The sequence below is a fragment of the Callospermophilus lateralis genome, chromosome 7, assembly GCF_048772815.1.
Source record: "Callospermophilus lateralis isolate mCalLat2 chromosome 7, mCalLat2.hap1, whole genome shotgun sequence".
NCBI lineage: Eukaryota > Metazoa > Chordata > Mammalia > Rodentia > Sciuridae > Callospermophilus > Callospermophilus lateralis.
The window spans coordinates 95,734,732-96,278,810 of NC_135311.1; the positions used below are offsets into that span (position 1 = coordinate 95,734,732).

Sequence of the window (544,079 nt, forward strand, 5' to 3'; positions counted from 1 at the left end):
GAGTAGCCAGAAAAAGGGATGGGAGCTGGGGGAATGGGGTGGGGGGGGGAACTGACCCCTAGAGAAGGACAGAGCAGAGAGAAGGACAGGGACAGAGCCATGGCACTGTGACCTCATGATCAAGCTACACCCCAAACTGGTTCTTTAGCTTAATTAGGATTGCATTGCCATGACTGGGGACCATCTCTCCTTAGTTTGCATGTAAGACATTGAAGTTCAGAGAGCTTGAGTGACTTTGTGGGTCCCCACCCTAGACAGATGGACAACTTTGCTTCAAGTCCAGGGCTTCTTCAGTGTTTCTAAAGACACACAGCAAACATGAGTAAGAGCAATGTTTCTTCCTCCTCATCCGGGATAAATAAGCAAACCCCCACTCCACAGAAGATGGGGCAGAGGCCAGAAGAAATAGAAACGAACAATAAAGTCATTGTGGCAGAAAGAGTTGTGCCAAAGCCAATATACCACTAGAATTGGAAATTGCCAATCTTGGGCATTCAGAATAAATCCCATTAAAAATGTTGATTGATTTGTTAGAAACCAGGGAGGCCATTTTAAATTTTTATAATTATTTGAGACCTCAAAATATTTCCATGATATGCCAACAACTGTGGAGCCAACAAGAATTTAATTTAAAAAATAAGTATAAAGTATCGGCTTTAGAACAGACCTTAAACGTCATTTCATTTTTATCTTCTAACAATGGAGAGTTCTTTTTATTGCATCACTAATAGATGGACATCTGCTTCTGTTTGAATACCTCTGTTGATGGAGATCTCACTACCTTATAAAGTAAATTTAAAAATTTGTCTGTTCTTTTTAGTTATACATGACAGTAGAAACCATTTTGATATATTTATACAAGCTTGGAATATATCTTATTCTAATTAGGATCCCAGTCTTGTGGACTACACGAAGGTGAGATTCACTGTGATGTATTCACATGCATATATAGGAAAATCATGTCAGATTCATCCCACTGAGTAATTTTGGCTTTTAAACTACAATGTAATTTGATTTAATCAATGAAAAAAATTAAAATACACATTAGCAAAAACAGGAATGTTGCAGGATAGTACTTTTTACATAACTTTTTTTTCCTTGATATTTCCTATTGTTCTGTAATAAATGTTCCTCCAACTGACAGGCAGCCTACGTGTTGTGTTTTCTAGCCAAGCAGAATGTAGAAAAATAATTTAATTTCTTGCCTTCTGAGTTTCAAAAGCCTAAGTCAGGACATAGCAATACACAGATGTAAAGCCAGACTATTGTGCCTTGAGAACAAGGTAAGAACAACAAAAAGATACCCTTGATGGTGAAGGTAAAAGAGTGTGGGTGTGGGGGGGCGCAAGGAGCGAGGAGACAGGGCTGCCTGGGGAAGCAGCCTGCAGCCTGCTCACTTCAGGTGAATCCTGGGTGAGCCGGGACAGCAGAAGTTCCAGATCAATTTGAAGGAGTCAAGGGCCTGATGCCCTTTGCTCAAGAGAGTCTGAGAAAAGGGAAAATAGGGCAGAGTAGGAATGGTTGGATGGACTGTGGAGGACATATCTGTGTCATCCTGCAAATCTTCCCAGGGCCGAGTGGTGTGGGCAAAGGGATGTTTCCTACGCCTGGAGACAGGGAAGCATGTAGCATGTCGCTACTGTGGTTGTGAGCTCAGCACATCAATTGTTAACATCTAAGTTACCCCATAGAAAGGAACGTGACCTCCCCACTTCCCTCTGCCATCGTCATGGTGCTGTGTAGCACCCTGAAAGAAAACACATTCCCCAAATATTGACCATTTATTGCTTTTTGGCTTCCCCAAACCAAACTTCTTTCTGAAATCCTTAGGGGAATTCACTCCCTCTCTCCACTGCTGGAGAGCGAAGGCAGGTGATTCGTGCAGGATGCCTCTGTTTATTATTGGATGAGGCTACATCTTGACCAATTTTTCCAACTGCCTAGCCTTGCCTTGTTTCTGACAATTTTCCAAGTCTATGTGCTATCCAATACCTTCCAAAGAATTCCTGTTTTAAGTTAGGCAGAATCTGTTTCTGTTTCTTGCAGTTCACCCATACAGAAATTTGTGCCAGGGAATATATCTCAGCCTCTTCAAGTCAGAGAAACTCTATGGTAGCAATCTGTGGTTGATCACATTGCCTTGGTGAGGAGCTGAGGACAGTGATCCATCTTTTAGGATTCAGAGACAGGAGCCCATGTTCCCTAGTAGCAAAACCTCTCATTTATCACCTGTGGTCCTGTGGAAGAAGCACAGAAGAAATGCAAGGCAAGTTTCAGAGCAGTACATAACTACTGTCCTGGGACACATATCCATCTGTGTGCAAGATGAACTATTCAAGGGCTATGGAAAGGGCCTCCTTCTAATGACCCAGGGAAGTCCATTAACAAGAGAATGACAGGGTTGGGGGCATAAGTTAGTGGTAGAGCACTTGCTAGCATGCACAAGGGTTCTGGTTTGATCTTTAGCAGAGAGAGAGAGAGAGAGAGAGAGAGAGAGAGAGAGAAAATATGACAAGTTAAAATCCCCCAATTCTCAATTGAAGGCATTCATTAGTGCTCAGGAACTTTCTATGTATTGCTAAATGAATTTCCAATCTTTAAAAATACAGCTGAGCTGGGCGCAGTGGCACACGCCTGTAATCCCAGTGGCTCAGGAGGCTGAGGCAGGAGGCTCAAGAGTTCAAAGCCAGCGTCAGCAATGGTGAGGCACTAAACAACTCAGTGAGACCATGTCTCTAAATAAAATATGAAATATTTTTTAAAAAAGTACAGCTGAGAGAATGGAAAACAAAAAACAAAACAGTGGACTCTGAGCTTTGTAGAGTTACATTGGTTGAGTTCACAGCCTTGTCGTGCCTCTTTGGAGAAAGTTAAGGCATTGATAAGGTAAGACTTGCAGTGAGGATATATGAGAACATTGAGCGAGTTCACTGATGTTCTTGTTCCAGCCAAAGCAGCACTCCTCCTTCACTGCTGCCTGTGATTTTTTTTTTCTTAAAGATACTGTCACTGCCTTTCTCCAAAGACTAACACTGATGATGAGGAAAAGAAGAGGGAAGGGTAAGTACTGGGGAATGAAGTTGATCAAATTATGTTGCATGCATGTACGAATACGGCACAATGAAGCCCACTTTTCTATATAATTAGTATGCAACAATAATTTATTTTTAAAAAAAAATCGAAAAAGAATTAAAACTAGAGTCATGCCAAAAGAAGGATCTGTTCTGTTTACGATCTGCACTGTGGCATACCTCCCTTGTCTCTAGGATCTGACCTACATACCTGTTGGGGAGGTGGGGAGTGAAAAGTCAAAGCTGGGAGCAGAAGGCAGAGATAACAAACGATTTACAAGGTTTTGTTAATTTACACCTTCAAAGATCTGGGGAATATGCGTGGGGATGAACTCTGCAGGCTCTTGACTAGGGGCAGAGGAACATAATTTTAGACCACGTTGAAGTCGTTGACATGGATGCACTAGCAGAGACTCCAGATTCCGTTGCTAGCTCGGAGCAGCTGGGAGTAGACACCGTTGTTTGTTCAGTTGGTTGACAGAAATCTGGACTCATTGGTGGCCAACATTAAACAGAGTTGAGATGTCATAAATTCCTTGATATCAAGGAAAGGAAAGAATCCAAAGACTCCAAGAGATAGGAATGCTGGAGTGAATTTATCATGTGCACTTACCCTCCCACCCCCTAACCATGTCTCCTGGGAAGAGTCAGAGGACATCCCCTTTGCCAAAGTCTTGAGAAATACCCTCATGAGGGGAACACCAGCAACCACTCTCCAGGGCCAAGGGCAATGAGGAGAGATGAGGTGAACAAAAGCTCCCTGGATTCAGCTGGAGGGGAGGGCCCAGGCCTCAGAGCCCACGTGGCAGGTCTTCAGGGCAGAGGGAGGGGTTAAAGGGGGAGTCCTCCCTGTCCCCTCCCTGGACACATAGGGCTTTAATCCAGGCACTGATAACTCTAGTCCAGAATTCTGAAGCTGAGGGAGTGAAACCAAGATGACAGAGTAGCACTGTACCAGAGGACCTTAGGATAAAGGTCCAACGACACAACCCTGTGGAACTCAACTTTTGATAGTTTACAAAGCCCAACGCAATCGAACTCCTCCTTATCCTCCAATTCCGTCCTGCTCCACCCCTCCCCGGCCTTCCATGAGGCTGTGACCACACTGACCTTACTGCACTTCCTTCACCCCACCCCGGTTCCCCCCCTCAGGATTTTCATAGATGCTGTTTACTAGACTTCAAATATTTATTCTTTTCTCAGCTCTGGCCTGGTTAACTCCACTCATCCTTCAGGTTTCTGGAAAAATAGCCCTTTTTATTAGGCCTATTTTTTTAAATACTTTATTTGTTTTCTCCAATAGCTGTTATCACAGGGTTAATTACATTTTAATTTTCTATAATGTCTGTCTGCTCATAAGCTTAGGTTTTATGAGAGGAGGGGTCATTCCTGCCTTGTTCCTGAGTGCCTGCTCAAAAATGATCTGCCTCATGGATGCAGTTTATATGCTATTTTGATTGGATTTCCTCACTTGTAAAATGAGGAACATCTTTATGTGTCAATAAATATATATCTATAAAGGCATTTTTAATGACACCATAGTATTCTGCAGTAGACATGAGGACAATAATAACTGCAGTCTTTATTTGAACATTACTACCTTCCAGGCCCTCTTAAAAGAGCTTCTCAGTCCTCATGGGGGTGTAGACATTTGTATTTCTATTTTACAAATGTGGGAATGGAGGTAGAGAAGAGTCAAGTAACTTTTCTCAGAGTCTCATAGTTTGTGTCCTGTGCACCCAGCATTTGATACAAGGCATTTTAACTCTAGGTCCTATGCTCTTAATCTCAACGTTAGGTTGCACAGAAAATTCCACTTCAATTAATACCCTTATTGACATGCATGTAAGTTGTTTCTAACTCTGGGCTATTATAGATGCTGAAATTCATCCTTTGATCTAAGCTTCCCACCATTTTCCATCAGCTGCATGAGAATGCTTTTGCCCACACCCTTTGTACATTTTAATATCTCCAAATCTACAGGATAAGTGTGGGGGGGTGTATTTCACAAATAAAAATATAGAATGCCAAGTTAGCATTGCATTCCAAGTGAAGTAACAATGCGATACTTCTGCCATAGTTTAAGTATGGTCCGCACAACTTCTGCAACTTACACTAAAACATTGTTCACTGTTGATCTGCTTCTGTTGCTGGGAGGCTAGGTTTTCAGCAGCCTGTGACAGCCAGAGAGAGGTGGCTGCTTATGGATGGAGCCACTATTGGGGTGGGGGGGTGAATAAACTTTTTTGGGGGGGATAAATCTCCTTTTTGATATTCCTTATTTCCCCACCCCATCTAAGTATGCCCACAGCCCAGCTTTGAGTTACGAGGACATAAATCTCCATCACAAATTTATTGCCATCATTTATCAGCTCCTGTTGTTCAATAGCCAAGTAGTTAATTTTAAAATGAAGTGGGGCTGTTTTCATTAATACCCTTACATTAACTACCTATCAAAACACTCAGAGACAATTAATACCATGTTGCCGAACTACTGAACCAATAAATATCTCCAGTCTTATCTTGACTCTGGCAGATAAAAGACATTAGACTCGTCCCATATTTCAATAATATTCTCCCATTTTCTTTCTCCCCATGGTATCAGGAACATTTATACTTAAGAACTAGATTAAATAGCTGGACCAACTCATAACATGAATATAAAAGGCTGCTTCATGACACCTAAGTAATGCCTTCAGGGTACTGGGGCAATGAGAATATGCCTGGAGAGTAGATGGAACATCTCTGAAGATGATACATCATTCATACCAATGCCTTTTGGCTTCAAAGACTCTGGGGAAAGCAAATGCTCTTAATCTGCTGGAGTCTGGAGTCTGGGTTGGTCAGCAGTCTGAGCAGTGGGTAGAAGCTGGAGTTCACATTTCTCCTAAACTCAAAACCTTTGTAGAAGGAAAGTTCTAGATTTTGACAACTCTGGAACCACATCAGGGATTCAGAGCATGTGGTAATTTGTTATTCTACCAAGACATGACTTTACACTTCATGTCAAGGTTGCTCTGTGGAAGTGACTTCTCGTTCTGAGGGACACTGCATAATCCTCCTGGTCCACGACATCTCATCCAATCGTTTTTTTCTCCACCATTGACTGTAGGCCTACTGTGTGCTAAACACTGCTCTAGCCTTGGGGATGGAGCATGGCACCTCTGCTGTCTTCTCCATCTGCAGGGAGCAGACTCACATGTCCTTTATTATTTTCCACGTGACAGCATCCTTTACACAACGACTCTTAGGAGGTCATGAAAAATCGGTTTCTTTAAGCAAAATGGTTCTGAAAAGAAATCCAGGTGGTGCATTAAAATTTTTTTTTATTGCTTCCCCCCTCTTGTTGCTTAATAACATGTTCACTGAGGCAAAAATTAGAAACTACAGGTAAGCAAAAAGAGAAAAATGAGCTCCCTCCCTCCCACCACCTGGAGATCACCGCAGTTAACCTTTGTCCCCCAACGCACACATACTCCGGAGCCCAGTCCCCCCTTTTACATTTGTCTACCACGTTTGTTTTGTAAAAAGAAAAATAATAATTATTCTTTGTATAATTGCCTACCTCTCATTTCCTCATTTTGGGCTACACCATCGCATAATTTCTCCTAATAAACATGTCCCCATAACTACCAGCTGTGGGTCCCCTCTGCCAACTTGTGCATGGGGCATTTTAAGATCACATGATCCTTGGTTTAACAAGGCCTCCATTTTTTGGATATTCATTTTATTATTTAAAAAACTATGATTTTGTTTGTCCAGCAGTGTTTATTACTGTGGACACCCCTAATTATTCCCTGGGATAAATTAATTGAAGTGAAATTTTTAAGTCAAATAGCTGCACATTTTTGAGGTTGTTGACATATGTGGCCAAACTACCCCCCAAATGGTTCTACTTGATATTTCCAGATAAAGCCCTATGAAAACCCACCAGCTTCCCACACTTGAGTTACAGAGAAATAGACTGCAGTGCCCTCTTGTCCTCGTTCTTCCTCCTCCTGCCCAGGGTTCCCCTCCCTGGGCCCAGCACCCACTCTGCCTCAGCCCAGAGCTTTCCTCTAGCAGTTGTTCTCTTCCTCTGTGGGCTCTTTCCACAACTGCTACGGGTTGTCTCTGGACAGTTCATGTGTTGGAGGCTTGGTCCGCAGTGTGGTGGTGCGAGAGGTGGTGGGACCTTTAAAAGTGGGTTCCAGTGGGAGGTTCTTAGCTCACGGGGGCCACTGTCTTCAGAAGGGATTAAGGTTGTTTTTGTGGGACCTTGAACTCATTTTTGCAAGAGTAAATTTTTCTAAAAGCCAGAGGCTGGCCTCTGAAGTGCTCTTGGCTTCCTGTGTGGCAGTGTGACCTCTCTCTCCTGCAGGCTCCCACCTTGATGCCATCTCTGCCCTCACCAGAGTCCAAACCAATGGGGCCACCTGATGTTTCAGCCTCCAAAATTGTGAGTTAAATAAACCTCTCTTTTAAAAAAATTTAAGTATCCAAGCTCATATATTTTGTTACAGCAACAAAAAATGGACTAATATAACAACTTTTAAAAATATGTTTCTTGCATACTAAAAGAAAAAAATTCCTTGATCTTTGTTATGGGCTCAATTGTATCCTCCAACCCCAAATTTCTATACTAGAGTCCTAACTCCCCATACCTCAATGTAAATATCTTTGGAGATAGGACTTTTAAAGAGGAAATTAAATTAAAATGAGAGTCTTATGGTAGGCCAGAATCTCATTCAAGTGTTGTCCTTATAAAATGGACATTTGGAAACATTGAGAGACCAGGGATGTGTCTGCACAGAGGACAGGTCATGTAGGGATACAAGAAGGCAGCCGTCTGAAAATCATGGAGAGGAACTGCAGAAGAAACCAAGTCTACTGACACCTTGGTCTTGACTTTCAAACTCTGGAACTTAAAAAATAAAATAATAAAAATAAAATTCTGTTGTTTAAGCTGCCTGGCCTGTAGTATTTTGTTATGGCAGCCCTTGCAAATCAATGCAATCTCATTTTGGAAAACTTCCTACTACTGTCCCGATACACCCAACAATTGGTAGTTGTGTTCACCTGCTTCATTCTCTTGCCCCTTCTCATGCCACAGCCCAATCTGGCTTCTAACTCCACTTTGGAAGATAGACAGCTCCAACTAAGGTTACCACCACCTCCATGATACCAACCCAAAGAACATCATGTCCAGCATGTCGTGCAAATGTAGTTGCTATTGCTATTAAAAATATTTGAATAAGAGATGCCAGCTCAGTCTGCCAAATTAGGAAAGAGGATAATGAACACATCCACATAAGTCCTTCCAGAGAGTTTTGCACTTTTCAAAATATGTGAAGAATAGGCATACAGATTTTAGGTTTATTTAGGAAATAGGAAAGGCATAAGTATCCTAGATGACTTGGGAAATACAATGTGAGGTCTTGGTTAATTTTCATCAGGTCTTGTTTCTTCATGCAGTTGTTGCTTGCATGCTATGGGTCTACAGAACATTCTCTGTACAATTATTTTGAGTCTGTCTTTCTTCCTTTCTAGGTAACATTGTAGTCGTGCCTCCTCCAGCTGTACTCAGGCTGTTGAAAAGGAGCATGTAGTTCACGGATCTTCCTGGTTCTCCTTTCAGCTTCCATACACTCAGATTTGGGGCCCAGTTTCTGGGGATACCTTGACCTCCACAAAGATCAAACGCTGGCAGGTCAATAAGTAACCCTTGCATCATGGGCCTGGTGCCCACGCTGCCCCGACCTGGCCTTTTTTACCTTATCCTTACATGTCCCAGGTGTGGCCACTGAGGGCTCCTCAGGATTTGGCAGTGCTACAAAATGCCATTCAGAAGCAAGGATGAGCCGCACAGTGACCGGCAGCAAGCACCTGGCATAGGCAAGCATGGGAACACAGAGACGTCAATCAACTGGGTGTTGTTTTCCTTTCTGGAAGGAGGGACTTTAAGTGACCTTTCATAGGCTCGGGGAGAGGTGGTTCAGGGTATTTGAAAGCATATTTATGGACTCAAGGTGCAGAGGCTCCCTGACCTGCTGGCACAGAGTAGATGCTCTCTGATGACCAAAGAGGAAGGAATTCAGATCCTCCTTTAGGGTGTGGGTTGTTTCTATCACACCCCTATAGTTACCTGGGGCCAGGTGTGGCAGGTGGGGTTGGTAGGAGGTGGAGGGACTTTCCTCGCCAAACCATCAATCAAACTGTGTCTCCCGGGAGCCACGTGTCAGAGCCTGAAGGGAAGAGGACAGTCAGCCCAGCTGGCATCAGCCTCCTCTTTGAAAGCTCCTCCAGTTCCCAACATCACACCTGCCTCTGCAGCTTCCTGGGTGGCTCCTTAGAAGCCCATTCTTCCTTTTCCAATATATCCCCTTTCTCAGGCTCACCTGATTTTCCATTGCCTGACCAAATTTCTCCTTGGCATCCTGCTTCTGGACATAAATAGTTCCAGTAAACTGGTTTTTGAAGAAAAAAAAAAAAAAAAAAATATATATATATATATATATATATATATATATATATATATGCATTCCATAGTAAGGATTTAGAAATGTTCCTTGCCTTAAATTGAGAGGGGAAAAACAGGTACACAGTGAAAAATATCAGCCAACAATAACAGAGAGAGCTGTAGCAGAAAAAAAAAAAAAAAAGCACAGAGCGCTAGGGGGGTTTGAGCTCCTGAGGGCAGTCTTCCAAGTCCTATGCCAAGTTCTGAGTTCCAAGTTTCAATCTCAACCTTGCGTTTCCCCTGAGCCTCAGATATTTAACCACCAACTGTCTATTTGACTTCAATGTCTTACATGCATCTTGAGCTTAAACTGTCCAAAGTTCAGTGATTAATCTCCCACACCCTAAATTGACAGAAAGTAACACCCAGGGCCCTGTCACTTGTACTGCCACTGCAGCCCCCGCCCAAGCCTACTACAACATCCACATCATCCCTGGTCCCCAGCGTCCGCTCTCCTTCCATACCCAGAGGATTTCTCTTTCAAGCTTTCAAGCTCAGGCACACAATTAATTTTTCAAAATGTGTACTGTCTAGTATCTTCAGTTATAAACGCTGTCAATTTCAGAGTCGCCTAGTCTACCTCAAGTTCCTTCACTCTATTAATTTTTTAGATTATGAGATATAACACATATATAGGTGAGTACAAAATAAGTCTACAACTTGACGACTTGTCCTATGCAATCACTCTCCCTAATCCTCTTGATGGGGTGAATGACTTTGATTTGTGAATGCTCAATTAACTTTACTGGAATGAGACCAATATGGTCGTACTAAATGCTCTTTTACTATAACACTGAATTTGGGGATAATATTTGTTTTGTTTTTTAAAGTTAGAATTTTATATTATTATTCTATATAGTTCATAATGGATACAACTGTTTTTTCTTCATTTATTGCCTTCAATGTGTGGCTGAGTCCACCCCAGGGGCAGATATATTTATATATTCAAAAGATATATATATATATATATATATATATATATATATATATATATATATATATATATATATATATATATATATATATATATAGTATTTATGTGCTTCTGAGGATTAGAACCCAGAGTCTTGTGCATGCAAGGCAAGCACTCTAACAACTGAGCTATATCCCCAGCCCTGATAACATTTGATTTTAGGAGTTTTATATCCATGTCCAAGAATGAGATTAGCTTGTAGCTTTCCTTCAATGTCCTTTTCAGGTTTTGATATTCAGTAAAATAATTAAAAGAGCGTCTCATCTTTTGTTCTCTAAGAGTTGGGAGCTATTTGCATTCCCTTCCTTCCATGCCTGGTTATATGGTTGAAGATATTAGGGCCTTGCACTTTCTTAGTGGGAAGAATTTTAACTGGTTTTCATTGTGATAAGACAGTTCAGATTTTCTATTTCACTTTGTGTTGGAATCTTTAAGGAATTTGTCTATTTAGTTGGCACTTTCTAGTTTATCAGAATAAAATTAGTTCACAAACTTCTCTTACGATTTTTAATGATGACCACATCTATAGCTATGTCCCTCTTTTCATTACTGAGATGGCATATTTGTGCCATGGACCAGTCTCCTTAGGGAGTCTTCAGTTTTATTGTGTTTCAAAGTACCAATTTATAGTTTTATTAATCTCTGTTGTGTGTTTCTGTTTTCTTTCATTACTTTTTCTCTTTATCTTTTCTATCTACTTTCCTTAGGCATATTACTGGCTTTGAAATTTGTGTTGAATCTTTAATGCAATGATTTCAACCAATTTGCTAATATGTGTGTTCCATGTTGTAAAATATAGTATCATTTAGCTAAATTTCTTAAATTTAAAAATTTTATTTTTAACTGAAGTATGGTTAAATTTATTTCTCTTTGATGAAGTACCTGTTCAAATCTTTTGCCTGTTTTTAATTTGAGATATTTGTTTATTATTGTTGAGATTTGAATGCTCTTTATATATTCCAGATGCAAGTTCCTTGTATATGTTTTGAAGTAATTTTTCTAGTCTATAACTTATCTTTTCCATCTCTTATCAGATTTTAGTTTTAATAAAGGCCGATGGATTGTTTTTTAAATAGATCATGCTCTTACTGTTGTACCCAAGAACTCTTTGCACAACTCAAGGTCACAAAGATTTTCTCGTATACTTTATTCTAAAAGTTTTATAATTTTAGGCTTTACATTTAGTTCTATGATCCATTTTAATGTAAATTTTGTACAGAGAATGAAGTATGCATACACGTTGTCTTCTTCCTTCTCTTCCTCTTGTTCCTCTTTTTCCTTCTCTTCCTCCCCTTTCTTCTTCATGCCAGTGGACAGCCCATTTTTCAGCACTGTGTGTTTAAAAGACTTTATCCGTTTGCACATTTGTCACAAACGAATCGACTGCATTGGTGTGGATCAGTTTCTGGACTCTAGTCTGCTCTACTGGTCTTGGTATCTATTCCTTGCTAATACTGCACTGTCTTGATTATGGTAGCTTTAAAGTCTGTCAGTCTTGAAATCCAATGGAGTGAAACCTCCAACTTTGTTCCTCTCTTTTGAAAGTATTTTGGTCATTTTGCCTTTCCATATGAATTTTGCAACCAAATTACGGATATGCACACACACACACACACACAAAAATGATTCTGGGATTTTTATTTAGAATACATTGAACTCTACAGATAAACTCATAGAGAACTGGTATCTTAACAATATGGAGTCCGCCAGTCCAAGAATATGGCATATGTCTCCACTTATTTATTTTCATTTCATTAACATTTTGAGTTTTCAACATGCAGGTCTTGAACACATTTTATTAGATCTGTACCTAAGTATCCTGGGGAGGGCATTGTAAATAGTACCTCAGAAAATGAATTCCAATCATTCATTACTGCCATTAATATGATTGATTTTGAATGTTGACCATGTTGCTATTGTGGATTGAATGTTTGTGGTTCTCCCTCTAAATTTGTATGATGAAGTGTTAATTGCTCAATGTGGTATTGGGAAACCTGGCCTTTGGGAGGTAGTTAGGGTTAGATGAAGTCACGAAAATGGGGCCTTCAAGCTGGAATTAGTATCCTTACAAGAGGAGACACCAGAGAACTTGCTTGCTTTCTCCATGGCAGATGCACAGAGCGTCCTGTAAGTCTATAGTGAGGTAGTGGCTGCCTACAACTCAAGAGAGGAGCCCTCAGAGTGAAACCCAGCTCACTGGTGCCTTGCTGTTAGGCACCCCAGTTTCCAGAACTGTGAGAAATAAATTTCTGATGTTTAAACCACCCCGTCTGTGGTATTTTGTTATGAAAACCCCAGCAGACTCATACCCTTGCTATTCTCATTTATTACTTCTAAGAACTCTTTTTTTTTTAATAGATTTTTTGAATTTTCTTTAGAGACAATCATGTAGCCTGTGAAGAAGGACCGCTTTCTTCCCTCTTTTTAGGATTAGTGGCAGTGACATTCAGAGCCACACTGGACAAGGGCCTGAGGGAAAAGTAAAAATCAGTAAAGCCAGACCTGTTTATTTAAAATTTTGATATTTTGTCATGAATAACTTTTAAAAAATGTTTTTTAGTTGTTGGTAGACCTTTATTTTATTTATTTATTTATATGTGGTGCTGAGGATGAAACCCAGAGTCTCACACAAGCTAGGCAAGGGCTCTCCAGCCCTGTTGTGAATACTTTTACATTAATTGTTTGTTTTAGAATGTTGCATAAAAATATTATTTGTATTGATTACTGAGTGTTTTTTACACCTTCTTAAATTTTGCACCCTAGGCCTCACTTGCTGTGTTCCAGCCCTGGCCCTGGGTCTACTCTGGATCGTTGGGAGCCAGAGCTCAGGGGTCCTGTTTGTCATCCGGGAAGGGTAGGGGATGAGCAGCTCCTATTCCACCAGGAGCCTGGCCTCCAGCCATGACCTTTTCTTTCACCTCAGCTGATATGGACTGAGTGAAGGGGTTACCAGGAAAGAATGGTGGTGTGGTCCTCCTTCCAACCTAAATCCCATGGAGTAACCTCTCTGTTCTGATGCAGGATATAATTTCATCTACTTAAATAAAACAACTTTTATAAATGGTGCATACAGCAAAAACAAAAAAACAAACCAAACCAAGCAACAAACAAACAACAAAAACTGGCACAGGCTTCTCAATTTTGGTAGCAATTGTTATCATCTTTATTATTTTTATAGGACAACTTTCAGGTGTTATTTATGGTTTCTCCTCATTGCTGCAGGAAATGCAATAATTTTTCCTTTATCATTCCCAATGAGGGAGTCATTGTTTGTGTCCCAGGTCAGGGCTCCCTGACTACTGGTGACTAACAGCTGGAGAAAGTCTGTAATGACTGTAAAAAATGTAACTGTATTTCGAAAGCTGACTTTAATTTTTGATTCTAAGCTCCCAAGGTGTCTTATGGCAATCAACTTCACTAGGCACTTTTGGGTAGATTCAGTCTAGTTGGTGATTTTTGTCAAATTTAGAATGATGGGTCTGTTCAGTCATTTATTTTGCTGCTATGACTAAAGGACCTGACCAGCACAATTATAGAGGAGAAAGAGTTTATTGGAGGGCTCATGGTTTCAGAGGTCTTAGTCCATAGAAGGCCAGCTCCATTCCTCAGGGCTCAAGGTGAGGCTGGATATCATGGCGGGAGAGTGTGGCAGAGGGAAGCAGTTCACATCATGGTGATCTAGAAGCAGAGAGATATACCCAAAGCCACACCCCAATTCCCACCTCCTGTAGTCATATCCTACCACTTCAGTTCAGGGGATTAACTCACTGATTGGGCTAAACTCTTACAACCCAATCATTTCTCCTCCAAACCTTCTTGCATTGTCTCACATGTGAGCTTTTGGGGGACATACTCACATTCAAATCATAACAGGGTTCAAGTTCAGTTCAAAATCACCTCTGGTCTCCCCTCTCCTTTCCTCTCTGGAGTAGATTCCAAGGCCAAGGAGCCGGGGACAACCACAGCTGGGCAGTGGGGGTGCAGAGTCCAGCCTCCCCTTCTTCTGGTTCTCGTATTATCAGGGATGCCATGGTCCTTCTGGGTCTCTTCTCCTGGCAGGATGCTGCCTGAGGGCCACTCTGCCTGGGGCACCTCCAGCTCCTGGGCAGTCCCAGGCCAGTGAGTCACATAGAAGCACCTCTTCCTTTCTCCTTCCCCACAGGCCCATTCCTGGCGCCTCCTTGTTGTGCACGGTTTGCCCCACACGTGCCCGCTCTCTCAAGGTCTGTGTCTCCTAGGGCAGCATGGAGCTGCTCGCTCCTTTTCCCTGGGGACTTTCCAGTATTTGTTTCCCCTCCTCCCCTGCCATCCTCTACCCCACCCTCCTTTCAGGACACGACATGGGTGAATTCCCAAAAAAGGCTTCTCTCTCTTCTAAAAATCCCTCCTACCTTTCCCTGCCCAGAGCCCATTTACCATTCCTTCTCTGGACAAGGGAGGAAGAGAATTTGGCCTCTTTGGGAGCCTGGGTGAATTGGTTGAGTTGTACGTCAGAGCAAGGCAGCTCTCTCTGAGCTGAACGTGTAAGACACCAGGTCCTGGGTTCCATTATGGGCACTGATTGCAGCGCACAGTTCACTGTCAATTTATAGATGCTTCTTCTTTTTCAGGGGAGGGGGGAAAAGCAATGGGAAGCCCCAAGGGGACAGTTGGGAGCATGTGTCTTTACTCCTTCTGGAATCTCAAGTGAGAAAAGAGTTTAAAGGAACTTAGCCCAGTGCCTGGCACGTGGTCTTTGTGAATGCAGGCCAATTTACAGTGATAACAATTTAAGGTTTGCTCTTCTTGTTATAATAGATCTGGAGGGAAAAAAGAAGAAATGCTGGGTTCTCCCAAACCAGAAGCTCCAGAGTCACCCCCTGCACTGCCTTAAGGAATCATTAACATTTGTGTGTGTGTGTGTGTGTGTGTGTGTGTGAAAACTTCTAGCTAATTAATGTATTGGAAATTCGGCCTCAGTACCATGGATGAAGGCAGGAAACTGAGAAAGTAGAAAAGGGCCAAGTGGTCTTTTGAGAGAACCTAAGATAATGGAAGACGGGTGTGTTCTGTCACTTGGACCTCCTGTAAAGAAGTGTGAAGATGAAGAGATGCTACCTGTGTGGCTGAGGGGCTGGCTGTGTGCCACACAGCTGCTAGCCCTTAAGAAGGACCCTGTCCAGGCTGGCCTGGAGGGAGCCGAGTTGCCCACTCTCTAACAAGACAATGAGGCCTGGCCAATGACTGGCAGCTGAAGTGAGCCAAATGTGCCCAAGGCCAGGGAGCCCGCTTGTGACTTCTGGGGTAGGCAAGCAGGGTCATTTCACTGCAGGGAGAGGCAGGAGATACTCACGACCGCTTCCCCCATGCAGAGGCAGATTCAAGCACATCATCTCTTTCTCCATTTCAGTTTTTCCAAATCATCCAGGAGAAACTGCACCTCTGTTTTCTGGCTGTATAACCTCGGTGTTAGTTTTATTTGTCAACTTGCCTGGATCACCGGACACCGGGCTATCTGGTTAAGCATTATTTCTGGTGTGGCTGCGAGGGTGCTTCTGGAAGAGATTAGCACTTGAATGGCTGGGCTGAGTCTCCAGTGTGTGTGCGCCTCATCTAATCCAGTCAGGGCCGGAGTAGAACACAGAATTAGAGGAGGGCCGGATTTGCTGTCTGCTCAAGCTGGGGCACCCATCTTCTTTTGTCCCTGGAGCTCTTGATTCACGGACCTTCACACTCACACTGGAATCTACACCGTCCTGTCCCAGCTCTCAGGCCTGTGAACTGATTCACTGGCTCTCTTGGGTCTCTGCTTGCAGAGGAGATAGTGGGACTTCTCAGCCTCCATAGTTGTGTGAGTCAATACTTTATAATACACCTCTTTGCATATAGGTATGGATGTAGATATATAGGACAGAGACATTGACATATAAAGGTATCTGTCTTATTGGTTTTGTTTCTTTAAAGATTCCTGACTAGGGGCTGGGGTTTTGGCTCAGCGGTAGAGCGCTCGCCTCCCACATGCCAGGCCCTGGGTTCAATCCTCAGCACCACATAAAAATAAATAAGTAAATAAAATAAAGTTATTTGCCCAACCACAACTACAAAAAATAAATTAAAAAAAAAAAAAAAGGATCCTGACTAATACAGTCAATACTAATCTCAGCTCCAAACTGGATCCTGACAACACACTCTTCAGAACCTCTGATCTCCTCTTCTGTGCATTGGCAAATACCTAGCTCTCTGTGCAGCAACTGGGGATTTGCCCTGATTTAACAAGAAGGGAGCTCCTGAAAGACGACTCCCCACAGTGTCACAGACGTGACCCTGTCCTCAGGGGTCATTCTTCCCACTCACGGCCCACGCTCCCTGTAAATGGCGCCCAGAGTAGCCAATGGTTCAGTGGATGATACACGTGCTGGCCACTACTTTCAAAAGACAAGGATTTCTCTCAAGTTTAGCATACTCACACGGTATTAAAGTTATTCAGAGCTTTCCTTAATTGTTCTGAAAGCACTTAAGGGTTGTGAGGTGACTAAAAAATGTAATCATGAGCACTTTTGGGGTGTAAATATTTAATAGCTTTAGTGGATAGTATTTCTCTTAAAAATGTATTTTACTCAGCTCTTTGGGCTCAGAAGAGGCTTCGTGGTTCACATTTACTAACAGGGCGAGTTCCACCTCTATCTTCTGGTTTCTTCACTTACTGAATGTAACTAGTAAGATCTCCCTGGCCAGGTTACTAGGAGGATGAATGATTAAATGAGGTGGCCCATTGATGTCAGCAAAGCCCCCATTATAGTGCTAATGCCTGGGCTGCAGGGCCGGACATCTAAGTGATATAGGGGTACATGGGGTCCAATCCATTAGCCAGTGGTGCTTTTGTGGGAACAGGTCAAAATTCTTATGTGAACACATTTACCAAGTAGGAATGAGAATAAAATAATGAATGAACTTAGAAAACACTTTAAAGATCTGAATGAATAGTTTAAATATGTCATTGGAAGTGTGCGTGCGTGTGTGTGTGTGTGTGTGTGTGTGTGTGTGATGGGTGGGGAGTGTATCAAGATTTAAGGGAGAACCTCTTTTAAATTTTAGGGCGATTATTTTAAAGCAATAGTCTGTGGGCTGTGTGCTTTGTTAGATGCTAGGGATTATTGCTGTTCCTGGTTCATAGCTGACTCAGCTCAAGTCCTACTGAAAGCCCAGCTGGGAGGTGATTGCTAAAGGGAAGAAGTGGAGTGTATTGGCTGAACTGTCCACCCACCCCCATACCCCCAAACTCCTGTTTTGAAGACCTCATACCCACCACCTCTGAATGAATTTGGAGCCCAGGCCTTTAAAAAGGTGGCTAAATTAAAATGAAGCTGTTTGGGTGGGCCATTATCTAAGCCAACTGGTGTCCTGGTAAGAAGAGGACATTCGGACACATAGACACCAAGGCTATGTCCGAACAGAGGAAAGACCAGGTGAGGCTGCAGGGAGAAGGAGACTATTTGCACATCACAGAGAGGGACCTCAGAAGAAGCCAACCTGTCAACACCTTGGTCTTGCACCTTCAGCTTCCTGAGACATAAGAAAACAGATTTCAGTTGAAGCCACCCAGTCTAGTGGGGCTTTGTCATGATGGCCTTGGCAGACTAATAAAGACCTACAGGCGGACCTTCGGTGAACTTCTGGAAGATTTGTTTGCCGAGTAGCAATCTTTAGTCTGGGCCAGTATTTACCAGCAAACCAGCACCCTCCAGAATTCAGGCTCAGGGAAACAGGCAGAGAATAAATGGCCAAGGAGATAAGAGTCAATGGAAGGAGAATCAGCCTCACTTCCGTGGGCAACCCAGTCAGGCACTGTTGGTGGAGAATGGGCTCCCTCCTTCCCTCCCTCCCTCCCTCCGTGGAGCAACCTTTCAAACCTATTCTCATAAATGTTAGTCACAGTGCCAGGTTCTCCTGGAACGTCCAGGTTGACTACTTGAGACCAGTGTGTGCAGATTATCTGCTTTCATTGATCTGCACGTCAGAGCTCGAGAAGGGTAAGGATGATTTAATGCCTATTTTCAAAGGATGAAGGATCTTTTTTTGTAGCTTTTGCCAAGGAGCAGACAAAGGAAACGGGCTTCACCTGTAACAGGAGGGGGTCTGTGTTAGACAGGGGGGAGATTTATCAGGCAAGGAGACTGAAGGCACTCGAGTGAGTTATGGTCTCTCCTTACCTGGAGATCTTCAAAGTAAGATATACTTCTCTGTGACAGGAGCAGTAGGGTGGCGTGGGGTGGGGGTGGGATTCCTCACTGGAGGCAGGGAAATGGACGCCAGCGACCTTTGAAGGTTGAGTCTCGTCTTCTGAATCTAGGATAAACTAAGATGGGAATATTTATGGTTTTGACATCCATCATGAGAATAAATCTGAGCCTCTGCTGGAATTTGAGGAGAAAGAAGATTCCGGAAGCCTGCTCTGGCTTGACCACTCCTATCAGTCAGGGTTCCAGCAGGAAACAGATGGCACATTCAACTCAAGATAATTTGAAAGGGGTTTAATAAAAAAGACATTTGCAAAGGTGTGGGCAAGATGAAGAGAGATTATAAGGGATAGAGCTGAGCTCCAAAGCTCTTGCTACTCCATGTTTGAAAGGGTAAGGGGAGAACAGTTATCAGAAAAAAGAGAAATTAATTAGTGGGTAGAGAGCCATCTTGAGAGGCACTACCTCCTGCTGTGGAATTCTGTCAGCTAGACAGGACACCTAATGTCATTCTCCTGCCTCCCACCAATCTACTCTCAGGGCTTCTAATTTGTTGATCCCAACCGAAAGCTGGAGGTTAGTGGAGCCCACTGAGGTGGTCCAAATGGGCGACTTCCTGAGCTCAGGAAAGGGGTCAATCTGGAGAGGCACCTCCAATGTTCCCCCCTTCACAGTATGGAGTGCCTTCCACATGCTGAGCTGGGTGCTGGGGAGAGGCCAGTGAATCAGACTTCTGTTTGTGTCCAATTGTGATTAACACACACTCCACTCTTCAAGCCTCTGAATGTTTGCATTCTAGGGTCTCGTGTAGGTGAGAAAGGAATGTCACTGAAGCTTTCTGTGCCTCAGTGTCCTCACGTGCAAATGCAGTAACAGTCATCTCTTCTCCATGAGCTAGAACCTGGAGAGTACTTAGAGCAACGCCAGACGTCCAGTCAGGGCCCACTCAGTGGGTGTCGCTTTCCCTACCATGATCACCACTATTAACGAGAACACCATCCAGCCCATCTCTTGAGCTTTTCCTCATCCTAGAAGATCTAGATTCTATGCCGCTTCCCAGTGGCTCTCTGCTAGCTTCAAATGTGTCCCCCAAAGTTCACGAGTTGGCAACTTCATTCCCAAACTCATATATGAATGGTATTTGAAGGTGGGGCCTTTGGTTGGCAATGAGAATCAGATGATCGATCATGAGGGTGGAGTCTCCCTGGCTTTATAAGGACAGAGACCCCAAGCCAGCACCCTGGCTCCGACTTGCCATGTTATGATGCAGCAACAGGGCCTTCATGGGATGCCAGCACCGTGTTCTCAGACTTCCCAGCCTCTAGAACCATGAGCCAAATAACATTCTATTCTTTATAAATTACCTAGTAAACAGACAGACACGACCCGTCCCTCAGGCGTAGTTCATCCCCAGATGACCTGGCACATGATGCCTTCCTGATTCTCACAGGGCTGGGGTTTCATTATTTGTTTGCATGCCTTTTTCCTCTACTAGATCTGCACTTTTTGGGGGATGATCTTGGACTTATCTCCTTTGCCAGCCCTGAGAGCTGGCACATGGGAGACACTCAATAAAGTTTATTGAGTTTATTTTTGAATGAGTTTCCATAAGGAGCTGTTATGGTTTAGATATAAGGTCTCCCTCAAAGGCTCATGTGTGAGTCAGTGCAAGAAGATTTAGAGGTAAAACAATTGGGTTATGAGAGCCTTCACCCACCCAACCAGTGAACTAATCCCCTGATAGGGGTTATCCGAGTGGTAACTGAAGAGAGGCAGGGTGTGGATGGAAGAGGTAGGAGTGGGGGGGTATGCCTTTAGGGTATATATTTTGTCCCTGGTGAATAGAGTCTCTCTCTCTCTCTCTCTCTCTCTCTCTCTCTCTCTCTGCTTCATGGTGCTGTGATCCCAGTTGCTTTCCTCTGCCACACCCTTCTGCCATGATGCTCTGCCTCATCTTGAGCCCTAAAAGAATGGAGCCAGCCTTCCGTGGGCGGAGACCTCTGAAACGGTGAGTCCCCCACCCCAAACATTTTCCTCTTCTAATTGTTCTTGTCAGGTCTTTTGGCCACAGCACGGAAAAGAACTGACTAAAACGGGGAGCTTTTGTGCCTGGAAAGGAGTGTGACCCAGGCCAGTGTTCAGAACCCAGGACGGAAGAAGTGGTAATGCACATGAGCAGGATGAAGTGACCTTAGGGCCAATAAGGATCCAGCCCTGAGGATGTCAGAGGATTTCTTCTTCTTGGACTTGCAACTGACTTCTGGGTCCCAAGAGCACATCCTCTCAAGGGAAAGAGGATGACTAATAAGCAAGAAGACACCAAAGGAATTTTATGTGATTTTTTTCCATCAGAATTACTCATCTTGTTCTCATTTAAGATGGAAACTGGCTTTAAAAAAAACTGTCCGCAGAAGGGGGAAAAGAAAGATGGGGTTTTATGTTATTTAGTAGGCTGTCCTTTAGCCTCCACTTTCCCTGTTGGAGAAAAAAATCAGCTGGGATGAGGTTAGTGGAGAATAGCTCCTGCAGCACCTTTTTCTTTGGTCCAGTTATTTTGCACACTATTTAAAGAATCAGGGCCCAAATACAAGGGGGAGTCCCTTGGTCCATCCCAAGAACCACATATACCTTGGGGTTGCATCCCATAGGGTCAACTTCCAAGGTCAGTAATATGTTTCCAATTTAATAGTAGAACATGTTGAACAATGTCATTGGGATGCAATATACAAAATCATAAGTAAAGCTCTTTAGAATAAATGACTCAGTTTCTGCAACAAATTATTGCAAGGAAATAACAAGATGGGGGGTATTCTGTAGATTCAAGGACTTAAGATTTATATGAACCACCTAGTGTATGAATCTTATTTGGATCTGTATTAGACAGACTATTAAAAACTGTAAGAGAGTTGAAAGCATTACTTTCAACTCAATGTGTTACTCAATGTGTTACTTGATGATATCAAAGAATTATGGTTAATATTTTGAAGTCTGAAGTGTACTTTGAATGTACATAAAAATTCATTGTATTTTAGAGATATATACTTATATATTTACAAATAAAATAATATTATACTTGAGATTTGCTTCAAAACAATCTGAAGGTAGTGAGGAACTGGATGGGGTGGGGTTGGGCGCAGAAGTTGATTACTCATGATGGATAGTAGGAACATATGAGTTCATCTGTCAGGTTTCTCTATTTTGTACATGCATGGTATTTTTCCATAATTAGAAACAAGTAATGTGATAGTAGAAATCAATTTGCCCTTTGTTTGACCAGAATTCCCTGTAATAGGATTTAAAATCCATACAGAGTGTGCCAGATGGAGAGCAAATGTGGAGTGGGTGACTATGTTTTGAGATGAATTAGAAGCTATTTCATTCCTCACAAATCAAGGGACACCCTGGTTCTTCCTAAAGGCTGATGGGACCTTCACTATTCAGCTATATTCTTTTAGCAAAGAGCCAGAACTTGAAGGGTAAAAGCAATGACTAACATCATTTCTCTTGGCCTAATTTCCTTTTCTGTATGAATGATGGCTCCTGTGAATCCTGTTGAGGAAAATAGGAACCAGCCAGGTATGGTCCTTCTAGCTGGGCACTATGCAATCTACTCTTGTGCCAATGCTTGGATTTTCATCCATGTTCATTAAGTCATTGGATCTCTCCCTCAAGGGAGGAAGAGATTACTGTACTCATTTTACAAGTGAGGAAACTGAGACTCAAGAAAGAGTAATAATTTACTTAAAGCTGTGTGGCCTCCAAATGGTGGAAGTGAGACTCACACCCTGTCCTCTGGTTTCAAGTCAGTCTTCTTTCACTATATAATACTGCCCTGCAGAGTGATAGGGCTCCTCTCCTTGGGGATGAACCAAATAGTAATAGTTGCTACGTCATTGATAGTTGACTGGGTATTCTATGCATTAATTTCATTTAACCCTTTTAATAATCTTAGAAAGCAGATACTATCCTTATTCCCACTTTACAAATAGGAAAATTGAGGGCTCTTATGTTGCAGAACTATGAGAAATTTTAAACCTAATTTGTTTGGTCCGAGATCTGGGATTCATTTTTTTTTTTTTTATGTTACTTCTTCCTACTTAGTTGAGGCAGGTGTTAGGTGAAAGGTTTCAGAATTCACCCAAACAAGTTATGGAGATGACTAGAAGGAAGGGTTATGCCATCAGTGTAATGAAAGAATGCCTTATCTCGACATTTTGGAATCCTTTATTTATTTAGTTAGAGCACTCACATAGCATTGAAAACATGCCAAGGCCACTGCTAAACCACTGAACAAATTTGAACTCATCAAATATCCACAGCAACCCCTTTAGGTAATTAAGTGTGGTTATAATTATTCCCATTTTACCAGTGGGGAAACTGAGGTGCTACGTGTCAATACCGCAGAGCTAATAAAGTGCAGAGCTAATAAAATGCAGAGCGAGGACTCAATCTCAGCAGTTTGCTACTGGAGTCCATGGTTTTGATGGCTACATGGTGACTCTCATTCTGCCCCCTACTTCACACCGCCTGTCCTAGAGTGTGGCAGTACAGGCATGGTTTTGGTTCGCTTTAATTCCAAATTCTTAACCCTAAATAATAAAGACCAAAATGAGGTACTGGCCAATTTGGTCCAGTTTAAACTGCAAGGCATGTATGTGTGAAATTGCTCAATTCACTTGAGTCAGAAGTATGTTCTGAGGGCTGACTACACCTCTTTGAGAGCTGCCCGTAGGAGTGGAATTATTAAATTTAATGGGATAAATCACCTACAGCACTTGGCATATGAAAGAGTTCAAAACGCACTATTAATATCCTTATTAATCTCTGTGACCTGCTCGCTTCTCTCCACTCCACCTGGAGTCCACCTGGGACTCCACTGTCCTCGCACAGTTCATCTCTCCAAGTGACAGTAGCTCCCCAAGGGCCTTCTCCACTCAGCCCCCTGCGCTCACCACACAGCTTCCTTCTCTCCTCACATTAGTCTGTAATAATGTTCTCTAGCCTTCGCTGAGGGCCGACTTTCCTTCCTGGTCCTGTTGGACCCAGGCATGGCCCTGTGACTTGCTCTGGCTAATGAAATGTGAGCAGAAGTGGCAGGTGTGGATTCCAGGTGGGACTGTTCAACAATCCCGTGTGTGTCTTGCCAATGCATCCAGCTGTTTTACACCGGGAGTCTGAGAATGAGGAGGGCCTGTGCAGAAGCTCCAGGCGATGCTTGACAGATAGGCAGAGATGAAAACCTTTATTGTTGAAAGTCACAGAGATGTTGGGCTTGTTTGTATAGTGGCATATTTGTAGCCTAATCTGACTGATTCATATTTGATAAAGCTCTCAGAGTGGGGAAAAAGTCCTTACGTGCTGCAATGTCTTGACCTCAGTATCAAGCTTCGTCTCGTACTGCATTTCCCTCCTTTCTCTGGTTCAGTCTTTCAGTCCCTAATAGGTGCCAAGCTCCCTTTGACTCCTCTCAGAGCCTTCTTCCTCCCCTCTTTGGCCTGGTTCTCATCATACAGTCTCATCCAGCCCACACCTCCTCTACAGCACTCCTCACAGCTACCTGCTTCCCTCTGCTGCGGTGCTTATTTGAATAATACTTATTTTGTGCACTAGACAACATACTTGCTAAGAATCAATACCCAGTCTTTATTTATTTGCTGTTTCTGGCCCCTGGCATAGTTTTCCGCACACAGTAGGCACTCAATAAGTATTTTTTTTGAGTAAACAATGGAATGAATATGTTATGGAGATGATAGGATGGCAGCTGGAGCCAGAATTCTTGAATTTGAATCCCACTCTGCCTATTAATCTCTCTATGCCTCATCTGTAACAAGGGGATAAAAATAGTATCTCTCTCACAGGGTGGTGGTGAGTCCTAAATGGATTAGGATGCACGTGCTGCTTATTTGCTTCCTATCTCTGTCTTCCAAGCTCACCCTTCTGCTGCTTTTGGGGGTTGGGACTGGTATTCCTCTCAGTATAGTTTCCAGACTCCCTGCTGGGTGGCTATCACTAGATGCAGCCAATGAGAGGCACTGGCAGGCACCGGGAGGAGTATGGAGAGGTGGAAAGGCTTTCTCGGCCTCAGGTCCTACTCACAAAGCAACAGTAACCCTCAGTTGTACCCATGGCCTCCGGCTCCTTTCAGCACCAGCTGTGCTTCACCAGCTGTGCCTTGCCTCCTCAGAAGTTCGGGTACTCTTGGCCTTGTTCCCTGGATGGTTCTAGCACCATTCACCATGTTTTCTCAGGGGTCTGAGTACCAGCCATGTGGCATCCCACCCCTCCTCAAATGATCCAAGTATCAGTGGTGTTGCTCCTCAGTGCTTAGGTTCTGGTCACCCACTTTTGGTTGGTAGCTCCATGGTTGGTGGCTGTGTTCCATTTTATTAACATTTAGGCTATGTTAGAGGCCCCTGTTGGAAAACCTAGGGAACCCTATTCCTGATTCCTGATTGGGCCCTAACTGATGCCATACAGAGAGCCCTTAGAACAGTTATCAGGCACATGCTAAGTACTACGTGGGCAGGGAGTCCTGTATTTGTCCTACTAGGTGTAAAACAATACTACCCATTAGAACACCGATAAGGACACTATTTGCCAGCCAGCCATCAAGGCTAACACAGATCTATGGTGCAAAAAAGACTGTTTCTGGGAGAAGATCCAGCGTACACCATAACTGTCACTCAACGACCCAGGCATGGTGTAAAGCAAATGACAACACAGCTTCCATAGCATTAGCAATTTTTTATTTTTCCTTTTTTGTTGCATAGGAAATGCAGTACTTGCTTCCAGTAATTGTATTGTAATGTGAGAAGGTGGTAGCACTAATGGTTGAATACAAGAGTTAAACTAATCCACACCAGCTCAAAAACCCTGTGGAGATTTAGTTGAATAAGAATGGACGCCCACAGTGATTCTCAACCAATTACAAATTTTCACAGAACACAGTAAAACTAAAAGGGTAACTATGAGAGTCAATACAAGTATACTAGAGGCACAGGGGGCCCGGCTCATAAAAATGAATTTCAGACCAAGTTATTAACACGGGGGGAGTTCAGTTTCACAATAGATTTCTTTTGCCACCACTGGAAGTGTTTAATCTCCTCACCCCAACAATTTGAAATGAAAATCGGAGGTATTTTGAGTGGACAGTTTCCATGTGTGGTGGGAAAAGTCTCCAGTGGACTTGTTCTGGGGATAGGTCAGGGCGGGTAGGGGCACCATGGACTTGCCCTTGGGTATCTTCCCAAGGACCTTCTGGAAACCCATGGACTCCTAGTCTATTATGTGAGTGTTTCAGTGGCAAGGCTACCAAATGCCCTTGTGGTACACAGACTGTGGTCTGAAACTAGGGAGAAAAAACGGAGCTGGCAGCTCTTTTACACTTTCATCCCAATGTGGCCAGTGACCTTATGACCTTTAATTGAGATATTTTAAAAAAAATTAGACTATTACCAAGAAAAACACTAAAATTTTTTTTAAAAAATAACACAAATACAGTCAAAGATAAAATAATACTTTTGTCATTTTGAGAAACTGAGCATCAAGCAGCAGGAATGATGTCCCAATTTGCTGGACACTGTCCTTGAACCACTATAGATATATGAAAGTTCACATTGTATAAGCAGAGGGGTGTTTTCTACCAGAAGGTGCTCTGGTTAGATCAGAGGGAGCACTGTCACCCAATATTTCTAGGGTCCAGACACATTTTGTAAATTTTGGTTTTTGAACCAAATTGCTCAGTGAGTCCATATGGGAAACTAAGCACACAAGGAAGGTCTTACCTCATGGGCTGGCTCAACTGTGGGCGGGGGGTTCCCCCTTAACTTTCTGAGCATTACTGGGATATTTTCCCTATACCCCGTGCCCTTAGTGTCTGTTTAATGTAACCCGTTGGGGAATAAAAGTCTGACTTAGGAGGAAAATAAGATAAAATTTATTTAATTTGGGAAGCAAGTCATTTCAAATTTAGAACAAAAAAGTATATTTAAAAAAAAATCCCGTGTTAATAGCAAACTTCTTTTTCTTATGAATCGGGCCCAAAGTTTGTACAGAGTTTATTTCTGAAGAAAATATTGCAACTGTGCATGAAACTAAATAGCCACGTGATTTCTTAAAGTTTTTTTTTTTCTTTTTTCTTTTTTTTCCTTTAATGTGAGAAGGTCTGGTGTGAAGACAGATCAAGCATGGGTACCTGGCCGAACACTGTCCATTGAGAAAATGTTTCTGTATCAGCCTAGCTTCCAAAGGGTCAAGGAAATGTCCCTTACTTGGAAATGTTCTCAGAGTGGCTTCAGAGCAGAGTTCTTGAACTTCAAATGGTAGTTTTGAGACAAAAAATCTTGCCAGGTACTGATTTCTGAAACCAAACACCCATGCTTGCCCCTGGGAAAAAGAAAAGAAAAGAAAACAAACAAACAAACAAAAAAACCCCCGAAAACAAAACATAAGTAATACTGAATTTAAGTCAATGTATACCTCCAAAATACTGAAAACAACCGAAATCAAGAAAAGACAGAATTTGCGTTCTCAGTGAAATACCTTTAAACCTAGCTGACAAGAACCAAGTCAGAAAAAAAGACTAACATAACTTTGAGTAATATTCATACAGTTCACTAAGCATTATGGATAGCATGCATTAATATTGTACGGTTATTTTACATCACCTATACCAGAGGTCCTGACTGACAGACAGCGAAGGCTACCGGTGTAGAAAAATCTTACTTCAGAAGAGCAATATAATACAGATTTCACAGGCACTACATTTTAATATATCAGGTATTATGCTGGTTTTCTTATATTTCTTTCTGTCCTAAAGCTGGCATTATAACAATGACCAAAAAGGCAAGGATTGAAGTAAACGGAAAGTAGATACCAAAGTTGATATAGTTTTTTTTTTTTTCTTCAGATAGATTAGTGCATAGTTCTCATGCAGATAAACACTGCTATGCATTTACACTGTTGGAAAGCAGAGTGAATTGAGCCCAAGTTGTCACATTTGTGTAAATCATTTTGTCAGCCTGTAATAGCACCATGTAATGGATTTGCATTAAACATTAAATTGATCTCAGAATTGGTGACACAGTATTCACTACAGTTAAGTGCTATGGAATAGCTTCAATGTTACCTGCTATATATCAAAGCAATTTTCATCCCACTGCTTTTTTTTTTTTTATCGGAAAAAATAAAAGGGAAACATACATGACACTAATTAGACAAATGCACAGCCTTGGACGTGGAGAAGGCAGAGCAGGTGGACTGTCAGACAATAAGTACATGCATTGACTTCAAGACAAAATGGCCTCGGCAGCCAATGGGGATGAAAGCTGTGCCCACGGGCAGAGCAGCTTCTGAGACCACCTAGGACAGGTCTGGAGGGTGGGCTTTGAGGTGCCCCTGACGCTCTCCTTACATTACCATGCCGGTTGTGTATTACATGTGTCCTATGGAGGCCTGCCAACCAGAAACAGAAAGAAAGGAAAGAGAAGGAGAGAGAGAGAGAGAGAGAGAGAGAGAGAGAGAGAGACACCACCACCACCACCACTGTGGACAAAGATATTTCCAGACATGGATGTAAAGTATGTTAGATGACATTCTTAGAAACCACTCCCCCCAAAAAACAATCACAGGGGAACAAATGTTTTTCTTAATCCAGATTTCATAAGTACTTCCTGGCACGGTCACTATAATAGAATCAAAGCATGCGGGGATCAGGGTTTGAAAAGGTGAAAGACAAGATTTTCTGAGATGGGTCCTGCATATTCCTGTGGGCTGACTGAATGAGTGACTAGAAAGTTTGGGTCCTTCACACTTCAACTGTCAGAAAATGAAGAGCACAAGCTTCAAGAGGTGTAGCCCCGCAGGCCGCCCAGGAGCCCACCTGGACCTAGGCCAGGGTAGGGAATGAGCTGACAAGAAGTAACTGTCCTGCCAGGGGGTGAAGAAACAGAAAGCTCAGAAGGACGAAAAAGGCTGAGGATGGGGGACAGTGAGTGGCAATAGGGGTGGGCCTCTACCCTGGAAGGATCAGAAAAAAAGCCTTTGATGGTAGCAAGGGAAGGGGCCAAAAGAAAAAGTACATTGATAAATGATGAGAATTAGTGTTTGTGCCTCTGACTTCAGTTCCCAAATTAAAAAACATGGAGTCACTTGAGGGACTATCTTTGCCAATCTTGCTAATGCCATTTGATGGCGAGAAAACTCAAATGTGTCTCAGAATGGAGGGCTGGGCCTTCAAATGCTGATAGCTCTCAGTCTGTCTGTCTGCACACCCCAGGTAGCAAAGTCTTCCTCAAACATCTTTGCTCAGCTTTTAATCTAAAAAGCAACACACTCCCGATTGTTGGTGTTTCTTTTTTCCTGCTTGATCACACTGAACTACAGTTTCCTGCTGCTTTCTGGACAATGGAACATGAACAAAAATGTAACTTAGTGTACTTAATACTTAACCCCTGTTTGTTATCACCCTAGACTGCCTCCCTAATGTTTTAAAGCCTTTAAAACATTTTTTTTCCTGCAAATCTGTTCAGAGTTCCCTAATTTTAGCTTCATCAAACTTAATAACAACAAAATACCTTCAAAAATACAGCATACCTGTAAAGTCCATTTACAATGGTTTTTCAGTAGACCTATACTTCTCAAGCATAGGAATATGCTATACCATTGAGAGGAAAAAAAAATAACTGTATTTAAATACTTACAAAAAAAAAAAAAAAGGAAACAGGAAAGTTTTAAACTTAAATCCAGTTCCCGAAGGGGGGGAAAAACGAAAGAAAAGCAATTCTATGAACGCTGCCTTTATAATGAACAATCAGAAATTTCACTAGGCTAATTTGACAGAAATTTTTTCCTCATTTAAACAACATTACAAAAGTCCTGCATTATAAAATAGGGTAGAATAAATCAGTGTAATCAATAAAACTATACAACAATACAAATTACATATCTTCTGAGTGGGCAGTTTATTCTCTCTCTTTGCAGTCATGACTACAACATGCGCACTAAAAACAACTAGAACTGCCCAAACTATTGCTTAGTTTGTTTTGTTTTAAAAAAGGGTGCAATTTTATTGTATATACAACCAATTTACTGGTAATACCTTGGCTTATTGCAAGGTTCTGACAAAATGTTTGTCTAGGCTTTTTTCCCTTCACTGTGAAGCACTGAAAGCTGCTATTTTTTTTCTTTCTTTCTTTTCTGTTTTTTTCTTCCTTTTTTAAAATTTTTTTTCCTTTTTTTTCTTTTCTTTTCTTTTTTTTTTTTTTTTTTTAGTGCACATATGTCATAATAAAGTAATGCCCAGCTAAGTGCTATAGGGGAAGGCAAAGTATGCTGGCTGGCTATAGGAAGTGACACCGTACACTGACAATCACACCATACAACAGCGCCAAACGACTATTCAACCACTTATCAGACACATATGAAAATCCAAAATGTTTTATTTTATTTTTTTTTCCTTAAATAGAGATAACCAGTAAACAATTTTCAGAACTTGGAAGTTTAAAAACGTGCATATAAAAATGGGCATTATATACTTTTTATTGAATGTGGATTGACTGCAGTCTGCTAAGAAAAATGGGGTGTGGGAGCTGAAGAAAAAGGAAGTTGTCTTTTTTTTTTTTTTTCTTTTTTTCTTTTTTTTTTAAGGCTTGCTTGTGAAAGGAACAGTTGTAAAAACAAAATTGCTTGAAGCAGGGTCAGCTTAGTGCTTCACAGTTTGACTGCTTCTCTAAGAGGAGCCCTTCCTGCGCACGTGCATTCAAAAATCACAAAAAGTACAAAGACAAACACCTAAAACACACTGCGTCAAGTGCAGCACTGACTTTGGTCAAATTAAAAAAAAAAAAAAAAAAAAAAAGGAAAAGGAAAAGAAAAATTAATAATTGCTAAGCTTTTTCTACATGATATAAGCAGGTATTGCATATTTTCATATATCTGGGGCGGGGGGGAAATAAGGAAGACTCCAAATAAATTGTAAAATGCAGCAACATCCAAAATACTGACATTCTAAGCATCTACAGATCTCAGCAATGCACTGCCACTGACCACACAGGACAATAACGACTACTCCTATCTGCGGGACAACTGACTTTCTATTGAGTTCTAGATGTTGAAACTGACGATGGCTGACATAAAAGTCACATTTACAAAAAGTGTCTCCAAATGCTTGACGAGGGAAAAACCCCTTTCAATAGAGGAGCATGTGCAACAATTCCACAAATAATCGCTATCCAGGGCAAGGCACATTGATATGGAATTTTTTGTTTTCGTGCAAATTAAGGAAAAAAAACAAAACAAAACAACATTGTTGGGGGGGGGGAAGATGAGGAGCAAAGTGTCTTCCCAAGAATTTCAGTTACTTGATTGTATAGGACAGTAGTAGAACCCTTCTGAAGGGCTGAAAACAAAGTTTAAAGGCAAGTGCCTAGAGGAGGGTTACCATATTGTGTCTTAATGCACTCTACTTTATCCTACATTAACTATATAAAAATTAGTTACTAACACTAGAACATGCAGAGACTTCCTCTGATCAGCAGGGCCGCCAACCAGAACGTTTATATATGTATAGTTTAGGGAACCTTCTTGAAGTTGCATGGGAAGCAAAGGGGTGCTTCGCTGTCTGGTAGAAAAATCACTTGCACTTTTTTTTGTTTTTGTTTGTTTGTTTCTTTTTTTTCTCTTTTTTTTTCTTTTTTACATAAGATACAGGACATTTGGGGGGTGCAAACTTTGTTTTTCCCTAACAAGTGCCCTTGATCTGAATGGGCACCAGCATTTGTGTCATATTGGTTTCATTATTATTATTATTATTTTTTTTTTCCCATAGCCCAGTTCAGGGACGCAAAGGTCTTTAAAACTTCTGGACAATCTCTGGTACCATGAGGTGTCTGATAACTGATAAATCCTATGTTGCCAGATACATGTAAAAATCTTCAGAATTGGCATAATTCATTATAATGACTTCTAGCTTATAAAATTAACAGATACCATGATTTCATTTTAGTTATGTGCTTTGATAACAGAAAATAATTAATTAGCATTTAATGTAGTTAACATATTGTGGTAAAAGCACCATTAGATTTGTTTTTTTGTTTTTTTTTTTAAATTTTCCTTCAGTTTTTAAAGGGATACAAGTTTAACAATAAAAAACATAAAAAGCAAAAATAGCTCCCCTTTTTTCTTGCAAGGCTGTTTTTTACCCCAATAATTTAGAGTCCTGGGGTGGAAGGACTTGAAAAACAAAAATAGAATTTTCAACAATCTCTATCTTACAAAGATATTTAGCTATCCAATGAAATTGCACTTTACTCAATTCAAAATTCGATTGTTTTGATTGATTCCTGTCAGTTTCTGTCAACACAGACCATCTTCCCCATTTCCATGTGAATTTTTGTGTCATTGTTGAAATTGTTGAAAAATGTTGTTGTTGTTTTTAATGTAAGTGCAGCATTTCAAAACTTTTAAAAAACTGAATAGTAGTAGTAGTTTGCCATTTTCGGAATTGTTCTGCAACGTGAGTGGATTCATTGTCCTTGCGGGCCATGTTACATACTTAACTGCTGACTGCTGAACCAAACCAAACTAAAAGAAAAATAAAAAAGGAACATAACTGCATTTTCTTTTTCCAATATGTTACAGAAAAACATTGCCCTTTGACTGTCCCGTAAGTTATATATTGCAGATCTCAGCTACTACAAAAGATTTAGTTCTCCATGTGCCTCTTGAATGCTCAAGAAGGATCACACCTGTGTGGGTAAATTCATGAAATACTGTGAAACAGCCAGGCTCCGTAAGGAAAGTGTGTTACAGCAGGAAGTCAGTGAGCAAGGGTAGTCCTCCGCTAGCCACATCACCTAATGCTCACGCTACCACGGAAACACTCCAAATGTTACAAAGCCCAACCATTTCCAGCACCATATGAGAAATTACAACAGTCCCTAAAGTATTTAAAAAAAAAAAATCCCGAAAGGTTATGGCCTTTGCTGTTTGACCATAATGCTTGCTGTTTCCATGTACAAGTTGATTTGAATCGGTTTTTCTCCCCTTCCACTGACAGTGAAGTTGTAACCGCGCTGGGTTGAGGTTGCGTCCATGTTACAGAGTTGAGAAGGGGTCAGGTGGTCTGTCTGGTGGATGGTGGGACGCTGCAACTTTTATCCCAGGTACCAGGACTGGAAGACAAAAGGAAGAGTGCAGTTAGAAGGGCAGTTTGTGGGGCTGGGGTGTAGCTCACTTACACAGCGCTTGACTGGTGTGTGTGAGGCCCTGGGTTCTATCCTTGTCACAAAAAAACAAAAGTCCAGTTTGCAAAACAGCCTATTTTAGAAGTTGACCATCTTGTTTCTCATTCAGTTCTCAGCCTGGTATACAGAATATCTTCACCCAAGAAGAGCTGAGTGAATGGAGAATGGGAGAAAGAAGAGGTTTCATGGGGTAATGAATGGCTAGGTGACTTGGATGATTTTCAGTGTCTCTTTCCAATGAGGCATTGGGTGCTCACAGTGTGACTGCAGCATTCTTTAGCAGGCACAGGTGTTAGCAACAATGCCATGAGCAAGAGGAGGTAAAGGGGGGGAAGCCCTTGGTCATCTCCAGGGTAATTTAGGGAAAGCCACTCATTTCTCTTACTCTCTGCTTCCTTGTATGTGTGTGAGGTCGACTTCAGGAAATAAATTAAAGCTTCTTTTAGTCCAATATTTCTAAAATAATATTTTCAGAAAGGACACATAATCATCAAAAAGGAGCAAGACTTCGCCTTGGTAACTGCCACTAGATCCACAGGGTAAATTAGGCCATGCTTTTTTCCTTTCAGCATTTAAAGGTCTCCATGTCTGGGCCCAGCTACCTTCTCCTTTCATGAACCCATAGATGATTAGCTTTGAGTCATACTCCAGTAGGACATTACTTTATCTGCCGGTATTTCTTTGTCAGCAAAGAAAGTTAAGTTCGCTAAACAAAGTGACCAAGTACAGACTAATATCAGAGTCTTAAGTGAATTAGAAAGTATATGGCTTTTGCCAACTTTCCTCTGGCAATACCCTGAAAAATTCACTGCATTTGTCATTAGTCACTGAAAAGTGCCTCAGAGTGGGTCATGTGTGGATGATTCAGTCAGGTGAAGGCCTGGCCTTGTCTAAGAGATTCCATTAGGTAAAGTCAGGACTGGCTGAAGAATGGCTAAAAAAAGAGCTACCTGGAGGTTGGTGTAAGATTTCCTGGTTACACAAACTACCTTTGATTTCCAGAGGAGTTTAAAAACCCTCAGTCTAAAGTGAACAAGTGCTCATCATTTGATGTTATTCTTCATCCACATGCTTTGAGGAAAACAATAGAGCCTCTTGTGTCCTGAAAGGAAATCATTCTGGCAACTACACATGGCCTACATCTAACTAGACCAAAGAAAGAAGAGGGAGAAAAGAAGGAGAGGGAGTCAGGCCCCAAAGTGTTTTTATTTTTAGTAGGCCTCTCCTAAATAGCGGATGCTGATCCATGTTAGAACTGCATTCACACTTTAACAGAACACTCTCAAACTCTGAGTGCGGCAAACAATGCTCACAATTTCTGTTTGCACACTTTCTAAGGCAGTTGTAAAATTCCAGACTTCTTCAATGTGACAGACCGGTTAATTCTTAAAGCAAAGGCCTGGGACTCAGTGAGTCGGCAGGGGGAGCAGTTTTCCATACCACTGTCTCTGGACGAGACCTCAGGGCACTACAAAAATCTGCAGTGCCTCTGCACTTCTCTTAAAAAGCAAAGCAAAAAAAAAAAAAAAAAAAAGTTTCTTCACACATCTTACTATTCAGTATGTGCCTTGCCGACAAGGTTACCCCAGAGCAGCTCTGTAATCCTTCACTGAAATAGGCTTTATTGATTGCTCTGGTCTATTGTTCTCTTTTCAAGTCCCCCAAGTTCAAGTTCATCCTGGTGTTACATCATGTCTGGTTGCTAAGAGCAACCAGACAGACCCAGACGTGACTATCATTAGCAAGAAACCCTCCGCTCTCCTCCCACCAACCTTCCAGTGGTTCTGACGTAGCAGGCCCACTGCAAACACATTGAAGTATTTATTCTGCCTAATTTATGACCTACACAGCAAGCAAGACCCCCACTCCAAAAACCAACACTGTTGTATATTTAATTAATCTGTCTTTCTCTGGCACTTGGGAAAGTTAGACAAAGGACTAATTATTGTGTTTCACTCTCCACACTTTTCTTTTGGGGGGTGAATATTTGCATGGGAAAGAAAACTACAAGGCCCAGCTTTGGGCCCCTCCCCTTTTTCTTTTTGCCCTATTGACATTTCATGAAATACTTTAGCTGCTTAAGGGAATTAGGAAAAAAAATTCGATGTGAATGTTACTCCTTCTGAGTTGGTATTCAGTAACACAAATCAACTCATGACATGTTTAAATTTAAATGCTAACCACACACTCTCAGAGTTACTTTAAAGGTTAGTTTTTAATCAATAGAAGTTGCTGACTCTGGGTTTTTGAGCTGCATGCTGCAACTCTTGGGCTTTTGTCTAACGTTAAAGCTTGCGAACTTTCTTTCCTTGAGATGATTTTAGCAATGATTTGCAGACAGAAGGCTATTGTGTTCTGACCAGCAACATGTCAATAGAGGAGCCAAGCTGCCCTGTGGTGGGGTGTCAATATGACTCCTGAGGCAGGGGTTGGGGGTCTTTAATAACCCGTGAAAAAACCTTAATTAACCCTTTCAGGCCCAAACCAAAACCTATTCTTCAACTTTTTTACTCCTGTAATTTGACCATTAGTACTTATTTCAACATCACACTAATCTTCATGACAATTAACCCGGCTACTTGACCAGGATCTTCCAGAAGGGGAAGTCAGGGAAACCACACCAGGAACCAATCTTTCTTTCTTTCTTTGGCAGAAATAGCAGATAACAGTTCAAATAATAGTAAATTCATCCATTCCACCAAATTTCCTAATGATCAGTTTGCACTTGAAGATTCTCATAATCTTTCTGTGACAAGTGTGACAGCCACACATGGATTAAGCCTCTCGACTTCTGTGAACTTCCATGAACTGCAGAAACACCAGATAGACAAGACAACTTTTGGAAAAGCCTATTTTCTTGTGTGATATTTTCTTTTAATTTTCATTAAGCAAACAGGGAAAGTTTCAAAACATTCATTGAAGAATGATTCTGCCTATGTTCTTCTTGGGCCATACAGGAAATACATAAAAGAAATCTGAGATTGTTAAATTGTTGGGATTGAATAGCAAATCACTGGGAAAATGTTGACACATTAAAAAAAATTCATTTATGGAGAGTCAAAAAATCTTCTTCAGACGTTTACTGACATAAGCTTAGGTTTCATATGGTTTCTGCCTTCTATACTTTATAGCCCCTTAATCTATTCTACTGTAGCCAGATGGACTACAAAGGAATCTCTGTCCCTTATCTCCTGTAAGTTGCAATATTACAATACAATATCGGATGATGTTATCTTGATACATTTACATTAAGGAAGTAAACACAGAGCTTTGATCTATTTTTTCCCCTCAGGAACATTCAGCTACAGTTGTTTTGGAGGTCCATAAATCCACACTCCCACAAAGTCTCTGGTTGGGTACAATTAGTCAGTTACATTCCCAATGCCTACAGCTTGCGATGTACTGGGGGTGGGAGGGGGGAACTGTCCTCTTTCAGTGTTCAAGGTGAAACATCAAAAGAAATCTGCAGTCCGGGACAAGAGCTCAGCTTTCCTTCTCTCCAGTCAGATGAAGAAGTAATCTCATCAGGTTGGAAAGTGCTGACTAAGGATTTAATAAAGTGCCTGCAGATGTGGCGTCTCTAAGGTATTCAACTCATGTAATGCAAAACAGCTCCACGCTGAATGTGCTTATAAAATTTCATTTAACCATTGCAGTGCGACATTTTTTTTTCCCTTCACAGTTCTCTATGGAGTTTCATCACACCTCCCGCCCCTTAATTTACAGCTCCATGAAAGTTCGAATCCCATTCTGCCCGAATTTTGGAACACTCACAGTATTTTAGGAACCACAAACAGTATCTATCCGACTGCATCCTAAACAGGAAACCTGGATGGCAGGCCAATCTGACAGTGCCAATCTGTTTCATTTCTTATGCCTCATGGAGAGCAATTAGGTCACTGAGACCATTTTCCAAAGTTGGGTCATGAGGGTACTGAAGACGAGGCTGGAGAAGCCAAAGGACTCAACTCCTTAACTAATGACACACATTCCAATGTGTAGGGCAACTTCTGAAAAAGCCTTTTATAGCTTTTCACAGAGAGGGCAGGATGCACATTTTAAAAACACAAAGAAATATGTCTGTCTGAGATAGTTATATTTTCACTTGAACCAAAAGAGGGATAAAAAAAAAGATAGGGTGCTGGGGGTGGGGGTGTGCTGTGGAACAGACTGTGACAGGGCAGAATCTGTTTTTCAAATTAAAAAGTTAAACAAAAGGCCTCAAGGGCAAAGTTTAACACTGCGGAAGGAGGTTGTTAATGTGGAATCCAGAACTGGGTGTGACACTTTGCTTTCTTCTCCTGGCAAGGTGGGTTATTTAAGGACATTTACACACATAAAACGGAAACACAAAAATACAGGGAGCTTCTCCCCCACCTCCCAGGCTCAATTCCCCACCGGCCCCCAAAGAGGATGCTGCTAACTAAGACTGCATGAGTCACAGTCACCATTTTGCCTTTTCTCTCAAGGCTACCTCTGCTGGGTCACACTAATCCAGTTAGCTATTTTTGGCTTCCTGCTCTTATTTGGATGAACTAAGCTCACTACTGATTATGAATGAGTTGTCCTTGGCAAACCAGCCCCAAACCTGGTAGTCCCCTCTCCCCGCTCCAATAAGATGGAAGTAAATGGGAGTAGGCTTCTCCCATTAGTATCAACCACTTGGGAGCATTAGTCACTCATTCAGTGAACACTTAGGGCTGATTGTGTGCTGGGTGCTAGAGATACAGGCTCTGGGGATTCTGTGAATAAAATACATATGGTCCCTGCTCTTGAGGATTTTATTGTCTAGCAGGAAGAAGGGGCTGGATTTTAGACTTCCATACTCTTCCCAATATCAGAAATCTTGCTTTCCTCACAGTAGGATCTTTGTAAACTGAAGAGGCTGATATGTACTGTCAGAAGGACTCAGACTCAGGCCCACTCTTCCCACTGACTCCCTGTGTGACTCCAAGTAAAGCCGGCCCTGTTCCCGGGAGCCCAGAGGATGGCTGTGAGGGCCATTCTGCAGTTGGATGCAGAATGTGAGAGGAAGGCGTTGGCTTCCATGGGTTCCTCCTGAAGAGAGTGGCAAGCTATACTCAGGTGTTAGTTATTGGTGTTGCCAGCCTTGGGCTTTGATCTCTGTGGTGACTTTTCTTGTCTGATTTTATTTTGTTAATTAAAGAAAGCCTGTTTTCAATAACTCTAAACCAAGACTTGTTTATTGTACAGGAAACTATTAAAACATTAATGGGCTGTGAGTGGCCCTGCTCACCTTAGTGGCCTTATCTTTCCACCACTTGTACTCAACACTTGTGCCCTGTTAAACTTCTTTTAGATCCCCAGAGCCAAGTGTTTTCTCCCTGTTGGGCCTTGGAACATTCTGAGCCTCTTCCTTGGCTTTTCTAGCACTTTGCTCATCCTTGGGTTCCAAGTTACATGTTCCTTCCTCTGAGAGGTCTTCTTGGGGACTTTACCCACAGGGTTCACCTGTCATGGTGGCTGAACTATAATAATCTGTTTTTTTTTTTTCCTTAAGATGTCTCCCTTCTCAGGTGTGGCATCCCCAGTGTCCTGCACAATGCCCGGCACACAAGGTGCTTGACAAACACCATTGAATAAGCAAGGAGAAACATGCTGCATACAACTTCCCAAAGCCAGGCATCTCTCACCCAAGGAGGGTAAAGCAAGGCCTCTAGATGAGTGACTCCTGGCCCGGTAGGGCCATATCCACACTCACACCATATGCTCATGCCTCCCCAAATGACAGGCACGCTCCCTGGAGAAACACAAGACTTCACAATCCGTCCCAGGCAGTTCCGACAGAGGAGCTGCTGCATGGGGCCCAGCGTGGCCCAGCGCGTCAGCAGCATGTGCAACAGTTCTGTAACATGGACCACTGCCTGCTTGCTACGAGCACAGAGCCGTTGTCCAAACCACCGCTCCCTGGAGAATGACTCGCTGCTCCCAGCCAAGACCTCCGTTTTGGTTCAAACCTCAAGATGGGAAAACACTAATCTTTTTACCCAATAAGCCATCCGGTACCTCCAAACCTTGAGAGCACACACAATCCAATTATGCAGACAGTGTTCCAAGGTCGGAATCTTTCACCATATCCCAGGCTGCCCCGGTGTTCCTTACCACCAAGTCAATTTTTCTTTTGGTCTTCCTTTATGTTCTCATCGATTAATCTTTTACCTCACGAAACCAAAGACTTACGGATTAAAAATCGTACTATGACCCACTGGCATTGCTCTGAAGACTAACTGGAGGGCTGCGTGCATGGTGCAAATATCTAGAGCTCTGAAGTCCACATTACAGGAAGCCTAGCGCCAGCACTGTTATGGGTTAGTTAGATGACCCTAGGGAAGCTAGTCAGCCCCTCTGAGTCTCAGTTTTCCATTCTATGAAATGGAGATACCAACTTTATCCGTCTGTGGGGATTAGATGAGATGATACCCGGTTAGGGGCAAGGATAGAAAACCAGAAAGCTGGAGTAGACAGGTTCTCTAACTATAAAATGGGTCTGGGACCTTAGGATCCCCCTGAGATCTAAAGAGGACCATTTTCCTAGCAAAGTTATCACGTAACAAGGCACTTTCTCTTATTCAATGATAAAATTTCTTAGTTAAAAGTAGCAGCTGCGTCAGTTCCCTTTCCCCAGTGGCAAGAGAAAGTTCTTGAGAAAATAAAAATCTGTCTTTAATTGCAGTATTAAAATCAGAGCAGCGAAACCAACAGCACAAAAGGAATTGGCTCAAGTTTATGAAAGGCATTTGGGCCCTTGCCTTGCAAGGCTAACTGAGCCTCGGAGGTTGGGGGTGAGGGGGAAAGGGGAGGGAGGGAAGGAGTAGTCAGGCAACCAAGTGGGACAGAAACAATCCTATTTTGGTTTTTGTTAGCGAATGGCATACTACATAGATCAGAGACTTCTTATAAAATACAAACCCCCACTGTACACAAAGCACAGGAAAATGTGAGGAAAAAAGGGAAAAACTAAAAGCAGCTTAGGGTGTGTTAACGCTGCTATTCTGTCAGCTTAAAGAGTATTTTATGCTTGATCAACAGCTCTTTTTTATTGTGCTTTTCTTTCATTCATTCAAGACATCAAAGCCGGGCACCACCAGCGTACCTGCCCTTCTGGAGCCGCTTAGGAGGAGGTTCTAATGAAGCCCGACTCTGGGAGCCGGAGACCCCCGTGGACACGGCAGTTCAAAGGGAATATTTCAACAATGATTACATTTTGTAAATCTTTTTATGAAAGAGACAGCTTATTTCCTGCTTTTTCATGAAAAATAGATTCTGTCCATTAAAGTGAGCCCGCGCCACGGAAGCTGCCTGAGATCTGAGGTGCAGCGTGGAGATTAAGGGGACAAGGACCCGATGAACTCGTCCAGTGCGCCCATCTATTGGGCCAGGATGGCACTGCCGGATGTGCTGGGCGGAGCCCAGACAGTGCGCTGGATGCTGGGCTGTGGGAGAGGCGGTGACAGCCGGGCTTGGCGGTTGTCTTCTCACCTTGGGCCTTATGTTTATGATCCGTTCTTTTTTTAACTTTTTTTGACTCCACAAAGGCCAACAAGATATCAAGAGGCATCAGGCTGCCCCCTGTATCACACAAGCGCAAGACCAAAGCCTGTAGTTATAGATTCATTAAATGCTGTATTTTCATGCCCTGAGATGGGACGAATTCTCCTCCATTTGGGAAGTTGGCCATAAAAAGCTGGCTCTGCTCTCAAGACACAATGCTGGCTTCATTAGTGCCTAATGTCTGCCCCAAAGGCAAAAATAAAGGAGCGGCCCAGCCCTTTGTAAGTTTTGATTTCACATTAAAATCATCTTTTCCCTAGTTTTTTTTTTTTTTTTTTTTTTGGCAGGGAGAGCACTGTGGGGAGTGGGGAAGGAAGGGAATATGGTTTCCTGGGGAGCTATGAAATGAAAAAATGTATGTTTTCTACACATTGGATTCCAATTTTAATTAAATGCCTGTTGTCTAACAAGTGCAGACAGTCACACTTGGGGTTGGCCCAACGGTGGCCCAGGGAGGTAACCTTTCTGTTTAAAGAGAGAGGCGTGGGAGTGGAGGTCGGCGCTCAGCAGAGCGTGGCCCCATTATAATAATGATTCTACTGTGTGCTTCCTCACTCCTGCTCTTCCCAAACACGGCTCAGGCCGCAGCGGATCCATCATGAGGTCTGACTGTTTGCCCTGTGAAGGTAGATACAGTCCAAAAGGGGAAGAACAACATTATGGTGAAAAGTCCAGTGGCTTCAGAAATTCTCCAAGAGACACCCTGTAATACAATTCCAGAAGAGTCGCTCCCTTGCCAGAAACAGATTCCCAGTCTAACCTTTCCAGCCAGGGAGACCTTCCAAACGCTGGGCAGCATCTGCCTCTTTGGGCTTCTTCACCCCACTGCATACCGCCCCCACTCCCACACCCCTGGCCCCAGACATAGGTCTTTGCTTCTTCTGTACTTTAACCCTTCTCTGTGCCCTGTCCCTGTCCCTCTCCTTTCCTTTTTGGCCGCCTTTCCTTCCTCCTCCAAGTCTCTCCTTCCCTCCACACCTGTGACTGAGCTTCCCATGAGAATGAGGTCAGACCCTTGCCCTCTCAAGGAGTGTCCAAACCAACAGTCCTTTCTGGTCCATTCACCACAAGGAGAAGGCAGTGAAGGAGAAATGGAGCTGCCAGCCCCAGGCACCTCGCTGAGCAGCTGGAAGAGGCTTCCACAGTGAGCCATGGAAGTTAGGCTGGGAGGCGGAACCTAGCAGAATGTGGAGGAAGCTGCAGCCCTGCAGCGCTCAGATCCATGAGAACAGAGAGTGGGGGACAGTGAGGTGCGACCGAGGGCTGGACTGCCAGGCATGGGTGCTGGACCAACCCCAGCCCAGCTCCTGGTGCTGTGGGGCCCAGCACCTCCTGAGACCTCTCTGGTTGTACTACACAGATTCCGTTCCTTTACCTTTCTTCACCTTGCTTTAGATTTTTGGTTGTCTGTGACTCGTTCCCAGTGTTAGATGTGTCGCCAACTGGGGTGAAACTGGGCATATCCCTCACTGAGGTTAGAGTGAGCATGACCATGGGAAAAGTCCGATCATGGGATCTGAGACCTAAACCCTGCACTGTGGGACATCAGGGGTCCAACTTAACTTCTCTGCACACCAGGCCTCAGTATCATACCAGTTATATAGCATCTGAGGGAGGACATAAAACGCAAAATGGCTTTGAAATATTAGCCTAAAATCTAAGTAAGCAGCATCATATGGGAAGCACCAGTGTGATCTGGATGGGGGCTGGAGGTCAGGGTTTCATCTGAGTCAGGAGTCCTGGCTAAAAACATCGATTTTTCCGTAGTGTGTCCCTGAAAGCCCAATCCAGGAACTGGTGAACAATGCTTTCCTCCTCCTTCTGAAAATGTGGTAGGATTTAGGTTTTAACAACAAGACTTGTCTTTGTTACGACTTGACTTGCAAAACAAACTTACATGGGAGAGTTGCAGTTTCAAATGACGGTATTTTTTTTTTTTTTTAATGCTGAAATAGCAAATGCTTTTTATGTTTGGATTTATTTCCTTCTAAATTTGAAGATTAAATTTACAACCAAGCAATATTCACTATTACAAATAATTAGATTCTTTCTAAGTATCTCCAGGATGTAAGTGGGTAGTTTCTCGATGGAGTTGGGTGGGTACAAGGTGAAGTTCCTGCAAACCTGCATCCACAGTCTCTTGAAGGGTCTTACCAGTGATTTGGACACGTACGTAACATATGTGATTAGTACAGCCACTTGGCTTTCCTGGAAGGGATTTGCTTCTTGGAGAGAGGTAATATCATTCTAACACGGAAAATTTAATTTATTTTTTACCTTTTTAGTAATGACTTTTGAGATGGAGGAGATCATGCAAGCAAAGATTGTTGAAGACAGATTCAAGAATGTGTTTTCTAAAATCAAGCATACAAGCAAATTTGTTCTCTCTTGGTTTTTGATAAATTCCATTTGGTTAGTGCTCTATCAGTAACTGAGATATAGGAATCCACTCAGAACACACACACACACACACACACACACACACACACACACACACACCACACAGTGCTAGTGTGGAATAGCCCTACACTTCTACAGTCGCTTTATTATCATTTAATAACACCAATTAGGAATTACATGACAGTCATATGTTTATAAGTTCTTCATGATCTTTTCTCCTTGTTAAATGACCATATGGATAGGAGATCCTATTATGTATTTTGCCAGAATGTGGCAGGTTCAAGTGATATAGATTCACTTTCATTCTGATTCGGCAATCACAAACATCCTGCAGACATGCCAACTTGTGCTCTTCTAGAAGACAGTTCAATTAAAAAACACTTCAAGATTTTTCTTTCTGTTAAAGAAGTGAATCATCTGAGCTAAAATATGACTTCCTGTTTGACTGCATCAGCCTTTTTGTATTGTTCTCCAGGAACACGTTTACGAGTTCAAGTTCAGGTTTAAACTAAATAAAACACTCCTCAGGAGTTTATAACTGAGCCTCATTTACATGTGCTCCCTCTGAACTCTGCCGGCGCAGTATGCCAGTTTCCAAGGCTTGGTGAAGGAATGTTTTACAGTTGGAATCCGGACTGCTTTCTCAGGCATTGCAGACCCTTCAGAGGCTGCGCTGCATGGAGCTCTAGTTGGTATTAAATGTTTCTTCAGATCTACCACAGAGGCAAGCAAAGAGAAAACAGGGCAGGAGCCAACAGAACTGGATCTTCTCAATTTTCCCTGTAAAGCTTTTGAGTTAACATTATACTTAAAAGGTGAGCCATGGATTCTAGAGGTATATTCTAGACTTCCATAGCCAGTGTGATTTCAAGTTTTACTTCAGTTATTTTCATCTCTTCATGGATGTGGCCAATGCACATTTATTTTCTTCAGATGTAAAAACCAGGGTTTGCTAAACTCTTTTTCGGCCTTTAAAATGAAATTGAAAAGAGCTATGAAGAGAAATGCTCCCAGCCCCAAAGCGATTCATGGTATGTTTACCAAAACACTCAGAGATTTGTGAGGTCAAAGAGAGCTCAGGATTGTCCAGTTAATAAAGGTGGGCCAGAGAGGAAGAAATGGCTGTTTGGAGTCTAGAAACAGGATAAGCCAAAGGAGGGATTCTGGGGCACCCAAAGGGAAGTAATCTGGGCAAAGCTCATTTCCTTGTTGGTTGAGGCTGAGAATCAATCTCATCACTAAGCAAGGGCCCAGAAGTTCAGAGAAGCTAGCCATGATAATGGAAAGGCAGTAGGAAAAAAAAAAAAAGACAATGGACTCTGTCTCTCAGCTTCTTTCTGAGTCTGAGTTTATCAAGCAAGACTGGATACATCACTGACAAACTGGCCAAGCTAATAGTAATTGTTCCCTTAGGGCATTGCCTAAGGGGAACCCTGGTTTTTATATCTGAAGCATCTCTTTGTACCACAGCAGCTCTGCCCTGCACATGAGCATCCTCAGCCAAGGCCAACCCATAGGTTGTGGAGCTCCCAGTTCTCAGGTTCAGCAGCTGCATTCCACAGGGTGATATGAGATGACTTCAATAAATGGCTGGAAAATAAATGCTGCTATGAGGTTCAGAGAAGAGCCACACAGCTAAGGGTGGAAGGGCTCAGAATCCACAGTGAATCCAGATCTCAGTTTGCACCTCTGTTGAGAAGGGATTAAGACCAACATCCTAGCTTGGTGGTGGAGAGGAGGAAATGAAACAATATATAAAAGTGTTCTATCTTGTGACAAAAATCAGTTCCAGGAGGCCAGAGCTGATGCTTTGTTTTTGAAGTGAAGGGAAGGATTCCTTTCTGCCTTGGGGAAGACAGAAATCTCATCTTTATATGCCAGCTCAGGGACTTTTCTTATCTTAGTATAATAACAGCACAAAGTATACTGGCTCTATGCTGGGATTCGATTCCTTCCCCCCACTCCCCCCCGCCATTCCCTGAACTCAGTCTAGTTCAAATGCTGAAAATGTCCAGGGGTTCTTAAAACCAAATTATAGGTAAATATGCTTCCAAATCAAATCCTTTCTATGAACATGAGGAGTTTCTTCTATGGAAAAAAAACATGAATAAAAGTGGGATTGATTAGATGATGTGCTGAGAAGCAGTAACATTGGATTCTTTTGGGACATCAGTTTAGATATGGTGATTGGGCAAAATCAGGACTCACAGCTCTTAGTCTCAGTTTCTCAGTCTTTACCCAGGACTGATCGACCAATCTACAAAAATATGATAATTTGCAGGTAACATATTCCCCACATTGGTCAAATCCCAAATGTTTTTTTTATATTTCTCTTTCATAAATATTGAAATAATTTTGGTTCATTCTCCACTGCTCTTTGGATCCCTGACATTAAGGGTTACTGTAGGAAACAAATCAGGCATAACTGCCAAAATAGTTATTATTATTATTAACAAATAATAGCAACCAATAATTTTAACAAATAATAGTAATTGTTTTTAAAACAACACTGGAAAATGGTGGATGGGAGGTATCTGAAACTCAAATGGTTTGTAGATTTTTCCTAAGGATTTAATTTATCCATGTGGATCCTAATTGTTTTGAAGACAAAATAATTTGATATTTGATAGTTCAAAAACGTTCTGCATTTCTTGATGTGTAGGTAGGTAATTCGATCTCATATTATTTAATTTTTACCGGATCTTTTGGTAAAATAGTAGTCTCATCCTTCTATAATTTTATTTAAGTAACAGAAGGCACCAAATTTGTAAACAGGCTCGATTGATAGAGCTCCCTGGAAGGGAGTGGATGAAGAGAGCAAGCTATTTCTTTGAAGCAAATTAGGAGTGGCCTTCTCTTTCAACCTAGCTTAGAGTTAGCAGGTGGTTGGAATTTCCCATCTTACTCTGGGGCTTAATTCTGTAGTTGGTTCCTATGCAAACTAAGCAGCCAGAAAGGGGTGCAAGGAGATAGTCCACTTTTGACAGTATTGACCTCAGGGCTGAGAAGCATTAGTGAATTCCATAAGGAGTTTCATCCAGCAGCTCTTGGTTTACAAAGGTCACTGTGATGCAAAGCCCAGGGGATGAGCCAAGCAAATTGTCTTCCTGGAAGCTGGTGGGGCAGGGGAAAGGGCAACCATGATGCTACTAGGAGGGTGGTGTGAAGAGAATCTGGTCCATCTTTAGACTTTGACAGAAAAAAATATTGGGGTAGAGGCCAACTAAGAGATGCAGCATGGCTCTAGCCGAATGGTAATGATGTAACAAAGAGTAGCATTCAGCACTATCCAGATACCAGAGAGAACAATTGACAGATATTAAAATCATTATAAGATGTGAAATTAGATCTCTCACTGCTTCATTATCACTATATTTCATAATATTTGTCTAGAAAGGCACACAAAGCCTATCAGGTTAAATTAATCCTAATGATCAATTTTAGTTTTATTCTAATTAAACAATTTCAATTTAATTAATGCAAGCACAGAAATTAGTCAAAATTACAAATGTAAATGTTGAACTTTAAATCAAAGGTCCTCCCTACTCCCTGGCTCATGCAGAAGCACTTTAAAGTGCTTGCCCATGAAGGTGGATGAGAATTTTAACCTTTGTCTGCACTGTGAAGGACAGAAAAAAAATGTGCAACCAAAGAGACAGCAGCACAGGCTTCCCTTTCACAAACACACACACATGCATGCACGCACACTCGATACCATGTGGGAGTCTATGCACATCTGAATATCATGCTTTTGTTCCTCAGGATTCCAAAGCACTGGGATCAGTTTAATGGGTACTGGGCTTTTATAGAAGACTTTTGTAATAGAAATCATGCACTTATTTGGAGGTGCTACTTTAGAAAAGTGATAAGAACTTTATTCTAAAATATACTTAAAGCAATATCTGAAAGATGACAGGGTCCAGAGCAGATAATCTTTAAGGAAATAACCAGCTTCAGCATACAGTATTCTTATAACTTCAAAAAATACTGGCATCTTAAAATGGATTTGAAAATAGTATGGGGTACATGTGTCTGAGTCATCCTATAATGACATTTAAAGAGTCTTTCTCCCCCTTCATAAAAATCCACAGTAGATGGAATCCAGAGCTCTAAAAATATGAGGAAGAAAAAGATCTGGAAAAATGAACTTTTTTCCTTTTAGGGCATATAAATCTGAAAGAGAAATACACGTTGCTTTCCTTCTTTTTTTTTATCTTTAAAAAAATTGTACTGGTGAATCATACTGAATACCAGATCTGTATTTCCCCCAACTCTTAGTCTTAGAAGAAAGTTTTATGTTATCACTGATATCAATAAGATAGCCACAACTTCTTCTCCCCAAAGGAGGCCTTCATCCATGGTCCTCAGTCTTGTTCTTGATTGTAAATGAGAATTATCTGATAGCCATCAAGTCACTATCACTGTTTGGGGACATTATAGGAGAACAGCAGAGTCATTTAATAATATAGTTGATGAATATAATAATCATCATTAAATTTAGTAATGATGGTGGGATTCTCCTTACCTTTGCTAATGATCATGGGCAATTCATTTTTGGACTGCCAGGGGTAGCAGTGGTTTCTGAAATATTAACTTCTACCCCATGGGAATGACACTTAGCCCATCACATTTAATTTCTGACCTTCACTGAACAGCATGATCCTAATCCCTTGATTTCATAATCTTAACTAGGAAACATTAAAATATGGATTGACTCCAGTTGGCAGGAATCTTTATGTTCGTTTCACTAAAAAAGCTATAAATTCAATGGCTGACCTTTTATTTCCAGGTCACAAATGACACCCACTCAGTTTTGTCCGTTCACATAGGATTTATGTTAGGGTCTACAGGTATAAGCCATGAAAGTTGAACTTTAATGAAATGTCTTTCAAAGATGTGCACTTAACCAAAAATTTTCCACAAAAAAATTAGCAGGTGGCCTTTTAAAAACAGCTATTATATCCTCAGGTTCACTGCTCACCGTGACTAAATCTATTTTCACTTGTAGTAAGTTTCTCCTAATATCATTTTTCTGGGACTACAAATTATGTTTGTGTGTGGAAGATAATAATACCTTAGCTCCCAATTTAGGTTTCCAAACTGAAAGATTTCTGAAATGCTTTCTTTACCATCACCATAATTCATCTACCTCCAGCTGAAAAACGTTCCTGTTCTTTTTCACAAAATCAATTGTATTGACGGGAGGCATTCTGTGTTGTCAATCAGGGAAATGTGATTTGATGGGACCCCAAAGCAGCGAGATAAGGACAGGAATAGCAAACCTGCTCAGGCCCACACCATCAGAGTGAGATCAATGCTTCCCATAATACTCTTCCTGTCATACAGCACCCTAACTGTCACAATTAATAATGTAGAAGCAGCTGATTAACTTAAATAAAGTGCTCTCTGCTGTGTAAACACATAAAGATCTATGAGGTGGGGGGGGCGGGGGCAGAAAAGAACAAAATGTCATTTTTATTTTTCATGTGGACACGTTCTCACTTTCCATTCTTCTCTTGTAACAATTACTGTACCCAGCCCCTCTGACAGAGTCAATAAATTGATCTGGGTCTTGATGCAGCAGCAAGACAGACTTGATCTGATGCATCATTATCTGCCATAGGGGTGGGGGTGGGGCGGGGGTGCACCCAGGTAACAGAGGGCCAAGGCGAGGGAGTCTGGAAAGGTGAGCCAGCATGGCTTTAGGTAGGTAATCAGCGCTTCACTCGGAGCTTCTGGAATAGGCAGTTGCTCACGTGGTGTGTGTTGGTGTGCGTGCGATGGAAAGGGGAAAGAGAAAAAGAAACAGCTGACTTCCACTTGGCTGAAGGATGCAGCCTAAGTGATACGGTATGCACCACTTATTTGGGTCCCTGCGGTATTTCCGTCACTCACACCGATCTGCAATTCAATGAGGATCACCACCCCATTAGGGCGATCATGTCAGTTGTATACCTGACAAAATAAACATTCAGAAACTGTGCTCCCAGGTTCAGAGCTTGGTTTTGCACTGGGATTTGTTCCCTTCCTCCCTCACCAGGCAGGCATAATGTTTAATTGTTTTTTAATATGAAATTCCACACAGAGACTCCCCGTATGCCATTCCTTGGTGTGTCTGTCCTTAAGTGGAGAAACTACTGCTGTTAGTTGAGCTTTAACTTGCTCCTTGGGAGAATGCTAAGCGTGTTCTTAATAAATAAATATCATTCATTGTGGCTAATGAGAGAATTCATGGCACAACGTATGGAAAACAGACGTGGGGGATGGAGCAAGAGGAGGCTCAGCTCAAGATGGGGGTGTTCGGGGGAGGGGCTGGGGTTGTGACTCAAGTGGGAGCGTGCTCGCCTGGCATGCGTGAGGCACTGGGTTCGATCCTCAACACCACATAAAAATAAAATAAAGATATTATGTCCACCTAAAAAAACCCTAAAAAATAAATATTGAAAAAAGAAGGGGGTGTCCTTTTCAGATGAACAGTCCCCCGTTTCTTCTCCCCCCTCAGTCACAGGACCCTTGTCTTGAAGATGAAGGAAGCACCTCTATCTTATCTCCAGCGCTCATGTAAGTTTGATTTGAGGAGAAATGAATCAGCAGCACGCAATGGCATCCCACATACTAGGACAGGGTGCTGCGGCTTCACTTGAAAACTCGATTGAAACTTTACACAACTCAAGTGGAATGCAGAAGTTAATTTATAATTTTAGAAATGTGACATCTGAGGTTCAGAAAGGGTCAAATGACCTCAAGGTCAAATTTGGATGTGCCTTGCCTGAAAGCCTATATTTCTCCACTGGACCTCGTGACCACACACCTTACCACTTCTACGCCCTGTGAAATCCTACCTCTGGTAAGTGTAACACCGTGCCAGGTTAAGATTTCTTCACATTTGGAGATCCCGCTGTGCCCTGCACCTGTCCTTGGCTCCCAAAGAATAAAATCCACGTGCTTCACCACTGAATACAGGCATGCACTTATTCATGGGTGCACCCTGGTCTAACCTTCAGACCCACCACTCAACGTCTGTTGCCATTTATTTAACACTGACAAACACACGGAGCAGAGAAGAGTTCTGCAAATGTTCCTTTGCAGGTGCTGTTCCCCAGGGGGAAAGAAAGGGTCCCCTACCAAGTATATCTGTCACCTTGAAAACCAGCTCATGTGCCTTCTCCAGTAGCACACCTTCCACCTTCCCAGGGTTCTCCCCAGTTAATGAGCTACTCTTGTCACCCACATATAGATTACACCTGTTTCAATGGTGTAATCTCCCTTATTGCCCTCACTGTACTTGTTTGCTTTTCTCTCTAGAAGCCTGTGAGCTATGTATGGAGGGAGTGGATTAAACACATCTATGACTCCCCTCCCAGCTTAGTGAGGTGCTAGGAATATAGAAGGTGCTTAATAAATTCTGGCTTCTTTCTCTTTCCTAAGATCAATCACAAAGCTAGCAAGTGGACAAGATGAGCTAGGAATCTGGTATTTTGACTTCTAACCCCAGTGCTTTTCCCACGTTATCAAGATGACAGGCCCCTATCATGGCCAGTTCCCTTACTAGACCTCTCTAAGGAATTGTCCTTCCATTCCCTAATCCCATTCCTTCCCCATAACACATATAAGCACAGCCAGGGTCATTGCAAGTGGAAGGGGGACTATGATGACAGGGGCAGATGCTGTGGGCCACAGAGCTGGTTTTAAATTTCCCTCAATTGTGGAAGGCCACTGGGAAGGGCAGCACTGTGAGGGCCTGAGGTTGACCTCATTGCATCGTGGCACATCCAGACTCTGGGGAGGAGGGAGGGCGTGAGGGCGAGGAACACAGGGCTGGGACGGCCTGTGTTAACCCAGGTCCCGGCTTTCCACAGGCAGCCAGCCACTTTCAGGAGCTCTGGTGATTCATCAGTTAATGTGCACTGCTCCGGGAAAGTGAGAACCAATTAGGAGTGTTAAGTTATTCCATCTCTGCTCTAAGGAAGCACTGTGAGACCTTGGGAGAAATCCTTATGCAAATATTTTTTGGGGAGAAGTGTTCTGTGGAGTGTATGTTAAGTGAACCCCACTGGAAGGCAAAAGGTGTTTCCCAAACAGAGAGGCCAATGATAAAAAATGTGCCTACATTCTCGGTCAACAACCAGGACAGTAAACAGGAGGGCATGAGAAAAGGGGACATGGAGGGTCACTGAGAAACCACAGGAGGTCATCCGGAATCTCATCTTAGACAACAGGCCCTGGCCTTGACACTGTGTGTGTCCCTGGGACCCTCAGGGTCTTAGACTCATCAGAAGCCCTGGGAGCCTGTGTCCAAAGGGACCCCGAGGCTGAGCCTTTCATAAGTATGAACAATCTGTCCTTTAGAGCAGGGACCTTTGGTAAAGCCGGTTGCTTAGGCCCAGGGTTCACAAGCAAGGACTCCAGGGCAAGAGAAGGCCACCTGTGCTCACTGCACCCTCAGGCCAGGCGGCTCCTCTTCCTGTCCTCTGACCCCCACTGACTCCAGCTCAGCAACACCAGCCTCTTTTCTTTGGCCAAGGAAGCATCTGGTTCCAAGTCAAAGAAAAGAGCCCCAGAACCTGTGGCTGACTGTTGGATCAGCACCAGGAGGGCACGCAGAGGGCACCCTTTCACAGTGCGCTCCGTCACGGAGCCTCAGTTCTCCAACGCGGCCTTCCCAGCACCCATGTTGAACCTGTGTGCACAACACCCCAGCAACTGTGCCCCCATCTAGGCTGCAGACAAGGCTGAAAAGAGGTAATGCTTCACTCACACACACAAGCCTACATCACCTAGACATGGTGAGCGCGTGGAGGACAGGCACCATGGGAAGACAAGAATTCAGAGAGAAAGGTCAAGTGCAATTATGGACATTGAAACGTGCATGGAACTCACCAATGGGTGGAAAAAAGGGACATGGCAGACGCAGTTAGCCTGCTCATTATCTATTGCCCCTTCTTCCTTGGCAGGATTTTGTTTAGGGAGGAAAGTGTGACCAATATTGGGGTAAATGGGTCACGATTTAAGTCAATCAAAATAAACGTGCTGCTTTCTCCAAATCCTTTGTAGCTAACAATTAAAACTTGATCTGTTTTTTTTTTTTTTTTTTTTTTTTTTGCCAATGAGACCTAAGTAGAATTTTGTTAGCAGGTTACTAAGGTGGAGTACAGGAGGGCCTTTTTCTTGATATTAGAGGAATAATGGGGTATGATATGGGTATGAGGTCTGGTGCTGCAGCAGCCATTTTGCAATCAGAGGAACCAAGCCTGTGAATGAAAAGATAACATGCTAAGGATGATAGAGCAGAATGTTAGTAAGAGCGTGGGTTCCTGCTGGCATCCTGTAGCAGCTGAAACAGTGCCAATAAGCACTCACAGATTTCTTATTATGTTGGAAAAATAACCTGATTGGTTTAAGCCATCCTTAATTGGTTTTTCTCCTAGGAGTTAAATGCTATTATTGCCTTCATTTCATAGATGAGGAAGCTGAATTTTAAAGGAGAATGTACAGAAGATCACTCAGACGAATGGCAATGCGAGGATGTGAAAACAGGTCTACCCTATTCCACAATTCCCTTTTCCCCTATTCCCCTCAAAATGACTTCTTCCCCTGGTCCCCCAAAGAAACCAGACTGTGAGCATCAAGCACATTTCCCTTATGCTCCTGAAACTTCCACACATCAGAAGCATCATCATCAAGATGATCGGAAGGTTAGAAATCTGAACGGGGGACCCTGCAGTCAATACTACGTTTCTCTGAGTTCCCTGCAAAGCTGTCACCACACTGTGATCTAACTCCTGTCAGTTCTCTACAAGACCCACAGCTTCTTTCTTCTACCTTTCCCCAACTTCATTTTGTCTACCTGCCCCACCTTCCATAATCCCAGGACCAGCTGACTGGCTAACATGTGCCAGATCCCACAGTAGGTCCCTTAATTCTTATACCAATCATCATTTGCTTTAGCGAAGAGGTTTCCCCTTCTTCTTCTTCTTTTTTTTTTTTTGGATTATAAACAAAAAGGCTAAAACCAAACCAAAGCATATGTTCAAAGGTAACAGGATTACAGAAGAACTGAGAGAGAGGGGCTGGGGTGCAGCTCCATGGGAGAACACTTGCCTAGCATGTCTAGAACATTGCTGCCAAATTAAAACTTGAAAAACAAAGGTTCTGTTTATTGAAAGTCTTATTTTAAGAGTGTCTCCTAGCTTGCCAGTGAGTCAGCCACGGGGGCATGTGAAGAGAGCGTGTGCAGCACTCAGGTTGGTGTGGGAGACGGGGAAGCTGTAGGCTTCACTCCTCGGGCAGTAGCAGGAGCGAGGGAAGCAGACTGCATGAGCAGCTCAGCCCTGCACAGTGTTGCTCACTATTCAACAACAAAGATGACCAGGCACCACCTCTACGGAAGTCCCCTTTCCCGTCAGATTCTGGGGGCACTTCTGGCCAGTCCTTACCACTCCCAGAGATGCCAACCCCCTTGGGAAGCCTCTTCTTCCTTGGGGTGCATTTAGCTTAAGGGGAGAAGTGCTGCCCTTGGCTGCTGTCAGTAAGGAAAGACACATGTGCCCAACTCACCAGGTGTTTGGGGCATCTTCAATGCAAACACTCAATGGGACAGTTCACAGGGTTGAGACCTTGAGAGGTTTTGACCTAATTTGCTAGGGGGTTGCTTTAGACAGTAAGTAGGTTCTGCCCATGATGTGCTGGAAAGCTCACAGAAGTCCTTTTCTGACAGGACACATGGAATCAGAAACCAGAAGTGGGTTTGTGTGCTGGCTCTACCACCCCATGGCTATGCGGTCTGCGGAAGCCATTTTTCCTGTTTCAACTTTGCTTCCCCCACCCTCTCCCTGCATGATGGGGAAAACAATGATAATTCTACCCATTAAGGCCAAATGAGAAAATATTCTGTGATCCAGAAAATATCTGCTCAATATAATAATTGAAACTAGCATGTGTGAAGCCCTGGGTTCACCACACACACAGACACACAGAAAAAGAAAAAAAAAAAGAAGAAGAAACTATCATTCACTGAATGTTTAACAGGTACTAAGTATTTACTTTTCTCTATACTAACAGAATTTAAATCTCAAAACAACCATAGGAGGTGTGTATGTATGTGTATATGTGTATAATGGTGTATTTATTGATCACTGTTTCACAGTTAAGAAACTAGGCTAGAAAATTTAAATTACCAAGAAACAAAACAAAACAACAACAAAAAACAAACCAAAACACCGCCACCAATGACAACAATAAAAATAAAATACACATCATCCTGCTTCTAAGTCATGGAATAAAGCCTCTATCAAGATCTGAAAATAAATCCCGTGTTCTTAGTAGCTGTGCTATTTGGTCTCGGACAGAGGCGAGCTGTTCTCACAGATGCAGACTAATGTCATTAGCAAAGGTCTTTTTCCCAAGCAAGATGAGAGGATAAGTTCAGCCTTGATTTGACAGATGTATGGACTGATAGGAAACTGAGGCAGCTCTTAAAAAAAAAAATCAAGTCCAGTATCACTGCCACTGGACCCAGGGAGTATTGGGCCTAATTTCAATGGCCGGATTCCTCGATGGAAGAGTCATTCTCAGACCATCTCTTTTTGTTTGTTTGTTTTTGGTATTGGTGATGAAACCCAGAGGTACTCTACCACTGAGCCACACCCACAGCCCTTTTAAAAATTTGGTTGCTGGAACTTGGGATCCACCTACCTCAGCCTCCTGAGTTGCTATCTATCTCAGACCATCTTAAAGAGAAAATGGTCAGTCATCTTTAACAGTAAACAAGGATGCAGATGGGTATTTGGGAAAGAGAGTTTTGGAGACAGACTGGTTCGAATCTCAGTGACCTTGGTTATCATGGGACTAATTCACTTTTCCAGAACGTAAAAGTTTCCTTATCTGTAAAATGAGCATGGGCATGGAACCTGGCACACATGGACACTTAATACAGAATACCAACTTGGCCACTAAAGTTTCAAATTTTCTCACAGTTAAGAGCAAGTGGAATTTTATCGGCTCCTCCTCTCCAATCCTGGAGGATCTTTCAGCTGTGTGGGCTTGTAACTGAAATGAACAAATCCAATTCTAACTAGATGGTGGGGCCGCATGGGGAAGAGAGACACTTTTTTTTTCTCTCTCTCTCTCTAAGGAAATCTGAGTTTCTTGCTTTTGTCCAGCTGATCCTTGCAGTTCTGTGAGGCACCTAACCTCCCACAGGAAGGGGGCTTAGGGAGGGTGGGAGACACAGAGGCTTCAGCTGAGACGTGATCTCAGGTGAGCATGGCATGGTGCTGAGGATGTGAGACCCTCAGGGCCTTTCTTGCAAAAGTGGGGTGAGAGAGTTCCTGTCTGATATGTCTGCAGTAGGAAAGGATTCCAGTTTTATCTGCTTGGTCCAGAGAAGACATAATTGAACTTATTTCTTTTCTTAGCCTGGACTAAAGTTTCATGACTGAATGGCAAGAATTAAAAGCAGGGGATTTAAAAGATATAGTGGACAAGAACCAAATCAGCAGACCAAACTTAGATAGGGGCAGAAAAAGCTCTGAGCTCTTTTGCCCTTTCTGTTCTTTGGAAAGCCTCTTGGGCAAATCCCTGTAGTGTTGGTATCACACTGTACAATTAACAGTGTTGTCAGTACTGTGGGTTCTTTACATCTGTTTCCTTCACTAGGCTCTGCACAACTTGAGGGGAGTTGTGATTCCCTGCATTTTGTAGGTGTTGGGGACACCGTAAGCAATGAATAAACATTAGGTGATTAAAGAAAGGAGTTCCCGGAAGAGTTCTGCAGATCTCCCTAGCTTAGGTTTCAGGTTTGGGGAAACATGGAACACAGAACAGCAACAGAAGGAGATGAACTTCACCTCTCACCTCCTCACATTCCTTGGGTACCTCTGTCCAAGGTGGTATGATGGGTGCTAGGAGCAACGGGGCAAAGCAAAAGGCTACTACCTGCATAATTTAGCGCTGAGGGGACCTCTCCAGATCAGTGGATTCCCAGGACACTGAAGCGTGAGGTTGTTCATACATTTGTAAATTTCAGGAGGCAAAGGCAGTCACAGGACTGGTGAGTCAGGCGGCTACATGATTTATTAAGCAAAGGTTACAGCACCTGTGCCTTTTTGTCAACAAATCAGGCCCATGCCACACGGAGCGATTCTTCTAATAGCCCAAATGGTAATTCGGTTTTAAATAGCATTTCAGATACCACAATTCTGTTGATGCAGAACAGTGATAGATTTGGGTGTTAGGGAGGAAATGCCCGTTTTTAATATTGTTTGCACTCATTTTTCATTTTAAAGAATTAGTCCTCATTGGAGTTCTGCAGGTTAAGCATTTTATTTGAGCATTCTGATTAAAGTAGAACCTGAATCAAAATGAGTTCTTTGCTCGGTCCTCCTGTGTGGGAACTGGTATTTTTGTTTATTACCTGATGATGAAATCCTAACATTTTTTCCTCTAAATAAAAAATGTCTCTTTTTAATGGCTCTTGTTTTCAGAGATCGGATTATATTGTGGGATGCAATGGAAATGGCCACTGGCTTTCTGTTGGAGACCATGGCGTGTTCTCTGTTATTGCACCCTATCCCTCGGTGGACAAGGCAGGGTGTATTAATAGTGTCCAAAGTTATAGAAACACTTTCATGGCCATAGTCTTTGTGGTGTTAGCATCAACCGTGATGGAGAAAACGGTCGGTTTCTCAGGACTGGCAGTGCTTGGAAGGCCGCAGGGAGCTGCCTGTCCTGTTGGTGAGGAGCTTCAACATGGAGGTGGAGGAGGAAGGTGAAAGGCAGTTAAAGAGCAGAGGTGGCGAACAAGCCAGGCAACCAATGGGACAGAGGCCTTGCCAGGGATGCCCCACCCCAGCCAAGGCCAGGGTAAGATGAGCAGTGCCACTGGCAGCAGTGTGACAGGAACGCAGCTCAAGGCAAAGCGAGGGCAGGTGACGCTGCCCCAGTGAGGGAGGAATTCTCTGGAGAAAAAAATAAACTGCAAGAGAAGGAGGAGAAAAAATGGCTTTCAATTATCCATGTTATCTTTCCCCACCAATCATCACAGATGATGAATAGGTGCAATAAAAGCCAATATTCAATTTTTCCAATTTACATGGAAAGAAGGCCATAATATATTGTTAAGGGGAAGAAACAGCAGGCTACCGAACAGTGTATATACTAGGATCTCATTTTTGCAATATTATTCGTATGCATAGAAAGGGGTAGAATGGATTTATATAGAAATGCTAACAGTAGGACTACAGGTGATTTTTATTATTTTTCTCATTTGTATTTTCCAGAATTAACATGTTTCAGGCCTATAATAAGAAAAACTCACCATTTTTAAACTTTCTTGTAAATCGCTGAGATTCAGTTGATGTGTGCAGAGTAGCCACTCTGTGCTAGGCATGAGAATTTGCGCTTTTCTCAGTCATCAACTGTTTTGCATTATTTTAGACTCTTAAGAGGTAGAGGGATCTTTAGAATTGATCTAATCATTACTTTTAAAAAATGGTGGTGAAATATATCCAAGCTTTACCATCGAGACCATTTTTAAGTGTGTGGTTTAGTGGTTTGGGTCACTTTCACACTGCAATGCAGCCATTGCCATCTTATCTTATAAAATGCAAACCCCAACCTTCAAATGCTAACTCCCCATTTCACCCATCCCTCAGCCACTAGCAACTACCTCTATACTCACTGTGTCTATTAGTTGACCACTAGTAGTTGACCACTTGAGGTATCTCAGGTAAGTGAGACCATAGAGCACATATCTTTTTCTTTTCTTTGTGTTACTGGGGATTGAACCCAGGTCCTTGTGCATGCGAGGCAAGCATTCTGCCAACTGAGCTATGTCCCCAGCCCCTTGCATGTATCTTTTTGAGACTGGTTTATTCTTTTGTAAATGAAATAAATGTCTTCAAGATTCATCCACCTTGTGGCATGTGTCAGTATTTCCTTCCTTTTTAAGAATGAATATTATTCCGTGTCATATATAAACCATATTTTAATTATCCATTCATCTGTTGATGGAACACTTAGGTTGATTTTATCTTTTTGATACTGTGAATAATGTTGCAAGAAATGTGAGTGTACAAATATCTCTTTGAAACATTGCTTTCAATTCTTTTGGGTACATACTAATAATGAGATTTTGATGTGGTTTCAGATATAAAAGCAGAGAACATGCCAGTAGTTTTCCTGAGAATTGAGTGTCAGTCTCTGTTTGAATATCTCCAGGGAAAAGTGCTCCCAAGCTTGTGAGGCAGTGTGGTACAGTGGTCAGAGAGCATAGGACTTGGAGTCGGATAAAAATGGGTGCAAATTTTTGTTTCACTACTTATGTCCTTGGGAAAATCAACAATCTCTTAAAGAAGAGGTTTCCATATATATATAAAGTGGAGGTAATCTATCCTATTGGGTGCCTATAAAGATTTGTTGGATAGTGAACCTAAAACATTTAGTACATAGAAAATGCTCAGTAAATATAACATACAATCAAATAACACTTGTTCTTAAGAAAGGCCTTAATATTAACTAAAAGCCTGCTTACAATGTCTCTGTACTAAGTTCCGCCTTATATGGGGGGAAAAAAAAACAGAACAGAATATGTCTTATATAGAATGACGCTTTAGGCATTTTAAGAGCTCTCCGCTGGGAACTGGTCTTTGGGAGAAAGAAAGGCCATTTTATCTTGCATCTCTTTATGGACTAAAGTGAAGAATACCTCTTCTGCATTTAGAAAGCTCAAGTATCTCCAATTTTTACTGCTCCAGAATTAGGAAGATAAATTTTGATTTCCCAGAAAACTCCCCTGTGTTTCAATTAATAAAAATTTCGTGCCTTCTAACAAAAGTATCAGTACAGCAAAAACACAGCATGCCTAGGAAATTACTAATCTGCAGGTCATGTTCAAATTTTGTTTTTAAAAATTCCTGTGAAAAAGAGTTCCTTCTTGAAACTAATGTCCTTCTGAAAGGTAGCCTGTATTTACTATTTTATTATTTCTCTATACACAAGTATCTAACACCAAATAGTTCCAGAAAATAGTTTCTTTTTTTTTTTTAAAAAAGTGTTAATACATCTTAAAAATTAAAATATGTAGAGCACACAATTTTTACCGCAAGATGTATCATATCTGTATCTATGGGAAAATGACCATTCCATTAGCATAATATCTTATAAGACATTTGGGAATGTCTTTCTTCAAGCCAAAAGTGGCAGGTGTCACTGTGGTAAGAAGCATTTAAGCTATTGTCCTCCTGAAGCCAAATATTTAACGGAAACCAAAAAATTCAGCCAGATGCCAATATTGGGTCTCTATGACATCATTCATCCAGATGCATGGAAAATCTGGATTTTTAAGAATTGAATTTTTGTGGTTAGCATCACACAGATTCAGTCTCAGGGTTAAATAAGGCATTTGAGAAACAAAGTGATATTGGAATATACCACATTTTAATTAGAAATAAATTGAATGGAACAAAGGATACTACTTCAGTGCTGTGAATCAAAGTGTATATAAAAGTTACTATGTAAAATACAGACAGGACATTTCAAAGCTGTATTTTTAGGGTTTTTAATGAAGTAACCTGAATACACTAATGCTCTGAGAAAAGAAAGTATTCATCCAACAGAGAGCCACTGGCCATAATTCTCCACCTCTCCTGTACTTGAAAACACATAGCCAATAGCACTAAGTCAAAGTATGTTCTATTTTAAAGTTTTCAAGGTAAACATTTAACTTCAAATTCACCAGGAAAATATTTGAGTATTTGAAGGTATGGGGAAGTAAGCAAATAACTGAAAGAGTTTTATGGGAGGAACCGAATAGGAGACTTTAATCCCAGAAACCATGTGCAAGCCAGTATCAGAAGAAACAACAGAGGTGGGAAATTCAAGCGTTAACCTCCCCCACTTCCTCCAGCTCTCCTTTTTGGCTGGTGCTATACTTCCATGGACCTGCTTAGATGGAAGGAGGGCTTCAAAGGCCATGAAGTTGAATCTGTTCTGTTGATACAACAATAAACCAAAGTCCTATAGAGAGGGAGCAAATGGACCCAGAAAGGCGAATCTATTATGGTCATAAGCACCTGGCTATAATTTTACAAACAGATGAATAGTTACAAATTAGGCATCTGGGGCTCACATACCCAGGCACATGCACAAAATTGCTCAGATAATATTTCAAACACTACATGAAGAGCCTTACAGAGACAATACTTTCCTTGAGTCAGCTATGATAATATATGGTCACATTCTAATTAGGAAATCAGTGTAGCTTCTTTTAAAAACTTGAACCTAATTCTATTTCACAAAACTACAAACATGTCCTGGAACTCAAAAATGACCATTGCTTCCAAATTCACAGCAGCCATTCCAAAACTTTTTAAAAAGAATTCTTCACTTTTACCTGTACCACTCCCAAACACACCCGTCCACTGACAGACAAACTCTGGACCTCATGCACATGCCTCTCTCAATTGCTTCCCTCCAGAATGACACTATGTCCTCCCTGCCCTACTCCCTGCACCCCAGGGCCAGGAGCCACTATTCCAAATGCTGATTTCTGGACCAACACCAGCAACTTCATATGGCTCATCAAGCCTTTCTCCTCTTTCATTTAGAAAGCTTGCCAGGTTCCTGGGGACCCTATACTGAATACAGAGGAATGGCTGGTCCCCCCACTTCCAGCATGCACTCTGATGTCTCTGCAACCAGATTCTGTAGAGCCCACTTCTGTCTGCTTGCCTTTAGAGAGCCATGAACTCTTCGATGGGGCCGGGGGGCACCGGCAACCTCATCCTGCACAGCAAGGGCCATCATGGCACTGACGCCCTCCTCCTGTACACCCTGAAGACCACAAGCGAAACCTGCAGGCACATTTTCTAGGATTCCTGAGAACACAGGGAACCATGGCTGGAGGGCTGGGAGGGATGGGGTCAGGGGGAGAGGGGCTGAAGTGGGGCTGGGACGTGCAGCCCAGTGTGCCAGAAGACAAGTTAAAATGCACCTGATGAATAATACAAGCTGCACCACATACAGAAAAGATGAGAGCGGCCCACCTGTGTCTGTTGAGGGATATTTACAAAGCTTGGATCCCGTGGTCCAACACTGACGAATCGGTTTGCGGGGGAGGTGCTGGGTGTCGAGTAGGCTGTGAAGGGAAGGGACACATGCGTTCAGGAAGCAGCACGAGATTGCACACACAAACAACACCAAAACACACAGTCTAGAGCCTAGGCAGCTGATTAACAAGAAATATGCGAACGCTGTAGCTAGCACAGGGCTCTGGCTAGCGAGAGCATTTTAGACAGTCCAAGGGTGGTGGGGGACTGGCTCCCAATGCCTGCTGGGGTTCATCAATGTCAAATCAGTGCTTGCATGAGCTGTTCTCTCCTTCCATCTATGAATCAGAACACGTAGGACATTTGCCAAATATTCTTTCTACATTAAACACAAGCTCTGGGGTTAGAAGGAGATACCCTGATCTTTAGAGCACAGGGAGAAAGAAATTAGGGAGGAAAGGGAGGAACATAGTTCATTTACACACTTTCTTTCCATGCTGTTACTCTCTTGAATGTCATTAACTGGTTCTGGGCCTTTATATGGAAAAGAAGTCCTTATAGGAGGAACTGGTGGGTTTTCCAGGAGGAAGGTAGAAAACCATTTAGACCAAGTTGCCCTTATAGGCCCAGTGGAGTATCTGGAATATTTATGATGCCCAAAATGTGCTTAAAATCTTCACATTGGTTGTCTTCCCTTCCTAGATGCCTTCTGTCAGGCACAAACTGTCCGACCTGGTATAAATGAAGATAGCCCACAGGGACCTCAGGTGCCACACTTCATTCTGCTATCCTTTCCACAAAGGATACGTGAGAGTTTTCTTGTTGGATGATATGTTTATACTTAAGAGTGTCTCTAGTGAGAAAAAAAACATTCAGTGGCTTTGGTGTCTCAGCTCATAAATCTGAATGTACATTTTATTTTCTGGTGTCCTGTAATTCACTTTTTATACCACAAACTGCAAGGATTTATTTCAGATGCTTTGTCTAGTCTAGAATCTCTAGACGATTGCTTAAAATAATTCCAGAATTCTTAACAAATATTTATGAAAGGCCTATATTTTTTTGGTACTACTGCTAGTACACACATCTAAAAGACAAAAAGGATTTAGACTTTCTAACTTCTGCCCTTATTGACATGATCTGCTTCTCTTACTTTAATTTTCTGTTTCTCAGAAAACTGCTCATACTTCTTGTTCCCCTTGTTAAACACATCAAGGGATAAAATTCCCACAAATGTGATCCAACTTCCATGGGTCCTCTTTGTTAAGAGCTAAGCCATCCAAATAGATGCGTGACGGTCATGTGGACATGGCTGCGGTGGTGTTAAACTGGACAAAAGAGCATAAGGGCCCTCTGATGTGTATTGTAGGAAACTTTCTGTTGTGACAGTATTTGTCTTAGGAAGATCTATCTAGTAGTGACTTTGTATTACATGATCTAAATGTACGGTGTTTGGTGAACCTACTGAGGCCCCTCCCACCTTATCCTATATGCCACACTAGTGTGAGCAGAGTTGAAATAGCTCTGCCATTCTATAGGTGTCCCTCTCTCACTGGTATGGGGGAAATTTCATTTTTGAAAAGCTCAGTAGAACACTCTAAAAAGCCCCTGACTTTACTTCGATGCACTTTAAGAAACATCAGCAAAGCTTTACATTGAAGGTGATGGACCATAACCTCCCAGTAGTGTATTCACCCGCTGCTAGAGCACAAAGAGGATGAAGGAGAGATGAGGAGGAAGCCAGTAGGTGGCGTGACCTGTCAAACCTGTTAGTGGTTAGAGAAAAGGTGCTCTTTTTCAGACACGAGTAGATAGGTAGGGTGAAAATGTATGAAAAGCAACGCAGGGTGTGCTGAAGAACCAAGGCTGAGTGATTGATGACAGATGCTGAAATGGGAGCCCCCAGTTGGATGGTGTTGGTCAAATAGCATGCCTGAGCTGGCTGCTTACTCTAGGCATAGCAGAATTTCCTGTGATATTTTTGCCACACTGGTGACATCATAAATGAGTATGCTTATGGATCCCAGCATACACACTATTTGAGGGGGTGGGGACATTCTTTTCTGAAGACAGATCTCTGTTGACCATAGCAAGCTTACTAAAGCTGGAGAGGTATTTGTACTGCACCTCACTATCTACTTTTTCTTGACCCCAATTTCATCATTTGAAAGAAGGTTTAGCATATAAATAATTTTACCCAGGATCATGATGATGCTAAGTAGGTATTTTCCTTTCTTCAATCATGGAACGCAACTTGCAGTCTTGGTTTCAGAACATCCCAGAAAGCCTCTAACTCTTGAGGACCACTAAAGCTACTCCAAAGGTTATTCTGGTTATTAAAAAAGACAGCAGTGGCTGGGTGCATGCCTATGATCCTAGTGGCTTGGGAGGCTGAGGCAGGAGGATTGCAAGATCAAAGCCAGCCTCAGCAACTTAGCAAGGCCTGAAACACATGACTCTGTCTCAAAATAAAAAACAAAAAGGGCTGGGGATGTGGCTCAGTGGTTAAGTGCTCCTAGGTTCAATCCCTGGTACAAAACAAAACCAAAAACCAAAACAAACCAAAACAAAAGAGCAGTGGTGACAGAGGTGGCAGTATTTGCATTTTTTAAAACAAGGATATGACGACTTACAAAGATCTGGGAAACTTAGGTACCTAAGTCATAGATTAATGCCTTGGGAAATTTACTCTGTAAAAAGTGAACTTCTGGGAGTAATCAGGGACATAGGGAAAACAAGGGAAGGAAGGAAGAAATTCTGACTCATCTTCCATTACGATAGTGACAGCAGGCAGGGTGCTCACCTCTAACAGGATGTAGATCCAGAAAGACATGCCATAAATTGAATCTGATTTTCTCAAAGAAATTGTGGAATTAGGGAGTTACAGTATTGAACAAAACCTCAATTCAAACTTTTTACTAAAACAACCACATACACCTTAGTGAATTGATTCTACATACATAGTTAAGAGCTTCCGACATGAATATAATATCAAGGAAAGGCGACAATGTAACAACTAATTATTTACAATCGTGTTTACTTGGATAGTATGTCATTTTCAAATCCTTCTTAATTGTAATTCTTGCCCTATTTATAAGAGCAATAATCAAATGTTGTAGGAAGAGCTGCAAGAAATCATGAGATTTGAAAAATATACATACTTTTTTTTTTTGAGATGTCTGTAGACATTTTTGAGAATTTTGGAGGAGTGATTTAGGGGCAATTGACAACTTTTTGGTAAAGTAAACAGAGAAATAAGTTTGACCATATAATCTCATTGTAAAGGTCCTCATGGCAAACATGAGTGTTAGAAATCAAATCATTGGGCTGGGGTTTCAGCTCAGTGGTAGAGGGCTTGCCTATCACATGTGAGGCATTGGTTCAATCCTCAGCACTACATATAAACAAACATAATGAAGGTCCATTGACAATTAAAAAATATTTTTTAAAAAAGAAATCAAATTGTTGATTATTTGGCTGCCTCTAAAATAGAAAGTATTTTTAGCAGCAATTTTACCTACATTTATAATTTCCTATGACCCATTTTCCTAACAGTATGGAAGAATATCCCTATAAGAAGCTTCTACCAGCTTTTATATTAGCACTAATATAATCATATTCTCTCATTCTCATGTTCTCCCCCCCCCTCTCTCTCTCTCTCTCTCTCTCTCTCTCTCTCTCTCTCTCTCTCTCATATAGTTCTACACATTATCCAAGAGTCTTAATTGGCCTTCAGCACAATAATAAATATAAAAACCCCAAACTAGAATTTGATACCATGTTCAGAAAAATCACTCTTCTGTGTTACCCCTTTTGTATGCATTGCTAATCCAGGAAGATCAGTTGGGGAAATGGTTCAAGAACAACTCTCCATAAGCACTAAAGAGTTCTACAGGGCCTCTGAGGGTACTGAGATCTGTCTCTAGGGAGGGACATGGTGGGGTAGAGAGGGAGAGTAGGGGAGGTTCCTGAAGCACTGTTCCTTAAAACTCTGCAGGTGTTCCTGGGAGCACATGGTCTCAGTGTCCTCAGAAATGGACACATTGACTGCCTGTTAGCCAAACAGAACTCCAGTTGTTGTTCTCCGCGTGCTGGTTTCTTTTTTCTGTATTTGTCTGAATAAGAAGGAGTAAGGTTGGGATTAGATAAAGAGAATGAAGTGAAGACAGGGGAATAGGAAAGACAGTAGAATTAATTGGTGTAAATTTCCTATGTTCATATAGAATACACGGCCAGTGTCACTCCACACCATGTACACTCACAAGAATGGGATCCCAATTAGAATGAGTTATACTCCATGTATGAATAATATGCCATAATATACTCTACGTCATGAAATCTAAAATGAACAAACGATTAAAAAAGAAGGAATAAGAAAGTATCTGGATAAAGAAATCATAATATTTCCAGATGAATTAGTGTTGAGTCTGTAATAGTCTTCACTCAACAGTCATACCTGATCACGTCATTAAAAACTTGGTCAATGCATTTTTTTTAACAAAAACAAATTTGGTGGGGGGGGTACTAGGGATTGAACTTGGAGATGATTTACTACTGAAATACATTCCTAGTCCTTTTAATTTTCTTATATTTTGACAATAGTCTTGATAAGTTGCTGAGGCTAGCCTTCAATTTGAGATCCTCCTGCCTCAGTCTTCTGGGGCACTGGGATTACTACCATGCCTAGCAGTCAGTGTATTGTGAATGGACATGCTTAGCAGTTTTCCATTTTTGGAAAAAAATATGACTAAAGAAAAATATATTAAGATATTAAAATATTTGTAGCATTGTCAATTGATGTTTTCTATTAATGAAATCACCCAAAGCTGGTAAACTAGAATCTGGGAGTCTGCATTGCTTGTTTTGAAAATAGGCAGTTTGAAAGGTCTAGTTTAGCAATCACTAAAACATGTGGAACCAAGGCAGGCAGAAAAGAGAGAAAAATCTAGATTTCTATGCAGAGGTTAATAAAAGAAAGTTGCCCTTTGAATGAAGACCACTCCACGGGTCCCAGGCTGCCCCTGAGAGGCTGAGTGGAGGTAGCAACTTCAGCCACAGGCAGCAGGGTGGGGTGGGGGGATGAGTGCAGAGAGAAGCACCTGGGCAGAAAAGCAAGAGACCAGGTGAGCACTGAGGGTCTGGATTTACTTCAGACTGGAGAAGTGATGAAGTCCCCTAGACCCTGGTGGGCTGGCCTAGTCACTGATGCCAAGAAGAATGAGAAATTTGTCTTATTTTATCAAAGACTCCAACTCCATGGAAGTAGTGAGCCACTCTCTTCTTCACTCCTTCAGACTCCACTAAGTGCATCAGAGTGAAATGTTACTACACTCACATGTTCTCTCTTGTTCGCCGAAAGACCCGTATGCCAGCACTTGTCATACGCCAGCCTGTGCTCTGAGCATTACTGAGGTGCGGAGGTGACTAAGATACACTGCTGTCCTCAGAATGTTAGAGCCTACTGGGGAGTTTATGAGTGTCTCAAAGTAATATAAATAAAAATCTGTGAGGTGCTTAAATCAAAATCTGTGAGGTGTTAAAAGATAGCAAAGTGGTAGCCAGCAGGAGGAACAGAACGGGCTTTGTAGAAGAGATGGAGCTGGCTTTGAGACAGCTGTAAGGGAGGAGGGGCTGACAGGCTCCCAGGAATTGGAGGTCACAGAGGAGGCAGCACCAGTAAGGGAACAAGGCAGGGAAGGGGCTTCGATGGCTAGGGAAAGAAGGAAAGATGGGACCTGCGAATTACGTTTCACCATACAGCAAGGGAAGGCAAAATTTTAAGGACCATAAAATTTAAGATTCCAACACCAAGGAAGCAGTGAACATCCATTCTCTTATCAGAGAGTGATGATAAATATCAGAGGCCTGAATATTTGAAATAAGAGCAGGGAGAAGAGGCCTGCTGAACTTAAGAGGAAGAAATAATTCATAAAGCAAGCAAAAACAGCAAATTTGGATTCTAAGCACTCGTGGGGCACCCAGACACCCTCCTATCCACGTTCTCCTTCTGATCTTATACAACAACACACGTTTCATGTGTTCCCTGTCTTCAAAAACCCACAGGGGGTCGCCCTCCAAAAATAACTAGCCAAAATTCGATTTCACTCAAAATAGATTTTGCTCCCCGCCCAGGAATGTGCTAGTCAAAAGTCATCAAAACAAGTTCAGGAACACAGACTTAAAGAGAATCCTGTGTATCCAAACTACAATCTTATTAAATGCTCATCAGTGACACTTGACAGTGAAGGGAACATGTGTGGAGAGCATGATTCAGTCTCAGACTTCGAAACAACTAAATACCTAATTGAAATGGTATCCCAAATCTTTAGCTGCACTGTCATGTTCTTTTTTTGGGGGGGGTGGAGAGTGGAGGGAGGCCTATGAGAAAATTTTTATTTCTCAAAACTAAAAACAAACAAAAAAAAAATACAGAAACTGTTAGAAAATAGATTAGCTAAATTTCTGAAGGAAACCACCACAATCAAACTCATTTAGGGACTTGAACAGCACTATTTCCTGCAAGGTCACAGAAGAATGCTGGAGAATACTTGAGCATTTTTCCTTCAAAGAGCTCTGTCGGTATTGACTAGCTTACAAGGCCTGGGTTCACATTATTGATGTCATTATATAGCTAGGGAATCACACATGCTAAAGCCTGGGAAAGCATAGCCTTTGAGGAGCCTTTTGAAAACACAGCTTTGGCTTACACACAAACCAGTACCCAGAGATTCAGAAATCATGTGATGGAGTGGAGGCTGTGGTTCTCCTCCAGATGTGTGGAATCCAGAAGATAACCACATCGAATTTCTATTATTTTGATCACATCTGTGCAGTCAGTTACCTCATTCTATTATCTCTGCAAATCTTTAGTCTTTACAAACAAGTTACTGAGGACAACAAAGAAACACAGGCCTTAGGGCATGGAATTAAAGCCTCCTTATCGCTAGTAAATTATTACAGATCCACATACCCACAAGCTTCCTTCCTGAAGAGCTAATGAATCCTAACTTTAATATATTAGCATTACTTAACATGAGATGGCAACAATTTGCATGGAGTTCACAAGAATCCTGAGAAGAATCAATTCAGCCAGGTGGCTTGACTCTGCTAGCATCTCTACCTGTATTAAGGATTCTCAGAGAAGTGGGACTCAAGCTATATATCATGACTTGGGGTAAAATGGAGAAAGGGAGGTACAAGATATTTCATGCCATTGTATGCACACCAAGAGAAGGGACCAGAGCAACTTCTAAACTGGAGACGCTTTGACCTTGTTGTTAAAATCTGTGCACTAAGGAGGGACTTCACAGTGAAGGTTTCACATACACACTCTATTCAGACTGCCTATAATGTTCTGTTTTCATATTAATTTTTAGAGGATAAAGATACAGCTTTGTTTCTTTCTATTTCAATTTATTTCTGATGGCTAATCTAAATCCTATAACTGTCATTTATTTTTATGAGTATGTTGTCTGTTGTTTCAATTGATAGAACATATTTATTGATCAGAAGCAAGCACATAAATAAGTGGGCACAGGTGAAAGTTATATTAAGTAGCCACAGGGAAGAGACCCTGGATTCAGCTAGGGTTTGCTAAAAAAAGCAATTCAGATCAATATATTGGCTCGCTCTTTCTTGAAAGGCTTCTGCAGCCTCCCAAAAGGCAGTGTAACTCTGGAAACTTACTTCTGGGAATTTATCCTCAATAAGCACTAAAAATATAGATAAAGATTTATGCTCAAGATGTTCATTACAGCATTACTTATAAGAGCGACAAATGAGAAATAACTTATAAGTTAATGCTTCATCCATACATTGGAATACTTTGCAGCCATTAATAATGTTTCAAAGTAATAGTTAATGACATTACAACATGTTTATAATATGAAATAAAATCATTTTACAAAAAATATATATACACATACACACATACTCAATATCATCATCAATTATGATTAAAGCATATACAGAAAATGATTGGAAAATATGCATGATAAGTCTTTGGAAGAGTGGAACTATGGATGATTTAAAAATATCTTCTAATCTTAAAATAATCATAAAGAAATCTGAAAATCTCAAATTTTATGTATACACACACACACACACACACACACACATATACATATGCAGTGAGATGTAGTCAATAGAAAACAAATTTGAGAACCAGAAAATCTTGGGTTGAATCTGTTTGCTCTCTTACTGGTTAAGCCAGTTAACCTCTCTGAACCTCTCTGTGCAAAGAATTTGGCATAATAAACATTATTTACTCCAATTTTCCCAGCCCTTTACCTCTCCGTGAATGTTTAACAGACTACCCTATCTATGGGAGCAGTGCAGAGGCTTCTTTGACAAGATGAGAAACCCCTGAATTTCCCTATGCTTTGTATTAAAAAAAAAATGAAAAAATGTGAAAATCATTCTTTCGGAGATTATTGATTCCAAAATGTGATTACAGGAATTATACCTCCAAGATATCTGCCTCCTAACAATTAAAAAAGATAACACTCAACCCTCTTAAGGGTTAGCATTATCAGACTTACAAGCAATTTGTAAGGGTGTAAATTGCACAACCCTTTTCAAAGGCAGTTTGGTAATTGTCTCAAGAGAAATGTACATATCATTTGCATTAGTAATTCCAGTTCTAGAAGTCTGTCCTAAGGAAATTATAGAGTTGGAGAAAAAAATAAATCTCAGGATATGCTGGAAGCATATTCCCTGGGTTGGAACAAAGAGATTAACCTAGTAGGGACACAGGTATAAATGGTTGAAAATTATTTTCTGACTTATTTTGAGAAAGAAAAGGTATATGAATCTAATTAGGGAAACAGCATACTAAATATGATATTCACTGTGATCACAACCATTTTATATATGTGTGTACACTAAAAAAAGATGGGGAAAAGATAATAATATTAATTGTAGTTGATTATGGAAGACTATAATTTTCTCTTCTGTATTTTCCAACAAAATGTCATACATTACCTTCATAAGGAAAAGTCTGAAAACTCATCTGTCATCTGAAAAAGCAGAAAACTAAGACTGACACCAGGCTCGAACAGGTCATGGTGTCCCCGTGGATGCCATCACCTGCTATCCTGCTCCCTTCGAGTCATTCTTTCTTTACAAAACTCATCTCTTCATCTCTTTTTTCCTGCCCTGGTTCCCGTGTCTTTCGTCTAATTCAGTGTACCCAAGGGGCTGTTACTCTTGAAATAGTTAAAAAAAAAAATGTTTTTATGGAACGTCTTAGGGCTTTCAAAGGAAATCTGCATGACATTGCACCTCTAAACACGGTGCTGTCCTGGTAAAGCAGAAAGCACTGGGCTTCAGACTCTAACAGACTTGGGTTTGAACCTTGGCTCAGTTTCAGTTTCATCTTCTTCAAGAGGGTTCACAATTCCAATTTTGCAGTTACAATAACAGTGGTACTTAAGTTAATGCATATGAAAATATCCACCAACATGCCTGATTTCCAATAATCCTTTTTATTCTCCCTTTGCACATTAAGCTATTTTAAAATGGAGCTGTACACAAAATAAAAAATGCTCTGAAAAGTCTTCATCACAAATTATGATTGAAGATAGTACATGTTACATTTGTATTCAATGGGTTCCTAAAGCAGGGCCTGTGACCAAATAATGGCTACTGTGAATAAAAATGCTAACCTCACACTGAACTCTCTGCTTTCAGGGAGGGGAAAAGAATATTATTCTTTACCAGAAAGATCACACATTTTTGCTCTCTTACTCTAAGTTCAGTCTATAGCTAAAAGGAAGATGTATGAAAATTGCCAAGGATTTTTACAGAGCCCTCTATGTGTGAGTATGTGATTTTGGTCACTGTTAATGATTGAGGTATAAACAAGATTATTAGGCCACAAGGCAAATACTATAAGAAATCATTTTGTTTAATATAGAAAGGTGATTTCAAATTTAATATCCTTCATTTTCCTTGGGTAAGGCACGAAAAATTATCCTTCTAAAACCGCATCCTCTTCCTGTAGTCAGCAGCAGTTACCAGTTTCCCGCCCTCTACGCAGTGAACTGAGCATGTGCAGCACCCCCCCAGCCCACACCTCTTAGCATTTGCCTTTGTTGACTTCATATAACTCAAAGATTATCCCATGAATTCAGACACACCTACTTCTTTATTTTAAAGAGTTTGTAATGTATAACACTTACATTACATTACATTAGTGTATATTTAGGTTACCAATATTTCATTATAATTGATGTTACTATGAATACTTTTGTACAACTTTGCTTATATGTCCAACTATATGCATGGTGAACACTTAAAATTTATACACACAATTGTAAATTTTATGGGTAAACATTTAATACTTGCTATAATATCTGTATATAATTACATTTATGTATGTGTGTGTGCATGCATGTGTGTGTGTATATACACTAAATTGTCCTCTAAAGAGGTTGAACCCATTTGTAGTGCTCTAATGGTAAAGAAAAGTTCTATATGTTTACCAATAGCATGAAACTTTCTTATCTTTGCTAATACATGAAAATCTTTCAAATTTTAATTTGTATTGTTCTTATATTACACAAGTATTTTAAATGTTTTCTTTTGCTCTGACTATATCATTTTCTTGTTTTTCTATTGGATTGTTGGCCATTCTCTTTCTGACTTTAAACAAGTATATATCAGCTGAGAGCAGTGGCTCATGCCTGTAACCCCAGCTACTCAGGAGGCTAAGGTAGGAGGACCCAAAGTTCAATGTTAGCCTGGCCAACTTAGCAAGACTCTATCTCAAAATTAAAAACACAAAAGGGCTGGGAATGTAGATCAGTGGTAGAGCACTTGCCTATCATGTGTAAGACCCTGGGTTCAATGTCTGGTATCACACACTCACATATAACGTTTTATATATTATATATTTACATTATATATTGATTTACATATTATAATATATAATACAAGTATTAAGTATGTGTGTATATATGTATATACATGCACACACATATAATATATACACACATATATATTATATATAACAATATATAAATCAATATATAATATATAAATAGGCATATTTTATATATTATATTGACTTATTATATATATATTTTGGGTGTGTTATATATGTATTGCATAATTTAACCTTTTGTCACATATGTTGCTAATTCTTTTTCTACTTTACCTCCTGCTTTCAACTTTGTTTATGGTGGGGTTTTTGTGCATTAATTTTGGACAGTTTTAGAGTAGAATTTATCACAGATGCTGGGTTTCTGTATTCTTTAAAAAGGCCTTATTTTTCTTCAACATTATGTTTTTAAAATTGTCCTACATTTTATTGTGGTATCTTGTGGTTCAGTATTTTATTATATTTTTTTGTTCTAGAGGAAATTTAGTTTTGAGTAAGGATTTTTTTTTTTCCAGACTGCTACTCATTTTTTCCCAGTACACTTTCTTAAATCCCTTTCCCTCCTCTGAAATGCCACTCTTATCACAGGATAGAATACTCTGTGTATTTGGGTCTCTTTCATGACCCTGAAAATATAAAAAAACTAAAATATAATGCGGATAGAAGCAGCACTGATAAAAGGATTAAAATCAATGCGGAAATAGAGCAAGGCAAACTTTGCTTGCACTGCCTGAGATGGGACATTGACTTTGAGCTGGTAAAATTGATGGGGTTCTTAGAACTGTTCCATATCCTGTCTGTGGTGTTGATGTATCTATGATGTTATAAAAACTCATAGAACTATACAACCAAGATAATTTTATGAATGTAAATTTAAAATTAACAAAGAATAATGTCTAGACATCAGTAAGAAGACGTGTTTTATGAAAAGAAACCACGAACTCATTTCTTTCTCATCCTTTCCTTTTCCCTTCTTCCCTCCCTCCCTTCTCTTTCTTATTTCTTTCTTATAATCTACTACTTCTTGAACAAGGAAAACATTGTCTTTATGTCTCTTTAAATTTTTTTTGCTTTCTTTCTTTGCCTGCTAAGAAGACATACTTTCAGCAAGAGAAACCAATTCATACTAAAGTATAAATGACTGCCAACATCTTCCTCTATATAGAGTTTACACTTGGAGTGGGAGGAATTTGGAGGGAGGATTCAGATAAAGCAAAGATCTTTGTGCCACAGCAAAGCATAAAGACTCCAGGTTCAAGATTGCTGGATATGAATCATGCCTCTACATCCCCTTTCTGAGTGACCTTCAGAAAGTTACCTATCTTCATTTCTAGTCCTTCTCAAGGGTGACAAGAAAGTTTATTTTATGTAATTAAAACAAGGATGCAATGAGATAATACATGTAAAAAACATTCTTAGGAGTGCCAGAGGCATTAGTAAAAGTTAACTACTTCATTGTTGCTGTTAATTTCAGGCATGAGCAGACAGTTGTGGCTTCCCACATATCCAGAAACCTGGTCACTGCTTTGTCACAGTTACAGTATGAGGCAGTATGAAGAACATAGGTTGCCTATGTTTGAGTCTCTACAACTACCATAAAAGAATAATTTTGGGTAAAGTAGCCTCCATTTTCTTTTTCTTGTTTTCTCTTTTCACCCCAGGGACTGAACCCTAGGGATGCTTAACCACTGAGATACATCCCCAGCCTCTTTTGTGTTTTATTTTGAGAAAGGGTCTTGCTAAGTTGCTTAAGGACTTGCTAAGATGCTGAGGCTGGCTTTGATCTTGCGATCCTCCTGCCTCAGCCTCCCAAGCTGCTGGAATTACAAGCATGTACCACCACACCCAGCTAGTTGCCTCCATTTTCCAGTCTGTTTCCTTGTCTATAAAATTCTGACCTCACAGGAGTTTTGAGAAGAATGAATACGATAATATATGTGTGAAAAGCTTTGCTAACCTAGAAGCATCTAACATGTTGATTATACTAGAAAATCTCCATCCCAGCCACAGATTATTGTTATGTTCTTGGTTAACACACTCACATTCACTTACATAGTGAACCTGTATAAGATTCATTGGAGATATAAAAATAAATAATAAAGGTAACTTGCCATTATATGCTCCTACAGAATCCTAGTTTTTTTAAAAATTAAAAGTTCATAGTGAAGTAGGCATGGGCAAAAATGTTTATGAGTCTTTTATGCATTTTTAAATTGAGTTTTTGAGTTCCCAATTAATTAAAAAAGAAAAATATGCACATTTTATCTTGCATTATAATTCAAAAGCATTTTTTTCTTTTCATTATAATTCTAGGCTATGATGCCAGTCTTCATTTCAGAAAAAAAATATGGAAAAGTCAATTTTTATAGTATGATCTTGGTCTCAAGATACCATATAAAACTGGATCATATAGTACAATTAACAAAAACTATCATGTTGTGCATCATCATGCCACAAATAGATCTAAACATAAAAAAAAGAGATTTTTTCCTGTTCTTGAGCTGTTGTCCTCAGGACTCTTAGAGAAACTCATTACTGTATTACACATTTGAAAAGAAGTCCTTTATCAATTAATGAGATGATGCACACTGAAAAACTTGGTAACCAGGTCAGTAACCTGCACAGTATGCTGCCATGGGCAAGATGCTCCTATGATCAGTCTCAGCAATGTCTAATAGGCATCTCAAAGGTAACCTGGTTTCCACCCTCCAGAGCTGTTCCTGCCATCTTCCTATCTCAGTTTATGGCAACTCCATCCTTCCAGTTGCTCAGGTCAGAACCTAGCAGTCATCATTGATTTCTTTCCTTTTTTTCTCAATCCAAATTGAATGCATTAGCAAATCCTCTTAGTTCTACCTTTCAAATATATCTGGAATCCAACCACAGCTCACTGCCCTGACTGCTCCCACACTGGTGCCAGTCATCAGCAACTCTTGCCTGTAAGATTGCAACAGTGTCCCCTCCACCCTGGCCTCTTTCAGTTTTCTGCACTGTATCTACTGGTCCCTAACTTACAAATGTGCTTATATTTTGATTATTGTTTGTCCCTTCCTGCTGGAACCCAAGTTCTATCAGGGCAGGAAATTCTCTGTTTCATTCACTTTGGTATCTCTTGTGCCTGGAATAGTGGCTGGCATGTAAAAGACACTCATTATATTTATTGATAAGAAACAGCTTCTTAATGGGTCTCCTTGCTTTCATTCTTGCCCCTGGCCATCTATTTTCAACAAAGCCTTTTGAGTGTTTCTATTAAAATCCAGCCAGCAATACTCGGTCCTCTGTTCCCCATCTCACTGGGAGGAAATGTCAAAGTCCTAACAATGATCCTACATGATCTGCACTCCCAGCCTGCAATTGCATCCCCACTACCTCTCCGCCCTCCTCCAAGGCTTGCTTTGCTCTAGCTATCCTCACCTCCCTCCAACTTACCAAGCTGTCTTTGCACTGATTATTCCCTCTGCTTGGCAACCTCTACCCACCTCAGTCTCCTGGCTCCCTGCTCACCCCTTCAGCTCTTTGCTCCAATTTCTCCTTCTCTTACAACCTACCTGCCTTTTACACTCACTGTTTTGTTTGTTGTCTTTCTTTCCCTCTAGAGAATAAAAACTCCAAAGTCAGCATTTTTCTCTTTTCTACTCCTTGTGGAAGCCTAGCACCTAAGAGAGTTCTTGGCACACAGCTGGCGCTGGACGAGTTTGGGCTGAATGAAGGGCGGTGGTGGTGTTCTCTCACTGGGCCAGAAACCCACAGCGGCAGCTCCTCAGTGGAGAAGGGACACTCTCAAGCTGCTCTCACAGCTGTGCCTCCTATTTTTCATGACATCCTGGAGTCCTGGCATAGTACATCAACCTTTCTCGAAAACACATGAATAGTGTAAAAGTTCTCCTTGAGATGGAACAGAACTGTCATTTCCCTATACACTTTCCTGCCTTTTTTTTTTTTTTTTTTTTTAAGGCACCGGTAAGGATTTTTCCCATTAAAATGTATTTGTTTCATAGGCAAATCCGCCCCCCCCAGATCAGCCTTATCCCTGTTTTTCTGGCCACAGCTGCAAAGTTTAGTATTAGTGCCAGAGGCAACTGATTAGTTAAAAAATATATGCTCTGCCCTAGGCTGGCAACCACTTGTATTTCATTATAAAAGGATATTAAAAATGATGCCTTGGACTTCTGTCTACAGCATGGTACAACACACTGGCATCTGGTTCATGCTGACACTATGCTTATGAGAGTGAGCGGAAGTTGGTATTGTTTCCATGAGCAGATGAGGGAGTTGAGGCCCCCAAAAGTTGGTAATTTAGGAAACCCTTGGCATGACTTCCTATTTTTTTTTAATCTTTTTAAAAAATCTTGTTTTGTTGTAAGTTGTCTCAAACCCTTCCACAGAAAGGCTGTCCTAGGTTATGTGACTGATGTTTCTGAAAAAGGCTTCAATTCTGGACACTCTGTTGGCCTGTGGAACATCTGTACTTAATGCCCTGTCATGACACTGCTGCTCATCAGAATGGGAGCTCTAATAAACTGACAGAGATAAACAGGATGCAGCCATCTTGTGATTTCAGTTTCTAAGAAAGCTCATGATTTATAAAATTATAGTTTTCCCCCTATATTCTTATCTAGTGGCAATCCAATTTTAGACCCCATCTCAGGCCAGTTTCTGAAGAAAAGTTTTTACCTTTTCTTTAAAAACCAGAATGTCATTCTATTAAATAGCTTTAAAGTCACATCCCTAAAAGAATCTTCCCCTGAAGCCCCAGACCCAGACCTCCCTCCTACACCACCAGGGTACACCTTTATCCAGTGTTCCCTCTGCACCTGTCTATTTACCAGCTGCATCTCTCAACACACCCACATCTTACAGCAGGATTTAATCACCTCTGTATTCCAAGAAGCTCACACAGCCTTGGCGCATGAGAGATGTCAATGCAGGATGGCTGAATAAATGATTGAAAGAAGGTTGCTATTAAAGATAATGTTAAGGGGGATGTTACACTCCCGATATGGACTCCAAGCCATACATTCTTGGTTCCTCTCCACCCCCTCACATTCTCCAGACTGTTGTGCTATGAAGTGGAAAATGGATGTGACCAGTCCTGCTCCTTCCTTGCTTCTTTCTCCTAAAGAGACAGGTGCTGGAGGGGAGCGTGCAGCCACCTGTACCTCCATGTCATCAGTTTTATATGGGAGGGCGGACCCCATGGTGGAAGGCTTGTGGTGGTCTGGTATTTCCAGGGATGGGTAGATATGTGGGTGTAATTTGGGAGCTCCATATTAGGATACATATTTTCCCACAGTTAAAGCTAAATCCTCTAACAGTGAAGGTGGTATTCTATATTCCACCTAATTTTGCCTTGCATTTTATTTACAAATTGGTTCAGATATTAGGGTGTGAGAGGTTTTCTTTCTGGTTTTTGTTTGTTTTTCCCAGTGGGGGCCCTTAAATTCCCTCCCAGGGCAGACCTGTAGGCTTTGAGATTTTTTATTTGAAAGGCTTCTCTGAGGCTACAAATTACTGCTATGACTCTCTTATTAATAAAGTAGAAAATGGCAAGCGATATATTGCTGGGAACAACACATTCCTGTGAATCCAACATGCCCACAAGGGCTAACATTTGTGATGATAAAAACTTCTCTGCCATCCGTAGATTTCACTGTGTCAATATTCCTAGAATCATCTGATTCAGAGAGTATCTGATTCCCTATATCAAACTTCGAGACTCTCCCCTGATCGTTTCCCTTTCTCCCAAACCTTTAAATGTTGCTCTCGTTAATGCAACCACATGAGCTAGAAGTGCCAAGACCCCCTCCACCTTCCCTCATTCAGAGCTGACAAAATGTGTTAGGGTGAGTGGCATCTTCCTGTAAAAGGCGTTTGCTACAGCTCACGGAGTAGAGTCCAGATCCCTGGACCCAAAGGTGTCAACTGGATCTAGCAGCTGAGAAGCTTCTTTGGGTGCTACAGACATCCTTCGTCACTACTCACTAGGGCATTCCACTGGGGAACAACTTGGGCTGATGATAAAATACTCCAACTTATTTGGGGGAGCATTTATCAGAGCTAATTTCACACAGTCTGTCAGATAAGGTTTCAGATAAGGAAACTGCTTTACAGAGAAACAGCTAGTAATTGGAAAGGTGGGCATCTGAGCCCCTATCATTTAGATACCAATAGCCATTCTTTGCTATCTGCATTCCTGTATAGTGCCAGAGCTGGGCCTCATCCCCTCACTGGAAAACTCACTATGAAGTATGAGACACTAGTAGTAGAGGTGAGGACACTCTACATAGAATAGGTGGTATATTACTATTAGTTTTTTTTTTTAATTTAAAATTTTTTGGTACTAGGGATTGAATCTAGGGGTGCTTAACCACTGAGCCTTTTATCCCTGGCCTTTTTAAAATTTTGAGACAGGGTCTCACTAAATTGCTTAATGCCTCGATAAGTTGCTGAGGCTGGCCTTGAACTTGTGATCCTCTTGCCTCAGCCTCCTGAGTCACTGGGATTTTAGGCATGCACCACAGCACCTGGCTACTACCAGGGTTTTAAAGGACTGTGGCACTGTCCTGCACAGATGAGGAGAAGAGAAACAGAAAAATGGTCTTCAGGGATGTGTCAGGACACATAAATATGTGGCCACCCATCAGTAAGCTGATATCCCCAGTAAGTAGATATAAGTAGAGTTTGGGGACAATTAATTCTCTGGCTTTTAGCAGATGCTACATAAACACAATGAGCAGGACACTCCCATGAGCCTCTGCTTCCCAGAAGCTATTTTTCTCAACTGAGGTTTCAGGATCCATAGGACAATCCCAGCTTCCCTCCCTTGTCATTGGACACTTGGGGTTTATCCTCTTGTTGACAAGTGTCTCACTGAACCACCTCTTACCAAGAGAAGTACATCTCCCCCAAATTGCCCCCCCCCCCGATCCTCACTCTTTTTGTTATAGAAACAGAATTCACACAGAATGCCACTCACTGCTACATTATCCATATGATTAAATACTAGATGACCCAAGGTCCAAGAGGGATTCTTGTCATTCTGGATTCAGTGTCCCCAGAATCAACTCCACGAACATGATCTAAACAGAGGCTCATATTTCCTGTTTCACCCTTTTTCTTCTGTATCCAGTATCATTATGATTCCAATACTGGATGTGAGAAAGCTGAGAGGCCAGGACTCTTCATTCACTAAACTACTCAGGTAGCTGCCCAGTTCCAGTGTTGTCTACAAAACATCCTGCCCCCTACTCTCTTCCACTCAATTCCTATTATTGCTAATCAAGTTCTTGACCTTAACACTCCTTTCTTAGTCTGTTCTTATATATCTTTTCTCCAGTATAGTCTCCAGTCTCGCTTCCTTTAAGGACACCCCTGAAAGCTCTCCCTCGGGTCACTGACACGGTTCCAACCCTTTCCTATATGCTGATCCCTCTCTGAAGCATTAGGGAAGGTGCTCATCACATCATTAATCAAGGGCAGGCCATTTGCCACCTGGAAACTTCAGCCATCTTTCTCTTTGTCATTATTCCAGGCACTAATAAAAGCCACATTTGTGTGTTTAAGTTATTTCTAGCTCCTCCATCTCTGAAATATCAAGAAAAATATGGAGAGTTGTTCAATCTCTAGTTCATCAAATAATCACTCCCATCATCTTAAAAGGTTTTGAAATCCTATATTCTCTGATCAAATGGTCCCAGACTGTTCAGAGAAGAGCCAAGAGTTCTCTTTCCATCTAGTTCTACCCTCTATTTCCTTCCCCTGCCAAGCCTGGCCATGCAACTACCATGGCTGCTATCTCTGATCTTCTGCCAGGCTCTTCCTCTTGGCACTGTTCAATGTACACACCTGTGAATCGACACTTTGATCTAAACTTCCTTTCCTATTTGATGTGTAAGGTATATAACTTTTATATCTCATCAAGTGCATATCTCTTGGACCACAAGTTCCTGGAAGGCAGGGCTATACAGAAAAATCCGGAACTTTTTGCTAAGAAGAATTTATGCAAGTAGATGTGATTTGGTGCTTATGGGCATAGCATTTAAAGCCACTTGAATTATACACCAAATTTAATAGTTTGTGTCCAGATCTCAGTCCTGGACATGCAATTTCATCATCTTATCCACCCACATGTTCAGCTGTTTCTACATCTGGTGCAGTTGCTGGGAGTGGTGTTCACTTTGACTCTGGCCTTGATTCTGCAAGTTCAGGCTATGACTATGGCTGGGATCTGCGCCTACTGCTATAGTCTCTACTGCAAGGGACAGAGCTGAGGTGTGGATTCAAGTACACACAGCTAGATGAGTGACCGGCGCCTCGTCTCAGCAGTACTTACTTGGTGAGGTGGGGGAGGCTGCACCTCCTTCTGCTGACGTGGTTGGAGGTTTCGTGTCTGGCACCGGCAGAGGCACAGGCCTGGCCATTGGTGGTGGTGGTGGTGGCGGCAACATTGGGGTGGGAAGGAATGGGTTGTGCACCTTGCCTTGGCTGCTCCCATTGGGCTGTAAGGGTGGAGAAAAACACACGCACATACACACACACAAACAAAAGAAGAAACAAAAGATGTCAACTATTAGCTGCTTCTGAAAACAAGATTCATTAGGTACCTTCTAAGTAAATGACTAAGTATTCCAGCTGCCTGAATTCTTGAATGATCACATCTGGATGAAGAAGTGCTTGGTTCTGTTTGTTCTTAAGGCATTCCACAAAAGCGCACTTGGGCACAAATACCGCTGCATCCCAACCTTCTTTCTTGAACTACATTGTCCTTTTTTTGCATCTGACTCCATAAAATAATCTGCTAATGATCTGTATTTGTCAACTTTATTTTCACTTTTTAAAGCTGGCCTTATATAACATATAATAAATGTGTTCAGTGAACAAACAGATTTTCTTTAACATATTGCATAATACTAGACATAGAAAGTTTAGAATTTAGCTATCAAAATTTTGCTAGATTAAAATATCACTTCCAGTTTTTATTTAACTTATATAAGCAAATGCTGTAAGAATCATATTTCTTTGTTTGCCTCACGTTAAAAAAAAAAAAAAAAACAAGTAACAATTCTATGACAGAAGAAAGTTTCCCTGTGAAGCAAGCAATACAATCTATTTAATTTTCAAGTTTTTCAAAATAGCTCCATGAAGAGACCTGCCTCAAGCAGGTCTTTGATCAAAATGCAAAACTGGGCAGTTTGTATCTTGACAGTTATATAGGATGATGTCAGGACTATTAAAAAATAAGTTAGAAATGGAGAAGTCAGTTGCCTGGTGCTGAAGATCAGATTCATTTTTTTCCCCCCACAGTTTCCCAAGTGGCCTTTGGACTACATTTTTAAACTTCATTGATACTGATCAACCAATAGTAATAGCTCATATTTAGGCTGCAGTCCCACACCAAAACTCAGCTGACAGAGGTCCTGGTGTTCCAGACTTTTAAGTGTAAGCTTCATAATTCTGCAGAGGCAGTCTCATTCCACCATCAACATTCACTGATATATTTAGGATTGTTCCTCAAAGACTATCTTATCTGACAATCAGAGTGCTGCACTTTCTTGCGAGTAACTTGCCTGTGTGTTATTTCTGAGTGGACTGAAAGTCCTTAAGTGAATGCTTTAGAGTAAGCCAAGCAAATGAATATACAAGCAAAAAGAAAAAAAGGCACCATATTGATTTGTTGTCTAGACAGAAATGTATCTGCTAACACATCAGCAGACATAAGTCAAAGCTGCCTGTTCTGGCTCAGATATGCAGAATCAGGTATTTCTGCAGAGGGAGAACATCAGTGATAGAACAGTGTGACATAATATCCTAAATGGAGCAATAATAATTATGGCTAATCTGTGGCTTCATGTATGGCTACTACAAGAAAAGGAAAACCAAGTCTAGCTTTATGCTGGTATTATTTATTTATTATTATTGTGATTATTGGCCTTGGAATGAAGCTATCCACTGTAAACATTTAATTCTCTATTAGTAATGCAATCTGTGATTTTAAAAAATCACTTTTACATTTGGAATGCTATTTCAAATTGTGGTTGTTTGGTTTATTTGTGAAAAAAATGAAAACATTCATTTAAAGCGATTGAATATGGTTTAGCTTTATACAAAGATAAGTGGGGAAGATAACTACTTGCAGAAATAACAAACCATAATAAACTGTGCTTCTAGCATCTTGAGTTCAAGTACTGGTCAACTTGATCTAAAGTGTTACAAGACTGTATTTTTTAAAAATATCAACTATGTTGATCTGAAACATCTGTCCCTCTCTGCCCCCTACCTCTCTCTACCACCCCAAATCATTACTTAAAATTATTCACTCTTTCTTTATATTTTGTTAACTGTATGAGCCCTGGGGTAAGAATGCAGGAGGTGAAATTATCAGCCCTTGAATGTAGAAGGTTATATGGTTCACCCTCAAGATGATTTATATCCATAAACTTGACAGTTGCAAACTTAACACAAACACTGTTTTTAAACCCTGGCCAATCACTCTTAGAGAAAGTTAACTTTCCCACAATCTAGAATAAATATGACATTTGCCTGCAGTCAGTCAGCACAATGTTAAAGCACAATGTCCTCAAGGTCCTGAGGTCTCCCCTTGTTATTTTTAAATTCAGTTAACATTTCTAAAAGAAAATTAAAAAAAAAAAAAAAGAGGTTTCCTTACATTGAGGAACCCCACCTGTCCAGCTTGCTGACCAGCGTCAGGGCAGACAAGTTGGACAAACTCTTTCAGCGTCTCCTGAGGATGGTAGCGGATGGCTGGGTGTGAGAAGTAAGGCCCAGGCTGCTGGATAATGGGTGATGTTGGAAAATGAAGAGTCGATGGTGTTGCATGCGGACTTGCTGTAGGAAAAGAAAACACGAGTGTTAGGAAGGGAGACTTGCTTTGCCACAGCTGAACCTGATTTGCCTCCTTTTCCATTTCTCCTCCTGGCCCAATTCAGGGTTCTGCTCATGTGGCTGAATTTAACACTGGATAGGTCTGATAGATTTTCTTCCTTGAGGCTCTAAGACAAACATGGAAGCTAGATTAGGGTAGAGTTTAAAGCTGTCTTTCTATTTTCAGAGGACATGAGTTATAAAGGCATTAATAATCCTTGGTGAAGATGAAGATTATTCATTACTTTAAGAGCCTTTTTAATGAAGCAAAGCAATAAAAATGTATTTGGTAGATTAGACCTGATTTAACTGACATTACATATGACAAATTCTAGTTTGCACATATGGATCCCCTTTCACGCTGAGCTATCCATAGACAATAATTCATTGTTAAAGCTCTTATACCCCTTTCAAGGAGATTTCTAGGGACTAATTCAGGAAGAAATTTTTTGAAGTCTATAGTAAATGATCACTTAATGAACCCATGCAATTTGGGTGCCTTGCTTTAAGTGGAAGGTTTATGTCACCTTCCTTCCCACCACCACCATTTTGAAGACAAACACAGAAATGCATAAATGTCACAGCAGGGGAATGCACAGGCCGAGCAGGCAATGACCCCTGCTAAAATGTTGGTCCTCTGCCCATAAAAACTGATGAAAGACTCAGACGACTACTACTCCCTTACATGTGAACCCTGATAAATTTCATTTGTACTAGGAGATTAGATTAAAATACTTATGTGCGATGATTAATATTTTTTTTCTAAGAGAACTTTGCCCTTGAATTAGAAGGATGATTGATAAAATCAGCTGGAGAATAAGACCTTTCTAATACTAGGAATGGCACATTCTAAAGAAGATCCAAAGTAGAGCAGGACAACATTTCTATCACTATTCCACTGACACAGCTGAGGGCTGCATCAAGGAAATGCAGATTGTGGGGGATGGGTTCATTGTTCCCTACTGGGATCTCCTTACAATCGGGGCTTTTTCTAATTAATGACAGAAATGGCTAAAACTGTGGTTCAGAGTGGTATCTGTTGCTCTTCAAAGAGTGGAGATGGAGGACTAGAAGAGAAGCAAGAGTTCAGTCCATGTCTTACAACTGATCTGATGGAACCCTCACATTCATACAACTTTTAATCTATGCAATAGATATTCACAAGCCCCTACATGGGCTCAAGAGTTAAAGTTGAGTCAGAGTAGATGAAGTTTTTCCCTTATTCAATTGAGGACATCTTGAATATAACCTCTTGGAAACAAGAGCTCTCATTTTTCCCCTCTAAAACTTAACTCTTTTCCCAGCCATCTCTATCTTACTAAACAGTTTTTCCATTCACTTAGCTGGTCACTGTTATATCCCCAAAACCAAGTCTGGCACTCAATAAATATTTGTTGACTGTACAATAAGTGGCCAAATACAAGAGTGGTACAGAAATTAAGAAAATAACCATCAAGTCTGCCAAGAATGAAACATGGGTCTCTTCACTTGGTAAAGAGCCAGGATTCTTGTTGAAAAGTTGGTAAAAGTTAAGACTACACACAATGAATAAGAAATATCGGAATCCCTGGAATCCATTAAAACCCAGAAGCTAAAAGCTAAATGGCTCTGGTTAGTTTTTACTTTGGAAATTGTACTACTGGCTTTAAAGAACCAAGAACATTTTTTTCTCCTCTAATGTGATACAATTGCCCTTGCCCATAGCAAGAAACTCTGACCTACAGAGTGCACTGGACTGAAGAATTTCTGGTGAAAGAGGTAAGGTAGAATTTCTCAAACTAGGCTGCGAATATACTGAAGCTAACAATGACACACTCAACTTTTACAGCATGTCAAACACACAGGTAGCAACACCATTGTCAAAAGCCCCTAGGAGGCTGACCTTGATGATAAAGTGGCATTGCCTCAGGTGTTCACAGGAAACTGATGAGTGACTGTGAAGTTAAGAAACTGCACTGGCCAATAGAGAATACTGCCCAGGGAAAAAATTCACTTGAGCAAAGATCAGTCAGATAAGAGTTAAAGAAACATGACAGAAGAAGCTATTCAATAGGACCTTGGAATTTCCCCATTAATTGTTAAAAAAACATCCTTGCTCTCATTTTGATGTTCAATAGGTAAGATAAAAACATAAGCAACTTCAATTTAGGCTTTAGTTTCTTTATTATATTTCACTAAAAACAAAATTTTTCACTGTTTCCTTATGACATAGTTCAACACAAACCTAAGAATATATGGTACTATGTGGAATTCTGTAATGACTGTTTTATTAGGATCAATTAATTCTTAATTAATTCCAGGAAATAATCTAGCCTGTAGTTTCAAATAGATAATTGCAGAGTCTGTATTTTAAAGGGTCATTCTTTTCAACCTTTACTTTCTCATGCTTAGGACATTTCGGTTCAGCTACCAGTTTGCTATAAAACTCATGCAAATTCAAGATCCTAAGCTTTAACTTCTTTTACTTTTACAGAGCTGGGAACTGAAGCCATAGTTTCATACATGCCAGGCAAGGGCTCTACCAGGTTAGCTACACCCCCAGTCCATTTTATTGTTATTTGAGGCAGGGTGTTTCTAAGTTGTCCAGGTTGGCCTCAAACTTGTGATCCTCCTGCCCCAACCTCCCGATTAGCTGTTATTATAAGCACATGCCACCATGCCCAACCTGAACTTTAATTTCTTGAAACCGAAAATAATTGTGTTACAGGCACCATAAAGATCTGTTAATTATTATTAAATATCTGTTATTTCTCTGGATAACCTGATATTCACCTTCTACTAGAAGCTCAGAATTAAGACTTCAATGTCTAAGTTTTTCTTCTTTCCTCTCTATTTTCTTGTATTCTCTTTTTATTATGGATTTGATATTTTTAATATACCTAGATTTTTTATCTAAGTCGTCTCAAATTATTTTAGAAAGAGTCACTGGGGTTAAATCAATCGAATTCATTAAATGTATTCTGAGATGGCCAGTTAGGGCCCTATGGAGAGAAGCTACCATTAGGAATCTGGCATGATGCTAATGGAATGCACAAAGAATGGTATGAGTCCAATTTTTTGATGAAGAAAAACATCTCTTATGGATGTGTGTGTGAGAGAGTAGTTGACACAATAAAAAATTATAGCACATTATGTAAATGCATATTTAGATCCTTTAAAATGTGCATTATTTACTTGAGAGTCAATAAAGGCTTTTCTCAAGTGGTTACAGTTTATTACAGTGCATCCATCTGTATCCATGTTGATGTTAATACAGTTTTGTGTATTAAAAGACCCTACAAAATTGGCTGCTTCTGGGGCCTAATACTCTTAGTACCCTAGGCCAGGAATAGCAGGGTGACAGAAACACTTCACTCTGGGTAGCTCTCAAGACTAGTTTAACATTTACACTAGCAGCCAAAAATGGTTCAAAGCAACTGCTTAGGCTTTTCACAAAGAATACAAATAAGATTTGTATTGAGAAGGAATGGAATCTGATCAGGTTTCTTTGGTTGGAATGGCACTGCCTACACAGCCTGAACGAAGTAGCCATGATTAAAGAAACAGAGAACCAGAATTTCCCAAAGGGCATAGCGTTCAGTTATTTATTACAAAATGATCATATTACTGAGTACTTAGAAAAAAAAAAAAAAAAAGCAGGTCAGGCAGGTTGGTTTACTCATTCGCTCTCTACCTCCATTGGAGAACCCCTTTTCTTCAAAATACTCTTTGGTTTTGGTTTGGAGGGAAAAAAGCTTAAAATTCAGCACAACTATATATGTATTCATTTGTATTTTTTTTTCAAATGTAAAAATGCTTCCTTCTTTTGCAGAATTGATTAAGACTGGGGAAGGACAAGGTCAGATTCACTGCTGTATTGTTTTTGTATGTTGTATATGATCCAACAATGATTCTTGGTCTGAGAGTTCACAATAAAAAGAAATGTAGATTCATATTCCAATGGTGCTCCCAACAGGAGCTGGAACAAGTCAGAACACACAAGAGGAAGCTGTATAAAAGATGGCACAAAGGAGAATGGGGGGAGGGGAAGGGGGATGGGAATAGAAAAGACAGTAGAATGAATTGAACATAACTTTCCTATATTCATACATGGATGCATGACTAGTGAATCTTCACATCATGTTCAACCACAAGAATGGGAAGTTATACTCCATGTGTGTATACTATGTCAAAATATACTCTACCGTCCGTCATGTATAACTAAAAAGAACAAATAAAAAATGTATTTTAAAAAAAAGATGGCACTAGAAGGTATGGCCAGATAGGCCTAGAACCTATGACTTTCATGGATTTTCTTTCTTTCTTTTTAACCATTCCCAGTGGTTTCTCTCAAGCTCAACCTCCAAAATTTCTAAGAACCCTACCACATTTTTCCTGGAACCAAAATTTCATGGGTTGAAATATGTTCTTCTATATAACCCTGACATTGCCTTAATTGCTTCATTCCTTGTCCATGTTGCAGATTCTCACAGATTGGACAGATACTTGGATTCTTTTCATGTCAGCATTTGCTCTCTGGCACCAGACTTTAAATTCTAGTCTCTCTGCTTTGGGAAGCACTATAAAAAAGCTGTCCAGAGGCAATGCAAACAATAAACATGAATCCTCCTCCCAGTGCAGCATGATCTTAAGACAGTGCTACCCACAGGCTTCGTCTTTCACTAGAACACATGATCAGCTCCCAAGTCCTGGCATCTGCAAAAGCTCACAGTCTTCCCATTAATCTGTATGTAGTTAGTGGCAACAGTGAGATTCCAAACTGTCTCTCTTAGCACTTTCAAAAAAAAAAAAAAAAAAAAAGCCTGCAGCAGAAAGATATCCTTTACACAAAAATAACCATTTCTAGAGTAAAAGGTGACACAAACGGCTCCTAACTACTCATATTTAGAAGTAAAGATTTTAACAGGGCAAAAAAGAAGAAAATGGAAGGAAAAGAAATCCCACTTGCAAAAAAAGAAGCCTTCCATAAGGGCAAATGGAACTTGAATTGTTTGGGTTGTCAACTACTACAATGCTTTCCTTCTTCAGAAATTCAAAACCACACTATACCATACCATGACAGCCTACCTAAAGCTGAGAAATCTATCTTAATGGTTCATAGCTATAATTTATAAATCATGCATGAATCAGGCCTGCCATTTATGAAAGCTGAGAAGTTGGGAGTTACAGGATTTATTTTAACAGAGACACAAGGGAAGAAGAATTGGCAATGTTTTTCAAATCTCTAAGAGGTGGAGTCTTTTCTCAGTAACAAAGCTTTTGACTCAAGGCAAGCTAATGTTTTCCAAAACCACTTTTCCCAAAATACTTAGTCTGTATCTTTAACATCATTAAGATGTATGTGAAAGGACCTGGGTATGTCAACTGAAAGAAACAGATGACATTATATGATGCTTTACAAAACACTAGTGGTTTTACATTATTGCTACCAAAGGAGGTAACTTTATGCTGCAGCAGTTTTCCAAGATGGTTGATATACTCTGTTCCATTTGAATTAAGGGGACTTTCTAACTGAAGACCAAATTCCAATGTCTTTTGAAAAAGCAGATCTCCCTTCCCCCTAACAAAAAGAGACCAAGGTCTTTTAAAATTTTTATCTAGATCAATTTTAGCTACTTAAAAACCTTTGATGTTCAAAGACCCTGACTTCTAGTCTAGACCATGTTGGCAAACATTTTCTGTGAAGGCAGAATAGTTCACTATTCAGACTCTGCAGGTCCTGCGTGGTCTTCACTGCAATTATTCAACTCTGTTGCTATGGTACAGAAGCAGTCACGGACATTTCATTGACAGAGAAGTATGACTGTGTTCCAATAAAACTTTATTTTCAAAAACAGAGAATGGATTTGACCTGTGGGCATAGTTTGCCAGCCTCTGTTGTAGACCCATATATTTCCTGTCCTCTTTCAACACCTGCCGCTCTGCATTAGGCACCTGACCGTCACTGATGGTCACCTTTTCTCCACCAAATGATGCCAAGTTCCCTGAAAGCGTTTCTTCTGAAGCCCCAGATTCCTAAAGTTTCCAAGCCAATCAGAGTGTCTTCTATTCCTCCACTCACTCTCCAATGTAGCCTTTGGCTGTGGCTCTTCACCATTATTTAACATGCCTTGGTCTGTGTTAGAAACTGCATCCATGTGTATCAGTCCAAGTTAAGCATGAGTTAGAATAGTAGTGTGGTATGATACAAGGACCATAGGCTTTGGAATCAGATAGACATGGTGTGAATTCCACCTCTCCCACTTACCAGCTGTGCCTCCTTTTAGTGTCTGAGCTTTTCTCTCAGTTTTCCATTTACATAATAAAGGCTAATAATGTCTCATAGATTTGCTGTGAAGATTCAATGAAACCATATGTAAGGTTCACAATGTAATTTCTTATCATACAGTTAAGTGGTCGATAAATAGCCTCTTTTATTGGTATAACTATCATAGGTAAGGATGGGGGAAGGCCATGAAAAAACTGGAATTTGTTCCTGTGTGCTAGGACCAGTTCTGAATGCAGAGCACATGACAAGGTAGTAGGGGGACCAGGGATAAGGAGTGGTAGAGTATGAGGTACCTGTTGCTTGCCTGTCTCTTGGACAAAGGAGTTCACCACTGTTGGTGAAAGGGTATTAGTATGAGTATAACATGAGGGTATTAAAAATAATTCCACAAATGACAAAATGAAAAACCAAAGCAACAGCAACAGCAATAGTCATGGAAACCTAGACACAATGTAAAGATTTTTTGCTGATCAAACATATTTGAATCCCTACTTTTGCTTACAACTCAGATGGAGAGACAATTAGCAGCTTAGCACTGTAGAGTCATCTCCCTCTGGATACTTTTCCACTTAGACCCACAGTCCTTGAGGATCTATTCTGACCATTCATCCTGACCTCCCATGGTGCCATGTGGAGGGCTGCCACCCAGGCACACTTCTGGTCAAAATAGATTCTTAACATGGTCACCCCAAATACAGACACAAGGGAAATCTCTATCATTTCCCTTGGAAATTTATCAGTGATCTAACACATGAATAATAAAAGAAGCTTTTCAGAGGATCTGGAGTATTTTTTTAGTAAAGCTTTCTGACTAGATAAAGGACCTGGTTTTGATGCAGCTTCTGCTACTAACTGGCTTACAAATGTGTGCAAATTCTCTTGCCCTTGGCTCTCTCATCTCAGAATACAAGGTTGAAGAAAAATATTCCGGAGGTTTGCCTAGTTTTAAATTCTAGTGGAAAGCATACAATTCAGTCTCCAGGATTTTATTAACAAATGACTCCATATAATTGATTGATTGTAATAAAATCTAAAAGATCTGAAACAAGGCAGCATGTGCTTTTAAATTTATTTTTAAAAATGTTTCTGGGATATCAAGTTATAGGATTTATCTGGACTCAGTCTTTAAGATACTTTGGCTTTGGGAGGGCTATAATATTTAGAGCTTTGAAAGCCCCAAGCATGCTAGTTCCAGCTCTGTGAGACAGAGCCCCAGTCTTTGTCCTGACAGGACCTCTCTGAATTGACCACATTCACGCACTAATTGCCTAAGCTGCATGATGGCTGATGTGTAATGTGTTCAAACACCACACAACAGCTGTGGTTATTGCAAATATGAAGAGTGATAATTTAATAGGCAAAGTTGACAAGAATCCAGTTCCATGATGGGAACTTGAACTTCTACATAATATGCAAGTGATATTATGAGACAAGAGATGAAGGATGAAAAACAAATCAAAACAATTATTTGAGAAAAATCCAACCACCATAGATTGGATGATTATAGAGGTTAACAGAAACAGGCAGAGAATCCTCCAGGGACCCACTGGAGGAGCACTGGAATAACAAACTCCAGTCCTGTAAAAGACAACTTCAGACCTGTGCAGATGCTACAGCCTCGCGGACAATGACTAAGCACTGAGATCTATCTCTGCTGTTTGCAAGTCCTTCCCTACATTAAAAAGGCCAAAAACAAGCAAGCAGACATAACATCAGAATAAATATTAAAACATGGGGTGATGTGCAGCATCTCCCTCCACCAAACGTTCAGATTTACGCCAGGTGTGGTGGCGCATGACTGTAATCCCAGCGGCTCACAAGTCTGAGACAGGAGCATTGCAAGTTCAAAGCCAGCCTCAGCAAAAAAGCAAGGCACTAAACAACTCAGTGAGACTGAGTTGACTGTCTCTAAATATACAAAAAATAGGACTGGAGATGTGGCTCAGCAGTCGAGTGCCCCTGAGTTCAACCCCAGGTACTCCCACCAAAAAAAAAAAAAAAAAAAACAACAAAAGTTCAGGTTCAGGTTTACATTGAAGTTTAAGCCCCTATTTCTGAGTGACATGGTACTAAAGCTTGATTTCAAGATATTCGGAATTTAAAATATCTTTCTGAATTCAAGTCATAGGATCTGAGGATTCCTACTGTTGGTACATTTCGGACAAGAGGAGGAAATATGAGAAGAATCTGTCCAGTGTGTGAAGCTGTGAGGCCAGGCTTTTCTCCTAGCCTGGATATCAACAAGCCATGTGCCAGCTGCCTCCATTCCTTTCCTCTGTTCTAGAATGGAAATATGCATGGTATGGTTTTAGAGTGCAACTATTCTGGACTTACACTCATTCCTTCTGCTCACCTGGACAAAGTTATTTAACCTTTCCAAAACTGCACTCCCTTACCTGTAAATTGAGCTCAGCAGCACCATTTTAAAAGGCCTTTGGAAGATTAGAGTAAACATATAGAGGTGCCTGGAACAGAGTGGGCTCATTCAACAAATGTGCCAAGAGTCTACTGTGTGCTAAACACTATGCTAGACTCTGGGTTATTTATTATTCTTAGGATTGCTTTAAGAATACCTTAAGAGACATAAAAAGAAATCAGGATCATATAGTACAATGAGGCACCAGATAGCTATAAATCAAGAGCTGAACTGTTTTCAAGTTACCCTGCAGGCCCCTGGCATGAACAAATGGTCATTTTCTAAGCCTGCATTTTACTTGTGTTCTGCTAGTGCTAACTGCAGTCAGGAGTCATGGCTAGTGAGGAAGCAGAGCATTGCCCAGGCACTCGGAGCAGCCTGGCTGTTGGCTCCTGCAGTCCCTTGCCCTTTCTTCTGGAAATAGAGCTCTAATGTTTCTTTGGAGAGTTTTCCTTTCCTTGGCCTCAGTCTATGTGATTAGGGTAGACTTAACCCTAGCCCTGGTTCTGTGGGTGGGTGAGTTACCCAAGCTACACCAATGAGGCACCCATTATCTTTTATGTTTATTTCTTAAACATAAGGCTTGTTTAAGAAGTGAGTAAATGAGGGGCTAGGAATGTGGCTGTGTGGGAGAGCACCTGCCTGGCATGAGTGAGGCCCTGGGTTCAATACCTAGCACCATAAGAAAAAAAAAGAGAAAGAATCCAAAATGAGCAAATAACCCAAACCAGGCCAATCAGAGCCCTAAGTATCCAGGAGTAGGCCCTTTGCTAGACCTATTGTAAAAAAAAAGCTGTTCCTTCTCTCCTTAGAATTGTTAAATTGGTGGTAATCAAGCCTGAACCATATCTGAGGACATTTAACTTGCAAATGATGCTCACACAGGGCAAAGAGAAGGTATCATCTGGGCACCTTGACCCATCCATCTCGACCTGAAACCATATACCTAGACTTTTTAGTACCTAAACCAATCATCCACTATCTTCTTTGAGGGAGAGGAAGGATGGCTAAGCATTGGTAGGGGTTCTTTCTCTTAAAAGAGTCCCTCTTAATACATCTCCTGTTCACTATCTGGTATATAACAATATAACAACTCCTAAGTGTTACTCAGGAATTTGGGGCTTCCGGAAGACCTAGAGATATCCCTGATGAATGCCAAGATTTCCTAACTTAATATTGTATACTCCCGTTTCTCTTCAGAGCATAAAAATATTTTGCCTTTTACCAAATTCATATCAAGAGTCAACAGAAGATACCCAACAACCTGACATATGAACTCAAATCTCCACCAATACTTCCAGAGCCGGTGCTATATATCCTTCAGTCTTCCTGTATCCTTCTCACTCCTGTGACTCTCAACACAGGAGTCATTATTTGTGCTGCTCAATTTTAAGGGCAGATTGGGTTTTCTGGTCCATCAGGGCTGAGCACAATGCTTGGCAAATAAATGCTCAATAATTATTTGCTGAATCGCTCAGCCCTTCGGCAAGAGCCAGGCTGGGTGCGGGCTTGTACAAGTGAAGCCTCTGCCATGGCTACAGGGCCACCTGTCATGGGAGGGGGACACTTGCTCCCTGGGGAGAGTTTCTGACCACACAAAAGCAATAGGATGGAGTACCTGCACTTGTTCACTTCCTGAGACCACACCTCCTCTTCCAGCCACGTGTGGCTCCTCCCCAAGAGGAGAAACAGACTCTACTTCTAGATCAATTGGAGCAGGTGGAAAGGGAGAACCAGGGACCGTGGTGGAGTGAGTGAGGAATGAAGGATGTGGGGATCCTTTCAAGAGAGACAATTAACATTTACTGGATGCTTGCTGCATACCAAGACCTTTATTACATAGGTCATTTTGCTCCCCCTTCCCATTAAGTCTGTCCAGTTTTGTGCAGGTGGCAAAACAAAGGTCAGCAGAGGATAAATGACTTGCACAAGTTTAAACACACCCTGAGGAGCTGGGCAGGACTTGAATTCTACTCTGGCAGATTCCACCCTGGGCATTTCTCTGCACTCTTATGCTCCCATTTAAATCATATTTCCTTTCAGAATTTTTTTGTTGCTGTTGTTCATAGGCCCCTTCTTACTGTAGTTGAACCTGGAAGCTCTGATGTTCCTCACAGTGTTTTGCACATTAAAGAAACTGGTGGGCAGAAAAAAAAAGCAACTAACATTTACTATGAAGAAATGGCAAATGACAAGTGTAAGTTTCCTGTAGAAATATACATTTTAAAAGACACAGGGGTGCACAAGGGTAATGAAACACACTAATTTCCACAACACAAAAGATGCAGCCTGGGAGGCAGACTCCCAGTGATCTGATTCCACACAGATCATACATTGCATTCCCACTTCCAGCGTCAGGGCTGGCCGCTTGTTCTACATGGATGATAAGCTGGTGCTCTACAAGCACTGGCAAGCCACAGCTCCATGCTGCAGTAATTTACTTAAGTTTAACATGATTTATGATTCTGTCAATAGGGGAGGTTGAAAACCCTGCATTGACACTTAAATGTGAGCTTTATATGTAAAATAGAAATTGCATATGTGTGTTTGTGTCTCTCTGTGTAGGCAGAGACAGAAACCATTCTGCATAAGGTGCAAGTTCAATCTTGAATTTTTATTTTATGCCGAAAAAAGGAAAACAAATAATGAATATAAACGCGGAATCCGCATGATTAAGCTAAACCAGAAATGGATTTAGCAGATTCCGTGAGCTACACAGCCCAAGTGTCCGGCTGGGAAGTCCCATCAACAAGGGGGTTTCTAAGCAGCCTTGCTGAGAACCACCTCCTTCACTGAGGATGAAGACACAGGTCCATGTTATGTGCATGTGGTGGTGGGGGGTGGAGGGGCTGTGGCTATGTGTGTGACAGAGAGAGAAAGGGACAGGGAACTCAGAGGGGTAGCAGCTTCCTCTGTCAGGAAGAATTTCAAAGCTGGTCCCCTTGGCTCAACAAGCCGGTCTCTTCAGCACCCCACCCCCCACCCCAGGGGCCTTTTGCCTCTTGAAGAGATTAAGGAGCCAAGTGGTCTTACTGCTCTAACCTGTCCCTCCCCAACAAAAACCACATTCACATGATTCCACTCCAGAGGAGCTCTCTTCAGAAGTTTGCTGCAGGGATGACAAATTAACCCAGCGGGGTGTCCCACACATCTATCTTAGTACAAATTATTAGTGTAATAGAGCTTTTAGTTATGCATTTATCTGGTAATTATTGAACGGTTACACAAAACCAAGCTGAGCAGCCATGGCCCTTTATGAGCCTGGCTCAGTGGGTGGCCTTACAGTTAATTTAGGATGGTTCTCCACTACGCAGTTCACTTGCAGACAAATTAGCTAAACAGCCTTCTCCTTTAAATATTTTCCATGTCACAGTGAAACTCTTTACAATACAATAAAGGTACAGTTTTAATTACACGCTTCCTGACTTTTGTTTAGTTGTAGTTTTAAAACATTTGCTGGCACTGTTTTTTCCTTTGGCTGGGCAGTAATAGCTGGTTGTAAGTATCTGGCTAATGAATTTAATAATTTCCTGAACTGGGACTTAAAGAGGCTTTGCTAAAATGCTGCATTTCCTCTTTGCCGTCCAGTTATTTCCAATCCCATGGGCAACGTCTCCCATTAAGCTGGGCATTGCACTTCTGCTAACCTTGACCCATGTTCCCCAGTCTTCTTGCTTCTCTTTCCTGAGCTCCTCAAAGATGGGACTTGTTAAGTCTCTGATGCCTGCATTTGAAAATCAGTTCTGGCAATTCCTATTGGAGAAAGACAATGTAATGTTCTCCCAAATGACATACTCCAATAATAAACACCTTGCATCTGTCTGTTGGCGGATTATTTCAGCGCCTTGTTAGCAACAGGTATTTAATTGCTTCTCATTTTCTTGAGATGATTCAATTGCACTAAACCAGGAGAGACAAATTAGATTCAGTTGAGCACCAGCATGTTCTACAACTAAGTTAAATGCTTTCCTAAGCAGCAAAAAAAGTTTGCAGATAAGATAGGAGGAAGCTAAACCTACCATTTGGGGGTATGTCAAGGGCAGGGTATCATGGCTAAGGAACATTCCTTCCTGAGGGCTCTTTGTTTGGACAGAAACACTGACAAGGCCACAGCAAATATTCTCTAAACAAGGGACCAAATAATTTTCAGCTCATTTTCTCTAAATACCCATCAAGGTAGAGACTCTTAATTAAAACTAAAGAGATACATGTGGATCACTCAAACATGCCACCAAATACATGAACTTGAATATTTACTATGATGATTATTATTTTCATCATCATCATTATTATTACACAAGAGAAATGGAAAGAACTCCATGTTATCCCCAAACTTTTTATCCATTTCAATCAAACCCATGTATGAATTCATTTATTCAACAAACATTCACTGAGTGCTTTCTTTACATGAGGACAAGGCTGAGGGATTCAGGGATGAACAACGGAGTCATGGTCCTGCCCTCTAACCGTTACTGGTGCCTCTGAGTTGTACCTCTCCTGTCTCGTCCTCTGTTATTGTCTATGCAGAGTATGAATCCACCCTCCTCCAGCCATTCCTGGTGACCTCAACTTCCTGGAAGGTGATCTTAATGCTCATAATTCTCCTCAGTATATTTTTCTTGGCCAAACTGGGAGATATTGTTAACTTCAGACCCTCAGATGTTTCATCATTAAGAGCAGGATCCCTGTTTGGGCCAGGAGGATCATGGACTTAGAGAGGTTTATGGAGCTTATAAACTTCTGACTACCTCTCTAAACAGAAACCAGCATGACTCTTTGAAAGCTGCACAATAAATCTTTGGTTTATATGACTATTGTTTTAGTATATTTTATGCATATATCATCAGAATCAGGACAATTTTACTTCAAAACTTCCTTTGTGCATGTATGTGTGTGTGTATAATATTTTATTATATATATATATATATGTATGTATATATATATATATATATATATATATATATGTATGTATATATATGTATATATATATATATTTTTTTTCTCTCTTACAAAGAAGTGGGGGTTTAATCTCATGCTCACATTTTCTAAATCTCAATTTCTCAGGATTTAATTGCCTAATAACATGACCTGTCTGCTGTTGGTCTGTTCAGCATACTCAGAAATAGAAGGCAAACGCTGAGTTGCATGCATTTTGGGCTCTTGCAGTGTCAAATGCCACTGCAGTTCTCCACTAGCTACCCGGCCCCTTGTTTTCTACAGGTGAAGTATCTTTTTTTTTCTTTTCTGAAATACTTGGGACCAGGAGTTTTTCTGATTTTGGATTGTTTTGTATTTTGGAATATTTACATAGACTTTACCAGCTGAGTATCCCCTTATCCAAAAATCAAAATCCAGAATGGTCCAAACACTAAGCACCAACATGACGCTCAAAAAGTTCCACATTTTGGAGCACTTCGTATTCTCAGAATCAGGCTGCTCATCCTATAATACAACTGCTGGTCATGTCCTCTCATCTACCAGGAGTCACTCTGAGGACGGAATCCAAACTTCTTGTGTTCATTCTATTCAGCAATTAGGACAGCACCCACTTGATCAGAATTTGAGGGAAAAATTAATGAGTACCAGTGGTAATGGGAGTTTACAAGTTAATTTCAATACTGAGAAAAGCCAAACTGACCTCAAAAATACTCTTTGAAGTGATATGTACCTCGCAGAAACTCTGCATTTACCAGGAGCAAGAAATCATGAGCTTAAAAAAAAAATAGCTAAGTGATGTCTTTATGACTGCTATAAAAAAAACTCAGTGTGATAACACTGAGTTTTGACATGATTATTGAAGATCTAAATGGCCATGTTATGTCTTTGACTAATAAAAAGTATAAAAACAAACTAATTGTTAAAAATAAATGCAGTTTAATTTCTTACAATGGGGGATAACAAAGTAGAAAACCACTGAAATGGTAGAAAAGGCACAAAATTGGAGACTTAATTTTTGGTTTCAGTTCTGACCAGCTTAGATTCTTCATCTGTAAGAGTCATGTGAAATATTTAGAATGTTAACTATATATTTTCACTTATCAATTCATTTATAAAACTAATTTTATACACAGTGGCAATATGTTCAGTAATATACTTTGTATACAACCAGAGATATGAAAAATTGTGCTCTATATGTGTAATAAGAATTGTAATGCATTCCTCTGTATATATAAATTTAAAAAAAGACATTAAAAAAAAACCCCTAGAATGCAGACTTTCAGTTTTTGCAGCTAGAAGCAATCCTTGGCATAGTACTAACCCTGCTACATAAGATTCTATCAAAGGTAACAGAATGAGCTGGCAGGTACTTCCCCCGCCACCAGCCTTCCTTTCCTTTCTTTCTGCCTGGGATGCAGACATAAGGCAGGAGTCCAGTATATACACTGTGAAAAAATGACCCATGGAACAATGGTTGCTTTGGTCCATTTTGTGTTACTATAATGAAATACCCGAGGCAGGGTGCTTTAGCTAAAGTATAGAAGTTTATTCAGCTCCAGATTCTGGTGGCTGGAGGATTCAAACAGCATGGTGTTGGCATTCTACCTAGATTCCCCCGGTCCTGTCACAACATGACAGGCAAGTGGAAATGGAAATGGGCTGTGTGTAGATGAGCACATAAGTGAGCAAAGAGGCAAGAGATCAGGGAAGGTACAGGCTCATTGTTTTTATAATGGCCCACTCTCTTGGGAACTAATTCACTCCTCTCAGACCTGACCCATTCCCAAGCGACAGGACTAATCTATTCATGGAGTGGAGCCTCTATGACCTAATTACCTCTCACTAGGCCTCACCTCTTAAAAGCTCCATCACCTCAACACTGCTACACTGAGGACCAAGATTCCAGGACATGAACTTTTGGAGGGCAAACCTATCCAAAGTACATTAGCTCTGGATCATACACTTATTTTTTTTATATGAAATAAATGCAACACCTAATTTTCTTAAGTTACTGTTTAGTCAGATATTTCCTTTACTTGTAACATGTTCATAACTAACAAAGAAAAGGCATTTGACCAGAAGATTCCTGGAGCCCAATCCTTTCAATTATTTTCAATTCTGTCTCCCAGTATATGATGTGAGCTCCTATCTATTTCTAAATCTCCAAAGCACAGTTACTTTACTTAATGCAGAGCATTTAAATAAAACAAGTACCATTCATTATCCTATTATTTTTGAAAATAGCAAAGACTTTAGGCATAAAGATAAGTTTCAGGAACTTAAAGTTTCCAAGAAACTTTAAAATATCACTGATGATTACTCCAAATAACTCTCAAAAGGAGTTTGATGTTCTAGCTCATCAGGCAAACTTGAAAAGACAAAGAGAAGAACAAAGGTATTTTTTTCCAATTGCCAATTTTCCAATTGTCATGACTACATACTTGATGATGGTTCAATATTAAGTAATGGTACAAGGAAGTCTCTGAAAGGCCTATCTTTCAGCTCAAAGTGCCCAGCAAATGTAACAATAGATAATGACACAGAAATGCTTTTGCTGAAATTAAATAACTTCCCCCACCCCAGGATATTCCAACACATTTAACCCCTTTACCTAATTCTAACCACATAGAGAAACAGGTGGCAAAGTACTATTCCCATGGTACACATGGTCAAATGAGGCCCCAGGTTAAGTGATTTATCAAGGGATTAAATTTAAGAGACCAAGTGCCTCTATCTTTATAATAGTGATCAGAACAGCATGAACTAAGTCAAACTAAAGCTTTTAGTATCAAAGCTTTACTTAATCTTTCTGTTTTCTTTTTGCAGTAATAGGAAATGAACCCAGGGTACTCTAATTTGACCATACCCCCAGCCCTTGTGTTTTTTATTATGAGACAGGGTCTCACAAGTTGCTGAGGCTGTCCTTGCAATTCTCCTGCCTCAGCTTTCTACGTAGCTGGGATCATAGGCCTGTACCACTGTTCCCTGGCTCATTTTTCAGTTCTCTGCAGATGAAAGACCATAGCTCTTCCCCAATCTTGGACATTAGTTATGAAGAAGCACTGCATAAAGTGCCACACATTTTCACCTTTGGTTCTTCTAACGCAATGAGAACCTATAGGGTGGTAGGCTGGGGGTGGGGATGAATGTCTTTTGTGTGAAAATGCAATTTGACTACTTTTCATCCATCCAAGTCACATAACCCACTGGCTGAGGTACAACGAAGATAGATAATGTGTAGATGAGAGACCTGGAAGTTCCAGTTCGGGAAAGTGACTCAATATGAACATTAACTAAGAAAGCAAGACAAGGCTGTGGAATGAATGTGTGGACAGAGAAGCTAAGGAGGGTGAGTGGATGGCAGGTTGGGTGCTGTAAAATGAACCCATCATGTCAAAAGTAGCATGGGTTGAGTTGCCTAATCTGAAAATCCCAAACCTGAAAAGTTCCAAAATCCTAAACTTTTTAAGCACCGACATAGCACAAGTGAAAATTTCACACCTGACTTCACATGATGGGTCACAGTCAAAACACGCTTAAAACACTGTGTAAAATTACCTTCAGATACGTGTGTAAGAGGTATATAAAACATAGGTGATTTCTGTGTTCAGACTTGGGTCCTACCTTTAAGATATTTCATTATGTACATGCAAATATTGCCAAATCTGAAAGCTCTAAAACCTGAAACCCTTCTAGTCTCAAACATTTTGGACAGGGGATACTGAACCTGTACTTGGACCAGGCTCAGGCCAAATGTTGACCGATGAAGGTAGTGAAGACAGCATGTGTCTGAGAGCATGGATGAAAAAGGATTAACTGCTTGTACAACCAGTATCCATGGACCACTTCCAGATGCTGTACAAATGTCTATAATTATGTGGCTTCTTTTACTCCTTACATACACCATTTTTTCAAAGTAGAGATTAGGATCTCCAGTTTATAGATGCAGAACCTATGGTTCAGACAGGTAAAGCAAAGTGTCAGGTCGCATAGTTGAAACAAGTGGTGGCAGAGGATTCAAATACAGGTGCATATGAGTCTCTGAGCTTGTGTGCTTAACTGTTGCTACAAACTGGAAGTCTGAAATTTGTGTGTTGACACCCTAAATACCAATGTGATCGTATCAGGATGTGGGATCTTTGGAAGGTGATTAGGCAGAAGAGTGGAGCCTTTGTGGATGGGATCAGGCATCCATGAAAGAGACCACAGAAAGATAGTTAGTGCCTTCCCAGGAAAGATACAATAAGAAAACAGTATTGAGTCAAGAAAGTGGATCCTCACCAGACACTGAATCTACTGGTGCCCTCATCTCAGACTTCTCGGCCTCCAGCACTGTGAGAAATGAATTTCTGTTGTTGATAAGCTACTCGGTCTATGGGATTCTATGACAGCAGTCCACACAGCCTAAGATGGCCCTCATGCTGTACTGCCTCCCTTCAAGATCCTAGTTTTCTGCCTTTGCAATCTCAAGAGAGAGGATTCCTTTGTAAATAGCTGCCACCATATTTCCAAATATAGCTTATATATACAGTGAAAAATAGGGCCATCACACGTGTGTGTATGTGTGTATGTGTTGACCTTGCTTTGCTCTCTGGAAATACTGCCTCCATCCTTAGCATACGAAGCATCTGCAGTTATTGCTTGCTGACTGTTGCTTTCTTGGTCAAGGCATTCCAGGGAAAGATGTTAGGAAAGGCAGCAGAAGTCTTGCAACCTGGTGCTGACCACGGGTGAATTTACTATGTGGCCCTGGGCAAAAGTGCAGTAAACAGACCTGGAGCCCACTCTTGTGTCCTGAATCTGATAAAGGACACATTCTTTGTGTGTGTTCTTTTTCTTTCTTCCTCTTCTTCTTCTTTCTTTCTTTCTTTTTTTTTTTTTTTTTGGAGGGGCACACTTTTCTTCAAGACCTTTTTTCAAGTTTGACTTTCTGGTTTGTCATCTCTGGTTGTGGTGACTCTACAGAAGAGGCATCAGAGGCTTTATTCTCCATTATAAACACATGCCACATCTATTCCACACCGACTCCCTCAGGAAGACTCTCCCTTCTCAAATTTGGCTTCATCTTTCTAAAACAGTAAATCCTAGTCCCAGATGGGATGTAGGTGCACACATGAGCCTTCTGACTGGCACAGAGGAAGATGAAAGGGAATATAGTACCTGCAGAAGGTACTTCTTAAACAAGGAGAGGCTGAATTTTGATCTTGTAAAACAATATCCTAGCTAAAATTAAAAAAGAAAGTCTCCTGTCATCCTTTCTCAGCTGTGATTCTTAACACAAAGTGCAACTGAAGAGGGTCACCACAACCACTCCAGTGCTCTTCACAGACCACTAAGGAGGGGGCAGTGAGAATGGGTACCTGAGCAGACATTCCAGGAAGGAGAACCAAGGATGCTGGGAACCGTCTTGAGTTCTGGTGAAAACAAAGAATCTTTGGTATTCCACAATTCTTCAACTGGGCATCTTTCTCTTTTCCTCACACACAATTTTATGAACAGAAATAGAAGATCTAAAGCTTGGTGTGCTATGGGCTAACATGGTTCATGGGCCATTTGTTAGCAAATGTGCTTAGACATCTAACATGAAGAAGTTCCCAGCGAGACACCTTTGGATAAGTACTAGAGAGTTTCAATAATTTCTAGAAGAATAGTTTTAAGCTAAGACACACATGGTAGGCCCTTTTAACATTTACTAAAGATTAATATATGTATATTGCTTTATGCTTTTTGAAGAATCTCCAAAAATAATGTTTCACTGTAGTTTCTATATAAGAATATGAGGCTGGGAGAAAAGGCTCATTCTACAGTGTTCTGTCCCCATTTTATTGAAGAATAAAAATATGTGAATCACCCAGAGGTAAGTAGAAAGGCAAAGATGCAACTTTCCCTGCTCTCTTGATTGCTCTTCCCAGTCTTCATTACCTATGCCTGGAATATCCTCCACCCACATAAACATCTTTTAAGATTGGACTGCAAATCTCTACTTTTAAATCTCATAATTGATACGAAGTTCAAAGAAATATCCTATTCCACATCATCTTCGAAATGCTTGTTTTCTTACATTCTTCTCTCCTGCCCCAAATTGCATGTCCTGTGAGGACAGGAACCACTGATCTCCAGTGTTTATACAGTGACAACTACTCAGCAAGTCCTTGTTTCCTCACTGAATGAACAACCCTCCATAGTTCTCTCTGGTGAATTCTTGTAGAAAATTTTTACTTTAACATCAATTTAGCATTTGAATATGTTAACATGACCATTGAAAGTGAGAAATAACACATGTCTTATCTCCCTGGAACCGTAAATATCCTTACTAGAAAGAGTTTAGTATCTCTGATTCCCCACTATGGTTTAGATGCTCAATGAATGTTAATGATGAGAATAAAATTGCAATGCTATTTCACTTAAAGAGGCTTATTCTAACACTGTATAATCCAATTTAGATGTGGGTTTTCCAGATATATACATGCACACATATATTGTAAGCATCTCTAATTATACTACAGACACACAGGATAAAATTATAAAGGACCTTGAGAAAGTCATCAGTGATCACAAAGTGTTTAAAGATGAAACAAGTAAGTTTTCATAATTGTTGATGAAGAGGTTGCTTCATATCACAGTCACAGTGCTCACTTTCCTCCATTCAGTCTCCCTATGTGCATCCCACAGCCCTCTCTACTGATGTATTTATCCCTAAGATGCACAGAGTATTCATAAAGGGATTCAGATTTGTGGGACTAACACTAAGATTAATGCAAGAAATATCAGTTTCCCCAGGTGTATGTCAAAGTAGACAAGAGACCATAACTTTCTAGGATGCTTTATGATACCAGCTGGTAGACCACAGACCTACCTAAACGAAAATCGGATGGAAGAATGCAAACGTGGTTACAATTATTCATACTCCTACTGTGGGAGTTTCATAAACAAACTAATAAATATTTTCATCTTGCAATAAGATCAAGTTAAGTGATTTGCTGACATTCTCTTGAGGTTTAAGGCTTGTCTTTAATGTGAAATACAAATCGTATTTCTTGTGGACACGTTTTAATAATAAACTTAAAAGCACACAAGACAAAAATAATGAAAATGTTGCAATGAAAACCAGACAAACTATCTACCACTTCAAAAGGAGTGAATGAAGACCTCTCGTCAACACCCCAATGCAAACAACCTCCACACAAGATGCCACATATTGAAATCAGGTTTCATGGAAAGAGAATCAGCAGGGATAGAGGCGGGGAAGCCATTACTTGAAAACAGGTAAACGGCCTCATGGAAATATACTCATCTAACATGAACAACACACACACATGGCCTCTCAAACAACTTGGGGGGCAGATTTAATTTTGGTTTGATTTAAGCCACTTTCCACCTCTTTGCAAAATCCCACTAGCAAGAAAACAGGTTTGGACCCTTTTCTCCTTAAGAAAGTAAGGAATGGAGATTTTAGACCAACTTTCTTTGGTCCCTCAAATTCCAGGCTTCCCCCAAGATACGAAAACGGACCACAGAAGCATTCTGAGGGAGCCCTCACTGCGTCCCACTTGGCTATTCTGGTTTCACAGACACCACACAAGTGCCCCCCAAGGGTCCCTGTGGAGCGGCTCACCTCTGGGTCCTGTGATGACCGGTCGGTGATGCTGTGTGAATGCCGTTCCCAGGGAGGAGGTCTGCGAAGGGGAGGGGCTGCTGAAACCAGACTTCTCCGACTTCTTCAGTGTGGTTGGAGATGGCATTCCTGGCAAGAGGTATGAATTGGTAAGTTTGGTTCAATTCATGGAACGACAGCCCGACAGCCAGTGCAACCTAAGAGACGACACTTAAGGATTACATTGGCAAACAACAAAGAAAGGATCTACTTGGGAGTGGAAACTTTATTTTGAATGCTTTGAATTTGTCACAGGAACAAACCAGTGACAGAATCATCCTCTGATAAGTGAGTTTATAATTGATTTCAGTTTATTCTACTAACTCACAGTCCATTTGCTGATTACTGATCCTCTTTATAAAGATTTGGTATAGTCTGGGTCTCTGTAGGTGGTGGAACCTTTAAGAGATGGGGCCTGGCGGGAGTCATTGGGGGTGTGCCCTTGAAGGGGATTATGGGATCCTTGTCCCTTCCTCTTGCTCTCTCTAGCTTTCTGGCTATGAGATGAGCAGTTTGGCTCTTCTGTATACCCTTTGCCTTTGCTACTATCTGATATCTGATATCTGATGGGGGTATTATCTGGTACCCCCATCACAGGCTTAAAAGCAATGGGTCTGCCTGATCATAGACTAGAACATTTAAAACTGTGAGCCAAAACAACCTTTTCTCTTCATAAGTTGATTATCTCAAGCATCTGTTATAGTATCAGAAAAGTGACTAACAAAAGGTTCAATTTTTCTAGTGTTTCCTAAAGGTTGTTTTGTGTGTCTATGACCTCCAGGACCCTTAGGAGGGAGGCTACCTAAGCACACAAAGACCTCACATGCAACCATTTTTGCCTTGTCAGTTACCTTACTTCAGCCTCAAAGCACTTTCTCCACATTTTAAATAATTTAGCTCTTTTAACATAAAAATGCCCTCAATAATAGCAACTCTGTTATTCATTCAATGAATTATTAATAATAGAAAAAAGAGAAGATCAAAGTAAAAACCTTAAATGCCCAACAACTGGGGACTGGTTAAATAAATACGGTATAACCAATGCAAAGAATACTGTAAGTGAGTAGTGACACAGAGAAGTATTTATTATATAAGATTAATTGAAAAAAAAAGAAAATTACAAAACAGGATGTTGTATTATGACATTGTTTTAAAAGGCAATGCTATACACAGAGGAAGGAGTAGGAGGAAATATGCATAAACTGTAACAGTAGTTCTCCCTGTGTTCGTTTGGGTGGTTTTTCTTGACTTCTTTTTGTTCACCTGTATTTTCTATGAGAAGTATAGATTACTTTTTAAAATTTTTTTATTGCATTTTAAAATAAATGACAGTGGAATGCATTACAATTCATATTACACATATAGAGCACAATTTTTCATATCTATGATATTATATAAAGTATATTCACACCAATTCGTGTCTTCATACATGTATTTTGGATAATGATGTCCATCACATCTACCATCATTGCTAACCCTCTGCCCCTCCCTTCCCCTCCCACCCCTCTGCCCTAACTAGAATTCATCTATTCCTCCCTAGATTACTGCTTCCCTAGATTACTTTTTATGTTAAGAAAACACAGTAAAAATCTTGTTTTTTTTTAAATTGTTTTTGTCTCTATACTATCTAAAGTTTTCATAGAATTTTCAGCTTAAGAAATGTTTTAGAAAGAAAAACAATGAGAAAATAGCCTCTTGTAATTACTGGATTTGTAATGTTCTTAATGTTCTTAGCAACCATGCTGACACACAACTAGAGGCATCTATCCATTTGGTAGGGTGCCAATTAAAACAATAAAATTTTGGATATAAAATAGAGGAAATGACTTCTAATCTCCACATTGCAGGACAAATTTGGGATCTCTTAAGTTTCTAGCATAAAAAATGGTCGGCATGTGTCAAAAAAAACTGAATTTAATTTTACTTTTACATGTGTTGTTCTCTATTTATGAGCAGAGACTTATCTGGGTGAAATGGAAAAAAAAGTAATAAAAAAATAATGACCATTAGTATGTAACTGATATTGAGTAATTTCTAGGACCATGCACTGTGCCAAGCACTTTACAGGCATAGATATGTCCAGAAATTTAGTTCATTTGATCTACGTCTAAATATGTCCTTGTTATTTCTGATCACATATTTCCTTAATGCAATTCTACAACATGACCTTCTAGTGTGACTACTTTCAAAGATTCTAGAGAGGTAGCGTTTGTTTTGCCCCTCTCTATGTTTAAGACATCTATATATCCATGTCAGAAACAAACCATGTAGTTAAAAAAGATATTTAAACTACTTAGTACAGATCTTGGCTTTAATGTGGCTTTATCAATTGATGTTTAGACAAAACAAAACTTGGGGTTCTGACCTCAGAAAAAACAAAGTACAAATTGTAAGCATGTTTGCGTAGACATAACACAGAGTGAGTGGTGTGTGATTTTATATTAATTTGACACATCTAGCTCAGATCCTTTCTGAATCTATAACTATGTGATTTGAATTAAAAACAAAGTCACTAAACCAAATAGTTTTAGGTATATTTGTAGTCTAAGCTGAAGTATCATCATGAAATTAGGGAAGAAATTTCAAATAAAAAATAATTGGAATAAAAGCTACCAAAATGCAGATAAACCTCACAACTTCTTCAAATCTCTTTTACAAGCCAATTTTCAGCTGCTTGCTAGTCCACTAATTTAAATTCAGTCAAATGCCTAGATGATATGTCATGAAACTGAGATAGAAATAGAATAGAAAATGAAAAATGTCAAAACTTGCAAGTTGGCTATGATTTCAAACAGTGAAATTATCAATGAAATTTCACATATGAACTAACCTTATTGAAGAAAGCAAATGGTTTGACTCAGAAGTAGTTATTTTGTTTGAAATGTTCATGTTTCTCATCCATACCATTCTAAATTCTGCAGAAATATTGGCATGATTTTAATCCAGTTTACTCTTTCAAAGGAAGAATTATAAGTAAAATTTGGGCAATGACAAGCATCAAGTATGATCAAGTTGGTAAATGAGCTTAAAAAGAGCAAAATTTAAATCTTCCTTGAAAGAGTTAAAGAGGGAAGAAGCACTGTTGGCATGCAAGAGCAACAAGCCAAACTATGTCTAATCTTCTAAATTTATCACAGTCAAGTAATATGAAGCCTGAGGCTGTCATGAATCTCAAAATTACTTTGTGTTTTCAATTTTTAAAGACTTGTATTGAGCACATTTCCTTATTATATACTTTAATATTTTCTCTACATGCATAATGTATGTTTTGGTTAATTTGCTTTGTATACTTAATTGACCAGATGAAATTTCAAAATGCTAGTAAACTGCTCTATGTTAAAAGCTAAAGAACATTAATCTTGTCTTTTATTTTTGAAATCAAATTTGGCTTCTGTACATTACTTTAAAAATAACTTCCTTGTTAAAATTTCTTTTGTCAATTATCTATGAACAACTGTTACATAATTACTGGATGAATTAATGACTGATTGGCTTTCTCTTGATGAATCAAAACTTTAGTTTCTATGCATTTTCTAGGAGCAAAAGATCTTTTTAAAAAAGAGAATATAGATAAAGTAATGCTACCCTTTTCTGGACCAGACAAAATGCCACTTTGAAGTTCAGTAAAGAAAAGTAAAGAATTTTATAGAATCAGAAGCAGAAATACAGCATAAATGTTTTGTTTCAATGGAATATTTCCTTCTTTTGATTGCTATAAAAATGCAATGGTGGCAAAAGGAGAGAGGAGATCGTTTTCAATAAGCATTTTGGCTTGTCACTGGTTTTCTAAACATCCAGACTTCCTGAATTTCTCTCCAATTTCTCTTCCTGTATTTCTCTCCTGTTTGCCATTTTTTCTAAGCTGCCTGAGTCATTCCAAATTGTATTCTGTACCTAACTGCAAATATACATAGAAATCTAGTAACTCAGGGGTTCTGATCCCAACAAGAACACTTTGGAAATACAGGTCATATATTCACAAAGATTTCTATAAATTAATTATTAATATTTATGGTAGTCAGAATTCCAAGATGACTCTCAAGTTTCCAGGTCCCAGTTGTACATACCTTGTATAATTCCCTCCCCTTGCATATGGAAAGTACTTGGAAATGTTGTCTTCTAATTAGGTTTTATTATACTGCAAGGATGAAGGGACTTTTGCAGATAAAATTAAAGCCCCTAAGGGGCTGAGGTTGTGGCTCAGTGATAGAGTGCTCGCCTAGCATGTGTGAGGCACTGGGTTCGATCCTCAGCACCACATAAAAATAAAATAAAGATTAAAAAATGTAAACAAAAATAATAAAAAAAATTAAAGTCCCTGATAATTTGACCTTGAGTTAAGGAAAAGAACATGGTCCTTGGTGGGCCTACACTAATCAGGGGGACAATGTAAAAGAGTAATTAGAAGTCAGAAAGATGTTTCTTCAGAAATTGAAGAGATAAGCTAAGAGAAACTCCCCAAAATAAGCAATTCTACACTTCAATTTTAAGTTCAATACACAAGCAGACAGGAGAGGACCCTGTATCCTGCAAGGTTGGTTCCTGGTGACTTTGGATATTCCTTTTCCATTGTCAATATGGGATCCCCATTGACCTACCTACCTTTATGACTCTTATTAGAACAACTATCACACAGGATCTAAAGACCTCTAGAAGCCTTCATGTTGAGTGGCTCCCAGAGAGCTAGAAGGCAACTGATGAACTCATACCCAATTTCCATAAACCAGACTGAGAATAATAAAATCTTCAAATTGTGGTTTTACATTTCATCTCAGGGAGATGGGTATGATTATCCTTCCTACCTGTAACTTAATGTTGCAGAAGTTAGATGGAGAGGTTAAGCAACCTGCCCAAGATCATGCAGCTACCAAGTGGTACTTCAGAGCCAGGCTGTGGCAACTCACTGAATTTGCAGCCTGGATAAACTTCTGATGGTAGCCTTACGAGACCCTGAGCAAGGGCCCAGTTAAATCAGATTTAAGGCAGTTATTAATATTTTAGGACCATGGTTGACTATGGGTAACTGAAACTACGGAAAGTGGAAGCATGAATACAGGGGTTCTAACTATAATAAGGGCAGCAAAGGGTCCACCAGCTTTGACAACATGGATGTTTCTGACAATCTTGGAAAACAAGCTCTAGGAGAGCGAGGCACGTGGAAAGTAGGATGGAATGATTTATAAAATCCATCATGGAAAGTGAGGAAGCAGGGAGGATGGTGTAGTCAGCTCTTTGAACAGACTAGTGTGTAGAGAGCCGGAAATAGGGAGGTGGCTCTAGGGAGGAGGGAGGCCAAGGAGAGCTGTGTGAAGGGGGTGGAGGCCAGTGTGCCTGAATGTGGATGCGCACTGTCCAGCAGGTAGGCAGAAGGCAATGCCTGGGAGGAGAGAGGATGCTGAGCAAGAGAAGCCCCCCAGAAGGTGAGAAGCCACAAAGTCAGTGAGTGGCGGAGTCAGGACTTGAACCAGAGCCATCAAGGCCCCTGCTCCTTTCAGTGTACCACTCTTCCAAGATGCCTGTTTCTGAAGAAAAAGAAAAAGTAGTACTTATTGGCCTTATTGATATTAACCTATCACGAGCTGGTTTAAGTCTGAGCTTAATAATGATATTATTATTATTTTGTGCAAGTGTTCCAGTCTCCATGATGCCAGCTGCCATGGTGAGTGCTCTTCTTGCATGCAAGCACTCAGACTTCCCTGCCCTGCCCTTCCAAGCCCAAGTGCAGGGCACAGATAGACTCGTGTCTGTCAGACTAATGGGCTCAGCATAAATTCCAGTGACATTTCTCAAGCCCAGGATGAAAGGTGAGTATCAGGACCATATTTTGCAAGTCATCCACCACCAACAGATTTATGCTCAAACACATCTCTTCCAGATGCAGAAAATTCCCCCTCAGTCAACAACAGGACCTTTCTAGAACCATTTCAGCTACCCCTTGTGATTAGCTTATCTTTGACCCTCGTGCTAAATAAAGGCAGTGATTGGGTAGATTAATCGCCCAGCCACAGGATCATTGTATTCCTGGGGGTATAAACACATGCTATGAGGTACAAGGAGGAAGTTGAAGACACAGCACTTTTCTTAGATTTGTGTCCTAATGATAAAATCCATTAACGTTCACTCTAATGTCATTTATTATAATTAACACACTTGACAATAAAAAGGTAAAACATTCAGACTATTTTGACTTTTAGCCTTTGTCAGTGAATAAAAGTGTTCTAAAATCATTTTTATGATGGAGAGAATAAAATGAAAGTTAATAAAGCTTCTGAGGTTCAGGTTTCTTGCTTTGCATGCAACCACTTAAAAAGAGTTGCAAGGAGCCCAAAAAGAATTGCCACATCATAAAGAAGTTCAGGTAACCTAAATGGCTTGGTGACACAAGTGATTCCTTCAACTTTTAAAAAAGGAGAGTATGGAGTAAAATGATGGGATTATTTAGGAGGAAAGAAACGCTGAATTCTCTAATGTATTCCAAATGTTCATTTATAAGTGAAAATTTACAACCAGAGAGAATAAAGGATAGAAATGAGGAAAATGTCACATAAAAATCCAGTTTCTAGGCCAACAATAAAGTTTATTGACTCTTTAGAGGACTTCCTCTCTCTTCAAGGTAAACAAATACCCCGGTGACAAAACTAAAATAAGAAAATTGTGTACTTCCAAGAGCCTGGCGATTCCCCACCCAGCACATCTGCCCTCCCCCTCCCATCCCCTCTGGCCCTACATGGAAGGGAGGGATTGATTTGGGGCTCAAAAGAGCAATCACACATATTCACAGAAGGACTAGGGTAAAGAAAAAATTTTTGAGAAAAATCAATTTTCTTTACACAAAAATAGGTAACAGCATAATATTTCATTCATTCTGCTTAGATATCTAGCTGAAAAAGTGAACAACTCCACCATACATTTATTTGTTTGGTTTATATCTGTATTGACCAATAGGGGAGCCATAAGCTGTGGGTGACTACTTAAATTTAAATGAATTAATATTAGATAATTTCAAAAATTCAGTTGCTCAGCACAGCCATGGTTCAAGTGTTCAATAGCCATATGTGGCTCGTGGCTACATGATTGGACAGTACAGATAGAGAACATTTCCACTACTGCCCAAAGTTCTATGAAGAGCTCTTGTCTATGTAACACCAAATAATTTTCAATTTTTGGTCCTACTGGGCAACAGTAGGCAAACCTTACTTTTGTATCTTTGCAATGTTTAGTCCTTTTTTTAGGTTCCAAAAGCAAAGAATATGTACTATACAAATATAGAATTATAAAAGGGGGGAAAAATAGAAGTCTTTTCCTCTCCATCTACAACAAGAGTAGATAATCCAGTGCCCGAGTTTTGTAGATATTTTCTTGGCATGTAACATTATCCTGGATGATGTGAACTTAAGTGTTTATTTAAATATGTTCCTTTCTGTCTCTTAAAGCATTGTCAAATACTTGGATTTTGAGAATCCAACTGGTGAAATTTAATTTGAAAGATAAGTAGTCTATGGTGATCTGTGTTTGGGATATGCTGGCCCTGGAACTCCATTAGTCCCAATGTTCCTTGGATACATGCAAAGCACCTAGCACTTTATTTAAAGTTAAAAAAAAAAAAAGTGAAACTGATTGAAACATTTCATAAGGGAAAAAGAATATCATTTTAGGCCTCTTCAAATTGCTTGAACTGTGAAATCAAGTAATAAACACTAGAAAAGGTTCTGTCAGCTAGAATCTAGGCTTGGTGTAGTCAGCATTTTCTTGCTAAACCTTATTATGGCAAAGCATTTGATTTTTCATCTCTGCACTCTGCTCATCCCCACAAATAAACGATTTTGACCTCCACCTGTTACTTAGTAACATCTGCCTGCCATCCTTCAGTGGCCCTATTCTTTGCCTTCAAAGGCCTTTGAGTGGCTGGGAAAGTGGGAGGATAGAGTTGTGCAATGAACTGAGTTGCTATCACTTTATAACTATTCAGTAGTTCACAGTTCAAGCTAGAAGCTGCACAGCAAAAGAAAATGGCTTTTTAAAAAAGACAGTGCCAGCGGATGCTGGAAGGGGGCAACACATTTCATCATTTGAACACAAAAGTTTTCCTAGGAAGAGGTTTTCTCTTAAGATGTTACTTAATGCAGAAAACTTCTAGACCATTCCTTATAGTAAAATCTCTTATCCCTTCATTTTAGATAGATGAACCCAAAGGTTATTTCCAAGCTTAAAAGTACTTCAGTTCAAGTAAGTACATTACCCTAATATTTTGCAAAATGGTATGAACAACCCGCCTCAAATACAGTTTCATAGATACAAAAGAACTATACTAATATTAAACATTATTAAACTAAACTGAAACCAATAAAAGGGAAATAATCATGCTGCTATAAATCATACAAATAGATATATGTCATTGTCCAAAACAGTGTCTGACAAAATAGTTTGCTTTTTTTTTTAACAACAATGACATATCAGAAAAGAGTATTCTGTGTAAAGTTGTACTTCTAATGATTAATGCTACGTTCAACAGAAGAGATGGTGTGTAATTATGTTAAATACTTATCTGAGAGGGATGAGCAGGATATTTCTGCTCACTGTCATTCTTTGTGACAACATAATGATAGATCCATTTACTTATGAGTGCAATTATTAAAAACCATGCTGTTTTCCTAACTGTCTTCATATCTTGGAAATATTTTATTAAAAATTACTTATCTGACACCAAGGGTAGATGCTTGGCAGAGTCTTCTTTATCAATTAAACAAACGAATTAGTTCCATTCTATCCATGACTCTGTTGTAGGTCTTTTTCAAGTTTGGTGAAATTTGGAGCTAATGATTCATCCATTTTTCTCCTTGTCTTACTTGTCCAAATTTTAAAGTTTGGTTTTCCCTCAAACTAAAAACTGCTCATGGCCGACATTTTCTCTGGAGTCATGCTTTAACACTTCTTTTTCAAATTCACAACTTTTTTTTCCTTTTGGAACCCAACACAAGGATCCAATTTTAAACAGACAACTCCATACAGGCCAATCAGAATGGCTTGCTAGCTACATACCATCTTTCACAGCTTTTTCTACTCATGTGATGAACTTTATTTAGCACCTGCGAGGAAAAGGTCTTCATAAAAGATAAAACCAAGAACGCAAACCATGATTGGCCTTGCAACGAGGTGGCTACCTCTAAATCAAAGGACTGTTTCCATGTGTCAAAAGGGAAAAATTAGGTTCCTCTTTATTTTTTTTTCCCCCTTCACTCACTAGCTCACAAATGGCAATTGCCACCAACACTGTCTTTGAATGTGAAAGACAACCCAACCTGGGTATTGGATTGAAGTTATTTACTAGACTACTCCCACAATGGAGAGTTGATTATGTCCCTGGTTTTAGTCAACTCTCAAGTAGTCTGAGTCGCAGATAATGACATTTATGGTACATTATGTTTCTCCCAAAGTCTCCAAATGTGTGGCTAGTACAAAAACTTATATGACCCAATATAAGGGCTATGTGTTACAAAGATTTCTTTTCTTTTAATTTAAAGGCCTGTTAAAGCTTCAGCACTGATGGACAAACTCATAAAAATATCAAGCACATCAAAAGGAGAAAAATTACTAGTTAAGTCTTTTGAGGATAAAATTTCTGAAGGGGGATAAAAAAAATCACCCACTGGAAGAAAGAACTCAAAATTAGAAGCAGGTGTCGCCATCATGAAGTGATAAATATCAAAGAATAACTGGCCCTGAAAGGCATTCCTAAGCATCCCTTACTACTTTTAATCCTTACACATGTATTGACATCAGAACATATAGTGCTGCTTATATAAATTCCTAAAGAGTGTCCAAACATGAGAGATCCTGCACAGCCACTCAGATGAACCCCCCCTTCACCTGGGTTCATGCCACGGCTGAAAGGCAGATGGCAAATTCTGTTGGGCATTAAGTGACATATCATCATGGTGCCCCAATACTCACTAATCTGGGAAGCTAATCATTGTGAAGCGATTTCCATATTGGACTTGCTAACGTAGCAGAATAAGCCAGACTACAGAGGATGCTCCTGAAGTGGACACGAAGCTGCCATCCCTGGAATTTCTCAGGACTTGAGAGCACTTCCAGCCAGTCAAATGGGAATGTCAAGAATAAGTGTGTTTCCTCCTGCACAAAGTGGAAGAACTCTAGAGATGGGAATGTTTGTTCAAATAATAATAATGATGCTGGGCCCCCCATTAAAAGGTGGAAGCTTGGAGCATTTAATTACATCCTGAAGGTCCATAGCTGTGTTAGCCATCTCCAAAAGGGGCTGGAGGTACTAGACCACGAGCAGAGTCTCTCACTCCCAACAGACCAGAGAATCAAGAGCCACAGTATTCTGCATTTAAAAATCCAAAGGCTTCAGAGAGGCTTCTAATTGATTAATAAGAAATTTGGGTCAGTAATACTTTTATTTTGAAGAGAAGCCAAAAGACTGTATATTTAGTGGGTTTCATCATTTTAATTTTTCATTAAGTTTAAGAGACATTTCAAAATAAAGTAACTTTTTCATTTTTGAAGTTTTCTCCCACTTGAGAGACATATTTTGTGATTCAGTGCTGGAGGGAACCAGCTCTCTTTTGGCACTTAGTGTGCTGTTAAGGAATCCACCAGGAAATAGTCCCTGATTTATTATATCAGTGCGAGCATTTCTCGTAATCTTCTAGGATGTAATTCACCCATCCTCTTGAAATGGGTGCCATGTCTTTGATTAACTGATGAGCATATGATGTAGCTAAAAATCCATGGTTAGATAGTGTTGAATAAATAGGCCTTGTCATAATCCTCTGCTGAGCAGGAGAGCAATTGGGACTTGCAAGGCTCCACCAGAACCTGCTCACAGGCCAGGCAGAACAGCTATGGACTGCAGGCATCAGCCTGGGTCAACAGCTTCTTTCTTCCCTCCTCTCATTCCCCATGTAAAGCCCCTTACTCTGGAGCATTAAAGAACTCCCTTACTGAAAATATCAATGGCCAAAAAAAGCTTTAGTCCCACAGAAACTGATGTGTTACACTTGATTCTTTAACATTTATAGAGTCATCAGCATATAGGAAAAATATGAAAATATATGAGGGAAATAAGCCTGCAAATAATATTATTAGGATAAGTATCAATTTTTACATGAATTAAATGAATACATATCTGTATGCAAACATACTTATGAACAGTTTAGAACAACGTATGGTCTGTAGTATGTGCTCAACCAACATTGGTTATTACTACACTTAAAAAAACATATATTTTTAAAATTTAGCAGCATTCTAGTAACAAAATACAGGCATATATATATCTTAATATCAAGTTGTGGTGTGACTTGAATCTAGGAAATATCTACATTGCATTCATAGAAGAGAATAGACAAGGTAAGACCACTGCTTAAAGGAATACTTTTATCTCTTTATATCAGAGGTTAAAACTACTATCTGTTTGGGTCCCACAAATACTTTTTAGAGGAAAATATCACAGTACACTTAGATAAGTTGGATATCTATCTTTTTTCTTTCTTTCTTTTTTTTTTTTTTTTTGGTACCAGGGATTGAACCCAGGGATGCTTAACCACTGAGTCATATTCACAGCCCTTTTTAAAATTTTATTTAGAGATAGGGTCTGACTGAGTTGCATAGGGCCGCTCTAAATTGCTGAGGCTGGCTTTGAACTTGTGATCCTCCTGTCTCAGCATCCTGAGATACTGGGATTACAGGTACGTGCCACTGTACCTGGCCTTCCATCTGTCTTTTTATCTTTCATTTCTCTTCTTCCAACTATATTTTCTGCTTATTTTAGCCTTTGGTATACTTGATCTTCATTCAGAATAATTTTGTTTCCTTTAAGTAAATATTTGCTTTAATTCTGCCCAATTCCATCACCCACAAGTCAGAAAACTGTTTTAGGCAGGGAGCGTTTGGGTCCAGGGGTACAGAATGCAGCCTGTTTGCTGGAGGAGGGTGGCACTGTCTTGACCTTCCCAGGGATTTCCTGGCATGGCAGCCTCATACATGCTTCCTATGGGTCAGGAAAGAATAGGCTGACAGGGAGAAGAGGTGGGAACAGGGGCAAGCTCTTGCTGCCCTGAAGCTCCAGCTCTTCTCAACATATAAAGAAGAGGACTGTGGAGAGGTCAGTCGATAAACTGCCAGCTTGATGATGCACCTGGCACTCTACATGTTGCGCCACCATCCTGGAGCTTGTCTGTCCAGCCATCCTCCTGCTTTCACAGGGCTGTAAGCTTTGAGGGCAAGCACCATTTGGCTTATTTTTACATTTCCTCTATCACCTTGCACAGGGCTTGGTGTATAATAGATGCAGCGCTATACAATAGGCTTTCAGTTAAATTTTATAGAATATTAATTCATATAGTACCTTAGAGTTTTCAAAGTATTTACATATGTAATATATGTATATGTATGCATAATATTTCTTTAAAGTGTTATGGTTTATTAAGTATAGACTTTACATAGAATAAAAATACCCCATATATAATGGCATGCAGAGTACTTTGCACACAGCTAGTATTCATTAAGTGGTAGTTCTTATTTTTCCCGTCATCTCTTTTCATCTTTTCAAAGATAAGAGTTAGAAGGCAGTGCTGTTTTGTTATCCTCAATGTTTACATATGAGGAAGCAAAAATTCAGACTAATTTGCTAAAAATCCCTGGCTTGCTCATGTTAAGATATGAGAATTATAGATTTTTCCCCCTTAATTTGTACTCTTTTCTCTTTAGAATAATTCTCTTTTCCTCTTATTATCTCCTCTCCAGCAAGCCCTCAGAGATTATTGTGATTGAAATGAAATTTGCTTTCAAGCTCCTCCCTACCGTAACTGCCTCCCAGCCGCACCATGAGCCAGCACTTTGCTACCTCAGCCACTGGGCTGCTGCTGAGGATGGGGACAGGAGCAGGGCAGGGGGGAGATTTCACTTGTAAACCTAACATCTAAGCTTTATCTCTTTCTTCCTTCCATTCTAGAATATTTACACAGCCCCATTTTCAAACATGAAATAAAAAATTTGGAGATTTGGGTAATTTATTTATTTATACAAAACCAGCTGAAAGGCAGCATTTGTTTTCCTGGGAGCCTCCCCATTTGCAAAATTGTGCATCTGGGTTCTCTGATGCAAGTACAGCTACACTCATTCCCTCAGAAAATGCATGCAGCTCTCTGCTTTCTGAGAGCTTCACCACATTCAAAGGACAAGATAAGACATGTGTGGTTTCCATCTTATTATTTATTTATTTATTCAACAAATATTGATTGAATGGCTACCATGTTGCCAGGTAATGTAATAGGCTTTGGGAATAAAAACAAAAATTTTGTTGATCCTGCTTTTATCAGATATATGAATAGGACACACACAACATAAAAGCACATGTGTATATGAAAATAGTTCTTTTCTTCTAACAGGTAATGCTTTAGACTCTAATTACAAGAGGCTGTTTTAAGCCCAGTTCTAGTGTTAAAAAAATAGATTCGATAAAAAAAATAGGGCCATTTTTGAAGGGTGGTTAGAGTGCTCATTTTGTAATATAAATTTACTGTTGTAACCCCCTTTTTAGGTGAAATTTCTCTCATAAAGAAGGGTCATTAACAAACAGGTCCCTTGTTACTGAACCAATGCTCCCTGGCACACCAGTCTCTAATGAGCAGGTGCCAATACTAAAGACATAATGGAAAAGAACATTGTCACAGAGAGATGCTTTCCCACTGCTCCATAAATGCAGAAGAAAAGCCAAGACATTGATCTTATGGCAATGTTCTGTAACAGTGACCATTCCCATTACGGCAGGAGATTGTGGGAGATTTAATCATTTTCCCTAATATATGCTAGCGCAGCAGAGTGTCCATGATCAATGTACTACCGCTACCAGGCTGCTGCCTTTTTATTGGCACTGATAATGGGCCTCCTGTGTGTCTCAGCCAGAAGTCCATGTTGGTCAACTTCTTCAACTCTCACAACTGATGGATGACGGTGGCAGTCAAATTCAGACTGGCAGAGTTGTGAATCCAAGGCAACCTGATATTTGATTTTTTTAAAAAATCACAATGAACTAACACAAGTCTGCAAAATTCAGCTGTGATCCTAGTGGTTGAGACATTGAACCCTACCTGCAAATGCCCTGGGCTACTGGTTGACCAGATATTTACCAAATACTTTTCTACAGGTGCCTGCCTTTAAGCACTTTTTTAAAAAATGTATTTCTTTACTTAATAATTGTGATAGGAACAGAGGGCATACTATTAAAGTACTTCATTTTGACCTTCAAAAATGAGAACAACTTACTCTTTGGAAAAAAATTTATCTCTGAAAGAAGTTTATCCCTGAAAATATTTTTTAAAAAAATTAACTACAACCAGAACTGGGGTTGTAACTCAGTGGTGGAGTGCTTGCCTCACATGCGTGAGGCCCTGGGTTTGATCCTCAGCACCACTCAAAAATAAGGAAGTAAATAAATAAAAATAAAGATTAAAAAAAACTACAACTAAATTTACTATTTATTTATACTTATCAAATTTGACTTTGAAATGTTCATTGAACTGCTGAAATTTCCAACATTTTGGTTAGTGAAACTCTGTTAATAGTTTGATAATACCAATATAATTATACCAGTATAATTATAAAATAATATAGTTAGACTATGCATATTAATTATAATTTAATACATTAGAATTTTGAATATTTTTGTGCAGGAGAAAATTTAAGTAGCCTCTTACTCCTGCATTCAAACACAGTACTAAATTTCACTCTAAAGTGCTATCATTTCATGTCTTTTTTTAAAAAAAACAATAAAAAATTAGCTATACTTCAGACCTACTGCAACTGACACACATGTTTGTGCCTAATTCAGATGGAGTTTGAAGTCTGGAAGTGGGGCCACCTGGTAACCTGGGAAGCCCTCTGGACCCTTGGGAGAAGCCTTCAATTTCAGGTACATGAAGAACCTGAGGAAGGTTCACAGGACAGTCAAGGAGCTACCTTGCAACCAAGGAAGAAATATATATGAAGAAAATTCAAATTTATACATAACAATTAAAAGGCTGGGATATCAAATCTTATGTTCAAGCATGTGAGCATTTCTCAGTTGGGTTACAATCAAAACCCAGTTTAACTGCCATCTTTTTAGGAAACTGTCCCTAACTCTCCAGCCAGATTTAACACTGCTTAACCTTGTCTGCTTCCCACTACTGTCAGCTGGGTGAGCTTTGTATCCCCAGTAATCCTGCTGAGGATGGTTCACATGATCAGAAGATGTTAACTTTACAAAGGACTTTGGCTTTCAATACACCATTTGATTTTCCTAACTTTGTGAAAGAAACGGGACAAAAACAACAGTGGGTAATGTTGGCGAGTAATGACTAACACTTGAAGACCGTCAGAGGTTTGCCCTTGGAGACGTGCCCTTGACAGAGTCATCTTTGTATCCACTTTAGGATGTGCACACAGTTGGCACTTACTAAAGATTCAATGACTTGGCTTGATTTGAATTATAATGATTAGGAGACTATCCATTCTTCTTCATGCAGAGGCACTGAAACTGGAGGAATATGAGAGAGATGAGAGAATTTTCTTTCTGATAGTGAGGAATCTGGTTTCACTTGTGTACGATCTTCTCTAATCTGCAGGAAGACAGGTCAGATCTCAATTTTTCTAGAAGAGCTTTAAAGACACTCCCACTCAATCTTGGGAAGAAGGTCAGGAGCATAGTGTTTAATGTTCAGTGGCTTCCAGAGAACTCACCTGGAAGCTACCGTGGGCAGCTTCTGTCAGTACTTTCCATACCTGAGTGTGCAGAAGCATCGCCTACAGCTCTTGTTGAGATTCTGCGGTCCAGGTGGGGTCTAAGATTCTGCAATTCTAAGAAACTCTGTGTGGTTCTCAGGTGCAGGTCCTCAGATGACGCTGAGTGACATGGGTCTAAAATGTCTTATACAGGTGTTCTTTACACGTATGTAAGAGAAAATGTGAGCAGTTTCTTGAAAATCTTTGACATAAGTAAATCAGAGATGTGATCTAAACTACAAAAAAAGTGTTCCACACAAAGTTTACTCTTAAGATTCTTGACATAGAGGGCTGGGGTTATGGCTCAAAGGTTGAGTGTTCGCCTAGTACACATGAGGCACTGGGTTCGATCCTCAGCACCACATAAAAATAAAATAAAGATACGTATTCAACTATAACTAAAAAATAAATATTTTTTTAAAAGATTCCTGACATAGTTCATCATAAAAATTGTCATTACAATTATCCTAAAAACAGTTATATTTTTACTGACAAATAATTGTACATATTTATGAAATAAAGTGTATATATATACACACACACACACACACACACACACATAAACATTGTGTAATGCCCAAATCAGGGTATTTAGCATATCTATTATAGTTATAATTTCTTTGTGGTAAGAACATTCAAAATCCTCCCTTATAGTTATTTTGAAATGCACAATATAATATTTTTAACTCCTGTCACTCTTCTGTGCAATAGCACATATTTCTTTTCTCTAACTTGATTTTGTACCCTCTGGCCAATCTCTCCTCCATGCCACCCTCCCCCTATTCTTCCCAGTCACTAGTAACTATTATTCTATGTTGTAATAACTTGTTATTATTTTTTTAAAAAGTCTGATTCATTTAAGGGAACACCCTTTAAGGCAGTACAGTAACACAGTGACATAGTTTGATATACTACTACAGGTCAACAGGTCCTTGGCTAAGCCTGAGACATCATTTTACTTTCTACTTGCTAATAACTGGCTTCAACTGAAAGCCTGCAGATCAAAAATATAGTAAATATTGACTCAGAAAGGATTACTGGTAGCAAATTCTGCTTTTAAATTTATTATGAGCACCCAAAATTCTCTGCCTCATGACTTCATTCATTTAATCAATTAGTATTTGTTGAGAACCTATTATGTGTTACATACTGTCATGAATAGTAGCGATACAGTAGTGGAAAAGATAGACTAAGTGCTACTCTTATAAATCATATATTCTAAACAATATTAGACAACAACAGTAGAGAGAGGTGTGAAGAAAGGAAAGCAGTGTATGGATTACAAGATGAGGGAGGGAGAATCAGTAGATATTTTAGATCGCTAAGAGCCTCCATGTTGAGGAATTATTTGAACAAAAACCTGAATGCCAATAAACATTTGATATCATAGGTGAAAATGGTAGATATTTCACTTTGTTAACAGTTGCTTATACATAATGTTCTATGTGCATTCAGTAGTCCATATCCCTTCCTGGGCTGGGGTTGTATGATAAGGTTTGGGATAAGAAAAATGGGGAAAATTGAGGATTTGCAAGTCTTTCTGATGAGTTATTTATTGTTTGCTTTTTTTAAAAAAATATGTTTTTAACTTAAGTACAAGTCCAGGACAGGAGACTTTAACATGCAAGCATAAACATTTATGGTAAATGAGATTATTGAGTATAGAAGACAAAATTACACACTTGAGGTCAGATTTGGTTTGAAATATGGCTTTTGGATCCACAGGTTGACTATCTGTGTGGGTTTGGGCAAGACACTTAACCTTTCATTATTCACAGTTTTCATCTACAGAGTGGCAGAATCATTAAGTCTTGCATATTTTAAAGGAGGTTACTGAAAGGAAAACAGGTACACAGTAGGTACTCAATTATCACTAGATTTTTACCATACATATGAAAGCATCAGACATAAATACAGGCTCCTGCTTATTGGCTTCCTTCCTATTTACTTGCATTATCAGTTTCTTAGCAAGTTTTCATTTGTACAGATAAACAAGAGTTGATGGTATATGCATTTTTGCTTGATAGAATTTCATAGGACTCATTTCATCAGTGCATGATTAGCTTCAAAGCTTTCGAATCTAACCCAGCTTGGAGATAACTGGGAAATGAAACTAAGTGGAGGGAACAAACGCAGCATTGTAAGAGAAGCAAAAGTCAGCCCGAGGTTGTCTGATGTTTTCAAACTAACATCATCTTTAATCTCCTGTGCCCTTCTTCCCAGATAATAAGAGCTGTGCACTAAAAGTGCTGAGATAAACTAATGGGGAACAGGATACTACAACAGACGTTTGAAAGAGCCCATGTAATTTACTGCATGTCTGGTTTGTTTTACTTTCCAAAGTCTTCCTGTTACTCAAGGAAAAGTGTCCCCTCTGGCAACCTTCGGCCCTCTGTTGGCCCAGGAGTCCTGGAAAGGTGGTGGAGGGCAGGTACCCAGATATAGAACTTTGAGGGGTGTGAGCACAGGCTGTGTTTCCTGTGTTGAATCTGAAGTATGGACAAAGTTTCCTTCGTACTTGAGAGAATTATCCCAAAGTAGGCAAACCAAGAGGCTGCCAGTGCATTCACATATACATAATTCTCAACATATTTCTGAATGTAATTTACATGAGTGAACCACTAAAAGCCTCCTACTCAATTAACTGTACCCCTGGGGGAAAGCTATGCAGGCCCAGATCAGTGTGGGAACAACATAAAGGTGTTCTCTGTGCCAAAAAGGGGATTGGGCTTGATGGAAAATCCCCCAAAAAGGACCATCTGGCAGCATAAATTATCCATTTAAAATGGCTGGTGTGAGTTAATGACACCAAAGTCACCATGAACATGTGCAACATCCTTCAGTTGAGTTTTAATGTCCCCTCAGGCCCTGTTTCAATTATGACTTTCTATGCTGAATATGGCCAAATGTAAATTTATCCATGTCCCCCCACCCCAGCCCCCACAAACATATACCATGAATTGCATTTTTCTTTAATGAAATGAAGACATATAATGGACAGTCAGCCCAGGAATATAATTGGGGGCAGGGTGGCGGTGTGGGGGGGTGGTTCTAAAAGAAGAACAAGAAAGAAGAGGAAGAGGAGGAAGAAGAGGGGAATGGAATATACAATTATATCCCACTTTAAGAGGATTCTGTCATTAAACTTGAGTTAATGACTACAAAATATATAGGTATTGAGATTAAAATGTATGATCCTATTTTTGAATCATAATGTGCAGATAGAAATAGGAATTATTCTAAATAAAAGAGTCACTGGGTCAAAGTACTCTCCAGTGAACCGACACTCTTAGCCTTAAACCCACCCACCCATAGCAGTCTGGGTAGGGGCAGAGAGAACAGCCCCAGGTGAGGAGCTGTGAGCACATCAACACATAATGTGGCATCAGTGGGCACGAAGTGCACGAGTGCAACACTCAACCACAAATGGACAAACCTATATACTTGATTCTGATTTTCACTGAAGCAGGTAAATTGGCTAGGACTAATTAGCCTTTTAAAAAGAGTTCAAAGAAATTTTACATCTTCTAATTTTTTAATAGCACATAAACTTTTCATTGGCGCTGTGCTGAGGTCATGCTGACGATGCAAGTAATGGCAATGAGCCGTCAGCGTTTTGTCCTCATTTAGGCTGGCTTTATTTCTTAGTCACTTTAGGCAACTGACGTGTCTGGAAGTGCAGAGAAAAGCGGAGGTGTGACCTTCATAGAGGAACCACCACACTGTGAGCGCTGTGCTGGTATTAATTAGAGAAAGAAGGCACTGGAGGCTAACATCATATCCCTGCATGTCCTAAACCACTGGGTAGTGGTCTGTTCGTGTGCCTGTTTCCCACCCTTGATCACAAAGTTCCTGAAAGCAGGAGCCACAGCCTCCCTGTGTATCCTGGAGTTCCCAGAACCTGGCATGGTGCATCGTACAGGAAGATCCTGGGGAACACTGCTGAAGGAGGGAATGCGCTCAGTGGGAGGGTTATATGGGAAGCGAGGCAGAGAGAAATGTGGGCAGTTTCATAAAGGCAGCAAGATAAAAGACCCTGAGCAGTAGGGTCTGAGGTTCTTAAATTTGTTTTTAATTATGCACAAAAACTAACTTGTGGAAGGAAAGATGCACTCCTGTGAATGTTAAAACTTGTGCAGATGACTGTAACTACTACCACAATCACAGTGCAGAAGAGCTCCATCATCCCCCAAATCTCCCTTCTGGTACTCTTTTATAGTCAGACCCTCTGAGGGTTGTGTTTTGAAAGAATGTTGGGGAGGAGAAGAGAGAAGTAGGATTTGAAGATGAAGGGGTTAGTTCAAAGGATTTTCTTGGTGCTTGTCTGCTCTTGCAGGGAATTGCTCTGAGACAGGAGTGAGGAAGGATGGTCAGAGAAGTTTTTTCCATACTTACTTTGCACTGGGTATAATTCTTGGATGGATTATGCATATTACCTTACCTAATCCTCAAGAGCACTGAAACAGCTATTACTACTGTCAGTTTATACAAATGGGGACACAGGCTCAGAAAGGTTAGGTTAGTTGCCCACAATCACATAGCCAGCAGGAGCTGAAGTCAGGATTACACTCTAGCTGATTCTAAATCCCTGAGTCTCTCCTGTATACCCATTTGACTTGTCCTGGTAGCTTGAAAGGCACTGGAGAAAATCTCTCCTCACTCACATCAAGGTCAGACATTGATTAAGGTTTCAAAAAGCTTATGCTGTTAGAATCATTCATATTACTCTCAAGACTCCAGAGCCAAGACTAGACAACCCCAGGAGGCTGAACCAGCAGTCATCTGCCTCGGTTAGTACAGATGGACATAAAGATAGCTGTTGCATTAACAAAATGTTCACAATGATATCCAGTAATAGAAAAAAACATAACAAAGTACCCTTATTTTAGAACTCCAAATGTAACCGGCAGCACGAAAAACTCATTCCTCTCCTCCCTAGTGTTCCCAACCTGATTGAAAAGTAGATAGGCTTTTATCATGATTACTAAAAAAATAAATTTAAAAAATTAACCAAGAGGTATGTAAGTATAAAACAAAATCACTGTATTCCCAGCTTCTTGGGAGAAGGAGGCAGGAGGACTCCTTTGAGCCCAGGAGTTTTAATGCCTTCTCAAAACAAATGGACAACAACCACTACCTCCTAAAAAATACAAAAACAAAAGCCAATGGAATGCTGGATCACAGTGTGGCTGAAGATGTGCGCATAGAAAAGCATGCACCGTTCCCATATCAGCGGAGCTGCTGCTGATCCGGTGCCCCGGATCATGATGCAAGCACATGCTCACGTTGTACAAGTATACCACCCAGCATCTTCTCTTCTCTCTCACACACAGCAAAGGAAACCCTGCCTCCCCACCTGCTTACCTGGCTCCACTTCATGCCACCCACTGGACTGGCTGCCGCTGCCTGGGGAGCGTCCTTGGCCTGTGTAGAACGGCTCCTCACCAGGACTGTCCATTTCATCCTCCACAGACTTCAGGCGCTTCGTGGAGCTGAAAGAACAAACACATGCGTGTTTACAAGCAATCCAAACCACCTTTCTCTTGGACACGGCCTCTCGGGTTGAAAGAAGGCCAAGGGAGGAAGCAATTGGGCAAGTGTGCATAGTTCTAGAACTCTCTTTAGGCTCTTGTTTAGTTGGGTGAGTCACTGGAGGTGGAACAAAGTCTGGGATCTGTGTCGTTCCAAGTGTCTGCGTTCGTTTTTTATTGTTCCTCAAGTTGCTGCTGCCCATCCTGTGCCTTTGTGCTTTGAGGAACTGGTGGCTGGCTCCAGCTCCTGCCTCCACCTGGAAGCAGTAAACCCACATGTTTCCTATCTCCACGGGTGGTGGCTGGGATTGGCCATCTGCATAGACATTGATTCAGTCCCTGCTGGATCCCCAGAAAGGGTTTTTTAAAAATCAGGGCTCATAATCCTTTTGAAAAAGCTTGGACTACTTTTTCTTTTTCTTTTTCTTTTTTTTTTTTTTTTTGCACATTTTCTCATCTTCAACTTGGATTTTCATTCAAACAGTATTTACTACACAGCTAAGTAGCCCAGGTATTGATCCAGACACTAGAGCAAAAACAGTGAACTGCACAGATAAAACAGGAGGGAGGACTGTACTATCTCAAGAGAATGAAGGACATGGATAGTATCCTGGTGACTTTTATGCCATTCTGTTACCCATTGATTACCAAAATGAAGTTTTATTCCATCAGGGTAAAGACTTCTGTTTTTTGGAGAAGTATGACTGAGGATCTTCCAGAATGCATCTCATTTCCTCCATTTGAAAGGCCGAATTTTTTCTCCCAGGGTGAAGTTTCAGGAGTGAAAAAGTAGGGAGACATAACCTGCTGCTGTTCTTGTTCTAGTTGCCTCAGCAGAGGGGGCCACCAGCACAACAATCTCATACCAGGTGGGAGAGCTCACTGGGGAACCATCTCCTCACATGTCAGGGTACAGAGTTGTTCATGGGCTTCATTCACCGGTTCACTCACTGTGTGCCTCCTGTGTGCCAGGTGCTGTGCTAAGTGCTGGGATACAGGGAGGAGCTGGACCAGGCAGCTGGTCACCTGCCTCCATGAACAGAGACAGAGCAGCAAACAAAACTGCTCAAAGAGGTATTATGAGGGTCCACATATAGAAATGGGGGTAATATTATGGAGGAAGGAAACACTGAGACTCCTGGAGGCCACCGAAGGCCTTCCAGAGCAGATGGTTCCTGAGCTGTCTCTGCATGTTGAGAGACCAGGAAGAAGAGGAAAATGCAGGCACAGGCCATTACATGGCTGAAGCACCACTGGAGCAGCCTGATGGTTCTGGAATACTGACAGCATCCCATACCATTTGCATACTGCCATCTTCTCAAGCCCCATAAGTTTCCTTTAATCTTGACGTCCCTTAACATCCCTCCTTTGCCTCATGACACCCTCACAATCCGGAAATCTAAGGGTAAACATCTGGCCCCTCAAGGGCCCTCCTGTACCTGGCCCATACCCATTCTCTTTTGTGCCCAGGTCATACAGGTGACCAGATGCTTCAAAGATATTCCCCAGGAGGCAGAAGCAGCAGCACACCCACTGTGTCACAGTCAGAACTTCCAGCTGCTTGCAAGGCAGAGGCTGAAGGAGGGGCACAAGGGAGTAAAGGTGGAGGTTACAGAAGGTATGGTGGGTCTGGACTTCATCCAATAGCAATGGATTGTCCCTGAAGCCCTGTAGGCAGGGAGTGATACTGGAGTCATATCTTACAAAAGTGACTGATAATTGTGCAGAAAATGGACTTAGAAAGGAAAAGAAGGGCATACAGTCTAGGGTCATAAAGACAGTTAGGAAGTTTTGCAAAAAAATCTGAATTTGAAAACGTGGAGGACCCCATGTAGGCAAGAAATTCTACTTATTAATGTTGGCATTCCTGCATTCTAAGCTGTTAAATTCTATTCTCATGAAAGCTAGACCACAGAAACAATACATGCTAACTTAGTAACCAAAGGAAAGGCCTTTAATAGCTCATTCAATGTTCTCTGTTTAGCTTTACTTGAAGCTCAGTGAAAAATAGCTACTTGAAGAACTTTTCTATATTTCATGTAACTGTATCTAATAGAAATTCTTTATTAGAAGGTACACTCAAAAAAGCCCCTTTCAATCTTGAAAAACCAGAAAAATCTGGTCTTTCCAAATGGATTTCTACTGTTTTCTTTCACTAGAAAATACAAATTACATAACATGTTGCTTCCCCTTCTTGTCTTGACAACCAGGAAACTCAGGGCCAGATTTAAGGGAAAATTCTTGGTTGAGGGTCCTGATATAATAATCTCACCTATCTTTCCAGACAGGTTGTGGCTTACCTTTCTATATGTAATATTACCTGTTGGATTGGGGTTAGGGCTTTAGCTCAGTGTCTAAGCACTTGCTTAGCAAGTATGAGGCACTGGGTTCAATTCTCAGCACCACATATAAATAAAATAAAAGTCCATCAACAACTAAAAAATATATTTTTAAAAATTACCTGTTGATTCTGACATTGAAAGCCATTTGAAATTGTTTTGAAAGGAGAAAGAAAAACTTCCTTATGCATCCTGACAAATAAAAAGACATGATCTGTATGTTCCAATGGGACTGTAAGATCTGCAGGGAAACTGATTATCTTTTTATTAATATTATTTTTAAATCTCTAGTGCCCACCGCAGCTTCTGGTTAGCAGCAGATGCTCCAAAACTGCTGCCTTGGGCTAGTTGCTTAGAAACTAGCCATATGAATACACATGACAAGGATCCAAGCATCATGACTCAATGGTATCAATCCCAAAAGGCCAATTCCATTGTTCACCATTCTCCTGTTATTAATATTTTTTAGAGTTTTTAAAACTTTTCACTTCCTTGACATGCTCTAATTTCATACCCATGCAGGTATGAAATCCTCAAAGCGGAAGATGCTGCAGTTATCTGACACCTTAGTTTGAAAGCTAGGACTTTCAGGAGCTGATACAAGATAAACATCTGGAGAGTACATGTATGGAAAGGAGGTGAGAAAAGATCTGAGACTGAAGAAAGGCAGCAATACCCGACAGGGCAGGTGGGGGATTTCCAATGCAAAGTTTATGAATTTCACACATTTGATAGTTTATCTCAATGAAGCTCTTTAAAATTATATACATATTTTATCCTGGTTTTAAAACTATCTTTTCTATGATTTTGGAGAGGTCTCCCTGAAGCAATGCAAAAGCTACAGAAAATACCCATCAATGTCCTTTACTTATTTATTTTTAGTTTTAGAAATAAATTTGTCCTTGATTTTGTTTTGTTTTTGTTTTTTTTTTTTTTTTTTTTTGCTCTTTCCTTTCTAACTCACTGATTTTATCCTCCCAGAAACATCTGAGGAGAACAGAAAAGTACCAGTAAGTTCTATTCATATAAGGGAAAATGATGTTCCCCAAAGGAGGGGTCACCTCTCTTCTAATGTGTGAAATTTGTTCCTGTTTTCCTAGAAATTCAACCTAAACATTAAGGGGAGAGTAATACTTGAATTCCTAATACTTCCTGAATTCTCGCTAAAAGGGAGGCCTCACTTTATATTCACTCTATGATAAAATGCCTGTTTCCTGAGTGTCCACAGTACCCTGAGAACTAGGCAGTCTCTACCACCAACCAGGCTGTGAAACTCCTGGGAGTAGCCCCTGTACCCAGAGTGTTGAGGACAATACCCTTGGGGCTTACTAGTGAATTGGGAGAGTTAGATACTGCTCTTCGTGAGACTTAAGAGTCCAGATCGGAAGCAAGGCAGTACCTACCTCAAAGACAGCAGCAGTAATTCAAGATAGCAAATGCTAAGCATCAGAGAATGGTGCAGATGCCAGGCACTTCTTTTTTAGGACTTGGATATGTCCATCTATTCAAGTGTCAGCCCCATTCCCAATGGTATTCAGTGTGAAAAGGCCAGTTCCGTAAGTTCTAACGGAACCCCAGTTTTCATGTAAACCATGCCACTGCTGTGACCTTGAGCAAGTTATTTAACTTCTCTGAGCTTTGTGCTGCTCCACTGTTTAAGTGTGATACTGTCTATGTTGTAAGCCAATGATGAAGATTAAACCAGATCAGGTATGGAAGGCACCTAATACTGTGCCTGTGGCAGACCAATTAATATTGGCACAGCTTGGACAAACATTGATTGATCGATGAACTTTTCTATATGGAAATCTGGGATAGTCTTCTGGGCACAGTTTCTAAACTGTACACAGATAATTCTGTGGAGTCTATGTATTCAAAGAATTTTTCTAAAAAAATCATCCTAGGAAGAGCCTAATGAGAGTAAAACAAACATATTACTGAGTTATTAACTACTGATGGGGTTTATAATTAGCTCCTTATCATGGTTAGTTATTTGCAGAATACGAGAATGACACTAGCTTTTTAAATGACATTAATAACCAGCTTTGCACTCAGAGAGTCACAGCAAAAGATAATAAAACATAGCTGGAGATGTGTGCGGATGGACGGGAGGTGAGGAACCCTGGGAGGTACACAGGACATGTGCAGCACACATATGAAAAACAAACAGCCCATAAACTTTTAAATTAATCACTGCCCACAAGTATTTGCAAAGCTTTTTCATGTTGACTGAGAGCAGTTACACACAATGTCTCTTCCCTCAGCAAACATTCAAAATCCTCAAAGTGTATTAATACCCAAATGTACTCATGATCTCTTTCTTCTATTATAAATGCACTTTGGATTTGAGAATGATTTTTTCCTAAGGAGCTGATACTACAGTGAATTAAGGGGAACATTTAAACAACATCAAAGACGCTGCTGGGATCTGGTTCTATTTAGCAAATAACTGTTTCTTTAACTGCCTTCACGGTATTAGAAATGGCTAAGTTGACTTTTTTAAATTAACAAGGTTTAAAATGCTGTATATAAAGGCAAAATAAGAATATTTACCAAGGAAAATTTCTATAATCTGGGCATTGTTTTAAATCATAAAACTCTGGTCTTGCTTTAGGAAAACTATACCTTTGACAAACATTTTTCTGCAAAATACACAAACATGAAAGATTGTTCTGCACCGTTCTTTCCTTGTCACAGTCCAGTGCTAAAGCCAATTTGTAAAAGAATATTGTGGGTTTAATGCCTAATCCCTTCCCCTCTGGTACAGGTTATCTAGAGACAACAGGATCTGCAAAATGCTGCATTTGGATTTTGGCTTTGTGACCCAACTTAAGGAGCTCAATAACCCTGCAACTGGGATCAGGCTGTGCTCTTCTGCTTCACCTTTTTAAGGTCTCCTGGAGCATCAGAGTCTGTGGCCTGGCCCCATCCTGCTGCCTAACTGCATTTGCTTTTATTACCTCACACCAGGATATCAAATAGGTTTCTCTTAGGGCAACCCCAATGGACTGGATTTGAGACCTTTGGAGGCTCAGCAGGAACAGAACAGAGACTGAGCTGTACTATCTGCTGTGGGAAAGGGGACTAGGTCTGTGTCACCAGAGTCCACTTCCTCACAATAAGCCAAAGCCCACACCCTCCTCTTCCCTGGTCAAGTGTGCCCTTCCTTTCCAGGGAAATGCTTACGTTCATTACCCGCCCTCCCTCCGTGTCTTCCTCATGTTCTCACACGACCCAGAATTCCATCCCTTTCTTCTCCTTTCTCACCAACCCTAACCAACATTCAGAGTTCAGCACAAGTCATGCCTTTTGGGCAAAGCCTTTTAAAACTCTTTTAGCCCATGATACAAAGTTAGCTCATTGTTTTCAACTGTCTGGTAGATATGCAGGTATGTACACATGTAAATATGTATATATTTTTTTTCTGTTTCGTATGTGTTTGCCTTGTCTCCCCAATGAGACTGATAGCTTGTTGGAGCTGAACCCACTTCTTTGGTATTGTCTATTATTATTGGCACATTGCTAAGTGCCAAGCAGGCCCAGAATTAAATTCAAAGTGTGCAACTATGTGGCATGACCTCTTTAAGAGCCACGGAATTACCTCGTAGAGGATGTGCTGGGTAAAGACCTCCTCATTGCTCCTGGACTCATGCTGTAGTACGAAGAGCTTTCCAAATCTGAGAGAGAAAAATTGGGGCCAGTTCCTGCAGCTATTGGTGCTAGAATGAAAAAAAAAAAAAAGAAGAAGAAGAAACATCAGTTAAGTTCTGTGAAGAGAAGATCAATGAGAGCCTATTTCACTGTTTCATTTAGCACCTTTCCTTTTTGCATTTATCTCGGAAGCTTATCCAAAATAATAAGTAATCAACACTGACTTCAAAGGAATGTTGACAATAAAAATAGTGTACACCAGAAAGACATGTTTTTTCCTATCGTACCTTTCATCTTTTCTCTTTTTGTAATAGTCAACTGTCACCAGTGTTACAACATTCCTGGATGCTTTAAACAAAAACGCTTCTCTGTGTTTTGGTCTTAAACTTTTCTTGAATGAATGAAAACAACATTCCCTATGCTTTTCTAACTTTGATCCTGACAATTTTTCCTCACCTGTATTTTGGAATTCTGCTCTGAACTTTGGTGAGAGCAAATTTCTCTCTAGGCCACCCATGCCCAATGTCTTATGAGGTAAAATGTGCAACAATTCCTTACTCTGGATCACCTCAGCACCCTGCCTACCTCCTCACACTCATGTTTGTCCTCCCTGGTAACTTATTGCCCACACCACAGTTTTTGTAACTAAAGCTTTACTGATCACTAGCATACCATCATTTATGTATCATCTGTGATTGCTGTGCCACTATAACATCAGAGGGCAATAGCTACATCAGAGACCATGTGGCCCACAAAGCCAAAAATATTTATTATCTCGCCTCTTATAGAAGAATCGGCCAAGCTCTGGTTCAGTTTTGATAATATGTGGTTTTCAAGTTGATCCTCACTGAGATGTGATTCTCTGTATTTTGTAAAAATGTCTTTTAGATGCCTTGTAAAAAATTTAGTGAATAAATAACATCTACCAATCCTATAAAACAACTTACTGTGAAATTATCATGAGACTACCTTAGTGCAAATAATCTCTTTTTTCAAAGATTATGCAAAAGCAGGAAAATAGACCCATATATTATTGTACATTGCACAGAGTTAATCCCTTATATGTAGAAATATAAATAAGGATAGGATAATAGCCATCAGAAGAAAGAATAATTAAGGACATCGTGAACCAGGGATTTTCATAACCGAGGGCCTGTGCTGGATGAGGAGGGTAGCTGTGTGAACAATATGGTCCCTCCATAAACAGCTCTAGAGGGAAAGTCTGGCGGATTAGTTTAACGACAATCTGAAGTCCTCTGACAGTTACTCCTAAAGTGATATAGCTGCAAAGAAGAGGATGCCTAACCCAGCTTGGGACTAAGAGGTTCAAGTGAGTAAAAAGGCCTCGAAAAATGTGATGCTTGAGAGCAATGCTGATAAGAGGAGGAGGCTTTATGCAACTGGGAAAAAAAGAGGGTTTCTCAGTAGAAGAAACAGCATGAAGTGGGAGAACACAAACTGTTAACTTGATTTCTGAGGGCCCCATGTGATCCAGCAAGTAAGGCATGGAGGGGAGGGTGTGGCTGAGACTGGCTCATGAGGGCTCTGGCAGACTTCTTTAGGGAGTGTGGATGTGAATCCAGCACATTCCCAGGTTTGTAAGCTATCAAGCATTTACCCTCCACACTGTGAGTAGAACTGCTGGGTAATGTTGTCAAGCACCTGACATAATCTCTGACACCAGGAGGCAGCAAGTAAGAACTGCTCAAATGGACTTGCAGCTGCCTGAGTTTTAGCCACTGACCAGAGGTAATGGGTGGGAATGCTACCACCAAGTTTGCACTGATGGTCTTAAAGTACCACTCTGTCGGAGAGATGGAGGGTGGCTAAAGAACAGACTTGGTAAAAACAAAGAGGCCAGGTAAGATGGGGACAGGGTCTCAACACAAAGGGGGAAAAGGAGCCTGATGTATGTTACTCAGAAATTAGAACCAAGAGAAGGTGCTGACTGTTGACTGTGTTGTAATAATGGGATTATTCCCGGGATCACTGCTCAGGAAACCGGATGAAGTGTGGTGCTGTAAGGAAACCGTGGAATCAGATGGTATGAGAGCACTTATTTCTAAGAATAAACACTGTGTGGTTTGATAATAGCAATAACCAAGGCTTAGTCACAACTGTCATTACATAAGAACAGTCAGTGCGAAGAAGTGGAAAACCCTGAAATCCACATATGCTTTTTGATATTCGAACCCACCTCAGTGACAGGCTCTTAGGGAGGGACGGCTTTCATGCAAAATCAAATGACAATAAGTGTAAACAAAGTTCTAATTAATAATGTCACTCCATAATTGTCTTTGTATATTAAATTCATTTTAATAAATTCCTATTCTAGCTCATGGCATTTTATGTTTGTTTTGTGACTGCCCTGAGCCTCCTGGAACCCAGAGAGTCACACCTCTCCTTAACTAACAAAGAATCGGGGACAAAGCCCCTCAGTGACAAAGTCCTGTACTTAGATTTTCACAAATTTCATAGTGGAGCTGAGGCTTCATCTGGGTGGAGAAGCTGCTTCATTCCCAAGTGTGGAGGGGATAACAAGATCTTCTACAACCTGGCTCTTGGAAGGAGAAAGAAAGAGTGAGATGTGAGAGAGAAGGTCTGACATGGTCTAAGGGGGGAAATTTGAAGCCCTCTACCTAGTGGTGAACATCAGCAGCACTTCTATTAAACTCCTTACCTACCCTAGAAAAGGTTCTTTTCTTTCAATTATCTTTTAAACATGTGAATAGGTGAAGGAACAAAAATGCAATGTAAATATGGTAGGCCTATCTCAGACAGATGAAAAAATCCAGTATGCCCACATAAGTGCTCCTTAGCTTTTCCCTGTCTTTACTTCCTGTGAGCCACTTAGTGCACTGTAATGGTAACGCAGGAAATGGCACTAGGTGGCCCAGCAGCGTGGTGCTACTGCCCAAACTGCCTACTGGGTTGCTGGCGGGTAACTGAGAGCTTGGCAAACTGGTCTGTGCATGTCTTGAATTTTAAAACATCACTAAGTTTCTGAAATGAGACTGAGTTTCACAACCTGGGTTAAGTAACCCTACCAATACACAGACACAACTTTGCCTTCTTCAAGGGTCTACACAAGGGAACATAGCCCTGTTGCTGCCTTTGTGTAGATGTCATGTGGAGGGTCAGCCCACTGGGATGGATTTTGACTCAGTGACACCGTTCCACCAAAGAGAAGACTCACACCTGAGGGTAGGAGTCCCTGTCAGAGTGTCCCTGCACTGGGCTTGGCATTCTCAGTGTCTCCAACCTGGAAATAGGAGAAAGAGCCTCTGATGGGTCATGCATTCCAGAGGTAGCTGCAGGCAGGCTTCTCTGAGTACCTGTAAGGCCACATTTTGATGGGCACTTTATTTACTACTAAATTGAATCCTCAAAACAACCTTCTCAGGAAAGTACATTTTCTAAATCAAGAGAACTAAGCCTCAGACTGAGGTTAAATAACTTGCCCTCTGTTACAGAAAAGCAAAAGGGAGTCCATGTTATAATTTAAGGATGTCTGCCCAGGGCCTTTCCTACTGCATCACACTGACTCTTCTATATAAAAATTGTCTTCAACTTAAGATAATAAAAAAGGCCTATGGTGTCTCAGTCCCTGAAATGTTTACGACTAAGTGGAACACTGAAGTAATACCTGAATATCTAACACAACGTTGGACATGCTACATCTCACAGGAGAAATGCAAAGAATGTGTTGGGAAAATTCAGAGGAATCACTGATCCCACTGGCTTGTGAGATCAGAAACCGGTTGACGCTGGGAAGACTGGGCATTTATCCAAAGCCTTTGAAGGTGTGCAGATTTAGAGACAGACAGGAGATAGGAGAGACTTTCTAGGTAAAATGACGAAGCATAAGTTTGGAGATAGGAAGTAGAGTGCATGATCTGTGGAATCCATGACAGTTTCTGAGCAGGTATATAGTAATGGTTGAATGTGAGGAGCAGTAGCAACAGTATACAGAAAGCATGAAAAAGGCTAAAGGTTCTAGAAGAAGGGAATATTGATGCAGGCATCCTGGTGAGAGGGAAGGGAGGCCTAATCTATGCTGTCCAGAAAGACAATAGACTTTTTTTACGATAGATATCTGATACTGCCTCCAGATAGTCAGCAGGCCTAAAAGACTTGTTCCTAACTGTACACTCTGAAAGGACATAAATAAATGATTGTATTGTTTTAACAAATATATCAATAAGATGTATGTAAAACAATGCACTTCTTAGCTCATAGTGGTATTTTATCCTCTTTTTGCAAAATTAGCGAACTCATAAAATTTGTGAAGAGTTAAATGACTTGTCCAGTGTCAGTTAACTTCTGGCTGTCCAGGATATCACATTAGACTTCTGTGGCTAACAACTAACTACCTTCTGGTGGTTATAGAGATTATGTGGACTCTGCCAATTGAACATGGGGACAGTAAGGAAGGACTGGACTGACTGCAAAAGTTTCATCCTGTTCTCCCATACATTGTGAAATCTGATTTTGCTGCATTGGCACTTGGTGATAGGCTTTATCATTTTTAAAACTCTCAGATGTAATATTTTCTTCCTAAGTAGAGTGGTTTGCATTTTGAAGGCTCTAAAGATAGACATGCGGGATTAAAACAAAGTGCTAGTCTGGTACTGTGAGAGATTGTGTACAGTCCCATGCTTGCCAGTAATCCCCTACATAATTTGGTTAAGTCATTGAAACTCTTAGGTCTCATAATTCTAACAGTAATTATGATAAACATGAAAAAATACCATTGTCACCATCACCCACCACTGTTACCATCATCACCATGGCAATTTATTAAGTGCCAGTTATAGGCCAGATGCTAGACTAAAATTTTGAGTATATCAACCCATTTAATCCTTCGACCACCACTAGGAAGGAACTGGGTCAAAAAGAGGCTAAGCAACTTTCCCAGGTCATGAGGTCAGAGGCCATACCACATGACCTTTAATCTTACAGATCCTGAAGCTGCTTTTGTGTTCCTAAACAGCTCACTGCAGTTTTGTGTACACAGTTGATGATCAATAAATATGCTTTGAATTAAGGAAAGTAAATAGTTATTCTCCTCTTTTGCCCCCCTAAACCTTAAACCATGAAAAAATGATACTCAGAGTTCTACAAATGGGTATAAGGAGTGAGGACGAGCTCCACATTTCTTAAGCATTACTGCAGTGATTCTGGCCTGAAGTTCCACCAAGGAGTTTTTCTTAAAAGGTTAACTTTTGGAAATTGTATCTTTAGATGTTATTTCTAGTCATGCATCCCCCTCCTGTTGTCAGTAGAACATTCTGTGTCATTTCTTAATAAATGGTTTGCTATTAAGGAATCATTATAGTAATGTGGGCTATTGGAAGAGAGGGGTTACTTTAGTAGCCAACCCTCTTAATGACCCGCTCCTCTGTACACATTAGTAGCTGGATAAGGTTGTGGTTATTGAACTTCTGCCATCCACCAGAGACAATCTGCTCAGGCTTGCATTGTTGGAAACAGAGGACAATGGAAGAAAAATTCTATCCAAATTTTCAAGTTACACTGCCTGGGAGATGATGTGCACTGGGTTTATAACTTGTCCAACAGGAATCATCTGGGAGCATTAACTAAATGACTATTGTGTCCAGCTTATTGCTAATGGCACCTGTCCTCTTGGGCTGCATTCAATAGGATTCAATGCATATGCATGAAGCACTTTCAAAGGCCCAGGCATGGTTCCAGAAGCTCAAGATACGCCAGTAGACAAGATATATGAAAACTCCTGCCCTTGTGGGGTTTACATTTTAGAGAATAACCATCATCACTGTCCATCCCTCAAATCTCCATGGCCATTAAATAATATGAAATAATGGTAACAGATCCCTTCCTCAGGAAGACTATCAAGGTCTAGCATTCAATTTCCAACTTAAAAAATAACTGCAAAAAAAAAATTGAAGTGTGTTTTTCTTCTGATTACATAATTTAAGACATTCATTGAAAGCTTGTGCTTTGAGCCTGGCAGGGATGGGGGTGGGGAGTCCAACGGCAGCACAGAGTTCTATGGGCCCAGAACAATTTAGTGTTGTTTTGCATTCCGGTGGCAAAGATCTTGTAAGAAAGTCCATGTCATTGGCACAATAGGAGTGAACATGGGAAAATACTTGTTCTTTCCATCAAAGGCATAGTTGTAAAATACACAATGCTATGAAAACTCAAGCAAATCTGGAATCATCGTTAAAGGGAATTAACTTGGAAAGTAATTTATGGCAAGAAAATCCAACTCCTTTGTTATCTTCCTTTTACTGTAATATGCTTCCTGAACACTGCTTATGAGAGAGGGCTTTTAGAAAGGGAAAAAAAAAAGTATAGTAAAATTAACTCATTTTATCAATTTGTGTTCTCTGCCAGAGTTTCCTGACTGTGGCTACAAGGGGCTGTAAAACTGATGAATTTGCATGGAAAAAGAAACCAGTGTAAGTAATTTGTGTAAGAGGTAACACGGACATAGACTGCTATAATTCAGACACCCTGCAGATAGCAGACTGCTGCAGTGTGAGCAGTTATGGGTTAGAAAAATGACCACACTGCAGTCAGTCTGACTTGAATGGAAATCAATCATAAAGGTACTTTCTCTGCAGCTTCTACGCCACAGTCTTCAGTAACTCCTTTGCCAAGCAGATTTCTGATCTGTAAACCCTGTGCTGATCTCCTCTTTCTACCCTTGCTTTCTAAAAGATCTGACCAAATGTGGGCTAGGAGTACGGTTTTCCAAACAGGAACATAAAAGAAATACACTGAACTAAAACATGGATTTCCCTCTTGTGAAAATGAGCTTGCCTGCTATTAAAAGATTTAAGCAATGCTTTTTATGAAATGTAACATTAGGTGCAAAAGTCAGCAGAATGTTTTTAACCCCATGAAGGCATCTGCTAACACAGACCACCATGTTCATACAACTACAACTTGTGGACACCAGGAGTGAATGTGTGTGTGTGTGTGTGTGTGTGTGTGTGTGTTTTGCCAGGAGGGGAAGAGGGAGTAATTGTTATTTTGATAAAATATTTCCATTTTATTAAAATGAGAACAATTCACTAATACCCTCTTCTGCCCCACTCCACATCATGAAGTTGGTTTATCTTTGACAGATAATTATTGTGAGTTTAATTTGTAAACCAGGCATAGTCAGGCACTTTATTGCCATAAAGAAAGCTCAGTCTTGGGTCTCAAGAAACTTAGATATGTGCCCTAGAGGAAAGAACTTTCTCCTGCTTCCTTCTATATTCCTCTCAGCACACAGCATAGGTCGCTTCATATATTACACGTGCAACAAATGTTTGTTCAATTGAACTACAATCATATGAGCTTGTTAATGAAACATAGCTAAGAATTAATACTTATTGACCTTTGGTTCCATGACAGGCAATGTACTAGGTGTCTTACTTGAGTGATCTCATTTCATCCTCACAATGCCCCTATGGAATATGTATTTGTATTATTATCACTTACAAATAAGAAAAATCAGCTGTGAGGTTTAGTAACGTGATCAATAACATGCAGCTAAATAAGTAACAGAACAGGGATTTTAATGCAGGTATTTACTTCATTATCTGCCCAAAGAAAAAGGGATAAAAACAATATATCTGGTCTTCCTGTCTTTTCTTTGTCATGAACTACTAGGCAGAGGAATTGAATGACATTCAAATAGAAAAATAATTATCTCCCACCACCTAAGTGGCAAAAGTTCTATGCCATCCTCCTCCTTCTCACTTCTTTGTTTTTATGGGTCTTCGGTGTGAGAAGTGTCAGCTAGTGCTCCACTGGACATAGGGCCCTGACACTTGGTCTAGTGGAGCAGTCACGGAGGGGTGAGCAATGCTGAGTGATCTCCTGCATTAGTGGCTTCTGCCTTTGGGACTGAAATTGATTTTCTGCATTTTAGAGTATCATCTCATCTCGGCTTTTGGTTGAGGTCAAATGTAGTACCCGTTTAGTATAGAATATAGCCTTAGCCACGGGATTCAGTCTTCCCTGAAAGGGTATGGATTTGATGGCCTAAGATGTCTTTTCACCATGATGATCTATAAACCAGGGAAGGGCATCTACCCATGAGCCCCTTTGCCAAGAATACACTGGGGACTATCTGACTATTAGCTATTAGGAAACAAACTATAACAACAGAGCCCCCCCCTTCCCAACAACATAGTAATCCAACTGTCTACAAAAATAATCATTTTTCAGCATTTTCAAGAAGAACTGTTTTAATTTTTAAATCACACTTAAATCACATCTAGGTTTACTAGAAAGCACTTTGTCAGTAATAACCTCCAGAATTATTGTTCATAATATGAGTAAAAGAGAAATTTTAAATACTTTAGAATTAAGTACTATTTTTACAACTCTGATACAAATAGTGAAAACCTGGAAGGCCATTTCAGAAAGATAAAATTGTGTCAGTATTAGATTGAGAATTTTAAAGTACTTTGTTACCGAATAGAAACCCTTGGAGAGTAGCTTCCAAAATAATGCTGAAATAAAGGCACTGGATAAAAATGTGAAGAATAAGAATTTTCTGGCTTCCCACAGCAGATGTAGGGGCAGATGAAGGGTAGGATTGGCATGCTCTTGTTCTATTACAATTATTAGCTCTGAAGGGGTCACTATGATGTCTTTTTCTAAATATATCAACTATTAGAACATAATACTAAAACTGTTCTTTTTTAATTTATATGCAGACATATTTTTAATAATAATGCTGGCAGTGGTCTGCTCAAGGATCTGCTCTGAGCACACAGTGAAATATTAGGGGCAGAAGTTTCAATCAGGAATGGTCACAGTAGTTGCCATTATTGAGCATCTACAATACATCAGACACTAGATAATTTCTTACTTAATCCATATAACACTCCTGAGAGTTATTACTATTTCAGCAGGCAGACTTATTCTCCTCACTCAGTTGAGACTTGAATATGCTTTGATTAACTAAATGATTATAACCTATGAGGAGGACACAGCTCAAGGAGTTAAATATTATCCAAAGTTGTGTAGTTCATAAATGGTAATGTTTGATCCCTGACTCTATATCCTGAACTATCTTGTGATACCATGCTGCCATCTTGAATATGGACTTTATAAGTTATACATAGGAAGCATAAACAATGGATTACTTGGAAAAGATTAGAAATAGATGAACATAGAAATAGACGCCATGACAACCAATTTGTGTGTTCATCAGGTATCGTGTGTTTGCTTTTCCCTAGGTCAAATCTTTATAATAAGAGTGTTCACAGTCTAGTCGATTTAATGGGAGCTTTAGCTGAGAACAGAGAACAGAGAACAAAAAGCCCTCAAATCCTGCCGTGAGAACCTTCACTGCCGGCTTTAACCAGAAAGGTGGTAGGAGTACAAGGGTAACAAAAGAACCAGACCTTCATGAACAGCATCACCAGAAGCCCTGCTGACGCCATGAGCTCCTTCCTGCCCTACTTCTAATTTCAGCCAGTACAGTGGCCCATGACACAATGGCCAGGCTCCTATCCAGCACAGGAATCATGCACATTTCAGTTGGCAGGGCCAAGTCAGCTGAAGACAGCATCAGCCTAAGGGTGTGGCTGCCTCTCATTCTCCATGGGTGAGGAGGGCAGGAGAGGAGAAATCATGTTTGGCCACCCGTATTGTGAGCCGAAACTCAGAAGAAAGGGTAGTTTGATGTAATGATCCATTACTGCCAGGCCATTCCATTGGCTGCCAGCTTGACTAGCCAAATATTCATCCCAAATATGTCAAGGAAAAAATCATACAACAAAACATTCTTCTGAACTAATTTAACTTCAATATTTATTTTGAAAATTTATTGAATTATAGTAAAGGAAACTCACTCAATTAAGCCAGTCAGACTGATGTTTTTCCTTCTAAGAGTGTGGCAACATTTATTATTGTATCTCTTTATGAGGGGTTAACTAAAAGTAGAAAATGAAACAGTTGCAATGCCATAATATATTCAGAATAAGGTGGTTTGGACAGGAAAAATGCAAAAAAAATTATATATATATATCGCCAATCAGTATTTTAAAAACTGTATACTGGAGATAAACATCATACTTTTTTAAAGGGTTATCCACCCTTTTGTGTGCTATACACCATACCCTCATTCCAGAAGAGAAGAGGTGTCACTGACTTCTACAGAGACAAAATGTGTTATGTTCATTTTAAAATTACTAGTAGAGCCTGCTATTGACCATCTAATTATGCCGAGTTCCATTTATAAACATAGCTAACCACTAAGTTTATGGAGACTTTTTGTGCTGCTTTAATAGGATATTGATCGAGAGCATAGTTTGAGTGGACTGCCATTGAATTGTGTAATGGCAGACAAAAGGCAAGGTCACAGCAACTGTTCGTGCTAGGGCTGCAGTCTATCTTTTATTATCATCTTTTTGTTTCTTCCTTTAATGCTCAAACCCAAATGGTTTCATTCAAAAGAAAATCTTGCTTAAGAATACAAATTATTTTAAAATTAATTTCCATGCCACAATTCACAGCTACCGTGTTACTTAACAGAGGAGAACCAGTGGGCCACTTACTCAGACAAGAAAGTTTCAAATCTATCCCCCTTTAATAAAGATCTAAAGTACTGCAAATATTTAAATGGCACCCCCAGAGGACCGGATGTCTGGAATTTCTTATCTGAGACCCATTTCCTCCTTAGGTCTTCTGTGTAAGAACATTTTGTATTTTCAAGTTTGGGCTTGTTCCTACCAAAGAGTTTCATTTTCTTACTGTACCTTGCAGCCAAGTTCACTCTGCTTCAGCCACACCATCATGTCAGGCTAGACCATGGCCAATCATTAAGCTGCTGGCCTGAAAATCTACGTGTGTGGATATGGACCCTTGAAGACACGCCAAGGACTTAGAGATTTAAGAAGGAATTGTTAAAATGTACAGCATTTGGATTTTCATGACGATTCCTGTGTGAAAATCCAGAGTGCACATTTCCAAGGCAGAAAACAGCCACTAGGGTGCCACCTCATGCCAGGCTGAGGCATATGCCTGGTTCCATTCACTTCCACTCTCATTGACAAACAACTCGGGAATCCTGAAGTCCACCCAGCAGCCAGGCTTTGTGGCAGAGCCAGGACAATTCAGCTGCTGGATTTTAATAGATTCTGCAGCAGTGCAACAGGAACCAAAAATCAGTCTGGGTAACTGAGAGTGGTTTTCACACCCAAAGACGCTAAGGCTGGCCACAGTGTACTGAGAATCCCCAGCTTTTCAAAATTCCAGGGCTATGAAGTCATCCTTAGCCACGAAGTTTACTTAACCCTTGCAGCCAGTTTGGGTATACAAACCACTGCTAGAAAATTAGAACACACCAGGCCAGAGTCACAATGGCCTGTGTGTATTTGTGGTTTTCCTCTTTTCCAGTGAAGTATTTAAGGTTTCAGAGTCACTCCACCAACTTCAAGTAAAATAGAGTCAGCACTTTAGAAGGAAATGGGAATAAGGAGTGGAGTTTTGGGGAGAACTTTCTGAGTTCATACTAGCAGGGGTATTTGACAGCCTCAGAGCACATACTTTGAGGAAAACACTGGCTGCAAAATAAACAAAAGAGCTGAGAGCTCTCTAAGCGGCATGACTTAGCAGCGAGCAGAGTGAGCTCTTTGTAGCAACTTGAGGGAAAGAGACCAATCTGAAAATGCCTCTAGAAGGCTTTGTTAGAGGATGCAGCATCATGTAAGAGCCATCTCAACAGATGGTTCCTGTCTCCTTCCTCCCAGTATTATGCTAAAACAACAGGAGTGATTCTGAACCTCGCTGCTAGCACGCACCACCTCTCCTCCCCTCCCTCTGGCACCACGTCCAGTGGTCTGAATTCTCCCCTCCCAAGGGGAAAGGTAATAAAGCAACCAGATCTAGTGTCTGATGGCCTTTCCACAAAGGGAGAAAGAAAGCAAAGGACAAATACAGAGTTATTTTTATTCTGTGGGACTTTCTTTGTGGCAGTAACAGATCTCTCCTTTTTATGCCTTTCATGGACTTTAGATGATAATATCAAAAATTAAAGGGTGGTGGGCAGAAGGCAGGGGTGAGCCGGGTAGCTTCTGTCAACCAGCAGGAATCCTGATGGATACAGTTTAACGTCAAGCACCCTGGCTGCCTGGTCCTCACCTCTGAATCTGTGAGGCTAAACCAAGAGCCTTCTCTGCCATTGCCACCTTGGTAGTAACACTATTACAAACAGCAAACTTGGCACATGGTTATTTCAGAGTCCTCATGAGGAAATACTGAAATAGCACCTTCCTCCTCTATTACAGTTAAAAGGAGGAAAGTTAAAAACAGAAACTAACTGGAAACCTGGGGAAAGTAAATATTTATATTTTCAAATGTAAAACTGAATACTAAGTAGAAAGAATGTTTCAAGGTAAAGCGATTTTAGCTGGGATTAGGGGTGAAGGAATGGATGGGGCTGGGAGACACAAGAGGAGGTTAAGAAATTGGCAGCACAGTGGAAGAAACTCCAAGACATTAAGGCCACTGACAACATCCAGGTGAAAGGCAAAACTCCAGAGAGAATTAAAAGATGGTTAACATGAAAAGGTGGAGCATGGCATTTTGGGGACAGTGAAAGTATTGCCCCTGATACTGTAACAGTGGATACACATCCCTATACATTTGTTGAGACTGGTAGAAGGTACGTGAAGAAAAGCACAAAAGTGAACCCTAATGTACAACTGTGGGTTTTGGTTTTTATTTATGTGTTAATATTGACTCATCATTTATAAGATATAGACCATACTACTGAAAGTTCTTAGGGGGAATTGTTGGGGGGATATAAGGAATTTCTGTTAACCTAAAACTATAAACCTCAAAAAACAGCTCTAAAAAATATAAAGTCAAGGCTGGGGACTTAGCTCAGTAGTAGAGTGCTTGCCTACCATGCACAAAGCCCTGGGGTTTGATTCCCCAGCACTGAAAACAAAATTAAACAATATAAAATCTATTCATCAAAAACAAAATCATACCTAAAAAACATATCCAGGAAAAAATATTAATTATTTTAGATGTTTTGGTTCACATAAAAATAACTTTAACCGTCTTTTTGAAATGTACAAGTTAATAAACTAAAAGTTTATCAACTCATTCAGAACTGATTACTCAATAAAAGCACAGACTCACTGGATTCTATTTAGTTCTGTAATGCAGTTATAGGAGAGGTCATGACAAAAATGCCTGCAGTCAGCCAGCTGAGTTCAGCAAAGTAAAAGGGTGAGATGCTTAACCTCTTGAGCATCACGGTCTCCTTCACCTGTAAAAAGGGACATTGACACCAACCGTGCAAGGATTGAATGAGTGAGTGTTTATCAAGTGCTTAGCATGATGCCTGGCACCTGGTGTGCATTTGAGAAATGCTAGCAACTATAGTTTTTCATATTGATATAGCATCATGTTCCAAACAGGACTACCATCATGGGTTTAATCAACTTATGTGCCAATTAGTTTCTATTTCGAGGATGCAGAATGTACCTCAGCCCTACGCTTCTGAAAAATGTGTCCACTAGCAGCTCTGAAATGGAAGCTCAGCTCTTCCAATGTGGGTGCTGAAGGCAGAGGGCAGTGCTGTGAGGAGTGGTTAAAGATCCCAACACTCTCACATGGCTTGAGTGCTAAGTCTTTCAAAAAGGTGTGTAGGCGAGGAAACATGAGCTCGAGGATCCCTATCCCAGCAACCAAGGCAATTTGTAAAATATACCCTGACAAACCTAGATTAAAGATCTACAAGGAAGAGGGGGTCTCTGGGATACAATTGACCAGTTTGGCCTGAAGCCATGATTTAGCTGACACAGCCCCGTCCCATTCTTGCCAAACAGTTTCTGTCAGCACAAGGCCATGTGTGAGTGATTCCCAGAGCGATTACACAGCAGTGTGCAGAACTGAGAAGCAGGAGCTGAAGGATGTTCAGGATGCCAGGCATCAGCTACAAAACCTACATGGGGACAGGAAACAAATCCAGGTCCCTCTGCAAATTCAATCCCAGGTCTGTTCAAACCCTCTGGCAATCGTAAAGGCAGGTTTAGAATTCACTTGGCAACCATGTTATCTTAGACTGAATGGAGGTCTAAGCATGTACTGACACACTTTGGGAAATACAACCTGAAAGGGAAGCACAGGAAGTAGAAGAAGGATGAGATGCTGGGGATTATTCTGAGCAGAGTGGACCTTCTACAATCCTAGGCCTGAGCAAATCAATGGTAATGCAGACTAAATGTAAGCATGACAGCAGCCAGGGAAGAATAAAATGGTCTAGTGCTCCAATCTAAAGAGTCAAAAGGATCTTTTAACTCTTTAATATTTGGATCTTGGTAAGGACTCAATAAATGTATCTTCCTATAATGCTACGATGACAGGTATGCTCTTTACATTGTATTATTAAACTTATAAGAAAAATGTAGAATATTAGTCATTTTCAAGAATCTTTTAAAGTTAAAATACACATACACATGCATTGTTATTTGTCTATGACAAAGAGCTAGCTAATCAGATGTGTGATAAGTAGGTACATATTCCCTCCACTTTAACAAAGCAACCTTGTCTCTACTTACCTGGTGGGTACTTTAAGCATACTTCAGTAAGACGGCTGCAACTTCTCTGTCTCAAGTGCTAACCTGCTGCTCTGAATGTCTCATTCCCTAGGACTCTGATTTTCCTCCACTGGAACACCTCAGTATCAGTCTGGGAGTTCCTAGGCCCCTGAATTCTAACACCTGTAGTTATCTTCCCCCTAGTGTCTAGACTCACACAGTAAGTTTTTCAAGTTCCCTTGAACCAGACTAAGAGTACAGATTCCAGCATTTCCTAAAAGCATTCACCTACTGTTTGATTCAGGTAAATGACTTTAAATAGATCCTCAACTTAGCTCATCTGTAAAAATGGAGGCAATTTCATATCTGACAAGTTTATTGCAAGAATTAACTTCTGCAATATACATAAAGGTCTAGCACAGTGCCTGGCAGACAGTAAATGCTCAACAGTCTTGGATTCTCCTCTGCGACCATGCTCTATCCCACCTTCTGACTCTTAAGACTCTTCCAGTCTAGGAATGACTAAAATAAGAAAAAACAGAATCTGGGTTTGAAAGATCAAGATGGCTTGACTTGCCTGACCTGAAGTCTTATTATGGAGTTGATTGGCTTATTTGGACAATCTTACCATCCTGTAACACAGTGAATAAGGGATAGGAACTTGAAATAAAAGTATGTATGCTTGACAGGTATGGTGGCGTACATCTGTAATCCTAACAGCTTGCGAGGCTGAGACAGGAGGATCATGAGTTCAAAGCCAGCCTCAGCAACAGTGAGGTGCCAAGCAACCCAGTGAGACCCTGTCTCTAAATAAAATACAAAATTGGGCTACAGATATGACTCAGTGGTTGAGTGCCCCTGAGTTTAATCCCTGGTTTAAAAAAAAAAATGTATGCTCACTCTACCTCATTCCACAAAGGACTTGATATCAATTGAAAGCAATTTCAACTGTGTTAATTTTATCTACAAGAGGTATTTTCAATTAGGTGTGTGTGGGGGGGAAGTTATTAATATTGGATATTTTTCCCTATTGGGACCTAGAGTATCATAGTCGTTGTAGGCATGCTTTTATTTTTTTTATTTTTATTTATTTTGGTATTGGGGATTGAACACAGGGGTGCTTAACCACTGAACCCCATACTCAGCCTTTTTTTTATTTTTTATTTTGAGACAGGTATCTCCAAGTTACCTAGAGCCTCCCTAAGTTGTTGAGGCTTGCTCTGAACTTGTGGTCCTCCTGCCTCAGCCTTCTGAGTTGCTGGGACTACAAGTGTATACCACCACACCCAGCATAGGCATGCTTTTAAATAGAAAGAAAGAGATGTTCTTGAGGGAATTCAACTTGGCAAATGTGTATATATGTGTGTGACAGGGACAGACAGATGGATTCCTACACTTTTCTTGGACTGTCTGGATTATGTATTAGTAAAATAACAATCAATAGCCTTTGATCAACAGACCAGAGTGGTGACAGGTTCTCTTCACTCACTGTTGTTAGTCATTATTGACAAACTGGTAATGATCATGCTGTATTCTGTCATTCATACTGAAGGCATTAGCATTGTTTAAAGGTCAGAAACAAATTCTTTTAAAATGCAGAAGTTCTTAGAAACCAGGGAAGATTCAGAATTTTTAAAAAATTATGTTTGTATTATATACTGGGGAATCCGTAAAATTTCAGTCCTTCCCCATAATGCCTCACATTAAAAATATTTTCCTGACTTAAAACAAGGGCTTACCAACACACTGCAAGGCAAAATTCTTATAATGAGAAGAACAAAAAGTGGGTTCTCAAAGATTTTTATGTCTCTAGGAGCCTAGACAGAAAGTAAACACAAACTCAAGGCAAATCTGTGCCAAATCAAAGCAGAATTATACTTACTCTGTGACACTCTTACTAGCTCAGTCACACTGAAAACACCTGATGTGACAAAACTGTCCTGGAAGCCCAAATGTCCTGCGGAAACAAAAACAAAAGAAAACAAAGTCATAAATAGAAGACATTTGACAACAAAACTCTAAATATTACTTTCATTATGATTAAGAAATGGGCTGCCTAATCTCATACACGGCTGCCTGGTTAGTTCATGTGGGTGGGCACAGTCATTTGGTTATGAAGCTGGCTTTTGGTTTGAATCTGGAGGTTGTGGAAAGCTATGACACAACAACTGGGTGATTTTTGAGATGGTTAAAAAAACTCAGCAGGAAATCTTCATCAAGACAATTTAAGAGAAATGGTGCCCGTGGGTGACCCCTGAGGACTGAACAATTGGGATGAAACAGCATACCTAAGGATCAGTTAGGACAGCCAAGTTCTAGAACAGTTGTGAAACATTATTCTCTCCAGAAACATCTGATCAAGATTAGTTATCCATTCACTTAAATCAAATAAGATCTAAGGATGTTCCTTTCATTTCTAGAGGTACTAAAGGGAGAATTTTTTTTAAAGCCAGGATGGAAAAAGCAAGCTTAAACCACATAATACCAAAAACAATTATTTTGTGCACAAATAAAAATTCAGATTTGTTTAGAGAATAAGAGTTGATGCTTTTTGTGAAAAGAAATAAAATGGTTCAAAACTGTTTCATCTTTATATTTTGTGTCTTTCTTCTTTTTTTGTTTTGTTTTGGGGACTAGGGCTTAAACCCAGAAGTGCTTAACCAATGAGCCACATTCTCAGCCCTTTTTCATATTTTATTGAGAGACATGGTCTCATTAAGTTGCTTAAGGCCTTGCTAAAATTGCTAAGGCTGGCTTTGAACTTGCAATCCTACTGCTTCAGCCTCCTGAGCCGCTGGGATTACAGGCATGTCACACCATGCCTGGTAGTCTGCTTCATTTTTGCTGAGTGTAATTAATTTCCTTTGAAATACCTGATATTATGTCTATCAATTATATAATTTTATGGTATATTCAAAAATATAAAAGATAAAAATGGCAAGAAACCCATATTCTATGGCATGTAGTTTCACTCTGTGCCTCTAATAAAAGTTTCTGATTCTAAGAGTCTCTCAGAGGTAGAATTCTATTTGAGAGATCAATCTGTGAGGTCAGCTTAATCTTTACTTGCTTAAAATCTGGCTCAGAGAAGAACTTGTTGGCAAAGGATTCTTGAAATAGCTGTTTTGGCCATAAGAAACATACATTTTAGAAATTCAACATAAGAAAATAGACCAATCTGAAAATATAACAATCCTTAACTAAAAAGTGAATAATTTTTTTTTTTAGTTTTAGATGGACACAATACCTTTATTTTATTTATCTACTTATTTTTTATGTGGTGCTGAGGATCGAACCCAGAGCCTCACATATGTGAGGTGAGTATTCTACCACTGAGTCCCAGCCACAAACCCACAATATCTTTATTTTATTTGTTTATTTATATGTGGTGCTAAGGACTGAACCCAGGGCCTCACATGTACGAGGCAAGCAATCTGCCACTGAGCCATAACCCTAGTCCCTAAAAAGTGAATTTTTAATAAAAGATTTTCTATATTACTTAGAAGAAGCAAGTTTACCTATGGCACAGTTTACATACCAATAAATTTATGAACTATCAGGCACATTAATGTGAAAAAAATTATCATGTTTTGAAGGATTATAAATGGATCTATGAGTTCTTCTTCTGCTTTTTATGGTATTTTTGTATGTAAGGAAGATTTTTGCTCAGATTTAAAGGAAAAATTCCATTTAACATTTATATCAAGCACACACTGTGTGTGTGTGTGTGTGTGTGTGTGGTGTGTGTGTGTGTTGCTGGGATCCCCCCAGGGTCTCATGCCTCTGGGCAAGTGCTCTGCCACTCCACTGAGCAGTGAACTTAGCCTTATATCTGGCACTTTGACTACAACAGCTCTAATTTTTAGAATATGGAATAATTTTAAACTTCTTTATAATAAAATGGCAAAATTTCACCTTAAATTTTCTAATAAGTTTCATCAGTCAAAATAACTCACATCCAGGCATTTGGCTGGCTTTTATTTGGTAAATGCCTGAGGTCTGCCTCTTGGATTAAGAGAACTGAGAAATAAAAAAAGATAATAAATTTTTTTAAATTCCCTAAAGAGGTCTTAGCAAAATAAACCATAACACCTCTTTCTTTTTAGGACATTGTTAAGATCACATTTATCCCAGAGATCATAACAAAGGAAATCCAGTCACAATGTCCACTAAAGTTGACTTAAAACACATATAACAAAGAAATTCATAGCTGAGTAAAGATCTAGTTTTGTCTCTAGCCCTTGCTCATCTCTTTCTTCTTTACTTGACTAACGGGTTGATACTTGTTTCAGTTCCAACCTCTGAAATCCCTTATTTTAAGAAAGAATTAAGAAGAATTTTTTGTATCAAGTGAATATAAACACAGTTACCTTAATTCTGCCACCAAACAGGCAAGGAATGTATTTCAAAGACTAAGTTGAGTTTGATACAAGGACTTGGGCGGAGGAGCCCTTGTACTCAACCATTCAAACTCACCCTCACCTGGGTGCCTCTTTTCTTTGGTCCATCTCTTAAATGTTGGTATTCTCCAAGGTCTGTGTTCATCTCTGTGTGCGTGCGTGTGTGTGTGTGTGTGTGTGTGTGTGTGTGTGTCTATGTGTGTTACTAAATTGTTTTACCTACTCGTATGACATCAGCAATCAGTTTAGACTGTGATAGTCATGGAAACTAGATTAATGTTTGATTTTTCACCACTGTATGTTTTATGCCTAAGACAAAGTAGTTAGTGAACATTTGCTGAATGAGTGAATGACTCTCTGGCCAAGGATGCTCCAATCTTTATCTTTTGCCATGATCTCTCTTCTGGGTTCCAGATCCATAAATCTAAATATCCATTGGACATTCTATCCAAATGGTCCAACTTATATTGAGCCAATCTGAATTGTAAAACTATGACAATCAGCCATGCAAATCTTGCCTTCAACTAAACAGGACCAGGGCAGGAAAGACAATGTGTTTAGGTGAAGCTTCTGGTCAAGAAGGTGCCATGGGTTTCAATGATGCCTGGGAATGTTCTATTGTTATAGTTATGGTTCACAGTTTTGGAAGATTAAGTACACACAGAGTTAAAGGGTAGCATTATTTGATGGGCATTATAGCCAAAAGAAAAAAAAAAGAAAGAAAGAAACTTCTAGCCTTATACTTAAGCTAGGATATTGTGTGATCCTGAGAAAGTCACTGCAAAAATAATGTCCTCTTTCTTCTACTGGGAACCTGTCTCTGCAAGGTATCTTAGCAGAATGTGTGCAACTCCCAAGGTAAGACATATGTGTGGTTCATGATCAGAAAAACTAAAATTAGAGTACAAGAATTTCACAAGTGCTGATGTAACCACATCTTTACAGTATTATCAAATTATCAGAGAGTGTGGGGCAGTTTATAATTTGTCCCAGACAAAGGGTCTGGTTGAACCATCCACATAGCTTTAAGTGACTGCAAAACTGGTTTTGTCCCTTCACCAATTATTTGGAAACCTACTGATGAACTCTGTAAAAAGGCAGCCATGAGATGTGAAACCTAAGAAATGATGGAAAAAGTGATGTGGCTAACATAGTTACTAAGCAAACCTGAGCAGATTAATATTTCATTCTCACTGACACAAACCAAAGCATAAAAATGACTTTCAGGGAAATTACACTAATCTGGTTGCTCTCTTTTATTGCAAAGTGAGAGAAAAGTGGAAAGGAAAATGAAAAGGTAAATTCAAGCAGTTGAGAATTTAGATGTTATTAGCATTAAAAGATCCTCAGTTAGAAAGCTGATTAAACATTTCCAAAAGGTCCTAAGATTTACATTTTGAATAGGGCCTCTCAGAAATGAGCACAAACATATACTTTTGTTAAGTATGCCTTCATTGAAAAGCCAGAGTGCTGGATGATCTCTCTGTATTCTGAACTGCCCGTTCAGGAGCAATTGTATAGGAGATTGCAATGTGAAGCAGATCCTTTTCCATTTTATATAAAATGGCTAAAAAGTTCATTCACTGAAGTCTTGTTCAATGAATTCCCAATTAGAGTACAAGTTCAATGCCCTGAGTCAGTCACACTCAGTGGGGAGAGAGGAGACATTCTGGGAGAGGCAGAGATGTAAAAAGCTAAATTCTTTCATGGGTAGTTAGGAAAAGCAGCTTTCTGTGCCACGATGATATCAGCAGTTATTATGGAAAATGTCATTACATGGGAACCAAATCTCATTTCACAGAGGGTGGGGGGCAGGGTGGGGGGGCTGAACATCTATCTACCTTTTAACAGGCAAGAAAGGAAAAAGCTAGATTTGCAGAGAGACAGGTAACCTTGCAGAACTGTTCAAAGGTCGGGGAAGAGACAGCTGGGAACAAAACATCCAGAGCACTGGCCATTAAACAAAGTTGGAGTGCCCACTATGCAGAGTTAATTTTGTTTTTGTTTTTTGCCAGGTTAGAGACCAAACCCAGGGCCCTGCACATGCTGGGCAAGCGGTAGATCTCTGGACTACATGCCCACCCCAGAGCTAATTTTGTGTCTGAGGAGGAGAGTTTAAACTCAGGGTGGTATGTTTGATTTTACTGTTAGGAAGCCATGGGGCTCTCAACTCCAAGTCATCAAATCTCATCTGCTTAATGGATGTAGGTGAACTGCAATACCCAGGTCATTTCATCAAATAGGACATCTCTCTTTTCTCTCTCTCTCTCTCTCTCTCTCCTCTTTTCCCCTTGGGAAGTGAGGTTCTGTCACTAGTGAAAAACCTGCCCAAGACTGGGCCTTTCCATGCTGTGTGCCTGGCTGTTCTGAAAAAGGGCTCCCTCCTTCTTGCACCACGTATATTCTACTGGGTTTCTGCATTGCCTTGGAGGAGCAGGCCCTGGGCTTATTAGGCCTCCCAGACCTTGCGTTCTCGTCGTTCTAAAGAAAAGACTCAAGCTCCTCCTTGGGATCTTGATTTCTCCTGTAAAGTCCCCAGTGGCTTCTAAGCCACCTAAAGGAATGTGGTTCCTTATCTTCCCTCTTTCTCAGGTCAGTATATTTTAGATGTGCTCAATAAATAATGTAAAGTTGTGGAGGACTTCCACTCTACTTATTTTATGTCACTAGCTTCTTTCTACCTTGACAATTACTTGTTCACACGTCTCATCTCCACTCCTTCAACAAACCAGGAAGGCAGGGTTACGGCTCATTATCTTATACTGTCCATAGGGCCCAGCTCAATGCCTTGTTCTAGGTGGGGAATAAATATTCGTTCAGTGATTTCAGATGAGTGATTTGAGGTATCCTTATCTGGTGCCCTTGAAGGCATGATGTAAAATATTATTAGCTAGCCTATATAGAGACATGTGACTTTTGTGCTCTCAATCTGGAATGTCCTAGAAAACAGGATTTTTAGGGATTAATGGGAATATGTTTCTGCTGATTCATGAAGAAACAATGCTAAATTTTTGGTTTGATTTGTGATTATGTACTGACTAAATGATTTTTCCATTCACTGGTGACACTTAAGATATTTCTTATTTTTAGAATAATTCCTTATATTAAAAATGTAGAGAATTCAGACATCTACTAAAAAAAAAGAACATAGGAATAATAAAAAAATTCATATATATTCTGTTTCTGAGATTAACCTTTATGATGATGGAGAAAAAAATCATTTGGTGGTCTGTTTACAGTAAACATGAAAAGATTGACCTATGGTGTTGGACTGACAAGAATGCTGAACTATTTCTATATCTATCTAGGAAGTCATAGAGAATTGCCCAAGAATTTGTAGAACAAAACCATGATATTTTTCAACTAATCATATGGATGAAGTGTTTTCAGTTTATCAGATGAACAAATGGACTGTTACAAATGCATCTGTGATATGGTTACGATTGTTATCCTGCTTCATCAGAACACATTAAGGAATTGTCACCACTATGAAAATAATGTCCTCACCGCTGAAAAGAGAACGGGGCCAAAGAGGGTGGAGAAGTAGGTCTCGTGGGTCCTCACACCCTTGTTCTCTTCACCACTTCCTCCCTTGTTTACCTGGCTAGACTGCTGCTCCCCAGTTTCCTAGCTACTCATTTACTATCACTCAATGCAGACACCTCATCTGTGTTTTGGGTTGGTTGGTTTTGCCATCATTTCTCATTCAGCAATTTCTGCCATTTCTAGACAGTCAATATTTGGTTTACTGTTTTCACCCAACAAACACTTCTCGAACGTCTGCAATGAGGTCAGCATCCTCCTAGGTCCTGGGGATATAAGAATTAACACAGGTTCTTACTCTCAGGTCCTTGTATCTGCAGTCAAGAAAGATATTCATGCCAAGATTTTCAGTAATGTGTTTATGTAAAATTGTGTCTTTTTACAATAACTTTATAGAAAAACATTAGAAACTAACAAAGACTATTATAATATCCTGTGTGCCAGGTGTGCTGGTTGTTCACACGTACCCATGGTAGGCAGTTAAAAAATGTACTTCCCAGCCTGTCTTCAAACTAGGTGTGGCCATAACTAGAAATCAAATACAATCAACTTCTACCCACTTCACACCTGAAAGAAAATTCACCACCCCCAAAACCCTCTCTTCCTTTTCATGAGCTGCACTTTCAACCATGCAGGCAAAGGCAGTGCCCATGGGGTAGCAGAGCAATAAGGCAGAAGGAACCTGGGACCCTGAGTGACAGCATAGAATAGAATCACCCCAGCAACTCAGGCTGCTCATTTGGAAGTATTAATGTAAAGAAAAATATATTTTCACTGGGAGTGGAGGCATAGCCTGTAATCCCAGCAATTTTGGAGGCTGAGGCAGGAGGATTCCAAGTTTGAGGCCTGTCTCAGCACCTTAGCAAGTAAGACCCTCAGTTATTTAGCAAGACTCTGTCTCAAAGTAAAGCATAAAATAGATATAGCTCAGGGGTAGAGCATCTTTGAGTTCAATCCCCAGTGCTGACAAACAAAAAAAATAAAAAAAGGTTTTTGATGTACTTTTAAATTTTTATTACATTTAAGTAAATATTCAGATATATGTATTTGTTTGCTTTTTTGCTATAGTAGCTTAGCACTTATATTAACAAACATCACAACTAACTTTTCCCTTTTGATTCTAAAGTCACAAATTAGCAGCTTATAGGTTCATACCAGTCTGTAAACATATTTTGCTTGACTAACTCAGTACTTACTAGCTATAAAATTGTTGCACAGGAACACTTTTCAACTGAACATGAGCAAAATTTACCACATTCCCGTTTTATTCTATTTCACTTATTTAAATAATCTATGAGATGCTCATAGGCATATAGATTTGTAATGCCTGCCAGGGATCTTCACACTTTAATTTACTAGATGGTAGAAGAAGTATGGGTGGGTGGCTTTAATTTGGAAAAAAAAAAAAAAAGCCACCCAATCATGTTCCTTGAGAATTAAGTTTAGAAAAAATCTAGCCTGGAATATACCTTTTGAACATTATCTTCTAATGTGACCCAAATGAATACTTTATCTGTTAAAGTCAAAATGTTCTAACTTCTTTTCTTCATGTTTTTCTGATATGTTCCTTCTATATCAGGTTTCATATCAGTGTCTCCAAGTTCTATGGAATAGTCCCCTGAAATTCTCCATTTAAAACAAAACCAAAAAACAAATATGCAAGTAGATGTGTGTGTGTGTGTGTGTGTGTGTGTGTGTGTGTGAGTGTGTGTGTGTAAAATCTGAGAATTTCCAGAATAAGATAAATTTGGAAAATATTATCTCACTCACTCTTGGAAAAATGACAAGGAACTTTTACATTTTAAAGCCTCTGAGAATTCCTGCAATATACAAACTTCCTTACTAAAGCTTAGGTCACTACTTCTTCAATAATCTGACAGGGATAATGCCTTTTTGGGCACAAGTTTTGCAGCACATGGTTTGTATTGCTCCTTTTCCTCTTTTCCCCATTTGGCTTAATGTGCTGGGGGAAAGTGGAACCTGAACCCATGGAATTGATCAACGCTTTTAATGTATAGCCCAAGCATTATCCACATCTTCCCTTGCCACCCTTAACAGATTCACATTAGAAAATGGATCAAGCCAAATGGCAGGCACCCTAAAGTTAGGCTCCTATCTGAGTTATATGGAATAGTCCATATAATAATCGTTGGTGGACTGAAGCAACACATTTAAAAATATATCTGTAGAACTTCTCTGTGTAGTATTAATTTTCATCAAAAGTATAATTTATTCAGCATTAACTATGTATTTGGCATCCTGCTAAGCATTTTAACCACATTAGCCCTAATTCTTACTGCAACTGTGTGGTTGGCAAAATCATGATGTTCTAAAAGGGAAGTTTAAGCAAAGAGAGATTAAGTGACTTGATTAAGGTCACACAGAGGATGGTAGAATTAGTATTAACATGGAGATATTTAGTTCTCTTTATACAATATATGTGTATGTACAAAATAAATTTTATCTTATTTTAATGTATCATAGAAACATGCATTTATTATTTGAACTACAAATAGAAATAGGTTATTCTATAAGTAGACCCAACTACATATTGGCATTGTAGAAGCACACAGAAGCATTTACTTTGGGGAATTGTTTTCAAATAAACCATTACAACAGAGAAATTTTATCATCACGTTAGAAGAGCTATATTAACATAGTATGATCAGTATTTTATAAGTTTAGTCTTTTAAAGGTTAATTTTGATAATTTTCAATGCACTATAAACTTAAAAATTACTTTTTAGTTAACCTAGTTTTGAAATAAAAGTGGTTTTTAAAGCAATGTTATAATTATGTTCTGAATCAAAATTTTCTATAAACTTGGACAGTAACAACTGGTATCCTACAGATGGATCAAACCATTTTTCATAGCTTTAGATTCTGCCATAAACCCTTACATATACTGGAGGAAAAAAAATAAGGAAATTTATTCCCTGACTACATCAGAAACTGTTTACCTTAAATGAAACAGACATGAAACTGGATTACCCGAGGGCACCCTGGTTCATGGATGTAAAACAGCAAAAAACCTTAATGGCCCACTGCTGCTTTCTTTCTTTTTAGGCTTAATTCACATGACTGTTAAACCACTAACAGAGCCCTGCTTGCTAAACCACCTGAGGACACATGTAATGACAAGGAAAGAAGATGACCAGAGGCCATGTGCTAATTTTAAGACACTTAACAGTGATTTTGGCTCACCAAGCAGGGAAAAAAAATCATTGATGGACTAAAGCAATACATTTAAAAAAAATACTTTCAATTACGTTCCCAACACTACAGAAAAGAACTAAATATATAGGATATACACACACACACACACATATAAAGTATATATATATATACATATACGTGAATACATACATATATATATACATGTAGGTATATGTAAAATCAGTTAATAACTTAAGGCACAAAATGCAAAGGCCTTTCGTCTTTTTGGTTATTTGCTTTTTGCTCACTTACTCTGCAATTACTTACTGATGCATAATTCACACTGTTCATTATAGATTCTATATTATACATTTCTGTAGAAACTATGGCAAGTCACAAATGATGTAGGCCACAATACTTTGATGTTTGCCCGTCTAGCACAAACACAGAGTATTTTAAAGGTACCAGAAAATTCTTTGTGAAATATAACAGAATGAATTAGACTGTTCGGGCCATGTCGTGTTAGCACAATGGAAGAACACTTTTAAGACTTTAAAGTCATGTAATGCAATTCTCGCTGGATTTTTCTTGTTAAAAAGAAGTAGAATGGCAGTGATTGGAAGAGAAAAGGGCCAATATTTGACAACAGAAATCAGCATAACCTTTTAACTGCAGCAGCCATGGGTGACTGCCCTTCGACCTTGGAAGATTATGTGGGATTTCAATGACAACAGCTGGAAGTGAGCATGTGTGAATAGAGAATACAGATCTGAGGCCTGGTACAAAAGACTGCACAATCTCTGGCCAGATCAGAGTGCTGATTAGAAATTGTTTCCTGGTCCTGGCTTAATAGAGTGTGATCCTGAAAGTTGGTGGGTTTTTTTTTTTTTTCTTTTAACAAAATTCTTCCAGCAAGAAATGATGATAGATTCCTTGTATACCTCTCCTCAGCCCCTCCAACCTTCTGGACTTTCATACAAAACAGCTCCATCTTTCTTAAGAACATAGTTATAAGCAAAATCTCATTTTCCATGTTACTTTTCAAGACAAATTTCTTCACGTTTTTGAATTCTTTCTCTGAATTTTAAAATAAACTCTACTGGGTATTTCATACACAGTATCATTATTTTTTAAAGGATCTGACACAGACAGACAGACAGACACACACACACACAAAGAGTTCAAATGAAGACTTATTGAAAGTAGGAACTATATCCCTCTCATCTTTCCAACATGACCATTTGCCTAGATTATAACATATGGCAGATCCTCAGTATATGTAGGATGAATAAACACTGTATGCTTATCCATTCACTCGTTTCTTTCTTTTTAAGATATTAAGGTAGAGTCTTGCTACTACACAAACATGTAATGATTTCACTTTTTTCTTCAGTCAACTTCATATATACATTATCAATTTTTATTAAGTATTTAGGGGTGCTCACCAAACAAGAACATATGAAAAAGATGATTAATTACTTCCTTCAAAGTTAAGGTAACTTAACCTAGTAGATACAGAGATGTGGCTGCTTGGTAAATGTGGTCATTTCAATCCATAAGCTCTCAATGAACTATATTCCTTGTACTGATGTGCATGTACTGACGCAGATGCCCTTTCACTTTACATAGGATCCCCAAGCTTACTGACATCGCTCTGAAACCACCAGAATGATGACATGGTTACAGAAAGGACTTGGGGTTATGACTCATTTATGTTGTTTTGGTTTTACCATACACTATATCTTACCTTCCACTGCTCTGGATTTTGCTAACTCTTCTAGCTCTATATTTTGCTAATTATTCTAGTTTCTATGTCAAACTAGCACCTACTTGGCTTCAGTAGAAGGTGGCCTCTTTTCTTTATGCAAATAATAACCTGAGTGGGGCAAAAGCCAACCTGGCCAAGTGGTAAGGGATAAACTGAAGCTGGTAAAACTATCTTCCAGTCAGACTTGGGTCATCTGCTTACATCCTTCTATAGCAACTCTAGATGTTATTTCAAACATGCCACGAGACAGGTTGTTTTTTCAGAACAGACCAAATCCATTTGCTGTTTCAAAATTCTATAAACAGAGTATTAAGGCATTCAATTCCCAGAGCAACTATATGGGTGTTGGCTTCAGTTTCATGGGAGCTTCTGCCAAACTCACATATTTGTGAAACTATTGGTTTGGAGTGTTCTTTGTAGCTTAGGGCAGAATGATCACTGCTTGTGATCTCAGCTCACTTTAAGGACTGGGTCTTGCTGGTGACAGGTACACATGATAAATGTTCCAGAAGGCTGACCTAATTTCCGTTGAAGTGAGTGTTTTGCTAAGAACATTCCCTCAAAGTGTCAGCTTGCAACTGAGATGCAAACCTGCCAGTGTCCATTACCTTGCTTGTGAAACTACTTAAAATGAAGTTAGTTTTGCCTCACTTATCAAACTTCTCCAGAATTAGCTTTGAATTTATGTAAATCATACACCTAATTTAAAGATGTAATTATCAAACATAACATTTCATAGCTTTTATTAGTTTGTGATTAGAAAACAAACAAACAAACAAACAAAATGCCACCATTCTGGGCTAAATATAAATTGGGATAAGCCTGCAATGTATTTGTCTTTTCTCTTGTAAAGGGATCAATACGACAAATGTTCATTTATTTAATCATTCAAAAAAAATCACAGTTTCAAGGTATTATTATTTTCATATAATAAACTAGGAGAAGAAATATTATGAACATTAGAATCTTAAGGATCCTCAGTCCAGATTTCCCCATTTACAAAATTGCACTAACATCTGTACCTACCTCATAAAACTGGTTCTTAGGATTAATGAGATAGTACATTAAAAATACTAATAAAGGGGTGGGGCTGTGTCTCAGTGGTTGAGCACCTGTCTTGCACATGGGAGGCACTGGGTTCGATCCTCAGCACCACATAAAAATAAATGAATAAAATAAAGGCATTGTGTCCATCTATAACAAAATAAATAAAGTACTAATAAAGAACCTAGAACAGAATATATCCAAAAAATGACAGATATTATAAATTATAAATATTTTCCCTATATCTTAGATCTTGAATCAGATAGAGGATTTTTCATAGAAAAAAACATTCAGGAATAATCATGTTTTTTGACATGGATTGCTAAATAATGTTGATATTCAAATAAAAGTTGTGTGTATAAATCAAAATATTGATAACAGAATTTGAGTGTATTTTTAGTAAAAATATCTAAAGCAAGTGACACAAACTTATTTAAAAAGATGTAGCTCAGTGGTAGATCACTTGCCCAGTATATCTGAGGTCCATCCTGAGTACTACATAAACAGACACAAAAAACAAATCCTCTGATCATTTTAGGTTTTTCTTAAAAAGAGAGGGAGAAAAATAGTATTTAGTCTCTAAATTATTTTTAAATAAATTGGGTGCAAGTTTCGGGAATCTAATTCCTAAATATACTCCTATCACCTATAAATATATTTATAATATTTATAAAAATAATAATTTATAATTTCAAAAATAACTTTAAATATAAAGCTTGCCTATTCTCTAAATGGATATTGAACACCTACATGAACAGAGCATTATCCTAAGGATACAGATATAAATTTTGATCTTATGTTTTGGGGTTCTGACTATTGATACTCTAACAATGGACTTTAGGTCAATTTTCTTGCAGCAGATCAAGTTTTATAGAAACAACGAAAAATCACTCTTTGTTGTTGTCAGTTTCACTTATTCTTTTAAAGAATTTGGTTTGCTGAAAATTCCTGTTGGTAACTAAATGTGCCATATTGCTCTGCTCTAGAAAACAGGTATTTAGAAATCTAATTTTGTTTTTCACATAAAAGATACTTACACTATTTAAATAGGAAATGCTTATGATGGTATCAAAAAGCACGAGAAATAAATGATTATTATTCATATCAAATGAAGAGCTACCCTTTTGAAAAGAACTGCTCCTTTTCCAGGCCTGCACACACCAGCTCCTGACTTCAATGTAAGTGGAGAGCCATCAGAAAGCATCATTAAAGACAGGGTCTTGATTCCTTGTAGCCTTAAATCAATGCTAAGAGAATTTGGCCTTTTAAGCAGGAGAATGATCGACATGTTTCACTTTACTGACTTTGATCACTGAAGCAATTTGTGATGCAGGTCATTTCCCTGATTTTAGGGAACAGAACCTTTGTTAAACTCTCAGAATGGACCCCGGATATCTCAGACTCAGCTCGAAGGCAGCACGCTCACGTTGTTCTTGGAATTAGTGTGGTGCTTCTCATCAGGGTTATCTCCATTTTGAGGGAAACTATTTCCAGTGTTCAGAACTACCTGTTGAGGACACTTAGCATCCCTAGACTCCACTACTGAATGCCAGCAACACCTCTTGGTGACAACCAAAAATGCCTTCACACATTTTTGAACATGCCCTCAGAAGGACCATACAGTCCCTGGGTGAAAACATTCTGAGTGCATGAACACTGCCTCACAGACCTTATTAGGTATTTCATACTGAAGAATCTTGCCCACCAAGACTTCTATCTGTGTAATCATGATGCAAACTCTTATAAGCCAAGGGCTGATTAGGATGATTCTTTTGAAATAAATACTCTTCCTTCCTCAGTCATGTCCTCTACCCTTATCAAGTATCTAGCTCGGATTTTATAATGAGAACTTGTGTTTTTGAAAACTGATTGTATTTGAATTACTATCTTAGAGGGAAGAGCTTTGAGACACATGGTCTATAGATATGAACAATACATTTTGAACTTTTTGGAAGAGTCTGTATTTCAAATATCGGTTCATTGATCTATATGTATGTGTCAGCATGTTGGCCAAGATGTCCTGAACTCATGTGGTAGCTGAGCAGATGTTCCTTGTATCAATAAATTCCCAGGAATTTACTCATACAGCATCTTGTTTGCTTAGAATAGCATTATGGCACCTAAAAGTCCACAGATTCTATGGAAAAATGAAATAACATTAAAAATGGAAAAAAAGTATTCATTCTATTCTCTCCTATCAATGCAAGAATATAGGTGAAACAGGAAACACAGGGCCAAAATGATCTCAAGTTCCACTGGTAAAACCAAATGAGCAATCTCCTGAAAGCAGACAGAAAAAAAACCTAAGCAATAACAGGCCGAATGTTGCCAACCAACCAGGAATTCCAGTGAGTGCCTTTGTCTCAGCTGCTTGTTCAGAAGTAGGGCAACTTGTCCAGCTCTGTCTAGTTTTTTTTGTTTGTTTGTTTGTTTGTTTCCTCTAATCAATTTGGTATTTTATTGAATTTCTTTCATTTTTCCAAAAGTAAAAGCCAAGTGCAGCTACCAGCAATAGGTTGCACAGAAGTTCTTCTGCTTTGTGACTACCAAGGGGTGCCTTGGTTCAATTCCTGTCCCTAACATCAAGAAATCTATACAAACTTCCACCATTGTAGGTAATCACAGAACATATGGGAAGCCCTGTATGTGTGTGTATATGTGTCTACATATGTGTGTACATGTTAAGCTTAGTTTACTCCTTAAAAAACCCACACAGAGAAATAAATGCACTTTCTTGTCAGATGTCGGCCGTGAGGGGCATATGGAACGCTCTTCACTACCTTCGGCATTTCTGATACTCAGTGTTACCACCAGCAACAATGCCAGGGATGACATGATTTGTGACTAATGTGAATGTGGAGCCCTTCTGGCCACAACTGGTGAAGTCAATAGTATTCTGCTTTATTTTACAGTAAATCCTTTGAAAACAAGTCAGTAGGCCCAAAGGCTAAATTCTAAGGTTCTGATTACCATCAAAAGTGTTTTCACTAAATGTGGTTTGTTTCTAAGGTGCTTTAATTATAAACCTAAACTTTTCTCTACAGTCTGATTTACTCATTCAACAGACATCTGTTGATGCCAACCTATGAACCAAGTACAGATGGTAAACTCAGAACAAATATCAACATACTTTGTGTCCTCAAGGGCTTAGAATAGTAAAAACATCTTTCAAGGCAGATGTAGCAGGGAAGACTTGATTCATTCCCAGAATCCCATCAAATGTTACCACCTTTTGATATAATTTCTGTTTCCTTATAGCATCATAGAACTCTAAGTGCAGGTCTCAATAATCGCTAGTGACTGCTTGGGGGAAGGAGATAAAGGTGTAAATCAAAGGAATGAGGAGCAATGAGGATGACCCTAGGATAGCCTGTCTGCATATACTGGGGGCAGAAAACATGGTAGATCATTGCTAGGTGTAAGAAAGTGAAGGCCAAAATTTGGAGGGTTTAGACATAACCTTTTAATGAATAATGGTCACCCTTGAATCATAATTTATTGAATTATTTTAGTGAAATATTTTCAATTACAATTTATTATTTATTCTAATTTCAGACATGGGTCCCACTCAATGACTAGCTCTGTGACCTGAAAGAAGTTAATTATGCTTTTATTAATTCATCCAAGAAACAACTGTTGAATCTCTATCTTGCTTCAGGCAATATGGTAGAACTAGGGATGTAAGTCTTTGACCTTGAGGTGCCTGCAGTGCAGTGGGGGAAGTAGGCCAATATGGAGACAGTTATGGTACAAGGTGACAAGGGCTCTGAAAGTGGAAGCAGGTTCTGGGAGCAGCAGGGGAGGGCTCAGGAAGGCTTCTGGGAAGAGCAGCGGTGGCCTGCACAAGTCCCCAAAGACCTGCAGGATTATTTATATAAAAAGGAAAAGAGGCAAGAGTTTCTTTGTGGGTGTACCAATAAAAATAAAGTGATGAGAGCTAATATTTACTGAGTGCTCACTCTGAGCCAGATATTCATCTCAGCCTTTTCATGTGTAATTTCCTGTAATCTTCAAAGTGCTCTGAGGGAGCACCTTGTTTTACAACTAAAGTGCAGGGTTCAAGCAACTCACTCAAGGTCACACAGACAGTAACTGGCAGAGCTGGGATGTCAACTCAAGTAATCTAAGGGAGGAACTTGTGTTCTTAACTATGACACTGTTCCCACATTGCAGGTTGGTAAGAAAACAACTCCATTCCCAATTTTCCAAGAAATCTCCATACTGCTTTCCATATTGGCTGTACCAATTTGCAGTGCTACCAGCAGTGTATAACCCAGATATCCCTCTCCTCAGCCTATACCCAAAGGACTTAAAAACAGCATTCTATAGGGACACAGCCACATCAATGTTTAAAGCAGCACAATTCACAATAGGTAAACTGTGGAACCAATCTAGATGCCCTTCAATAGATGAATGGATAAAAAAAAAGTGGCATGTATACACAATGAAATATTACTCAGCAATAAAAGAATAAAATCATGGCATTTGCAGGTAAATGGATGGAGTTAGAGAAGATAGTGCTAAGTGAAGTTAGTCAATTCCAAAAAACCAGATGCCGAATGTTTTGATATAAGGAGGCTGATTCATTGTGAGATAGTGAGAGGGAGCATGGGAGAAATAGATGGATTCTAGATAGGGCAGAGGAGTTGGAGGGGAAGAGATGGGATATGGGGTTATTAATGATGGTGGAATGTGATGACCATTATTATCCAAAGTACAGGTATGAAGACACGAATTGGTGTGAATATACTTTGTATACAATCAGAGATATGAAAAATTGTGCTCTATATGTGTAATAAGAATTTTAATGCATTCTGCTGTCATACATCAATTTTAAAAACCCTCAAAAATTAAAAAAAAAAAAAAAGCAAATCAACTCCAGAGGTCCCAGCACTTGGAAAGGGCTCAGAAGAGGACAATATGGTTATGGCAACCATTGTTATCATCAATGTATATGTACAAATCCCTGACCTGCTGATATATGTACAGATTTTTTTTTCCCATCAGATGATGAAACCTGTAGATTCTGCCCAAATTGAAACTCCATCTTTATAGTCAAAGGCAAGTGTCCCACTCAGTATGGTGCTATGTGTCTGGACTTGCAACAAGGCCAGCCTCAGCGACTTAGATCCTTTCTCAAAATTAACAATAAAAAGGGCTGGGATGAGGTTCAGTGGTAGAGTGCTCTGGGATTCAATCCCAAGTATAGCAAAATCCCCAGTATGGCAAAACAAGAACAAAAATAAAAACTAGGGAAGTATCTTTCACCAAATAACACATTGGAAGGGTTTTTCTTCCACATCAAGACTACTAAAACCATGATCTCTCAAAACCCTCAGTATCAATTAATACCATCCCCCTCCCCTCTTCCTTTTCCACATTAGCATGCTTTTGATCCCTCCTTGTGCATTATTTAATTTACTGTATTTAAGTTTGTACTCACCCGTATAAACGTAAGGCTATACCAACTTAATAGTGAAAGCTGTGAGAGAAATTTATGAAAAAAATGTTTTGGGTGTTAGTTTGATTTGTTGGTTTGTTTTATTGTTACTTAGCATCAAAATGAGACTCTGAAAAAAATAAGCCTTATTGTAAATTAGCCCCAATGTGAATTTTCTTTCCAGGTCAAAATATTAAGGAGGTAGTCAGCAGTAAATGACAAAGTGCCACTAAGAACCATAATTTAGGAGCTTATCTCTCTTTGCCAATCAAGTTAGGTAATAAAGAATTCTAATGAAGAGCAACCCTGGAGCAATGTTGATACCTGTGTTTTCGCCTGAGGGCCCCTTAAGGGATGTGGATATTGTACCTGCAAAGGCCTAATGTGTATAAAAGATGAGGGAGGGTACAAATAACTCCATGGCTATGATTAACCTCCCTTAATTTTACTTTCCACCCCCAAAGAGCTTGCCAACTAGTTGCCACATGGCCAGGCCTGTCATTATCAAATATGTAAGGATGTGAAGCTTTGCTGCCAGTCATATCGGCAACTCTTCTCCACTACATGGCTAAGGAGTAAGTTATGCGACTACTCTGGCCCTCAATCAATGCCCATAATTTTTATAAATAAATAAATAAATACATACATACACACACACATATTAGTTGCAGATGGATACATACCTTTATTTTATTTACTTATTTTTATGCAGTGCAAATAATCAAACTCACACATGCTAGGCAATTGCTCTACCACTGGGCTACAATCCCAGCCCTTCATGTCTCATTCTATCTCTGGAGTGAGGATTAAATTAAATAATGTGCAGACTCCAGCACAGTACCTGGCAAAGTTTACAGCCATAGGAGATCAGTGCAGTGGGCCTTCTGTCCTAATACTGCTGATGCAATTCCTAGTCACCTAAGACTTCAGGGTGACTTTAGAGGACTCTTATCATGAGCACAGATGCTTTATTTTACAATACTGAAATGCTGAAAGGAGAAAAAGCTCACAGAAACTCAAGAAAAGAGTAATGAGTATAGTCTGATAAATCTGAAGAGAACTCCACATACGCTTACAAATGGATGGATGAACTATTGATGTCATAACATATGTACACTTTGATTACTAACTGGAATTCAACACAGGTTAATTCTTCCCTTACCTTAATTCAATGGTTCTCAGCTAGAGGTGACTTTGGCCAGAGGTGACATTTGGCAACGCATGAATACACTTTTGATTGTCACAACTATGTACATGTGTGTGGATATTCCTGGCATTTACTGGGCGGTGGCTAAGGACACTGAGTGCTGAGAAACCCTGACCTGATTTTTACTAAAACATTCCATTAAAAAAATATTTCCAGGAAATAGCCATGCAATTCTAACTGAACATGTACTATTCATTAATTTATTCCAATAAAACTTACTAAGGGCCTACAACTTGCCAGAATTGTGTTAGTCTCGAGACAAAGGATGAGGACCAGGTACCTGCCTGCCAGGAGCTTAAATAGGGAGATAAGAGCAGATATGCCCTTGGGGGATCACCACAAACTGGAGCACTTGTGTACCAAGGGCAGTGGCAGCACAGAGGAAGTAGCAGTGAGACCTCACAAAGGCGGAGACACTTGAGTTGATGTCTGAAGGAGGTTCAGGAAATTCAGAGGAAGGAAGCAAGAGAGAAAAAGGAGAAGGAAGTGGGAGGGGCAAGGAGAAGAGAGGAAAAGGAAGAACAAAAAGAAGGCAAGTGGCACTTTTGGCTCCTGGCTGGAGCGGGGACTTCTGGGAACAGTGACCAGGCTGGAGGGTCTGGCAGGTCCCTTCTGCACAGGGACACTACTGGCCCTGGGGAAAACCCAGTTCTTTATTGTGTTGGACTACCTGGAGCTTCACAAGGTATTAGCCTGCCTCCTTTTACATTCTCCATCCTGCACAGGCTGAATGGCAGCGGGATACCTCCTTCCTGGGCATTCTGAGGTGCACTGCCTCCACACTGAAGCTCATTTGAAGCACTTGGGAGCTCCTGAAAGTGTTAAGTTTGCAGTACCAAGTCCAGAATGAGGGTGAAGATGGTAGCCCTGGAGGGACTGGAGCGGAGTCTGCCCCCTCCATTCCCAGTAGTCTTTTCCTACTGCCATGTCTCACCCTTGCCAGGACAGATTTGCATAGTACACCTATATTACCAGAAAACATGGCTGCCAGCCCAGCACACTAAAGAGAGTTCCCCAACACAAAGAAACACAGAATTGATTAACATTTCACCTGAGATGCTTCCTGACTGAGCAACTCCAACTGGATCTTACTTGGCAAAATATCTGTCACAGAAAAACTCTCTGGGTACTCTTAAAAGCCAAAGGCTTTAAAAAGAGACTTTCACTTTATTAAAAAAATGGAGAAAAAAAAAAAAAAGAAGCAGCCACTGTTTCTACTTCATGCAATTGTTCTATAAAAGAGAATATTAAAGGTAGAAGAAAATATTCACCTAAATTTCTATACCTTAGTTTTACCTCTTATTTTTATACCTCTATAAACTGATGAGAACCCAATCTTTATATACAGAAATTTCTGTGCAAATTTTCCCTCTCTGTTGAAAGCAAGTGAAAAAAAAAAAAAAAAAAAGAGGGAGGGAGAGAGGAAGAGAGGGAGGGAGGGGGGGAGAGAGAGAAAGAGAGAAGGAAGAGAATGAAAATATGCCCAGAAACATGAGAAAAAAACTTGAACAAGGGAAAGAGGGAGCTCACATTTTGCCATAAATGAAAGATGACCAGTTTGACACTGAAGAAAGAGAGAAGACTCCACAATTCATAGGAGGCAGGCAATATACATTATGGTCTCTTTACATTCAATCCTGACAAACCCCCTCAATTAAGACTATTTGGTGCTGGGCGCCACAGAATTAACAAAATACACAGAGTCACAGCTCAGATGAAGCAGCAAAGGCTTTGTCAGGGAAATTACAAGAAAGAAGAGGAGGAAGGGGGAAACTCTACAGAGTATTCACAGAGAGAGTCAACAGTTCCTCTCTGTCTCTTCTAATGATTGTTGTGTAAATGGAAAATGGTTTTCCAACTTGGCCCTGCAGTGGGTCCCTTAACAACAAGGTGAATTTCTTCTAGCTTCTGCAGAAATGCTGGGACCAAGAGCTTTACATCAGCATTGATTCTCAATCACTCAGAATAACTAGGCTGGGGTCTACTTGGAATCTGGCACACAATGATACCATGGGCACTCTTGAATTAAGGCAATAGCGACAGCAACAGCAAGAGCAGGACCACCAATGGGGACCATTGATTGAAGACTTACTATGCACTTGAAACTAAAGCCACCAAAAAAAAAAAAAAAAAAAAAAAAAAAAAAGAGTCCTCCTAATCTAGAAATCTGAGACAGAAAGTTTTAAGTTATTTGCTTGAGGTCACATGATGACTTAAGGACAAAGCCAGGATGTAAACCTAAGTGATTCCAGGCCTATCTTCTTTATACAGGGGCCACTACCTAGGCTACCTTGTATTCTCTATAAATGTAAGTTGTCACTATTATTATTATATCTGTGTGTAAAACTGTTACTTACTAGCTCCAATAGCTCACTAATAAAAAACAATTCCATTTTACATACAGCTGTTAAAGTATGAACCTGCATTATACACACCTGGGATGCAAGTCTCCTCTCACCCATTTTAAAAATAATTCTTTGTTCTTTCCTGTAGTACAATAATGAGACATCAGTCATTTATATTATCAATGATGATGATGCTATCCTATGGATTTTTCCACTCATTTAATCTTTTGATTCAAGCACTAAAATAGCAAAGTGGAAGAGAACTCGGGTTCTTTGTTTTGTTCATAGACTGTTACTATTACCTGCCTTCTACCATTACCACAAAGAAAATGGGACCTCCTTTCTTTCTGTCCCCCCCGCACATACAGATAACCAGACTGGTACTCCATTTTTCCAGCTTAAAAATTTAAAGCTAATAAATTCCAAGTAGGACCAGGTTATTCTGGTAGACTTGCCCTTTATCTGGTTCAGCTACAGAAGGGAATAATGGTCTGTCATAAAGGTAAATTCATTACTTAGAGATAATATCATCATGCTTCTACCTCCCATTTTCAAAGCCAGGTGAGCTCTCTCTGAACTCTGAACCTCAGCTCTCTGGGGAGCAGTTTACTGCTGACACAACAACAACAACAACAACAACAGCAACTTACATTTATAGGGAAGACAAGTCAACCTATATTTCCTAACCCTTGACAAAGAATAGCTCCCAGTTCTACTTCAGACGCATCAGTTATCATCACAAAAGGCTCAGAGAAATCTGGAGTTTTTAAAGATGCCTGCAAATGGTTCTGCCAAAGGTTGGTGAAAGTTTAGCTATCACAAGCAGGTGACTCAGTTGCCAACCTCACTGTGCTAAGGAAACACCCACAGTGTTACTCCAGAGTAACTTAAAAACACGAGAAGGAAGCCTGGTCATACTTAGGTACTAAACACTAACTTTAGGGCTGCTAGCTGATTCACTTGATCACTCCACTTACTTATCCAAGTGACTGATTACGGTGTTTTTTAAAAATCACATTTTTTTTTTTTTTTTGGTGTTGGTTTGAGAAGTTATTTGAGTCTATTCAGGCTGCTATAACAAAATACCATAAACTGAATGACTTATAAACAACAGGAATTTACTTCTTACTGTTCTAGAGGGTAGAAATCCAAGAACAAGGTCCCAGGGGACTTGGTATCTTGAGATGGCATTATTCCTTATAAGTGGTACCTTTTTGCTGTGTTCTCACAAAAGGGGTTAGCTAGCTCTCTGGCGTCTTTTTTACTTTACTAATACTCAGGGCTCAGCCTCCATGACCTAATCACCTACCCAAAGGCTCCCCCTCATAATACCATGTCTGTAGGGGTCAGGAGTTCAACATATGAATTCTGGAAGACACAAACATCCAGATATAGGTACTGTAGAAAGCATAAACCCTTCCATGTAATGCCATGCCCCTGAGACACTGCTTTAACCTAAAATGGGTAATCTGTTCTCCATTTATCAACCCCATGCTTTCTAAACTGCTGTATGGACAGGACTCGGCAGGATATCATAGAGAGAGGCAAGCTGAACTAGAAAAGGACTATCCCCCAAAAGACACTAGAGCCTAGTGGTTCCCAAACATGAGGATAAATCAACTCCTCTTAGAGCATAAGTGTTTTCCATAACCTGAAGTGAAAGGACAGACAATGTTTGGCTGTGTATGGACTTGCTGACCCTATAGAATAATTCCTCCAGAATTCCAGGCCAGGGTGTGACTGCCATGTGTGTGAGAGGTTGGACGGTCCTGGTGAAGACAAACCTGATTGTGCATGTACCTAGTTACCAATGATGGTGAGTGCTAAAGAGGAAGTGGGTGAGTGAGAGGAAGCCTTCCAGAAACAAGAGGTGAGTCAAACAAGAGGTGAGTCAAAATAGATTCTGTACCAAATCCTACAGTTCTTACCCATGAGTTTGAGGGTGATGGTAAATGGCTGAAATGCAAGCAGGCAGACAACCAGGGAAGTGAGAAGCAAAAGGGATGAGCATGAATCCCTAAAAATAATCAGGAGAAAACAGTTTCTTGCTACTGGGAAAGCAATACTTCAGAGCCAGGCCTTGTGTTTGAATTCCAGCCTTACTCCCTCCGCCCCACCCCCCCACCCAGTGCCAGGGATGCATCCTGGGGCTTTGTACATGCTAGGTAAGTACTCTATCACTGAGCTATGCGCCCAGCCCTCCAGATCTACTCTTCCACTAACTGAACCTCAGAGTTTTCATCTCTTAAATGGGACTAATACTGTCCCTCTGCAGATTAAATATGAGGGCAGGCCCAGAGGGCAGAATGGTTTTCCTTTTAATTCCAACCCACTACAGGAGCAGTTCATGCTGGATTTGGCCCCAGGTTGTGTGTAGCAGAAATCCTAGTCCTAAAAGCTTAAATGGAGACTTATGAAATCTGTCCTGGCTCCCAGGTCTTCAGGGAGATCATATCCATATCCACCTTTCATAAGCACATAGCTACACAGTCTCCAAAGTCTAACATGTGACCTCTCTGGTATTACTCTTATTTACTGCTGCTCCTCAAAAATGCAGAGCCTGCAGTCCAGCTCATGGCTATCCCGCATGTAATGAGTTCCCAGAGGCACATCTGGCCTGCTGCCCTATGGGGCACAGTAATAAGTTGCCTCATTGTTAGCCTCTGCCCCATAAGAGGTTCCAAGAGCTTGTGGTTCTTTCCATCTTTGCCCACCCTCTTTTTTACATTGCCTTTGGCTCTCTATCTTACTATTTTCTCTTACTCATTCTCTATCATATCTCCATTTTCTTTCTTTATTTTATTTTTGATTAACACACATTAATTGTAGGTACTCATGGGGTACAACATGATGTTCCAGTACACGCAGACATTGTGCAATGATCAATCAGGGTAATCAGCATTTCTATCACCTTCAACATTTATCATTTCTTCATAGCGAAAACATTCAAAATTCTCTCTTCTAGCTATTTTGAAACAGAGTACATTTTAGTACAAAGGAACATGGGGAACTTATTCCTCCTATCTAACCATGACATACCTGCTTTTCCTACCCCTCCCTCCTTTCTCTCCCGTGCCCACCAGGCATTTAAACATTCACAGCATTTCCAGATGTTTGTCTGTTTGCCCCTGACTTCCTCTACATTGTACTAGTTTTTTGTACAGCAAGAATTTTGGTGAGGGAAAGTAAGTGTCCAATTAGAAAAGCTAGTAGAATCTGTTTTATTGTGATAATAATTATGGTTACAACTACTATTTAATTAATACCCTCACTTGACTCTTGCTGTGTGACAAAAGTACTACTACTGTTCCTATTTTCAGATGAGATTAGGGACCTGGGCAAAGCTGTTTCTTTTCATTGGGTTTCTTTCTTTCTTTTTGTGGTGCTGGGGGTAGAACTCAGGGCCTCACTCATGCTAGGCATTAGCTGGATATTTGTAACTCCAAGTTCAACTTTCCTTTCCTCATATGAGGAAGGAAGTACAAGGCAGTCCCACATTTCAGTTCAGTTACTCCCCAAAGAATCAGCATCTCAGGATTTATATGCATTACAAACAAGAATCTCTTGGAATATTGGGAACTTTTACCTGTCCAAGGCTGCTAAAGATCAGATAGTAGGTCAAATGGCAACTTTGGCCCCCTCCTACACCCTCCCCAGGGATACTCCCTGAAGTTCCACACTCATCCTTGTCAATCATATTGAAAAACTATTCCAATTCTGAACTACCCCTGTTTTCTATCTTTTCCTCAAACCTATCGACAAGCTCTTTGAAAAAAAAATTATCTACTAATTCAAGGTAAAGAAATAACCAAAGGAATTTTAGGTTAACAAAACTAATGTACAGCATGCTTTTGCTTTAGGAGACAACCTCAAATAAACTGAGAATGGAGATAACACAGTTGAATGATGTTGCCAGGATCTCTTAGCTGGATTACTGTAGGAATGCTCTAACTGGTTCCCTTTGGTTGCTCTTGTCTCCTACAGTATTCTTGGAACAGCACAAAGAACTCCTGTTTCTTCTGTGCTAAAATCCTGCGAATGATATCCACGTCACTGCAAGTAAAAGCCAACATTTTACAACAGCCTCAGTGCTCTCAAAGCAGCATTGGCATCGCCAGAACCTTGTTAGAACGGCCAAATTCTGATGGGAGGCTCTGGTGCTGGTGTTTTCAGAGGTCATCCTGGTTCTGGTGATGCTGCTCAAGTTCAAACTGCCCCACTCCCAAGCCCTCACCTGAGCTCCTCTCCTCCTACGCTCCTTGCTCACTTCATTCCATCTATGAGTCTTCCCCAGATATCTGCCTGAACCGTCACCCTCACTTTCTTCAGGTCTCAGTTCAAATGTTAACTTCTCAGTAATGTGTCAGTGTCCATCTTCTTTAAGACAAGAGCCACTCCTGACTCCCCACGATTCTTCCTTTCATAATTTTTCTCTGTGGCAATTATCAACACCTCATACACTTCTGATTTATGTTTTAATTCTCATACACTTCTGATTTATGTTTTAATTCTCTGTCTGCATCAACTAGAATGTAAACTCCTTGAAGGGCAGGGCTTTTAGGGATTTTATTCACTGATGTTTCCCATAAAACTAGAACGCTGTCTGGCACAAAGCAGGGCTCAAGAAATATTTGCTGAAAGCTGAGGAAAGAATCCTTATGTTCTGCCAGTTAAAAGCCATCTGGCCTCTATGAGGTATTCAATCTCTCTGAGCCTCAGTTTCCTCATCAATAAAAAAGGATTAAGAAAGATAAAAAGCAGACATAGAGCACAGCTCATTTAGTTATTCAATTAACAGCAGCAACTGTGATCATCAGAATAGAAAAAAATCATTTCAATATCATTAAAACCAAATGAAGGGCAACGGTCTGAACTTTTAAAAGCATTATTATGGTTTGACAACCTTGGGAGGGGGTACAAGAGACACATTCCCCTTTTAAGAACAAGTTGTTGAAACTAGAAATGATCTTCCTACACTAAAATCATTTTCCCAAAAGGCAGTATTTTGATGAATTAAGAACAAAAGAATTATAAACATTCTATTTAATTATTCTTCAAAAATAAAATTCATATTGAATAGGAAAGACATTGAAAACTTAGCTTTGTTTGCTGACTTTTTTTCCAAAATATTGCAATAAAATGTTTGGGAACAGCTAATAAAACTAATATGCAGCTGTATTTTCCTGCCCCCAAACTAATTTGTGCTGATTACAAGACAGGTCACAAGGTCTGCATGCTTTATTTTTGATGCATTCATTATAATTGTTACTATGGGCAAAGACTAAACACAAAAAATAAAACATCCTGTTGGAGAATGATTTACCCAACACACACCACATGTTTTCTTTTCTATCATTAGTCTAAAGGGGATTTCCATAAAAACAAGATTCTTAGAAACTAAGCTTTCACTCGTCATTGCTGCATATTCCCACTTAGTCACTGTCCTGGGACCTCCCAGTTGCTCTCCGATGAAATCAATCTGAAGTTGTACACTAAAATAATAACTGCAGCTATGAATTAAGTCTTTGGAGAATAAAACTCTCCTTTCATGATGTTGTTCTTAATAGTAGAGAATCATAATAATCAGCTTCACAATTTGTAACCATTACAACATTTCATACAGCATCTACTATGAGCAAGGGTTTTTCTGGACTACGTAGGGTGAGGGGACCCTAGAGGTACCAGCCCATACCTCCCTCTTAGGAACAAACAAAGTTATAAGAGGAATTCCACTCACTGCATGAGAAGAGAACTGTTTTCAAAACACATAGCTTCACACCTACCATGTCTCACCTGTTAATAACACATTTGGTCCTAAGCAATGGTAGTGTACCCAAGTGATATCATAAATGTTTCCCAGAGAAACACTAAGAACAAGACCCAGAGAAAAGGTCACATGCCAGCAATGGCTTAGTGCCCCCAACAAGTACCTAGGTGACATGGCTTGGACAAAACCTAGCCATGTTTTACCCCCCTTTAAGAGTGAAACTGCTTTTAGACAAAAATCTAAGTCAATCATTTGGAGACAAATTTAATCAGTATGTTCCTGCCCCACCTACACTTCTCATTCTAAACCTGATTTTTCTTTAAACAACAACAGACATCATCCATGCCTAAAGGAATCTTTAAGCAATTGGGAAGATACTCAAAAAGGATTTTTTTTTTTTTTGGTACCTTTAAAAATAAGCACAAGAGGAGCAAAAGAGAGGTACTGTGCAATGAAACTACCCAAAGCAGGTTGTATTTGTGTTCAAATATGTAACAATGAATCCTACTATTGTGTATAATTATATGCACCTATAAAAATATTTTTTTAAAAAGTAAGCACAAGGGTAAATACCTGCTTTCCCTGTATCCAGGTGACAGTCTTCCTAAGAGTTTCAGTTTCTACCCTTTGAGACCAACACTGCTTGTTTATTCTGGAAAGGACATGGATCTAGTCCTTAAGCAAATATCAGTTCTTGAAAAACATCAATGTCAACTGTCTGTGGCTCAGCTTTAATAAAAAATCTAGCTGTAAGAAATATTTAAAATCATTTGAAGATGATGAGACCTACCTACTTACCTAGATTTTATAAATTGTCAAAGACAAAAAAATTCTCTAGTTTTAAGTTTTCCTGATAGAGTAGAAGGAAGTTACCTTCATAGATCACTCAGAATTATTTTAATTGAGTTACAAATTTGCATTGGGTTCTCAGCCTCTAGTTGGTGGGCCCTAAGAGAAGCTCTTACCAAACTTTCTACCTCTACTTCGGCCATGCTGACTGCTACCGTGTCCCTCGGTGTCTCCCTGTCTGAGTTCTCTGTGAGAAAGTTATGTTAGAACTAAGTGCCAGGGAGAGTGCTCTTGCCTTGAGGTACTGGCCTTTACTTTCTCATGGATAATGAGAACCACATAATCAGTCCTGTATGGTTCTCTTTTTCCTTTTGCTATCTGGAAATTTGGAACCAAACTTATATCTCAAAGTCATTGATCATGTAGAATTGTATGGTAGAGTCTTTACTCAAGTTTTTCTCTGATTTTACCTTTCTACTTTAATTTCTACATTTCCCAAGACTCACTTTTCACTTATTTTTTTCCATTTTACTATTATCTAATTTTGTAAGTAACCAATATTTTAAATATATTTACATATACATTTATGCTTATATCCATTACTGTTTATATAAATTGTTTATATATATGTGTGTACACATATATATAATATACTCATATATATTTGTATGTAAGGCTGATAACTAGAAAGATTATATTAGAATATTTTCATGAAAAAGAACCATTACAATAGAAATGAAATTGGTTCTAGATTAGTCATCTCGGAGGATTATTTTAATGAATTCAACAAATCCTATGGGCTGTCCATAAACATTTAGAAACATCCATGTTCAATGGGACTTTCTATAACATTATTTTATCTAATAAATATTTGGAGTTCTTTAGCTTTAATTTCTAAATGGCCTTGTTCTTAATATTTTTCTTATGTGTCAAAATTTTTTAAAATTCAATATGCTTAACACTCGTACTCTAGGGAAGTAGGCATAGATCAATGTGAATATCATGTTATTATAATTAGAAGATCTGCAAGAGACCCGTGAGATAATGCATAGGAAAGTGTTTTGCAAAACTCCAATGTACAATATCAATGTTAGCTATTATTCTATTGCTCACAGGATATAAAATATGATCAAGAAGAACTATATTTTATTGGTAAGCATGGCAATGCTGGAAATGTACAAAATAACTGGAAATAAGGTGTAGGTGTGTGTGTGTGTGTGTGTGTGTGTGTGTGTGTGTAATGTGTGTATGTGTATGTGTATGTATGTGTGATGCTGGGGTTGAACCCAGAGCCCTTTGCAAAGCTAGTGCTCTACCACTGAGCTACATCCCACTCCCACCCCAAATTTTTAAAAATGTTATCCTTAGCACATTTGCTGGTTGAGAGGTCTAGGTCTACTCATGGAACTGAGGTTTGTGTAAGCTCCCTAGACCCTGCAGGACTCCACAAACTAAGAATATACTCAAGAACCCTCATATATTTGAAAACTCTTTTGATCTCATGAGTATGGGATTCAATATCTAATTTTAAAATATTCTTCATATGAAACAGAAATTAAAGCCTTAGAGATGAGAAATATTCTTAGTGGAAGCACTAGCCTATTTGCTCTGATATTAAATACAACTGAGCTCATCACTAATAATCCAAGAAGCACAAAAAAGAAGACATTAACCAGTCTGGGTTCCAAACTAAGGCGAGGTTAAAAACACAGCATTGTAATTCAGACACAGCTTATAAGTACAACGTGTGTACCTACTGTTCTGCCATTTAAACCTCGAGTTGCCACACAAACAAGTCTATCTTGAGGAAACAGACTGAGTAATTTTCCATTTGGACTGTCAGAGATTTCACAAAGCACTTCAAACTTGCAGAAGTCTCTGTTGCCAGACATTTTTGTCAAATTTGTTATCAACATTTCTCCCCATTAAGATTTCCCTTAAAAAAAAAATGCTTTTCTTAAAGGTTGGGCTTTGAGTGAAAGTTTCCCTTCTACAGACGTGGAGATTAAAAAGAAAAATTAAAGAGGCAGTGGCCCCATTTGGGGAATGTCGGTTTTAGACTCACTTCTCCATAGTCAAAGACAGACCCAGTTCAAGATTTCCAACACTTGAGTCTTTTCAAAGTTCAGAGGAGAGTTCAAAAGATTGGAAAGAAAGGTAAAATACTAATCAATGAAAAGATCAGGATGCAAAATTGCTACAGTGGCAGTAAACTGTGACAGTGACTTGAGGAATCTTTAGAGCCATTAGATATTGGAGGGGAATCTGTGAGAGAAAGAAATTTCATCACTCAGAATGTAACTAGAAAAGATCATGTCCTTTCAGTGTCTACAAAAGCACTGGAACAAATGCAAGAACAATTATCATGCAATGAACAAGAGTTCTATTATACTGTCATTTTAGATATGCATGAAAGTATAGCTTCACTAGCTCAGATCTCAAAAATTTCAAAATACCTGCTCTACAAACAAGCAAGTTTGTAGAGGAAATAAATAGGATCTTATTTTCAAATTAATACAAAACAAAAAAAAAAATCCACTTCAAACAGAAAGATTTTTGCCCAGTGTGCTGTAAGTTATCAATAACTAAAATAAAGTGCAATTTGGCATTAAAATATTTTCTAAAAATTGTTTCATTTTTGCACATTAGCTATGGGTTAAACACTTTTTCTACATTATCTCATTTAAAACTCTTAACAGTCACAAGGCATGTACTGTTATTATCTCTAATTTATAGAAAAGGAAACCAAGGCTCAGACAGGAACAGTTAATACAATATCATAGCTAATTTGTGACTGAGCCAAGGATGAAAGCCAGTTTTCCAGGTTCCTGATCCAATGCTTTTCTGTCAACATTCTGACTGGTTGAATGCTAGGATAGGGTTAAGCTCAAGCTCAGGTGACAGTGAGTCCATGGCCACATGTGTACTCATAGTCCTGATTACACCGCAAGGCGTATGGAAGAGAGTGCAGCACAGGTACAGACTTGTGGACACTCCTTCCTAGGATCTACTCCTTTTACCTTGCACTGGTCAGATCACACTACTAGGATATTTTCTGAGCTCACCATAAACTTTCAGACCCTGCTGTGCCTTTGGTGGTACTGATTGATTTGGAACATGCTTCTCCCTCTACCCTCCTGCATCTCCTTCTTCACTAGTTGAGATCCAACTTCCCACTCCCTGTCCCCAAAGTCCAAATTAAAGCATTTCCTCCTCTACAGCCTCAAAGCACCGTGTCTGTTTCACTCTTAACAGCACTTGGCATATTTACCCTACATTATTATTAGGCACATACCTGCCCATCACTTGCAGAAAAAAAGCCTGGCTCTTACAGACTGCATCCGAAATATCTTTGTATCACCCATGTGTCTTTAAACAGCGCCCTGAACACAGCAGGCACTCAATAAATGTTTCATGTAGAGTTAAAAGAGGAAACTCAGGTACTACTACTGCAATGCTTATATCAAAGCAAGGGCTATTCCCAAAGGATCTCGGGAGTATTTCTGCTCTCTCTTCTTTTTGAAAGGATTTTTTTCAGACAGCCTATCACCATTCCAAGGAAGGTAATGGGGCTATTTTTCTGTTTAGGAACCAGTGGTTTAAGTAATGTAAGCTATGGATCAGTGGTTTGCAATGATGGGGCTGATCGAAAGACAATCACACTCAGCACTGCTAAGGTTAATGGCATTGCCTCTTATAGAGGAAATATAAAAGTGGAAGATAGGGAAGAAACCAATAAAAACATTTACACACACCTTTAATGGTATGCAGAGTAGGACCCACTTAAATGAATACCAACTAATGAAAACATCTTGAAAAGAGAGTGATTTTGAGAGAAACCTTTTATCTACAGGTCCTATATTTATAGAGCAAACCTTTTAAATGAATACAGGAGGAAAAAAAGAATTAAACTGGTAATTGTTGTGATTCATTGTGGTTCGTATAACTTTCATCAGACCAATGAAATAAATGAGCCATTTAACCAAAGGAGGCTCTTCCTCACCAATTTATGTCACACATGTCAGTAAGAACCTCCTCAGAAGGAACCAGAGAGCAAAAACCAGTCATGGGAATGACTGAGCATACCCATTCTACTGCACCTCTAGCAGGGCACACTGGGAAGGGGAAGTGAAAGAATTCAGTTCAATAAGGAAAAGACATGAAAAGGCAAACATGCTCTTCCAACATTAGATATTTCCTTTCTATTAAATTGGTGATTTTTTTTTTCTTTTTAAAAGAGAGTGTTGGTACCTTGAATACACAGGTATGGGGTGGGCAGGGATTTTGATGAGGGAGTAGAAAAGGAGTTTCAAAAGCAGAGATAAGAGCTGAACTCTGAAGGCCCTTAAATCTTCTTTCTAAAATATTAGAAATTGGGGCTGGATTTGTAACTCAGTCGTAAAGTGCTCATCTAGCACGTGTGAGGCACTGGGTTCAATCCTCAGCAACACATAAAAATAAACAAATAAGATGGGTATTGTGTCTTCTTACAACTAAAAAAAAAATTTTTTTAAGAAAAGAACGGTTGTTTAAAAAATACAGTAGAAATTGTCAGGTATTGAAATTCTGTGCTCAACAGACCTTTCAGACCAGTGTCTTAAGAAAGCAGACATTTCCTTTTAAGATTATGAAATACAAAAAACAACTGCTAGAGACAACTGTGTTCTTGGGACCCCTGGCATCTAACAAAATGTCTCTATTAGAGAACTACGAATATTTGTGGTTCAAGACTGCTTTGTCTCTGAGCTGGTTGTCCCCCGAAAGAGATGCTGAAGGAAAAGTCAATTAAAAGCAGATATAAATGTCAGTGGGATTGAATATGCTCATTGCAAATAAGAAAAAAAGTCTGGGGATTCAAGGGAATTTGAGAATAAATAAACTGAGTCAATCTGAAGTCAAACATGGATATACTAACAGAGTCTAAAAAGATTCCTCAAATGTATTCTGGATTAGCTGGAATACCATTGTTAGAAATTGTGGGTATTTATTTAGACTCTTTGAGACATTTGTGGGTGCTTACTTTTTTTAAAAAAAATGATCTTGGAACACCTTGGATTGCCATATTAGTTCTGAGTAGAGGGCGAGAGTGGTGTGCCACAGTAAACACAGAAATGATACCTCTCAGTATCCTTAGGACTGTAGGCACAGAGGTGAAATTGTGTAAATCCAAGTAGTAAGTGTGTTCCCCTACAGAAGGAAACACTTATTTCCCATGCAAGAGCTTTTCCCATTCAACCTGAAAATGTGTATTGCTGGGTGGAAAAAAATGCAAAGTATATCATCAGCCTCCTAGTATTTTTCAGGCGACCAGAAAGAAATGTATCTGAAAGCACTTTATAAGCAATCAAGCCATATATACAATGAGCTACTGTCATAGTTCCTGATCATCGGGAGTTCCTTCATTTCTATCTCTGCTCTCCTTTTTAGATGAGGAAACTGAGGTGTGGAGAGATAAGTCACTTTCCCAAGGTCAGTTACAGTTAGTAAGTAGTAAAATCAGGATGAGACCTTTTATTTTTGTTTTTTGCAGTGCTAGGGATTGAACCCAGGGCCTCACACATGATAGGCAAGTATTCCACACTAAGCTGGAATTCAGGCCACGGGTGTGAATACATGGAAAGCATTTCATAACTGGGCAAAGGGGAGTCAAGGCTCTGGCCCAGGTTCCCATCCTCTTCTATCATGCATCTGTCAAAACTCCAAGTGGAGGACTGCACACATCCTTTCAAAAACATTCTCCTCCAGTGAGAGCAACTATCAAACTCATCGTTACCCATATTTTGCATCTCATAAGACCATAAAGAAGATAACAAGACAGAGAGACACTGTGACCTATATTTATGTTGGAAACAAAACCAGGTGGGCCCTGCCTTTCTTTTCACAGGTCTTGCTTAAACTCTAATGCAGCTGGCTCCTATTTGACTCTGGTCTCCCTTGGCTCTGCTCAACCGCTCACACTGCAAAAATCCTTTCACGTCAATCGACTTTGCCATGTGATGAGCATTTCTGCCACACTCTGACGAGTGACACCCAGCTCTGTCTTGTACAAAATATTCCATCTGAGTACTGCTCTTAGGGAAGCTTCTGACTGTGGGCAGATGAGGATGGTGGTGGTGATAAAAACAGAAGACTATTCAGTGTGGAGCCTAAAATCCTCCTAGACCCACCAAGTCCACCCTTTTCTCCATGGCTAGCAGCAAACTTCTCATGCCCTCCTTCAAAACTCTCCAGTGTGTCAGCAGTCTGGGGGCCTTCAGGTATCAAAGGAACACATCACAATATAGCAGGTAAATCTTCATGCTGCTTGAGCAGACACCTAAGTACTGGATACAAGGTTCTGCAGAGGAGATGGGTTGGGAACCACACGCTCTCAATGGAAGCCCAGTGAATGTGGAAAACATCAGATATCGTCTTATCAGCAGCAGGCTTCTGTGAAGAACCTCTGCTACACACACAGTGCACCAGGTAACAGAGACACAGTAAAGCACAGTAGAGTCCTTCTGCACTCACAGTAGACATTATTTATGTACCGTATGGGGGAGATAGGCACTGTGCTAAGGAGAAAATGGTGAGTGAAAAAGACACAGTCCTCGCCTTCATGGGGTTCACCATCCACCAATGTCTGCCTTTCAGGATTATTCCAAGAATCAAACGAATAAATGTAATATGAAAAGTACAATAAATGAGTACAAAATTCTAAACAAGTGACTTGAGTGAACTTCGCAACTTGAAGGTAGGTGGAAGAAATGATTTCAATAGCCTTTTAAGTAATTTTTTGATTTCAGTTTATTGAATTTTGGAGAAACAGTAAGTCTAAGAAAGCAGAGTAATCATGTGGTGGAAACGCGAGGGCTGGACATGGAGGACCTCCATTCTACTGCTAATCTGAGTGTCATCTGAGGCACATTGCTTTACTTCTCTGAGCTTCCTCAGTCCTGTCACTGACACCTGGAACAGTTTCGGGCCTTCAGCAGATGTTTAATAAATAAATATTGGTTGAGTGAGTGAATGTAACGTGAAGAGTTTTATAGTTCACTGTAAACTGTAAGAAACTGTAGATAAGAACAGCCAAGTGATAAAGATGCATGAAACGTGCTGATACCCTGAACGGACCTCACTGCTAAATAATGTCAAAGTGGCCAGCAGAAAAACGTGGGATTCTAACTGCTCTTAATACTTTCTCATTGCACCTCTCGGACTTGAATTTTATTATAATTTTTAACTCAACAAATGGCCTTTTCCGAGTCTGGCTCCGAAGGCTAGTAACCTAGCTAGTGAATCCACCACTGCCATTCTAACTAAGCCTTCTCTTCAATATTTACAGAATAAAAGGCCATTTTGGTTGGAGCTTTGAGCACATTAGATGCTGACAGCTTGGAAATGTCATTCTCAAAGCAAGGACTTTTCACACGCATAGAATCCTGGCTCTAACTACCCTATAAATGCAAATGCAAATATCCTTGACCAGAAAACCTTGAGCATCATGTTCTAAGAATGTTAGTGAGATTACATGAAGTTCTTTTTAACTGTATTAGTTTCCATCTGACATCTACTAAATTGAATTAGAGTAAAGTGGGGAAGGCCTAGGTTCGAAAGGTGGATGCCAAAGAAGTCACATTTTAATTTCATCTCCATCTCTCATTTACGGAGGCTTTCTAGCTGTCAGCCAGGCAGTCAGCAAGCTTCATTCCAAGGGAAACACGCTGGGTGACTGGCCATCCAAGAATTAAACATGATAGGACTGGTGTATTAGAAACAGTTCCTAAACACTGTGCCTTAACTACATGCAGCCTCCCATGCTGGGTCCTCAATGCCCCCAGGCCTCTACTCAGCATGTTCCTTTTGTTTAACAAGGATCTTGCATCTTCCCTCTCCCACATTCAGAAAATGCAAATCTTGTTTATTATTTTCTCAAGAGTACTAGAATCTGTCCATTAGGAAAATACCCTTATGGTACATTTCTTCTTTGAAAAGGAGATCTCCAAGAACATAAATTTACAAAACTCAAGAAAAAAAGAGATAGTAAAACTCCTCTGCATTTAGCACTAAAGGAACCTGGACAGACTCAGAGAAGACAGGAAAAAGAGAGAAGAGAGAGGACCACAACAGTTGCAGTCAGTCTGGTGTAAGTGCTTTTATGAAGAGTTGGTTACAATCCATGTGAAGTTGTTTATGTGTTCTGAGACATTAACTTGTGCACCCTCCCCACCCCATTTTGGGACACCTTCACCAAAGTCAGCAACACACATAATCCCTGTGTGTGTGTGTGTGTGTGTGAAGTATGAAAACATAGAGAAAATTCAGCCTGTGGGGCACAGGGTGTGTAAGAGAATTTTGTGTGGCTTAGAGATCTGTAAACTAAATCAAATCAGCAGGTGTGGGAACTGAGAGCCAGAGGGAAAGACAGCTGCAAGGACTCCCAACACCAAGTAGAAATCCTGGGGTGTGCTTTAGATTCCTTTGCAAGGGGGTTTGGAGTTAAATCTAAGGACAAGAAGGTCCTAACATCTGGGAGCAACCACACACTTCAGAATTCAGTTCAAGTACCTTAATAAGCTCTTCTGTGAACACATGTAGCCTCAGCACTGCTGCCTCCCGCTTGGCCTTTATCACTTGCACCTACTCCACCACCTGCCCCAAACACAATCCAAATTCCTCCAGGAGTCCACAGCCACATTTATTCAAATACCTGCCTAAACATCCTTCACTAGAATATGTACATGATGAGCACTGGGTCTACAGCTCATTCATGTATATTCCCACACATGGCAAAGGGGTTAGCACATACATTAACAAATATTAGTGATTAAGAAAAGATGAATTGGAGGAAGAGGGAATAACCTATGATTATATATTATCTCCCTTTAAAAGACTTGAAACTCCTGAGAGCAAGATTCATTCATCTACTCATCCATTCACTTCAAAAATATTTATTGAGAGCCAGACACTGGAATAAAACAAAAACACTAGTTTCTGTCCAAAGAGTATACAGTATAGAATAGGGGTCTCCTCAAAATGCACATTATCAGTACTCTCCCCCCCCCCACAAAACACTGGGACTTCCTTTTCTATTTATTTTGAATCTTCTAGAAAATGTAAATAATTAAGTCTAGACTGGGGGTATAGATCAGTGGTAGAATGCTTGACTTGCATGCATGAAGCCCTAGGTTTGATACCCAGGGCACTGAAAAATTAAATAAATGATTAAATATATAAATAAAGTTTCATCATACCATCTCCCTCTCTGGGACCTGTTTCAGATGGTCATATGCCCTCCACAGCATGTGAAGCACCTCAAGGAAAGCGAAGGTGGAATTCTGAAGATCTTCTCTTACTGGTTTTAACTCCAGCATATTGTAACATATTACTGTTTTCATTTGCTGGTGTTCAATTAAAAGAACTGATGAATTATCTAGTTTCAACTAATTAACTGTTTCCACTACTACCTCTATAATTACATACCACTATTATATATTATTATACATTATAACCTAGTGTACACTGTATGTTATATATTATTATATGACATAATTATATGTTATTATAAGGCATGTTATTCTTTAAGTTTTTGAATTTCCTGGTTTGGGGGACAGGACATATAGAAAATATACTGAAAAGCAAACAACATAAATTAGTTGAGATGATTATATTTGTTGCGTATAAAGCTTTTTAAAACTTTCCAAAGCACTTCACTATCCATAATTGCATTTGGCCTCAAAGCTCATCCATGAAAGATGACACAACTCTTTACCTTGCCTCTCAATTGTTGTTGACCATGGGCATATGCCTCAGCATCCCTGAGCTTTTTCTTCCTCACCCTCTACCTCTTAGAACTATTATGGCAAGATAAGATAACACACTCAAATGATGTCAAGCATGTAGTGTACAATATTATTTGACTACAATCAATTTTCTTGCCTCTCCTATGCATGCATAGAAAGAATCCACAGAGAAAGAGGTCTGAGCCCCTAAACTCACATATTCTACACAATTCCATATTATCCGGCTGTCAAACTTTGTTAGGGATCCTGTATTCCAAAGTTAGGCTTTCCTCGTCAATTTCTGTGGACAAGTGCTGTGTGAATCTACTTTGAGCTGCCTTCAACATTTGACCTCACTATCAACTCTGCTTAGATGGATCTGAATTCAACAATATCCATAGAAAGAATGAATGAAAGGAAAACAGAGAGGATGGGCAGCCCTTACACATAATCAATCTTTTTTTTTTTTTTTTTTTTTAGTTGTAGATGGACACAATACCTTATTTTATTTATTTTTATGTGGTGCTGAGGATCAAACCCAGTACTCACTTGTGCTAGCAAGTGCTCTACCACTGAGCTACAACCCCCCCCGCCACATACAATCAATCTTTACTGGCTCTTACTGGCACCTGCTTTTCTCTTTCCACTTCGGAAACTAAAGGCTCTTAGTCATAGGTCAGTCCGCAGCAAAGACTTTTGTCTCTCTCATAATCAACATCAAGGACACCTTGCAAAAATTTTCTCTCGTAGTGTCATTTCTCAAAGTAATCTATATACCATCCTTATTAAGTAATTGATAATCCATCTCTCCCTCCACCTTTTATTGAATTAATCTAAACTATAACTGCCAAATAGGGTATCTGTAAGGATAAGAGAACCAGTGAGTCTGAAAGCATAGAATCAAAAGCAAACTCTTTTTGCCTCTGTAGCCTTAGGGGAAAGGCTGCATAATTACTCTAGGGGGAAGGATGCATAATTTCTTTTCAGATTTTTCTTTCCTTTGGCTTCCTTCAAAGACTACAAGTTGGTAACGAACCATGCTAAGGTCAAATCTCATGCTAAAGTTTGCTTGTTACATTTCATGACAGCGGTCACCAAACCCATTATAACTGAAAGGACATACGTGTGAATCTGTGTTGCTACTTTTAGAACTGGCTAATGCTCAACCAATAAGGTGCCTCATTCCCTACCCCCCATTCTATCATGAGGATCTTCCTTATAGTTCAAAGCTGTAACAATGCATTAAATTGAAAAGCTTTCAGTTTAGACAGCATTTGCAATTTTAAAAGAAGATAAACCTCTCTATGGAGTTAACATGATCTGTGGATGTGGGACATGCTAGGAATCAGATATCCTAATGAACTTTGTCTTGCTCACTTGAAATGGAGAATTAACCAATTCTTTTAAATAATTCAGAAATCTAAAATGAAAGGGATGAGGTAAAAATTCCTACTGTGCTACACAAAAATGGGGATTGGAAATAAACATTTTATGTTTTCAATAAAACTACATTCCTGCATCTTTTGCAATTGAAACACTTTCAAATTTACTAGCAACCATAATTGTTTTATGCCATCTAACAAACATAATGGCATTTGCTATAAATACCTTACAACTAATCTCGTTCTATACTCTCCACCTCCAAGAAAAAGATCAAATGAAAATTTAGTCCACTGACTAAAAATAGCCACTAATGAACCACATACTAACAAGAGAAAAGAATGTTCATTAAAATAAGAATGTAATAATTTTTCCATAAAAATGTTATTTTGCCAAAAAAAATTGAAACAAGGACAAGATGTCTTCTAGCACAAGGTACACATCCACAAGGCAATAGAGTTATGAAAGAGAAGCCTGACTACGTTCTATTGAGTATCTGCTAGAGGCAGTTGCATGTGCTGGGCACTTTCTACGTATATACATACATGCAAACATTCACACTTGCAAATACACAATTCTAAGGATACAAGTAAGCATATGGGCACCACAATAGGGCTGAGGCAGATATGCAGGAAGATGAGATGAGGAATAAAGGAGGAGTGCCAACCCTAGATGACAGAAAAACAAGAGGAAGGAAAAGGAGATAACAACTGTTTGAACACATAAGAAAACAACAATAAAAACACACTTTCCAGGGAGGTGATACCAGGAAACAAAGATCCAAGAATTTCAATTATTTGCCTAAATTTGTAAAATCAAGAAGTTAATGGGGCTGAAGCTGTAACTCAGTGGTACATTGCCTGCCTTGCACGTGTGAGGCACTGGGTTCGATCCTCAGCACCACATAAAAATAGATAAAGGTATTGTGTCCATCTACAACTAAAAAATATTAAAAAAAAGAAGGAGTCAGAGTTTGAATTTCACTCTTTCTATAATAATACAATGTAATGGTTAAGCAACCAGACTCTGGAGCTGGAATGAGTTTGAATAGCTTTCTATCTCTGGATTATAGGCAAGGAATTTAAATTCCTTGTGTTTTAATGTCCTCATCTGGAAAATAGGCACCCAATAGTATCTATCTCCATAGGATTATATTAGGAATAAAAAAAATCACAAATATAGAACTCATAGATCTCTTCCTAAAACGAGCCACTCAGATCATCTGCTACAAAGATAATGGTTATCTGACAGCCCCACTTGCCACTCCTCTTGGTCTAGTACACATTTGAAGTCCACACTTCCTCCAGGCTGATGACTGAGGAGGAGGAGGAGGATGCTAATGCAGTCCTGTTCCTATGGGACACTGAACACTTCTAACAGTTGACTTTGGCTCAGGGAATCTTCATCAGTCTGGCCAAAACTTTCTTATAAGCTCCTTTTTGTCTGAGATTCTTTCTACCTAATCCCAGCCTTCCCCCTCTCCTTTACTAGGTGTCTGAACTGCATTGCAGTCTGAGGATTCTCCCAGCCTACTCTTGCCTTCTTCCCATTATATCTCATAGGTGTTGCCCCAATATATCTCTTGTACATCTAATCCCATCAGAACCTACAACTCTTCAAGGATTCAGACTGATGTACTAGTATGATATATTATCATGAAAATAACAATCTTTATTTTTATCATTATCTGGCTGTAAATCCCAATAGAATTTAACTATATTTTCCAAAACTACCTTTCTTAAATCTATGAATATTATTCTTTCTTAAAAGTAGAGGGTTCAATATCATATCATATTTCTCTAATATTTTCAGATGAGTTTTGTCATCTCTAGTGAAATACTGTCAATTACACATGAGAACACATGGACTTGGTTTCCATGCCACACAGAGCATGAGAAATATAGCACCTCTGATTTTCAGGTTTATCTGGAATACTTTTTCTCTACTTCTCCTCTGAAAGTGGAATTTCCCAGCGATCTATTATTTGACTTTTTTTTCCTATTTTTATCATTTTTTATGAAGCAAATAGTCTGCCAATAACTAGATGTTGTGACTATACATCCTTCCTTGTACTTGCTTTGGGAAAGTGACTCACATATCATCCCAATGGCTTACTCAATTAATATCCCACTAATTAAGCTTCTACACTTACTGGAACAGGTTGAGTGACTCTCAACTTTCTGTATTGTACCTATTGACCATACCTGACAAGTGGCTTATTGTTCCAAGAAAACTACTGGGCTAGGTACCAGGAGATGCCGGAGGAATGGAATTTAAGCAGCCAAGTCACGGGAACTTGGGAGTACTCTTTCCAGATTTCATTTTTAGTGGGTTAGATTCCGGTGGTTTGACCCTTTGTGATCAGTGAAATCATCACAGACTAATGAAACCTGTCTACATGCTGCTGCTACTGCTACCTATGTAACCTTCGTGGGAGAGCATGGAGGACCAGGCCGGGTAGCCAGACAAAATACAAGACTTGTTTAGACAAACAACAAATACCTTTTTGCATAAGTATATCCTACATATTACGTAAAGATTATTCACTGTTTTTATTTGAAATTCAAGTTTCACTTGGCATCTTGCATTTTCTTTTGCTAAATCTGGCAACTATTAAAAAAGCAAAAGCAATCTTCACAGTAAATGTTCTTGAGAACTGGGGACTTAACAATTCAATGGTGTCATGAGATCAAGGTTAAGCTGAAACCTCAACAATTTGGACCTTCATTATGAAAGAGGAATCATTTGCAAGAGTGGGTATATGAAGCCAACTAGTCCACACAAGTAACTCAGCTGTTAGCAAAATATGCACAAGGGAAAACTTTGGGGTGTTCAAACATATATTGCAAAGGGCAGACCAGAGAGTCCCATATCTCCTCAACAATGTGATGAATTAAGACTCTGTCTACAATGCCACCCTGCACTCTACCCTTGCCTTGCCTACCTTGGGACACTTAGTATCTAGCACAGTGACTCTCACATCACAGGGGCTCAGGACATACCTACTGCATCAATAAACGAATGGCTTTGGAATGAGTACAGCACATCACAGCATATCAAGGATTTACCTAGTCCTTTCCTTGGCCTATAAGATCCAGTTTGGTGTGACTTCCTGCTACCTCCTACTGCAGCTCCTCCTCCCTCATTCATGCCCCTCAAGCTAGACCAACCCCTGACTGGTCTTCCAGCATGCCTCAGGCCTTTTATACTTATTAGAACAAAAGTCCCTAATATTAGCAGAATTTACTACTGAATAGACAGGCCTCAGCTCAAATGTCAATGGACCAGAAGGGCCTTTCCTAAACCCTTGCAGAATAGCAGTACACTCTCCACTCTTTATGCCTTCATCTTGCTTTGTTTCCCTTCATAACATTTAGTATAACTTGGCATATTACATGTTTATTAGTTAGACTATGTCTGTCTTCTCCTGTGAGAAAGTAAGCTGAAGTAAAAGCAAGATTTTGTATGTTTTGCCCAGTGAAATGCCTAAAATGATGCCTGGTTCTCACAGTGCACTTGATAAATATCTGTTGAATGAATGAATGACCATTTATTTTCCCTCTTACTAGGCTGCCAGGTCCTTAAGAGCAGGATGCCTGATCCATCTCTGTGTTCCCTCAACACATTCAACAAACACATGGTCCCCACAGACCCAGTATATTCTTAAAAATTATCTGTTGAATTGCTTATGAGAAAACTGAGGTACTAGTCTTTAAGTGACTTGGACAACTGATTTCCCCTAAACAGATGCTCAGTGTCAGGTTTTTAATGGCAACTCTTCTTGCTAATTTGACCTATTCAGAAGCTGTGACTTGGCTTCTTCTTGTTCATCTCTGAGTTTACAAGCGCTGCTTGCTGAGAAGCTCTCTGGTTGCAAAATACCTACAGAGATCTGAGACAACACGGACTCCTTCATGGAGAGATTGTTGGAAGGCTATTCCTGTTTTGCTGGGCCTTGCCACAATATCCTTTACACTTCTCTTTTTTGGATATTCTCCATATGATGTCTGCGGATAAGGCATATGAGATTCCCTTGTTCCCTTTGGGTTAAAATCAACCAAGTATAGAAATTAACAACTGAGATGGAGCAGAGTAATCTGCAGTAAATACCACTCCTCCCCCGCCTCTATTTGAGACATCCCAGTAGATTTCCTTAACGACAAGCTCATGCCAGGGGAGCAGAGTTGCCAGGAGCTGAGCAAAACCTGAAGAAGAGAAAAAGAATGAGGAAGCTGGAAGGAGAAAAGGTGCCAAAAATCCTTGTGGCCATATGAATTTTTCTAGCAGACAACTAATCAATCTGGATTAAGGACTCCAAATCCCCAAATAAATTATTTATATTACATTCAGCTTACTAATATTATCCACAAATGGATAACTCCTTCCAAAAAATAATATGCATGCTTAAAAACAACACATTCCTATTCAAATATCAAATCAGAAATGACCCTATTATTTGTAGCAAGGAAGGCTCATATATTATTCCTGACTCCAAGTAACCCCCTGATATTTCGCCATGCTGATTTTTAATTGATGGGGAAGTATGGGAAAGTGACCGTCAGAAGTAGTCCTTCTAAGGTGGCGTCGTCAAAGGGACCTGTCACACTGGCACCAGGCGATGGCAGATGGAGCTGCAGCCAGCACCAGGTGCACCTTCCACTGCACTATGATTTGACGACGGCTTCTTGTTTGATTTCTTTACTGTGCCCGATTCAAATACCTCACGAATTGTATTGCTTCCTATTTTCATATTTTTAGAATCCAGATCTATGAATATAATTGTATGATCTCATGTAAACCATAAATAAACACATAAAAATATTTTTTTACTTGGGAGTGTTATATTCAATGAGCACTCCTGAGTCTATCTAGTCTGGATCAAGAGTCACAACCACAAATGGATTTGAGAACCAGAAAGAAACTCACTTTGTTCTTCTTGTATGTGAGGGGCTGGAGGTGGAGGAGGAGAAGATCTTTAAAATAGATAATTTGATGTCAAGAACTATGTAATGTTTTGAACAACCAACAATAAAAATTTAAAAAAATATGAAAATAAAATAGATCATTAGCCACTCTATTTCAGAACTTGAAAATGTGGGGGACAGGGTTTAAAACAGTCCCTATTTTGGTCACTAGTCAACCACGCTAAAGTCTGGCCAGCTAGTTATCCTCTATGGGAGGACAATAAAATGCCCACAATAGCCTAGGAGTGGTAGCAATGGCCTGCAATCCCTCTGCTTGGGAGGCTTAGGCAGGAGCCTCACAGGTTCAAGACCAGCCTCAGCAATGTAGTGAGATCCTATCTCAAAATAAAAAATAGAAAGGGCTGGAGATGTAGCTCCATGGTCAAGTGCTAAACTGGTATATGTGAGGACCTGAGTTTAATCCCCAGTACCACACACAAAAATAAAAATACCCATAATATCTCAGGGTATAATTATTTCTTTAAAATTACTATAAATCTCACTTGTCCCCATTTTTCTGTTACAAAGGCCCCTTAACTACCCAGGATTCTGTGTAAACTCAGCACACTCTATGGTATGGTGGAAGCATATGGGGGAAGCCCTCAACCTTACCCATACCCCATCTTTCACAAGGCGAGACTCATGGTATTCCTTTGTCTGGAGGCCTTTCTAAGGAGTCTCTGAACAATGATGGGTCACACCTGCTAACAATACTTGATAGAGCAGATTCATGTATTTTCAAACAGAAATTGTAGATCAAGCCACATTCTAGTTTCCTTGTCTCTTAAAGAAGAGAGACTGGCTCCATCACATTGCTGAAAATTCATCAGTTAGAATTTAATTACACAGAGCTGGAAACCAGAAGGCATTTAGGTTTTAATGTCTCCCTGAGTTGGGACCTTTACATATTTTAGAATATTGATCATTACTGTTATTGCCGCTATTTTGGTGGTCACTCTACTGTGTCTGTCCCTGCAGGGTTTTTTGAAAGAACACTGCAGAGAATAACTGTTGCTAGGTAATTGTAAAAGAAAGTCATGCAAATTATAAAATATTGATAGAGTGTATTTACAAGTCAATGGTGCTAGAACACTCCTGCTTTCCCAATAAAATGAAAACTGTAAGGCTGCATGGCCTTTGACATTCTTAAAATGACCCAACAAAAATAACACATTAATCAAAACAGCTCCTAAAACAAGCAGTCCCTTCAGCAGTGAGGACTTTTACATTTTGGAATTATCAATTTTATTCTGCCTTCCCACTGTTTATAAATATTACAATATGACATTGCAGTATATCTACTATATATTTGAGGAGATAGTAAAAAGCAATTTAAAACATTAGGCAGAGGGTCTGCATCTTTAAGAGCATATTATCAGATAAAATAATGTTTATTCAAAAGAGAAATAGAGGCTTATAGCTTTCTTATCTCATCCCCAAATTACAAAGTGAATCACACATATAAATCTTAAGTCAGGAAGTCAGTAGCCTTATAAACTATTTTTAAAAACATTAAAATATTCAAAATATGCCCAGAACAGAATTAAATGAAAAACTAGTGAAATACTGACAATTATGGTTGAATACAAGAACATTCCTGGTTTATTTGGCAACATTTAATAATGATACCAAGTTTAACAAGTCAAGACAGGAATGACATAAAAAAAGACAGTGAGTATGAAAGCTAGATCCAACCAATATTCCAGAGCGATTTTCAAATTGGCAGGTAGAGCTGGAAATTTTCAAAATCTGGGGCAAGCCTCATGATTAATGGCTTTCCACTGATTACAAAGGCCCATCTGAAGGTTGATGCCACCAACATATGCACAGCTATCAGACAAATGAGGAGGAATGAACACAATTAAAACGGAAGAAGAAAGTAACCCAAGTACCAACTTTGGTTTCTTATTATAAACATCACACTTTAAAAACCACTAAGATAAGTTTATTATTGGCTGGCTAAGCAGATGATTAGAGATAGTAAATGCCTGTGAACACAGCTTTTCTCTTCCTTGCAAGGAAACCTTACATATTTTAGTTAAGGGCAGTCTCTCACTGATGATGGTGGATCCAGTGGGGAGTATGTATTCAGAGTGCCAACTCTGGCCTGTACTGTTGCCTTGCACACTAAATGCACACAGCCCTACAGAAGCGTGCCTTACCCGGACACAGAAAAGTATGCCTGTAATCCCAGCAGTTTGGGAGGCTGAGGCAGGAGGATAACAAGTTTGAGGTCAGCATCTGCAACTTAATAAGAACCTGTCTCAAAATAAAAACTAAAAGGATGTGGTTCAGTGGTTAAATGCCCCTGGGTTTAATAATAATAATAATAATAATAATAATAATAAGAAGAAGAAGAAGAAGAAGATGAAGAAGAAAAAGAAGCAGCAGCAGCATGCATGAATGAAGTAGGAGGGCTGCTCCGTGAGCTTTCCCTCCTTGATGACTGACCTGATGCACCACAGAATGCAAGCTCTGGAGGACTGTGCAGAGGGCTTATAACTATCGAGCCAGTGCTTCAAATGTTCAGTCCCACAGATATTTTTAATGGTCACCTAAGTACATCATGGGAATCCACACAGGTGGGTTGAATAAATGTACTAAGTCAAAGTCCAAAAACTAAGACGTAAAGCCTTCAGGAGCTCTTAAAAAGCTAGAGATGAAGTTTCGACAATAAGCCTAAGGATTAAATAAATGATCCTCATCACAGCTGGGAACTTCATCTGCACTGCATTCCCTTTGATAATTAAGCATAAACTAATATGGCACTATTCATTTGCTGTCTACACCTGCTCACGGGAGAGCTTACCTTGATCTGCAGTGGCCATACTACCTTGTGCCTAACTCTGGCATATTTATGCCCATGTATCTGTATAGTTTTCCCCACACCCCAATTACACTGTCAGCTTTCCCAGAGGTTCTTTATTTATTTATCTTTTTCCTCTTAAAAAACTTTTGTAACTCAACGTTGAGTAGACAGTCAAAAATTAGTTGGGGATAATGACAACACATTCATCTATTTTTTAAGTTTATTCATTGAGCAAGTTAAGTACCAGATACTTTTTTAAGTTCAAGGCAAAGAGCCAGCTGCTGTACGAGACTTATTTTTTAAAAAAGGATTTTTTCATGAATCCTACCCTTGATGAGTTTATAGTTTTTAATAAGCCTGATTCTACTTGGTTTCTGGGTTTCTTCTTTTCTTTTTTTTCTAAAATCTCCTTCTAGAGGGCGCACTCTGAAGGTTCCAGCACCTCTAAGTCACTTCTGCAGTTTACTAATTCTCAAACTCACGGCAGACAAGCAGAGTGTGAGAACAGAACTGAATAGTGATATTGCTATGGCGTTGTGGGGATTATGAGGATTTAGGAAGGAAATTTATGTTCTGGCCCCTCAGAGCAGAGTAGGTACCTACAAATGATGTCTCTCAAAGTCTTGGTTTATTTCTGATACCATACCCTTTCACTCCAAGGCTCCCAGCTTTTGGCCTCCCGAAGATGTGTGCTCATTATGTTTATGACAAGCTACAACTGGAGAGTAGTCCTGGCTATCCTTGGTCCTTATTTGAACCAGGCACTGTGCTGTTGCCCATGCATATTCTCATTTTAGTACTCAGGAGGTGGGTTCTTTCAGTATTTCTATCTTACTTACAAGAAAACTGAGATTAGAGAAAAAGTTCACTCAGTCAGCTAACCAGCTACTTAATTAATCTGTACATTACATAGATCTGTTTGACTCCAGAGGCAGAATTTTTAACCACTGTACCAATTTTGAGTTTCAGAGATTCTCACATTTTATCTGGGCTTCAAATAATTCCCTTGAAATTCCCATTTGAAAACAAATCTGGACAAAGATTTGTTTTCCTTTACAGTTAGGTCTTAAGGAACTTCAAGTAAAGAAAGCAAAATTTCTACAGGGAAAAAAAAAAAAAAAAAGACTAGTTGGACAGGGAAGAAACAGCTGCATCCACTTTAGGTAAAGTTTCATGGCCTCATTTTACAGTTTGGATGGAACGGCATGTTACCATTTGTCTGTTCAGTCTCCGTGGTTTACTAGGGGAAAAGCATTCGTTTCCCATTACCTTTCTCAAGAGCTGGGATAAAAGGATTATTTTCCCATACATATATGGATTTATATGGAAGGAGTAATGTGTTCACTTTATCTGAAGAGCAGAGTTTGTCACTTCGTCATCCAGCAAGATTCCAAAACTTCATAGAGCTTTGTTGATATACCTATAAGAGTTCCCGCTTTCAAATCAAAAGCAAAAACAAACAGAACTCATCTTCACAACCTGGGGAAATGAACAAGGGGGAGCACCGGCTTGTTCAAAGCAATAGAAGAGCAGACAGTCATCTAAGGCCTGTAAATACCTTGCCGATCTTCATTTATTCCCTTTAAGGATTCTGTGTCTTTAAGGAAGACACAGAGAATAAAGTAATTTTTTGTCCAGTAACTTCACCTGAGGTGGACAAGGAACAGATGGAGGAAATCGAGTATGCTGATATTTCTCCAATTGAGGTTGTTCAAGACAAAGCAGCTCCTATTTATTTTTCTTTGAAATACATAGAAATTTGAAAGGTAGGAATCTGTCACTTTATCCCTTCGATGTTAATACTTTCTTTGAACTTGCATGATCTCCCCAAAATGGTACCATGAATCCTTGGGGTAGCACCAAGTAATCCAGGGTTAAAAGCAAACTTGGCCAGTATAGCCATGCCTTTGGCCTAAAAATCCAGGCTTGATCTTGGTTGCTTTTTGGAATAAAAACGCACAATATCAGTATTGCAGGCAGCTCCAGAAAAGCATGCCAGGCTCTCCTGCTCTCAATTTATATTTGCATGTGAACAGCTTGTCGGCCATTTTATGAAGACAGATGAATCGCAGGCCTGCTAGAGGGGCAGCCAGACCAAAATACGTGAACCGCACACCCCTAAGCCTGCGAGATCCTCAAAATGGAAATAAAACAAGTATCTCTGAACACACCCTCAGGAAGATTATGTATAAATACAGTCCATCATCCATAAGTCAAGTTGAAAATAAAGAACGAAACTAGTCTATAAAAACCACTCTTTAAAATGTCAACAAAAAAATAATATGTAGCTATTTATGACATTGAAAACCAACATTCAGAGGTCTCCCCCACCCCTTTAAAAAAAAAATGCCTGCTCTAAAAAAACACGTTTGATAAAGAAAATATCACCAAAATACCAGGGTTGGGACAAGTAGAGCCAGAGATTTTACACTTAATGCTAGAGCCCAGTGACAGAATAAAGAATTTCACAGGTGCAGGAAATGAAGCATATTCTGAGAAATCAGTGATAGGCTATCTCTTGTGGTAAGCAAGCTCAGTCCTCCATCCCACAGTTTACCTATCTTTTCCAAAAGATCAGATGGAAATCAAAGTGGAAAAATGTACAGGAAAACAAAAGGAAGACAGATACAAGAAAATGAGGACATTTGAAGTAGATGAAAAACAAAGTATGGTGGGATTACAGGACAAGAAAAGTGGCAAGAATAATACCCACTCGCTGCCAGCATGTTTCTTAGGACACAGTCTACCAAAAATGGCATGGTAAGCAAGTTACATATGTAATCTTATTTAATTCTTCCATAGGCATGTAATATTACCCTAGTTTAGAGAAATAAATCCATAACCTGAGAGGTTTCACACCCTATTCAACATTACAGAGGCAAGAACACCATTTTGGAATTTTATGAGATGGTATCTGTGAAAGCACCTCACAGAATGTTTAGCATAGGAGAGGGACTATTATTACTTCACTTCTGTTTTCATTCAAACTGATGTTTTTCTCAATTTAAAATTCTAACCCAGGATGGTCTTTATTATACTTAAAGTATATGTTAAGTAGGCATTTTATTTTAATAAAGTTTCTGCAACTGGAAGCTGATGTATTTGTGCAATTGAGGAACTTCAGACTCTCCTATACCCTTACTCTTTCATCCTTCATTACACACATCTGATAATTCAAAGTGGAAAAATCCTTCAAAAGTAGAGAGATGATTTCTTCAAGGAAAGGGTTGAGGTCTTAAAAGACTTCAATAGCACTTGCCCATGAATGACTTTAAGTCACTAATTAAGATCATTCTGCATTTGTCACTTGAAAAAGGGAACTAAAATAACATGAAAAAACCATGGTTCCCCCTTTTTCACTGTAAAAGCATCCGATTTGGTAAAGCAACCCTATCTCTCGTAGTTTAATTAGGTGCCAGTAATCATCTTTCTTGGGAATTAAGGTCCTCACAGTACCCAGACAGTGTTGCCTGGTGGGGCAGCCAGGCTGCTAGGGTGATCCAAGAACGAGGAATTTGCCCTTGTAAAAGAAATCTCTACTTGAGTTTTTTTCTGAATCCTCAAAGTTGTTCCTGCCGCGGGCCGCCTGTAGGGCAGAGCCCAGAATCCAGGTGCGGGGCCAGCTGCTGGCTGCTGTGCACTCTGATAGAACAGCCACAGCCCACACAACTTACCATTTTCTGGCTGTTCCTTAATGTCAGCATCACTTGGCTGGCTGGGACTTTCAGATTGACTCGAATCTGAAAAACATAAAAATACAGCCAAACATTACAGGGTCTGTGAGGGAAAGTGGATCAGGGGTGCCCGGCCTTCTTAAAAGGTTCAGCCTCTACACCAAGAATGGGAAACTAGAGAAACAACATAACAAATGAGAAGAGGAAAGATGGAAAGATAAACAGGGGCGGGGCAGGAGCCAGTGCCTTTTGAGAGGACTCTCAGTTTCTTTTCCACCTCCAGTGGCTTTTGCTTGGTGCCAGATCAGAGCTCGACGCTCTTCAGAAGCCATTCTCTTATAGACAGACCGTTTGCAAACCACTCTTCTCCATTATTTATACACTGGAGTCTGATAAAGACTTCATCCTTCATTACACACATCTGAAGCTTGATCCAGAACATAATAAAGTGTCAAAACATATTTTGAAACTGGTATATAAAAGCAACCCAAACAACAGTAACAAGCTCTGTTGATATTTAGCTCTGTATTGCAGCAACAGATTATGCAGGCTAACACCATTCAGTACCAGAGTTCTAATATTCTAGCACACGCACTTGAGATAACTGTATAACTCAAAAAGGGCTTTCTGAAAGTACACGTTTTCCTCTGATGTTAAAAGTACTGTATTCCTATTGCACTGATGCATTAGGTAGGTCCTAAAGGGCTTTATTAGCAAAAACAGATTCCTGTACACCTTTATAAAATTAAAACGATTTCTTCTTTCATAATCAGATTTTAGAACTAAAAATTTTTAATTCAATTAATTTCTTAATAGAATAATTTAAAATAAAGTAACATTTAGCTTTAAAATTAGATTAAAACTAAATTAAAAGAATTGCATAGAATTAGAAGCAAGCATATTTATAATGGACTTGGGAGTGAGGGAGAAAAATCAAGAAAAAATATTTCATAGGGAAAATTTTTTTATGTGAAGCACTTTTGGGGATTTAAGATAGTTTAAAACATTATTTTAAAACTAATGCACACAAACTCTTTAAAACAAAATTTTAAAACCTTTTATAATCTGTGGAAAAGCTGGATCCTGACTTTACATTGACTTCACAGGGTTAGAATCAGGTCTCCGAAATTTTGACCGAGTTTTAGCAAGAAGTTGAAAGTAAGATCGAAAGTTCATGGCACTTAACTGTGATTAAACTGAAAATGTTACTTCTGTTGCAACAGACATATAGTATCACCAATCTTTCTGGGAGATATTGCACAAAGTGACTTTAGACTAGAAATGCTAATTTATTATTAAAAAAAGACTTCCTGCTTTTAAACAAATCAAGATTTTAATTCTAGGAAAGTACTATAAAGAACATGTATATTTTGAAATTTTCAGATAATCTTAACCTTGATGATTACAGCCAAAAAAAAAAAAATGTTTATTTAAGGGTTCAAATGACAAAAGTAAAAAGGCAAATTTTTATTTAAGTCTGGCAAAATGACAGTTTTAAATTTTCTTGTAACGACTGTGTAATAAAGACAAAAACAAAAGTCATGATTTATCAAAAAATTTTAGAGGGAGGAATCCTTCAGAAAAAAACTATAAAATTAAATACAAAGGCCTGCACTAAAAATTGGAAATGCAAACAAATTTATATTATAATCACATTTGAAATTTTAATTATTAATATTACATGTAGAGCATACAATTTTTTTAAAATCCCATAATTTCCTTCTTTTTTCCTAAGGAAGGGTCCTATCACTTTGCCATTAGAAATAACTCAGCATATTTTAGGAGAAACATGCCTCCATTATTTTTGTTCTAGAAAGTCTTGAAAGATTAATATCTGTACCCAAAATTAAAGCAAAATATATAATTTCATTTTAAGAGAACTAAAGTTCTTCTTGATCAAATCCCAAAACAGGTATATAAAATTTTGCCAGATACAATGTTTTCTTTGGAATAATACTAGGAAATATAATTCTCTATCTGATAGCTTAGCCAACATTCTACTTCTAGGTGTAAAACCTTTACAATTAATTGCTTCTCCATGAACAAATGGAAAACATCTTTCATCTCCATTAATTTAGATATATAATAGTGAATGACTTTTTTAATATTTATCCAATAATGTTAAGACAAAAGGAATAAAGAGAGACCCAAGTCTTTTTTTTTTAATAATCCGAAAGTAGACTTCTTTGTTCTTTTCACTTTACATTTATGTTTGGTTTGCCACCCTACCTTTATAGAAAAATAACAAAATGATAGAAAATATGCCACAGCAATAAAAGATGAATATTAGGTATGTTTAAGGTTAGTTTAAAAATTCCAAAGCCACAGAAAAACAAGCAAACCAACAGTGAAGGACTGAGTGGCAAAAATGTTCAGAATTGGTCTGTAAGGGGCTGCGGCGCTCTCGTGAAAGCTCAGTTACAAACACTGGAGGAGGCATCTAGCCAAACTGAAAACAGAATGTAATTTCTCAATTTTTATTCAAGAGCTAGAGACACTGCTATTCACCCAGCAGCTGCATACTAAAGTATCCCATCCTGGTAAGGGTTAGGCAAAGCCAAAGGTCCACCAGAAAATTTGAATGATCTAAAAACTTCAGTAACTTTCTACCCTGCCCATTTAATACTGTCTCCTTTTTTGAACCAGCAGGGAGCAAAACTACCGGATCCTGTAACTATCCTATGCTAAGGATGGACACAGGGGCACTTTTTCTGATACAGCAAAAGGTCATGGATGCTGTTAAGAATGGAGCCAATCAGATGGCCAGAATTGCAAATGAATTTCTACCCATACATAATTGATACAAATGAAAAATCTCCTTCTTAAGCATTTGCATTAAAATACTATCAAGAAGGTTAACAATTAATTTACTTTTCTATTTTATATACTTGGTAGAGACCTGTCCGAAGCCAATGCAACTTTATATCTTACTATTCTGGATAATCATGCTGTGGTTTATTGACTCCAATCACCTCTGAAATAATTATCGGCCCCAGGAAACAAACAGGTGCATAAGATTAGATGCCCCTCTTGTATCTGAGGCCCTGGGACAGTGAATTTCTCTTGTTCCCCAGTTGAAAGCCAAAAGATAGATATATAGAGATATATAGATACACACACACACACACACACACACACACACACACACACACATATTTGGTGGTGCTGGGGAACCCAGGGACTTAGACATGTTAGATAAGCAGTCTACCAACTGAGCCATATCCCCAGCTACCCCTGAAAAGATTTATATTTTACAATAAAGAGAGTATTCCTTAAAGTGTATTTAAATGATGGAGATGGAAAAGCTATTGTGAGGAAGTACATTAGGGTTATCAATTTTTTTCCCATCTAGGGATTTGTTTTTTGTTTAAAGAACCTTAGACTTCAACCTAACCTTGAAAAGCGATGTTTCTTTTGGTTTTTTAAAAATTTATGAGCAGAAATTTAAACCTAAAATAGACAGGGTTTGCATATAGGAGGCTGGGTTAAGACCTCTTAATTGGACTGGTAGCCATCCATCTATGCATTTTTATGGCGCCTACAGCTATATTGCTAGAGTACTCAGACAAAGTTCACTATCAATATAATCACTAGGGAAAGGAATAAAATAAATCATAATGTCTACAAATCAGTCTCCCCTTCTTGTACTAAGCTTATGCAGGACAAGAGCAGAAACCTTGTGCTTGATTTGTTACTTAGGTACATATTGGGGCACGGAACCTCACACAGCAGTTCTTTGGGCAAGGCAAGGAATGACAAAGACATGTGAATGCAATAAAACTGTTGAGACAAAAATGCAGGTATCACTTCCTTCTATTTTATGTTCTTTAAGCAAAAAGCAAAGATGGAATATTGCTAAATCTTCTCTGTCCTTGACCTAGAATAAAGCGCTTTCTCCCCTGCAGTCCATCTTTCATCGTGCACAGAGCTCACATGGTTCGACTGATATAGGTGAACTAAGGTGATTTTAAATGATCTCCTATGAGAACCTGAGCTCCTAAAGAAAAGAATTCCTTCCTCTTTTTCTGTTGCCTACAGTTCCTTCGACAGGGTGCCTGGCCTGGCCACAGAGTTCAATAACTGCTGAACTGATGAATTTTCCATTGTTGTTCAGCTTTCTACCATTGCCAGCAACACTGAACCACTGAAAAATATACTAAGCTCACACTGGAAAAGGGAGTGTGGAACTTACAAAGGGAGGAAGAAAAGGCCTCTATCTCTGTTTGACATTCCCCTCCTTGGAAGCCAGCAGAAGAGGTGAGGTGCATCCCTCCAGTTTGTGGGTGATTTGGAAATCTTGCAGTGTTTGAAAGTTGCAGACAGTCATTTCCTATGACCCGCTGGCCCACAAACCACAGAGGCTGAGCCAAGGACAGTGTTTGAGACACAGGAGGCCCTCCAGAAATGTACAAGGGCTAAAATGACGGATGGCAGGACTATTTTGTGCATTCAAAAGACACAAAGGTTAGGGAAAGCCCCATCCTGGGGTGTCTGCAGAGTGCCTCCGAATCCTAACCACTGCTATTGTGAAGAGCCTGATAAAGAAGAGCAGACACTTGGTGGTGAAGAATCTGCCCCCCTAAACACACCAGTGTAATTCCTATTCAGTTCCCATGTTATCAACAAAAGTCTATGGCCATAAGGCACAAATTCTAGTTCCACTAGAAAGATAATTTTGCCTGAGTTTCACCTAAGTTTCCCTACACCCCAAATGGTTGGGCTAACAAGGTCTGAAAAGCCTTTGTTAGAATTTTGTGCCTAGTCTGAAATTTCCCAAACTAAATGATATGAAAAAAAAAAAAAAAAAAAAAAAAAAAACAGAAGTCACCCAGTCATGAAAGTATGTTAGTCAAGTGAAAGAAAAACAGTGAAAATTTTACTGGAAAGAGTTGGGATTGTTTATAGTGTAAAAAATAATAATAATAAATAAAAGGCAAAGAAAGAATGGATACTTCCTTGCAAATTAATGAAGAGTCAGGAGAATTCTGGGGGTAAAAGGAAATAAAGAATAAGGGTAGTGACACTCTGACTGTGATAAACAGTTACCCTGGGCAATTGTAGCCCTTGAAGCTGTTCAAAATTTAGATATGTTTTTGTTTCTTATGGTTTGAGAAGATGAGTACTTTGCAATAAAGGCAGATCAAAGAATTCGTTTTTCTACATCCATGAAGTTACAATAAATAAAAATAATATTTCTGATTAATAGTGTAAGGTTTAGAATTATTCTATTTTGATCACCTAGTATTCTACCATATTTATTACAGTAAAGAAATCTAGAAAAGCAAATTACTATGAGAGTCACATTTTGCTTACTGGTCTCACAGTTGCTGTTATTCAAGAGATTATTGTAATATTGATAACATTCAGGAATATTTTATATTTTTCCAGTAAGACCACATCCTTAAAGACTGATGTCAGAAGAAATATTTGAAAAACTTTATTTGAGAATGCAAAATGTCAAGGTACAGATGTACATATGTATATATAATTTGTAGCATAGGTGTAAACACTGATGAATAGAAGACCATCAGCCAAATATAACATTATTCATCATGGTCCAATGAAGAACAGACAGAAATCTGTAATACCATCCTAAATCTGGACCGCCAAAAATATGCAATTATAATTAGCATTTCTAGATACTAGATAAAAATCCTTTATACACAGAGAATAACCAAACCGATATTGCAGGTCAATTAATGTACATAACTGTGGGTCACCTAATGAAAAATTAATATGCAATGACCTAGTTCTTAAAACAGAAAAATTATGAGGCAGGTTATACCATTTAAGTTTTCTTTATGTTTTCCAAGGAAACAGTCCATGGTTCTTCAAATGGAAAGTCTTATTTTTACATTTAAAATACAAAATTTGATCTCTACCACTTCACTAGCAATCCCAAACTGCAGGTCTACGTGAGAACTGCAGTAATTAAAGCATGCAGAGCAAGTCCTTCTTTGTCCAAGGGAGACAGGGAGATGTGGCCGAGGAAGTGCTAGCTCCAAAAGAACTCAGCTAGTTTGCACACGTGGGACTTGGCGGAGAGGAAAGGCTGTGTTCATGCAGCAGCCACTTGGAAGGGGTCCACAGGACCACCCGGGGGCTGCCAGCTGCTCTGGAGCTTCACCCCTTAGCCACACCCATGTATGGCATTTTCAAGGCCTATTTAAGATTGTTACATAACCTACTTTACTACCATTTTCTTTCTTGAAAGTATTCTTTTTGTAATGCCTTTTTGAACAAGAAATTTGTGAAATATTAAATTTGCAGGAATTAGATTTTTTGGCATTAACGCTGGTATTCAAGGCCCATCTGTTTAGTGGGACTGTGTATCAGGATGGGACTGTTTAGGTTGAAGAGTGATTCAACTGTCTTATCACCTACTCATAAATGTGTTAGTTTTCTATGTGCACAAGGAGGTTGCAGAATGATACACAGTTTTAACACGCTAAGAAAAAAAATTAAATGGCGTAACTATTGTGAGATGACAGTGAGGGGGACTCATTTCTAATCTTTAAAAATGCTAAATTCAGTCACTCTGAGAGTAAAAAACAAAATGACTCAATCCTTAAGCCTTTGGTCTTCACATCAGGCTGATTTCAAGGAGTGATCAGCTTTGCTAGTGACGTAAGTAAAGTCAAAGTTGGTGATAATAGAAGATATGCAAGCATGACACTTGGACTATGTTTATCACTTCTCACATTTTGTTTGACAAAATGTTTAGACCATCATTTTGAACTATTTTTTTTTTCCCCATTAGAGGGGCTGTGTTGACTTGTGATGGTGACCTGCTGATTAATTTAGAACTCAAGTAGCTAAGGCGACCTGGTCACCTACCCACTCCAATGTAGCACAGACCTACATAAAAGGCCTTTACGGTAAAGTCATCACATATCAGAATTGTGCTCCACTTCACCCTTTTAGTCACTTTTTCACCATTAAAATGAACCACAACACTAGGTCTTGGGATATAAATATACTTGAAGACTATTCATATAGTCATTTAGATACAGCAGAAAATGCTTCTATACATTTTCATGTTATAAAATAAATATATCAAATAAAAGTGATACACAACTGAATTATAATCTGTATGTATTATTTGCATGTAGATGTCCATAAAGTAATTTATTAAAATAATCGGGGCTGGGGATGTGGCTTAATTGGCAGAGTGCTTGCCTACCATGCATGAGGCTTTGGATTCCATATCTAGTGCTGCCAAAAATAAAAATAATAAAATAATAAAATGCCCTCTGTTGAGAGTAACCATGCCATTAAAGTTCAGGTAGACCATAAGTAATAACTTTGTTGAAATTGTATTCAGTATTAAAAGGAGTATGAAATGGCTAAAAGATAAGATCCTAAAATTTTCATCTGTATAATTTAATTACACTAGATCTCAGTTTCTTCATCTGTAAAATGGGGACACTAGTGATCATTTTGCCTAACTTAACAAGATAGTTTATGAGTCAAATAAAATAAACCTGGTTTTGAAATTTATAAATGGACAAAAAAAAAAACAGTTATCTCTGCCATTCATATTTTCTCATCCAAACAACTTTTTCATTTGCTTTTAAAAAATCAACCCCAATCCACACATGATGTGATTCTAATATAAAGCATCCACATCACAGACCTGGTTTTAAAGAAAAGGTTCTTAATTCCCATATACTGGGAAAGAGATTATCTCTGATAATGGAAATGTAAATCTCAGCTTGCTGTTGTTTATTCCAGACAGACATTTGTGTGTTAAGTCTGTTTATCAGGCAACACTTTGTCTAAGCCAGGAAGTAGTCAGTCTTTGTAACAAGATGTATGCAAATTAATTTCCCATGAGTCTCTGCAGCAAATTGTAGCAGGAAAAAAAAATATTCCTTGTTACTTTACCAGCAAGCAGCTACCTCAAAAGTAGAATAGGACAGAGGAAGACCATGCTGGTGAGTTTAAATGAGTCCTAAACATGAGCTCACAGTCTGTTGCTCTTTATTCTAAGCAGACATGGTGCATTACATCTGTTTATCAGACAACACTCTGTCTGGATATTGAGGCTTTGGAACCTGTGTGAAAATAATCCAAGAAAGTAACCTGTCAGTGGCAAGACTCCAAACCTCCTGCCACTTTAAGAATCTCTACCAAAGGAAGTACCCCCAAAACCTTGGAAACTTAAAAAAAAAAAAAAAAAAAAAAAAATCCAGCTCCAACTTTTTATCCACTTTCTATCTGAAAAAACTTTTCCGTTTTCATTGTATTCTCTAATGGTATGACAGATTCCTAGTAAAATTTATCATCCAAATTAAACTGATAAATACAATATTTGGTAACAACACCCTATGCAGTAACCAAAGCCAGGAAGCTTTTAAAATAAAACAATAGAAGAGTATTTATTCTTTACTTCTATTATTAAGGTATCCTGGAATCTTCTTTAGTTTAGTCCTAAAGTAACTATTTAAAAAAAAAAAAAAATCTATACATGAATAGTTGAACAGTGCATTTCTTTTCTTTTAGTCTTTCTTGTTGGTTTTCAACCGGGTTTGAAAATCTCACCAAAGGAACCAAATTGGTTTAGCTTGTCTTCCTAGACAAAATAAACACTTTAGGACTCTACTTGTTTGTATTCTCCTCAGTGGCGCCTTATGCATCAGCAGCTAAAAACAAAGAAACTTTTTAGCTGCTCAGACAAAATGCAGAAGCTTCCCAAACAAGGCGGGGGAGGGGGCGAGAGCCCAGGGAGGGTGGGGTGGAGGAGTGTGCAGCAAGTCTGACAGTCCATTCAATATAGGGATGATGGCTATAATGCATCCAGGGTCCCCTTGCTAATTAAATATGCATTGGCACAGTTTTGATCGATGCAAGCCATGGATCAGATGACACACCTGCAAAATCTTGAGCACAGAGCTCCCAGGAAAAGGGAAAATACAGTCTTGTCTCCTTATCTTTGTTTTCAAAGGCTCTCAATTTCTGTGCTTAGATATCTAATTTAATTCTCTCACCCCTCAGCAAACTGGATTAGGGAAGTCAATACTGCCTTTGTGCATCGACAGGAAAACACAGCTTTCCTTTTATTCAATTTAGCTATGACCTTTAGACAAAGATAATGACAACTGTCTAAAGTAAGGTTAAGGCCTCAAGAAGACCCTCAGAGCTAAGGCTCCCTAGGAATTTTGGGTGACAAGGTGGTGGGGTTTACGGTGACATTTTCCCTCCTGGTCAGGAAGAAGAAGGATTATGATGTAGTGGTGTCTGGTATAATAGGGACAGGAAAATAAAGGGAAGAGATTTAAAACCACGGAAAAAATGATGAAATTCTCAAAAATCAACTGGGCCCTTTTATACACATAACCAAAATAATTTGGTGAGAGGACAGAATGAGAATGACACAGTAACAATTTGCCCCCAAAGTAGAGTCACTTAATAGAAGGTTGAAGATTCTGTGGTTGGGTAAGTCAGGAAGGTTTTTGGTTGGTTGGTTGGTTGGTTGGTTGGTTGGTTGGCTGGCTGGTTGGTTGGTTGGTTTGTTGTCCCCACCCCTGTGGAAGCATTTGAGAAAACAAGTCCCACCACTGCTGAAAGAGGTAACTAGAGATTTTGGACAACTCAGGGATTTTCTGCAGGGGTAGCAATGTTGACACCACTACTGTAACCAAAGGGGAAGTGATACTGGATCATTCTCCTAAAATGGCACGAGTTCCTTTTTAATTTTGGGGGTCTACTGATTGCATTTATTCACCTATTATTTCACTCAGCTTCCACTATGTGCCTTGTGTCCTATGTACCTCCTGATACAGAATGGAGAAAGACAGGCCCGTGCCCTCAGGGAGCTCACAGTGGATCAGCATGATGACAGAACCAAGATTCTGTGCCATCCCCTCTTGACTGAATTCTGTCTGCTGATGAAATTAAGGTAGAGCAACAAGTTATTGTGTACCTGGGTAGTTTCTTGTGTTCTTTTGGTGTTAAAAGCAATTGGTTTCATTAAATGCATCCTCAAAACAATATTTGTAGGAGCCTAGATCCTAACTGTTAGTGGTAATGGTTAGGGATAGCTTTTCTAGTGAGATAGACAGGTTTAGACAGAGTTCTTTTAAGTGAAATATTGGACTATCACTGCAAAATTAGCATTGTTGGAAGTGGTGTCAATTATCAAACTAAGTTTTAAAAATAAGATTTTACCCCTTAGAAACAATTTCATACACAGTTGCTGAATGCTAATCCTGATCAGACCCAGTGTCCTCCTTTTTACAGAAGTGACAATTCTAGCAGAGGCAGCTGTGGTACAGTGAAAAGGGCAAAGGACTTGGTTTAAGAAAATCTGGGTTTGAGCCCCATCTTGGCCATTTCCTATAACTGTGGAGCTGGGCAAGCCCCTTCCCTTCCTAAGCCTCGATTTACTCATCTCCCAAATATCTGATTCTCTAGACTCTGAGAACTGAATGGCATGACTTAAAGCACCTTGTAAAATATGAGGCGCTGTAATTCTGAAACAGTACATTACATAGGATCAGGTTTTCTAAAATATATAAACTACTTAAAGAATCACAATGCCTATTTTTATTTCTTGTCTTATTTTTACTTGCAGGTAGCATAGTGTCTGGAATATATAGATCCAAATCCATATTTGTTAAAATGGAATTGAAAGAAGTGAAACAACAGCTCTTCTGAGGCCATGAAATACAACAGGGCATATCCTGGGAGATGTCCACCGATCTTTTGGGGTGGATTTTCTGGTGTTGGGGAGGCTGCCTGGCTGGAGGGTGTTGTACTCCATGGGGTAAGGATAGAATGTAAAAGTGTCAGAAAGCCTGCTTTCTGGTCCTGAATTGCCCATTTTTTTTCCCCTTGGACATGTAAATTCTCACCTCTCCAGGCTGCAACAGCTACAAAGATGAAGGTGGTTTTGTATCCTGTGAAAGTTGTCTCCAGCCCTGGAGTTCTGAGTTTGAGAAAGATCATTAGCAATGGCATTGCGGGTCTTTCAGCTGCATTTAAGGCTGGGACCCTCACTTCATCCAAAGGAACTGGGTGCTATTAGCTTATTTGCTGCTGACCATAAGCACAGTCAGAAATAACGTGAGTGCAAGAGCCATTAAAAGTCAAAGACTGTCTCTACTTATAAATGACCACAAATAGCCCACGAAGAGTTGTAAATGTTTATCTGCAGTAACTGGGCCAACGCCTGACCACAGAAGCCCACAAACAGTGTTTTCTCTTTATAACTTGACCTATCCTGTCATCTAAAACATTAGAAAATGTTTTGTTCTAACAGCTACTGAATAAAGTATCCTTTAAAGAACTTAGTGTAGGTGAAAGGTTCTAGAATGTGGGGTAATACTTTTTGTTTTGTTTTGTGGAGGTGAGGATCAAACCCAAGGCCTGTATATACTAGGCGAGTGTTCTACTACTGAGCTACAACCTCAGCCCCTCGGACAATACTTTGAAGAACTATTTCAGATTAAAACATCTCAAGTATCTATCTTTAAAGTAATGTGACTTCATTTTCCACTTTGACAATAACTTTCCCTAATCATTTGATTTTTGAATCTATAACAAATATGCACAAATATAGAGAGTTACTGGTTTGGTCAATCCAAAAACATTCCTCAAGTTTCCCAGAGTGAAGCTCGGGTAAAATCTGAACATTTCAAAATGTACTCAAGCTTCTTTCAAGTGGAAACAGTCACATATTTTTTGCTTCTATGTTCTTATGATAGATAAAATGATTTAAATGATTTCAGTGAATCATTCTACTTTTAGGAGTTTCCGTTTGTAGTCTATCATGGCTTTCTTCCTGACATATGCAGTGCTAAGTTATTTAAAATTAATTGCAGTACAATATTTTAAAATTTCTTCACATGGTGCTAATCTCGAGTGCTTTGGATGTTTGAACCACACTTGGAAGCCATCAAGTCCTGTGTATCCTCCTAGCAGTTGAACATGCTGAAAAGATTAGACAGTGATTCTCCAGTGAACTTTAATCTATAACCAAAGCTAGACAGGATTATAAAATTTCAAAAATGTGTGAGTTGATACAAATGAGAAAACTGCAAACATTCCTTATAATAAGGGGGAAAGATAACCCAAACACATGATTTTACTTATTATTAGGTCTGAAATCCTGAAAAAAAGCTTTCAGAAATCCACCACTGATCTGGGGATACCACACACTCATTCCCTCACCTTCATCTAAAGTTCATTTTATATGGCGTTCTGGCTTTCATTTTAGGATGCAATCTCCTTTTTTCTCCCTGGGACTATGTTGGGTGGGAGATAAAAGTATTTTCCATCCCAGTAACTCAGTATGGATGAGTAATTTGCTCAGTAATAATCCTAAAATTAAATTGTCTGCCATACAATGCCTAGTAATAGTTTGTGTAGGATTAGCCAAATGAACTATCTTCAGGATGTGATTTTTTTAAAGCTTCTTTTTCATCGACTAGATTTATTTTAATAAAAAGTCATGTTTACTAGGAGGTCTTTCTCTAATATAAGTACTATTTCTACATCTCTCCTCAGAAAACAAGTGTAAATGGGTGATTGGAACTTTGCTTCACTTTTCAAAAATCAGCCCAGATCCCTCACTCCCAAGAATGACTCATAATTAACCTTTCTTAGGAAGAAGAAGCTTGTTATTTCTCAGTCAATCAAATATTTATCATCACCTGTGGTCTGCAAAGCATTGTGAGATGTTGCTCAGTCCTGAAGGAGCTTATCAGGCGCACTAAGAATTCCATTCACTCAACTCTGTCGTATTTATAAAAGTGTACGCCACTTGTTCTCTAAGAGTAGTTACTTCCCATCGCCTCCACTGTTGGAAACATGGAGTTTCTACAAGTTAGAACCCTTTCCAGAGTTGGGCAGCAATGGGAGGGAGAGGCAGAGATTGCTATAAGTCAGAAACGCCTCGTTTGTTTTTTATTAACAAAAATCACAAATCTCCCAATCTGGAGTTTCAGATATTTTGGTCATGGTGGAGGCACATGCATGAGCAAAAGCTTATGAGAAGGTGAGGGACCAGCGTGGAAAACAAAAGCGGGTGGCTAAGCATGCCCACACTTGCACGTCCTCACCCACACCCACCCCTGCTGGGCTTCAGTGCGATGCCTACACCCCACAGCATCAGCCCCACTAGAGCACTGACCTGTGTTCAGGGTGAATTCAGTATCACCTCTACCTTTTCAGGTTTGCAGTCTTAAATAAGCCAAAAATCAACAGTGACTCAATCATGTTTGACTGAACTCTATGAATGTCCTTCCTCAATTCTGTCCTGTTTGTTTATGTTACTATAAAATATATATTATACACACACATATAGATATAGTTTGAGTGGAAAAAATAAAGTCAAAGGAAAAATGATTTAAAAAAAGAAAGTAGTGCAGGTGCTGCAGCACATGCCTGTAATCCCAGTGGCTTGGAAGGCTGAGGCAGGAAGATCATGAGTTCAAAGCCAGCCTCAGTGATGGCGAGGCAAGGTGCTTAGCAACTCAGTGAGACCCTGTCTCTAAATAAAATACCACATAGAGCTGGGGATGTGGCTCAGTGGTCAGGTTCAATCCCTGGTACCAAAAACAAAAGAGAAAATAGTATCAAAAGACATAGTATCCTTTGATCCTTTGAGCAGGTGACATAAATGTAACTCTTGAAACAAAGATAGGAAATTTTATTTGCTACAGACTTGGGAAAATATGTAAGTAAAAATCAGAATTTATTCTGGAATTAAAGGTGAACTCATACATGGCATAGTGTCTCTGAGCTACCAGGTTGGTTTGGGAGATGGATGGAACAATAACAGAAGAATTTAACGTGGAGATGATCAAAAAGAAGGACTGAAAGCCCTTTTATCATTTCCTTTGATGCTATCACCTCCAAAAGCAGTACACAATTCCTTAAGGAGGATTTTCCTTTTAGTAACAGCTCTGGTTTGCATATAGTCTGTCTTCCAAGGATTCACATGTTGGAAGCTTAGTCCCCAGTGTGGCAGTACTGGGAGGTGGTGAAACCTTTAAGAGGTGGGGCCTAGTAGAAAGTACTTAGGTCACTGAGGGTACTGTCCCTTGGAAAAAATAATGTTGTTCTTCTGGTACCCTGGTTGCCTGGCCCCTCCCTTGTCTTTCTCTGACTTTTTGACTTATCACATGACATCTCTCTCTCTTGTATATTCTCCTGTAATGCAGAATATGCATTACATATCCTCTTCCCAGAACTGAGACCATTACTGTTTGGCATTCAGACCCCTGAATAAAACTTAACAAACTCTTTTCTTTATAAGTTATTGGCCTCAGGTATTTTGTTATAGTAATGGAAATAGACTAACAGTATTTGGGGACAGTATTTTCTTCTTACTTTTACCCAAATTATTTCCAATAAATCATCAAGTTGGCTTTCATTTTCTACTTTATACTTTAACAACTCATCTAATGATTTGATTTACTTATCTTTCTTCTCTAAATAAAACTCTTGTAGAAAGGGGGAAAAATTAAAGTCTTAGTCAACAAAGCTGCAAGTCTATCTACAAAACAGCCTCATGTCTACACCACTACAAACATATGTCCTCTCAATTTTCCTTACTCTCACACACATTATGCTTTAATACCACCACGCTAATATTGTAGGGACATGCTTAAGACTTCCCAGGAGAAAACTTTAAACAAACATATTTGTAAGGTCTTTCATTAAAAACACTAGGCAAAAAGAAAATTTTAAATTAACAGAAAGAGTAACATTTCATCAGTAGTAGAGAAATAAATTATTCAAATTGCACACACTGACATCATAATGAATAGGAGCACGTTCTTAGGAACCTTATTGAGGAAAGCTGGTATTTATACAGAAATTGGGAGCAAAACAAAACAAAAAAGAAGAAGATCTTATCCATTGCTTTTCCTAACTCAATCAAAACTCCCTATTATGGCACGCCAGAGGCATAAACTCTCCATTTCCATAAGGAAAGAAACCAAAGAACAACATTCAAAAGTCCCAAGACTCTTAAGAGAAGAAATTCTTGCCGAAAACATCAAATGTTACTCAACATTTTCAAGTAACCATGATATGTCAAACAGACCACATGATGCAAGTACATTTAAATATAAGTTTCTATTTCTGTTTTTAAAATAAAAAAGATCAGAAATCTGAATCTGGGAAAGCAAATCTCTTGCAGGTTTAGAAAGCACAGACAAAACCTGGCAAAAGAAAACACTCTTCACCGCCACCATCTGCTTTCTGGCACACGGAGGAAACTTACTAACAGCAACGTTTTCTTACATTAGAAAACCCACTAATTAGCTTTGTTGTAATAAGAAAAGTAACCTTCGCAGGGAGGCAGGTCGCCAGCTCGCCTTCTTCTAGCTGCGCTGGCCCCTCACTGAGGTCTGTGGCATCCCCTGTGAGGTCAGCCTCCAACTCCCTCTGCAGGGGGACTCCATCCCCCGTTTAGTCTAGATAAGCATTCGCAAATGTGAGAGCAGCAGAGGAGAAGCCGGGAGGCATTTGGCTTCACATCCTCCCAGAACTGATGGTTACAACCCTGGGTCTCACTCACCTCTAAGTTAAGGCCACTAAGCTAGGTTAGCTCTAGATTTCCCCTAAAATTCATCAATTCTTTGAGTTTAAATCTTTTACTTTTTTCCCCCTAAGAGTCACACATCCCAAGAAACTAATGATCACAAAAAAGACTAGATGGAACTTGGGATGTCACCAATAAACCGGAAATAACTTTGGAAATATTGTCATCGATGTACTGACTGAAATGTTAGAAATCATTTAGCATCCAAAGAAATGGAAGCTACTAAAATTCCTTGATCATCTACTCCAGCTACTCAGTCCACATAACTTTGTTACATGCCTTTGGGGTGCCAAGTCCTACAGTGTGGACTGGAGATGGAATGCCAAAAGGCTCACCAACTCTGTATCACAGGACATTTGCAGGCCGGGGTGGATATTCACCCTCAGAAGACCCACTGACCAACTGCAGAACACAACACGGTATAGAAGAGCAAAGAAGCTACCGTGGAAGAGAAAAGCTCACTTGCCTCACTGAGACATTTGCTTGAAAATTTATGTGAAAAGAAAACAGATGGGTACAAATATTTTTCTGAAAACTGATGTGGAAAATAGATGTCCTATCCTTAAAAGTAGTTGGGAAAGATATCTGAGGCCTAAGGGGCCTCTGCCGTGAGCAGACAAATTCACGACTGCAAAAAACTCACCTCTCTCATCCCTTTGATTTTGTTTTCTATAGACTCCAATTTAGCTAAGTTTAAAACCCAAACTGCAACAGAGGATCATCTATTGCAAACTCAAAAGTTCCACTGCTTAAGGAATGAATGATGGACTACAGCAAAGTTTAATTAACACTCTGGTATTGCACAGACAGGCCCATACAATTATTCTCAACTGTAGAACAACAATATGTTGATATATTCACTCATCTTAAGGACAAGTGCCCACTGTGTTTATTAACTCTCAATTGTCATTAAAATACATTAATTAAAACTGTAACACTTGGCCCAGTGCTTTCTATCAAACATTTGAAAAGATTTTGGTCAATTTGTATAGTTCTGGTTTTGCTTTCACCCTATTTACATCAATTCCCTTCTCGAGCAAAGTAATTATGTTCTTTTCCCATTCCTGTTATCACATTTCTACAGCACAGATCTCTCTCCTGAAATCAGAAGGCTATCCAGTGCAGAAGAGGATAAAGTCAGAATCCTTTCCCTTGTCTTGGCAGAATTAATCACTCCTTCCTCTGGCCCTCTTCACCCTGGTGACTGAGACTGGAGCTCTGAGCCTATTACATTTCTGTGTGTGTAATTCCCATGTGCATTCCATTGCTGACTAGGTGTGAGCACTTGAAGGCACACTGTGTGCACAAAGTAAATGTTCAATAAGCAAGCCTGAAAGGGGATCAGAGGAAGCTGGGCAAGACTTCTCAGCAAGAGCCACTCCAGAGACGGCTTATAGACTTACCTCTTTAGAGAAACAAAGTCCAATCTGGAAGAAAAGCTAGTTTTTCTAAGGAAGGCTAACATTCCTGAAATGGCTAGACATATGGGAGCAACTTCCTTCTGTCAGAGATGGAAAACATTTTACCTAATATTCACAATAACCTTATAAAATAATGTAATATGTGAAACATAAACCATAAAAATTGGAATCTAAAAGGAAAGTGGATTATTCAACTTATAGGACAAATCTGACAATTTGAAAAACTTTTAAGTACATCTGTCCTTAAAAACATTTTCTGTTTCTATAGTAGGAGGAACAAGGTGAAGCTTAGAATTAATTTTTTGTTTACAGTGAATCTGGTTAGATCCTTCCCCCCAAAAATTCCTAGGTATGTGATGCCTGGTCTCATATCTATGGCTGCATAATCACCATGTTTAGACTTATACATCAATAAGGCTGCTGTCACTGGGAGGAGAACAGCAACCAAATAAGTAATGAGAAGTGTCATTTAGATAATTATAAATATAATATGGAAAGCTTCTTTTGGTTTTCATTCTAGCTTGTATCTAAGAATATGGACCTCAAACTGTGTTGAAAACGTCAGCTGGTGACCCACGCCAACTTGTAGACTACTTGCCACATGCTGTTTCCTTCAACTGAACTGCTTTTGTCATTGGCTTCATAAAGGCCCAATTTCAAATACTTTAAAATTCTTTTTTAAAATATCTAATCTAAAGTTGAGAATGCCATTTCCAAAATTAACCAAAAGTTCTGAAAATGGATATTTTTATATATCCACATGGTTATTGGATGCTATTTATTAACAGACTATATTTCAAATATCCATGAAGTGATGTGATTTTTATACAGATGATAAAATAACATAATGCATGCTTTCAAGGCAGGTCAGTACCTATGAAACATGATGATGAACTAAGAATAAAGATCAAGGAAATACTATTAAGTATTCAATAATACAATGAGAGAGAGAAAAAAAAAGCATCACTTAAAAACTAAAAACTTCATGGCCAGAGACAACGTTCCAGCTTGACAGAAAGTGGTCACTCCTGAGCTACCCCAAGGCAGTGCAGACAAACCAATTCCTGCTACATCTCCTAACTATTCGATCCTCACCCCTCTGGGTAACTGGAGTAAAACTCAGCTAAAGAAACTGGGTTTCCCTCTGGCTCAGTAAAGGAACAGCCCTTGAAAACTAAAAGTAAAATGTATTTGCAAATTTGCTACAATAGGTGGCCTGTAATAAAAACAACTGGTTGTCCTTTCATTATAACATTTGAATGAGCTCAGTTGGAAGGCTTTAATTTTTATTTACCAAGTATGTAAAAATGGTGCAACTTTCTCTCAAGCCTTGTGATTCTCTTCTAGGCCACCATAAGTTTACACATACACAGTCACACCCAAGCCCACAAACAGCAATTATCAATTGACTGTCTGGTTGTATTTCCCTCTTGATTAGAAATAAAAGAAACATAGAATCTGGGTTCAGAGAATTCTTACTTTCTGATTTAAGAACAACACTTAGGGACTAAACAGTATGCCAAGCTAAGGACTAGAAGTGCTTCCTACAGAGCTTACACTTGGCCTTCTTGGGGGCAGACTAGCAAGAGCCACATGGGTGAATGTGGGACACCTGAGACCCAATTCAAAATCAACTACAGGGGGACAGGATGGGGAAAGGCTGGTCAATGGGAACTAAGTCACTGTTAGGAGCAAGAAGTTCTGGGGTGCTACTATATAGCAGGCTGGCTCTAGAGAACAATAATGTTCTGTAAATTTCAAAAAGCTAGGAGAAAAGATTTTTGCAAGTTTTCACCATAAAGTAATGATAAATGTTTGAGGAAATACATAATTAAAATGATTTAAACATTACACAATTACACGTGTGTTGAAATATTGCATGGCATCCCCACTAATCCACAGAGTTTTTATGCATCGGTTAAAAATACATTTTTTAAAAAAATAAAAAAGCAACTACCAAAAGGTCTGTATTACCAAAGATTTGTATCACACAGCAAAGAGCCAAAGCTATTTCTGGGACATGGAAACTCCATGACAGTAGGACATCTAGGATCCCTGTGTGATGCCAAGAAAAGAGAGCCACTTTTTTTTTTTTTTTTTTTTTTTTAACCCACTCCAGCAACTGTCAGTCAGGTTCCTGGGTGACTACAGACCAAAACCTTCCACCAAAACCCAAATCTGAGTGGGGAGTCTGTTTTCATAGTGGAATCCAATCAAAATCTACTCTCTAAAGTTTCTGAGTCTCCTAATGTCGCATACTTCTAATGTGACCACATTTCAAACTGTTTACCCATCACAACAAGATCTGAATTACATATGGCATGGCTCCTGGCTCTGTTTCCTTTATTATATGTGTGGCTTCATCTTTCTAAGTTCGGACTGCTATCCCATTTTAGAAGGTCAGGAGAATGTGATGCATGATGCAAATGAATTTGAAGCCATCGTATGATATCTATGCTTGATAATTTTTCCTGGGTTTACACCAAAAGAATCCCTGCATACTGAAGATTAAACATTTTTTTTTTAAATGCTAGAACACTGAGCCCTCCTTTCAAACAATTCAAAGCACATTGCTGACACAGCAACACTGTGGCCTCAGAGAGACTGTGGGAAATGTCAAATTTATGGTCCTGGGGGTGATTGGTGGATGGTTTTGTGGTGTGTATGGTGTTTTGTTTTGTTTTGTGTGTGCTTTTTCTTTTCTCTTTTGAGCCTCTGACAGAAACAGAGCTCTACAAACTTTCTGGCGACCTCCCAGGAAAACAGAAGGAAGCTGTACCCCGTACTTCCCCCTGGGATCTAATGAAATATACAGCCTCTGGGCTTCTTTCAATTTGGACTTTCAGATTGCTAAGCCAGTGAAAAGGGGATCCTAGCTGTCACAAACGTCACATGGTAGGGGTCACCTGCTGCTCGGGGGTTCTCATGCCAGTTGTTGACATAATAAGCACCCCTTACACTTTAATTACAATTCACAGTGTGCAAACTATGCAATCTGCTTTAAGGCAGGCTTGTCTTTTAAATCAACGCTAAAATTCTATTACTAATATGGCAATGAAATGTAGCAGAGGAAGGGTGTGTCCAGATGACTAGTTTTCTGCTGATATCTGCCATTTGAGGGAGAGATGGCAGCATTTTCCAGAATATAAAATGGTGTTGCTCCCTCTTATTATGGGAGATGATATTTTTACCCTGATTTCTGAGCAGGCCACCAAGATGCAGGACAATGTGCTAAATAGATAGCATTTTTACATTTGTATAACTATCATAGTTTTGTTGTTGTTGTTGTTTCTCTACATGGGGCACTGAGCTATTCTATCTAGTATCTTGCCTTCCCACAGGACTACACAATTGTTACAGGACAGGGAATTTCTACTTCCCTCCTATCTTCCCCCTTTAAACCTAGGGCAGTGCTAGAGATTCTAACAGGAGCTTAACTAAGTTGTGTTGATGCTCTATCATTTACTGGACCCTTGTATTTTGCTAGCTATGGATCCTGCAAGCTATACTCTTGCAATCAAAACATGAAAGGTCATTTTAGAACAGAGCCCATTTAAAAGAATATGACAATATAGGGAGCTGTTTAAAAAGTGCTAACACATAATTATAGTCTACAGTTTTCTCCAAAAACAACAGTGGAAATTAGTAACAATTCTATTACAGAGAACTACTGTAAACTAGGTGGGCTAACCTTTGAATGAACTATCCCAGCACTCTGGGAATTGCAATCTCATTTTCAGTGCCACAAATGACGTAAGATGTAACACGTGAAATAAACCAAGTAAAGTGCTTAAATGCTGATGGAGTCTTACTCAAGCACCTCAGTTGAGCCCCACTGTAAAGCAGCAGTACAACCAGCAATGTCAAATTAAACAAACAAAAGAATTCCAAACTTCCAGACAGAGTAAATAGATTAAAAATGATAATAATAAATAATAGTAACAATAATAGCTATCCTTGCCTTAATGAAAGAATGTACCTGATTACAAATGCATGGAGAGGTCACCTTAGTCAACAACTGTTCATTATTGTTTTGGGGTGCCAGTCAACACCAAGATAAACCACAACAAAAGACAAATTTTATTTTATTTAGATATGGTTATTCTAACAGGGAGCACATACCTCTTCCACTGTCCTCTCAAAAACAGCAATTTCTCTGGGAAAACTTTCCATACTTTGGCTACTGGGTTTCATATTCTGTTTCTTATTTGAACACTTTCAGTCCTCACCTGGCTCTTTGCCATCCCCACTAAACCACTTGACCTCTAGTTGCACAACAGTCCCCATCTGTGAGTCAGTCATTCTCAGGAGACAAAGAGGGGCTCTGAGAAGTTCAAGTTCACCATGGACATCAGCATTCAGCCACCCACTGTGCTCCAATTTTGATATAATAGTTTATATCATATTCTCCAAAAGGTAATCCCCAACAAGTGCCAACTCTGGTACCTGTACCTGATCGTGTACCCAGGCCCAACTGGAACTAGACCCTGACTTGTTTTTCCTAAAACAAAGTTCTGATACTGGAACTCAAACTATCTCCTGGAGCCCAGAGACCTGCTGACAGACTTCTCTGGTTGCAGCCACTTGACAGAATAAGTGTCACCTTCTCATGTACTCTGCTTCTTGGTTTTGCTCAACTTTGGGGACATTTATCCTCTCAGTTAGACCTCCAGGTTGTGTACTGCTCCACTAAGTCACCAGCTAACGTCTCTATTTAGACCATTGGGAACCTCCTTCTGGCTATACCTAACCACCTTAAGGAATTTCCAAACTGGGTCAACCTCAAAATATCAGACTCCACTTATTAATTTCAGGTCTTGGCTCTTTATACACCTCACCTTTCAGAATATATAGCCCATCTACCAATTCTGTCTTCTTTTCCTTGGAAGGAAGAAAACAGAAATTTTCTTAAAACTCTGTAGAAATTAAGACATATACCCCTTAAACATTTTAGATTTGACACATATATGTACACATATGTACATCCTTAGCCAATCTTTTTAAGCCAAGACCCAACTTTAAGAATGAGTTTTAACTGGAGCTTTGCAGCATCCTTGTTACATAAACTGCACCTATAAGGTATAATATAAGATTTTCAGTTTCATCTACATAAAAGGCATAAAGATGCTTCTAAAATAATCTAGGCAAAGACAGTGTTTATATTTATACAAGTTCCTCTAATCTTTTACAGTAGTCTGCCTCACATTTAATCTGACAGAAATTTTTGTAACTCACCTTTACTGTCTTTCCAAAGTACGGGCTTAGTGTCGTAGAAAAAAAACAACTTTCTTTTTCATTTTGTATTTCAATGAAATTGAATTTAGTTCACATAAATTAAATTAAATTAAATAGCATTATCAATATGAGTGTAAATCAGTCTGGGAATAACACAACTGACATCTAGTAAGCACACAACTGGTAGAAACTAAAGTGCTAGGGTGTGCTAGCTGGCACTGGCCATGAGCACTCAATGTGCTACAGGTATTAGTTGGCATATATAAAAAAAACAACTATATTCCTTAGTGCCGAAAACTGGTTAATACTGAGCTTCTACTATGAGGGTCATAATTCTAATAATCACTAAGTGAGTATTATGAGAAGGTACAGATGCTGCATACATCATGCCTGAAGTTGAATTTAGTGTTGAAAAAGACATCTTCCCCAACATTGTAGCAAAGCTCCAGTTTTTAATATTATCAAGAAAGTTAAAAATAATTAGAATAACTTCTCATTGGAGCTACTATTTAAAATGGTAACTGAGTCAATTCTTCTAAATATCTGCCATAAAAGACTTAATATTTAAGTTGATTCAAATGTATTTAAAGAGCAAGAAAAATAATTAAGACAGTTTAGCTCATTTTCAAATTCTAAACTCTATTTATATTTTTGTTATTTTGGACCACTATGAGAACACTATTATTTATATCGTCGTTTAAATTTGTGATGGGCAAAACATTTTTTTAATTAGAGACACTGTCTTAATTGAAAATTAATTCACATTTTAACATCAGTTAGTTTGACAATCAAAAATAATCACATAGGGCTGGAATTGTGGCTCAGTAGTAGAGCACTTGCCTAGCATGCATGAGGCACTGGGTTTGATCCCTGCACCACATTAAAAAAAACTAAGGTAACAAAATAAAGGTATTGTGTCCATCCACAGCTAAAAGTATTTTTCAAAAATCACATAAATTAGATGGTTGTGAATTTTTAGCATTTTATGATCTTCAAGTTAATATAACTATCATTTTTATAAATGATAAATTATTTTTTTTAAAGAAAGAGTGAGAGAGAGTGAGAAAGAGAGAGAATTTTAATATTTATTTTTTAGAATTTGGCAGACACAACATCTTTGTCTGTTTGTGGTGCTGAGGATCGAACCCGGGCCGCACGCATGCCAGGCGAGCGCGCTACCACTTGAGCCACATCCCCAGCCCAATGATAAATTATTTTATAAATAATAGTATTTAAGATTAATCTTTCAGCAGCAAAAACCATTACTTTCAACCTTCTGTTTATTATTATCAGTGTACTTATTATCAGCTACAAAACAAGTGTACTGCATAATTGTGTACATATGTGATGATAATGACAATGACAGCAACATCCAGCATTTACTGCCTGCAACATTTACTGCCTGCCTAAAAGTAACAACAATGGCCAAACTATAAGCTAAATGATTTACACACACACACATAACTTTCTCAGCAACTTCTGTGGAGTAAATATAATTATCCATTTCAGGTTCAGGAGACCAAGACAGAACTAAAAGAAAAATCAGGAACTCAAAAACAGATTGACTCCAAACTTAGGTTTTCCCACTTCAACAAATCTGTGTGTGTGTGTGTGTGTGTGTGTGTGTGTGTGTTATATTTAAAGTAAACCAGAGATCACAGATTTTCCTTTCTAGTGAAAATTTATTTGTACAGATGTGGGTACATGTAGACACACATATGTGGGTGTATGCGCGCACGCACACACATACACACACACACACTTTAGTTAAATCAATTACATATGCAAAAGAAAAGTGAGCCAGGGCTAAGTTATTAAAAGAAGCCTTTGAAGGAAGGAGCGATGATGTGTGAAAGACATGCCACAAAAGTTTATTTAAACAAAGAACAAGTACAGAGGGATGGAACAAAAGTGAAAATAAGGGAAATGAAAGCACTCCATCTCTTTTCTGTGTATACGAATTTCTCATACATAGCAAAGACAGAAAGAGATGTCTGGAATTTATGGAACATCCAAAAGTGAAATGAGCTCCATCAAACTAGAGTTTGAATGAACCAAATTGACACTGATTCTCAATGAGGTTTTCTATGTTAAACACAATGATTTTAATCCTAGGAAGATCTTTAATATTAAACGTAATTTCTTACTTTTACTTTGCATTCATAATGCTCTGCAGAACATTTCAATATTCCAACGTACATTTCAATAGACACTAAACCAATCCAGGTTTTTCTTACAATTTAAATTTTTGTCTGTTTATCTTAATTAAAAATGAAAAATTTAGCCAATAACACAGATTATATTAATGACACATAACCGTCCAGGTCATATGGAACTGACATGGTATTGCCTGAAATAAATATTTCCTTTTTAGCAAAACAAAAGGCAACATTTAAATTGCCCTTGGGAACAGAAAGAGTGGCCAAAAAGTTGTAAAGGAGAAAGGTGGAGTTGTTCCTCTAACCTGAAGTTAAAAATAATTCTGTCGGCTTGAATTTAAACAGATATTATTATAAAACTCTTCTAGTGACTTCATGCTTATAGAAGGCTCTACTACCTTTGGATATCAATGGAAGCACATTTCTAGCACTTATATTATTACAAACACTGAAAATGGTCTCCAGAAGCTTTTAGCAACATACTCTTTGTCTTGTTTCCAAAAAAGCAATCCAATTAAAATGATTATTTTCAGCATAGAGGACTAGGACAAGGAACTGCACCTTTTACTCAGCATCTTTCAAACACTATGGCAAAGGATATAGGAATATTCATGTGAAAAGATCCACATACTTTCTGTGTACTTGTATTAACCAAGCATAATTTACAAATATTTTTCTAGAAAAGAAACTGTGTATTTTATTCTGCCCCTTCCAATAAGAATCCATACGTAATGAATCCAACCTCTTACCTTGCTTCCTTACTTTATCTATTTCATAAAAAATTGGGACCTTCAAACTCATCAGCAGGAACATGGTAATGAATACCATGATACACTTTAGATTAATACATTCCTTCCACCTCCTAAGTCACAATTCCCACATTCAGTAGCAAATATTATGCTAAGCACACAGAAGACACTTAATAAATGTATTGGCCAAATTAATTTTCTTATAAGAGAATTATTTTTTTGTTTGCCCTAACTGTAACAATTGGTTAGTAAATGTTTTGGTTTATAGAACTGTTTCCTTATGAGAAAAATTTATTAGTTTATCAAGCTTCTGTTTAAAATTTTTTCCTTTATTAATTCTAAAAACTGAATTTGTGGCCATTTTTTTCAATCAACAAATATTTATTAAGCATCTTTGATAAATTGTGCTTTTAAACGGCTTACATTATGATGCTAATCAGATTAGAAAGTAAAAACTTAGTGTTTTATACTTTCAGGATGCATGTCATGTACAAGATAAATGCCTTCCTTTTAAGATATCTGAATGGATCACCAAACGACTACTACTTTTCTCATACAACTCAAATAAATAATTAAAAGGAGATATACACAGATTGGTTGCATACTTAAGAGTCAGAATCAATTAAAAACAAAATTGTGTGTATGCTCTTCCAATAATAATCACTTCAGGGACCATGATGCTACCTTTCTGTTTGCAAAACCACTGTGGTCTGGTTAGAGCCTTGATGTTATTTCTCCATGAATGTTTAGCAAGTGGGTGTGTACAGAGGTATATGGAATTTGGGATGGGATTAAATTGGCAATTTTTTTAGTTACTAAGTCTTTTATAATTAAGTGCTTTATAAGTATCTTATAATACCTAAAAATGATCATCAAATATGTATTGAGCACACCTAAAGTGGATGGTTCTTGTTTAAGTTGGTATTTAAGTCAGGACTGCAGTATGGATATCTTCCACACTGAAGAATTCAGGACTGATTTAAAAAATCCCCTTTATTAATGATTTCAAGAGTTTCCCTATGCAACTTAACAATAGGCAGCAGTCTTGCGCCAAGCAGAAGAACAGAGCCTAAGAAAGATGCCACAGTTAGAGACACAAAGGATCATAAGGACAGGTGGTTACTCTTAATTTAGGTCCATGAGGCAAGTCAAGTTTGGGGATTCCAGACAGTCTGAAACTCTCCCTCTAAAGGCTGAGTTTTAATATCAGGAAGCTGATCTGTGCATAACAAAGTTTGGGTTTGAAGTTTTCCAAAATGCATGTAACCCTATCTTGCATTACTAGGCATACAGGTCATAATCATTCTGAACATTATAATTTTCCTTCATTTTCACTTGAATCCACCACCATATGCTATGGTTAATTGTGCAAAGATTTGTCTCCCAGTTGGAGGAGAGCTAGTTAAGGTCAAACTTTTTTTTTTTTTTTTTCCTGTACCTTGTTCAGGGTCTTGGTAACTGCAAACTAACATTTGCTTATCACCCTACACAACTCCAAGAATTATTTGAAATTCTCAAAGAGGAAAGTTAGCCTATAATGCATTCAGAAACAATGATGTAAGATAACATTCTCACCAAAACTCAAAAAGTTCAAAACCAGGAAACACTTAATATAAAGGAAGTCATGAGGATACTTATTCATTCTCCAATTTAATGGACTTGAGAAAGTTCTCAGGATTATGTGGGCAGTAGACTGTTTCTGGCCCTGAGATTAGTACCCACCTCTCAAGCTAAAAACATTGTCCAACTGTGAAATAAATGATGGCTGGAAAGAATAAAATGGTGGCAGCACACTAACTTAGAGGCTCAACGTTTTGTAGGCAGCAAACAGATATTGCAGTGAGGCAGGACTGGTGACCAGATGTCAGTATGAGCCTGAGGGCACCTTTTCACTCCTCTCCCCCAGGATTCTGCTTTCTTCCCCCACCCATTAAGGGTGGCACCAAGAGTAATTAAGGCATGCCCCAAATGGACTGTGCCAGGCAGGCAGCTGTAACACCTGTCACTAGGTCTGCACGATGTTAACAAGAATCCAGAAAGTAGCTTTAATGAGCTGTACCTGCTACAGACAGAGCCTAGTGTGGTGCTGTGTGTGTCTTGAATGCTCCAAAGACATTCCTCCCCCAGCGCTGGGCTGAACACACACATTCCAAAAGTCCATTCTTCCGAGGGCCACCTCATATCTGGGAATGGATACTGCACTCAAGCGTCAGTTCAACCATCTGCCTGTCTGGAGATATTTATCAGTGTCAGGGTGATGAACTTATGATGTGTCATGACACTTTTTTCATGGACCTGTAGCTTTGGCAAGCTCCTTGAAGACAAGGCACACACCAAGAGGCATAGACACAGTGGACGAACGAAAGGATGGATGCACAGAGAGACAAAGTGTGAAAACTGCTCAATGCTTACAAAACTTATCTATTGTGAGAGAAGCAGTAGAAAAAGTACAATGATAAAGAGACTGGAAGAGTACTCATTTTGGTTAACTGTCAACATTGACAGACAAAGGGAATGATTTCAGGATTCCTGAGCATCTAAGATGCTAGCCTATAAAAACAGTCCTTCAAAATGCTTGTTTAATATAATAGAAGCATTGATATTCTAAGACACTACATAGATTAACTGAGAACCGAGATGGACCAATGAGCTAACTCATGTAAAGAGCTCAGCACACAATGTCTAAGACAGAATGGGGACTCAGTGCATGGTAACGACTATGACACCTCCGGTTATGGTGATTGATAAGGGAAGCTGGACTGGCAATTTACAAAGTGTCCTACATGGATCAGTCATTCTACCTTTAAAAGGGACACAATGGACAAGGACACAAATACAGTTGCTTCCTGATTTTTTGGAGTTGTAAAAGAATCCAACAAGTCATTTTAGTCTAATCCTTTCATTTTTCAGAAGAGGAGACCGATGTTTCCCCAAAGTTAATATTACCTGTATTTAAAGTTGTGCAACTCAGAAGCCACATGACCTAAATGATTGGCAATTTTATCTCTGAAGAGACTCAATAATACATAGCTCCAATCACCTCACACTATTGTATAAAAATGTAGCAAGAGTCTTATTTTAAGTATTTTGGCATAAAGGTTTGATATAAATTAAGAAACATTATTCTTTGCAAATAACATTTTTGGAGATATCTGCTATTAGTGCCACTAAACACCAGCTTACTACTACTACTACTAAATTTGTGTCTTGCCAACTTGAAAGATCCTGGGAACACTAATACTTCTAAAGAGGTTCCAGTCCCTCTTTTTACACAGCAGTATTATTAGCTCTTCACATCAGGATAACTATATTTATATACTAAAGAGCTCATGATTCATACATTCCAAGATAAAACAGTTCACTTCCAAATGCAAAGTCTCTCTTCAAACTGTGGACACAGAGTGCCACTACAAAACAGCATTCTTAGTTCACCATACCAGGTTTATTTATTTTGATTATTTGGGGTACATGCGGGGTTTACAGGACTTTAGTTTATGAGGTTCACACAGATCTCAGCTGCATTTAGCCTGGAACTTTTCACATGGTTTGAGCATTAACCAGGAATTGAGTGGTTTATAGATCATCCAAAAGAATTTCTGTCTTGGAATCTTGCTGTAAACTCTTAAGTATTCAAATCCTGAATAAAGTGATATCACAGAGTGTCTACAGATCTTTAGTAATTTCTATTTTCTTATTTTTGCTATTTTAAATGAAAACTATGAAGTAAATACAGGTACAGTCTCACAATCCGAAGTTTAAGAAAACAAAAAAGAAATAAAAACTTGAACATCTTGATATTTATAGAATATTTTACAGTTTATAAACGACTTTCACACACATGAACGTTCCTGAATGATAACCACTATCCTGCATAGGACATGACTAGATCAATGATTATATTATCTCTGACTATTCACCTTTGTAATTATATGTATTGTAACTGAAAAATTTATGAGAAATAAGTCAATTATTAATAGAATTTGTTTTGTAAACAAAGTGTTAAATAAAGCCACTTTGATAGCATTTTTTGTTCCCTAAAGAACAAAAGCTTGGCCCACAATAAATGGAAAATATTTTGGTACCTACAATTAGGACTTTCAGCTTTGAAAATTTACTTTATATTTATGGAAATGTTTTCAGGGGATGTTATAATGAAGTTTTACTGTGTACACTATGTTTAAAGATCTAGCACAATAAATGGATACTTACAAAACAAAAGCTACACACCTCAATTTAATTCTGCATACACGGTTTATTAAATTTCAGGATGGTGTTGTAACTTTAGCTAACAAAAAGCCATCCAAATATCTGGGTTTCAAGTCACCAAAGAGGCCAACCATCCCACCTCATTTTCATGTATGAAATTTATTAAATTCATGAAATTTGCTTGTATTTTGAAGACTCAGATTATCCCAGACATCTTTCTATACATAATGTGTATTTGAGCTGAAGAGCCTAGTAAAGGGACCGGGAGTCCTACTTATTTCAATGGACTGAAAGTATTTAATGAAGAAAAAATTCTTTTAATCTCTAATATATCCCAGACAATAGACTGCAATTCACACTCAGTCCATTTGTTAAGTGACCATTTAAATCTAGACAGGTAGAAATAAATTTGAGGATTACTTCTTGAAGCCCATTAGGCACACACATAGGAAAAATAATGCATATGTGAAGCAAAATATGGCACTTATAATGAAGGGGATGATAGTCTTTTGTTTGAGAAAAAAATTCAAGATTTGGGCCTATAGCCAGAACTCATGAATAATCTAGGGTTTTTAAACAATCAATTATGAAAATCACTAAAACACTGTCACATTATTTGAATGCCACTTAAAAGGAAACAATACCTATTCTTCTGAGAATTTCTGACCCAAAACCAGGTGACTGTAGTGCACTAGATTATCGAAGACCACCATTTTATTTATAATTCATAACTGCATAATTAAACCCACATATTCATTCAAGGTTCACAACAGCAGAACCCTGGCCCTCTCGCTTCACTGCGTACTGGTGCTGGGCGAAGGGTAGCAGCCTCTCTCACCTATCCTGGCAGACCCAGGCCTCTGGCTGTGAAGGAAACCACAATGTGGGGAGGAAAGCCTACCAGAGAATGAAAACAGAAAGTGTCTAAGGCCTTGGCAGAAGGACACTAAATAAAATCGAGAGTGGTGACTCATGTTGGCAGTGAATCCACCTCAACCCCTTCAAAGCCTTTGGCAAGAGTCCTCAGAGGAGACCCCAGCCTTTTGCCAAGCCACAAAACACCACAATTATTATCGCAGCAGTCATCAACAAAACAGATTTTGTAAACTGACTTGTTGGCACATAGATTAAAGAAGCTATAAAAAGGAATAACAGCTGTTTGGGTTGCCCTATGCAAAAAGCTACTATATAGAAAGTAAATTTTATATCTCTATACATACTTGGATAGACACAAGCATACACACACGCCCCATGTACTAATTATGCATGTGTGCTGTGTAGAAAGGGGTAAAACATTACACATACCACTCCATAAATTTTAAACACAAACAACCCTTTCAAATCGAAATACTTACACTGGAAGGATTAATAGATACATTTCCTAAAGAAAAGATTTTATAATTCACTAATCTAAGAGTAGAGACTGTGGCAAAATGAATAATTTCTCTTAAAATACTGAAAAGTACTGTGCTTTTTACATAAGCACAAATACTGATGAATTCTTTGGGAATTTGCAAAAATATTCCTTATTCTACCTACATAAACATTACCCTGCTGGCATTTCCTACTCTAAAATTTAGAATTATCTCATGCTTCAGGCAATCTGAGAAAAATCTTACTTGCTTACATACTCAGGGATATAATCTTTTATGAATAAAGTTGAAATTGCATATTTTTACATGGTTTATTTTTTTAAACCTTTGCTACAACAGTATTATTCCCCTGAAGAAGTAATAAATCATCAATGAATGTGTAATAAAAACAAAACAAAAAAATTGACAAGTCCTAGTCAGTACTATTTACATATTTAAAGCTCAAAATGTACTGTGATTTATTGTAAAGAGGCCTGAACCTTTGATTTTTAATTTAAAAAGAATGATTTTATTCAGGTCCTTTTCACTAACTTTCAGTAAGATATGCAAGAATTATCAAAAGACTTTTAATTAAACTATTTTACTTTTGTGATATCATATATCATTACAAATATCCTCTATAAATCTGTACCAAGGGATCAGCTATGCAACTTTCATATCATGCATTTACCCGCTAACCTCTAAATGCCTCCATAGCTCTCTGTTGAAATTTCTAGTTCTGAAGCATCTTAATGGACATTGATCTTTTGCATTGAAGGATGCAGAGTTCAAATTTCAGTACTGTCAATAACATTTGGTTTCACCTACTGAATGATTAGGCCTCGGTTGGCAATTGCTTACTGTGAAAGAAAAGACTGGAAAATGAACACACAAGAAGCTTAGGTGGCTGCAAACATCAGTAACTAAATAGCAAGAGAAAATCAGTTCCAAAAGAAAGAAAAAAAAAAGGGAAATAGCATGCAAGCAATGAAAAAAACATCTAAGGACCAACAAATCCTGTCAATGGCCTTCCAAAAACTCCAACTACACAAACTCTATTACTATAACATTATCACTAGCCAATTCCACTCATTGTTGACAAAAAAACAAAACACCGCTATGTGAGCATCAAATAAACTGCTATATCAATGAAAAACGATCTTTAGGAATGGAGGTCTCAATCGGAATATAAACCAAATCCACAGCTGATAATAAACAAAAGCCCTGTTTAAGGAATTCACTGACTAAAGTAACTGCCTGGAGAAGTCAAATCATCTGTATATTTTTTGAAGTATCACAGAGAAAATTGTCAACAAGTTGTAGAAATAGATTTGCTATTAAGTCATTCTTCCAAATACCAGAAACACTATACTTTTTCCACTTAGCTTAATATCCATTGTTTATACCATTAACCAAATCACACAAACAAAACTGCACAGGGTTTGAACAAAATTCTGTCTTCCCGGTTTTGTGTTTTAAGTTCAAACTGTTCTCCCGTATTATCATTTCCCCTGTTTCTTCTGTCTACCTTGGAGTCCAAGCACATTATGCAGCCAGCACAATGAACCAACATGCCAGAAGAAGTAGTCTGCTCCACCTATCCAAGAATTTTAAAAGCATCCAAGTGCACACACACTGTCTCCTGTGTAGCCTGGGGATCCCTATTGAGCTCATGCCAAGTGTCTGAAAAATTGGACCCTGCATCCGGTATTTACACTAAGCTAAAATTCTAATCAGCACTAACAGCAGTATGTTTTAATTCACCCTTATGATTTTATTTCAATCTGCTAAGTAGCACAACTGCCAGAAAGCAATTGCTATAAACTTAAGTAAACAAATGCAAAACTAAAATAAATCTTAAACCTGTTGTATCTAAAGTTTGTGCCACTTAAGGCAAGCAGTACAAAAAGGCACAGCCCCAAAATCTTGGTTCACAATTTTCAATCTCATTTAGAAGGCTCTTTGCCTTGTCTACTCCGCCCCCGACACACACACCAAAGAATTATTTGGTGCATATTAGATAAGGTGGAGGAAATGGCCATGCTATTTTACGGTGGTTCTTTCACCTCACGTACTCTTCTGAATTGTCTTCTGCCAACCATGTGAAACAAGTAGTACACGGTGACTACTTGAATCTCTGGATGGCACGACAGCCACTCGTGCCAAGGACCGGATGCCAAGTCTTGCATCTTCGGGTTGTTTATTTTCTCCCCCTTCCTTGTCGGGTGGCAGTGGTATGGGGCAGGGACTGGCAGTGGGGGCTCTGACCAGGGCATTCTGAGAAGGTGGTCCCCATTTTGAACCTGCTCCCGTGCGCAGCCCTTGGCAGCCATCTTACAGCTTGGCAACCATTTTGAGAATCGCCTGGCAAGCTCTCAAGAGTCCTTGACACCCTTTCACAGAGCGCTGGTTAAAAATCATCTGCACCCAACAATGCCAGTGATACCAGGTAGAGTGACCCCTGGTATGTCTTGCAGCAGAACAGTGTGCAATGTCTTCACCGAAGTAATGACATCCCCATTTCCTTATCTGATGTGCATTCTGCAAGAGCAGCTTAAAATCTGGCTCCTTAACCCTTTAGCAGACAAGCTCTTATGAAATAGTACTGGAGGGACATCCATGAGTGGGAAAGTGAAAGGTATAAAGAAAGAAAGATGCACAAAAACAGCCACAATATTTGTCACAATGTTCCCAAGCCTGTTGGAATTCAAGACAGAAAGTAGAAGGGAGGGATGCTGTTGTCAGTCACATGCCAGGGGGTAACATTCTAAAAAACGACCATGTAGTTTCAGGAACTGTGTCCCACTTCCTGTTTTATGAGCTCATGGAAACTCTCTTAAGGAGACAGGTGGTACAAGACTCTCCTTGGGTAAGGAACTATAGAAAAAAAAATATATATATTCAGAATTTTTAGAACTAGCCAGAAGAAAAAAACTTGAAGATACTGATGTTTTCCAAAACTAAGACCTGTTAATATTCATCCTCACTCTTTCTCCTTAATTTTCAATGTTTCTAACTCAATAAAAAACAAAATAGGGGCTGGGGTGGTGGCTCAGTGGAAGAGTGCTCACCTAGCATGCACGAGGCACTGGGTTCGATCCTCAGCACCACATTAAAAAAAAAAAAAACAAAACCAAACTAATGTATCCACCTACAAAAACTAAAGATACATAAATAAATAAATAAATAAATAAATATTTTTTAAAAAAGTTCTATCCTTGAAAACACTTCTTTTTTTAAAAAAAAATATTTAGGTGTAGATGGACACAATATTTTTACTTATTTATTTTTTATGTAGTCTGAGGATCAAACTCAGTGCCTCACATGTGTGAGGCAAGCACTCCACCGCGAGCTACAATCCCAGCCCTGAAAACATTTTGATGTCTAAAAACCTGAAATAAAAATGATAATTGCATTGCTGTGACTCTGATTTCATTACCAGCCCTATTTAGTTTTGTAGAGGCTGAATTCACCAAAATGACACTGGCTGAAAACTTTAGACCATAGAAAAAAGAAAAAAGACAATCCAGTAATATAAAAATATCTTTTTCCATACTGAAATAAATAACACCTGAATGTACAATTCAATATCTTCCCTTCAATGTTAGGAATACATTACTACCTAATTGTTATGAAAGGAAATACTTATAGTAAAAAGATCATATTGCATATGGTTTTATGAAAAAAATTAAATGAGCTAATCTTTCTATAAGCCAACTTTATAGATAAATCATCAATCTGATGATAAAACCTAAAAAATTTGATTTTTGTGATAGTCAAAGATAAATATTTGAAGTCATTAAATAAAGTCCCCAGTCAAATATTTAAGTTTCAATGCCTCTTTGGGCATGATGGATACCTGGCTTATATTCTAGCTCCAATTGTGGTATAATTCACAGTGGTACTAAAAAAAAAAAAAAAAAAAGTTTAATGCCATGCACTAAAAATAATGCTTATCCTCTGCAGTGATTTTAAACTTGAAGACTGCTTTTTTTTTTTCAATTCAGGAAATATTTTAACTTAGATAATACCATACCAAGTGAAACAATTAATTAAAGCATGATCAAAATTAGAACATTACATAGGAAGACATTATGCTGAAATGGATCGGTCTAGTCTTTATACTATTAGATGTCTCTTCATTGAATGACAGTATCTGCAGGGGTATGACGTCAACCAAGCTGGAATAGTTTGGAATGCATTGATAAATTGCTCTATCGATCCTGTTCTGCTTCACTTACCATAATTATAGCACAGTAATGGAAGGCATGAATGATATATTTTCACTACAGAGGAAAGCCCAGAGTTTGCCTGTTTCTTTATGAGATTATACCAAATCCTTTCAATTAATACAGCATGATTGATTCCTAACACTGTCTAAGGATGAGGCCTGATACTAATGTTCTTTCTGAAATATTATTGTTCAGCTATTTGACAATTATTTCAAATAAGTGTATTTGGTGTTCTAAAGACATATAGCATTTGCTTCTCTATAAGATACTGTTTCAACACGATTTTATTGGAACACTTTTATTCCAATCAGAAATCTACTTTTGAGGACTTGAAGACATCTTACAAACACAATATTATCATCTAATATTCATTGGACATGCCAGAAGTTGCCTCAAAGAATTTCAAGAATAATTATCTAATAAAAGTTATTATACTGATAATGAATAAATTTTAGAAAAGAACAAAAATAGGTAACTAAAATAATTTAGAAGAGAAAATTAATGTTTACTAATTCAGATAGCAAGAGATTCAATAGAAAGAACTCAAATATAAATTTAATTGATATCACTTATAATGATTATTCATTATCCCTAATTATTCAATATGCATAAAAGTCACCATACAGTTTTAAAGAAACCTAAATCTTCATTAAAACTATACAAGCATTATAGCAGACATTATGCCATTTTATTCTTTCTGATCTTGCCATTGTAAGGTATTACTAAGACAAGACTGTGGGTTTTCCCAAATGGATACATTTAAAATTAAAAGTGCCATTCCATGTCATGCAAAAGGAATGTGAGAAATTCCAAAGAGGAAACAACCATACAACCGGGTCTTAACAACTTAGAACATGATACCAAATGCTTTTTATTTTTAAATATTTGTTAATGAAAAGATCTTTTTTTTTTTTTTTTGCTTTTGTCATTTAGAAGATAAATATGGTAAATTTTTACAAGAACAATCAATTGGCAGAAAAAAATTTCCCCCAACTAAATGGTGTAAAAATTGATCTATACTTCCCTTCTCGAATGACAAAAGCTATCCTGGGAATCAAATGTAATCCAGGAGGGCTGTGACAGCTACCAACCTTCCCTGACACATTATAATGTCTGAAGCTCAGACACCAAAGATTTACATGAGAAAAACTCCAGCACAGAGCGGACAACTCAAAACCAACTATCGACCATGCTATTGATTTTTAGTGGGGAAACCAAGAAAGGAAGGGCACCAGAAAAGATAGAGTTTCCCTTTTCTCTTCTCATCCCCAATTCAGTGGGCGGCCAAGCTTAGGTCTTCTCCGGCTTGAGTCTTGCATTGCAGCTAGCCAGGATGTCTGCCTGAGATCATTCAAGCTGAAAGCAGATGATCTGCTGTGGGGAGCTGATTCTCCACTGACCTGCAGCATAACCTAGCTCAGACACAAGTGCAGCTTCTTGACAGAGGGTATAGGAGGAGACAGGGAACACTGGAAAAATAATATATATGATTGCTATTAAGATGATATTTGACAATATCCCTCTGTATAAGCTCACAAATTATGCTTGACTCAACAACTGATAGGTAAGCCAATCATACTTGAAATGACTTCCATGTATCTTTTGGACAAAGTGTTACAGATAGATTTACTAGGAATTTAGGGAATGAACCATTCCCTGATTTATGAATAATTAGTTTGGAATTTAGGGAATGAACATTCATTCCCTAAATTCCAAACTAATTATTCATAAAAGTCCAAATTAATTTTTTAAAAGCTCACTTTTCTCCTTTCACATAAATTAACATGGAATGGGTCATCAACAAGCTGAAAGGTAACAAAGCAAAGTGCTTGCTTTAGCTCCTTGGGGTCTTAATCACGTAATTTTGAATTGGTTGAGGATCATTTAGTTGGATCATTATAATCATATCTTACAAGTATTCTGCCATTTAATTTGTGAAATGCATGACCACAGAGCGTGTACAAAGAAAGAATTATTAGATGCATTCATTTTATTACTAAATTTAGAGATGGTTCACAGCCATTCAAAAATAATAACAATAATAATAATGATTAATAACAATGCACTTCCATTCTGACTCACAGAACTGTCTCAAGGGGTTTTACAGCTGTTCACTAATTAAGTCTCATACCCCCCTTACTAGGTAGATGAGTATTGCTATGCCAATTTTGCACCTGGGAAAGCCAGGGCACAGCAAAGTGGGGGGGGGGAATCAAGACCCTAGAGCAAACCCCAGGATGACAATGAATGTTGGAATTTACAGGATAGTCCATCTTTTGAAATTTATATCAGAAAATACAAATTTATATATGAAAAAAACACAACAGTTTTTACTTGTTTGTTCGTTTATTTACTTTTACCTTCTCTGCCCAAGATGAAACCTTATTTTTATTTTTATGTGATGTTAAGATTTCAACCCAGTGCCTCACACATGCTAAGGCAAGTGCACTACCACTGAGCCACAATACCAGCCCCTCAATTTTAGTTTTAATATACTTAAGTACACAATATTTTGCCCCTTATAGGGACTTAGTTATCTACCAGTCAATTGTCAAACTAATTCCATCACTGATATAATCCAGTGATACTGAGCTTCTCATTATTATCTTTAGTTTAATAAAACTATCTGGAAATTATAATAATGGGCATATATTTTGAAGAGCTGTGAAAAAGACTTGACTTTTAACTATGCAAGTCTGAGGTTCTCAATAATACAAATTAGAAACTACCACATCACTGTTGTAGGGGGAAAAATGCTTTGAACTCACTTATTCAGTCAACACTGGGGACAGGAGGAAAGAGATATCTACTATGTCTGTGTCATGTTTTAGATACAAGGGACACAGCAATAACCAAGAGATCAAAGTGTGGCCCTCTAGCAGCTTACATTGCACTGGAATGAAGAAGGAAGATTCTAGGCATGCAATCATGCATTCCTTCAACAATCATGAACATGGAGGCACCAGGATAAAAACAAAAAAACACTGACTTTGGCTTTAAAGAAGTTATTTGTTTTGTTTTCTTCTTCCAAACTTTAATTTTCTTGAGATATTCTCACTGGTGGCAAGCAAAAGAGTAACTGCCACAGCTGCCTGGGTTTGGACACAATTAGAGAAACAGGCCTTATTAACCTATGGATATGCACATAGACCTTGACTGTGCCACTCACACATGCAGGTGACCAGCAGACACCCTGAGCCATTCTAAACTCATAGACAACTGGGAAAAGAAACTGCAAAAATAAGTAACAAGAAAGGTCCTTTCAAGGAAAATCCTTTCTAGCACCATTTAAAATATATGCAAGTTAAGCTCTTCAGTCAAGGAGTGGCTTGAAAGGTATCTAACGCTAGCCCTCCAACTTTGGCCTCTGCTAGTTTTGTCAGCATTTTTGTGTGTGAGGATCATGATTTGGGATTTGGATTTGATAGAATACGTTCTCATAATCACATCAAAGAAATAACATAAAAATTATATAAAACACCTGCCATAAAAGCCTAGAGCACATGTTGTTGTCTATTATTTTGTTCAAAGATATCTTGTGCCATATGTTATGGGATCTTAATACCAGTACCCTCAAGATACAGCCTCCGTTTCACACCTATTCAGCTCAAGAACTCTCTTGGATGACTACTGTGTCTGTCAATTCTAATAGAATAACTGCTCCCATGCTGACAGTCACCTAGAAGAACGGACTTCTCCCTGCCCTCTCCCTATCTCTTTTAAAAAGATGAATTATTTGTGAAATGGTAAGTGTATGTTGAACTGGATACTGATCATGTGCCCATTTCAGGCCACCTTTAATGTGCTCTGAATCAGCAGTAGACATTAAGAGCAGCCCCAATGTTCCGTCACAAGTCAGGTTTAGAGAAGGAAAAGAAGCTCAGGAATCATGTGAATAAGAGAACACAATTCCCGCTGATCTACAATCTACACTGTCAGGGTGGAGAATGTATCTCAGTGGTAGAGAACACTTGTCTATCATATCCACAGCCCTGGATTCAACCCCCAGCATCACACACACACACACACACACACACACACACACACACCCCAACACTATAAAGCACCAACTGACACAACAGCAAAGCTGTCTTCCATTGAGTAGAGGGAACTCAGTCTTCTTTCTTGCAAGTCATAACTCCCCTCCCCATCACTGTGATGCAGTGATTTCATTTATCCTTCACTGAAAAACTCAGGTCCTCCTGTGGATGCTCATCATCACAGTTACGACTTCCCTTTGTGAGGATGGCATCCTTCTCCAGAGTGGAGTCTTACAGGTATGACAGCTTGACTCAGCTCAGGATGGGAGGAAGGGACTAAAACATGAAGCCAGGGGAACCAAAGACAGACATCAGCCAATACGGCCATCATGACTATATTTTGAGGAAATAACCTAGCTGTTAGCATCTTTAAAATCAGAACAAACAAATGGTAAAAAATGGTCAGTCTTCTTGAGTAACTTGAAAGTCATCAGTTCTCAGAAAATTAAAGTAGCACAGCTAGAAAAATGGGAATACTGGTGGCCTTATGGTCATGAAAAAAGCACAGTCCCCCCCCACCCCAAAAGTGATTAAATTCCATATCTACTACTGGGGTTAGAGACAGCCGCCAGCTCTAAGGGACTCATTTCTTTACCTGGCGGTATTCACTAAGGGCGAAACGGGAGGACAGAGACAAAGACAAGAATAGTCATTCTACTCAGAGGAGCTGGCAGTGAGGGAACATAGGAGGCAGACGTAATGTACACAATGCAGGATGGATCGGCATCAGCTGTTAAAAACTGCAAAATGGGAATTACGGTCTAAGCTGCTTTTTCATTTAGAACTTTGAAACAGGCCCTTAGAAGCACTGGAAAGAAAGGTCATGGTCTCCCTTTCCCTCTGACCAAATTGTTCAAAATGAGAAACAGTTATGAGTTCTACAGCTCCCTGTACATTTACCTATCGATTCTTAGTAGAAAATAATAAATTATGCCAAGCAACTACTGAAAGCCATTTAATGGAACTGGCTTTGGGGATACCCTGACCCATAGTGGCATACCCTCCCAAGAATAGATCTTTTGTTATCCCAGGAGGCTGCTGGCACAAGAGCGAAAAGGAAATGATTGACCCCTACTTAAATGAATTCAGTTCACTCTTGTGAGCCTCTTTGAAGTGGTTACTATCATCCCACTTTTATAGATGAAGAGAATTTAAGGAATTCACTTATGAAGTCTCGGATTTCAACCACCTCAGTCCAATTCTAAATTCAAATATTCATTTTTCTATTCAGCAAGTATTAAGCACCAACTAGGACATTTGTCTTCTGCCTTCCCCCAAGTTCAGCAGATGCTCTTCTTTGGGCTCCTTAAACACCTGGAGTGTCACCACATATTTTTCAAATAGCACAACACTGTGATGATCAAATCTCCCAACTCTCTTCCAACCCCTATAAACAGGATTGCTGAAAAATAAGTTCTATGGGATCTCTGCCTCCAGATCCCCTGGTGTTTAGGAGGACAGGCCTTTAGTTCCTGTGCCCAAGGGTTAAGGACAGGCCTCCTTAACAGTTCTTTCCAAGAGATTACTATGCACACTGTAGTTTAAGAATCACATAAGCTCTTTTCTGGGCTGCCTGTCATTTCCAATATGAATGCATAGCTTAGACAAGACCTTAAGAGACAATCAATGTCTATGGAAGACCAGAAGGAAGAGGAAAAAAGAAAATTAAGCTGGATGTGGTGATTCATACCTGTAATCCCAGTAACTCAGGAGGCTGAGAGAGGAGAATCACAAGTTCAAAGCTAGCTCAGCAAAAGCAAGGCGCTAAGCAACTCAGTGAGACCCTGTCTCTAAATAAAATACAAAGTAGGGCTGGGGATGTGGCTTAGTGGTTGAGTGCCCCTGAGTTCAATCCCCAGTACCTCCCCCACCAAAAAAGGCAGCACTCTAGGGCCCAGGCACAATATAAGGAAATTTAATATGTGCTATAAGAGCTTAGAATTTACTTGGGGAACATGACATGAACTCCATTAAAAGTTTAATAATGACAGACTTTTAACAATGAAACAGAAGCAAAAGAATGGTTAAAATGAATAAAAACTATTTGCCCAAGGGCTGGGGATGTCCTGCAGTGGCAGAGCCTGCCTAGCATTCACAAGGCCCTAGGTTCGACTCCCAGCAGAGGGGAAATTGTCCGATGAACTTATGAGCAAGATCTCAGAATAGTGAAATCAAACTGCAGTGACTTGTGTATCCCCAGACAGCTTCTTAGAGATGGGCTCCAGATGGATTTTAGGGGAGAAAGATTTAGATAAAAAGGAGAAAATACTGACAGTTGCAGCAAGAAAAACTGAACTCAACTTGGAAGAAACATGTTTTAAGAAAAGACCCCTGAACCCCTGTCACAAGAGTATTTTTTAAAATCTCTGTGCATTAATTTTTGCCACAATTAATGGAACTAATATTTATAGGCAAGCAAGTTTGAAATACAGTACCAATAAAAACTTTTACAACTCTGGAAATTTCTAAAATTGGTCGTCTTAAAATTTGTAGCATAGGCAGAATACTGGATGATGCGGTACAGTAAAAACATTTTATTGGCATTTCGTTGAGATGACCTGCATAATTCACTTGTGGCTCTGCCACTTACAACATGTCATCCCAAACTCATGGCAATAAAACTTTTATGCAATATTGCTTTACTATGCTTTACATAAATATCTACATTTATAATATATATATGGCTTAATTTTCCCTCTTAGTTGAAATGGATCTAGCTTGAATCACTCAGAGAAATATTTGTGAATTTAGACTAATTAGCGGTTGCAGAATGCCTACAAAATATAAGAGCTACCCAAGGACATGCAGCATCTCTCAGCTACAACCTACTCAATATTCACTTCTATGAATGTATAAGCAAAGCAGGGGGAAACAATTAGAAAAATAATGAATCACTATTGTGTTTCTTGATCTTTATGGAAGTGCTTATGTCTTCCCAATTCATTAAGTTCCTTTTTAGCATGAGACTCTTTTTTGAACCTTTGATAAGGAGATTGAAAACGTAGGCTCCAGCCTCACACCCATCAATGGTTGCCTAATGATAGTAACTTTGAAACTCAGTTTCTTTAAGTATAAAATGGGGGTGATGCTACAGGCTGCCTTTTTTTTTAAGTTATACATGACAGTAGAATGCATTTTGGCATATCATACATAAATGAAGTACAACTTTTTTTTTTAAAGAGAGAGATTGAGTGGGGGGGGGGAGAGAATTTTTTTTAATATTTATTTTTCAGTTCTCGGCGGACACAACATCTTTGTTTATATGTGGTGCTGAGGATCGAACCCGGGCCGCAGGCATGCCAGGCGAGCGTGCTACTGCTTGAGCCACATCCCCAGCCCCAAAGTATAACTTTTTTATGGAGTATATACTCCATAAATTGAGTATAACAATTTTTCTGGTTGCACATGATGTAGAGTTGCACAGGTAAGGTAATCATATATGCACATAGGGTAACAAGTCCAATTCATTTTACGATCATTCCTATCCTCATGCCCCGCCATCCCTTCATTCCCCTCTGTCTAGTCCAAAATACCTCTATTCTCACCCCATCTCCACTTATTGTGATTTAGCATCCACATTATCATAGAAAACATTCAGACTTTGGTTCTTTAGGATTGGCTGATTTTGCTTAGCATAATATTTTCCAGTTCCATCCATTTAATGGCAATGGCTACAGGCCTTCTTAGAAAGTAACACTGTTGTTTTTATCTTGTCTGGGTTTGCTATAAGCAAGCCTGTTTTCTGTACAATCTTCTTAAAAGCTGAGCTGTTTTGTATCTTTCTGGAATACAATTACACCAAGTCCTAAACATATAATAGAACCTGAATAAATTCTTTTAAAAAAATTTTTATTTGTTTTAGTTATACATGACAGTAGAATGCACTTATGCACTTTGATATATCATACATAGATGGGATATAATTTCTCATTTTTCTGAGGATACATATTGCAGAATCACACTGGTCATGTAGATATCTATCTATCTATCTATCTATCTATATATATATATATATATATATAGAGAGAGAGAGAGAGAGAGAGAGAGAGATAGTAATAATGTCTTCTTTATTCTACTATCTTGCCTATCTCCACATCTCCTCCCCTCTCCTCCTCTCCCTTCCCTCTACCTAACCTAAGGTAACACTATTCTTCCCTAGTGCCCCCCCACCTTATTATGAATTAGCATCCACATATTAGAGAAAATTATTCGGCCTTTGGTTTTGTGGGATTGGCTTATTTCACTTAGCATCATATTCTCAACTCCAACCATTTACTGGGAAATGCCATAATTTTATTCTTCTTTAAAGTTGAATAATATTCCATCGAATATATATACCACATATTCTTTATCCATTCACCTATTGAGGGACACCTAGGTTGGTCCCATAATCCAGTTATTGTGAATTGTGCTGATATAAACATTGATGTGGCTATGTCACTATAGTATGCTGATTTTAAGTCCTTTGAGTATAAACCAAGGAGTGGGATAGCTGGGTCAAATGGTGGTTCCATTCCCAATTTTCTGAGGAATCTCCATACTGCTTTCCATAGTGGTTGCACAAATTTGCAGTCCTACCAGTAGTGTATGAGTATATCTTTTTCACCACATCCTCACCAACATTTATTATTGCCTGTATTCTTGATGATTGCCATTCTGACAGGAGGGAGATGAAATCTTTTTTGATTTGTATTTCTCCAATTGCTAGAGATGTTGAACACTTTTTCATATTTGTTGATCAATTGTATTTCTTCTTCTGTGACGTGTCTGTTCAGTTCCTTAGCCCATTTATTGATTGGGTTATTTGGGGTTTTGGGTAGTAAGATTTTTGAGTTCTTTATATATCCTGGAGATTAATACTTTATCGGAGGTGCATGCGATAAAGATTTTCTCCCAATCTGTAGGCTCTCTCCTCACATTATTAATTGTTTCCTTTGTTGAGAAGCAGCTTTTTAATTTGAATTCATCCCATTTATTGATTTTGATTTTGCTTCTTGCGCTTTAGGAGTCTTGTTAAGGAAGTCAGATCCTAGGCTGATGTGATGAAGATTTGGGCCTATTTTTTCTTCTATTAGGCACAGGGTCTCTGTTCTAGTGCCTAAGTCTTTGATAGACTTTGAGTTGATTTTTGTGCAGGGTGAGAGATAGAGGTTTAATTTCATTTTGCTACATATGGATTTCCAGTTTTGCTAGCACCACTGAATAGGCTATCTTTTCTCCAGTGAATGTTTTTGGCAACCTTATCTAGTATGAGATAATCATATTTATATGGGTTTGTCTCTGTGTCCTCTATTCTATACCACTGGTCTACAAGTCTATTTTGGTGCCAATACCATGCTGTTTTTGTTACTGAAGCTCTGTAGTATAGTTTAATGTCTGGTATTGTGATGCCTCCTGCTTAATCTTCTTGCTAAGGATTGCTTTAGCTATTCTGGGTCTCTTATTTTTCCAAATAAATTCTATGATTGCTTTTTCTATTTCTGTAAAGAATGTCTTTGGGATTTTAATAGGAATTGCATTAAATCTGTATAATGCTTTTGGTAGTATGGCCATTTTGACAATATTAATTCTGCCTATCCAGGAGCATGGGAGATCCTTCCATCTTCTTAAGTTTTCTTCAACTTCTTTCTTTAGTGTTCTGTAGTTTTCATTGTAGAGGTCTTTCACCTCTTTTGTTAGATTGATTTCCAGGTATTTTTTTTTTTTTTGAGGGTAATTTCTGTTGTTGTTGCTGTTGTTTTCTTTTTTTTTTAATTGGTTGTTCAAAACATTACAATGCTCTTGACATATCATATTTCATACATTTGATTCAAGAGGCTAATGTTTTTAATGGATCTGAATTTTACATATTTATGATTCTGTATCATTCATAAGTATAAATAAAATATTGTTATATGATTGCAAATAATTTATTGACCTTAACCTGGGCATAACATCTAATTAAATTATACCCTAATTCATAAAACTTTATTTTTATTCCTGAAAAAACATTAAACATTTATCAGCTTTAAGCTGTGACATCAAATGTGTATAATTAAACTTTATATCCAGTCACTGTTTAGTTCCAATGTGCAAAAAAAAAAAGAATCTCTAAGAAATTTCAAAGCTGTTTTCCCAGAAAAAGTTATTTAACTATAAAATTATCTCAGAAACATAGAACTTCATGAATATCAAATTCGTTAAAAGGAGACTTAAAACATATATTTCAACAAATAATAATAAGCACCTACTATCTTCCAGCCACTGGGCTTCTTGCTAGAGCTGCAATGAGTTTCATAGTCCAGTAGGGGTTACTAATAGCTACAGGATAGTGTGACAAGTACTGTGGTAGAAGAAGACAAAGCTTCTGAGAAATGATAAGTCCCTGACTTTGCAAGCAAGTGTCCAGAATGTTTCCCAAACAATAACAATGCCTACACTGAGAATGACAAGATGGGCTGGAATTTTCCAGGCTGTGAGGCCATTTGGATGGAGAGCTTTCTCAACAGGACTAGACTATGCAATGGTGCCATACGGATATCGCAACTCTGGGGCACTGGTAAAGAACAGCACCTGGGGAACGGAAGCACTTCCACAGAGTGAGCTCTGATAGCTGGAGCATGGTATAACAAGTGTGAAGGTGGTGCAGAGTAGACTCTATATAGCAGGTGCTAGGAGGCCAATGAAGGGAGGCCAGCGAGGGAGCGATAATTCCTCTTTGGAAAGATCACCCTGGCAGTAATGTAATGAAAGAATGGATGTAAAGGAAAGAATGGAGCAAAGAGAAGAGGCTATAGAGATAGTCCAGGCTAGAAATAATAACAGTCTAAAGCAAAGGGAAGTGTGGGGCACGATGGGAATTGATTTGCATGCTAATAAGAAGGTAGAGTTGGCAGAAATTGGTGGCTGATGAGACAGGAAACATGAAAGAGGAATAAGAGATGGCTTCTAGGTTGTGATTCGAGAGGGATAGATTAGAGGCAATGCATTGATTTCTTTTCATATAACCCTCTTAATTCAGAACACCATCTTCACAAAAGACCTTTTTATCAAATTGCCAAATTATTTTAAGGTTATTCCTATATATTTTCTGTTTTTTATTGCTTTCTTAAAGGAGATCTTTTTTTTCCCCATAGCTTCTAATTTTTCTCTCACTAAGACTTATTGCTCTGGGGTCTTTGTTTTTTCATAGATATTCTGCTAAGTTTTCCAATTAATTCCAAGTGGTTTGGGATGAACTTTGTCTAAGTAGATAATTCTGTCATTTTACAAATAGGGATAATTTCTGCCTCTTCTTTTCTTATTGCTGTAACACTTATTTCTGATTAATGCATTACTACATTGGCAAAAAACAGTAAACAAAAATGGTAAGAGTCATCTTTGTTTTATTCCTGATTTAAGTGGGGACAACTCTAATATATCATAATTCACTGTGATTCCTTCTTTTGATAGGACACATATCATACTATGAAAACTGCTTACTGGTTTTCAAAGAGTTTTTAAAAGTTGGCAATCAGTGTTATATTACATCAAATCCTTCTTGTACCATATGATTTTTATTTTATTTATTTATTTATTTTTGGCACTGACTGAACTCAGGGGCACTCAGACACTGAGCCACATCCCCAGCCCTATTTTGTATTTTATTTAGAGACAGGGTCTTACTGAGTTGCTTAGTGCCTTGCCATTGCCAAGGCTGGCTTTGAACTCCCAATCTTCCTCCCTCAGCCTCCCAAACTGCTTGGATTACAGACATGTGCCACTGTGCCCGGCCCATGTGATTTTTAATAATGTTTTTAGACCTCAATTCTAGTAGAAAATTCAACATTTAAATCATTTCTCCAGAAAATTAAACTAAAAAGCTAATAAATGAATGTTAGAGAGGAAAGAAAGACACATGACTCTTGAGTCAATCACACTTTGATCTTCCATTAATCGTGCATAAGATTTTTAGCCCTTAATGTTGTTAGGTGCTTAATAAACAAATTGATAATTTCTTATTAAGATGATGGTTAGTTCAAAATTCCATTTTTTGTTTAATATGCTTGTATAGTTTAAATAAACCAAATATAATGTTTAAAAATACATTTCCTGAGGATCTTGCCCAGGGCAGCAATGATGTTTTGGGGGCCTCTGTGTATGGGAAAATATTTAAGAGAGGGGATAGGAATTTCACTGTACTATAAATGTATCACAAAATTTCAGGCATAAATATGGGTATTTCCCAAGAATATCTTTTAAATGAAATGTGTCTTAGTTCAGTGAAATGGTCAAACTGATTTGCAGAAAGAAATCAAATCTAATAAAGGAAAGAATGATGCAGCATTTTATAGCATTTTTTTACTCTGCTCCATTAATGACATTTCAGACAATTCAGACAAAACACATTCATTTCTTCCTTCGTATTTAAAAGAGTAGAAGAATTTTTGTATTATTTTGGGGAATATCTGCATTCTGGATTGTTAATGGATTCTTATGAAGTTCTTTTAACACTGAAATAATTACTCTTCAAGGTACAAACAATTAACAGCCTTTTTCCCACAGTTATTGAGCTTATTCTTGTACACAGGTGTTTTTAATGGAAAATTTTATATCCCCAAATAAATGAAGAGATAATAAATGTTCGGGGACAGAGCTATATAACATGGCTACCTACGGTGGAAAGCTCACATCATGAGAAGAAAACCTCCATCAGAGAAGATGCTCTTCAAGCTTCTTTTGGATTTAAAATTATGCTAAAAATCTTTCTGTATGCACAAGAAAATAAACTGAAAGCCAACTATTTCCTTTTAGCAGAATCCAGAAAAACAAGCAATGAGATGAATATTGTAGAGATTTAGAATTTTAAAGGTGTCAAAGGCTCAGTCTTACAGTTTGTAGAATGTTAAAGATTTTTTTCTCTTTGAACATTAGCCCTGTCACATTTTGGCCACTATTATTTGAACCACATCATCCATTTCTTTTGAACATCTTTCTTCAGGGTAAGTGCTCAATACTGAAGCCTGGTCCAAGCCAAGGATGCACAGATGGGTGGATACAGCTGCAGCTCCTCTGACAGGCTGTAAAAACCCGCTGGGACACTTTCCCCAGCTCTGTCTATCCATCTTGTGAGCTGGTGCAACTCCACCTTGCTCAGGGCTTTGTTGAGTATGTCACAGGACTTTGGCCAAAATGTTACAATCCGAATGGGTCTTATTAATGGAATGAAAAATGGGCTCCCAGAGCACACATCAGCACAGATCACATGTTTTTCCTGAAATGACTGACAATTCTAATCAAAAAGAACATTATAATAGAGTTTTTTTTTTTTTTTAACCCTCAGAAATAGTGTATTCAGACTCTCTTCAGCAGGGTGAATGAGTCAAGTTACTCAATAGGATCCATTCAGACTGATTAAATTGGAACCAAGCCAAAACAGATCTTCAAGATCTGAGAGATAGTAGTCATTGAGCCGGGAAGAGGGAACTGGCCTCAACTGAGAATATACAGACCACAGTACTGATGGGAAATAATAAACTGGACAGTCCAAAGGCTAGCACAGAGATTTATAATGAAGCTCTATACGTAAATCATCATATCTCACCTTATTTAAAACATAGGATAATTAAACTGAAACACCTGCTTATTCTCCCAGCAGAGTCCATTTAAAGATTTTAATTAGGAATAGATCAAAGTTTCTATTCTGAAGTTTTATTTACTTATTAGTTACTTTGTCTGACTTTCAAAAAATGGTTAGAGATGATTCACAAATATGTTAAATATACCCATACACATACATATAAGTTTCAGGCCACAAAAGAAGAAAAATATGAATCCAAACTGCAAGATTTAAAGATGCAAAGTGTGGGGGGCAGGCAGGGATAGGGGCGAAATCCTAGGCTGAAATAATCTGCTGAGGTTTAGAACTAAATTTATCTTAGAGTTCCTTGGGAGCCAAGGCAAAAAGGGAAATAAGATATTATATAATTCTTTTGTTCTGATCACAGAAGGCATACCATCTTTCCAGAGTAAAACTTTCTCTGTTGTCACTTTTAAAGAGAACAAATCAGCCTTCAAGATTCCAGCAACAAATCATGCCTATTCTGCACGATTCCTGACCTAGATTGCCAAAGATTATGAAATCAAGCTTGATAAATAAATTATGAAACTGCTCAACCAATTTCTAAACTAAACAGAAAGGGAAAACCAAATGAACAAACGTTTCCAAACATTGAAAAGTTAAAACCACCCAAAATAAAAATTGAAACCAGTGGCAAATAAAGCCAACCCAAATCTCAGTGAACCAGAATCACAAAACCCTGTCGTTACAGGCTTGGGAATAAAATGCAGCTTGTCAGTCAAAGTGTCTGTCTATGGCATATGGGTAAAGGTTTCAGTCTGCTATCTCCAGGCTCATCTTATGGCAGTGGTTCAACACCAGTGAATGATGCTTTAAACAAAGGAGAGCTCATTCAAAACGGGCATTTGTGAGTTACCGGTCAGTGTCGCCACTGCGCAGTTTGTCTGAGTGAAAACTATTGGCATGGGAGAAATGAAGTGCAGCTCCCAGGCCTTTGGAGTTTCCTAAGTGCTGAAAAGCAGCCGGGAGGTTAGAGCTGGCTGGTCGGAATGGCACACTTGGCTGAATGCGCAGCCAGGTGGCTTGGGCATATTGGCAAACAACTGGCAACCTGCCCAATACATATGGCTTAGATTGCTTTGCTCTTCCCACGAAGCCTTCTTAGACTCTTGAGCAAGCATTCGTTTTAGAACAAAATAAATCTGAATGTTAAATAAAATCTTTTAATAATATCTGTCTGATGTAAAAATTCTTTTACCAAAAATAAAAATAAAAATATGGTATGAGGTTGTTGCCAAATGCATAAATTAAAGCATTTTTTTTTTGAGGGGGGAGCCTTGGCAGATCCTTTTCCAATTGCCTTTGAACTCAATTATTTGAAACTTTCCATTTCACAAGGTTAAAATGACCCCTGAAATCCCTGGGAAATAAGGTTAATGTAACATTTAGGGAAGGCTGCCAAGGGGTCAGGTGACCATGAATTCTTAATGAATACATAAAAATACAAAATTAGTAGAGCAACAATGAAAATTAACACCAGATACATTTTATCAAGGAACATTATTAAATTTTGATTGACAGATAACACTGAAAGGTGTTAGTATGGTCTATCATGTAAATACATATCTGGAGACTTGTTAAAACACAATCTTTAAGTGCTAACTACTGAGGCACATGTTATCCTGGAATTCACCAAGAGGCTCTTTAATGTTGATAGCATGATGAAAACTTTAGGTTTAATAATCCCAGCTGGTCACTAATCTCCTATAATGTTACTATAGAACCACATTAAATATTCCACAAATACTGTTTTCCTTCTGGAGTTGGGTTTTCCTTTGTCATGTGTGTTTGCTGGACATCCAGCATTTCATTTTCATGTACTCAGTATCCTAACAACCGGGAGCTGTAGATGTGGCTCAGTGGTAGAGCACTTTCCTAGTGTATGTGAGATTCCAGGTTCAATTCTTCAGCACCCTTCTACCCCCACCACACACAGTATTAACAACTGATACATTAGCTAATTAGATTAGACAGAGTATTGTCAGGATCCTGTTCCAGTTATAATAATTTTTAAATATATGTTCATGGTCTCTTAAACTTGTGAGCCATTTATCTAATAGACTGAGTTAAATCTTCTGGAATTACTATAGTCTATCCAGTAAGAAGATTAGGGTTGGCATTGTACTGGGTGTGTGTATGTGTGTTTTTAAAGATATTTAGATCAGTAATAGCTCAAACACTGAAATAAATTCCTCTCTCATACTAATGAAGACTTCATATACTCATGAATCTAAAATTTCTTATATTGATGAAAACATATACATTATGATAGAAAAAGAATCATTTGTGCTTGTTTAGAAAATACTGACAATGTCAATCTTAGATGAGAACAAGCAAACTTCCTTTTTGTGAGAAAAAATAAAATTTCCTGCAACAGTTGTTCCATCTGTTTCTTATGGAAAAAAAAAGTAATCTAGGCACAAAAAAAAAAAAAAAAAAAAAACTCATGCAATGCCTTTACACTGAATACTTACTTTTGAGTTTTAGGTTAAAACCTTTCAATCAATTCCTTTTCACAGACTTCCCCCATGTGAGGGTAGGGAGGGGGAGAGAAGGAAAAAATGAGGGGGAGGGAGGGAGACTTATTTGGAGGAATGGGGCAAACTTAAATCACAAGCATTCAATGAATTCCTATGTCATAAATCTGGAAAATATTTTTAAGGTCTGCTTCTTGGTAGAAATAACAGAATAAAAGAGCTTCATTAACAAAATCTTTCTAATACTCACAATTAGAGGGTGAAAGGAATGGAGACCTTTTTAAAATGGAATTTGGACCATATGAAATGACCTTTGTCGCACCATATTTTCAACAGTCTCATCTTCTCCTCAATCAGCAAGTAGTAGCACCACTTAAAGCTTTATTAGAACATCTTTTTGCCGACTTGGAAGAGCTCCAGGCAACTCTGTCTTCCAAGGACACAGTCTGAAGTCCTTAGAGTACATTGTAATGGACTATATGGAGAGCAGAGGAGGTGAGACAATGGAGCCAAGCACACTGCCTCTGGGACAAAGTCCACAGTCAGTGAACACTGGTACTCAGTGGGGACAGGAACATACTACTTTTTAAGAGCTCCAGATGAGCAGAACAGTCAGAAGGAAGGTGATGTTTATACTAAAGGGCCTGAAACAGAGTAAGTTTCTTCACTCAAATGTACAGAAAGACTAAGGGGTATATAATTTTTTTCCAAGTGTGATATGGAAGGTTAATGGAGGTTAGAAGCAAAAAAAAAAAAAAAAAAGAAGAAAGAAAAAAAAAAAAAAGAGTTCTACTAACAAATAAATTTGGCTACTGCTAGGTTAAACAAAGTTACCAGACCTTAGACCCTTTTAATTTATTATGTATACCATGACTCTCCAAGAGGGACAACAGTATGCATATATATTTTAAACTTATTGCATAAAACAACAACAAATTTTTCCATGGAGTATGGCATAAGACACAAGTATTATGAAACATTTTGATTAGTGTTAATTTAGAAGTTTTAAAAGTTAAATTTAAGTAAAAAATTGTTTAAAATTAAAATGAAAAGTTTAATTCAAAATTAAAAAAAAAACTAATTTAGAATCTTAAAAAAAAAAAAACTAATTGAATTTCTCTGAAAATTTCCCTATTTTAAACACAGCAACTGACCTTTCTGTTTTCTCTCTTGATAAGGAAAATGCTATTCTATCAGCCTAAAAGTCCCTTCCTCACCCACGAAGTCTCCAACTCAAGCTTTTTCCTTCATGTTAGGCAGGAACCATCTGGTAGCCTGTAAGTGGAGAGGCCAGTTTTCAAACATGCTGGTTTTTGAATGTGAGCTTTAATTACTTAAAACAAAATTTAAGGTTAATATTTCTGGGAGGTTTCTGTAATTATGTTTTAGTTGGTCTCCTCAGAAAACCTGAGACAACCTTGATTTTGGTGGTAAAATTGTGTGATCAGAAAATGTGAATTTGAATAAACAGAAATACAGAATAGGGGTGGAGAACAATAACTATTTGTCTAAATAAAATTACTGTTTAATACCAAATGAGAATCCCATACTCTGAGACAGAAAAAAAAAAAAATTAGAAGAAACAATTTTCGTATTATGTGGAATCTAAGAAAAAAGTCAAAAAGTAAAGAAAAAAAAATCTCAATATAATTTAAAATGTTTATCTTACAGTTCTAAAAATTAGTTAATTTGGGGAATTTAAAGTAACCTCATTTTATATTCTAAATTCCCTACTTACCAGACTTGAAAAGCTAAGTTTGTACAGGTACAGCATCAAAATCCAAACTCTGTCTCCTGGCAGAAGTGGAGGGAGTAGTTCTCCGGCTCAGAGCTGCGTGGGGAGCCTTTCATAAAGCTACTTCTAAAAAACTGACACAAGAATATGTTTGGATCACAGCTTATTTTCCTGGTAAACATTTGTTCTGTTTTATTTTTGCCTCTGGACTCTGCCTATTTCCTGCCCAAAGACTAGTCTCACCTAAAGGTAATAAAGAATTTAGTTCTTGGTTCAAACTCCCAAAGAAAATGTCTTTTCAATAGGGCAATTTTATTTAACTTAATTTTAAAAGAACTGCTGTTAAAAAAATTCCAGTTAAAAAGAAAAATTAAACAGTTCTAAAAATAAACAATATTTGGTTAAACAAATACACAGATTTAAAGCATATGGGTAAAAATGAATGTTAGTATAAACATGCAGCAACGTTTTTTTCCCCTTCAAAAAATCTCAGAGCAGAAACAAACAAAAAAAAATTATTTGGATTTAAATTGTGAGTCCATTTTAAATAAGTAATCATCTTTTTTACTCAAGAAAAAAACATTTGTATAGCCTCAGAAATCTGTTTCATTTCAATCTTTGAGTAAAACTGCACATGAAAAGTATATTTATAAAAGAAATACCAGACTTAGAATTATTTATGTCATTGTTGCACATATATAATAAATGAGAGCTCACTGGAGATAGATATATATTTCTGTCCTAAAACTTATTTTTAAAAGTTTTCACTTCTAATTGAATCACATTTTAAAGTTAAAAAAAATCCTTTTTCAATATAATAGAGTTTTTCCCATACTTTTGCAAAACAGGATCTAGCTTTTTAACAGATGTGCTCAATTTTAAATATTCCTGATTAAAGTTTTTAGTAAGTTGTAAAATACACGTTCTCGACTCAGGCTCCATTCTCTTCTCCAAGTTAAAAGAAGACTATGAGAACTGAACCCTTCAGCTCTTGTTAACATTTACCCCAAAAAGGGAAACTAGAACTGTATGAATCTGCATTCGACAGGTGCTTCAGGAACGAAACAAACAGGTTGAAAATATAGAGAGGAAAAAAGACAAGATACACAGACACCCAGCTGCAAGACTCTCAATGGTACAACAGAAGCCCGAGACATGAAATGCTAGTCACTTCACTTTCTTTGCAACCCGATACCCTTGGTTTTATATTTAATATTTTACATCATTGCTATGAGAATGTTCTTTGAAGGTATTGCTTCAGCCAACTAAGTTAAAAAGATACATAAGAAGAAACACATGAAACTTTTTAACTCCTTTGTAACAAAAAAGAGCCCATCCGATCCATTTCTACAGTAAAATTTAAAACAAGTCGTTCATTTTAAAAACTTCTTGTAGTGATGATATTTGATGTAACTTTCAAAAAAGTATCTTGTTTTAGTGAACATTTTGAATTAAAATGTTGTACCGAGTTCAGAGTGCTTTTGAAGCCCAAAAACCAAATGTTCAATTTTAACAAACCAACAATGTCTGTTCATTTTGCCCAAATCTTTTCAGCTTAAATATTCACAATGTGCCATTATTACTGAATCATTATCTGCCTTTAGCTCTGACAACAGCATCATACGGGCTATGAAAGGCTCCTTTCTTCTCGTGATTAGTCCCTAAAACATTTCCTCATCTTACAGTGCTTTTCAGCTTCCCAGAATGCATTGCTCAATTACAGTGCTGAAATTAACTGTATGCCACTCTTATTTATTGAGAAAAGAATAATCAAGTACTCCAAACCATGTCATGGGTTGCCCAATTTTATATCAAATTTCAAGAAATAAAAATATTAACTCTTTCAGGATGTCAAATTTTATGTCCACCATTTATATTTAATTTGGGGGTTATGTCTTACAACAGAATCAAAAGTTTGGATTTCTAATGTTCTTTGTAATGTACAGCTTTTATAATAAATTCTCAGTGCCTATGGAAGGTCTGTTATTGTTAAAAATTTATGAATGTCTTAAAGTAAGTTTTCATTGGGGTCCTTCTTAAAATCAATTCTTCTTTGCTTAGCAAAGTCAGAGTTCCTGTTACTTCTGCTTGCACTATGTGGAACTGTTACAAATTAAGTTTCTGAAAGCAGGAAACAGACATAAATGAAAGCATTGAAATTAAAGTTCCAATTCCTCAGTAATTTTGTTTATACCACTAGATAGCACCTCTTCCTCAGTAATAATGTAATGTTATTAAGAAGAGAATTTAATTTTTTAACGTATGCTCTTCAAATAACTGTTCCTCTATTATTATTTGAACTCAACATTATGAATTAAATTTTCCAACCTTCAGATATTATTGTTTTTGTTTTGAGAAGCTATCTTCAAGTACTTAGTAAATTTTAAAATAGATTTTAAAATAGATTGCATATCAAATACTACAGTTGAAATATACTTAAAAGATGTCCTAGGTAAACAAAAACAGAAAACAATGAGTTAAAAATATGACTGTACTCATATTGTGAATACATGTATGAAAAGGAATGGGACTATTTAATACATGGATTTTTATTTATTTGTTTTATACCTTTAGCCAACAGAAGATTGTAAATAAAAACACTTTAAACCTCAGAGATACTTACTAACCCATGCATACATTAATCACTCATACCGCATGATTATTGTTCAGTATTTTCTGCAATAACAAATTGGAGGGTGTGGGGGTTATTGTGGGTTTCAGCAAACCACATTCTATTTAGGCAAAGCCAAGTATTAAAGAAAGGCCTAACTTGCCAAACCAAGATAAATACATGCCATTATTATGATTACATAAAAGCCACTGTTCTCAGCATTACAATTTCTCTTATAATTGGCACTATTATAATTAAATGGATTCATATGTTTACAATTCTTCTTTGAATTGTAAAGTGATTTAGCAATGATAGTGTCTCTAATTTCTTTTAACTATACTGACAAACTTCACTTAATCAGTGGTCTAAATACCACATTGCCACAATAAATTAGGTAAATACCCAGTAAGGCTGAATTGCTATTGAGTTTAAGTATGTTATAATAAAGTAGCAAGTAACTTCTTCAAAGCCTGTTGCTGGACTAGCCCGCAAACCCACAAACTGGAGAGGATGGAGCAAAGTATGCCAATGCCATTTAAGATATTCTTTGGTGGACAGGGAAGCAACATAGGGAAAGCACATGTGTACATGTACAAACACACATGTACACCAACAGGGTTAAAACCCCATGGGATTGGAAAACAAACAGGAAGTGACAGATGATTACAAAAACTACAAAATACTGATATTGTGGGTTTCATAGTCCTTCTTCTTAAAACTCAAGGAATCCTGCACTCATTTTTTACCACCAGGGACACAGAGGCATTAAATATACTCTGTATTACTGGAGAATATCAATGGGACATGCCATAATTTTACCTGCTAGCCCCAAATGGAAGCTATTGTGCTTCATTCTATTATTTAAAATAATGTATGACAGTTGATATTTTCTTAAATATAAGATAGTTAGAAGCTTAATAACTGGATTACTAATACATGTTTAGAAATAATGAAGTTAGTAAATTGAGAAAAATATTCAAACAATGATAAAGGATACAAAGGAACAGTTGATTAATTCTGTATCTGTTAGCTTTGTTTAAAAAAATGTATTTAAAGCACAATTTAATATTGCTTTTTTATAAAAATGACCAGTAAATAAACAATCATAGCTTTGCTATATGGATATTAATGCCACATTAATTATAATAGAAAACTTGCAAACAAATTCATTATCCATCACAGAACCGATTTCACAAATAAAATCATGATCCATCACAACCAATTTCACTTATATATATCATAAAATACAACAAAGTTATTAAAACGATTCTGTAGAATACATAGCATGAAAAGGTGTTTATGAAACAGCATTAAATTTTTTAGAAAGATTTTAAAACTACACATACACACATATTCAGAAGACTAAATCCCCAAATAGTAAAATTTTAATAATTATTTTCCATGGTAATTTTATTGTCTTTTCCTCTAGATAATTTTATCTTCTTCTTTTTACTAGAATATATGTTACAAATTTCGTATGAGGACAGATAAATTATGTAATATCAAATAGAAATAAGTTTTTGTTGTTTTTAAAAAGAATATGAAAAAAATACACTTGTGCTCTAGACCTTTAAATCACTTCTATGAAATTTTATCCCAATAGTAAATGGGTTTTAGAAAAGTTAGCATTATTTTGTGCGTCGTTATATTAATTACCATTTCCTAAATTGTGTTATATTCCCAAATGCTACAAGGAAAAGAAGTCTAGAGGAACAGTAGATATGGACTGCTATTAGAATACTTCTGTGAAATTCTTTTTTCCTTCTTTAAAAAAAAAAAATCTTACCATAAGATTCACATAGAAAAATGAAGTAGAAAAAGACTCTTAAAATTTAAAAACCATCAAGAAGCACACTGAGAGCCAGAAAGATTATGTGGTTTTACCCAAAGGATACATAATTTAGTTAACACTCCTAGTTGAAAAATATACGATTACTGGATTGGAACTTGTTCTTTCCTCGATGGTTTTTCAACTGACTTCTTTGTAGAGTTCATAAGAAACAAGTAAAATTAGTCAGTAGTAATTTAAAACAACCCAAGTATAATGAATACATAGAAGTAAGGCAAAACACGCTTTTTTTTTTTTTTTTTTTTAATGTTCTAAACGATGAATGAAAGCTCAAAGCTGTCTGGTTTGGTTTCCAAGTTTCAATGGAGACACCAAATTTCCAGCCAAAATTGAAGCAAAAATTTTTTAAATCCTCTAAAAATGCAAACTCCTTTAAAAAAAAAAAAATGTAAAGATGGCTTTAGAAAAACAGCAGTTCCACCACAAATACGTTACAATGCAGGCTCCCTGCAAAGTTGTGGGACACCATATTAACTGGGAAAATTGGAGCTAAACAAGTATTTAATAGTCATAATTTTTGATGTTTGAACATTGACAAAATTAACTGAATTTCCTTGTCCTCTCACACTTATTCCCCTGGATAAAACAGCTAATAACTACAAAAACAATATCTAGATATTTACTCTTTAAAGCAATGAAAAAATACTTGAAATACAAAACTATCTTGAAAATCACAGTTGTTCAATACTTATACACTAGATGAATGCAATGGATGGATGAAATTCAGGGCAAATTTACAGAAATCATCGGGACAGTATAATACATGTAAGAATCACACGGGACATCTGATTTGCATTCAGAAGTGACCACCCTGTCGAGGTGGAAACCACCACTAAATCTGACTTTCAGTGGTGCTATGTCTCATTGACAGTGTTTCAAAAACAACAGATATGAACATGCTCCAGATACAGAAGAACTATCTATTTAAAAGTAAACAAACAAAAACACCTTTCCAAGTGAGGCTGGAAATTGTAATCAAGGCAAAAAAAAAACAAAACAAAACACTACTTCCACTCACAAGGTCTGAACATTTCAACCTATGTATTGAATCATGATGGGTCAATCCAACAATGATGTAGAAATTTACTAAGAGCCTATATTAGAGTTCCACAAACTGATTGGTGCCCAGCTATTTAGCAATGTCTTTTATTGCTAATTTTCCCAACTGTAACTAAAATATTTCAATGTAAAGTCAGTCTCCCATGGCTTTTATGATCAACCTGAGTCTTCCATGGATACCTCCACAACACACACACACACACGCACATTCATTCTCTCTCTCTCTCTCTCCCTCTCCCTCTCCCCTCCTTTCCCTTTACCCCTTCCATCACACACTTCCACAGGATAAAAAAACAGGAGGAGGGAACTAATCTTTTGAGCAACAGCAGAGTCTTCATGCCTGTTATGAAAATAAATAAAATAACCCTCCCCACTTCCACCCCACCCCCCAAAAAAATCTGAGGTTAATAATCTATGGTATATTCCACACACTATGATTAATAAAGTGGTAACTCTAATAAAATGCCTTTTAATAACATACCTTTTAAAACCTTTTATGCCTGGTAATTGTTGATAGATCAAACAACAACACCATTATTAAGTTACAATATTCACATATTTTAGAAATTATGGTAAACTGAAAAGCAGAATTAATTAATTGTCAATCCCTGGTTTGGATCATTGATTTCCCATTGTTGAATACTATAAGGTGTCTCCAGGGAGTGCAGGGTTCATGCAATCTTGGTTTCCATTGGGTAAAATATAAAATGAACTCCACTCACTATACAATAAAATTTCAGTGAATATCAATATTGATATTTTTATCTTTGGACAAATCAAAACTGCAAGCATCAGGGTCATCATAAGGATCATATTAAACTTTTGGGTCTTCTCTCTCTTTTGGAAATGATGAAATCCATGGCCTCTTTTTCCAGAAAAATAAATATACTTCAAACATAGGCCACTTTATGCATCAAGTAGGGGATTCTCATATCTCTTGATGTCAGTATATGAACATTAAGCAAAGAACCTGATTTTCATCAGAATACCCTCAGAACTTCAAACACATCTTACAACTGTAAAATATTCAGAAGATGCAGAGGCAAAAAGTGAATCATCAATGCATTACCAAAAAGAAGTGGTAACTCAACTATAAAACATGTCTCTGCATATTTAGATATATGTGTCCCTCTGTTTTAATTACATAGCAACAGTGGTAAACATCCTTGGAAAGTGATACTGAAGTAATAAAACACTCAAGTTACCCAGGAGATTTTTGTCTTAAGCTCTTGATGAACAAGAAGGAAAACAGGATTCATTGAGTATCTTCTATGTGCCAGTAATTGTGTTACACATTCTTTAGGTATCGTCTCATCTCTTCTTAATAACAATGCCATTATATAGATATCAACATGGCCCTTTTTAGAGTTGAAGAAATTGAACTTAATGGATAATAAGCAGCCTGTCTTAAGTTCTTATGTGGTGGAGCTCAGGGTATATAATGTCCAATCTTAGGCCCATGCTCAGCCTGGTTTATAAACCAGAAGTGAGATTTATTCTCATTCTGCAGTAAGACTATAAAGAAACCTTTCCCCTCCAAAGTAAAGGTTAATCGTGTATAGAGTTGTGAGACAAATATTTCGTATCTTCTTTTGACCTGTGCCTGCCAAAGTTCCATTTCCCAATCTTGAGCTTTTCCCAACAAGATCCAGAGGGACCTTCCCCTCCTGGCTACAGTTCTGCCATGGGTTATTAACCAAAACTTGCACTTTTGAACAGCTCTTGGAACACAGCTGAGGGAATGCCAGAGAGAAAAAATACAGATCACCTGTCCTAACCATAAATTTCATAATTACTTATAGTTCTCTTCCAGGCATAATTATGCACATTAATAGAGGTCATGCAGTAGATACTGATATTCAGGAGTTTCATCAATCCCCTTTCAAGAGAATATATATATAGTTCAACAAAATAGAACAGTACAGATAACTGCTACATGCTGATACCAGAAATCATGAATGGATAACTATTCCACACATTAGTTTCAGAGGTAATTCATTTACCCAAGCAATCAGCTGTTTTGCTAAATTGATCAGTTTTTTAAAAATAAAATTTACTATTCAATCTGGCTGAAACAGTGAAGCCTCTTCATTTCAAGGGCCAATTGTGACAACTCCCATGCTCTGCCATGACACTCCATCTGCCTATGGCTCAAAATAAGGAGAGACCTTTCTTTGAAATTCCTATAGCCACTTAGATATTCTTCGCATATACTTCTTTATTTGGAGGTTTTGGTGTGGGAGATAAAAAACGAAACCCACAGTACTGAGTTGGTAATCCCAAGAGCTATGCAGATGCATCTTTTAGGAAAATATGATGTGATGACAGCACTGGATGATGACACAAACCCCAAAACTCTTCAAGAAGTACAAACCACATAGTCACTCAAACTACACACAGTGGTGCTCAATAAAGGCCCAAGTTTCTGATGGAGGGAATGGGTAAGTAAACTAAACTCCTATGAAAAGGTTCAAATGTGCTAGACATCACCATCAGCACCATCCAAAGTTCAAAACTGTCAATATTTCTCCTAGTACTTTCTATCATCAGCCATGAAGGGGAATTATACTTTTTAAAACATTTTTTTTAAAAAAAATTACACTATTTTTTAAAACCCATCAAGTATATGAAGGGTTTGCTTATTCAAAGCAAGGTCTATATGTACTGACCACATGTGCCTAAGTTTGGATCCTCATGCTTTTCTGTTCAGAGTTCCAGTTTGGGTCAAAGGGCAGAGTTTGATGTTGAGTCATCGAAAAAAGAGGATGACAAGTGTTAAGATCCTTACGCTGGCATGTTGCTGAAGTAAGTTAATAAACAGTTATTTTGTATTTACCTGTTTTGCACAGGAAATACAAAAGAGAAGTCATTTATAGGTCAAATAGCATCATCCTATTTCACTGCATCTTGATAGATATGAAATTGTTTATAGCACCTACCTGAATAAGTTACATTTCTATGATAATGATGAGATTTACTTTAAAGGTCTTTTATGTTTAATGGGCATGACTGGAAAAGACCTTATACCAATCACTTAGAGCAAAAAACTAAATTTTTATCAGCAGGGCTAGTTTGGGTGTTTGATCTAGTCTTTGATTTTTCACCTCGTCTCCTAATAAAGTTCCCATCTTTTGCCTTCAATGGTGGAGGATTTAAATGCTTTTGTTTTCAGAACAGGAAAACTTGGAACATGCTTATCAAAAATTTACAGGATTACACAATCAGTAATTGCACGGACACAGCCCCATTAGAATTTTCCAGCTGCGCTACATATAATGGAAATATTTCTGTAAGCAAAATAAAAGATTTTATACCTCAAAGAACAGTATAATCATTTCAAGCAGTTTAACAATCTTGAAGAATCCATCAAATGTATTTTTAAATCTCTTCATTAAAAATACATTTTAAAGCATTGCTAAAAATTCTGTTTAGATACCTTTTTTTCAGTTTTAAAAGAAATTTATGGGCTGAGAAATACCTGCATTTTAGTAAATATTTCACTGTTGGCCATTTCTTTTGTTAAAGACTCCAGACATCTGGTATCAGGGAGGTGGAAAGTATGTAATTTAACCTTTGTTGTGCTTTACAAACTTGAAGTCATTGTTGTTGTTGTTATTATTAACTTTTAGGGTAACTCAGAAGTAAGGCCTATTTCACAAATCAGTGATTCTAAGCAAGCATGATATATAACTTCAGTGCTGCTTGCTATATGGTCTACTGAGGTACTACACATTACGTATTCATAAAACATCTTCAATTTTGCTACACTGTCAAATATGATATAACACCAGACAGGGAAGGCCTCAGAAAGAAGTTTTTTATTGGTAGTCGTGATGTTTGTTTTGTTTTTTTCTTTGGTAGTAGGATTGAACCCAGGGGTATTTTGTTACTGAGGTACATCCCCAGCCCTTTTTATCTTTTTATTTTGACACAGGGTCTCACTAAGTTGTTTAGGGTCTTACTAAGTTTCTGAGGCTGGCCTAGGACTTGAGATCCTCCTGCTTCAGCATCCTGAGGCACTGGGATTGCAGGTGTGCACCAAAGTGCCTGGCCAGAAAGAAGTCTTAGTACAAAATACTATAGAGGCAAAACCTCTGATCTGGTGACAGAGGTCTTGTCCTGAGTAAGACAAGTAACAGCTTAATAATTTTGGAGAAATCTTTTAAATTCTCAGAGCCTCAATTTTGTCATCTAAAAAAAAAAGTGGCAAAAGAGATAATGGTAGTAATAATAATAGCAAAAGCTTTTCTTCCTCAGTAAGTATAAAGCACAAATATTATGTGAAACATCTTGCAAGCCATTTATTATTAGCCCGACTTCTATCAGCCAAACACCACTCTTTGGCTTCTAAGTTTAAATTTCATCACTGATATGCTACATCACATATTATTAAAATTATTATTCTACTAAAATTTTCTTCTTCCTTTTTTTTGTTTTTGTTTTTTTTCTTTTTTCTCTTGCAAGGACTGAAGGTAGAGTTCCCTTTAACTTAAGTATTTCAACCCAAAATGGAAAAGCAACTTGAAGAAAGGAATATCTTGGTAAACACAAATGAGCCCCCTCCAAACCAGGAGGGTCCAATCTTCTCTGACACAAGTCATGAATTTATGTCTCTTAATCACCTGTGCACTCAGGCCTAGGGGTAGTGAGGAAATGACATCCTTCATGCACTTGTAAGAAGAAAGTTGTCCAACCATAGCCACTGCTCTGTGGGTTTGGGTTTGATTGGGAAGCATTTCCAAATTCCCATACTTCTGATTAAATGCAGTGTTGATTATTTTTTTAATTATATATACACACACTCATATATATATGCATGTGTGTGTGTGTGTGTGTGTGTGTGTGTGTGTGTTTAGTTGTCGATGGACCTTTATTTTATTCATTTAGTTATATGTGGTGCTGAGAATGGAACTCAGTGCCTCACACATGCCGGGCAAAGCGCTCTGACACTGAGCCACAACTCCAGCTCCCTCAGTGTTGCTTCTTAAGTCACCTGAGTCAACAATTCGGTTCCCACTTTCCTGACATACATCCTTCTCTGCTAGTCTTGAAAGAAACAACCATGTCCCTAACACGTGCCTGATGCATCTGCAGTACTTACACTGTTTGAATAGAGAAAAAAACACACATGCATGAGCACCTGTGCATGTGTGCATGTGCTCACACGCGCATGCACGCATGCATACACACACACACACACACACACACACACACACACAAAATCTGCTATGTGCAGTGTGAAAGGTCAGGAGCAGCCAGGAGAAGTTGAGCAATGTGCACTCTGACCATTATTTCAAGTCACTGGATTGCAAGGCAGTTGGTAAATTCTGGAGAGAAAAAATGAATTTTACTTTATGAAACCCCTGCTGTCCTTTTCAAGAAATTTTACTCAAGCAATAATAAATACTCCACGTATAGTATGTGGTATCAAGGGCATCTGATCCAGGGAAAACAGTAAAATAAGATCACTATGGAGCTGAGGTTCTTCTAACTCAAGTTCAGTTTGGGTGGAAAACCATGCTCATGTGCCAGTGCAGATTTAAATGGCATATCACCAACTGGAGATGAAAACAGAAAAGGAAAAAAACACAGGCCCTGTCATGAACAGGGTGACATATACTAGCTCATCCTTGGAGACGTGGACTCACAGTCTGTCCCACATGAACACTTATCTTCACAACCCTCGTCTCCTGTTGACATTGAAACATTCACACATAATCTATATCAGGCACACAGTGCCTCTAACTCAAATGGTATCCAAGTCTGGAGAATCAAGACTGATACATTAGTGGACTGAAATACCAACAGCCCACCAGAAATTTTTAAGGGTCTGAATCAAAGTATGTGAAACAGTTGGAGAAGTCAAAGTGTTTTCATATGCTATATAAATCAAACATGGGTCATTTTAAATTTAAAATTTCATCATTGCTATCCTCTGGGTTTTCTGATTTTTGTCTTTTTCTTCTGATGCAGTCACTGCAACTGATCCAACTGCCTGACACAAGAAAGCATAGCTAAATAAGGGAAAACACTGGAATGGGCAAAGGAATAGTTGAAGAGAAGCAATCGTGAGGCTCCTCACATGTGTCTGCCAGACCACTAATGGCGAGCAGGCCACAGTGTGAAGAATCGGGCAAGGCTGCACACTTTAGTAAAAAGCTAATGCAGCTGCCAAATTGAAAATAAGTATGGTCTACTTTCGATTATCCACAAGTGGTTTAACCACAGGGCCTCCTTCTTCCTACAGCTCAACCTCAGTCTGGGCTGCAACCCAGACTTGGAGTAGGGTGGGGGTCTGTGAGTCTGAATGTTGTGTCTGTGTTGGAAGGTGTGGTCCCGGCTACACTGAACTATGAATTTCCTTTTATGAAACAAGCCACAAAGTTCTCCTTTACCAATAAGGACAACTAAAATATACATATGAATGAACATCATTAATGAAAACTATGTTTGTATCTTTTTTTTAAGTTGTAGATGGACATAATACCTTTATTTTATTTGTTGTTTTATTTTTATTTGGTCCCAGGGATCGAATCCAGTGCCTCATGCATGCTAGGCAAGCGCTCTATTATTGAGCCACAACCCAAACCCTGTTTGTACTTTTTTAATGCCATATAAAATGTCTTTAAAATCCATAAGCAGATGTTAGCAGATGATAGAAAACTTCATATATGTTATTCATGCATCCATTTACTCAGAAAGCTTTCTGAAGTCCTTATCATATTATCTCCTGGACAATGTTCTGAACACAAAGATGAAGATAATTCAGTATCTACCTCATGGGGCTCACAGTCCATACTGAATAATAAACACCTAGAATTCAAAAGTCATATTTTTCTAAAATCTAAAATATTTTCACAGATTAACACTGCACTGTCCTTAAAGCAAATTTGGCAACTCTAAAGTAATGAGCTTTAGTGTGTATAAAAAGTAACATACACGAGAATTTTCAATGGGGTAAAAGGTGAAACTTTAGCAGTAGGTGGGATCTGTCTTTAATGTTCTATAGTCTCTTGTGCCCCAACGTGCAGGCTTATCTCTCTTTCACAAGCAGACGTCTATGTTAACCATCATCTTTCCTTTAAATCCTCATACACACAAACACTTTTTCCTACAACTATGAATCCAACAATCTGAGACACTGTAAGTGCATAAAACCAATGAAGACTAAAGCCTCTAAGGAGTTTCTCATTTTTTGAAAATGGGAAGCTTATCCAAAAATCTCTGATAGAATATGTAAGAGAAAACATGTTTAGTTGAGGAGTATGTTCCTGACAGACTATAATGATTCTAGGTATCTATAAATTTCATTCTAAGAGAGAATTGTTTAAGCTCTCAACAAATTTAGTTCATTCACTTACAAAAATGAAATTCACAATAATAAGATTTTAAAAGTTTTAAGAGGATTAAATGAGGTAATTCATGAACACATGCTTTTAAAAATCCGTTATTACTATTCTTCATCATCATTACCATTAATATCATCATTACTAAAAAAATCATAAGTTGGAAATTTGTTTCTAAACTGTGACCAACAGCTAATTAAAAAAAAAAAACTCAAGAAAATCATGGAATCAAATGTTTTAAATACTTCTGAAGCATAGTCAGGTATCAATGACTGGGAAACATAGTTTTATTGTACAATTCTTTTCTTCTCATTTAAAAAATGGGTACTGTTTCCCACACCCCTTGGGCTAACACGCAATTCATTGCAAAGCCCCAGAATGTAGTAGCTACAGAGACTACAGTTACTAGAAGGCATCTTCAGGATCTCAGAATGTTGCAGTTCACTCACCCAGGGAAGAGGGAAGAAGGTTATACTGAGACACCCATAAGCCACAAAAGTGTACAAACTTCCTTCCTAATACAACATACTCCCTGTGATCCATTTCCTTACTTGAAATTTATTGCTATAAATACAGAGCATGAAAAATGTGAGATGTTGCCAGTTCAGCCATCACTTTGGCCCCAATCCTTTGCTAAATTTATGCATTTCTCGGGTTTGTTTAAATGCCAAAGAGCTAGGCAAATTGGAAGAATATTACACTCTTCTCTTCAGTAAAGAAGTCCACCTGAGCACTGTATGCAGATGGAAACAGGGAACTAAGGGAAAAAAGATAACAATGTTCACTTTGCAGATGAGAATAGCAAGTTTGAAATATTTAATCAGGATGGATTACAATGAGGGTATCTCTCAATACAAGTGATCTTTGGAAATCTTGCACATTTCTCAATGCTATATCCATTTTCCCAGTCTTGTCCAATAATGGATAAATTTAACAGAACAAAGTATGACTCAGCATGAGAAATGTCAAAAGATGCATGGGTCATACTATAAATAAAGATATAGCTCAACAGAAAACAGTCTTTCAAGATTCAGGTCCATGATAAATGCTATAAAAATTTGCATGTGCTTAACAATCCTTCACCCTCTCATGTTGAAGTCTCCCAGTACATGTTTGAAGTTTGTAATAGTAATTTAAACCCTAAGGATAAAAGGTCTGGGGGTGGGGGAAGCTACATTCAAAACTGGACTGGTTGAAATTATGTTTTTTCCTGAATTCAGAAGGTCCATAGCACAACAACACTGGGTTGCGTCACTGCTTTTGCCCTCTACCACAGTGACAATGTAAAGGGTTCTTTTGAGCTCACCTCTTTTCCTTTCCAGTCTTTTTCCACTTGAGGAAAACCACATTTCCTACTGTAGAGATGAGAATGCCAGGGCTAGCGAACTCAAGGGCATCATATCCTCCCTGGGACTCCATCATCTTGTGTTGACCAGGGTTCCTGACTATCATCAGTTTCTGTCTACAACACCTGCCTGGATTTAGTGTGAGAGGTTTTTGAGGATAGATATATTTTATAATAATAAATATCTAGCATCATACTAGCCCTTATTTAAAAAGTCTTAAATAATGGGCTCCAGTCATGTTTATTAAAAATTTTAGATCATATCCAATAATGAAGCTGATTATGAATTTTATAAACATTAACAATGGAAACAAGAGGCTGGGGTTGTGACTCAGTATGGTAGAGTGCTTGCCTGGCACACGTGAGGCACTGGGTTCCATCCTCAGCACCACGTCAAATAAATAAAATAAAATTGTCACATCTGTCTACAACTAAAAAATATTTTTTAAAAAAAGCAAAACAAAAAAAAACCAATGGAAAGAAATGCCAGGATAATCTTGTTAATCTAAGTTTAATAGCAAGTCACTTCCCATGTATAAGGTCCTATGCTACAGACCTCATGGGCAATGTCTCACTGGAGACTCCTAATAACCCCCGCGATAGACGTATGCTGCTATTCTTATCATACAGACAGCCTGCTGTGTCTTGGAAGACTTAAGTAGTTTGTCTAACGCCACCACACATAGCTTCAAACTCAGACCTTCTTGACTCTAAAGACCAAGTATCTACTATGTCAAACTGTTTTCCTTTGAATTAAAAAAAAAAAAAAAAAAGTTGAGTTTGAGTCTTTCCAAATCTAACAAACAAAACAATCACCAAGACAGAAATGCCACCAGAATAATCTTTTCTTCTTCATGTTCTTAACTATATATTTCTCCCTCCCCTGTTGCAATGACTCTAGGCCTGGTATGGATCATACTTTTCAAAGCTCACAGCTCTCAAAAGAAATAACAGAAAGAATGACAAACTATACAGAACAACTTACAGCAGCATTTTCAGATGCAAGAGCTTACTGATGTATAAGAACAAGAGTACAATCATGTTGTGCACAGGGGAAAAACAAAAAAAGTAAAAAATGATCAGTTATAGGAAAGGGTTCAGAGTAGCTAAGTGGCTTCTCTTAGCCAAATATTAAAGAAAGGAAGCACCTGACATGCTCCTGCAATGTGGTAGGTCCCCTAGGAGGTGGCAATTCTCACTTTTTTAGAAGTACTTCACACATTGCAGATAGTGCTTTGCCTTATCTGACTGTGAAAAGCCGAGTTAGAGAAAGGGAGAGAGGAAAAAAAGAGTTAAAAAGAAAGAGAAGGAGGGAAGGGCTGGAGGGAAGGAGAGAGGGAAGGCTCTGTGTATTCACAAGGCATACCATCCATCCAGCTGAGACTTCACTTCAATCCTCTATTCCCTTTCCTCAGCAATGACCCCGCTACAAACACCAAATAGAAAAGTCTACATTTTACCCCAAATGTAACTTATGGGAAATCATTAACATGAATATGTTCTAATTAAAAACAACAACAACAACAACAAAAAAAAAACCCTTGGTCTAAATAAGAAGGGGCCTATGCCTGACAAACTCAAAGGGTGGCAGGGACAGAAAGCAGTGAAGGCAATGACCACACCAAAGAAGGCTTTTCATTCATGAATGGCTTTGCTGTTGATGCCACACAAGTCCCACTTCACAGTGGAGAGAATCACAGGAATCCATCTGGGCATGTCTGGACAGTGCTTCTGTGGTTAAAGAGGAGTGCTCACAGCTACACATTTCCCTGGACACCTCCCACACTTCAGGGCTATCAAATGAACTCCAGATGTCCTAGGAGCACCCAAGTTTGTGATGAAGCCACCAAACTAGGAAGTTGGGAGGGAGGCATATATATATGAGTTCAGGAAACATTATAGGATGAAACCATGAAGTTAAAAAAGATGAAAAAGAAAGAAAGAAAATAGTTTATGGCTGAACAATTTAAAATCACCTTGTGGTCTTGTTCTTAAAAACTATGAGGAAAGAGAAAATATGGATGTAGATGAAATGGGTCTATTGTGTATTACTCAGGAATAATTTCCCAGTTGAGTGTCTACTTAAATTTGAGAAAAATAAAATGGCCAAGGATTAATATCAGTTCTTCTCCAAACCAATAATTCACTAATTTTTATTTCAAAAAAATTTCTAGTCCATCTCAGCTATCAAACTCTGAACCAAATCCACAGAACCGACCCCTCCCAGCCTCTCTACAGCCCAGTCCACTGCTGAGGTTCTTTGTTACAACGACCTTCTTCACAATGACTTGACCTGTCTGTTTTCTAACTCCCATTAGTCTTGGATGTATATCTAAAGACCTACAGAGCTCATTTACTTTTTCATGGTGGCACTTCAGACCCACAGAGATGTTGGTCCCAGTGCTACTTTTACAAACTGGGGGTGGGAGGAAAATGGGGAACAAAATAGTTCTGAAAGACAAAAAGGGAAATAACAGTTCTAAGACTATCTTCTGTCTTTTCCAAAGTTAGTCCCAGTGAATCTATAATTATCTAGGATACACCTTCTACCTTTCATTTTGTGTTGTTTGTTTGTTTTGGGTACCAGGGACTGAACTTGGGGACACTCAGCCACTGAGCCATACCCCAGCCCTATTTTTGAATTTTATTTAGAGACAGGGTCTCACTGAGTTGCTTAGTGCCTCGCTGTTGCAGATGCTGGCTTTGAACTTGTGATCCTCCTGCCTCAGCCTCCCAAGCAGCTGGGATTGCAGGCATGCACCACTATGTCCAGCTTATAGCTTGCATTTTTAATATGCTTTTTGATGAAATTTGAAGAAATTCCATTTGATCAAAGGATGCACAGGAAGGGAGGCAGTGTGTCTCTGTGGCTACCTGACAAGAATTACCAAAGTTGGTGAAATAAACTCTTCAGATTAATCATGATTATGACCCAAAGAGTTAAAATGTCAGTTGTTAGTTTCAGGGTAAAGTTCATGGAAGTTCAAGCATTCTCTGTCCTGGTCAACACAGTGAACCGGTCTGATCTGAAGACTTGCTCACAGCCAGGGTAGCACCTGGAGTTTTCTTCCCAACAATGGCTGTTACCAACCATAAAAGCTTCTCAGAAACTCTGCATCCAATCTGATAGGAGTCCATGTACTTGCAAAAAGACTAATTCCATATTCATAAAAAATATTTAAAAATAAAACTCTTTTACCCATGAAAGTTCTTAAATAAATGAGTTTTGTTTCTTAAACAATGCTGCAAAATAAGAAGAAATACCTTATCATAGGGCACTTGTTGAATACTGTAAAATTGTGAGTCTACATCAAATACTGTGACCCATGTCAAAGCCGAAATCATGTTAAAAACACCAGCCCACTGCTGATCTCTCCAGCTGATTCAACAAACCTCTTGGCCCTGTCTGTTTGATAACCAAGAGTTTGAACACTGTCTAGTTGTACAACTTTCTCACTTTCCTACTTTCACTTTTTAAAAAGAATGACACTGGTTAACTAGATCATCAACAGGAGTTCCAGATTTGCATGATTCTAAAATTTTCTATATTTTAATACCATCTCTGCTATACCTTAAAGAAAGCCCTGCCTCTAAGAACTAACATTTTAAACAACTATTGAAGCAGTTGTGTTTTATGATAAAACATGCCTTTTGAGCCAAAAAAATTCTGATCAATGGTCTGCCAAAGAAATGGAGATGCTCTGTATCATGTAAGCCAAGGCTTATTACAGCTCTTAGGCAATTCAGTGATCAAGATTATCTGGGTTCAAATCCACTTGTATAACTTATACCCTGATAGTATGACCCACTCCTTTGTGCTTTTGGTTTCTCATCTGTAAGGCGGAGATACTAAGAGTACTTCTTCACAGGGTTTGCCATTAAGGACCTAAGTGAATTGACAGCAAAATCGATCTATAATGGACAACAGCTTTAAATTAAGCAATGTGTCCTAGAATTTGTCTAGCACTATACTAAGCCCTCTCAACAAAGAAAAGTACATTTGAGTCAACAGAATACAATCCCAGTGCCTAGAATGGTGGGTGCCAAGGAAATAGTCATTAAGTGCATGGATGTGATCTTAGAGAAAAAAGCTCAACCTAAATGTTCTCAATACTATTGCATATATATCAGAGGAATGCTCACACAAAACAGAATCACAGGCAACAGTCATCCTCAACTCGTCATCCCTGGTAGGCAGGTTGAGTTCCTTCTGCTGAAGTGAAGACCAATGTCCAATCTCCAGAGAGTTCCCTTATCTTTGGTAACAACATTGACACAAGAGAGACAAGGTAGACTAAGGCAAATTCACTACAAACATCCACAGCTAAAAATTAAATCATATGTTAGTGCATTTTTGCTGCTTTGTCTTTGTAAGAAATAAAGATGGATCCACATAAAATGACACTCAGTGAACCTTGCATGGAAAGGCCTTCTTATTTTTCTTTCTGTAGATCCTCCCACTAGGTCTCATATTAGTTATATAAATTCCAGTCCACCTGTTAATTGGCTCCATGTCACTAATCAAAACTTCGGTTTGATTCTGATCCTTTGTGCCTATGCCTAAGTAGATAAGAATCTTAAGGCAAGGGACTAATCAGAGGTTCTTCTGGACTAGATCTACTTCAAGAAGGCCACAGGAAATGAAGGCATTTTGAGGCCGGTGGCCAGAGTGGAGAAAAACTCCTGTTCTCTTTCATCATTTCATAAATCTCCAGGAAGATGTCAACAGAAAACACCCTTCAGAATACACAGGAGAAGGAGTCAAACAACACCTGGGAAGAGAACAGTGTCCTCTTTGGTCAAAAATTAGTAATCACACACCACAGCAGATACACCAAAAAGTCTAACCTGAAACATGGGGCTAAACGGTCACATAGTCCAATAAGAGCCTGGTGAATGGCACTGACCTTGGTAGGAGACCAGCATTTCCCTTAATGTATCTTCCCCATTTAAAAGCCTGACTTCCATTAAAGTTAAAAAAAAAAAAATCTTTTTTTTTTCTTTAATTCAGTCTGAACAACAGTTATTGAGCATTCACTGTTACAAAGAACTGTCACAAGCACTAGGAAAACACAGTCCCAGTATTCAAGAAAACACAGCCTGGTGTAGGGGATGAATTCACACACAGCTAACGTCAATGTAAGGCCAGACTTGAATACCATAAGGCAACGTAAACCATTTGCAGTGGGTAAAGGAGGAGGAAGAAGGCTAATCAAGGAAAGCTGGACAGAAGCAGCCGGCGCTCCCAGCCTTATTCCGCAAAAGATCTGAGGCAGCACAAAGAATAAGGAGGACTTCAACAGCCAGAAGAGACTGGGCAACATAGATGAACAGCATAGTAAGAGAAGGTGGACGCATTGGATACAAAAGATCTCTTTTATAAATTGGGGGTGGGGGAGGTAGGCTCATATACCTCTATGCTTTAATTTTTAACAGGTACCTTTAAGCACTTGAAGTGTGAGCCCTTACACTTTCTCCTGATTGATAATATCACTGATGGGTTCTAAGAATTCTTGAGCCTATTCCAGTATAAAACCTGCCTGCCTACAGTGTCTTTTCCCTGACTTGACTACTTAGACAGGGTAGGCTTTAACATGTGGCTCATGGGGGAAAGTGAAACCACAGACACCAATGGAACTCAGAATAAAAAACACATTTTGAAATAAAATAGAGGTTAAACTCTCATACCAACAGACCTTGCTTGATCAGCAAAAATGTAGGTGTTAACAGGAAATCACTATATTGTGTAATCCCCATTTCACCCTCTACAAAATTGCACTATAATTCAAAATAAGTGAAGCAACAATTGGATGGATGACCAGTTTTTGTTGTTTACATAGTTTAATGCACAAATGTGCAGTTTCCATGACTTTCAGAATGACGTGATTTACATGAGGTTCTAACAATAAATAAACTTGAAGTGCTGTATATAGTTAGCATATGGTGAAATTTTTAAGCAAAGCTCTTTCTTCTACTCCCTGAAAGACATTTAAAATATTCTCCCCGTTAGGGTCTTCATTTTTACATTACACCCTGCTAATTCCCTCTTGTGTAAATATAAAATTTTTGTTTTATAAATAAAATGTAAGGATGGAAAATAAAACAAAAAAACATGTTCCCTACACATTAATGCCACAATAATCAGTAACAAATGCACATAGACTTTACAGATATTTATAACTTTGTCATTTTAAAAGTTAGTCATGGATACCAAAAATACTTATATTACCATGTAATAACTTATGGCGTTTCTATAGACCTGGTATGCATCATTCTATTTTAACCACCTGGCATGTCAGAATATCTTGGATAAGATTAACAGAATTATTTGTAATAAATCTAAAAAACATACCTTCTGTGGAGCATACACAAATAAATCCTAATACAATAAAATATTCTCTTGTCAACTTTCTAAAAACTCTTCCATATGAATCTTATATATGGCAAGATTTCTTAGAGTCTTAGGCATCACATTTTAACCAAAGTTAAAGTTGCGGGGGTTTTTTGTTGTTGTTGTTTTTTGTTTTAGAATCTGTTCCCAAATTTCACCAGTGTTCTCCTTCTTTTTCACCTACTTGAGGTTTATTTAAAAGAACCCTGATAAAGTTTATGACCACAATTATACTATAGAGAGAGAATACTTTAATTCCTTCTTACCAGAAATAGGAAAACACATGAGAAGCAAAATCTCAACCTGCAGTACCAATGGCACCTACCCTCTGGAATACTGGGGCAATCAGCAAGTCTGCAGTGCTTTCTAAGTCATGGTGTGACAACTCCCAGGATGGGAAGCCAAGGGAGGACAAGACCACATACAGTTCAATATGTAAAACCAAGTTAAAGAACACACTGGAATCTAAGTATTTTTTTAAATTGTTTTATATGTGATATTTGTTCATTAAAATCATCCTGAAGAAATACCAGCATTTGGTTACTTTACAGAGTACTCTTAGCCCAGAAATTGCTACTGGAGCTATTTGACAGTTTTTATTCTGAGCTACATTTCTATTCACACCTGCTACAAATCTTTTACCTGAAATACTTTGTGTGGAAATTCATTAAAATGCTCTTGTAAAAGGAGAGCACAACACCATTGCCTTCTCTTTGTCTAATGGCTCAGGACCTTTCTCTCATAAATTCATTCTAATTAAATTATTCTCAAGGTGCTCTCTCTCCTGCAATCCTTATGTAATTGGACCTAATATTTTCTCCACAATTGATGTTACATTAAACAGGCTTTTACTACCAGCAATCCTAATGACACCCACCCTTTCTTTTCCCTCCCTTCCTCCTTCTCTCCATCCCTTCTCTTTCCTTCCCTTCTTCTCTCCTTGCTCCCTGCTGCCTTTCTTTTAGTTCAAAGAGACAGGAATCTTACCTGACAAACATTATTTCAAGAGTTTGCCTTAAGCTTTCATCAAGTTCTTTACAATTTTCTTAATGTGATACATAAAACACACAAAGACTCAAACAAGTCTCTCTCTTTAAGCACCAGAAAGAGCATTATGTTTTAAAGCTCAGTGGAAGAAAGAAAACAGATCAGTTGACAGGCCATAAGCCAGTTTTATCTCAAGGCAGTGATGCTATAGAGGAGAGCTTGTGTCAATTAAAATCAATACAATAATCTTACAAAAGTTAAAAAATTATCAATAATCGCTGTGTTTTCCACAGATGTAGTAAAATACATTGATTCTTAAAGCTATCAGGATGTATCTTCATGTGATACTTAAGGTAACAACAACAACAACAACAAAGCCAAATCTGAGAAAGTGCATGAAATCTTAATAAAAATCCTGGCTTGTGTTGCAGATTCTCATCAGAATTGCCTATTTTTAAATAAAATGTAGAGGGAGTCATCATTTTCCCTTTCACACTTTGCTGTGTTTCAGCAACCCTATGGAACAAGTGGTAGTTTTACAAGAAGTGAATCATTTGGAGTTGAAAAGATCATAGAGGGTAGAATTCTGTCACTTTGCTAAAGTATGTAAATAACACGTCTGCAGCCACAAGAGAACTGTCTTCAATGTATACTGCTGTCTTCTATTACTGACATTATCATTGTTCAAAATATCACTAATAGCATTATATATATGATTAAAGTTTGTGGAGTCTTCTTGGTTTGTTTAGCTTTTCTTCATTTTTTGTCATTATTTTAGTATACATTTAATTATATGGTTGTGATAACTCACTGAACTAAGTACATAAACAATCTACAGCACTGTTTGAAACACAGTTAAATGAATATGTCTTGTCTATCAACACGACTGACATCTTTTCAGGGTTTATGATCCTTTTTTATTTTGGACATTCCATACATCGCTTTGCAGAATTATTGCTGACCAACAGATCAAATCATGAGAGTGACTCATATTTTAAGAAATGCTATAAAAAGGTCACTGGTGAGCTGGGGTTGTGGCTCAGTGGTAGAGTGCTCCCCTAGCACGTGTGAGACCCTGGGTTCGATCCTCAGCACCACACAAAAATAAATAAGCAAAATAAAGGTATTGTGTCCAGCTACAACTAAAAAAAAATTTTTTAAAAAAGGTCAATTGTTTAATATCAGTATTTTCTGTAGAATGTATCAACTAATTTTTTCTAGAAAAATACACTCTTTTTTCTGTGACATGTAAAAATGTGATGACTAATTTTAGCTAACATTGATTGCATCCTGTTAATATTCTATGAGGGAAATTCTAGGTGTTTTATATAAATTAACACATAATATTACTATCCCTCTCTTACAGATGTGAAAACTGAGGCACAGACAGGTCAAGTGCCTTGCAAAGGCATTGGAGGCATGTCTGTAGTCCTAGGTACTCAGAAGGCTGAGGCAGGAAGATCATTGGAACCCAGGTGTTCAAGGCTAGCCTGGACAACACAGCAAGACCCCATCTCAAAAAATGAAATAAATCTCTCGGTCCATTTTGTCAAGAGACAATGTTTCCAACCTGGCTAAAGTTGAAAATATCCCTGGTTGTCACCACTACCAATGGTGAATAGGGGTCAACATAAAATGAACTGTAACATTATAGTTCAACTTTATAAACACATGACCAAAACTTACTAAAAGTACATGTTGAGCATTCCTAATCCCAAAATTTGAAATCCCAAATGCTCCAACAACTGAAACATTTTGAGAACTGATATCATAAGTGGAAAATTCCACACCTGACCTCATATGATGGGTCACATCCCAATGCAGATGCACTATAATTACTGTATGAAATAACCTTTAGGTTTTGTGAGTAAGGTGTACATGAAACATAAATTAATTTCATGTTTAGACTAGGGTCTCATCCCTAAGATATCCTATGTGCAAAGCTTCCAAAATTCAAAATACATCCCAAATCTGAAACACTTCCACTCCTAAGCATTTTTGATAAGGGATACTCCGCCTATATATGCAAAAATAAATACTTGGAGGTTATAGTTTCCAATATCTAGAAAGCTAGAAATATAATAAATCAGAGAAGGGGGAAAGTTGCATATTTTTCCCAGAGAGAAAGCAATACAACATGTGCAGATTTGAGTCAAACAGATCTGGGTTCAAATCCCATTTTTTTATTGCACACTAGATGTGTTACTTTGGAAATGCTATACAAGTAAGCCACAGAAATCTCATTGCTAAAATGAGGATGTCAGAGTTGCTGAGTAACAGAGAAGGATGAGAAGAGAATGAGAGGCACAGGTAAACTGATTTGCATTTTGTTAGAATTTTGTAAATGATGGATAAATGGTAGCTATTAATAGAGGATCCCCTCAACCAGCACTATGTAAGACCTACTTCCACAGGATTTTGTTGTACTGCTTTCCAGGAGGGCTCAACCTAATCCCTTTTCAAACATTCAAATGTAAACACAGAGTCATATATACGCACAAAGAGAAGACAACACAAAAGAAATGCACAAACTAATTAACACCACTTCACATGGTCTAATCCTAAAGTATAACTATGGCTCATATCAAACAAGCTTTATTTCTAAAAGTTTTACACTATGTTTAAGGGATAGTAATATTCACTCTTTTTCATCCTAGAAGACTGAGGGCATAGATGGCAATCTAAACGAGCCAGGGAAAGCAGGAACATGCTCCTGATTTTCAGAATTCTAATCAAGGGCTCCAGTCACATTTCCTCAAACCCTCCTCCTCCCTACAAATAGTGGCTATTTTTACTTCAAAATGGGAGCTGAAAACATTTGAGAATAATGTGTTTTGTTTTGTTTTGTTTTAATAGGGAAAAGCCACTTTCCAACCCATTCCTAAGGATGGCAAACAAAATACTTCGGAGAGATGAAGGAGAGGATGCTGGGGTGGTGAGGTCCCTGCCTTTTAAGCAAGCCAGCCAGCAAACACAAATGCATGCAATTTGAAATTTTAATTAGGGTGCCATGTGCTGGTGACATATGGCGACACACTGACAGCTGGGCATCCAGGTTCAGGAACAGACCTGGGTTCTGAAGTCACAGTTGGCAGAAGCAAAGTTCTCCGCTTGTGCGCTAGGTGCTAGCATGCCTGGAAAGTGCTCTGCCAACACCACCCCACTCCACAGCACTGCCTTCCTGCCGCTCACAGGCATGGCCTGCCAGAGGTCCACGACTGTGACTCAGTGAGGCTCAGAAAAAAGACATAAAAATCTAACCCAGACCCCACACTTGGCGTCCAGGCCAGAACCTGTTCACAACAGCAAACATGGCCCTTGATTTGGGTGACCCTTGTATGTTCATTCCAAATGGTCCTTGCAGGGGGCGCCCTCTCTGTGGCTCGAAATATACATCAAGGCACCACCATCAAAAACTCTGCAGCCTGCTCTAAAATCCAAAGGAATTAAGCTCTTCTATAAAGCTAAATATGATTCAAAAGTTAGATTTACATAGATTAGAAGTTGAATCATGCTAGCAAGGGATCAAGCTTGAAAAAAAAAAAAAAACATTTAGGACAACTTGTTAAGCATTAAAGGTCAAGTTTCCTAACTTTTTTCTTCTACCAGAATTTTTTTCCTGCTATGAATTAAACAGTGGTCAGTTTGACCTTTGAAGCTTAACAAGTTGCCTGAAAATGTCTTTAAATGGGTTAATGAATTGCCTTGTGGCTTTTTCATCTGCTTTTCCCTTACCCCACTGTGACTATTTACTCTATTTGAAGTGGAAATAGTCTGTCTGCTGTCCTCAGGCAAGCCCAGGACCCACAGCAAGCAGAATAACAAGAAGCCTTTTAGCCAAACCATGCAATATTAAGAGAATCATTATTTGGATCCTCTCTACCTACAGACTCCTGAAATACAAACTTTGACTGTAAATAACTAGAGAAATAAATAAACATGCCAATTTGTACCCTCTACACTTCTGTGGAAAATTGGAGTTTGTAGCCATCAAGCAATGAAATTTTTCTGGAATATTATGAATATGGGGTCCAAACCCTCATCTCTTCCTTGCATTACAAATACTGCTATCAAATCAACCAAGTGAATTTAAGGTAGAACCCTCATTGAGATAAAAATTCAAAATTCATTAGCTTGATTAAAAGTCATTTTATTGCTTCTCTCTGCTCAATTACACACACACACACACACACACCACACACACACACACATTCCCTTAAAGTTTTAGATCGCAATATAAGAAATTTCACCTTTTTTATTTTATTATCAGTACTGTGAGTATGCAGAGAAATAGATTTACATCACATTTTATTCTGCTTTATGTTAATTTTTGGATAGCAGCAGAATAAGCTGGAGATTAACATCAGCAGTTACAAGCTTCAGACAGCACTGCTGCAAGCTGGAGAACACAGATACTAGAGTGTACACCTTCCAGTTGTAAGCCCATTAACTAGTTTGGACAGCAAATATGCATCTGCACATAGCTACTCAAAAAAATTTTTTTCAGCATGCTGTTACAACACAAAAATATAGTAACCACCCCTACATATTAGCAGGAACTTTTTGAAATAAAATACCACTGGTCAGTCACACTGCCTTCCAAGTTTGTTCTACACTGAGAAATGTACCAAAATATATCTATAAGAACAACAGGGGGATGGGCTGCGGTTGTGGCTCAGAGGTAGAGTGCTCACCTACCATGCATGAGGCACTGGGTTTGATCCTCAGCAACACATAAAAATAAAATAAAGATATTGTTATAGCTAAAAATAAATATAAAAAAAGAACAATGGGGGAAAACCCACATTGAGGAAATATACTCTTAATCCGCCTCCATATATTTCAAACTTATCTCAAATCAGTTTTTAATTAAAGTGAAGAGTTCTTTACCTTGAAAAAGAGCTTCACAGCCATGACCTAGGACACACTAAACAGCACAGAATATTGTGTTGAGGGATGCTCACTTTGTGCCATGCTAGAATGCTCTATAAAGTTCACACAGATTTCTTTTTCAAATCAAGTATGGGATATTGATTCCCAACTCTAGGTTTTCAGCAGCATATCACAGTTATTATTTTCTCAGAAGACACCACTAAATTCTTTAAAACAGACCCACAGCACCTCCAGCACATCTACAAAACACACTTAATTTTCTTCCTAAAATTAAGAACTTACAAAAATGTGAACAATGACATTTAAAATACATTGTACAATCAACACTAGCAGAATCTGAATCCCAATGTGAAAAAAATAAAGCCAAATCTAACTACAAGATCAAATTTCTATTACAAAAAAAAAAAAAAAGAATCAGTTACTCTGTAAGAAAAACCAGGCTCATTAAGAACTGTTAAATGTAGCTATTTATTTTGCTTTATTTCTATGGGAATTTTTTTTCCGGACACCAGACTAAAATAAACTGAAGTTGAACTTCTGGTACCCGGAAAAATTTTATAAAGAGGTAGCATTTAAAAGAGATATTTCTTGAGGTCCTAAAAAATATCCATGGTTAATTAAATGTAAATTTTCATTGAATCTTTAATAAAATAGAAAGTTTGTTATAAAACATTTGCAAAGAGCAACCATCACCTTTGAATAAACTAAAACTGTCAGAGGATAAAAGAATTTATAAACCTAATACAAAAGTAAATTTCTCAAATCCAATTTAAATATGGATAAAATGGTAAGGCATCAAATTACATTTTAAAATGTCTTAGTTTTTAGGGACACAATATAATCAAAAATAGGAAAAAGAATGTGTAGAGGAGAATACAGAAGAAAGATTAGAAGAACAATATTGTTTAGGGGGGAATAATTGACTAGATTGTAATACAGAGGATTCAAGCAAAGGTTTAGATGGAAGACTATGTTCCTTGGGCTGCATTTCACATACAAATTGCATGCACTGATCATTTTCTTATGTGGCTGAGAGGATATTAACTAGCAGGGGAACATATTCATAATAGCATAAGACCCTATAATCAGAGCAGTTTTGATAAAGGAAACTCAGAAGATCAAAATTACCATTCCAAAAACTACAACAGAAAAGGGAAGTCTATAAATATATACCTGGAATGCCTGAATTAACTGGAGATACTTCAGTACAGAACCCTGATTATTGTTATTTAAAATGTGGTAACAAAAGTAAAAAAAAAAAAAAAAACATGCAGCAAGAGATGGTGACAGAAAGAAATCAAGGTCTGCAGGACTGACTTATCAGAAGGTTACAAAAACGACCAAGATCTTAAAGAGACTATAGAAACTTATGATGGATTCTAGGCTGTACTCAGGTTATCTCTGAAACTGAAAGGAGCTCTATATGGTCAGAGTATCTGGATTTAATCCCGATACACTCATTAAACAGTTTTGAGAGCCCTAGAAATTAAGATCTGTGAGCAACCTGTCAATGAGAGGCCAAGAACAGGGCATTTTTAATTAAAAAGAAAAGTGATCAGCATGGGATAGTGGAGAGGGCACTGAGTTCAAATCATCTCCAGTTACTACACCCAGGACCTTCACCTGCAGGACAGTGGGGTGGACTTGAGCCCACCACACTTCCTTTCAGCTCTAAAAGTCTGCTTTGTCTACTTTAAGAGTTTTTATAAAAATCAAGATGAGCTCTGTGAAAATCATCATTTTTTAAATAAAGAAACTATTATCAGGATTTACAGTTGATGTGAAGAAGAGAGGGAGGAATGCCTCAACTGCAAGAAGGTGGGCTAAGCACAAATGATGCCTTGCTGCTGGTGTGTGCAGAGAAAGAAGCCACTCTCTGTTCACTCAGAGAGAACCCTCCACAGCAATCTGAGACATGGTATCAGTCAGAGGACACATACTTTAAGAATTCTAGAATGTGACAATAGGTACTATTGTCCACAATTGACTTGGGGCCAAGTGTTGTGCTAAGCACTTTACATGGCTTACTTGGCCAATCCCCACAGCAACTTTATGAGGCACAGGGCTTTATGACATTTTAATAGATGGGGGGAAAGTGAGACTTTAAAGTTTAAGACCAAGGTCACCTAGCTAGTAAGGATTTGAACTTAGATCTCTGATGGACACAAAATTATCGTGTGAATCAAATTATTTAATTATCAAATAGAATCAATCTTGTTCTTCTTAACCACCACATTATATGAAGACTGCTCCTCTGTGCAAAGCACTTCTTCTATTTTAATTAAATTAATCAGGCCAATCAGTTAATTGGGTCAAAAAGTTAAGTTGACTTTGCATGTACGTAGACAAATCCCTGAGTAAAAAGATCAGCATAAGAAGACATAGCTTAAGTACCTGCATTGGAATTATGCATCCTATTAAGACAAGAGACTCACCTTTTGGTATTTCCAGTAAAAGCAATGAGAACAAAATGGGGACATTTTTAAAAGGGAAAAAATTTTAAAGGAAAAGTCTTTATGTTACAAAATGCATGCATTAACCACCAGAACTGATTTCTGGGATCTGGTGGATCTGCAGGTTGTTCAGTAAATACTGGTTTATCAGAAACAAAATACGAGTAACCACAGATGATGATCCTCCCCACCGCCCCGACCTTTTATTTAAACAACTGATGGACAAAACATTTGTAGAATAACACTGAAAAGCACCTACTATACATTTTACAAGTAGAGGAAAAATTATTAATTTTGACTACATATTAGAAGTCACTTGTTTCTGTTATACCTAACTCAGGAGCTATTCTATCTTTTGGGAGGGGGGCTTGGAAGTCATTAGGAAAAAGGAAATCACCAGAGTATATTCCAGCTGTCAATAGTTGCAACTTCACCTGAGAGACCTAAACAGAAAAGTTGGGAACCAAAAAATGATCCTTCTTTTAGTGCCAATGATCAAAAAGAAACACTAGAATTCATAGAGAGGCTTCTTTTCTTATTGTGTTTTTCGGCTCCCTTTCTTACGCAACTAGTTTGAATAGCAGAGTAAATTTTCATAAGCACACGAACACTTTATAAATTAGTCCAAACCAAACACGTGGCCACTTGCTAATGCAGGTAGGTTTTGGAGGCACATTCAATGATAATAGCATGTCTCCCTAACACACAATACCAGAGGATCTTTGACCATTTTTTAAAAAATTTTTTAGTTATACATGGACACAATATCTTTATTTTGTTTATTTTTAAGTGGTGCTGAAGATTGAACCCAGTGTCTCACATGTGCAAGGAAAGCACTCTGCCACTGAGCCACAACTCCAATCCGACAATTTTTTTGGTTTCAACTTTTTACAAGGCTAATCTGAAAAAACCCTAAACATAGGATTTCAAGAATCTGAGTAAAACTTTTCAAGAGTGATTAACAGAAATGTTCATTTTGAAATGGAGATTAGGGGCAGGTATGGGGACAGACAAGGGCCAAGATGCCAGATGAAAATTACCAACACCTTCTTGGAATGGTAAATGTGACACATTCCCATGGGTGATTTATGGAATTTCCTCTTTAGATCAGAAGTACCTCCCAAACCACCTCAGCATTTCCAGTAAATGAAGTAAAAAATGAAAATATACACAAATCCCTTCTCATTTTAATATTTCAAACCTCAATAAAAGCTCCATTCCACATGGTGGCCTAAAATTAGACAGTAGACTAAAGAAAGAGAAGGAAGTTTTTTATTGGGTTATTTTTAAGATGCTTCAAAGCTTCTTTGGTCCTTTTTTTGTTAAGTCTTAAGTCACACTTTGGAAAAAGGAAATAGATCCCTGCAGGGCAAACTGAACTCCAAACGCACACACTCAGAAGAGTGTTAGGATTTCTTGGCCTCAAGAAGAAAATGTTTGGTTTCCTAATGACTTAGCAATATTTGTCAACCAAGGCACAGTGAAATATACTCCCATTTGGGGGGAGCCAGGATGGGGCCAGGGGACGGAGAGGGAGCTTGATTTGAATGCCACTGGGTCACCAGGTTGAGAAGGGACCAGAATCTGAAGATGCTCATCTCAACGCCTCTCCAAGGTTTCCCAGCGCAGCTACTCCCCAGCACAGAAGCTGATGGGAACAAAAACCTTCAGCACCATCTCCTGCCTAATTGAATCGGGGCCTGTAATGGGAGGAAGCTGTTTCTCAGAACTGAAATAAGTGGTGCTGGGAAAAGGGGAAGGCCAACAAACCAGCTGGAGACAAACAGAATTGGTGGAACAGGCACCCGGATTCTCTAGGGAGCAAATCCCGTTTAGCATTTATCCACCCAGGTCACGGTGAAGCCTGTATCGTAGCAACTTGCGACTTTAAACACTACTATTCATTTGGTCATTAGTTTCTCTTGGTTCCTTTCACTTTCCTGTATTTTTGATAGCCAAATCCTGAACAGAAAGCAGAGACTATGAGAATGTTGTCAAATTTCAATAATGCTCAAGGGGGGAAAAATCACCAATCTCCTAATGGTTTGGTCTAACATTCTTTCTGGAGTTACCCAGTAACAGATTAATGTAGCTAAGCACTGTAACACTGAGCTGAAGTACTAAGAAAACATGCCTGAAATTTATAAGTAGGCCTTGCTTGCTTGCTTGGGGAAAAAAAAAAAAAAAATCCCTCATTTTCACTGCCAGTTTCTTTATTTATTTTTAATTTATCGTGGTGTCAAAACCCATGTCTGGTCTTGGAAAAATTCTGGCACAAACTTGGCTTTTTAATAGTACCAGACCATTAAGATTACAAAACCTCAATTAAAAAACTGCCAGAAGAGTTTGGGGGCTCACAGGAAAAAAATGATACAAAGACTGAGGGAAGAAAAGGAGTTGGTGTTGCAAGAAATCCAGTCTAAGTCATGTAACCAGAACCCTGAACGCCAGAGTAACTGAACAGAGCCCACGTTAGGTATGTTCAACTCCTATTCCTAACCCGACGACTTCCCACATGGTCTGATTCCAAACTTCAGAAGTCAGAAAATATTTTTGGTTGTTATTGTTTCAGTGGATGCCCCAAATTGGACACAGTTACATCCTAGATGTGAAAATGATAACATGCCCAACAAACTCTGAAGACAGACGAGCTACCACTCTGCCCTACTCACAATTAAAATGTGAATCATTCTTGTGATGTAACATAAAAATGAGACAAGATATGTTTATCTGTTTTACAAGCAAAAGATAGGAAGCCAGAGACAGGGAACTTCAAATCCAAATTCTTACAGCAGCCCTACTCTGGAAAAGGAAAAACCTGGCCTGCAGGAGTGGTCCTGTGTTCCAATTCCTGCCTAGCACAAGGTGGTAGCACAGGGGGAAAAAAATCTGGCAAACAAGGGACTACCCCAAGGTGCTGTGGTAAGAATTGATTTTAAGTACCAGAGAAATGGAACTTGTTCTGATGGAGGCAGTGTCACGTGGTGATTAAGACTCTGGCCTCTGGAATCACCTGCCTGGTGCCACCTCTCTATAGTCAGTAAAACTGCAGTGAAATACCATCACCTTGCTCAATGGGCAGTCTGAGAGGCTCAGAACACTACTGTTTGCCTGTTTGCCACACAGAAGCATTCAATAAATGCTATTATTATTATTAGTTGATATCATTAATTTAATTTCTTTCATCCATTGATTTAATATCATCTTCAAAGTTAGATGGCATTACAATCAGAAATAACAATATATGATATTTTCCCTTACTCTAAAATTATAAATGTAAGCTAAAGTTCTCAGAATCCAAGATGTGCTCCAAACCCAGTCCCTCCATCAGCGAGCATTTAGCAATTGCCTCATATTCAACGTGCCTGGCACTACCGTCAGCTGGTCAGAGGTAAGAAGATGGGAAGTCTTTCTAGCACAGGCAAATTGAGTCTGTCCAACAGCACAGCAGTATTGAACTCACTCACTTAGGTCTACTTATTCAAAAGCTGGGGAAGCAGCCTATAGCATATCTTTAAGCCACACCTTGAAACCCACCTTTTAGGCTGGCAGCCCAGGTCCCGAAGCCATGTGCTCCCCAGGTAGACAGCAGAGAGGTTAGACAGACAAGCTGCTGGCCCCACCCAAGATGGGCCCAAATCTTCAGGGCTGCTGGCCTTCATCTACCACACCTGCTACATCTGTCGCCTCCACTCCCTGCCTGCCTGGACTGGCCAAGGCTGCTGCTTTCTCTGATCACAGAGAACCACTCTCTCCTGGAGCCCTCAACCTGCTCCACCTCTGACTTCAGAATATTGACTTCATCACAAACATCTGCTTGGTCCCTTACTTCCCTGAATGCCCAACCAGCTATGATGCCTCCAGATTTTCAAGGGGCATCAAATTGATCTTTTTTTTTACATTTATCAAATATCATTTTCAAAGTCCGTTTAATAGGTTATGACTATCCTTATTCTATAGATGAGGAAATACGCACTGTACCTAAATAATTTGCCCCTGGATGGAATCAGACAAACAGGGCTTTGAATACCAGCTCAAATTATAATTCATATGACCTTAAGTCATTTATTTAACTTGGAAAAAATACAAAGTAGATACGATAGCAATAGTAAATGGGAAAATGATGAATAAAACTGTCCCCAACTATTAATGAATGAAATTTTCAGATACACTGCATAGTTGATTACTACCACAGAAGAATAGATTTCTACCACAATGCTCTATATTAATTTACAGAATTCACCTACGTGAAGATGATGACAACAATGATCATAGCACAGAGTTCAATAATGTGAGTGATGTAAAACAGCAACTGAGAGCAGGGTCAGGATTTGAACCCAGATTAACAAGTGATTCTGCCTTACGATTCAAGAGTGAATGTATCAACTCACAGGGGAAAAACAAATTTTTTTTCAAGCCAAAATAAAAAAGAAAGAAAAGAAAAGAAGAAAAGAAATCTCTAGTATCTTGTTCTTAGTTCCCAGTATATATCTTGCTCTGCAGTACACCACACAATAGACGCTTTTGTTCAGCTCGGCAGGGCTATTTATACCTTGTAACTCTGGGTGCTTTTGGGGACTGTGTTTTTCCTCCTCTGAAATCTAAAGATGGTCACGAAGAAAAGTTCAAGGATAAGCTAACTATGTTTCAGGTCACCAACTGGCCAAACCAGACCCACCATCTCTGGGAACACAGACTCCACCTCCACCAGGAAGGAAAATAAGAAAGGTGCTCCACCTCCCCAAGCAGGGGTCCTCTTCCTGATCCCACAGAGAGAACAGGCACAGTCCACTCCCACTCAGATCCACCTCAACCAGAGACAAGGACACTGGGCTGCAAAGAGTCAGCCATGTTTATTTTATTTATTTTTTTAAGGTACTGGCGATGGAACCCAAAGCCTCAAACATTAGGCAAGTGCTATACCACTGAACTATCTCCTGGCTCAATAATAATATACTTTTTACCATTTGGGGTAAAAGGGTGCCCGGGATCAAATCAGGGGTTTCATGAACACCAGAAAAGCACTCTATCACCCCAGTCCTTCAACCCTGGTTTTCAGCAAGCACAGGACATTTGAAACAGGAATATCTAAATAATTATGAAATCTTCCAGGCAGGGAAGGCATTAAATGCTTTTTAAAAATCTCACGCCACAGGAACAAGACTCAGAGGCAAATCATGGCAATCAGTACCTCTCTACTGTTGTAGATAAGCAGGCACAGGGGACCGGCCAGTCTGTGGCACTGAATCTGTGGAGGAAAGGAACAGATCTTCCTGACACCACTGAGTGAGTGGGTGGCAATACTGAGTCTAAAGAAGTGCATCTCCATGCCACCACCACAGCTCCTCACACTTCCCCAGGAAAACAAACTGACTCACAGATGCATTGATTTCTGAGTTGAAATATAAAATGGGAAGGGTAATTTTTAAATTACCAAGGCAGCTACAGCAGTCAGAGAGGCAGGCAGCCAAGGTCGCTGCTAGCAACCTGGGCAGCACACCATTTCAACTCTGGAAACTTCTGTCCTTGGAGGCGGATATCTCCGTGTGGATGCTAACACCGAAAGGGGCTCAGCCAGGTCACGAGGATCACAGATCCCATTTCATCATGGCATAATGATAACAATGGTGGTGGTAGTAGTTGTGGCACACCGTTGTTAAATGCTTACCATATGTCAAGCACTTTACCTGAAGTATCTCACTTAATTCTGATCACCACCTTATAAGAGTTTTATGACAGGTGACATGCTACCAGTAAAGCAAGAAGACTTACTAGGATGAAGCCACTCTTTACAGAATCTTTCTAGGGCTGCCAGATATTCTGAAAGCAAACTGTACCACTACTACGGTCAGCCAAGGTGACTTGGCAGGGACAACACATATGTTCCAACAGCAAGAATGGATGAGATCTGAGCACTGACATTTAACAGCTGTGTGACCTTGGACACACTACTCAACCTCTCTGTGGCTCAGTTTCCTTCTCTATAAAATGGAAGTGATGATGGCACTGCCTCAGAGGGTTGTTGCAAGAATTAAATGAGCAAGTATGTGCAAAACACTCAGGGTCTGATGCATTAGTAAAAGAATTACAGAGTTACTAGCTGCGATTGTCTTTTTACTATTTCTAAGGAAGAGGTTTTACCTAAAAGGAAACTTTAATCTGACTCAAATCCTACTTTCTCTAAGGTGTCTTCACTGTCTGTTATGAGAGACTGTTCCTTCTGCTTCTCTGTTTTTAAATGTTCTATTCACACACTGATAAAGTTCTTGTCACAAATGACTAGTAGGTAATGCACCTGTTAACATGTGCCTTCCATTGCTGAATGATTTGCAACTTAAATCAGTTGTCTACCCACTGCCTCATACTGGGCCTGACATGGTAGGAATGAACCGTAATGGCAGCAAAAATAGTAATAGCTAATATTGGTGTGATAAAAGCTTTACAATATGAAATTATATTTAACCCATTTTATTCCATCATCCCAGATGTAGATCACTTACCAGTAAAAACTTAAGAGTAATAATATATAGTAACATATAACATAATATTACATATAAGCTCTAGATTATAAAGTCCAATCTATTTTAATGTCCACTATGTCAATTTCACTGAAATATGACAGAAGCAAAAACTTGGGACTTAATGGATCTATATTAATAGGTTAATTTTTCCAGTAAACCTATGATGTAGGCACTATTCTTACATCCTAGACTCTAAAGGTGAGAAGACAGACCTGTAGAGTGGTAGGAGGGCCTGCTGCAGTTGGTGAGGCTGGTTAATGGCAGACTCAAGTACAGGAGACTGTCTTCCCATAGCTCCATCCTCTGCACCGATGTGCTCTCTCAACGGAAAACTGAAAGCATTAGCTGAAGAAGGTCTTTTAGAAGTCTCCTGAGTATTGATAATAAGTTATAGGATTCCTCAATGAAACTTAAGGTAAATGATGTATTTTAGAGTACTCCCATTTGCCCAACATTCCATTCCCAAAGCAATTAGGTACCATACAAAAAGTACAAAAGATAGTAGTTAAATATGACTCCCTGTGCTTATTAGGGTAGAGATAGAATGGAAAATAGTAATAAATAAATAAAAATGAATAATCAAATGAATCAACAAAAGTCTTTCAGATTGTTATAAGAACTATTGAAAATACAACAGGAGGGCCAATCTTTAGAGTACTCCTCTGGAAAGAGATAATTTGAACTGAGAGCTGAAAGAGTATGCCATCCACAGCAGGGAACCAGGGGAAATGCATTCTAAGCAAATAACAGGATATCATTATTTGGCAGGTTCCAAAAATTCAAAGGAGACCAGTATGGCTGGCAGCATCCAAGGAGTATGCGGAATAAAGTGAAGCTGGACAAGTGAATGCAGAAGCCAGATCATACAGTGTCTTTGTAGGTCATGACAACAGGTTTGGATGCATGCATGGAAGCCACTGCATGTTTTTAAGCAGAGGGGAAATATAAACCACTTTAGTTCTTGGAGATGCTACCCCAGATGCTATGTAAAGGAGCAATGGAGGAAGAAAAGGGAATATGCAGGATTACAGAAGCAGTTTGAGTAAAGATAATAATAGCTAGAACTAGTGGTAGTCCATTTTTTTCCTTTTGGTTGAAAAATTTCACATACACACACACAAAATGGAGATGTGTTTTATACTTATTCCGGTTGTTTATTTAAGTTCAATTTCTAACCTCTTTAGAGCCTAGAGGAATCTTAGATCTCTTCTGTAATGACCTCATTGCACAGATGTGGTATAGAGGACATCCATGACTTGCTAATGTCACACACAAAAATTAACAGCAGACTTTAGTCAAAGTCAGACGTCACAGGACAAAGGCACAATAAACAGGTAAGTTGACAAAGTTTTCTGTTGCTCCCAACAAGTCTGCTAAAATTCCCACATGTGGAATTTGCAACTCTCCTTAGATCTTAAAATTTTTTCGTGGTGGTTAAATGACACATTGTTTTTCATAACGACACATAGATGGAGCCTGCAGGGTTAAAAGATTGCAAGTGAAGTCAAGTCAAAGAACAGTGTGCTCTGTCTGGGAAAAGTTCATAAAAGTAATTTTAAACTCCTCCGTTTTCCTTCGGTTACTTCCTCCGGGTTTCAGTGCAAATTATACCTTACCCTCTAGGTTGCATTTTGCCATTTTCCTCTCGTTTCCCTAAGAAAGCTCTCGAAAGTGACAATGCGTTTGTCAAAGAGGCCAGTATGAAGTTCCTGTGAGTTCCTGCTCTCTTGGAGCACGGCTCCTATCACACAATAATGTGTTATTTTGTTGAATTTTGGCATCCATCTAGCTTGTTTGGTCAGAAGCCAAAAAATTAGAGTGTGTCGGTCCACCAGTTTCTCAGCAGAGCAGCTCTCTTCTCACCCAGCGAGTGTGCTGTACCCTTGGCCTCTGGCCAAGAAGGGAAATCCATTTTACATAAAGAATGCACAAAGCTCAAGTGCTCAGAGACTTTTTACCTACTAAAATAACTTTATGGACAAATGCCAGTCTGCTAGACACATTCTGCAGGAACATTTGGCATGCAAAACAAGGTAAAGCACTCGAGGTGGCAAGGCTCTGGAGGCGAGGAAATGGCCGTGCGTGCCCTCGTGGCGCGTCACGTGGCCCGGCCCGGAGGCCTGATTGGCTGCGGCCCGGAGCTCAGCCGCCATGTAAGGAGCGGCACGTCGCCCTTCGCCGGCTGCTTAAAATGGCGGCCCGAGACCACGGGGCGGCCTCTCTCGGCCTCCGTCCCCGCCAGCTTTTTGTTGGTGGTGGTTTTGTTGTTTTTGTTTGTGTTTGTGTTTTCATAAACCTTGCGGGTTTGAGTAGAAACAGATTTCTCACGACTTGCTTCTCCGGCTCAATTTCACAGTTCGGCATACACTCAGGCTCTGTCAAAAGCTTGACAGTGTTCCAGGGAAAATATTAACTGTAAACTTTCCAAGAGGAATTAAAGGAGCAGGCAGGAACGTCGGAGGAGGGCGGCCCGCCTCGGGACGCAGCTCCCCGGGCTGCACGTGCACACGCTCTGGGAAGCAGCACGCAGCCTGCGCTCGGATGACCTCTGGAGTGGCCCCACCTCACCGGCCTCGGTGGGAAGGAAGGGGGAAAACAGACGCATCCTCCTGGGCGAAAAGGCACGGAGGTCCCCCTCTCCCTCCCAGGCCTGACCAGTTGAACACTGCACACTCTGATGTATAAATATTTGCCTCTGGCTAAAGTTCAAGCAGCCCTGTGTGGCTGCCAGACACAACAGAAAACCAACATCCAAGGGAAAGTGTTTACTGCAGTGGTGGCCAAAGGAGCAACTGCCAGCAGAAGGTCGTATCTGATTGGCCTGGCCTGGCTGTGGTGTTATCATAAAGCACCTGGCCACCAGCCACTGGCCACCGGGGTGCTCCCACCCTGTTAGTAATGGCCATGTTCTTTAATGCACAGCCTGGCCACAGTTAACACAAGGCCAGAAGACCTACTGATGGCTTCACATGTGTTCCTCCAGAGCAAGGGGCAGGAATGAGCCCAAACCAGGCAGCACAACTGTTACCACTACTGCAAAACAAGTGTTTGCCCCTCGAGACTCCCAAGGTAGGGCCTGTGACCTGAGAGGCCCACTTCTCAGGTGCAGGACCCTTTACACATCTCCCCATTCCCATCCCTGAGTATTCTGCAATTGAATTCTTCACTAATTATTCGACAAACTGAAGCAGTTTGGGAAAATCTTGAAAGAAAGGAAATTAAGAGAAACCTTTTGGTAAGTGGCTACAAGAAGATATTTAAAATAAATTCAGGCATCCTTCAAATTCTGTCCTCATCACTAAACTCTGCACTGTGCCATTTTACCAGTTCTATAATTCTGAAATAAGAAAAACTGGTCATCAAAAGATTAAGATCTCTTACTGGGATAAAGGAACTGAATGAAAAAAAGATCCTGGAAGAAAACCTTTTCAGAAAAGTTATGACTTCATAGTTAATGCTAAGCATGCAGCTGACAGGGCAAAGCCTTTTCATGGTTTTCAGTATTCAGGGAAGAGTTTGAATACAATCAAGATAAGTCATAATATTTTTAATCATTGTCATCCATAAAACATTTCTATCTTCATAAACAGTAATGCACAAATCGAACCTTTCCTTAATGCTGCAAATGAAATGAGTCTGTGTAGGTGAACTGGAAAGTCACACAGAAAATAAGACAGAAAAATCAAGGAATGAAGATAAGAATTCCTTTTAAGTAACTTTTTTTTTTTTAATATTATGGAATGATAATTTAGGTAAAGCAAGCCAAGCTGTTATGTTTTCATCTGTTCCAAATAAAATACGCATTTGCTTAATTGAAACATTTGTTGTTTGTGGAAAATAAAGATTTTACATCCATACACAATTTAGAGTTTCTAACTTTGAAAATTCCTCAAGATCCTGAATCTTGATTATTTCTAGGCTTAAGGAAATTTCTAAATTTGCATTTGTTGAGAAACTAAAATCATGTATCAAATAATCCTATTTTCAACTGCTTGTGAAACTTTCGACAACTACATTGATTTTGTCTGATTCTTAACCAAATGCGCCACTCAGTTTGATTTGTGTTTGACATCAGAAGCCCAGGACTTATAGTATGAAGTCCAGCTTCCAAGAGATCACAGCAAATCATGAGCAGGGAGCAGGGGGGGATCACAGAGGAATGTTCTGTTCCCAGCTGTGAACAAGACAGAATTAACTCTGAGGCGCTTCCTCCTGCTGCCCTGGTGGACAGAAAGGTCAAGATGGTTAGCTCTTGTAGTCTCAGTATGAACCGTCAAAACAACATGCGTGTTAAAAATAGATTGTCTATAGGCAACCAAAATACAAATGCAGAAATAATTTAAAGTAAAAATAGTTTTAATATATTTAAATTTCAAGTACTTTCAAAGGCTGTAACCTGAAACCAAGGAGAAAAAGGACAGAGCAATACGTTCCCAAATGCATTAGCTTTACAAACTCTTAAGTCTTAAAATTTAAAAAAACAACCGATCTGACCCATGGATGACACTTTGTTAAGAAATTCCTTGGATTCGCAAGTAATTCATTGGGAATTAAAGCACAAGAGGCAAATTTACCACTTTTATTTGTTTATATTTTGATAACTGCATTTTTCTCAGCCCAATTTCTATGGAAATAAAAATACTGTTTACTACCAGAGGAATTCCTTTATCTATCAGTGGGGAATAGAGTTGAAATATCATGAGTTTTTTTTTTCAATGCAATGAAATAATCAAGACATTCCAAGGTGGTATGATGCATCAGTTCTATCACAATCATGTTTTTTAAAAAATGGGATAACTGCTGTTTTATATGTAAGTAGATACTTAAGACATATCACAGGCAGCATGTTTAATAAAGTCTGGAATTTGTATAATAAAATGTTAAAACAATAATAAAACTAAACTAGTGATGAAAGTAATTCTATCTTACAGACTTTCACAGTGAACAAAAATGTATCTTCTAAATAAAAATATGATACAAATGTAAATATTCCTTTTAAAGCTGCTGAATGCATCCCTTTACTAGGAAAGGCTTAGCTATGTTATTTGCAATTCCCTCATTGCACCACAATGTACATTACTGTCTGTAAGCTCTAATTTGGCATGGCGCATCATTAATGACCTGAATGGTGGCTGTTTCACACATACATATTTAATTACAACAGCTGAACAAATTACATATTTATGCTTTATAAAGGGGATTGCCAGTCTAATTCATTTGCTATGCATGCAGGTACAGGACTCCATCTGCAACAGCATCTGCACAACAAGAGCTGACAATTACCCATTGTACAGCGAGTAAGCATATCTGGGGAAACCTGTAAGGGAGGCAGTGGTATTAACTATTTCACTGCCTCAGGTCCTGGTTTTTTTCCCCCCTAGAGGTCAAAATCTGTCAAAACCATAAGCAGTGACTTATTTAATAATAAAAATAAAATCCCTTAATGAATGACAGCCTAGCTATGGAACAGAATCAGCCAACCTTCTCATTCATGCTAACTTCCAATGAGTTTTAAGATGAAAGTGACAAACAGATTTTAAACCTATATTACAGTGTGGTCGTACTTTGGCCTCTTATGGTGAGCAGACATCTTACAGAGTTAGATTTGCAGCCCCAGAACTCAAGCACTGGTCCTTTAATAGCCCAATAATAGCTTCTGCCAAGGGCCAATGGGGCTTATCATCAGCCACTGGAGAAGTTAAATCTTTGTTACCATACTCCCAGCACACCATGTACCTGGGTGCTTTATAAAGGATGGGCCTGAAGCACTTCTCTAAAAGAAAGCACACCCTGAGCCCCTTTTGAGAGTCCCAAGACCTCTGCTGAGCGTTCTTATCATCAATGTACTTTCCAGCTAAGCCACAACTAAAAGCTACTGCTCTTTCTTTTGGTAATAAAGTCCTACTCACCAATGCTGCAGCCTCATCTTAAATGGCTGTAGGACTTTCCTATGTTTAATTTAATATATCCAATGAGTAATATAAATATTCTGGACCATCACTTCTACTTCGAAACCCAAAGAGGAAGAATTAAGAGTCAGCCAATCAATAGTGAGGTTTCCCATTATCGTTTAAGGCTTTTGCTAGGCAATAAAGAGGCTCCATGGTGATGGCCCCTAAAAGCTCCTCACGGCGTCTTTGCCTCCTCAGGCCGCAAAATCAAAGCATGAGTCAGAGGTGTGGGTATTTTTAATGTCCCCTCTTGAGTGATGGAGTTCAAGCCAGGGGCTAACTGGGGTGGGTAGGGTGAAGGAACAGAAGGCCCTGAATTACCCTGGATGGCCAGGGACACAGTCAAGTACTGGCTGCTTGCTGTGTGACACCTAGGAGGTATGCAAGTCCTAAAGAAAGGATACCAACATGCCCTCTCTATTTCTACAAAATTCTTGAGGCCCAAATTCACATTATGTGTAAAGAATCCTGATTCAGGTGCTATCAGCCACCTATGAAAATTAACTGAGAGTGATAGAGCTGAAAATCTCTCTAGCCTCATTCTAAAGGCCAAAGGACCTTTAAGAGGGCCAGTGCTTGGTCTATTGGCTATAAATCCAAATCAGCTTTCACCGGAAAAAAAATCTCTGCACTCTACAGAGGGAGGAACAGGAGATTCACTCTCACCCTGGTGTCAGATGGAAGTTACCAGCTCTCTCTGGGCCAGAAACCAAGCCAGGAAGAGCCTCCATTGGGTTTGAATTCTCTTACCCTTGACTTCCAAAGTGTCAGAATACTTGAGAATAGGTTTCTGAGCTGTCAAGATAACACTCTTCAGATGCTTCTCCTAAAGCAAAGCGATGCCCTCAAAATTCTACCAGCACCTAGCACTCCAGCAGATCCAAAACAGGGGGCCCAATGGGAGCAACACGAGGACTGCACATTGCTTCCTACGTGACCAAAGCTTTTATGAAGGATGCTGCATTTGAACCCTGTGAGGCAGCTATGCCAACTTTACAGATAAGAAAACTGAGGACTGGGGATGTGGCTCAAGTGGTAGCGCACTTGCCTGGCATGCGCGCGGTGCTGGGTTCGATCCTCAGCACCACATACAAATAAAGATGTTGTGTCCGCCGAAAACTAAAAAAATAAATAAATAAATATTTAAAAATTCTCTCTTTCTCTCTCTAAAAAAGAAAACTTAGACTTGGAAAAAATTAAGGGATTTGCCTAACACAGTTAATCTAGGGCAGAAAGAGGACCAAAGCCCCAAATTGATTATAAATCTTGTCTTCCTCCTCTGAGAATAATCTTAGCTTCACTGTCTCCCTGGTGCTTTGCTTATTTAACAAAGCTGTCAACACCCTATACCTGAATCCCCAGCCCAGATGCATCTTTACCAGCGTGGGTGCTGCCTTTCTGGCAGAAACTATCAGTGGCCTTCCCACAAACTGCTCCCTGAGCCCTGGAGGTCAGTGCAGCTGGGACACACCTGCTTTCCACTCTCAGGCATAAACACTTGAGTCCGTCTGCCTCCAGGCCTTCTCTGTCCCTCTGTCCCCGGGGCAGCAGTGCAGGAGAGCAATCACACTTAGAAGCCATTCTCAACCAACGAGGGAAAGAACTGCCCCTCAGCAAAATCATCACAAGTACACTGACCTGACCCTTGGGGGATACCCAGAGAGACTGCACCCCAGTTGTTCCCAGTGATAACCTGCTCACTACACTTAGAGGCTTTCTCTCACTGCATTTCCTGGGATTATCTCCCAAATGAACTACTTGCACCCAAACATCCATCTCAGAGTCTGTCAGAAAACCCAAAGTATAAAAACAAGGATTATCTCTATTAGCAGTGAGAGCCTGGCTTCGGGGTCCACTGCTAACTGTAACCTCATACCAGTGTTCCACCTCAATCAATTTGTTACCAGGAAGTCATGCACATGGTTTGCATTGTCCTTCTAAACCATGGATGATTCCCACAAAGCAGCAGCCCTACTGTGGTCCCAAAGGCAAATGCTAAAGATACCTGGCTTCAAATCCTGATTCTGCCCTTCAGTTATGGGTTCTTCAGCAAGTTTCTTAACCTCAGGGATAAGCAGCTCCTCCTACATGAATGGAAAATAATGGCTGCTATATCAGGATAGGATTGTGGGGAAAAAATAGGGTGTTTTTACAGAACCTAGCATATAGCCCAGATGCTTAACAAAAGTTCATCATCATCATAATATAGAAGTTAACTATGAGGCCCAAAGGATGCCAGTGATTCGTCAAATAGCAAGGAGGAAAAAAATTCTCAGGTAACCCTGTTGTTTTGTTTTGTTTATTCTCAAGCCACCTTTAGTTAATCAAGTGCAATTCAAAGGCTTTAACACTCCTCTCCTTTGCTTGCACAGTGGTATCACCCCCAAAAGTTATGGGTGACACTCAGCACTGCACCCCCCCACCTCAGTCATGGCTGCTGGCACCTCAGCTGACCTTGGCAACTTCAAAGCACAAAGCCATCATCCACTGCACTTCTGTCTGATCTCTGGTGATCTAGAGGGAAGTGGGCAGAGGAAATAACCACGGACCCACGTAAGATAAATGAGCTCTTGTAAGGTGCCATATACCGATTCATGCGCTGGAAGGAAGAGATGAATTGTGTCTTGAAGGAGCTGATTTACTATCTAAGGATAAAGTCTCCTATAGATCTTCATTAAGAATGCTAACTTCCCAAGGTTGATTTGCAAGTGTGGCTACTGCATGGGACAAAAGACAAAAAATAAAGTTTGCAAATGTCAAGGTCTTACAGAACCAATGATAGGGATGGTTTATCAAAGCTCCTCTTTATTCAGGATGGCTCAAAGTTGAGGAGGGAGATCATGGAAGGGGAATCTGACTAGCTGAAAATCAGGAGAGACTCACCTACAACATGGTATTCCAAAACACACACACACACACATACACAAAATACAACACAGGATAGAAAACTATAAACACTAAGCAAAGTATCGCCCAGCCTTCTTTATGATTAAGAATACACCTGGGATCTAAGTACACCATGGGGTCGATTCACCCTGTTCAGCTACTTTATCTTTAGAGCACTGATAACAATGGTTGTAAGAATTAACAAGATAATATACAAAACATCAATTGGTAAATAGCAAAGTGTTACACAACTAATTTTTTAAGTAGGAATTATTATAACAGTCATCATGAATTCACTAAATACTGTTTACAATGTATATAGAAGGTGTAGGAGGGAATAACTACCCAATGACTTACACTTAAAGCTACTATTGAACTAATTCCTGATAGGCTTCTTTTTCATAAGTGTAGAGAGCTAAATATGGGATGGGGAGAAATAGTCACTTCTACTTTCCTGTTTTGAGTATTCCCAGTAATTGCCAGAGTTCCCTATAGAGAATTCAAAGGGTTTGTTTTTGCCAAGCAAAGAATGACTATAAAGAAAAGAAACATAATAAGACAACTATCTTTTGAATAGATTTTTCTCCAAAAATCAGTCTACTGCAATGATTCTGCTTGTGTTAAAAATGTGCACATGGTCTGGGGATGTGGCTCAAGCGGTAGCGCGCTCGCCTGGTGTGCATGCGGCCCAGGTTCGATCCTCAGCACCACATACAAAAAAAAAACAAAGATGTTGTGTCCACCGAAAACTAAAAATAAATAAATATTAAAAAAAAAAAAAAAAAAAAAATGTGCACGTTGGTGAAAAAAAATTGTGAAAAGGAAGAATATATACTTATAATTTTATAGGACTTTGAATAGTAACATTAGCTTTAATTTTAATATTCATCTATGAATTTTGTTTCTTTTTCCAGATTTTCTATTATTAAAAATTTCCTGTTTATAATAAGAAATAGTTTTTAATATCAACACATATTATATTTAAAAAAAAAAAACTTTAGAAGGGAGAAAATCCACTCAGCCAAATGTTTTATCTTCTGGTATTCAAAATCAAAACAGATTTTATATCTATCCTATAAAGTATCTACTGAGATAGAAGGAGGAGCCTGGTAGGACTGTTTTATAAGGTGATTTCAAAGGCCTTCACCATTCTGTGATTCATACCTGCCCCCCCACCACCGCCGCCATCCTACAAAGTTTATGGTCCAATTTAAAATGATAACATTTGGAAAAACAAAAATATCAAAATTTAAAAAGAGGAAAAAATTAGCACCTAGGAAAATGACCCTTCTAGTAGCCCTTGGCCAGCAGCCAGGAAACTACTCCCCACGGTGACACAGTGGCTGGATGCAGGCTCCTAGGCAGACTCTGGCTGCCCTCCTCAGCCCCATGCTGAAGGAACACAACTGCTGGAACGCACCCCGTTCTCCCCAATAAGCACTTTCCATCTCCTTCCCTGGCCAACACTTTGCTTCTCGATTCTCATCCTCTGACCCTCTGACATGACCTTGTTCACAAAATTAGTCCTAAACATTTTGTATTTAATTCTACTGCAAACCAAGCCTTGTGATTTTCACTCCCCTCTCTCCACTGGACTAGGAGCTCCTTGATAGCAGGTGTGTGGGTGGCACACTGTAGGTGTCAAAAACTTATCAAATGAACAAGTGAGGAAATGAGTGGATATGCCGCTGTCACCATGGAGGAGACTGAAGCACCTGCAGAAGGCAGTCATGAGATGACACATGATAATAAGTAAAAGGAAGAACCCTCTGCAGAAATCCTGGCCAACCAGCCTCAGGATTCCTGAGGTGGGTCCATTTTTAAATACCATCTTTTTTGGGGGAAAGAGGGAGGGATAAGGCATCACAAAGATTTAGAAAAATCATGACTAAATACCACCTTAGTACTCTTCCCTGACAATTATACCAGTAGAAAACAACCACGATAATCAATAATAATTTTTCCCATTGGTAGTTATACATATCTAATAATCTCATAATCTCAAAATCATAATAAACATCCACACAGAAAAGCTTAGTTTAAAAGTCAACTATGAATAATGTTTTGATGGCTGAGTTCTCATATGCCATGTTTTAAGATATCTGTTTGAAACTGTTTACAATGGCATCGAGGAGGAGGTCACACTACCAAGGGTACCAGGATTTAAACATGTTCTAGCTACCAAGGGTGCCCCTCACTGCACACCAGGATGCTCTCAAAAGAACAAGTCAGGTCCTATTGGGTCCCACAGAAAGTTCACCCCCAAAAACCCACAGTTACAATTCAAAGCCTGACTCTAGTTTCACTGGATGTGTCTCAGGCTAGTAAGACAAGACGACTATCTTCTCATCCTTCTACCCCAGGCACCTACCTCAGTGCCTGGCACGGGGTGGTGTTCTGTTGGGAGCCATCCAGAGACTGCAGCAGTGTTCCAGGTATATCAAAAGGAGCCCAAACAATCTGTCTTTCCACATCATCATGTGGAATCAAAGGCAGGAAACAGGCTCCTTTTCTCTTTCTCAGTTTTCAGAGCAAAAGCAGGTCCTGGCTACTCACTAGTTTTGGACCCTACGATAGCAGTTTCATTTACACACTTCCTCCTGCTTACCAACTCACCCCGATGCCAGATGTAACCAGGAGTAACAAATTCTTCTAAAAGATGCATGCCATATCTCTGCCCTTTGCACTGGATTCATAATTGTGTGTGGAATTCCCCAACCCATTCCATTAAAAGCCCATTTCATTTTTAGACCACATGGAGAGCAAAAGAAACCATCTGCTTCGTGAAAGGGGTGTAGGCATGCATATAGCTTTCAGGGCAGGTAGTGCTGCCTGGGAAAAGCCTCCACAACAGCTTTGCCACCTAGCCTGGCCTGCTGAGAGTGCATGTGTTTCAAAATCGAGGAAGGCTGGGAACAGACCCAGAGCAGGGCTTCTATGTCCACAGAGAGCCAGGGACCTCTCCACCTGCCTAACATCCTCACTTCTCAAGTCATCTCTTCAAGAGACCCCACATCTGAGGAAGAAAAAGATGTGAGGAAAAAAATCAAAGCAGAAAGATAATGTAACAATGCTTCAAGTCCAGAAAACAACAGCATCCCCAAACCATCCACTTCTCTCATCAGCGCGACCCTCATCGTTTCTCTATTCACAGAACAGTATTTATTGAGAGCTTACTGAGTACCAATCACTATACTGAGGACTTTACATCCATTACCTCATTGAACTTAGGGATGACCCTCATCCCAGCTGTACAGAACAGAAACTGAGGCTGAGAGAAAGTGCCTCCTGTGCAAAGCGCCATTGCTGGAAACTGGCAGAGCTGGGCTAACTATAAACCTGACATTCCCCCATGGCACACCCAACCTCAGACATCTTCACAGCCCTGACTAGAGGAAACCAATGGGAAGGGAAGGAAAGGAAACCAATGGGAATTAGGAAGAGTAAGGAACTGATTGACAGCAAATACAATTACCCCTTACTCTTCCCTTTAGGGTAGATTTGAGGTCCCTATAAATGGAGAATGACTACTTTTTCACTCAAATGCAAATACCAAGAACATCAATATTGATACCACCCTTCATTTACAGAACATGCATCTTCCAAAGAACTCAGATAAATTACTGCTCTATCGTCTTCACCATACATCTGGGAGATGGCAAATCAGACTGGAGAGTACAGGAGAAATTAAGAGAAATCTGAAGTATAGAGAAGTTAAGTGACTTGTCCACGGTCACACAGTCAATGAACCAAGGCAGCATGCCAGGGCCATTGACTTCCTGGGTCCTTGCTTATTTTAACATATTAGCCAATACAATTCTTGGATGTCTCACCTAGCAGACTTTCAAGTTCCCTACCAAGAAGCCACTATTTTTTCTTTCCTAGATGATAAGTGAACTTTTGAGAGGTACCAAAATGCACAGTGGAAAGAGCACCAGCTTTGGGGCCAGCCTAATATCGAGGGAGCTTACGTCCCAGGCAGTTAGGGGGTATGAAAGCGTGGACAGGCTTTATAAGCACTTGGGATTCAAGTCCCTCATCTGTAATTTGGAGGTGACAATTCTTGCCCTCTCTACCTCACGGAGTTGTCAGAAAAACTAAAGGAGACAATGGAATGTGAAGGGTTCCTTATAAAACTGCAAATACTGTACAAATATAAAGGATTATTATTTTTGGATTCAATAGACTTTCTCAATTGAACGAAGCCCTGAGTAGCTGGATGGTCAAGTTATGTTATAAATAACCAAGAAAAATGTTCTAATTCTCGAAACAATTTCACCAGGCTGCTCTCTCCCATGAAAGGACACTGGTTGTAAAACGAATTAAATCAGCACTCTCTGCTATCTTCAGGACATAAATTGTTACTAGCTGAGGACAGGTGGGGGAATGGCTATTTTCAAAGGCATACAACCTCTGTCTATAAAAAGCTGACCTTCCCTAGTCTAGAACACCAGGCATGGGGCAAGGTGGAAAAACAAAGGGGTTGCCTGCTGGTGTTATGACAAGAATCATCCAGCATGGACTGCCTTGTCTCCGGCAGTGGTTGGAAGAGCTCACTGGCTGAAGTCAGCTTCTTGCTAAATATTTCAAGGATGCTAATGGACCCAGAAGATCGGCTGTGCTGTGCATCAACAGGCTGCCTCTATCCGAAAACCAATGATAAATAAAGCTCCAAATATGGTCCGCTTTAAATATGTGTTTAAAAAATATATATTCCCAATCTCCATGTCATCCATAACCAGCAGGCATCGGACTTATCTAAGACTCACTTTCTCTGGGGATGATGCAGTCCTGTGCTCTGATGACTATCTGCCATCAGAATCACAGCTAGTATAGCGTTAATTCTAATAACTTCTAAAGGTTCCTTTCTCTTTAGGAGGCAGAAATTCACTGCCAAACACACTGCTCCCATTCACAAGATTATTTATGGCACTGATAATTGAATTCCGGTCACATGACTAAGGAAGACTGGGTTGAGAGGGGAAAGAACCCAACCATAATTTCTAGAGAGATCTATAAATTACTGCTTTTCTCCCCTGGAGGTGGAAGTCCTTGGAGCTCTATGGATTCTTCCCTAGCATTTATTCTAAGTTAGGAATAATCACACCAATTCCTCTCTCTGGGCTCAGTGACAAAGCTCCTACGGGAAACCCTTGAAATTATTCTGCATCAGCCCCTCAGAACTCATAAGGGGGTTCATAGAAAATCTGCCCCCTTTCTCATTGACCAAATGTTGCTGTCTCTGTTATAGCACACAGTTCCTTAGGGCATCACAGATTAGAATTGAGTGTAATGGTATAATGGTATTCCACTGCTCTCTGTCCCCCAAAGCAGACACAGCACTCAGCCACAGCATTATGGGCATGGTAGCCAGAGGGAGGCAGGTTCCCACAATCCTTCTCAAGTTGATCAGCTGGGCATTTCCTTCATGATTTTAAGGAAGACCTACCAAAAGCCCTTCCTAAATAAGGAGCTTCTCCTCCCAGATCCTACATTCAATGCTTTTACAATGATAGGGGCTTCAATGATTCAATGGAGCTACATTCCAGATAATATTTATCTCTTTTTATCCCTTGGCTCAAGCAGAGAAGAAATGTCACTAGAGTTACTTGGTTACTTCCAAAATATTTTCTAATTATGCTTAAAATACAAATGCAATGAATAATGTCAGTCTAGAAGGTACATCAAACATTTTTGTTTTCTCCTCTAAGAAATAAATGCCTTCTTAAACAGATCACATTTCCATTTGCTCGGCTTCTTGCTTCAAGTAGACGGGCTAAACAACGTCACCCTATTGTAATACGTTTTAGCCTTTAGAATAATTTTAGCATATAAAAAATTCTCTGTGGTCCCTTTTATTTAACAGCTTCTGAGAACACACAAAGAATTTGATAAAAGATCAAGAAGAAAAGAAACTGAGAGGGTAAATAAATCTTCCCAGGGTACATAACCAATCTGGAATCCATTTTAAGGCCCTTTGCTAAATATGCACATAAGCAGGCATGTAAGCATGTCTGTGCACGTATGCACTTGTGCGTGCGTGCATACACACACACACACACACACACAAACACTCTCTCTCTCTCTCTCTCTCTCTCTCTCTCTCTCTAGAGAAGGCAAACTGCACTAGCAACTTGGCCTACACACCTTCTATCCTTTGGTACTGAGGGAAGAATGTCTCTTATTCTATTTTTATTTTTTTTAAATGAAACTGAAAGTTTAGTAACTGTTTAAAGAAACCAAGTCTGCTTTTTTAGAAGCTTATCAAGACCAAACACCTTTGTGGGTGCTCCATCAGTGATGCTGGCCTAGCTTTGTGATAAGTGTCCAGCCGTTAAGAGGGCAGTGATACTCATTTTTGTTCAGTTCAGACTATCTTCTAAAGTTCCAAAGTAAAGAAATATTTCCTATCCCACCCCATGAAGAACACAGTTTTACAGGGAGGTTCAACATGTTGCTGACAGTTATTCTTGTCCTGTAGATAGAGAATGGATTGGTAGAGGGGAGAGCCTATTCCCAGGCAAGAATACAGGACTGGTATAGTCGTCAGCATGCAGAAACCCTACACTGGGTAAAATACAGGGAAATGCCAGGTGCTATACGCTAGGCTGTTAGCTACCTCTCAAGGCCATTTATGAGCATGGTGGGTTTCTGGGCTAACCTCAACAATGGAATCCTTGACCAGAACTTGCCCGGGAGACTTCCAGCTTCCTGGAGATCAGCCCAGGCTGTATTCTGTGCTTATCTTCATAGGCATTCCTCATCCCGTGCCTAGGTAGAAGGAAGCTCTGGAGAACTGCTCTGAGTCAGAATGGCTGTTAACCTGTCCAAATGCCGCCTCCATTTTAGAAATCCTTAGGGGAGGCAGGTGTGAGATTTATTCTCTTAACCTCTTTTAGGTTATGAATGCCTTTGGAAACTTGATGAAAGTCACAGCTGATAGTTTTCAGAGGCTATACCCATATAGCTGTGTATAAGACAGGATTTCCAGGACAGCTCTACAGGCCCAGGTGAGGAAACCCAGAGAGTTCCTACCAGTTCACAGTGAAATTCAGATCACCTGACTTATGCTAATTGTTCCCATGCCTTCCAATATAAATGACAAACACCTAAAGAGTACATGGTAAGAGCAATGGGAAAATCTACTCCCCTCCAAAAAAAAAAAAAAAAAAAAAAAAAAATCACAGTGTTATGGCAAATGGAATAAATAACACAATTTTTATTTAAACCCCAAAGAGGAAAACCAATCTTTCCTGTACAAATGATCAAAAGAAAGTTGGTGTAGTCAACTAATTTGACTCAATGAACATTTATTGAGCAGCTACCTTGTGCAAGAAGAAGGCAGGATCTGCAGAAGACACCAATGAATCTAAAAACGACGCTGTCTTTTGTGAGTTCCAAACTAAGATGGGTAGAAAAAAAGAACAAGGGGTTATTGACATCACGGGCCATGTTACAAAATTTTTGGTTTCTCAGTCAAGTCGTGTCTGAAGAAAGCCAGCTTTTAGTAAACGTCCACTTAACACTACAAAATACACAAATAACCTTAAACACAAGGCAGGAAAATACAGGGCCCAACCCCACAGCAGGCAAGGTTGGGGATCCTGAACCCCTTTCTACAGTCAGCTGGGCAGTCCTAAAAGAGAGCCGGGAGGGTTGGCCTTGGAATGCAGACTGAGGAACAGATGGGATTCCCTGGACAAAGACCATGGGGAGGATGGAAAGAAGAGAAGCATTCCTGGAGGACCAACTGAGAGAATGCAGGGTGAGTGGCATCCCGGAGACAAAAGTAAGACATCAAGTCTGAGGGGCAGGAAAAAAGGAGTGAATATTTAGAATCCACTCTTTGGTGCTAGTTATACAAGCTGGGGGAACCAGACTGAGACCTTCTAAGCTGCTGCTTAAGCTTCCAACAGCGGGGGAGGGGGAGAGACTTTCAGGAAAAACTTTTAGTATTTTCTGAATGCTTTCAAGATCCACTTAAAACTTTTTTTTTTCCCTGCTTTAAGGAGGAATCAACTGAATTTTACAAATTAAAGGTCCCCTGAAATAGTGTTAGAGCTAAGTTTAACAAGTTGTTATACATGCATTTAGGCTTCCCCCAAACGGAGGCCTGATACAAGCAGCAAAACATTCACAGGTTGGTTCTTCGTTTTATGAAGGCTCATCTTTTCTCCAACAGAATTAGGATAAAACAGACTTTGTTTTCTAAACAAAGTTGGGGCCTTCCATAAGCAAAGGAAACAAGTCTTGTTGCAGGAGAGAAAATGCTGATAAGTCAGTAAATGAAAAATATTTAATAGCTATAACCAGAGACTTGAAAAAATTGTGCTCTATATGTGTAATATGAAATGAATTACATTCTGCTGTCATATATAACAAAATAGAATAAATAATTTAATAAAAAAAGAAAAAAGTATTTAGAAAAATTAAAATATATATATTTAATAGCCGTTTATAATTAAGCTCAAAAAAAAAAAAAAAAAAGCTATGGGCTCATAAGAAAACATACAGATTGCTATAGCCAGGGCTTAACTTCTCAAACCTTGGAAAAGAAATATGGAACCTCCAAACCATAGGCATGAAACAGTTGTGGAGTATCCCACACAGACTGACATTTAAAGAAAATAAGCAGAATTTTTCATTGAATGTCTTCAAGCATCAAGGTCATAAGAAAATGCTGGTGTCTGTAATCTCCATATGTCTCCAGTTTAACAAACTAAAGCTATTCTTTAAGGGGATTTCAAACAAAGGCTCACCCAGCTGTATATTTATTATGAGTTAATGTTTAAATAATGTTCTTTTGCTTTTATTTAATCTTTCCCCATCATAAAAATAAAAGGGCAATTTACTGTAGTATTTTTCATGTCAAAAACTATTACCTTGTCAACTCTATCTCTCAATTTTATACCTAGAATATACATGCATACACTAAGATAGACCATTTAGGCAGAAGTGGATGTCCCTGAAATCAGCTGCTTTAGAAAAAAATTATGTAAACATAATCAATTCTTGCAGTTCCACAAAAGCACTAGTTGCTAAGGATTTTACAAATGGCATTTGCAATATTGATTAAGGGCTTTCTTGTCCTATATCTGTATAAGTCTACAAGCCTGTATGATTGTTAGTGCTCCAATATTTAACACAAATATATTTGCCTAATTTATTTTCAAATATGAACATAAAGTAACGGATCTTTTCATGAAAGGCCCTGACAACATCCCCTATTACTACACTCAAAGCCCAGACCTGTAAGCCCTCCAGTGGTCCTTTATCCAATCCATCATGCACATGCAAGGTTTCGATTGGTACAAACCCTTCATAATGTTATTAAGTGTACATCAAAATGTGTATAGGCAGAGTGCACCGAAATAACCTTCAGGAGTTTAGCTAGAGGTTTTGTGAGGCAAACCCAGAAATCTATTGGAGATAAGGAGAAACTATAACATGCTTTTGAAAGCTTGGTGGTCTATAGAGGAAATGAAATAGAAAGAACATTAAAGGGATCCTAACACCTAAAACCTGCAAATGTTTTAATGGAAAATAACACCATTTTTGGCACAAAGAAATAACAACAGGATTAATAGTTTTAGATTTGTTCCTTCTACTAAAATCCTTTTTCAAACTATTTCAAATGAACATGTGAGGGATTGATTTTTAAACCCATGTAAATTCTTAGAGACAATGCAGACTGACTTAATCAATAAAATCTTCAGACATTGATGCAACCCAGCTGAAACACTGCTACCAAAAAGCATAGCATAAAAATCACTCCATGGCTCCCTTTGTACACAACAGTGATATGACCTTAATAAATATTTCATTCCTTTCACTGAATAACCAAGCATCAAGATAGCAAATTTTAATAGCTATGAAATAATATCATAATGACTCTACAAAGAAAATGCCCCCTTTAGAGAACAGCATCCTTATTCTAAAGGCTAACTTCTAGTCTTCATTTCTAAAATACATTCCAAATCAGTACATAATCATAAATGAGAACACTTATCTATTCCTTTCCACATACAGATTGATGTATTGCTTAAAGGGTTTCATAGGGCACTTTTCTCAACTATAGCATCATTAGAAAAGTCATATGGGAAAAGGTGTAAGTTCTTCGAGTACAAGAACATTATCTTTCATCCCCACACAAAGTAAGAGCTCAATAAATACTCCTGGATTGATGTCTGTTCAGGGAACAGCCAACAGTGATGTGGAGGGACAACCCATAGAGTGACTCCAAGGTTTCTCCCAGGAGTTAAATTAATAGCTATGAGTCCATATCCTGGAAGTACTTATGGATTGAATCCTTGCTAAGTATATTATCATATATTTACCCACATTTAATTCCATCTGCTATTTTTCTTCTCACTTACCCAGTGAATCTTATGTTACAAAGGAAAGAAAATGAGTATGGAACACAGAGCAGGATTCAAAGCTCAACTCCAAAATGTTCTAACTACTGTCGGGCATGGTGGCGCACATCTGTAACTCCAACTACTCAGGAGACTGATGCTGGAGGAGTACAAATTCAAAGTCAGCTTCAGCAAGTTAGAAAGACCCGCAGCAACTTAGGGAGATCCTGTCTCAAAAAAATAAAAAGGACTGGGGATATAGCTCAGTAGTAAAATGCCCTGGGTTAAATCTCCAGTATCCAAAAACAACTACAACAACAAAAGGTACTGACTATATACCTTAAGCAAGTCACTTAATGCAAAGATTTGTTATCCTCAAGGAATCTGGTGTAAGAAATAGTACCTTTTCCTTTTATAAGATTATCACGATGATGATTTTCATTAATCTGGCACAATATCTCTCACATTATAGGCATATACTAGGGATGCAGGTGTAGCTCATTGGTAGAGCACTTGCCTAGTGTGATGAAGCCCTGGGTTTGATGCCTAGCAACATTAAAAAAAAAAAGTATATATACTAAATGGAAATACACCATATTTTCCCATACAAATATATTACCTCCTTCTTTTTTCTTATCTCTATAATAGTTCTCTATTAAAAATAAAACAATAATCACAAATTCTACTATAAAGTATATTTTGACATAGCATCTGGACAATATTTTTATATCTTAGGTAGACTATTTAGAATACTGGATGGTTCATATATCTATATTTAACTCCCTAAATAATTCTAAAAGCTTGTCTAAGCTTAGTTTCCCTGATAAATTCAGTTTCATCTTCTGCCCTACAATTTAAATATGTAAGTATCCTTGTACTATTAGGGGCTTCACGATCTTGCTGAGCCTATCACTGTGATATACTGGAGTCAATGTTGTTAAGGTTTCCAAGCTCCTGGGTGCTCAGAAGATGGACAGACCCTAAGTCCATAACCCTATCATATTGAAGAGTCACCTTTCCAAATATTTGGATTTCTTTTTATTATTATTAACATGGAGATCATGAAAATACAAATTTATAATCCTAAGAAGAAAGGATCAAGATCAAATTGGCAGAAATTTTTTCTCTCAATTTATCCATACATGGTGGCTTGAATTTTCCAGGGACATGAGAGAACAACTGACTCAGCAAGAAGATGCAAAAAGGTGTAAGCAAAACTACTACCCCTGAGCTGATGGACAGCAGCCAAACAGCCATGGCTCCCCCTTAGTGCATTCTGAGCTGTGATTAAAAGTTCTGCAAATTTCCATAATTAACTAAGTACATACTTGGTTTGTGAACATTTCAACTATACACGTACACATATAACACTTTTAGTCAGCTTAAAATGGCTGCTTTGGTAAAGCGTTTTGGAGGAGAGTGTCCCAGTGTTTGAGTTACATACACAGATAAATAAAGACGGAAAAGATTTCTTTCTAACAAAGGTTATAAAAATCATATGGCAATGATTTACAAGCAGAGATTTATTTCAGAATAAAAACAAGAGAAAGTATAGTTTATCCATAGTTAAAAAGCATGTATGGGAAAACTTAGCTAATACAGTATAATGTAGCAGTATAGAAAAAACTTGATGCTATGTTTTCTTCTAACTTCTCTAATAAAACTCTATAAGTTTACTTCTTAGAAAACTTTATATACTATTTCCTCAATAGTTTTGTTGGCCATGACCTCTCCTGTTCCTATTCTATGTAACCATTTACTATTTAAAAAATGCTCGGGCCTCTCCCACCCCCACTTCCTATCCAAATGATGCTCTTACTTTATAACCCTCCTATCTGGGATAGGAGATCTGGGATACACACTGGAGGTGGAAGGGTCTTCAGGCCCAGCAGTGGGTTTCAGGCTGTGTTAGTTGCTGTGCCAGACAGACACTCTTCACCAGTAAATGCAACAGTCATTGACAGCATCCTCACTGCCTCCCACATACACCCTGGAAAGCTGGCTGTTCATTCCCCCAACCTCCTTGCAGCCAGAACGACCCAGTGTTTGCCAATAGATCATGAAGAGATGTCTTCTGTGTAGTTTCTGGAAAAGTTTTAACTTTCCTGATAAATAGAGCAAATAAGACCAGTTCAACTTATCTCCCCTCATCACCCTGCTTTGAATATACATATGGCAACCATAAAATGACGAGCATTAAAAAAAATCACCCAAAAAACATCAGGACAGAAAAATGGAAAATGTCTGGATTCTTGTTGGTGTTAGTGAGCAAATAAACATTACTAGCTCTTATGTCTGGACTCATTGTTATGTAAGAAAAATAAATCTTTGTTTAAACCACTGATAAACTAAGATTTTTGTTTCTTGCAGCCAACACCATTCAGCATTCTAAAGATATAGCTGAAATTATTTAAAACATTCTACGATTCACATAAAAATCCAGCCGGGCGTGGTGGCACACGCCTATAATCCCAGCAGCTCTGGAGGCTGAGGCAGGAGGACTGTGAGTTCAAAGCTAGCCTCAATTTTTTAAAAAGGCTCTAGGCAACTCAGCAAGAACCTGTCTTTAAATAATATTTTTTAAAAGAGCTGGGGTTGTTGCTCAGTGGTTAAGACCCCTGGCTTCAATCCCCAGCAGCCCCTCACCCCCCAAAAATCTGGATTTCCAGATTCTGGGGTGGGGGAATTTAAAATCTGGGAACATAGGATCTAGGTTCTCACACTGCATCAACTAGTTATAGCTATGCGGCCTGCAGTGGATCATCAATGGGACATGGGTACTACATGGCCACAGTCTACCTATAGTCACCTAACTGCTTTGGGCACTGAATTTGAGACCCTAACATACAAAAATATATACTAGGCTCTGTGAAAACAAGGCACCAGCCAGGAATGACGGCACATGTCTATAATCCCAGCCTCTCAGGAGACTGAGGCAGTATGATGGCAAGTTCAAGGACAGCCTTGGGTAACTTAGTAAGGTCCTCTCTCTAAAAAAAATATATATATATATGGCTGGGGATGTAGCTCAGTGGTAGAGTACTTGCCGTGTATACATAAGGCCCTGGCTTTAATCCCCAGTACTACACACACACACACACACACACACACACACACACACACACTCACACACACATACACAGCACCATTATAACCAATGAAATATCTTCTTTTTTGCGGTTTAGAATCTACTATCCAATATAGACAGTCATGGACTCACTTATGAAAGTGTATTTTTTTTTTCACAACTACTGACTTTTTCAATAGGCACACCAATTTTGGTTTTGCTTCCATAGCATACCTGTACAGGGAAGACACCATTTCACCAAAGAACAACACAATATTAGTTAGGGTCAAGGACTACTTGATGGTGAAGACAATAATAATAGCTACTCTTCACTGGGACTATGAAATTCTAGGCAATGTGCTAAATGTTTTATAAACACTATGATAACAGGTCTTTTTTAAAAAAAAAAAATAGGTGCATCTATTGCTTACGTTTTAAAATAAAATGAGTCTCAAAAAAAGGAACAGATCCAAAGTCACACGACTAACAGTAGAGAGAGAGAGAATCTGAATCTAAGTCTTTCTGACTCTAAGATACATAACCCTTAATCACAGGTTACATTGTGATTCACCAGGTAAGACAAAGTAATTAATTTTTTAAAAGAAATATTTCATAAAATATCTTAGATCCTTCATTTTATTCCTATGTAACTATATTCCAACATGAATATTATGTCAAATATTTGATTTCTAATGCCCATTAGTATAAGTCTGGATTCCGGTATAGGATTTTTTTTTTTCCAAAGGCACTTCCTTCTTAAGTGTAACTGAACTGATACAGTAAATTCTTGAGATTCAAAAGTGACTCATTTCAAAGCTCCACACATTAGCAGCTGGTATTATTCAATCTGAGATTTAAATTTATAATGTACTCTTGATAATGTACTCTCAATACATTTTTCACTTCTCTATCTCTTGAATGACACAAGATAAAAGATCTTTAAGGTATAAATATTTTATATAAACTTTCACTCTGTTTTTCCTTAGCCATTTTCCATTTGCAAACACTAGACATCATGCAAAAAAAAAAAAAAGATTGAAAGAGTATTATAGATTATGTTGGGGGCACTGAGAACTGCTTATCCATTCTGCTGTGGCAGCAGACACCACAGATACCCAATGAACAGCCCTTGCTGGCTAATCAGAATGCTCCACCATAAGTGGGATATGGTCTGAAGTACTGTTTCTCCATGGGGCAGACAGAAGGGAATGAGTTCCCAGTACCATCTATTGTGGTAATCTAAGTCTGTACAGGACATTGGTATTGCCAATGGGACCCTGGTGCTGAGATGCCTCATTCGGACCAAAGGGCAAGGACACAGCCATCCCACCCAGAAAAGCCAAGGCTGCCTTACACTCAGAACTCTAGGCTTAATCTTGGTTCTGAGTCTTTCTTTTCGTACTGGAAAAATGAAAAAGTTAACCAATCAAAGGTTTTCAAACTATCTACACAGATCCCCCAGGGCCTTGCTCCTCAAATGTGATCAGTGCACATCTAACATCTCAAATGTTTATTCCAAATGCAATCTCTGGTCCTAGCACACACGAACCTGTATGTAACAAGTTTTCCAGGGAATTCCTTGTCCCAGGGTCCAAATGGGACTTCCTCTGGAAAAAAGAACAGGAAAGCCAAAGCTAATAGGCTTCATACTTATTCCTTTTAAAAGAAAAAAAAAAGGGAAAAAAATATATATACATATGATTTCTCCATGGATTTGGAATATCTGAAACCACTAAATAAAAATGATTTATAAGGTCATCCATAACTGCAAATGTCCATATGTATGAATTTACAAAATTGCTTCTCATTTGCCACTCTAAGGACTACTTGCTTTCTATAACAGCTCCTCCTGAAAAGACATCTTCCATAATTTATAACTCATATTCTTATATCTAGAAATACAATTTAATCTTTTCCTAAAGATGTCATTGAGAACACAAGTTACCATAGTGTGAATACTTAAAGAACTATTTAGGAACATAAGTATATAGAATATGTCTACATGCACATATAGAAATAAACATAATATATATAACATACGCATATATGTATATCTTTTTTTTTTAAAGAGAGAAGGAGAGAGAATTTTTTTTGAGAGGGAGAGAGAGAGAGAAAGAATTTTAATATTTATTTTTTAGTTATCGGCGGACACAACATCTTTGTTTGTATGTGGTGCTGAGGATTGAACCTGGGCCGCACGCATGCCAGGCGAGCGCACTACCTCTTGAGCCACATCCCCAGCCCATATGTGTATATCTTTACACACCTATGCCTATGTACACAGAGTGTGTGAGCATGGCTCACGCCACCATTCAATCTCAATTTCCTTTAACAGTGGCTCCATGTCTTCCTTGACTGTCCAGCTATCAGCTAACACCTCTTGTTTGTTTCCCTTTCAAACTCAAGCAGTTATCTACTACAACTTTATTGGTTGCTCTGGAATGAAAAGTCAGACTTGTGTCTAGAATGGAAATTGCTAAATCTCACTGCAGGTCTCTTCTGTGTATAAAAATCATGCATTTCCATGCCTGAGGCTGATAAAGTCCAAGTGGATAACCAGAAGTTGGCTGTACCTTTTTCCCCTATTGTTCCCTGTTATTTCCAAATTTTTAAGAAAAAAAAAAAAAAACACAAAAAACGTAGGTACATGAAGTCTCACTGGAAATGGCTATAGAGTAAAACATGCACTTTTTACTTTCTCAGTTCTCCACATCTCTGCAATGCAAATAGATTTTTATAATCTTTTTGAAAACTCTAAAGAAGCGTGAGCTGGTGCTGCATCATATGGCAACCTTTGGAGAACAGGAGAGAGTTCAAGAGGAAAATGAAAGAGATGTTCCACAGTATGTGCAATGGTATGCACTGGTCAGTTTTCATGGGCCACTGAGGCAGCCCCAAAGCTGGGATAAGACAGAAAGGTGCAGGCCAACGCAGGTCTAGTTTGAGTTCCTGAGAGATGGTGTTAATCTCACTCAGTTCTCCTTACCATGTCCTCCAGGCAACACAACTGGAGAATGCTCAGCTCCCAATTCTTGTCTCCCTATGAGACAAGAAAGTCTCTATAGATCACACAAACAAACATTCTCTGGACTAAATCTACACAGAGAAAGCTTAAAGATCCCATTTCAAAGTCCAATGACACTCTGGCATGGTTCTCAAAATGTGGCATGTGCCACAATACCTAAAAAACTCCTTGAAAAGCAGATTCTGGACCCTACCTCTAGAGTTTCTGATTTCCCATATCTGGGAAGGGATTGCAAATTTGCCTTTCTAGAAAGTTACCCAAATGATTGCATTGCCGCTGGTCTTGCCATCACATTTTGAGAAGCACTGCCCTAGGTCAAACCCTTATTTCAAAGATAAGACAAAAGGGGACCGGAGTCTACAGTGATTTGGCCAAAAGCATGGAGTGGGTGCTGGGGAAACAGAGATTCCAGGCCCTCTCTCCCGTCTCCCAGTTCAGGGCACTTCCATCAAAGAACAGCTCACACTGACCTGATGAAAGGTATCCAAGGAATGTCTTTATCTATAAACAGAGATTCTCTCTGCCTTTACTTATACAGCATTTTAAAATTTCATCTACATTATCCAATTGTATTCTAATAACAACCCGATAAGGAGGGAGAGCAAAGATCCACATCTCTATTTTAGAGATTAGAAGATTGAGGCGCAGAGTTGTTAAACAGTACGTCCCAAGCCACAGAGTTAGTTAAATGCGATGACAGACACTCTAGCTCTTCCAGGTGCATTCTGAGGCCCTTACAGCATGGATGTCCCAGAAAGCTTGTGAGAAATGCAATATCTCAGGCACCATCACAGCCCTACTGAACCAGAACCTGAAACTTAACAAGGTCCCTCGTTGATTCATATGTGTATTAAAGTTTGAAAGGCATTGATACAAACAGGCCCAGAAACCAGGTCATCAAAATCCAAGATCAATGCTTTCCTTTTCCACTTTTTTTTCTCTTATTCTCTGAAACATTTTGTTTTACAACATGGCCTAATTGAGAAGTTCACCGAAAAAATTCTAACCAAGTAAAGGACACTTATTTGTCCTAAAAAACATTATTCTAGGTTAAGTTACCTTTATTACCGGTCTTCTGTAGCCCTTTTCTTGACTGATGTATAGACCCCTATGAAATGAATCCTCCGAGAAGAAGATGAGGGAACAAAAAAACAAACAAGACAGTGATCAATGGATTCAATTAGTTACAGTATAATTCTACCACGATGAAAAAAGAACAAGATGCAATGCAACTATTCCAGGTTGGCTAAAATACTTTACCCAGAAAATACACCATTTCTTTCCCACCTTCTTCAACTATTAAGTTCAGGAAACCCCAAAACAGATACTCCTAAGACTCCTGAGAAAACAACCACAGTTAATGTAAGGCTCCTTAGAACTCTAAGTATTTAAATACTATTGCAATGATCTAGGCAAAATGACAACTGTACCTCTTCTCACACAGGAAGTGTTAGGCTGACTGATTTTTCTAATGATGGCAAATAAGCCCTCTAGAAACATATAGTCAACTGAGAATTCTCCGTGGTTACTGTGAGACCACAATTTTGAAACATGCATGCAGGACTTTTCCTTCAACTTTTCAAATCAACTCCTTCTATTGAGGTTTTTGTTAAACAGAAAGGAGAATGCTGAAGCGGTGCACTTGTGAAAAGTTGACTAATTCAGCATGGTCAGATGTAATTTAAAAGCATTTCTTTTAATCTATATTAATCCTAGACATTTAGATGAGTAAATATAAATACCTAACGAAGTTTTTTTAACTGTTGTTCTTGCTTTTGGTAACTTCAGTGTTGCTTTCTGCAAACACAGATCAGTTAATCAGGTTAGTAAGGTGTCCATCGTGAACATTAGAACACAGAAACAACCATTTCTAATACCTAAGTGGAGCGATATATTAAGTAGAACCATCTGCAGTGTAAATATTATTATTTTAAAAAGATGCACATCTATTTAAAAAGCCTTTTCCTAGTTTAAAAATAATTTTAAAACAATGTAGTGGGCTACAGATGCAGCTCAGCAGTAAAGCACTTGCTCTAGTGTGTACGAGGGCCTGAGTTTGATCCCCAGTTCCATAAAAAATAATCATAATGTGGTTAATTAATAAAGCTGATTAAAAGAATTCACAATCTTAGTCTTATTGTTTTCAAAGATGAAAAAGCTTTTCTGCCAAGAGTCAATTGTCTCTATTTGCTTCAGAACAATAAAACCTGATTAACTATGATCCACCTACTCTATCTAAGATAATTTGGCCTAGCCATACCTTTAATTCTCCTTCTATTTCTTATAAGATACACAAAGCTGTTAGTGGTTTATCCCTCTGAAACCTGGGGATTCATGTAAATAACTTTTAACAGTGGGATCACACATAACAATTTACAGAGCACTGTGGCATAATGCAATTCAAAGTTGGGCTTGATTTAAAATGTTTAAAGTCCAACCACAGTGTCAGTCTGCCCAGAGAAATCTCTTATAAAAGTTTTCACACTCTGCTGGGTTAAGAGACAGTGGGTATTAATCCTATGGCTTTTACACCAAGCTTCCTTTTTGTGGTCAGCAGAGAAGCTATGTGGTTGGTCTGAAGGAGTCCAAAGTCTTTTTTCTGTGTTAAAACAAGGGAAAGTGGGCCGGTGACAGAGTAAAAGAAAAACCACAGCCAGCTCACTCTGCTGTAGCTTTTCCCTTAAATGTGGCCTAGAGCTATTCTGCTTTCCAAAAAAAGGTTTAATTTAAACCATACACTGTGCTGCAGGCTGCCACGTTTCCAAACTCAACATTCCTTTCTAATCTGTGCACTTCAGAACCAACGTACTCTGTTTCCAATGGTACTCAGACGTGCTTTAATAAATAAAATATCACTGCCCATCCATTACTTAATTTGATAATAATACGCCCTTTTTTCCCTTCCTCTATTGACATTATTCTAAGTGCTTATTCAAGTGTGTTGAACTGTTGTAAACATCACCTCTAAAAAGCCAGTTCTGTTCTCTTTTGGGGAGTGGAAGAAAAAGAAAAGAGGGGGCTACCAAGTGAGAGAATTTAGGAATATTAGCAAGTGGTCCAGAGCTCAAGAAAACCACCACTTTGTTGAAGAGGGTGTATGTGTCCAAAAGAGCTTATTAACTTCATGCTAAAAAATCAACCAAAAGCCACCCCCCCACAACAGAAAAGATTTGTTTATTCCATGGAGATGACACTAGAGCCTACGTTGTTATTCAGAATATTACCAGGAAAAACAACAACCATCATACCCCTGGCCACAGAACGGCCATATGACCAACATGAGTCACTTCGGCCATCGGTGTAGCTGGTGCTGATCGCCACACTGGCCACAGTGAACAGCATGAATACTCCACAGCTGGAGAGCTTTAATTTTTTTGCCTCAGTGTATTCACTTGTAGGTTCATTAAGAACTGCAACCCCAGCAGGCAGCCGCACGGGGTCTTCTATGTGAGTTACCATGCTCTATTATACATGACACTTGTCAATTAAAGAGGAAACCCTTTTAAAGCAAACTGAAGTTAAGCTGGTACTTTCTTCAACATCTGATTTACCGCTGCTGTTATCGTCCAAAAAGAAGTTTGTTTTAGAACAATGATAGCAGTAGTAATCCTCCTATTTTGGTAGTGAGGGATTTAAACACATTCAGGGCACTGGGGACCAGTCAAAAGGTTCCTTTCAACAGAACTATGTATTTTCAGTAGTAAAAGGAAGGTCTCACTGATGGGATAACTGCCAAGATTGGACAATTTTTCAGCCTAACAGTTTAGAGACTATCATTTTAAACTACCTGGTATAATACAAATGTGGCACAATAGATCAATGCAATGAATTCTCTACAGTCAGTAAAATGCTTTCCCAAATAATGGAATCCATTAATAATGATTACTGCCTGGGTGCCTTTGCCACTAAAGTAATGCCCAAAGCTACATCTCAATGGTCTCTAATAAATACATATAAGTCCCACAAAAAGAACCTAATCATAATAAGACAAATCAGTGCAGATTGCCATTAGAGTGCAAATTACAAAGTCATTATGTGGGATAACTCATTTTCAAAACTTATTTTACCTAGTTAAATACACTTTTCCTTATCTGTAAAATGGGGCTTAGAGTAGTAGTGTCTTAGGTTCCTTCCAGCTCTATGATTCCTTGAGGATTTAAAGTTTTCTCAAGGGTTTTAATTCTTAATGAAGTCACTTTAGGACTTTTACCAGCACACCAATAATAATTAATGTCAGTATGAGTCCATGAAACTTTTGCAATGAAACTTTAATTTAGATTGATCTGAAGGGGAGCAAAAAAAAGTAAGAGAAGATTTCAAGTTCAGATCTCTAAAGTCAGCCATCCTTTGTTTCCTGAAATTCTGAAAGCAGTACCTTCGGAACATACAATTGCAAACACAGTGCTAGAGCACACAACTTCCTGGAAATGTAGGTGGGTGACTCAGCATGTATGAAAACTCTTTTAAGAAAATAGACATTTATGCTATTCTTAAAAAGAAAACCCCTAAAACTCAAAAATATATTTCAATTATATTCCAGCTAATAATGATAATGAGTATACCTTGTTTATTCTATGGCCATCACAATTTAAAAAAAATTCTTTGTAATGAATTACTCTTATTTACTCCTCATGACAAATTATTGTTATCCCCGTTTTACAAATGAGGAAAGCAAGATTTATAGAGTTTTAAGTAACCTCTCCAAGGTGACCAAACTGACAAGTAACCAAAACAGTTAAACCCAAATTAGTCAAAACTCAGAACCTAAGCTTTTTAGCAGTAGTGTAGATACTGCCTTTGCTTTTTAAATTGCATGTATGTGATAATTTGGTTATATTAGGCTGCTTTCTTCAAAAGCCCTTTATTTTTGTGTGATGTTGACTACTTTAAGTACCACAGATCAAGTCTCAAGATTAGTTTATTTGCAGATTATTAACCAGTAGATCTTTACTCTATTTAGATGTATTTTTTTAAGTTCTCAGTTTACAATATTCACCAAAACCTGACTTGAGATGAAATAAAAAATTCTTTTGAACTTGAGAGCGAAGTATCAAACTGGCTTTCAATTGTTTTTAACAAATTTTCCAAAATGTTCTTGACCATGGGGAGGAAATGTAACAAGGGCCTTTGGTAACTCCTAACTAGGAAGCTCTTTTCATCTGACCTAAAAGGGAACAACTAAAGATGTGAACTGCAAGTGCAAACAACAACCTGAAGCTAAGAAACAGCAGCTCAACAACTCAGAATAAACCAAGCCTCAGGAAGATAGTGCATGCCTGTGATCCTAGCTCAGGAGGCTAAACAAGAGGATTGCAAGTTCAAGGCCAGCCACAGAAATTTAGCGAGATCCTGTCTCAAAATAAAAAATAAAAAAGAACTAGGAATGTGGCTCCAAGGTAAAGCTCCCCTGGGTTAAATCCCTAGTGTTTTTTTAAAAAGAATAAACTTATCTACAAACCTTGGACCATCACACGTCTAAAAAGACAGAAAGATCCAGGAGCTATTTTTAGTATATCAAAACACATTCAGCCTGGAGTTGTGGCTCAGTGCTCGAGCACTTGCCTCGCACGTGTGAGGCCCTGGGCTCAATCCTCAGCACCACATAAAAATAAATAAATAAAAACAAAAATATTGGGACCAGAGTTGTGGCTCAGTGACAGAGCACTTGCCTGGCAATTGTGAAGCACTGGGTTCAAGTCTCAGCACCACATAAATAAATAAAAATAAAGATATTGTGTCCATCTACAACTAAAATTATTTTTTTAAATATATATATTTAAAAAAAATAAAGATATTGTGTCCATCTACAACAACAAAAACTAAAAGAAAAAACAAAAACAAAAAACACTAACCCGCAAAACAACGGCATAAGTTGGCTAAAACATCAATCAATTCATTACACAAAAACTATTTCACACGTTTATTGAGATGGTTCAGTTGTATGTTGTTACATGGTTCTGTTTGCTTTAAAAATAAGAAAACTAAGCAATAATTAACCCATGAAGTTTGTCTGGAGCACTAAAGTTTTCAAAACATGGAATAAAAAATAATAGTTGAGGTTCTTGATGATTAAAGAATTGGAAAACTGTAGAATTAAAGTTACTGTGAAAGGGGTCACCAGCTAACCTGAATCTCAGACTAAGACCCTTATTTACTATAGCAGCAAAAAAATAACATTATAAAGAAATCACTACAAGAATTCTAAACACTCAGAGATCTGGGAGGCAAATACTGGAAGCAGGTAGCTCATGCAACATACCTAGTAGGGAACTGTGGGATTATGGCAAACTAGAAAGTGCTTATGCCACAGGAAAACATTCAAGTTCAAATGTTTGAAAACACTATGCTGGCAGCCCTGAACTCACAGAATACTAAGGCACCAGGCCTGAACCCACACAGTTCATTGATCAGGGAACTTGTTTTCAGAGAAACAAAGTGACTGGCCTAAATTCACAGCCTGTAGTCACTCCCCACCTTAAAGAACTGGGCCAGGATGGGGAAGAGAATCTCCCAATTCTCTACCAAGGGCTCACTTACTGAACAAACCAAGGGCTTACATTGGGCTAGTCCCTCTGGTGAAAGCAAGGCCAGAGAGACAAATGATTTAAGATCTCTGCCTCACTCTCCTTAGTGTTAGAGTAAGACACAGACCAGGAAACAAATGTTACAACACAGCAGCTACACTTCAATGATCCTCTGTTCACAGGAACTGCAGCAGGAACACAGAAGGCAAACAGAAGCCACGTTAGGGGATGCAGTGCTCAAATTTTAAAGTGGCCAACCTTTGTATGCATGTACTACTATGTCACAATGTTTCAGGACTTTTTTATATCTTCAAAGAAACACATTCCATGTAAAGGAGAAAAAGAGAAAAAAAAAAGGGTCTCAGATCATGACACTCTTGGAAAGTCTTAGCTTGAGAAAACTTTAATAGACCAGTTATAAATCTTCTAAAATGAGAATGTATAATAGAAATACTGACAGACCTTTAATTATGGCAGCACTATGGAGCTTTGTATAATAAAGCCCACATATTTTCAGCTTAGATCATTATTTATAGGATGCCTTGGAAAGGATTTTATTTACAAGTGTCTGCCTGAATCAATGAGGTGAAGTTTTACACAAGGAAAGGAAGTGCAAAGTACACTGTTTGAAAAAGCAGGGATTTACCTCCTGGGGTTCAGGAGGCCCAGGGACCAGGGGTTTCAGGCAGTGAATGATGATTTTGACTCCTCCAGTTTGTATAAAAGGTTGAAGTTCAGTCTGGCGCAGTGCAGCATTCCACAAGACCTGCTGCCTCTTTGGGCAGGCGATTAATCTCATGATCGATAGACCATATGATTAGGCACTAATAGCTGATAGGAGGAGAGAATAAACAACCATAAATTTGCTTTGTACCGAGTAATCCAAGTGTAAGCAGGGTCGTTTAATGGCCACATAGGGTCATGTTACCTAAGGGGCCATATGGAATAAAAATGGAAGATACATACATTTTTAAAGATCTTCAATTATTATTGAGGGTTAGGGAACCAGGGTGGGATGATCTGAGCAGCACCTATTAGTTTTGTAATCTTTGCACAAGATGCCAAGGTCTCCACATTCCAAGAGAGGAAGGCAATTGCGGAAAGAGTAATAGAAAAGTCCCATTGTTGAAATAATTCCTCTATAAGCACCATCATCAACCACCCTCCGTATAGCTGAAGTGGCCCTGGGTGGTCCAGATCATCACTAGTGTGAACCACTGGAATCTGTGCCTAGAGGAGAAACTAGAGGCAGGCAGCATTCGGGGCACAGAGCAGCACTGCGCCTGTCTCAGCCAGAGCAACTGCTGAACTGTTTAATTCCGCCTTTGCATGCAGATCACTGCTCTGAGGTCCAAGGCCGTTTCTCAGGGTGTCATGAACTTCCAGTATTGGGAATGGTTGCGCGACATAAAAGCTGGGATCCAGGTCATAAATCTCATTCTTTCTTTTCTCCTTTTCTCTGGCTTCTTCCCTTTCTAAGATTCTGACCTCCTCCATCAACCCCTTGAAAGAAAGAAATCAATCAACCCCAGACTCAAATGAAAACCTGAGCCCTTCCTGCGCATTGGAGGATTTTTCCCCGCCTGACAAAATTCAAGAAGATCTGCAACATGTCCATTCCCCATTATGTGTATCCTTCTCTCCACCCTACCCTGAGCCCAGGAAGCAAAAATCCCTTAAGCTCTTGCTATCAATGACCATGAAAAAAAAAAAAAACACAAGGAAGACACTTTGTTAGTCTACATGGAATGTGAGAGAAAGTAACCGTTGGATAAAAAAGAACATCCACTGGTCTTACACTGCAGTCTCAGCCCCACAGCCAACTACACAAATCTCTTTTTCTTTGAAACCTATCTGGGAAACAAATCCCTCCAACCACCCTCTCCACTTCTGAATCGCTCCTCCCAGCCCGCACTTCTTCACCCCTGCCTCCGCAGTCTCACTGATATGGTCTTTGTTATTTCCAAGCCTTGGGGGACAACTGTTGACAGCCCTTCCTTCCAGTCTAATGGTTCAATACTGCTGATAGTTCTTGAGTCCACAGAAGAACGCTGGATTGGCTCTTTGAGAAGAAAGCAGGCGCTTGAGACACTCTGAGGTTTGTTGGGGGGATTTTTTTTGGTCGGAGTTCCCAGGAAGCTGGAAATTCATTCCCTTCGGAAACAAGCATTTTCAATATTCCCAAAGAAGTTCAGACTTACAAGGAGTTGCTAAAGCCGAGTCAGATGAGAATTTTAAAGTTTGCCCCCCTGACCCATATCTTTTCCATTTATATTTATTCCAAGAATTTCCCCTCAGAATTCCTGAGTTGGAAGACATTCTTGGCCAGGTATGTTGGACCACAAAAGGATGCTCCCAAGTGTCAAAGCACAAGGATGCTCCAACATCCAGCCACTTCTCTGCTGACACTTTTTAGAGTAAGACCAGCCCTGCTGGGGGCCACCCATTCTAACTCTCAGTGAAGAGGAGGCAGTTGCCCAGGAAGGAAACCAACTAGGAGGCCAAGACAAGTCCTCCAGCCCAATATGCTCAGTTCACAGGGGAGGGACGTGGAACACAGGGACAGCAAGGGGCTTGGCAGAGAACACAGAGCCGATCCATGCTGCATGGATCAATGCTCTTTCATCTGCACCACCGACTCCTCAAGCAGGTGTATGTATGGTTTAAAGGTCTTACCTAGTAACTAGTATCAATTTTTGGCCATCTCTGAAATACTCAGAACATAGGGAAGAGACTCTCAGTTTCCTTTTTACGTTGTTCTGAATTCTTTCCAGAAGAAGAAAGAAAATCTCCTTTGAAGTCATAAGGAGACTACAGATCTAACTCAGATGTTCTGCCCTGGAGGAGGTGACTGCCTTTTCCTCATGGAAACCTGAAAGGGCCTGTTGCCAGTCTGGTTCACAGTAATAACAGTAATCATAACAACAACTATCATTTCCTAGGCAACACAGACTTGGACACTTACAAAGTTATTTCTAATTGTCAAGTCACTTTGCAAGTTCATAGTGCCTCCACTTTACAAAAGACTGAGATGAAGAAGCTCCAGAGCAACTCACCCAAAGACAAGACTAGTATCACAGTCTTGTAGTATCGCACTAGTATCGCAGCCCATCAACACCAGAGACAAGACTAGTATCACACCTAACTGACAAAAAAAGTTGATTAGTTTTTCATTAGTTTATGCTGTTTTACACACTGACTTAATGACTTAAGGGTAAAATTGCTCTAAAGCTCTCAGGAATTAGTTGGTATCACTACCAATAGCTGGCCCTTCTGGTTTACACTTTCTGAGCATAAAAGTAATAAAACACTATAAAAGCAACATTGTTCTCTCATGGATACCAAAGTCTTATATCACTAAAGCAATCAGAAACAAAATGAGTCAGTTCTAGCAAAAGCACTAAATACAGATTTTGTTTAGCACTATAAGGACCAAAAAGACCAGAAGAGAGACTAAATATTTTTTTGAAATATTTTTAGGGCAAAAAAGAGAACCTAGTATGCACCATACTTTGCTAATTTGAATTAAAAAGGAAATGATTCAATATCCCAACTTTTTTCCTATTTAGATGCTTTGGTATCAGCCACACCAAAGATAATTCATCAACATTACCCCTTCATCCTCCCATTTTACTCTGATACTGATGCTCTGTAAATGGATCTGCAGGTGACTTCTTTCTTTTCCAGTTACTGGTAAGTTATGCTTTTTCCATTTCTAAATAAAATGTACCCAAAGAGTAGAGTTTGGGATATACATATCCAAATGATGTGAGCCTCTGAATTGACCCCCATCTTCCTAGAAAGGTTCAGATACAGATTTCAACAGTTCCACTCATTAGTAGCTTTTTTTAAACTTTTTTAAAAATATTTTTTGTTGTTGTTGTAGTTGGACACAATATCTTTATTTTATTTATTTATTTTATGTGGTGCTCAGGATCAAACCCAGTGCCCTGCAGGTGCTAGGCAAGCGCTCTCCCACTGAGCTACAACCCCAGCCCCTCATTAGTAGCTTTTTGTTATTTCTTGGAGGTAAGGAAATTAGCTAGGCTCCCAAGCAGACTCCCACACCACACCTCCTGAGAAATCTAATAGAAGGTGATAAGATATAAAGCACCAGTTGGGAATTAGCTGGACCAAGGGGATAGAAGGGGTGAAGGGGTGTCATCAGAGGCCAAGGAGATGAAAACACTGAGATCCAAAAGCAAAAATCACCAAATAGTCCATGATTGTTAGAAGGCAGGAGGTGTTCAGAGGTAAACAGGGGCCAGGATTTTTAGGTGGCCTTGCAACAGTGACCATTCACTCATTTCACAAATGCTAATGAGCACCTACCGCACACCAGGCTTGATGCTAGGCCCTGGAAATTCCAAGATGGGTTGGCAATATCTCAGGATACCTGTTATCACCACTAGTCAACAATGAGCTGTAACTTAAGCAGCTGGTTAATGTCCAGTGTGTGAGTGTGCTATTGAGTGTGTCATGTAAATTGGAATACAAGAAAATGCCCCCTGCTTTTCCTGATTGACCTACTAAATTAAACTATTCTCAGCCGGAGAGGAAGGACTCACTTGCATTGGTTGTAGACTGAACATTAGTCAACTCCCTAGGATAATGCTGGACTTCTGCCTGCTTGTCAATATTAATTGCAACATGTACAGATGCAACCCTATGTTCTCCCATTTCACCAATTTCAGCTGTCACACCAAGGTACTTTCTTAATCCAAATAAGGTTTCAGGGCACACACTTCAGTGCAGCTGAGACTATAAAAATTCACATGGTATCATTAAGCACTACTAGGTTAAAAAAACTAAATGAAAATTATATGCTTTCCAACAATATAGAAAACCCAATGTCTATTTCCAAAAGGGGCGGGGGGTGGGGGGCAATCTGAATGCTGTTAAAGGTGGTGAAATAATTTTCCAGAAACAACTAAACGGGACTCACACTTTCCCACATAATAGGAACCTACTTTTAAAATAATAATAATAATAAAATAAAACATCTCAATACCAGGACTTTACTCCATTACAGTAACCCTAAAAGTTATTAGAACACAGAATATTTTTATGACTGAAACTAATTTTAAGACTTTAAAGATTCATTTAGGCATTCAACTGGATTTCAAACATTCAGAACCTACCTGGTTTATGGGAAGATTTATGGTGACCCTGAGGCAAGAATGGTGTGTAGCTCCAAGACTATATTCACTTGAAAAGAACCATCCTTAAGACTCACTGACTCATAGGTCTGTCAGTGCCCCAACAATGTGAAATACAACTTGGGCAAGCCGCGGATTGCCAGTCCTTCCTGAACCCAGCCTTGCCACACTCCAGTTTCAACTTCTACTAAATACCTTTTTAAGTGAAATTAAATAAAATACACATAAAACTATTTTTTAAAAAAACTTTAGAGAACAGTGAAACCATTCATTAATACAGAAACTTTGATTAGGTGTCTTCCCTGTGCCCAGCAGAAGCAGTCTCTGTGAGAGGCAGACCATTTGGAAGGGGACGTGGGGAATACTGGGAAAGAAGCACATCCACACAAATGTAACAGGAATGATGCAGTCATAGTCACTCACACAGAATCACAAGTGAGTGGCATCAAACAAGCCCACAGGAATCCAGGAAGGCTCCTTGAAGGAGGGGTTTTTCAACCAAGTCTTGTGAAACAAATGGGAATTATGAAGCACATTTTTAAGTACTTATGCATAAGTAACCAGGCTCTGCCAAGTTAGCAATATTTGCATTTTAGAGTGATCTCTGTTGAGTTGGATTTTGCAGAATGGGAGAAACTGCTTCATTAAACCTGCTTCCTTAGTGGCTCAGCCCAGGGATCCCAGAATCTGACAAGGAATGGCTGGATAACAGTGACTGCCTAAGACGTCCCCATGTCCTAGATCCCAGAACCTGTGGACATGACAGAAAGGACAGTGTAGGTATGATCAAGTTAAACAAGCTGAGATGGAGAGAGTATCCCGGATTATCCAGGTAGGCCCAATGAGGTCACCACCAAGTTCCTTGCAGAAAATCCCGAACATGGGAGAAAGAAGCAGAGAGCTGAGTGATGCATCTAGGAGCCAAGGTATGCACACCAGCTTCCAGATGCTGCAAGAAACAAGACAAAAGTTCTCCCGGAGACTAAAAAGGAAGCAGCGCAGAGACGCCTTGGTTTTCCCCAGTAAGATGGGTTTTAGACTCCCCCTCCCCATCAGAACTACATGAAATTAAATTTGCATTATTTTAAACCACAACATTTGTGATAATTTGTTATAGCAACAAAAAGAAACTAAAACACAGTGATACAAAGAAGAGCTGAGTAAAGTCAGCACTGACTTGACCCCACCAGTCCAGGGCACCAGGACGTGACAGAGAGACAACAAGGCAGTATTCACTAATAAAGAGTTAAACTGCACACATAACATTTAAAAGATGAACCACGAGTGGTTCATCTGGCTTATATCACTGAGAGTGACCTGTCATCTATGGCCCAGGGAATTAATATTGGAGAGCTGTGTCCATACCACCCCCCGGGCATCAGTCTCTACATAACTCACTACTCCAGAAACACCTAAACACATGCTCATGTATGAAAAGAAGATGACTGAGTTCCAGGAAGGCAGGGATTCGTGTCTTGTTTGTTCACTGTTACATCTTTAGCACCTTAGAGCAATGTTCGGCACACAATAGGTGCTCAATATACTTAGTGAATCTGAATATAAAGCTTAGAGAAACTAGTCATCCAATGTATGTTTCTTCCAGACCCTACAGATTTTGAGAAAACACTCTCCTCACAATTGCACTGGTTTTAGCCATGCTGTGCAATGTGTAACAAAAAGGACTGAACAAAAATTCAGAGGGAAAAGCCAGTGAAGTCAGATTATATGGTCAAACGTTAGCTCCGTGTTTCTACTCAGCTTGGGGGAAACATTAATTTCCTTGAGAGTTCTTCTCCTTGGCTTTGCTGAAATGGCACAAAACAGGCAGAGGTCTGATTCTCTTAGATTTACTATTAATGCCATAAGCATTTCAGAATAAAATATCTACAGGCAGATCTGGAAGCCCCTTAGTTGAATGAAACCTCATGGGCTTTGGAAATATTCCAAAGGACTAAAAGGGAAGGCAGTACCCCACTTAAGACAGAGGAGGAGAGGGCCCAGCAGGGGCTAAACTGGGGCAAGCCAACACACATTTCCAAGAGGACACTGTGTCAGGTGCACCCTGTGGTTAGGTCACATTATTCTTCTGGTTTATTCTGCTAAAGAAGGACCTATTGCAGGAATTAGCTAGCTTAGGGCTCTGGGCTATGGATGCCACAAAGAATACAAACACCCATCCACTCTCTCAAAGAATGTTCCCTAAGTATCTATACTATGCCAGGCCCTGTGCTATAAACCAAGAGAGGCAATTTTAATTAGTTGGTAAATCAGTATATAAGATAGGCTCCCATTACTACCATCCTCATGTTCACAATGAGGACACTAAGGCTGAGAAGTTTTGAAGTTTCATAAGTTCATGGGGCTAGGTCTGGCAAAGTAAGAATCTAATCCAAGTACATGCAAGAATCTAGGAACCATGTCCTTATCTACAAATATCTAAGTGCCTCTGCCCCATAAGGACCCAGCATCTAAGCTTAGAAAAGCTCATAGCCAAACCCCAAATAAGGTCAGACCTCAACACACTGGCGCGCGCACGCACGCGCACACACACACACACAACTCTGGGAATAGATATGAGACAAAATTTTTCTGCAGAGTTACCTGCCACAGAAACATAAAAACATTATTTGAAACCCTCTAGAATAGTGGCTCTCACACTGGTTTCAAATTGGACCCCCTTCCTCCTTCCTCTCCCAGAGTTTACTTAGTAGGACTGGAGCAGTGAACAAGGATTTGAATTTCCAACAGGTCCCCATGCAATGTTGATGCTGCAGATGATGCCAAGGATCACACTTTGGGAACCACTGACCTACAAACCTGCATTATAAGATGATAAGATTTTTTTCTTTTTTGTTTGCTATATTTAGAAGAATATAATTGGCAAATGATGTTAATCAGAAAATATTTACTGAATGAATGAATCTGCTTTGTATCTGGAAATGGTGAGTGTTTGACCAAATTTATTAGAAAGTACATAAATTAAGCATAAACAGGTTCTCACTGTGGTGTGGGAAAATATCCCATGACGAAGGACCTCAGCACCTTCATGAATATTCTGACATATCCTGTTTGCTCGGTGGCATGATGCCAACGTACAAGTACTGTTATCACAACCTTTCTCAATCACAGTGACACGGCACGCTCGAAAGAACACAGAGCCAGTGCCGATTCTATACTTACTCAGCACAGATCCCACACGGCTACTCTTCGTGGCTGTGTGTCTTGTTGCAAGTTCCTGATCTAGTGAAGCTTCGATTTCTCCTCTATACAATGGGTTCTCGGGAGCATCAGAAATAACATAATACTTAGGGTTAAGCGATCTGTCAAACACACGGTGAGAATTCTTAATTGGTAGCTATGATCAGCTTAATTTCAAACACATGTTTGTCCAGGTCATCGTAGAAATCTTGATCTTCAGTAAACACTCAGCATTATTACAAATATTTACTGAGAATGCCACTGACTCTGAGGGCCATGTTGGGTTCACAGATGTCACAATGAGTAACAGGTTTTAAAATTAAAAAAAAAAAAAAAAAAAAAAAAGTCTCCTCCCTAGATTCTTGCCACTCAAAGGGCTTGTTCTTCTAAAAATCCTGTTGAGGAAAGGCCCCAAACAGCATTCTGCAGGAGTTCAGGGACAAGAATCGACACGTGTCCTGCAGAGAGGTGAAGCCAGGTATTCCTCCACTCTGTGGAGGCATGAAGACAGTTGAGTCAACATCCTACTTGCTCCTGGGCAAACAGTCGCCCCACAAGGGAGCTACTGGCCACTGTGAATGTATCAGAAGAGGAGCTGCTCTGACTGTAAGCCACAGGAGTGGCATTTCATCCAGGCTCTGAGTCCCTGGCACAGGCATGGACACCTCCCACATGCCACGAGTGCACTGCATCTTCCTGCCTCTCTACCTAAAAAACCAAGAGCACACATCTTGCCAAATGCCCCTCTGTCCTCAAACCCTTCAGTGGAAGTCAGTGTGCTCTATGAATGTTTGCATCAAGTCACACACTCAAGAAGACGGCAATGGCAAGGACAGGAACCAGAGAGCGGAAAGTAACCTTTACAATTTCACATCCCATGTTCATTCATAACATACAAGACTTAGAAAGGTACCCATTTGGACTCTTGGGAATAGGAAAATCCCAAAACCATAGTTTACTATTTTCAAAGGAGTTTCAATATGGGCAGAAATCAAGAATACTGTTCTTCAGGCTAAGTTTATATCCTGAAATATGCTTCTTGTAAGAAATAATTTTAAAATGTGGAATCTAAAATTAAGCAAAAATAACATACAGTATGTTCAGCTTTGAAATTTGCCGGGACTCAGCCAAGTTTACCATAAACAGAAGGCAGAATTGTCTATTTTTAACTTTACAGCCCTTGGGTGATTAAAATTTTGAGCCATAATAAACAACTTTTTTCTTCTTTGCAACATAATTTCTCATTTGAAATTGCAGTCTTTTTAGTTGTTTAGGAGATATGGATTGAGCACTTCATGTTTTTAAATTCTTTCTTAAACGGAAATTTCTTGCAGAGACTAAATGCATGCATTAGCATGCCAAAAGCACAAATTAAAAAAAAAATTAAAAAGAAAAGAAAAGGAAAGAAAGGAATTAAAGAAAACTTCACCAGGGCCCCAAATTCAATTGCCTCTCGTCTTTCTGTTTTAACAATGAACATCTTTGGTGAGTTGCCTTTTAGGAGTGCATCTCAGTAACAGACTCCTTAGTTCTGCCTATATAAGTCAATCTTCCCCAAAATACATTACCATCACCTGGTAAATTATTTGGCAATTTGGCATTTTTGCACACCTACTATGTCAGCAGAAACCGATCTTCCCATAAGGAAAGACACTGCATATGCAATAAACCAATGGCCTTTGACACGCCAGTTAATTACATCGGTTAGCTACTCTCTCCTGTGCATGATCACTGTGTTAATGAAACGATTTTGGTGTGGAAACGAAACAGGTAGAGACAAGTAGATCAGGAAATAGAAGGGATGTAGGGTCATATAAAATGTCAATGTGCTGAGTCACACAGAACTTAACCCTGGCCTGCAGAGAGGATATAAAATTTTTCCTTCTGCTGTGAGAAATGTTAGTATTCTTTTCATTCCGCATTACTTAGTGCTAAGTCATTAAGAAAGAACTCTTCAGAAATCACCAAGTTCAACAGTGTTGCCACACCATCAAGGATTATTAACAACTGAGTTAGTGGAGGTAAACCAAAGACCAGGCCCCATAAGTGGTAACTTTAAACATTCCCCCACCACCACCACCCCATGAGGTGAAGGGACCCAAGACAAGGTCAATTTTTTCTGGTCTGGACAGTATGGTGAAGTGCAGTGACAACCACTGGTTTTCAAACATAAAAGGAAGAGCAGATGTTGGAAAAGGAATTCAGGCTGTTAACTCGAGGTTTTGTTTTGTTTATTTTTAATATTGAGTGGGGGTTTGAGGCTCCAGTAGAAGACAACTACTGCCCCACCCCACTTTCACCTGACCCTTAACTACTGCAACTTGTCACTGAGGTCATCTAAGGAATCTCCCCTCCAACTTCACAGCCTGCTTTCTTCAATGCCCCTCACATAATAGGGTTTCCTCACCCATTAGTATCTGGGTCTCCATTCTGTTGGCATTCCTCTTCACATTTTGTACCCAAAACTGGGCAAAAACTCCAGCTGTGGTCAGACCACAGCCCAACGCGGCATTAGCTTTTTAAATGGCAATGCCACACTGCTGCCCCTATTAATCTTGTGGTCAACATACACTTGGGTTGTTTTCACATGAACCGCTGTCAAATTAGAGTTCCTCCACCCTGCTGTTGTAGAATGAGGTTTCCGATTCTAAATGCAGGATGGCCCATGCCTAGCCTGTCTATGCTTAAGAGAAAATGGGGATTTTCTTTCCGTCTTCATCTTACCAATTCTTCTCCAACAGTGCCAGAATGCCCAGGGGTAATAGTTTCGGAAAGAGTTTTCCCATGCTACATTCCAAAAAAGTAAAACAGTCTGAAAATGTGCTTACTCCTTTCATCACTGGATTCTCCATGTGCCAGGCTACTTTAGAAATAGCATTTTTCCTACAGAAAATACGTAAAGCCACTGGGGCAAAAACCTACACGGAGAAAACAACATAATTTCTCATTAGTCTTAGAACAATATAGGTCTACTGTAAATTGTTTTATTTCTTATTCTGAAGCACAAAATTTGCATTTTATAGTGTAAATTCATATATTGGGCATTTGTCTTCTCCCACCCGCAGCCCCACCATACACACAAACACACACACACACACACACACACACACACACACACACACAAACTCAACCAGATATTATTTACCAACATCCTAGAGGCCAGTAAATCGTTTAGTTTTTTTTTTTTTTTCTATAAGAGTAGTATGGAATGTTGATTGCATTTACTCAGCTATCAGTATGTAACAAGCTGTGCAGCCTTTAGGGCAGGGCTATAGAAGAGTGTAAAGGAAAGAGTTATTTTTTAAAAAAAGGTTCACTGGCCAATTTTCAGTACTTATCTCAGCTTTGCAGCACCGCTGCCTGGCTGTCTCAGGGTCATATAAGGATTCAGAGTTTAGAGTGAGTGGTCTCAAGGCAGTTACTTCTTTGGATATTCTATCATCATTTAGTGAGTATCATTTTGAGCTTGATGGAGCCTAATGTGTGGATTTCCACCAGGTCATGGATCTGCAGGGAAAAGTTATTTTACTGAGTTTTCAAAACATCCTGCTAATTCGACCCATTAGCAGATACCAATTTTTTTTTTCTGTAAAAATCCCTAAGTATAAAAAGCAATTGTATATTTCCACGGAAGATGGCAGGAGTAGAAATATGCTTAACCTGATGCTTGTCAATGTTAGAAATGAGAATGAACTTCTTAATAGTTAAGTTCATGACATAGTCATTTAAAGAAGAATGGGAATACATCTGTTCAGGGTAATTTAGATGTAGGTTTGCCTGAAGGCAGGAGGAAAGACAAGATCACTTCCCAACGACTGTATGTGTTCATTAATGGGCACCAACGACTCAGACTAAGACAAGAGAGAATATTGTGAAATCTCACAGGGAATGCTGACATGCATCAGCTACTAACTCCCCAGACTAGCTTTCAGTGCAGTTACCCTAACTTTTCTCCTTACTTTCTGGTCTGTAAAATACATAGCCAGACACCTCGTAGGTGAAAGAAGACGTCTTTGAATAGCACCATCCTGGAACTAGAGTCAAGTACAGGCGTTCTTGCTCTACAACATGACAAGCTGCTTAAAGTCCTCCCAGCAAATGCCAATCCTGCCAGGGTCCTAGTGCCTGTAGCTCCACAGGTGGGATTCCGGGATACACTCTAAATATTTTTTCCCTTCATTTTGTCCTCTGAGTAAACAAATGAGTTAAGAATTATTTCTGTTTTGCAGATTAGGAGTCTAAGGCTCAGAGAATTTAAAATGACTAATTCTTTATTAAGGAGTAAGACAGCCAGGAATTAACCACATATGTGTCAGACCACAGAGACTCTACCTCTAAGGGAGTAGCAGTAGACCATTACATTTTGAGAAATAATTTTTGTTTTATTAAAAATGTGTGAAAATCCAGAAGCTTGGGAGGCTGAGGCAGGAGGATCACAAGTTCAAAACCAGCCTCAGAAACTTAAGAGAGACCCTGTCTCAAAATAAAAAAATAAAATAAAATAAAAAGAGATAGATATGTAGCTCAGTACTTAAGCACGGGGGGGGGGGGGGGGGGATTGGGGTTGGGGGTTCAATCCCCATTACCAAAAAAAAAGTGAAAGTATGCTCACATTCTTTACCTCTCTGAGCTAAAAATTTTCCAAAATCACCTTTCACTCCAATTCTGTTTCCTTAAAGAGAAGAAAGAAAGAAGGAAGAAAGGAAGGAAGCAAGAAGTGAGAGGGGAGGGAAAGAGAAAGAGTGAGGGAGAAAGATAGGGAGAGAGGAAAAGGAAGAAACAGAGCTAACAAAACAGTGTTTAATTTTTCTATGCTAATTAATGCACAAATAACATCTATCACAACTGAAAAAGATCTCATGGCTTCTATATTTCTTCCTTCTAACAAGCAAGAGGATAAAATTAACCCTGACAGATGACTCCAGGGACTTAGGCTTACAGCTGTGGGCAAATAAACTACCTATGCCTGAGGCAGGTGACTCTTAATACAGAAGTTTGCAACCCTAGGTGCACACCTGCAATCACTGAGTGAGCTTTTAAAAAATACTAGTGGCGATCCACCCTGGGTGACTTGTAACAGGCAGCCAAATCTGAGAACCAGGGTCTTAAAGCAATGGAATAAGGGTTGAAAGCAATATAAAATAAAGTTCATTTAAAATTCATCCAAGGATGCAAGAACCCAGGAGGGAAAGACACTTAGTATCCTAGTAATTTATATGACAAAAGCAATTTTTAAAAGTTATAAACACATCTACACTAGTTTTCTATCCTACTGCCCCAAGGGTCAGGCCAACCCTGAATTCCAATTCTGACTCCTCTATGTCAAGGTAAAATTCACTTAGCCTTTGTGAATCTTTTTCCTTGTCTATAAAATTAGGTCAATTGTACCAATATTAAATTGTATCATTGTTACCAATATTAAATTAGATAACAAGGTATACAAGATGGTTAGCATACAACACTTATAAACGTTTCAACTTACTATAAACTCAATTTGGCTGCTCTAGATTCCAAATAATTGACTTCTGATGGTTGGGTCACCATTTTTCCCAAAATCTACCAGCTTCTGTCCTCTTAGCATTTTTCTCTTAAAGTTATCATGATCCATAGATTATGTACACAATATTTACACTCATAATCTAACTCTGTAAAGCCACTCTGTGGCTGGAGGTACAGTTCAGTGGTAGAGCACTGGACGAGCATGCTTGAGGTCCTAGGTTCAATCTCCAGCACCCACCAAAAAAAAAAAAAAGAAAAAGAAAGAAAGAAAAAAAAAAAAACACTCTTAAGTGGAAGTTCCTTTCAAACACGAATCATTTGTTATGTGCCAGGCTTTGTTTCAGGCATTCTACACTTCTCCTCAAGAAAAATTTCTTCAAGAAAAGAATTATTTCTCTCATTTATGGAGGATGAAATTGAAATTCAGAGGTGAGATGACATGCATGCACTTAAAAAAAAAAAAAAGAAAAGAAAGAAAGAAACTAGTAGGGAAACTTGCTAGATTTTGAACTCAAGTCTACCAAACTCAGACCATGATTATATCCTACCATGTAAAGATCCATATAATATCTTGCATGGGTTAACATGCCAAACCTTGAAAGATTTAAGTAGAATCTGTATTTTTATATTTAGAAGAGCACCATAAAACTAACTTCTAAGTCATTATTGAAATTTATCCCATTTCTATGTTTAGCAGTGGGTGTTAATTCACCCCTCATAAGTGTTAGAAAGGGTCTATGGCCCCTCCCCCAGCCCTTTTATACTATTCAAGCTTTTTATTAGCCCTAATGTTGATTGCCTTCCCAGGGCATCTACTAGTTTGCGTATAATTTGTCTAATTAAATTTAAAGCAGAGATGTTTCAGGGAGCACCATTTCATCATTTCCTCTTATACTCCATGCTGTGGACTTTAATGAGGACCTAAACCCCATCTTAACTCAGCCTTAGATTCAGCACAGATGAGCTGTGCTTGTTAAGACAGTCTTTGCTTGTCAGGAAAAATAGCTTTATTAAGGTCATGGAATTCAGAGAGTTTGATTAAAGCTAATCAAGAAAGAAAGCCAGGCTTCAGCATGGTGAATCAAGCCTCAGTACAACATGTTTAACATAACTTAACCTAGCCTATCTGTTGAAAGTAGACATAAGAAAGATCAGATTTCCCAAAAGAATGCATGGACAAATGCAGGCACATTACGTGCCGTAATATATCTTCTGCGTTTAAGTTGAACAACTCTTTCAAAAAGCAGTGTATATTTTAAGCCACATGGATGCAAATGGGGGATTGTGATTTTTTTTTTTTTGATTGCTCTTAACAAAAAAAAAAAAAAGGACAATATTTTTATATTTTTTTAAGTTTTAAAATATGTAATCTGTGGGTACATCCAGCTAAGAATGTCATGCAGATATTTCTGTCTTATAATCTAAAACTTGGGTTTCTAGCTTATTAAACATGGGTGACTGTCATTAGCAGATGCGATGCTAAGGCAGCCAAGATTTACAATATTTTGGAACACTCACCCTCCCAAATTGAGGCTATGATATTGGTTTACTTCTAAGAAAATCTAACAGGTATCAGGAAGGAATAGTGGAAACCTAGGAACCTGAGACATGAGTTATATCCTGACTAATTTAACTGAGGCTCTCTGGGCCTCAGTTCTCTTAAGAAACAAATGAGAGATGTTGACCTAATAGTTTCTTTAAAGCTGAAAGTCATATAATGCCATTAAAATCTACTGCAGCCTTCACACCATTTTCTTCCTAACTTAAAGCAATATATTAAAATGAAGGACCATCATACTTTGTTACTCAACACTAAAATTTATGAATTTCGATTAAAAAAAAATAATGGTGGAGAATGGATGGCTGGTAAGGCCTCAAGGAGTTTCGAAAATGAGAAGCAACTGTCCTGATGATCTGTTTTTCGCTTTGTCAATGACTGTACTTATATTTTACTGTATTTTCTCCTCCTGGATGTGCAGCTTTGGGAAAAATTACTAAAACACACGTGTGTGCACATTCATACACACACTTCTTTTTTTAAAAAAAAATAAATCCTTACAGCAAGTTCATGACACTGATTTTAGCTAGTCTCTATGCTAAGTGCATGATTATCTACCATATTAATAACTAGTTAATAACCTAAGTCATCAAAGAATCTTGAAGTGGTCATAACTAGGAGACTCCAAGTCATATTTACATCATGTGTAGTTCCAATAGGGAAGAAACTTCATGAGATTTGCACTCAAGATTTCAGGGTCCCGCGGAGTAAAAAGGGACATGAGAAAACAGTAGACCCTGCCTTTCATGCTAGCCTGACTCACCGCCTTCTTCTGATTTACTGGAGGTAATGGAATACAGAGGCTTAGTAGGAACAGAAGAGAGCTGTGCATAATGGGATTTAAATAATCTGATTTTCCTAAGAAAAGAAATTGAGAAGCAAAGAGATAAAGGATTTTCAGCACACACATACACACACACTCACACATACATTTCTTTAAAGCACTCTATAGTTACCAAAGTACTCTCATTGTCTCCTTTAGCTATCATTTAATCATTTATTTATAAAAATCTACAAAAGGCAAGAAGGGCAGGTACTGTTATTTCAAAATTTTTTTAATAGAGAAACAAAGAAGTTGAATACTTCAGCAACTTCTTGTACTTAATTAATAGCACGGCCAGAACTAGACTCCAGGTCTTCTAAATTCTAGTTTAATGCTGTCCCCATTATATGATGCTGCCTATTTACATTCATTCTTTTTCACTCAACAAATATTTATTGAGGGCCAGTTATATGTCAGGCACTGTTCTAGACATAGGGAAAACAACAGTGAACAAGACCAATAAGTTCTCTTCCTCATAAAACATTCTAGTGTACACATGCATGTATTTATGACAACTACAATTATATATATGGCTTTTCATACACTTTTCTATACCAACCAGTTTATGAGACTCATTAAAAATTAAGATCACATATAAATATTTATTATATTTTAAGAACTGTACTCATTAGGTCAACACAGAACAAATAAACCCTAGCTACTCCTGCCTCCCTTCCTTCCTCATTCCTCCACACAGCTAGCCTTTTAAAACAATCTAAGTAAATAGCCAAGTAACATCTATTTGAATTACACACTGGTTCACATGCTGAGAAGCAGGAAAAAAAAAAGGCTATAAAAGTCTTTAGAAAAAGGAGAGGTTCAAAATTATGGAGGGCTTTTTTTAGGGATCATTTTAGGCACACACACAACACATACACACACACAGAAGATCTTACAGCATGCACATGGACATCTTGTTTGGAAAAAGTTTGTTCTTTTTTTTCCTTTCTTCTTTTTAATCTACACAAAGCACAGTCTTAAAAGCCTGGGGGGAGCAGTGTCTGCTCCCCATCTCTAGTTCTGTGGCTGAATGAAAGATGGACAGGAAATTGACGCAGTGGTAGGGAGTTGCTTGCCAAGACCGAACTCTGAAACAAAAGACCCACTATTGTGTAAGAAAACCTGACATCTACACCCTCAGCCATGTTCTCAACTTCAATAACCCATTAGTATGTCTATGATTTGTTGTAAGTTTTTAACATGTATATTTAAAGTGTTGTGTTACTTTTCATCTTCCAGCTTCTCCTAAAAAAGAAACAGATTTTAGTTTCTTTGTTCCTCTCTCCTTTCTTGCTCATTATTTGACTGTCTTGCGAGCCAGCCACAGATAATCAATGAATTCACTGGCTGCCTTCTTTTACCTGCCATGCCAAATGCGTACTCCCTTTGCAGCTTACAGGATTTCAGTGGCTACCAAGTTACCTGGGGTTATGACAGGACCTTTGTTGCTTTGAGCTGATGTTATAGAGAATGCTCTTTTCTTGATAAACTGGTGAACTTCACATTGTTGGTATTTTCTCATTTCTAATAGCCTTTTTATTAAGATTAATATCACTAAAAGATGATGGAAGAAGCCAATAATCTAAGAATTTAATATCAAACCTAGTGCTGCTCAGGTGGATCCCTAGATCTGGATCCATTTATAGATGAGATTAAAAGGTGAAGTTTCTTTTAGTAATAGTAATACATTGCCTTGTTTGACATTCAGTGCTAAATCCGCAGAGAACTTTTCTCAGGATTTTTCCTGGTTCTTTTTTTTTTTTTTTTTTTGGTCCAAAGTGACATAACTAACATTTGGCAATATCTACACTTCCATTCTCAAAAGGCAAGTAGGATTCCCACCATTTCTACCAACTGGTTTACCTAAATTTAATTGCTTTTGAGGAAGTGTATAAAATTGTGACCCACCAACACAAAATTATGTTCATCTGCTATTTAAATAGGTGCCATTAAAGCCAGAAGTGGGAACAAGTCACCGAAGTATCAGCTGTAGAAGTTTTCTGGGCACATTCCAAAAGTCTACATCTGCTTGGCAACAACTCAGAAAAGAGATATGGTTACTCTTTTAACAGTAACAGAGCTTTCCCAGGCTTCAGTGTATAAAAAAAACAGTTTGCTCTGTATCAAAAGAAAATCCAACCAGATCTGTAAAAATCACATACTTACAAATTATTCCCCATCAACTTAAAAATTATTGCCATAGATGGAACTAAAATCATCAATGATGTGGTTATCACATAGCATCTTATTCATGTGGTTTGAGAGTCCAAGTGGGAATCTTTTTTTCCCTTTTCTTTTTGCAACACAAACACTTAAGCATTTAGTGATAAAATATTAAAAGCTTGAGGCTCCAGATCCAGTGAGTACAAGTTGCTGATATAGCATCATATACCAAGGAAAGGTGTCAAGTATGTTAAAATATGGCTCCAGCTTAGACATCAGGGGCTCTATTCTTTCCCTAATATGCTTGCCTTGTTCCTACTGTCCACAGTGAAATGTGCACATCAGCACTAAAATGCATCCCCTTAAAGTCCAGGGAGGAAATCCAACACAGCCACGTCAATGAACAAAGCAATTGTCACATTTGTTCATCACAAACAACAGATCTAGACACTGTTTTTAATTATAACATTAATTGATCTTTTGTCACCACTAATTAGAGTGATAGCATCACATTTAGTTATTTTACTAGGAGGAGTTGACTTTGAGTTGCTGGAAAATGCATCACCGAGGAAGAGGTGAAATGAGCAGAAAACAAAGGATTTAGGAAAAAAACAGTCATGTTAAAGAAATGCTTTACCATGGTCAGGTGCATTTTTATATTTTAATCTTGTTCCTTGTGAGAAAACTTCATTTGGTCTCTTTGCAACAAGAGTTCATATTGGTATTATGTAAAATGTTCCCCCACTGTTGGGAAGTTATGGACAAGGAAGAATAGGTCAATGACCGGAAAAGCTACCTTTCATGCCTTGAGAGGAAAAAAAAAAAAAAAAAATCACATGAGCCTGTCATAGCCCTAGTCTGTAAGAAAAGTAAGGGACTTTAATGGGTATTTTAGTAGAACCACTTAAAATTAAGTGATGAATTGGAATGGGAAAAGTTATTCCAATAAAAGCAAACAAATTAACTAACCTGACCTTGGTCCACATAAAAGATTCATTTTCTTAATGGAAACAAACTCTTTGAGTCTAGCTCAGGTTTAACCACTGAAGTGTATGTAGAACCTAAATTGAGCTATACAAACGTACGCCCCTGAAACTCAGGTGTACGTGCACAAGTAGGTAAGAGTCCTTATAGCTGCGGGATATGCCACTGGCATGGTCTAGTGTGCCCCACTTCTGCAATGATTACCACATGAGTCAGAAACCTGTTAAGACCCAATTAACAAAAATGCTATGCATCACTGATGCGTGTTTTGTCCAGAGCTTAATTCCACCGTTTTCCTAAGTAAATTCTGTCTTTTCTATTCATTAACTTTCTCTTCCCTTGGGTACAAGTAGCAACTTCTCCTATTTTGTTTAAAAAGGTTACGGAAGATCTGAAAGCTACAGGACAATGGGTATGTCTTTTTGTCCAATGCTCAAAACGAATAAGGTAACATGGGTCTTCATTAAACATTTGGTACTTCTAATGCTCTAAAAACACGAGTCTCTGATTTCACTAGCAGTCTGAAATATAACATCAATGTTAGCCCAAGTAAACTGGAAAGAGGATGGTCTTTTCCTCCTACCTCTATAACTAAAATTGTTTAATTACAAAGTAAAATTGATTACTGAATAAATCAATCTGAGAGATTAAGATAAGATTAGAATCTAGGCTGGGAGTCAAGACTATCAAGCTTGAAGCAAAGACACGGAGTTTGGCTCTTTGGGGTAGGAGGGAGACAAGGAAGGGTCTTCACACAACCTAAGAACCACCACACTGGGTCAACTCTCTCATCTACCTAATAGGGCTCCCCAAGGGAGAATCCTCTGAGGGACTAGGAATACCTCCCAACATCCCTAGCTTTATTTGATATTTTCAACATATTCATCATTACTACGCTCCCCTGGGAAAATGTACCTAATATGAAAATAAAGCAAAGAACCAGCCAAAATTCAGGGGAGAATGCACAATGCCTATATTTACGTGTATGTATTTCATTCACCTAAAAACTATCCTACAAAACCAAATTGTAGGGATTTAGAGAAGTGTCTGAGGGGTAAAGTACATCCTAGCGTGTGAGAGGTCCTGGATTCAATCCCCAGCACCAAAAAAAAAAAAAAAACCAGTTTGTGGATTTTTATCTCAATTATTCTGTAAAAGGATAGCTGATGTATATATAATAAGTTAATCCTGGGGCAACTGGGCTATTTTATTTGACTTAGAAATGACCTTAATTTAATCTTATACTTTTAACATTTAGAAGATTAAAAAAAAAAAAAAAAAAGCACGAGGTAAACACCACCCGTGCTGAAAAGAGCACTACTCTTCTGGGTTTGTGGCCTTAGGAACGTCATTTCACCATCAGAGCCTTATTTGTAGGGTACGAGGGACTGCATTAACTGATCTCTCTAAGATATCAAGGTCAAAAATTCTCTTTTATGTAAGTAAAATAATTAATTCCCATTTCATGCAGGCCAGTGCCCTTTTCCAACAACATGTAAGGGGAGTTGTATTACACACATTTATTTAAGTGAGTTTTTTTTTTTTTACCTCAAATATAATAAAGTTCATCATTTTTGACTGGCTCTTTACTTTCCTGTGGACTACCTCTCACTATTGCCATTGCTGTTTCCCATTATCACTTATCAAATTTATCAGGAGCTCAATGCAATTGCATTTTTAGACCACCCAAAATAAAAGCAAATTTGGATGAATTTTTAGATTTGCCCCCAAAAACTGGCAAAATAAATGTTGCCTAAAGTCCAGTATTCAAATACTAAATAATAGGCAGTTTCATCTAAATCACTCCATTCAATTAAAGTTAACAGACCTTAAGGATCAAGGATTTGCTCAATGCAAGGAAGTCAAAGACTTGCAAAGGTCCCTGCTCTTGAGGAGTGCCCATCTCCTGAGAAACAAGACCTGCTCTGGTGGGTAAGTGGGGCATACAGAGGATCTTCTTCAATACCCCTTCTGTTCCTAAAGGCTCCTAAAGACTAAAGGGCAAGGTGCTCATGAACAACACTTGGTCTTATTATTTAAAATAAAGAAAATAAAACAAAAAAAATGTAACTGCTTTAACATTTATTTTTTTTAACTTTTAAAACATTTAAACTATACTTATTTTTTAAAAGTTATCTCACTTAAGAATACTGCATCCTCTTCTCCATATTTAAGGGCACAATTATTTTTGCTCAACGTCCAGGGATATCAAGACAATGCAGAAAATACTGCCATCTTTAGTCAGACACAAGACCATTTACCAGGTCTTATGGACAAGACAGCATGGTATAGAGATGGCCATGGTGTTTGGGAAGCCCTCCCCAAAAAAGCTAATCAATTTAATCTAGAGGAAGTTCTCTTAAATTTTTAGAATAGTAAATTTTTTTTAAGATTTGACAATACTCACTGACCCCTTTTCCAGAAATAAAAAAAAAAAGGACAGGTAAACTCATCAACTAATACATACCACAAATTAATCTGTTCACTACTTTTATTAAGGGTTTGAACCACTACATCCTGATAATGGGTTGATGAATCAATCAGGAAGGGATGAAACTAAGGTATGTATAGTCTAAGCTCATGTTCTCTTAGTCCAGACCTCCAGGATTCAGAGTCCCAGCTGCTGAAATCATAGTGAAATGCAATCAACAGGAAGGCATGGGATGGTGGGGATTTGTGTGTTTGCATTTTTATTTTCAATAACATAAACTAAATATGGGATGACACAGACTATACTGGCAGCAATGGTTGCAGACATACCTGTGTGTGGAAAGAGAATTCCATCAACTCTGTGATCCTCTGCGGTAGAACTGGGACCAATGAGAGATGTTAATGGGAGGCAGATACCAGCTAAATCAAAGAAAGCATTTTCAAACAATCTGCATTATTGAGACAGAAAAAAAAAAGTTGTTTTATTAGGAAAGGAGCCCTCCTTCAACTTGGGAGGTAGTGGAGTACAGTGTAAAAAGATGGATCTGGCTTTCAATTTCAGTTTTGCCTCAAGTTAGACACATAAGCTGAGGCAAGTTTCATTGTGCTTATATAACTTGGTTTCCTCCTCTGTAAACTGGAGGTTATAAAGCAAACACTCATAAGTCATATGAGATAGCAATAAAGGGCCTACTCCAGGATCTTGCAGATAACAGGTATTCAACATGAGCTCCTGCCAACCTTCATGCATCCTGAACCCCAAATTTCTCTCTTTTGCCTGGAAGTATTTAAGCAGAGATTGTGGGGGTATCATGTAAGAGGTTCCTAGAGGAGGGCAGTTGGACATTGATGACCTCTACTTTTTAGGTGTAGTGTTTTGCTTACAAAACTATAATTAGATGTTATATCTTCTGTATTTTGGGTATGGCTCAAAAAATGATTCACTTTCACCTATCTCCCTTCTTGGAGCAGCCACCTGAAAATCAGAAATGAATGCTCTTATTTTTCTCCTTAGGTACAATATGCTTGCTAGTTCATTCCACTGTATTTCAAAGAATTCTCCATAAGCTCTTAAATGCTTCCATATGACACCATATTCTGCAGGTAACCTGAGTTCATACCATTCCCCAAACACAAGCCCCTATAAAACTCTAGAAGATCTCTTTGTGTGCTCTGAATAGAATTTGTGTAGCTTCCAAATCGTTTGGTCTTCTCCAGATAGCCTTGTTGTTCCCAACTTGGTTATCAAATTCTTTTATCAGCATATTTTAATCAAAGCCTTTCAAAACAGTCTGAGGGTTAAGAAATACCATAGGTCTAAATGAAAAAGGCAAGAGGGCAAAATGTAACTACCAACTGGGACAAAAGCAAAGGGCTGTTCTGACTTTGCTTTAGAATATAACACAGCGGAAGCTACTGTCATCTTGGGAAGAAAAAAAAAAATGCCAGCTCAAATGTCACATGCGAATAAATTATTGGCTGTTCATAAATAACAACAACAAAAAAAAGGAGATATTCGAGTTTTATTTCTAACTCATGCGTTTACCCAAGATCTTTAGTTAGAATTGTTTGTGGGGGGGCGAGGAGAATCTCTCTTTTGTCAAGCGATCGTTGTCTGTCACTTACAAATTTTAAAAATAACATGAAAAATTGGAAAAGGAGGAAGAGTCCCTGGCTCCCTGACTCCTAAGGCAGTGCAGACTCGCTCCTCTAGTGGAGAGAAGCAGAGATGATGGGTGTGATCCAGTGTCCCAGCTGCTCGGGAAGCTGCCGGGCCCCTCCTGTCATTTCAGAAACCTTGCTGCACACAGCCACATTCAGAGCATGGCCACCTGGACTTCCCTCCTCTCCTGGAGGGAGGCCAGGTTTACCATGGCTCCATCCACTGCTGCTCCCTGAAACCAGAAAGGACAGCCTCCACACAAATGTCGCCACCTTATATGCAAGTGGATTTCTCCAATGGGGCAACAAACAAAAGGGAAGAAAAACTCGCTGCTTTCTCCCACCCATCCCCGGGTATATCTCCAAAGGTAATCACTGTTTCTTTCATTATGATTTTCCTTCAACCATGACAATACACACTTTTCAGAAAATAAGTCATCAGTGGAAAGCTATTCAAAGAATTTTACATTGATAGCACTACAAATGTGGAACTGGAAGGAACCTTGTTGATAATTTGTTCTGAACCTCTCACTATTCAAATACTTGGAATGCCTGCTCCTCTGCCTGTCAAAATAGAAAATCTTTAGAAAGATTCATAACACAAATCTTCCTGTCTACTCCAGGCACAATTTTTCCTTCCTTTGCAAGCCCGTATCTCATATACGACACACTCACAACACTTTTCAATGACAATGTGTCTCCATTGCCAATCCTTGAAAACACCCTGAGCACAGGACCCAGGCCTACTCACCTACAGAAATGTAAGGCCTAGCTAAATGGCTGGCCCACCCAAAACCCTCACATTTGACTTGGGTTAAAGACTCCTAAAGGCCAAAAAGCTGAATGGCTGGCCAATACTCACACAGCTTGAATAAAAACCAAATGCTCCACCAGTACTTTCCCCCCTTCCACACTGACTCTCCATACAAACAACAACAACAACAAATGATGATCCCAATGGCTCATTAGTTAATTGTCTTTCAAAACCCAATTGTACCTCCTGCAATGCTGAAACAACTCCGCCAATAAGATACGCAGATTCAGGAAAAAGGAATCTGTTTTGCTTAGGATTAAATAATTTGATAAAAACCTAGTAAAACAGAAAGGTTTTACACATGCAAATCTGCCCTTGCACCCAATTTCAATGCTCTTATTTTCCTGATCTATATTCCTGCTCTCCAGATGGACCATCAGCTTTATGCCAATGCCAGCAACAGCTTGTGTATTGTTTGTTTAAAACAAAGATGATGGATTAAATATCATATGCAATGTGAGGAAAGAGGTTAAGGCTAATATTCCTGTTCTGAAATATATCATAAACTAAGACCATGTAGCTTTTGCCCCAGTGGATTCATATAAATAAAGATTTAATTTTATTTTTCAGAGTCATAAGAGGAAGCATGCATTCATCTAGAATATGGAGCCTTTCCATGGCTCCAGATTTATTCTTGTTCTAAGGCATCATTACCCTCCAAATTATACAGACTTATGTCATTTCACTGAAACACTCATTCACCCATCACATGCCCAGATCCAACAGTAACACTTTTGTTTTAAAATTATGCCAAAATGAGCAAACTTGAAATTCTTTCACCTATATTTGAGTACTCTGCAAAATGTCTTTAATCATCTCAAGTAAATTCCAACAAAAAAATCTACAATTTCAATGCAAACCATATAAACCAGAGAAATCACAGCAGAGTCCTCTTTTTGTAGCCTCTTGTATTATTTTATATAAAGTTGCCTTCAAAGTAGCTGCCAGTAGGGTGAACTCTCATCTCAAAACCTGCCCTACTGTGTAGCTTTCCTACCATGGCTACCGGTTACAACCTGAATAATTGTATGTTGTTTCCATTAAGAAAACAATTTAAGAAGGAAAAAAAATATATAAGCCAAGATAAAAGAACTATACAATATGGAAAGATAACTCCATGAAGGGATTACAATGATAGGATAGCAAATAAGTAGATTACCATCAACAGAAGAATACTGATTAGGGTCAAGAGTCTCAAGGGAAAGATTTAGAAGAAGAAATCAGAGATAGAACTCTCCATTTTTCCTGGATACCTAGAGATGTGTTAGTAGAAATGAGGAGCCCACATGGAACAGTTAGAATGCAAAAATCTAATCCTGAACAGTCCAAAATATTAAGTTTCTGAACCTAAAGTTGTATTCCCTTGCCATTCCTACCTTATTCAACCAGTCAGGTTGAAACTTTTTTAAGACTGGAATTTGGCCCTTCCCAGTTGCACCACAAAGAGAAAATATTTAAAGAAAGGAGTTTTGCAATTCCTATGTTTGGGATAAGTGATAAAATCCATAGTGCCACCAACACTGTTTAGTTGCCAATTCAATGACAAATATTTTATGTCAGGACAGAATGCAGGTAGATTGTGTGTCTAATGAGACCCTCAGCCCTGTGTAAACTCTGGAATACATGCAAGTTTACTAAAATCTTTAAAATGTGACCCTCATGGCAATTTAACTTCCAAAAGCCCAATTAATCAAGTCTTACTGCACTATAACTATTACTCAGTATATAATACTCGATTGTCATTTTCTCTAGAACACATAAGTATATTAGTAGTCTAACAGGCACATATACAAGCATCCAAGACAAATAAAACGAAGCTATAATACAGAATGTTCCCATTAGTAATAGAAAAAAAATAGCTACAAATACATCATAGGTAAACAGGAAGAAACATTAATAAATTTAACATTTGAATACAGAAAAAATCTCATAATCAAGCAACATGCATTTTATGGTAGAACCTGAAAGCTAAAATTCGGGTTATATGAAAACAAAGGTCTCTCATAGCTATATCATTCTATGAATCTTTGAGTCTATATTTGTTTGTTCACTAGACTTTTTTATTGTCATGGAGGGTCACTCCATCTTCCCTTTAGACTCTCTTTCCACCTATGCAACAATAAAAGTTGAGCAGAACACATAATTATGTGACTTGAGGATCAAAAGAAAACAGAAAAGGAGGCAAGTGCAGTAGCGTATGCCTGTTACTCCAGTGACTCAGGAGGCTGAGGCAGGGGGAATCATAGTTTAAGGCCAGCCTCAGCACTTGGGGAGACCCTGTCTCAAAAAAAAAATTTTAAAAATACATATATGTAGGGCTGGGAATAGAACATCAAATGCAGAACTTAAGTTCAATCCCCAGTACCAAAGGAGTGAGGGCATAGGAGGGGATTCTACCCCAGTCCCACATGGTCCAGCTAGTGAACAAAATGCTGCACTAAAATGTTTCCCAATAGGTTAGGTTAAAATTCTCCTTCCTTTGGATTCCTTGGAGATAGGGGATAATCACGCTACTGAAAGTTACCAAAAATGATGGCACCTATTACTATAATTTCCTTCACAATCCTATTTAAGAACAGCAGAAAGATTCCTTCCCCCCCACCCCCATTAACTAAAAGAACACAAATTCTCTGTGTCACAAAGTGAATTCTATTTGTGCTAAACGTATAGTCACCATTTCCTAATAATGAGGTAAAAACTGATTCCAGATGAGTAGAAAAATGTTTTAATTTTCACTGAAAATTAATTCCAGGGAAAAAACATAAGGACATTTTTAAAGAAATCTATGATTCTGATGATTGATCAACTTCTAGTTTCTTGCTTACATATTTTACTTTCTAGAATGTTTTTGGAGGCACATCAGCTTTTGATAATGTAGTATTCTTTTGCTTTCTCAGTGCTAATTCTGAGTGCTAATTTCTATCTAGAATCCAAGGAAGAACTTAAATGTTTTCTTGCCCCAAAATATTTTTTTAAAAAAAGCAATAAAATAGCAGTATAAAATATTACCTGAAAAAAATAAGATTTCAAAAAGTCCTGGGAAAAGCAGAGTTAAAAACAATCATCTAATCAACCTTAACTCACACTAGAATATTTAGCTATTGCATCATTTGCAGTACACAAGTCACAGGCTGTCCTCAGTCCCCTCCATTGAGTAACAGACAATGCAATGCTTTAAATCTGATTTCCTAATGTCCTGGAGGTCAACTTGAGAACTTACAGTTTGCTAATATAGTTACTAGAAACTTATTCAAGATTTTTTTTTAACTGTCTGATATTTTGACTAATAGATAACTGCTAACAGAATATAATTCCCAGGCCCTAATTAGACACAAAATACCAAGTCATGTTTTAAATCCCATACGGAAAGTTACAAACTTAGAAGCACCTTATGGCCTACAACACTCTTTAACTCTTAATTTTCAATGTTTCCACTTTTTTTAAACTTACAACCAGCTAAAGCTAAAGTGTTTTAAAAGTAGCTTGTGTAAGAGCTGGGGTTGTAGCTCGGTAGTATAGCGCATGCCTATAAATAAATAAATAAACAAATAAAGGCACTGTTATGTTATCCATCTACAACTAAAAAAAAAAGAAGAAGCTTGTGTGAGAGACTCTTCTAGCTGAAAATGGACTGAGCTTTAGGTTGTTAAAAACTTCAAAAACAGCCTAGTATGTTACAGTGGTAACTTTTTTTTTTTTTTTTTTTTGGTAGATGGACACAATACCTTTACTTATTTATTTGTTTGTTTATTTATTATTATTTTTTATGTGGTGCTAAAGATTGAACCCAGTGTCTCACACATGCTAGGCATGTGCTCTGCCACTCAGCTACAACTACAGCCCCCTTGGTCACTTTTAAAGGCATTTTCAAAACCATTTTAGAGATGGGACCAGAAACGACTGCACTGCTTTCCAAAGGCTTCACTTCAAGCTTATCACTCTTTTGATGGCAGCTCTGTGTTACTGAAAACTGTCACTGTCATGGCAGACATGAAATAAGTGGACATAAGAACAACAAAACGGCCAGAGTTTGCCTGGAATGCTCAACTTTGTGTAGCAACAGACGTTGATTTTGATTCTAACAATATTTCCAAACAATCTTTAAATCTGGCAGACAGAAAGAATACTAATCACCTAGATAAATGTGTTTCTTCTCCATCCTGGAGATGTGCCATAAGAATATATCAAGTTTAGCAAGCTTATGTGAGTGGAGTACTGTCCCACTCGGCATTACTTATTGAATTTCAAATTGTTTTATTAGAATGTGGGTACAGACACTATGTAAAACTCTACAATTAAGTTAATCCAATCTTGACATCTCATGTAATTATAAATATTACAGAGCACACCAAACCACCAGTATACATCACAAAATTTAAGCAAGAAATCTGATTTGACCTATAGGAATCATAAAATTAAGGTAGAAGGCGGAATTCCTTCTCCTTGGCCTTGAGCATCCAAATATGCTACCTGTATAGATTAGGTTCCCTTTGAGATGTGAGTACACCCTACATGTAGAGAGTGAACTACCAACCTTCTATATAGGAGGACTTCTTCCTTCAAATGCTCATTTTTAAAACAATATCCACATTGACAAGACATAGATAAGATGAGCAGAGGCAAGACTGTTATAATCTGAAGGCATTAAACACAAATATCCACTTACCAGGTGTACACCTGCCCCATGATTACTAAGTCTTCACAAAAAGTTATATTGTCTCCACAATATATATTTCTTCCTCCAAAATGAGGTAAGCAAGCGTTATCAGGATTATGTATTTTGACAATAATCTAATAATGGGTTTTTGTCAAAATTCAAACTTCTCAATTTCTTTAGTCTGAGTATATGCAAATATTAAGCAAGAAATATCACAAGTTCTTTCAGTCATACAAATTATTTAATAAGCACCCATGCAATCTATGCCAAATGAAAATGAAGCCCACAGAGCCATGCCAACTTCTCTGATTAATGTGTCCTTAGCTTACATTTCCATACAGTTTCTCTTAATTAAAGACAAACAGAAATTTCCTCTCACTAAACACTTTTAGGTTCAAGTTTACTTTCTAGAGCCCTTTGTAAAAGTGTATATCATTTGTTTTGCTGAGTAACTGAATTACCTCATATGATAAAGCCATTAATTATGTGGACCTGGTAACAAAGGAAGAGCACTTGGCACAGAAACAGACTACAGGGTCCACCAGTGGGCTGGACATTGGGAACTGGGGAAGCCAGATTTTCAGTGTCACTAGAGGGAAAAAATACATATGTAAAAACTACAGTCATCAGTTCTGCAACCCAAATGTTTAAGATTTCACAAAGATTATCTAATAAAAAAGGTTTGCATACATCATTTATTTCAACTGAAGGTCATAATCTATCTGAAAATTAGCCTGAATAATTTCCTGCCTGTATTTCAAAAGGAAAAGATACCAATGGTGTCTTTCATATTCTGTACATTTTTTTTTCAAAGAATGCTGAGTTGTTTTTCTAGATCAAAGTGATTTTCCTCTCCCCTGGATGTCTGTAGCAACTGCTTCCTCTAATTCTTCTGGGCACATAACCATTGGTGCTAACATCATGCAGTGGTGAAACAGCACTGTATGGACTCAGACAGACCTGGATTTAAATGCTAACTTTACCACCCTGACACCCTGTGTGACCTGGTGGCAGGCTGTTCTTTCTCCCTACAAGAAACTCAGGCCACTCTCCCCTTGCTCTGGCATAATGGCCTTGCTTCCTTCAGTCTCTGGGACACATGAAAACACACACACACACACACACACACACTCCTCCTAAGTTTTTGCACCTGTTGTTCTCTCTACTTGGAAGTTTAAGGTGAATGTGGGCTCATCCTTCTCATCCCCCTCAAAAGCAGGTCCCCTCACTTACTCTCCATCACTCTGTTTTTTTTTTTTTTTTTTTTTTTGCTTTAGAGATTCAGCATATGCAGAAATTATTCTGTTTAACTACCCTCAAACTGTTTCCTGCCACCAATTGTAAACTCCACGACATAAGACTATCTGTACCCTGTTAATATTGTTGTACTCCCAGTATCTAACACAGGGCCTGGTACTCTATGGGCAACCAATAGTAGTTGACTGAACAATAAACTACCTAAAATAGTATTGACTAAAAACATCATTATGTATTCAGTTATTTCCTCCAGTCAGATTCCCAGAAATGATAGGGCTCATTTTGATTCTCTTTCCCTTCTTCAACCAAGAGAAGTTTCACAGTTTGTGCCCCAGTGGGAGGTGCCTTAGGAACCGCTGTCCACTAGTATCAAAGATCATAGGAACTGAGGATAGATTTGCTCCCATCACTAAGCTCTGATCCTTATGCCCAGCAGGGACACAATAAACATATTAAAGAGCCTTGATACCCAAATGATAAACTGAAGTCTTCCAGGACATTAAATTAGCAAGTAACCATTATTAGTAAAATATATGATGACCTCTTAAGTTATTATCTACCAAAAAAGCAATAAGTAAAAAGAAAATACAAAATTATATATATGCTATATGCATTAACATAAAAATTTTGCGTACCCATGAATCCATGAACATGTATGTGTGTGTTTATTCATATATGATATATATGTATATATATTCTTCACATTATTACAGACTTGAAAATAAAGAATTAAGATAGAGAGAAATTAGTTCCTAGACACAGGACCTTAAACTTTCAAGAGGGAAAAAAAAAATGGTAATAGAAAGACCAAGTGAATCCTGTATCACAACCCTAGCGATTCATTACAAACACTCTTCTCTCCGGGGCTCATTCTTCCATCACTGTGGAGGGATTTATATCCATAACCTCCATTAACATTAATGGAAGGTAGCCACATAATTTTACCAGAAGTCCACTAGAGAATCAAGCCTATAAGAGAAAAAGGCTTTCATTTATTAAGTTTATAAAGAATTCCTAGTATAACACAAATAGTCATGTCTCTGTTAACTGCCCTGATGGGTACATTCTTGCTAGAGAGGGTGAAGTAGAACAATTAAAGTAATTCTACTATACTCACAGAAAATATAGTTCATAAAGCTGTATGAACTATACCTCTAATACCTTCCATTCTCAACAAGAGGCTAGCTTTGATGCCCTACAGTAATTTTGAAAGCAAATAGTAATTTTAAAGTATTTCTTGTCATTAAAAAAAATAAAGCATGCTTTAAAATGGAATGTTCTAACAAAATATACTCACACATGCAGGAAATAAGGAATTTACAAGCCAACACAAGGTCATTATTTAATTTTTAATTAGGTTTCACCTAACAATGGAAAACTAAATCTTCCTTCATCCATTTAACAAAATACTCATTTAGAATACTCCACAGTTTAGAAAGCTTCTAAACAGATGTCTAAAATGAGAATTCAAGACTCAGGAAAATATGAGACTCACTTTACTCTGTTCTCAAGTGATCTGATAAATAAACAGCCTCGCCCACTGCAGTCATCGTTGATAATTTATTTCTAGAGTCTGACGACTATATGGCAATTCACTTTGCTGATGAAACATTCTTTATTTGGGTGGGATGCTCACAGATACCAACTTAACGAATGTCATTCCCGCAAGATAATAGACCATAGAGAAGATGCATGCCAGGCAGTACTGCATCAAAAAACCACTTTTCACCTATCAGAAGATGCCTTAAAAACTGACGGTGTTTATCAAATTCACAAACCTCATTCCCACTAGGCAAAGTTCCAGAACCAACTCCATTTCTTTGGTAAGGTCATCAGGACTTTCCAATATCCATATTGTCTGCATATTTGCAGTTAGTGAAAACCCTTACTTTTGCAATTATTTATAGAAGCACTGACGGTGGCAGAGATGTCCTGTAAAGGTATTTTTATTTTGTTAATTAACTAAGGGTCTCACTTTCACAGTATACAAGGGCTTCCTCGAATCCATAAGATAATTTTACTGGTAAGAAAAGAATTCTCTTTCTCTAGGATTATTTGGGGATCTCTGATTTGGGCTTTGCTTTTATTTTCATGAAGTTTGTTAGAGCTGAAGAGCCCTAGGATGAGAAGAAATTAGCATCAGACTTAAACTCTCCTAAGGGAGAAAAAAGGGAAGTCCCAAACAAGGATAAGACAGAAGATGTGACAGATATTCCTCAGATCACATGTGAAGGGGAGGCAGAATCGAGCCACAAAGTGAAGGAAGGGAAACAGCAGGGAGAACTGTGGTCATCATCTTTTGTAGGTTCAGCAGTTTCATACTTTAAGTTCATCAAGGGAATGTGAAATTTTGAACCAAACTCCAACTATGCCAAGGGATAACGTGTTTAAGGCACCATATGTGGACCTTCTTACTCTTTGGGGAAAGAGCAACTGGGAAACCCTTTTAACTTGACTCATGATGTTGGTGAGCTCCTCACAGGTAGCCTTGCTCAATGGCTGGCACAGGGAAAATGGTGGGTTCTTGCTGATGAGTGAGGAGAGAAGGGAAGACAGTACACACACTACACACCCTGTACTCTACCTCAACCCCATGCATTTAGCCAGAACACCCTGCACACTCCCAGCTCACTGCTCTGTCCATGCACGCCCTGGGCCAACCCCTAAAGCACTGCGTTCACACCAGCTCCTTCAGAGAAGTTCTCCTTATCCTCAGCTCGATATCAGTCCAGTTTCCTCTTGGTTGCTGTGGGTGCTCTGTAGTTCACAAAGAACATACCACTTAACATGTTCTACCTCTTCCCCCCCAAACCTTGAGCATCTGGGAGGAAGGAAAGTTTCTTGCTTTTCTCCATTATTCTATCAATGTGCACCCTGTACCTTATTTCTGGTGAGTGATTAATATGTATTGCTGAATGTTTGAAACAGGTACTTCTATTTACACTAAAGCATTTGAGCTTCCAGTCTGAATACAAGACCAATTTTCTCCTGATTATATTAAAATACCCAAATGTGGTGTCTGAGAACAAAACATTTTTAGTCTCTTGAAGGCACTGTCAGATTGCATACTATGAACAAGGTAAATATAGAAAAGTGACAAGAAAAGTGATAAAAGTCACCACGCACACCATGTCCAGCCTTATCAAAGATAAGCCATTAAAAGATAAGAAGAAAAGTCCAGGACTTTCTCCTAAGTAACTCTGACATGACCTTAGCTTCCAATAAAGATCAAATATTGACAATGTAACAGTTTAGCCAAACTTGAAAGAAACAAAAACGTGCTTTCTCATTCTCTCTTTCCCTCCTCCACCCCCAACACACAAAGTCACTGAACTACACCAGAGTCCCAGAAATGCACACTTTTACACTTAAAAGGGGGAGGGGAGTGATAATCTGGAAATAATCTGGAAATTGTTTCCCTTTGAAAGGAGAAAAGAGATAAAAGAAATATTCATTTTTTTCATACAGGTCTTTTTATACACACACACACATACGCATATATAATTGTTATTAACAATAACAAAAGCAATATCTACATTTTGTTAAATACTGTACTGAATTAGAAACCATATTTTTTTGTTATTGTGATTTTATTTATTTTTTATTTTTTAATTTGTTTTAATTAGTTACACATGACAGTACAATGACCTTGAGACATTATTATTGCTGTGTGTATATATGTGACTCCATGACCAATGTGATTCTGCAACCTGTACACTCAGAAAAATAAGAAATTATATCCCGTCTGATTCAAATGTATCATATATTTTTTTCAAAAGTGCTCTTGCCATTTCTTATACTCTATTTTGTTTATCACATCACTTGGGACTTAGGGAATAAACACCACCATGGTTTATCATGTTGCACTGAGACAAGTATGAAGGCTACAGTTTCACTGTACCCAACCCTGCTCAGCTCTTTTTTCCCAGACTCTCTAAATGTAAGTCTCAGAACACTTACTGAAACATGACATATCTGTGTTCAAAAACCCTATATGATTTCCCATGGCCTGAATACTTAAACTAGCACTCAAACACCCCCCCCCCCATGTGAATCTCTGTTCTAACTGAATTTGTAGCCAACCTGATGGAAGCACACACTGCATGCTGCTGCTGCTGCTGCTGCTGCTGCTGCTGCTGCTGCTGCTGGTCACTCAGGCCTGTCCTTGCTTTCTAGCCCTTCTCTCTGTTGGTCTCCACCTCTAATTCCCAAACGATCCTTCAGTGCACAATTCAACTTCAGCTTTACCTAAGACATTCTCCAGGAAGTCCCAAACCATAAATTCTCCACTACATTCCTACAAAACAGGTTTTTATTTGGTAGTTATATGTCCCCCAAAAGAATGCAAATTAATTTCTTTCTTTTTTTTTTTTTCTTTAAGTCAGGGTCTGGCTATGTTGCCCAGGCTGGCCTCAAACTCAATATCCTGCCTCAGCTTCCCAAGTAGCTGGAATTACAGGTGTGTACCCCATTACCTGACCAAGAATGCATATTTCATAAAGCTAGGACTACACTGTATATCAAAGATGAAATCCTCCACCAAACCTAGAATGATGACTTGTATACAGTTGGTACTCAATATGAATTAGCTCATTATTTCAAACACAATAATTTATAAATCTTATAAAGGAAAATTTTAAAATATATTTAAAGTAAGACTGTAACAAAGAGGAATAAGCTATATCCTACAAACATGTAAAACTTTTTCAAAAGATGGGGCTGGGAGTTTAACTCAGTGGTAGAGTTCTTGCCTAGCATGTGTGAGAGGTCCTGAGTTCAATCCCCAATGCTCCCCTCTCAAAAAAAAAAAAAAAAGCTTTCCAAAGGTACATGGTTTTTAAAAGAAATGTCATCCCAATCTTATTTCTTGTCACAGTTTTAGGGCCAATAAAACACTGGAAATACTATCATAAATTAAGGAATTAATTTCAATTCCTCAATCCATAATTATAATATTAACAAAAATTCTGCAGGTGACACTTTATTTCCATATGCATAATATAATTAATGCAAACTCAGTGGTAACAACTGTTGCATATGGAATGCACAAATATCACACCTATAAAAGTGAGTACAGTTGTTTTATGGGTTAGTATGAAAACTTCATCAATACACTGAATGCAAACATGTCCCTAATTTTAAAGGAGTCTTAAAAAAAGATAGTTTATTAGTCACCCCATAAGAAATTATCTGCATTTGGGTGGCCATTAAAAAGGAAGTTTTTTCTGGGCTGGGATATAATTCAGTGGTAGAGCCCATGCTTAGCATACACAAGGCCCTGGTTCAATCCCCAGCACCACAAGGGGTAAAAAATGGAAGGAAGTTTTTTGACTTTTTTCTATCTTCTGATAAAGATGTGAGCTCTCACATACATACCCAACCACTCTATAAAAGCTATCTTTAACATACCCTTAATCTTCCTTGATCTTCAACAATAAAAAGACAAATAGAAGATACTGAAAATACCTGGATAACCTCAAAGAGACTAGCAAATACTCAAAAATGTTAATTGACCATTGATAACTACAGGTACATTTTAAAAACTGGTACATTTACAAACTTCTACATCTGTACATATACACACGTAGACACACACACACACACACACACACACACACACACACACATACACACACACATGCAGCCCTTCATCATAAGACCAAACAAGTCATGTTACTCTGTACAAATACATATAAATGATACCACAACCTTGATTTTAATCATTTGTTTGCACTGATTTAGGAACCAAAGAGTAATATGTTTGTTTTTTATTTTGAGAGTATACAAAAGATGGAAGATTCTAAAAAGAATGGAAAAATACATTCTTAAAGAAATTGCAAACACTTGTTTTTAAAATGACACAGATCAACCATGCTAAAGACATACTCAAGCTGCCAATTTTTGGAGCATAGTTTTAAAAAAAAAAAAAAAAAATCTTTCTATTTTGGACAAATAGGATTAAGCTTCTTAGACAATTCTTTGTTGTTTTGACTTCAACAATTTATGCAAATGAGATGTTAATTAGTGTAATTGTGACTTAAATTATGCTTGTGTAAACCTCTCCATTGGTAGAAAAGTGTGGGAATCTACACAACTGGTATTTAAAGTAGCTGTACTAACTCACTTCTGAAAGCCCAGCATAGCAAGATCACTTTCATGTCTTTACAATTTGTTTTTATGAGGTGATAACATTTTTACAAATACCATCATTTTTGGTTTTTTATATTGTAAGTGACAGTCTGACATTTTACAACTGGCTTATTGAAAACAAGAATTGAGCACTCTCGCAGTAACGGACATTAACTGCTGAATAGAGATTCAGATGCTAATGAGGTGAGAGGGGCTCCAGAAAGTTTTGATAAATGCTACACACACTCTAACTAGCTGTGAATGTGAGTTGACAAAGAGCATCTACACCAGGGTTCAATAAAATGTAACCCTTTAAATTAATCATACTGGCAGTATTTAATAGAATGCACAACAATCTCCTTTTCTGTTGGCTATAAAGCTGGAGAATGCAAAGTCTTCACAAATGAATGTTCCCACATTCCCCACTCCACACTGCTACTTTCATTTGAACATCTACAGCTGTTTCAAAAGTACTTACTGTAAATAGCAAAGTATAAGCAGATTTCAGGGTCTGACTCTTTCACAACATGGGATGTAATTTTTTTTTCATTTTTACACCTAAATTTAAATAAAAACTCCTGAGGAAGAAAAAACATTAACATTTGAAAGCTGGATACAGACCCAGCACACAGTAGGTTCTCAATAACGTCAGTTATTGTTATAGGAAAGATCTTGTAACTTACAAAAAGAAAAAAACATCTGCTCACACAGGAAAAAATAAGAAAATTCAGGAAGCAAAGCAAACATTCAGTCTTCAAATCTACAAACTTAAAGTAGGCCTTTGTTCTTCAGGGACTGTGGGGAAAACTGTTTCATAGCTTTTGTGAAGAATTCTTCTTATATTGAAGGAAAACAGTTATATCCTATTATGTGAAACGACACTGAATCCTAGTCCCACAAATGTTAGAGAACTTGTACGTATTTTATTTAATTTTCGATGCTTATACTGATCAAAATCTTCTACTGAGTGCAAACTTAAAGATTTCAACAGACCACAGTTCAAGAGATCACCCTTAAACTTCTTAAGCAAAGGCAGAACATTAACATGTTATTTCTTCTTAAAGTGACAATCCCTAATATCCTTTTTGGTTTTTGCCAATTTTAATCTTGGCAGGAAGTAGAAATCTGTGCACTCAGCAACACTGCAAAGCTTGCTGGCTGTCAAAATTATGTCTCAGCCAATGCCTGAGTGGTATTCTTGTCATTTCACTGTGGTAAGAAAGTTATCAGTCTGACATATAAAGCCTCTAAAAGTAGCAATTTATGCCAAAATGTAGACACACTTAGCCACCACCTAAATTTCATTTTTATAACTCCAATTATTATAACTTCCCCAATTTATAAATATACATACATACATGTATATTTATAAATTATACATACACACACATATACACACACACAAAGAGAGAATGTGTAGTTATAGCTTCTAGGATGCTTCAAAAAATTTCGAAGATGCTTCAAAATTTCAAAAAAATAATTGACTCAAATAGCTTTAGATTAAAATACAACTATATTTTTGAAAGTATACATTTATCTATACTGGTTCATATATATACACGTATATATATATACACATACATATATTCATATATATATATACATACACATACATACATATATGTGTATATATATGTGTATACACACACACACACACGTTTGATAATATTCTTTTGTGCAGGTACTCTATATTTTTTATATCATTTTATCCCAAATAATCTCCATGTAAACTATAAATTTCCAAGCCAACAAACTAGTCACTTCTCACTAGACTGCATAAAAATGAAACTTTCACCCTTTATTGAGCACTGGTTGCTCTTTTTGACTTTTTAAGAGTAAAAGCTCACACTTAAAAAAAAAAAAAAAAAAAAAAAGAACAAGTAGAGAAATGTGTGCTATGGTTTAGAAATGGCCATTTAGCCAAATTGCATACCTGTGCTGTGTCAGCGCCAGGCAGAGTCATCTCATTCCACTGGTCTAATGGATGGCAATTGAATTTAATTAACAAAACTCCTTTGACTTAGTTTCATACTGTGCAGAATGTAATGGAATCCTCTCCATCCCACTTTCTCTCTCTCAGTGTCTCTCTCTCTCAACTAAAGAACGTCCTTAACTGCCATCTACTTCAGGAATATTAAAGGCTATACATTATATCTAAAAGATATAATGCAGTCATCGCCTTTCTCATGACTTAAATTTAGTTACTAAATTATATAACATAAAATAATTAAAAAGATACTTTGATAGTGATACACAGTATAGATTCAATTACCACAATGTCTCCATTAAAGGCATTTTTATAGCATGAATAAAATGCAAATCCTCTTTGTGGATCAATACCAGAACATAATTCTATTCTTCCTTCTAAAAAGGAATTTAACCATTATAAATCATCTTCACATGAAAATGGTAAAAAAGGTATTCCTTTGAAAGTGTTCTGCTAATTCCAATATATTAAAAAATGGTACTTTCAGTATTACACCCATTTAAAAACTATATTTTAGCAATGTTTGATATACTGATCCACAGAAAACTTGTTTACCATTATTTTTCATGTTTATTTAAATCCCTGACACTAAATTCTGAGAGACATTTCAATTAATTAAATAATCTCTTCTAAATAAAATCAACACACACACACACACACACACACACACACACACACACACACACACAAATGCTCCTAAGGGATTCTGAGTAAATATTACTACTCTGCCTAACTTTTGCCTGGCTGGGCACTCCGAGACAAGTTCCTATGATTGATTATTGTGGTATCTCTGAATCTTTGACTTTGAACCATAACCTTTTTTGCGAACAATGACAGTTGGGAACTACCATTTGCCATCTGTAGAGATGGAGGGGGGAAAAGGACTTCTTGTACATTAATCAACCAATTAAGAACAGACTTAAACAAAACACTAAAGCATAATAAACCCCTGACTGCTTAATAGCTTTCTACTTTTAATAGTTGTCTTCCTGCAGGCTGCTCACAAGATTAGGAGTAATCTATTCAAGTCTTAACAAAAATTGCATGAGAAAAAGGGAGAAAAGTAACCCATCCAAACCACACATTTTAAGCTGTGAAAAATGATACTTAAGGGTTCTGTTCAAATCAAAATTTAAGAAACTGATCCACATAATAGGGTATCTCAAAAACCTCAAGTCAGTACAAATATGTTACCTCTTTTCCCTGAATACCTAACAGCATTACTGCATATAAATGAGCCTCTGATTTTGAAATTTTAGATTACTATATTCTTTAAGAACACCATTTGCCTATTAATTAATATGCACTACATTACTTAGCGTAAGTAACTCTTATAGGAGAATTCTGAAGTTTCAACTACTGATAACATAAACCAAAGTACAAGATACTTAGAATAATGGGAGCGGGAAATAGAAGTAGGTACGATCTTGCCACTTACTTGAATAAAATGTACCCCCAAAAAACTAATATTTAAGTAATTAGCTTATGATGCTCCTCAGTACTACTGACTATGAAGTAAGGAAGCCAACCTTGGAGAATTGTGTGTCAAAAAAAAAAAAAATGTAAGGGGCTGGAGTTGTGGCTCAGTGGTAGAGCACTCGCCTGGCATGTGCAAGACACTGGGTTCGATACTCAGCACCACATAAAAATAAATAAGTGAAATAAAGGTACTCTGTCCAACTACCACTAAAAAATAAATATTAAAAAAGTAAGGCATTAATTTAATCATTCATAAATTTAAAAAAAAATTTTTTACACAAAAAAAAAAGAGTCATGTTTGCCCACTGTTGCAGATAGGCATTGTAACACCAAATCAGAGGTCTTACCCTAGTGCAATGAGAAGGGTCAAAGACAACTAAAAATACTTCTGAAAAAATGTGTGAAGAGGCTGTAGCTGTAGCTCAGTGCCTCACACATGTGAGACACTGTGTTCAAAACATAAAAACTGGAATCATAGAAATGAAATGTCATTACCTGCATTTGATATAATTATGCACACAGAAAATACAGAGGAATGTGTAGGCAAAAACACATAAATATCACTGTATATGAGATCACAATACAAAAATTAATGATATTTCTATACTAGAAGCAATAGTGAAAACATAATTTGAGACACACAATTTATAAAAGTAGGTTCCACAAAAGACTTGGGTGAAAAATAAATCCAAGATCAAACTAAATGGAGAGGGGATGGGGCTATGGCTCAGCAGTAGAGCACTCGTGTGAGGCACTGGGTTCGATCCTCAGCACCACATAAAAATAAATAAAATAAAGATATTGGGTCCAACTACAACTAAAAAAATTTTTTAAAAATAAATAGGGAGACATACCATGTTCATAGATAATAATATTCGATGGTTTTTAAAAAAATGTCAATTTCCCTCATCTGTAGATTTAACACACTGCCAAACAAAGTCCCAACAGAATTTTTCATGAAACTTGACAAAATGATCCTACAATACACATGAAATAATGAAGGGTAAAAGACAACTAAAAATACTTCTGAAAAAATATGTGAAAAGGGCTGGAGCTGTAGCTCAGGGGTAGAGCACTTGCCTCGCACATGTGAGACACTGTGTTCAATTCTCAGCTCCACATAAAAATAAATATATTGTGTCTGTCTACAACTAAAAAAAAAAATTTTTCTTTAAAAATGTGTGAAGAATTTGCTTTACCAGATATCATGACTTGTTATAAGTATTTAACAACCGAAACAAAGTGGTGGTGTTACAGGTCGACAAACTGATCAGTGGAACAAAACAGATAAGCCACTAACACACCCATATAGGTGGCACTAAATCAAGAAGTGGAAATAATGCTGCCTATCCCAGGTAATTCCAGCATGGACAAATAGATGATAACACAAATTTGCATTTGATTTAAACTGTATCATAGTCTTTTTTTTAAAATACTTTTAATTGTAGATGGATACAATACCTTTTTCTTTTTTCTTTTCTTTTTTAATGTGATGCTAAGAATTGAACCCAGCACCTCATACATGCCAGGCAAGCACTCTACCACTGAACTATAACCCTCGTCCTTCATCTAGTCTTCAAACATTCCATTCCAAATCTTGATTATGTTTGGTTTAAAATAAACTTCTGTGCTTGGGAAGGAGCTAAGAAATGATGAGCCATGTTTGTGTTTGTTACTCTTCTAATTCAAATTCTTAATATTAATCATAATTTTAGCATAATTTTAAGAAGTTAAAGATAGAGATATTTAACTCTTCAGTAGTTAGTTTTCTATAACTTAAAGATAATTTAAATCTACAACTTCTAAATATGTATTTATCATTTCTGTGATTCTTATCACAAGTAACTAGCCATATAGTGACCTTGACCTGAATCTTACATTTCAAAAGGAAATACAGAATTTCAAAACGTACAAAAAGAAAACACAAATATTCCCAGGTCTCATTACTTCAAACAGTCATACTAAGACAACACAATTTTCGGATGCTCTGTGGGAAAATCCCATGCCTGGTACCATTTTGCAAAGTGCAGGCTGGTACACCATCCCCTGTACAGCTCTGGAATCCAATTAGAATGTAAGTGAAAAAAAAAATCCATTCTATTTTTATTGCCTTGCTGCAATATCTTTGGTGATTGATCACCAAAGAAGATGGTCATAATCTGGTCTCTTTTAGCACTGTATAAAGCCACAAAAGAAGTCTTATTTTCAGTCTCTTTAAAGCAAATTAATTTTCATATGATTTTATAAGTTTTTATTTCTCATTCTATTTAAGGTTCTCATTTAAAAAGAAAGAAAAACATACTTCATCAAAATGCTTCCATTATCCTTTGCTGAAACCAGTAGCAGCTTTTAGATATGAAAACAGGGCCAGACAGAAACACTTTGTGGGAAAGTCTGCAGTGGAATGGTTTTGATAATGAACATGCCTGGAGAAATAAAATCATGAATGCTGTATGTGTTGAGGGGAAGAAACTCTTATCTTCGGTTGGGTTCTGTTTCCCTTAGAGAGGCTCATGTTACCTACAATCAATAGGTCTCCAATTAAACAAAGAAGATTTACATATGCTGGTGCATTTTGGAGTTAATGAAATTGGTCTTAACAGTTTTAATGAGAGTAGAGCATTTAATAGGAAGGGAAACTTGGAGGAGTTCAACCAAATATAATTGAGCCCAACATCTTACTTTTGATCTTTAACTTTTCTACTACTACAGCCTGTGGTCTTGACCAACTTAGGATAAGTAACCCTACCATACCATACTGTTAACAGAGGCTATACATTCAAACCTGCAAATGCCCACTAGAGATAAGGAAATGATTGACATACCCTTCCCCCAAATCAAAAAACAAAAAGTGATTCAAAACCAACAACAAAAAAAAAGTGTCTATCCTGAGGGAAAGGGATTCATTTTTAATCAGAATTGTACTCTGAAAATTCAACAGCATGAATCCTTTATTACCCCTTCCAGCAGTGTTAAAAAAAAAAAAAACCTAGCACATAGTAGGCATTTGGAATTGACAGCTGGTATAAAGATGAGTTCCTCATAGTTGAGCTGAAGCAATGGCTTTATTACTCCATCATTCACAGATCATATTTTCTAAATGAGAAGTGCAGATAAACATCAAGACCAAGCTGGGTGTGCTGTGGCATGCCTATAATCCCTGCAAAAAGGGAAGCTGAGGCAGAACGATCAGAAGTTCAAGGCCAACCTTGGCAACTTGGCAAGACCGTGTCTCAAATTTTAAAAATAGGGCTGGGGATGTAACTCAGTGGAAGAACACACCTGGGTTCAATCTCCAATACTATTTTTTAAAACAGTCAAGACCAGGATCTTAGAAGCAAAAACAAATAGCCTAAATAGTTTTCTATAAATATCTAACACCACTGATCCTTCATTTTCAGAATTACAATTATTCATGTCAATAATGTCTTTGGGTTAATAAGAAACTGGATTTGGGTGAAGAAACAGAAATCAGTTAATATGGTAGAGTGAAAAGGGAGAATCATTCTCACAAAGGAAAAAAAACAGGCTTAACCTTAGTCCAAAGGTGAACACCCCAAAACTGCTTTGTATAGTACCTGGTTTTTAAATTTGTTATAAGCTTCTCAAGTTCTTATTTTTCTCAACCCACATTCTCCTTCCAGTCACCAGCTTAACAAAAACACTGAGGGAATACATACTAAAGGCCAGATCCCATGCTCTCCCATGGAGGGTACCCAAAAACAATACAACGCAGTCTCTGCTCAGAACGAAAGCACAGCTCAATCTGGAAGATAAATGTAGACGGTTTTATTATGATACAGGAAGTGCTAATGGCAAGTACTAACACAGTGCTAATGGATGCTATGGGTACACAGGGAAGGATCCTTAGCTCAAGTTGGGATGAAAGAAAGCTTTCTTGAAGAAATAAGGACACAGCTGAATCTTAAAGTACACATAGCATAGGCCAAGTAAAGGTGGGTAAGGACCTTCCCAGTAAAAGGAATAACACAAGGAAAGGAGCAAAAGCATACATACATATGTTACAATAGAAAATCCTGCATGGCAGCTGTGTGTTCTATTCAGAAAAATCTTCATTTATGTAGTTGGACATGCTCTCTCCAGTTTCAAGGTCAGTTGTGTTCATTGGTTAACTCAACCCAGAAAGGTCACTGATCCACTTTAATCAGCCCACATGTGTTGAAATCCACTTACCCTTGTCCTGGTTACAAATAAGAACACACAACCTCACACAGCATTTAAAGGACCCCATCACACCCACAAGTTGTTCCATAACACTAAGTTCCTCAAGTCCTGATACCCCCTCTCCAATTTCAGCTACCACCTCTCAAAGTTCAAAGAACCATAGATCCGTTGGTTTATTGAAATGTCATGCTGGTGGGAATATGCAGATGGGAATTAATTCCAAATTTAAAGACAAGCAATCTTTTTCCCAGATGTTGAACAGTTAAAGAATGAGAATACTTGGAAACAATTTCCTTCAAAATAAAGGATCAAAACACAGAAAAGGGTGTCAGTAGCATGATTACAGACTCAATTCTAACCTGAAAAGACATATCTAAATCTACAGCATTAGTGAAGGCTGTATACATCATCAATATGTTGAGTTTTATTCATATTATATAAAGACATGGCAAATGAACAAAAATAGAATAAAGCCAGAACTATAAAAATACTATTCAGGATTACAAGAAAACAAAGGGGGAGGAAGATTAGTAGCGAAAAAACACAGAGAAAGCTTTAAAACTTTTTAAAACTTTCATAATTAGGAAATAAGACACTCTTAAAGGAAATGTCAAATATTGCTAAAATCACCAGGTACACTCTGATATTTGTATACGGCTTATTCAACCTGAAGGTGATGTAGTTTCTCTTTCCCTGGAGGTACTGAACTGCTAACATCCATGGACTAGATCAAGTTTGCTTCACTTCTCTTACAGACTGTTAAACAAAGAAGTGTGTCTTGAGTTTCATGATGTCCCACATGTTACTGTGACTAATCCCCAGCCATTTTTATTTACAGTGTTCAGAAGGAGTTTCTATGACAATCCCCTACCACTTTTTAAATGCTACATAAACATTTTCTGCTTTTTGAAAAGCATTTGTTCCATGCTCTGTCCAAAGAAAAGCACACACATTAATGTCTGGAGAAGCGGATTTCATCTGCTGATTGAACAACAAACAGATAAAGCAGAAAACAATGAAAAATCTAATATACACTCTTTGGATGACTAGTTCTTTCTTTGTTTTCAGGTATTCCATTTATGATACCTGAATGGTGGAGGTTCTTCTCCTTCTTTATCAAGCCCCCTCCCCAGGCTTTCTAAAAGACCCTCACAGCCATCCCATTAATACACTTCACACTTGCACACTCTCCAGGACCCCCTCACATCTTCCTGTCTCAAAGTAATACTTACCTTCTTTTAACAAGGGGCAGGGGAGGGAGAAGCAAAGCAGCTCAAGACCTCTGACAACTTAAAATCCACTTCAATGCAAAAGCCTCAAGATTGCTAACTATTTTCAGAGAAGAGCAAAGAGAATAATTAGGTGGGTGCACTCCTGGAACTTGGCTATGTTTTAGTAACTGCTACCAAATGCGAAATGAATTCACTACAGCCTGCTCTCCAAGGTCTTCCCTTCCTTTCTGTTTTTCACTTATTCTCCTGCTGTTTAGTTTTCCTGTAACTCTGTTTTATACTTCAGAATTACTAAAAGAATATCCTTAAAAAAGAAAGAAAGAAAGAAATGGATCTTTTCTGTGCCTCCACAACTTTCTTTAGAGAAAACATGCTACCAGGGTCAGCTATTAAATAAGAGAAAGCACCTGCATCCTTTTCCATATCCAACTGGATTTTCTGAACATTAAATAGATGTTTTTATATGTAAAAAGCAAAACTGTAACACTAAATAGAATTATAGTCAAATGATGTAATTTCTCATATATCAATATCCTATTTTTAAAAAAGCAATACTTAATAAGTAATACTACAAATGTTTAAAAACTTCATATGGGCTATTAGTTGAAGGGACCCCAATTTAAGAACATTAAAGTCTTTAAAAGCCTAATTTCTGAGGAAATTATATCTAAGATGGCATCAACTCAGTTATTCAGTTCTGAATCTTTGGAATCTATCACAGTGTCTAAGAGGTAGTAAGAACAGAAAACATGTTTGATAAACTAAGCTACTAATGACATGGCAGAATTTATCAATAAAGGCTGCCAGAACAGAACTTCTAGTCCAACACCAACCAAAGCACATGGATCCTGATTTGAGGCAAATGACAGTGGGCTACAACAGTGCTCCAATGCATACAAGAATCTTCCATCTCCACAGCTCTGGGGACACATGAACTTAGCTTTCTCAACTCTTCAATGAGAGTTTGTTTGGTGCACCCAGTTTCCTTCAAGACAGGAGACCCTGGATCTAACACCAAAACAGAAAAAGCTCTAGATTCTCACTCATTTTTAAATTTCAGAGAAAACAAGAGCTTTCAACACTGTTATGCAGTTCAAATTCAGAAGCAGGGGTCTGATATACTGGGGACACTCTGAAGATAACCCAGGCCACAGAAGCGCAGAATGCCTTGACCCATATAACAAGTCCCTCTGTTTTCTACCTGTTTTCTCACCTACCTAAAATGTAGGATTTACATGAAGAGTTAATGATGTATAAGAAAAGGTTATTTAAATATCGCATTTTAAGACCACAATTCTGGGGATCTGAGGGATTTGGCTTCAATACTGGCTTTGTCAGTTACTAATGGTACGACTTGAGTGAACTACTAATGCTCTTTGATCCTCTGTTTCCTGAATAAAGACAGTAATGCAGTCTCCACTCTCTCCCTCTACTCAACATAAAAAATTCCCCCAAACTTGAAAAAGTAAAACAAAGCAACAACAACAAAAACTACATAAAACCAAATAACCCACGTCCACAATTTCCAAAACTCAAAGCCGATTCTAAGAAGTGGCACCCAGAATATGTAAATTCTTTGAACTGCCCAAAGTTTTTAAAGAGTTGGTAGGAGAACACTCTATTACAAAGCAAAATTAACTGTTAAAGCTGCTCTATCCTTACTTTTGAACTAAGTGATTTAGTTGTAAAGAATCAAAAATGTGAACCAATCTTCCTGTCCTGTCCATCTCCAGTCTAACCTCCAATTCTGCTGCCTCAAGACATGGCTTCACTTTAATTATTCTCCCACTCCCATCCCATCCCAGCACTTCCCCAGCTCAACTGCACATAAAATAAAAAGTTATGCATAATCAGGCTTTATGTAGCAAAACTGAAAATGTCTGTCTTTGAAGAATTACAAAGCTTTCTGTCTGAAACCTCTGACCTTTCTAGAGAAATCAGAGTCACTGTAGTTTAAAAATGTAGGTGGCAAAAGTACAAAGGATCACATTTATCCATTTTGCATGTTTGTCGTCTTTTCTGAGAAGAAGGACAAATATCTTTGGAACAATTACTTCTCCAACCTTAACATTTCAGCCTGCAATATCCTCTTTCAGGAAAAAAAAATATGTCCTGGGGCCCAATAGGATGACACTTCTTTTGTTGATTTTTATCCCCACCACATTTTACTGCATCTCGAGAATATGGAAATTCCAAAACATTTTTTTAAATGTCTATATAGTGAGATGGCTAGGAAAATAATAGAAGTTCATTTAAGTCATTTTCAAACCATTATAATTCTTGATTGAGAGATTTCCAAAAGTACACTGAAGAAAAAAAAAGTGAATTCTTAATAAAAGTTCTTGTCACATAGGAAGAAACCATACAATAAAAGTATTGCGATGACTTTCCTTCCCTAATAGGAGTACATAACAATAGTTAGGCTGTTGAACAGCATCTTACAAAGACTTCATTCTCAGAAGTTACTTGAAAGTACACTGCAAAAGAGAAATTTCTACCATTTAAAAGAAGGGAGGGGGAGTCGATTAAATGAATCCATCAGAAACTTTAGTAACTGAGTAATTTTTATTTGATATGCATCCATGCAAAAATCTTATCAATACACAAAAATGCAAGCATTTCTCATATAAATAAGCTTTTAGCCAAATTCTTATCAGAATACTTGCTTCATCTTAAATGTTTATGACCTACTTATCTTTAACCTCCAATTACTTAATGTTGAAAATATATTCTCAGATACCCAGTTTTCCATCAACAATTTTAATATGTAATATGAATTGCACTCAGCATAAAAGGTATCTACAATTTTCATTGCTAATGTGCTACTCTGAGCCTGCACAACTGTTTAATACTATGTTACAAAAAATAGTATGTTACAGAGGTTTACATGCAGATGCACAATGTCTTAATTACTCAGTGTATAGAAAGCTCTTTAAGCATCTACATCCCTCACCCATTCAGAATGCTAAAAAATGGCATGAAGAAGGGCTTGATGTCATCTCACTACTAGAATTCCATCTGTCTATGGCCCTTCTTTGACTTGACTCCTTCTGCAGCCAACATTTTCACAAAGTTGATGAGAATTTGTCAACCTAAGGACTTGTAATGTCAGCTCCTTTGAAAGGCAATGTTATATTTGAAAGTGACAATGAAGGATCCTGTACGTATATTATTCATTTTATGTAAGAGCTTAAAATTAAATAAATAATCCCTTTAAGACTAAAATACACAGAATCGTAAATGCTTCCAACAGGGGCAAGAGACAAGTACATACCCACACAGAAGAGATGGCTTTAAATTCTGACATTCAGTATGATGTCTCTGATTTTGAAAATAAATGAAGAACGATATTGTGACACCACAGTTCCTACTACCTACTGGCAAATACCTTTCCCTACCAAAAATTCCCACTCTGTGACTCACCACAGATATCTTCTCCAACAGCATAAATGCAATGCACTACCAATCATAAGCAGGCAAAATTACAAAAGGAAATAAAATCACCCAAACCATAGCAACAAAGACAACAGCCCGACAAAGGCAGATGCTACACAGCATTCATACAAATTTTTAAATAGTATTCATTTTAAAAATATGTTTTAATTTCATTTCACTTTTTTTAACCCATAGAGCATTTCAAACACTGCCATTAAAATTTTTAAATAAATTATATGCTCTGAAAACTGTCTAGGTTTGTAAAATCACAGATTATTTGGGACTACCATAGCACTTCCCAGAAACAAAAAAAAAAGGTGGGCAGAATGGACCTGGATGCAGAAGACAATGTGGGATGAGTTCTGTTGGTTTTATTCTAATCTTCTTTTGTTTCCAATCTCCACTTTACTCACAAGCTTCAGCTTTCCTTTTGTAGCATTAACTGACACTTCACAACCCTAACTGTAAGAGTTTAACACTTCCTAAAAGAAAGTCCTATTTGTTTGATTCAATATAAGTTCAGTAGCTTATTTTTAAATATGCCTTACAAGAATTAATATGTTCAAGAGTTAGTGTAATATAAATTACATTTGCTTATCTTTTTTACTATTTACAATCATAAAATTTGCATCAAGTAAGGGTGTTAGTTTTTGTACTAAAGTCATTAAGAACTAATATGTCTAAGTTTTTAAAAATGAAAACAAGGCTCAGACATTTAAGGGCATTTGTCTCCATTTTAATTTTTTTCTTTCTATTCTAAATTTAAAATTTTTTAAACTAATAAAATTTCTTTTCTCAAACATGATTTTTTCTTTCTGTTAAATAATTATACATAAGGTCATAACCAAGGAATCTTTTCAGAACAAAGTTTAAAAGGTAATCGTTACAGAAAGAAAATATTTACTTATTGTAATATTATATATGCACAATAAAATATCATATGCAATATGAATTTTTAAAATAATGCTTGATTTAATACTCAAGATTCCAAAGCATCTATAACCCATTTGTCTAATATTATTTTACAAAAAAAAATCTTAAATCTGTGTCATAATGCTTGCGTTCAATAAACTTCAATATTCTAAAAACAAGATAGAATAAGTTACTCCAATTTTTTGACCCTAACCCTGACAGACATAGACCATTTCTCTTTTTAACCAAGTAAGGCCTCCTTCTTTGGCTAAGATTTAGACTCATTAGTAAAATGCCTCCATGTGAAGGTTCAGATTTTGACTGTGTATTTCCCTTTTACTCAAAGACAGGTGTGTGATGGCATTTAAATAATATTCAACTCAAGACAAGAGGTTGTAAAGAAGGATACAAAATTTATTTGAATTCTTTTAAGAGCATACTATTTGGAATCAGAAGACTTGGGTTTGAATCTTGCTCTGCACAAGTAACTTGGCCATTCTAAGACTCCCTTCTCATTTGTTCAAATGCAGAGTACATTATTTATTCATAAACTGTGTGAAGGGAGGAAGGAAAGGAGAAGGAGAGAGGGAGGGAGGGGAAAAGAAAAGAGCAAGCTACATATATGGCAAAACTTAGTGCAGTGCCAGATGCAGAATAGACACTCAATAAAAGTTCTTTCCCTTCCTTCCTTCCTTCCAAATCCTTTTCTCTACTCTCAATTGATCTAGGTCCAAAATATCTACCACTAGAGAAGTGTCTGAAAGACATGAAGAGGAATAAATTTAAAGTTCTCAAAGAACATTAAAGCTATTCCACTTTAATCTTCAGTTATTATGATCATCCTAATCAGTCCAGAGTTGGCCCACACTACATTTTAAAGAACAACCCTCATCAAAGCACATAGCACAAACGAACTTCTTTTTCTCCATTTTATCTTATTTGGCTTGATTTGCCAACTGAACAGCAAAAATGTCCTCTGCTATAGAGCTGCTGCACTTGTCACTTGTTGCAGTTACCATTTCTTTGCCTCAAAAGCCATGTTTACTTAACTAGAACATTAATGGGAGGACTAATTCCACTAGATAAAATGTGCTTTTACATGGTGCAATTACCATAACAAAACATGAATAATTGTTTTCTAATATTTGGGGGAAAACTTAGAGAAAAAAAGTCATTTCTGTCTAAGTAGCAGATAAGAAAATTCTGTTAAGTTTAAGGACACCAAAGTTTTGATGAATAACATATCTCTTACAGTCACCTTAGCAGAAAAGAAACTAAAAGCTAGCACTACTAGCTTGCAACTTAAAAATCAAAATAGTGAAAATAATAAACGACAAAATTTCCTTAACCCTAATCCCCCAAACCAAGATTATGTGTACCCCAAAGTGACTAACTGGACTCTCAAAATCTGAAAGAATTTTTGCTAAACTTTCTAAAAATTTCTGCAGAAAGTCCTGAACCCCTAAATAATCTCTTAGCCTGAAACAAGTTATATAAAATAAAAATCATGGGAAAATGGATTATAAAATTCTCCACTTTTCATCTCACTGCCCGAGATCTCTTCACAGTCATTATTTAAACCAAAACACTTTCAGAGCATCTCCGTTTGCCATTAAGTTCATGGTTTTATGTGTCTCTTAACAAAGAATGCCAGTTCATTCATTCTCTTCTTCCTCCACCTGACTTCTTCCTCCCCCTCTCACCCTAAAGGATTTACAATTTATAATATATTTAAAACAGGCTCTGACCGATAAATAACCATGGGGAAATTACTGTTGGAATGGTAATAAACCAGTGTTTAGCCCATTTGCTGAACTCAATCTGTGTTTTATGTTTTTTTCTTCTATTCTAATCCTCAGAATTGTTTTCAATAATCTATATTGACATTTGTGAGCAATTAGAATTGCCACTGCTTCTGTGCAAGATTTAAAAAGCCGGCAGACTGTTCTGCATCCTCTGGAAGCAGCTTGAGGCCCTAACCAAGTGAAATACCCAGTCCTACTGTGTACAGCACTGACCACAACAAAGGCTGTGGTTTCTCCCACACTAGCCTTAAATAGGTTTAAATTAATGCTATTCATCACTGGGTGGAAAGGAAGACAAGGCAAATCCATGCCAGCAGCATTGGGAAATTTTCTAACCCATACACTCAAACCTCTTAGCCATAAATGAACTGACCTCCATTCAAAGACTTACTCCAGAACAACTTTTTCTCTCTATTCCTATATACTCTCTGCCTTTGAACTTCCATCTTTTTCACTACATTCTAGGTGAAGGATTTTATTACCACATTCTAGACAAAGGATATTGTCACTGACCTCAAGTTATGCAGAAAACACTCAAGGATACAAAGCCATAATTATCTCAAGCTTATTGGTTGCTAGTGTTATTTTTTTAATAATTAAAAGATAAACTTAAAATCTTAAAACATGTGCACGTATTTTGAATAGATCCATCAGCCACAAAATCCACCTTGAGTTTATCTTTAGAGTAAGAATTTGAAATACAATGAAATTCTTATTCTTTATTTTAAATATCGTGGAATATTAGTCTTACCCTGCCTTTTCCAAACATACTTTATCACTATAAAGCATAGGATCAACTTTCTGCTAGGGAGTTTATTAAGGTACTGAAGAAGTTTAATTATATAATGTATAATTCTAGACTTGAGCATAAACACACACACACACACACACACACACACACACACCTGCTAACAGAACATATTGAATATATTTCTACATATGTAATACTTCTTTAAACTAATGTGGTAAGTTACCTAAAAATTAAGACATTACCATAATTAAGTTGGCATACAATTATTATGAATAATCATAACAATCTAACATGATTCATTTAAATTTTTAAATGATTATTCTGTATGTACTGATAACCTTATTCATATACTTATTCTGTATTTAAAATACTAGCTTTTTTAAAAAAGGAATCATCCCACTGCTTAAACAGCACTCTGGGTACAGCCTGGATGTGCACAAACACGCACATGAAGCGCACACACACACACACACTCACAGACACTCCTAATCTTACACCTGCTCTGAAGCAGTAGGAAGTGAATTCTCAATCTGTCAACATGACCATCTGGTCTATCTGCATATCACGGCTTTCTCTATTACTATATGAAGGAATGGCAATCACGAAGCCAAAATAAAACTAAAATGCACCTGAATGGGAGTATCTCTCTTTTGGTTGAAACGGAATAATATGTGGCGTATCAGAGCAAAACTAGCAATGCTCTAACTAATTTAAAATGAGCATTCCCGACAGCATAATTAAGTGAACAATATGGTACAGGTAATATGGTAATCATTAATGCTGCTGTACAGGTTTACTGTACCAGTATCAAAGTTCTGAGACCCTGAAACAGCTCTGCTATTCCTGGTGCAAGCACAATCAAGTGTAGGCCGAGCAATCAGTTACCACTGTAGCAAAGATTACTGTACAAGTAATCGCCACCTTCTACCTTAAAAATAACAAGTGCCCAAAATGCCATTAGGACAATATCAGTTAGCTTTGGTTTTGGCTAATTTAACAGTTATAGAAATTACCTAACAAGTTTTGGTCACTTACTAGTCTTTCAAAGTAAATTTTAAGATCACTAAAAATACTTCCAATCTTAGAAAATTCTTTACCTGAAAAAAGAGAAGATGGCTCATTGTGATTCAGCCTTGGGGTCTAACCCAGTTGAAAACTAGCAAAGTCTCTAGATGAATGAAACATAATTTCATTTGTTTTAGTTTTTAAATGTCATCACACAGCTGCCTCAGAGCTTTCATCCTGTCCCACATCAGGTAATAACTACCAAATATAAATTGGTGACACTGTCATTCTATGGCATAAATACAGCAATATAGATCAGTCCAAGAGAAGAATCCTTAAAAAGTCTAACATCTTGCAAAATTTAACTAATTCTAATGAGAATCTTTGTAAAATCTGATTACATTACCAGAAGTTATACAGAAGCAGTTTAAAAAAAGAAAAAACTCTCCAGAAAGTTCTCGGTTGAGTGCCTACTAATGAACAAAGGTTAACTTTATCTAAAAGGTCAAATGCCTGGTGGCTAAGGTTATGACCTTAACAACTTAAATTGTGACCTTGCCACGTGCCGGGTATATTGTAGATTCTGATACAGATCATCTGGTAAAGACTGGTCATAAATTAGCTTTACTGTTACACGCCCACAAAGAAAACCATTTGCCACAAAACCATAATATCTCCAAGTTGTCATATGATCCATGGGAAGGACAACTCAAATAGAGACCAAATTAAGGGCATAAAACGATTTTGTTCTTTTATACTTTTAACGAGATGAAATTCTCAGGCTTATGGAATCACTCCGATTTCACTACACATGTTACTGTTTATCAGCCACAAAATTCACACAGTTCTAATACCGCTGGATTTAAGGGAAAATTTTGAAATGTAGTTTATGTATTATTCTTTAGCATCTCAATAAGCCTTAGAATAAATCACTTCTGCTTTTAAAAAATGATAGATTCTGCATGTGCTTCCAATATTCTTTAAGATTTCAACTTTTTTCCCAAACAAGCAGCCAACACACAAAGCCCTAATTATTGTAGATATTTTTAAGAAGAAAAGATCTCCTTTCTATAGTCATGGTGGGGGTGAGGGGGTTAGAAGAAAAAATTCAATATTTTCAAAGAAAGAAAAAAAAGTGCACTATAGGTGAAAAGGCCACAATGGTTTTGGCATGTATCTCAAAGCACGTTTCAGTGTCTGCCTCCTGCCAATACTGGCAAGTTCTCAAAACTTTTAAGGAGGTAAAAACATTGTTTAGTGTTTACAAATCTTCAGTATTATAACAGATGCTTGTCACTTCGGTTGTATGTAAGTTGACCGATCTACCTCATATTTGTATTGGCAGCTTCCCTTCAACAAATAACAGGTCTCTAAATCTTTTAAATCAAATTTGAAATATTTTCAGACAAAAGGCCCTTACTATTCTCTTTTGCAACCTTCCTGTTGCTCTCACAGAGAAGCAGCCATTACTGCGGTCCTGTGGAAACCAATGGCCAGACATTTGGCTGGTGTTCAGGCATAACGAGGGATTCTGGGATACATCAGGAAAACCAATCCTAAAGGTAGTCTGATCCACACTGCTGTCCATAAATCTTTCATAAGCAATAAGGATGCTAACTCTCCTAAGCAAGCTTCTAAATGTCATTTCACCAACTTCGCCCCTCCAGGTATCACAACCGACAATTGCAACCCGTTAGCTCAAGGATTTGAGGCAACAGCATAATAATAAACCATCAACAAGGAAAGGTAAAACATGTAATGGGAATAGCTTAGAAAGGATGCATTTCTTTAAATCTAATGGAAATGCTTAAATTGAAAGAACGGGTACTGCTTGTGCTGATAAAAAAAAAAAAAACTTCACAGGCATTTCATTTTCATGTTATCTTGTAAGGAAGCAAACAAACGATCTATATCACTTGTTGGTACCCTCAAGTTTCTATGTTGGCCAATTAAAGAATTCACTGTAATTTTTAAATCATTTTTCTAAATATCTAAAAGATAAACACAAAATTTGAAAGAGTGCTCCAGGAAAACACTTGTGACACATATACTTTTTGCAATCTATGCACTTACATATGCAAATAAATAAAAATAATTTTTAACTTTGCTTTTGTCATAAACAAAACAAACTAACAGCAGGGTAAAAGAGGGTTAAGTAAAGTCTATTTGTTCCTGTTTAGAGATCATTCGAGAAGTATTGCTTTTACATTTTTGCTACCCAGAAATGGCAAAAGCAACAGGCACTTCTTATAATTAAGTATACATTTTCAAAAACCCAAATATTTGAAACGCTTACAGAGCACATCTTCTAAAATACTCATCTATCCCCTGCCAACAGAATGCAAATGATGATGTGACATGCTTGCAAAATTAATTTCTCCAGTTTCTTAAGTAAGGACAGATGGATAACAAAAGTTCTTTCTAAATCATATATCGAAAAAAAATAGCAAATAGAATATCAGCTGACTTCTTTAAAAATCAGCTAACATTTATAGAACTTAAAATTTTTTATTAAACAGTGCAGTGTTGACTTTATAGATATTATCTTCTCTCTCCTCTATGAACAAAGTACGTAAATAAACGAACCCCAAAACAATCCACTGGTAGGATTCCACAACTTACTTTCTTCCATCTGGCTCAAGTAACTGCCATGAAGGCAATCTAGCAAGACCGATATGTACATATAAAAAGTCAACAAGTTACACAAGACCTGAGCTCTCCCATAACACAATGAGCCTTTTGTCTAAAACAAGATGAAAGGAACAAAGTAAAAATGCATTATTTTATCCAGTCCTCAATAGTGTTATCCCGAATGTTGTTCTAAATACTGAAACATGATCAGGTGAAACATGCCTTAAAAACAATAACAAATTTCTTTAAAAAAAAAAATCAAAACAACTCATTGCCTCAATTATCAATAGTGACTTCTCAGCATTTTCATGCATTGTATACGCAGGTTATTTTTAATATTAACCCTTCCAATATTTATTTACAGAGTTAGTTTGGTTCGTTTCCCTTAGCTATTAGAGAGGACATTGAGAATTCCTAAATACAAACCTACCAAGCTTGGGTATCAATATGATTATCTTTCCTTCATAAATGATCAGCAATTTGATAGCAATCTTACCTCCAACTAACTTCTTAATTGGCAGGGGGTTCAAGAGGCCCCAGTGGGTTAAATACATTCCCCACAGAAAAGCAACTAAAAAGATTGCCTCACCACCAAACTAAATGCTTTTTAAATAGATCACATGCCAGTTAAAACACACTATTTATTACAAGGGTTTTTCACTAGGCTTCTCTCACCCCTCAAAGAGAATTGTGACTTACACTTCACACCTGTCTGATACAAACACCTTGACAGCACCACTTACCAAAAGAACTGAACTTGGAATTCTCTCAAAGCTAGGCTTTTCCACCTGAATGAAGGCTCAGACACAAGCCTTCAGGCTTCTCTGACTTTGGTCTATCTCTGAAACCATAATGGCTTTATGTATGCGGCCTGCAAGTTGGAGAGCTCAAGAATGGCGGAGCGCACACACACACACACACACAGGCGGTCAAGAAAGAAACACACAAAAGAAAGCAGAAGAAATTCTCACCATCGCACTTACCTGCTGCATGCACAAAGTATGCCAAATATAAATCGAGTTCCTTAACAGAAACCCCTATGTGATGGGGTTGGACACAGAGCCCTGGATTAGAGCATTGTGGGGACTTTACAAGGCGCTCGCCATCAGTACTTTCCAGCGGAATACCTTTAAACAAGATGACCATAACAAGGTCCAACCTCCAGACTTTATCTGCCTGGCGGAGGCAGTCAATTCTTCGCATCTTGCCTTTCTGGTCTGGGTTGGAAAGAACACAACATGGAGGTTTTTTCCCTGTAACTGTAAGAACAAAATCCTCTCGATACTCAGGTCGGATATCTTTCCGTAACTTTGCCAGAAGTCGAGATGCCCACTTCTGCTTGACCTCTGGTTTTTCACTTAGCAATTCATCCTTCACGGCTCTCTCTTCTTCTTTTGACATACGCTTTTCATGTTTTTTGAAGTATTTTCGTTTTCGGGCCTGCAGGTTGAACCATGTGTAGGCGAAGGCTCGGACATGGGGCAGAAGTGCTTCGATGAAAGGATGAAATTCATCCTAGGGAAAGGGATCAAAACAAAAATATGAATAGCCTGAAAAGAAGAGGAAACAACTTTCTTCAGAGAATTACCTTAAAAATATTCCTCGTTTCACTTGAAATTCAATTCAAGCATTGCATTACCCAAATCATACATACTTCCCTAAGGGAAGTCAAAGGGAGAGGGGACAAAACTATCAGTATCATTTCTCATGATTGGTAAGAAAAATTGCTAATTTTTTTTTTTAATGTTCTCTTATGTTCACCAAAGCATATCAGCTTCTATTGTTGGGCCTAGTCCCCAGATCCCTTTGATAGTAAATGAAGTTCATGTAAATGCTTATAAAAATATATAATCTTAACCCTATTTCAAGAAAGGCATATCTAATTTTGTCCCAGCCTTGACCTCACCACTTGTAGTACAGCCAGGGCCCGGCCGCCAGATTGGCAAATCCTAAACATTTAGATGCCAGTCAATGTTTATGGAAGTCTAGGAGCAAAAATCATCTCCACCATCAATGAAAACAAAGGCTTTCCCTCTAAAAATATCGCACGCAGACTGTTCCGTTTCTTATTCATTTGGGTAATATCTTGAGTGTTCTTTTAAATATTATAGTTGCATATAATTTTTGAGTCAGAAAATTAGAAAAAATTGGCAGATCCTTACAAAAAGAAGAATTGGATATTTATTAGGCTAAAATAAAAAAATGTATGCCCAAGACATAATTGCTGATACTATAGGAATTAAACAAAAAGAAGAAAAAATGACAAAGAATAGTGTACATGCCAGAGAGTAAACAGAATGCGTCACTATGACAATACTGTTACAACTAAATGCATTAAATTTGCTGATGTGATTATGAAATGCCTTCAGTAATGATCGTGCCTAAAAAATGGATCATTTAATTTTGGAAATCTATTCCAGCTTTTTCTCATAGAGAAACAGAGAACCTAGTATATTCCATGCTCGTGAGACTCCAGAAAAATCCTCTTAAATTCAGGTAATTGGGAAATAAAATTGAACTTAAAGCATTTAAATTGTTTTTCCTGTTTTACTCAAAATGCTGGGTTCTTATACTGATATTGGGTTAGGAAATATAAAAATAAAGAAAAAATTAAACAGTAACCTCCACAAAGCTTTCAGAGTACATCTAACTTCTAATTAACTAATCCATGCTAACCTTATATGACTTCTTTCTGCCACATAACTGCCCGCAAAACATAAATTATTTACTTTTAAATAACTGAGGATGAGAAAACCAAAGAGATATTTGATGACTTTTAAAGGCTATAAGACAAATATTGCAAAATGTATTTTTTTGGTTTCTTATAACGATTTAAATATATGCTTTTGATGCACAAGTAATTGTAATGTCTAAAATATTGTTATTATTAAAGCAATTATTAAATTGTTTAGTATTCAAATGCAAACTGAGAGTAAACTGGTAAAATATTTTAATAGTCAAATATGTTAAAATTCTACAAATTATAATCAGTCATCAAAGCACCGTATATGACTGATTTTTTAAAAGCAAATATATATAAATGTAATGCATAGTAAATTACTGCAATAATTGACATTAATTTTTTTCTCCCTGCATGAATTTTAGGCTCTATGTTTCAAGTTTAAGTTTGAAAACTGTTCTTTTTCAATAAAAGAATCCAGAAGAGAAGTAGTCAGCTTTCATAACACATGTGCATTCTTCAAGTGAAGGGAGAAAAAAGAAAAATATAAGAACTATATTATTTTTACCAAAAACCATTAGCATTTTTTAAATTTCTGATGTTGGAGAATCTTTCTTATTCCCATACTTTAGAAGAAATAGAGGGCGAGTCACAGTTTATCTGCTAAAGGTATATGCCAAACCACAGAGCATTTAAACATTACTAAAGTCTGAGCTCATCCTTGAAATGTTCTTAAATACACAAATTTTAAGTTTGAAACAGTCCTTCACATTGACTGATTTTCTTATATATACAGGACATGCTGGGGACCAAGATTCTGTGGCGTTACGCAAAGAACTACTGGAGTCTCCCTTCAACGACACAGTGAGCTTTCACCAAAGGGAGTATTTCATTTTAAAGTCTCAGCCCCATTTTATAATGCAAGGAATAATGTAGCTCCAAACAATTTTTATCTATGTTAAAACTTTACCTGAAAGTTTTATTAATGCTAATAATATTTTAAATAAATATTATAATATGGCATTTTATTTGTCCGAAGACATATTTAATACGCTCCTCAAAAAACTGCAAACTACAAACTCTGTTCATTCGTGTTCAGAAGCATTTTGTTTACCTGCCAACCAAATGCCCATATATTTCATCATAAAAATCTGTAAAGGAGGCCAACTATATCAACTAGTCGTTAAGAATAATCTAAATCACCAATTTTGCACCAAAATTATTTATAACATATTATTCCCCAAATAATAAAAGTGCACAATATTCTGTATAACTTTACTCACATGCACAATTACAGTGCTAGTTAATTTTTTAAAATATATCTTTCTCAACTCATGGTTAGAAATATTCCAGAACATCAAACTAAAGAGTGTCACTAGTTTGCAGGAAACGTCCAGGGATAACATAAATGACTGGTTTTAAAAAAAAAATTACATGCCCTTATAAATCACATGGCTGAACAAAATACCATAAGCTATATAATATTTAAAATTATTCAAGAGAAAACAAAAAGAATAGTTTACATAGGTAGTCGGTGAGAATGTTACAGGCCACCAATAAAAACAAACCTAAAAACCTGTTCTAAAAGCAGTATTACTTTGAATCAGCATCTTAAATGTTGATCTGTTTGAAAGCAAGCCAAGTTTAAGAACCACAAAGTAGTGATATTTCTGGAAACTACTTTTTTTTAAAGGTTCACCTATAAATTTGTCCTGGTTATCATTATATAGACAGGTACATGATTTAGTTATAATATGCCCATCCTTGATTAAAATAAGCTGTCTGGTATTTTCCTGGTAAAGTTTTGTAAAATTATATACAAGTAAGTGGAGTTTGTTCTTTCACTTAGAGTACTTTCATCATTGTGCTTACTGGATTTTTTTTAAATAAGCAATAAACTACTAAGCTTTTCTTTCTACAACTAGCTCTAAAGTATTATAAAGAGTCCAGAATATTAAATAAATTGTAAATTATTTTTAAAAGAACCTCCCATAAAATAAATGAGCCTTTATCCACTATTTATTGTACATTTTCCCACAAACTTTTACACCAAATAAATGTTTCTATTAGTGGTGTTTTAGAAGAAGGCCTAGTGAATGCATCAATCAATGCTATCAAATATGTAGGAAGAAAAAAAAGAAAAGAAAACTTTCTTAAATGTGATAATAGGTCAGGTACCAATAGAAGTCAACTTTGTCAAATACCTGACTACACACCCTGGGCCTGCATGGATACACAGGTATTCTCACATATGCACAATCCCAAAATACAAGTTTATCACTTCAGAACTCACTTAAGGAGACACTAAAGTATCTGTTAAGGTCCTTGCTCTCTGTTGCAGCACACTGGTATTATCTACAAGTTCTATGTGTTGCAAACTTTTGCCAGCTAGAACTTCAGCCTTGGAATCTCAGCATTTTCACTGCAGTCTTTAATTCATTCAAATTATCTTACACTTTGCATCTTATCCATATGCAATTGTGAACCTTGCCAGAAGTGGTTGGAAAAGTTTCATTCCACACTTCCACAAGTTACTAAAATAGGAACTTTGAAAGTTTGTTAAGGGGGAAAACTTTTACAATAACTAAAAGCAACTGCTATCCATTATTAATGCTAGGCCTAAATCCCAAACAGACCATTTCGACATAAAAGATGCATTTAAGAGTCTTCTGAGATCAAATAGCCGGCATTATTACTGTTAGATATTGCAATAAGAAGGGTTGTCATGTGGGAAATAAATCCAGAATCGAGAGAGAAAAGAGAAAACTAGTGATACTTTTTAGCCTTCTAAAGTATTCCGGTTAAACCGTTATCTCCTGCTGAATAAAGGCAAGAAGTGGTAGCAGGTTTTTTTTTTTTTTTTTTAAGGGAGTGGTGAATAAACATTTTATTTGAAACATACAACTTCATGTAGGTGATTAATGGTCTGATTGCAATGTACCAAAGCAGTATGAAAGCTCACACTTTGCTTTAAAAAGAAAAATTTAACGCAAAACCACTCTGACTTCATGCCTTTTAGTCAAAGAAAATAAATAATATATTCAAAAGGGACCAGATTTGGGGCCGCGAAGTAGCAATATTTTGCCTGGGGGTGGTGCAGACAAGGGAGGGATGGACTGGGAGGGCATGGAAAGGAGGGGCGGTGGGGCGCAAGAGCCCCACGCTCCGAGTTGAGTCGGAGGGGAAAAGTTGCCCCCGTCCTGCGCGCGGAGCGGCCGGAGTAGCGCAGAGGCGGCGGCGGGGGGAGTCGCGTCCGGCCCGGGCCGCTGCTCGGGCTCGCGGCCGGGAGCCCAACTCGGCCCGGAGCTCCCCAGCCCGCGGCCTCTGCTGCTCGCCGCCCTGCGCAGCGTGGCCTCATCCCGGCTGCGAAACTTTCACTCGGGGAAAGCGAGCGATAGAGCCACCAGAGAGGGGCGAAGACGAAAGCTCCACCCGGCCGGTGCGGGGGGACGCGTGTCCACGCAGCCCCGCTCGGCCGAGAGCTCGCCGTCGCCCGCCCGCGTCCGAGGGGCGCTGTCCGGGCTGGGGCCGGGACGGCGGCCCCCGTCCCTCCCGCGACCGGACCCCGGAGGCTGACAAACAATAAACAAAAGTAAGAGTTTGGGGAGGTGCGGGCTCTGCGGCGGCGCGGGCTCCGGGAAGCGGGCCATGGGTACCGGCACCCGCCGTCTCCCCGCACCCGGGGGCTGCAGCTGCCCTGAGCTTGCGGGGTGCGCGGTGGGCTCCGTCGACGGCCCCCTCCCCGGGCGCCGCGGAACTACAGGAACCCTGCCCTGGGCAGCAGAAACGCTGAGTCCAGATTTCAGCGTGTCATGGGCTGCAACCCCGCTGAAACACGTGCGGGCGTCCGAAAACACCGCCGTTCCGCAGTCCGTCGCCCCGATATTAATTAACGCATTAATAAGAGGGCGCCATTAGCCATGTGCCCACACAAATGGCCGTGCAAGAGGAATGCACCCGCATGGAAACAAAGTTACTTTCTTAAAGCTGTAGCCCCCCCACGGGCACACGCGCGCACACACACAGAAACACGCGCAGACACAGACACACACATGCCCCGGGCCGAGATTGCGTGACGGTCCCGGGTTCCCCCTGCCCAGACCCAGACAAGCCCCCACTACCAGATGCCCCCCCCACCCTGCTCCAGTCCTCCGCATCCAAACAGCTGCTTACCTGGGTGAGACAGAGCGGAGAATACATAACTGCCGGGCGGTGTGGTGTGCGTGTGCGTCTGGGTGTGCGGTTTGGAGGTGTGCGTGAGTGTGGGTGAGAGAGGAGAAAGAGGGAGAGAGAAAAAGAGAGGGAGAGGGAGAGAGAGAGAGAGAGAAGGGGGGAGAAAAAAAAAATCAAGCCTGCTTCTTGCGTTCACATTTCCAACTCGGCTCAACTGCAGCCAGCCAGCGCTATTGCCGCTCCATGAGCTGAACTTTAACCCCGCCTAGAGTTTCCCTACACTCCACTATACATGTCTACTGTACGCGGGCGTTAAAGGCATAGTGCACCCTTTCCCGCTCCCGCGCCGGCCCGGCCGGGTGCCCGCCAGCTGCCCGCGCGCCCGCCTCCGCCTCCGCTCTGCACCGCACCGTACAGCCGCCGCCCGCTCGCGCCGCCGCCGGCGGGGGGGGGGGGGATGTGGGGGAGGGGGCGGCTGCGGCGCCGCGCGGCCAGCCCGGTCCCCAGCCTCCGCGGCCGCTCGCGCTGCCCGCCCGCTCGCTCGCTCCCTCGCTCTCCCCCTCGCTCGCCCGCTCGCTAGCTCTCTAGCTCGCTCTCTCTCTCGGCCCCCCCGCCCCCCCTTCCCCGCTCAGCGCATTACTGGGTAACGCAGTGAGGAGCAGTTACAGTCTGTACTCCCGGGCAGCTATAGGCTGCCACAGGATGTGCTTAAGCAAACAAAACTACTTTTCCTCATCCCCATCCCCCCACCCCCGCCGCAGACCTTCGCGGACCTCGGTGGAGGATTTGGGCAACTTTGCCAGGTCGCCCTGCACCCCCTGGGCCACTGTGTGGGCACGAAGAGCACCGAGGAGGAGGCCGGGCGACACATTTGCATGTATGCAAATTTCTTTTAAAAATCAGACCTCCTAGGTAACTTTTTTTCCCCTCTGAAATGCGGTACGGCTCAAAGCATTGTAATCTCTCCAGCGAAGCTTTCTGTGGGAATAGATTCGTCGGCAGAGGTAATTATGCACAAAATCCTGCAAACTTTGGGCAGCTTCAGTCCTATGGCATTCAGAAGCGGGGGTGGTGAGGAATAATTTCACACAGAAGATTCACCGGATTGGAGAGGGGGGGGTCTGGAGAGAGGAAGGCGGAGATTAATGAGCGTTCTCCCTCCCAGGACTCTGTAACTAGTGGGTTTGAACACAGATGCCATACAAAAAGTTCTGTCACGTTCAGAACCAACAGTGGTTTAGCTGGGACATCTTTTTTTCTTTCTTTTTAGGAGGAAAAATATATATGAAAGAATATCCCCGTAGGGAAGGGATATATTCTGATCTACAAACAGTATGCCCAGAAATGGACATGGGTTATCCTTATGGTCCATTTACCTGGGACATAACTGGAAGGGTGCCTTTTTGAATCCCCTTTTTCCCTCCCTCAGGTAATAGTTCTTAAAATGGAAAAGAGCTTCCTGCAATTATTTTAGGTTTGCTAAAGTATTGTTTTGGCAGAAAAGGGGGGTGGTTTTTAGGGTTTGGCAAGTTGCCAATAAGCCTGCTTTTCCAGTTTTTTTTTTTTTTTTAACTTCATATTTTCTCTCTAGGCTCTCCTGGAAAAAAAAAAAAAAATGTGCATATATACCTGCCTCTTCCAAATCTCCATCCCATCTTCTCCTTCTTCTGTCCCTAAGACAGTTTGCTGCCTGATGCATTTGCCAACCCTTCTCAAAATTCCAAAAGGAAAGAGAAAGGTATCACATTGAATCGGACACTGGCACACAGACAGGGGAATCTGTTCCTTGTAGAGGTGACATAGCTAGAGAGACTCTGAAAAGAGGAAATTCCCACTAGGCAAATGAGGGTGAATGATGTGTAAGGCCACTTTCATTGAGGCAATTTTCTTTCTTCTTCTTCTTCTTCTTCTTCTTCTTCTTCTTCTTCTTCTTCTTCTTCTTCTTCTTCTTCTTCTTTTATTTTTATTTTTTTGGTGAAGGAGCAAGAAACACATTTCTTGCTGTAAATAAAATCCTCTGAAATAATTCTGCATCTGTCTAAAGTTATTTTATGCTTGTTCTCTAGTTGCTTTGCTGCTAAAATAATTCCCCAATACTCAGAAACAATTCTCCACCCCCCCCCCACCTCTCCTCCTGAATATCCTTAAAAATCTCTTCACATTATTTATAAAGTAGTGAAGGAAAATAATTTCAATCTTTTATTGGAAAGTTCATTTTTCCATACTAATCAACTGCATTTCCTTGGTTCCTCATGGTTTCCAGTAAGGGAGAAACGTCCTAAAAGCCAAGTCCAGTTACAGAGAACATCCCTGGCCACGAAAACATTTGCTGGGATCTATAACTAAAACGCGCTCCAAGTTTCCTAGATAGAAGTTTCTGGCTGACGGTCCCAACATGTAACTGAGGCACAGTGAGAAGTTATTGTTTCGAGTGTGTACTCTTGGGAAGCTCTCTTCCAGAACAGATTAAAATCTTTTTTTTTTTTTTTTGGAGGGGGGTGTATTAAAAGACACTTCTGCCTCTTTTCAAAACAGCAAAGATTCTTACTTTTGATTGAGTCTCAAAGAAAAAAAGATTTTTTTTTTTTTTCAAAAAGGGACTGGCACGTCGCCCTGTTTTTTTTTTTTTTTTTTCTTTTTAATGGGGGAAAGTAATTTAATGCTGATATTTCCACTTTAAAAACTTCTTTTGTTGCAGCAGTGGATATGCCCGCGATTTCCAGCTTTCTGCGGTTAGCAATATTATCTTAAGTAACTTTTGGCGCCCTTCGTAAGACTTTTGGATATGGGACGATTGTTTGCGCCCTCTAGGCAAGGGCTGGATCCAAGTTCAGCACCAAAGCCCTTCACATCCGCTCCTGCTTTCTCTCCTATCTCCGCCAGCTCCCGCTCCCTCCCCCGCGCGGGAGGGGGGTGGAAGGCGGGGGATACACTACAAAGCACAGTTCCAACTACAGCCTTTGGAAACAAGACTGAGAAAAATACAGTAGAAGAGTTACAGTTACAGAAAGGCTTCTGGTAACTTTCTCTCCAACAGGCATAAATTTAAACACACACACAAAGAAACAGATGTTCCTCAAAGGGCAGACGGGGGGGGGGGGGGTAAAAAACATTTCCAGTTCTCTCCCCTCTTCCCAGGTTGCAAAAGTAAATCCTTGTCCAGAGTTCACAAAGATACTAAGACACATGAGAGAGCAGAGATGGGGTTAAGGGAGACTAGACAGGGTAGGGTAGGAAACACAGGTGAAGTATGAAAACTAGTTTACTGCAATCATATAAATGGCCCATTGTTAGGAAGGATAAACCCCTTATTGGAAATAACTGCTCCAATCATTTATTTTGCAAGTGGTAGGAGGCTGCCTTGAAATGGGATTGTCTCTGCGCAAAGGAGGCTCCTGTCATGCTCTCTGCTATCCATATTCTTCCTGGCACAGAGCCCAGCCTTGCATTTACTGTGTTTTATTTGCAGAAACGTTACCTTGCCAGCTTTAGTGAAATCCTCTTAGATATATAAATTACGTCAATAAGGTTTCACTTATATGTACATCTCAAATACCTCTCGTTTTGGAGGTTACTTAATAGGGAGATCTTATTAATATGATTTAGATTTTAATGCCCAAAGTAGTGAAGATAGCACTGGGATTCATAAGTGACAACAACATTTATTCTGTAGTTCTTACCAAGACTAACTTTATTAACTAGCATTTTCCAACATTTTCTTTCTCTAGTTTCAACCTGCTGGTCACTTGCAGACTTTTCTTATATGCATATAAACCTAAATTGAATCATGTTGCTGAACTGAGCATCAAAGTGAATTCTAACATCAAACTGCAATTGATTGGAAGGCCTAAAGCCTTGAGAAATAGATGGGAATTTAATTTTTTTAAAAAAGGAAAGAACCCTTATAATTTTCCATTCACTTTCCAATAGAATTAGGTGTCTATAATGTTCATAGAGGAGGAGGGAAAGGAACATCTTAGTCAGAAGCTGCCAGTTACTGTCTCCAAGACAAGCTACAGTTGGTTCCCACTGGACTGGCATCAAGGACTTGAACAAGAGGCCAGACTCCAGCTAATAGGTAGGAAGTCAACAATCTCCTACACTTTCACCCTCCACAGGGGTTGTGACAACAAAAGGAAATGTGAACAGTCTTACTGTTTTATATGCTACTGACCATACAACCTAAATAGCAGAATTCAAGAAAATATACTCCTTTATCCTTTTCCTTCCAAATCTATAAAATAGCTTTCAGTCCACCTATGACCCATTCTCTCTTAAAACTATTCTTTTGAGTTCAAGGGAAGCTTGCCCATTTCTTCAAAGAATTTGAAATGCCAAAGCTACTAAGAGAATCAGGGTGAAAAATTCTGTAATGCTGAGTATGCAATATCTTACTTCCCAAAGCTCACTACAGTCCCAAAATTAAGGCAAGACTTAGACACACATTTCCTAAATAAGTTGAACCTCTACTTCCAAAATAGTTACTAACTTCCTTAAATGTAAAAATAATAACTAATGCAAAATTAATTTTTTCCCTGATAGAATTTTTCCGAGTTTTCTTTCTCAAAGAGAAAAGGAGAAGGCGCACGATTCATGCAAAAAATTCCCCAATCAGCTTTTTCTTCTTCTTAAACTTGCAAACGCTTTCCTATTGTGCTTGCTAAATCCGGAAGAGCTTGTAGCTTTGACAGCTTGAACCACACCATCCCTTTCAGAGCCGCAGAGAACTTCAGATCTCCTCTGCCCCGCCCCTCTGGCTCTTGCGAACCATTGTACACCCAAGCTTTCTTGTGATTGGATAAACCTTTTGTCAATCTCTCAGGTTGTCTCATTGATTAGAGGATCGAATCGTCAATTATTCTCCCGGTCCAGACATTTCTTTTCGTGTTAGGTTGACTGCTGAGGCCAGACGTCTTTTACAGAACAGAGCACGTACAGGATTTCCCCCCACCCCTTTCTGGAACCGAGCAAGCGCTAGGAGGAAAAAAAAAATCTGTTAAGCTCAGCAATTTTTTCAAATCCCGAAAAGAAAAAAAAGGAAACCCGGTCTCTGATCCACATAGCAAAAACACCATCCGCAAAGCTACATCTTTAAAACAAAACCATCACAATAGACATTTACGCAGCAATCACTTAAGTGCATATGCGAGCTAGAGAAATTTTAAAGTCTTAGTCATTAAGCAAAATCATTCTACCATTATTGTTTATAAAATGCATATCGTATAAATGTAAAATAGAAAGTTTAAGATGTACCACGTACCATTGCAATGTAAAAAGAGTACGTGAGAAACTTTAAAATGCTCAGACGAATTGCTTCATTTGTTGTCCCCCTTTTTTTGCATTTTAAAAATATCTAAATAAACTTGGAACCGTTGAAAACCCGGAAGAGGTTTTTTTTTTAAACGCTGTTGGCCAATTGCAGGCTTCTTGGAGAATTTTTTTTTTTTAACTCCAAATCAGAAGTCTTTTGCAATGGCAATGCACGCTGTCTCTCTCTTTCTCTCCCTCTCTCTCTTTTCTCCTTTCAACCCTCCCCCGCCCCTCCCTCTCCCTCTCCCTCTCCTGAAAAAGATCCAACCTGGACTGGCTGGGTCTCAGATTCTCTCTGGTTATGCCTTGTGTGCTTTGGATTGTATGAGACTTTGCAGAAGTTGCAATCCATTCGGCAGTCCCTCAGTTCCCTCCCTACCCTCTTGTTTATTTCCGCAATCGCTGCAATTTGCATAGTAACCACGCACTAGGCGGCGGCGGCTGCCTGCGGAGGGGGCCTGGAGGGGGGCAGGGAAAAGGCCTTGCCCCCTTCTCCTCTCCTCCCGTCTCTCTCCCCGCCAGTCTCCTCCTCCCCCACTGCGTGTGGCCAATGGGAGCCCCTGCCTTCAGCGCAAGCTCGGGTCGGGACAGGGTTCTGAAGAAAAGCCCCTGTGTTACTAGGCCCCGCTCACGGGACCGTGTTTTTGGCGCAGTGGAAGTTCCCCTGCTTGTGGATCCCGCAGCGAGTACTGGGAGATGTGAGGATATAGTACCTTCGCCTGAGGTTGTGCGGGTTCTGCAAGTTTTAATCAAGTCTGCACACCTGCTTTCTCGGTTTCTTTTTCCAGAGCCTCTTGTGAGTTATTAGGCTAGTTCATGGTGGTTAGTGAGAGATTTAACCTTTATTTGCACTAGTATAGACCAAGAGTTAAAGATCCTCTTTGGTGCATTAAATCTAGAGAGTGCAAAATGTCACAGAGAACTTACAGTAAGATAAAGCATCCACCCTGGGTTTTGGAAAGAAAAAAGACAGTGGCTCTATTTTCTGCAGATGGCTGAGCATAGAATTGCTAGGTGGGCTCCCTGAAGAGTAAAGCCATTCCTTTAAAGCAGAAGATACAGTGACAGCCTACTGTAACTGCCAAGCATCTAATTTGCCAATATCCTTACAAATCCCGTGTTCCACAAAGTGTAAGGCAAGCCCTCCCTCCCCACAAGAGAAGAGCTGTTAAGAGTTTTGACATGGGGGGCGGGGGCCATTAAAGATAATTATTGGAACATGGAGTACTTCCTTTCACTGGTTTGTCTTATTTCATTAACCCAGACTCTTTCTTTAAGACCATGTCATCTGGATATTTCAATGTCAAAGTTTTTTTTTGTTTGTTTTAATCATCAAGATAGCCATTAGTGCAGAACAGGGCCAGACAGCTCTAAAAGGAGAAAGTATCTCTTTAAATGGAAAGCTTCACAACCAGGCTTTTGAGCTTTGTGTCCTTGCTTTTATTTAAAAAAAAAAAAAAAAAAAAAAAAAGTGTTTGTTTGCTTTAGTTAAGTAGCTTAGGACATTTTGCTGAATAACCAACCAAGTTACAAGAAGAATGTCTGTTTAGCTTACTTGATAAAAATTATCCAATAAGTCAAAAAGAATAGAAAGCAACCTGGCAGTTGTCAGATTTTCTTAATATTCTTGTAAAAGGACCTAATTAATAATAAGAATTTACACAGTTGAATTAGAAGTCAGAGAAATTTCATATTTTATTTCGAATCACATTTTGGGTTTTAGTTTTGCACTTCAGGAGTAGTCAACGGATCAGCATTTCTGGGAGGTTTCATACTGTGCTGTCCTTGGCATTAGACAAGCTTTGCTCTTCTGGCCTGCTTTTCACAGAAGCAGGTATTCTCTTACTCTACAAAGCCTGTGGCATTTAATCCAGTCCTTCACTAAGCATGTCCACTTGGCATACTACTTTCACCTGGAAATACACTTGATGGCACATAGCCGTTTAAGTAAAAGAAAAAAAAAATGTGTTTCGAAGTAATAAAATTCTAGGCCTAGTTCAGCTGGTACCAGGTCTTGTGAACTTGAGACCATTGTGTAACACTTGTAAATTAGAACATCAACTTATTGGGAGAGGTGGAGGGCTGTTTTGTCAAGAGTTAAGAACCTCTGAAATGCAAGAGATATCAAGTTGTTTTGTGCTGCTCTGTGTTTTGCATTGCCATGGTCTAAATAATCCCTAATGCTACGTAAGCCAGGCCTTGTCCATAGTTGATAACAACAAGTTTTCAGTACATTGTCTTTAGCTCATTAACTTGATTTACTGGGGTAGATTGGCACCATTTTCAAAGTGACCTTTTATATTTCCATCTAGTCAACAAAAACATAGGCTTTGGAGTCAAACTTAGCTTTTTAATGTTGGTCATACCATGGAACACTAGTCAAATTATTTAATCTCTGCAAGCTTTAGCTTCTGCATCTGGAAGATGAGAATTATTAAAATAATGTATGTAACATGCCTAGGGTATTTAGTGTACCCAATATATGGTAGTTATAACAATACCACATTCTAGGCACAGTGAATGAATAAAGAAGAATAAAACATTATCTCTGCCTCCAAGAAACGTTCAGTCCTATGGAAGAAGACACAAAGCTTAATAATAATATAATGTGATAAATCCATTTTAGGTATATATAAAGAACAAATGGTAATAGAATGACCAGTTTTGTGTAGGTGTGACAATAATCATAGAGGCTAAAAAAGAGCAAATGATGTTTGTGTTGGGCCAGAAGTATAAACTTGTCAGGTGAGCAAGGGAGAAGCAGGGCATTCCTCTCTGGGAAAGAACAGTGGTGTCAATGTATATAATGGGCAAAAAAAAAAAAAAGAATGTATTTCTAATATTGCCTAACTTGAATTAGCTTGCTTTATAGGAACTAAGGGTGAAGTTACAAAAGCAGGCCTTGGCAAGAGTCTTAAGAACTATTTAAACTTTCACTTGGGGGACAGGGAAGACATCAGAAGCATTTAGCCAAGAGATGTAAAAGGTCAGATTTGCAAATTAGAAAGATCATTCTAGTAATGGAGACAAAGAGAACAGAAAGAAGAGGATATCTTGCGCTATGGCATAGCTGGAATGAATGAAAAAAAAGAAGGAAAAAAGAGTGGATGGCAGGAGAGAGGTGAGGAAGCAAGGGAAATCCAACACTGATATTATCTTTCAGGGATTTTGATCAATTTAGAACAATTTAGAAGTGAAATATTTCTGGATCCTGCCAAAATTTAAATATTCAGATGTACAGGATGGTCAGTAGTGTAAGAGGTTCTCTCTAGTCCACAAATTGCAACTTCTATAATCTTAAACCTACTAATATTAAATAATATTAAAATAATACCAGAAACAATAGCTTTTGTGGATTGTTTACATTGTTTTGACATTATTTTTGATTCTTCTTACCCTCTGAATTTTCATTCTGGTAGCCTCAGCTCTATCATGCCCTTGGAAACCAGGTGCACATCAAGTAGGGTGACTTTGTGTTGCCAACCCCATTGAGAGCCTCAGGTTTCCATGTAAGTTGGCTTTATGCCTTGAAAATAGTAGGCTCTTCCAGGAATTCTGCTTTGTTGACCCAAATAAAAACATAATCCTCTTGTAAGACATTGATATGGAAACTAGAACATCAGAGTCTTACAGAATTAGAGTAATAATTCAAAATTGCAATATTTTAAATAATCAATTTGTTTAATGTATAAATTAAACAATTTTGACACAGAGATATTACTTTACATTTTCTTGATTTGCCTAAATCCTATATCATCCGAAGCACTTTTTAAACAAAGTGACCACCACAGGCATTCAAAGGACTAACATGGCAATTTAAATGATAAACACTGCAAGTAAAATTAAACACAGGAATTAATGAGGCCCTCAAGTAACCAAGTTGTGGCAGACAATTGTCACTCCCCAACCCCCAATCTGTTCTTTCTCTAGTGCTAGATATATAGATGAATAGTTTAGAGTCAGCATTTCCCAGGCTTCCTTGCAGTTAGGTACTGTATTTCAATGCACAATCATAGCTTGTGCTGTTTTTTTCAATTCAAAACTTGGTTTATAACCTTTCATTGTGTAATCATCACATGATATCATTTTGTTCATCATGCCAATTAAAAGGGAAACAGATCAGAAGTGCATTCACCAGTGGCATGTAGATGTATGTCAAATTCTTTTTTTTCACACTGGAAACATGTTTGCTAAATTGTCAGGAAGAAATGATGTACATCAACTTGGACTATTCAGTTTTAATGTGCATTCACAAGTATTCTGTGCATCCTAATCTTTCACCAAAGACAGTTTAGCAATAAATAATTCTTAAGTAACACTGGCACAATAAAAAAAAAAAACAGTTTTACATAATGGTTCCACCCCACTTTTTGCAAACAAAAAAAATTGGCTTAAAATCGGCAATGTTTATGCAGTGAAAATATGGTATAACATGCAAGTAAGTTCTTCCTTTTTCTTTTTTTAAACTTCTTAATGAAATGTGAGCAGAACTGTTGAGTGCAACTTTCATGCCACTTGCTTAGAAGAAATTGTGCTTGTGGCTCTTTCCAGAAGCTGCAATGAGGCCATCTTAGAGCCCTAACTTCAACTATGAAGACTAGGACAGTGGCCTGGGAGAGAAGACTATGATAACAAGGAAGGAACTTGAGTCCCTAAATGACCTCATGGCGCAGAGCTGCTTCTACAGTCTGAATCATATTTAAGCCACTTTGTTTTGGAGTTTCTGATACAACAGCCTATCCTTTACTCTAGCTAATAATCAAGACTATAAAACAATTTCATAATAACTTTGAGTAGTTTTCTCTCAGAAATCATATGGCCTAACCTGGTATCCCTAACCTGGTACGTAATACATTTGATTTTATTATCAGTCTTCTTCCCCAGATTCCCTCCTGCTCAGTCTCTCCCCCGCTGTACCCTCATCTCAGCTCCAGTAAATGACTCACTTTTCGCTTTTCATCACTTCCTAACACACCACGCATGTTAATCCCTCTTTTTTTTTTTCCTTGTTTGCATGATTCCTTCTTCCCAGAAGCCCCTCGAAAGTTTCTCCCTGTTCCATTCCTTCTTTCAAGAGCCAAGTGCTACTTACCAACTTCCCCCAGAAGAACTGGTCAATCCCTCTAAGCTCTTTCATTCATCTACAATAACTCTGTTCACATAACACATCCGCTATTTATTTCTTTCTGTCTACTAGACTATACGCTCCTTTAAAGTGCAATCATTTTATTCATCTTGTATGCCTGGAAGCAAAATGTCAAAGTGAGTATCAAACCCTCAATTAATTGGTGACGAATTAATATGTGAATTAATACATGAACAAATGACTACCTTTTTCAGCCTTGCACTCTGATAGAAAATAGGGTCAGGAGTAAGATCAGTGCAAGATGGCATCATCATAAGAGGATATTTCTAAGTATAAATAGCAAAATATTGAATTTGCCCTTCATAGGACATGCACATGTTATCATCTGTACCCTTCCTGCTGGGTGACTGGGTCAGGCATTGCTATCTCACCACACAATTGAGGAAACTGAGGCTCAGGAAAGTATGGGGAGCCGCTCAAGGTCATTCACTTAGTGAATAGTTGTATAGTATATTCAGTTTATTTAGAATCCTTCTCCAATGCTTTTGCTTGTGTTTAGGCCTCAACTTTTTTTTTTTTTTTTTTTTTTTTTTAGTTGTTGATAGACCTTTATTTTATGTGGTGCTTTATTTTATGTGTACCTCACACATGCCAGGCAAGTGCACTACTGCTGAACCACAGCTCCAGCCCAAGGCCTCAAATTTTTAAAAGTACAATTTTGATGGTTAGCTGGCTCTAATCGTAGCCTAAGGTAAATATATGGACTTGTTTTTTGTTTGTTTTGGGGGCACTGGGCTTTGATCCTGGGGCCACTCAACCTTTGAACTATATCCCATCCCCTTTTTATTGTTGATTTTGAGACAGGGTCTTGATAAGTTGCTGGGGCTGGCCTGGAACTTATGATCCTCCTTGCCTCAACTTCTCGAATAGCTGGGATCCCATGTGTACATCACCACACTTAGCCGGGACCCATCTTCTTATCTTGTATACACCACAATAAACTGCACAAGACTGAAAGTGATATCTTATAACTGAGCTGCTAGGGAAGCCAAAGAGGAAATCCTGCCTGAAATAGAAGCAGCAAAGTATGAGTTGACAATTTACAGGAGAAAGCTGAAAGAGAGCTCAGAAATTTCCAGCTACCACAGTTTACAGATGACAAAACTGAAACTACCAGAGTTAAGGAGCTAGCTTTGTGGCCAAACAGCTGGTAAAGAATTAATCCCCAGTCCAGTGCCAGTTTCATTATGTCATGCAAAGGATATTTTTCAGGAATGAGAAAGGAGTGAGTAACTATCTCTGGTATCAAAATAAGAAAGAGGCCTGGGAAAGAAAAGATTTACTGTCAACGAATCTGAAAGAGGAGAGGAAACAGTTAATTGCTTGAACAAAATCCAGGCTAGTGCTTAAAGATTTACCCAAACGTGTTTAGATAGTTAAAAGATAATTTTCAGGAGAAATAAATGAAGGTGAAGGCAGGAGTCTAGAATCCTAAGGTAGAGTCATGACTAGATGCTTAGAGCTGTCTGCTGACATAGGTTCCTATTCTCTACTCCTGGTGGCCTTGGGCACTTCAACTTCTCTGACATCCCCTCAGACTTTCTTCTCTGTAAAATGTAAATAGAATCAGTGTGACTTGCTTCATGAAGTTTTGTGAGGACTCAAAGAAATCATGAATGTGAAACTGTTCAAAATATTTAAGTTTCTGTTCTATAAAGGCCTGTACCACCAATAGTTGTTAGTAGAGGTTTATATAGAGCAAATGTGGTTATTTAATCATATTTATCCTGCCTGTATCTTGTCGGCTTTAGAGTAGAAGTATATGTGTAACACACACACACACACACACACACACACACACAATCTATTAAGATAAAAATAAAGAGTGGCATCAAGGACAACTTTCAAAAAGATTTATACTTTGTTAAAGTTAACTTAAAATTGTGATTTTCAGGGCTGAAGCTGTAGCTCAGTGGCAGAGTGCTTGTATAGCACATGTGAGACACTGGATTTGATCATCAGTGCCACATAAAAATAAACAAACAAAATAAAGGCAAGCTGTCCATCAACAACTACAAAAATTAATTAATTAATTAATTAATTGTGACTTTGAGTTTCCTGCTAATGAATTCAAAGAGGGAAAAGTAAAGACTTAGGAGAGGTACAATATTAACATGATTTTACAATTCTAGAAAGTTTATCCAAAAGCAACATGGATGTTCTGAGGTCTGAAAAAGTTTGACACAAGATCTCCCAGCACCACCTTTTCCAGTGCCAGGGTATATACATAGACCCTGTGGTCATGTCCAGGTCCAGCTTCCTCTGATGCATTCAACCAAGTGCTCAGTTGCTGTGTACTAGTCCAGCCAGGATAGAATCAGAGAGAGTGGGAAGGATGGGAACCCCTCAGCTACAGCTCAAGGGCCTTGAGCTAGTGGCACTAGTGCTCCCACTGAGCTAAGCCAGAATGTCCAGAATGCATAGCTATAGGCCCAGAAAATCAGAAAATCAGCAGTAAAGAAAGGCAAGCACTGCTGGAGACTGGCTGCTTGCACCGGTTGTCTTCACACATTTGTGATGATATTCCTAAGTCACATTAGACCCTCCTCAAAAAAAAAAAAAAAAAGAAAAAAAAAAAAAGAAAGAAAGAAAGAAAGAAAAGAAAAGAAAAAGAAAAAAAAATTAGGAAGGAAATGGGAACTGGACAGCCCAGTTGGCATGGACACTGGCTTCCAACTCTCTTTTCCAAACTTCCCTCATAGCTCTTCATAAGGTGACCCAAGATGCAGTCAGCAAAGGAATTCTAACAAAGGATACTGTAGAACTGAGGTGGTTCTTGTTTGATACAACAAGCAGAGTAAGTGGGTAGCGTGCCTCAAACCAGGATTACAGGTAAACTTAGAAACATAACAGGAAAAAAAAAATGCCTATGTACATCAGGGTAGGGAGATAGGACACAATCTAATAATGTGGGTTGTTTGGTTCTATTTTTTTATGTTTTCTACTGGAAATTGAATCCAGGGGCACTCTACCACCAGCCCTTTTTATTTTTTGAGGCAGAGTGTCCCTAAGTTGCCTGGCTGGCCTTGTGATCCTCCTGCCTCAGCCCCACCCCCCAAGTTGATGGGATTACAGGTGTGCACCACTGGGTCCAGCTAATCTGATATTGTTTGGATGATCTCATAGGGAAATGTCAACATTTTCTTGTCAAGTTGTGGTAAAGTATGTGTAATACTACATTTATTGCTTTAATAATTATTAAATGTACAACTCTGTGACACTAAGTAGATTCACATTGTTGCAAAACCATTACTACCATCCATTTCCAGAACTTTTTCATGTTCCCAAACTGAAATTCTGTATCCATTAAAAAATTTCATGCTTCCTCCTCTTCCTCTTCCCAGTGCCTGATAATACCATCATATTTCAATATCTATGAATTTTATCTCTGTCAGTATCCTATGCAAGTAGAATCATAAATATTTATTCTTTTGTGACTGGCATATTTCATTTAATATAAAATGTCTTTAAGCCTCATTCATGTATAGCATATGTCAAATTTCCTTCCTTTATAAGGCTGAATAATATTCCACTACATGTCTATACAACATTTGTTTACTGGTTCATCTGTTATTGGACACAAGCAGTTTGCTTCCAAAACTTTTGGTTGTTTTGGATAATGCTGCTGTGAACATGGATGTGCATAAACATCTATTTGAGTTTCTGTTTTCAAAGCTTTTGGGCATAGACCCAGAAGTTGAACTGCTGGATTACATAGTAATTTTATTTTTTAAATTTGAGAAGGAAGGAACAATCTTATTTTTTTTCCTTTGGAGAAAATATTGAATAATTTCTTTAATTAATTGTGTCACTTATGAAGTGGATTTTATGAGCATTAGAATTTTGGATTCTGGTCCCAGCACTCCCACTAATTGTGTGATTTTGAACATATCCTGAGTTATCATGACCACTTTCAGTTTCTTCATCTGAGAAATCTCCCAATCTCCGCAACTCCCCTCTTCTCTAGTAGTGCTGGGGATTGAACCCAGGACTCATACATGATTGACAAATGCTGTACTACTAAGCCACACTCCCAGCTCTGAAAAATATCTTTGAACTACTTGGATATCCAAGATCTTTTGAAATTCTGGAGATCTCTGTATAAGAGAACCATATGTATATAGGCTCATTCATTCATTTCAGAAATATATTTGAGTGCTGGAGCAGTTGCTTTCTCAAAGATAAATAAATATGGGGGTGGGTTATGGCTCAGTGGTACAGCACTCACCTAGCACATTAGAGGCCCTGGGTTCCATCCTCAGCACCACATAAAAAATAAATAAATAAAATAAAGATATATATATATATATATATATATATATATATATATATATATATATATATATATATAAAATAAGTGTTATCTAGGAGCTATGGGAACCAGAAGGAGGTAGGCTAGGGTGATAGTTAAAAGAAATGGTTAGTTAAAGAAAGAAATGATAGCTAAATAAAATGGCCTGCTAGCTAGTAGGAGGCTGAAAGGTTGAACTTGAAACAGAACATACTGGTCCTTGTGATGAGATTTTAAGATCATAAACTTTACCATGACAATCAGTAAGGGATTTTTAAAAGGTAGTAATGGAGGTCCAGAAACAAACTAGCTAACCTTTCTTGCCTTCATTATCTCATCCCCCCAACCTTTTTTTTTTTGAAAATGGGAAAGTTAATCAAGCTGTCCCAGAGCTTAACCTGGAACAAAAGACACTTGATTGAACTCATTTAATCTTGATAAATAACATTACACTATACTTCTCTTTACCATGAAAAGCGTGGTCACCACTTCTCCCAAAACTATGTAAACTGCTCAGCTGATCTCTTCACTATTGTTGATAATACATTAACATCTTCAAGTCATTACTTTGCCAGCTAATGGTTTAGAACTACAACATTAGAACACTTGAAAGAATTCTGATGGGAGTTTATTATCCTTTTTTAACATTAGAAAGTAAATACTGTGTTGGGGGTGGGGGTGTATAGCTTAGTGCTAATGTGCAGACTTAGCATGCTTGAGGCCCTGGTTTGGATCCTCTGTAACACACACACACACACACACACACACACACACACACAATCACATATTAATATAATACTTTACATTTTATGAGAAAACTTTACAAAGTACATATTTGGCCAGGTAGAATTTTTCCCTAATTGTTTTTTTTTTTTTAAATTTTAATATTTATTTGTTTTTTTTTTTTTTTAGTTTTTCGGCGGACACAACTTCTTTGTGTTTGTATGTGGTGCTGAGGATCGAACCCGGGCCACACGCATGCCAGGCGAGCACGCTACCACTTGAGCCACATCCCCAGCCCAGAATTTTTCCCTAATTGTGATAAGAAAAGTTTAATTCTGGCTTTATCTATTATTATTTATATATACAATGTACTGTTAAAAAAATCATAGAATTACACTGTGATGCTATTTTCCTCTCTTATATATCTTATTTTCTATGCTATTGAAGTTACAAGTTGAGCTGGCATCAGCAGAATTCTGTACCTATGGAAACAATGAATAATCCCTCTAAGGCCAATATTTTTAATGGGTCAAGAAAAGAAGTCGGTTTCTATCTCAGATCACATGAATGCAGAAATAAGGTGTTTGGAAAAATACTCTGGGTTTTAATATGCAGGAATAATGCCTAGGTGTATTGCAGATGTTAAGATTCATTTAATCAGTAATGCCTTGCCCAGTAATAATATAATGCTGGAAATAATGGAATTTACTTTCAATACATTTTGTCAGTTTGGCATAGTTTTTATTTTGTGTTTACCAAGGAAAGAAAACCAAAATGAGAGCAAGGAGAACCAATTATAAAGAGTGCCTAAATTTGGCGACGATGCTTGAAACTGCCAGTTGGTTGCAAGCAGGGTCAGATTGAAAGCTGAAAAATTAAAGTTTGTAATGTAGTTGGTATGCTTATAGTATATTGAAGAAAGTGTTGTTTTTTTTTTTTTCAAAAAGAGGCCAAAGAATGGTGCATGTTTCTGGTTTTAACATTATTCTTATTAGTTTGCTAGTCCTTGCATGAGCTATAAAGTTGACAATAAATCAAACATATTTTAATTTGTTGTGAGATAGCAGATAGAAGCAGAATTTTCCAAGCTGGTCCTCTGCCAAAGTATTTCTACTAGCCCTACTCTCTACCAAAATTTACACCATCATAAATTTTTTTTTAAAAAAAAATTGAACTATCAATTAAATTCAAGTTTGAAAAACATTTACTGAATGTTGCTGGTCTGCCAGGTACTACATTAGGTTTGGGGTTGCAGGACAAGTAAGGGATGATCTGGTCTTTTAAAGCCTGTGATTTTAGGCAAGTTTGGGTTATATTATTTGCCATAAAGCTAGAACATAATAGTCTTCTCCAGGTTAGTAACAACATATTACATGTGACATTGCATCAAATAGAAAGTTGCAACCCACCTTTCTGTCCCCCTTCACATCCAGAACCTTTTATTAATAGGACTATCTTTTTGAAACACTTATTTGAATATCAGATAAACAGTAAGTACTATGTCCACACATCTCAGCATAATATGTCAGTAAATTCTCAAAGTGTAATATGGATGATATTTGCTGCAAATCAGATTAAAATAGTTATTAGTGTTGAATTTAGTTTCTCAAAGTGGGAAATTGAGAAGACAATTTAACTTTATGTTACAGATAATCGAAAGAAACACTCACTGCAATATCAAGTGTTAGTTAAAATACTGTTTGAATCTGTTTTTGTTCTTAGTTTTTGTAGCATGTCCAGAAGGGAATTTTTCGTAGTAGAGAATAAAGTTCCCACAGTCACCTGTTGTTTCCTGAGCTAAATGCTCTTAACTCAAAAGGTATTGAAGAGCTTATGAAACTCATCCCCCTTTCCTTCTTTTTCTTTTGTAAAGTTAAATAAAACCCATGGTTTTACAAGGGTCTATATTGTTTTCACATTGTTACTTGATCACTCTAATTGTTTCAATTTGCTCAATACTTTTGCTTTAATTTTTTCAGATGTAACATTATAACCTTAACTATTATAAATTGTTGTCTTAGTGTGTATGACAACAGCAACACTTCATAGTCTGTAGATAAAATAATTTCATTAACCACACATATATACACAAAATTCCTCAGCTTTTAGAGTAATATATAAATTTAATAGAAGAATACTAACTTGGAATTAACAAGCACTTCAGTGATGGAATAATCCCTATATGAGAATTCTGAAGTTATTTTTTTTAACCATGATATTTTATATCAAAACCAAAATCAACTATTTAATAAAATGTTATAATTAATATTTGTAGTATCAGGTATTTATTAATATCAGCAAATAAAATTTTCATTTACCTTACTAAAAAGTTCTAAAGCAACAATACAGTAAAATTTTTACTTAACTTTTTCTACAATAAAAAGTTTGGTTTGCCATTTTCTTACCCTTTAAAAAATTCATATCAAGAAAGTTTTTAAAAGGCAATTTTGTTATCTGACTCTGTCATGGCAAAGCATGGCTGTATAGAGGATACCACAAAAGGTATTAACTCAGTGCTGGGGTTGTGGCCTAGGTGTGGTATAGTACTTGCCTAGAACATTTGAGGCACTGGGTTCAATCCTGAGCACCACATTAAAATAAATAAATAAATAAATAAAATGTATTTGTCCATCTTCAACTAAAAAAGTTTTTTTTTTTTTTTTTTTTAGAAAAGTATTAACTCAGATTAACTGTAGGGGAGCATTTCACAAGTTCAGGGCCCTGCCTTATGCCCAACAAAAAATTCTTTCCTAGTTTTTGTATGTTCCTATGTGAATTTACACTTTATGATAAGTCACATTTATATAGCTATAAATTAGACTCATACTCAACTTTGAAACCCTGAAATCTGGGTGTTTAAGAAGAAAAGGACAATGAATATCTGCTGCCTGGAAGAGTACTGGCTTCCCTTGAGTTGGTAGGCCACCTCTCTGTAGCCCTACATGTTAACCTACTTCCATTTGTCTCTTCTCTAGTGGCTAAATTATAATACCCCTCTATTTCCACATCGTGATAACATGGAAGTTGTGTACTGTCTATAGATTGTGAGTTATGAAACGATGGCTCAAAACATAACTAACTTACTATGTTTTAAATGTTATTTTCCAATCTCTCTCTTCCTTCCAGGGAAATAGATGTCTTCTTGCTTCTACTATCTATAGGTTGGGATCACATATTAAGATGAGACTGAAAGAACCATCTGGATGTCGCTGCTGACTTTCTTTAGGGCAGCTACTCATTTGCAATCTACTCTGTACTTAAATCCTTTAAAACTACAAATATACTTTAAGAAAGTTACATTACTGTAAACAAAGACACCTTGCTTAAGTTATTATTATGCAACACTGTGACATTACTTACACATGACACTGCAATTATCTTCTCAATTTGACAAATAACACTATAGCTGTGTAGGCAGCTTCAAGTAAAAACATAGGATAAACATGTCAATGCTAATGTTTATGAATGAAAAAGGTTTTCCTGTGCCTGAAACATACTCAAGTTTTGTCCTGAAAACAAAATGGGATGTCAAAATTGTCCTCCAAATCTTCAGAATACTACTTTTTAAATGTAGATTGGCAGTCTGATATAATCCCTATGCTTGGCTACAGAGAATAGGGACATAGTATTATAGTAAAATTCTGGATGTGCTTTAAAAAAAAATTACAGGCATCATTACACATCTAGTAATAAATTTGTTAATTAGCCCCCCCCCCTCTCTCTCTCTCTCAAAAACAAACCAAATAAATAAACAATAAAATAAGAAGGTGCCTGTAACCCCTGGGTTATGACTGCACCAGGTGATCTTTATCAGATCTGGGAGAGAAATTGCCTCCTGCTGCAGTTCAACTGCTGCGGTGGCTTGCTGTTTAAATAGAAGACCAAGGAAACATATTCTGGACACATTTTTATTAAAAATCTGATAAACAGACAAAAAGGATCAGTTTCTAAAGGAAAAAAATGATAACCACTTGTCAGAAGAAAAAAGCAAGTGAGGACAAATGACCCCCACAAGTGTCTATGAACATTTCTCTCCGTTGGCTGTAGCAAAGCTGACAAGGACGGAGAACGAACAAGGAGGAAGTGAGAGAAGGAAGAAACAGGATTCAAAGCGTCATCTCCATATCTGCAAAGGTATGGCCTCCCCAAAGCTCAAAAAGCAAAAGCGGTGGTGGCCATTTTCATATATGTATATTTTTAAGGGGAAAATAAAACAGAAAAGCTTTATCTCCCTCTCTGCACTACTAACAGCTTGGTTCTTTCCCGCAAAGGTAAAAAAAAAAAAATTATTTATTAAAAAACAAAATAAAACAAAAAAAAATGCAGGTACAAAACCCAATCCACATACATCCTCTGAGACTTCTGCAGTCAACTCGTTTCCATTTGGCAAGTTGCACTCAAGGAGACGCGATCTTGAAAAATCAATCCGTGCTCGCGCCCCCGCGCCGCCGCCGCCGCAGTGGCCACAAAATTAGCGGCTCCGAGGACATTTTTGCCGCAGTGCACGTCCGCCGTAACCACCGAACACTCGGATGAATAATGGAAGCATAGCATGGAGACAATCAAGTTGATTTATCACGCAAAATAATTCACTGCTTCAGTCCGGCTCTTGGTTCTGTCACTTTAAATCACAAACGCGCGCATACACAGATCCATAGGCGCTCACACATGCACGGTACACGTGTGTGCGTGTGTGCGCGTGTGCGTGTGTGTGTGTGTGTGTGTGTGTCCGCGCGCGCGCCAAAGCCAAGTGGAAGGATTCCAAATTGCTTCACGTATATGAAGGGGGTGGGGGAGAGCAAAAGAGCCCGTCACCCCAATCCCTGCCTCCACCTTTTGCAGCATGGACGAGTGGCTTGTGATGCAGCTTGGCGCAAAATAAAGTCTGAACAAAACTAGACTGTGAGACTAGCACGTCCCGGAGTGAAACCAACTGACGTTAACGCAGACTCTGTAAAGACTCGGATCATTTGCAGGCAAAACTAAAATCCCCCCTCTTTAAACAGGAAAAAAAAAAATCATTAATTGGGGTCAAATCTAAAACTCAGCTTTTAAAATGCAGGCACATTTGGGAGACTCGGCTTTTGCAAGTTCCTGGGTCAACATCTGGTGAAGACATTCCAGAAACACATCTGAAAGGAAGAAAGGAGTAAGGCAGCCCCTTCTTTATATCTCTTGGGCCAAAAAAGGTTGTTAAAACTTTTTTTTTTAATATATAAGTGTGCGCTTAGTCTAAATACTTTTATAGTCTAAATACATTTTGTCAACTCTCAAGGCAGTCTGGGGTGGGGGAAGAGGAATGAACTTGGTAAACTAGAAGTAGGGGTTCTTTGTAAGTTTGGGAAGGTCCTTTTTCCATGGTCCTCTTTGCTCATCTGCAAAATCGCAAAGGGTAAATAAATGATGTGCTTTCTAAGGTCAGTTTTTGTACATACACACCATAATTCTATCTAGGAGGGACTGATGATGGGGTGATAATGTAGAGAGAAAAAGAGGTCAACATTCTTCAGGTGGCATCCGTTTAAACTGATGGTGATAAAAGGGATGAAACCAATAAGCCTGAATCTTTAACAATAAAGAGGGTGTCTATATTGAGAGCTGTTATTGTCCTAGTTCTGAAGTGTGTGTGTGTGTGTGTGTGTGTGTGTGTATATATATATATATATATATATATATATATATATATATATATATATATATATATCTTTGAGAATGACAATGTAATCTTACAATTATATTTTTGAGGAAGGAAGAAAAGACTATTTTCAAGGATCAGCCAGAAGGATTTGGGGATTAGCACAATTTCAATGTTCTTGTTTATTAATAATGTGTAATACAAAATGCATCAAAATACTTGATAATTCAGGGAAAAATAATTTTTTAATGCACAAGAGCTCTGTGCCAGTTTGGCTGTCTAGAGTGACCAAATTAATAGGATTAATTACTCCCTGACACTTTTCTGGAAAACAGCTCTCTTAAGCAGGGTCATATGCAGGGACTACTGTTTAGATACCCTTCTCATCCTTATGGAGAGTGGTCCAGGGCACAGGTGCTAGAGTCAACCACTAGCTAGTTTTGACATACACTAGTTGAGTTATCATAGCAAATTAGTTAGTTTAGTTGTGCCTCAGTTTCCTGCATTTATAAAGTAGAGATTATATCAGCAACAAATTCATAGGGCTGTCATCAGAATTAAATGAATTATCAAAGCAGTAAGACCAGAGCATGGCACATGTAACAACTCAATGGATGTTAGAAGTTATTATTACTCCCGTGTAATCACAGGGAAAGCAAGGTCAGATATAATAGAAGAATTTTTGAACTGCTCCTGGATTTCAGCTGAGGCCTCTAAGCAGTTTATTTTATCTGGCTTTTATGATGTCAGCATGAAGAAAGGAGCTCACAGACTTTATTATTATTAAGAATAGGCCAGAACATTCCTTACCAAAACTCCAATCCCATTCATACAAGAGTTAAGGTACTGGAAAAATTTTCACTTGACCAGATCAGTGGAAATATGCACCATTGACTCTATATGTTGAGTGCACGCTTATTAATCAGTGTCATGGCTATCCAGGTGGGAGGAAGCTGAGGTTTACTTTGGAGAGAAATTTCCAAGGCATCAGTTTCTGCCTGTTTCTCTTGTGATGCTTTCTTTCCTACACAACTTGTTACCTTAGGCTTAGTCTCTGTAATTGAATTATGAAGTCAAAACAATCTCAAATCTGCGGAGTGCTCCTTTGTGTCATTGTTAGTTTAAAGGGAAAGAGGCATCCTGAATTTCTCCGCCCCTCGTAAGGACCCCCAAGAGTGCAGACTTGAACCAAGTTTTAGGAAGGGTCACAGGAATGGAATGCTTAAGGGAGAAATTCTGCTAGTGTTTGCAATTTGGGATTGGAGGAGAGCCGCAGTTAAGCTTTATAGAGGAAGTGGAGATTAGGTGTTTCCAGAACAAGGTAGGCGCTGGCAGGCTTAGGTCACTGCTTGTAGGAGAGTAATGCCCCACGGCTTTCCTCGGTGCACTCTGAAGCCCTAGTTGCATTAACTGTTTTAGCAGGGACGGGTAGAGAGACTTGCCCTGTCCCTGGCGGCTGGCCTGGGATACTAGCGGGATGGCTTCCGACGCCAACCTCAGTGGGTTGCAGGCTCTGGGGTTCTTCTCCTTCCGCCCGAAAGTGTCTGGCTCAGAGTTAGGAGAGAAAAGTTCATTCAATTTAAGTGCTCGCGTGAGCGCACGACTCTACTTGGTCAATCTTATTAACACAATTTCCAAAATAAATGAATAAAAATACAGACAAAGGTGCACTGCCTTCCACTCCACCTGCTTGCCTTCCTACTTCTCGCTTGTGAGGAGGGAACGAGATTCTAGCCGGAGGAGACCTCCGCCCCAGCTATACGATCACACACGGCGCAAAACTTTCCTTCTAAAGAGCTGCTCGAAGTTTCGAAAAGGAAACCCAAGATACCCACACTTTAAAATTTTTAGAAGTTCAACTTGGGAAACCTAGCGAATGTCATTCGTCTCTTTCCGCAGCAACTGGGCACCCAGGCGCTGCACATACTTGGCCTCCAAGAGCATCCCGAGACCTCAGGAGTGTTCGGGCTTCTGGGGGAATTTGAGCTTAAATAAATTCCATTCTGCTCTCCATCGTCACCCACCCGGTCCATGGGGATCTTCCACTTCAGACCCTAAGAACGGCTGGGATGGGGGGCGGGGGTGGTAGTGGACGAACCCAGCTGGAGGCGCAGAAGCTGCTGGGCAAGGTCATGACCGAGAGGTTGCTGGAGGAGGCGGTGGAGCGCAGCGGCTGGGCGCCGCCCTCTGGCCTGGGAGCTGACCTCGAGCCGCGCCCCCTTCTTTACCGCTGGTCTGGGCGCATCCCTGGGGAAAGGAGGAGGCGATGTAGCAAAACCGAGGCTTAGTTTCACCATGCAAGATGAAACCCACCGAGTTCCCGGGCGAGTTGTCCAGAAGGAGATCAGTTGCCCAATGAGTTTTCAAAGTTCTCCCAGCACTCTCCTCCCTCCCCCAACCCAGGCCTGTGGGAAACCTTTGTCCCCTCGCTCTGCGACTTGGAGCTCAGGGAACCTCGTCTTTAAGGTCTGGTTTTCCACGTTATTCGTGGGCCCACCAATTCAGCAACCTGTCCTTCCAGCCTGTTCTAGGGTGTCATGAGGAGAATAAATTTAATTTCTTTTTCTTTTTGGAGAGAGTATTGCATGAATTTAAATTTTCCTAGGCATTAAAAACTCAAGCCAAATAAAAACAACAAATCAACACATACACATAACAGGAAAAACAAACAACAACACCTGTGTTCACAAGAGTGGATAGTGGGGTCAATCCAAACTTTCCTGGGCCAGTCTTAGCAGAGTTCCTCAATCTTTCAGGAAAACAGAGCCTCTTTCAAGAACTAAATAAAATTGCAGTATATTACCATGTTTACAATGTTTTGCAGAGGCAAGATTTCCTAAAAGTGACTTCCCAGAAATATATGGAAAAGTAAATCTGCTTACAGGAAGGGCCTGCTAAAGAGAAAAGAGGGGAAGGCAGGACCCAATCCCAGTTTAAAACCCACAACTTCTAAGTTTGAAACCACAGCATTTGATATTGTGGGACCACAAGGCAAAAGGGGTGGAGTGAAGGCCTCTGGAGCTGACAGGTTGCAGACCTTCATTGCTGTTTTTCACTGCTTGTTGGAATTCCCCAGACTTTTTTTTTTTTTTTTTTTTTTAAGTCATTCTTCCTTCTAGCACCCAGCATTACCACTCCATCCTCCACCATCCTCCACTCCCCCTTCACTTTTTATGTTTGTGGTATATGTTTGTACCCTGAATCAAGTTTGCTCCTCACACATTTAAAGTGGATAAGCTCTTGTTCTTTAGCTGGCAGCCTGTGGATCCAGAGTGGGAATGTTGGTGCCAATGTAGATGATAGTGTATTTGTGCCTGTTATGTTATCTGGGGGAATCTGCCACCTTAATTATTTTACCCTTGAGCGTATGTGATTTGTGTAAGGAACTCAAGAGAAAAGTTGCAGAGTTTGCAAGTTTAGTGATTTGTCAGGCAAGAAAGCTTGTGAGAATCTTAGACTCTATAACTCAGAAAAGACCAAGAGTGCTTTGCTGAGAGAGTATATCCTTCTGGCTTCATGAAGATAAAACTGCTTTCTGTAAATTTAAAAATATTCAACTACCAGTATACCTAGTCTCCACCCCACCAGGTCTTAGCAAATACAAATGTACTCCAAGCATTTCTGGTCCTTCTGTGGTTACTATGCTATTATGCAGTAATATTAAACTATCTTATTAAACTATCTCTTTGAATAGTGACTCTGACTTTTACTAAGTTTCTTGCTCTTTTGCACCTGGTAAGTTGCAAGTTGTCCTGTGTGCAGTACAACTTGCCTATGAGTCCTTGACATGCTTTCAACCTTTGAATAGGGAGTATTCTAAAGGCTACATTTTAGTCTTCATGGATAAAAATGTTGCTTTCATTCTGTATACCAAGGGTACCTGGTGCAAAGTGGGGAAGTTTATAAGAGAACAGAACTAAAATTGCTAACATTGGAGAGAGTTTCAACCTGCCAGGCCAAGCATGATTAAATGCCAGGGCAAGTTACCCAGAACTCACTGCCCTGTTGGTTCCTCCGTTTCTCTCATCCATCAGGTCCTGGCTCCAGAGCTGGGAACAAGCCTTACACCTGCTGATTTTAAAGCCGCAAATTCAGCTCAGGCCACCGGGAGCAGGAGGACCCCCTTTTCAGTTGGAACTACTGCATCAAACAAGTGCCAGAAGTTCACAAAAGGAAAAACATTTTGCTTAAGTGTCTATCCTTTCTTGTGATACACTTAGAGATCAGATATAATAAAGTAAACTCTACCAAAAAAAATGTGCAGGGCATCAGGACTCGACTTGGGACTCCTTGAAAACCAGAATGTTAATCTTGCCTCTCCCCTTTGTTTCCATCGCTCTATTTTCCTTTCGGTCTCTTTCTTTCTATGTTCTCTACCTCCTAAAGTATGAGATTAATAATAAAAAACAGCCTATTTTATTTAAGAAATAAATTTGCCACTAAATTTGAGAGCTGATGTTGCCACCAAACTCTTCATTAATCTACAGAACTGCTTACCATACCTTTGCTGCCAGTAATGTCAGCCACTGTTGGCTTCCTACAATTCACTTTATTCTTTCAAGGACTTTGAGAAAAGTTTGATGAACGGGAATGGGAAGAACACCTCCCTCCAACTTCTATGTATTTTACTTTCTCAGACCAAAGAAAAGGACTCCAAGCAAAATAATAAACTTTATGTAGTTTACTTTTAAATTATTTTCCTCCTTGACTAGATTACTCAGCTTTATTCAATTCCACACTAATGTCTTTCTCCACGTTCTCACTAACCCACTCTTTAAGCCTCACCCATTGAGACTGCTCAAAGTGGGAAGGAGGCCCACATATTTGTTCTCTGGTTAAAAGCACTCAATTTCAGAAGATCTGGGGGGGAAAAATGTCTTCTTCAAAAACTACAAATGGAGCAAATGATTTACCTAATTTATTCAAGAGCTTCTATAGGAAGGACTTTGGAGGACGATGATCCTCATAATGCGGCACTAATGAAAATCCCCTTAGTCCGTCTCTCGCCGCTCACCGGACGGCCTGTACTTGGTGTCTGTCGCAAAGCAGTCAGGGCTGGCGGCGGCCGCGTGGCCTCTGCCCATCCACCCCCAGGTGGCACAACCGGAGTGCCCGGGGACACCCACTACTCCCGACACCGCCGGGACCTCTTTCCGATCCGCCACCCTGTGACCTTTGCCGCCCTCGAGGGTCCCTTCTCTATTTTTCCCTTCCTTCTCAGTCTCCCTAGGTTTTATTATTTTTTTGGGGGGGAGTCTAGGTTGTGAAATGAGAATATCCTCCATCGCGATGCCCAGTTCCTCATCAGTCCCCCACCGGGGTGGGTTGGGATTAAAATCTGGAAATTCGGTTTTGCTGCTTAATCGTGGGTTCCTAGGGAGGGCCGGGAGGAAAGGAAGACCCTGCAGGGAAGGCGCGGGCCAAAGAAACCCTCGCCCTCCCGCGACTGCCCCGTGGGGAGGCAGGGTCCTGGGCCAGGCCAGCGGCACCGAGTCACCTCCTCTGCCTCCCTCTCTCCAGCGGGGTGGCGAGCGCCGGCCGGGGCTTCTGTACTAGCCAGTGACTCGGCCCCCCTTCCCTTGCGGCGCGCTCCTGCCCCTGCAGGTGCACCCCCGCCCCCTTTTAGGCCCTTTCGTGGAAACCGCCTTCCGGCCCAAGTTCAGTCTTTCGAGGCTTTGAACGAGGCCTTTCAGAAGTTTTAAAAGCTGCCTCGCCCCGCCCAGCACTCACGGGGGTCACACTCCCACATCCCTCCACCTCCGCCACAGCTGCGGGTAAAGGGGGTGACGGGAGTGAGCGAGGGGAGTGGGGGCGGTCGGGCAAGACCCGGGCTCTAGGATCTAAGCACCGCCCAAGAGCTCTCGGCGCGGCCTCCGGTGCTTGGAGATCGCGCTCCCGAGCCCTACCTCGGGAAGAAGCGCAGGCTGACCTCTCCTCCACCCTGCCAGCCCGAGAGGGGGAGGGGAGCCGAGCAATCGGAAAAGGAGAAACCCGGGGTGGTGGTGGTGGGGCGACACCTTCGTGTCTCCAAGCTTCCAGTGTGAGTTCCATCCCAGGGACTATTTAAATTGGCCTTTAGGAGAGGCAGCTGGTGACCCGTGTCCTCGCCCTCCAAGTTCCCCTAAGCGAAGCAGGGCGCCACCTACAGGCGCATTCCAAGTAGCAGGAGGGAGAAAGAGAACCCTACAAAATTATCCGGGCCCTGTCCAAGCAAGGCCCTATTTTGTCCAGAGCCATGACTCTGTTCCTGAGCCTGTCCAGAGTTAGGAGTCTTTTGGCAGCAGCAAGAGTCAAGAGGACCCTGAGAATGTACTTTGAGGGAGTGAGGAGCTGGGGTGGGCGTGGGGTATATATGGGAATTCCATAACCAAAGTAGCACCTCTGATTGGACTGGCAAGATTTGCACCCTGACAATTCTGGCTGAACTTTGACTCCAGTACCTCGTTCAGGAGTGGACTATATTTCATTAGAAGAGTAGCTGTATGGTCCTGGATAAGTCACTGAGGTGTTTTTTTTTTTTTTTTTTTTTTTTTTTTTTTTTTTTTTTTTTTTTAGTTGTTGATGGACTTTTATTTTATACATTTATTTATATGTGGTGCTGAGAATCAACCCAGTGCCTCACGCATGCTAGGCAAGTGCTCTACCACTGACCTACAACCCCAGCCCAAGTCACTGAGTTTTTTTGTTTCTTCATCCTTTAAAAAGTGAAGATTGATACCTGCCTGACAGGTTTGTTGTGAGAATTAAATGTGATAATGTAAGGAAACTGAAGGTGTTTCTATTTCTAATATGAAAAGACATTTTTCATCCTAAAAAATTTAACTTATAAGACTTTGTCTATCTTCTTTCTGTTCCTTAAAGATTAGGCCCTTCGATGGGGGTAGAGAGAGTTGAGAGGCTTGAGTGTCTGATTAGGACACAGAATAGGTAAGTGGAAGTTCTGATAACTGTTCTCTCTAGCTAATCTCCTTCTCATAGACAAATAACAAGTTATATTTATGGAGAGCTACTACTATTTACTATTTATCATCCAATTTTATTAAATTCTTAATTGTTTTATTTTCACAACTTATAAGGGGATATATTATCCCCATTTGAAAGATAAGGAAATAAAGATACAGGGATACAAGTTACAATTACTACATATATTTTTCTGCTCTTTAAAAATTTTCCTATTCTAGTAGTCCCAGATCTATATTTCAGAAGCTACCTTTGAAATGAATTTATAACCTACCAACTCTGCTAGGAGACTAGGGTTAGAAATTTTACATATGAGGTCTCATGCAGTTCTCACAACACCTTGGTAAAGTAGGACCTGACTTCTCTCTTCAGATAGAGGAAACAGTTTCAGGTAGACTAAGGGAACCACTTAAGAAGAAGTAGAGACAGGTCACAGAGAGCCCTGATGTCTGACTACACATCTAGGTGCCTTTTACTGCACCACAATTTAGGATGGCACCATCTGGCTTTGGGGCACTTTTAAAAATTATCAGAAAGGTCAGGTAGGAGAGGTAGCTACTTTGCTGATTTTGTCATACTGAAGGTGTTGGAAAAAGGCTGTTGTTTGTAGCCTCAATTAATGGTAGACTATTATAACATTTCCTAAGAAAATATTACTGGTGGCAGAAAAGAGCAGGGCACAGTGGGAGAAGTCAAAGAATGAGTTTGCTTTTTGTTTATAAATATAAATAACATTTGCTTAACAACCAAAGCAACCAATTTTGTTTCAATAAAAAGTTTGGTATAATGCAGCTATTGCTATCTTCACATTTGAACTATAGCAGGAATGATATTGATCTGGTTATGAAAATTACATACACTCAAGCCTTTTTTGCTTGTCTGTTTTAGTGGTACTAGGAATAAGAGTTCAGGTCCTTACACATGCTAGGGAAGCATTTTTCCATTGAGCTATACCCCAAGCCCAACACTAAGTAGTTTTGTACATCAAATATTTTTGCTGGTTTGTGTCCATGTAGTAGTAATATTTCATGACAGAAAATAGGAAGAAAAATCAGGGAAGCAAATTACACTCTTTTTAACACTTGCACTGCCATTGTGCAACGATTACTCATGAGTTTTTCACTTGCCTAAGTTACAAACCATAATCCTATTCAGAAGACTCCTTTTTCTCACCTGAGAAAATAAAAACTCATCAAAAGGATGGAAGATTAAGCAACTTAAGTGTTTGAGTTGGGGCATTTGATGTAAATGTGTACTTTTGATTTTCTTATTTCTCCTATTGGGCCAGCCATGATCATTCTTCTTGCCAATGCATTATCTAAGCTCAGACTTCAGCAAGTCATCTCCAGCTTCTACGCAATGAGAGAGTTTCTAATAATATAATAGGTTTTCATTTTGAGAGACATGCTACAGAAGATTCAGTAGGAAAGTCATACTGTATACTAAAGTTATCAAAATTTAAGGTCAGGATTGTCAGATATTGAGATCAGTTGGCAATTAGATAAGAAGATTTTTCTGAAGAAAAACCAGTTGAAATCACCATATATTTTTGGAGTGTATTTTATGTATTCCACACTGTTCTAGGTATTAGCAGGCAGAGAAAGAAATCCAAGGGTGTTTCTCTTGGAATTTATGTTCTAAGCTTTAGGGTTAGAAATAGTTCCCTGCCTTTCATTCCCAGGTCTGTCTTAGTTTTGTTATAATAAAATGATAAATTAATGTTCAAAGAACATATATCCTAGCTCAAACTTTGAGCTGACTCATTTCCTTTTTGAAATTATTAGCTTCATCCTAGAATCTTAATGTTACTTATTTCATCATCTTTAGGCATAGCTCTATAAATAAATGACTTGGAAAAAAAACTTTTAGGAAATTTGGGAACGATAGCCATACCTCATTTTATGTGCAACTACAATACACACACATTGATGAGATGGCATTTTACTTGGGACACCTGTTTATTCTGTAATTTATAATTATGTTTCTATGTCATGTAAACATATATTGATCAGTGTAAGTTTGTTTATGGGTATGTTTCTGGAAGCCTTAACTATTCTTTTTTTTTAATATTTATTTATTTATTTTTAGTTTTCGGTGGACACAACATCTTTGTATGTGGTGCTGAGGATCAAACCCGGGCCGCACGCATGCCAGGCGAGCGTGCTACCGCTTGAGCCACATCCCCAGCCACATCCCCAGCCCGCCTTAACTATTCTTGATAATTTACCCAACAGTGGACAACCTAGGGCACTATTAAGTACAGAGCCGTGATACATGCCATGCAGAAACTCATTAGTGTTCTTAATATCACCTGCTTTGAGTCAGAGTCTTGACCTTCCCAAGTCCAGTTTCAGAACTTCTGAATATGGGTATCTTCCCAAGTCAACTATAGGTCAGATGTATTGTGGAGTCTCAGCTCTAGGAAAGAAGATACTTATTAAAATGAAAAAAATGTTTACAACAGATGGGTGTGAGATTTGAGAAGCTGAATGCTGCTTCTGATCATGGTAGAATGAAGATTTCAGCCAAAGTCATTGGTGAGAGCCTAATGAACCAGTGTTGCATGTTACTGACTTCAGAGGGACTAGTCTTTGGGGCCAATTGCTCAGAAAGCCAATTACTAGAAACTTGTGGGACAAACATTATTTGTGTTCTAAAATAATTTAGATGCTACAGAAGACACAAGTCCAATAGCATGGACTCCTGAGTGTCTGAACAACAGAACTGTAAACAAGATAGATATAGTTACATACATGTTTGAAGAACCCCTAAAGGTGTCCTGAACGAAGCTTAGAAATCATGGGAACAATTTTGAAATAGTTGAGAGGAAGGAGTTATTTTAATACTAAATATATTCAGTTTCAAGGACAGTACTTCATTAAACCTTGTGTAATTTTCACAACATCAACGCATAATTATACATATTTCACAGAGGGACACAGAAACTCAGTTAAATTTTGTAAAGGCATAAATGGGGTTTAGAGCTACACCAGTCTAGCTCCAAATTGCATTCTTTTCTTATTTTATCCTCTAGATTCTGGGTCCCTCAGCCTTCTCAATCTGGGCTTGACTTGCTTGCCCCACTTTCTCTTTAAACACAAATGATTGGCTCTCTTTCTTGGCACCGAAATTTCAAACTTCTGGGCCTGCCCAGAGTAACCTCTCAACTGCAGGAGCATTGCAGTGACGTCCACACAGATACCTTTTGAAAAAAACAGCCAGTTCCAATTTTACCCATCCGTATTTGTACACCTAGCTTGGTGCACCTAGTTGGATACTTAATTCAGTTTGTACTTTTCTTTTGCATTTTACTCTCTCTCAGCTGGAAACTTTCTGTTTTCATTTTTAATAACTACCAGTAGTGCCTGGTTTAGTGCTTCACAAATTGTGGGCTTTCCAGAAATATGTGCTGGTCACCTACAAGGCATCCAACCTACCCTTCCTCCTTTCTCCCTGCCAACGCCTCTTTCCCAACCAAGGCTGGTGCAGTAACACCATAAAAGAGTCCAGTTTCAGCATGCTGGGTCCCCTTCTTCTGTCCCCTGGCTATCATCTCCCCAAACCTCAAATATAAAAGGTGAAAGTCGATGCTACAACCAGACTCTCAAAATAACTCAAGGGTCCACTTTGTCAACTAACAAACTCTTTAACTTTCCTGTGATCAGAACGTTTTTCCGTGCTGGGACTCAGCCCTCTAGCAAACTTAGACTCCAGACTGGCATCCAGACTGGGAAAGAGAAAACACATACAGACACACTCTCTCTCTCTCTGGGGGGGTGGGGGGGTGGTGAGGGGGTGGGTGAGGGGGGTGTGTGTGGTTGCGCGCCGATGAGAGACGGGGGGAGGGGTAGCAGTGGTGCCAAAGGCAGGGGCAGGGTGGGGTGGGGGGAAGAATGTACTTCAGGGAACCTGGAAGCTTCTGCTCTCTAGACTCCACACTCTCCTAAAGAAAGCGGGCAGGCCTAGCTCGTTCGTCAGTGTCATATTTCAATGGCAGCCCTGGGCCAGCCTCGCCTAGGTGCCCGCGCGCTTTCTGATTTGGCTACTCAGAGAACCAACCAATGAAGTCCTAAAAGATTCCCTGCCAAGGGAAGTTCACAGTCCCTCTGAGCCTGTCCCTCCCCTTGCGGGCCCCGGTTCCCTCGAGCTTCCTCAGCTGGCCACTTAGCAGGTGCGGACGAATTAGGGACTCTGCGCCCAGACGACGTTGGGAGTTGGAGGTTTTTCCCTCCCTTGCCTCGGGGAGATGAGGGACCCCTAGCTCTCTACGTCGGTTCTGCGAAGGCGCCGCCCTAGGGTCACAGCACATTGGCCCTGCCAAGAGGGGCCTGGACTCTCCCCTCGCCCGGAGACACAGCCGGGTGCCAGGGTCCTTATGCCAGCCTTGCTCGACAGCGGCGGCCGTGGACACAGCTTCCGCAGAATAGCAAGGCATTTTTTAAAGTTGGTGAGTTTTTCAGTCCGAACCGGGTGACAAGTTTAACCCGGCTCCCGAGCGCCTCTGCCTTGACCCGGCGGGCTCGAGCGGACACCAGAGGGCGCCGTTTTAATGCGCTTCAGCCGGGAACCCGCTCGGGGACAGCTGCGGCGTCTAGGCCCGCCGGGTCGCAGTTTCTCCGCAGCGGGGCTGGGATCTCAGGGTGACGCCTTGGCGTCCGGGTCCTCGTGACGCTCACGCTTTGGGTGCAAAGCCCGGCGCTGGCTCTGCCGGACGCTGAACACCCTGCGGCGACGTCCCCCTTTTCCTCTTCGCGAGAGGAGGTCTACTGCAACAGATCGAGCCCTGGCTTTTTGTCATCGCCTAAGGGATCCCTGCAGCCGTTGGGGTGAGAAGTAGGAGTGGCCCCTAACCGAAGCCGTGCCCCACTCTAACTGCTAAGGAACATGTCTGCAGGCGTTGTTCAATTGCGAACGACTAATTAATTTTCCAGCACTTGTGCAGAATACTTTAAAATGGAAAAATGAAGGTCTTCGATGAAAATGAAGCTTGATAGTGTGCACCTGCCACTAATGTACAGTGCACGGTAACTTCCCCTCATTAGAGAGATGACTTGGGTTGAGAACAAGTCATATAGTGAAAATCACTTCAACACGTGCCTGTTCATATGCATAAACTCCTGTGTACCAGATGGCAAAATATAATGACATCTTAAACAGCTAATTGCATAAACCTTGTAATGCAGATAATTGCTGTACCAAAGTAGGAGTTAATAATTTCCCACTGTATTGCCTGGTTTCAGAGTAATCCTTAAGGAAAGTTGTGACAATTCTAACACACTAAAGTTCACCAAGCGGTAATTAAAACTAGCACTTAAATCATTTGACTTTCAAACCCTTAATTATGATTCGTAAGAACTGCTTTGTGGAAACCCAGAATTTATGGATGGTTTATGTGATAACATTTAATGCCTGTATTTCATCAAGTTTTCTTTCATAGGTCTCATGTGGCATAATATTATACGGAGTCAATGGGAATATATCATAGTCCCTTAAAACTATTCCAATAGCAGGAGGTTTGCATTTGAGGGCATAAGATGAATCTTTTGATCATTTTTAATTTATGTTTATTTGTAGAGCCCCTGGTACAGTAACTAATTCTAAGCCTTACCAGGTGCCCAGCATTGTTCTAAGCACTTTACAGGTATAATTTCATTTAATCCTCAAAACAACCATCAGAAACATGTACTATCATCATCCCCATTTTCCAGATAAAGGAGTCCAGATAGAGATACCAAGTAATTTGCTCAAAGTTAGCTAGAAGTCACTGATGCAAACTCAGTCTGACCTGAGAGCCCATACTATTTATCACTATACTATACTGTCCCGTGGGTTAAGCCAGGACCCAAATAATTAAATATTTCTAACTGTTTAACTTTCTAATAATATTGACAAGTAAAACCAAAATAATGCAATTGGGCATAAGACAAAAGTTGGTTGGAAGGCAATTATCTTTGTTGAATTATATTTCTTAGCTTATGCCATGATAATTCCAGAAATAGATATGTATATTCACAGGTAGGTAAGTTAAGAAGAATAAACCTCTGGAACTAAGTTTTGATTTCATCAATACCTAGTTTGAAAAGCAGGTGTGCCTTAATGTTTTGATTTCTTCATCTTCAAAAGAACTAAAATAGGCATTAGCACTTTAAAGATCATGTACAACAATGAGCATAGGACAAAATTCTCCTTACAAAATGACAGTGAGTTATAGTCTTTTTTCCCCCTCTAAGTTGATATAGAAGACTTTCTCTTCTACCAGTTTGGGTTGAGGTATGTGGCACAAGGTGAGATGACAGCTGTTAGGGCCACAACATCTGGAATTCTACCATTAAGAGAACCTTTTCTGAGTTGTGTCATTTCCTCTGGGCTGCTGCTTGTAAGACCCTTTATTTATTGGAAAGCATGTTGGCCTAGTGATCAGAAGTCCTGTAGACTCATTCTATTTCCATTATGAACTTGCAGTATGACCTTGGATAAGTCACTCAATCTCCCTGAAATTAAATTTCTTTAATGTAAAAACAAAGGCTCTGGCTTGTAATTACCTACATCCCTCCAGTTTTATTATTCTAGAATGTTATGCAACTACATCTAATTATTACTCAAGGGAATGCATTTTCTTTAATTAAAGGTTGCATTAGGTTGCATTTTCTTTAATAAAAGTAAAGACCTAGTTTTTCAGGACTGACTGAAAGAATGTCTATAGGGGAAGAAAAGACTTACTTTAACAAGCATGTGTCTAGTCCTTGTTATTTTTTGGTGCAGTGCCCTGGACTCAAGGAGAAATGTAACATAGTCCATAGTACAATTACATCCTGGAGTGATACATGCTGTGACAAATACTGATGTGAGTGTTGTAAGAGTTACTCCTGTGGCAGATTAGAGTCATGGAATGTCCTAGCAGAAGTAACATTTGGGCTAAGTTTTGAAGGAAAGGTTGGAGTTAGTGAGGAACAAGAAAATGAACAGGTTATGCAAAGGACACTGTATATCCATGGAATAGGGGAGAAGAAGAAAGTATGCTGATTTGGGAGTAAAGAGGTGGTCAGTATTATAGGCTATTAAGGCATAAGAGGCAGGAATCCAGGTAGTAGAGGTAAGCACAGGTCAGATCTCACAGGGCCTTGTTAAGGGGTTTATTCTTTGCTCTGAAAGTAATGGGGAATTCAAACCAAAGCTTGTCTATTGTAGAGTGTTACTCAGGTATTATAGTAATTTCTGGGTCACCTGGATTGTAGGAAGAATTTCCCTTCATTCATGTTGTTTGCTTTTGGATAGCAGATATTCAGCTACCCTACCCTGTCTCTGGTAATTCTCAGTAAATTAGGTTTTGTTCCCAGAAGAGGAAATGGTTGTTCTCTATTTCTAAACTCCAGATCCTCTAGTCTCCAAGTTGGTATCTGACTTTATACATCAAGGGAGAAATCAGAATTGCAATCATAGCAGAAAACTTTTGGAGTGCTTTTTTTTTTAATTTTCTTTCTTTCTTTTTTTTTTTTTTTAAACATCAGAAATTTATTAGTTGCTCAAAACATTACATTGATCTTGATGGAATGCTTTTAAAATTGTTTTAAAATAGTAATCCCATTTATGTTGGTATGGGATTAAGTGCTCAGAAATTCTAATCTGTTTTTTTCTAATCTGTTTTCAAATGTGGTTGGTAGAAGTATATATTAATATTACTTTTCTGGCCAGACTGGGTGTGCACCATCATAATCCCAGCTACTCAGGGGACTGAGGTGAGGATCAAAACTTTGAGGTGGGTCTGGGCACTTAGCAAGACCCTGTCTCAAATTAAAAATAAAGGTCTGGGGATGGAACACAGTGGTAGAGCACTTGCCTAGCGTGTATGAAGCCCTGAGTTCCATCCCCAGTACTACAAAACCCCAAACCTTCTTGAGGACAACTTGGCAATACATGTAAATCATCTATCTTCTAACCAGTAAGTCTCTTTCTGTAATTTTTTTTTTCTTTGTGGGGCTGGGGATAGAACACAGGGCCTTGCACATACTAGGCATGCAGTCTGCCACTGAGATATGTTCCCAGCCCTGCGTCTAGGAATTTATTCTAAGGAAATATCATGAACTGTTTAAGTATAGTTAGGTCTCCATATCTGTGGGTTCTGTGCCTGCATATTAAACCAACCAAGAATCTAAAACCTGAGAACTGTACTGAACATATACATACTTCCCTCTTGTCCTCATTCCATAAACAAAAGAATGAGGACAATAGCAGAACAACTATCTACATAGCATTTTTACTGTATTAGGCATTAGAGTAATATAGAGATGATTTCAAGTATGTGGGAGGAGGTGCATAGGATATATGCAAATACTATGTCATTTTATGAGTGACTTGAGCACCCACAGGTTTGGTATTTGCAGGGGGTCCTGGAGTCAATCCCTTCTAGATACTGAGGGATGACTGTGTTTGATGAAATCATGTTTGTGACAAGGGTTTTATGATATTGAATAACTGGAAAACTTTTGATATCCAACTTTAGAGAATTGTTTACATGAATTGTGGCATATATATTAGAATATAACACAGCTATTGAAATATTATCATATATTAAAGGTATATATCATGTTGTAGAATAATAATTATGGAGTGATCTAATTTTTGTTAAAAATGCTTGTGTATATTCATAGAAAAAGACCAGTAGGAAATACATTATAAAGTGGTGAAATTGTAAGGGATTTTTTTCTTCCATTTTTTGTTTACATTTTCTGAAAATTTAAAAGTGGGAGTCTATATCTTTAGTAATAAGGAACAAATCATAATGAGAAAAAGTATACAAATTGTTATTTATAGCCAGGCATGGTGGCCCATGCCTGTAATCTCAGTGGCTCTGGATGTTGAGGCAGGAGGATTGCGAGTTCAAAGCCAACCTCAGCAACTTAATGAGGCACTTCACAACTCAGGGAGACTCAGCAAGAGCCTGTCTCTAAAATAAAAGATAAAAAGGGCTGGAGATATGGCTCAATGCTTGAGCACTCCTGGGTTCCATCCTCAGTACCCAAACTAACTAACTAACTAAATATTTATATTAAAAACAAAACTGTACAAGCATGCTTGTACATCTATCTAGTTATGGTAGACTGATCATCCCACTGAGAATAATAAAGAAAGCTTAGAAAATATTAAAATATCTGCTTAAGTAATTCTTCAATGCCTTAATTGGCAAGATAGTAAACAATTACCTGACCAGGAGGGAGAAAAGGGTGAAACCTAGAAGGCAAAGTCAGCATCTGGGCAGTGGCCATCTAGCAAAGTTGACTGAGGTTTAAGTTTGGAAGGACAGAGCTTAGAGATCAGGAACTGCCTGGGAAGGTCCAAGACCTGGGAAGATGGGTGAACCAGACATAGACAAGACCCATGGGGATGAAGATCAATTTTTGAATCATCTTTAAATTGGATTGAAGTGATGATAGCCAAAGGGTAGGGACATGTCTACCTTCTCTGGGGATGATAATATCATTCAAGATTTCCAATTGATTCTACAAACAAATCCTCAAATACAATGACTACTGTGTAATAAGAAAAGAAAATACCTGGGCATTTAAGTAGAGAAGATGACAGGAACGGGGCAAAGCCAAAAAACAGGCAATGGATCTAGATCCATGAGGATATAGGAATTTGAAACACTTGAAAATTATTCAGCCTATCATGTATGTGAAAGACATACCTAAGGCATAGACACGTCTTTTATGTACACAAAAGTTGAAAGAAAGGAAGGGAAAAACAGACATAATACAAGTGCTAGCCAAAACAGAATTGTTGTAGCTATACACATTGTAAAGGTTAACTGAGGGTGAAAAGAAATATTTTGTACTGAAAAAGAATTTAGTTTATAGGAAATTGTATGGATACAATACTAGCACAAAAATGATCAAAATGAGGGTTGATAAAACTGAAAGGTGCAAAAGACTAGTTCACAATTATAATGGAAAATGTTAACTGGTACTTTCAGTATCAGAACCTGAAAAAAAAAAAAAAGGAAAAAAAAAGAGGGAGGGGAAGGAAAAAGAAAAGAAGAAAAAAAGGAAAAGAAAAAGAAAAAGAGAGAAAAAAGAAGCCGAAAACCTTAAATCAGAAGAATACAGAAGATTTGAGTAACATTTTCATCACATTTGAATTAGTAGGCATATGTAGAAAAAAATACCTGATAATGGCAAAATACGTATTTTTTTCCAAATACATGTGAAACTTGCTAGAACACAAAGTCTCCAAAACTTTTGAGAATACTCCCTTCCAGGCAATGAAGCTAGAAATCAATACCAAAATGATAAGAGGAGATCCCCAAATATTTGAAAATGAATAAACAATAGTTTATATATACAGTTCCATAGTCTCATAGTTCAAAGAAGAAATGACAGTAGAAATTAGAAAATAATTTAAAGTGAAAAATATTGATATTTGTATCATACAGCTAAATTTATGCTTAGATTAGATCTGTGGCTTCTAATACATAATATTTAAAAAGAATAAAGGCTAAAACCATGTGTTAATCTTTCATTTCAAGAATTTAGAGAAAGACCTATAAACAAAAATAAAATAACATAGAAGGGTAGGAAATAAAAAAAGACCAGAAATGAATTAATAGCAAACAGAGGAGAAAGGAACAACAAATACAAAAGTTTATTTGAAGAGGCTCATAAACTTGATAAACTCCCATGGATAAAAGGAAACTGAAAGAAAGGAAATAATACAGAAACCACAAATAACCAATATCACTAATGGAAAAGCACAAACACTATGAATGTTAAAAAGTTTAATGAAAGTATAATGTGAGTAACTGTAAATATATTGAAAATTTAGATTGAGTAGAAAAATCCACTGAAAAAAAAATACAATTTATCAAAATGGATGATAGAAGAAAATATGGATGGTTCAATGATTACTAGAGAAGGTGAATCCATAATAAAAAATCTTTTTTCTTTTTACTGGGAATGAAACCCAGGGGTGCTTTGCCACTGAGTGACATCCCCAGTCCTTTTTTCATTTTTATTATATTTTGTTTTGAGACAAATTTTTACTGATTTGCTGAGGGTCTTGCTAAGTGCCTGGGGCTATCTCAAACTTGTGGTCCTTCTACCTCAGCCTCTTCAGTCACAGGGATTACAGGCATGCCCCATTGTGCCTGGCTCAAAAATATTTTTGATAAAGAGAATCTAGACCTAAATGCCTTTCCTAGAAAATGCTAGATTATCACTTAGAGAATTAATAATGCCAATTTTCTGAAAATTCTTCCAGAGAATAGTAAAAGTAGAATTTTACTATTTTGATTTATGAGACCAGAATAACCTTAATATCAAAACCTGGTGAGGACAGTTTAAGAAAATTACATACTAATCTCTCTTAAGAACATAGATGTAAAAACTCTCAGTAAAATATTAGCAAAGGAAATTCAGTAATAACATAGAAGGGTAATAAACCATGATCAATTTGGTCTTATTCCAGGAATTCAAGGTTGGTTTGACATTTAAAACCCTATCAGAAGCTGGGGATATAGTTCAGTTAGTAGAGTGCTTGCCTCACATGCACAAGGCCCTGGGTTCAATCCCCAGCACCACACACACACACACACACACACACACACACACACACACAAACCCTATCAGTATACTGCATTAATTGAATAAAGGAGACAAATCATTTAATCACCTAAATGTATGCACTAAAATACCTGATAAGATTCAATATCAATTTGTGATTAAAAAAATTTTAGCGAACTAGTAATACAAAGGAACTTCATTAATCAGAAAAAGAGTAACTCCACAAAATGAAATAGCAAACACTGTGTTTGGTAAAATGGTAAAAGATTTCAGACTGGGGACAACACAAGGCTGTCACTATCACAATGAGTAGGGTACTGATCCTAGCTACTGTAGCCAGGCAACAAAATAAATTATATAAGAATTGGAGAGGAAGAAATGAATTCTCATTATTTGTATATGATATAATTGGGTATGTTGAAAATCCAGAATACATATGAATTGTTAGAATTAATAACTGAGTTTAGCAGATCACTGGAGATAAGATCGACATACAAAATCATTACACTGCTATATTCCAACATCAAACACTATCAAAATGAAAATTTGAAGATATGATACTTTTTTTAATAAAGACTATTAAATTCCCAGAAATAAAAATAAATCTCTGGATCCATGTATAAGAACATAAAAATATTGAATAAAAGCTGTCTAAATAAAGGAAATAAATGAAGGCTATATAATGTTCATAGTCATAAAACAAAATGCTGTAAGTATGTTATTTGTGTGCAAAATGACCTATAGATTGAATATATTCCCAATAAATAGTAACAGTTTAAAAATAGTAACAGTTCCATTTAAAAAGGGAACTTAAAAAGATTATTCTAAATGCATATGTTGATGCAAATGACCATCAATAGTTAAGACACTTGATAAAGAATAGTGGGATAATTTATTCTACTGGATTTACTGCAGAAATCCATGTCACTACCTGAATAAAAAAGTAAAGCAGGGATCCCAGAGAGGACTCAGGCACAGATGGCCACTGATTGAAAATAAGTGGATTCAGAGCAGTGTTGTTCCAAATTTGGCCAGTTGGCCATCCTTATTGCAAAAACATGAAATCCCTTGCTGCCTCATACTAGAACCCCAAATAAACAAATTCACTTTTTAAAAATAACTTTATTCTATTTATTTATATGTGGTGCTGAGGATCGAACCCAGGGCCTTACACGTGCAAGGCTAGTACTCTACTGCTGAACCATAACCCCAGCTTACAAATTCACTTATTCATTCTTTCATTCATTCCAGATCTGTAGATAAAGACATAAAAGGCAAAACAAAGAAGGTTCCAGAAGGCAACATAGGACAACAACCTTGGGATAGGAAGAATTTTCATAAAGTGGACAAATAAAAGCACCAAATTTGAATTGAAATATCAATATAGTGAATTACATAAAACCAAGAGCTGCTTTTCCTGTGAAGACACCATTAAGAGAGTGGAAAGCCACCAACAGGACAAGATATTCACGAAAGGTGTAACTGACGTAGATACATAACTCCTGTAGTTTAAAAAAAAGATGACGAATCTGCTAGATGAGCAAAAGAGTTGGATAGGCACTCCATAAGAGAAGTTATTCAAATGATTAAAAAAAACTACACATAAAACATTCTCATTCTTCTTTAGGGAATACAAATTAATCATCAATAAAATATCAAACACATGTCAGAATGGTACAGGCTGACAAAATGAACCATAAGATTATGCAGCAACTGACATCCTTTTTACCTTGCTGGTAGAAATGAAGTTGGTTCAACTACTTGGAAAATGGTGTTATCTACCAATACTGAAAATAAGGATATCTTATAACCCAGCAATTACTAGCTAGGTATAGATTCTAGATAGAAATATGTGATCTAAGAAATGTGTACAAGGAATTTCACAGCAGCATTGTTCAAACTAGTTAGAAATTGGTAACAATCTAAATATCCATCACCTGTGAATTAGATAAATAAAATGGCAATATATTTATACATTGTAATACTATACAATTAAGATAAATAAATCAGCTATAACTACCTGCAGCAAAATGAATCAATCTCACAAATAAAATATGAATCAAAAGAAGTCAAACAGCCAAGCATGGTCGTGCACGCCTACAATCCCAGCTACTCAGGCAGCTGAGGCTGTAGGATTGCAAGTTTGATGTGAGTCTCAGCAACTTAGTGAGACTCTGACTTGAAATAAAATAAAAAAGGGCTGGGGAGTAGCTCAGTGATTAAGCACCCCTGGGCTTAATCCCTAATATTGAAAAAAAGACCAGCTGGCTCTGTGGGAAAGGGTGCCAAAATCTATTGGTGATGTCCATTGGCAACAGATGAGGGATGTGGTGATTGGAATGTACATGCACTGTACCTATGCCTTCCCTGACAGCCAATGCCTTTAATGTGCCTTTCTGAAAGTGGAGATGGTGCATTTGTCTTAAGGTAGCATCACAGTGAATATCAGAAGGGAGGTCAACCTCTCTCAGTACTGTGCTTGAGATCAATTCTAGTGATTGAATTCTGATTCTGAGCCTTTATCCAGTACCATACTTTTTTAAAGAAAATTGCTCATTCCATGCTATCTATACTTGGTTTTGTGTGGTTTAACATTTCTATCAATTATTTGCATGAGGAATGGATGTTTCATTTAATAAGATCTGTAAATGACAGAGTGATGGGTGGAATAGCTAATACCACAGATGATAGGATCGCAATTTAAAATAATCTTGACAAGCTAGAACATTGGTCCAAAACCACAAGATGATATCCCAAAGGGATATATGCAAAATTCTTTGTTTAGATTTTAAAACAAGATCAATGGCACAAATATACATGCCTAGCTTTATGTCAGTAGACTGGAAAATTATTTAGAGGCTTCTGTTGATCATTAAGGGAAATTACAGGCATCAGCAAGACTCCCAAATCCAAACCAAGACTTAAATTACAAAATCAACACACATAATGGTTGGGGTTAGATATATACAAAAACATCTTTGGGGGAGGGGGACTGGAAATGCAAATGGAATATGTAGCTTGATCCATGGTATTAAAAGAGAAGCTATTAGTTCAAAGTTAGAGAATGGATGACAAATATAAAACAGAAAATGAAGGCCCAGCGTGAACCAATTAGAATGGCATCAGAGGCTAGGAGTCTTTCAGCAAGGTGTAGTTGGTGGATACCAACATGGCTTTAGGTCAGCCAGCTGCCAGCTTTAATACCAAGTTTGCAAATGCTAATTATGAAACTTTGGGACAAGTTATTAACCCTTCAGAGATTCTTTTTTTAAATATTTATTTTTTAGTTATAGTTGGACACAATACCTTTATTTATTTATTTTTATGTGGTGCTGAGGATTGAACCCAGGGCCTTGAACAAACTAGGTGAGTGCTCTACCACTGAGCTGCAACCCCAGCCCCTAGAGATTCTTATCTATAATAGAAGACTCATAATCCCTACATATGGGGTAGTAAGTATTAAATAGAATGACATGTGATGGTGCTTGGCCTCAGTCAAGGTTCAACACATGTAAGTTGCTATTATGATTCTCTTCAATGTAGATTAACGTTCTGGCTCTTTGTGTTTTATATCAGTTTTTTGTGTGATTCTATAGATGATTATTTCAATAACAGCCTGCTTCATTTTTAGTGAGCTGAAAAAAAAAGATCAAATTCCTGAATGTTTGACCCTAGAACTACAGTCACAGTTATTTTAAAAATAATATTCATTATACATAGTAACCATGTAATGATACCATGGTAACTATGCTAAACAGACCATAATGGGATATTTTATTAAATTATAAAAACATACACTCTAAAAATGGCATGAACAAACTGAAATATGTCCAGGGACTTGCAGACTAAGAATGGTTAAGAGCTAGAAATGCTAATGGAACAGGTATCCTTCACCTTGGAAGACGTGTCTTGACTGTTAGAACTTTGGCCCCAAACCAGCAGGTCCAAATATCTGCTTTCTTACCTCTTTGGAAGGAGGCCTCTGTGTGGAATCGAGTTGCCTCAAGGCACATGTTGTAGGTCCCTGCTGGGGGACCCATGGAAGAGCTCTTTGGATCTATAGTTGTGTAGGTTTGGATACAGGCTAAGAACTTTACCAGCCTTAGTACTCGTGGGTCCCCACGAAAACCTTATAAAATAAACAGGATCTTTAACTTGGTCTTTGGCTTCTACACTCAATTTCGTTTTAAATAAAATGAGTTCTAAGGTCACCTGCATCAGAATTACCCACCTAAGATATTTATAAAAAATCTGGATGCCTGGGTTGTATTTCTAGAGAATCTGATCCAGGGATTCTGGAGTGGGGCCTGGGAATTTTCACTGGTTCCCATTCAATGTTTTCCCCACTGCTCTACTAAACTTTCTATTATAATACCAATTTTATGACTCTGTTCTTGCAATGAAGACAATATATGTGTATATATATATATATATATATATATATATATATATATATATATATGTAATACATGTATATTGGTGGTACTGGGGATTGAACTGAGGACATTGCACATGCTAGGCAAACCGTTCCCACCAGCCCCTAATGATGATACTTGGAACCATGTATGAAATATCATTTCAGAGGATGGTAGATACAGTGGTGGATAAGACCATATAGGTTCTTTCTCACTGGAGCTTATATCGGGGGGAGGGATGCATTTGTGAAATAAATCAATAAAAATCCAGAATACTATGAGATAGAGAGGCTACTGCCAAGAACTAAACAGGGTACTGTTATGCTGTTACTAAGAGTGTTGAGGTGGCATTTTGTATTGGGACACCTTAGTAGGAAGCTGAGAACTGAATGATAAGAACAAGGCTACCATGCAGAGGGCAGGGTTCCAGCCAAACAGTTATATGATGTCAAGACCCTAAGAGGAGAATGGCCCTGTAGTGTGTAAGTGGAAGATACCAGGGATTTGTGGTAGAGTATTCTGTCTGCCCCCCACCAAAAAAAAAATTACACTTAACAAATCTAACCAGTTGTATTTCCTTTCTTGGGCTGTCATAACAAAGTACCACAAACTTGGTAGCTTAAAAAAATAGATTTTTTTTCCCCCTCTCAGTTTGGAGGACAGAAGTCTGAAATTAAGGTATTTTAAGGGCCATGCTTCTCTGATAGGTCTAGAGAAGAATTCTTCCTTTCTTTTTCCTAGCTTCTGATAGCTTTTGAAAAATCTTAGTATCCCTTCACTTGCATCTATAACAATCCAATCCCTCTGATTTCAGAGTTTTCTCTGTGTCTCTCTGTACCCTCTCCTATTATAAGGAAAGGATTGGACTTAGGACCTATTCCAATCAAATATCCTCCAGATCCTTACCTTGATTGATTGTAAAGATACTATATCCAAATAAAGTCCCATTCTAACAGTTTCAGGTTGCCATGAAAATTAAATTAGGAGTACACTATTCAACTCATAACACTGACTTTAAAAGTTTCAATATTTCACAAGGCGGGGGGAGGTTAGGGAAGAATAGAGTTACTTTGGATTAGGCAGAAGGGAGTGAATGGAGGGAGTGGGAGTTGGGGTAGGAAGGATAGTAGAATCAGACATTATTCCTTATGTGCATATATGATTACATGACCAGTGTGATTCTACATCATATAGAGCCAGAAGAATGAGAAGTTATACTCCATTTATGTCTAATATGTTGAAGTGTTATGTATAACTAATAAGAACAAATAAAAAAAAGTTTCAATATTTCATTCAACCTTATGTGGTGGAATATTCTAAGTGAGGGAACAACAGGGAATCAGGTGAAACCTGTCAACGGTATCCACATCATACAGAGCTTTGACACCAAGGGAAACATTTGAGTGTTTGAGATGGGAAGCCATTATTGGGTTTTATGCTGGGGAGGGCATAGCTTGATTTACATTTTAAAAAGTTCTCTTTTCCCACTGTGAATATCCTGTAGGTGTATGATGCCCCAACCACTCAATCTATCACCACACTTTTTATGAATTTCCCTGTCAATACGGTGCAGCACTTGATAACATAAAGCATTTTATTTATCTTTTGAAATGCTGATGGTCAAACCCAGGGCCTTGCTCATGCTAGGCAAGCACTCTTTCATGAGTTAACCCCAGCTCTACCACAAATTTCTCATATCTATAATCCATTTCATTAGATTTTCTCAAAAAATCCTGTGAGATTCCTATTCCTGTAACCCTCTTACTGATGAGGAAAACAGTTTATAAAATATGAGATTCTTAGGCCACGTGTCTTTCAAAGGCATCCATTTGAAAATGGGAAGATTTTACATAAAACTCCAAATCTTCCTTTTAAGTTATGAATGTCTCCTCTACCAAGTCCCATTCCTCATGGAGGCAGAGGGCTGAGCCACTGGGGGTCGCCTCTCCAGTGCAGTCATGCCAGCTCTGCTTCAGGCTATTTTTACTACCTGCTTGACCCCTGAATACATCGAAGTTCCAGAACCCAGCTCTCAGTTGTCCTCAGACTGCTTTTTTGGAAGCTTGACACAAGCCATTTTCTTCTTTCTCCATTGCATCTGTTCCCAGAAAGATGGGAAGGAAGCCTGATGCAGCCTTATTACCCCATCAGGGAACCGTGAGCTTGTTCTCCTTCAAGCTTTGCCCGAGCAACCTGCGTGCAATAGAGGTTTCTTTTTCTTTCTTTCTTAAATTGGCAAATAAAATATTGAATGTCTTTATGATGTACAACATGATGTTTTGAAATATGTTTGCATTATATATGGCTGAAATAAATAAACATATGCATTACCTCATACATTACCTTTCTTTGTGTTTGTGTAGAGAACACTACAATACATTGTTAGTAACTATGTTCATCATTTGATGTGTTAGAGTCACATAGTATCTCTTGAACATACTCCTCCCAAATGAAATTTTGTGTTCTGTTACAAACATCTTCCTAGTTCCCCTATCCCAAACCCTTGGTAGCCACGGTGCTATTCCCTGCTTCTATGAGTTTGACATTTTTTTTTTTTTTTTTAGGATTCTGCGTGTGGGTGAGATCATTTAATACTTGTCCTTCTGTGACTCATTTAATGAACCTCACTCAATGTAATGTCTTCCATATATATATATATATATATATATATATATATATATATATATATAGTGTGTCTGTGTGTGTGTTTGTGTATATATACACACAGACATAATACACACACCCACATATGTTTTTTCAATCCACTCACGTTGATGGACACTTGGGTTGATTCCATCTCTGGGCTATTGTGAATAGTGCTTCTGTGGCCATGGGTGGGCAGATGTCTTCAACATACAGATTTCTTTCTTTTGGAATTATAGTCATTAGTGGAATTGCTGAATCATACGGTAGTTCTATTTTTAGTTTTCTCAGGAAAATCCAGACTGTTTTCCACGATGGATGTACTAATGCACATTCCCATCAACAGTGTGCAAAGGTCTCCTTTTCTCCACATCTTTACCAAGGCTTGTTATCTTTCAATTTACCAGTTTCTTTGACATATATACTTTGGCTTATAAATTGATGTAAAATTGCCTTCACTCATAATGCAGTTATCTGAGCTAATAATTCTTCAGGAAAAAATGATTGTTTATTCTCTGCTTATCTATTACTTTATGCTGTAGATGGCTAGTCAGCCCCCTAAAATTATATGCGAAATTATGTGTTTGTCTGAATTATTCTAGGGAAAAGGTTCATATCCTTATTTAAATTTTCAAAGGGAACTATAGTCCAAAGTATTGCTTCTGCATGGGGTTAAGATTCAGCCTTAGTGAGCATGATCAGATTTTACTTTTAACACTAAGTAAATCAGAAGTCTTCCAAATCTCTAATCCTCATTTTCCCATCTAAAATTTGGTTTATTTGGGCTAGGGATGTGGCTCAAGCGGTAGCGTGCTCGCCTGGCATGCGTGAGGCCCCGGGCTCAATCCTCAGCACCACATACAAACAAAGATATTGTGTCCGCCAAATACTAAAAAATAAATATTAAAATTCTCTCTCTCTCACTTTCTCTTTTAAAAAAATAAAATTTGGTTTATTAATACTGGACTTAGGGAGCAAGGTATAAATGAGATGATATATTGGAAGTGTCTTTATGTCTGGCACAAAAAAGACATATGATAGGAATCACTGTTATCCTTGGCTCTGCCTTCTCCAAGTGAGTCCTGGATGATCATTATATCTGAATGCCTGCTCTGGATTGAAATGTGTCTCCTGCTGAATTTATATGTTGAAGTCCTAGCATAAAATGTAACTGTATTTGTTAAGAAGGCTTTTAGGGGATAATTAAAGTTAAATGAATCATAAGAGTAGGAAACTATTCTGAGGGTTGGTGGCTTACACAAAAGGGGAAGAGGGAGAGCTCTCCTCTTCAGGTGCACATAACAAGGAGGGGCCATGCAGGATTCAGCAAGAAGGAGGCTGTTTGCAAGTTAGGAAGAGAGCCCTCGCCAGACCCTGGCCATACAGGCATTCTGATCTTGGACTCTTAGCTTCCACATCTGTAGGAAAATTAATTTCTGCTCTTAAGTCACCCAGTCTATGGTATTTTGTTGTGGCAGCTCAAGCTGAAAAAGACAATGCCCAAGCCCATCTCTTCTAGAGCAGAATGACAGGGGAGTCCCTACTCCATCCCTGGGGTTGAGGACAGTAGGGAATTGGTCTTTCTGCTATGAAGTTTGGGATTCATTGTGCCCAAAGTACACGGGAGGCAGTCACCAAGATGGTAGTTTTCTTCTTAATGATTGGCCTGGGCGCACATACCGAGGCTTCTGACTATTTTTTCCCTTGACTGTTCTACTCCCATGTTGACTGGAGCCCTATCCTAGTTATCAGACTGCTGAAGAAGCATATGATTTAATGATTAGAGATGTGCACTCTAGAGCCACCCTGCCTGGATCAAAATCCCATTTCAGCTACTGACTAGCTGTCTAACATTGGGCAAGCTACCTAACCCTCTGTGCATTAATTTCCTCATGTATAAGATGGGGGTTCCTAATAGTCCCAGAGTTAAATATTGCTTGAGGATTAAATGACTTAATATATACACAGGGCTTAGAAGAGTGCTTGTCACATAGTAAACCCTCTATAAAGGTTAGTCATTATTATAATTATTTGACTTGGGCTGCATCTCTCACCTGCCTTTGGATGGCTTCCTCTTCTGATGGCCTGCTACTTGTTTCCTATTAGAGCAGCTACCTGCTGGAGTCCTATTCCAAGGGCTTGGTGTTAATTATCACCTCATCTGGAACCTCCAGTCTTTATAACCCACTACTTGAACCCTTTGGTAAAGATGTAGATTAATGCTGGCACAGTACATTTATTTTATTTATTAATCTTTATGTGGTGCTGAGGATCGAACCCAGGCCCTTACATGTGCTAGGCGAGCGCTCTAACTTTGAGCCACAACCTCAGTGCAGGGTAATTATATTTTTAATAAGTGCTGCTGGTAATTCTAATGAGTCTGTTTAGCTGACACATTTGAGAATTACTTGGCTACATAGTCTTTCAAGGTCTCTTTTAGCCTTTGCAATATAAATTCCAGAATGAATATAAGGCCTGGGGAATGTAAGGAGATAATTTAGGAAGATACTACTTCATCACAATATTACACAGGTGAATACATCCCTAGCAAAACCACAACCTGGCATGCATATCTCAGGTTTAATCTAGATTACAATTTCAATGGGGTGCTAGATCATGGTGGTTTACAGCACCCAAAGATCAACAGTGGCCAGCTCAGGAAACAGAATCTCATAGTGAGTTTTCATAGCTCCAATATGTGAATAGTGTGGGAAGGACTTCTGGGGGGGCGCTCTCATTTAACTTACCATAGATTACCTCCGGGCAAAATGAACAACTGACAACTATGGCAGCATTTGTTCACAAGGATGAGCTGTCTGTGGTAACAAAGATCTTCTACGTGCTAACTAGAATTTCAGGATTAGCTGGAACAAGAAGAATCCTTGCAGGGGAGACTTCAATCTTGGAAATAAGTGCTAAGGAGATAAAGTGCCATCCTCGTGCATTCAGCCAAGACAGTCTGGGATTTGTTGAGAGAGCTAGCTAGTGAAGGAAGGCTGAAGGCCCTACATGTTAAAAGTCTTCTTCTTTTTAAAAAATAATTTTTTAAGATGTTGATGAACCTTTATTTTATTCATTTATTTATATGTGGTGCTGAGAATCAAATCCAGTGCCTCACACATGCTAGGCAAGTGCTCTGCCGCTGAGCCACAACCCCAGCCCCAAAGCCTGCTCCCTTTTGATGAGTGTTTAATTTGGCCTCTTAATGCGTATGAAGTGTAGGCATTTAATTTTTTTGACAGAAGCAAGCCCAAAGCACCTTCTGTAATATGGAGTCACACGGTTAGGCAGAGACTCCATGTCTGTATTAAATAAGCATCAAGATGAAACACTAGTTTGACAAAGGTCTGTTATAATGAAAAGACACAGACCTCTTTCTTCTGAACAGGACAGAGGGACATGAAGAAGCACACCATTTCCCCCCTGGCTTAAGGAACACATCACTCTTTCCTGTAAGAGGACAAAGATGCTTTGGAGCAGGCAGGTGGGAATCTATCAGTGGGTCTTAGCATGTCTAGCGTTCCTGGCCTCCCTTCACATTCTCTTTCCTTCAACAATACTGGCTCTTTGCCACCATATCAATTATCTCTAGCTGAGACAGTAATGATCTAGGATACCACTTTTTCAATATAATGTTTTAACAAACTAGAATTAGGAAACTCTACAAAATTCAGGCACTTTGACATCGTGTGCATTAATATCCAGCTGCTCGTAAATCAACCATATTCATCAAGCTTTTCCACCTCAAGCATATTAAGTGTCTGTCTTTAAAAATATAGCAAATACTCCTCCAGCCTCTACCCACCCTGTCATCTGCCTAAGCTAGGGCATTTGGTGCACAAGGAGAAAGCAGCTCCCTACTCCTCTTGGAGAAGTGTGAGAGATGACAAAGTGGGCTATACCTAACCTGAAATCACAATCAGTCACTTGGACACTTTTTTGAACTATCCATGCTGAATTTTCATTTCCTTGTTACAGGGTCCAATCTTTCCTTCCTGTCTCATCTCCTCCCACTTTCCCCTTGTTCTATTCTTTACACTCCAGGTTCATGGTCTTCCTGGTTCCTTCTAATGCTCTATGTTTCTTCTGCCCATGATCTTTGAAAGGGGCATCTCTTTATTGAGAACCACCTCTCTCTGCTGGCCCCTGCCCCACCTCCCTCCTGGCCCCTTCCATTAGTTCTTTGTTCCTTCATTTATTTATTTATTTAATTTTTAAAAATTGTTGATTGACCTTTATGTATATTTATATGTGGTGCTGAGAATCAAACCCAGTGCACATGCATGTGTGAGGCACTGGGTTTGATTCTCAGCATCACATATAAATAAGCAAGTGCGCTACCGCTGAGCTCCAGCTCCAACCCCCTTTCATTTGTTTAATAAGTATTGATTGAGAGGCAGTATATATGATCTAAGTATAACCAATTAACAAACCATCGTAGCATCTACATTCTAAAGGGGGTGTGTAAGTGAACTACATAGTATGTTAGAAGAAGATAATTGATATGGAAAAGTAGATAAGGCTAAGGAATAAGAAAATTACTTGAAATTTTACTTATTTTAGAGATGAAGTCTTGCTGTGTTGCCCAGGCTAGCTCCAAACTCCTGAACTTGAGTGAACACAGCCTCCTATGCAAATGTGCCTCTGAATCCAGGTCAGTGCTTTCAAATTTATTTTATTTTTTTGTAGTGTTGGGGATTGAATCCAGGGTTTTGTATAGGATGGGCAGGCACTCTACTACTGAGTTAAATCCTCAGCCCTTTTAAATTTTTTGTTTGTTTGTTTGGAGACAGGATCTCACTAAGCTTCCCAGGCTGGCCTAAAACTTGCAATTCTTCTATTCTCAGTTCTTCCAATTTTCCAATTTTAAATAGGGTAGTAGAGAAGTCTTTATTGATATGGTGCCATTTAAATTAATTCCCAATTGTCCTTAGAATTTAGCTCAAATCAATGTCCTCAGGGACCTCTTCCAAAGTTGGTCTATTTGTAGGTCCTAGAATGTCTGACCAGGCCAGTCCCTGTTAGATACTCTCATAATTCCCAGGGCATTTCATTGATAGCTCTTGGCACCATTTGTAATGACATACTTGTGATATTTATTAAAGAATGTCTATCCTTTTTGATTACTTATCTTTCTTCAAAGATAGCTGAGGCCAAGTACTTAATACATATTTGTTGAATGAATGAATTTGTACAGTATGATCAAAAATATACATCCACGCTATATTAACAGAAACAAATGAGATGATGAATATCTAAGTCATTTTTATTAATTGCAAAGCTCTATGCCAGTCACCATTGCTCCTGTGGATAAGAGACACTGTTGTGCCAGTGTAGTTTTGTATTCATTGACATTGTATGGCCCTGCATCTTCTTTATGGAGGCATATGTTTTAGTGGATTATCAGACAGCCTCTGATGACTCTTGGGTCTTCCACTTACTCTGTGACCTTAGGTGCCTCTAGTTCCTCATCTATAAAATAGGAAGATAAACCGTTGCAGTGGCACAGACCTGTAATCCCATCTACTCTGGAGGATGAGGCAGGAAGTTCATGAATTTGAGGTCATCCTGGGTGACACAATGAAACCCACCTCAAAAACAAGTAAAATGAGATGATAATAGTATCAGCCTCAAAGAAATATTGTGAGGATTGAATGCATTTATATCTGAAAGGTCCTTAGGTGAAGGCCTGCACATAATAGGTACTCAATAAATATCATTATGATTACAGTTATTAATATTTGCAAGTTTTTAACTGCAATCCAGGCATTTATTAACTAACTAAAATCTTTCTTAGTTTCTTCCAAAAGAAGGAAAAGCTAGTAATTCCCAGGTCAGTTATGTTTTATTTTAACTTTTTTTTTAAGAGAGAGAGAGAGAGAGAGAGAGAGAGAGAGAGAGAGAGAGAGAGAGAATTCGAATATTTATTTTTTAGTTTTCGGCAGACACAACATCTTTGTTTGTATGTGGTGCTGAGGATTGAACCTGGACCGCACGCATGCAAGGCGAGCGCTTGAGCCACATCCCCAGCCCTATGTTTTATTTTTTTAAAGTAAGTCAAAAGACTAAGGATGACTCTCAAGCCCCCTCCTATAGGCCTCATCATCTGTTCTAGTTTTTTGATGACTTTTATTTGATCTTTGTGGTCCTTTTCCAATGGTTTTGGTATTTGTTGATGGCTGGTTCAAACACTGGTTCTTCCAGTTACTGATTGAAAGGTCTTTGGCAAGTTATTAGTTGCTTTGAGGTTCAAACCCCCATGGGGTTTGCCGTGAATATTGAGATAATGTCCATGAAGGGCCAACTCAGAGACCTCTGCAAATATTAGTTCTGCCTCCCTGGCTCAGGACCAAGTCTACATTTTAAATGGAACCTTTTTGAGAAACAATGACACTGGTGGTCTGTGTTGAAGTCTCTGACAAGCATTCTTAATCAGGAAACTAAGGTCAACATATCTGGAACATGTATGCCAAATACTATTGGCAGATCAGTACAAAAAGGGCAGTGTTCATTTGATATCCTATAATCTGTGGAAACAGTTATTTAAAAATTTTTTTTTATTATCAAAAATGTATCAATCTACAAAGAACTAACTAAATAGAAATATCAAATGAAATATATCTTGTGGATTACAAAAACAACTTTACAAAATTACTTATTATTGATTAACATATATTAGTTAGGAATATTTGATAGTATTAGATCGTAAGTGCTAAGGATATTCTTCTTGAATGTTCATAGTTACTGTTTTTTTTTTAAAGAGAGAGAGAGAGAGAGAGAGAGAGAGAGAGAGAGAGAGAATTTCAATATTTATTTATTTTTTTTTAGTTTTCGGCGGCACAACATCTTTGTTTGTATGTGGTGCTGAGGATCGAACCCGGGCCGCACACATGCCAGGCGAGCGTGCTACCGCTTGAGCCACATCCCCACCCCAGTATTAGATCATAAGTGCTAAGGATATTCTCCTTGAATGTTCATAGTTACTGTTTTGATGATTACAATTAGGAATTGCCTCATTGTGTGTTTGTGTGTGTGTATGTGTGATTGTGACTAAAACAAAAATAAGCCCCAAATATTCTCTTTGCATGCACAAAGTTTTCACACTCCCCCCTATCTTTTTTTTTTCTTTTCTGGGTGTTTTTTCTAACCTTAGCTGATGATTTTTAACCACTGTTCACTTGCAAAATATGATTTTCAATATGTCACAGTTAAACCCTTCAAATTATGTTCTACTTCAAAAAGCTTGCTTTCAATTTCAAAATCTTCCCTTTCCTCATGTTTTAGGTTTTTGATCAACAAATGTTTACTGAGGCCCTACTGTTGTAAATGGAAGGCTCCCAGAGCAGATTTTCTAATACCCTTGGTGTTCCAGATGTTGGAAAATTGGAAATCCATGAATCCCAAGTTAAAGGAGAATTAAAATTATGTGTGAACATGAACCAGGTAACCAGAGGGCAACATGCTGTTCACCACTGGTAGCAACAGAACTGAGGTATTTGTTTTCAACCTGCTGGCTTAAAATGTGAAATCTAGATGTGAGGGGGCCTAGCCTACTTGTCCTTAGGGAATCTTCACTAGTTTCTGGTTTAAGTTCACCTGCCATTCTTCTTTACTTGATGTCCCAACCAATGTTTTTCATGATGTTTCATGACCCCCAGAATAAAATTTGGCATTCAAGGCTCTTCATGGTAAGAATTCTGTTTACCTTTCCATCTCTATTTCCTTTTGGTCCTCTGCTAGCTCCCAGTGATTGAGCCAAAATCAACTTCTTGCTGATCCTCCTCATTTGCTGAGTATCTATTCTTGGCTAAGGGCTGTTTCATTAACTTCACAAATATTAAAACCCCTCCATTTTTCTGGGACATAGTTATTGTCATCTGCGCTTTACAAGAAAGATACTGACTTTCAGAGATATCAAGTGACTTGTTCAAGTTCATGGGCTCATATGTGAAGAGTTGCTATTTAAGCCCAGATCTATAACACCAAAGCCACAGTGGAAGGAGCTCCTCTTATCATACTCTGATGACTTTCTCCCCCAAACACCCCAGTGCAGTCTCATTCTGCACCTCTCTTCCATGTGGCAGCAGAATACTGACACTTTCCCCAAAGATGTCCACGCCACAGTCCCTGAAACCTATGAATATTCACCTTATGTATGGCAAAGGGGAATTAAAGTTGCAGATAGAATTAACAAAGATCATCCTGGGTTATTCTGATACAAGCACAGGAGTCCATAAAGGTGGAAGAGGGAGGCAGAGAAGGAAACGCACCCATAGATTCAGAGCGGGAGATGGGACAATGGAAAGAATGTCCACAGAGAAGTAATGCTGTGGAATCTGAAGGTGGAGAAAGGGTTCACAAGTCAAGGGGGCTCTCTTGGGTGGCTTACAGACAATGGGAAAGGCAGAGAAGTGAATTCTTTTCTGGAGATTATAGAAAGGAAGGCAGCCCTGCCATCACCTTGATTTTTGAGTCCAGAGACAGCCACATACACTTCTGACCTATGAAATGGTAAGATAATACATTTGTGTCTTTTTAGGCCAATAAGTTTTTGGCAATTTAGATTAGCAGCAATAGGAAATGGATATACTCCACAAGTAGCATTTCTTCTCTGCCCACTTCAGCTGTCCATGTGTTATGCCCCCATTAAAATCCCCCATTCCCTCTGACCCCCTTGCTATTGAAGCCTGTTCACCAGTAAAGTAACAGTTGATAACCTGATAAACCATCCTAGCCAGAGCTGACAGAAATGGTCTAAAGCAATCCCCTCATCACAGAGAGGCTGAGTGACCTGTCTAGTCAGGATCATACAGATGGCAGGGATAGGGTCAGCATCCAAATCCAGAACACCTGACTTCTAACAGCTTCCTAGGAAAACTTCCCAGAGCTCCAGCATTCTTCAGGGAAATGTGACTTGAGAGTTAGCTATTAATTGTCTAACATCTGAATTTTCACAACAGTGAGCAGGTTGCGGATTATTTTTGTGATCGGATTCTTGGAAGTCAGACTAAATAAATTTGTGGAAAAAATCTGTGACTGAATGGAATTAACCTACCCACCACCATCTTCATTCATTCAACCAATAGCATGTGCCAGGTATGGTGCTAAATCCTGAGAATTAAAAATATAGTCTGTTCCTGTCAGATATCATGGTTTAGTGGGTCTGGGTGAGGGGAGGCAGATATAATAAGTAGAAATTGCAGTGTCTTTGAGAAATGACATGATTAAGTGAAGAGACAATCACCAGGCAACCATTTGGCCAGGTCCAAGGCCTCTGGAGGAGGTAAGGCCTTGGCTGGGTTTTGAAGCGGGAGTAGGAGTTACCCTGCGGAGGTGCAGGGGGCATTCCAGCCTGGAGTAGCAGTAGGATTGGGCTGCTCAAAGCAGTTAAATAAGTCATGGAGGTTTTCTGTTCTCTGTTTCCTCTACCAAAATCCCAAAGCCAGCTCTGAGAGTTGTCTAGTAATTCTGGGATGGCCTGGTTTCATTTGTGAATGGGCACCGGGCCCTAGATGGTGAGTGTGCAGCATGGGTGAGAAGAAGCAACCATTAGACACAGGAATGAATCTTGACTGCTCCTTCCCTGCTGTGTTGACTTAAGTATATTTTTTTTTGAATTAGTTTCTCTGACATAGAAAAAGAAATCCCACCTTTGCAAGGGTTGACAAGAAGACTAGAGTCAATGCACATGGGGCAGTTGACATAGAATGGTGTGTATCTGGCAGCTGTTATGGTAAGACTTTGAGGGCTCAGGTTTTTAATCTGGCTTTATCTTATTTTACTGTGTTACAGTTCAGATGTAAGGTGTCCCCCAAAAGCTCATCTGTGAGACAGTGCAAGAAGATTCAGAGGAGAAATGTTTGGTGGTAAGAGTCTTAACCCAATCTGTGAATGAATCGACTGATAGGGATTAACTGAGTGGTAACTGAAGTGGTAGAGTGGGCTGGAGGAGGTGGGAATTGGGGCATGGCTTTGGGGGTATATATTTGTATCTGGTAAGTGGATACCTCTCTCTCTGCTTCCTGATCACCACATGAGCTGCTTCCCTCTGACACATTCTTTTGTCATGATGTTCTGCCTCACCTTGAGCCCTGAGGACTGGAGTTGGCCTTCTATGGAATCAGACCTCTGAAACCAATGAGCTCTCAAATACACTTGTCTTCCTCTACATTTATTCTGATCTGGTCCTTTAGTCACAGCAGCAAAAAACCTAACTAAAACATATTGTAAGCATTGTGTTTTTTTCAGTCTGTGGATAATTTTAATCTAGCTTCAGGAGTTCTCCCTGGCAGGCGGGGGAAGGAGGAGCTAGAGAGGTCTTTAGCCAGAAGCATGAAGTCTCTCATCTTGTGGTCCATTTTCTATATACCTTCATCTTTCTCAACTGTAAAGCTGCCCGGGCTTAAAATCCTTGGAGGGCACCTCCTTTCCAGTCCCTGGCTGCCTGTGTGGTGTGACCTGCTACTCTTTCACCCCAGACTCTCAGTACCTTTGTCGCTCCTTACTTATCCTTGACGATCTCTCTGTTCCTGTGGCTGTATTGCCCAGAGTGCCCGTGTCTCACCATATTTGCCTGGAGAACTCCAATTCCCTCTGAAACTTAGCTCAAATGTCACTTTCTGCAAAGCCTTCCCTGATTTCTCCTCTACCAGTCAGACACTCCTTCCTCTAGACTACCATGGTGACCTATACCCATGTCCTAGTTCTTGGTGCACATTAATGATTTATTCCATCAGACTGAGTGCTCCTAGAAAGCAGTTTTGCATACCATTCATCTCTGCATTTCTAGCACATAATAGGGACTCAATGTATGTTTGTTGAGTGACTGATTGACTACCAGATGAATGAAAATGAGACACGTCTTCAGAGTTTTCTAGAAGCTTACTCTTGCAGAAAGGTGGTTTGGGAGTCCTATAAGTAATTACACTATCACATTTTGTAACAGATTGGTGCTAGCCAGGGAATGACAGTATGTTCAAAAGGTAATGAATTAAAACCTCGCTTTGGCATATCCCCTTTCAGAAATGGGAGCAATCTTTCAAGTGACTTGAAAACTAGGCTTCAGGAAAAGTGTAAGAAAATATGTGCAATTAGACACAATCAATAAGGTTGTCTTTCACTAATGTCTATATTTAAGGGAGTTTAATTAAATTATGAAAAAAGGCTTTCTGATTTAACTGTCATTCTGGTTCATCATGTATGGACATGAGCTTTGCATTAGGTTTTTTTTTTCCTCCAAGATTTCTAGGCCTTTGATGGACACAATGACCCAGGGAAGTATTAGCTCATTGCCTACAAGGGTGGTGAATTTGAGAAAGCAGGGAATCCAAAGCAATTTGTTGGGCAATGCTGACAGAAATAGAAAGCCTGCAAAATGTTCTTTCTCCTCTCCGTCATTCATTCAGGAAATATTCACTCAGCATGTACTATATGTCAGGACTTTGCTAGATGCCGGCAATGCACTGGCATGGAAAACTTAGAAATCAAACACCCACGTGTGTATGTACAGTTATAAATTATAATTATGATGCTTATGCTCCTCCCAACCCAGAATGCCCTCTCTTCTTTATTTTATTCATATAAATTTAACATCCTTGAAATAAACCAGAGAACTGCATTTAAGGTAAAAAATATGTTGAGTCCTCTATATGTCAGATATTGTGCTAGTTATGAAGGGACACAAGAATACTTTCAATGAGCTTCCAAGTCTAGTGGGAGAATCAGATGTAAAAACAAACAAATCATGTTGCAGCATGAACAATAGTGCTGAAGGTGAGTACATTTGCTGCTGGAGGAACAAAGAGAGCAGCTCTCTGTAACTCTCCGGATCCCTCCTGCCTCCTTGCAGCCTCTCCCTCACCTCAGTGGCCACCTCCATCCAGCCTAAGCGCGGGGATGGTAGAAACTGATATCAGCACCTACACTTTTTATGTCTGAGATCCAGCTTGGAATTCTGCACCTCTGCCCAACTGCTAGCCCTATATAAGCAGAAGAAAGGTGAGACTGCAGGTAGGGCCCTCCATCTCAGGAAGGTGAGAGAGACATTGAATTACCGCAATTAGGATCTCTCCCAGTTAGAGCCAGGGAGCTGCCCAGAGGTGGTAGTTCTGAAAGCTATGGGAGTGTTCCGAGCCCACTTGGCCCGGCTCTATCACATACTGCTCTAGGCAGTGGGGACTGATGTCAAAGCCTACAGCAGAACCAGTCAGGCCAATGGATGCTCAGCTAGATGTTCATACTTGAAATATATTTAATTTCACTGATTTTATTTCAAGCATTCTAAATACTTTTGGGAACAAAAGGACCACTCAATGAAATAAGTACTAAAATATCAATATTATCATTTTGCTTTAGCGCTGTAATCAATAGCCAAGGCTGGTAACTAGCAGTCATAGAATGAATTTAGATTGCAGACACATTTTGCTGCTTAAGCACATTTTAAAATTTTAGAACAAAAATCTCTTTAGGAGGAGCAGCCTTTCTTTTTTCATTAAGTTTCAAACACTCTTTGTTGGCTGACACTGTCATGTATGTTACCAGCCAGGTCCCAGAGAGCATTTGAAGTTGCAGTCTCTGATCTAGGTGAACCCTTTCATTATGAAGACAAAGATACTAAGGTTTGGAAAAAAGGTGCTGTATAACAAAGTAGAGTTAGGACAAGAAATTTCCAGGTCTGCCCCCGTCCCTACTCCCACAGCTCTTCCTGTGACAGGGACTGCCTCTCAGAAAAGCATTTTGTAAACACAGAGTGCCTGGGCTGAAGGAAGCAGCATCCAGAGCTGTCCTCTGCAAAAGAGCAGTCTCCTTTAGGACCAATAAATGCAGGTGTTAGAATTTCGGGAAGACTTGGGGTGACTTATGTCAGCTTCTCCACATGCTAAACAACTATTGGGCCTTGCAGCCTAAGACAAATGACAGACTTTCCTGTGTAGGATGGGCACATGAATCATCTCTTTTTAGGGTGTCCATGCAGGTGAGCGATAGCTGGGTGTCCATGGAATGGATCATGGGTAGGGTTTGGCTAGGGAGGAGACACCATTTAAGAACCCTCTGAGCTGGGGTCACTTTGGAATGTCTATTTGCAAACTCTGATGTGGATGGGTGGGAAGATTATGCATTAGGGCTTATCTCGTACTCTCAGCTGGTTTTCTGTTACCCATGGGCACAGTGGTGGGGGCTGGTGAAGGTGCTGACCTATTCGCTTGGTAGGTTCCATCTGCATGTGCCTGTGTTCACCACTCCCAAGGAGCAGGGTGGTGATGGGGGTGGGGCAAGTGTGGTGAATATGATAGGGATCCAGATAGGAGAGAGAAATCAAACCCTGAATTCATACCCACACTTACAAAAAGGAAGAATTAATCACCCATCCTAAGTGTCCAAGGAAGCTGGGCCAACCATTTTGGGAAAATATACTTCTGGGAAGGTGAGGCAAGCCATAGCCTTTCTCCCATACCTAAATGTGCCCTGCCCTTTGGGACTTTTTCCACTAAACCACCATTCCCTCCTCTGGCTCATTCATTGCCACTGTCTATGAGAGTGGGGGAGTGGTTTCCCCAGCAGGCCTCACAGGATTCTGACTCCCTAAAACTGGGTAAATCTAGAGATGCCCCCTGACATAGGCACCCTGAGAGGTGATTAGCCCATTTGTTGCAGAGAAGCTTAACATTTTTCTCAGAGGGTCACAGGCTGAACTGTCACCTACTGTACAGAGACCTTGCTAAGTAACTGTCAGTTCTTGCCCTCAGCCCCACCGCTTGCCTCCTAGGATAAGTGCAGGGGAAGGGTCTGGATCTGCATTCAGCATTCACACTGTTGTGCTGACAGAGGGCTCCTGAGGCAACCTCTGTCATAAAGCCCTAGCCCTGGGTGTCAGGTCCCTGGATTCTGTGCTAGGGACCTAGAAGAGTAACAAAGAATCCTGTGACTCCTAAGAAGATAAGGAACTCTTTTCCTAAACTGTGACATTCCTAAGGGAAGACAGGCTGATTTATATATGTCTTTGCTTTCTAGGACCTGGTGCTAAGCCTCGCATATGATTGGCGCATAGCGAAGAATTCTTAAATTCACAGAGTGCGGATCAGGTACTCAGCGCGGGGCTAGAAAACAAAACAAAACAAACAAAACAAAAACCTCACAGATAAAGTGTACTCTTCACCCACAAAGAACTTAAAATTTAATAGGGAAAATGTGCACATGAGGCATTCCCTTCATAGAAGGGACAGAGCAGAGGATCCCTGTGGAACGGGACCGCATGAGCGAGAGTTTGGACCCAATGGTTTTCCCCCGAACTTCTTCACAGACATCTCTCTGCTTGCTTATGAAGAAACAGCCACAAACATTGCACCCTGAATTTCCCTTTCCCAACAGAACTGTGTAGGGTCAGGTCATGGGTGACATGTCTTGCAGCCCACCCTGCTGTGGGGTCAGAGTTCATGGTATTTGGACTCCGGCTGGTTTGCCGTGTTTCCTAGAGGTTGTCACTCAGCTACTTGACCTTCCTATGGTGATCAGATTCACTATGATAAAAAGTTTTTTGGGTGTCTTTTGGAGCTCATTTTTGAAAAATGGTCCACCTGGTGCCTACTCCCAGGTTCTGGATGAAGGCCAGGGGATAACAGCAGCATGAACTTGCTGTGGATAACCAGTCCTCTGTTATGACTGGGAGCGTTAGCAATGCTATAAATAACTCTATCAATATTGTGATAATGGCACTTTAAGGAGGTCTATTTTACAAGTGCTGCATGTAAGAGAGACCACAGCTGCACTCATTAATTCTGAAGTGTGCCTGCCTCCGTGTACAACTTGCAGGTGTAACAATAGGGGTGTTGACTCAGTGTAGGTCTAGATAATGTCTAGATTAAGAAAAAGGTTAGAGTAACATTGTTAGTTTCTCCATTGAGTTTGGTATAATGAAAACAAATTATAATAGCTTAATTGGAAATGGGGGAAAAAAAGAGCAAAACATAACTTTGTTACAGACTTCAGAGGCTCACAAATAGCTCCTCCCCCTCAAGAGCAAGCATCATAATTGACAGCAGTAGATCTTTTGATAATTAATTGCAGTAAATTATCACTTGGCACAAAGAAGGCATAATTGCAATTAATTTGCAACCTTCGCAGCATAACACTGAATTAGAAATGGCACTGCCGTAATTTTTCCAAGTGAGGAAATGGAGGGTAAAAACAGTGCGCCCTTTTCCTGTGACATGCATTCAGAGGAGAGCCTTACTTACATTGTGGCATCTCTGTGACTCTCTTGGGTTAGGGGTGTTTAATTTAGTATGTGACTGTTGAATGAGAGTTACCCAATGGGGTCCCTTGCTGAGTTCTCCCAGGGCCTCTTGTCACTTCAGCTTTGCTCAGTCCCACAACCTCAGCCCTGTTCTGTGTCTGGCTTTCTGTATTTGTCTCATTCATTAGTGTTGGGAGACTGGATTAATTCAGATAATAGAAAACAATATTGTTATATTCTATATTATTATATTCTATTTCAGGAAATGATATTATTATATTCTTATTTTTAAATTTTAATTAGAAGAACTTTGTGGAGATATCAGTGACATAAAAGTGTATGTGTTTCAGTTGTGTAATGTGATTTTTTAAAACAAATTATTTATTTATTTTTAATTAGGTCTACATGACAGAGAATACATTTTGATTCATTGTACACAATTGCAGCACAACTTTTCATTTCTCTGATTGTACATGATGTAATGATCGCACCATATGAGCAGTCATATATGTACCTAGGGTAATAATGTCCATCACATTCCACCATCTTTCCTGTTCCCATAGTGTAATGTGATATTTTGATATAAATATATGTTGTGAAATGATCACCACAATTATGTTAATTAGCATAGCCATTATCTCTATATAGCTATCATGTGTGTGTGTGTGTGTGTGTGTGTGTGTGTGTGTGTGTTGACTTAGGATCTAGATTCTAAACAAATTATAGGTATAGAAAATGGTATTAACTGTGTTATAGTTGTAGCTTGGTCATAGCGCGCTTGCCTAGCACTTGTGAGACACTGAATTTGATCCTCAGCATCACATAAAAATAAATAAATAAAATAAAGGTATTGTGTCCATCTGCAACTAAAAAAATATTTAAAAAGAAAATGGGGGGCTGGGGTTGTGGCTCAGTGGTAGAGTGCTCGCCTCGCATGTGAGAGACCCTGGGTTTGATCCTCAGTACCACATTAAAAAAAATAAACAAAATAAAGATATTGTGTCCATGTTTAACTAAAAAAATATTTTAAAAAAAGAAAATGGTATTAACTATTGTAACTGTGCTATCCGTTAGGGCTCCCACAGTTACTCATCTTGTAAAATTGAAACTTTGTGTTCTTTGATCAATATCCTCTCACCTTCCCCTACTATATTTCTAACTAGATGAAAAAAGTGTTTTCCTCAAAATGTTTCACTTTTTTTTTTTCAATGAATGCTGTTTCTGGGGTGATACAGATCATTGTTAAGAATCTTTGCCATGATACATACAACTTTGTAGTGATTATAATCAATCAAATTCCAATTTAATTTCTCAAGAATTACTTAGAAATAGAAATGAGGCATATAAACTATTTTTACTGGGTCCTAGAGCTCTGTTTATATTTCATCAGAGTGCCTAGAGAATAAGACATGAAGCTGTGGGATGTGACATCTGGGGTAGAATTAAAGTCAGGCAGTCATTAAGCCCAATGGTGGCCCAGAGATGAATGCTTTGGCTTTGCTTCATGGGCCAGAGGCTCCAGGGGTTATGCACCCTTTTCCACCACTACATATATCCACTTGAGAGAGTGTGGAGAGTGGCACTTTGGGCAGTCAGGGCAAGAAACCCATTCCCAAAGTTCTGTATAGTGATTGGTCATTAAAAAAAAAAAAAAAGATAAAGATCATAGCCTTATTTCAGGCAGACCCATATAACATAAACAAGCCTTGTTAAATTATTTTTGACACTCTTTGAAGTTCTTAAGCCTTTTGTTATAAACAGTGAAATAAGATGACTTTATAGCCAGAGTTCTTCCCTACTGCTGCCCTGCCATTGAACTCAGGCTTGACCTCTGTGTAACGCCTTCTCTGGGGGTTAATAGATCATTCAATCTTATACAAGGTTCCTTTCTCAAAAACCAATGCTTTAAGGAATCCCTGGTACCCCACACTCCCAAATAACTTCCTGCAGTTGGGTTGAATTAATCATGATACTTTTACTGTTTGAGTTAATATTCGCCAGTGTCAGGGTTCAAACCATCCAACATATTTTCAAGAGACTGCAAATTGAATTCAAACCTTAGCCCTACTTGCCATAGGTCCTAATGTCTATTTTACTGAACTCCCTAATAAGGACCTAAAGCACATAACAGGGAAATGTGGGTACCATTCACAAGCCCTGGGTTGAGTGCTCATCTACCTGAGGAGTTAAGACTCCAGTTTCACCATCTAAAACTGAAGCATGGTTTCCATGGGACAAGTGGAGGTAAGAAATTTCTGACAGGTTCTCACTTGAAAGAGGAAGTAGACTTACTCTGTATAACCTTGAAGGTGTAGAACAAAGATTCGTGAATGAATGCTCTAGAGAGGTAGTTTTGGCATAAGGAAGAATTGTTTTAACATTTAACAAAGATGCTCATCACAAGACAGGCTGTGAGTAGATTGGAGATCAGTAGGCAGGAAGGGGGTGAAGGAATTTCAGTTTGAAGTTTGGAAGGAGGTATAGCCCAATGTCCAGAGCCTAGGAATTAGTACCCAGTTTTTGGGAAGAATCACTGATATAATGATGATCAAACCAAAGACCATTCATTTATTCTTCCAGTCATTCATTCATGCAAAAGATGCTTCTGGAGTATTCCAATAGCCCAGGCCCTTTCTATGCCCGGGTGCTCTGAAATCATTCAGATGTCCTCCCTACCCAGGGCTGTCCTTGGTTGGGCTGGCCAATGAGCCTCAATATTTTAGTATTTTTATTTCCCATACTGAGCAATGTTCACAGGAAGAAAATATATTTGATCACAAGGAGAAAATGAAAAGCCAAACTTTTTGAATCCTACATAAGATTTAACAGAAACATAAAAGCTTGGTCTGGCTCCCACCTGCCCCTTTACCAACCTCATTTTGATTCTCTCTCTTTCTTCTGGTTATATTTGCCCTCAGGTCACACTGGTCTTCTTCCTTCCTTCCTTCCACATTCAACACTCCATGCCTTTTCCTATCCCACGCTCTCCAAAAGGCTGTTCTGGTGACCTTAACTGACTCTTGAGTTTAGACATAACTTGCTCTTTTCCTGTTCTGCCAGTCTGGGCCCTCCCATCATTGAATGTCCTCCAGGCATCATGTAGTTTTCTTTATAGCATGTAATAATAGTTTAAAAATAGTTTTCAAATATTTGAATTGATCAAAAAATTGAAATGTTAAAGAATTCCTGAAATCACAGATTGAGATTCAGTGGTAAAAGATGGGGCCGGGGCAGAGGGTACAGCTCTGGTGGAGAGCTGGCTTAGCTTGCTGGAGGCTGGTATGGTCCCAACAGTGCATGTGTGCCCACACAGATAGGGCTAAATCCATAGCTCTTCTGGGAAGATGTCAGATTTAAGAGTAAGATAGAAGCAATATTATATTATATTTTATATACTTTGTTTTTATTTTTGGAAATACCAGGGATTGAAACTCAGGAGCACTGGACCACTAAGCCACATCCCAATCCCTATTTTGTATTTTATTTAGAGATAGAGTCTCACTGAGTTGCTCAGTGCCTTGCTTTTGTTGAGTCTGGCTTTGAACTCAGGATCTTCCTGCCTCAGCCTCCTGAGCCTCTGGGATTATAGGCACTTATCTTTTATATACATTTTAACACGCATATTTCTCTTTTGCTTCTTAAAACAGACTTACAACAGGCATCTGATAGATGAATTGTCTGAGATCACACAGCTGATAAAAGGAGGGAAGGTACAAAAAAGCAGACCTCCTGATCCAAGTTCAAGCTCATTCTGTGCACAAAAGCACTCTCCTCCATCAGTGTTTCACATTGAAATCAAGGTATACATCAACTGAGCACTGAGAGGTTGCTGTTCCTCCTCAATATCCTCTTCTTTCACCCTAAGCCCCCAAATTCTCCCATCTTCTGGGATGCAGCCAGGCTGAGTGGGGGCAAAGGAGAAGGAGAACTGGGGTTAGCCCTGTGGCTGGCATATTTTGGACTAAATCTATTGTCATTCTTTAGTCCAGTGATTTTTTTTGAGCTGTGTTCTGGGGAGCTCTGAGTAGATGCTGCTCCATCGCAGGACTCCACGGGTGCCACTATTCTGCTACCCTGTGTGAATGAAAGGTGCTCCTGCCTCTGGTCTGTAGCAACTTAGCACTGCCATGGTCATCTCCGCTTTACTCCAGCCAACTCTGCTTTGATCTCTTTTGTTAGTTTTGAGGTGCCAGGGATGGAGCCCAGGGCCTTAGGCAAGCTAGACAAATGCTGTACCACTGAGCCACACTCCCAGTCCCTGATCTCTTTTGAATATTGGGCTTTTGAATAAGATCTCACTTGAAGAAAGTGTTCTGCCTAAAAAAAGGCAAACCAAATCCAACCAAACCATACCCCTTCTGAAATGTCACTGTTTATGACCGTCCCAGCTGAGGCGTGGGTCACTGAATGGGAGTCATACAGCAAGAGTGGGGCAGAGCAGAGACTTGCACTTGTGCTCTGGATGCAAGGCTGACACTGGCCTCTACTCCAGGCTGCTTGTCTAAGGTTAGAACTGGCAAATTAGCGAGGTGAGATGGCCAGAAGTAAAACTGGGCTTGGCACTGGAAGAAACCTTGTGAAATAAAGGGATGCTATTTGGGGCTCTCCACCTAGTCACCCTCGGGGGCCTTACTACCTTGGTTAGATGTGCACATTTCTTTACTCTTCCCTGTAAATAGGCTTCACCTCTGCTCTCACCCAGCCCAGCTAACCCTTCTTCATGTCTTCCCAGGGAAGCCTTTCCTCTCTCAACTTTGAGGATACTGGTAATGAACATCAGGGTCCCTTATCTGTCTCCTAAAATGTCTGGGTGTGCAATTCCTTGAACTCTACCTTACTCTCTGGGTGTACTCACTGAAGTCCTCCCATAAAGCAGGGATAGATCTGTGTCTAACTCTAGGACACTTCTGATGACCTTTTCCAAAGAATGGAGATGTTTGTTGTTATTATTGTTCTTGATCCTTAGCAGCAAGAAGGCTAAGTATTCTGAGCCTCTTCATGCTTTTGGCTTTGGGGTGAAATAATCATTTTCCATGGACCTTGTGACTTCATCTGGCTCTGAGAGAAACTTGGTGTTTTATTTAAGGTTTTCTGCAATATCCAAACCAGGCAAGCACAAATGCATTAAAGAGAAAGAAAGTTACTGTCGGTGTATCGAAGTTGTAGGCAGTCAGCAACTGTTGAAAGCTTGAATTAATGATGGGTACTACTTCTTAACTCAGAATCCTCTAACAGTGCTGGCAAAACCTGTGAGACCATGTTAGAGGCTCTGGCTAGGGGATATGTAGGCTGGACTACAGGTGGCGCCTCTCTGCCTATTGAAGTGGGCGAGAACACAGGCCTAACCTTCATCTCAAGGGATGTGAAAACACTAAACCATCCCCAGATCATGGGACCTCACCTTGGGTCTGTTGTTCTATGGCCTATCCTGAAGCTGAGCTCGGCTTTAATTTAACCATCCCTCTCTATGCCTTTTCTCTCATCATTTTTATTTGTGTCTGGTTCCCCACACCCCGCTGAGGTGGAAGCCAGCCCTTTTTCCTGATTCCCACTAGGAAAGCTATCCCTCAAGAAGTCATGCAAGTATACAGAAGACTTCCCTGAAAGTGGAGGAAGAGGAGGAATATTGATTGCAGCAACACAGATAACTTGAAAATTTCACATTACAGATTTTTATTTCTAAAATCCCTTTAGCCAATTGGATACACTGGACTCCAGCCTCCTGCCCTGCAAAATGTCTTTCTTCTCTAATGTCCCTGCTGTTACCTCCAACAAACAAAGCAAAACAGCAAAACAGAGGCAGCCTGTTTCCTCCTGCAGCGGAATTAAGCTCTCTCAAACTTTTGTCCTCTAGATTCAGACCTAAACTCATCAAGGTGTTTAGCAGGATAAAAGTCCTTTCATGCACAAGTTGTCTCCTTCTCAGAAATTAAAAGCACAAAGTCAAACAAAAATTGCCCTTGGCTTCATTTGGAATTAGCGTGGGTTGTGGGGCATAAGAAAAGCTCCGTGGGGTGTTGGCTGGTACAGGATGCCCAGTTCCCAGGAAAAAGGCCTGGGCTTCAGCACATGAGGAGGAAGGACAAAGGGGTGGGATCTCTGCAGGGTCTCTGCAGGGCCTTTGCAGGCAAAGTGGCTTCCCTTTTGCTGACTCTGCATTCCAGGCACTGTCACCACTTGCTCTTTGGAAAGGGGACCGCAGAAAAACGTGCCCTGCTTAGAAATGACAAGCTTACCCAGCCTTGCTGGAGGCGGGAGGGCTGCTGAAAGACAGGCACATCCTGAGGAGGAGCCCTCGTCTAGAGCCTGTGGCCTGTGTCAAGCATTGTTATGACCACCAGCATGAATGTGATGCTGTGTTGTGCTCCTGGGCAGGACTGCCTCTGTGCACTGCCTTCCAGAGATTGGGATTTGAAAGATGGTTATTAGATGTACGTTAAAATGGCAAAGCCAAGTTCAAGGAGCCGCTTCAGGTTCTAGTCCTGGTTCTGCCTAATACCTGCTGAGTGACCTTGGGTAAGTCTTCCCTCACCCTCAGGCCTCAGTTCTCTCACTGAAAAGTGAGGGGTCTTTGTTTTCAAAGTGTGTGCCTCGGGGATTCTGTGAAGCCTTGCAGGAGGGTGAAGAGGTGAGGGGAGAAAGAGATCCCCACCAGGGCAGTTTGGTTTCCCTTTGTTTTATTGCTAGTGGTGCTAAGATTTTCCTTGCATAAAGGATTTGGCCATAAAAGTCTGAAAGCAACGGCTCAAAAGGATGGCTGTCTCCGGCCTTTTCTAATGCTGACATTACATGATTCTAGATGGAGGCATGAAAAAAGAATGGATGCTGGGAAAGACGCAAGCACAAGAAAAAGAAATTCCTGCAACAAATAAATCCCAGGCCAATCTCTCTTAATCTCTGAAAGTTTAAAGATTTAAAATCTACTTTAAAAAGAAAAACCTGCAGTTCTCAGCAAATAGAGGCTACTTTAAATTATTCAGGTTTGTTATACCCACAAATCACCTATACAGTACATTCTAAATAAAAAGCTAATAACTCTCTTTGCAAGAGGTGTCCCTTTCAGGGGCCATGTATAAAGCATTAACCTGCACTGGGAGGAAATAATACTAGTGATTTTCAAATTACACTCATTTTAGGAAATAACTTAAATAAATGAATCTGGCCAAATGCAGCCTCCTTATTTCCTCTGCATTGAAATGCAGGGGTAATATTTTTCTGCCAGCAAGTATTGGAAACAAAAATCACTTAGAGCCATAAGTACTTAAAGTAACATTTTGGAATCTTTCATAAAATTAGGTTAGTACCTTTCCAAAACCTTTTGCTTTTTATAGTGCTTAGAAGGATTAGGGAGGGGCTGTTGGGTGGGTAAGAGGGAGAAAGAGGACACACATCAGATTCATAGTTCTGAATTTGGAGACTTTTGTAGTCATTCTAGATAGTTCCCTATCAAATGATTCTGTCTTTCTTGCTAGGCCCTCATCCAGAAGACCCCTTCAGGCATGGATAAGAGTCTGTTCTCTTTTCAGATAGGTTCAGTTGTTAGAAAATACTTGACATAGCATAAACCCTCCATGTTTGTGAATTAATGCAAATATCCTGCCCTCTGGTTTTCATCACTAGTCAAGTCAGTCCCCCACAAGGGTGTACAGGACAATATTCCTTCAAGGGTGATCCATAAGAGGGGGAAGGGTGCTCACTAAAGCCGGAGGTAGGGGGGATTCTCAGGACACACTCTATCTTCCTTGTGCCTTGCAGGACATAGAGCTGCAAGGTTAACCAGGGTGTCAGCTTAGACTGGAAAAGCCAAAGTCAAATGAAGCATCCAAGGCTGAAGAAGACAGGGAGGAAGGATGAGGGTAGGATGTAGCACAGCAGCTGGAAGTCTGGGTTCCAGTCTGCTGGGGACCTTCCCAACTGATTGGGGTGATGTCTGTTTAGTGTAACATTTCCTCATTTGTAAAATGAGAACAATGTTTACTGTATAGGATGGTAGTGAGGATTCAGTCTGGGAGCATTTATTGAGCACCTACAGTTTTACCAAGAACTGTGGCACATCATGCCTTTGAGTGTGCTATCTAAAGAGGAGACAGACAAGTATGCAGATGAGTGCAATGTGGTTAGGAAAGTGCTGCAGTCAAAGAAGTATGGGGTGCTCATGGGACACGGCAGAAAGACCCCAACCCAGCCTGGGTTGGGGAGGGTGAGTCTGAGCAGACTTCTTGGAGGATAGATAGGTGAAGCAGGGGTTGTGAGCTGTGTTGGGAGGAGGGCAAGCCAAAGCCAAAGGCAGGACCAAGATCATGAGAACTCTGTATATTATGCTAGGAACTTGGGTTTCATTCCTGGTGATGGGAAGCCACAGGAAGGTTTGGTGCAGTGATAAATTTTGCTGATGTATTGGGAAGCACCAGCCACAGAGCAATGTTCATTTAAACATTTTGAGTTGAGATCATTTTTTTTCCCTCAGAAGAGTCCCTGTATTTCTTAGCTCCATGCATATAAAGAAAACCTTGATAAGAGAGACTTAATGCCATAAAAAGGGAGCTGAACCAGCAATCAGTCAGGAGACATGATCCATACTTCCCTACTTCCTGGCTATGGGATCTTGGGAAATTTACTTAATATCTCTGATGTTCAGATTCACAAACTCTCAACTGGGATTAGCAGTACCTGCTCCGTTTAATCAGAGTGCTGTGAAGGGTAACTCCCTGTGTCAATATCAGGAGTTCATGTTGTGTTTTTTGGAGCTACCAGAGGATACCAGGGATCTAAGGTCATGGGACAGGGAGATATGTGCAGGCAGGGTCATGAGAACACTTTTGAGAGGAGGCAAACCCACCTCTTCCTTTTCTTTCTCATCCTGCACCTCCCAAGCAAGTGCACTGTACGCTGTGTGCATCTTGAGATGGCTGAGCAGAGCGGCTGAGGATGGAAACATCCCGGCTGATTTACGAGCAGCAGGAAGATTTGCTTTAATATCGCAACACAAGAAAGTCAGGTCTCTTAAATAATATGGTTTGCAGATTTACGGCTGTGCTGCATGCTCGCGCGGGTGCCGTCTCTGACCACGGATGGTGCTTTACTCTGAAAAGGCTGAAGTCAGCAACTTTAGAGACACTGGGAAATAGATTCTGTGGCAGCAGCCAGTCCACTGGGTCAGCTGTTTTCAGTGGGGCTCCTCTCCCTCCCACCCCTTTGTTAGATGCTGGCAGGACTCTGGGGACCTCCTCAGCAGATTGCGGGCTGCTTGGGTTCTGTGAAGGCAGAAGGTTAGTGGAGAGAAAGGGCTGGTGCATACAGGGTACTAACTGGGAGCCACCAGTGAGCTCCAGTATTACCTCTGCTCATGTCCATTACTGTTACTGTCACTGGAATAAGGATCGCTCTCCCTTGGGCTTTAAAAAAAGCAAATCAAGAAGGGGGCGCTATAAGTCACTGGTTCCACAATAATAGTAATGTGTTTACATAGCACTTATTGTAACCCAGAAACTAGTGTTTTACACTTATTCACTACTTTAATTCCCCCAGCAACCCTCAGCATCAGGGTTGTTATTATGTCCATCTTGCAGATGAGGACACTGAGGAGGGAGCAACTTCTCCAAGGTCACAAGGCTAATGAGAAATGGAGATGGAATGTGAACTTGACAGTTCGACTCCATGTCCAAGATCAAGTCAACTGTGCCATAAATAAAAATACAATACCAATGAGAGCAGCAGAGCTCACAAAGCATTGGGAGTGTTTTTTTTTTTCTTTTAATACATCTCATTTCATCTCCACCATAACCTTGTGTGATAGCTGCTATTATAATCATCCCCATTTTATACATGAGAAACCTGAGACTTAAAAGAATATGTAGCTTGCTAGAGATCAAATAAGTAGCAAGTTGCAGAGCTGGGATTTTAACTCAGACAGTCTGACTTAAGATCTCACATTGCTATATTTCAATGACTCTTTGGGAAGGCAGAGATAAGAAAGAGGAAGAAAACTTTTAAGGGTAAGAGTGGGAGTCAGACTGTACCTGTTTTAGTTATTGCTAAGCCCAGTTGGTCCTACCACCAGCAGGCCCATTTGCTTGGTGGGGAGGCAAACTGATCAAGATACTGTGGAAACTGCACAATGTGCCCAGTGACCAGGCTCCTTGCACCCCTTTCTCCTCATCACAGGGGCAGTTTGGCTTCCTTTATATCCAGGCTCCTCCTTTCATCTTAATAGCTCCACCAGCTTTTCAAATCACCCCAATCTTGGAGTCCATGGCCTTGCTTTTCATCTCTTGGACCTGAGTCCTTCACTTCTATTTGAACTTAACCATCCACCTTGATGACCAATCCAGGTCCCATTTCCTATAGTCCCAGTTCCTGCTGAACTTTCTCCAGCCTCCCAAATCCTAGAAGTTTGGCTCAGAACTCTAGGCCTGTGTGTGATATGCTCTATACCTGCTGTCAAACTTGCCCAGGTCAAAGGAACACCTGCTTCTATTGTTTAATTCATTTGGTGCATGTGTGTATGGAGCTGAGAGAGCACCCACCAGGAGTTGTGCAGTGTTAGATGCTAGGGATACAGAGGTGCCCAAGGATCTGCCAACAAAGAATTCATGACTGGCATAAAACAGAGGTACTGCGGAAGATGAAGCTGTGTGATAGTTGAAAATAAGCAGCACTTAGGAGAAATACCTTTAGTCGTGTGTGTGTGTGTGTGTCTGTGTGTACATACCCTGGGGATAAGAGACACCTGGGGTGATGGGGACAGGTTCAGCAAGCTGACTTTTGAAAGTTGAGAGAGTGGATGAAAAGGGAGAAAGGATCAGGACTAGGGTTGTGGCTTATAGCAGAGCACTTGCTTGGCATGTGTGTGGCCCTGCGTTCAATCCTCAGCACCACATATAAATAAACAAATGAAGTGAAAAATCCATTGGCAACTAAAAAGTAATTTTTTTTTTTTAAAAAAGGAGAGGGGATTTGTTCAGGGGGCTGAAAATGTTCTCAAGTTCAGAATTGTGTGGCCAGTTTGGGTAACTCTTAGAAACCTGGCATGGCTGGACAGAGGGGACCAAGGAGAGGGCATAGAAGGGTGTGATGGCCAGAGCTGCAGGGCAGGTGAGAGAGGAGCAGAAGCCTTGTGCACTGAGTTAAGGAATCAGTTCAGGTGAGGGAAAACCAACAGGAGATTTTATACAGGGGTGTGCTCCAGTCACCCCTGGATGCTGCTCACTCGAACTGGCAGTGGCTGGCTGAAACATGCATCTTGTGCTCAAACTCCCCTATCTCTCCAAATGCCCCATATTCTTACTCTCCATCTACTCCAGATGAACTGTGTTCCTCCCCCTAGGTAGGATGTGCTGGAGCGGGGTGCGATGGCCTGCCCTGTCATAGCCACTGCCTCACCCTTGCAGTTCTGGACGCTTCTGCTTCTGTGGCTCATTCCACTACTCATGGGCTACCTGAGGAATAGCAAGGAATCCAGAGGCTGGCACTGAGAGGATGCCGGGGAGAGGAATTAGGACAGGTAGGAGGAAGGTAAAGAAGGGCACACCAGAAGGGTGTTGCAGGTCAGGTAAAGGCTTGACTGTGTACTCTTCCTGAGATGGAGAGCCCTTGGAGGATGTAAGCTTAGATGTGACCATGACCCAATTTGATTGATGTTTGAGTCAGATCATGCCAGCCACAGCATTGAGGAAAAAACCAAAAAACCCCAAACTATACCTGTCTTAGTCTGTTTTCTGCTGCTAACAATAGAATATCTGATAGTAATTGGTGATTAACAGAATTTTGTCCCACAGTACTGGAGTCTGGGAAATCCAGGAGTGTGATGCTGATATCTGGTGAGGGTATGCATGGTATGTCATCCCACTCAAAAGGAAAAATAGGCAAGAAGGGACAAGAGCAAGCAAGCAAGAGAGGTTGAGGCTCAATTTTACAACTAGCCCAGTCCTGTGATATGACATTGATCCATTCCTGAGGGCAGAGCCCTTATGACTGAATCACCTCTTACTCTCAACACTGTTGTGTTGGTGATGAAGTTTCCAACACATGAACTTTGTGGGGGGGGGCACATTTGAGCCAAGAAAGTGTTAACATGAAAGCAAGAAACTAGTTAGAGGCTGTAGCCTAATCCAGATGATAGATGCAACAGCTTGGATGGGGGGTGAAAGCAGAGGAGATGGCTGGATTTGGAGTATATTGAGGAGGTTGGAATAACAGCATTTTCTGTTGCATTGGACATGGAGTGTGAGAAAAGAGAGGAGGCAAAGGTGACTCTCAGGTTCATGGCCTGTGCAAGTGAAATCATGGGGCTGCCATTATTGCAAAGAGCAAAATACCCAAGCTTAAACCTTTTAGGTCCTCTGATAAATTTCATATAGGTGTGGTGTGACTAAGAGCCAGCACCTAAGGGATTGCAGGAAACTCTCAGGGAGCAGTGTCATGACCCAATGGCTCCCATTCAGGGTGGGGAAAGTTGAAATTTCAATGTAGGGATTATTCATTTTTGGAAAATATGAGTAACGTTATCACTCCGGTCTCTTTTCCATATCTAGGCATTTCCAGACACCTGTGTGCTGCCTCTGCAGTCCCATTATATCTTCCAAGAGGTGCTGTCCTCTTTGCCTATTGCTAAGTGACGGGATTTACTGTGGCCTCTTGTGTCAGACCTAAATCAGGCTCTATGATGCTGACATTTTGCTAAGCAGAAACTCTGGTGCAGGGACTCAGTAATGAATGGGTCTCTCCACAAGCCTGGTGCATTTAATAACTGCTAGGTTATCCCCAAGTGATTTCCATGGGAGTGGACCAAAAATTGCCTATCAGTCCAAATGAAGTATGCCACGATCTCCCTCGCTTTCCAGTTACTTTTTAATTTCCACGCCACCTGCTCCTAGCTCCACCAGGGCAGACTCTGCCAGCGTTATCATTAAGGACTTGGTCTTCCTGCAGTGTGTAACTCATCATGTCAAGGACCTGTCCCTGTTTATTGCCTAAAAGAAGTGTTTGCCAGTATAGCAGAATCTCTGGCCTGAGAGGCACTCAATGTGCTGTCCCTGTTGTATCCAGATGAGACTTTGGCAAAATGTAGCACACTGTCATTGCCTTGTGTACGTAATGTATTATGCTTGGCATTGGGGTAAATTCTACCCAGGCATAGTACATGGAAGAAATAGAACTGGGCACAAACCCTAGAAGTATTACTTAAGTTGGTGACTTTAGGTAAGTTGATTAAGTTAATGAAGTGCTTCTGAGTTTCCCCAACAGTAAAACAGCAACAATATCTACCTCCTGGGTTGTCCTCAGGAGGCAGAGGGCATATGAGAAACACGAAGAATGACTTGCACATGGTGGGCTCACAGGGCACACGAATTTCATCATTTGCAAAATGGGGATATGCTAAACCCACTAGGGTTAAGTCCTCGGATGCCAGGGCACTTAGGTCTATGTCCCTGTTCTGCTTCTTACTAGTGTGATCTTGGGAAATTACTTAATTTCATTTTACTTAGTTCCTCACTTGAAAAACAGATTATAATAACACTGGCCTCTAAAGGTTACTGCATGGATTAGGTGAGCTCGTTCATTCATGGAAAAGAACTTAGAACAGTGCGGGGCACAGAGTAAGTTTTCTGCACTTGTTAGCCATCGTTATTCTCCAAGGGCCAGCACTTGTTAGCCATCGTTATTCTCCAAGGGCCATTTTCCATCCCCGAGATGATTAGTTTGCAGTTAGTAAGCTCTTATGTTGACTTTGCAAAGTCATCTCAGATACTTGATTTCATTTGAGTCTCATGATCCTGAAATGTAGGCCAAGAACTCCCTCTGCCCTTTTTCTTTGGAGGGGATGGTACCGGGGACTGAACTCAAGGGCACTCGACCACTTAGCCATATCCCCAGCCCTATTTCATATTTTATTTAGAGACAGGGTCTCACTGAGTTGCTTAGCACCTTGATTTTGCTGAGACTGGCTTTGAACTCGAGATCCTCCTGCCTCAGCCTCCCGAGCTGCTGGGATTACAGGCATGTACTACCACGCCCGGTGCTCACCCTTTCTTTTAACTACTGCATTGTATGAGATACTAAGACATAGACTAAGGAGGTAAATTGCTCAAGATCAAAAACTATGTTAGTGGCAAAGGCCAAGTTAGAACCTATCTCCTCAGCTCCTCTCCCCAGTTCTTCTCACTGCATGATGCTGACTTCCATCACCAGCTGGTTCAGGTTATGGGTCAAGTCCTTGCAGCAGGTGGAGCCTAGTAGCCCATGTAACTCTGAAATCTATGACCTATCCTCATTTGGAATAACAGCGTCACTCCACATTTATTGAACATCCTCCTTGTCTCAGGTGCTTTACATATAGAGTCTGCTTAAGTAATTCCACATCCTTCCAGATAATTAGACTCTACCACTCTTATCTTATAGATGAGGAGGCCAAGGTCTAAGGAGATCTAGTAACTCAACCAAGGTCAAACAGCCGACCATTGGTGATCCTGAGATTTTACCTAGGTCTGTGTTGAGAGCCACAGCCGAAGGGGCCCCAGCAAACTTCCAGCTGCCAGCTGATGATTGGCTCACAGCAGCCCCAGCAACATCTAGCTGATTGGCTCCTCTGCGGTGATGCTCATTGGAGATGCTCATTGAGCTGTTTCCCTGCCCTTTCAGACTACCAGCTGGTGATTGGCTCACAGCGGCCCCAGCAACATCTAGCAACATCTAGCTGATTGGCTCCTCTGCGGTGATGCTCATTGGGCTGTTTCCCTGCCCTTTCAGACCACGGAGCTGCTCATTGGGGGACTTTTTTGGCTCCGCCCATGCGACCCAGCCAATCGGCCTCAAGAGCAGGAGGATTGTGGGAGGTGAAGAGGCTGGTGGGTGAGAGTGGCTGGGGGGAAGCCGGTGGTGGCAGTTGGGCTCTGAGGGTTTTTTCCTGAGGAGCTGTTTTGTTTGGCGTGTGTGGTTCTAAAAATAAAGTTCGTTTCTTTTGACAAGTGGCTCCTGAATTGTGCCCAGCCAGACTGCGGCAGGTCTGTCAGGGTTAGACCCTGGATTCCAAAGTCCACACTCTTTCCAGAGTGCCACACTTTGTTTCTTAGTGCCCTAGCCCAGTGCTTCAGTGGCCCCAGGAGCTTCTCTCACTATGTGTTCTTTGTAGGAAGAGCACTAGACTCAGATAGATCTGGTCCTAGCCCTATCTCATGTTAGCTGCACAACTTTAGTCATCTAAGTCACCACTCTGGTTTGTTCATTTTTAGGGTGAAGATTATGCATGCCACAGCTGATATGTAAGAACCAATATGCACGACTCTGTGTCCACATCCTCAGGGCTGGCAGGAGAAGATTAAGAATGAAAACTATATATGAAAGACTGGAGACGGATGTAATTGAAAATGCTGAGCTTCTTTCTTTCTTTCTTTTTTTTTTTTTGAGATATAATTCACATATCACAAAATTTTACCTTTTAAAGTGAATAATTTAGTGGTTTTTAGAATATGCATAACGGTGTGCCATGATCACTGCTATCTAGTTTCTGAACATTTCCATTGTCTCTCAAAGGAATCATTAGCAGTGATTCTTTGGCTTTGATAATCACTATGCTACTTTATATCTTTGTGGATTTGTCTATTTTGGACATTTCATGTAAGTAAAATCATTTGTGACTCGCTTCCTTCATTTGCCATACTGTTTTTAAGGTTTATCCACATTGTCACACATGTATCAGCACTTCAATCTTTTTCATAACTGAATGATATTCCATTGTATAGAGAGACCATATTTTGTTTATCCATTTACCAACTCATGGACATTTGGGCTATTATGAAGAATAATGTAATGAACATATAGGCATGTGTTTTTTATATGATTAGGCCTTTTTAATTCTTTTGAGTATATACTTAAAAGTGGAATTGTTGGGCTAATGATAATTTTGAGGAACTCACCAGCTATTTACCAAAGTAGCTGAACCACCTTACATTTTCACCAGCAACAAATGAGGGTTTCAACCTCACATTCCCACCAACACTTGTTACTGTATTCATTTTATAAGGCCCTCTCTTTATTTTGACAACTTCCCATCTTGGGTACCATTAAAAATCCCAAGGTCCTCAGTCAAATAGATAAAAAAAAATTTTCAAAGCTGTGGGTCAAGTGGGAAAACTGAGTTAGCTTTTTTTTTGGATTTCTAAAATAACATTAATGGCTATATTAGTCAGATTTTTGTTGCTGTGACCAAAATGCCTGACAAGGACAACTCAGAGGAGGAAAAGTTCATTTGACTCATGGTTTCAGGGGTTCAGTCCATGGCTGGTTGAACCAGCTGCCCTGGGCCCAAGGTGAGCAGAAGGGCATGGCAGAGGGACAATGCGCACTTCATGGTGACCAGGAGGCAGAGGGAGGAAGGGGAAAGGGCCATAGGGAAGATGCACCGTCCAGGGCACCCCCCAGTGACCCACTCCTTCAGTGACATCCCACCTGCCTACAGTGACCACCAGGGAGTCCACTCAGAGTAGCATGGACTGATGGCTCTCACAGTCCAGTCACTTCACCTCTGAACATACCTGCATTAGCACAGGGGCTGGGGGGACACCGCATATCTAAATCATAACCGTGGGGAAGAATGTATAATCATTGTATTGCATATTCCTATTTGCTGTTTATTCTTATTATCTCTCCTTTATGTCTCCCATGCTAAGAAATCGTTTTCAAGAATGTTCATCTTGGATGAATGGATAAAAAAAAATGTGGCATCTATACACAATGGAATATTATGCAACACTAAAAAACGACAAAATCATAGAATTTGCAGGGAAATGGATGGCATTAGAGCAGATTATGCTAAGCGAAGCTAGCCAATCCTTAAAAAACAAATGCCAAATGTCTTCTCTGATATAAAGAGAGCAACTAAGAACAGAACAGGAAGGATGAGCATGAGGAAAAGACTAACATTAAACAAAGACGAGAGGGGGGAGAGAAAGGGAGAGAGAAGGGAAAGCATATGGAAAAAGTAGGAGACCTTCAATGTTACACAAAATTATAAGAGGTTGTGAGGGGAAAGGAGGAGGGAAAAAAGGGAGAGAATTAAACAACAGCAGAGGAGATAGAGAGGGAAGATGGGAGGGGAGGGGAGGGAAGGGGGGATAGTAGGGGATAGGAATGGTAGCAGAACACAACAGTCACTAATATGCCATTATGTAAAAATGTGAGTGTGTAACCAATGTGATTCTGCAATTTGTATTTGGGGAAAAAATGGGAATTCATAACCCAATCGAGTCAAATGTATGAAAGATGATATATCATGAGCTCTGTAATGTTTTGAACAATCAATAAAAAAAAAAAAAAAAGAATGTTCATCTTGGAATGGATTAAACACGGGACAGTAGGTCTGTGAGACCTCTGCCGCAGCAGCAGCAGGAGCCGCGGCAGCCGGGGTGGTCCTGCAGGCAGGCTCTGCAGAATGACTTTCACCATGGACACTGCGGTCAATGACTGCCACGTAAGTGACGGTCATCCCATAAGATTCTAATGGAGCTGAAAATTCCCATTGCCTGGTGACGTCATAGCAGTGCTCACATCCTACTGCAATGCGTTCCTCCCGTGTCTGCGGTGACATGACCTAGAGCGACGTGCAGGGCATAATTCTTGACCATGATAACACCCAGCTGCATCATTGCTTTAGGCATTTACTGTACTAGACTTTTCATTGTGATGTTAGAGTGCATCCCTTCTATTTACAAAAAGGCTTCCTGCAGAGCAGCATGCTGTGCTGTGCAGGAAGCAGTTCCCACATCTCAAGTGTACCACGTTGCATCACTGCATGGAGAGCCCAGGTCCAGAGGTTGACCTGCGCCATCTAGTTTGTGTGCATACACACCATGGTGTTCATCCAGGGACGAAATTGCCTAATGACAAGTTCTCAGAACATGTCTCTGTCGTTAGGCAATGCCTGGCTGTTTCTCTTTACTGTGTGCTCGGCATGGTTCTGAGTGCTTTATAAAAGTTAACACACTTGGCAGCAACCTATGGGCTAGTTCCTATTAAAATCTCCATTATGCAGATGAGGAAATTAAAACACAGAGAGGTAAATAACTTGTCCAAGGTCACAAAGCACAGATGTCCTGGAGGAGAGATCCAAACCTGCAGTTCATATACTTTAAACACTTTTTTTTTTTTATTGTGGAACAAATTTAAAAAATTCTGAGGTCAATTTATCCTGGGTTGATAAACTATAAGGTTTTCATAGTCCCAGGGCCATGACATCACTATTTCATAGTCCCAGGGCCATGACATCACTATTGAGTAATACTATGAATGGAAACAAACAGAAAATTCCCATTTAAGATTCTAAATTCTCTTTTCTCTAAGACTTTCTTGATCCCAACATTCTCTTGTTGCTCATTTATACTGTGTATATTCAACCCAACAAGACTTTCTGTGCCAGACATAGTAACAGGCTCTGGGGTGCAGAGATAATTAAGCTAAAGTTCCTTCTCCCACTTTCAGTGGTTTGGATTGGTGCTTCTGTTTCTTCCCTGACATTCTCTACCCCCTTTTCTGGGTGAATTAAACTGCAAATAAAATTTAAATTTTATGGTGAGCATTTATAATCTCCTTCTAACTTTTCTATAATGAACTTTCCCCTCGTCTCTCTTGGGGGAGGGAGCATGTGCAAGATGGTTTTGTTTCAGTGTCTTGGCATTTGCTGTGGCTTCTGCTGAAATGTTTTCTAATTACTCACTCTTCTCAAAATTTGGCATGTGGGCCTCTGCAGGAATTCCCCTTCCTGAGTGCGGTCTTCCCTGACTCCATCTGATAGTCAAACTTTCCCCTACTCCTTTCCCTGCCACACTGTATCTCCTTATCTTATTTGGTTTATATTTGTAGCAGACATCACTTACATATTACTTGTTTAATGATCTATGCCTGTCTCTTGCATTAGAATATCAGCTCCATGAGTTTTATTTATAGCTCTAGTGCCTAGAACAACTTGGTACATAGTAGATTTTCAATAAACTTCCTTTGAATGGAAGGCAAAAACTGAACAACTGAGCATGTGTGGCTCCATTCTTATCTTCTGGCACACTTTCCTTTTCCAGAACATCCTGTTCTCAGGACACATACTCTTGCTTCTACACATACAGGTAGCTATTATTTATCTCCATCTTGCCAAGGCCACTCGCCAGGGAGCAAATAGTCATCTATTGGGTCTCAGAACTCCTTAAAGGTGCTTTCCCTGGTTACATTTTCCATTGTAGCTCACCTTTACCAAAGCCATTCTCTTTCTCAGCATCCTTTTGGTTTCTTCTTTACTATATTTATTTTACTATATTTATATATTTACTATATTATACTATACTATACTTACTATAGTTCTTCTTTACTATAGTTACTCATTTATTTATTTCTCACTGTAACTGCTGCTAATGTTGCAGAACTATTTTGTACCAAGATCTGTGCCAGGCCCTTGGAGATACACTGTGGCACTCAAATAGCCTTCACTCTAGTTGGCAGGGCTGAGTAAGTGAGATGGAGGGACATTGTTGCAGCAGAATTCTAAAATGCCGAACATCAAGCAGAGGATATTTGTTGTCATTGTTCATACCAGCTAAGCGAAATTCACTGACATCCAAAAGAAGGTGTAAGCCATGGCTCTGCCAAGGAATCACTTATATTTCCTTGTCTATGGTATAAAGATGACAATAACACCTATCAAATTGGAGTAAGGATGAAATAAAACTAATTTTGGAGCATCACTATAAAGTGGTATGACTGTGTAAGGTATGTGTTAACTTACAAAGCTTAGTGTTGAAAACAAAAATGCTTATTTCCAACTGAAGATCATTTGATCCATTCCCTTCCTGTTATTGGTGCTGACAGCTAAGTACTCATTTGTAGCAGGTTCTTACGGGTGCAGGCCAGGTTGGTGAAGAAGGCACAGTGGTGCAAACCTTCTTTTCCTTCCCACCAAGAATATACTTTTGTCCTGTAGTTCATTCACTCTGACAATTTGGACTTAGATGTATCCCTTGGTAGATCCAGATGTTTCAAACTGGGCAGAGCCAACAGAACAATAAATCCGAGATCAGCTATGGTGCATGCTACCCTGCAGAGCACATGGCTGGGCACACAGGTGACAGAATCAGGCACTTATCTAACCTTGATGCAAGAAGGATAGTTGAGGAGGTCAGGTTGCGTTGTTAGGCAATTCAGTATCTCAACAGTCTCACTACTGAGAGCTCTAGTCAGATAGGAATCAAGTTTTCATTTCAGTTTGATAAATATTGAGTGCTTAGTCTATGCCAGGCCTTCTTCTAGGAGCTAGGATACAATGGAGAAAAGGGACAAAAATTCTTGTCTTTGTGGAGCATATATTCTAGTAGAGGAAGACAGGCAATAAATATAGCCGGTGAGGTAGGTAAATAGAGCAGTCAGAGAAAGTGAGGTCAGAGCAGAGTGGAAGGAGAGAGACATACCAACCCTGGGGGTGTCTGCGTGACGGGTATCCCAGGCCATGGGAAGGGGAGTGTCTTGCAGCGTGGGGGGCAATGGGGGTGCGCAGGGGGACTGGAGGAGCAATGGGAGGTGAGGACAGGGAGGATTAAAATGGGCACCAAAATTCGCAGCATTTTGTGGGTAATCCTGACCCTGGGACCTTTGCTTATGTATAAAATGGGGAATCACTGAAGGGTTTTATTTTTATTTTTTTTTTTTGGTTGTAGATGGATACAATCCCTTTATTTTTATTTACTTATTTATATGTGGTGCTGAGGTTCGAACCCAGTGCCTCGCACATGCTAGGCAAGTGCTCTGCCACTGAGCCACAACCCCAGCGCCACTGCAGGGTTTTGATCAGAAGAATCACATGACAGGTTTAAAAGGACCATGACTAGATGCTAGAATGAGGCTGGATTGTGGGGGAGGGGCACACATAGAAAGAAAGACCCATTGATTCTGATGCGCTGGGCTGAACCTGGATGGGAATGGTGGCTGGTGAGAAGGGCCGAGTTCTAGATATGTTTGGAATGGCCACAGGATACTTTCATCGGAGTTATTATTGCTTAATTAAAACATGTTAACCTACTTCAGAACATTGTCTCTTTTTATGACTTTTTAAATGTCTCAGTAGACTACCTCATCTGACCCTTAAGGACAATCTTGCCACGTAGGAAACAGCAGCCCCTTCTCAGCCTTGAGAGGTTCAGTGGGTCTCCCAGGGACACACAGTGTGGTAACTGGCTGAGCTGGGACAAGTCGGCACCTAACACCCAAATCCCTTTTTTTAGTCTTTTGCTCTTTCCTACTAGTTGCCTTTGGATCTGAGCTCTTATTTAGCTCCTACCCTCAGTTTTCTAAGCTCCTACCCTCAGTTTTCTAAGCTCTGCTGGACCATCACCAACTTTAATGGCTTCACTCAAAAATGCCAAACCTCAAAATGCCACCATTCAACAAAGACAATTGGCGACTGGAGAGGAGACTTTCTGGCCCCAGCCCTGGAGCCCCCTCCTCAGCCTCCCCTCCTCCTCCACGGCCTCCCCTCCCTCTCCCCCCACCCGCCCCAGCTCACCCCTCCCTCTGACACTAGGAGTCTGGACTGAATTCAATTATTCCTCGCACTCTCATTACCATCTGACCAAGATTTATGAGTTGATAATTGTCTGAAAGTAAGACCACAAAGTATCATTTGTGTTGGGGGCTGACCTTCCCAGTGACCTTTAGGATTAAAGGCAAAATGAAAAGTGTGATTTCTGCAGAGCCAAACAGTAACGTGATCCATCGGGGCTAATAATCCAAAGCCTCGGATTTCCCTGGTCGAGGACATATTAAAGCTGGGCACAAAGGGGGACAACTAATCCTACAGGTTCATTTCACAAATTAATTTTTTTTTTTAAAGCGTCACCACCTCCCTCTCTGGCCTTTGGGTGCATTCTGAGTGACGTTTTCCAAACAGGATGATGACAACAGCTCACACCTCTGGGGCCTTTATTGGATTATTTTTACAGGCCATTTAAAAACACTTTTTTGAAAGTCCTAATTGAAAACAGACCTGGCCCCTCTTCTGGGTTAGCGACCAGGGCATCACCGGGGGTGGGAAAATGAAATCATGGAAACTTTCCCAGGTCAGCGGTGGAGCTGGCTCACTCACTTCCCTGAAGCACCGTGGCTCTTCCTCACGTGAACCAGCCACCCAGAGACAACACTGTCAAGAAAACACTACCTGGGACTCAACGTCAAGCTTCCAGCCAGCTTGGAACATTGGTGAGGCATTTGTGGATCCCTGTGGGGAATATATAATACTGTGTCACTCTGGGTTAGGAGGTCACTTCCTAAGGGAAGGGGGGCAGTGAATCATAACATGAGAAGGGCTAGCAAGCAAGAAACAACATACAGCCTTCTCTCAGCTCAGGCAGCCTTGGTGTTCGGTTCAGCACCTGTTTATTGAATCAGGCACTGTACTAGGCCCTCGGTTAAAAAAAAAAAAAACAAACAAAAAAAGGCGTGAGAACTTCCAGTAGCTCACAGGCTAGGATATCCCCTCTCAGGCAAACAAAGACTCAGGGTAGGTTGAGCTGTAGTGGGTGAGTCTGAGTCTGAGGGGGAGCCGGTTTTCTATCCCTGGCTGTGGAGCAAGGAGAATCAAGCAATTGTGTTTGGAGGCCAGAGATTCAGGAAGCAAGGATGGTTGTTAGTACCAAGTCCAAGGGGTGGGATATAAGAAAAGGGGAATAGAAACTGGAGTTCCCTACTGTCAAGGACTACATTCGTATTTTCCACCAATGTATTCCTAGTGTATCTAATTAACCAAAAGTTTAGATCAACCACGACTTAACTATCCTCTCCTCCCGGCCCAGGGAATGCCTACTGATCTCTTTGAATGTGGAGATTATTTTGTACCAACTATTTGAACCCTATCTGGAAAACTTAGATCTATTCCACTTTGAAGCGTCTCTTCATGTATTGTTTGCCTTCTTTCTGCAATTTTAAACCAGCCCAACGCATGCGGGCACCTGTATTATCTAGCAGATCCAGCTGTGGGTTCCTCTGAAGCCAGGCTGTCTGTTGCAGCTGTAACCTGAAGCTGTCAGTAGTGAGGTAAAGCATGTGCTGTCATTTGGGCCCTATATGTTGCCCAGCGATCCCTGTGAAAGTCTTGGTCCCCAGTGTGGCACTATTGGGAGGTGGTAGAACCTTCAAGAGAAGGCCACTTGAAGAGGGAGGGAATCCTGGGCCTCTGCTCTCTCATTTTGCTTCCTGGCTACGAGTTTTGTTCTGCTGTCTGCTCCCGCCACACTGTACTACCTTGCCATAGGCCCAAAAAGCTATGAGGCCAACTGATCATGGACTGAAAACTCCAAAACTATGAGCTAAAATAAACCTTTTCTATAATAAGTTAATGATTATGTGAGGTATTTTGTTACAGTGGTTACAGCTAACACAGCATGCAAAACCATATGTGGCCTAGATTTAAATGCTCAATAAACTTGGGCAGTTTTCATAATTATTCACTAATCAATACATGTGAGCAGTGCAGCTCTCATAGATGTATGCAGCACAATCCAAATCTAAAACCCTCCTTACTTTCCTGACCTACACTCACTTTGACCAAGACCTTGACCAAGCTCAATTCCGCTCTGCATTATCTTTGTGGGGTCTACCTCTGCCTCTTAGTCTAGTGTTAGTTTATCTCCTATGTGCCTGGCTCTAGCTCCCTATAAATATTGGTTTGGCTGGCTGTGCTAACTCTTACCACTCCAGATGGCTTCAAGCAAGCTCTCAGCTCACATCTGGCCTCTCCAATCCCAAAGTCCCTACTCCAATGCTGGTGCACGGGTCATCCCCCTGTCCAAGGGGGGCCCACCTCACAGTGCTCTGGAGTGACTTGCAACTGCCATGAGAGTCTACTATTAAAAGTTGCAGGAATTTTGTGAGCTGGTCTTTAAAAACGAATCGCATCAATTTTCGGTGAAACAAAATGTCTTTAAAACAAATTTAATAAATATTCAAAACACATTGCTTCAAAATTATTTTGTGGATATTTGATCATGATCTCTATTCTTGAGGGTGTCACCTCTACTGTAACTATGGTCAGAAGTACAATATAGTGGTGTGCTAAGGGGAAGCACTTTCTAACCCTTTTCTGTGACATCAATTTGGCAGCTTGAGATTGTCCAAGCAGAGAACATTTACATTACAGAACTTGGTAAGAGCAACAGATTTGGGCACCCTGTCCCCTAGAGAGTCGGTTGCTAAACACTGACCAGCACACCACCAGCGTCAGCTCTCCTCCCAGTGTGGCATACTGAGGCTGCTCAGATTTCGGTCACCCATACAATTTTTTCAGTGAAGTGAGTTCCCCAAGACACTTGGTGATTTGTCTTCTACAGCAACACACCATGCTAAGCAATCAGTGATAACTGTTTTTTTCAAAATGGAGTAGATGTGAGCGCGCGCTCCTGGTGCATGTGGCGGTGCTGTAGATAGAAAGAAAGCTCACATTTTGAAGTGGTAGGAGGGAGAAGGTGAGTGGTAAGGGAGTGGCTGTTTAAACATATCTGTTTCTTTCCTTCTTCTTGTTTTTGTACTGCGGATTGAATCCAGGGGGGCTTTACTACTGAGCCACATCACCGACACTTTTAATTTTATTTTTAAATTTTGAGACAGTGTCTTGCTACGTTGCTTAGTTCCTTGCCAAATTGCTGAGGCTGGTCTTGGATGTGTGATCCTCTTGCCTCAGCCTCCAGAGGTGCTGGGATTACAGGTGGGTGCCAAAATGCCCAGTTTAAACATTTCTTAAAGGATGCTAAACAGGTCTTTAAGAGTGACTTGGTGATCAGATTGTCGATATGAATATTGGTATTCGAGGCTTTTGCCTCCCCTGCACTGGATTGTCTAAATGGTGAATATCAACTCTGTGTAACTGGGAATTGTTGGGGAGCCTAAGAAATAATAAATAGCCCTGGGCCTTGTACATTCATAAATTTCATATAATGATAACTAGTTAACACTTTCCAAAGGGTCGGAGGAAACAGCCAGTATGACCCCTCACATTTAAAACTCAGCTTCACACATTTTATAATTAAACTGCCTTCCAAGTGACTTATAACATGGGAATTTTCTTTTTTCCTAATAGACTGCCTTGGCACCTTTTAGGACTTGGCTGTTAACCTGGGTGCCTGCCTTTTGGGAATAATCTTGAGTTCTGGAGAAGAAAAAGTCATTGCTGTGCTTTATGCAAAAGCACAATTTAAAACAAGAGACCAGAGCTGCCTCCCTCCCCAGTGGCTGAGTCAAATTGCTAGGTACATCTCTGTCAGGAATGTCACAGGCTAAGGTTCTTGACTCTGTGCAATCATAAAACCACCAGAAACAAAGTTACGCTTCCTTTGGAAAGTTGCTTTCTAACATGGAGTTTGGGACAACTGGGACTCATAGGGCCATCGATCTGAATTTATTTTAAAAATAGCCTCAAGCAGGCTGGTGGCTTTATTTCTGAAACAATCATTTAAGTCGTGTCGCTACAGATTGTGGACACATGTCCTGTGTCTGTACATATCCATACGAAGCAAGAGCCAGGCACTAAAATACTTTAATGAACATTAAGGCATATTTATTGTTATTTTACTCAAAATAATACTAATGCCGGCAAACATTTCTTAAGAGAATGGCTATAAGCCAGGCATACTCTAAGAAATTTATAGGCATGATATAATTTAGTCCTTTATAAGCTGGGTGTTATTGTTATGAATCTAGTTTTTGCCAGGGAGGAAATTTGAGTCTTAGAGAGGGTAAGTAACTTGCTCAAGTCACACAGCTACTAGGGTAGCCAAAGCATACTCTGAATACAGAGTAGGGCAGGGTAGGCAGAGGGACCAGTGAGTCTGGAAGGGCAAACAGAAGATATTCAGCACAGGGTCTTGGTGGGACAGCACTGTTTCTGGAAATGTTTGTTTTAGTTCTATGCATATACATGGAGGAGTTCTGGGTTTGTCAAATATTTCTCTTCCTTTTTTTGTGGTAGGAATAGAACCCAGGGGTGCTTTACCACGGAGCTACAGCCCTATCCTATTTTGAAATTTTTATTTTGAGACAGAGTCTTGCTAATTTGTCCAGGCTGGCCTTGAACTTGTGATCCTCCTGTCCTAGCCTCTCAAGCTGCTGGAATTACAGGTGTGCACCACTGTGCCTGAATGTAAAATGTATTTCCTGATGTGTGCAGCAGAGAAAAAAAAATTGAAGAATGTTTTAAAGTCAACAGGGCCTCAAAGGGGTTGGGGTGAGTCGGGGTTAAATAAGGAAGTGACCAGGTGATCTAGATTAAACCTGCTGCTTAGGGTGGTCACCTTGCTGCTTTGAGTAAATGGATGAAGAGGGTGATGGGGTGCCAGGCAGGTCTGTGAGGAGTGGCTGCAATTGTCTGAGTGGTGACTGATTCCTTCCTCACCCTGGAAAGATTGTCCATTTTTAGAATCTGATCTATTTTGTTCCACTGAGAGGCAGGGGGGATAGCGTGTATGACCATAAACTCAGGACAGGTGTCCTGAGCAAGGCCTCTAACTTCTGTCTGCCTCACGTTCCTCATCTGTTGTCTGGGACCCTAATACCTGCTGGTGGGTTTGCTATGAGGATTAACTGAATCTGAACACATCAACCCCTATGCCAGGGCTGTGTACATGTTGCCTATAATTTTGACATTGACGGGAATATGACCATGTTACAATTACGGATTCATCTGTTCATTGACAATTCAAAAGCTGTTTACTGAATGCCCATGATGTGCCTGGAACTTTGCCAGTCTTGGAGATATGGCCCATAGGGGAGACAAAGTGTGATACTACAGAAATAATAAAAACCAGAGGACCACCACTATATATGTAGGATGATACCCCACCTGACAGTTAGCTCCATGAGGACAGGGATTTGTTTTTGATTGCTGTTTTTGTTCACTGCTGTATTTTTAGCAATTAGAATAGTACCTAGCATATAATGCATACTTGTTGTTAGATAAATACTGGCCACTATTTCTAAACAGATGTATATACAACAAATCACCTAATTTTACAACTACCGTATGAAGTATAGATGATATGCCTATATTAGAAATGATATAGGTGAGCCCTAGAGTGACTCACGAGTAGAGATGATTGGCAACAACTCAAGCCTGTTCTTCCTGCTCTTACCTGCTTTGCTATGTAAAAGAGTCAGCATATTAGGATGAGCCCAGGAATGTGTCTTAGGGCATGGCCCTGACACACAGGGAAGGTCATTGCATCCTTGGGGTTTCAGCCACAGTGATAAAGGAGGATTTTGACCTGATTTCTATTCTGGGTTGTCTGACTTTTAGACACCCGGCATTGTAAGACCATCTTTTTAAACACACTCTTCCTTTCCAAAGTCCTCCAATCCACCAAATAATTAATTTGGCATTTACCATGTGCCGAGCACTGTGCTAGAAACTTTGGGGAAGATGGAAAAATGACATTTTTTGAGTTTGCACTTTCAAATTTCATACACTGTATTTTAGGAGAAAGGATCTATACAAAGACAGTGGGGGTGTGAGATGAGCTGAAGGAGGTCCGAAGTGAGAGGCCATTGGCATCTGGGTGGCAGGCAAGGACCAGGCAAAGGCCAGGCATGGGACTTGGAAATCTCCCAGAGGGCCGGGAGACATATGAAACCCCTCTGTGCATGACCCCTGGAGTGGGCATCCACTTTTCTGGCCACTGGTACTTACTGCTCAAAGACAGCTTTGCCTTCTGGAAAGTTCTTTCTAACCAGCTGACATCTGCCTCTGTTTGGTAGGTCTTGGCTAACAGGGAGACTAAGAATTGGAGGAGTGCATGGGAGGCCTCCGGGAGGGGAAACTTGAAGAGGGAGAGAGCATGTGGTACCTGGCAGTGAGGACTCGTTGACTGAGGAGTGGATTTCCCGGATGGTAGTAAATGTGAGCTAATGTCTGTGCTAAGCCACGTGCCTTTGAAAAAAGAACGATTACGGATGTTTTCCCTCCTTATTACATGCACGAATTTCCCCACCAAAATAACAAGGCTGGCATCTGCTGAGAAACTGTATCCTCTGGGTCCATTTTCTGCACATAAGTTCACTTGGAGTTTGCCCTGTGCTGGGGAGTGCTGCCTCTCCTGGACTCCTTATTTTCCTGAACAAAGAGGTGAGCTCTGCCTGCCCCTTTGTAAGTCTGGAAGCCCCCTGTGACTCTGGGCCCAGCTCCGGTGTGTGGGGACACACCGGGGGTGTCTTCTTGCCTCGTGAACCCTGGGAAGCCCCAACTGTGCAGACAACGAGCTGCTGAGCGGCTTGTTTTGGTTCTTGAGCTGACCCACCAGTCATCAGGCCCTGTGATTGATGTGGGGCCGGTGCTCTGGGCTATGTGAACTCAGGGTGTTTTCAAGGGAAAAATTTGGTCATGAGGCAGAGGCTCGCCAGGTTTGAGATAAGTGTGAAAAACACATTACAAAAGGAAACAGACCCGAAGTTTCCTGACAAGGGAAACAGTTAACCCTGTGTTTGAGAGTGAGAAGCACATGCACAAACAGTGTGTCTCTCTGTGTGCACGTGTCCCTGCTGGAGAGGATGGTGGAGTGTGCGTGACCGACCATGAGTGTGAGTGTGTGGTGTGGGTGTGCATGTGTGTTGGGGGGGGTGGGAGAAAAAGGGAGAGGAGAGAGAGAGAGAGAGAGAGAGAGAAAGGGAGAGAGAGAAGCACAAATGTGCCTGGGGAAGGCAGGGATATTAATCATGCTAAAAGCAATCTGGCCTCATGGGAATTTATAAGGATCCAACTAAAATCAATGGGAAGTTTTATGAGACAATTTTCTTCTTGCTGGCTCTGGGGATTGTTTGAACTCATTGAGCTGAGGGCGGTGCTGGCTCAGAGCTTCTCCAATTCTCACACCTGTGTGTGTGAGACAATGTGCATTTTCCATGTTAGCAACTCAGATCTGACTCATCTCAGAGGGTTGCCATGGAGGGGGCCTTGACCTCTTGGCGGCTTGGCTCTTCAGCTTGGAGCTGCAGCTTCCCGCCAGAGGTCAGGGGTCTTGTGAGGAGGAGGAAGGGTAGGAGGGCAGGCGGTCAGTGTGCTTTGTCTACGGCATCCAGATAGATGGGAGAGGCCAGCGAGATGCACAGAGACCTGCAGGCCTCCAATAGCTTCAGAAATCCCCCCTGAGTTTCAGAATCTAGTTCAGATACCTCCATGTGGCTGGCTTCCATTTGCCTCTCCCATTCTTTCCCCACCCAGGAATTCTTTGCTGCAGTCCAAGCCACGCTACATGCTGCTCCTGAACAGGCTGTACTTTCATGTTTCTGTTGTTTCTGCTGATGTTCCCTCAGCCTGCTGGACTTAATCCTCCCCACTACTCAGTCTGTGACAGGGCTTCTAATTCAAACAGGATCAATTATGAAATATTCCAAACTTCCGTCCAGAAAAGTACAGAAAACATGGACCACAAATTCCTATAGCCATCACTTGACTTTGAGAGATATTGGTATTTGCTAAGGCCCTTTCCCTTCCCCTCCTCAGAAGTCAGCTCCAGGTGAAGGCAGTATGTAACCATTTCTAGTGCACTTTTATTAAACTTAAATATATCTACAAATAACACATAACCTCATGTGCTTCTATAGCTTGCATAATGGTATTACTCTGGAGTTATTTGGCAATGCATGGTAAGGAGTGTGCACCAGTATTCCCGCTTGCGATTGTGCATGCTAGAGAAAGGTCTTGCATGTTCAGAGCATGTACAGGGACATGCAGGCTAACAGTGCACAATGGTAGCAATGCAACGGTTGCTTAGTGGGGAGATAAAAATAAGCATGGTTTAATAAAATGAAATATTGTATAATAGCTAAAATAAATAAGATCTATGGACATTGTAGACATAATGTTATATAAAAAGGAAGTAAGCTGCAAAATTTTCTGCTCATTTTTCATGGCCAAGTTAATGTAATCCTTCTCTTTAATGAAGCATTCTGTGAAAAATCCCATCCAAATGAAATTAATTGCTTTTTCTCTCCCAAAGAACTTTATAACTTTATTTGCTTAAGGATTACTTCTTACTCTTCACTCTCCACCACACACAATTATGAGCTTCTTAAATGCAGGAACTGGGTCTTAGTCATCTTTGTATCCGAAAGTTGGATTACAGTTGATACTCAATAAGTGGTTGTGCAAAGACAAAAATACACATGTGTGTGTTTCTAAATATTTCCAAATATGTCATGTTATGAGATGTTTATTCTCTTCATTTCCAGTGAGGAAATGGACTGCTGTGCTTCCTGTCAATGACTTTCCCTCCATCACAGAGTGCAATAGGGTCCAGAATACACGTGTGCTGTCTCTTGGTCACCAGAGGCAGTGGGAAGGTGAGAATACAGGTGATTTGTTTTTGCACCATCTCTCTTGCACTTAACTGCCTTGCACTAGGGCTCAAGAAAGTGGGATGATATAAATTTTATGTCACTGACTCGATTTCTTTGAGATAGTAGAAGTCTTTCTGGGATTCAGGAGAAAAAATAGATGAAGAATCTTAGAGATCAAGTGAGATCATTGAAGTCCAGAAAGGAAGAGTGATTTCATTTTCATCAGCTTAATTGAATAAATATATCTGAATATGTGTTAGGTACCTGTCTACTGCTCAAATTCATCTAAGTAGAGAAAATGGGGAAAATACTAGAAAAGTGTCTAGGAAAGCACTGGAACAGAGGGGGTTTCATTCAGCATCAATTATTTTCCTTCTTTAAGGACAGAGCCAGGACTATAATACAGATCTCCAGATTCAAAGTCCAGTCTCCTTTCAACCCTGTCACAGTCATCCAACGGTGAACCAGGAAAATGAATCCATAAGGAGGTTGTGCCTGCAGTACTCTTGCTGGTTAAAAAGAATACCATGGGTTTTCTGATAGCTCTTCTGCTGTGTCACATCAGCCCCCCATCTGATTTTATGCCCACATGGCCATTACCGTCTATTAGCATACTAATAAATGTTTATGAGATTATGCTGTATAAATGATAAACTTTTACATATTATTAATTAACCTCATATATTGAATTGGGAGCTCCTGAACATTTACTGACTTGTAAAACAGAATAGAGGTGCGCAGGGAGACTTGTCTGCACAAGTGCTTTTATCTGCTCTTCCTGGGAGAAGGAAGGCATTTTAAATCATTTGTGTGATCCTTACTGCAAGCTACAGACGGCATTGTATTTGAAAGTAGAAGACCTGGTCCTGCCTCTTCCCACCTGTGACCTTGGGTAAGTTTTGTTACTTCTTAAAGGCCTAGCTCTTTGTTTGCAAAATGGGCCATAATGATGGCACATAACTATGGGTTCCTTGGCACATGGCAGGTGCTCAGTGAACATAAACTAAATGAAATTGAACCAATGCAGGCTGATGAGTGGAAATGACAGGGAGCCCATTTGTTAATGATAAAAAGACTTAAGGCAGGAGTTTCCAAGAGTGGGTGGCTGGTGTTCCACATGGCAAGTAGTGTGCTCTCACTGGAGGTGAGAAGTTAGAAAAACAGTTGTTGGTATGCAATGGGAGGGTTTCTTCCATTCCATTACCCAAGGATTCTATGACAAGACAGAACTCAGAAGTCTTAGATTCTAATTCTAAGCCAGTCACTGGCTAGTTTTGCAACTTAGTCTTGGTTGACATGTTCAAATATCCTTTCGTCTATAAAATAGCCATACATCCCCATTATGAATCCTTATATCAGAGAAAACATTCAGCATTTGTTTTTTTGGGATTGCCTAACTTCTAACTTCACTTAGCATTATATTCTCTAACTCCATCCATTTACCTGCAAATTCCATGATATATATATATATATATATATATATATATATATATATATATATATACACACACACACACACCTCACATTTTCTTTATTCATTCATTTGCTGAAGGGCATCTAGGGAATAGACAAACTCTTGATAGGGCAAAGGGGAGGGAGGGGAAGGGAGGGGGAATGGGGGTAGGAAAGGCAGCGGAAGGGGATGGACATCATTACTCTAAGTACATATATGAAGACATGAATGGTGTGACTCTATGTTGTGTTCAACCAAAGATATGTGTAATATGTGTAATATGAATTGAAAAAAATAAAGGCAATGTGTCCATCTAAAACTAAATAAAAAAAATAATAAAATAGCCATACAAATTGGGCATGGTCATTAGGAGAGAGAATGAATGACTAAGAAAGCACTTTTAATAATACAAGATTGATCTTTTGAAGAAGATTAGCAGTGAGGTCTATCTCACCATCGTTGGTGTCAGTAGGTGAACATCCTTGCATTCAATCCTCTGCAGTGCTGCCGAGGTGTCTTGGGAAGAACCCAGACCCAGGAGTTAAAGGGTATGGCCCAGTCTCTGTTACTCGTAAGTTATGTAACTTTGGTTGTGTGTTTCTGTCCTTTGCATCCCAAGTAACTAATCACATGAATATAAAATGAAAGCTAATAAATAGGCTATGCAAAAATCACAGGGTGTTCTGAGAATCATATAAAGATAACAGATGTGAAAACAGATTGAAAGCTTTGGGAACAGAAAAGGGTCATGCATCTATAAGGTACAAGCGGAGCACTTTACTTTACTCCTCATCAGCCATGCTTTTATTTTCTGCCCTGCAAGGCTGTAGATCTGTAGGTGCAAATCTGTCTTTAGCTGTTTGTGTTTGCCAGTGCCCGGCAAAGGGAACTCATTGATCCATCACCTGTTTCTGAAAGGCCCATTATGGGTCCAGGCGTAATAGTAAGCGTTAGCAGGAGGGATGAAAAAGATGAGGCCTTTACCCTCATGGAGCTCTTGCTTCTAATGGAAGAGTGAGTTCTAGACATGTCCAGGAGTCAAGTTAAGGGAACTGAGACTGAGGCAGTTTCCAGGGGGCATCCTGTGTGGGAATGTGGCCCTACTGGGGCAGGACACGCTTCATCCCTGCTCTTACAGTCTGTTTTGTTTAGTTTTCATGTCACTGTGACCAAAATACCCAACAAGAACAACTTAGAGAAGAACAAGTCTATTTGGGGCTCATGGTTTCAAAGGTCTCACTCTATGGTTGGCCAACTCCATTGTCGTGGGCCCAAAGTGAGGCAGCACATCATGGGGGAAGAGCTCGGCAGAGGAAAGCTGTTCAATTCACAGCAGGGTCAGGAAGGAGAGAGAGAGGGGGGCAGGAGTGCAGCAAGGGACACCAAAGAACAATCCTTCCTGGGCATGATCCCACTCAGTGACCCGCCTCCTTCAGCCATGCCCCATCTGCCCAGTTACCACCCAGTCAGTCCAGTCAAACTAGGGATGGACTGATTGATTAGGTTACAGCTCTCACAATCCAGTTCCTTTACCTCTGAACATCCCTGCATTAACAGGAGCTTTGGGGGGACATCTCACATTCAAACCATGACACAGTCGGATAGGAGTCAACTTCTAGGTTGCTGATGCTTGCCTTTTGTGATGATGACACAGTTGCTGGTTTTGTGTGTTTCCCTGCCTGTGGACACATGTGATGAAGTACATGTGGCTAATTGACTCTTAGGATCTGCCCACAAGGCGGTGGCTTGTACAAGATTGGTGAAATGATTTAAATCTTATGGAGATGGGGGAAGTCCCCCCGGGATGAGAAGGTACTTTCCAAGGAGGAAGAGGACGCTGCTTATAAATACATCACTATTGTACTGTCAGAATCTTTTACCTGAGCCTGTGCATTAGGCCCTCTCTTTATTGCTAGGAGCTATCTCCCTTGCCTTTTGCCTCATATTGCCTCTGGAAGTGCTTCTTCAATGAACACTGTGGAATCCTAGTGATCCCTGAAGAGGGTGTAGATGTTATCAGAGTATTTTGGAGGAATACGTCAAAGCGTGACAATAAGTAACCATTATATGACTATGACATAAGTGGAAAGAAGGGCCACATTTCGTTAGTGTTCATTCCTTTTTCTAGTTTGAGCCAGTTTAGGTTGGTTTTCTGTCTTTGCAGCCAAAATATTACTAATATGATTCATTATGTCACAACTTACTTCATTTTTGAAACTTATTTGGCTAAACAATAGTATATTGCATTACTTTATTTAATCATTATGTAAAGTTAGGAAGTAAACTTTATGATCTAGTTTATAAATAAGGACACTGAGACTTTGAAAAGACAACTCACCTGAAGGAACACGCCTAGTAAATAATTGGGATAGGAGAAGAGCCTTGGTCCTCTGACCACAGTGATTGTTAAAGACACATTTTCCCCAAACCAAATACTTACGGAAAGCCAATATACAAGAAATGCAAAGGAAAACACAGGTAATGCTGATTGCTCTAGTTTGTTCTTTGTGGGGATATTTCATTCACAAGTACATGGTTCCATCCAAAGTTAAGAGACCCTCAGTGAGTGGGCTTGGTCTTATTGCCTTGGTCCAGTAGATCTTTGCCATTTCGCATCAAGTTCACTGGAATATTTTCCTAGGTCATCTTTCTGTCTCCCTTCTCATTCTCCAACTCTCTGTCCTGTACACTACGTCAGTGCCATTTTTCTAAATGCAAACTGGGGAATGGCATTGCTTGCTTCCAACCCTTCAATAATTCTCACAGCTTTTAAGGTAAAGTTCAAATTCAGCTTTGCATTCAGATAGTTCATGACCTGACTCCTGGGTATCTCTTTAGCTTCATTTCCCTCATTCCTGAGTGAGTGACCTCTGACCTCTGGTTCTGCAAATGCAGACTCATTGCTTTCCTTTGTGGTTGCCTTTCTAGCTGTGAGGAACCTGCAGCCCCCCGACCCCCAACCCCCACCCTTTGTTTTGGAAAATTCCCTTTTATCCTTAAAGTCACCTCCATCCTTCAGATGTTGTTTCCTGTGGGAGGATTTCTGTGATCCATCAGGTTGATCTGGATGTGATGATTCTTCTGTTTCCCTGCCTCACTTTGGACATATCTCTTAAGGCATTTCTCACATGGTGTAGTAATTATTACATGGTACTGTTTTCCTGGATCATGAGATACAATTGTGCCTTATTCAGTTTCATATCAAGGGCACAGCTGACTTCTCAGCATATAACAGTCAGCAAATGAATGAAGGAAAGAATAATGGGAGGAAATATGGAAGAAGAGATCAGTACTTTCTCTTTTGTCTGACACTTTAAAATACTATACCCTAGTCATAAGCATTTTCTTTAACTAAATTCAGATACTATGTTCTTCTTGACTTTCGTATTTGAAACAAGTACTTTGTTTGGTTTTTGTTTTATAAGTTTTTTAAAAGAAAAATTTCAGGGTGTTCCAAATTAAATAAAAAGTGTTTGTTTTCCTGTGATTTCAACATGCTTGGGAAACGTGGATGATGAGGTGGGAGGAGAGGGTGGTGAAAGTTTTGTGGATAATGAGAGAGAAAGTGGACATTTGGAAGCTGAGAGGTGGGGTTCCCTGGTCCCCTTGGTAGCTGGAGCCTTGGATAGGATGAAAATGATTTATGTTTAGGGATCTAACAGCAACTAACTTTAGTCTCTATGGACAGAAATATTGTCCTCTGAAACACTTCAGGTCTGGAGTCTCATGATTGCTGAATCTGACAGTTGGTAAGGAATCTTGTCTCCCAAGGACCTAGTCTCAAATTTGCCTTCAGAACTTGGGAGGAATGCTTTTCCCCCCCTTGGTTTTATGTGTTTCCTTTTAATTATGTTATCTACCTGCAGGTTGTGGTGAGTGATAATGTGTGTACTTGTGCTGAGTAGAAATTTTCTACGTGTGTCTATCTATTAAGAGACTGAGCCTTAATCACCAGCCCTTGCATCTTCATAGAGTTTAGTTTCCATCTCTGATTTGAAAATTCATGCCTCATGTTTACTTGCCCAAACATGTGAAATACGCTTTTGACAAACTGACTTCTTGATTGGGATCCCTGGGTCATCCATCTATCCAACCATCCCATCATTTATCCCATAAATATTTTCTGAAGTCCTGTGCTGTTCCATGTACTCTTTAAGGGTAATGGGGAGGGATGCCTAAACCTGGGATGCAAAATGGGGCAGGGAAATCTTCTTGCCCGAGGTGAATAGTAAGAAGGAAATGGGAATTAGCTGGGCTGGTGGGTTGGATGAGGGCATGGTGGTGGTGGTGGGGAGGTGGTAGTTATTCTGGGCAGAAGGAGAAGGGTATAAAAAGATATAACGAGTCCCAGGGAATGCAAAAGTTTGAACAAAAAAATTATTGAACACCTTTCTTGTTCCAGGTGCTATTTAGGGATCATCTGGAATAAGCTTTGCTGCCTGATTACCACAGTGGAAGTATAATGCTATGGTGATTATGAGGTATTAGGCTGAGTGGAACAGTTAATAAATAACTGGTCAAGAAGACAGAGGCAATAGAGGAGCTGAGAGACAGGGATGATATTTATTATTTACTATGTGGCCAGAGCATTACACTCAATTGCATTGTGAGGTTCCATGTTCTTCTGTAAGGTAGAATCCCCATCAGGGATGAAAGATGAGTAAATGGAATCTCTGAGAAGAAAAGCATATGAAGACTAAAATAAATCCATCATCTTTCCCTTGTACCATTCTGCTCCAAGCAAGAAAGGTTTTCTTAAAAAAAAAAAAAAAAAAATGGCTCCAAGGACTAGAATTTCCTCCCATTTCCCCCACAGCATTGGAATCAGAGCTTAGTCATGCAATCAATGGCGATCGGGAGACTTTTATGAAAGAAGAGACTCCAGAGGGAAACTGGATAGAAGGTAGCCATCAGGGGGTCATTTCAGTTTGGTGCTTTGGACCACTTTGACCATCTTTCCAGACTAATCTAAAATCCTCCCTTCTTTGATAAGCCTTAATTGACCATTCCATCCTACCCTATTCTGCTCGGATTTAGAAGCATTGTCTGTGTAATGTATTTAACAATAGCTCATTTCTGCCCTTGTGATAGCTATTCTACAATTGCCTTGAACTGAGATTTCACTCTGGTCTGATGATTTGTTTTTGTGTACATATGTCTACCCCAAGTTTGATTATAAGCACCTTAGGGTGGAGACTGTCATATAAATATATTTTAAATCCTTTCTTCTTTACTGATCCTTAGCACAGTGATGGACACATAGGAAAGCCTCAACACATATTTACTCATTTCATATAAATGTCATGCAATAATTTCTGAACCAAAAATCTGATGGAAACCTAGTTAGCTTTTGAAGACCAGGTGTTTTTATTTATTATCTATGGTATTATGCAGAATTTGCCACAATGATTGGGAAGTAACTCTCATCAGAGTCTTTTTCTCTTGAATCTGGGTTGGCTTTTTGATTTGGTCTGACCATTTGAATGTGTTGAGAATGATGGACGAGATCTGAGCTTAGGCCTCAAGGACCCAGCTGAACCCAGCAAAAGAACTGCTTAGCTAAGACCAGCCCAAATTGCTCACCCACAGAACTGTGAGTTAAAAAAATGGTTATTACTATAAATCACCAGGTTTTAGGGTGATTTGTTAGGCAGCAAAAGTTGACCGATACATACATAATCTTCTTTAGTTACTGTGAAAAATCCATGATATATATATATATATATATATATATATATATATATATATATATATATTTGTACTACATTATGGGGTAGGAAGCAAGGATTCAGGAGTAATGTGAGAAAGACTGATCATAATTAGTCTTTTTTTGGAGGGGCTATCGGAGATTGAATTCAGGGGCACTTGACTACCAAGCCACATCCCCAGTCCTATTTAAAATTTTTTTTTTGTTTAGTTGGACATAATAACTTTATTTTATTTATTGATTTTCATATGGTGCTGAGGATCAAACCCAGCACCTCACATGTGCTAGGTGAACACTCTACTGCAAGCCACAACCCCAGCCCTCCCCAGCCCTATTTTGTATTTTATTTAGGGACAGAGTCTCAATGAGTTGCTTTGCACCTTGCTGTTGCTGAGGCTGGCTTTGAACTCACGATCCTCCTGTCTCAGCCTCCCAAACTGCTGGGATTACAGGTGTGTGCCACAGCGCCTGGCCATAATTAGTCTTTAAGAGCTGTCATGAGTTAGCTTCTTTTAGTAAACATTACCTGGATGGGAAAACACAACAGGCAGCACATGTCAGCCAGCATTGGTCTGATGGGGTGGGGCCAAAGAAATGTTTGTTGGCAGAAGTCAGGAAAAGTTCAGACCATGAGTTGCCTACAATAGCTTGAAAGAACAGGCAAAGCCAAACTTGAGAACTCCTGGGACTGTATGTTCAGGCTGAACTGAGATATCCTGGAGTTCCCAAAGAGGGAAAAAACAACAGGAACTCGTAAATTCACTGAACACATCTTATGTACCAGAGACTGATGGGTTTCTAATCCACACAATGGAATATTGCTTAGCCATAAAGAAGAATGAAATTGTGGATGGACCTAGAGAATATCATGCTAAGTGAAATAAGCCAGTCTCAAGAAACCAAAGGCTGAATGTTCTCTCTGATATGTGGATGCTAACCCATAGTAAGGGAAGGCACGGAGGGGAAGTATAGAAGTTCATTCGATTAGACAAAGGGGAATAAAGGGAAGAGAGAGGGGGTGGGAATACAAAAGACAGTAGAATGAATCAGACATAACTTTCCTATACTCATATATGAACATAAGAGCAGTGTAATTCCACATCATGTTCAACCACAAGAATGGGGTCAAAATTGGAATGGATTGCACTTCATGTATGTATAATATATCAAAATACACCATACTATCATGAATATCTATAAACAGTAAATAAAAAAATGTCCTAGGTGATTCTGAGAGAAATTCAATAGGCCATATAACTTGTAAGTGACTGAATTGGCAGTGAAGCTCAGATGTGTCTAACTCCAAAGAGGAATAACAACTAATGACGCCTCCTTCATAATATTGTCTGGTCGGCAATATCATTTTCTACCTATCTTCTCACCAACTGAACAGGCTTCTATGTCCCACTGCATACAAAATTCTTTGGATGCCTTGAAGTAGAGTCATACATGCTGCAAACTCTTGACTTGTTCAATAGTGGACACAGAACAGTAGTTTCTAAAGCTTGACAGGATCAGGAGTGCCCCTCTGCAACATGATGTATGATAACATTATTTGGCTTATCAAGAATTCTACAAAGCAGCCTCCTTCAGAGAGAACTGTCTCCTCTGCTTTGGCAGCAACGTAAAGAATGTCCCTCGAGCAGAGGCCCTTCAGAGACCCTCACGTGGTATTATCATCAGGACTAAACAAATTGTAATCCCTTTCATTTATCTAATGGTTCATGCACCGTCTACCCATCTATCTTATTGAGTTGAGCAGCAACACTTTGTGGGATTTCGCAAGGCAGCATGTGGGATTCCCATTTTATAAATCAAGAAAACTGAGGCTTGGAAGTTCCTTGTCATGCTGGAGGTCCCAAAGTTAATTTGTGGTAGAGATAGCATTGAACTTGGTTCCATGCTCTTCAGTGAGCCAGTGAAATTCACCAAGTCAGCCCCAAAGCACAGGGAGTGCAAAAGAGTGCTGGATGGGGCTCCTGTTCATAGGAACGGAAATGGCTCAGAATTTGCTGAGCACCAGACCCTGCTCTAAACGCTTCGCTTAGGGCAGTCCACTTAATTCTCATGACCACATAGGGAGAGAATGTACTTACGACTCTTATTTTACACACGGGGAAATGAAAGCATAAGGTAGTTGAACAGAACTGGGGTTCAAAACCAGTCTAGATTAGAGACCTTTTGCTTAGCACTGTGCCACACAGCCTCTGTGCCAGGGCAGCACTGCCTCTGGGTTTCTCTGGGGGAAGTAGTAAGATGCTAAATAGTGAGGAGAGCTCCTATTGCCTCATGACCACAGGTCTGACTCCTTGGGTTCAAGTATCTGCCTTAGCACTTAAAGCTTTTGACCTTATTTCTTTGCTTTTTTTTTTTTTTTTGTGCATTAGTTTTTCATCTATAAAATGGGATCTTGGCATTACCTAGTTCCTAGTTAGAGAGGTATTATAAGAATGTGTGTGTGTGTGTGTGGGGGCGTGGGTAGCTTTAGAACAATCCTTGGGCCTACAGTTAGTATGATTGGAGTGCATCCTTCCAAGGAACCTTTCTGTGGACTAATTTCCAGATACATAGCACAGACCAGTGCTACCAATCCTCAGAGGACAGAGATTTTATTTTTTGGTGGGAATATTTAGGACAGGCTTCAGTGAGGAGGTGAGGAGTTGTAAACCAGATTTCAAAGAACAGCACCACAGAATGGCGAGTTGAAGGGACTTCAGTATTCATGCAATCTTGTGGAATTTTCTCAGAAGCACCTAGGATGAGAGGGAGAAGTGACCTCTCCTTGTTTATCTAGCTAGTTGAGGCAGGACCTTGACTGAAAGCCAAGCCTCCTCACTTCCCAGCCTGTTCTTTTTCCGGCTCTGCCTCTGAGTAATGCCCCTCACGTCATTCGAGGCTGGCTACAGGATGTCTGTTTCCCCTGTCCATATGAGGAGGGTCTCTCTCAGGGTGCTCTCTGTGGTCCCAGCACCATGGGCTGCCTTTTCTTTGCTACCCCTTTGGGGAGAGATGCCTCATGTTTGACAGCAATGACAAAGACCTCGTATGAAAACAAGGGTCTTGATAATCTACAACTAGCCACCGGATACAAACCACCAATATGCACTGGGCACCTCTGATGTCAGGGTTTATTGAATTTTCTCATTCATTGCCATTAAGCTTCTGAAGTCAGTTGTTACCACCCTTTACAAGGCGTCTGGTTGTGGTATTTTAGTTTCAGTCGCTTTCTCAGGTCTCACAGTAAGAACACGTTTGCACCAGGAACTCAACAATGATCACATCCTAATGCTGGGACAGGAAGTTGATTGTCTTGTCTGAGGACTACTGGTACCTGCTGGAGCACTACCACGGGACACTCAGGATGGGTCTAAGGTCCGTTAACAAGAATATGGTGACCAGGCAGCCATGTCTGCCTGGGACAGAGAATGGGGACTGGAAGTAGCACAAGAGCATTGCTGGCCCTGCTAATACCCGCCTGAGAGAGCAGCAGCAGCATCTGGGCTTGCTTTACTTTTCCGTCCGTCCGTCCATCCATCCATCCATCCATCATCCTTTTGTCACTTGAGTGTCCAGCTATCACTCCATCTAATAAACTTTCATTGAGAGTGCATTTTGTGTAAGGCAACACTTTTGGTGGTATGTTGCTAAAGAGATGCGTGCATTCCCTGTGCCTGCAGACGGAGGGTGTGTGATGAGGAAAGGGCTTGGCCTGAGGCTGAGTGCTTGGGGAGACCATGCAAAGGGAATCAGGCGGGTTGCTCTCTCTTCTGCTTCTGTGGTTGCAGCTGAGTGCCCAGCTGGCCAGCTGGCCACTGGCACAGCCTGCCTCTTTGTGTGAAAACCAGTGGAATCACATATGTGCTGCTTCCAGATGCGGTCTCGGCACCAGCACCTTCCAAGCGGGAGGTTCTGTCACGGTGTTGCCTGCCAAGCCTTGTCCTGAGGACTGAGGCCACTTGGCCGGCTGAACTGGGCTCTGTGCCTGTGCAGAGGACTGTCTCACCACAGAGAGGATCAGGCTGCGGGTGGCAGCGAGGGACGAGAGCTTCTTTGTGCACATCGTGCCTGAGTGTGTGTGGGGCATGTGTGTGTGTGTGTGTATGTGTGTGTGTGTTTCAGTTGTAAGGAAGCCATTTCTCACTGTGTTCTGTACTTGAGCTATTTCCCTGGGAGGGAGACAAAGAGGCCTTGTGTGCTCTTCAGAGGGCTTTCTGCTGGAAAAACCCAGCCCAAAGCCCCAAAGTCACCCCAAGTTCAAACCCAAATTGTACTGTGTAATGGTTGGAAATGACAGGAAGAGAGGGAGGTTCTGGGGGAAAAAGAGAGTCTCAGTAGACTTTGAATAATGTGAAGGCAGTGATTTGATTTTTTTTGAGTGAGATCTTGAAGATCTTGTCCATTCCTCATGTATCCATACATAGAAAAAATGTTAGGGTCCACATTTCATTGCCTGAAAAGTAAGGCCCACGTTATACTTTGTTTGAAGATTGTTGTTGCTTCATTTTAGGGTGTGTGTCGGGGGAAGGAGCAGGAAGGAGTTGTTCAGATGTCCTTTCCTGTTTAAGCTTCACCTGCTCTTGAGAGCAGCCTGTACTTTGTCAGCCAGAGAACAGAGCCTAGTGTTCAGGCTGGATTCTTGGATATAATTGAATTGCTGGGATGTGTTAAACATTGCAGGGTTTTAAGCTGAGAAATAATTTAATGATGTGGCCTTTAGGATTGTTAATTAGCACTGTCTGTATGAACATGTAACAATAACACCACCTACCGTAAAAGCGAATGTTCTACACTTCAGAACACTCATTTCTTTAGGGCTTCCCACAGAGAGGCAGTCATTAACTCTTTTTTTGACAAACACTTTTAGCCATGCTCTGCAGGGCCATGAATTCATGCTTCCCTCCAACCCCAAATCCTCCTCTGCATTTATTCACCATGTAAGCCGGCAAACAGAAATATGGAGAATTGTGTGCTTAGCCCTTCATGGTGACACTGAGCTGGGGGAAGTGATAGCCTATCCTTGCCAAGCTCCTGAGACACTGTCACTCCGGAGTCCAGAGAGGGATTCAGGTGAAGATGTGGAGAAACTGGAACCTTTCACACTATTGGTAGGAGGGCCAAGTGGTGCAACCACTTACGGGAAACAGTAAGAAGATTCTTCAAAAAATTAAAAATAGAACTTCCACAGGATCCAGCAATCCCATTTGTGGGCATTTTTCCCAAGACTGAAATTAGGATCTTTAGATATTAACATTCCTATGTTCCTTAAAGTGCTATTCACAATTAGCAGAGATGTGGAAACAAACTGAGAGTCTATGGATGGATGAATGGAGAACGAGAGGATGGTATGGATATACAGACAACAGGATGATATTTAGCCTTAAAGAAAGCAAAGTTCTGTAAAATGCAGCAACATGGATGGACCTTGAGAAAACTAGGCTAAGTGAAATAAGCCAGTCACAATACGATAAATACTGCATGACTCCAGTTGTATTGGGTATCGAAAATCGTCAAAAGAGTAGAATGGTTATTACCATGAGCTGAGGGGAGTGGGGAAACTGGGAACTGCTAATCAAAGGTCATAAATTTTCATTGGAGTAAGAAGAGTGAGCTCTACTGTACCTATAGTCAACGATACTCTATTGTACACTTAGAAAATTTTCTTAGGGTCCGTCTCATAATGAGTGTTCTTACAACTTACATCATGAGGGCTGGGGGAGGCAGTGATAGAGCACTCACCTAGCATGCATGAGGCCCTTGTTCCATCTCCAGCATGGCAAAAATAGAGAATGAATGAATGGATGGATGAATAAATAAATGTCATAGGCTCAGTCATGGGAGGAGAGGTTATTGGCTCTACCTTGCCTGCTCTGTTAGAGGACATGGCCAGTGGCTGGTTTCTCCACCAGAGTTCAAGTGGGTCAGCCTGAGCCATGAGTTTGATGGAGGTCCCAGTATGTAGCATGCTCCTAGTTTGTTGGGCAAATTGAGAATGGAGGCTGAGATGAGGCAGCAATGGGTGTTTCCTAGTCTTTCCTATTTATATTATAACAGCAAGGGCTTTTCTAATTGCACACATTTTTAAAAGTTTGATTTTTTTTGAGCAGAGTTTTTTAAAAAATTGTTTTAATTGATTATATATGATAGTAGAATGCACTTTGACACATCATACATACAGTATAATTTTTAATTCTTTTGGTTGCACATGATGTATGTAGATCACACTGGTCATATAGTCATATATGTACATAGGGTCGTAATGTCAGATTCATTCTAGGATCCTTCCTATCCCCATACCCCTCCCCTCCCTTACTCCCCGCTACCTAATCTAAAGTACCATTATTCTTCCCCAGCCCCCTCCCTCCATTGTGAATTAGCATCCGCCTATCAGAGAAAACATTCGGCCTTTGGTTTTGGGGATTGGTTTATTTCGCCTAGCATGATATTCTCTAGTTCCATGCACTTTTATGTCACAAGTGTCTTTTTCTTCTGAACGTACCTGTTTTTCTTCAGTGGGACAAAAAGAACAACATGCATGTATTTGGACACTGGATTGTGCCTTGTCTATTCCACCAAATCTTCCCATGATTATGTTCTACGCCTTGACATGTCCATCCAGAGATCCACCTTGGAAACCTCCCCTTCCAACACCTTCCTCTGCCCTCGAGTTCACCTCTCTCACTCCTCTACTTTTACAACCTCATCCAGCCCCTCATTCCTATGGCTGTGGTCACTTTCCAGGCACATGGAGAACATTAATGACTAATTGTGCTGCTTTTTTCCTGTGGCGCCCAGAGGTAGGACTCCTCAGTACAGGCTTCTATGAGTGGGAGCCAACAGCTGAGATGAAAACTATTCACCATTTCAGCACCAACCTGCCTCCTTTCAACCCATCAGGCCAGACCCAGTTGTGCTCACCTGGACTCTTCATGGCACCCAGCCCTGCCCACTTCCTCACCCTTGTCTTGCTATGTCTGTCCAGTAATGCACTTTCTCCACTCTCAAGCCCAGGCTACTCGGGATTCTTTGAATATTTTGCATGTGTATTTATTCCACAACAAATTTGTGGTTTCTATTTCTACTTTTATTTGCTCTTTATTAGTATCTTCCTACTTTTCCCAGAGCAGCCTCCCAGTGGACCCTGCCTTATAGCCCCCCTGGACCCCTCCCACTCTACGTCATGGCTGTTAACTCACCTTCTCCTTTCCTGGGAAAAGTGGCAAAGCCTCCCTCTCCTCCTCCTTGCCTTTCACACACCCTGAACCCGTACACTTCTCCCTTTGGAGTTGTCATTATTCTGTCCCCCGTCTTTCTCCTTCCATGGTCATGTGTCTTCCCACTCAGCGAAGGGCTGCTCCCTGTACAAGGTCTCCTGTGTGCACAACCCTGGCCACAGGCAGGCTCGGAAGCTCCCTTCTCTGTTTTCCCATGGCACTTTCTGTACCTGTGCTCAGGTATTTATCCTGTTAGTTGTCATCTCCTGCTAGTCTGATTTTCATCCCAAACCCTATCAATATTGGAAATAGGGCAAGAATTCAAATTATATGTACGGAGTCAATGAGTGAATTGGGAAATTGAAGCAGACAATAGGTTTTGCCTTTTTTTTTTTTTTTTTTTTTGATACCTGGGATTGAACTCAGGGGCATTCCACCACTGAACCACATCCCCACCCCTATTTTGTATTTTATTTAGAGACAGGGTCTCCCTGAGTTGCTTAGTGCCTCACAGTTGCTGAGGCTGGCTTTGAACTTGCGATCCTCCTGCCTCACCCTCCTGAGCTGCTGGGATTACAGGTGTGCTCCACCGCACCCAGCAGATTTTTGCCCATCTTCCGTCTCCCACAGGCAGCCATCCTTTTGTCCTTCCAGTTAAAATTCTTTATCTGTACTTCTCCCTTCTTTCATAATATTTATCATCTTCTGTCATTGGCTGCACTTATCTATATATCATCTTTCCACACTGCAGCCTCCTTAGACGGTTGTCCAGATCTAATTAACTGTGTGTCCCCAAACATCTAATACAGTAGGTCACACGTTGGCTGATTAACGTTTGTTGGATGAATAAACCTGAAGTTGGCCTTATATTACTTTGCTCCAAATAAGCAAAGTTAATCTTTTATTACAAATATGCTCAAGTATCCATAATATGCCTAAAAACTGACTAGATTGTAACATCCTTGATATAGGGATGATCTATCTTGTTGAATGTCATTCCTAGTAGAATAATGGACAAATGGTAGGTGCGAATTAAATATTTGTCAATGAGATAATGCACATCTTTCATTCCACCCTTATAAGATAAGCAAACTCGGGGTGCTGAGAATAAGACTAGTTTTACCTTTTATGACACTCCCCAGAAGGAGCAACAATTTTTTTTTTAATCCTGAAGCTCTGACATATGTTTGATTTTCCAGACTCACTAGTTCAGACTGACAGACACGTTATCTTTCCTGCTTAAGCACTTTCCTTAATAGGTGGCGTCTGGTGCCCTTAAACACAAATGTACTCCCACGTGGGAGAGTGGCCGTTTTTCAGCTGTAGCGATGGGCTGGGCAGTGCTCTGTCAGATCAATTATGTAGAAGACCCATCTTTTCTAAGGTTCCCTCGATTTTTTTTTTCCTCCTGACAGTTCACCTTGTGCCCAACCTTCTGTCTCCCAGAAGTCAGACCCGCAGACAATTGCATGCCAGCGGCTGTCTTCCCTCCTGAGAACACGACACAAAGGAACACTTCCCTGTCAAACTCTTCATTATCCTTCTGATGAATCTTCCCTGATTTCTAGAATGGGCTGAAACATGGCAGGAGACAGATACCTTCCGCGTATTTTCACTAACGTGTCATGAGGAAAACCAGCGCTCCTCAGTCGCTTTTAAATAGATGAGGTGGTATCTCAGGGTGAGACCAACTTTCTTCTAGTTTGCCTCATTTTCTATTTTTTTTCCCCCTGAAGTCACTGCTGCTGTGACCACAGGGAATAGGGTGAACTGCCCATGGGCTGGTTGAGGGAGGCCAGGAGTCTCTGCAGGCGAGGTTTCTCCTGTCTGGGCCTCCATGAACAGCGCTTAGGGGAGCTGTTTGGCTTCCAAGCACACATTGTTGGTGAAACTTCATAAACCCCTCCTGGGGTGTGCAGAGGAGATGACGGCATAGATTTCTGTTATTTCAGTCAAGTTTTCATAGTGTAACTTGGCAGAAGCCAGCCCAGGCATAATGAGAGCAGCTGGCAGGGGGCACCATTGGGGGTATCCAAAAAGTGGTAACTCTTGTCATATTACAGAAGTGCAAGGTGGCAAAGGAGGTCAGCACACCCTCCAAATATATTCAGGATGTGGCCACTTCTTCACTTTTCTTGCTTACACCTACTGAGCCGACATGACTACTCCAACTGGACTCCTGCAATATAGCCTCTCCTCTGTCTCCGTGTCCTTTCTTTAATTTTTTTAAAAATTAGCATGTGTTATTTATATATGTTCATGGGGTTCTGTGTGATATTTCCATACATGCATATGCATGCACTGATTATATCAAATCACTCTTTTTCTAGCATTCTTCCTGTACCCTTCCTAATAGCTGATAATCTCGTCTACTTTCAAGTCTGCTTATTTTAGCTTCTGTATGTGAGAAAGAACATGAAGTGTCTGTGTTTCTGTATCGAGCTTATTTCACTTAACATAATATCTTCTAATTCCATCCATTTTTCTGCAAATGGCAGGATTTCATAAACATATTTATATATATATATATGCACACTCCTTTATGGTGTGCATATATATATAAACATGTTTTCTTCATCTATTCATCTGTTGATGAACCCTAAGCCTGTTTCCATGTTTTTGCTATTGTAAATAGTGCCACAGTAAACATAGGTGTACAGGTATCTCTTTGATATGCTAATTTAATTTCCTTTGGTTATATACCCAGAAGTGAGACAGCTAGATCATATGGTAGTTCTGTTTTTAGGTTTTTTTTTTTTTTTTTTTGAGAAACCTCCATACTCTTGTCCTTCAGGACTGTACTAATTTATATTCCAACCAACAGAATATAAGAATTCCCCTTCCTCAACATCCTTACCAGCTTTGCTATTTTTTGTTTTTGATGATAACCATTCTACCTGGGTGAAATATCATCTCATGGTACTTTTGATTTGCATTTCCCTAATGGCTAAAGATATGCAGCATTTTAAAAAAATCACATATCCCTGTATCCTCTCTTATTCCCACCAAACAGCAGGTACCCTTGTTTTTTTAAAATGCAAATTGTTTAAAATCCTTAAAAGCCTCCTATGAATTCTTCTCTCAATTAGAATAAAACTTAGCTCCTTCTGGTGGACTGCCAGGTCCAGGGACCTTGCTACCCTTCCTTCCAGACCTCATCTTCTATCCTCCTTCCCAGGAGATTGTGATCATGATGGTCTTCCCCGGCACCAGGTTTCCTATTTTTTTTTTTTTAAAGAGGATATTTAGTTTTTAGTTTCAGGTGGACACAATATTTTATTTTTATGTGGTGCTGAGGATTGAAACACTCTAGCTCTGAGCCACAACTCCAGCCCTCTTAACAATGTTTTCAAGTTCCATTTTGCCATATGTTATCTGAATAACCCTTAGGCAAGTTAATTCTCTAAGCCTCAACTAACTCATATCTACAATGGGTGTAATATAAGAGTGCCAACTCCTAAACTGGCTTTGAAGAACAAATGGTGTCATATTTGATTGGCACTGGCATAGAACAATTTCTCAATAAAAATAAAATTTTGGTTGGCTTATACAGGGTAGAGTGGATCCAACTCAAAGCCTTGGGAGGAAAAATAGATGTCCACAAATCCTATCTCCCAGAGAAAAAAATTTCAAACATAGACTTTTGTACCAGAGAGATCTGGGTTCTAATTCTAGTTCTATCATTTGAAAGTTACTTCATGAGTGTTAGTTTTTCTTGCCTATAATGTGGAGAAAAATGATACATCCCTTTTAGGTCTAAGGTGAAGATTAGAGATAATCCCTTAAAAAGGCCAAGATGGCGCCAGTCCTGGGCTCGGTGGAGCAACAGGATTGCTGAGTCCCAGCTTCCTGGGTGGTGGGGTGTGAGAGTGGAGGGGAAGAGATGATGCAAGCAGACAATCTATCAATCAGTAGGTAGAAGTTCTTCTCTAAGGCTTTGGTGAGCTTAGCCCAAGGACTATCTTTTGGACTTCCTCTTATTTTTCTGTCTGGTTGGGAGTCACCAGGCTGACTGTCATGCTGTGGTAGCTATGCTATGGCCCCTCACTGGTGGGTCACCATGTTTTATGTCCCCTCAATCCCCTTTAATGAAAAACACTTGCATTCAGTAAATCTTTCCTTTGCTCTTATTAAAGCACTTGATGTTGGTTATTGAGGTCTCTTCCAAGCTGGGCGAGAATCAATAAGGTGATCCACTTAATCACTTCAGCAATCAACAAGCTCTTTTCTTAGTTTGCACTCTGGTCAGTGCCCACAGAAATGCAAAGACTTATCAGGCCCACAGAGCTGCAGGGAGACCCCTCCCTTCGCTCCCCTGTTGGCCTTAGGGAGTCCCAAGTCATCTGAAACAGTCCTGCCGACTGCTTGGCATTTGGGCTGTGGTTTGGCAAGATGATGACCAACCCTGCATTTATATTAAGTTTCTTTAATATTAAAGGACTCTCAGGGCTGTGAGGGGTTAACACTCAATTATAGACAGTCTTGCTTCGACTATTGTGTCTTTGTACACTCTGTGCACAGTTTAGAATGAGAGCTACCCTGTCCTTACATATCAGAGTCTTTCTCCCATTTGAGATGCAAATTCTAAGCAAGGTAACTATGGTTCACAACAATTTATTGCATATTTTGTAAAGAACCAAAAGAGAGGCATTCAAAGTTTCCTAATACAAATAAAAGGAAAATGTTTACAGAGATGGAAGTGTTCATTACTCTGATCATTATACATTATATACATGTGTTGATTTATCCTAATGTACCCCACAAATATGTACAATTATTATACAACAATAAAATATTTCTTGACAAAAAAGGAAGATTCACCTTGCTGGGGGAACCTGTAGCTCCCATATGGGTCGTCATTTGCTCATTTTAAATCTTGCCCATAAGTCTACACTGAGGTATGTGGCACCATGTTCAGACTCAGTCCTCAAGGACTGGGTCTCAGTCATCTCTGCAACATCAGGACCACCCTGATGTCTATCACACAGGAAGTGCTTACTGAAAGGAAGGAGAGGGAGGAGAGAAGGAGGGAGGGAGGGAAAAAGAGAAGGAAAGAGGAAGAAAGGGAGGGAGGAGGAAAAAGGAGAGGAAGGAGAAGAAGAAAGAGTTGAAAAAAAGGGGGAAGGAGGGAGGAAAGAAGAAAGGAATGGAAGGATTATTGTATACAGTCCTGGAAATCAGCGTGGATTGAAGTCATGGCATTGCAGATAAATGCTGGGTGGAGTTAGGCATGATATATGATCTCTTTCAGAGTCCATATCCTTATCTATCAATGAAGAAGATAATCACCCCAAATTCCTTCCAAATTACACATTTTTTGATCATGCTTCTAAGCCCTTGGTTCTCACCTTTTTCTATCCAAAGTCACTTTACATAACAAATATTTTGAGATTCATTTTGCCAAAATTAAATAAAATGCTCTGATACTATAACTTTCATCCAATAAGAAACAAAGAAATGCCCTAACTTTGATATAAAGGGGGAATAAAAGGAAAATAATTTATGATAAAATTTATGACTTCCTTATGTAAAGGTATGGCCAGGGCCCCACTAGAGGACATAAGGAAGGAGTCAGATTCTTGAGTACGACCTTGAATCAATTTGAATGATGAGAGGGCTACAAATACAGACGGATGCAAGCAGGTTATGTTGGTGCCTCAGATACTGCACATAGTATCGCCGTCATTAATGTTACTATTTTTAATGGACAGTTCAAAACAAAAAGCATATAGTCTTTCCAGAAATTGATGCAATAGAAATGAAACAAATGTAGATTTTAAACTCAGATGATTACAAATAGGCATTTCACTGATGTGAATAGTTGGTGGGATATTCAAAAGTTCTCTGTAAAGCACACATAGTCCAGCACTGTCTCTGACATGAGGATCTATGGAATCCCCGGTTCCTGTCTACCATGTACCAGCAGGACCTCCGATTATTGTACTAATAAGAGCCCCCCTCCCCCTAATATCCAAAATGCTATCTACAAAACTGTGCCACTCCTGACAAAGACCAGTGCTCTTAAGATTTAAAATGTTACAACAGGGTTGGCTTTGAGGGTGTACAATCTGTGCAGTAGCACAACCCCTGCCCCTGATCTTAGAAGGCCTGTGCTCAGATGCTCTGTTGTCACTGTCTTGAAGTTCTTAATTATTTTTAAACATAGGCCTTGCATTTCATTTCGTATCAAGCCTTGTAAATTATATCGCCAGTCTTGGCTATGTGTCATGATGGGACTCCTACGTTCCTAAGCATCTAAGAGATGTTCTGTGCACAAATGAGTATCTAGTTTTGTCTACTAGTGCTTTATTTTAATTAGATAGGTCATCTCCAACCATTTTTATTGATTGATTGATAAAGTTGTTTTATTACTAAACCAATACATATTGAATTTCTGTTATAGATCAGGTAGACTCTGGACTCAGAAGACCTAAGTTTTAATCCTGAAAAAGCTCACAGAATTCTGTATTCTCTTATTTTACCATAGTATTATTAACTATCTTTGCTTTGTGTTTTTTACAGAATAATTGAATGCAGAAAGATACAATGCATTTAGAAGTAAGTGAAACGCTATGATATACTTTTTTTTTTTTTTTTTTTTTTTTTTTTTGTGGTACAGGGGATTGAACCTAGAAGTGCTCAATCACACTGATCCACACCTTAGCCTATTTTATTTAGAGACAAGTTCTCTTTAATCTGCTTAGGGCCTCAATAAATTGCTGAGACTGGCTTTGAACTTACAATCCTTATGCCTCAGCCTCTATGATATACTATTAACAAATAAATTTGTTATTGTGCTACTGTACACCTTTAGAATAAAGTTTTCTGGCTTTTCTTTTTTCTTTTTTTTCAGTTAGATAATGTGGAATGTGATGGTTTTGACATGACATCAAATATACCCAGTTGTCCATATCTGTTGGGTTTTTCATACATGGATTCAACAAACCAGGGGTTGAAAACATTTGAAAAAAATTGTGCCTATATTGAACATGTACAGACTCTTTTTCTTGCTATTATTCCATAAGTAATATAGTACAACAACTATTTACACAGTATTTAAATTGTATAAAGTATTAGAAGTCATGTGGAGGTGATTCAAAGTATATGAGAGGAACTGGATGTGGTGTCACATGCCTGTAATCCCAGTGACTCAGGAGGCCGAGGCAGGAGGATCACAAGTTTGGACCAGTCTGGACAACTTAGTGAGACCCTGTCTCAAAATAAAAAATAAAAAGGGCTGTGGATGTGGCTCAATGGTTAGGAACCCTGTAAAAACCCCCCTTCCTGCAAAAAAGGGTTGGGAATTAGCTCAGTGGTAGAGCAACCCTGAATTCAATCCTCAATACCACACACACACACACACACACACACACACACACAGGAAATAAAAAGAAAAGAAAAAAGTGCATGTGAGGATAGGAAAGATTTTATGTAAATACAATACCATTTTATAGAAGGGACTTGAACAGATTTTGGGGATGGGTGTCCTGGACCCAATCCTCTATGGATACCAAAGGGCGACTGGATTAATTTTCCTACGAAAATCAGGAAACAAAGTAATTGGATTCAGCAAAATCTATCAATTATTTATGGTAATCTATAAAAGAATTTTACCAAATTAAAAAAAAAAAAGATGTTGAGTTAATCACAAAATCATGGAAGTTGACCTGAAATGAACTTCACAAAATTATCCAGGTCTTAAATCTGCTTTAATACTGTTATTGAGAATTCATAGAGCCAATTTTGGATAATTCTTATGATGTGTACTTCGGAAATATGGGTGTCCTAAGATTAAAGCATTAAAAAAAAGCAATTTAGCAACCTTTGTATTGCTAACTACAAATAACTTTTATCTGCTCATTAAAGCAGGGCTGGGCAGCACATCTTCTACTTGGCAACACTTATTTAATTTAGTTATATTTTATACTAAAATTTCTCTGAAAAGACAATTTATAATTCACATTTTTTACCAATTTTGCTCAGCCCTAAGCAATCAATTTTTAAATAGTAAGTTATTTCATATTAAGAGAAATAAAAAATAAGGACTGACTTTTAAAAGTTTTACACTTGGAATCCACTTGGATATAGTTAATAGGTTCAGAGATCATTATGCAGCAAAATTACTGCATGGGAGGGAGACAAAATCTGGTCCTTCTTTAGTGTTGTAATCATGGGCTGAACCACAGTGCAGTCCAGGCATGGGGTCATGTCAAGGATGATCCTAACCCTGTTCTCTATGAGAAGAGAAAGTGTTATCATATTTTAAGACTGGGGTCCTTCACTTTGTGAAAACACTATAAAAACCAGAATTGAGAAGAGTCTAGTTCTTGAATGAACTGCTAGCTGTATGTGGTTTATACACAAGAATTTGAGAATTAAATACTTTCCAAAAACATTAAGGAGATGAGAGATATTATCTAGATAGATCTTACACACATGTGGGTATGTGTTTGTGCACTCTTGTGAGATGAGAGGTTACACAGACACATCCTTGATGAGACTGCATGGGTAGGGATATTCAATGGCTTTGTGTTAGAAGGACTTGAGCACCTTGCAAATAGAATGTGACTCTCTCAGTCCGAGGGGTGTGAAACCCTCCTCCCACTCCTGAAGCTCACAGAATACAGAAGCAATTCAACTGCCTAAAAAAGTAGAAGGGCAGATGGTTCAGGTTAGAAAACCAGAAACTGCAGCCGAGTCTGTTGGTGGGAATCAGAGTTTTCCCTAGAAATAAATTATTTAACACTTAGATCCTAGTGCTTGAAGACTGAGCTCTAAGATAGTGTAGGCAAAAGATAAAGGCATTTTAACAAAGAATCTGAAGCAAGAAATGGACATTCCTGTGTAGAGAGCTTCAGTTGAGAGTGATGAGAGCCACAGGAAAGACAGACGGACTGTTCTGTGGCTTCATTAGTGGCAGGATTCTTGAGTGTGGGCTCCAACCACCGGCATGAGGCTCACTGTGGAGCTCATTAAAAATGCTAATTTCTTAGTCCCACTCTGGGTTTTACATATTCAGAAATAGGTAATTTTTAAAATAAATTTTCTGGGTGCATTTTAGTCATACTGAAGGCAGAGAATCAGTTCTTTCAGGAGCAATGGAGTAATTGCTGGTTTAATATCTGCCTCCCCATGAGGACAGGGACTATGTCTTGTGCATCTGGTAGGTAGTACATTGACCCTAAAGCCATTCAATAAATAGTTGTTTAAACACATAGATGAGGGAATGAATAAAAAGAACTATATACTGATAACGCAGCTCACTGGGTCTCTTTCACAGTCCTTTACATTTGGATAGCAGAGGTCACAGATTCTAGTTCTTATTTCAGAATGGGGCGAAACATTTTTGATAAAATCATTTCATGTTTAAAAAAAAACCCTGGGCTGGGGATGTGGCTCATGCGGTAGCACGCTCGCCTGGAATGCGTGCGGCCCGGGTTCGATCCTCAGCATCACATACAAACAAAGATGTTGTGTCCACCGAGAACTAAAAAATAAATAATAAAATTCCCTCTCTCTCTCTCTCTCTCTATTTCTCTTTAAAAAAAAAAAACAAATTTGTAAAAAAAAAAAATTTGTAAAAAAACCCCTGCCTTTATTGTTGTTTATAGGTAGAATGTCCAATAATGCACCCAAGTAACTCAAGGAGGTAAATTCTTCCCAGTGATCACAGTAAAACTTTGGGCACGCAGAGTGGGGTTTAGCAGGTGTGTGCAGCATCCTTTATAGAATTCTTAATAAAGTTTGTTTCTGTCCCTGCTCTGTATTGCACATTTAGACAAGATATTTCAAGGAAACATGTATGAACTTGCAGTTAAAACCTGGAGGAGAGAGTTCAAAGACATTGTGGTGGCCTGCACATCTTTCAACTCCCGCCCTGTTGCGGAACCGGAGGGTACAGTGGAGTCGCAACCTAACCCCAAGCCCTTCTTCCCCAGACAGAGGTTTTTTTCATAAAATCCACTCAGGCCCTTCTTCTCAAGTTCTTCATACACTTTTCACTAGAAAAAAGAAATCATTCATATCTAACAAAGAGTCTTGGATGCTTTAGATAGTTTCCATTATAAGTTTTTGGCACCGTTATTACCCTCAGCTCAAGTTACCTTTCTGATCCCTCTTCTTTCATCTGCTGAAAATGGATTATTTCCTTATTAGCTTGAAGCCGTTACTGTTTACTGGGAGCAGGCCTACGTGTGAACAATGCTACCTCTGGAATATTCCCGGAGATTCCTGGTGGCTTGGACCCTTCCCTTAAAGCAAGCTTTCCTCCGAGTGGAATGGAAGCACACTTTCAGGAAAGGGCTGTTATCCCTGGAAAACCTTCCAGGGTCCTGTCTTGAGAAAGCTGAGTACTGTCAACAAGTGTTGGGAAGCCACAGAAAGTCTTTTCTGGGGAGGCGATAACTCATGGGCATTTCCATTGGAGGTTCCTGGGCCTAAGGGGCACGGCAAGGAGACCCAGGTGGGTAGGTCTCCAAGTCCTTCACATTCTGTTTTGGTCATATCCCTTCTGCATTAAACTACTTTAGCATCAAAGTTCTGCTTAGTTCATTTGATAAAAAGAATCCATTTCTTTCTTACATATTTTAGAAATCACAGTTATAGATCATCTCACATTTGAAACATTTCCTTGAGATTTTAACCAGCATCTATGAATTTGGATGAGAAAAAAAATGACATCTTTATGTTAGCTAATCTACAATTAAAACGTATCATTTCTATGAATTACCATTAGAGGTACCTTGCAGTAGGATTACAAGATGCATGACTTTGTCACCACTAGAAATCCCAGTTATTATTTTATCACATTGCAGCTGTTGAAAATATCTTGAAACATTTTTATTTACTACTGTTTGAAAAGTCAGCTTATTATTCTCTCCAATGGAACTTGCTCTTTGAGGCATGAATAAAGAAGCATTTATATTACCATAACATGATATTTTAAGTACTTTTATAACTATATTTGGTAAGTACATAGTTTTGCTAATTTAGAGTCAATGACAGCATGATAAGTATCTCTAGTAGTCCCATGCATTTTCTTTCATGTGTTTAGAAAATGATTCTGCAGAAAGGACCGTGATTCATCAGACTGTTAAAGGGGTCCATAGCACACAGAAAGCTAAGAAACCCTTGAAAATAGCTCAGGGTCTGTATTTAGTGGTTATAGTGGTTAATGAACTATGAGGAGAAATGAAAAGAAAGAAATCTAGACTTAAAATTAGAAGGCGTTCAAGTCCCAGCTCTGCTACTGTCAGCTGAAGAGCAAGTCGTAAGCGACTCTGAACCTCAGCTTTCTTGCTCTTCTAGAAATAATAGCAATACCATGGGGTAATAAGTAGGGTTGGACAGAATTTCTTATCTCTGGTCTGCCCACTTCAGCAGGCAAGTTCTGCTTTGTTCCAGACGGTGAGCAGCAATGTCATGCCAGGCTCTATCCTGGACATTGCACATCTCAAACTTTGTGGGCAAAGTGTAAGTTACACACATTTTTATATTTTACTGATAAAGGAACCAAGGCTCATAAAAAAGCTACGCAATAGATCAAATTTCAGCCACAGTTCTGGGATTTAAATTCTGGTCAACATGACTCCATAATCTCATTCTTTTTCTCTACAGCAAGTTATACTGCACCCCACATTCTTGTTCTCCCTTCTAGTCTTCAATGGTCGAGGTGAGCTTGGTTTCCCACAGACTAGAAAAAAATATGTATTCATCTTTAGCTTTATGCTTTCAAACTGTTTCTTCAAATCCTCTATGGATAAATTAAAGACAGTAGGAATGCATTTATAACACATTAACATCTATTGGTTTACAAAACGCAGCACCCAGTCGTCTTCTTTGACATAACTGCCCCCACCTCCATTTATAAATGAGGACATTGAGGCACAAAGTGGTTAAGTGACTTGCCCAAGGGGGAGATTTGTTCAATCATCAAGATGAGTCTGAACTTTTTCTACTCTGCATTCTGACTTGAAAAGCAGGGAACATATGCTCAAGGGGGAGATCTCACTAAATTTCATGTCAGATCGTCCTCTTGCTAATTTAATCCTGTCATTCCTAGTTATATCCCTTTGGAAAACCCACCACCAATTCTTTCTCTTTTGATATGTTTTCACTAAAAATATTCCCTGTGCCAACCACCTTGCTCTCGGCACAATCCCCTGAAGTGTGGTGCACGTTCTGCCCGAATCCCATCCCCCGGGGTACTCCAGTTTCCCTCAGGTTGGAATTTATTCAGAGCTTTTCATTATGGGAGGGAAACACAGGGAGGCAGTTATCTTTGTGGACTCAGGCTGTCCTGGACCCTTTGTCCTCATGGTCGTGTCCCAAGCAGAGTGAAGGGTTCCCCAAGGGGAGGATTATTTTAGTATTATAAACGCTGCCCTCCAAAACCCACTCGACATAAATGTTTGATGCCTTAGCCTCGGTGAGGCCAGAGCTGGAACATTCAGCTGTGAGGGTGTTTATATTTGTGGAACTCTCTTGAACATTTGCTGTGGGTTTCCAACAGCTGCTGTGCTGAAACTCTGGGGATAGGAAGATCATGAATATTCAGGTGGAGCCACCAGAATGAACAGCCGTTAATAGAATAAATGCCTAAACAGTTGTGTAAGGCTTATTAAGACCTATTGGGGCTGAGATAATAAATTCCCAATCTGACATGTTGCAACTACTGTCGCTTAAACACTTTGGACCACCTCTTCCAAACTGAAGGAAAAAATGATGTTAGTTCTCTGTGCGAACACAAAGAAACACCTGGAAGTCTTGGCAAGGGGATGAGCTTTGGCAGAGATCTTTCCGTGTACCCGCGCATCCTCAGGAAAATGATGTGCTCTTCATTGTTCCTGTTGTCAAGGTTATCTCAATCGACTCCGGGGATGGAGTGGGCATTGTTCTTGAACTAAAGAAAATCTGTCCTGACCCCCCAAGACAGCCTCAATGTCAGCTTAGCACTAGTACATAACCCTGGGGTGCTGATTCTGGCCACCAGTGCCTTTACCTCAACCCAATGGCCTGGGCCTTTCACTTCCAATGGGGGTATTGGAGGGACCAAATACACACTTGCATTGGATTCTTTTCCCTCTGCTCCAGAAATCCATAGCAGGGAACATGATGCAAAGACTGCAAATGTAAAAGTGACCTTTCCAAGTGGCAACACCTGGTGTGTTAAAAAGTCCACTGCAGACTGGGATGGAAATGTGCACATAAATACAGGGAATGTGGGAGATGGTGGAGAGGGGCTGTTTTCTCCTTTGTATCTGAGCTGTCACATTGTGTTAGGCTGAGCCAAACTGCTCCGCTCTGGCACCTACAGTCACAAGGCATTAACCAAGGGTATACAGAGGAACTCACCCAGGTTCACACCTAGAGGCAGACTCAGTAATATTTGATCAGAAACCTGCTGTCAATTTAGATAAAGAGCATTTGACTTCAAATAAAGGTGACTAACTTAATGAAGGAAGCTTATACATGTACGTAACGTTGGCTTCTCCCTGGCCATTGGGAGAGCTCACCCATGCTAACCACGTTCACTGATTTTCCCCACCTCTAAGGACATGAAAGTGTCCTGTAAAAGGCTTAGAGTCATCAGAATTTTGTCGACAACAAAATAATACACAGAACTCAGTGTGGCTTGGGAGGAGGAATAGACTGGTTGATGCAGGCCAGAGTTCGAATTGTACTCTGCCACCTAAGGCAAGTTATTTCACTTCTGTGAGGTATAATTATCTCACTGGTGACACAACATTATTCTATCTACTCCTAAGCTGGTCAAGGAGCTGGCTCCTGTCAGTATTTCATTAGTGTTACTTATTCATTCATTTATTCATTCATTCAACAATTATTCACTCACTTGTTTATTTCTCTTCTCATTTCTTCTATCAATGACTTGAACAGGGTTAGGTTTACAAATTCCCTTGCAATGTAGAGATTAGCTACTTTTGTACGTAGTCTCCAATGTCTCTGTGCCTTCAAGTACTGCCTAAATCAGCAATGTTCCAAGCAAATGAAAAGGGAAAAAAATATTATGTGTCCCCTTCCCTTTGGCCCTCCATACTCTACTCTATCAATTATGGGTGACCTGGTTATCAATAAAAGAACCAAATCTGTTTTGGAACCTTTTGTGTCATGGTCAAAGTTCCAGAGGAAAGAACAGATGGAATAAATTAATTAGTCCAAGCATGCTTAACTGGAAGGGCACTTATTTCCCAAAGTGGACAAAGTATGGGGGAACATGCAAGGGGCCAGGCAGCAGGAGTGCCTCGGGGAGCCTGAGGGCCGGGTCTGGGCATCGTTCTGTATTTTGAGTAAAGAAATATGGCTTTTGTTTCTATTAGCACAGAAGTCAGGAGAGGTCCGGCAGTCATTGTTTTTCCAGAGATGGGTCAGAAAATGACCCGAAAATCTGTCCAAATGGGAAAACTCTTTCAGAAGAGGGGGTGGGAAAGCCTTTCATAGGTTCTCAATGGAGTTGAGGCAGAAACTTGTCTGTAAGGATGCCTCCTGGCAGGATTTTGAATGGGGCTGGCTGGACAGGCTTCCCTTAGGAAACTGCTGACAAGCCCTGATTGCTGGGACAACAGTTGGGGCCTGATTGATTTTAGACCAGATCATACCAGTTCTCTTTTTCTCTTGTTTTCCTCCTGTGTCCTGGGCTAATAGTTATTTCATCACCTTTACCTCCTCTGCTTGGTTCCCCCTAGTACCGTCACTCCCTGGGTTCCAATTTGAAGAGTTGTCCTCCAGGATGGACGTCTCTGGGAATATCATCTTGTTATTATCATCACATAACAAGTGTATACTCTGGGCAAACCCTTAGTAGCAGATCTTCTCCCAAAGCCCCAGATTATCGATTCAATGAGTTAAATACCTTCCCCCATCCAAGATCTCTTTGCCACATGAAGCTACTCTACCATTTCCCTTTCCCTCTGAATTTGAACAAACAGCAAGTAACACATGCTTTTTATTCCTATTCTGGAAAAGAAGAGCAGTTTCCAATGGAAGCCGATGCCAAACAGGCCTTTTTCTGAGAGGTTTTGGGAATAAGTGATTTTATTTTCATCCACAAGCAGGAAAATAAATGCAAAGTGGGGGTTGCTTCATAGAGAGTCAATGTAGGAAGGAATCTCAGAGATGATTAAACCCATCTTGCCAACACAGGGGAGGATGCTTGGGGTCCAGAGGTTAAATGATCATCTCAATGTTTGGGAGACCTGGAGAGAGCTGAAGCTGCCATTGGGAATGATAATAAGAAGAAACTACATTTACTTTTACATTATTTCATTATTCCTTGACTCTTGTGTTCAAGTGAGGAAACAAAGGCTTTGAGCACAGAGAACTTTAGCAAGTGGTCCTAAGTCACTTGATTAATCTCTTATTATCTCTGACTCAAAATTTTTATCTTGCAGTTGTGGTTAGAGATAATTCAAAATATGTTCCAGATGTGACTAGAGGTGGGGATCAGGTCTCTGGGCATGGAGAAGCTGAGCCATGTGTCGACTAGCACCTTGGGCTCAGCTCAGGAAATGGGTCTATCAGTTCAAAGGTAACAAGCTTCCTTTTGCCTCTGGCCAGTGGAAACACAGGGTGGGGTATGGCTGGGGATCTGTAGCCAGCTTAAGCTGGGTGGTGGTTGGGGAAGAGAGGGCAGCCCTCACAGAGAACATGGTATGCTGTTTCTGTCTATGCAGGGTATGCGTGGTTTTTTTTTTTTTTTTTTTTGGAGTCAGATAGACTTGGGTCTGCCCAAGTAGCAGGGATCTACTTGTAGCTGAAAAGTAGATTAATTCCTTCAAGTCTCAGTATTCTTATCTGTAAAATGAGGGATGTTTCAAGAATTAGAAACAAAGTATGCAAAAAAAATCTGAGACAGAACATGTTGGCTATAGTGTTATTATTTTTGAACAGGAATAATCATTATATCAGTAGTTTTTTTTAAAAAAAATTATCTCTAACAGTTTCCAAATTTTTAGAGAGTGGATCCCAAAGAGTACTTTCAGTTTCCTTAAGTAGGATTTATAGGTGGGGATAGCAATTGATCTCCATGGAGAAGAGGCCCAAGGGTGCAGGGAAGGTATTTAGAATTGCAGAGGAGACAGACAGGAGCAGTTCCAGGAAAAGGAAATTTGGGTCACCAGAGAAATTTCCCAGGATGGGTTAGAATAGGTTTGCCTTGCCATGTGAAAGATAAACCTCCTCTTCAGTCTCCATGAGAATTCTCTTGGTAAAATTCTAAATTATACTTCAATGCTTTTGAAGTATGGTTTGCTATAGCCATTGATAAGAGATTCCAGGATAAGAGTGGCTGTAAGTGTCTCAGTTATCTTCAACTCATTTTTCAAGAGTCTGTGTGTCAGGTAGAGTGACTGAATTCTCTGGGTATTTTTCAGTGGACACATGGGCACAGCCATTAGCTGGTACTATGGATGGGCTTGCTTTGGAGTTCTAAGTGACTTTTTCCAGTGACCTCTGTGCATGGGATAAAATTTATGGTATGTATGGGTGAATGTGGGGAAGTCCAATCTGGGGCACTTGAATCTGGAATCTCTGTCAATTATCAAGTAAAGGGCAGAATTTTTACGACATCTTCTCAGTGGCACATATAGACTTAGGGAATGTACAGAAGGAAGAACTTGTGGGGGCTCTTTTAATCATGTACCACATGACAGATGAAAGTCCTAGTCCTTTGGCAGTCCATGATATTCAGTGCATTCTCCACTGGGCATCTTGGTAGGAGAGCCTGTGCAGGGTGGTGAGGGGAGAGAGTGCAAGGTCTGGATGCTCAGCACTACCACTCTTTTTTTTTTCTTTTTAGTGAGAGAGAGAGAGAGAGAGAGAGAGAGAGAGAGAGAGAGAGAGAGAGAGAGAGAGAGAGAGAGAATTTTTTTTTAATATTTATTTTTTAGTTATCGGCGGATACAACATCTTTGTTTGTATGTGGTGCTGAGGATCGAACCCGGGGCCACACGCATGCCAGGAGAGCGCGCTACCACTTGAGCCACATCCCCAGACCCCACTACCACTCTTATGGGTACTGTTTCCAAGTCATTCAGTCTCTCAGGTCCCTCTGCCTTAAAGGGGGTCAACAATGGCTGCAAAACATGGTTAACTGCAAATGCTATGCAAATACACTTTACAGTGATGAATCTCTGGCTCAACCCTGGCTCTGGTACTTTCTAGATAGGTGATCATGGGTCCCCACCTGTGGCCTCTCTGAGACTCAGTTTCTCTAAATGAAAGGAGGGTCAGAAGCACCAACTGTGCTGGGTTGTTTTGAAGATCAGAAGAGCAATATTGGAAAAAGTGTTTCATAAATGATATAGTGCTATAAACACAATGGTCTACTGCAGCTGCTTTTATTGCTTACGAGTTTTAGTATTGATCTCATGTAGATTAAAGAAAAGAAATGGAGCTCTTATATTAAACACCATATAGGACATAGAGCCTTTTAATGCCTTGTAACACTCACTTCCAGTAAGGGGAAGAATGTAAGCCTTTCTGAAATGAAACACTCTTCTAGAGCATTTTATTTGAACTTAATTTTACTACACGCCTGTGTAGACAGGGTTCTTCTGTGGGCAATACATGACTCACCCCTCAAGCTTTTCCAACAGCAGTGAAAACTTACAGCTACTTGATTTCTCCAATAAAGAGTTATTAGCGCAATAATCCCAGAGAATATTAGGTTAGATGCTGTGGTCCCTGTTCTCCGAGGACACCCGAGCTTAAGTACAGTAAACACTTCATAATAATTCACTGGCTAAACTAAATAGATGCAGAGACCCAGGGCTCTGAGCCTTGACTGTGGTGACTCATTCACTTTCCTCTGGCTGGGTCATCTCAACAGGGACACTACCTACCTGAGCTTATTAAAAAACAACAACAACAACAAAAAAAAACAGTAGGACTGGCTGCAGGACAGTAGGCCTCTCAAGTCATGGAACTCAGCATTCCCAAGTCAAACAAAGTGGTTCTACTTCTGATGGGTTCCTCCTCATTAATTCCCTGGCTATTTAGTGACACCACCGTCACCCTCTTCCCTAAGACTCGAGATTTCAGGTTGCACCTGATACCATCCTCTCACTCTCCAGGGTCTATCAGGACTGTGCCCCATTCTCCAAGGCTAATGACTTTGTTAACATTTGTCCCTTGTCATGTCCCTCCTATGTTTGCACCCAGGGGCCCATTTCAAATTGTCATTCTCACTTGGACAGAGGCCGTACTAGTGTTGCTTTTTTTTGGAGGGGAGGGGTACGGAGATTGAACTTAGGGGCACTTAGCCACTAAGCCACATCCCCAGCCCTATTTTGTATTTTATTTGGAGACAGGGTCTCACTGAGTTGCTTAGTGCCTCGTTGTTGCTGAGGCTGGCTGTGAATTGTGAATCCTCCTGCCTCAGTCTCCCAAGCTGCTGAGAGGTGTGTGCCCCCATGCCTGGCTCTACTGTTTCTTAATGATCTCATCTGGATCAATGTATTCTGCCCACTTTAATTCTTATTCCTTTGAATCCTTAATTCAAAGGATTATTATTCTTTATTATTATTATTATTATTATTATTAAATATATCCTTTGAATAATCATGCTCAGTTCATGTATCATGATGGTTTTTTTTTAAAAAAGCACAGTTATGAGCTTTGCAATACCCTCCTCATAAGCCTTTAATGGCTCCTTAAACCTATAGAATAATATTTAAATTCCTTAGTGTGGTATTCTAGGCCTTCCGTAATCTTGTCCCTCATGATGTTTCCAGAACTTCTCAGGCCGATAGAATAGTGTTTAAACTTCTTGGTTTGGTATTTAAGGCCCTCCATAATTGCATCCCTTTGATGATCCCCCATACCTGATTCTTTTGCTACTCTCAACTGCTTGCTGTTTTCAAGACCCACTTTCCTTTCCTTCCTCCCTTGCTTCGTTCCTATGGTTTTCATTATGTGTCAAGTATTTATCCATCATCCTAGAAGACCCCCAAACAGTGTCTCTTCCACAAGGAGTGTGTAACTGGAGGTATATATATTTTAACCTAAATGCCCACAGAATTTTATGCACCTAATGCTAAGCTTATTACACACACTACAGCGTGAAGCATTAGAGTCAAAAATGAGAGGCAGTGTAATTGATATTTCTCATCCTTTTCCTAGAAAGCACTTAACAACGTTTATAATTTATACTTGTTGGTATGCTTATCATTTAATATTTGTCATTATATTCCCTCATCTTATACACTACACTGAAAGCTCTTTGGACAGGGACAATGATGACCATTTGTTTATGTCTATCACCAGTTTTTAGCAAAAGTGCCTGGCTCACAGTATATGCAAAACAAATACTAATTCAGTAAGACAATAAAGATGGATAGCTCTTTGCGATGCCTTTTTACCCACCCCTCCATCTCTCTCAAGTTTGCTAGAAGTTGCCCAACAACGATAATTGAATTGGGTCTAGATATTAGGTCTTCATTTCTTTCTACTGAATGAGGAAACTACTGTTTCTAACTTGTTGGCTTTTGGGTTTGTTTGTGAAAGAATAGTCAAAGAAAAGTTATGTAATTTGATTTTTTTTTTTTGCTGGCATTCTGGCAGATTTCCACATTGGAGGCTCCCACCATGCTTCCCAATAAAGAATCTTTTCATGGTAAAGCAGATGAACAAAGTGGATGTTAGCAGTAAAAAGATAATTAGCAAATTTCTGACATGAGTCTGTTTATATTGCTACTGTCAGGAGTAATCATCTTAGCTTAAGAAAGACCTTTTGCCTTGATTCTAAACATTCACACACGAAAATGTTGTCAGGCATGGATTCTGGCTGAGAAAGTAACATGTGTAGAAATTTACATATGTGTTCATATTGTGGATGACTCATAGCTTTAATGAGGAACATTAATTATGAGAACATAATTTATGTGTGAGTTAATTGATCAGACACATTACTCAACCATTCATCTATTTGTTTATTATCTTGTATTTTCATTTTTCATTCACTTGTTTGCTTCCTTGACAAGTTTCAGAGTGGCAGTTGTGTGCTTAGTAGAGGGAGTGATGTAAGCAAAAGCTCAGGAGGTACCAGCACCAGCCCCCAGTAAGAGCTTAAATTGATCACAAAAGGGCCCATGGAGAAGTCAATACATAAGATTTCCCCCTTTGATGAAGAAGGGAAAATGAGATCTTCATTTAGTAATTTTATATTGCTCTTCCTTGTTGGTCCATTTGGTCATTAGTGTATGTGTGTAACTGTATCTAACATTACATATGTGTACACATACATGTAGTGAACACCTAAATTCTGATTATGAAAAAGAAATGGTAGAAATTAAATTTTCTAGTTTGCAGAATTCAATATTCAAAAATTTTTTTCATTCAAGGTTTAGAACCCATAATTCAAAAAACCTACACAGAAAGCTGGTATGTGGTTATGTGAAAATACTGAGGGACCGCTGGAGAGAAAGGGAAGGCAGTGGAAGGCTCAGCATGGGTCACTCACTTTTCTCTATCCAAAGATTGTCTAGGGTTTTGAGTTATATGACCTAAAAACCAGTGGCTTGAATCATTATCTCTCTTTCAACTATTCCCTTTAATTTCCCAAGTTTTATTTACTGGATATATGTGTTTAATATATTGAGAAGCTATCAGAATATAGCTAGCTGTAGGTATTACATCCTACACAAAAAGGTCCCCTAGGATTTTCAAGAACCTACCTATAGCAAGATGAAAAGAAAGAGTTGGCACATGCTAAGTCTTCAAACTTTCAAGCTGGGTTATTCAAAGGGTCTCTTGGAATTTTTCCCTAGATCATAGAGGCAGTGAGCAGAGCCCCAAGGTATTCCCAGGGACACTGAGCATTTCAGACCCATCAAACAGTGTGAAAGATGTACCACCATCAGCACAAGGATAAAGTGCTATAACTGTGACAGGCCTCTGTTTATTCCTTCTTCTATTGAATTTCCTCCTCCTTACTGTCTCCCTTGCTCCCTTGCCCCTTTAGGTAAACACTCTGTGATTTGCAGGTATCACCTTTAGCCTGACATTTTTTTTTTTTGTACCAGGATTAAACTCAGGGATGCTTAATCACTGAGTCACATCCCCAAACCTTTTTATTTATTATTTTGAGGCAGGTTCCTTTTAAGTTGTTTAGGGACTCGCTAAATTTCTGAGGCTGGCTTTGAACTCAAGAGCCTCCTGCCTCATCTTCCCGAACTTCTGGGATTACAGGCATGTGCCACAGAGCCTGGCAGCCTGCCATCATTTTATAGATGCCCTGTAAAATATTACCGTGAGCTTTGGATTCAGTTGCTCAGCAATTCAAAAGAATTTCCAATTCCTTTGGATTTTCTGCTTTGGATTATCACCAAGTTCCTCTTTTTAAATTGGCTGATCAGGATTTCTGGAGATAATTTAAATCCATCTGAGGTACTTAAGTAGGTGGTTTCAATTGGAGTATGATGCCCCACAGAGACTACGGTCAAGCTCTCCATTAATTCAGTTCATTTATGATGAAGAACAATAAGATTGGGAGGAGCCAGGATGATGTAAATATTGAAACCTTGGTCATTAGTCCTGAGAGAAGGCTAATGGGAAGTTTTGGGGACACAATTGCCATTCTGGGGGCCTCATTCTCCTGACACCTAATCAGTCATCAGGTGTTTTCAGTTCCATTTCTCAAATACCTTTCAACTATATCCCTCCCTACCTATTTATATGCACACATTCAGGCCTTTGTCACTGTGACCTGTTGTATGGTGATAAGTTTACAAGTTTACAACTCATTTTTTGACTCTACTCTCTTCCTCTAATTCATTCCTTTTATTGAACCAGAGAGATTTTTCTAAAACACCAATCAGTTACCTTATTTTGCTAATGCCTCCAATGACTCCCCATGATATTCAGGATAAAGCCCTCTCTTTACGGTCAAGGTCCTGTCTCTCGACACAGCTTTATTAATCACCTTCTCTGCCTTCCCACTTGCTTGAGTCATGCTGAGCTCTCTCTAGTTCTTTCTTCTCCTGAACATGTGCCAGCTGCTGAGTCCTACTTGTTCTTCAAGGGTTAGATCTAGTGTTGCTTCTTCTGGGAAGCTTTCCTCGATCACTCCTTTTTAAGTTCTCTTACTGTGCATAGCCTCTTCCATCTTTGTACGTGATAAACTGTCTTAGAGGGTTTGACTTGTCCATCACCCTCTCTTGACTGCAAGTTCCTTAGAGGATAGAGACTATGCTGTGAAGCATTGTGCCATCACCCTAGCCTGGTGCAATCTGTGTTTGTGAAATGGATAAACGCACATGTGACTGAATTAATCTGTAGACAAGAATAATGGAGCATCATTCCCCCATTGGCTTGTAAGTGCCAACAAAGGGAGAGTTTTTGTTTTATTCATTTATTTTTGTGTTACTAGGGATTGAACTCAGGGCCTCATGCACGATAGGCAAGCACCCTACCACTGAGCTACATTTTCAGCTCTTTGTTTCATTTTTAAATGTAGCTCCTGTACTAAGGAAAGCACCTGGCACATAACTGACAGTCATAAATAGTTGATAAGTATTAAAAACAAAGACTTCTTGTGTGGCTTCAAAATATAAAACGTAGACAATGGATAGTAATTCTAGGAAAATGGTCTGAGAGGCCCATTCTAGCCCTCTGACATAGAGGGAGCTTGGTCCTGTGCATGCCCTAAGCCATCAGATCAGATCTGACAGCTTGACTGGTACTCCCTGTCACTAGATAAGTAGTTCCCAAAACATGGTCTGTGAACCACCCAGGGAACTACTGTATTAGAGTCCCCAAAGATACATGTTAAATTATTGCAGGTTTCTGGATTCTTACAATTGACTAGCTGAATTCGAATTCCTGGAAGGTAACTCTAGGAATCTATCTTTTCTCCATTTTCCATGTATTTCCTGTGGATACTAAGAAGGTTCAACAATGGTATGGGCTACACCATAAGGGGAGTGAATACTCAGCACTGTAGGTGACCTATGAAGATAGAAAAATCCAGGTTTGGTAACACTAGGCATGTGTCTGATTCTCCCACTGTACCTCCTAAGGAGTAAGTGAATGGCACAGTCCCTGGCCTATGAGGCACTTGAGTAACTTGCTGACAAGAATGAATGAATTCAAATATTTGTTCATACAGAATTAGGTCAACACACATAAGTGATGTTAATAAGTGTACATTACCACTAAGAAAAGACCGAATGATATATATGAAGCAACAATCAGATCTGGTTATTTTTTGGAAGAAGCTTGAAATTCCTTTTATAGTCTCAAATAACACAACCAATATAAAGTCATTAAGTTTCTCCTCTAACATTTTCATAAAAAGTCACATTTTTTTTTGAACATTACAAAATCCCAATAAAAAGGAATCTTTAAAGTTCACTTGAAGTTGACCTGGAAAAGGGAAAGTGGGGTTTGAAATTGAGGAACTACAGTAATAACTACCTTAATCAATTTGTAAAACACTTTCCAGGAAGGAGGATGTAAAGATATATAAACATGGCTCACACAAAATAAACAATTTATTGCATTTGACAGAAGCTATCTTTAGGGAGGATAGTGGAGGGACATGTTCTTTATAGTCGGCATGTTTTATATTTTGCATTTATAAAGCATTGGCATTTGCAAGAATATTATTCAGATCACCTTGACACTTTCATGCCAGAGATCTTCCTTCAGTCAATAGAAATACCAGTGGCAGAAAGTGTTAAGAAATTCTTATTAAGCTGGGAATACCTTTTCAAAATAAACCAGAGGGATTTCCTGACTAATTTTTTTTTCCTATAGGATTTTCAGACCCTGCATTCCTTCAAGAATATACTTTGTTGTTGTTGTTATAATGCAGGTAATCACTTTTACTCTTTTGAGTTTTATGTGTTTTCTCTTCATTTAGATGATTAAAGATGATGATTAATATGCTGCAACTCACATAATGATCATTTGGTCTTCAAGGATAGAGCCCTTGCCTCTTTCACTTCCTGGAGGTACCATGGAGAGTGGATTGAATAGTGATTCCTCACATACATGTTTACTGGAACCTGTGACACAAGCTTATTTGGAAAGAGGGTCTTTGAAGTTGTAATAAAGTTAAAATTGTCCAGATGAAATCATCTTGGGTGATATGGGTGGGCCCTAAATTGAGTGACTAATGTCCTTAACATGAAGAGAAGACACAAATAAGATGTTGATGCGAACAGGGAAGCAGAGATTCATGTGGTGTGTCTGCCATCTGAGGAGCACCAAGGAATTCCAGCAGCCACCAGAAGCTAGGACTATGTCTCCCTCAGGGTACTCAGGAGGAGTGAACCCTGCCCATACCATGACTTCCAACTTCTGGCCTCCAGAACCATGGAAAAATAGGTTTGTATTGTCTAAACTATCCTGTTTATGGGAATTTGTTGTGACACCTGTAGAAAACCAATCCACTATATTTTGGATCCCACATCTCCACCTTACTCCCATTCCAGTTTTCTATAAGGCTAGAATTATATTGACGTTTAAGGCCTTATGCTACAGTGTGAGGAATTTTAGTTCACAGTCTGTATTAGCCACCAGCACCTTTGAAAGCCACTGTGGTCATTTTGTGGTGGAGAAAATAGAAAAATAGCTAACATTTGTCAGTCATTTATTTGTCAGGGGTTGTGTTAAGAGATTTACATGCATTATCTTATTCAAGTTTTTAATGTAAAAGTTGGTTTCATTATTTTCTTCTGTTTAAATGAGAAAACAGAGGCTCAGGAGATTTCCCTTGTATGTGTTCAAGCATCACAATGTCAAGTGCAGGGTGAGCTCTTAACCTGGGTCAGCCTCATGCCGAATTTTTTTTTTTCTCCAAATCATCCAGAATTGTAGGGAAAATCAGGAGAGCCCCCAAAGGCCAGCCCCACACGGAGCAGATCTGTGACATTCACAAGGGCATCATTTAGAGATCCATGTGACTTCTTATAGTCTAGAAATTTCTCTACTTAAGAAGGGGAATGGTGGACTAACTCATGAAAGGACTCCTAGGATGAAAGAATTAAATCTGATTCTTATTAATCCCCCAAACAAGATTATGAGAAAATCACTATTAATGCTATTATAAGCTACTGTAAGCCATAAGGTACTGAAGTTCTCATGAATAGAAGAAACCAATGTTAAATTTCAGAATCTACTTAGTTGGTGAATCATTTTACACTTCAAAATGTATTTTTGCACTAGAAAAAAATGTTGGAAGACAGCCCTCTCATCTCTGTGTAGGAAGGACTTTTTAAACTTAAAATGAATGGAAGGAATCACATAGGGAAATTTAGGTAGTTTTGATTAGATATAAATTAATAATTGCATGTCAAAATTAGTTTAAATAAAATTAAAGGGCAAAAAAATCTGGGGCAATACTTGCCACAAATATAAAAAAAGATTTAATACCTTAATATGTTGTTAGGATCTGTAGTCAAGATGGCGCCTGGCATTTTGCCAGAGGGAGTGGTTTGTGAAGTAAAGCCAGCCAGCCATTAAGTGTGGAGATTCCTTATTGGTTGACTGCTGTATCTTGTTTATGTTAATTAAGATAAGCTGTGTGGAATGTATATATACCCCTCCTGTCCTACAATAAATGGCTCCCACTCCTGCTGTATCAATGTACACAAGTTGTTCGTCACCCCCCCCTCCCCCGTTATTTTGCTGCAGCTGGACTGCAGCAGATGGTGGCCTGTACGGGGAGCCCTGGGACACTCGGGGGGTAAGTGATGAAAAAAAGCTGCCCGTTCCTAAAAAGATAGGACGGGAGCAAATCTGCTCATCCCTAAGCAGACAGGGCAAGAGAAAGAATGACCATTTTAAGAAGATGGAGAAGATTGATGCAGTATGTTTGTGTCTTGTTTTGTCTCAGTGGATTGTATTGTCTTTGTGATGAAAATATGGAAGGGGTGAGAAGTAAATTACTAAGGGAAGAAGGCACCCCAGTGGAACCAAGAGCAGTTAGGGCATGTGTTGATGGAAGCCCAGGAATTCTAGTCAGAAAGAAAAAGAAAGTTCAGAAGAAGAAGGATTATCAGAAAAAAAGTTGCAGCAAAAGGCTATTACTGAATACTTTTCGTTACCGGAGGGTGCGTAAATCGGCGTGGCAGCTGCCATGTGCACGAGCCGGTCATGGCGCAGCAAGGACTTTCCAAGCGGAGGCAGCGGGGCTCTTCCCCGCCCCCTGCCCGGGGAGCAGGACGCCACTGCAAGAGCCCAAATCCAGACCTGACCCGGAGGCACAGTCTCGCAGGCTCTTGCTCCCTGTGCCCAGTGGCAGTTTGAATCCGGAACACTCCCCGGACTCTCCCCGGGGCTGTCTGGGGCTGCCCTGGATGCTGCAGGCGGAAGACAGTCCGGCCCATGTCCCTGAAGTTTGATCATTTCCAAGGCCAGTAACTACAATGGTTCTCCCACACCTGGAAGCTAATGAGTAATGAGCACCATTAAGGCCTATTTCAAATATAAAAAACCTTGAGATAATGTACTAAATTGCTCAGAAGGTTGTTTTCTTAGCGCCTGCTGGAATACTACAGGATTTTCTTTAACATCATTGCCGAAGTTCCTGCCTTCATCCCAGTGCCGGTGAGGACGAGGGTGGAAAAATTTCCAGTGTTGCTGAGAACCGGATGAGACTTCGGATCAAGCTAGCTGCCTGCAGAACTTACCTGGACTGTGATTTACGTGGACTGTGAGTTAATCTATTGAGACACTGCTTTACCTGGACTGAGACAACAAAATGTAATCTACAACAAATTGTAACTCGGCATCTTTGCTAATGGTGTCATTGCTGGTATAATTTTTCCAAGGACTTCTTGCATGGAGCCATCAATTGGATTGGTATTGTGGCATATTGTATCCTCCCCTTCTGCTTGTAGCAGATTATTTATGGTGTTTGTGTAAAAACCACTATGGTCATTATTTAAATTAAACAAAAGGGGAAAATGTTAGGGTCTATAAACAAGTCAAGATGGCGCCTGGCATTTTGCCAGAGGGAGTGGTTTGTGAAGTAAGGCCAGCGAGCCATTAAGTGTGGAGATTCCTTATTGGTTGACTGCTGTATCTAGTTTATGTTAATTAAGATAAGCTGTGTGGAATGTATATATACCCCTCCTGTCCTACAATAAAGGGCTCCCACTCCTGCTGTATCAATGTACACAAGTTGTTCGTCACCTCCCGGTTATTTTGCTGCAACAGGACTGCGGCAATATATTAAGATTTTATACGTATTGGTAAAACAAACAATGTTATTCCCTAATAGATGAATGTAGCAAGGGAATAATGAGGTCAATTATGGTATGTCCATATGACATTAACTTGCCATGTAATTGATTTTTAGAAAGGTATTCAGCAGCAGGAAGAGTCTCAGTATAATATACCACATCCACAAAGCAAGCAATAAAAATCATCTTTAATAAAATCATGAGAGGACAGACACATTCATTTGGGGCTTATGATACTCCAAGGCACTGTATTGAGTGCTTTTCATGCCTTATCTCCTTGAGTCCCCAGAACAATTTAACAGGATACATACTATCACTAATTTCATTTTTTACTTGAGGAACTTGAGATTCAGAGTGATTAATTGCTTAATGTTACCCAACAATTTCATCACAGTTGGGATTCAAACCCAGTTCTGTCCATCTGCAAAGTTGTAACTCTGTGTTTCTCTTTGGTTACTAAGCCTTGGTGCTGGGACCCTGCCCCTTGCTTGACCTTTGTATCTCACATTGTACCTTGCAAGTAATTAATGTTTGCTGAGTTGTCAGAGGCAGAGTAATTTATTGATGAGGAGATGAGCCTTAGCATCAGACAGATCTGGCTGGCCTTGTACAATGAAATCCTTCCCATCTTGAGTTACCCACCATGGTAGATTGTAGTGAGGATTCAGTGAATTTATATATTAGAAGGCTTAGCATAGCTCTTAGCACATAGAAGGTGCTCAGAAACTGGCAGAGAATATGGAATTGAATGGAGTCATATCTCTGTGTATTAAGGCAAAATATTTATTACTTTAACATTTGACACTAATATTGTTCTTAGGAAGGAAACCATCTTTTTTTAAAAAAAAGACTGATGATTCATTAAGGGTATTTGAGATCTGAGATTTGAAAGTTGTAAGTCCAAACTTTAGCAACCACCTTCCATCCCTCCCCTAAAGAGGGAATAGTTCAAATGCATCTTGTGAAAAAAGATTATTTTTCCTTCTGTGAAGGAGAACAAGAGTACAAAGGGGTAGAGAACTGTGAGGGGTGAGACTGAGTTATGGAGAAGGAAGTGAGTGAGCTACAGAAAGTCCCAGGGAAGTGCCATTTGAAATCCTCTGCTCTTGGGATTGTTCTGTCTCCTACATTTAATGCTTAACATGATGTGGTGTTGCTACAATATTATTCCTTCCTCCTTCCCAGGGATATTTACTCCTAAACCTACTTAGCGCACAAATGCTTTGTATGAACTCTAATATAATTGGAAATGACCTCTTTTCAGATGAGGTAGACATAGGTATAGTCTGTCTGCGATGCAATTTACAAAAGAAGCCCAGAGACTTGGTTGACTGCGAGAACACAGGTCCCTTCTAGGATGCCCAGGAATCTTCAGACTTCATCAGAGTAGAAAGTGGGGAGTCATACTGATTAGAAAGAGCTGGGGCTCCTATCCATACTTGACTCACCAGTGTTGCCTTCCTGTATTTTGCACATAATAAATGCTCAGTAAGAATTTGTTGAACAACTGAGAACAATGAACAGTGTGTCTGTATCTCTGACCCTAATTACCTAGGAGTTCACAGACGGGAGGAACGTCTGTGCTCAGGGAAGTGGGGAAGAAACCTTTGCTCACAGGGTGCCCCTTCTAACACCTTGGGGAGCTGACTTAACTGTGAGTTTTGCTGTCATCATCCAGTGAACAGGAGCACATGAGCGGAGAACGCTGGTGGAGCTATCCAGCACTGTCATCAGTTTGAACCTAGCAGTTGCTATTTTGAGTATCTCTGGAAGATATGTGGATATAATCAGATTGTGGTCAGAAAAGGACGGTCTATTGCCATTGCAGAGGAAAAGAATCAATGAGTTCATTTTATATAAGAGTTGATGACTCTAAGATCCAGGTGTAGGTGGTCTGGGCACAAAAGGAGAGGAAGATTACCCACGTATGCAGACAGGATGGGATTTAGCCATACCATGGTCAGTGTACCCGTTGCCTAGGAAAGGGCACCTTGGATGCCTCTCAGTTGGAAGATATTATCTCCAGATGGAGTCCTTTGCCTGCTGGCAAAGTCAACAGCATTATTTGGTAATATTTTGATGTGCTATTTATGTTGAAAGGAGGTTTATTGACATATCTTTCACATCATGCACAAATAGCTCTAAGTTTTCCTTCGGAGGGGGACTGTAGCAATGAAGATGGCTAATCTTGGAAAAGCATCAGGGAGAAAGAACAGGCTAAGCATGGGCTGGGGCCAAGCACATGTGTCCTGGCCAGAGTGTCCAGACCTCGACTTGATTTGCATTCAGGTTGCAGCTTGGTTTGTGAAGCTGGACTTGTTTGTCATTCTGATGAATCCGGTAAAAGCTCCAGACAAGGGGTTTCAATGAATGAGAAAACATTTTGGAGGGCAAGAATAGGGGATGGGGGAGGGCTTGGAGAACTCCCGAGCGTTTCATGTCATGCATTTGCCTGTTCATTGTCTCCGGTTGGGAAACAATAACTTAATAAAAGCAAGCAAAGAAGTTCATATTTTTGTAGTGACCCCTGAAAACCTTCACTTCTCTGCTCAAAAATGTGTGCCTTCTCTCCATGCGGATTTTGTCTTAAGTATTTAGCTTCCCAACACAGTTGTAAGTTCACTTGCCTGTTCCCTCTTTCTCTCCCTCTCCCTCTATCACTTGAGTCAGCACAAATTTGGAGGCAGAACCAAACCCAGTAATAGCATATCTCATGCTGCTATCAATTTTCCACCAGAAGAACATTTCGGGACACAAAGTCCTTTGTCTATTTCCAGAAGCTTGATTCAATGACATTACATGAATGACTACAACACTCTAGCATGTTCTGCACCGTTTCAAATTGTAACCTAAAAAAAAGGGAAGAACTTGGATCTCAGCCAGAGCGTAATGATTTCAGTTCTTAAGAAAATCTAGCAACCATTACACTACATTCAATATTTTCTTGCTGTGGAAATTTAAGAATAGACTCTAATCAAATAGCAGCCCCTCCCCTCCCCCACCCTCCCTTTCGCTATGGTTCCTGTTAGGAACTGGCCTCCCACGTCTGTTTTGGCTTAAAAAAATAAATAAGTTTACAATATGTTTTAAAAAATTGGGCTGAATCAGACAATTGTATATTTTAGAAAATGAAGGCAAAATGTAAAACAGGCTAATCATGATTCCAAATTCAATCTTCAGGTCTCTAATTGATCCCATCCCAAAGGTAACGTTCTATGTTAATTGACATGCTGAGATGGTTACAATTATGTAAAATAAAACTCTGGCCTGTTGGAAACCCCATGTCTCCTTGTAACACAGGAGATGACCAGCTTTCATAATAGTTGATTGCAAAAGGATGCAACCACTTTGCTCATATTTCCTCTTTCGATTCCGCCCTTGTGTGTATATATGGCAACGAGGAAAAGCATTGACCTTGAGTGCAATTCGATGCTATTTTATTTTCCTTGGGGTTGTGGAAGACATGGTAGAAAGGGTCAAAATTTTCAACGATCATGTCGGAAGTTGGTTAAAATGAGAAAGCGAAAGAAAGGATGGAACCTAGCATTTCCCCATTTGTTGGCAGAGTGATTTTTCTGTGCGATTGTGACCACACACACGAGCTCATGCTCAGCCTCCATAGGAAACAGATGGTAGCGAGCGGGCGCAGAACGCGGGGATCACATGACGCTGACCCAGAGGATGGGCCCCCTTTCAGGATTCTGTAGGGTCTGAACAACCCGTCAACGATGTCCAGAAGGAGGAGCTTTCATCCCTCTCACATCCTTCCAGTCCTTTGGCCTCTGCCTAGGGTAGCGAGAGTGGGAGGCCAGGGCTCCCTGGGGCGATACTGCTTGTTGAGGGGGCAGGAAGGCAGGAGGCCTGTTTATGCAATCAAGAGAGGCAGAGGCTTCCTTCGATGGTAGGGAACACCTGTGCCTCTTGGCATCCTGCCTCCCTGGATGGGCGAACCAAGCAAACCAGGCGCATGGTGATTAGCATTGTTCTTCTCCACATGCTCAGCATTGCTGGCAATCGGGGTGCCGTGAATACTGCCTCGCTGCCCACTCACTCCTCTACCTCCCAAGAATGGCAGGCCGTCAGCATCCCAGTCTTGATGTAGTGCAGAGCCTCAGGTCTCTCCTGGATTGTTGCTATGGGTTTTCCAACTGCCTCTCATCTGGCTGTCTCCAATTCACATGGTAGCCAGAGCCACATGAACTCTACAACGTGACTTCCCTTGTGTAGTTATTTGTTTAAGGCTTCCTTTGGCTGCCAGTTTTCTCCTGTCTCCATCCCACGGAGACCCTGACAGGCACTGTGGGCAGAGCCTTGGTAAATATCTGTTGACTGAATGAAAAATTCTTCCTTGGGTACCAAGGCTGACTGCCACCTATTGGGCATTAGACAAATACCAGTGCTTAGAAAATATCAGTGCTTTAATCTATATTAATCACCTGCTCTAGGCCCAGACAAACCACACAGTGACAGAAGCACTGATTGGGCCAGCAGTCCTGTCTGGGCACTCTCAGCTCCTCAGGAAGGACCTCAGACAGCAATTGTCTGATAAGTAGAGAACACTGCATTTTGCTTTTGCTTTTTGTAGCAACTCAGGACTCCAGAGCTGCATGAGTTTTAGAACACTCAGTTCAACAAACTAGTTGTCCAGAAGGAGAAACTGAGCTGGATGAGGTGACCACTTCCTAAACAACCAGTACTTAGTTACAGGCAGGACCACAGGACCAAGGAGAACCAAGGCCTATCATGATCTTGGGTTGACTCTCTAGTGTATAAGTCAGATGAATATAGAGAAAATAACAAGAATTGGATCAATGGTAAGACAGACACAAGGAGGTAACAGGACCTGGTGGAGGCTCTTGTACCACGTTGGCTAGGAGCCCCAGGTTAACTTGAGAAATAGGCAAAATCTCTCCATGGGACCTCCTTTAATTCCATTTCACATTTATACTCTCCCTCAGTTTCCTGTTTTGAAGGTACTTATACTCAAGGTCCCCATGGGAAGAGAGGTCAGGAGAAATAGTCTGGGACAAAGGAGGAGAGTGAATTCTTTGGTCAGAAAGACCTGGGCTCAATCCCAGCTCTACAACTTCCTATCTCTATGAATTTGCAAAAATTACCAAGCTTTCTGAGTCTCCGTTTCCTCATGATAATAACCTCACAGAGTTGCTATGCGATTTGGATGAGAAAACAGGAAAAGTCCCTGCCATGTCACAGAAACTTTGCGAATATGCAGTGCTTTTTCCTTCCCACAATTTTCTACCTCCTCAAAACTCACCCACCCTGAGTTTCTGTGCCATACTCTCTGCCAAATGACTTACACTGTTGCATTTCTTCCCTTCTTTTTTTCTTCTTTGCCCATATCCCAAGATGGCATATGCCATCTTTCTGGAATAATTTGTAATAATTTGGTTTTCATAATATATAAAAACATATGTAATACAAATATAATTGTATAATATTATGTATTATATATTACTTAACAAATTTGTGTATAGCATTGTTTTTCTATAAAACATTTCTTATATAAATATAAAAATGTTTTCTATACAAAAATGTTTCTTATATAAAAAACAAAAATACTTTTTTTCAAAAAGATGTGGTCAATAGTTTAAATTAAAAGGACATCATGATCTTTGGAATATGACCTAGTTTTGAATCTCATGGTCCAGGGAGACATGTCCAAAACTATCAATGACATGTCATTGGGAAAGCTACTTTAACTTTGGAAGTCTTAGTTTTGTCTCCTCTAACATGGGGTTGATAGTTTCTAGCCTCTAAGACTGTGGTGAGAATCAAATGGAGTGATGGCCCAGTGCCTAGTAGAGGCGAGGCCTTCAGGAAATATAAGGCCCTTCCTATCAGCTGGTGCAGACTGAAGCCCAGTGAACACAATCTCAACAACTATTGGTTGAATTACATTGAATTTCTAAATACTAAAGGATTGATTTTAATCTGGCATGTGATATAGGAGCTCCCCACAAACATTTCCTGAATTATATTCCCAGATGCAGAGATATTAGATATATTCATCAATTGAGTCTTGTGATCCCTTAGGGAAATTTATAGTCACCCACTAATACATATAGAGTCACTTATGGGATTTACGTTCTGGATATTGACAGAATATATACATTTCACAAGTGAATAACACAAGGTGGTTTAGGGTAAAAAACCTCAAGGCTGCTCATAATTAAAAGATTCCTAAGATAGAGAAGAAGAGTTCTTTTTAGGTAGGGCTTGTGGTACATTCTTTCCAGTAGGTACTAACCTGTGAGATGGGCCTTGAAGGGAAAGGAACCAATCAGAATTTAGAGAAAACTCTATTGGTGGGAAGACAGAAATGATGGGTTCTCTCATGTTCTCCTGAAAGAAGTCTAATCATTTTGCTTGAGGCAGAATTGTTAGTCTTTTCAGAAGTTGGTGGAAATTATCCATAATTAACATTTAATGATTCAGTTATTGCTAATTCCAAATGTCTTGGATATCACTCTTTTAGTTCTACCATGTTTATTAGAGTACTACAGGAGGAGAGGGTTGCTGAATAGTATCAAAAGAAAGGCACTGGTAACATTACAAATCAACACCAGTAGAATACAGGAAATAATTAAAATCAGAGCCAAAATCAATAAAATTGAAACAAAATTTAAAAAAAATCAATGAAACAAAAACTTGGTTCTTTGGAAAAAAAATTGATAAACCTCTAGCCAAGTTAACTTAAAGAAAGAGAAAAAACTCTAATTATTGTATCCTGCTGTCATATATACCTAGTTAAAATTAAAAACTCAAATTATTTAAATTCATGACAAAAAGGAAATATCACATGGACAGTACTGAAATGCAATGATGAGAAATCATTTTGAAAATTTATATTCCAATAAGTTAGAAAATCTTAAAGATATCAAAAAAATTTCTAGAGAAATATGACCTACCCAAAATTGAACCAGGAGGACATAGAAAATTTAAACAGATCAATTTCAAGAAATGAGATTGAAGATACCACCAAAAGTCTACAAAAAGAGAAAATCCCAGGACCTGGATGGATTCTCTGCTGAGTTCTTTCATACCTTTAAAGAAAACTAACTCTAATCTTCCTTAATTTACTAAGTGAAATAGAAAAGGAGGGAACCCTTCCAAATTCATGCTATGAAGCTAGTATCATCCTGATACCAAAACTTCAGACCAATATCCCTGATGAACAGAGATGCAAGAAATCTTAATAAAATACTGGAAAATTTCATACAAAAATACATTAAAAAGATAGTGCAGCATGATCAAGTAGGTTTCCTCCCAGGGATGCAAGGTTGTTTCAACATATGGAAATCAATAAATGTAATTCACTACATATAAACTTAAAGACAATAATCACATGGTTATTTGAATAGATGCATAAAAAAGCATTTGATAAAATATAGCATCCATTCATGTTTAAAATGCTAGGAAAAACTAAAGATATTAGGAATGCACCTCAACATTTTAAAAACTATATATGTCAGACCTAAAGCAACATCATTCTAGATGGAGAAAAACTGAATGCATTCCCACTAAAAACTATAAAAAGTCAGAGATGCCATTTTTCATCACTTCTATTTAATATAGTCCTTGAAAAATCTATCCAGAGCAATTAGGCAAAAGAAATAAAAGGTTTACAAATAGGAAAATAAGAGTTCAAACTATCCCTATTTGCCAATGACATGATCCTATATTTAGAAGATCCAAAAAACCTCCACCAGAAAACCTCTAGAATAAATGAATTCAGCAAAGTAGCAGTATATAAAATTAACAACCATAAATCAATTACATTCCTATACAAAAATAATGAATCAGCTGAAATAGAAATTAGGAAAACTATTCCATTCACAATAGCCTCCAAAAAAAAAAAATGGATAAAGACTGCTACAATGAAAACTACAGAACTCTAAAGGAAGAAATTGAAGAAGACCTTAGAAGATGGAAAGATCTCCCATGTTCTTGGATAGGCAGAATTAATAGTGTCACAATAGCCATACTACCATACTACCAAAAAGGCTATACAGATTTAATACAATTCCTATTAAAACTCCAATGTCATTCTTCATAAAAATAGGAAAAAAGTATTGAATTTCATTTGAAAAAAATAAGAAACCCAGACTAAACAAAGCAATCCTTAGTGAGAAGAGTGAAGCAGGAGGCATTACAATACTAGACCTTAAATTATACCACAGAGTGATAGTAACAAAACCAGCATGGTATTGACACCAAATAGATGTGAAGACCAATGGAATAGAATAGAAGATACAGAGACAAACCCACATAAATACAGTTTCCTCATACTAGAAAAAGGTGCCCAAATCATACATTGGCAAAAAAAGATAGCCTCTTCAACAAGTGGTGGTGGGAAAATTGGACATCCATATGTAGTAGAGTGAAATATAACCACTATCACTCACCCTGAACAAAATTCAACTCAAAGTGGATCAAAGATGTAGATACTACAACTCTTCCTCATGTCAGCTCAGGAACCAACTTTCTCTTACTTCTTATGTGTTAGGAAGACTCCTAACACACAAGAAGTAAAATCAAGAATCAATAAATAGGACAGTATCAAGCTAAAAAGTTTCTTCACAGCAAAGGAATTAAGAGTATGAAGAGAGAGTCTATAGAGTGGGAGAAAATATTTGCTACCTGCACCACAAAATATACAAATTTCTAGAATATACAAATAACTCAAAAAGCTTAACTCTAAAAACAAACAAAATACAAACAAATTCAAATAACTCAATCAATAAACAGGCAAGGGAACAAACTAAACAGACACTTCTCATAAGAAGAAATGCAAACAGTCAACATATATTATTGTTCAACATTTCTAGCAATTAGAGAAATGCAAAAATAAAACTATACTGCGATTCCATCTCACTCCAATAGAATGACAATTATCAAGAATACAAGTAACAATAAATGTTGGTGAGGATGTGAGGGAAAAAGGTACACTCATACATTGCTGGTGGGACTGCTGATTGGTGCAACCACTCTGGAATGCCATGTGGAGATTCCTTAGAAAACTCTGAATAGAACCACCATTTTACCTAGTTATCCCATTTCTTGGTACATACCCAAAGGAGTTAAAATCAGCATACCACAGTGAGGCAGCCACATTAATGTTTATAGCAGCTCAACTTCAACAGATAAATGGATAAAGAAAATGTGGTATATATACACAGTGTAATATTATTCAGCCATAAATAAGAATGAAATTATGGCATTTGCTGGTAAATGGATCTGGAGACTATCATGCTAAGTAAAATATGCCAATCCTAAGAAACCAAAGGTTGAATATTCTGTCTGATATGTGATAATAAAACACAACAAAGTGCGGGGAGTGAAAGAATAGAAATTCAGCGGATTAGACAAAGGGGAATGAAGGAAAGGGAGAGGGAATAGGAATAGGAAAGATAGTGGATTAAATCTGATATAACTTTCTTATGTACATATATGAGTATACCAGTGAATATCAACATTGGGTACATCTGCAAGATGGGGATCCTAATTAGAATAAGATATACTCCATGTTTGTATAATATATGTCAAAATAGACTCTACTATCATGTATAACTAAAAAGAGAAAACTTTTAAAAGGGAAAGATATTGGTGGGTGGACACACCAGCCCCAACTCTTATTTTGTTCATGCAATAATATTTTCAATCATATTTTAAGCTATCACATGGCAGTTATTGCCTTTGACCAGTGGAACAACTAGAGAAAATTGGATCTTTGTGTGTGTGTGTGTGAGAGAGAGAGAGAGACTTCATAAGTGTCTTTGTATGTCAGGCTAAGTAGAATAACATTGGTAGGGAACAATTGTAGAGTTTTAAGAAAGAGAACAACATTGACCACTGAGAACCCCAATGTCAATTTCCACTGAAGGCAGTCATGCTTCAGATCTCACTTCTGACGGCGATATGTCAATCTAAATAACAACTCCATATGTATATATTTGGGAATCCTAGAGCATTGCAATGGGAATGTACATGTTCTGGATCTATTCAGAGAGGTTGAAGTAGAGGGAGTTCTTAAAGCCAAATCAGAAGAAACTTCTATAAACAGTTTGCATCCAAAGTTCACTGATCTCAGAGACTCAAGGCAGAAGTTGGCATCAGTTCATTGCTGGGCAAGTTTTCTGTTGAGGGCCACTGTTTGGATTGTTGCAGTCTTAATGAAAAACTATGCATACATGTGAGTTGTATGGGTACATGTAGAGCTGGAAGGAATGTCTGGTGAGGATTTTAGAGAGATCTTGAGACAGTATTTATCTCAAAAAGGCAGGCATGAGCCTTCTCCCTTCATTATTTTCCAGCTCCAATTTTTGTCTGGGTCTGACAAGAAGGATTTTATCTTGGTATCAGCAACTTTCACATCATGTTTTCCTCTTAGAAATATAACTCTGGCCATAGTAATAAAAGATGACTCTGGCAACTGGAATTAAGATGAATTGGAGGGAGAAAAACTGTGTAGTCTTGAAAAAATTATTTAACCCCTCTGAGCCTTAGTTTCTTCATCCTTAAAATGGAGATGTTACTTATCTAGTAGGGTTTTGTGACATTAAATAAAGTGAGATCAACCACATGGCTCTGACATTACCTGGTCCTTTGTACTCTTCATGTTTTAAGAGGATTCCTTTTTAAGAAGTCCAGGTGCTGAGTGGATTTCAGGGAACAAACTTTGGGAGAGGAACCAGGGTGGGGTTACAGACTGAGGTCAGGGGCACAGACATTCAGCACTTGGTTCAGAAGAGAATTAGTAACAGCTGCTCTGTGTCTAAGGATTATTGCTGTGTGTGTATGGGGGAGAGGGAGAGAAAAATTGCTACACCGAGACAAATCATTGTCCAAGAGCGAAAAGCCTGTGTTTTAAAACACACTTTCATGGGAACGTTCAATCTCAAAGTGGCTCTGTGGCATATCCTGGAAGAATTTCGGGAAAGAGAAGAAGGGAGATCTGGACAGATACAAAAGAAATGGGGATTTGGAGGCTTGGGAGCAGATAGGGAAAAATTAGGGGTGAGGGTGGGTCAGAGAGCTAGGGATTCTGAGAAGAAATTATGCAGTGAGAAATTCCCAATTGCGAGGAGGCCAGGGGATTTCAAAACCAGAAGTGTCTATTGGCCTAATTATGACTCAGGTTATTTCCTGTTCTGTTCTGTTTTGTATCCATCTCTCACTGTTCTTCTGTATTTTAAGAAAACTATTCAGGAGTGATGTTTGGGGTCAATTAAGGAAAACAGGTGGAATTTTGCTTATGAGTCATCACAGAACATAAAGAAGATGGCAGGTATAGAAAATAGAAAGGGTAAGCAAGAATGGGATCTGAATTTAGCAGAGTAAAAAAAAAAGAGAGAGAGAGAGAGAAATCAGAGATTAAGAATGTATAAACTCTGGAATCCCCAGACATTTGAGGGAGAGGATTAGCTCTGGAATAGTGTGGGCAGAGAAGAATTATTACAAGTTGAAAGGACCAAAGTGATTCCAACTGACCTTTGAGCATATGAAATTGTCTTGAGTATTTCAAGAAGCACAAGGACTTTGGGAAAGATTATGTGGCCTTTCAGTGAAAAGCACCATACAAGTGCCTAAGTTAGAAATGTATCCACTTTACGTAAAAGTAAAAATGCCATCCATCCATCCATCCATCCAACCATCTGTCATTTCTACTTATTTCTCTTATTGCTCTCTAGACTCCAAACTGAAACAAATGAAAAAAAAACCAAAACCAAAAACAAAACAAAACAGGAAATCCTCTCCCAATCCTTAGAATTTCCACTGAAACATGTGAAACTGAAGACAGTTTTGGCCTCTTTCCTTGTTTTATTGAAGAGTTTCCTGACAGTTACCCACACTGCCAATAGTATCATCCTGAACTAATGTGGTTGGCTTCTTCCTTCACAGTTTGTGGTCTAGATATGGATTAGACCTTAGGATTTATTTAGAACTCATTTCTGCTCATTTTAAGAAGCTATTAAATAATATAAACTACGTCTTCAATTCTCTTAGCTAGACCTGAATCGGTTGTAATTTTTCCTTAACTATTGAGATGGGTTTCGATATTTAGAAGATTATGTCCTAAAGCCACTGAAAGAAAATTATTATTTTTTTCTTGAAAAAAAACCCCTCTCATATTTTTATCCATCTTCATTTCATTCCAAACTACTCATATGGATGACCTCTATTTCTTTACCAAGTCACTGAAGCTCCCAGTGTGGGTTTGAACCAATTGTGGTGAGCAGATTTTTTTTTTTTTTATTATAACCCCATGAGTCTAATCTTGGACTTGAGACTCTAAAGCACAAATAATTAAAAAAATAAGGAGAAGCCATGGTTTTGAACTGGTGTTTGGAATGTGGAAATCCATAGTGTGGGAGCCTGAGGTTATATAATAAAGGCAGCAGCAAACCTCAGCAAGGCCACGGGGAGAGAAGAACCTGGAAGCTGTAATGATCAGCTCCCCTTCCTGTCCCTGCAGTCCCCTAATCCCCCAGGTGCAGCCACTTAGTCTGCACCTGTGGGCTCAGCCTCGCCTAAGGATCTGGAGGAACTCTAGGCCATTAGTTCAATCAACTAATGACTATTACCCAGTGACTCAGATTGGCATCCTGATTCCCCTGGATTTTCTAGGGTTTATTCCATCCTGACCTTCTGGTGCTGTCTAAAGTCCAGTTTCCTCAGAACCTGTTCTCCCTTCCCCCACCCCAGGCCACCTGCCTGTCTGGATATTGCCACTGTTGTTGAGAGACCCTACTAAAACCAGAATGTCACTTAGAACTGAAGTTTCCAAATGCTAGCTGCTTCTCAGCCTTCGTTTCCCCTACCTCAAGCATCTTCTTTATTTGTCCCCTTTAGCTAGGGTTTGCCTGATCTCTGGGTCCTAATCCATTTTCACCTCTTATTTGGAAACATCTGTGACTTGACCACTGTGTTAAGTCTATGGATACAGAAAGGAAGAAGACTTGTCCTCTGGAAGTTCCCAGCCTGGCAGAAATAAACAGCCATGGAAGTAAACAATACCACCCGGTAGGTGAAACACATACAAAATACAAGGGAAGACGAGAAGGGGTGTCCTGCCCCTTGGAGATCTTCAGCTCCATAGAGAACACTTGAGCCTTGGAGGATGGGTAAGAGCTGGCTACATAGATAAGCTAGATGAACATTTCCGCAAAGGAGCAATAGCAAGCACATGTGTTTGGAGGTATTCAAGCAATCAGGGAAGGCTAAAGTGTGGGACTGGTGGAAGGTGAAGCTAGTGAATTGGGAAGGGGCCAGGCCCTTGAATATAATAACAATGACTTTAGCAATGGTAAGAGTAGAGAAGGATGTTGTTAATGGCACCAAACTCAATGTTTCTTTCCACAATATTAATATAAAATGAATAACTCATAGCATAAAAATAAACAGCATTTATTTCCCCAAATGAGTTTCCTGGGACATTCCTGGGTATTTCCAACATCCATGCTCAGATGTTTGGGCATTGCTGGGTTAAGCTGAGTTAATCAGGCTTGTCAGAACCTTTGATGTATGGAGGTTCTTTGTCACAGGGATATGCCCAACTTATTTGACTACCTCGATCTCTCTTTTTGTAATATTACAAGGGACTAGAGTTTAGAGTAGGATACTCTGGGGACAGAATTAGGGTGTTTATCACAGTCTTGTCCAGTTCAGAGCATTTACAAAGCGCCAATTCAGGAACCTTGTAAGATGGAGGGTGCTCACCTCCACCCTGCTTTGTCCTGTCATTTATATCCTGCCTAAGATGCCACTGCTAATCTCTTTGACATTGTACAAGGCTAAGACTGTTGAGTGTCACAATTTCCGAAAGTGAAATACTGGGGAAAGTGTCAAAGAGGAAAGAGGTGAACTTTATAAGAGGGCAGTACTAACAGGGGAAGTAGAGAATGGGAAGAAACTTTAGAATGAATAAAACACTACCACTGAAGACTGGATATGGAGCCCATGCCCCAAAATATATTCTATGTCTGGGCTCATAACATCTGAGTAAAAATGATTAGCAAATTAGTGTTCCCCAAACCCTGGAAGGAGAAGATGCTACTTTACTCATTTTTGTAACTCCAAAGTGATAGATACCCTGTGTAAGGTAGGTGCCCAATAAATGTGCTAAATTAAATTTGGATATTTGTCTCTGGGACTCAGTCTTCTGTAGGCTTTCCGGTTTCTGTAGATGTTAAAAATAATCTTTCTTTGAATATAGCAATTATCTTTGGGAGACAGGATTATAACAGATTTACATTTTGTTCTTTTGTATTTTGATTTGCACTAACCATTTTATTATAATAAATTAATTACTTTTATAATCAGGAAGTAACAATGATTTTTTTTTTTAAAAAAAGATGTGACATTAGTTCTCCTTTCAAGCAATTTTTATAAGTAGGAAGAATGGAAGATTGAGAAAACTCAAATGAATCCAACCATTTCCCCTTCATTTGGTTGGGAAGAGTGGAGGGAAAGGCTGGGGTCTTTGGATCTCACATTTCCAAATATAGAGGCCAGTGTAGAATCTGGCATGCATAAGTGTTCCAGAAATATCTGCAGAATTAACAAATATCAGGGGAATTGGTAACACACACTACACCATCATTCATTTCCCCTCCTAAACATCTTGGCTGTTACAGGATTCCTCCCATGCCTATAGGTGGAGACTGGGCGAGACATATACAAGGCCTAGGCAGGTTAAGTGACCTGTTAACTGCCCAGGTTGGGAGACAATTTTAGTTTCAGAGCTAAATCCAGAGATCTGGGCTCAACCATGGGCAGGCCCACCAGGTCCTGGAGGGTCTTCAGCCAATCAGAGCCATGCATTGCCACGGATCCTACGTGTGTGCTGCTTTCCATGAACGGTGTTGTTGTTCCAAGCATAAGGCTGCTTGTAACAGATCGCAACTACACAAAACATGGAACAAAAGTAACTTTGAAAAAAAAAAAAAATCCTCGCACACTAGCACCCTTCCTGCCGGCCCTGTTGTGATTTTGCACCGAGGGTGCATTTTAATTGATGGAATGTGCTACACAGCCCAACCAAATTGAAAAGTAACAACCCTCACTTACCATTTGGAGATGTGACGGAAGTGCCAGAAGTTAAACTCTGAGGACTAAGTGAAATAACAGAAGCTCCCTATCCTCTCTTGAAGAAGCTCATTAGTTTTTGCTTTCTCACATTCTGTTTGCTGTGGCCTGTTGCCAAAAATGGCTACGGCAAAGATAATAAGTGAGAGTTAAAAATATGCGGAGAGGAGCTGGCTGCATGGGACCCCAGACAGCTGGGGGGAGTGGCTCAGGTGGGGAGGACCTGGGAGGGAGGCACCAGGGGAAGGAGGGCTGAGAGAGAGAGAGACAGACAGAGACAGCCACACACAGAGATGCATGCAGGGCACTGGAGAGATGGCATCAAGGAAACAGAGAGACAAGAGAGGGTTAGGGATAGGTCAGAGTAGATGAGCGGTGGTGTGCACTCCCAGATGGAGAGAATGAGCTTGCTGTGAGGGTGGGGGACAGAGAGAGACATGGGAGATTGAGTGTGCTCTGGGCAGATGTCCACAGCACTCAGGGAAGGTTCAAAGGTCAAGGACGTGCTGTGGGGACAGGAAAGGGCAGTCACTCACATGATGTTGATCTCTCCCAGGAAACTGGACTTAATGTGAATTTTAAAGGTAATCATCAGAATGAAAAGTAGGAAAGAAGATGTCTCAAATGTGGCAAACTGACAGCTGGATAGCCAGCCGTTGTCCCCTCATCTATGTTTAAATTTATATACAGTGCTCCCTGCCTTCCCTCTGTACTCACCAGGTAAGCTGAGAGGCTCACCTGTGGCTCGCCTCACCTTGCCACTAATTCCCTGCATCCTCAAGCCCTGCATCCTTCTGGACAGAGCAGGCTCTTGCTAAGGAAGTGCTGGTTGATTGACACACGGTGTCTCCACTTCCTTCCTTCCTGCAGCTTCCTGCTGCCCCAGCTTTCAGCAAATGCCTGAGCATCTACACTGGCATGCAGGCCGAGTCCCTTTCCCCAGGGAACTTCTGTTTTCCTGAGAGAGACACGAGAACATCAGGAGCTCTCATCACGCACACAGCACACAGGTCCAGTTAGCGTGATTTGGGCCAGACTTTGAAGGATTGTATGTGCCTTTGACAAATGCCACCGTGTTCAGGCAGACTTGGGTCTGAAAGGAAATGTCAGGGAACAAAAAAGGAAAAGGAAAAGAAAGGAAGAAGCCGCTAGCATTTACTCTCGTGCCAGGCACTGTCACATATGTTATTTCATTGAGTCCACACAGTAACCCTAGCATGTGGCTATTTTTATCCTTACGATTTTTTTTTTCTTGGTGTGTGTGTGTGTGTGTTTTGTTTTTGTAGATAAGGAAATGAAAGTTCTGAGAGGTTAAGGAACCAGTCCAAAGTCCCTCAGCTAGTCAGTGACAGAGCTGCTAGCTTGGGTCTGTTTTTCTACTGCCCCAGATTTCTCCCGAGGCCTCATGAAATTCATCATCCACCCAGGAGACAAAGGGCTGCCGTTAACATCGAGGCAGGCCCGAAACCCAGCCAGGCTCTGGCTGCCACTGCCCTCCCCTCCCCAGAAATGTATTTTTCAACAATGAGGTTTTTTTTTCCTACAAGTTAGTGATTTTATGGCTCTCAGCAAAAATCTGTGACACCAGATGTTAAATGCAGCAGGAGAAAGTTATTTTCATCATTGGTGAAATCTTGCACAGTGCACTGAGTCTGGTCACAGATCTGACTTCAGGCAACATGTGATCTGATTTCTGCTCACAGAAAGAGGCCTAGCAAGGGCTGTCAGAGACATGCACGGCTGTTTGGGCCTCTGGGTGTTGGGAAAGGAGGCAGCTCAGCCTGAGACTTCTCTTGTGACTGGCTGGTAAACACCTGGCTTTGTCTGAGGAACCCGGTCCCTTGGCCAGAAATCCCACAATTACTTGCAGGGGGCTTGACAATAGTGTTCTTGGAACTTGTCTACCCTATGGTCATCAAGTCCTAGCTGTTGTGTCAGTTTGACCCCCTCCTTTATCTCACCTCCGTCTTCTCTGTTCACTCCTACCAATACATTCAATCTTACCTGGGTTCCTGGGCCAATGCTCATAGAGACAAGAACTATGAGGCTGAACCACATGAAATTACCATGTTTTTTTATTAAGTAAACAATAGCCAGTTACTGCAATTGCATAACATTCATGCTAATATATTGATAATAGTATTAGGCAGTTTTCTGTTACTATAATAAAGTATCTGGTATTATCAATTTTAAAAGAGGAAAGGTTTATTTCAATTCATAGTTTTGGAGATTTCAGTCCACTTTTGGATGGCCCCATGTTGAGAGCCACAGGCCCCAGCAGACTTCCAGCTGCCAGCTGATTGGCTCCTCTGCAGTGATGCTCATTGGGCTGTTTCCCTGACCTTTCAGACCATGGAGTTGCTCATTGGTGGACTCTTTTGGCTCCGCCCACACGACCAGGCCAATCGGCCTCAAGAGCAGGAGGATGGGGGAGGGGGGGTTGAGAGGCTTGTGGGAAGCCCATGATGGCAGTTGGGCTCTGAGGGAATTCCTGAAGAGCTCCTGTGGTGTGGCGTGTAGTTCGTTTCTGCTTGATAAGTGGCTCCTGAATTGTGACCAGCCAGACTGCAGCATTTGGTGGCCTGCACTGGGAACGACTGAGGGTAAGTGATAAGGTAAACTGCTTGCCCCTGAGGGCAGGGTGAGAGGATGGGTAGCCATTTTAAGATTCTTCTTTCCTTTTGTTTCGCTTTTGTTTTAAGTTGCCTGTCCCTGGAGATGAGTGAGACAGAAGAAGAACCGCTCACATCTGAGGAAAAACTATTTGCGTCTGAGGAACAGATAGGGAGAAAGTACGGATGGACATTTCAGGAGGATGGAAAGGCTGTCATAATGATTTTTTTTGTTCCATTTTTGTTTCATTCTGTCTCAGTTTTGTTTGGCGTCATCTTGTTGGGTTGTATTATAGTAGAAATATGGGATCAGAAATTAGTAAAAAACAAACCAAAAGAGTCCCCCAATGAGCAGCTCCATGGTCTGAAAGGGCGGAGAAACAGCCCAATGATCATCACTGAAGAGGAGCCAATCAGCTGGAAGCTGGAAGTTAGCTGGGGCCCCTTCGGCTGTGGTCTTAACAGCCCCATTGCATTTGGGCCTGTGACAAGACATCACATCATGGTGGGGAGCACATGGTGAAGCAAGCTACCTACCACTTGGTAACCAGGAACCAAAAGAGGAAGAGGAGGGGCCACGGTTCCAATATTCCTTTTAAGGTTCCCATGACCTACAACCTACCATTTAAAGGTTCCAGCACCTCCCCAAAGTACCAGTCTTAGGACAAAGGCTTTAACACATGGGTCTTTGGGGGACATTTAAGATACAAACTATAGCAGCAACCTTAGTACTGTATCCAGATGGCTTCCCATTGTAAATTGGGGCTCTGCTGTTATCTAGAGCATAGAGCTATTGAAAAGATACATTAGATAATGCCTACAAAGACTTTATGATACTGATTGGAGCATAGTCAGTGCTCTAGAAGTCAGTATTGTTTGGAACATAAATGTTCAATAACTAGAAGCCAGTATTAGAATATGATGATTATTGCCCTACGTTCTTACCCCCATCTTTCCCCATACGAAGACCTGTGCCAAACTCCCGCTTAAGGCTTACTTGTCCTATTCTCCATGATTTAAGTCTGTCTGATAGCCAGCCCAACTGTCAAGTTCCTACCTCAAAAATGTCTCCATCCTGTCTGAAGGAGAACTTGGCTCCCTTGCTGAGTAGCCCACACCTGCATCAAGGACATGCCTTTATCATCCGACCACCAGAGCATAGCCAGCTTCTGGGCTGGGCCAGTTTCTTCCCTGAGTTACAAGTCTTAGGTTTGCTTCCCACTGCACCCATAGGAAGCAAGGCAGCAGTGTCTCGCTGGTCCTTCTGGGGGGACCAACAATCACTCAAGCAGGGCCTTACCAGGGAGTGTGCTTTGCCGAGTCCAAAGGCCTGGTTCTCAGTTCTGTAAATTTAGAAACATGGTATTTGTTCTTAAAGTCAGAATAGAGCAGGGTTTCAGGACAGATTCCTACTAGCCTGGTGTGTGAGCTGGGCCAATTTATTCACTTTCAATGAGAAGCAGAGCTGCTGAAGGGATCGGAATGCTTAGGTCAGCACATGGTCTGCCTTTAGGAAAATCTGCAGAGGAAGTTTATGGGATGCTTCCTGAAGAGTGGATCTGAGGAAAGGAGGCTGGCATCTTGAGGGATGAAGTAGCCTGGTGAATGGCACCTGCTTGCAGTAGGGAACCCCTCTCCAGCAGCCAGCTCGAGTCCCTGACTAATTCACTCACTTTCCATTCAGACAGACAAAACCAGCCAGTTCTTCCCTTTAAGGTTTTTTCCTTCCTTCCTTCCTTCCTTCCTTCCTTCCTTCCTTCCTTCCTTCCTTTTCCCTATCCCATGACTCCTCCTCCTCTTTGGTAAATACCATCTTCCATTGCACATGGCAATGCTATTTAATACCACTCACTAATGATTAGCTTTCCAGAATACAATTCACCTTCAGTACTGCCTTCCTGTGATTAGCCAAGTCACAATTCAACTCCATGTGACGGATATTTACTGTGCACCTACTACATGCTAGGCCTGCCTGTGATTTTGTAGGTCATATTAAATTCAGTCTCTTCAATCAGCTTTAAATTGGAAACCATTTATTGAACTGGGGCCTTATTAGGCCTTGGGGATTCAGTGGTGGACAGTGTATGTGCCGGTCCTCACCTAGTAGTACTGTTACGGGGATTGAGAAGGTAAGCAAGCCATTCCACAACTGTGTAGAAGGGACCAGATAAGGACAAAGTGCTACAAGAACTCATGAGAAAGGTTTTGAGTGTACACCGAAGGAACCTTTGAAAAGGCTTCCTGGAAGAAATGACATGTGGCCTGGTGCCTGAAAGAAAAATCGGAATAGGAGGGAAGGGTGTGTTTGTGCAGGTGTGTGCACCTCTGTGTACATGGCACAGTGGAGACTGTAACTGGAGAACTAGCTGAGGCAAGATTGATAAAGTGGACAGGGACCAGAGACTACAAGTTCCTGTCACTGATGTTAAGGAGTCTGGACACTGGGAAGCTAAGGAGAAGTTAAATTTTTTTTAAAAAATTCTAATTATTATAATGTATTTCTTATGCCAAATAATGAGTTTCTGAGTGGCATTATCATATACTCATATAATGGACTTTGGTCATATCCATCCTCTCTATTACCCTGTCTAAACCCTCATCCTCTCTCCCCCAAGTCCCCTTCGTTGGTAGTTCCCCTTGTACTTTTAGATCATTGTTTTTTTTCCCCTTGATTCCACATATAAGACAAAATGTGATAGTTGTCTTTCTGAGTCAGGAGTATTGCACTTAACACGATGATCTCCAATTCTATCCACTTTCTTGCAAATGGCATGATTTTCTTTCTCTATGGCTGAATAATACTCTATTGGGTAGACATACCACATTTTCTTCCCTTTATCTGTTGGTTGGCACCTCCACTTGTTCTATAACTTGGCTGTTGTGAACTGTGCTGTGACAAACATGGGTAGGCAGATACCTCTATTGTATGCTGATTTTTTTAAAAAACATTTTTTAGTTGTAGATGGACACAATATCTTTGTTTTATTTATTAATTTTTTTACGTGGTGCTGAGGATTGAACCCAGTGCTGAGGATTGAACCCAGTGCCTCACGCATGTGAGGCAAATGCTCAACCACTAAGCTACAACCCCAGCCCTGTATGCTGACTTTGACTCCTCCTAGGGCAGGAGTAGAATAGCTAGATCATAAGGTGGCTCTATTTTTAGTTTTTTGAGGACCTTCCATGCTGACTCCCATAGTGGCCATGCTAATTTGTGTTTATGGAAAAGTTTTAGGCAGGTAGCGAAGTAATCCAATCTGTGGTTTAGGAAGATAACTCTGACTACAGTGGGCTTCAGGGGATTGCTGGTGTCCTTTACTAATACTTTTATAGACAAGCCTCCATTTCTGCTACATATGTTCAATTTGTGGATTTTCTATTGTATTCCATGCATGATTCTGGAATTTGTGATGAGTTGGGGTGGGGCTGGGGAACATTCTGTTCAACCCCTGAACGGGCAGATGTCCCTGATTCCTCTCTCTCCTGCCTGTTGCTAGAAATGACCCATAATGCCCTCATCTGGGACTAGTAATTAAATATTTGAATAATGCCTGCACAAAAAAAGAAGTATTTCTATTAGTGTCACAACACTTTTTTGGAGGGAGAAAAATGGCCCTGAAGATGACATTAAAATAGGAATTATTAACTCTACATTTGTTTGTTTAGTTTACTAAATGATTTCTTTGTTATAGAGGAGTCCAATGTGTGAATGACAATGGCATCTCTAAATGAAAGGTCATTGATTACTTCATTAATGGAACAGACTCTGGGGAAGGACAAAGATAATCCTGTTAGAGAAATCAGCATGTTCTAATTACTTCCAAGTCGCAGGAGCATCGAGCACCGCTCCTTCCCTTACAGTCAGCAGATTGAGGAAGCAAAGCTGGGAACCTCCTGCCTGGAACCAGGTTTTCCTTCCCCAGGAGGAGAAGAGGGACCCGACCCTGACCCTGACCCATCCTGCACCATTACCTGCCTGGTCTGGTCCTCCACAGTGAAGTGGGAATAAGGGAACAAAGCATAACTGGAACCGAGCCAATCTTCATTATTGTCCTGGCTTTAACACATGGAGGAATACCTGTGTCTAAATTTCCCTTCCTCTACCTCTTTGTTAGCTACAAGAGAGTGGGTGTGCATTTGTGCACTTGATGCACATGGACAGCAAGGAAATAACTCCCCATGGAACTAGTTCTCAACAACCCTGGGAAAACGGGTTGAGACTCCAGCTTCTTGGGCTGTGTGGGCCACCATCCTTGGCTTCTCTTCTTCCACCCATTGTTCCCAGGGGTTTTCTTCTTTCCCTTCTTTTTTCCACCTTTTCTTTTCTTTCTTCCTCTTTGCTGTTCTCTCTTCTCCTTCCCTCCCTCCTTCCCTCCCTCCCTCCCTCCCTCCCTTCCTTCCTTCCTTCCTTCCTTCCTTCCTTCCTTCCTTCCTTCCTTTCTTTCATCTCTTTTTCAGGAAATATCAGTAAATTCCAACTTACATCCATTCCATATTTATCTATTTATCTATGGAATACCAACTATGGGGCTATAAAAATGAGTGAGACGTGGGCCATTCCTCCAAAGGGAATACAAAATTCTATAAGGCTGGATGCTTTGAGGGTTCTATGAGGAGAAGCACTAACATTTTATAAGCACCTATTATTGACTAGCTACTTTCTACACATTAATTCTTTGAATCCTTAATTCACATACAGTAGGAATTTTAATACCTTTGTATTCATGAAGAGGTGATGTTTAGGGGAGGTAAATAACCTGTCCAATGTCACAAAGCTGGGATAAGATCACAGATCCATTTGACTCTGAAACTTGTGTCTCCTAGAGTTTTAAAGTCCAGATATGATAGATTCATCTTTTTATGGGGAAGAAAGGTATCAGTAAAGGCTTTATAGAGGAGTAGTACTGGAGATGGACATCAAAGAGTAGAATACTATTTTTAAAAATTTATTTTGAATTTTTTATTTTATTTGTTCTTTTTAGACAACATGCAGTAGAGTGTATTTTGGCACATTATACATACATGAGGTATAACTTATTCTAATTAGGATCCTATTCTTGTGGTTGTGCATGATGTGGAGTAACCCTGGTTGTATGTTCAAATACAAGCCTAGGAAGGTTATGTGAGAATAATCCTACTGTCCTTCCCGTTCCCCTCCCTGCTCTCTTTTGTCTAATCCCATGGCCTTCTATTTTTTCTCTTCCCACCCTCCTTTGTTATGGGTTAGCATCCACATATCAGAGAGAATATTTGGTCTTTGTATTTTGGGGACTGGCTTATTTTACTAAGCATGATAACAGAAGAAGAAAAACAAATGGTCAAAAATATATGAAATATATTTGAAAATATATATATTTTAATATATTTTCAAATATATGAAAAAATGTTTAACATCTCTAGCAATTAGAGATTCCATCTCACTCCAGTCAGAATGGCAATAATTGAGAATACAAGTTACAATAAATGTTGTTAAGGAGGTGGGGATAAAAGTACTCCCCTACATTGCTGGTAAGACTGCAAAGTGGTACAATCATTCTGGAAAGCAGTATGGAGATTCCTCAGAAAACTTGGAATGGAACCACCATTTGATCCAGTTTTCCCATTCCTTGGTCTATACCCAAAGGACATAAAATCAGCATACTACAGTGATGTAGCCACATAAATGTTTAATTCACAATAGCTCATTTGACAATAGCCAAGCTATGGAACCAACCTAGCTGTCCTTCAACGAATGAATGGATAAAAAAAAAAGTTATATATTGGTATATATACACACAATGGCATATTACTCAGCCATAAAGAAGAATGAAAATATGACATTTGCCAGCAAACGGATAGAACTAGAATACTATTTTAATATTTAAGAATTGAAATTTTAGGGGCTAGGCTGTAGTTCAGTGGTACAGTACTTGCTTAGCATGTGTGAGGCACTGGGTTTTATTCTCAGCACTGCATATAAATAAATGAATAAAATAAAGGTCCATCAACAACAATATATATATATATTTTGTTGTTGATGATATATATATATATATATATATATATATATATATATATATATAAAGAGATTTTATAGTGGAACTAGCTTTTTAAATGAGAGAAACAAAAAGCATACAGGGAAAAATTTCATTTTACATGCATGTTAAAGGAGGGAAAGTGTCAAATATACAGTTTTGTTATGCAAATTGAATTTCTTAGCTGCAACAAGGTATATTGGGAAAAATAGACTTTAAAGTCACCAAAACCTAAGTTCAAGTGCCAGATCCACTGCTCATTATTCTACTTCTGGAATCTCTGACAAAAGAGATGCTCTGAGACTTAGTTTCTACGTCTGTAAAATGGAAATCATAGTACCTATCAAAATATCCATGAAGATTAAAATGAGCAACATATTATAACATGTGTGGCAATAGTAGCTCTTAGTCAATGTTGGTAACTCTTAAGATAACGGCTACACATTGGGGTCCATGTCCATGAGCTCAGTGGAGAAAGAAGGGAGAGAATTCTCAGACCCTGGGAGTGTGGGTGACTTCTCTCAGAAGCAAACTTGGCTCTCTTTGTCTACGGAAACGTCACTTGGTCATGTCTGAAAATTTATTTACACCTTTTACTGTATAGTTACAGAACCCAGTTTCCTAAGAAGGCAGTTTTTGAAGAGCTTACTGCCTCTGGTGCTGGCTGAGAGGCTGCTTCACTCCTCTTTGTACCTGAGCTACAATAGGGAAATGAAGGGCTAACTAGAGTCCCATGTGGGGAGCGTTGAAATGCTGTGGTTTGTTGCAGCCAGTTTGGTGTGTGCAGCAGAAGGTCTGTGATGTTCATCACCCAGGAGTCTGGGGAAGTGGATCTGTGGAATACATGCAGTCTCCTCAAGTCCTGGTTTGGTGCACCAGGGGTTCAGGCCAGGGTTTCAAGGCTGTGAAAGATGGGATGAGCTCTGTGCATGCTGCAGAAATAGACTGTAATATCATGAGCATCGATTTCTTTATCCCAGAGACAAAACTTAGAGGAGAACAGGTTTTCACAAACCCATGAAGCCAGATTGTGCATATGTAAAGCACTCCAGTTGCTCTCCTTCCTTCAGTGGCTTATGCAGATAATTTGCCTCTCTGACACTCACCTGTCTGACCTCATTCCTACTACACTCCCCTTTGCTCATCTGGCTCCATTCATACTAGTCCCTCAGCTTCCCAAGAATATTCCAGGCCCTCTCCTGCCTTAGAGCTTTTACTCTGGATTTTCTTCCTTCCTGAAAGAGGCAGGGAGATAGGCGTGCCAGGACTTGAGGGGTGCCCTATTAAACAGAGTGGTCAGGCACTCCTCATTCCTGGCACTCCCATCTCGCTACCCTCCCATCTCCCTAGCCTGTTTTGATTTATTCATAGCATTCATTACTTTCTAATGTTAGAGGTTGAATTATGTCCCCCCAAACTCCTATGTTGAAGTCCTAACCCCCAATAACTCAGGATCTGTCCTTACTGGGGACAGAGTCTTTACAGAGGTAATCAAGTTAAAATGAGGTCATTAAGATGGGCCCTAATCCAATCCGACTGATGTCTCTGTGAAAAGGGGAGATGTGGACGCGGAGATCCAAACAGAGGGGAGACAATGTGAAGAGATGCAGGTTGTCTGTAAGCCAAGGAGAGGGGCTGGAACAGATTCTTCCCCCACAGCCTTTGGAAGGACCCACCCTGCCAATACCCTGATTTTGGACCTTCAGCCTCCAAGCAAGACAACCATTTGTGTTGTCTAAGCCACCCAGTTGTGACACTCGTATCATAGTCCTAGCAAACTCCTGTATATTTTCTGCAATTTACTTTCTCAAAATTAAATTTATTCTCCAACTCCCCTGGCTAGAACATATGCCCCACTGGGGGTTTTGTTTTTCTTTTCTTTTTTTCTACTGTAACCCCAGGACCAGAATAATACTTGGCATATATTTGCTGTTCAATAAAAACTTGTTGAGTGAATTTATCAGAAGACAGAGAATTAATGAATGTACTCTCAGAGAGCTTCTATTAAGAGTGTGACCAGGAGGTAGGTCTCTGTTATAATTTGCTCAGTTCATCTCAGTAAGGGTGGGAGGCTTGGGCTGGGCTGTGGCCGGGCTGTCTTTCCTTTGAGCAGGTTTGGGAAACCTGAGCCATTCTTTGGAGGACCTTTATGGACAAGGAGGGTGCAGCCCTCATCAGTGCTCAGAGAGAGTGGCTCCAGATGGAGCATTTAGCACACAGCTCGGGATCCAGTTACACTCCACCGCGCTGCCACAAGCGCTAATAAGGCCCGACGGCTGTCCTGTGGTGAGGCTGTGTGGGGAAGAGGTTACCAATAATAAGGTTATTCTCTTGATGGTTCGCTTGGCAGGGGTGGATGGTGTCAGAAGTGGAGTTGAGTCAAGGTGTGCCGGGCTGGGCTTATGTGGGATTTCTGGGCTCCCAAGCCAGTTTCAAAAGGAGAACTGTCTTCCCCTTTTGCTAACTGGAACATGCCATGATTTCATGCCTTTAAAAGAGTCCTTTCCTTTCTTTGCCTTTTCTTTCATACTGACTCAAGCAAAGAACTGAAGGCATTCTTAGAACAGCGTTTATTGAGCATCTACTGTGTGCCAATTGTTGTTCTAGATATTAGCTTGAAGTGAAATAAAATTAAATAGAAGATAAGGGATGGTGTAAAGGGCCCATTACAAGTCAAGCTTAGGGTGAGCATTAAAAAAATATTTTTTTTACCCTCCTCTTTCTTTGGTTTTCATGGAGGGTAACTACCTGGGTTAGGAGGCATGGCACAGAGAAACAAGCAAGTTTGTTTTTGGTGTCTCATGGTGGCAAAAACAATTTTGTGTTATATGGTATCAGAAGGAGATGTGCCAGGAAGAGCAGCAAGGTTCGGGGGTCCTGAGCAGGTGCTGAAGAATGAGAGGGGCTTTGGTAAGGGAAAAGGCACAAAGGCATTCTGGTCATCTGAAGCCTATGTGTGCCATAGGGACAGAGGCACAGCCGTGGGAAGTATGTGAGTGTGGGAGGCCCCCAAGGTGAAGCCTGGGATTGGAAGATGAGGAGCTAGGCTTGGCACCAAGGGCTTAGTGTGCACTGTTTCTTTAAGAAGTCCCTCATAGAGGTAAATTGAAAAATTATCTCCATTTTATATGTAGAAAGATGAAGACCCAAAGAGGGAAGTAACTCAACCCAGGTCTCTCAGTTTCAATCTTGGCCTTCTGATTCTAAGAACAAACTGCCCTTCAATAATTTGAGACTATATAAATATTATTCATACAACTTTCAACTTATTCATTTACTATGCCTATACTGATCCATGGTTTATTTTGTCGAGTGTACTGTTATTTGTTAATATTATTATAAAAATTCATTTTTCTTTCAGAAATATTGTATTTTGACAATTTTAGATTTATAAAAGTTTTATAAATTGAAGAAATCCTATCGTGTATTTAAAAAAATAAAATCAATAAAACAAAACAAGAAATCCTATGAAACATTCCCCAAAAGTTATTTTATCAACTATGATTTTTCTCTCTTTCTAGTAAATATAAATATAGGTATACAATAAAGTTTCTTTTTTTCCTGCACCATTTGTAAGTTGCAGGTATAATGTTTTTCATTGCTGAATATTTGTATTCCTAAAAACAAAGAGTTATCTTACATATAGTGTAATGATCAAAATGAAAAAATTCAGGTCATTATAAATATCGAATCCAAAAATCGGATTCAAAATTTGCCAATAATTTCAGCAATATCCTTTATAACCAAACTAAATCCAAATCTTGGGAAATTAAAAACAACAACAACAACAAAACCACAACTGCCTCTCCATTTTTCTGTCAGTTGCTGCCTCTTGTGAACTCTGTGTTCCGCCCTGGGTGACCTCTCCTTCACTGAGACTGAGCGGGTACCTGTGGGTTTGCCCCAGTTTGTAGGCTGCTGTCAAGCACCACATACTGAGGGGCTTAAAGCAGTGGAAATCAATGGTCTCACTGTTCTGAGGCTGCAAGTCCAATTCAGAGGTCCTGCAAGGGCCATGCTCCCTCTGAGCCTGTGGAGGAGCAACCCTCCTTGTCTCTTGGCTTCTAGTGCTTTCCTCAAGATCCTGGGCATTCCTTGGATAGCAGCTGCCTTGCTCCAGTCCCTGTCTCCATCTTCGCAAGCCATTCTCCCTGTGTCTGTCTTCATGTGACATTTTTCTCTTATAAGGATGCCAGCCATATGGGATAAAGGCCCTCCTAATAACTGCCTCTTAACTTTATCACACCTGCAGTGACTATTTTTAAATGAAGCCTTGCCCAAGGTACTGAGGGTTGGGGACTTCAACATATCTGTTTGCAGGACACATTGCAATCCATAATGAAGCACCCTAGCTAAAGTTGCACTGCTAGCTGGGATTCTGTATTGACTAGATTTTGAATTCTGAAACTTCCAGCATGTTCTTAGTACTGGTTCCCTACTTTCCTCTAAGCTCTGGTCTTCTCACACCTCCTTGCTTTTGCTTTTGTAATTCACAAGTGGGCTTATCCTGATTCTTCCCTTCTGTGGAGTTGGTCTCCTTCTTTCACCCCACCCCTGCAAAGCTGCCCCACTCAACCCCAGCTGGCCCTGGCTACTTTTTTCTCTGAACTCTGTTAATAGTTAGGGCCATCCTGAAGTTAGGTTGCCTCTTTTATAGTTCATGATTTCCTGCTTGCCACTGTTCTTATTTGCTAACCAGGTTATAAATTCCTGATTCTCAGAGATAGAGACTAGTCATGACTTTGCAGCTTCAGGGGTTAGCATGTGCTAAGTACATAGTAACTCTCAATAAAGCCCTGTTTTCTTTCTTTCCCTTTCTTTTCATTTTCTCTCTCTCTCTTTCTTTCTTTCCTCCCTCCCTTCCTTCCTTTTTCTTTTTCTTTTCTTTCTTGGTAATCATTTGTTTCAGATGCTACCTGTAGTCCAGGATCCTCTAGAATAATCTGACCACCCAGCCTGGTAACAGAGTTGAGTATTGATCTGGTCAGGCTAGTGCTTACAGGAAGCCCAGCTGTGCATTCAGGTTTATTTGATGCATCTGAATAATTACCTTAGCTTTCCACCTGACTTAGCTCAGGGCCAACCTAGCCCAAATCACTAGAGGTTTGGGTTTGGCTCATCTAAGGACTGGTAAACTAAAAGTTAAACCGATTGCAGAACAGTGCCGGCCCCAGAGAAAACTCTAAGGGCCCCTTTGTTTCAGGTGTCCTGAGAGAGGCCCCGCCCCTCACTGGCATCCTCCACTCCTGGGGAGCAGAATGCTTCTCTCCCCTCCCCAAAGGCTGGCAGGACCTCCGAATACTGTCATTCTGTCCTTGCCAGCTGTTTCCCTTGCCGACAGCACATCCTCTGTGGGGCCCTGGCGTTTCCTCCTTCTTCCTAAGCACCTCCCCTGAGACTTTCCAGGGATGGCAGCAGGGCAGGGATGAGCAGAGCAGATGCTCCATCCTTCTCTTTGTTAGTGGAAGTGACTGTCCCAATATTCATGACTCCCAAGGAAGTTAGCAAGAAATTGAAATTTAGAATCTGAGAATTTTAGGTTGGATGGCATCTTTGGGATGACTTGTGAACAAATGATTCTTGTTTTGGTGGAGGGAAACTAAAACTTCATCAAAAGATGAAGTGGTATGGCTTACAAGGACAGTGGTGGATCTGAGGCTAGGACTCAGATTTGCCACCACCCAGATCAGCACCGCTTCTCTCCCACGTGCTTTGGAAATCAAAGACAAGCACACCACAGAGACTCAGCCCATAACAGGGATGTGGAGAAAGGTTTCCTCTGTGTATGGGATTAAATCCACATACACTGCCCTCTGCTCATCCCTCCAGCCTTATCTTGCAACTCTTTCCCTGGTTAACAATCTCTAGTCACCAGTGCCTTCTCTCATTTCCAAACCTGCCCCACCTCTGGGCCTTCATG

The 544,079-nt window shown here is 39.4% G+C and overlaps 1 protein-coding gene and 1 long non-coding RNA gene across 5 annotated transcripts; one reads left to right on the plus strand and one right to left on the minus strand.

Annotated features, from left to right (window-relative positions):
* Positions 1 to 25,483: 25,483 nt before the first annotated feature.
* Nfia (nuclear factor I A) lies at positions 25,484 to 381,485 on the minus strand. Of its 4 annotated transcripts, XM_076860285.2 has the most exons (12): positions 381,367 to 381,485; positions 380,594 to 380,651; positions 374,724 to 375,255; positions 197,963 to 198,028; positions 147,799 to 147,873; positions 131,318 to 131,435; positions 125,211 to 125,338; positions 104,022 to 104,150; positions 82,570 to 82,748; positions 80,236 to 80,401; positions 61,019 to 61,110; positions 25,484 to 32,930 (listed from the first exon to the last, which is right to left on the minus strand). In XM_076860285.2, exons 1-12 carry the CDS (start codon positions 381,468 to 381,470, stop codon positions 32,913 to 32,915), a joined length of 1,665 nt encoding a protein of 554 aa, XP_076716400.1. In that variant the 5' UTR covers positions 381,471 to 381,485; the 3' UTR covers positions 25,484 to 32,912. The 4 variants fall into 4 exon arrangements, with proteins under 4 accessions (XP_076716400.1, XP_076716397.1, XP_076716399.1 ...); XM_076860282.2 differs by lacking the exon at positions 381,367 to 381,485 and having other exon boundaries at positions 82,585 to 82,748; positions 380,594 to 380,993; XM_076860284.2 differs by lacking the exon at positions 381,367 to 381,485 and having other exon boundaries at positions 380,594 to 380,993.
* Positions 381,486 to 412,867: 31,382 nt separating this feature from the next.
* On the plus strand, positions 412,868 to 459,576 carry LOC143403997 (uncharacterized). Its single transcript, XR_013091910.2, has 6 exons — positions 412,868 to 413,105; positions 431,835 to 431,925; positions 434,556 to 434,714; positions 436,232 to 436,367; positions 437,064 to 437,137; positions 457,734 to 459,576. It is a non-coding gene; the product is annotated as an uncharacterized LOC143403997 (long non-coding RNA).
* The last annotated feature ends 84,503 nt before the right edge of the window (positions 459,577 to 544,079 follow it).

Coding starts and splice junctions, on each gene's coding strand:
- Nfia (XM_076860285.2), bottom strand. CDS start 381,470: ATGCAAATGTGTCGCCCGGCCTCCTCCTCGGTGCTCTTCGTGCCCACA. Junction 125,339..131,317: donor CCCAGCACATCCTCTACGAG/GTAATTCCGTGG, acceptor TTGTTCTTTCAG/CTCCACGAAGCGCCTGAAGT. Junction 82,749..104,021: donor GGTCATCACAGGACCCAGAG/GTGAGCCGCTCC, acceptor CTTTTCCTACAG/CAAGTCCGCATGCAACACCA.